The 524,155-nt window shown below is 36.7% G+C and overlaps 20 protein-coding genes and 2 long non-coding RNA genes across 44 annotated transcripts in view; 12 read left to right on the top strand and 10 right to left on the bottom strand.

Annotated features, from left to right (window-relative positions):
* Positions 1–24,951: 24,951 nt before the first annotated feature.
* LOC126810151 (uncharacterized) lies at positions 24,952–33,928 on the bottom strand. Its single transcript, XR_007675042.2, has 6 exons — positions 33,740–33,928; positions 32,281–32,332; positions 28,978–29,031; positions 27,466–27,497; positions 26,784–26,840; positions 24,952–25,543 (listed from the first exon to the last, which is right to left on the bottom strand). It is a non-coding gene; the product is annotated as an uncharacterized LOC126810151 (long non-coding RNA).
* Positions 33,929–34,029: 101 nt separating this feature from the next.
* On the top strand, positions 34,030–64,015 carry LOC126810106 (ethanolamine-phosphate cytidylyltransferase). Of its 4 annotated transcripts, XM_056098883.1 has the most exons (17): positions 34,030–34,236; positions 36,078–36,120; positions 36,559–36,604; positions 37,629–37,714; positions 40,964–41,039; positions 41,657–41,723; positions 42,296–42,343; positions 42,911–42,989; positions 43,988–44,023; positions 47,433–47,471; positions 54,400–54,540; positions 55,598–55,672; positions 56,278–56,355; positions 57,869–57,934; positions 58,840–58,905; positions 59,587–59,675; positions 61,273–64,015. In XM_056098883.1, the coding sequence occupies exons 1-17, from the start codon at positions 34,187–34,189 to the stop codon at positions 61,361–61,363; spliced, it is 1,176 nt and encodes a 391-aa protein (XP_055954858.1). In that variant the 5' UTR covers positions 34,030–34,186; the 3' UTR covers positions 61,364–64,015. The 4 variants fall into 4 exon arrangements, with proteins under 4 accessions (XP_055954858.1, XP_055954859.1, XP_055954860.1 ...); XM_056098884.1 differs by lacking the exon at positions 43,988–44,023; XM_056098885.1 differs by lacking the exon at positions 47,433–47,471.
* LOC126810138 (5-demethoxyubiquinone hydroxylase, mitochondrial) lies at positions 63,007–102,054 on the bottom strand. Of its 3 annotated transcripts, none has more exons than XM_050535131.2 (7): positions 102,036–102,054; positions 70,835–71,094; positions 69,910–70,024; positions 69,219–69,303; positions 67,824–67,878; positions 67,160–67,228; positions 63,007–65,233 (listed from the first exon to the last, which is right to left on the bottom strand). In XM_050535131.2, exons 2-7 carry the CDS (start codon positions 71,066–71,068, stop codon positions 65,156–65,158), a joined length of 636 nt encoding a protein of 211 aa, XP_050391088.1. In that variant the 5' UTR covers positions 71,069–71,094; positions 102,036–102,054; the 3' UTR covers positions 63,007–65,155. The 3 variants fall into 3 exon arrangements, with proteins under 3 accessions (XP_050391088.1, XP_050391090.1, XP_050391089.1); XM_050535133.2 differs by lacking the exon at positions 102,036–102,054 and adding an exon at positions 77,493–77,543; XM_050535132.2 differs by lacking the exon at positions 102,036–102,054 and adding an exon at positions 73,689–73,783.
* LOC126810094 (uncharacterized) lies at positions 73,958–123,587 on the top strand. Of its 3 annotated transcripts, none has more exons than XM_050535059.2 (3): positions 73,958–74,079; positions 116,288–116,455; positions 121,873–123,587. In XM_050535059.2, exons 2-3 carry the CDS (start codon positions 116,308–116,310, stop codon positions 122,964–122,966), a joined length of 1,242 nt encoding a protein of 413 aa, XP_050391016.1. In that variant the 5' UTR covers positions 73,958–74,079; positions 116,288–116,307; the 3' UTR covers positions 122,967–123,587. The 3 variants fall into 3 exon arrangements, with proteins under 3 accessions (XP_050391016.1, XP_050391017.1, XP_050391015.1); XM_050535060.2 differs by having other exon boundaries at positions 73,984–74,083; XM_050535058.2 differs by lacking the exon at positions 73,958–74,079 and adding an exon at positions 104,928–105,136.
* A 13,919-nt stretch (positions 123,588–137,506) lies between these two features.
* LOC126810112 (BUB3-interacting and GLEBS motif-containing protein ZNF207) lies at positions 137,507–153,293 on the top strand. Its single transcript, XM_050535093.1, has 10 exons — positions 137,507–137,642; positions 139,871–139,997; positions 141,004–141,139; positions 143,253–143,435; positions 143,643–143,661; positions 144,178–144,292; positions 145,596–145,781; positions 147,006–147,120; positions 148,894–148,929; positions 150,168–153,293. Exons 1-10 carry the CDS (start codon positions 137,602–137,604, stop codon positions 150,302–150,304), a joined length of 1,095 nt encoding a protein of 364 aa, XP_050391050.1. The 5' UTR covers positions 137,507–137,601; the 3' UTR covers positions 150,305–153,293.
* Positions 153,294–158,689: 5,396 nt separating this feature from the next.
* Positions 158,690–171,819, bottom strand: LOC126810090 (retinoid-inducible serine carboxypeptidase). Its single transcript, XM_050535053.2, has 12 exons — positions 171,644–171,819; positions 169,157–169,296; positions 168,215–168,304; positions 167,097–167,252; positions 165,945–166,019; positions 165,238–165,348; positions 163,943–164,165; positions 163,459–163,572; positions 162,694–162,756; positions 161,189–161,266; positions 160,591–160,745; positions 158,690–159,488 (listed from the first exon to the last, which is right to left on the bottom strand). The coding sequence occupies exons 1-12, from the start codon at positions 171,717–171,719 to the stop codon at positions 159,423–159,425; spliced, it is 1,347 nt and encodes a 448-aa protein (XP_050391010.1). The 5' UTR covers positions 171,720–171,819; the 3' UTR covers positions 158,690–159,422.
* A 3,705-nt stretch (positions 171,820–175,524) lies between these two features.
* LOC126810052 (uncharacterized) lies at positions 175,525–218,202 on the top strand. Of its 3 annotated transcripts, XM_050534997.2 has the most exons (25): positions 175,533–175,982; positions 180,228–180,393; positions 182,380–182,511; positions 183,338–183,504; positions 184,831–184,933; positions 185,996–186,154; positions 189,554–189,651; positions 190,418–190,564; positions 191,032–191,157; positions 192,275–192,418; positions 195,886–195,906; positions 200,685–200,790; positions 201,799–202,041; positions 203,948–204,068; positions 204,782–204,920; positions 205,970–206,099; positions 206,840–206,888; positions 207,976–208,137; positions 208,369–208,472; positions 209,911–209,958; positions 210,318–210,419; positions 212,009–212,040; positions 214,450–214,550; positions 215,106–215,185; positions 216,631–218,202. In XM_050534997.2, exons 1-25 carry the CDS (start codon positions 175,929–175,931, stop codon positions 216,747–216,749), a joined length of 2,853 nt encoding a protein of 950 aa, XP_050390954.1. In that variant the 5' UTR covers positions 175,533–175,928; the 3' UTR covers positions 216,750–218,202. The 3 variants fall into 3 exon arrangements, with proteins under 3 accessions (XP_050390956.1, XP_050390954.1, XP_050390955.1); XM_050534999.2 differs by lacking the exon at positions 212,009–212,040 and having other exon boundaries at positions 175,525–175,982; XM_050534998.2 differs by lacking the exon at positions 195,886–195,906.
* A 3,585-nt stretch (positions 218,203–221,787) lies between these two features.
* On the bottom strand, positions 221,788–232,796 carry LOC126810125 (uncharacterized). The gene is made up of 4 exons (XM_050535109.2): positions 232,359–232,796; positions 228,836–228,919; positions 226,321–226,560; positions 221,788–224,582 (listed from the first exon to the last, which is right to left on the bottom strand). Exons 1-4 carry the CDS (start codon positions 232,654–232,656, stop codon positions 224,197–224,199), a joined length of 1,008 nt encoding a protein of 335 aa, XP_050391066.1. The 5' UTR covers positions 232,657–232,796; the 3' UTR covers positions 221,788–224,196.
* A 1,678-nt stretch (positions 232,797–234,474) lies between these two features.
* On the bottom strand, positions 234,475–247,455 carry LOC126810152 (uncharacterized). The gene is made up of 4 exons (XR_007675043.2): positions 246,950–247,455; positions 241,926–242,006; positions 240,337–240,603; positions 234,475–239,102 (listed from the first exon to the last, which is right to left on the bottom strand). It is a non-coding gene; the product is annotated as an uncharacterized LOC126810152 (long non-coding RNA).
* On the top strand, positions 247,067–256,473 carry LOC126810129 (cyclin-dependent kinase 1-A). 5 transcript variants are annotated; one of them, XM_050535117.2, is made up of 8 exons: positions 247,067–247,088; positions 250,958–251,057; positions 251,878–252,034; positions 252,674–252,797; positions 253,961–254,131; positions 254,779–254,942; positions 255,723–255,864; positions 256,172–256,473. In XM_050535117.2, the coding sequence occupies exons 2-8, from the start codon at positions 251,021–251,023 to the stop codon at positions 256,283–256,285; spliced, it is 909 nt and encodes a 302-aa protein (XP_050391074.1). In that variant the 5' UTR covers positions 247,067–247,088; positions 250,958–251,020; the 3' UTR covers positions 256,286–256,473. The 5 variants fall into 5 exon arrangements, with proteins under 5 accessions (XP_050391074.1, XP_050391072.1, XP_050391071.1 ...); XM_050535115.2 differs by lacking the exon at positions 247,067–247,088 and adding an exon at positions 247,440–247,590; XM_050535114.2 differs by lacking the exon at positions 247,067–247,088 and adding an exon at positions 247,553–247,693.
* An 8,210-nt stretch (positions 256,474–264,683) lies between these two features.
* On the bottom strand, positions 264,684–303,217 carry LOC126810043 (regulatory-associated protein of mTOR). 3 transcript variants are annotated; one of them, XM_050534976.1, is made up of 32 exons: positions 302,974–303,217; positions 302,300–302,402; positions 301,200–301,360; positions 299,886–299,966; positions 298,815–298,961; positions 298,044–298,213; positions 297,606–297,665; positions 297,162–297,262; positions 296,495–296,639; positions 295,803–295,983; positions 294,864–294,947; positions 293,445–293,555; positions 292,812–292,886; positions 292,221–292,286; positions 291,483–291,581; positions 291,071–291,163; positions 290,171–290,311; positions 288,696–288,852; positions 286,243–286,320; positions 283,607–283,836; positions 282,813–282,913; positions 282,240–282,381; positions 280,556–280,769; positions 279,374–279,488; positions 276,720–276,844; positions 276,058–276,165; positions 274,589–274,695; positions 273,639–273,769; positions 272,967–273,053; positions 272,108–272,224; positions 270,060–270,189; positions 264,684–269,234 (listed from the first exon to the last, which is right to left on the bottom strand). In XM_050534976.1, the coding sequence occupies exons 1-32, from the start codon at positions 303,130–303,132 to the stop codon at positions 269,160–269,162; spliced, it is 3,894 nt and encodes a 1,297-aa protein (XP_050390933.1). In that variant the 5' UTR covers positions 303,133–303,217; the 3' UTR covers positions 264,684–269,159. The 3 variants fall into 3 exon arrangements, with proteins under 3 accessions (XP_050390933.1, XP_050390934.1, XP_055954948.1); XM_050534977.1 differs by lacking the exon at positions 286,243–286,320; XM_056098973.1 differs by lacking the exon at positions 286,243–286,320 and having other exon boundaries at positions 283,607–283,731; positions 288,723–288,852.
* A 226-nt stretch (positions 303,218–303,443) lies between these two features.
* Positions 303,444–317,158, top strand: LOC126810091 (suppressor of fused homolog). Its single transcript, XM_050535054.1, has 10 exons — positions 303,444–303,642; positions 305,726–305,860; positions 306,387–306,523; positions 307,352–307,497; positions 307,912–307,997; positions 309,376–309,534; positions 310,455–310,637; positions 311,171–311,315; positions 311,573–311,653; positions 312,360–317,158. The coding sequence occupies exons 1-10, from the start codon at positions 303,452–303,454 to the stop codon at positions 312,438–312,440; spliced, it is 1,344 nt and encodes a 447-aa protein (XP_050391011.1). The 5' UTR covers positions 303,444–303,451; the 3' UTR covers positions 312,441–317,158.
* Positions 317,159–317,377: 219 nt separating this feature from the next.
* LOC126810134 (rRNA methyltransferase 2, mitochondrial) lies at positions 317,378–320,657 on the bottom strand. Its single transcript, XM_050535124.2, has 3 exons — positions 320,257–320,657; positions 318,291–318,724; positions 317,378–317,555 (listed from the first exon to the last, which is right to left on the bottom strand). Exons 1-2 carry the CDS (start codon positions 320,624–320,626, stop codon positions 318,291–318,293), a joined length of 804 nt encoding a protein of 267 aa, XP_050391081.1. The 5' UTR covers positions 320,627–320,657; the 3' UTR covers positions 317,378–317,555.
* Positions 320,658–320,687: 30 nt separating this feature from the next.
* On the top strand, positions 320,688–332,745 carry LOC126810107 (flavin reductase (NADH)). 2 transcript variants are annotated; one of them, XM_050535085.2, is made up of 10 exons: positions 320,688–321,007; positions 323,250–323,354; positions 324,601–324,730; positions 325,934–325,997; positions 326,368–326,451; positions 327,950–328,098; positions 329,108–329,257; positions 330,138–330,177; positions 331,071–331,252; positions 332,155–332,745. In XM_050535085.2, exons 1-10 carry the CDS (start codon positions 320,770–320,772, stop codon positions 332,186–332,188), a joined length of 1,176 nt encoding a protein of 391 aa, XP_050391042.1. In that variant the 5' UTR covers positions 320,688–320,769; the 3' UTR covers positions 332,189–332,745. The 2 variants fall into 2 exon arrangements, with proteins under 2 accessions (XP_050391042.1, XP_050391043.1); XM_050535086.2 differs by having other exon boundaries at positions 320,702–320,735.
* Positions 332,746–334,629: 1,884 nt separating this feature from the next.
* Positions 334,630–341,890, bottom strand: LOC126810143 (40S ribosomal protein S9). Its single transcript, XM_050535141.1, has 5 exons — positions 341,751–341,890; positions 340,678–340,910; positions 339,371–339,557; positions 335,283–335,386; positions 334,630–334,742 (listed from the first exon to the last, which is right to left on the bottom strand). Exons 2-5 carry the CDS (start codon positions 340,892–340,894, stop codon positions 334,675–334,677), a joined length of 576 nt encoding a protein of 191 aa, XP_050391098.1. The 5' UTR covers positions 340,895–340,910; positions 341,751–341,890; the 3' UTR covers positions 334,630–334,674.
* A 12,159-nt stretch (positions 341,891–354,049) lies between these two features.
* Positions 354,050–360,940, top strand: LOC126810068 (fidgetin-like protein 1). The gene is made up of 7 exons (XM_056098975.1): positions 354,050–354,058; positions 354,686–354,760; positions 355,379–355,536; positions 357,508–357,563; positions 358,108–358,271; positions 359,581–359,681; positions 360,803–360,940. Exons 3-7 carry the CDS (start codon positions 355,393–355,395, stop codon positions 360,923–360,925), a joined length of 588 nt encoding a protein of 195 aa, XP_055954950.1. The 5' UTR covers positions 354,050–354,058; positions 354,686–354,760; positions 355,379–355,392; the 3' UTR covers positions 360,926–360,940.
* Positions 360,941–366,755: 5,815 nt separating this feature from the next.
* On the top strand, positions 366,756–400,978 carry LOC126810116 (guanine nucleotide-binding protein G(o) subunit alpha). The gene is made up of 9 exons (XM_050535096.2): positions 366,756–367,246; positions 385,381–385,472; positions 387,144–387,236; positions 388,617–388,780; positions 390,015–390,143; positions 391,860–391,989; positions 394,250–394,321; positions 394,897–394,984; positions 397,792–400,978. The coding sequence occupies exons 1-9, from the start codon at positions 367,123–367,125 to the stop codon at positions 397,980–397,982; spliced, it is 1,083 nt and encodes a 360-aa protein (XP_050391053.1). The 5' UTR covers positions 366,756–367,122; the 3' UTR covers positions 397,983–400,978.
* A 2,692-nt stretch (positions 400,979–403,670) lies between these two features.
* On the bottom strand, positions 403,671–418,032 carry LOC126810140 (synaptogyrin-2). The gene is made up of 4 exons (XM_050535136.1): positions 417,885–418,032; positions 416,147–416,369; positions 412,600–412,745; positions 403,671–410,927 (listed from the first exon to the last, which is right to left on the bottom strand). Exons 1-4 carry the CDS (start codon positions 417,996–417,998, stop codon positions 410,733–410,735), a joined length of 678 nt encoding a protein of 225 aa, XP_050391093.1. The 5' UTR covers positions 417,999–418,032; the 3' UTR covers positions 403,671–410,732.
* Positions 418,033–418,243: 211 nt separating this feature from the next.
* Positions 418,244–433,097, top strand: LOC126810051 (E3 ubiquitin-protein ligase ZNF598). Its single transcript, XM_050534996.2, has 6 exons — positions 418,244–418,564; positions 422,248–422,490; positions 423,369–423,580; positions 424,028–424,257; positions 425,639–425,759; positions 426,931–433,097. The coding sequence occupies exons 1-6, from the start codon at positions 418,400–418,402 to the stop codon at positions 428,888–428,890; spliced, it is 2,931 nt and encodes a 976-aa protein (XP_050390953.1). The 5' UTR covers positions 418,244–418,399; the 3' UTR covers positions 428,891–433,097.
* Positions 433,098–434,568: 1,471 nt separating this feature from the next.
* On the top strand, positions 434,569–486,418 carry LOC126810114 (transmembrane protein 94). Of its 6 annotated transcripts, XM_056098817.1 has the most exons (29): positions 434,569–434,581; positions 435,992–436,236; positions 437,199–437,350; positions 437,791–437,984; positions 438,663–438,820; positions 439,279–439,384; positions 440,300–440,386; positions 440,721–440,834; positions 442,405–442,572; positions 443,443–443,641; positions 443,947–443,999; positions 458,364–458,429; positions 465,186–465,307; positions 466,112–466,205; positions 467,322–467,430; positions 467,977–468,079; positions 468,822–468,989; positions 469,999–470,182; positions 472,620–472,703; positions 474,152–474,643; positions 476,545–476,644; positions 477,172–477,280; positions 477,525–477,699; positions 478,799–479,044; positions 480,297–480,436; positions 480,878–480,978; positions 481,551–481,644; positions 482,923–483,090; positions 483,956–486,418. In XM_056098817.1, the coding sequence occupies exons 1-29, from the start codon at positions 434,573–434,575 to the stop codon at positions 484,026–484,028; spliced, it is 4,113 nt and encodes a 1,370-aa protein (XP_055954792.1). In that variant the 5' UTR covers positions 434,569–434,572; the 3' UTR covers positions 484,029–486,418. The 6 variants fall into 6 exon arrangements, with proteins under 6 accessions (XP_055954792.1, XP_055954794.1, XP_055954793.1 ...); XM_056098819.1 differs by lacking the exon at positions 483,956–486,418 and having other exon boundaries at positions 482,880–483,085; XM_056098818.1 differs by lacking the exons at positions 482,923–483,090; positions 483,956–486,418 and adding an exon at positions 482,461–482,697.
* Positions 486,419–498,494: 12,076 nt separating this feature from the next.
* LOC126810047 (glyoxylate reductase/hydroxypyruvate reductase) lies at positions 498,495–513,668 on the top strand. Of its 2 annotated transcripts, none has more exons than XM_050534986.2 (3): positions 498,495–498,789; positions 509,479–509,649; positions 512,988–513,667. In XM_050534986.2, exons 2-3 carry the CDS (start codon positions 509,505–509,507, stop codon positions 513,587–513,589), a joined length of 747 nt encoding a protein of 248 aa, XP_050390943.1. In that variant the 5' UTR covers positions 498,495–498,789; positions 509,479–509,504; the 3' UTR covers positions 513,590–513,667. The 2 variants fall into 2 exon arrangements, with proteins under 2 accessions (XP_050390943.1, XP_050390942.1); XM_050534985.2 differs by lacking the exon at positions 498,495–498,789 and adding an exon at positions 507,856–508,233 and having other exon boundaries at positions 512,988–513,668.
* Positions 513,669–517,356: 3,688 nt separating this feature from the next.
* LOC126810095 (chitotriosidase-1) overlaps positions 517,357–524,155 on the bottom strand; it is a 13,252-nt gene continuing 6,453 nt past the window's right edge. The window contains exons 3-8 of the mRNA XM_056098419.1: positions 523,978–524,155; positions 522,868–523,124; positions 521,977–522,101; positions 520,576–520,699; positions 518,019–518,204; positions 517,357–517,392 (exon numbers count right to left, since the gene is read on the bottom strand). The exon at positions 523,978–524,155 is cut by the window's right edge and continues 14 nt beyond it. Coding sequence (XP_055954394.1) covers positions 517,357–517,392; positions 518,019–518,204; positions 520,576–520,699; positions 521,977–522,101; positions 522,868–523,124; positions 523,978–524,155 — 906 coding nt within the window. The remainder of the gene's footprint in view (positions 517,393–518,018; positions 518,205–520,575; positions 520,700–521,976; positions 522,102–522,867; positions 523,125–523,977) is intronic.

Here is a 524,155-nt window from a genome sequence, read left to right as displayed (position 1 = left end):
ATATCGGCCATCATGTACTTGAAGTACAGGGAAGTGTATCGTTTCGTTTGGCAATTGGAATTCGATATAAGAGTATGCCGTAGTACCGCTACCCGGGCAAAACTTCCCTTATAGCGCACTGTATGGTGTATGCCCGTCTTCGTTAGCCCAGTTTAGGAGCAGAACAGTAGGACGTTAAACCCCATTTCATTTCATTCGGTTCCCTGTAGGTCAGTTGTAGTTTTCGTGTTCACTGGTATAATATATTTACAGAGAAACAGAAGACAGAAAATCAGACATCGAAATCCATTTTATTCATTATTGTCTATACTAAAGTCGGTACGACAAAAATCATAGCCTCGATTATCCATTTAATCGTTAAATCGAGAAGGAAAGTTATGCAGCAAATCGGATCATAATCCAACAAATATCGCAGGCTAGCGTTGACATCGAGAGTTGATTATGGTCTGGATACGTTAATTAATGGCTAATTAATAGTTTATATAACATTTCAGGCCTAAAGAAAGACCTACAATAGGCAGATTTAGCTCTTGCATAATGTATGTTTAATGAATAACGATAATACATTATCACAGTAGTATCGATGATCTTCGGCACTTAACATTAAAATATCGGCTTCAAAATTTGAATCCAATTTTGCCGTAATAAGCTGACCGTACTAAATTCTAGGTAGTAGCCCATATATCATATATTTTAATGATTATTTCTTAATATTATAGTAGGTTAATATTATAGTAGGGTGAATTTGGACTCAATAGTAAATGTTTAATACGTCGTGCTAATCCGCACAGTATTACTCAGTTCAGTAAACTATATTTTAATGGATCTTAATCCACCTTAATTACCCCCCATTTATATCTACTTCATATTGTCTTATATATCTCATTAATCACCTGTCTCCAGTATTCTTTGTTTTAAACTTTAAATTGGGCTTATAAATTATTATTAACGTCTACGGGCTATAGCGTTTTAGTTACCAGGGTATATTGTTTGTATAGAAGATAGATTTATAAGATTAATGCCCTAGGCGATGCATGGGGATATATAGACCCAAATGACAGAATTTGGGGGAAGTCTGCTACACACGTGTCTTGGGAGATCAGCTTAGATCGCATTCCTAAAGACAAACCTTATTTACCTGTATTTGGATATTTGGAGACATAAGTTTATGTCAATTCCCATTATCCACATTGGAGCTTATTTACTATTAAGCATTGAACCAATAACTTTTATATGAATTGTCTGCTGTTGATTATTGTTTACCAAAGAATATAGTAATATTAACAACCAATAAGATTCCTGTCTTCATTTAATCAACAATGAGAAATCCAGAAATTACACAAGAATTGCACTTTTACAATATACATGCATGTTAATTTATTATATCCATGACTTTAATATTGAAACTATGACCTAAATGCTCCACACCAAATTTTTTTCATACCATATATTGAAAACCATCCAAGAGAGAAAGAGAGAAATGGGGTTTAACGTCCACTCGACACAAACTAGGTCATTTCGGGACTAACATGGTTCTATTTTGTTTCAAAACTTTGCTAGCAGTGGGGGAAAAAAGGACCCGGAGAAAACCCACGAGGTTGGAAAGGCGACCTTGCTCCTTGTCACGTACAAACGGGGAATCAAAACCACACCTGTTGACTCAATGACAGACCTTTTGATACAGCGCGCACTTGCTAACCATTCGGCCATCCCGCCCCCATCTGTTCAAAACTGCAGTCTCTATCGCGTTAACAAAGTTTTCGCTGTGGTGTTTAAAAGATTGGGTTTTTTTTAAATTTGCTGTGAAGCATTATGATTTTGGGGTGATTACCCATAACGATTTTCAAATTTGATTTGGGATCAATGATTTAAAACCTTGTAGAATCAGAGCACTGCATGACTTTTTGTTCCAGAGATATATTATGTATCTGAACAACCTAACGAACACGATACAGATTAGATTTCTTGACCAATGGATATTTTATTCCTGACAAATTTGGTGTGTGGGCGTATTTCCCGGGCAGGCTGAGAAAGTCGAGGAGGAAAGTTGTTGGGGAATTTATGTCGGCTAATAAAGAGCAACAGCCAAGAAAGAAAATGCTCCTCCATAGTCACCACTACTTACCTATTATAAATTACGGTATGCCTAATCAGTGTGGCTCAGTTTTGTTTATATTTGTTTCTTTGTTAAAGGTAAAGAACTGGATTGCACAGATATTCACTTGACATTCTAAGGAATTCATCGATAAACTGATTAATTGATAGCACTTTTGTCTCCCTTGTAATTGTACAGGTGTAACAAAGTACTATATAACTTTCATCAAATTAAACGGCCATTTAGGTGCTTAGAACTGTATGGACTTAGCTGGGTTTTGATAATATATGATATTGACTTTTCAACTCTGTATAAACTTCTGTTAAGGCAAGGACTGGCGATGATCCATTTAAACATGTAATTAATCCCATACAAAGGCGTGTGCCCGTCTTCTATTAGCCAAGTCGGATCAGACAGAAGGACGTTAAACCCCATTTAATTTCATTTTATGAATTGTATTCTTTAATAGGCATCCCCCCCCCACTCGCAAAATGGTTCTCTAAGGGAAAATAAATGTTTTACTAAGATGATTATTTTTATCAACATTATCACATTTCCCACTAATTTGAGCCAGCAAGCACACAAACACGGCATCATCACTGCAAAGCAAACTATTTGTGCAAGGACATTCCATATACTAGTTTAGACATCCGGAGCACTGTAAAACATTTCTGTGAAATAACAGTTAAATGGCTGTTAACTTTTACAGAACTTCTTGTAAGCTGTAAAATTACAGAGAGCCGATTTGATAATCATTTCATGAAAAAACGTGATTAATATTATTATACAGCCGGTTAACAATTTATCTTCTTCTAGTGACTTAAGCATCGCGTTTTGTCCCATTGATCTAGTGGTGATTTAAACGTGCGATCTGTGGTGGAATTCTGCTTTAATTGTGGCATAATGTTGTTTTCTTTTTCAAAAACAACTGACCTCATGAATGATGATGATGATGACATGATTTCGACGGCTATACGACGATAACCAAGACAGTATGGTTGTATAAACGACAATGATTAATCATTAAGCAGATATGATGTTCCGCTTCAAACCTCAATATATTGAAAGTTTATGTTTCAGAATTTTTTTTGTCTTTATGCATGCATGTTGCCATCTGGGGGTACATTTTAACATGTTTTACTATCTGTTCAGTGTTGTATGATTTAAAAAAACATCCGTATGATTAATATCAGACCTAGTTTTAGTTTTTGTACTAATGCGGCGCTAAAGGGGCAAGTGTTAGATCACACACAGTGTAAGAGTAGCCCAGGACACAGTACAGTTATGTGGAAGTTTCGTCCAAGTGATGAATATTGACAATGCCTTTAAAAGGACGATAAGGTGAAGGTCGCTGTCAAGTTAAAACCAAATTTTGCACAATATGCTGTATTCCTGTGGTATTTTTAAAATCGTCTATTTGTCAGAAATAGTTTGTAAAATTACAAGAATATTACATAAATTCGTTTATTTGTCCATTAGGAGATATAATAAGCTCTAAATTTTGCCAAGATATCTTACTATTATAGCCTACTGATCATACAACTAACGGGACAATACTTTGTTCAAAGTCAATAGGCGTTTTTACGAGAAAACAAATCGGTTTCGATTACCTATCTCGTTTTGTACAAAGACATAGGTCTCGAGTTGGTATTCGAATCGGTTCTCGTAAACGCGATGAGTTGCCTCGCAAGATGGCTGAAAACTGAAGAATTGAGGAAAAATGTGAAAAAAATTCACTTGTCTTTATTATGTTCTTGGCGAAACCGCCCAAAAATAAAAACGAAAAATTGTACGAGTTGACTGTCCCCAAATGCCCCGTATTTTTATTAGGAATGTCCATAATATTCATATTTTAACGTGAAATTCAAAAGAAGATGATCTAACGTCGGGCACGTCGTGTCCCTTGTTGGGGACGCCATCTTGGAAATCGAATCGTCAATCCGGCAGGCGAGTAAGTTGGAAGATTTGCATAATCGATTTGGCAAATCGTGGTGGTAAATACGACAATTTGCCGTAAATGTGTTTGGAAAGGAAATGCAAATCGGTTAGCCCTAATCGGTTTCTCGTAAAAACGCCTAATATGTCTGGTCACATGATCGGCGTCTAGTAGTCTCGGTCACCCAGAACCCATTAGTCCTCAACATAGTACATTCGTCTGAATGATAAAGGCTAATTGTGGTTACCAAAACAGATTCTCAAAATAAAACCACAATAACACTGTCAACAGATTGAACAAAATCTGACATTTCCATTGCAAGTGTCAGATAATTTCCATATAGAATTAATTGTAAGAACAAGGCCGCGAGTCGATGGGCCAGGGGGCAACTGTAAAAAAAAATGCAAACAGCAACTGGGGGGTGGGGTGGGTCTGCCAGCCGAAAGAAAATTGGGTGGTCTAACTGAGTTCTGCAAGAAAAAAATAAGAAAATTGGGTGGTCTAACTGAGTTCTGCAAGAAAAAAAGCATTTCCGGGTAAGAAAATTGGGTGGTCTGAGTTCTGCAAGAAAAAAGGCATTTCCGGGTAAGAAAATTGGGTGGTCTAACAGAGTTCTGAAAGAAAAAAAGCATTTCCGGGTAAGAAAATTGGGTGGTCTAACAGAGTTCTGAAAGAAAAAAAACATTTCTGGGTAAGAAAATTGGGTGGTCTAATGGGTCTCTGCAAGAAAATTGCATAAAACGGGATACGAAGTGTTTCAGTTCATATCAATAACAACTCCATCAAAATAGAATCGTATTTTAGACCGTATCCAAAATAATAGTTTACGTACATATACGTCTACAAAAAATAGGGATATAACTGAAAGCTATATCCTACTTTTTGCCTCGGTAATTACAATAAATGCGCCGTTTTGGAATTAGTTGCGGCCTGTTAACCGAGACTACATAGTGATAACTCATGGCAACAATATGATGGCTACACTTTCGAAGTTTTGATAACTTTAACATGGGTGAGTTTTTAGCCTTTATTATTTTATTTGCAGACCGTCAACACAATTTTATTGCTAGTTCTTGCATACACCCCTCAGAATACCCTATAAAACTGCGCCATGCCGCCTAGGATTCAAGTGGTTGCTATGTATATCGCTCTGACTAGGTAACAAACCTTAATCTCTCAACCCTCCGTGTTTCGAGGTAAGAACTGAGGCCATGACCTATAACGTTGCAGCTCCGGGAGCGATTCACACCCGGCATTTTTAAACAAAATTGACAATAGTTTTAATCAAAACAACGATTGATTATTGTTATTTATAATATTTCTACAACACCCAACTACAATTAAGCATATAATCCTACCTGAAACGGGTACAAATCGTCGTTTTTAAAATCGAGGCGTTAAGCCGTTGCTAAGACCGCCACCTTTTTAAACGATACGCTGTCATCATGAAGGCGGGGCTAAATTTTAGGCTTTTATAACAGCCAATCAAAAGGACAATCGAAAGCACAGTAACTATGAATGGATTTCGATGGCGGTGAAATGTCAGACAAAAACAACGCTTCATTAATTTAAACGCGAATATTTGGAGTTAGGCGACAGTTGTGCCACTACATTGGCCTCTGTAAGTTTAATTAATCATAATATCATAAACTTATCTATTTTAAAGATGTTACATGCATTAATAAAGAAATTGAGTTTGCCACTTGGAACTAAAGGCATCCAATCGTAGCTAAAAACAAACACATCAGTATATCTCAACGTTTTTAGCTACGTTCTCGTAGCTACGCTCTGACGTGTTGTCAATCATTGTCATTGTCAATTTTACTTTTAGCATAATTTCCCGTTATCCTAGGCCCAAATCAGCTGCTATTTCACCTCCCCTAGTGACTATATTTCAAACAATTTCTTGAGACTAATGAATCATTATCAGGCAGATCATGTTATTCAGAATTTGGGCAAACTTTGATTTAAATTGTCCACTTTAAAGTAAACACTGCAGAGTGCAAAAAAACAAAACAAAATTGTCCACACTGCTTAGTTACGAATAATTTATGATGCCTGTTTATGACTGATTTTCTTCTGTTTTACATTTTATATTTCAGAGATGTGTTTGGATGAAGTTTGAAAATAGTGTGATGGTCATTTGAGCAGATATTTGTCAATAAAGATTTGAGTTGAGGAAGATCGCTGAGCACAAAATGAAAAAAAAAGTACACTAATATTTATATACGCAGTTATTCGCCTTGCTAAAACAGAGGGGTGTTATATATTGTCCAATCGACAGTGTCTAATCCACCAATCAAAATGCAAGATTCACCCTTAAGCATGTTACAATGCCGTGTCGATACTGTTTTTTTCCCTGTCTCGGAGGTGGTGTTTGGTAACTATGTTTTTAGGACAATTGTGATACTTCTGTGAATTCCGTGACTCGTGAACTTTAATTATTGAATTAGAACTGTCAACAAAGAAAACTGTCAACTTGTTTATGTTTGTACTGTAACTCCTGTTTCTTGTATATGTTTATTTACATAAATATTCATTAATATTTCAAAGCCTTATCATTTTAATCAAGTGTTATCTCGTGAATTGATCGACTGTTGTCCTGTCAATTTGGTTTGCCAGCCCACTCAGAATAAACACGTCGTGTGGAGAGGGTCAACATCGTTTTTACCCACAACACAGCAGCATGCCGAGATGAGATTTGGGTAATCTTTTACTTCTTCACACTCTGGTCAAAATTGGTCAACCTGTGATCAATAGATTTGAGTGGATATGGGAAAGCACAATAAATGAATAGGTACAAGCCTAAGTTCATATATTTTAGCCTGTCTCTGCATATGGGCAGTCTTAGACTATCTTTGCTAATAATTTAGACTCAGAATTTTGTTGAACATCAACTCAATATAAATACTGTATTTATAACATATTGTCTTGTCATTTGTTCTATTGCTCAGCCTTTTAGTAGTTAGGTATTGCACATACTTTTGGGTGGTCTAAAATGAGATATTTCAAGAAAACACATTTTCTTGCACAAGATTTTAGGGTGGTCTAATAAGCAACTGTGAGGAACACATTTTCTTGCGCATGATTTTTGGGTGGTCAATTAAGCAACTGTGAAGAACACATTTTATTGGGCAAGATTTTAGGGTGGTCTTTCTTAAAAATGATGGTGCATATTTTTTTACGCAAGATTTTAATGGGTGGGTGGTCTACCCAGGTCCAGTGCCAACTCCAAACTAACTTACATTACATGGCCCTAGCTCCAGTGTCCTGCTTGGACCTCTCCCCCTATTTGTTTCTTAATCTGGGTTTATAAACCTTTCCACACACAGAGGAATCTCAATAGGCATCTGGCTATAATGTATCATGTTTCATATCAGTTAACGTTCAGTATAGTTTATCAGACAAAGAAGTAAGATAAGACATGCCATCAACATGTTAAAGTTACACAATGACATAAGAAAATGCTACCAAGATCTACAGGGGTCGGCAGGTGGATTTGATATTCAAGTTACTTTCACATGTCAACCTGGCAGGGAGCATATACATGTCATTTTGTAACAAGGGTTAGAGATAGTTTTGCCAATGGGGTCAGTATTTTAGCAAAATACAGTAAATATAGAACAAAATTTAGGCTTTTCAATTTAGTTAAATAACCTTTGTATTTTTGTTTATCTTCTTTTTTAATATTGTTTGATGTATCTTCTATCAATTTTCCATATGATTTATAATAACGGGATATGACTGTATTAATGACTGACAAGCACTGCGCTTATGTTGTAGCCAACGAGTTCCCATGGCCTTTTCGGGTTTTGTGACAGTTTCATTCATTATTTCTCCAAGTTCCTTTAATTCTCTGATTTTCTTGGGGCTGTGTTGATACATTGAGTTAAACTGTTTAACATACTAATAAATGTCTAAAAAAAATGAGTGTCATTGAAGCTATCTTAGGCAGCCAATTCCAGCCTATGGTTGAAGCAATGTATGACTATCAACCAATCAAACTCTTCCTTTAATAATGCAGCAACACCACGTCTCGTTCCTAGATTTACACTGGCTCCGTCAGGCATAAAGCCAATAAGTTATTTGTCCAAATCTGTTACCCTCATCTCTTGTAATGCCTCCATTAAACAGTCTCTAATACCAACAGCAGTGGCATTTTTGGCATTTTTGAGTCTAAAAAATTTAGTTTGTCTTTCACCTTTTTTGTTAATAAATAAAATGTAAATAACTTCTTTCTCAATGGCACTGACGTCAGTAGAACCATCCATTAAAACAGAAAAGTATTCACATTGGTCTATTTCAAAATTTAATTGCTGTTTCAAATCTTCCCCAATAATATTTGTAAACTGTTGACATTTTATTTGATTTATATATGTATTACCAAGAGTAACCCCTTGTCTTTTCTCAAGATTAGCAAAAGTTTCAAACTTAGAGAATGCGATCTCTTCGGAGGCCAAGGCATATTAAGCTAATTCAAATAATTTGGCCACCCTCTCTGTTTCACTTTTTTCTGAAGTTTCAAAAAATTTACTCATAAAGTTTGTCTCTGATTTCTGATGTTTGTTCCATGAATTTATATCGTGAGTTTTACTTCTTAAGTGGGGCTCACATACTATATGTTTCCTGATTGTATCTGCTTTAAGTGATTTGCCAGTTAAACCGTCAAAAAAACAGCGACTAAAGTTTCGCATAATATTTACCCTCGATCATCCGGTAATTTATCTTGTAGTGTTTTGAATGTCTGTCTTGACGACTGTGACTACCACAGAAAAAGAAAGTATGTAGTGTTGTAGCAAGTAATTTGTAATCTCTATCACCAAAACCTTTTACGTCTATAAATAGCAGACGACAACATGTACTGCTCTCGTTCCACTGGACCGTTGCAGAGGCACGTAAAGAGTCTTGATGATATAGACAATAAAATTGCGAGATTTGAGATTTGTTTTGATGTGTTTTACGATACTGAATGGTTTTAAAGTTAAAATTAATTTTCAAAACTTTGATTCGCGCTGAAGCGAATTTGATTGTGAATTTGATTCGCAAAATCGGACGTTGTGATTTATGATAAAATTGACAAACAAAAGTATATTCTAGTTTCGTTTAATAAGTCATAATTGTAATATAGCGACTCTTGGTCCATATATTTAGATTTCAGTTATAATAATAATAATCTTTATTCATGTATTGAAGCCTTGCGGCCATAGTACAAATTTAGCATATTGAAGTGGAAATTATGTACACTTATTTCAATTTTAACCATTACATAATACTTTATAGATTTATTAAGAGTATAATAGTTGTTTATAGGACAAACAGAAAGTAGTATATATAATAGACGGAATGGACATTTGCCATGGATATCATAAAAATTCTTTCATTTCCAACGGCAGGGACGAGGTGGTACTAAAAAAAAATCGGCGCCAACCCTCACCCTCATCATCTTGACCTGTTTATGGTCGAAAATGCCAGCATAATTAAAAAAAACAATATGCGGATCGGCGGCAGCATACAAGGCCTCTTATCTCGAACCGGACCGCCACGTAAGATGACATTTAAACCATAAAAACTTAACAGGATCTGTATTATACTCTGATTATATTGGGTTCTGTTCTGTCCAGTAGTCAATATTGTAAAAACCCAATGGACTAAATTGATAACACGATGAGCAGATTGTTAAGAATCTGGGTCAATTTAGAGAAAATCCATCAATTTTGGATAGAAAATTATAAATTCAAAGGCTAAATGAATTCCAAAGTTGAAAGTCTGATCCCATCTTCCAGGGTGATAAAGAAATGACTCAGTTAACATCAGAAAAAAAACTGATTGTACCGTCCAGGGTAATGATTCTACCATCTAGGGTAAGCCTTCGTTTATTCCACGAATTTTAAAGACTGTCGACATAATTGAGAATTGGGTGGTTTTTGACTGTTTGCTATGGACCGTAATATTTTCTATGTTTTTAGCTGCCTCGGGGAGGGTGGGGGGTTGCTTATTATCTATCGAACTATCTTTTTATTTATGTCTAGCTTAATATTTGACTCTATAATAAGTTGAGTAACGAATAGTGGTATATTAGTAAATACCATCATCATTAGGCAAACTAGAACAAATTTCATAATGCCAGCCAGTGGGAAACACCGTATATCCAAACGGTAACAAATACGAGCTATAGTTAGTAATTATTTTCAAAAAAATATTTTTGCATTCCTTTATGCACAATTCCCCAGAACTAAGAAGACCCCTTTCAATTATTTTATATATTGGCACGTATTCTATGACCACACATAATTCCCCAGAAATCAGAATATCCCTTTCAATTATTTAATACAACCACGCGTGACCATAGCGTCACTGTATGAACCCTGTCGATTTGTCAGTGTTCCGTGACATGCAGTTCCAGCAAAGCGCGGGGGGCACGATGGCTAAGTGAGTAAGACGCTAGCCCGAAGGTCGGGTGTTCGATCCCTGCATTGGCCGAGAAAGTTCATCCCGATTTTCCCGCGTGGTTCCTCCTTGTTAGTGATGCAGGACGGAGGGTCTGACAAGGACAGCTGTCTAGTCGTTTTGATGGGACGAAAAACTGAGATCCCGTGTACAAATTGGCGTGCACGTAAAAGACCCCTTGACAGTTGGAATTCGATATATGAGTAGGCCGTAGTGCCACTGTCCGTGCAAAATTTCCCTCATAGCACTGTATGGCGTATACCCGTCTTCATTAACCGAATTCGGAGCAGAACAGTAGGACGTTAAACCCCATTTCATTTCCAGCGAAGCGACGTAAAGTTAGCTTGTGGGAGTGTTTTTTATGAGCCTAATTGGTTTATAATACTTCAAAGTCTAGGAAAATATTCTTCAAACGGCCATAACTTGAGGTAATTTTCAACATATTCACGTTTCATATTCTATGCCTTAACTATTATAGCAAGAACTATCAGCTCTTTATCTGAATCATACAATAATGTATCTTTAACTTTCATTTTCTTGTCTTATTTCAGTGGCGGTACAGACGCTCCGTCCTGCATCACTGACAAGGGGGAACCACGCGGGAAAATCGGGATGAACTTTCTCGGCCAATGCAGGGATCGAACACCCGACCTTCGGGCTAGCGTCTTACTCACTTAGCCATCGTGCCCCCGCGCTTTGCTGGAACTGCATGTCACGGAACACTGACAAATCGACAGGGTTCATACAGTGACGCTATGGTCACGCGTGGTTGTATTAAATAATTGAAAGGGATATTCTGATTTCTGGGGAATTATGTGTGGTCATAGAATACGTGCCAATATATAAAATAATTGAAAGGGGTCTTCTTAGTTCTGGGGAATTGTGCATAAAGGAATGCAAAAATATTTTTTTGAAAATAATTACTAACTATAGCTCGTATTTGTTACCGTTTGGATATACGGTGTTTCCCACTGGCTGGCATTATGAAATTTGTTCTAGTTTGCCTAATGATGATGGTATTTACTAATATACCACTATTCGTTACTCAACTTATTATAGAGTCAAATATTAAGCTAGACATAAATAAAAAGATAGTTCGATAGATAATAAGCAACCCCCCACCCTCCCCGAGGCAGCTAAAAACATAGAAAATATTACGGTCCATAGCAAACAGTCAAAAACCACCCAATTCTCAATTATGTCGACAGTCTTTAAAATTCGTGGAATAAACGAAGGCTTACCCTAGATCGTAGAATCATTACCCTGGACGGTACAATCAGTTTTTTTTCTGATGTTAACTGAGTCATTTCTTTATCACCCTGGAAGATGGGATCAGACTTTCAACTTTGGAATTCATTTAGCCTTTGAATTTATAATTTTCTATCCAAAATTGATGGATTTTCTCTAAATTGACCCAGATTCTTAACAATCTGCTCATCGTGTTATCAATTTAGTCCATTGGGTTTTTACAATATTGACTACTGGACAGAACAGAACCCAATATAATCAGAGTATAATACAGATCCTGTTAAGTTTTTATGGTTTAAATGTCATCTTACGTGGCGGTCCGGTTCGAGATAAGAGGCCTTGTATATGCTGCCGCCGATCCGCATATTGTTTTTTTAATTATGCTGGCATTTTCGACCATAAACAGGTCAAGATGATGAGGGTGAGGGTTGGCGCCGATTTTTTTTAGTACCACCTCGTCTCTGCCGTTGGAAATGAAAGAATTTTTATGATATCCATGGCAAATGTCCATTCCGTCTATTATATATACTACTTTCTGTTTGTCCTATAAACAACTATTATACCCTTAATAAATCATTAGAGATTCGGCTTCTTAAAAAGGTTGATACTCACCATAATTACAGCTGTCTGTCTTTAGCAACTGACGTATTTCTACCGACTAACAAGTTTATATGTCCCTGTTATACAGGCCCACTATAGGAAGATATTTTTAAAAGTTTGTTTCCTTTTCCCTGATTTTGTATAGGTAGGGGCGTATTAGCATATCTGAGTCATGACTTGATCTGACCCATACAACACTTATTGTTAACACCAGGCGCGTGGTGGCGCTGATTTTACACCAGGAACAAAGATCCCTTTTTCAGAAAATACCATTATTACTAATACTTAAAATATTAGAAAATATAATCTATTGGGATCAACACATACTTTATCAACCAATGTTCTCCTAAGTAATCTATTCTACAATTGAAGATATAGACCACCTATTTATTTAAAGTATATATGCCCAAACAATATGACGGAAATTACACGACATATGGATCAATAATAATCTATATATAAATGTTACTAGAATAAATCAATGTTTTTGTATAATTACACAAGGAAAGTAAAAGAATGGAAAAATAATTATACATTATTAATAAACGTTTCAAATACCAGAAGTTATATTTCATACTTAGAAGCGAAAACTAAAATGATCTACAACACAGTAGATGGATACAATATTTTAAAAATTAAACTAGACATTATGTTTTTATAATTTACAGGGTTTCAAATTGTATTAATACGTCTTTGTGGTCTTTTCAGTCTAGCTCATAACCCGTAGCAGCACGCGCGGTCGGTTGTGAGCTATTCTTAAAACAACTCTAAACGGCAGATTGGGTCACCATTAAGGCAGTGGCTATTTGCCACATGTGGTAAGCAAGAATTTCAAAATAACCTTACGACTACATACCGCAATTGTTAACGGATTTTAATAAAACTTACAGATTATGATAACATTGATAAGATCTCTGAGTAGCAAAACTTTCAGCCACTTCCTGTTGGCGGTTTCCGAGATATGGGGGTTACCACACATTTCATGTGGCACGGCTACAGACCGCAATTGTGAACCGATATCCATGAAACTTACAGAATATGATAACATTAGTAATATCTCAAAGTAGCCAAAACTACGACCACTTCCGGTTAGCAGTTTCGGAGATATCAGCTTACCACACATTTCATGTGGCACGGCTACAGAACGCAATTACGAACCGATTTCAATGAAACTTTCAGATTACAATGACATTAATAATATCTCAGAGTAGCCAAAATTTCGACCACTTCCGGTTAGCGGTTTCCGAGATATCAGGTTACCACACATTCCATGTGGCACGGCTACAGACCACAATTATCAACCGATTTTAATGAAACTTGCAGATTATATTTACTTAAATTATATCTCAGAGTAGCCAACATTTCGAGCACTTCCGTCTAGCGGTTTCCGAGATATCAGGTTACCACACATTTCATGTGGCACGGCTACAGACCACAATTATCAACCGATTTCAATGAAACTTGCAGATTATAATTACTGAAATTATATCTCAGAGTAGCCAAAATTTCGACCACTTCCGGTTAGCGGTTTCCGAGATATCAGGTTAGCACACATTTCATGTGGCACGGCTACAGACCGCAATTACAACCGATTTCAATGAAACTTGCAGATTATAATAAAATTAATAATATCTCAGAGTAGGCAAAATTTCGACCACTTCCGGTTCCGGTTAGACAGCCATGTAGTTCTCGTAGGGAGAAGATGTAGGAATTTCCATCAGCAGACTCGCTGAGTCTGCATGAGAGCGGGTTAGAAAGAATGACTTTATTATGCTTGTAACTTTGTAACCTATATGTAGCAGTGCTTAATATAAAATGTTGAAACGAAATGTGGTATTGTTGTTACCTTGTGTAACCATAAACTGAATGGCAGAATAAATACAGAATATTTAAAGTTGAGTCCTACAAGAAGAAAATAAGAAACAAATGCGGCCAGAGACAATACGACTACACTATCATGGGCTGTTCCAGAATATGTAGTAAGAAACGATGTATGGGTTATATGTCGGATGTTGTGATCGGGTTTAGCGCTGACCGTTCTCCACGTCTGACAAACGACCCATGGTGCTACACAATAGGATATCTATATTTATCACAGAATAATTTGACAATGTATTTTATAGTTCGGCACGAATTACATCATATAAGTGACATTGCAGAAAATAGTGTTCGACATTTTCTATTAATTTGCCACAAGAACATGTAGGATCATTCACAACGTTGATCTCATACAAATCATTTTGCAACGAACTACACCCATGCCGTATTCTAGTGTGAATAATATTTTCATGTCTATTACCTTTACTGTAGTAGATTGGCACTTTATGTATTAAGGAACGTAATTTTTGTTTGTATAGATATTTGAAGGATTTAATGTTGGTTGATTGCTTTATGGGGTCCTCTAATAATTCCCAATCTCGAATTGTTGTGGGGAAGTACGAAGTTTGGTGTAATGTTGTTCTACAATAAGGATATTTATATTCGCTAATGTTTCGTAAATTGTATTTTTGTGGTGTTTGTTGATAATATTCTAGAATGTCATATAAGTATGCTGGGTTTCTCTGATTTTTAACTTGAAAAAATGTAGTTAGTCGCTTTTGTGTACGTCTGTCTGACAATTTATTCTATCCGGTTTCAAAATAAAGCGCTTTACGAGAACAAGTTTTAGTTAGTCCAGTGACAATCCTGGCAGCTTCTAGCTGTACCTTTTCAAGTTTTTCGGTATTGGAAACGTTACACCCATCCCACACTTCACATGCGTATTCCAACTTTGGCCTTATGAATTTCAAATATACGTTATTTAGAGTTTGTCTATTAAAGGTGAATTTTAGTTTACGCAAAATATTTAATAATTTTGAGGTGGACGAGATAATAGTTTCTATATGGATGGTCCATTTGGCGTCATTTGAAAGGGTAATGCCCAAGTGTTTGTGACATTTAACCACTTCAAGTGCTTGATTATCGAATATCAGACTCGGATAATTTTCTGGTTTTTTAGAGCTAAATAAAATAGCTTTTGTTTTGTTTGGATTAAAGTTTATAAGCCAATTATTCGCCCAAATGTTGAGATTTGTCAGATCGTAATTTAGGGACTGTTCTATCTCTGCAACAGACTGTTTGCTACACCAAAGTGCCGTGTCGTCTGCAAATAATCTAGCCACATTATGGAGTACATCTTGTACATCATTGATGTAAGTCAAAAACAAAAAGGGGCCCAAAACTGATCCCTGGGGAACTCCTGGTTGAAGAGTAATTTCTGATGACACAGAGCCATTTACGAATACCCGTTGAGTCCGGTCTTGGACATAACTAGACAACCACGTAATTAGCATGCCTGAAACCCCATATTGACTTAATTTGTGTATCAAACCAGGTAAATATACGCGGTCAAACGCTTTAGATATATCGCAAAAAACATAGCAGGAATATAGTTGCTTATCTATTGCAGATGAGATATCATGATACACTTCTAAATGTTGATGAACAGTAGAGTAGTTCGGTCGAAACCCTGATTGGTATTTGTACAAGAGATTGTTTTCATGAAAGTAGTTAAACAGGTGTTTGAAAACTACCTTTTCTAATAATTTACTCAAAGTACTTAATAGGCTTATAGGTCGGTAGTTTGAAACTAGAGAGCTGTCTCCTTTTTTATAGAAAGGTAGGACATTTGCTTTTTTCCAAATTGTTGGAAAAACGCCTGATTCTAATGATTTATTAAAGATATATTTTAATGGTACACATATTGAGGTTTTGGTATATTTTAGTAACTTGTTACTAATATTATCAAATCCATTGGCTTTTTTCAATTTCAGTGTACTTATAAGATCTCCGATTTCTTTTTCTTCGACTAAAGGAATATCAAGTAGACAATTTGTTCGCTTATTGAATTTTGGTAATTCTCCTTGCTAAGTGTTATTTGAAATTGATCCGAAATTGTTGTTAAGTAATTCAGCTTTATCAAAATCTGAATGAGCAATTCTTCCATTGGGGTCTAAAAGTTGAGGAATATCATTTGATACATTTTGGCCTAACACTTTCCTTAAATTATTCCAGTAATTCTGGCTATTTGTATCGTTAGAATTCAAGAAATTTGTGATTTCTTCTTCGTATTTTGTTTTTAACGCTTTTTTAAAATTATTTACTTTATTTCTTTGAACTTTGTATTTTCTTAAATCGCATTCATGTTGTGTTTTCAAAGCTTTTTTGTGTAACCTGTTTCTGATTCTTATCGCTCTACGTATTTCTGTATTGAACCATGGTTTGTCAGTTAGTCTTATAGTTATTGATTTCTTTGGTATGCACAATGTAATATAGCTATTTAGAATTTCATAAAATTTTTAACATACTAAATTAATATCAGAATTTGCAAAGGTACTCTCCGAATCGTGTTCTTTGATAAGAGTATTTAACCTATTATAATTACCATCCTTATATACAAATATCTCCCGTTTAAAATTCCTGGGAGTTGAAACTGGAAAATCTAATAATGCATAAACACCCTTATGATCGGATATGTCAGGAGTGACATTAATCGTTTCACTGGAACTAATCTGAATTTCATCATTTACTAAAATTACATCTAATAAGGTTGATGACGTCAGAGTAACGCGTGTAGGTTCATCAATAACATTTCTGTGATTATTTAAAGATAAAACACCCCGTAGCTTGCAGCGTGGTGCTAGCAAGTCATCATTTAGATCACCTAAAATTACAACCTTAAGCGTGGTTTGATGGGCTAGTTCAATGGATCTTTCGAACAATGGCCAGAATTCAATTGTGCTGTTTGGCGGGCGGTAAAATAAGGCAGCAAGTAATACGGTGTTTGGAAATTTGCATTCCACCCAAATACTCTCTATGCCTGTAATCTCAAGATCATCTCGCCGTTTGCAATAAATGGTTTTGTTAACATATAATAATAATCCGCCACCACGCGACGTCCGATCCTTCCGGTATGGAGAATGGTAACCGTCCCATTTCAGAGCTGAATCTAACATATAGTTATCCAGATGAGTCTCAGTGAAACTACAAATATGGTAATCATTGACATCGTTGTATATTGTTTCAAGTTTGTGTCTTATACTACTTGCATTTAAGTGATAGACTGATAGGTTTTCATTTGAATCATGTTCTGAAGGTCCAGGATTTTTATGAACATCTCCTGATCTTAGAACTAATAAAGCTAAAACAGTACTTAGCAGACATAAATTACCAAGTTCACATAAAACTATTAGAGATATTATTCGACATTGCGATTTCTCAGATGCCTCGTGCTTTACTGTGTAGTAAATGTCAACTATTACAGTAGCGATGAAAATATAATGAGTGTTGCACTTGCGCCAGTATTGCACGAGGGGACTGAGAAATCATCAAACAGTTAGATCTTAAATATTTAGTGGTTAGTTTTGGTGGATATAGAGACATGAGAACATGATGTAAATAACTAGTAAACAAATAAAACATATATACAGACAAATACAGTGAAATATTTACAGTTAAAGCAATAGTATAATACATAAACATTGAATGTTTCGGTCATAGTTAAGTTAATATAACAATATCGTACGATGAGTAAGGCTCTGGCTCGCTAAGCTGGAGCTCCCGGATTTGATCCGAGAAAGTTCCTCTGGATTTCCCGTCAGTGGCGCAGGGCGGAGAGTCTGGCGAGGAATAACGTCTAGTCGTTAGGGTGGAATGAAAAACCGAGGTTCCGTGGACGTAGAAGAATCATTTATAGTTGGAATTCGAAAAAGGAGTAGAACTCAGCGCCACTGACCGGGAAAAATTTTACTCATAGAACATTGTATTAACCCAGTAGGTGCGGAACAGTAGGACGTTAAACCCCATTTCATTTCATTTCCTGTTGCCTAAATATTTGTATATATACTCTTCAAAAAAAGTAGGGGATATTCAGAAACAATACAAAACTGCGGAAATGCACTGCTGTTTTTATTAGAGGTAACCAGTGTATGTTAATAACAGCCAATTGCCTACACATGAACATAAACAGTTCATATGGGCGGCTTATCTGACGGTCCCATTTCACCCGCAAAGAGATACACTGTCAAAAGTGAAAATGGATTTTTGATTTGTCTTAATAATGCGTAATTGCTCCACCAATCCTCAGACATTCAGTAATTCGTCGTGACTTGCTCCTAATCAACCGTCCAATCACGATTTGGGGCAATTTAACCCACCCCTTTTGCAGTGCCACGGCCAATTCTTGCAGGGTTGACGTTGACGTCGACGAACACGTCTCCCGATCAAATTAAACATAACACACTAAAGCAAAGATACGCTAAACGGTAAATCTTATGCAAGAACCAATAGGAAAGCAAACATGGATAGGATAAACCAGCAAGCGGCAGTTTTCATCAACCCTTCCTTGAAGTGTCAAATTTGACAATGAACCCCTCCCACGTGTATGGCGCTATTGCGTGTCGCATGTGTAGCTCAGTGGTTCTGTTGGGGCGATAAGTTCTTCATCTGTGAACATACTCTCAAAGCATGTCAAGTGTCCATGACTATTTATCATATAGCCCTATAAAATACACCCCCATACCTGGTTGAATCATTCACACTTCAACGTCAGCAGCATGACACCACTCACGACAGCTCAGATGAACCAGACGCTTGGAAGACTCGACTGTTAATTGATAATTTAATTAATGTTCATTCACAGATTGAGCTTGGTAACTGGTTTCACTGTTCTTCCAGATCTGCTTACATACTTCTCTGATTTGACTGGTGTTAGTTTTTTCACTTGATCATTCCTGATTGGCAGTGTTGCGGGAATTTCACAGTTTTTACAGGAGTGTCCATTCGTAGTGGAGATTTACATGGTTTTATCTGCTGCCCATTTCTTTGATACACACCACCGTCTTCTCCTTGAATTTGATAAGTTCGGCTTCCAAATGTTGCAGATTTCCATTCCGTTTCACCCAATCTAATTGGTTGCATTCTTACAAGCGATGGAAGATTTTTACCAAAGTTGCGTCTTGATTCAGCCAGTTCAGATTTGCGTTGGCCCATGTGTGGTTTCTGGCTGTTGGGAACAGTCAATCTTGATGTCAGTGTTGGTAGGAGTGTCCGCGTTCTTCCGAACAGCCGCTGAGTGGGACTTGTATCGAGTATTTCTGAGGTTGAGAAGTCCAATGTAAGGGTCTTCGTTGCTCGCTTTACATTTTCTCATCAAGTTCTTGGCGGTTTTGACAGCTGCTTCAGCTGCGCCATTAGAATTACTGTTTCCAGGACTTGACATGTCGTGTGCAAATCCATACTGATTTGAGAACTGTTTAAACCTGTCTGAGGCAAACTGTGGTCCGCCATCAGATATGACTTTGTCAGGAATCCCGTGACGAGCAAAGTGGTGTTTGAGTTTCGTGATCACTGTTTTAGATGTCATGTCTTCTCCAAAAAAATCAACTTCGAAGAACAGTCTACTGTCACCTTGTTTCGACCTTGTAGTGAGAATAGATCACAACCTACTGTCTCCCATGGTCTCTTGGGTGATTCTCTTAAGTGGAGAGATTATTGAGGTTGACGAGCCCCATATGTTGCACACACGTCACATGTTTCATTGAAACTTCTAATGTCTTGTGACATCATAGGGCAAAATATGAGAGATCTTGCTCTGCGTAGACACGAAGTGATTCCAAGATGTCCAACATGAACTTTTTCTTTCATCTCTTTTCGCAGTGAAGCAGAAATGACGACTCTTTCCCCGTGTAGTACGATGCTGTCTTGAACTGTCAGTTCGTCACGATACGGGAAGAATGGTATCACCGCTGGGTGAACTTCAGTCTTGTTGTTCGGCCACCCTTTCATGATCGTGTCCATGAGACGACATAAGAGTTTGGTCCTGTTGTGTTGCACATCTTATGTGATTGAGCTGATCAGCTTTAATGGGACAAAAAGATACATTGTTCACAGTGTCACAGACTGTTTCGGGTGCTTCTTTCAGTGGTGCACGCGATAAGGCATCAGCCATGGGAATGCTTTTTCCAGGTTTGTACTCGTGCTGAAAATCATATTTCTGCGCCCTCAACAGAAATGATTGTAGACGAGTCAGAGCTTTTGATAGCGGTTTCTTGTGAATAGCCACAAGAGGTTTGTGGTCTGTTACCACAGTAACTGGACGTCCATATGTGTAACAATGGAACTTTTCTAGTCCAAACACTGTCGCAAGCTCTTTCTCGGTCTGAGCATACCGAGTTTCAGACTCGGAGAGAGATCGGCTAGCATAGGCTATAGGTTTCCCATTCTGTATGATCACAGATCCGAGACTGTGTTCGCTTGCATAATTCCTCTTTCTGGTCATAGTATGCAAGGACAGGTACATTGGTGATCATGATCTTTACTTTATTGAAAGCGATCTGTTGAGCTTTGCTCCAGATCCAGGGAACATTTTTCTTCGTCAGATTGCGAAGACATGTCGTTTCTTCCGTCAGATTCTCCATGAAACGAGCAAGGTAATTACACATACCTAGGAAAGGACGCAAGTCGTGAACATTTTGAGGTTCTGGAAATTCTGTGATCGCTCGAAATTTTTCAGGGTCAGTGCTCAGTCCTTCGCTGGTAATGGTGTGACCTAGGAAGGTTATTTTGTTGAGGCGAATCTCCATCTTGTCTTTGTTGAGACGAATACCTCGTTCCTGACATCGTTTCAGCAGTGCATCTAAGCAATGATCATGACTTTTATCATCAGCCCCATGAACCAGGATATCATCAGCTACACACGCCACTCCTTTCAAGCCCTGTAGATTTTCCAGTAGTTGCTTTTGGAATATCTCAGATGATACAGACAGTCCAAATGGTAATCTCAGCCATCGGAATCTTCCAAAACATGTTTGAAATGTTGTCAACAAACTAGATTCATGATCTAATTTCACATGCCAGTATCCAGAAGCAAGGTCTATCTTTGAGAACACTCTGGACATGCTGAGCTCGTGCAGATTGTCTTCACAGGTAACGGAAAGTGTTCACGTTGAAACATTTCATGCACAATTGAGAACTTTGATAAAGACATGCAACTATTGTGTGAATTATGCTCCTTCACTACTGAGAGACAGGATTGTACTAAGTATTAGAGACAAATCAACCCAACAATTATTGCCTCGTGAAAGAGACCTTACCATAGACAAATGCATAGATACCTGTAAAGTTGCTGAAAATGCAAAGGCCAAGTTTGATGCTTACAAACCTGTGTCGGAGGCTGTGGGCGCTGTTGCTAGTCGCCGTAAAACAACGTATAGATCTGGGAAGAAACCGAGACCAACCTGTGATTTCAAAAACAAGCCTGGACCACGGGATCGAGATCAAGTTTCATCGAATTCCAAAAACACAATTGAATGTAAGTCCTGTGGAAATACTCATGCTATGAAGAAGAAATTATGTCCTGCATGGGGTGCCAAATGCAGCAAGTGTGGAGGATTGAATCATTTTGCTGTAATCAAACTGACACTGAATCTGATGGTGATGACTGGATATGCTCTGTTGAAAGTGTTGATGAGACAACCAGAAAGTTCAAGATACCAGTCAAGTGCCGGATGATAGTTGACAACACACCTGTAGTGTTTCTTGTTGACTCAGGAGCAACTCCAAATATTCTTCCAATGAAGGATGTAACGGACAAGTCCAAAATATCCAAAACTGATCATCACTTGGTTATGTGGAACAGGACGCCATTAACTCCGATGGGCTCCTACCAAGCTGTTGTTCTTAATCCAAAGAACGGAGAGTTGTACTCAATCAACTTTGTTGTTGTTAAGGAAAGCTTAACACCACTGCTAGGCATTGAAACTGCCACAAAGATGGATTTAATAGACATTCAAGAACAGAATATGGATTTGGTAGATGCCATATCACTTGATCATGCAATCGCTGAAGAATATTCACCACTTTTTGACAGCCAAATTGGAACGATTTATATAGGCCTAGCAGGGCACTTCCAACCACAACACTCATTGATTCAAGAGCAGAATATGGATTTGGTAGATGCCATACCACTTCAACATGATCATGCAATCGCTGGAGAATATTCACCACTTTTTGACAGCCAAATTGGAACGATTTATATAGGCCTAGAAGGGCACTTCCAACCACAACACTCATTGATTCACGAGAGAGAACTCTATTTAATTATTGACAGACTATGCAAACAATGTAATATTGAATGAGACGCTCATAATGTGTCTTCAAGTAACATCATCTACAGACTTCAGCAACGCTTTCGGGTCACCAACACCACAAATGATCGCCCCGAACTGGTATACCTAGGGTTACCACAAGGTGACAAGACCGCCATGTTGTGCGACAGCACGTGCAGAATCCCTTCACACGGGTATCTGAGACAGCACGTCAGACAGTGGGAACACACAGAATCCCCATCGGTACCGATACAGTGCCCCGACGTCTTACCAGAGAACATCCATTGTCGTAAACCTTACCGTGGAGCGATGATCAACCCTCGCCATCGACGTGAACGTCTACAGTTTGCCCAACAAGACAGAACTGGTGACACAGGCAATGGAGAACTGTTCAGTTCACAGATGAGAGTCGGTATTGCGTATCAACTGCCCAAAATAATGGCGTCGACGTGGCCAGCGTTAATCTGACCAATGTGTCATGGAACGAGACTCATGGGGAGGTCCAAGCATAATGGTTTGGGGTGGAATCGGCCTGAACCAGAGAGTGGGTCCTGTGACGTTTCAAAATCTTGGTTCAGGGAGAGGAGGTGGCATCACAGAAGTGCGCTAAATCGATCAAGCTCTCAGACCCCACGTCATACCACATTTCGCACAACATAACTTTGAACGCGTTAAATTACTAACATTCTTCGCCTATTAGCATTACCTGTTAACAATGAACGGTTTCATCTCATTAACAAATCATCTTCAATTAATTACTCTGGCCATATCTGGTTATTGTTAAGACATTCCATCTGTGCTATAAATAGAGCAGGAGCCCAGGGGGTTAACCTAGCTGAAAAGTGTACCAATTTTCTCCTATATGGTACCAATGTACGTATATCTGGTATCATCAAAATGTAAGTCTGCCGGGTTTCTGGTGGTGGGTGTGGTATTCCAGGCCCTAAATGCCATGATCCCCAACTAGGCTAGATTAGCTCAAAAGTGTACCACATGAAAATCGCACAGCAATGTACCGTATATCTTCAGGTATTACAAAAACACTCTGACAGACATTTCTAGTGGTGGGGTACCCCTGACAGAGCTACGCTTGTGCGTAGGGATCTTTAGCAGTGGGAAGAAACCTGAGGACTCAGAGGTTGGACAGGCGGCCCTACTCCTTGTCACATACAACCGGGTATTCGAAACCAGGCCAGTTGACTCAATGACGATACAGCGCGCACTGTTAAGATAGAATTGGTATACCTTTTCAATGTGTAACATCTAAGACCAGCGGACTCATTTCGTTTTATAACTCCATTTATCAAACTCACGCCTTTTCGACAGAGGCTGTACCATATGTTTCTAAATAACGTAGCTACCCCATAAAAACATTTTTCGTGAATTCATTTCATTCTGAATTCAAACAAAACAGCATCTTGAAGAGTTGTGCTAATCATAGATCTAATTTCCGATTTTCTGACCATTCAAATTCTGGAAAGCTGACTAAATTTTAAACTAAGATTTTTATAAACTTTGATTAGCCTAATCATTGAGGTAATCATTGTTCGAGAAAACCATAAAATGTGATATTCTGGAATGTTGACTTGTACTTAATCTTTGACTAAGTCACCCCAAATATTTGTCATCTCAAGGGTGGGGGTGGGGGGGTTAGTTGAAGAAAGGATTATTATGATGCATTCAGTTATGAACCAAAAAGCATGAAACGACATTTATTTTGAAATGAAATGTGGTTTAACGTCCTTCTTACCTGCTTCTACTGGGCTAATACATTTTGCCATCAGAGTATTTTATCAAGGACAGCAGCACTGCGGACTACTTTTATTTAGAATTCCGACTGTAAGTTGGATTAACATTTGAAGCAAAGTACCTATTTGGGCAACTCAAGGATTTTAAGGACAATTCATTCAATTTGTATGATAACACTGATTTGTTATACCACCAGAATCGTTAAAACCAGATGACCAACAATCAGGGGAATTAAAAAAAAATTTGAACAATAAAAATATCCCATTGGGTGGAGATGGCACCTTAAAATAGAGAGAGAGAGAGAGAGAGAGAGTTTAACGTCCACTTGACACAAACTAGGTCATTTCGGGACTAACACATGGTTCAATTTTATTTCAATCATTCGCTTGCGCGTAGGGGTCTTTAGCAGTGGGAGGAAACCGAAGGACCCGGAGAAAACCCATGGGGTTGGACAGGCGACCCTACCCCTTGTCACGTACAACCAGGAAATCGAAACCCCGCCAGTTTGCTCAATAACAGACCGTATGATACAGCGCGCGCGTGCTAACCATTCGCCCAACCAACCCCCCGGTGGTACCTTTGAAAAGAGGAATGTAATCTTGAGTCAGGAACTAATACAACAGCCACAAAAAATAAAACTCAATACAACACATCAGAAAATTAGAGCGTCAAATAATCCATTATTTTTAGGTTATTTTCAGTTTGATAATTAACACTCTAAACTTACAAAAAAAATTTTTTTTTTTATTTTGCATGATTTAATTTGTAAACATAATATAACAATATACTCTTAACATGGTGAATAATCTATATGGGTTGGAACAAATTCCAAATTACCTACAGTAACTTCATTAACTGCCGATCTTTTAAAGTGACACCAATCTGATTAAAATACAGATCCTATTTCATTTGGTTTTTTATAGTTCAAAATTTCGTTTTACTTGTCTGTACTACACTAGGATCTGGAAGAGTTGTTATATTACAGGCCAATGAAACAGTCTGTTACTGTGAGTATTTGGCATGCCCTGCACGCAACTGTGAGTAAACCCCCTAGAAACATCAATGCTGATTGGTTAATCAATGTCTGACATCATAGGGTCAAAAGCTGCTCGTGCGACCACCGACATGACATCCAGTACAACCAGTCAAATCTTCATGTAGTGTAGGCCATCAAAAGTATAAAAAAACAAAACGAAATATAGATCTGTAATTTAATCATATTGAAGTGACACACGACTATATGAGAATCAGAATATTTTTGTATATGGCCTTAGTATAGTCTTGTGTTTAACTTCCAGATCCAGTCTATCACAAATCAAGTAACTGAAAAATAAAATACATTGTCTTCTGAATCAAATATGATACAAACCTTGAACATGTCTGGTCGCCAATAGAAAAAGATGGATTGCTAGCCAACAAAACATAGGGAGAGAGAAATAGGGTTTAACGTCCAATAGACAAAACTAGGTCATTTTGAGACTAACATATGGTTCAATTTTATTTCATTAATTAGCTTGCACATAGGGATCTTTAGCAGTACACCCGGGGAATCAAAACCACACCAGTTGACTCAATGACAGACCTTATGATACAGCGCACAAGTGCTGACCATTCAGCCATCCAACCCCCCACCAGACATAGGCCCACAGCAGCAGTCCTAGCACCGGTTATCGTATATTTATTCTTTTGTAGGTAATGGGAGCATTTCCAAGACACTAACAAGATACTGGTAATACAAAGAACAAGGCCCATAACTCTGGAAGTAATTAAAGGAACAGGCTTCATCGTTTCACTAATTTGAATAATGCACATAAATTTAATACAGATGATAAATTTCACAAAATGTTACAGAGTGAAACAAGGGCCATAACTCTAAAAATAGTTAACATAAATTCCAGTAGGCTTCTTCGTCTCACCGATATAAACAACATAAGAGAGAGAGAAATGGGGTTTAACGTCCACTCGACACAAACTAGGTCATTTCGGGACTAACATATGGTTGAACTTTATTTACATAATTCGCTTGCGTGTAGGGGTCTTTAGCAGTGGGAGGAAACCGGAGGACCCGGAGAAAACCCACGAGGTTGGACAGGCGACCCTACTCCTTGCCACGTACAACCGGGGATTCGAAACCACGCCAGTCGACTCAATGACAGACTTTATGATACAGCGCGCGCACGCTAACCATTCAGCCATCCAACCCAAACAACATAAGAGCTTAAATGAAGACCTGCATACGCAATACAGTGACTACATTTAGTACATATATATTTAATTTAATTTTTGCTTGAAAAGGTTGAGAGAACCCTCAACGAAGCGTCCCTTTATTTAAAATATTAATTGTGTTCCATATCATGTTTATGAGTTTATTAGGTGTGTAAATTGCTAGATGCTGCTCAAGGAAGATATCATTCTTTGTCAATCACTTTTTGCAATACTTTGGATGATACCAACACAAAAACGCTTGTTGTTTCTTGTCCGTGAATAAGGCCCCTGATCTTATAAACAGTCATTTTTAAAATCAGTAATGACAATACCGTCCAGCAAGCTGTCAATCACTTACCAACTGAGGTAATATTTTCTCAAAATGATCAATCATAACTTCATCAGACATATCCTTCTAAAAAAAATAAATATACATTGAAGGATTTCTACACTTGTTAGAGATAGAGAGAGAGAGAGAGAGAGAGAGAGAGAGAGAGATGGAATTTAATGTCCACTTGATACTGATACAAACTGGTTCAGTTTATTTCAATAATTCGCTTGCGCGTAGGGTTTTTTAACAGTTGGTGGAAACCGGAGGTTGGACAGGTGACCCTACTCCTTGTCACGTACAACCGGGGAATCAAAACCATGCCAGTTGACTCGATGATACAGCGCGCACACGCTAACCCTTCGGCCATCCACCCACCGCCTTCTACACTTGTAGTTCCCCTTTTGTTACATTGGCGTACACGTAAAAGATCCCTTGTCAGAATTTGATATAAGAGTAGGCTGTAGCACTGCTGCCCGGGCAAATTTTCCCTCATAGCACACTGTATGGCGTATACCAGTCTTCATTAACCCAGTGAAAGCATAACAGTAGGACATTAATCCACATCTCATTCCCCCACCCCCCTTTTGTTGTCTTAAATGATTTAGTTTTTAGAATATTGATCTTAAAATTACAAATAAATAATGGATGCATGAATTGTGTCTAGTTACGACATTAACAACAATCGTTTTGTATTTATTTGATGCTGTACCTTTGCTTGAATAGCTGCTCTCGTTGATGCCTCTGTAAATAAAACAGACAAAATTATACAAAAAAGAAAAACGACAAGCTAAATCTATTCCATATGAGTGTAAAATTGTTAATTTAAAGGGACTATCCTGAGTCTCAAAAAAAAAGGTCTGAGCACGTATGAAATTTAAGTACCAAAATATAGAGGTATGGTGTATTTACCTTGTCTCAAAATTTCAGCTCAAAATATTGAGTCGTTTAAACGTGAATGTCAAAATCGGGACATTTACCTCTCTTAAGATTTTGGGTCAATTTGGAGGTCTTTACAGTGCATGACCCAAGATAAATTTCATAAAAATTTTATAAAAAGAGTCTGGTTTTATCCAGACACCGTATAAAACAGCTTGGGACACCGGTCTACATTTCCAGATGAAGACTGGTGGGTTTAAAAGTTGTTTGAAAACGTATATTGCGTAAGTTGCTTGGCCCTAAGGTAAAGGATTTTAACCCTTAAACATGCATTATGCAAGAGCTAAATCTGCCTATTGCAGGTCTTTCTTTAGGCCTGAAATGTTATCTAAAGTATTAATTAGACATTAATTAACTGATCCAGGCCTTAATCAATTCTCGATGGCATCAGATTTCCCCAATATTAAATAGATTAGAATGGTTCAGCGATACTTTGATTTAATATGGAGGACCGAGACTTAGCTTCGATCAACCAGTACGGTGGTTGAAATTATTGCACACGTCTGTCAAACCTTCAAAGGCTAATATCTTCGCTTGCAATAGAGTAATTTGAATAGAGTAATTGTTCATTTTACATTATCTACTTTCAAACTATTATAGCAAGAATGGCTAGTTCTTTGTCTAAATCTTACATAATGTATCTTTAACCGGTCATTGTCGACTATAGTCACCAAAATGTTATACAGCTAAGTGGTCACGGTTGACTAAAGTCGACCACAGCAAAAACCTTTTTTATAAGCCGCATTTGAGTATTTAGTTTCGTATTTAATTGATATGGCCACGCATGCGTGTCAGACAGGAACTTGTCTTGTCAAGGGCATTGAGAAAAACATGTCTTTGTTCAACATTTTTTGACGAAAAACGTATTTTAATGGTGTCGGAAACGTTTAAGACGCTCGAAGTGGTTGAAATACTTATGAATTATTCTGATTATATCGATGACACCGATTCAGATGAAAAGGATTTAGAATGATTTGCAAATTATAGATCAACTTATCCCCAGCAACTTTTTTATTGGTGTCAAGAGTCTATCACTTATAATTATTCGGCAGTAGTTGATTGAAATAGGCATACAAAATATTTCACGTCAGCCTTTATTTAGCCTGACTACTTGACGTCATAACGTCAAATGACGTCGACCGGTTAAGGGTTAAGGGCCTTTATCAAAAATTAAGCAGTTTTATTATACAAAATATAATCAAGATCGGCCTTGCTAAATATTTTCATGACTTCTGCACTCAATATTCGGTTCCCTGAATCCGTTTAAAATAAAATCTGAAATTACCTAGCACAAATATTCTTGCTACTTCTGTTACTAGCTTAACAGCATCTGTATTTACTGAAATAAATATTTTAAAATAATTATTTCCAAAATTTGTAATGTCTTGTAAGAACAACTGATGCATACTTAACATCCCGAATGATGGCCGAATGGTTGGCGCTGTATCATAAGGTCTGTCATTGAGTCAACTAGCATGGTTTTGATTCACCGGTGGTAAGTGACAGGGAGTAGGGTCGCCTGTCCAACCTCGTTGGTTTATTGAAGAAAGATAGGTTGCCAGGCAACGAAACATACGCCCACAGCGGCTAAATCATTCAAGCGGCCGACAAGGGTCGTCGCATATTTATTCTTTTGTAGGTAATTGGGGGCCTTTACAAGACAGTTCCATACAGATCAGATTATAATTTTTGCTGTTTGAGGGTTCACAAGGTTCTACAAATTAAAACAAGGGTCTCAACTCTGGAAGTAATCTACAGAAATTGTTGAAATTTGACAGGCTTTTTCGTTTCACAAATTTAAATGATGCATATAAATTTCATACATATTGGATGATAACTTTCATCAATCGAGCATTAACAAGGTTGAACAAAGTCAAACAAGGGCAACAACTCTAGAAGTAATAAACGGAAATTGCTGAAATTCAATAGGATTCTTCTCTTTACTAATTTAAATGACGCACGTAAATTTCATACAGATCAGCATATAACTTTTGATGTTAGGGCATTCACAAAGTTCAATAAAGTGAAACAAGGGCCATAACTCTAGACGTAATAGACAGAAATTGCTGAAATTCAATAAGCTTCTTTGTTTCACTTATTTAAATAATGCATATAAATTTCAGAAAGATCGGATGATAACTTTTGGCGTTAGAGCGTTCAAAAGGTTCAATAAAGTGAAATAAGGGCCATAACTCTAGACATAATACACAGAAATTGCTGAAATTCAAAAGGCTTCTTCATTTCACTAATTTAAATAATTCATATAAATTTCAGAAAGATAGGATGATAACTTTTGGGGTTAGAGCGTTCACAAGGTTAAACAAAGTGAAACAAGGGCCATAACTCTAGAAGTAATCAACGGAAATTGCTGAAATTCAATAGGCCTCTTCGTTTCCCTAATTTAAATACTTCATATAAATTTCACAAAGATCGGATGTTAACTTTTGGCATTAGAGCGTTCACAAGGTTCAACAAAGTGAAACAAGGGCCATAACTCTAGACATTATAAACGGAAATTATTGAAATTAAATAGGCTTCTTCGTTTCACTAATTTAAATAATGCATATAAATTTCAGAAAGATAGGATGATAACTTTTGGGGTTAGAGTGTTCACAAGGTTAAACAAAGTGAAACAAGGGCCATAACTCTAGAAGTAATAAACGGAAATTGCTGAAAATCAATAGCCTTCTTCTTTTCCCTAATTTAAATATTGAATTTAAATTTCACATAGATCGGACGATAACTTTTGGCATTAGAGCGTTCACAAGGTTCAACAAAGGGAAACAGGGGCCATAACTCTAGACGTTAAAAACGGAAATTATTAAAATTAAATAGGCTTCTTCATCTCACTAATGTAAACAACATATATCATTTTTAAAACAATTGGATGATAACTTTTGGCGTTAGAGCGTTCACAAGAAATTGTGGACGATGGACGAACGGAGGCGACGGCAATATACGACCACATTTCCATGATTTCCATGTGGGCGTATAAAAATTAAACCATGTGTTAGTACTGAAATGACCTAGTTTGTGTCAAGTGGACGTTAAGCCACAATTTTCTCTCTCTCTAACATCTTGAATATTGTTCAGCCATTTGTCCAGTCTTCAAAGCTAATAATTAATGACAAGAAATTTGGTTTAACATCCAGGGGCGGATTGGGCCATCGGACGAAGGGTCGGTCGGACAAAAAATGAAAAAAAAATTTTTTTGTCCAATTCGTCTAAAAAAAACCTGATTGGACCGGCCATGGAGCGATGATGATCAAGTTGTATGTGGCCGGTGGCTTTAACGGGCCGCCATGCCATCACTGGAATCTGGATTGGGCTGGTATAATAGACTTTCTGGGCCGGGTGTGCTGGGTGTGGGCCGGAATTCGGAATCCTGCAATGGGGATTCCAAATTTCATCCGAAAATTTCATCGGATTCACCCGAAACTGTCACCAGAAACGTCTGCCGTTGGTTCGTAACTCCAAAAATAATTTCAATTTTAAGGCCTCGGCAAAATTTGATGATAGCTGGTCTTGACGATACAATGATAAAAAGGTTAATTAATAATATGACGATATGATAATTTCACAGGTTGATGGATGTAAATTACTTGCAGGTCGGGGTTTTGGCCTAAATTACTCGATTTATGAGATATATTATTTGACAGAGATTATAATCAGATATGCCACCAAATCGCATATTTGGGGTTCATTTTTCAAAATTTTCATGGGGGAGAGCCCGGTTCCCGGCCCCAATCCGCCCCTGTTAACATCCTACTGTTCTGCTCCTATTGGGGTAATGAAGACGGGCATATGCCAAACAGCTGTGCTATTTTGAATTCCAACTTTCACGGCTTCTGGCCGACATGGTATCTCAGTTTTACATCCCATCCGAACCACTATACATTGCCCTTTGCCAGACTCTCTGAGTCTCCGTCCAACACTCTGAAGAGGGGAAACCACGCCAGAAAATCCTGATGAACTTTCGCGGCAAGGCAGTGATTAATTGAATGAGTGAATGAGATTCAGTGTGCTATGAGGTAAATTTTACTTGGATAGCAATTGAATTCCAACTGTCAAGGGTTCTTTTACATGCACTCCAACAAACAACGTGTCCATGAGATCTTGTTTTTCTTTCATCCCTTCCGACAACTAGGTGCTGTCCTTGTTAGAGAGAGAGAGAGAGATGGGGTTTAACGTCCACTCGACACAAACTAGGTCATTTCGGGACTAACACATGGTTCAATTTTATTTCAATAATTCGCTTGCGCGTAGGGGTCTTTAGCAGTGGGAGGAAACCAGAGGACCCGGAGAAAACCCACGAGGTTGGACAGGTGACCCTACTCCTTGTCACGTACAACCAGGGAATCGAAACCCCACCAGTTGACTCTGAATGACAGACCGTATGATACAGCGCACGCAAGCTAACAACTCGGCCATCCAACCCCCCCCCCCCTGTCCGTGTTAGACCCTCCGTCCTACATCACTAAATATCATAAAAGTTAATTTTGGTTTTGGTGTTGACAATGTTGGACATGTTTATCCATTTTAATACGTTAGAACTAAATTTAATAAAAAAAAAAAAGGGGTAACAAACTTTTAGTTTTTTCATCTTTGAAGTGCTCTTGTAAAATATTCTGCACAGTTTTCTGAAAAAAAAAGCTGTTTATCATAATAGACATAAATAAAAACACCACCTTTATATTAGAATTAAAAAACGGCACCCTGGAAAATGAAATGAAAAGGGGCATACGCCATACAGTGTGCTATGAGGGCAATTTTGCCCGGGCAGCAGCACTACAGCCTACTCTTATATCGAATTCCAACTGTCATGAAACAATTTCCTTGCACGTCAATGTGTACACGGGACCTCAGCTTTTCCTCCCATTTGAACGACTAGACAGGTCAGGCCCTCCGTGCTGCGTCACCGACAAAGGGGAACTACCCCGGAAAATCTGGATCTGCACACTGGAACATAATTATTCGCAAAACCTTAAGAACCCAATGAAAATGAAATTGTGGAGACTTAATTTGATATAAATGATATTAAATTGGGTTTAACATCCTACTTTTCTGCACCAACCAGGCCAATGTGTGCTCTGATAAGGGGAAAAAGAGCTCCTTTCCAACTAACAGGACCTTTGCTCTGGTTTACTGTCCCATCCAAACAACTAGGTGCTGCCCTAGTTGCCAGATCCTCTGTCATGCACCAGCCTTGTGAAACCCCGCTGGAATATCCCGTCGCATATATAGGCCTAAACAAGAAAATTGTTTGTTCACTATTGAACCTTACAAAGAATGGTGCTTTTTGGTGCAGTAGCTTAATTAAACTATGTTTTTAAAAATTGGATATTTTCACCCATGCTGGCCGGGTTCGTTGCCTCGTTGGTATATGACTTTCCACTACTGGGAGCTGTGGTGGCTCAGTGAGTAAGACACTGGCTTGCTAACCAGGATATCCCCTTCTTGTAGTGGTAGGCAGAAAGTAGGACTTGACAAGGAACGGTATCTAGTCTTTTGCATAGGACAAAAAAAAACAAGGTCCCTAGCTTGTTGTAATTGGCGTGCACATAAATAAAAGAACCCTTGACCACTTGAATTTGAAATAAAACTAAAAGTAGACCTTGTGCTTGATTATCATATTACTATTAGTTTTGAAGTTAAACTATTTAGCTTATCAATATATATTTGAATGTTTTGTGTGTGAGTATTTGTTAAGTGTCTTGTTCTGTTACTGTCTTTTTCATTTCTTTGTTATAAAGGGCAAAATTGTAAACAGGCTCTAAGCCTAATTTTTCACCTTTGAAAATAAAGATATTATTATTATTATTATTATTATTGGATGTGGAGTGTAGTGCCACTGTCCGGGCAAAATTTTCCTCATATATTATATATATATATTATAATAATGTTATGGCGTTAAACCCCATTTCATTTCACTTCATTTCTTAATATATATTATCTATATTATATATCTATAGGCTACACGTACGTGTAAAACATGGATCTATATACTAAATTAGTAATAATAAATAGCTAGAAAAATCAACACGCACCTGCTTAAAATTCGCGCCACAGCCATCCATTGCAGGAACTGCTTGGCATCAGGAATTAAATACGTAAATATCTGTCACAAGTATTACTTTTGTCACCAATAATCTTGGTATATTACTTTAAGAATCCACCAATTGAATGTGAACCCTGTTAAACTAAGACTACGGGGTTTCACAAAAATTATACGAAAATAACTTGTCAAACAGCTTTGTATTTACCGTTAATACTATAGATTTAGTTATCCAGACATAATGTCTATTTCTGTTTCACAATAATAGAAGACTGAATAATCGGGGCTAAATAATAGGTTCGTAATCACCTGATTTGACATGTTTTAGATCAGTGTTGATGTATACTGTTGCCGGATAAGGTTGTTCTGTTACTAAACGTTGACAACTGCAGCGACTAATCGAAGGCCACGTAGTAAATACTTGTAGTAAAATCCTAAAATGTCGACTGAAAAGAAGCGTAAACAAGTGAGAGTTTGGATGGATGGATGGTAAGTTTGACGTTTACCGGTTTTTTAAATTTTAATTCAATCTACTTGATAAGTTGATTGTCTGTCAGTGTGTAGATTATATGATATTAAGATGATATAGTGTTAATATTAATTGCATCAAAGTTTATCAGGTCAATTTATTCTGTATTATGATACATACAGTGTATTATATCTGAGTCAGTGAGAAGGATATTGATAATATTATGATACTGATGTACACTTACACCGCTGTATTATGATATAGGCCTATTATATTTCTGTGGGATATTGAATTGATGATATTATGATACTAATGTACACTGACACTTCAAGATTATATTGAGACTTGAAGTAGTGGGAGAAACCATCCATCCATGTCATCGTACAATCTTACCATCTATCCATATCATCGTACAATCTTCATGCATGGGCAAATTACCTAGGCCTACACATATAATCATAACTGTCAAATCTTACCCATGAGTCTCGAGAAATATGGACTAACCGCACAGACTCACAGAAAAGCCGTAGACCTAGACCCCTTGGCTGATATACATGTATGTTTTCGTTGTGGTGCCTCTACATGAATCTCAAGAGCCTGACAGTGACAGATCTACACATTGTTTCAATTAGTCAGCCTTATAATTGCCTGCACTGACCTAACGGAAGCGATGTTGGTTCGACAGTGAGTAAGACATTTACCTGCTAACCAGGAGGTCCTGTACGTGTTTGATGCCAGTGTACAGAGAAAGTTCATCATGTTTCCCCCTTGGGGATCACGTGGCTAAGTGGGTAAGACGCTAGCTCGCTAGCCTGGAGGTCGGGTGTTCGATACCTGCATTGGCCGAGAAAGTTCATTCAGATTTTCCGGCATGGTTCTCCCTTGTCAGTGATGCAGGACGGAGGGGCTGACAAGGAAAGCTGTCTAGTCGTTCGGATGGCACGAAAAACCGAGGTCCCGTGTACACATTGGCGTGCACGTAAAAGATCCCTTGACAGTTGGAATTCGATATAAGAGTAGGCCGTAGTGCCGCTGTCCGGGCAAAATTTCCCTCATAGCACACTGTATGGCGTATGTCCGTCTTCATTAGCCCAGGTTAGGAGCAGAACAGTAGGACGTTAAACCCCATTTCATTTCATTTGTTTCCCCCTTGTCAGTGTTGTAGGAGAGCTTGGCAAGGGACAACTTATAAATAGTCATTCGGATGGTACAAAAAACTATGGCCCCATACATGTTCACATTGACGTGCATGTAACAGAACCCTTGGCAGTTGGAATTCGATATAGCGCCGCTGTCCTGTCAAAATTCCATCATAGCTCACTGTATGGCGTATGTCTGTCTTCATTAGCCCAGTCGGAGCAGAACAGTATATGTAGGGCGTTATTAAACCCTATTTTATTTCCCTGACCCAAAGCCTATTCATAATAACTAGATAATTATAAATACATTTACCATGATAACATTAAAGCTACAATTTCATATTTTTAAGTTATATTATTAAAATTTATTAAAATAAAGCCTTAAAATAGATGGTATCCATAAACAGTCCTACCTTGTTAAAGAATAATCCTATTAATTCTATAATTCACTATTGCCAGCTGAGAAATTGGCAAAAATATCATTTTCAACTTCAAATTCAAACGTTTGAACATAGCTATTACATGGAGGGAATAGGAAAACAAGGGAGGTAATTGTGTTATTATTTCCTGTGTCAATGATTTTTAAGGGTGGGTAATAATGCCTATGATCGTATAATAGTGAGTTGATAACCTATTGAGCAAAAGACATAGAAATAATTATATTTTGACTTTCTTAGAAAATATGAAATTCTCGCTTTAACAAGGTCATTTTTATTTTTCAGTTTTGATATGGTTCATTTTGGTCATGCGAATGCTTTGCGACAGGTAAAACATTTGTCTTTATTGATAAATATTAAATATTTCTACTTTTAAGATGGCATCTAAGTTTATGCAAGAAAACCGCACAACTAAATTTAAAAACAAAGCAATGTAGGCCCTACAAATTGGTGCTTGCAAAATACTATAGTTTGTCTGTGATGAGTGTACCATACTCAGAACTGTTCCAGGCTGCGATAAAATGCACGAAATTGAACCGTTTACATTGCTTTGCAATAACCTTTCTCGGTACCATGCTTGGCTCGCTAAATGTGGAACTCTTCACAGCAAAGTTTCAGTCACAGGGAAAGGGTCAAAGGGGTCAACCTTAATGCTAATGCGTTCATTTTGTACTTGTATTATTCACCTTTACGTTTATACTCTGCCCTAAAAGGATGTTTCGATGCAATAAAATTCTATTTTATTTGTAATTTTATTTTATTTTAGGGTAAAGAAATGGGTGATTATTTAGCTGTAGGCGTACATTCTGATAGTAAGGAATTTTTTTTATTTCCAGCTAACTCAACATCAATCTGGTTAAAATACAGATCCTATTTCGTTTCATTTTTTATAGTTCAATATTTCGTTTTACCTGCCTTTATTAAACTAGGATATGGAAGAGTTGTTATATAACCGGCGTTCTGGTTGATGCAAGGGATAAGTCAATGAAACAGTCTGTTACGACAAATTTGTAGCGTGAGGTACACGTTGGTAACCCAACAGTGATTGGTTAATCAAATATCTCGTATGACCTCTGACACAACGTTCCACTACAACTGGTCAGATCTTCATGTAGTAGTGGCCATCAAAAGTATGAAAAATTGAAACGAAATATAGATCTGTATTTCAATCAGATTGACTCAATATTTATTACTCCATCAATAATTTTGACTACAGACAAACAGACATACAAACGACAATCACATTATAGGGGAGTCATGCTGGCTTAACGAGTAAGATGTTGGCTCGCTAACCTGGAGATCCCATGTTCGATCACTGTGTTTACCCAAGAAAGTTCATCAGGATTTTCCGATGTGGTTCCACTTTATCAGGGATGCATGATGGAGGGCCTGACAATGAACAGTGCCTAGTCATTTGGATAGGTTGTAAATCTGAGGTCCCATTGTGAACTACAGCGTGCATATAACAGGACCCCTGATGACAATTGGAATTCGAAATATGAGTAAGCCGTAGTGCTGCTGTCCGGACAAACTTGCTCTCATTACACACTGTGTGGCGCATGCCCGTCTTCATTAGCCCAGTCACTGAGGAAAAGTAGGACGTTAAACCCCATCTCATTTATTATTTTATTTCTTTACTGGTTGAAGTGATTCCAATCCAAAATATCAGAAAAAATTTCAAATTCTTTCATTTTACATGCATTTTAAATTAATTTTATTTCATTTCCTTTCATTTCCTTTCAATTCCTTTTATTTATTTATTTATTTATTTATTTATTTATTTATTTTATTTTTGCAATGAAATGAAATAAAATTAATTTTTTTATTTTATTATAGGTGAAATATCCAAACATAAAGGACCACCAGTTTATAACGAACAAGAAAGATATAAAATGGTTCGCGCCATCAAGTGGGTGGATGAGGTAAGAATAGATTTTATGATTAATATTTTAGATGCATAGAGTAACTGGATAGAACAATAAGCACATACTTAAGGAAAAACAGCTACTAATTTTGAAGAGTATTGCGCAATGTTATCCAGTGAGGTAATAAACAATGCAATAATAAATATGATTATCTCACAATTTGTGGATTAATAAGGTAATATCTTTTATACAGTGTAATAATCAGTGTAATAATACATAGGATGATCTCATAATCTGCAGTTTAATAAGATAATAGGCCTATCATTAATGAAGTAAGATACATTTACTAAACAATACATGTATAATACATACAGTGTATGATCATCTCACAATTTTGTGGGTTAATAGGGTATTTAATTGACACGTATACTATCCCTGATAATGTCAGTCTACTACATGTACATCGTTAACACTGTTCATCACGTGCATTTTGCATACCGATAGTCCATTGACCAATCACGCTATTTTACCGAGATTTCGCCTAATAGTTTGGATGCAGCTATGGCGGTTGTGGCGCCAGGCAGGGTAAGCTTACTCTTCCGGACACCTGTGTATTTTGTACACGGTGAACAGTCCATATACTGATTACACTATTTTGCCTTATTACACTATTTTGCCTATACCGTTTTTTTAGGACTTCGAATTTTGTCTAATGGTTTGGATTGTTCGTACTTGGTTTTATTTTATTGAGAGATTGTAGTAAGATAAATGTACTAAACAATATAATAATACATAGGATCATCTCATAATTGTGGGTTAATAAGGTAATAATATCATTTATGAAGTAAGATACCGTTCATGTACTAAATGATACATGTATAATAATACATAGGAAGATCATCTCACGATTGTGGGTTAATAAGGTATTGAGAGATGTACTAAACAATATAATAATTATGTGGGTTACTGGGGTAATGAGAGATTGTATGAAGTAAGATAATATTATGTAAGATACAGGATCAACTTTAGGACAATTGTACTTCATTATCTATGATACAATAGGTTTATCTATAAATAAGTCATTGGTCAATCATTGTGCAATAAGTCAAATTAATACATAATATTACAGATAAGATGTTCATTGTTTTAGATATACTTGACAACTCAGTATGTCAGAATAATACTCATGTAGTTAATTATACAGTTTTAGACCATTTACAATCAATCAATGCTAATGCCAATTGAAAGGTGTTGGGGGGAGATGGGTGTGACTAAGGCTTGGGCTTTAGATCATAAGATCTGTCATTGAGTCAAGTGGCGTAGGTTCGATTCCACACTTGTACGTGACAAGAGTAAGGTCACCCGCCTAACCATGTCGATTTTCTCAAGGTCCTCCACGATTTCCGTGCATTACTATAGACTCTGTTTCGTGAAACAATTTCCTTGCTTGCTTTCAAATAAAATTGTATGATATGCTAGTCCTAAATTGACCTAGTTTCTGTTGAGTGGACATTGATCTCTCTCTCTTCTGCTATCATTTTGGTAGAAGCCAAAGTAATCGTTACAAAGTTTGTTTTTTTATACTCCTATGTGAATATTCGTATAATTGTTGACCTTTGAGTTATATGTAGATAGTGAGTACAGGGAGACTGCACCACATACAAACAAATATACAAGACAAATCTAGGGACAAGACACACTATACAGACATCACAAACAAAATCAAAAGATATGGGGTTTAACCTCCACTTGACACAAACTAGGTCATTTCGGGACTAACATACGGTTTAATTTTATTTACATAATTCGCTTGCGCGTAGGGGTCTTTAGCAGTGGGAGGAATCCGGAGGACCCGGAGAAAACCCATGAGGTTGGACAGGCGACCCTACCCTACAACCGGGGATTCGAAACCACGCCAGTCGACTCAATGACAGACTTTATGATACAGCGCATGCACGCTAACCATTCAGCCATCCACCCCACCCCCCCCCACCCAAAATCAAAAGATATGGGGTTTAACGTCCTACTGTTTTGCTCCGAACTGGGCTAATGAAGAAGAGCATACGCCATACAGTGTGCTATGAGGGAAAGTTTGCCTGGACAGCGGCGCTACGGCCTACTCTTATATCGAATTCCAACTGTCAAGGGATCTTTTACTTGCACGCCAATGTGTACACAGGACCTCGGTTTTTCGTCTCATCCGAATGACTAGACAGCTGTCCTTGTCAGGCCCTCCGTCCTGCATCACTGACAAGGGGGAACCACATCGAAAACATCACAAACAACAAATGTACATACATCTATCAGATCAAGTGAATGGATCTGGGGCTACTAGCTGTAAGCGTTCACTGCGCTGTACATTCCCAGGCCTGTAGTGATACAGACTTTACTCAAAATAAAAAAAAAAACTAACAGTAAGGGAATATTTCTTAAACTTTGTAAAAAACTAGTGTGATTCATGAAATATTAATGTAGGCATATTGGATTAAAATAACTTTATCAGTAACTATTTACTAGTTTTTATTTGATCGATTTTATTATCTAGTTGCTCTACATCAACAAGCTGCTACAACTTGAGAATTGATATTACAACGAAGGGGAATCAATACAATATTTATTGAAGTTGAGCAGTGAACCTTTCAAATTAGTCAAAATAATTTTTTATATTTAGTTAATTTGACTATGCTGTACAAGTACCTAGAATTTTAATGAGATTTTAACACAATTAGAACACTGCACAGAAATTAGGTCTGTCATTGAGTCAACTTGCATGGTTTTAATTCCCTGGCTGGCTCGCTAGTCTGGAGTTTGGGTGTTCGATCCCTGCATTGGCCGAGAAAGTTCGTCCCGATTTTCCGGCGTGGTTTCCCCCTTGTCAGTGATGCAGGATGGAGGGCCTGACAAGGACAGCTGTCTAGTCGTTTGGATGGGACGGAAAACCAAGATCCCGTGTACAAATTGGCATGCACGTAAAAGATCCCTTGGCAGTTGGAATTCGATATATAAGAGTAGGTCATAGCGCCGCTGCCCGGGAAAAATTTCCCTCATAGCGGTTTCGAATCCCCGGTTGTACGTGACAAAGAGTAGGGTAGCCTGTCCAACCTTGTGGGTTTTCTCCAGGTCCTCCGGTTTCCTCCCACTGCTAAAGACCCCTACACTCAAGCGAATTATTGAAATAAAATTAAACCATATGCTAGGGGAAATCACAATGGAAAATCCAGAAGAACTTTCTCGGCAAACACGAGGATCGAACATGAGACCTCTAGACTAGCAGTAAATAATTGTTATTTTGAAATTAAACAACAGGTTATAGAAGATGCTCCGTATGTAACAACGCTAGAAACAATGGATCAGTATGATATAGATTTCTGTGTACATGGAGGTACGTATACATATATTGTTTACATAGATATATTGTTTACATATTTATTTAACACAAGCACTTTGTCATGGAGTCGAGACGGCTTGTTTCGATTCCCCGCATTTGTGACCAGAGAGAGAGGGAGAGGGATGGCTTAACATCCACTCGACACAAACCAGGTCATTTCGGGACTGACTTATGGTTCTCTTAATTTCAATAATTAGCACACGCACTTTAGATCATAAGGTCTGCCATGGAGTCAAGTCGCTTGGTTTGGATTCCCGGCTTATTTGTAACAAGGAGTAGAATCGCCTGCCCAACCTTGTTTCATTTTCTCTGGGGTCTTGTGTTACCTCCCACAGCTAAAGACCCAAAGTGCTAGTCGATTACTGAAATAGAATTGAGCCATATGTTAGTACCAAAATTACCTATTTTGTATCAAGTGGTTATAACTCTCTCCCCCTCTCTCTCTCTCTCTCTCTCTCTCTCTCTCTATCTATCTCTCTTGAAATATTGACTTAATCATAGTGAATTAATGAGATGATAAATAGAATTTGTCTATGATCAGACTAAAGCATTCTCTTTTTCGTATGAGTTTTGTAAAGAAATTCTAAAATTATAATTTTTCCTGCCTCCAGATGATATAACAACGACAGCAGAAGGACAAGATACCTACCATTTAGTGAAAACGGCTAACAGATATAAGTAAGATTCAGATTTAATACAAAATTTCCTTAAAACCCAAGTAGTGAATTAAAATGGAGTTTTACGTCCTACTGTTCTGCTCCAACTGGGCTAATGAAGATGGCCATACGCCCCACAATGTGCTATGAGGCAAATTTTGGACTATGGCCTACTTTTATATCAAATTCCAACCGCCAGGGGATCTTTTATTTGCACACCAATGTAAACACGGATCCAAGTCTGCACCACTGACAAGGGGGAACTGCGAGCCAGCGTCCTGCGTATTGAGCTACTAAAGCTTCGAAAACTATTTGTGATTTAATATTTCATACATGTACATATACATCAGGACACGGAAAGCCATTTACATAAATGTTATTATTTGGTGGCCACCCAAATTTCAAGCATGTAATTCTCTATACTTAGATATATCAGATTTGACACTACTGTAGCCTTCCGCAATATTTAATGTCTATGCTTGAAAATGTGATAATATTCTTGATATGTTGTTTATTGAGGTAATGTCATCGTGATGATATACATTATATTTATGTGTAGGATTATTGATTGATTGATTGGTTGGTTATTTTCAGGGAATGTAAACGAACACAAGGTGTATCAACAACAGATCTAGTGGGCAGGTACGATTTTATAAAATTATATAATACTCATGTAAACCTCTAATCTGTCCTACCATCTCTTGTCTTTCCACCAAACCCCTAATCTCTTGTTTTACCATCCCTTATCTCTCTCTCTCTCTTTCTCTCTTTCTCCCCCCCACCCCCCTTGTGGAAATCAGGGGTCATACTAGCAGCATTTGACCCTGTGACGCCAGACAATGAATAATCAATCGGCGTTGATGTTTCTAGTGGTTTACCCACAGTTATGTGCAGAGCACGCCAAGAACTCATCGTAACAGACCGTTTCATTTCAAAATCCCTCACATCATTCAGAACGCCTGATATATCACAACTCTTCTAGATTCTAGTGTTTTGAAGAAAGTAAAACGAAATTTCAAACTATAAAAAATTGAAAATAAATAGGATCTGAGGTTTAATCAGATTGTGACTACCACTGAATTTCGGTGTCATGATTTTTATTTTAAAATAATAAACACCAAATGAACTTACAACCATAAAAATATTTCGTTTACCACTGAATCTTGGTGTCATAATTTTAATTCTGAAATAATAAATTTTAAATTTTAGAATGTTACTAGTAACAAAAACACATCATCAGAAAGAAGGTGCAGAAATTGATAAAGCACATGTTGGTGCTATCGGAAAGGTGGGTGGTTATACCATGTTTATTGTTTTATTTCGTGATATTTATCGTGATATTTATCGTGTGTAAATTATTTTATTACAATCTGGCCCCGAGCTCACAAAGCATTCTCAGACTTTAGTTAAGAATTTATTCAACTTTCAATTACTGTTGATCCAGAAACACAAAACGTTGCATATAGTTTCTTATTGATGTATTTGATACATTAAAACAACAAAAGTTTTATAAAGGACTATATTATTTTAGTTAAAATAAGGCAATTATGAATAATTTCTTCACTTAAGTCTAAGAATGTTTCGTGATATTGGAAGAGACAAACAGAAATTTATATGAGGCTAGATAAAAAAAAATACCTGTGTTTAGGTTTAATTGGTCGTTAGCTCAGAAATCTTTATTTTTTCTTTTTATATGGTTGGTGGTTTAAGATTGGATAGAACTAAATATACATTATGCAAGAGCTAGGCCTGAAATGTTATCTAAATTATTAATTAGACATTAATCAACTTATTCAGACCATAATCAACTCTTGATGGCATCGCTAACCTGCAATGTTTATTGGATTAGGTTCTGATTTGCTGTTCGACTTCCATTCATAATTAAATCAAAAAAATGGATAATCGAGACCATGTTTTTTATCCTACCGACTTTAGTAATGATGATCGAGGCTAGCCCCTATATGCAATCACTAATATCTCAGTTCAGATTGGAGCAATTTGACTGAAATTTTAGCAAATTCCCTTTACATTATCTAGATTAAACTCTCTCTCTCTCTCTCTCTCTCTCTCTATCCCTCTCTCTCTCTCTCTCTCTCTCTCTCTCATAATACTGGCAAGATAAATCTATAGAACCTGAAAAATGAGAAAAAAAAGTTTAGGGTGGGTAATTTGTGTTTTAAACATAGGGTCGCTAGGGTTACCATAAACACAGGTATTTTTTTTTTTAATATGTCTAAATGTTGATAAAAGTTCATTTGTATATGAAACAGGTATGATATTTTGCAGGCTGAATCTCAAATGACGGAGCTATCGCTTTACACTGTAATTATATACTATCCTGAATTACTTCCCCTTATCCAAACGCCCGTCATGGACACCCTTATTCACTCATCACCTGTCCAAACTGGCAACCTCAAAGGTTTTCTCTGGGTCCCATTGCTCAAGACCCCTACACGCAAGCAAATTATTGAAATAAAATTGAACTACATGTTAGTCCCGAAATGACTTAGTTTCTGTCAAGAGGACGTTAAACCCCATTGTTGATTCATTCATATTATACAACTCCAAATTACTTCCCCTTATTCAAACCCACAATAAACAATCATATTCACTTATAATTCTTGAAAGTTATATTAAAGAGACATTAGGTAAGATTAGATAAAGAGCTGACAGTTCTCACTATAATTGTTAGAAAATAGATAATGAAAACAAAATATGCTGAAACTTTCAATACAATTGCTTTATGTTTAAAGTTAGAGAAAAACAGGAATTTTATTCATGTTAAACATACATTATGCAAGAGCTAAATCTGCCTATTGCAGGTTTTTCTGTAGACCTGAAATGTTATATAAACTATTAATTAGACATTAATTAACTTACCAAGACCATAATCAACTCTCGATGCCATCGGATGCTTGCGATATTTAGTGGATTCAAGTACGTTTTGCGCTGAATGTGATTACTGTAAAAATGGATAATCAAGACTTTGTTTATTATCATTGCAATGAAGCTAGCCTATAATTATATCACCTATTCCTTGGTTCAGAGTAAAAATGTAATTTGACCGAAATTTTCAAAATATTCTCTTTCCATTATCTATTTTGTAACTATTATAGCGAGAACTGTCAGCCCTTTATATAATCTCCCATAATACCCATTAAAGTGGTTTACCAGTAAATGTAGGGAAATATTTTATTGTTATACTTACATGTACATGTATGTACCATTTCAAATTAAATTTCATTTTCCAAGTCCATAATGAACGCCTTGTATTCACCTATTAAAAGAAACAACTGAGAGAAACGAAAGTATTTTAATTCATAATAAAACAACTTTATGGATTTACTACTTCTTAGTTTATTACATGTAACGTTTTAATACTCTTACAGGTATCTTTATCAAGCAATGATCAATAATGAGTAACAACCTTACATTTATAGAACATCCATGAGTAATAACAATATAACAATCAAAACATAACATTAATTAAGATTTATAACAACAACTATTTCCCTTTGAATATGACTTCACTATTTCTATTAAATATACAGATTAATTTTAATATTAATCTTTTAGAGGCATTTAGTAACTGGATAGAGCAATAAACTATAACATATACTTATATAGGAACAATTACTGATTGATTTGGGCCTCGTTTCGAATAGTATTCTCTCAACGTTATCAAACAATATTGTTAATAAGTTAATTAAGTGTTTGCCATATTAATCGTTAATAGTAAAATGAAATGAAAGACATTTAACTTGCTTAATACCTGTTTAAAACCCATATATAACACTGATAGTCTTATACCAAGCACTGTTTTGATTTAAAAGATGGACGATGTCAACCTTACAATACAAATTATCTCATTGGGTGCCCACCATCTTTGAAATCTTAGAACGATCATTGTCATTGCATTTCAACATGGTACAATCAGTAAAATCAGTTAAGCATACATTATTCAAGAGCTAAATCTGTCTTTCTTTAGGCCTGAAATGTCATATATTATCCATTAGACATTAATTAACTTATCCAGACCATAATCAACTCCCGATGCCCTCGGATACCTCTTATTTTAAATAGATTAGAACGGTTCGGCCATTTAATGATTTAATTTAAAAATGGAGAAGTGAGGCTAAGACTAATATGACCAGTACGGTGGTTATGGTCATGTACACATCTTGCCAAAACTATAACGATTGCTAACTTTGCTCAAAATAAAATAATTTGAATGAAATTTTCAAAATATTCATTTTGCATTATCTATTTTTGAAATATTATAGCGAAAACAGCCAGCTCTTGATCTAAATCTTACACTTTGCTCCTTTAATAAGTTGCTAGTTGTAACCTTACAATTCTGAGCCCAGTTGCTGCAAGAAGTCATACACAGATCATTTTATTTCAAAATGAGATTTTCAGTGAAATCATTGGCTAGTTGTGTATAATACGTTCATTGAAATAGCGTCAAAGGAATGAACGTGCAAAGCATTGGCACTGTTTGGGCCTTACTCCACTCCTTGACATGTATGTGGATTGTGGGGGGGGGGGCTTGGATGGCGTGCTCTATCTTAAGGTCTGTCATTGAGTCAACTGGCGTGGTTCGAATTCGCTGTTGTACGTGACAAGGAGTACGGGTGCCTGAACAACCTCTTGCTCTCTATACATGTATGCACCTAAAGCGGTGGATTGGGTGGACACACTAGCCGAATAATTCAGCCGAATCAATCAGCGATGATATTCACCAAATGTATCCAGTGTTATTCGGACGAATGATTTTCCCGTATCAAAAATTGTTTGAATATATCCACCTATTGTGTCTGGTTCATCAATTTTTAGAACTCATTAGCCAATCACCACTGATGTTGAGAAGTCACATGATTGTTCGTAGACATGGTCGAGCGCTGCCATGTTTAATCATGTGACGTGAAAGGTGATGCAATCAACTGGTGAATCGGGTGGAGAATTTGCCGAGTGCGTCGCCGTCCACTTATTTGGTCGGAGCCAATTGATTCAGCAAAATGATTGCGCTAGTGTGTCCACAGTGGGAATGGGCAAAAGTTGCGATTTTATAATATTTTCGGGTATTTCTCTACCCTGGACCCTCTCCTGTTAAATTTCCAGGACACACCCTGGCCTAATCAATTGGTTGAAGTAGTAAGGGTAACATATCTCCTTCCCTTCTCGGGCAATCTCCCAGATTTTACACCAAACTTGATGATGTCTCTACAATGGACCCTATCCTGTTAAAATTCCAGGAAATGCCCTAGCCTAGTTAGTTGGTTAAATTAGTAAGGTTGACATGCCTCCTTCCCCTTCCCCTTTGTTTTTATTTTGTATTGATTTTATTGATTTTGTATTTATTGATTTTATTGATTTTGAAAATTAGATAATATATATTTATATTTTTAATTTCTTACTCCTTTATGTGGCATGTTTAAAACTCTATAAAATAAATTGTTTCAATAGCATTTAGTAATTGAACTGGAATAAACAGGTGACAATTCTATGGAATACAATGACTTTTAGTACTGAGTGACGTTTCCACTATAGGCTTCTCTAGTCATTATCAAGTGGTCTAGTCGAAGCGTCGCTTAGTAATTATAATCCATAGCATTGTGACGTGTATATTCTATAAAATAAATATTATTTTATGATGCTATAAAGAATTTATTGTTTAATATTGTGTTTTAAGGAGCCATTATATTATTGAAAAGTTCCATGTATTTTTAAGGATATAGCAAAGTCACACATCAAGAAGTTCTCAGCAGACGTAATTCACCATCTTTGACACTGATATTACTTATACACCCTCTAAAAATGGATGTATATTGTCGTCACCAATATATTGTCCGTCTGTCTGGTTTTGAATTCCCGGTTGTATGTGAGAAGGAGTAGGGTCGGTCGCCTCTCCAACCTCGTGGGTTTTCTTTGGGTCCTCCGTTTTCCTCCAACTGTTAGTCACGAATAACCTAGTTTGTGTCGTGTGAATGTTAAACCCATAATTATCTCTCTGGAACATCGTTTTGCTGAGATATTAAGTGGAATAGATATTATCTACAGTATCTTTGTAAAATGGAAAATGGATACTTTGTTAGTCCCGAAATGACCTAGTTTGTGTCGAGTGGACGTTAAACCCCATCTCTCTCTCCTGTTTATTATCGCAGTAAGGGGGGCGTTGGATTGCCGATTGGTTAACACATGCGTGCTGTATCATAAGGCCTGTCATTGAGTCAACTGGTGTGGTTTCGAATCCCCGGTTGTACGTGACAAGGATTAGGGTCGCCTGTCCAACCTCGTGCGTTTTCTTCCGGCGTGGTTCCCCCTTGTCAGTGATGCAGGACGGAGGGCCTGACAAGGACAGCTGTCTAGTCCTTCGGATGAGACGAAAAACCGAGGTCCCGTGTATACATTGCAATGCACGTAAAAGATCCCTTGGCAGTTGGAATTCGATATAAGAGTAGGCGATAGTGCCGCTGCCCGGGCAAAATTTCTCTCATAGCACACTGTATGGCGTATGCCCGTCTTCATTAGCCCAGTTTAGGAGCAGAACAGTAGGACGTTAAACCCCATTTCATTTCATTTCATTTCGTGCGTTTTCTCCAGGTCCTCTGGTTTCTTCGCACTGCTAAAGACCTCTACTCGCAACCGAATTATTGAAATAAAATTAAATCATATGTTAGTCCCGAAATGACCTAGTTTGTGTGAGTTGACGTTAAACCCATATCTCCGTCTCTCTTGTTAATTATCGCAGCAAGGGTACTTATGTCACATCTTGTCAAAACATCAAACTGTGGTCAGAATAAAGTAATTTGACTGAAATTTTCAATGTATTCATTTTTCATTATCTATTCTTAAACTATTATAGCAAGAACGACCATCTCTTTTCACAACATTAAATAACTGATTGAAATTTGATGGAGCCACGGTGGCTTACTGAGTAAGACTTTGTCTCACTAACGTGGAGGTCCCATGTGTGACGTGATGTGTTTACTTAAAATTATGATGAAAATGAAATGAAACGGGGTTTAACGTCCTACAGTTCTGCTCCTACCAGGGGCTAATGAAGACGGGCATACGCCATACAGTGTGCTGTGAGGGAAATTTTTCCCGGGCAGCGGCACTACGGCCTACTCTTATATCGAATTCCAACTGCCAAGGGTTCTTTTACGTGCACGCCAATGTGTACACAGGACCTCGTTTTTTTGCCCCATCTGAACGACTAGACAGCTGTCCTTGTCAGGCCCTCCTGATTATCTCCGTCCTTCTTACAAGCCCCACTTATACATTGGTAACTGAGAACAACGTAACACCATGATTCATCCTGAAATTGACCAAGAAAGTTCATTATAAGGATTTTCCGGCATCTTCATTGGCTCTGCTGGCGAAGAACAGTATGACCGTAAACCCCATTTCATTTCATTTAAAATTGCTGCTGGGTGTACAATATAATTGGGATTTTATTATTTTTATTTTAATCAATAGACTTTTTAAAGTGTGTTACACCCTCCTAAATCCTAATATTTAAGTTTCTCTCTTTAATTTTTATTCAATCTGATTAAAACACAGATCTATATTTCGTTTCTTTTTTTATACTTTCGATGGCCTACACTACATGAAGATCTGACCGGTTGTAATGGAAGATCGCATCAGGGGCCATATAACTCTTCCAGATCTTAGTGTAGTAAAGACAAGTTAAACGAAATTTTGAACTATAAAAAATGAAACGAAATTCCAGATCCTAGTGTAGTAAAGACAAGTAAAATGAAATTTTGAACTATAAAAAACGAAACGAAATAAGATCTGTGTTTTAGTCATATTATTTTACTGTGTATATATATTTTTATGTAACGAATATCTAATTCATCACTTGCAAAAAAAGCAGAAACACACTTTATGGCAATCGTTCACAAACTCACAAAAGCATTAATACGAATTTTCGAATTTCTTTAAAATTCATGTTTACTAAGCAAGTTTATAGAATTGAGGGGGGTTGGTTGGCCGAATGGTTAGCACGTGCGCGCTGTATCATATAGTCTGTCATTGGGTCAACTGACATGGTTTCAATTCCCCTGTTGTGCGGGAGCCACGGTGGCTAGGTGGTTAAGACGCTGGCTCGCTAGCCTGGAGGTCGGGTGTTCGATCCCTGCATTGGCCGAGAAAGTTCATCTAGATTTTCCGACGTGGTTTCCCCTTGTCAGTGGTGCAGAGAACGGAGGGCCTGATAAGGACAGCAGTCTAGTCATTCGGCTGGGACAAAAATCTGAGGTCCCGTGTATATATTGGAATGCACGTAAAAGATCCCCTGGCAGTTGGAATTCGAAATAAGAGTAGGCGATAGTGCCGCTGCCCGGGTAAAATTTCCCTCATAACACACTGTATGGCGTATGCCCGTCTTCATTAGCCCAGTATAGGAGCAGAACAGTAGGACGTTAAACCCCATTTCATTTCATTTCCCTGTTGTGCGTGACAAGGAGTAGGGTCGCCTGTCCAACCTCGTGGGTTTTCTCCGTTATTTACCCACTGCTAAAGACCCCTACGGGCAAGCGAATTATTGAAATAAAATTGAACCATGTGTTAGTCCCGAAATGACTTAGTTTTTGTCGAGTGGACGTTAAATCCCATTTCTCTCTCTCATAGAATTGATGTAACCACTGCCAAGATTTTCCATTTTGGTGAACCATGTTTGACTTACGGAGACGTATTTATTAATATATTCTTCATGGGTTTAAGTACTTTCTTAGTAGATGCATAATTTAGGGACTTTAAAAATTTGATAATTATGGCTCCTGCTCAATAACTGTTGGAAACCAGATAAGGTCTATAGCCTGGGTTGTTGAGAATTATTCTGTCTAGATCTGTATGTTAACGCCAACTCAGTTTTCGTCAAGGTCATGGAGATGTAAATAGGGTTAGGGAACGTAATTGTTGTGGAGATTGTAGGTAAGCACTCACCTAGGATGTTGAAAATTTGGTTCGTGATATTTTCTAGTTGTCCCCCACCTTTCGAAGAAAGCAGGGGACTATTAAAATGGGTTCGTCCGTCGGTCTGTCTGTCCGTCACACTTTTTGGGACACAATAATTCTCTTTCTAATTGAGCTACAGTGTTCAAACTTGGTATAGGTGTTTATTAGATCAATGCCTTGATGGAGTTCAATGGTGATCATTGTCTGCTTACGGTAAGCAGAGATAAGCAATCTGATTGATTGATGCTTTGGGGCACAATAACTTTAGTTTTAATTAAGTGAGAGGGATGAAACTTTGAGTATAGAATCATTATATCATTACCTTGACTAAGTTCAATGATGCAAATTTTCTGCTTAGGCTAAGGAGCGATAAGCAATTTGATTGGCCAAGACTTTGGAACATAACAACTCTGCTTTTAATTGAGGTAGAATTTTTGAACTTGATGTAGATGTTCATTAAGTGAATGTCTTGAATGAGTTCAATAATTAACATTTAGAGCTAAAACTAAGCAGAGCTAATCAATTTCATTGGTCGATGCTTTGGGACAAGATAATTTTGATTTTATCTGATAGAGAGTGATGAAACTTAGTATGTAGTTTGATTGCTCGATACTTTTTAAAAAAATAAATATGCGATTAATTAATATCTGTCATCTATTTATTTTGGGATTTCGGTGAGGCACATCAGCCTCACTGTTGGCTTGTTTTATTAAAATAGATGCCATACATTAAACCTATGTACATAGTTGGTTTCGCTGTTTTTTTGGTGTTGGTGGCACTGATGGTCTTCCTTCGGTGTCGCTTGTGTTATTCTGGTATTTTGGTTTCTTAAGAAAAAAAAATAATAAATTTTTAGGCTCTTGGGTGAGAGCCACATTAGTGTGTTTCCTACTAAGGATTGGATTTTCTAAAAATGAGGGATTTTATTTTTTTTTCTATTCCGGGATTAGGATTAGTGAGATGAAGAAGCCTATTTAATTTCAGTAACTTCCGTTAATTTCTTCTGGAATTATGGCCCTTGTTTCACTTTGTTGCACTTTGTGAATGCTCTAACGGACAAAAGTTATCAACCGATCTGTATGAAATTTCTATGCATCATTTAAATTAGTAAAACAAAGAAGCCTATGTAATTTCAGCAATTTCCGTTAATTACATCTAGAGTTATGGCCCTTTATCGTTTAAATTAGTAAAACGAACAAGCCTATTGAGTTTCAGCAAATTTCCGTTAATTACATCTAGAGTAATGGCCCATGTTTAACTTGGATGAATCTTGTGAATGCTTGAATGACAAAAGTTATCACTTAATCTGTATTAAATTCATATGCATCATTTAAATTAGTGAAATGAAGAAGCCTATTGAATATCAGCAATTTCCGTCAATTACTTCAAGAGTTATGGCCCTTGTTTTACTTTGTTGAACCTTGTGAACGTTCGAACGACAAAAGTTATCATCCGATCTGTATGAAATTTATATGCATTATTTGAATAAGTAAAACGAAAAAGCCTGTCGAATTTCAACAATTTCTGTAGATTACTTCCAGAGTTACAGCCCTTGTTTTAGTTTTTAGAACCTTGTGAACCCTCAAACGCCGAAAATTATAATGTCATCTGTATGAAATTGTCTATTAAATTCCCCTAATTACTGTACCTACAAAAGAATAAATATGCGACAACCCTTGTCGACTGCTCGGACGATTTAACTGCTGTGGGCGTAAGTTTTGTTGTCTGGCAACCTATCTTTAACTATTATAGTGAGAACTGCCAGCTCTTTATCTAATCTCCTATAATGTATCTTTAATCAGACTAAAAGTATCCTCCTCAAGTCATCCACCAATCAGATTATTTACTGAGTGTCATGTGCTTTTTGCAGAGTACATAACTTGTATCCTTCCTCACCATTCTCATCGTATTATTTTACTATAGATCTTTAAAACTATCTTCTCGACCAATATCTTTAAAACTAGGAAACACGAAAGGAGATGTCCCAGATAATATAGGGAGCTGCTGTGGCTTGATAACCAGGACGTCTCGGGTTCGCTCCCGGCGTTGTCTCGAAAATTTCCTTAGGATTTTTTCCACACGGTTTCCCCTTGTCAGTGGTGCGTGTACGTAAAATCATAAGGTCTGTTATTGAGTCAAGTAGCATGGTTTTAATTTCCCGCATGTGCGTGACCAGGAGTGGGGTCATCTTTAATCTCATGGGTCTTCTCTGGTTCCTCCAGTTTCCTCCCACTGCTGACGACCCCTACATGAAAGTGAATTATTGAAATAAGATTAAACCATGTGTTCATGTTCATCCTGAAATGACCTAGTTTGTGTGGAGTGGACATTACTCTCTCACTCTCTCTCTCTCTTAAATTTTCCGACCTAGTACAGAAACATTTTTTTTTATAATTTAGTCTTCATAATTATACAATCTGATTACAATAAAGATATATATTTCGTTTCGTTTTTTATACTTTCGATGACCTACACTACATGAAGATCTGACAAGTTATAACGATAGGTCACGTCAGGGGTCAAAAGACCGACTTTTGACCTATAACGTCAGACATTTGATTAACCAATCAGCATTGATGTTACTAGTGGATTACCCACAGTTCCGGGCAAAAAAGGTCAAACACTCGATTCGACAGACCATTTGATTGGCTGACCCCTCATTTCAAGCAGAACACAAGTTAAATAACAAGTCTTCCAGATCCAAGTGTAGTAAAGACAAGTAAAACAAAATTTTGAACTATAAAAACGAAACGAAATAAGATCTGTGTTATAACCAGATTGCATAATTATATTCACATATATCAATGTGCTCACCCTGTGAAATCTGCGACCTCTCCTTTCAACAATATCTTACAAATGAACAAACCAGTAGCTATAACATTTATTAAGAATTTGATTATTTAAAGTGAAACTAAACTAACAGTAGAATTGTATTTATCTTGTACAAAAATAGTTGTAGCACATACAGTACTAAGTTAATTTAACTAGAAACTAAAGGAGAATTTACAGTATTATTTATTTCGCTTTTTAGCTTTTGAAATAGATGTTACACTGTACAGAAATACAATAAATAATATCAAAGTAATGTTTGCTGTTTCTAAGATAAATCAATATTCATATCATGTCAAAATAGTTTATTTTCAGTGTTATAATTTATATTACATTTGTAAACTACATCATATAATTTAAACTAGAGATATTTTATATAAAAACTTTAAGATTATTTTATAATTAACTTTAATCAATTTATCTTTAATTACAATTCTTGGATTTATCTTTTAGTGTAATTCTTGGATTTATCTTTAATTACAATTCTTGGATTGGTCTTGAATTATAATTCTTGGATTTATCTTTAATTATAATTCTTGGATTGGTCTTGAATTATAATTCTTGGATTGGTCTTGAATTATAATCTTTGGATTTATCTTGGATTATAATCTTTGGATTTATCTTTAATTATAATTTGTGGATTTATCTTTAATTATAATTCTTGGATTTATCTTTAATTATAATTCTTGGATTTATCTTTAATTATAATTCTTGGATTTATCTTTAATTATAATCTTTTGAATTATCTTTAATTATAATCTTTGTAATTATCTTTAATTATAATTCTTGGATTTATCTTGAATTATAATCTTTGGATTTGTTTCCAGAAGAAATCATTGGCAACTGTAATTATTAATTATTTCTGAAAGAATAGATACAAACTCATCAATCAATGTCTATTTCAGGACAGTTTTTCAAGAAGCCCTTGGACTGGATGTTCACAATTTTTGCCAACATCTCGGAAAATTATCCAGTTCTCAGGTGGAAAAGATCCCCAACCGGGAGATAGAATAGTTTATGTTGCAGGAGCATTTGATCTCTTTCATATCCTTTTAATAAAATGGCACAATTTAAAACTAGATTATAATTGATAGGTGTTTCATTTAGATTGTCAAGAAGATGAAGTCGCAGTGTATTAGTGAGTAAGACGCTGGCTCGATGCAGTCATTGTTTTTTTATGGTGAGTGATCGCCCTCCAGCACCTGCCACTCACCTGAACGTCGACCGAGGGGAGGTTTTTTTTTTCTCTCCCCTTAAAACTGAAAATCACTCTCCTTTACATAGTCATTGGGGGTTTATTATCATTACATGCAGTCATTGATCTTAGAACCATTCACATAACTAATCACTCTGCTTAATATCAGATCACTCTCCTTAAATTTCTGAATCACTCTTCTTATCGAAATCGGGAGAGCTTTTTCAGGGGAACGATTTTTTAAATTCCTTGATTGAGGCGAGCTTTTTTTGGCTCTCCTCTGAAATACAAACAACAACAACTGTTGATTACCCTAACTTGATTTTGCTCTTGGGGTGCCATACTGGGCTGCAGCCAGAGGCCCCAATATTAAAGGAGCCCCTTATTATGTTGTATATGTTTGTGCCAAATAAATCTATTTATCTATTTACCATACTGACATGTACAAATTGAATTTGTGAGTGTGATGGACAATGACCAGAATAACTATAGATAAAGGTCTCCAGTGACATTTTCAACAAGGGTCCTACGCAATCTCACTCGGATTAGAATACAGATCTATAGTTTCTTTCGTTTTTTTATACTTTTGATGGCTTCTACTACATGAAGATCTGACTGGTTGTAGTGGAAGGTCACATCAGAGGTCATATAAGTGACATCAGACATTTGATTAACCAATCAGAATTGATGTTTCCAGTGGGTTACCCACAGTTCCGTGCACCTCATGCCAAAAACTTGCCATAACAGCTCAGAACACTGGTTATATACATTTTACAACTCTTCCAGATCCTAGTGTAGTAAAGACAAGTAAAATAAAATTTTTAACTATAAAAACGAAACAAAATAGGATCTGTGTTTTAACCAGATTGATGCTGTACAATAATTACAATCTTTAACTTGTGATATATCTGGGCCATTTGGATTTCCTGGAGAAAGTTGCCGAGCAAGGTGAATTTGTGATAGTTGGTTTACATACAGATCCTGTAAGTATTTCTTATTAGTTCTTCGGATGAGACGAAAAACCAAGATCCCGTGTATACATTGGAATGCACGTAAAAGATCCCTTGGCAGTTGGAATTTGATATATGAGTAGGCGATGGTACCGCTGTCCGGGCAAAATTTCCCTCATAGCACACTGTATGGCGTATGCCCGTCTTCATTAGCCCAGTATAGGAGCAGAACAGTAGGACGTTAAACCCCATTTCATTTCATTTTCATTTCATTTCAGTATTTCTTATCTGTGATTTATATTTTTAAACCAGTGTGACTCCTGATAAATAATTTCCTTTTACAAGCCTGTCCAACCTTGTGGGTTTTCTCCCTAGTAAAAGCGAATCATTAAATTTAAATTGAACCATATGTTAATCCCAAAATGACATATGAGTGTATGAATGGACATTAAACTCTCTCTCTCTCTGTGACCTAGCTTGTGTTGAAATTCCATCTCTGACCAAGCTGTGTTAAATGGAGGTTAAACTCTCTCTCTCTCTCTCTCTCTCTCTCTCTCTGTAACCAAAATCATGACTACTGTATATGTTCCAAAAGAAACCTTTTGCTATACATGTATATACGAATGATTTTATTTCAGATAGTAAATAGATATAAAGGTTGTAATTATCCCATAATGAATTTACATGAAAGAGTTTTAAGTGTTCTAGCATGTAGGGTAAGTCTCACGTTTAATTTATTCAAAATATGTTCCATTTTTTATCAGTTGAGGCAGTCTGCATCACTGACCTAGTATAGGTGTAAATTATTGTGATCACCTTTCCGTCCGTCAGTCCATTCACATTTGGCCCGTTCTTACTCTACAGGCTACAGTTATGTATAGATTCTGTTTGATTGAATTATATTGTGTGTGTGTATATCATTATAAAGATGATCTCTATCGAATTCGGTGAAGATCCGACAATTATATCCGAGCTAATTACTTGGCATAGTCATTTCAATAGGCGTATGTAGTATGTACCATCTCGTGCTCATTCTATAGGCTACAATTTCTTATTATTAAGATGAACCTAATTCCTAGAGCTGACAAACTTTTTTTTTTTTTTGCCCTATAGCGCAGATTCTTTAAATCAATCGAGACAATCACCAGTGTGACCATTCACGGCAATGGCAATTCTGCTCAGAGAACCATTCACCCAATCAATCGCCCGTATCTAGCATATTAGATATTTTCGGCCGAATATTTTACGCCAGCGATCGATTCACCGACATATCTGCTTGTCTGTCCATGTCCAGCATATCGTCGCGTTTCTGGCGAACCAACAAATCTGATATATATATAAGTATTAAGAATTATGCGTTTGAAATTTGTGTTCTGTTTTTATCTCTGTAGCCATCAAATAATAACATTTATGTAAATGGCGTTCGGTGTCCTGATGTATATGTATGAAATATTAAATCACAAATGAATGTTATTATTTGATGTCCACAGATATAACAACAGAACGCAGATTTCAAACACATAATTCTCAATACTTATATATATATATATATAAGAGCGACGATATATTGTCAAGCGAACCATTTTTATAAGCCAATTGAAGACACCATTGATGTAAAATGATCTCAAAATGGCTGCCTCGACTGTGAAGCATGAAGTTAGGCAATCGCTATGTGTGCCTGTTCATGATCGGTCATAAATAAATTGCCGCGATAAAGCAAAAGAATAGGCTCGTCTGTCCGTAGCTTTATAGATCTGATTTGATCTGATCTGATCTGATAAATTTACAACAAAATAGCCATGTGTACCAACTCCTGCACACCCTACAATTATTTATGGATGCTTTTGATTTTCATCATTGACCGTCTCAGTCTATCAACAACTTATTGTTAATACTGAGGAAGCTATTGAATTTATTAAAATTTGTTTTGAGGCTTGCCTTTTGTGTTCCGTCCATCCAGCAATCAACAATCTGTGCATTCATCCATCTGTTAAATAAGGTGAAAATCACAAAAATTAGTTTCAAAATATTGCTAAGTTCTATTGTAATCGTTGTGTATTTTTGAATTGTTATTATGTATTATTGAATTGTTATTATGTATTATTTAAATTGTTATTATGTATTATTTAAATTGTTATTATGTATTTTTGAATTGTTATTATGTATTTTTGAATTGTTATTATGTGTTATTAAATTATTATGTATTATTGAATTGTTATAATGTTTCAGTATGTGTCAGAAGTAGTTATAGGTGCTCCCTATTCTGTTACAAATGAATTAATGGACCATTTTAAGGTGAGATATACTGTTTCATGGGGTGCGGGTGGGAGGCAGGGGGGGGGGGGGGTTACAATAGTTTAACATGTGCGCTTCAGATTATAAGGAACCCATGTTATCCCTCTAGAAATAATCTTTAAAGTTCTGATGCACCATTTTAATATAATGAAATGAAATGAAATGGGGTTTAACGTCCTACTGTTCTGCTCCGAACCTGGGCTAAAGAAGACGGGCATTCGCCATGCTATAGGAATCCCTTGTAAACTACAATATTGTGAAATATTGAGTCTGTAACAGGGATATCAGCCCAAAACTGATTCAATTCCGTCCAATATATAGATATATAGAATTGAAATCTCATCAGTGTCTTTTCCTCTTCCTCGCTATATAATAAGTCCACTGCTATTTTAGTGCAATAAGAATCCATTGTAAGCAAGAATATTGTGACATATGAATCACTAATAGGTATATCAGTCCAAATATCGTTCAGTTCCATTAAGTATTTACAAAGTTATGTGAAATTGAAATTTCATTGATCTATACTGCTCTCTATGTAGAAAACCTGCTACCATTTTGTTTTCCATGAAAATTTAATGATACGCCTGGTTTTAACACTGACTGAATCTTTATGAAGCTTTCGCGATTCCACCATGCGATCTTTAATTTTTTTGTTTATTTTTTTTTTATGTTGTTGTTGTAACAGCGCATCAGAGCAGCTAATCTAGCTGGATGTTGGCGCTCTATAAATGTCCATTATTATTATAAGTCTGGACATCATCTAGCACTGGTATTTTGATTTTGTTTTCTTAATTAAATGTTAAATATTAGCATGGATTAATCTGTGAGAATTGATATTTTAGCAACAAACACGTATGGTGCATCGTTATTTAAATATTTGATTATTTGTGATGTATATATTACAGGTTGATGTTGTTTGTCATGGCCAAACACCTATAATGCCTGATATGGATGGTTCGGATCCTTATGCAGTAAGTTGTTTTAATAGTAATTAGGGAAGATTTCTTCTCCAGTTATGAAATATTTAACGTAAAACAAATTTATTTCTGTGTCTGATTAGCGTGATTGACAATAACTGGTTTAAACTGTACATGTTACAGGAATATATGAAGGGGGGGTGGCCAAATGGTTTACGTGTGCACACTAGATCAGAAGGGCTGTCATTGAGTCAAGTGGCGTGGCTTTGATTCCCCGCTTGTTCGTGACAAGGAGTAGGGTAGCCCGTCCTCCAGTTTCTTCCCATTGCTAAAGACCCCTAGCGAATTATTGAAATAAAATTGAACCATATATTAGTCACGAAATGACCTAGTTTGTGTCTAGTGGATGTTAAACCCCATATCTCTCTCGGAACATCTGAAATTATTGTGTAAACAGGCATTATGTAAAAGAACTAAATCTGCCTATTGCAGGTCTTTCTTTAGGCCTTAAATGTTGTATAAATTATTAATTAGACATTCATTAACTTATCCAGATCATAATCAACTCTCAATGACATCGGGTGGCTCCAATTTTAAGTAGATTGGAATGGTTTGGCCATTTAATGATTTAATTTAAAAATGAAGAAGCGAGGTGTTATGTCAACTAATTTTCAATATTTCCTGTTTCACTAATGAACAACATACTCCTTAATATGTTTTGTGTTTTTTTTCCAGGAACCAAAACGTCAGGGAAAATTTAAAATAATTGATAGCAAGAATTTGTTAACGACACAAATGATAATCGATAGAATTATCAAAAATAGGTTGGTTTTCTTTTATTCAGGTTAAATGTTTAGGGGAGTTGAGTGGCCGAACGATTGAACATGTGCATGTTAGATCATAAGGTCTGTCATTGAAACAAGTAGTGTGGTGTTGATTCCCCGCTTGTACGTGACAAAGAAAAGGGTAGTGGGCTTTCTCCGCTTTCATCTCGCTTCTAAAGACCCCTTGAACCATATGTTAGTCCCGAAATGACCTAGTTTGTGTCGAGTGGACGTTAAACCCCCATTTGCCTTTCTCATTTATTCGGATTCTATCCAAAGTCCTGTTGCACAAAAAACATGGATCAACTTTTAGACTTTCATACTTTTACAGTTTTTTTCCTTATATAGGCTTTATCATAGAAAATAATTGTCATTAATTTTGAAGATCATATTTCAAATTACCATTAACTTGGCTTATAAATTAAATATGCAAGCACTGGCCCCGAGCTCACAAAGCATTCTGAGACTTCAGTTAAGAATTTACTCAAAATTGTTCACCTTATTTAAACCAAAATATAGCCCTTTATAAAACTTCTGTTGTTTTAATATTTCAAATATATCGCTAAGAAATTATGTGCAAAGTTTTGTGTTTCTGAATTAAAGATATTTCTCATAAACAGTGATTGAAAGTTGAGTAAATTCTTAACTTAAGCCTAAAAATGCTTTGTGAACAAGGGGCCTGGTCTAGTCTAAATAGTGTAGGCCCATTTTACAACAGCATTTCTTAAACTCCTAAAAAAGAACACTTAAAGAATATGTAGTGCACTTGAAGTGACATAAAACGTGCATATTGCTCTTCATCGTTAACTTTATATATGTAGTGAAATCAAATTATTATCTTTTAAAGCTACAATTTCATATTTTTAAGTTATATTTTTAAAATTTATCAAAATAAAGCCTTAAAATAGATGGTATCCATAAACCATCCTACCTTGTTAAAGAATAATCCTATTAATCCTATAATTCACTATTGCCAGCTGAGAAATTGGCAAAAATATCATTTTCAACTTCAAATTCCAACGTTTGAAGGTAGCTAATGCATGTAGTGAAATCAAATTATTATCTTTTAAAGCTACAATTTCATATTTTTAAGTTATATTTTTAAAATTTATTAAAATAAAGCCTTAAAATAGATGGTATCCATAAACCATCCTACCTTGTTAAAGAATAATCCTATTAATCCTATAATTCACTATTGCCAGCTGAGAAATTGGCAAAAATATCATTTTCAACTTCAAATTCCAACGTTTGAAGGTAGCTAATGCATGGAGGCAATAGGAAAACAAGGGAGGTAATTGTGTTATTTTTCCTGTGTCAATGATTTTGAAGGGTGGGAAATAATGCCCATGGTCGTATAAAAGTGAGTTGATAACCTATTGAGTAAAAGACATAGAACTAATTATGTTTTGACTTTCTTAGAAAATATGAAATTCCCGCTTTAACCAAATGGTGAAAACCTCCAAATTGTAGTGCAGTGCCACTATCCAGGAAAAATGTCCGTCATAACACACTGTATGACGTATGCCCATCTTCATTAGCCCAGTAGGACGTTAAACCTTATTTCATTTCTATGATTTCAAATATTTTGTTTTTGCAGGTTAGAATATGAATCACGAAATAAGAAAAAAGAAGCTAAAGAATTAAAGATAATGCAACATCTTAAAAATCAATCAGAACAATCAATCTAAAGAGATCAATAATTTTTAACTGGAGATTTTTAACTGTAAACTATTATGCATGTGTATTCTTGAACATTGTTGAACGTTGACAAGGTCTAACCATAGAGAATGCATCCTTTGTGATTTTAAAGCGCTTCGATATATCTCGGATTTTTAATTCTGTAATTTTATTCGAAATATTTATGTATATTTGTCAGGAAATTTGGCTTTACCTATCAATACTGTTATCTTGCTTAAAAAATAGATTTTTTATATTTAGCGTGAGATAAATTAGATATCAGCACCAAGTATATTTGAATGGCAAAGCATGTGCTCTTTATTCTACCCACAAATACCTGGGTTGTTGAAGAATTTGTTTCTAATGATAGACTTTTTGAATGATATGAAATTTCCAATCAGATTAAAACACAGATCCTGTTTCGTTTTTATAGTTCAAAATTTGGTTTTACTTGTCTTTACTACACTAGGATCTGAAAGAGTTGTTATCATTGATGTGTTCTGAATAATGTGAGCTATTAGCCAATGAAACGGTCTGTTAGACGAGCTTTAGGCGTGCTTTGCACGGAACTGTGGGTAATCCACTAGTAACATCAATGCTGATTGATTAATCAAATGTGTGACATCATAGGGTCAAAACCCGCTGGTATGACCTCTGACACGACCTATCGCTACAACCGGTCAGATCTTCATGTAGTGTAAGCCATCGAAAGTAAAACAAAAAACAAAACGAAATATAGATCTGTATTGTAATCAGATTGATGAAATATCTAATGTTCTTTTAGACCCATTTATGTCTATTTTAAGGCTCCAAAGAATGGAGGATATATACCCTTTATGTTTCATCAAACGTGATCATCAGTTTCATCAACCGTGATCATCAGTTTCATTGTAACATTTCAGTATCGGATTATTTATCTAGACATCTATTGTTTCATAATTTTTGTTTTATCAAAATAGCAAGTACCCGGTATGTCATTGCTGAAATATGTTAAAGATGCGTTATGTAAGAGCCAAATCTGTCTATTGCAGGTCGTTCTTTTGGCTTCAAATGTTATATAAACTATTATCTAGCCATTTATTCACATGACAAGCCTATAATCAACTCTCTAGACCCTCAGATGGCCGAGATTTAAATGGATTAGCACACCTGCGAGATTAAAAAATTTAACAATGATATGGATAATCGAGACTTGCTCTTGATTGTCCAGTGCCATTGCTACGATAATAAAAAATCTATGCTACATTTTCAAACACTCATAACTTTGCTCAAAATAAAGTAATTTGAATGAAATTTTCAATATATTCATTTTTCATTATCTATTTTTGAACTATTATAATAAGAAGATCAGCTCTTTATCTAAATTTTACATGATGCATCTTTAATTGAGACAAGATACTTTATACTGCACCTCGTGGGTTTTCTCCGGGTCCTCCGATTTCCTCCCACTGCTAAAGACCCCTACGCGCAAGCGAATTATTGAAATCAAAATAAACGATATGTTAGTCCCGAAATGACCTAGTTTATGTCGAGTGGGCGTTAAACCCAAATTCTCTCTCTCTCACTTTATACTGCAATCTGATGGATAATAAAGTTGCTCAATGTGTTCATATTAAGGATTATAAAGTCGATTTTAAAATAAAAAAATGTGTAATTATTAGAAAGTTATCGTTATTTATTTAGTATGTTATCGTAGTACATTATAACCACATGTTTATTTTATTGATTTGTTTTAAAATCTAATCTAACACTTGTCTACATATCGTCAAGCTAACGCAAATAATACCCAAGTTATTTTTAACACATTTAATAATGAACACTGTTTACATATCGTCATGGTAACGTAAATAATGCCCAAGTCATTTTTAACATATTTTATAAAGAACACAAAACATTGTGTACAGAAATTTTATTTGAAGCCTGAATCACATTCTATATGATCAACAGACCAAATTAGGATGGCCTCTTGTAACATTTCTCTCCAAACAGTCATTCGGGGTTATTGGGGTTTAAAATATAACCAATTTGACCGTTTATTACGTCTGGCACCAGACTGTCATTCGGTCTAAAATATAACCAATTTGGACCGTTGATTATGTCTGCCGTATTTGTTTTCACAAATGACATAGTCAATTTTTGTTTGAGCTTGACGATATACAGTATTCCCTCTGATTTATCTAATTATAATTATTCTGATATATAATTATAACATCTTAAAGCTATTTTTACTGATCAGCTTTAGGTCACACCAACTTGATGTTTTGTTCTTCGATGTCATAATATATAAATAACCACTTGAATCACATTAAAATTTCAAAACTGAAACATTTTAGATTAAAAGCTTTTGAACAGTGGAACAAAGTTTTTTTGCTTGTTAAATTAATCATTTTTTCCCGAAGAAATAAAAAGAAAAATATTCACGTTTTCCAGAAGAAACAAAAATCAGATTGGTGTGGCATTATTTCAAGACCATTATTCATAATAAATAATAATTTGCATTCATAAGATTTTTACTAATAAAATATGAATAGATTGCTGTATTCTGTTTGTTATATCAAAACGTTCTTACATTCAATACGATACAATTATAGATAAACATGATTTATATTTATAGTGATCTGTATAACAAGCTGGTGGCAATCGGATTAAAACACAGATCCTATTTCGTTTTGTTTTTTGTAGTTCAAAATTTTGTTTTAATTGTCTTTATTACACTAGGATATGGAAGAGTTTTTTTTAACCTGCTTTCTGGTGGATGTGAGGGATTAGCCAATCAAATGGTCTGTTGAGTCAAGTTCTTGTCGTCTGGCACAAGGAACTATGGGTAGACATTCACAAAGATAGAAAACAAATCAAAGCAAAAGTTGTATTTCCGAATACCCAATTAAAACACTGATGGTAAAAATACGCTCATATGACTCCCGACACGACCTCCCACTACAACTGGTCAGATCTTAATGTAGTGGAGGCCATGGAGAGTATAAAAAATGAAACGAACTATAGATCTGTATTTTAATTAGCTTGGGTTACACTCGACTGGGATTGGTTAATCGAATGACTGATGGAATCAAGTCATTTGTATGACCCCTGACACGACCTCCCACTACAACCGGCCATCGAAAGTATAAAAAATGAACGAAATATAGATCTATACTTTAATTAGATAATGGAATTAATGTTCTCTCAGAAAAGATTACGTGTCACACACGCATATAAAATGCAATGGTAATAAGTTTTAAAAAAGTGTTTCTTTCAATCTGTTTCACAGTGGTATTGCTAAAGCCTTCTTTTAACTCTGTTTCAGATGACTGATCTTTATAAGTTCACGTCTACATGTGACATCACATCATACAGCGTTGATATATAACACGTGTGTTAAATCGGACGTAGTAACACAAACTAGTCCGGACAGAATTGGTGACTTTTACTCATTTTACGCCTCGTACTATTTTATGTTCCCATTTACACTACGTAGAAGATTTGTTTATTTTACTAATTTAAAAAATTGTTTTTTCTTGATAATTTACAAAATTGCAAAAGAAAACAAGTTAATACTGAGAGCTAATTAACTTGCCCTGATGTCATCCCTTTCAGCGATATTAGCGGTCAAGCGAATATTCACTGCTGATTCGTTTTATCTTTCTTTGTCTCCGTGATTTCACAAATGGATGACAATGATAATTAAGGCTGCCATTTCAATCAATTTTGCTAGTTCTGAAAATTTTGAAATGAGAGCCCAAATCTAAAAGCACTTCACATATCAGATATAGCTGATAGTCTTTACGATGGATCACAGCTTAAGTTTATATCCTTTCCGAGATCCATACTGCTCCTCGACAACCAATTTTTATCACTTGTGTTAAAGCTTTGTAAAATGGAGCCTGAAATACGAAAAAATATTGACAACTGAGAAAATAATTCATGTTAAAATACAGATGTGACGTGATCCTTTGATTTCGGTGTACCATTATTTAAATAAATGCACGGGCAACATGCCAATCGTACATTATTAGAATTAGATGAAATATTGGACTTGCGTACCGATTTCCCTGAAATGCACATGAAGGATAGTGTCTGTTTTTTAAATTGTTTGATGGTCTTGAGGGAAATATTGTGTAATATATTGATACAACCCTCTGGCTAACATAATTTTTTTTAAACTGGACGAAATATTGGACTTGTGTGATGATTTCACTGAAAAGCACGCGCAGGATAGCACGTTTGTGCTGTATCAATGTATTAATTAATATCTTGCACTCGACAGGTAAACCACACACATAACCCTTCCTGATAACAAAAGCAGCTTAAAAATTTGATTTTAATTTTAGAATCGTCAAAACCTTGTAAAAGTTGAATGTTTAAAAAGAATATCAGTTCCAAAAACATCTCAATTCCATTCAGTGTGTACAAAGATATGATGAATTAAAAGAATTTGCAACATTTGGTATTCTATACAGATTAGTGCTGGCATGATATATCATTGAATCGATGTATCGCAATTCACCTTCTCGCCATCCACATATTGAATCGCAAGACACTGAATCAATGTATCGCAATTTTTTTTATGTTTATTTTTGTGGCTTCAGTAAGTAACCTGCCACTCTTAATTATCCATGTCACACATTATCCATAGGTTACGCAAACACTCATAAATTGTTTGGTCCTTAATTTGACCTGAACAGTAATTGCAATTTACTTTCCAGGTTTTAGTGACTCGAATAAAATAAATAAATTATTTATTTATCCTTATGTTTTTTTAGTAAGTATTGAGAGAGAGAGAAATGGGGTTTAACATCCACTCGACACAAACCAGGTCATTTCGGGACTAAGACATGGTTCAATTTTATTTCAATAATTCGCTTGCGCATAGGGGTCTTTAGCAGTGGGAGGAAACCGGAAGACCCGGAGAAAACCCACGAGGTTGGACAGGCGACCCTACTCCTTGTCACATACAACCGGGGATTCGAAACCCCGTCAGTTGACTCAATGACAGACTTGGTTATGGATCGCAATACGAATCATATTGTAGCAAATGAATTACAATATATATATATAGCATCGCGACAGCGGTCGCCATACCCAGATGTTGTAAATAAGTCAGCCCCACCTATAAATGTAGGGTAGAGGTTTTTTTCTGATTAATTATATGTTGAATAATGAATTTAAGTACACTGAAATTCTAAATATTGTCCAAAAATTGCATGATTGGGGTAGGCGATCAATGTTCACACTCAAGGAAAATCCTTTGTAAGGTTTAATGACTGTAGTACTATCGGACTTCTTTTCTTGTGTTTGTTTCTTCGTGATCGTAACAAGACTACAGCATCAATGGTTTTACAACTTTATTGCTAAGCTGTAATGGCTTTGAAGGTTCCTCGTTCTCAATATAATGGCTGCTAGGAATTTCTGAATGAGCTCTGATCCAACTCTCTCTACCCCCTAATTTATACCCCCTAATTTATACCACCTAATTTATACCCCCTAATTTATACCACCTAATTTCTGCAGGTCTTCGATAGCCTTGATGTTAATTTCCATCCCATATATGGAATAAACCTCTTTATTTCACACGACTAAAGGAGGAGACATTACCTTATTTGGTCTACCAACCATAGGTCAATTAACAGCCAGAATTTGATGGATATCTTGACAATGGTTATGATTTAACCAAAATATCACTGTTTTTTATGTATAACTATATATTCACGTTCATTAAGTATGTGTGATTTGACTCTATAGACAGAGTGAAGCAACAATTTTGCAAAGAACCAAATTTGTCTTAAGGACCAAAGTGTTATATGACTTACGTTTTCGGCATCATGTTCTAAACCGGTATCATGGTGGTGAAGTTCATCATCACGAAATTTCTTTATTGTCTTCAAAACAAATAAATATATACAATTAATTTATCAAAAATGAATGCCAGTAAAGATACATCATATTTACTGGTTGAAGGTTGACTGACTACTACTCAAATAGAAACACCCAAGATAAACTCAAATAAAATTTTGAAATGAAATGAAATAGGGTTTAACGTCCTACTTTTCTGCGCATCATGCAGTGTGGTATGAGGGAAATTTTACCACGACCTTTGTGTTTTGTCCCACTGGAAACATGCTCGAAAATCCAGAGGAATTTTCCCATCCAACACCAGGAGTAAACCCAGGATCTCCTGGTTAGCGAGCCAGGGTTTTATTCGCCGAGACACGGCGCCCCCTCTGATAAACGTAACACATGGAGCGACCCCAAAACCTCCTGGTCTTACTCACTGCGCCTCAGTGCCCCCTGCCCCATAAACTCAAACACTGGGAGCACACCTGAGACCTTCTGGTTGGTGGGCCACAGCGCAACCCCCTATAAACGCAAACCCAAGTTCTGGTTAGCGAGCTAGTTTGTTACTCACAGAGCCACAGCGCCCCCCGCCTGAAACTTAAATACAATTTTGAGCCTGATTCTTTGTCATTTACTAACCTTTAATATTTCAGCGTGCTTTTCAGGATCATCCTCCATTAATTCACGAATTTGACTGAAATGAGTTGGACGAGATTTTAAAATATTATCGATTAAATATTATGAGGGACTGGAATCGACAGAATCAGGTGGAGAACTAGGTCTGTAACCAAGGTTACCATACTTAAATTATTGGAGATCTGACAGAATCAGGTAAAGAACCAGGTCTGTAACCTAAGCAACTATACCAAAACTACTTTTAAGTTAAGAATTTACTCAACTTTCAATCACTGTTTATGAGAAATATCTTTGATCCAGAAACACAAAACATTGCACATAGTTTCTTATTGATGTATCTGATACATTAAAACAACAAAAGTTTTATAAAGGGCTATATTTTATTTAAAATAAAGGGAACAATCTTGAGTAGATTCTTAACTTAAGGTAGAGTTAGATGGAGAACAAGGGCTGGAACCTGAGTAACCACCATACCTAAAATCAAATTCATAATTTTCCCTCTTGCCTCTATTCTTAATGTTCACATACACACGTCTCCCCTTGTTCCTGAAGCAACGACTGCGAGTTTCACAACATTTGGCCGTTGCTTGTTTACTTCACAATTCTCGAACTTATAGCTATGTTATCTACAGACACGTGAGCAGTAGCGTCCAATCAGAGGTTGTGACATCGCGACCTCCACGGAAACCTTGACATTGAATGAACCTTGAACTTTGCAACTCGATTATCACAGGTAGACATTTTAGCTTGAAAGCGCTAGACTTGGTATTCGCGACGATCGAGGAATCTACAGGCTCACAAGTTGGGCTTGTACCCAATCGAAATTAGTGCCGCAATATGCAGGGTATTACATGAAGGCCTTGATAAGATGTACGTAGTTAAAGCGAGATCAAGCCTTCTATTGAAGATGACGTCTCACACACTAGCAGCCCCTATAAGGCTTGTGATAAAAATATGGATTGTCTCCCTTAAAACAGTTATATTGGCTATTGAACCGCCACTCTACACAAACTAGGTCATTTCTGGACTAACATATGGTTCAATTTTATTTCAATAATTCACTTGCGCGTAAGGGATCTTCAGCAGTGGGAGAAAACCGGAGGGCCTGGAGAAAACCCATGAGGTTGGACAGGCAACCCTACAACTGGGGAATCAAATATTATCTATAGTATTATTGAAAACAATACTCTGACTTACATCCTCATGCAGTATCAATATTATTACTTCAGTCTTGATGGTCAAGTACCATGCTTCATATAGTCAAAACTTCAAACAATTACAACTTCGCTCATTTGAATAAAATTTTCAAAATATTCATTTTTCATTATCTATTTTCGAACTATTATAGCAAGAACAGCCTGCGACTTATCTAAATTACCATGTTAATTAAGAGTTTACCTATTATAGTGGTCACCAATAACATCTTCTACAGCTACTGTACACGCCATAGCTCCTTCTCTTCCTAATAAAGCTGTCCCAGCACCTACATGGAAATAAAACAGGGTTTAACATCCTACTGTTCTGCTCCGACGGGGCAAGTAAAAACTGGCATATGCCAAGGGACCTTTTACATGCAATCAAATGTGTACACAGGACCTTGGTTTTCCATTCCATCCCAACGACTAGACAGTTGTCCTTGTCTGGCCCTCTGTCCCACACCACTGACAAGGGAAAACCACACTGGAAAATTCCAATGAACTTTCTCGGCCAACACCAGGATTGAACCCACGACCTCCAGACTAGCGAGCCACCGTGGCCCCCTCAGCAGCAGCACCCATAAAAACAGTAATTTCATTAAATGACCACTGAGGCTGATTTCAATTACGAATATAATGGGACAATCATAAATATAATAAACATTTTAATTTGTAAAAAATGCCAAATAATTTTTAAAAAATGTCAAATAATTTCAAGAAAAGGTCAAATAATTTTCAGAAAGATGGCACGATAGAGAACAGGGTGCTAGTGGCCCATATGTTAAAAAGAGAGAGAGAGAGAGAGAGAGAGAGAGGAATGGGGTTTAAGGTTCACTCAACACAAACTAGGTCATTTCGGGACTAAGAACATAGTAAACTTAATCAATACTTACCAAGAACAAATCCAGCCACATTCCATATCGGTAATAGAACAGTTGGTCTAGCTCTATGTTCAACCATTAATTCTTCAAATTTTCTTAAATGTTCTTTTTCTTCTTCCCACATTTTCTGAAGAATGAAAGTAAATTCATTTAAACATACATTATTCAAGAGCTAAATCTGCCTATTGCAGGCCTTTTTTAAGGCCTGAAATGTTATATAAACTATTAATTAGACATTTATTAACAAAACAAGATCATAATCAACCCTTGATGGAATCGGATACTCTACATTTTAACTACATTAAAACGGTTCGCCATTTAAAAATTTAATTTAAAAATGGGAAAGCAAGGCTAAGTCTCGAATATACCTGTGCCCTGGTTACCATAAAGCACACATCTTGTCAAAACTACGAACAGAGATCACTTGGCTCAGAATGAAGTAATTTGAATGAAATTTTCAATATTTTCATTTTACATTACATGTATCTATTTTTGAGCTATAATAGCAAGAAGGTCAGCTCTTTGTCTAAATCTCTCATAATGTATATATCTTTAGGTTTTAAAGAATCCAGATAAATGGTAATTCACTATAATTAGGCCTACCTGGGCAATTCAGGATAAAATACAGGGGTCATCTTGTTCCAGGGTTGAGAGAGTAAACTAAACCATTGCCCTACTAGATTTATTTTTGGCTAAATGGTCAAGAAATGAAATGAAATGAAATGGGGTTTTACGTCATACCGTTCTTCACCGACTGGGCTAATAAGAGAGAGAGAGAAATTGAGTTTAAGGAACCGGAGAAAACCCATGAGGTTTGACAGGGTACCCTACTCCTTGTCTGTGGAGTGATTAAAACATGTAAAATCCATGAGCACAGACAACCAATAATAAGTGACCATTAAAGTCTAATTTTGTTGGTAAAATGTATAAAATTTACCTTAATGACTGGCCCAACTGCTGTGTTTCCAAGAACAGCTAATTGTCCAGCGTATATTCTATCAGCCCCTAATTCACCCGCATGATCAACACGAATAATCCTATCTAACTTAACTCTAGTTCTTCTTTCTTTTAGAGACGTGGTTTTACAAGTATTAGAGGTAGTCCTTGACGTACTGGAAGTTGAACAGAGTTGACAAGCTATGATTTGACAACTTGGTCTAATACGAATCATCTCGACAGATAGTAGATTCAATATGTCTGCAAAGAAACCCAAATAAAGTAAAAATTATTATTAGTAAAGTCATATTTGTCAAATTTATTACCAAAAACTGTTACTTAACATCCAGGGTTCTTAAAAGAATGTCATATATTAAAGGGGAATAAACATTTCTACCAAGAAAATAAATATACGCTCGTACGTAATCAATTTTGAAAAAATATCATATATACCGTAAATAAGCATAGACTAAACTAATTATCGAAGTTAAAACATTAACGATGCATGAAGGGAATTCATTTACATGTATTCTCAAAATTTCTGTATTCAATTAGCTGTACTGATATAACTTAATATAAGACCAAGCAGTGGCGGCGCCAGCTGTCGGTGATTGGAGGGGCAAAGCTGGGGCAAAGTCCAAGGTTAAGGGGGCAAAGGCACGAGCTTTAACTAGGGGTAGGGGGCCTCCCCCAGAAAATTTTGAAAAACAGGTTGCCGGAAATGCAGCCTGGCAGTATTTCAGGCACTGAGGTAAAGTGTCAAACGAACGGACTTGCGAATCATGACAAAGCCCACTCAAGAGCGTCAAAGTAAGGAGTCCTCCCCCAGAAAATTTTGAAAAATAAACTGCCAGAAATGCTGTCTTACAGTATTCTGTCAGGCACCGATCGTCGAGATAAATAGATCTGCCCAGATACCGTTCGTCGCCTGATCACTAGTTTATATCCGACTAGAGAACAAAATGTCAAACGAACTGACTTGCGAACCTCAACGAATTCCCCTTTTGAGCGCCGAAGTAGCGAGTCCATTGGGGACCTCGCCAAGAAAATTTTGAAAAATAGACTGTCGGAAATGCTCTACAACATGCAAGTTTTATGACTGAGTGGGGATGTGGGATTTATTCACTGTAGAAGGTATTGATTACCGAAACGTATCACAAATACTTTTTTTTATTTTCTAAAATTATTGGGGGGGGGGCAAACAGAGGGCAGACCAGATTAATGGGGGGGCAAATGCCCCCACTTGACCCCCCTGGCACCGCCACTGAGACCAAGTGGTTTAGTGTATAAGCTAAACAAGATCAGTCTGAGGACAGACTCTTTGGGGTACACCGGAAGTCACACAGAAGGACTAGGAAAAAAATGTAATTTCCTGGAAAAATCTTGATTTCGCCAATTTTCAAACCTTTGCATAAAACACTGGAATCACTTGTGTAGCTTCATAAATATTATTTTTGTTTTGTCTTAATATATATATTACAGCGTATCAAATTCAGAAAAACTTCTGAATTGTGACATCTGTGCATATATATTGCTTTGTATATTAATATATACTTTTCTACAAATTTATAAATTCAGAAAAAAATACCTTATATCAGTACAAATAGAATAAATTGGAAAATTTCTGAATTTATAATTGCCCGTGAATGAAGGCTGACTTCATCACATAAAATCCAATAAAAACGACAATTTCGATTTCAAATTGAAAAGAATGTTATGAAATGATTCACTATCCATTGCTTGTTTGTCAGATTATTTTGTTTCCTAGGCAAGGCTAACTACTTGCAAACAGCTACTTTTGGGCACTAGGATTTTCTGTCGCCAGAATTTGGGAGGGGGGGGTCCCAGACTCCATTCCATCCCTTTACGCTTAGCTGCACTGCACGCTAAGACCTAATGATGCCACCGAACCTGATCATCAGCAAGTCCATGTAACTTGTTATTTGCAATCAGCTTAATTAATGGATGCATTAAAATCGATTAATGTCACCTTGAATGTAATTAGTGGCAAATGATCATTGTTCATTTGGGTTATTGATTCAAGTTGTATTGGCTTGTGTACTAAAGAGCAAAGGCTAACAGGTTTTCTTTAGCTTGATTTAGATTTAAGAATTCAAGACGAAAATGTCGCTTTGACATAAACTGTAGCTTAAAGTAGCTAAGTCTCTAACTCAATATCATCCAAAATCTTCAACATTGAAAACACGATTTATTTGTCAAATTAAATCAACATTCATTTTGTGATCTTACTGGGAAAAGATGGGCTTTTGATATCCAATATTTAAGACAAAATAAACATTTTACCATTGGTACACGAATCGTGTACCATAATGGCATAATGCGCTTCAGCTCCAGTTGTATCAAGAGACTCGAGGGACGAGGCTAGACATATTGCACCAAATCAAACGGCGTATGTAGACTGGAATAACCAGACGCTAGAAATTTGCACTCGTCTGAGACTGCTGGCTTATTTCGTTGAACATAACTGATTTGAAATTGGAGTAAAAACGGAAACCATTGATGAATGTAAATCAGTTTATATACATTCATATTACAGTATTATATGCGTTTCGACCCACTTTTGTCAATTTCTAGGCCCCAAATGTTAGCGATTTAGCTCCTTTAATTGTATCTTGTAGAATTGTGTCTTATTATCACATCTTATAAGTTATTACATAAGCCAAAATTTATATAACCGATGCCTTTTAATAAAAAATAATGAAACAATTTTCTCAAAGACATAAACAAATTTATATATCAATTTAGTTGTGCATTTTCTAAACTATTTCAGTATTTTCTATAGGTCATAGATCCGCATAAAAGCCTGTCTTCTTACGAAATCAACATATTTCTACCTCAAGTTTCATAACAATTCGTCTGCTTTGTGCTCTTTGAAGGGCGCTGACATCTTTTCAGTTCCGCAGAAAATGAATTACGTTAAATACTTTTCACTCAAAAATGAATGTTTATCAATCTAAATGCCTTGTAAGGATTTTATAAGAATAACCGAAAGCGTTTAATAATTTCATAATTTAATCTAGGTATTCATTCATTCTTGGTGATAATATTTAAATACAATTTAAGCCAATCAAATCCTACAATATAAGCACCGCCCACAAATTTTCCCGTCAAAACATTAGAAGCAACACATGACTGACCTGTCAGTGTTTGACACAACGTGACAAAAGAAACGCAAGACCGACTATGGCAAGTGAAACCGAAAATCACATGTGTCCGTTTTAGGCCGTAAGTATGTTCACTTTTATCTGTGTCTATTATTAAGTCTATCCGACATTCTTTATTTACATAATATTAGATAGACAGAAATGGCCTAATTTTTCCCGTGCCAGTTGGCAGTTCCTCTCTGGAAGGGATAATTGCCTGGCATTGTAATGTCAGAATAATGATGTCTGCTCTTGAAAATAGGTTTTAATTTATACATTTGTGGCGATTGAGGATTGTCCATTGAAATCAGCTGATAGAAGAGAGCTAAAATAGCATTACACTGTTCCAGCTAATATTTACAAAACTTGGGAAAAATCCTTAATGAAGTTAATGAGAACATGGCATCATCGCCTGTCAAATTAAATAGCAAGTTTACTGCATAGTGCATATATATCGTATCAATAAGGGAGAGGGGTTTAATATAGGCTATGCCTGTTCCCCAATACCTATTCAGATGTAAATCTAAATAAAGTATATATTATTTTTTAAAAAAAACATATTAATAAATACTGTTTTGCTGTGTACGTCAGCTAAGATTTAATACAAAACTTAGGAAAAATCCTTTATCGAGGCCATGTTATTAAATTAAATACCAACTTTGTTGCATACATGTATACATTGTATCATATTAATAATTGTAGCCTCCGCTCTAGCTGTATATCGAAATATCCGACTCATAAATTTTTAAAATTTGGTGAATTTTCTTCTTTTTTTTTTTGAGCATTTTCAGAATCATATATATACATGTATATTATAATATGCTAACAGAAGTTATTATCCTCAGTTAATACTATAAATCAAAACCTGATCCTAATCCTAACCTTAGAAGAAATTGTCCACCTGATATAAGCAACAATGTCAAATGCAACAACCACTTCAAAGGGCTAGAAATTTGTAGTTTTTACTGTTTAGGTGAAAGGGGGGCTGGATGGCCGAATGGTTAGTATGTGCGTGCTGTATCATACGGCCTGTCATTGAGTCATCTGGCATGGTTTCGAATCCCCGGTTGTACGTGACAAGGAGCCAGGTTGCCTGTCTAACCTCGTGGGTTTTCTCTGGGTCCTCCGGTTTCCTCTCCTGCTAAAGACCCCTACGCACAAGCGAATTATTGAAATAAAATCAAACCATATGTTAGTCCCGAAATGACCTAGCCTGTGTCGAGTAAACGTTAAACCCCGTCTCTCTCTCTTTCTCTCTCTCTCTCCATTTAAGTGAATTGGGCAGGGTTAAATTTGTGTCAATCCATAGCCACCAAGTGCGTCAAGAGTACAGAGATTCAACTCAACGTAACAGAATCATTCTACAGTCATGTTTTTAGCCTATCATATACATTACGATTTTGTCTGATAAAGATAGGGGATCAAGATAGGGGATCGAGCTGCGGTGGCTTAGTGAGTGAGGTACATACTCACTAACCAGTAGGGGGAGGTGGGGTCCTGGGTTCGATCCCAATGGACTAGAAAGTACCTCAGGATTTTCCAGCATGGTTTACCCTTGTCAGTGATGCAGGACGGACTACCTGGCAAGGAATTGTCCCTGGTCGTGGTTCGTTTAGGACGTAAAAAATGTAAAAAGAACCGTTGGTAGTTGGAATTCGACTAAGAGTAGGCCTATGTAGTAGCACCACTTGCGCTTCATAGTATACTGTATAGCGTATGCCTGTCTTCATTATCCCAGTTGGTGCAGAACAGTAGCACGTTAAACCACATGTCATTTCAGATCATAAGGTCTGTCATTAGGTGATGGGTGGCACAGTGGGTGAGACGCTGGCTCGCTAGCCTGGAGGTCGTGTGTTCGATCCCTGCATTGGCCAAGAAAGTTCATCCAGATTTTCTGGCGTGGTTCCCCCTTGTAAGTGATGCAGGATGGAGATCCTGGCAAGGACAGCTGTCTAGTCGTTTGGATGGGACAAAAAAACCAAGGTCCCGTGTATACATTGGCGTGTACGTAAAAGATTCTTTGACAGTTGGAATTCGATATAAGAGTAGGTCTGTCATTGAGTGATAATGTCTTGGTTTTGATTCTTTGCTTGTGACAAGGAGTAGTGTCGCCTCGTGGGTTTTCTCAGAGTCATCTGCTTTCCTCCTACACCTAAAAACCCCAACGCACATGCAAATTATTGAAATAAAATTAAACCAAGTGTCAAAATAAAACAATATGTTAGTCCCGAAATGACCTAGTTTGCGTCGAGTTACAAATGCTGTCAAGTGCAAAGAAATGATTAGGGATATGATTGAATTGTAGTGGAAATTTTATTTGCCTACAGTTTTTGAGAAAGAAGTGATATTACATGAATATTTGAAAAATATTGGACTGACAAGGAGGTCCTATGTATACATTAGTGTGGACGTAAAAGATCCCTTGGCAGTTGAAATTCAATATAAGAGTAGGCCGTAGTGCCGCTGCTCGAGCAAAATTTCCCTCATAGCACACTGTATGGCGTATGCCCGTCTTCATTATCCCAGTTCGGAGTAGGACGTTAAACCCCATTTCATTTCATTTAAAAAATATTGGCCGACAGGGACAGACTTTGTGGCTCTGGACCCTCAGACCAACTGGTTTACTTGGGCCCCCCATGGCCGAATGGTGAGCAAGTGTACACTGTATCATTAGGTCTGTCATTGAGTCAACTGGTTGGTATCGATTCCCCCGGTTGTACGTAACAAGGAGTAGGGTCGCCTGTCCAACCTTGTGGGTTTTTTTCAGGTCCTTCGTTTCTCTCCCACTGCTAAAGACCCCTACGCACAAGCCAATTATTTAAATAAAATTAAACCATATATTAGTCCCGAAATGACCAAGTCTGCGTTGAGTGGACGTTAAACCGCATTTCTCTCTCTCTCTCAGTCTGGGCAGATGGTACCTCCTCCCCCCCTTATTGTCAATATTGTAAACATATAGCATAGAGATTGGCCACGTCTTTTAAAAACAAAACTACTAGGAATGACCTATTCAATAAATATTTGATATAAATTTCCATTGAATTTAGACAAAATTTAGGCCATTTTGGTTTATATGTGGTTGATATACGTATGTATTCTGCAGAGAGTATGGAACGTTGCAAGTTGAACCATATTTATATTTGAGATTCTGTTACAAGGCATTCAAAACCCACCAAAAGACATGTTCAAGACTACATCAATATTTTATGTCTATAAATTGAAACACACAGAGCGTCAGTTTATCTCTTATGAAGAGTTCATGTGCACAAATAAATTGATGTATTATCAGGAGTGATAACACAGTTATTAAGTCCCATCAGTTGGCTTTGATGTTTTCTATTGATGGTTGGGAAGTATGGTATTAAACTGTGAATGCCCTGTTGCACATGTCCAGTTAGTTGTTGTGCTAATTTTAAACAATGGGCCTGTGTCACTCAGTCTTGTCATATATCTGGTAATCCGCGAGCCACCAATCAATACTATAAAATCTCGTACCACTTTCAAGTTATTTGTGTTGAAATATCCAGCTTGTCTTTCCCTCTACTTTCTTTAAGCTGCTTATACCAGCAGGACAAGCTGCATTTCAACAGGATGCTCAACATTCTTGTTAATTCTAAACATTTCTATCAAGCTGCATTTCCGCTGAATGTTAAACATTCTTGTTAATTCTAGACATTTTTGTAATTTTGTTGTGTTTCACAAAACAATAGAAGAAAAATTTTTATGTTTTGATTCTTTTTATGTAATTAAAGATGCATTGTGTAAGATTAAGACAATGAGATGGCTGTTTTTGCTATATAAATAGTTTAAAAAATAGATAATGAAAAATAGATATATTGAAACTTTCAGTATTTGATAAAGATGTATTTTTGTAAGATTTAGATAAAGAGATGTCCGTTCTTGCTATAATAGTTCAAAAATTGATATTAAAAATTCCAGTCAAATATATTACATTGTCTCGATTGTCGAGTACTAATGTAGTAACAATAAAAAAAAAAAGTCTTGTTTATCTATTTTTTAGTTAAATTATTAATTGGCATTCGTGTTTCAGTCCATTGAAAATCATGATCATCTGATGATCTAGAGAGTTGATTTTGGGCTTGCCATGTGAATAAATGTCTAAATAATAATTCATATAATGTTTGAGGCCAAAATAAAGACCTGCAACAGGCAGATTTAGTGAAATGAAATGAAATGGGGTTTAACGTCCTACTGTTTTGCTCCGAACTGGGCTAATGAATACAGGCATACGCCATACAGTGTGCTATATGAGGGAAATTTTGCCCGGACAACAGCACTACGGCCTACTCTTATATCGAATTCCAACTGCCAAGGGATCTTTTACATGCACGCCAATGTGTACACACAGGACCTCGTTTTTTCGTACCATACGAACGACTAGACAGCTTTCCTTGTCAGCCCCTTCGTCCTGCATCACTGACAAGGGAGAATCACACCGGAAAATCTGGATGAACTTTCTCGGCCAATGCAGGGATCAAACACCCGAATTCCAGACTAGCGAGCCAGTGCCTTACCAACTTAACCACCAGATTTAGTATTCATTATGTTCTTTAATGTGTTGCTGCCCTGATCAAATTCTCCTCTTGACAAACCCGGTTGTACGTGACAATGAGTAGGGTCGCCTGTCCAACCTTGTGGGTTTTCTCCGGGTCCTCTGGTTTCCTCCCCTAAATGCAAGCAAATTAATAAAATAAAAATTGAAATTATGTTAGCCCCGAAATGACCTATTTTGTGTCAAGTGGTCGTTAAACCCTCTCTCTCTCTCTCTCTCTCTCTCTCTCTTTCTCTCTCTCTCTCCTTAACAGAACACAGTTTTTATGAGGTAAAATCACTGGTTTTATTCTAAAACCACAATGTTTTGACAAGAATCCTCTAATGGTTATCAAGCTCTTATATATTAAACTCATTGTGCTTGATAACGATAAGAGGATACTTGTCGAAACGTCATGCTTTTAGAATAAAACTAGTGATTTTATCCCATAAAAATTGTGTTCTGTTAATGTGTTTACCGATCGCCAAATGCCACTCAAAGATTATCTCTCTCTCCTCTTGACAAAAAAAAAAAATAGTTTGGTAAGCTTTGATGCCTTATTTTGAGATACGGATGACGTAAAACTAAGCATTATTAAAAATGTCATTCTGTATCATTTTCCCTGCTGAAATTACACAAGATAGTCAAGAGTAAATTTTATTTTTGGTAAACATTGATGACTCATTTCCAGATATTGATCACTTTAACTGAGCATTATGCTAGAAAATAGACAATAAAGTTGATTGAGTTGCGTGTCATTGTACGTCATTGATCCATTGAAACCATACAGTAACATGATTTGGTTTCTAATCAAACGGCATGTATTTTAATTACCTTTCTATGTTTATAAACTGATAACAGCATTTTTATCTATTTAATCAGATGATATCGATACTAATGTCGTTTGTCTGTTCAGGGTTGGCGCCTACATTAGGGCTGTCCCCAGGCTGAAATTTGGTGTATACGGGTAGCTCGGACAGGTTCAGGGTTGGAGGCTACACTAGGGCTGTCCCCAGGCTGAAATATAGGGGTAGCTCGAACCAGGGAGTAACATAGGCCTACCAATTCCGGTTTCGGAGTTATGTTAGTTCCGATTCATGACTATACCGAGTCAACCACTAGTATAGAAATAAAATGTAATAAAATGGGGTTTAACGTTCTACTGTTCTGCACCGACTGGGCTAATGAAGACGGGCATACGCCAAACTTTTATTCGAAAGGGATGAGTGCACGTAAAGGATCCCTTGACAGTTGAAATTAGAAATAAGAGTAGGCTGTAGGGCTGCTGTCCTTCCAAAATTTCCCTCATAGCACACTACATGGCATATGCCCGTTTTCATTAGCCCAGTTCGGAGCAGAAAAACAGGATGTTAAAACCCCATTCCATTTTCATTTCCGGGGGTTGGATGGCCGAATGGTTAGCATGTGCGCGTTGTATCATTATGTCTGTCATTGAGTCAACTGGCGGGGTTTCGATTCCCCGGTTGTACGTGACAAGCAATAGGGTCACCTGTCCAACCTTGTGGGTTTTCTCCGGGTTCTCCGGTTTCCTCCCACTGCTAAAGACCCCTACCTCACACAAGCGAATTATTGAAATAAAATTAAACCATGTTAGTCCCGAAATGACCTAGTTTGTGTCGTGTGGTTGTTAAACCCTCTCTCTCTCTCTCTCTCCATTTGAAGGAACCAGTAATGTGAAAATGATTTCGCTGTCTGGCATTCATTCACTCAGTCTCCACAAAAACCAGGTGATCTATATTTGAATGACTTAGTGAACACAATTACGTTCTTAAAATAGCCTCTGTATTGGCGACCCTACACTAATGATCCTGTTTTTATTCAGGATAAATTTAGAAACGTACCAATTAATTGTAAACTTGGGGCTACGAAACATTTTTTTATTTCTTTTGAGAGAGTTTTTCTCCTTTCTCCAAGTACATTACAATCGATCAGAGAGCAGTGGAATTAAATAAATCATTCCAACAAAGGAATAAATGATTCCATGTTAGCCAACTTAGTCCGATTTATAAATCAAACTTTTTTAATCGTTTCTTGGCTCTTGTGATTAATGAACAAATAAAAACAAATCCTGCAAGTACAAGACAATGTAGAAGTAATTAGTAAAGGCTGATTCACAAACGACAAAATAATAAAAAAAAAACCTGTAGAATGGACTAAGCAGGTGTAAATGACTGCTTTCTACAGGTGTAAATGACTGCTTTCTATTTAATATTTGTTATGGAATCATGTACTCCGTTAAATTTGATTGTTAGCGGAATTTTCATTGTTCCCAGTGTTTCTGCTGATATTAATGTTTGTTTCTTCACAACTTATTCTACCCTAAATATGTACTCAGATTGATTATTTAACATGTAATTAAGAAAACAAAATCTAAATATCAATGGTAGACAATGTCCCAGATTAGATTTAAAACAAGTCCTGTCAAAAGATTTTAGCAAAGATTGTAGGTGACACTGGCTAGTTTGATGCTTGATTTTGACAAATTTTCAATTAATCATATCTTTGTAGATACTCCACGGAATTGAGCCATTTTGGGACTGATATTCTTTTTAGAGATTCAACTTCCTCAATATTGTAGTTTACAAGGGAGTCTGGACTCAAAATTCCTTAAATAACAGTCACTCTCTCTCTCTCTCTCTCTCTGTAGTTTTGTTATAGTTTTTTATTTGTTTTATTATAAATAAATGACATTTTACACCCCATATCAAAATCCCTCATATGGCCAAGAAAAAACATACCATATTAGGTTGACTCAAAAGAAATGAAATGAAATGGGGCTTAACATCCTACTGTTCTGCTCTGTCTAGGCTAATGAAGAAGGGTATATACGCCATACAGTGTGCTATGAGAGAAATTTTGCCTGGGCAGCAGCATTACGGCCTACTCTTATATCGAATTTAAACTGCCAAGGGATATTTTTGTGCACAGCAATGTATACACAGGATCTTTTTCATCCCATCAGAAGACTAGACCGCTGTTCTTGTCAGGCTCTCCGTCGTGCACCACTGACAAGGGAAATCCCGATGAACTGTCTCGGCCAATGCAGAGATTGCACACACGACCTCCAGACTAGCAAGCCAGCGTCTTACCCACTTAGCCACCATGGCTGTGACTGAAAGGAGAAAGAGAGAGAAATGGGGTTTAACGTCCACTCGACACAAACTAGGTCATTTCAGGACTAACATATGGTTTAATTTTATTTCAATAATTCGTTTGTGCATAGGGGTCTTTAGCAGTGGGAGGAAACCGGAGGACCCGGAGAAAACCCACGAGGTTGGACAGGCGACCCTACTCCTTGTCACTTACAACCGGGGATTCAAAACCATGCCAGTCGACTCAATGGCAGGCTTTATGATACAGCGCGCGCACGCTAACCATTCAGCCATCCAACTCCCCGTGACTGAAAGGAAGTAAAGCTTGCATGATATAATAGTGATTGAATTAAGAATGATGAATGAACTAACAACCACCTGTCTTGGTAGTCGTGTAATGCCATATAAACTTGTATCAAATGTCATTCTGACATGTGGAGATAACTTTCTGTGTGTGTGTGTGTTACAGTAATCAGTCATTGCTTCTAATCATAATTTCCAACCTCGTGGGTTTTCTCAGGGTTCTCCGGTTTCCTCCCACTGCTAAAGACCCCTACATGCAAGTGAATTATTGAAATAAAATTGAACCATATGTTAGTCCCGAAATGACCTAGTTTGTGTGGAGTGGATGTTAAACCCTCTCTCTCTCTCTCTCTCTCTCTCTCTCTCTCTCTCTCTCTCTAATCATATCCTACCACCATTGGACTACTATTGGTTCTAATTGTATCCTACCACCATTGGGCTACCATTGCTTGCCGTCAGATTTATTGTTAGTAAAGTGGGTTCTAATCCTATCCTACCACCATTGAACCACCATTGCTTGCCGTCAGATTTATTGTTAGTAAAGTGGGTTCTAATCCTATCCTACCACCGTTGAACCACCATTGCTTGCCGTCAGATTTATTGTTAGTAAAGTGGGTTTCTAAAGTGTTTTACTTCCACTGATAATGGCTTTTTATAACCAATGATCTGATGTATGTCAATATCTTAGAAACAGATTCATGACTGACAGATCAGGTTGTTTACATGTAGGAGGAGGATAATTCAATCTGTTCTATACATTGACAAATATATATTGCTCTATACTATTCTCATAGAGAGAGCAAGGGAGAGAGAGAGTTAAAGTCTACAAGAGAGAGATAGAGAGAGAGAGAGAGGGAGGTTAAGTCTACAAGAGAGAGAGAGAGGTTAAGTCTACAAGAGAGAGAGAGGTTAAGTCTACAAGAGAGAGAGAGAGAGAGAGAGAGAGAGAGAGAGAGAGAGAGAGAGGTTAAGTCTACAAGAGAGAGAGAGAGAGAGAGAGAGGTTAAGTCTACAAGAGAGAGAGAGAGAGGTTAAGTCTACAAGAGAGAGAGAGAGAGAGAGGTTAAGTCTACAAGAGAGAGAGAGAGAGGTTAAGTCCACAAGAGAGAGAGAGAGAGAGAGAGAGAAAGTTTTAAGTCCACAAGAGAGAGGGAGAGAGAGAGAGAGAGGTTAAGTCCACAAGAGAGAGTGAGTGAGAGATTATTATCTTGTAATAAAAATCATGACACCAAATTTCAGTGGTAGTCAAATCAATTGTGTTTTACGATTTTTAAAACAGAGAGAGAGAGAGAGAGGGTTTAACATCCACTCGAATGAAACTAAGTCATTTCGGGACTAACATATGGTTCAATTTTTTTTCATTAATTCGCTTGCATGTAGGGTTCTTTAGCAGTGAAGGGAAACCGGAGGACCAAGAGAAAAACCCATGAGGTTGGACAGACGACCCTACTCCTTGTCACATACAACCGGGGAATCGAAACCACGCCATTTGATTCAATGACAGACCTTATGATACAACGCTAATCCTTCGGCCATCCCACGAACCCACATAAAAGGAGGATGCGTTAACTAATGATTATTGGAAGAGAAATATTTGATGATATGATGGACAGTTCAAATATTCTTTCTCGGAAAGAAACGGGTGCTGCAGTGGCTTAGTAAGTACTATGCCTGCTATTATTGAAATCGAATGAGTTATTACCCTTGTCATGAAATTTCTGTACACAAAATATCTTTAATTTGACCATGTCTTTAAATTTAATACCTATGTCTGGTTTGATTTCACCACATGCACATTGCTTTATTGTAACCCTTCATTCAAAACTCTTTTTTAAAATTTCATGAAATATTGTATTGTGCAAACATAGGAACAATTTGTGATTAAATAAAATGACGGACACATTAAAGGGACATTATGGGAGATTAGATAAAGAGCTGGCAGTTCTCGCTATAATAGTTAAAAACTAGATAATATAAAGGGTATTTGCTTTAAAGGCCTTGTTCAGTATTCAACTGAATAGGTTACAATGATCATGTACCAATGAAAACCTATTAAAAACATGTACTTATTAGATGCTTTACTTTCATCAGATGCTGTACGATATCCCTTAAAACGTGAAATCAAAACCACGCCACTTGACTCAGTTTCAGTTTAAAGTGTTCTCATCACTAGGGTCATTTTGATGTTTCGAATCCAGTCCTTTCGTCACTAGGATCATTTTCAGGTTTTATAGATATAAATTGTATCTTTAACTAGTTGTATAATGGTCTGTTTATAGATATAAATTGTATCTTTAACAAGTTGTATAATGGTCTGTTTATAGATATAAATTGTCTCTTTAACTAGTTGTATAATGGACTATTTATAGATATAAATTGTATCTTTAACTAGCTGTATAATGGTCTGTTTATAGATATAAATTGTATCTTTAACTAGTTGTATAATGGTCTGTTTATAGATATAAATTGTCTCTTTAACTAGTTGTATAATGGACTATTTATAGATATAAATTGTACATGTATCTTTAACTAGTTGTATAATGGTCTATTTATCGATGTAAAGTGTATCTTTAACTAGTTGTATAATGGCCTATTTATAGATATAAAGTGTATCTTTAACTAGTTGTATAATGACCTATTTATAGATATGAAGTGTATCTTTAACTAGTTGTATAATTGTCTATTTATAGATACAAACTGCATCTTTAACTAGTTGTATAATGGCCTATTTATAGATATAAAGTGTATCTTTAACTAGTTGTATAATGGTCTATTTATAGATACAAACTGCATCTTTAACTAGTTGTATATTGGTCTTTTTATAGATACAAACTGCATCTTTAACTAGTTGTATAATCGTCTATTTATAGATACAAACTGCATCTTTAACTAGTTGTATAATGGTCTATTTATAGATACAAACTGCATCTTTAACTAGTTGTATAATGGTCTATTTATAGATACAAACTGCATCTTTAACTAGTTGTATAATGGTCTATTTATAGATACAAACTGCATCTTTAACTAGTTGTATAATGGAATATTTATCGATGTAAAGTGTATCTTTATGATGTGAGTATCATACAGAAATTGATCTAATAAAACGAAAGATCTGATTGATAAATGTTTTATACATGCCATGGTCTGACAAACACAGAGTATCTTCCCCTTTCATTATATTTAACACATAAATTCATGTTCTTTGATGTTCACTAGTTTATAATATACCTTAATTGGGATTGTATCTCACCTGGGTTTTATTTCCTAATCAAGTGTGTGTTTAATGTCCTATAAAAATAAGGATAGGTTTTCCATAATGACATATTATTATTTCCTTGATTTTTTAAGTAATGACTTCATCCATTTATTCATAAATCTTGTTTATTTTTTTAACGAAACATGTGATACTCCAGTCGCTTATCTTCACTACTTCTAAGAAAAGCGGATGACGAAAAATAAGACATTGAAACCCCATTTCATTTCTAAAAAAAGGCTCTGTTTTCCTCCCACTGATAAAAACCCTTAATCTGATATGTACGTTTGTTTGTGATTTCTGCGTATTGTCTAGTCCATAGATTTGTTTTGTGTAAATTATGTGTGGTGCAGTCCCCCTACACTTACTATTATGTACAACCGAATTATGGATATAAAATTTAACCTTAAGTGAGCCCTGAAATCCCCTAGTTTGTGTGAAATGGACAAAACTACTGGCCCATTAAACTCTCTCTCTCTCTCTCTCTCTCTCTCTCTCTCCCCTCCTTCCCCTCCCCACCCTCTCTCTCTCTCTCATGATGTGGGAAAACCTGTTTGGATCCTGTAAAATAATTTTCTCTCTCTCTCTTTCTCTCCAGTCAAAATGATTATGGCAGGATAAGATATAGTTCGAACATCCAATGTGATGAATGAGAAATATTGATATTTTCGGAAAGTATCTATCTAAGATGATTATGAGTGTAGTATTTCACTATTTTCTTTCTTGTATTGATTCATAATGATGATGATTATACTGATCCCTGAGTTCAAAAAGGTAAAAAAATGATGAGAATTTTATGAATGTTTGAACGGTATTGACATGTTTATTACATGAGTACTTATTTATTACTTCTACAACCGGGAGAAGCAGTGACACATTTAAAAAGTTTTCAGGTTGTTCCACCTCATCACATTCGTGGGGTGGGGTTGGATGGCAAAATGGTTAGCATGTGCGCGTTGTATCATGAGGTCTGTCATTGAGTCAACTGGCATGGTTTCGATTCCCCGGTTGTACGTGACAAGGAGTAGGATCGCCTGTACAAACTCATAGGTTTTCTCCCACAGCTAAAGACCCCTACGGGCAGATGAATTATTGAAATAAAATTGAACCATATGTTAGTCCCAAAATGACCTAGCTTGTGCCGAGTGGAATTAAACCCCAGCTCTCTCTCTCTCTCTCTCTCTCTCTCTCTCTCATATTGGTGGAGAAGGATGTAAAGCCTTGCAGTGAAAAGCTTTTAATCGTTCATTCGGATGGGGTGAAAACTGAATTCAAGTGTGCATGTAAAAGAACCCTTGACAGTTGGAATTCGATATAACAGAAGGCGGAACCGCTTCTGTCCGGGCAGAATTCCTCTCATCATACACCTAGAACATTGCATGGTATACATCAGTCTTAATTAACTCGCTTTGTGCAGAAAATTAGGATGTTGAACCCCATACTATTTCAGGGGCATTATGTAAGATTGAAAAAAAGAGCTGGCCGTTCTAGCTATAATATTTCAAAAATAGATAATACAAAATGAATATATTGAAAATTTCATTAAAATTACTTTATTTTGAGCAGAGTTACATGTATCTGCAATGGTTGTAGTTTTGACAAGATGAGTGCATTGAACATAACCACATACTGGTCATTCGAGTCTTAGCCTTGCTTCTCCATTTTAAAATTAAATCATTAACTGGCCGAACTGCTCTAATATACGGAACTTAAAATAAGAGGTATCCGATGGGCATCGAGAGATGATTATGGTTTTGTCATGTTAATAAATGCCTAATTTATATAACATTTTAGGCCTAAAGAAAGACTTGCAATAGGCAGATTTAGCTCTTGCATACTGTATGTTGAATTTAAATCATGTATTAAAAAATATGATTATTTACTGGTTTAGTTCTCTGTGGCCATACAAATTCCAGCTATGTTGAATAGATTTAAGGATGGATAAAAGTGTACACCATGATGATGACCAAGTTTACACCTTAGTTTGTTAAAGTTTGTTTAATAAAAGGGTTTGTGATAGTTAAAGAGATAAAGGCAATTAGCCAATTTAAACAGATTGACCGGGTCAGTATCAGGTTAAATAAGTACAGGTGTATGTACCTGTATACAGGTGAGTCTTGTTCTCAGGGTTTATTTCTTTATTCACGCCTATAATGTAGATTTGTTTGATTTGTTTTATTTACTAACACTCAGTCATCAAATGTCTAGCAAAATATCTTCTTTTCATTTGATTTATCAAAGAGATCAAGAGCGCAAGAGATGGGGTTTTAATGCCCATTTGAGATTAAAAAATGGTTCAATTTTATTTCAATAATTCGCTTGTGTGAGGTAGGGATCTTTAGCAGTGGGAGAAAACCAGAGGACCCGGAAAAATCCCACCAGGTTGGACAAGTAGGGGTCGTTAATTAGCAGTGGGAGGAAACCAGAGAACCCGGAGAAAACCCACAATGTTAAACAGGCGACCCATGGGTTTTACACCCACTCAACACACTAGTAGGTGATTTTGGGACTAACATATGGTTCAAGGTTTATTTTAATAATTAGTACAGGAAAGTAAGATGTTAAACTCGATTGCATTTCCATTGACATAATTTACATACATGTATACTGTTTTGGATTGTCCCAAAATTAATTTTTTAATATGATTTGGTAATAGTGCTACCATGGAAAAATTCTCTTACTCATTTCTAAAGTTACTGTATGGCCAGATTGAATAAGAATGTATGTTTGATACATGTATACAGATATGCAAATCGTGCTACCTTGGCAAAATTCTCTTCCTCATTTCTAAAGCTACTTTAGATACGAATATACATAGATATGGAAAACAAAAAAATATAGACACAATAATTAGGATACAGTGAATTAATGTCACAGATGGTTTGGTAATAGTGCTACCATGACAACATTCTCTTTCTCATTTCTAAAGGTACTTTAGACCCAGATTAGATAAGAATGTTAGTTAAATCTACAGGTATGCACTTTTTTATAGACACAATGTTTAGAATACAATGATTGAAGGTCTCGAATGAAGGTCATTTTATCATCCTCTTCAAGGTGTCATGTTTTTATAACAAGTCGACAGTTTTTGTTTGAAAGTAATTAATGTGTGGAAAAGCTTATAGTGTAGATATTTAAACATGTTTAACAGATGTTTTTATCTTTCAAGATCTGCTGAAAACTTTGTTTAAAGAGCCAACAACATATTGTTATATTTGATCTTAAAATTTAATATGGTGCAACATTTGGAACAAATCTTTCCATCTCTTAGAGTCATATTTGATAGTGTAGGACTTTAAACCCCAATTCATCTTAGAGTCATATTTGATAGTAGGACGTTAAACCCCACTTTATCTTAGAGTCATATTTGATAGTAGGACGTTAAAACCCAATTCATCTTAGATTGATATTTGATAGTAGGACGTTAAAACCCAATTTATCTCAGATTGATATTTGGGAACCGTGGTGGCTCAGTGAGTATGACAGTGGCTCGCTAACCAGGAATTCTCGCGTTCACTCCTGATGTTGGCGGAGAAAGTTCCTCAGGATTTTCCGACGTGGTTTCCGCTTGTCAGTGATGTAGGATGGAGGGCCTGGCAAGAACAGTGTAGGATGGAGGGCCTGGAGAGCCTGGCAAGAACAGTGTCAAGTTTTTCAGATGGGACAAACAAAATCAATCTATTCTATACATTGACAAATATATATTGCTCTATACTATTCTCATAGAGAGAGCAAGGGAGAGAGAGAGTTTAAGTCTACAAGAGAGAGATAGAGAGAGAGAGAGAGGGAGGTTAAGTCTACAAGAGAGAGAGAGAGGTTAAGTATACAAGAGAGAGAGAGAGGTTAAGTCTACAAGAGAGAGAGAGAGAGAGGTTAAGTCTACAAGAGAGAGAGAGAGAGAGAGGTTAAGTCTACAAGAGAGAGAGAGAGAGGTTAAGTCTACAAGAGAGAGAGAGAGAGGTTAAGTCTACAAGAGAGAGAGAGAGGTTAAGTCTACAAGAGAGAGAGAGAGAGAGAGAGAGAAACAGAGGTTAAGTCCACAATAGAGAGAAAGAGAGAGAGAGAGAGAGGGGGGTTAAGTCTACAAGAGAGAGAGAGAGAGAGAGAGGTTAAGTCTACAAGAGAGAGAGAGAGGTTAAGTCTACAAGAGAGAGATAGAGAGAGAGAGAGGTTAAGTCTACAAGAGAGAGAGAGTTTAAGTCCACAATAGAGAGAGATAGAGGTTAAGTCTACAAGAGAGAGAGAGAGAGAGAGAGAGGTTAAGTCTACAAGAGAGAGAGAGGTTAAGTCTACAAGAGAGAGAGAGAGAGAGAGAGAGAGGTTAAGTCCACAAGAGAGAGAGAGAGAGAACCTTGACAGTTGAAAATCGAAATAAGATTAGGCTGTAGCACAGGTGTCCAGGTAAAATTTCCACCATAGTAACTTCTGTGGTGTATGCCCATCTTCATTGGCCTAATCAGTGCAGAGCAGTAGGGTGTTACATCCTATTTCAATCAGTAAGAAACATGGGCCAGTCAGAACACCTATACACCTACAGAATGAGTCAAATGGAATTCCCCATGACCAAATCATGGGACAGTCAGAACACCTATACACCTACAGAATGAGTCAAATCATGGGGAAGTCAGAACAGAGCAATGCTGGGGATGCTGAGTATTTGTGTTCTGTGACAACAAAATGTCTCGCAAGTCATAAATCTCTGTTTTACAAGAAGAAAATAAAATGTCAAAATAGGCTAAAAATATCTTTCATGTTGTTATAGTTTGCTGAACTTAGCTCTAAATCTAAACTTTTATCATTCAAGTTTTCTCATTAAAATGATAATTTTAGCCTTTTACAAAAATTTTTGTTCACATTGTAAAAAGAAAGACTTTCAACTTTTAGTGCAACAGTCATCACACAGCGCATAACATATTCATAACCCTGCAACAGGTGTGTTTCATTCTCCCTCCTCCCTTTCTTCCTGGGGGGTGGGGGGTGACCGAATGGTTAGCACGTGCGTGCTGTATGATTAGGTCTGTCATTGAGTCAACTGGTGTGGTTTCAATTCCCCGGTTGTATGTGACAAGGAGTAGAGTCGCCTGTTCAACCTTGTGGGTTTTCACCGAGACCACCGGTTTCCTCCCACTGCTAAATACCCCTACACACAAGCGAATTATTGAAATATAATTGAACCATGTATTAGTCCCAAAATGACCTAGTTTGTGTTAAGTGGACATCAACCCCATTTCCCTCTTACTCTCTCCCTCTCTTTCTTCTCTCTCTCTCCCTCTCCTTCTCTCTCTCTCTTCCTTCTCTCTTTATATTGAACAATGAATTAGTTAGTTGACTAGGCAGGTATAGATTATTAGATATCAACATCAAGACAATGTTTGATTAAAACATTATATTATGGATAACAATTACTATAGTTTGTTACACTGTGACATTTCAACAAGATTTCACAAGTCATCATCAATCATAGCATTTAAAATACAGATGTGACGTCACCCTTTGATGTTGGCGTACCATTATTTCAAATAATCGTACGGGCAACTTGCCAATCGTACCTTGTCAAATATTAGACTCGAGTGACGTATTTCACTGTAAACGCACGTGCGGAGTGTCTGTATTTTAAGATGTTTAATGGTCTCGAGCTGAGACATTGCGTAATATATTGTAAAAACACTCGGACCTGACGGTCCTCTTGTTGTTACAATATATTACTTAATGTCTCGCTCTCGACCATTAAACAATACATAAAATACAAACAAATAGATATAATTATGCGAACCATCCAATGGTTACAAAAACAGGGACCATGATCGAGACTATATTACAAATAACACATTAGAATTCCTAGGATAAACTTATTGCCTGGTGAATTACTTTATCAAAAAAGGCAGCAAAAGAAAATATATTTACTGAACATCGTTGTGCCAATTTCTGATATTTATATGGATAATTAAGCGGTAAAGATATGTAGAGTGGTATAAAATGATAATCTAAGTGTATTTTCATATATAATAGTTTTTGAAGTATGCTGACAGAATAATAAATCGTAATTTTTACAGGTAAAACATGTACAGGTAATACATTCTCAGGTGCAAGTAGCATCTTTATTTCAAGACATTTTTTGTCATACCTGTTTTTCCGGCATCTTAGTGTGCAATAATGTGCAATACAGTAAGAAGGCTTCAAAGAATCAAGTATGCATGAATTTTTGACTTTAAAGGAGGCAAGTTAACTCAATATTATCCAAAGTCTTTGACATTGAAAACACGAATTATTTGTCAATTAAAATCAACATTGATGTTGTTATCTTACTAGGAAAAGATGGGCTTATAATATCCAATATTAAAGACAAAATGAACAGTTTAAAATTCGCACACAATCGCATTTAAGGCTCTGACCTCTACTATAGAGTTTTATAGACTCTGACCTGAGACCTCTACTATAGAATGTTTTAGACTCCGACCTCTACTTTAGGATGTTTTAGACTCTAATCTCTACTTTAGATTAATATGTAACCTTTTATTTCCTACCTCTGCACATGGTCTGCTATAGAGTTCTGAGTCTTCTGTTTCTGCTATGTTTCATAATGTTTAATTTCTGCTATGCGTATATATACATAATGTTGTAAACAAGGGTTGGTCATCCTCCGATGGCGCATTAGATTAAAAGTGGTGCATTACATCACTGGGATAATAATAGAGTTAATCAGTAAGCCTACTCATTATTTTTACCAATTTTAGTATTTCGTGCAAATCCTTTATTGGAAATGTAATTTCCTTTCATAGTAATCTGATTTCCATTAAAAGTATGCTTAAAGATGGGTTCCCAGAAAAGTATTTATCGGGTGGTTATTTCCAATAAAATTATGGCAATTTTGATATATATGGAAAATAGAGATATCCAATCTTACTAGAAAAATACTGGATTCCCCGAAAAACACTCATGGAGCGTATACAGGACAAAAATGTAAGGGTTCCCCTAATCAACAGCCTGACGATTAAGAATTTCTGCACGCGTGTGACCTTTGAGCGCTTGATGTACAAGTTGATAAACTTTATGAAGAATTAGACGTACAACACTTTCTGAGATAAAAATGACGGAAAAAGACGCGGGTAGTGGATAATCCGAGAATTTAATTAGGATTCAATATTTGTAATAAATAGTAAGCGATTAAAGACAACATCGTCTTATGTATGCAATGAATTCTCCTCTGATTTCCAAGATGTGACGTAAACATGACCTGGTAAACATGACCTGGTTTGATCGAATTTTTATAGCAGGACATTCCTTCGCAATTACAATGTTTGACAAGGATTTGAAGCAAAGTCATGACAAATTAATTAGTTTGAATATGGTTTTGGTCCATATATACCATTAAATTACCCAGTTTGTACGCGGGAACCCATCTTTTGAATATGGTTTTCGTCCATATATACCATTAGATCACCCAGTTTGTACGCGGGAATCCATCTTTTGAATATGGTTTTGGTCCATATATACCATTAAATCACCCAGTTTGTACACGGGAACCCATCTTTTGAATATGTTTTTAGTCCATATATACCATTAAATCACCCAGTTTGTACGCGGGAACCCATCTTTTGAATATTGTTTTTAGTCCATATATACCATTAAATCACCCAGTTTGTACGCGGGAACCCATCTTTTGAATATGGTTTTTAGTCCATATATACCATTAAATCACCCAGTTTGTACGTGGGAATCCATCTTTTGAATATGGTTTTGGTCCATATATACCATTAAATCACCCAGTTTGTACACGGGAACCCATCTTTTGAATATGTTTTTAGTCCATATATACCATTAAATCACCCAGTTTGTACGCGGGAACCCATCTTTTGAATATGGTTTTCGTCCATATATACCATTAGATCACCCAGTTTGTACGCGGGAATCCATCTTTTGAATATGGTTTTGGTCCATATATACCATTAAATCACCCAGTTTGTACACGGGAACCCATCTTTTGAATATTGTTTTTAGTCCATATATACCATTAAATCACCCAGTTTGTACGCGGGAACCCATCTTTTGAATATGGTTTTTAGTCCATATATACCATTAAATCACCCAGTTTGTACGTGGGAACCCATCTTTTGAATATGGTTTTAGTCCATATATACCATTAAATCACCCAGTTTGTACGTGGGAACCCATCTTTTGAATATGGTTTTAGTCCATATATACCATTAAATCACCCAGTTTGTACGTGGGAACCCATCTTTTGAATATGGTTTTAGTCCATATATACCATTAAATCACCCAGTTTGTACGCGGGAACCCATCTTTTGAATATTGTTTTTAGTCCATATATACCATTAAATCACCCAGTTTGTACGCGGGAACCCATCTTTTGAATATGGTTTTTAGTCCATATATACCATTAAATCACCCAGTTTGTACGCGGGAACCCATCTTTTGAATATGGTTTTAGTCCATATATACCATTAAATCACCCAGTTTGTACGCGGGAACCCATCTTTTGAATATGGTTTTTAGTCCATATATACCATTAAATCACCCAGTTTGTACGCGGGAATCCATCTTTAATATGTGAACTATCAATCTGATTAAAGTACAGATCTATATTTCGTTTCGTTTTTTATACTTTCGATGGCCTCTGCTTCGGTTGACCTTATGACGTCAGATATTGATGAATCAATCAGCGTTGATGTTTTTAGTGGCTGGCAACCTATCTTTCCAAGAACTGAATGTCGAGTTAGTAAGGGTGTTTAGTTTAACATTACGTCCAGCTTTAGTTTAAGTAGATGTATTTCGTCTGTATGTAACGATTGTTTATTTTATACTCGAACTTCAATTAACTTTAAGTTGTCTGGAATGGAGTCTTCTGCTTCTCGGTGGATTTTTTCTAAAATACTTTCTAAAACACATTTAAAATCAGCCGATTGTTTCTCTGCTTGGGTAATAAAATAACTTGACTTGTTATAACTTGTTATTTATTGGTCTGCTGGAGGTGGGAATCGAAGGCAAGCCGGGTGTTTATTAATTTATACAAAATAACATACATGTATAGATACTTGTAGATCAATTATTAGATCGGTTTGTTTTCTATCAACTGTTGTTTTTGTATTTCTTTCTTCTCAGTTAGTTCTAAGGCTGTGTTCACACTAAAATCAGTTTGTATGGAGTGGATGTTAAACACCATATCTCTAAGGCTATGTTCACACTAAAATCAGTTTGTGCTCGTTGTATCATTGAGTCAACTGGCGTGGTTTGGATTCCACGGTTGTACGTGACAAGGAGTAGGGTCATCTGGCCGTCCTCGTGGGTTTTCTCCGGGTCCTCCGGTTTTCTTCCACTGCTAAAGACCCCTATTATGCACAAGTGAATTATTGAAATAGGATTGAACCATTTGTTAGTCCCAAAATGACTTGGCTTGTGTCGAGTGGACATTAAACCCCATTTCTCTCTCTCTCTAAAATCAGTTTGGGAGTGGATGTTAATTCCATCTCTGTCTCCCTCTTTCTCTCTCTCTCTAAGGCTATGTTCACACTAAAATCACTGGTCGTCAATTGCATTTACAAATTAAAAGTTAACCTTCCTAAAGTTATTGAACATCATAGCTATAACAATATAAACGATCACTGGATGATCAAGACTATAAAAGTAGGTGCAGGTGGACTGCACCACACACGTACATTTACACACAAAAAAATCTACGGACAAAACACAGAAATCACAAACATATCAGATTAAGTGAATGAATCAGTGGAATGAGAATATCTAGTAGAAACCGAATCTTTCACGTCAATGAATACAGATAATAATTTTTAATATATGCCAGGTTGTTTTGGACATGGCAACAGAAAGGGAAACATGATTTATTAGAACTGAAGGTGTAAAAAGAATAAAGTGTGAATGATGATAGCCTTGTGTACCTGACAAGATTAGTAAAAGCTGATCAAATATACGTCTTATATTATAACAATCCTCTCATGTCGTTTCAAAATATAATTATTCATACTTTAAACAATTCCTCATCTTTTTAAAGCCTCACAAAGCATTCTTAGACTTAAGTTAAGAATTTACTCAACTTTCAATCACTGTTATATGAGAAATATCTTTGATCCAGAAACATCTTTGATCCAGAAACACAAAACTTTACACATAGTTTCTAAATTGATGTATTTAATACATTAAAACAACAAAAGTTTCATAAAGGACTATATTTTAGTTAAAATAAGGTGAACAATTTTGAGTAAATTCTAAACTTGTCTGAGAATGTTTTGTGAATGCTATTTTATGACAGCTTAATCCTACTCAAATTGATCATTTTACAATTTTAAACAGTAAGAGGGGAACCACGGTGGGGTGGCTAAGTGGGTAAGACGCTGGCTCGCTAGCCTGGAGTTCTTGTGTTAGATCCCTGCATTGGCCGAGAAAGTTCATCTAGATTTTCTGACGTGGTTTCCCCCTTGTCAGTGGTGCAGGACGGAGGGCCTGGCAAGGACAGCTGTCTAGTCGTTCGGATGGGACAAAAAAACGAGGTCCCGTGTATACATTGGCATGCACGTAAAAGATCCCTTGGCAGTTGGAATTCGATATATGAGTAGGCCATAGTGCTGTTCCCCGGCAAAATTTCCCTCATAGTACACTGTATGGTGTATGACGACGAGTATGGTTGCTTGTCCAACCCCATGTGTTTTCTCAGGGTCCTCCGGTTTCCTCCCAAAGTTAAAGACAAGGTTGGACAGACGACCCTACTCCTTGTCACTTACAACTGGGGAATCGAAACCACGCCATGTTGACTCGGTGACAGACCTTATGAAACAACGCGCACGATCTAACCACCACCACCACCACCACCCCACTCAGGATGAAATAAACGTGATTGATTATTATGATGCCGCGCGCCTCGTAAAAAGAATGTAGATTATTGATACCTATTAGTTAAATGGAAGACAATAAAAACATTGTCTGTGAAATTGTCTAAGGTCCACAGTGAGTCTAAGATGAGATGATAGTGATTTACTAGATGTCTTGTTTTAGCTAATTGAATGTTGATCTGAAATCAATGATCTAGCATTTAGTCTGGTTACAGTGTCCATCTTAATGACTTGTCTGAAGGTTTTCTCTCAAAAAAACTTGTATTACATGGATCTATTTATAGAGTCAATGACACTTTTTTACCTCATCAAAGTTATTTGAAGATATCTTTTGAGGTATTTTGTGAAAGCAAGGATCAAGAATATGTTTCTGAGTAAGAGGGTTTTTGATTGATTGTTTCTGAGTTAATTAAAGAGTTTTTGTTTAGATGTTTCTGAGTTAATTAGAGAGTTTTTGATTGTTTGTCTCTGAGTTAATTAAAGAGTTTTTGTTTAAATGTTTCTAGTTTATTAGAGAGTTCTTGATTATTTGTTTCGGAGTTAATTAGAGAATTTTTAGTTGTTTGTTTCTAAGTTATTTAGAGAGGTTTTGGTTGTTTCTGAGTTAATTAGAGAGTTTATGATTGTTTATTGCTGAGTTAATTAGAGAATTTTTGATTGTTTCTGAGTTAACTAGAGAGTGTTTGATTGTTTGTTTCTGAGTTAATTAAAAAGTTTTTGATTGTTTCTGAGTTAATTAGAGAGCATTTGTTTGGTTGTTTCTAAGTTAATTAGAGAGTTTTTGTTTGGTTGTTTCTAAGTTAATTAGAGAGTTTTTGTTTGGTTGTTTCTGAGTTAATTAGACAGTTTTTGATTGATTGTTTCTGAATTAATTAGAAAGCGTTTGTTTGGTTGTTTCTGAGTTTAGTAGAGAGTGTTTGTTTGGTTGTTCTGAGTTAATTAGAGAGTGTTTGATTGTTTGTTTCTGAATTAATTAGAAAGCGTTTGTTTGGTTGTTTCTGAGTTTAGTAGAGAGTGTTTGTTTGGTTGTTCTGAGTTAATTAGAGAGTTTTTGATTGTTTCCGTATTAATTAGAGAGTGTTTGGTTGTTTATTGCTGAGTAAATTACAGTGTTTTTTGGTTTATTTCTGAGTTAATTAGAACGTTTGGTTGTTTGTTTCTGAGTTGAAATTTCATAGGTCTATGCTGCTCGATACATGTATGTAATAAGCCATTCGCTCACATAATAGTGCAGCCAGCCGTAAAAAAAAAATATGATGTTTTAGCGAGAATTCAAATGAGTCATCATGTCTTTACTGTGTTTTTATATATTCCTTCGCACAACCATTCTTGTTAAAGATACATTATGTAAGATTTAGATAAAGAGCTGGCCATTCTTGCTATACTGAGCGCCATAGAAAACGCATCACTTTTTTTTCCCAAATATTTTATTACTAGGTGGTTTTGTATGTATAATATTATGCAATACTATGAACTATTGTTTCACACAATGCTCCCAAACACAAAAAATATCGGCCCGTGTGCAAAAAAAAAATTGCACGAGATCCACATGAAAAACCCAATATTCACGTGCAGCATTGTGTGTGGGCCCTTTAAAAGCATGTTTTCAACTTAATGTGCAGTACATGAACTGTGAAATGTCAATCTGTCGTAATTTGTTGTTGGACGTGTGAAGGAATCGAGCTAGAGATGCCGAGACTTACTGAAAATCAACGGAATGAAGCCATAGGAATGTCCAGGGCTGGCATGTCTACACGTGCTATTGCCAGACACTTCAATTGTCATCAGTCCACTATTGTAAGGTTGGTGGAACGTATTCGAGTTACTGGATCAACACGTGACCGTCAACGTCCTGGTCCACAACGCGTTACAACCCAGGCTCAAGACCGCTACATCCGGGTCACTCATCTGCGTGACAGATTTCCGCCCAGCGACTCGAACAGGTGCAGCAGTCATTGGAAGACAAGGGCCAGTAAGACGTCGTCTAAGAGAAGTAGGACTCCGTGCACGACGACCTTATGTTGGAGCTATCCTCAGGGATCATCACCGTCAGCGGCGTTTGATATGGGCTCGAGGACACCAGACATGGAGAAGAGTAGACTGGCAAAGTGTGCTCTTCAGTGATGAGAGTCGCTTTCATCTTTATCACGCTGATGGCCGTCAACGTGTGTGGAGACGTCTTGGAGAACGTCTTGCAGACTGCTGCGGCTTCAAAACGGATCGATGGGGTGGGGGAAGTGTAATGGTGTGGGGAGGCTTCACATTTCATCACCGGACCGCCCTACACATTTGCAGGGGTCGCCTTAATGCTGTAGCCTACCGTGATGATGTCGTACTTTTGGTTTTGACCCCTCTGACTTTGTACCCTTGATTACAGATTAAACATCCATAAGTGTACAAATGTGTTGTTATTGATGTGTTTCCATTTGAAAATTGTTCACAATAAGAAGCAAAATAAATAAGATATGTTTACAGGATCATTTTGTTATACGAAAAACTAAGTGATGCGTTTTCAATGGCGCTCAGTATATAATAGTTCGAAAATAGATAATGTAAAATGAATAATTTGAAATGTTCATTCAAATTACTCTATTGTGAGCGAAGATATTAGCCTTTGAAGGTTTGACAAGACATGTGCAATAATTTCAACCACCGTACTGGTTGTTCGAAGCTAAGTCTCGCTCCTCCATTTTTAGCTTAAATCAAAATACGGCCGAACTGTTCTAATCTATTTAATATCTGAGAAATCTGATGCCATCGAGAGTTGATTATGGCCTGGATAAGTTAATTAATGTTTAATTAATAATTTAGATAACATTTCAGGCCTAAAGAAAGACCTGCAATAGACAGATTTAGCTCTTGCATAATGTATGTTTTAAAATATAAAGGTGTTTATTATTTTAGTATACATACTGAAATCATTTTTCAAATGTATTTCCTTAAAGGCTCAATACCACTCCTGTTGTAACTGAATAATATGTCCCAATCTTTATTCTGGTCAACAAATTGTACTATTTTACAATATTCCAATTAATTGATGATACAAATTTCATCTTAACACACCTAATTTAAAAAATTGGAAAAATTCAACTAATTGATTTGAAAAGCCTGACGTAAACCTTTTAAAATGTGACTTGGATTTAAAGATATTTTTGAACCCTCTGGACAAGTAAAATAGGATTTAATGGATAATTTACACAACAGGTAGGACACTAACACATCTAGTACTTAGAATAAGACTATTTTTTATTTTCTGGAGCTGTCAAGCCAGCAAGAGTGTTATTGTCCCTTTAACGATCACTAGTGTAAATACAATATTTATATTATCAGGAAGAATATATTGACTCATGTAAGTCGCTGGCTGTCATTTGATGAATTTTTGCAAACTACATTGTGAAAAATGAATCTCTGATAGGAATATCAGTCCAAAAATGGTTCATCTCAGTTCAGTATTTACAAAGATATGATGGATTGAAAATTTGCTAAATTCAGCATCCTCTGTGAACAATATAAACAGGAAATTAAAGGCTGTTTAACATCTGTCAAAATCTTTTGATGGCCTTCTTTTTAATTAGATTGAATCTAAGTCAGGATATTATCTACCGTCGATATTCTGGTTGAGTTTTCTTAATTAAATCTTAAATAATCAATTTGGATATGTTTTAGCATGGATGGGGCCATGAAAAATTAGATATTGTTGGAAATGGCCTTTTACAGCTGTAAACAGAAGTTTAGTTTATAATCTGAGACAGAGAGACAGACATCCCTACTCCTTGTCACAACAATCTGGGATTCAAAACCATGTCACTTAACCTAATGACAGACCTCTTGATCTATAGGACACACCTTAGACCATTTAGCTACCCCGCCCCTTCCTTTTTTTACAATCTGCCAAATTTAACCTCCCTGGTATTATGTAGTACACTTGCAAGGCCATGAAAAGAGTAACACTGCCATGTTACAAATGCTTACTCAGAGATAGCAACAGCAGACATACTTGTTGACTATCCGTTATAACAAACGTTTCATGTTATTGTTGGCTTATTGAGCAATTAAATCAATAATTTGATATATCTCGATATTAAAAAAGCTTTTGTTGTCTAACAGATGATATTTATTATGTATGTATTTGAAGAAACATATATCTATTATCATTTTAGTTACCTTTTTTCAAATATTCCTACAACTCATTAGTTAATGGGTGTTTTTTCTTTGGGTGGGGGGTGTGGGGGTAGATGGCCGAATGGTTACCGCATGTGCGTTGTATCACAAGGTTTGTCATTAAGTCAACTGGCGTGGTTTTGATTCCCCGGTTGTACGTGATAAGAAGTAGGGTCGCCTGTCCAACCTCATGGGTGGGTTTTCTCTGGGTCCTCCGGTTTCCTCCCACTGCTAAAGACCCCTACGTGCAAGCGAATTATTGAAATAAAGTTGAACCACGCTTACCATTCACCCCCCCCACACACATTATTTCTGAACTAGTATAGTAAGAAGGACCAGCTCTTGTATCTTTAACAAAGATGAAGTTTATTTTAAACAATGACTTCTATTTACAATGAACAAGAGGAATTTCAAATTGAATGAAATCTCATTTTTGTGTCTGGCTTTTAGTTTAATTCTCTTGTAGGTTATCAGCGTTTCAAGAGATTCTGTTTAAAATGTTTAGAAAGTCTATAAATATACTCTCATATGATTTCTGGATTTCCTTAATGTTTTGACAAAACCAATTTGATTTTGTTCTCCTTGCCAAGGAAAAACACACAATCTTAATGAATAAATAACATGAAATGAAATGAAATGTAGTTAAATTTCGTACTGTTTTGCTCTGACTCGACTTATGAAGACGGCCATACGCCATACAGTGTGCTGAAAAGAAAATTTTGCCCAGGCAGCGTCACTATGGCTTACTCTTATATCAAATTCCAACTAGCAAGGGATCTTTTACATGCACCATCCGTCCTGCACCACTGACAGGGGGGGGGGGGGGGGTACAATAATCACTACATGTGCAAAACAGTTTTATTTTCAGTTCTTTAGGGTCTTAGTAAATAAACATGAAAGATGTCTTGTTTAGAATTTCAACACTATTAAGTTTTTAAACAATGCAACCAAATAATGTATGTAACATTTTCGAGTCAGAAAATATACCTGCAGTAGGCAGATTTCACATCATCATTGTTAGTTTAAACGATATTTATTCATAAATATCAAATATAACATGACAATTTTAAACATATAAAAACAAACTAAAAGCTTATATAAATGTGCTTCATATAATACTGACAAGGAGTAGGGTCGCCAGTCCAACCTCGTGGGTTTTCTAGCGGTCCTCCGGTTTCCTACCACTACTAAAGACCCCTACGGGCAAGCAAATTATTGAATAAAATTGAACCATGTGTTAGTCCCGAAATGACCTAGTTTGAGTTGAGTGGAGGTTTCCTCCCACTGCTAAAGACCCCTACACGCAAGCGAATTATTGAATAAAATTAAACCATGTGTTAGTCCCGAAATTACATGTACCTAGTTTGTGTTGAGAGTGGAAGATAAACCCACCTCTCTCTCTCTCTCTCTCTCTTTCTCTAGCTTATAAATGATATTAACATGAATTTATAATACTTGTATATAGATGAGTGATATGTCATGGTTAATTAATTGATAATTAGAACCTGGATGTATCGAATTATAACAATAGGAAGTCATATAATTAATGAAGAGATTATAGACGGATGTATATACATGGGATGATTGATATATTAATGATATCATACATTGATTAACAGCTGTTCTCAGCTAAGGTTATCTTTAAGTCTCAAACTAAGCATATATCAACCCCAAGTACAGCTTGGACTTATACGTGCGTATTTACAGTTATCTACCTCAATATAAACATATTTCATTTTGATGAATGGTATAGGCAGAGGGATTTTTTCTTGCTACAAACCGTACAGTTATTACCTTGTGTCTCTGAGTTCTTGTGTCCATAAAGTGACAAATTGTAAGTCATTTTGTGTGTCTGAATTCCTGTGGCCAATAAGTGACGAATTGTTCAGTCGACTTGTGTGTCTCATCTCCTACTGTCTAATAAGTGACGAAAGGTAAAAATTAACATGAATCGATAGATGGATTATGTAAGATTTAGATAAAAAGCTGGCTGTTCATGCTATAGTAGCTCAAAAATAGATAATGAAAAATGAATATATTGAAAATTACTTTATTTTAAGCGAAGTTATGAATGTTTTAAGTTTTGACGATATAGTTTCAATTGTCAATTAACATTGCTACAATAATAAACACAGTCTTGATTATCAATTTTAATGTTTAATTATTAAACAATGCAGATGTTCTTATCCATTTAATATCTGGGCCATTTGATGGCCTACACTAGAGTTGGTTGTATGATTGTCTTAATAATATTTTTATAGCATTTAAAACTAGAAAAGGGCAGATTCTTACATTTTACATAAAATAATTAATAAATACAGAGCAGGGTATTGAAATCTATAGGTACAGATAAATTAAATGGTTTTGATGAATTAAAAAATGTCTCAGGTGACAGGTGCTACCATTTAAAGTAGCTAAATCTCTAACTTGTCAATTTAAATCAACAGTGATGTTGTAATCTTATTACGAAAAGATGGGCTTCTGATATCCGATATTCAAGATTGGTACACGAATCGTGTACCATAATGTGATTCAGTGCCATTTGTAACAAGGGACTAGACATGTTCCACAAGTCAAGTCAAACATTTTCTTATCTGGAGAGCATGTGTAATAAATACTATTGTAGACCAGAGATTGCCATTTGATTGATACTTCTTGTGTATTTCGCCGAACATAACTGATTAGAAATTACAGTAAAAACAGAAACAATTGATTGTAAACCAGTTTATATACCGGTACATTCATATTACATTATTATATGCGTTGCGACCGATTTGTGCCAGGGGGGTTGGATGGCCGATTGGTTAGCCCGTGCGCGTTGTATCATTCCCCGGTTGTATGTGACAAGGAGTAGGGTTGCCTGTCCGACCTCGTGGGTTTTCTCTGGGTCCTCCGGTTTCCTCCCACTGCTATAGACCCCTACACGCAAGCCAATTATTGAAATAAAATTGAACCATGTGTTAGTCCCGAAATGACCTAGTTTGTATCGAGTGGACGTTAAACCCTCTCTCTCTCCCCGTTTGTGTCAATTTCTACTTCCCAGATATTAGTGATTTAGCTCCTTTAAAACAGTCCAACCTCATGGGTTTTCTCCGGGTCCTCCGGTTTCCTCCCACTGCTAAAGACCCCTACACGCAAGCCAATTATTGAAATAGAATTGAACCATGTGTTAGTCCCAAAATGACCTAGTTTGTGTCAAGTGGACGTTAAACGCCAATCCTCTCTCTCTCCCTCCAATGTATACATATTGTTCTGTCGTATGATGTTTACCTCTTCAATACCTTTTCTACCTTTGATTTTCTGTTTTTAAGCCATTGTTGTCACTGTCTACATGATTCTATAAAGTTACCTGAGGACAGAAATATCGTAATTGAAGGTAATTGATCTCCTCGGCAGGAAATCGTAACTAAAGATAATTATTGTAGTCGGTTTTTCAACCTATTTAGATATCCAACATTAAAGGGATTTCACTTGTGTCGATTTCTTTTGTAATCTTGTGAAATGTTACGTAATTTAAGGTAATTGATCATGACAGGAAACTGTAACCAAAGGTAATTATTGTCGTGCTTCGTTTTCATCTATTTAGATATCCATCATTAAAGTGATATCATTTTCGTAATTTTATGAAAATAGTTTCGAAATGTTACAACTTTTGTTCTGTAGAGTTTGAGAAGAAATAAGAGATGCACGAACTTTATTATGTTTTTTTTTCTAATTTGTTTTACGAACAATATGAATGCAGGACGTAATTCTATGCCCACATTGCTTCTCGAGAGAATTTGGGTTTAATGTCCACTGGACGCAAACTAGTTTCAGGACAAATGAAATGAAATGAAATGAAATGGGGTTTAACGTCCTACTGTTCTGCTCCTAACCTGGGCTAATGAAGACGGGCATATGCCATACAGTGTGCTATGAGGGAAATTTTGCCCGGACAGCGGCACTACAACCTACTCTTATATCGAATTCCAACTGCCAAGGGATCTTTTACGTGCACGCCAATGTGTACACGGGACCTCGGTTTTTCGTCCCATTCGAACGACTAGACAGCTTACCTTGTCAGCCCCTCCGTCCTGCATCACTGACAAGGGAGAACCACACCGGAAAATCTGGATGAACTTTCTCGGCCAATGCAGGGATCGAACACCCGACCTCCAGGCTAGCGAGCTAGCGTCTTACCCACTTAGCCACGTGATCCCCAGTTTCAGGACAAACGTATGGTTCGATTTTGTTTCATTAATTCACTTGCTCGTGTCAAGAAGAAGAAGCCTATAGAATTTCAGTTATTGCTTTAATTACTTTGTAGAATCTGTTCAAACAATAATAACATGCTGGCTTTCTAACACTAGTTTGTGTCAAGTGGACTTTAAACCCCATTTCTCTCTCTCTCTCTCTCTCTCTCTCTCTATCTCTCTCTCTCTCTATCTCTCTCATGCTATGTTTTAATAGATTATAGTCTTTGTGTGTTTTATTTTTGCCTATTATGAGCTCGTGCTATCAAACTGGAAGTTGGACTTTATATCTTTAATAGATAGACTCTATTTATTCAAGTGAGTAAAACAGAAAACTGTAATTCCCATCAAAATGTTTACAAGTTGAAGTGAGTTCTGAAAATAGCACAGCTGCACAATTACATGTATTGTAAAAAATAAGTTTTACCAGCATATGATAAAATTGATTGTTGTTAGTGTTAGTTGGTAACATATACAGTCGCTTGTCACGATGTTTACATAACTTGCTGAAATATGTTGCTTCTCCTTTATGGATTATTCCGTTAAATTAATAGACAAGATTTAACAGTGGAGTTGGATTGTAATATCTGTCGGCTGTCAGTATGTGGAAGGAGTTATGGAACTGGAGAAGACAATCGGAAAGTAAACCGCAGGAAAAGACAGGTGATATTATAAATCTTAGACAGGGATCGTTTCTTTCATGTTTATAGTATGTGCAGGAGGACTGCACCACACACCAATTAGGGGAGTGGGCTGAAGGGATCAGAAGGTCTGTCATTGAGTCAATTGCTGTGGTTTGATTCCCCACTTGTACATGACAAGGAGTATAGTCGCTTCTCTCTCTTGTGTGTTTCCTCAGGTTTCCTCTCACTGCTTGATAGTGTACTCTCTCTCTCTCTCTCTCTCTTTCTCTCTCTCTCTCTCTCTCTCTTTCTCTCTCTCCACACACATTTACAACCCAACAGATTACTCCTTATATCATCTGTAATAATGCAGTAATCATTATTTGTCTATTCATCAAGTTAGATAACACCATTAACAAAGTTGTTATTTTAAAAATTCATAAGCTCATGAACAAACAAAACTCTTTTTTTTTTAACAATAAGAAAGGCATGGGACTATTAAAATAGGTTTATCTGTCCGTCTGTCTGTCGGTCGGTCACATTTTTTGGGATACAATAACTCTCCTTCTAATTGAGGTAGAATATTCAAACTTGGTGTAGGTGTTTATTAGGCCAATGCCTTGATGGAGTTTGAAGATGAGCATTTTCTGCTTAGGGTAAGCAGAGAAGCAATTTAATTGGATTGATGCTTTGGGACATGATAACCTTAGTTCTAATTAAGTGAGAGTGATGAAACTTGGTGTATAGTTTCATTACATCATTACCTTGACTAAGTCTGATAATGAGCATTTTCTGCTCAGGGTAAGCAGGGCAATAAGCAATTTAATTGGCCAAGACTTTGGAAAACAATAACTCTCCTTCTAATTGAGCTAGAATGTTCAAACTTGGTGTAGGTGTTTATTAGGCGAATGCCAGAGATAAGCAATCTGTTTGGTTGATGCTTTGGGGCCAATATTTTTGGTTTTAATTAAGTGACAGTGATGAAACTCCGAGTATAGATTCATTATATCATTACCTTGACTAAGTTGGATGATGAGAATTTTCTGCTTAGGCTAAGGATCCATAAGCAATTTGATTGATCAAGACTTTGGAACAAAACAACTCTGTTTTAATTGAGGTAAGATGTTTAAACTTGATGTAGATGTTCGTTAGGTGAATGTCTTGACTGAGTTCAATGATTAACATTTCCAGCTAAAGTTAAGCAGAGCTACGCAATTTCATTGGGCGATACTTTGGGACAAGATAACTTTGGTTTTAACTGATGGAGTGTGATGAAACTTGGTGTATAGTTTCACTACCAGATACTTCAAAACCTTGACTGAGTTGGTCAGGAACATTTTATGCTTACACTAAGTATAGATAATCAGTTTGATTGCTCGATACTTTTGAAAAAAATAAATGTGCAATTAATTAATATGTGTCATCTATTTATTTTGGCATTTCGGCGAGGCACATCAGCCTCACTGTTGGCTTGTTTATACATATATAATTTACATCACTTTCAATATCTAGCATTTTTAGGAGTGTATATATACATATATACATGTATAACAGCTGCAGTACTAATGAATGTGAATCAAACAGCTTTTTAACTACAAAAATGAAAAAATGATATACATAAATATATATACTTGTACCTATACATTATTTAAAATAATAGGGTGGTTGGATGACTGAATGGTTAGCGTGTATTTGTATCATAAGGTCTGCTATACATTGAGTCAACTGGCGTGGTTTCGATTCCCCGGTTGTACGTGACAAGGAGTAGGGTCGCCTGTCCAACCTTGTCGGTTTTCTCCGGGTCCTCCGTTTTCCTTGATATAAAATGGAACCATATATTACTCCCGTGTTTGTGTCGAGTGGACGTTAAACTCCATTTCCATCTCTCTTTAAAATAATGTTTCTAGCAATGTGCCAGTCGTATATCATTTATACTAGATGAAATATTGGACTCATTGATATGCACGTGTGAGATAATGTAATGCCCTCATGCAGTATTAATATACATGTACTACTTCATATCTCGCTCCCCTCTCCCCTCTGTTAAACCACACTATTTTTGTACTCTTCAAATCTTTTCATATAATAAAAGTAAATGAGCTCATATTGCACTCAATCCCTACCAAGCATGGGGGAGGTCCCCCCCTCCCCCAATTCATTATCGGGGGGGGGGGGGGAAGGGGCGGTCTGACTATACTTGGACCCCCCCCCCCCCCAAAAAAAAAAAAATTTACATAGTAGGCCCAAACTCCTATTTATTTACAACAATTATTAGGATTAGTTAAGATTCTATCTGTATAAAACCTGTACATATCCCAATATGGTTTATACTGCTAAAATAAAACACAGAGATAATCATCCTGGAAACATGTGTGAAGTGAAAAGTACCTGTGTTCCATAAAATTGTGTCTAGTTAGCCTGTCAGTGTCAGTAATATTTTGTTAATTTTTTTCTGCCACTTATCAGAGTGAATCGCATGTAGGTACCCAGAAACATAACCGCCTAAAACCAAATATTTTTCGCCCGCTCAGCCAGCAACGTAACCATAATGCTTTTGCACGCGGTGTCTTAGTATACAGCATGGCCACATGGTCTTTGTTTATATTTTTAGGGGTTTTAAAAAATGGGTTAGGGTTGCGGACGCCCCCAATATATATTTCACGGCTACGCCTCTGCTACCAAGTGCCATCTAAATACGGGACATCCTGGTGAGATATTATAGACCTGAATATATTTTTATCATTGATTGTCAGTTTACCTTATCAGTGATCATTTATTAAGGTAACGTTTGTTTTTAACCATGTTTGTACCTAGGCCTACCTGTATTTAGGTTATCTGTATAGTTTATGGTGTCAATAAGTCATATTGTTATTTTTATATAGTGAGCAACAGAATAGTTTAAAAAAAACTATTGATGGTGATATATTCTTGTATACTCTATTTTTAATAATTCAATATGGATGTTTCAAGGTACACCTTAGTTTTTATAGTTGGTTCATTCATTGTCCACGATTTCTTCGTATAACTCAATATCCGATCTTTTTATATGTCGTTATTGAAATGAGTATGTTATTAGTCGTCCCCCCTGTCCATCTGTCCGTCTGGCATCCACAAGAGGTTAAATTTATCATTCGATTGACTTTAAATTTTAGTTCATGAGATGATGAAGCCTATTTATTTTCTGCGATTACCTATAATTACTGTCAGATTTATGGCCCTTTATCACTTTGAAAATATTCGATTGACTTTAAATTTATACACAGTGTTTAAGGTCATGAGACGAAGAAACCTATTGATTTTCAGCAATTTCCGATAATTACTGCCAGAGTTATGGCCCTTGATCACTTCAAAATATCTTGTGGATGCTCTAGAAACTTAGATTAATATCGGATTGACTTTAATTCTATACACAGTGATGACGCAGCCTATTGAATTTCATTGATATCCGGTAATTACTGCCAGAGTTATGGCCCTTAATCACTTTGAACAATCTTATAAACATAAAATTGACATCCCAAAGTCTGTAGTGTGGGTGGCAGGCTGAGCCCTATAGTATGACTCTATGATGAGAGTTTCATTTTAATTTGTTAGGGGGGTTGGGTGGCCAAATTGTTTGACAAGGTCTGTCATTAAGTATATTTTGAGTGGTTTAGACTCCCAGTTTGTACGTGACAAGGAATAGGGTCACCTGTCCAACTTATTGGGTTTTCTCTAGTTTAGTCCTAAAACGACTTAGTTTGTTTCATGTGAAAATTAAACTCATTGAGTCAACTGGCATGGTTTTGATTCCCCGGTTGTACGTGACAAGGAGTAGGGTCTCCTGTCCAACCTCGTGGTTTTCTCCGGGTCCTCCGGTTTCCTCCCCCTGCTAAAGATCCCTATGCGTAAGCGAATTATTGAAATAAAATTGAACAATGTGTTTGTCCCGAAATGAGCTAGTTGGTGTCAAATGGACATTAACCCCATTTCTCTCTCTTGGGTTTTTTTCCAGTTCAGTCCCGAAATGAACTAGTTTGTTTCGAGTGGACTTAAACCTACCTCTCCCTCTCTCTCTCTCTCTCCCTCTCCCTCTCCCTCTCTCTCTCTCTCTCTCTCTCTAATACTAAGGGCTATAAATTATAATAAAGGGTGTAATGGTGTGTACCTGCCTATAAACACTTACACCAGGTTACAATATCCTTATACAGTATGACAAATAATTTAAATATATATATGTAACTTTAGTCTAGCCCATCCCATTCTTACTATTAAACCATATTCAGTTATTACACACTTCATTCAGTGAATGTCACTCAAAAGTATATGATGAAATTTATGATTTTCTCTTACATTATACACCTTTATATTCACATTTCTTAGAAGACACCTGAACTACCAAGATGCCGAAAGGTAAAATAGATATTTGACAATTATTTTGATATTTTCACATAGATTTTGTCATTTACTAAAGGTACAATAATTTCTAAACTTTGTGATATAGATATTTGAGGATTATTCTGATATTTTCACATACATTTTGTCATTTACTAAAAGTAAAATAATTTCTTAATTATGTTATATGAATATAGATATTTGAGAATTATGCGGATATTCTCGCCTAGATTTTTAGTCAAGGAGAGAGAGAAATGGAGTTTAACGTCCACTCAAGGGTTTTAAATGTGGGAGAAAAACAGAGTACCGGGAGAAAAACCCACATGGTTGGACAAACAAATTCACTCCCTGTCATGTATAAGCAGGGAATCAAACCCACACCACTTGACTCAATGACAGACCTTATGATCTAACACACGTATTTAACCATTCACACCCTTTCCCCATTTACTAAAAGTGATCCTCGTGTGATGTTAGATGATGTGTATAATGTTTATTTTGTTTATCTTGACTGACTTTCTTAAATTAAAATGTCAATCTTTCGTGTTGGTATTTATATTCTAAATATAGAAGTTTGATAAAGATCATGGTTTATATAAGTTTATTTTTCCAGTTAAACTAGATATTTTATTAAAACTTATGTAAGGGTGTGGTAGGGGGGAATGAACATAGATCTAATAAGATTATTTAAACATACATATTACATGTCTTTCTTTCGACCTGAAATGTTATATAAATTATTAATTAGACATTAATTAACTTATCCAGACCATAATCAGTTATCAATGTCATCTTATGTGTCAGATTTTCATTGGATTTGAATTCGACCTGCTGTTCAACGTCTGTTGATGATTAAACGCAAAGATGAAATGAAATGGGATTTAACATCCTACTGTTCTGCTCCGACTGGGCTAATGAAGACGGGCATACGCCATACAGTGTGCTGTGAAGGAAATTTTGCCCAGGCAGCGGCACTATGGCCAACTCTTACATCGAATTCCAACTGCCAAGGGATCTTTTACATGCACGCCATTGAATACACAGGTCCTTAGTTTTTTGTCCCATCCGAACAACTAAACAGCTGTCCTTCTCAGACCCTCCACCCTGGACCACTGACAAGGGGAAACCACGCCAGAAAATCATGATGAACTTTCTCGGCCAATGCAGTGATCGAAAACGCGACCTCCAGGCTAGTGAGCTAACGTCTTACCAACTTAGCCACCGTGGCTCCCAAACGCAAAAATGGACTTTGTTAATTATCATGACAGCTTTAACAATGACAATCGAGGCTATAGCGATTTTTAAAATAAGGTTTTCTTGGCTTAGAGTGAAGCAATTTGACTAAAATTTTCAGCATATTCCCTTTACATCATGTTGTTTTTAAATATTATATTGAGAACTGCCAGCTCTTTATCTTATCTACCACAATGTATCTTTAAGAGATTTATAGCCAGATTTCATGGTCTTAATCAGAGTTTTTTTGTCATTTTTTCATCAATTATTTATAAAAACATGTATAAGATAGGGGTAACAATCTACATGTAGAGGTCTTAAAGAATCAGATAAAGAACTGTCCATTCTTGCTATAATAGTTTAAAAGTGGATAATGTAAAATGAATATACTGAAAAATTCATTCAAATTACGTTATTCTGAGCAGTTATAAACCTTGGAAGATTTAGCATAGATTGTTTAAATTCGTAGCAATGTTTTTACATTTTATTGTTAACTTTTTGAATCTTTCAGGCTTTCTAATCCATTTAAATCTCTGCCATCCGATTGTCTAGAGATTTGATTATAGGCTTGTCCTGTTAATTAATGTCTGAATAATAGTTTATATAACAAAAGAACCCAAAATAAAAACCTGAAATAGGAAGGTTTAGCTCTTGCATAATGTATGGTTATATTATAATTCTTATGTATAAATAAATGTAAATGAAAAAGTACTTGAATTGACACATTCTTTTAAAAATGAAATATGTTGTTAATATGTTAAAAATTTACCTGCGGGCAAAATTTTGAAGTGAACGTCCTGGTGAACTACCGAATATCGCATCCATCGGTCTTGGTTTTTTTTTAGACTATTAACTTGTAATTTTACTGTGAAACTCTAGTGCCATTCTCCATTTAATATAATTTTTCTCATGACCTCCCCAAGTGAGATCCCAGGTATGCATTGACGTGCTGTAAAAGATCCCTTAACAGTTGAAATTCTATATAAGAGTAGGCCATAGTGCCGCTGCCCTGGCAAAATGTCCCTCATAGCACACTGTATGGCGTATGCCCGTCTTCATTAGCCCAGTATAGGAGTAGAACAGTAGGACGTTAAACCCCATTTCATTTCTCCCCATGTCTTAATCTATAATTCAATAATGATTTTCAGATAAATATGTTATCACATTTCAGTTGTTAACGAGTAAAAACATACACTAATAAGCAATTATACATACATACATACATACATACATACATACATACACACACACACACACACACACACACACACACACACACACACACACACACACCCACACACACACACACACACACACCCACACACACACACACACACACACACACACACATACATACATACACACACACATACACACACACACATACATACATACATACATACATACATACATACATACATACATTATTATACAATGATATTATTTTTGGACTGTGGCGGTTGACGCTGTATCATAAGGTTTGTCATTGAGTCAACTGGCGTGGTTTTGATTCCCCGGTTGTACGTGACAAGGAGTAATGTCGCCTGCCCAGCCTCGTGGGTTTCTCCGGGTCCTCTGCTTTCCTCCTACTACTAAAGACCCCTATGTGCAAGAGAATTATTGAAATAAAAACTGATCATATTGGCCCCAAAATGACCTAGTTTTTGTCGAGTGGACTAAAGCCCCATTTCTCTTTCTCTCTTTTTTTGGACGAGTTCTCCAAATGAGCGAAAATGTACCTTAAAATGTTTTTAAACCAGTGTTGAAATCAGTTTGTGTCTGCATACCTTTTATCTTTTCATCGTTTACCATGAAACTAGTGCAAGTTTTACTTCTGTGCAAATTTTTTCGGAAACATACATTGATTACAAACTTCAAAGAGTTTTTAGCATAAATTGATTACTTTTTTGTAAAATAATTGAATTCTCTTTTACTGGCACACCTTTTTATTATTCATCAAAAGATATTTCCCTTATTTAATTACATTGTACCAGCAATCAGCAATGTACTCGTCATATAGCTTTTGATGATGATCATGTGTGGAGCGGACATATTATATTTCAAAAACTGGTTTATCTTATCATTGCTCATCGTAAGATATATGGTGCATAACTGGTAACCACATGGCTCTACCATGATTTAAGATTGTTTAAGTGTTCGATAGATTTTAAAGATATACATTATGGGAGATTAGATAAGGAGTTGGCAGTTCTCACAATACATGTAATAGTTAAAAACTAGATAATGTAAAGGCAATTTGCTGAAAATTTCATTCAAGTTGATCCACTATGAACCGAGAACTAAGCGATTGAAATTTCCGCCTAGCCTCGATCATCATTACTACAGTCAGTACGATAAACAGCATAGTCTTGATTATCCATTTAATCGTTAAATCTTGAAGGAAAGTTATGCAGTAAATCGGCTCATAATCCACCAAAGATCGCAGGCTAGCGATGCCATCTAGAGTTGATTATGGTCTGGATAGGTTAATTAATGTCTAATTAATAATTTATATAACATTTCAGGCCTAAAGAAAGCCCTGCAATAGACAGATTTAGCTCTTGCATAATGTATAATTAATTTATTGTATTTTATCAGCGAATATATTGAAAAGATCTGTTAATATTTTCAGTTGAATAAAGTTTGACATTTAAAGATGCATGTAAGAATAAGACAAGGAGCTGCTCGCTCTTGTTATAAAAGATAATTAAAAATGAATATTATGAAAATTTCAGTCAAGTTATGAGAGTTTAAAGTTCTAATCTACATTAAATCAGAGTCATCCGATGGCCCAGAGAGTTGATTATGTTCTTGTTATGTGAATAAATGTCAAAAATAATAATAATATAGCATTTGAGGCTAGTAAAAAGACCTGCAATAGACAGGTTAAGCTCTTACATATTTCCTCTTTAAATAAATAATATGCAAGAACTAAATCTGCCTATTTCAGTTCTTTCTTTAGGCCTTCAATGTTATGTATCTATTAATTAGACATTAATTAACTTATACAGGCCATAATCAACTCTCAATGTCATCAGATACCTTCGATATTAAGTAGATTAGAATGGCTCAGCCATATTTTGATTTAATCTAAAAATGGTGAAGCGAGTCTTAGCTTCGAACAACCAGTGCAATGGTTGCAATTAATGCTCACATCTTGTCAAACCTTTGAATGCTAATGGAGCAATTTGAATGAAATTTTCAATAAATTCATTTTACATCATCTATTTTAGAAGTATTATAGAATGGCCAGCTCTTTATCTAAATCTTACATCGTGTATCTTTAAATGTTCTGTTATGTTTAAAATCCAGTGTAAAGGTGTGGAATGTGAGATAAAAGCCTATGTCTTTATTAAATTACAATTTACCTGTCCTAGTATGTAATAGGTAAATGTAGCTACCTGTGTTTTTATTACCTCATAGCTTGTCCAAGTTTCAGGACGAGAGAATTTGATTAATGACCAGGTTGATTTATTATCTTAATTAAAGGTCAACTTCGTTTATTTACCTGACATGTTTTATTTACCTGGTGGTATATAGTTGTAGGCTACAGGTAGAGTATATGGTTGTAGGCTATAGTTTGTATTTTATTATTAGAACACCAGAACTAATTTATTGTTTATTTATAGTTCAGTTTAAGATAAGAAAAGTCAAGCCGTATAAAAAAGCTAATAGCTACAATATGTAATTATGTATCCTTTGGTTTTAATATTCTTACCTTAAAGATACAACAGCAGATCTTTTTTTCTAGCTTCAAAGTTCATCAGGATTTTCCAACGTGCACGTAAAAGGTCCCTTGGCAGTTGGAATTCGATATAAGAGTAGGCCATAGTGCCGCTGCCCAGGCAAAACTTTCCTTATAGCACACTGTATGGCGTATGCCCGTCTTCATTAGCCCAGTCGGAGCAGAACAGTAGGAAGATAAACCCAATTTCATTTCAGCTTCAAATGTTAATGAGAAAAGAATATATGGAAATTTCAGTTAAATTACTATATAGTGTTACATGTATACATATTGATTTCTCATCTATTTTCGAACTATTGTAGCAAGATCAGGGAAACCTTACATTTTTGTCCTGTATACGCTCCATGAGTTTTTTTCAAGGAATCAAGTATTTTTCTAGTAAGATTGGATATTTCTACTTTCCATATATACCAAAATTGCCATACTTTTATTGGAAATAACCACCCGATAAATACTTTTCTGGGAACCTATATCCTTAATGAACAGAATGTGTGTTAATATTATTTTTATGAATATTGTGAAATTATGAGAAATGTCACATTATAAAAACTATCTGTCAACAGATTCTTAAAAAATAAATGTTTTTGTTATATGTTAATCAATCTGATTCGACCATCTAGTGAACCGTTTGTTTTTTTTGTGGGGTGGGTATTTATTGTTTGTGATCATCTGTTAGTTTTATTACAAGAGTATGATTCTTCTGTGAATGTTATCTTATAAAACAGTGGATTGATGTTGGTCATATAGTAATCAGAATATTTATTGAATTGATTTATTTTGGATTCTACTTTATTTGGAATAATTTTTATTTAAGGACTTGAGGTATTTCAGTGTTTACTATATGCCTTTATTATTTTATGGTCAGGGCTGTCTTAAAGATATATTATGGGAGATTAGATAAAGAGTTGGCAGTTCTCACTATAATAGTTAAAATCTAGATAATATAAAGGGAATTTGCCGAAAATTTCAATCAAATTGATCCACTATGAATCAAGATTTTAGTGATTGAATTTTAGGACTGGCCTCGATCATTACTAAAGTCGGTACAATAATAAACATATCGGCACATGATGAAGGTGATGCAATAATTGCATCAGGGCTAGAAGAGAAGTGTCAAACTTGTCCGCAGTAAATATTTGCTGGACTGCCAATATGACATGAGGGCGAGTTAATAACCTCTCAATATTATTTGGTTTTCTTCTGCAGATTAGATCTAAAACAATTTTTTTAACATTTTAAAGAAAAAAAGTAAACATGTTTAAAGTATATCTGGATAAAAGACATTTCCTAATTTGTGTACAAGAGGTAAAATGAATAAAAGGCGTAAAATAAGTAAAAGGCGTGAAATGAGTAAAAGGCGTGAAATGAGTAAAAGGCGTGAAATGAGTAAAAGGCATAATGTAAGTAAAAGGCACGAATTCTGCCCAGACCAGTTTGTATTACTACATCCAAGTGTTATCAACATCATATGATATCATACGTAGAACTATACTGGGTGTGGCATTAAAGATTAGTCATCTGGTGTAGTGTTAAACGAAGGCGTTCTCATTACCGCTGTGACACGTCTCTGGTGTACATGTTCATTCATTATTTATTTCACCAAAGAAAATATTCTGGCTAAGTAAGATTTATCAAGGCATGAAACTATTCCTTCCTATGGGGATTGCAGGAATCAAATTACCCTTTAGATGGGTAATACAATTACATAGCGCCACCTAGGAGGCGTGGCTTAAGAGCAGATAGCTCGATAAATTAAAACTAATTAAATGTTAATTAACAATTATAATTCAGTCCATTGTATTATATAACGCATCTACTTAAAGTTCAATTTTCTTTTTACAGAACTTAATGTGACCACCGAGATGGGAGCGGAAGAGAGTCGAGCAGGGAATTATGGGTTGATGGGAGCGAATTCCGTTAATCGGAACATGAACAAACAAATACAAAGAGCTCGGCCCTGGTCTCTTTTACATCAATGTTCCGTTGACCAATGGAAGGCTGGACATGCAGGTAGGAACTTATTAACTAATGCTAGGTTCTCACTATCACGATTAGCTCTACGATTGAAATCGTGGTTTTAATCGTGGAGTAATCGTGGTGATCCTATCAGGTCTTATCATATCTTGTGGTTAGTCATAGCAATCGTGTTGATCATATCGATGCGTATCCGAACGTGGACTCAATAGGGACAATCCTATCGTAACACATCGCACGGTAGTGGGAACCTGACATTACTGATATTTCATCAGAATAACTTGTTCATCTTGTAAATATTTAATTATCTAAATTTTAACATGAATATTACGAATACACATTATCGCATTGATATGGCCGAATGGTTAGCAAGTGCGCGCTGTTTCATAAAGTCTGTCATTGAGTCAACTGGCGTGGTTTCGATTCCCTGGTTGTACGTGACAAGGAGTCCAACCTCGTGGGTTTTCTCCATGTCCTCCAGTTTCCTCCCACTGCTAAAGACCCCTACACGCAAGTGAATTATTGAAATAAAATATTAAACCATACGTTAGTCCCGAAATGACCTAGTTCGAGTGGACGTTAAACCCCATCTCTCTCTCACTCTATCAAATTGAAAATGCATTATGTAAGTTTTAGATAAAAAAAACTGATCGTTGAAAGTGATATTAAAATGAAAGTGGGATACGGGGTGCGGGGGAAGAATTTATAGGGTTTTTAAAATACTTCCAAAACAGCAGTAGATTTGTTGATTAAAAATACATTATGTAAGATTTAGATCAAGAGCTGACAGTTCTCGCTCAATCTGATTAAAATACAGATCAATATTTCGTTCCGTTTTTTATACTTTCGATGGCCTACACTGACCGGTTGTAGCGATAGGTCGCGTCAGAGGTCACACGAGCGGCTTTTAACCCTATGACGTCAGACATTTGATTAACCAATCAGCATTGATGTCAATCTGTTTCACAGAGAATTACGAGTCTAGTAGTTCCTTTTAGCGACCAAAGAAGAATCACGGTGAAAAATAGACGGTAAGGATTCCAAAATTGCCTTAGAACCGAGATAGGGGAAAAGCCTTATTTTCATACTAGTTGTCATTAGCAACTGACAGTAACGTAGTAGAAGGCAGAGCCGATACAATTTACGCCTTCTACAATTTACGTTACTAAAGTAACTAAGCCTCAGTCATCATTACTAAAGTCGGTTACGGCAAAAATCATAGTCTCCATTTAATCGTTAAATCAAGAAGGAAAGTTATGCAGAAAATCGAATCATAATCCAACAATTATCGCAGGATAGCGCTGACATCGAGAGTTGATTATGTTCTGGAGACGTTAATTAATGTCTAATTAATAGTTTATATAACATTTCAGTCCTAAAGAAAGACCAGCAATAGGCAGATTTAGCTCTTGCATAATGCATGTTTAAATAATAATAATAATAATAATATCGTCATTTATAAAGCGCGTTAATACCGAAGACAACAGTTTCTAAGGCGCTGTTTGTTTTTATATTCACTGATTATTTACAGATCAGGGTTTTGAAATAAGAATATTTTGAGTTGAGATTTAAAGTGGCCCACAGACGGTAATTGTTTCATTGACAGTGATAGTCTATTCAATGACAGTCGTGTTTCTATCCCTCTGATGGTCTAGAGAGATGTTTACAGACTACTGTATTTAATGAATAGTATATTTCGATTCCCTGGTTGTATCCGTAAGTGACAAGGAGCAGGATTGCCTGTCTGACCTCGTGGGTTTTCTCCGGGCCCTCCGGTTTCCTCCCACTGCTAATAAAATAAAATTGAACCATGTGTTAGTCCCGAAATGACCTAGTTTGTGTCGAGTGGACATTAAACCCCATCTCTCTCTCTCTCTCTCTCTCTCTCTCTCTCTCTCTCTCTCTCTCTATCTCTCTCTCTGACTAGTATATATATATTCATGTAAAATATTTGGTATAAAAATGAGACTAGCAAGTTATTCTGATAAGAACTGAACTCACATGTTTATTAGGGTTGTTGCTCGACTTGAGTGTTATCAGGTCTGCTATATATATAGTTTAATTTATTTGATTCCATGCCAAAATCATTTTCATTTACAAATTAGAAAGATTTGCAGGTGTTTATGTACTGTAATTTTTATAAGCAGACATTGATATGTAGTGATACGTATGTCCGTTGGTCAGTCGTCCACACTATTCAGACAGCATCTATCTTTTAAATATTTACATATGTTGTTTACATTGGTGAGAAGCCTATTGCATTTAGGATGGGGAGGGTGTCAAGTGGTTTAATGCATATACATGAAATCACAAGGTCTGTCATTGAGTCAACTGACGTGGTTTTAATTCCTGGTTGTACGTGACAAGGAGCCAGGTTGCCTGTCTAACCTCATGGGTTTTCTCCGGGTTCTCCGGTTTCCTCCCACTGCTAAAGATATCTACCTTGCAAGCAAAATTATTGAAATAAAATTAAACCATATGTTAGTCCTGAAATGATCTAGTTTGTGTCAAGTGGAGGTTAAATCCCATTTCTGTCTCTCTTCTCTCTCTTCTCTCTCCCTCTCTCCCAGTCTTCAGTAGTTCAGTACAGTAGAAGGTGAAACCCTGTTTCTCTCTTTCTCTCTATCTCTCTCTCTCTCTCTCTCTCTCTTGATAGTGTGTATCTCTCTCTCTCTCTCTTGATAGTGTGTATCTCTCTCTCTCTCTTGATAGTGTGTATCTCTCTCTCTCTCTCTCTCTCTCTCTCTCTTGATAGTGTGTATCTCTCTCTCTCTCTCTCTCTCTTGATAGTGTGTATCTCTCTCTCTCTCTCTTGATAGTGTGTATCTCTCTCTCTCTCTCTTGATAGTGTGTATCTCTCTCTCTCTCTTGATAGTGTGTATCTCTCTCTCTCTCTCTCTCTCTTGATAGTGTGTATCTCTCTCTCTCTCTCTTGATAGTGTGTATCTCTCTCTCTCTTGATAGTGTGTATCTCTCTCTCTCTCTCTCTTGATAGTGTGTATCTCACTCACTCTCTCTCTCTCTCTCTCTCTCTCTCTCTTGATAGTGTGTATCTCTCTCTCTCTCTCTCTCTCTCTGGTTTTAATTAGGTTTATAACTAAGCTTCATTAAAGCCGTGAATTACCCAGATGAGAAGCTAGGAAATCCAATTTATCAGCTATTAGTGTTATAATTAGAGTAAATTTCATTAGAAGGATTTCTACAATTCTCTGTCAGTCTTCCTGCCAACATTATCACCAACAATAGGCCATAAAACCCAAATTATCATTATTTTATCTTGATAGACATTAAGCCTGCTAAATGTCAAACACCATTCTCTTGTCTTTTTGTAGACAGGGTCACTACATATATACCTTTAAAATGAAAGAAAATGTCTCCCATGGCAATAGTTTGAGAAGTTGTTTATCTTTATTTCGTAGACAAGGGGAAACCATGTTTGAAAGGCCAACACTAGGTTCAGTAGACCTTATGACTATGGGAAACCATGTTTGTTAAAATTAGCCAACTCTAGGTTCAGTAGAGTTATGACAAGGGGGAACCATGGTTGAAAATTAGCCAACTCTAGGTTCAAAACCTGGTCAGTCCTGGGAAGTGAGCCTGCACCTTACTCACTGAGCCACTGTAGTAGATTGCGACTACAAATCACATGAATAGATCCGAGGGTAGGTTGTTAGGAGTCTACTGCACTCCACGTTCCTAGGCCTGTAGTGATCCCAGACTTCACTCAAAATGTAAACAGGGTCACTTGTCCAACCTTGTCGATTTTCTCCTGATCTCTTATTACCTCCTACTGCAAAAGACCTCTACCAGGAAGAAATGACCTAGTTTGTGTTGAGAGGAGGTTACACTCCCATCTCTCTCACTATTTGCTTGATAGTGTATCTCTCTCTCTCTCTCTCTCTCTCTCTCTCTCTCTCTCTTTCGATACTGCTGGTATTGATAGGTTGCTGTGTAGTTAAAAGGATTAAGGATTTAGGCATATTGATAATAGAATAATCATGGAAAATGAAACCCAATTCATATTAAACTAAACTCCGATTTAGGCCTTATGAAATAGATATTCTGCTTCTTAGATAAATCTATGTCACTACTTAAAAACGGCTGCATGACTTGTTTTTATTTTAAGAACATAAAAATAGTCTTATTAATTACCTACTGCATGTAAATATTTTACATGTTACTTGAAGTAAATCTATAAATAAATTTAAATGATTCCATAGACTCAATTATCAAGTACACAACCCTGATAACTGTTAATGGCAATCATAAATGGTACTGGATAATCATACATTCCTGTAAACCACAGGAGATAAGTATAGTGCCTTGAAATGGGTTAGTGCTAAAAGATAAGGCCAGCTCAATTTTTCATCATAAGTCACGAGATATACATAGGGTTAGCACTAATCCCAACCCTAACCCTAACCCTGGACCTAGTCCCAATGCTTACCCTAACTACCCTACAATCTCACCAACACTCACATGCCCTTGAAATGAGAAGTCATTTAGCCAATTAGTTAATCACTGACCCTTTCACAAAACCGATTTTTGGTTCAGATTGTCTGAGAAGCAGAATATTTTGTTTGTATGGCTTGTTCAATCAAAGTGATGATATGAAGACAATAAAGTTTGATGTTGTAACTTTCACAGGGAATTCTATTACCAGAAATGAATTATTATCAGAGAGAAAGAGAGAAATGGGGTTTAACGTCCACACAACACAAACTAGGTCATTTCGGGACTAACACATGATTCAATTTTATTTCAATAATTCGCTTGCGCGTATGGGTCTTAAGCAGTGGGAGGGAACCGGAGGACGCGGAGAAAACCCATGAGGTTGGACAGGCGACCCTACTCCTTGTCATTAATTAACTTATCCAGGCCATAATCAACTCTTGATGTCATCGCTAGTCTGTGATGTTTATTGGATTAGGTTCTGATTTGCTGTTCGACTTCCATTCATGATTTAATCATGAAATGGATAATCGTTTAGCATACCGACTTCAGTAATGATGATCGCCGCTAGGCCGAAATTCAAACGCTAAAATTTTGTTTCAGAGTGGATCAATTTGACTGAGATATTCAGCAAATTGCCTTTATATTATCTAGTTTTTAACTATTATAGTGAGTACTGCCAGCTCTTTATCTAATCTCCCATAATGTATCTTTAGTCAAGTTGTTTATTTATTGTGAAGTGATTCTGAATAATTTAGTGAATTGGAGCACTGTAGAAAGACTGTGAATTAGTGTGAATAGAAGTAATAATTAATTTCATTTCCAATTTCTGCACCTACATGTATACTGTTGGACAGGTGACCCTACAGGTGACCCTACTCCTTGTCTCGTACAAGCCAACACTGGAAACAAAGTTGGGAGAAATTTAATATTTTTGCAAAAAATGAAGCACTGTAACTCTGAAACTTTAATCAAATGTATTGAATTATTTTCCATTTCAGAAGCAGCTGGCTTCCAGGAGACCATCATGTCGTGTAGTGGGGTCGTGTTCAAAGATTGTAGCGTGACTTTCTGTACCAGTCGACAAGGAATCATAAATATTAAATCAGGCCCAATATTCAGTTTTAGACGCAAAAGCAAATTCACTAAAATGGCCGAACATTTTGAATATAACCACATACCAGCCCATCTCTCATCGATTCAAAACTTCCATGTAAAAAGTGTTCTTTGTTATAAAGGAAATACGGTGATTCTTCATTTAGTTCGCAATTTAATGACGCAGTTCGGCATTATAGATTTACACCAGAATAAATTTTTGGGAATCTTCGGACATCAGACGGTGGAATTTGTCAACGAAGCTCTGAGAGGTGAAATCAGTCCGGATGGTACTATGGTGATGATAAAAATACCGTCACTTAAAACAGGAAATAATGCCTTTGTCTTCCAGTTGTACGATTTAGATACAAAGCAGTTAGTTAGTGAAATTAGTCCTCCATACAATCATTCTATTTTCGCTTTTGATCCGAAGAGTTGCTCTTCACGTTTGGCGATGACAAGTTTTAAAGAAGGACATGACAATAGCTTGTGTTTAGTGCGAGCAGCATCATGGGATATATTAGCCATCAATTCTCGTGTGGATGATCTACGAACCAGTTTACATCCTAATTTAAAGGACTTGAAGTACTCGTTAGAAGGGAATATCCTCTTTGCCGTCATGGTTACCAGTGGTTGCCATTGTCGAGAGAAACGAACCCGCAGATTTCAGCCAATAGATGTCAGCATTTATATTTTTGATGGTGAAAATGCTCAAACGTTACATTGTATTCAGTATCACCGCTATGCCTGTGGCGTTCATTCCTGTCCGATAAATTACATGCCCACATTCTCGTACTGTGGCAGTCGAATGGCCATTGTTCTAAATGATATGGAAACATCTACGGATCATATACAGATTTATAAATTACCAATTTATGGAAACTTACAAAACCGGTGTCGTATTAGAATTCTACAGCAGTTTTCCCCGGAAATCATCGAGAGGCTCCCCCTTCCAGCAAGATTAATCAACTATCTACGATTTCAACCAGAATATGTCTAATTTATTATTTTTATTGTTTATTTATGTTATGTTATGTTTTGTATGATATGTTATAGTCTATTGTGAGCTACGCAAATATTGAATGCATTTTGAAAAACTGGTTGCTAGGTGTGGTACAGAACTGGTTGCTATAAGGTGTGGTACAGAACTGGTTGCTATAAGGTGTGGTACAGAACTGGTTGCTAGGTGTGGTTATGCTGGTTGTCTTCCTGGTACAGAAGAACTCTTAAACTTCAAGCAAGAAATACCAGTGAGATTAACGTGAAACATCACAACATGGAAATTATCTTGTTTTGCTGTCATTGTGATTTTGATTGTTGAAGATAACAAATCGCTATATTTTTGAGGTTTTAGATAAATATCATTTAATGCTCTGGAAGGTTGAATATTCTAACGCCAACTCCAAACTTTTATATACCGACTAGTCATAAATAGAAGGTTTATTAAAATTACCGGTAATTTTAACTTAAAGTCAGATGGTGCAAACTTATTGCATTTTATATAAAAGGGGAATAACTCTCATTGTGGTATTTTTCAGGGATTATTTGTTTTTGTAGAGAAATTAAGAGAACAATACAATGTTTTATAATATATTAGGCCTATAGATGCTTTGCTTTGCAAAATGAAATTTATTGCTATTGTAATTTATGCATTTTTTTAAGTTATATTTATTTTATTTTTAGTTGAATTTTATTATTGGTTATAATTTGTTAATGATGAGTGTTCAGTTATTGATGAGATATCAAACTCTGTATCAAACACAAATTCATGCTTTTTATCCATAAGTACATTAAACATGTATTATGTAAGATTTAGCTACAGTGTTGGCCGTTCTTGCTATAATGGTTCAAAAATAGATAATGAAAAATGAATACATTGAAAATTTCAGTCAAATTAGTTTATTCTGAGTGATGTTTTAAGTTTTTGAAATTTTAACAAGATAGACTTAATTGCCGATTATCATTGTATGTCTTGATTATCAATTTTAAATTATTAAATGGCAAACATGTTCTAATCCATTAAATATCTAAGCCATCCGATAACCTAGAGAGTTGATTATGGGCTTGTCATGCAGTTAGAAAACAGAGCCATATGTTTGACGCAATATAGCCCTGTTGGAGCTGACATGCCATTAAACAACATTTCATTTCATAGAAAACAGACCTGCAATAGGCAGATTTAGCATCTTTAACAGAACACTATTTTTATGGGAAACAATAACTGGTCAAAATATCGTACTTATAAAACCAGTACATGATTGTTTCCCATAAAAATTGTGTTCTGTTAAACATACATTATTCAAGATCTAAATTGCAGCTCTTTCTTTAGGCCTGGAATGTTATCTAAATTATTAATTAGACATTAATTAACTTATCCAGATCATAATCAACTCTCGATGTCCTCGCTAGCCTGCGATATTTACTGGATTATAATCTGATCTGCTGCTCAACGCTCATTCATGGTTAAATAAAAAAAATGGGTAATCAGGACTTTAGTAATGATGATTGAGGCAAATTACCTTTACATTATCTAGTATTTAACTATCATAGTGAGAACTGCCAGCTCTTTATCTAATCTCCAATAATGCCCCTTTAATTGTTTTCAATTACCAAATGCGAATTTAAAAATGACATTAATTGATATTTATGGAAGCTGAAATTGGTCACTATTAATTATTAAGTTGTCTCTTCCTTCAAACTCTATAAATTAAAAAAATTACAGATTTTAGAAATAATTTGAAAAATATATTCATTGTCTGTCTTTTAAAGAGTCCTATATTTTGTGTTCATGACATGTTAGTATATTTAACCTATGTATAACACCAATCGCTTAATCAAAATTGAACATATTTGTTTGCCTATAATGTATTTTGCATGTTACTTGATATTTATTATATTTATCAATATCAATCAAATATCAGTGCCTCACAGTCCTTTATTTAAAACTGTAGATGATTCTGTTGCTAATTTACAAGGTTAATTTCTGGCACAGTATATCTGGGAACTGACCAAGTTCTGGTTTCTATATCTGGGAACAGACCAAGTTCTGGTATCTAGGAACTGTCAAAGTTCTGGTATCCAGGAAATGACAAAATTCTGGTTTCTGGTATCGAGGAACTGACAAAGTTCTGGTTTCTGGTATCTAGGAACTGTCAAAATTCTGGTATTATAGCAATTGTCAAAGTTCAAATTTGGTTTGAAACATCAGGGTGAAAAGAGGATGAACCCTATTGTACCAGAGTTATGCCCCCTTTGCCAAAAAACGTGTGAACTTGATAGACACTATAGTTTTAAACTGATTCTTTTCAAATTTGGTGTGAAGGATTATTGGCCATTAGAGGAAGAACCCTATCAATATTCAGCATTCTGCAACTTTCAGTTCCAGAGTTATCCCCTATTTACGGAAATATCAATTTGGTCAACATCCAATTTTTCTTTTTGTATAAGCTGTTGTCGAGACTTTGCTATCGTGAAGGCGTATTTCAACACTTTGTATGGCTATCTTTGAATCCATGCTGTAAATTCCATAAATGCCAAAAATAGTCTGTTTAGTTTCATGAAATAAATTATTTGAGAGATTAATTGACGAGCGTATGAATAGTGAATATTCTTTGATGTTGTTATGATATTTATGTAAATCACGTATTGATATTATAATCATCATGTTCAATATGCCTTGATATCGCAATCTTATTAAAATACAGATCTATTTTTCCTTTCCTTTTTTATACTTTCAATGGCCTACACTACATGAAGATCTGACCAGTTGTAATGGGAGGTCGCGTTAGGGGTTGTATGAGCAGCTTTTGACCCCATGACGTCAGACATTGATTAATCAATGGTTTACCCACAGTTCTATACAGAGCAGGCCAACAGTTTCATTGGCTAATAACGCGGGTTATATAACAACTCTTCCAGATCAGAGTGTAGTAAAGACAACTAAAACAAAATTTTAAACTGTACAAAACGGAACGAAATAGGATCTGTATTTTAATCCGATTATTAATATCATTTCTCGGACAGCTCTATTAAGGAATCTTAATACGCACAAGGTTCATTTGATCATAAAATAAGGTGGATGAATTAATATAATGTGTCATTTTAAAATTGATGGACACTTAAACATTCTCTTCATCTTTCCATATCGTATACTAGGTTCCCACTATCACGATTCGCGCTACGATTAAAATCGTGGTTTTAATCGTGGCGATCCTATCAGGTCGTATCATATATTGAGGTTAGTTGTAGCAATCATGTTGATTGTATCCAAAACGTATCATAAAGTATCTGTATGTACCAGATTGTGGACTCATTAGGGACAAACCTATCGTAATACATTGCACGACAGTGGGAACCTAACATTACTAATTACTGGTATTTACTGTGTTTATACATTAATTGTTAATCTTGTACTTACATTATATAATGAATGATTATTCTTACTATTTATACAAAGCATTGAAATATAAAAATTAAGTCCTGTTTAAGTCACAATCTCATTAAATGAGTCCGCAATTCATGGTGAATAAGAAAAGTCCCCTCACTTAAGCGATGGACACACTAGCCGAATGATTTGACCGAATCAATCGACGTCGAAATTTCGGCTAGTGTGTCCACTGTCATTTGGCCGAATTTCTATTCGCCGAATTATTCGGCTAGGGTGTCCACCGATTGAGACTCGAGTCCTTGGTTCTTTCAAGTCGTGTTTTGTCACAACTTCCGAGTCGAGTTCATGTTATCAAGATGTTTTATTGGTCCCCTTCAGACAGACCCAACTTCTGTACCAAAAAATGGGAGAAATACAAGTAAAACCATACAGATATTTTGGTGATCTCAGGTGTCCTTACAAGATCATAGAAAGACTTTTCTGAATTAATCTATGCAGTTACATGAGTCATGTTCAGAGTAGAATGTGTGCAAAATTTGTGGTCAATCCACTGATCCTTTTATGAGACACAGATACCTTTAGTTAAAATATCTGATTTTGACGAAATCAACGATCATTAAACAGTTATATATCGTCGGTGAAGTGTCAAAAGGTTGTATCTCGGGAAATTAGTCAAATACACTTTTTTGCATTTATAAAATCTCCCAATTAATATGCACATTTCTGTGTAAGCTGTGTATCTCTACGCCAATTAAAACTATTCTGGGTATCGGGTGTTCAAATGTTGTATCTTGATTTGTGGAAATTTCGAATTGCAAAAGGTTCTATTTCTTAATCTTTAGAAATTCTTAGATACACCCTTTTGACACTTCACCGACGATATGATATGATATATTAGTAAAAGATATTTATTTTAAATGGTGAAAGTTATCATGCTTGTTTAATAAAGTAGCTGATCGTCACTCAAAGAATTTTTTTAATCCAATGCAAACTACAATATTGTGAAAGTTAAATATCTAAACAAAATATCAGTCCAAATGTGGTTGAATATATACATACATGTATATACAAACGATAGAATAAACTGGACAATTTGTAATTTGGCAGCCTATTCAGAATATATATACAAGACAATGCTATTATTAGTACCAGATAGTATTTAATACAGCTGTTCACCCAATATTAGATATTAAACAGGGTTCCCGTGGCTTCGTCAAACATTTTTTCAAGGATATTCAAGGATAAATATACGTCAAATTCAAGGATTTTCAAGGACATTTTTTAGTCAAAAGTTACAATTTTTCATCTTAAAAATAACCAAAACATTACCAACTATCTTTATAATCTCATATTTAAAAGGAATTGAAGACATTTGAAACAAAATTAAGGATCTCAACTGAAATTCAAGGATATTTTCCTATTTCCGTGAAATTCAAGGATATTCAAGACCTTGAAAATAAAATTTTAAATTTAAGGATATTCAAGGATTTTCAAGGACCGCGGGAACCCTGTTAAACTTACACCACAATCTGGCTTTACTATCTAATATTGGGTGAATGACTGTATTAAATACTATCTGGTCATACTACCTATAAATGTCTATTATTAGTACCAGGTGCAATTCCTTTGAATGAAATTTACCTTGGGCGCTACCCTGCAGAAGACATTGTGTCTTTACCAGAACAGAATCAAATAGGCCTCCTAATCGATCTTGTATCTTCTACCTAGACGAAGCCTATTATTTGGCTACTCTGGCAACTTTCTTAGGAAGAAGCCTATTATTTGGCTCCTCTGGCAAGTTTCTCAGGAAGAAGCCTATTATTTGGCTCCTCTGGCAACTTTCTCGGGACACACTTGTCTGCGATATAACCCAAGGTAAAAACAGACGTTAAATTTAACCAACAACAACAGCCAATATGTGTTGGATAAAGCCTTTTGATGGGACTTGTTTTTAATTTGACTGAATCCAAGCTTGGCCTTTTGTCTTCTTTACATATCTTGATTGCTTTCTTAACTAAATTTTAGTGTGGATAAAGTGATGAAAAATATTATAGATATTATCTGACAAATACAACTGACGATCAGCCGCTTTAAGCTTATTTTGTGTATGTGAGGACAATCTGTGTATAAGCTTATTTTATAAAGACGATCAGTGTATAGGCTTAATATATTTTGTAAAGATGATCGGTGTATAAGCTTATATATATATATATGTAAAGACGATCGGTGTATAAGGTTATTATGTAAAGACAATCTGTGTAAGCCTATTTTATAAAGACAATCAGTGTATAAGCTTAATATATGTATGTAAAGACATCAGTGTATAAGCTTCTTTGTAAAGACATCAGTGTATAAGCTTATTTTGTAAAGACAATGGGTGTATAAGCTTATTTTGTAAAGCCGATCGGTGTATAAGCTTATATTGTAAAGACAATCTGTGTATAAGCTTATTTTGTAAAGACAATGGGTGTATAAGCTTATTTTGTATATTTGAAGACGATCGATGTATAAGCTTATATTGTAAAGACAATCGGTGTATAAGCTTATTTTGTAAAGACAATGGGTGTATAAGCTTATTTTGTAAAGCCGATCGGTGTATAAGCTTATATTGTAAAGACGATCGGTGTATAAGCTTATTTTGTAAAGACAATGGGTGTATAAGCTTATTTTGTATATTTTAAGACAATGGGTGAACAAGCTTATTTTGTATATTTTAAGACGATCGGTGTATAAGCTTATTTTGTATATTTTAAGACGATCGGTGTATAAGCTGCACTGTAAACCTAGATATATATATATATATTTATTGTTGATGCATCACATTAGAGACATTGTATATACATGTATCTCTAATCTTATCAATGTTGTGTGCCTTTTGATTTTTTGGAGCAAGCTAAACATTTTGTAAAGAAATGGTTTTGATGAATATGGGGAGATTTTTAACTAAAGGTTGTGAATGTGATAAAAAGAAAATTGGTTGCCAATATCTGCCTATATTCTGTTCAACTCTGACAAGTTTTAAATCCCAATTAAAATTTCATTTTTTTAAATAATCTTAGTTATATAGACTAAATTTAAATAGACATATATAGTTTATCTTTAAAAAGCTCTTTGAGCATGCTTATGGATGGCTTTGAGACCCGTTCGTTCGTTCCTAGAGTTTTACATCCACTTCTAACAGGGTGATAACGTAGATAATTTGACACCCAAGAAATGAACATTTTGATAACTTGCCTAGTTATGTAAGTTCCGATGTCCTTTAAGGCCCCCTCCAGGCCCTCCTGTCTTCCGGTGCTTTCCCAAGGGTGTAAACTTTGGTGGTGGATCAGATCAGAATAGGACAAATAGGATGTTCAAAAACACACTTTTATGGATAACAATTACTACGTTTTTTTTCACAGCGACGTTTCAACAAGGTTTCACAAGTCGTTATCAAGCATATACACAAATAGATAAAAAATGAGAAAGATATGAATATATATATATATACAAACAAATAGGATGTGTTCTGTTGAGCGAAGAGAGGTAAAAAATATTTGACACTGTGCATGCAAATAAAATCAAAAACACACTTTAATTTAATTGATTATTCAGGAACCAAGGGATGCCAAATTTAAATTGGCTTATGTGACGTAAATGGAAATCTTGATAACAGCCTTTGTTTATCAATCCATTCTATTGTTAGGGTTAGGGTTAGCGGTCGAAAAATTTCAGATCCTTAAACTGGCTAGTCTACAACTGTTTGGATCAGGATCAGAGAGATCACTGCCTGGATCACAGAGGTCACTGCCTGGATCAGGATCACAGAGGTCACTGCCTGGATCAGGATCACAGAGGTCACTGCCTGGATCAGGATCACAGAGGTCACTGCCAGGACCAATCACTACAGTTGGATGATTACGTACATACACATTTGAATTTGTTTACATCACCTATATTTAGAATAACACACATTTACAATTCATATTTCATGACATTTACCAGACTTTATTTTATGATCAGTAGTGGAATACCGTGTTTTATCAGTGAAATAAAAGTGTTATTCCACTGGCTAGTTGTTTTTACCTAAAATGATTGTAAAATCATAAAATAAATAGAACATTTGTCGTGAATAACATATTTTATTTCATCTCTAAGCAAGAAAACGTTTATATTTTCACGAATGCTACGCATTCGTGAAAATATAAGTTTTCTTGCTTCTCGATGAAATAAAATATGTTATTCACTCTAAAACGACAAATATCCTCTATATATTGGTAGTTAGTTAGATGGTTTATTGAAACTAACAGATGATTCTATGACAATGTTTAACTTTCTGTATTTATTCTCCAGGAAGCTGGGCGTTCTTGCTATAATAGTTTATAAAGAACAGAACTAACACAGCTATATGGGGGGGACAACAATCACTGGTTTATTATACACAAGTCTCGAGCCTGTTATCGTTATCAAGCACAATACTATATAGTAAACTGGGAGGTCTATATACATAAATAAATGTACAATGTGAAGCCATACTTAATTAACTGTTAATAATTATAATTATCGAAACTTTGTGCTTGTGTATAATAAACCAGTGATTATTGTCCCCCCATATAGCTGTGTTAATTCTGTTATGTTTCCAATCGCTAAATGCCACTAAAAGTTTATAAATAGTAAAATGAATATATTGAAAATTACTTTATTCAAAGCAATTAAAGTTATGAATGTTTGAAGTTTTGGCGAGAGTAACTTAGTCTCAATTATCATTGCCACAATAATAAACAAAGTCTCAATATTAACCTTTACCAGTTAAATCATGTGGTTGATCTCTTGTCTCATCATTAAATGTCTAAATAATAAGTTATATGACATTTGAATCACAATCTGATTAAAATACAGATCTATATTTCGTTTCGGTTTTTTATACTTTCAATGGCCTACACAACACGTAGATGTAGCGATAGGTTGCGTCAGAGGTCATTGGAGCGGCTTTTGACCCTATGACATCAGACATTTGATTAACCAATCAGTGTTGATGTTTCTAGTGGGTTATCCACACTTCCTACACCTCGCGCCAAAAACTTGCTGTTACAGATCGTTTCATTGGCTCATCCCTCAGATCATCCAGAACTCGGGTTATATGACAACTCTCTCAGATCCTAGTGTAGTAAAGACACGTAAATTGAAATTTTGAACTATAAAAAAACGAAACGAAATAGGATCTGTGTTTTAATCAGATTGTTTAAAAAGATCTATAATACGCAGATTTAGCTCTTACTTACATGTAATAAATCCTTAAGATAAACCTGAAAATCTATTGATATAATTTTATGTCTTATTCTTTTGTTTTCACATTTGTCGATTGTGGTTACTATCGGATACAAGGAATCCATCTTTTATCTGTAGCACTGTTTCATAAACTGCACTCTCTGGAAAATATTTTTATGTAGATCAAAGGTTTACAAAATGTAGATGCTTCCATATGTTGCTAAAATATTGATAGAATTTGCCAAACTCATGATTAATGTAATGTGATAAAAGTATTTTAAACTTAAATATGTATAATAATAATTGTTGAATATATGTAGTGATATTACATAGGTATTGTGATCCTTTGGTAAGGGAGTGTTGCAAAATTTAGACACTTGGGTCCAAATAGATAAATCGTGGAACTGGGTGGATGGTGGGAGGGAGAGAGAGAGATTGTGAGTGAGTGAGTGATCTGCTATCAATAAAAGACGGCAGTGTCTTGTTACATGCAACCAACATAGATTGATGAAATTTCAATTTATCAGAGAGAGAGATGGGGTTTAATGTCCACTGGACACAAACTAGGTCATTTTGGGACTAACATATGGTTTAATTTTATTTCAATAATTCGCTTGCGTATATGGGTCATTAGCAGTGGGAGGAAACCGGAGGACCCGGGGGTGGATGGGTTGAATGACACTGTAGATAGAAAATGATAAATTAAATGTCGGTTATTTTATGTTCAACATAGACATATTAAATATGGTTGTTTGGGTTGCGATCTATCCGAAAGTTACTCATTTGGACATAAGTGTTGAAATTTTGTGGCTGTCCCTAGTAGCGTATCATCTAGTCAAATCAACAATCAAAATAAAATATTAATTTATATGAAATTCATGTGTCAAATTGTAAAAAATCTATAGTAATTATTATATAATTTAGTTATAAATACACACTGATCTGGAATTAAATTGATAACAGTTTTTCTTCTTCTTTTAACAATATCAACTTTAAATAATTTTATTTAACCATTGTGATATTTATCAACATTGTTATTTAAACATACATTATGTAAGATTTAGATAAAGAGCTAGTCATTCTTGCTATAACAGTTCGAAAATAGATAATGTAAAATGAATAATTTGAAAATTTCATTCAAATTACTTAATTGCGAGTGGAGATATTAGCCTTTGAAGGTTTGAAAAGACATGTGCAATAATTTCAACCACCGTACTGGTTGTTCGAAGCTAAGTCTCGCTCCAGGATTTTTAGCTTAAAATGTTAAATCAAAATATGGCTGAACCGTTCTAATCTATTTAATATCAGAGAAATTTGATGCCATCTCGAGTTGATTATGGCCTGGATCAGTTAATTAATAATTTATATAACATTTAAGGCTTAAAGAAAAACTTGCAATAGGCAGATTTAGCTCTTGCATAATGTATGTTTAATGTTGTCAATTTTTATGTGAAATATATTAACAGATTGTCTGTCGTGGTATTGTACATTCTTGCAAACTTACAATGATTATAGGGCACACCAAATTAATTTTTAGTTATTCATGGTCTTGTTAAATAAATAATGAAAATCACTTGAATAACAAAATATTTGTTATTTTTAAATTAATGCGTTTTTACCGGGGGAAAATTGAAAGCAGAAATTTTGAATTGGTGTTACCCAGGATTGATTTGTTTTAATAAAAGGGATTGTGCATTATTTGTTTGTAATTGTAAAAGTGCTATATGCCTGTGAAATAATATTGTCACAGGTTCGGTCTAAATATTAAGGCCAACTGCAGATTTTGTCATGGTCGTCGTGAGATGTAAATAGGGTTAGGGCATGTGATTGATTACAAGTTTTCTGTTAGGGTAGCACTGGGATTAGGGATAGCGCAATAGCCCTGTTAACATCTCATTACCTTTGACCAAATCTGCAGTTGGCATTAATATTTAGACCTAACCCTTAATCGTGGAATTCTACATTCTTGCAAACTTACAAACAAGGCCACACCAATTTTTAAGTTTTAAGGATCTTGATAAATTAAGAATTACTTGAACAACCAAAAATTGTTGTGGTCTAAAATTGATTTGTTTTTATAAAAGAGATCATGTATTGTTTGTTATTGTAGAAGTGCTATATATCCGTGTGGAATAATATATTTTAAATGCCTGTATGTTGTATATTGTTGTTGTTTCTGTATATGAATGGATGTTAAATATGAATGATATTTGACCAGGTTTAATGGTGCTGATTGTTGTATGCAATAAATACAGGAAGCTGAACAGCAAATAAAATGTCTTTTTATTCTTCTATTAGTGATTAACATCCACTTCCATCAAGTGTGATATCGCGTAGAGAGAGAAAGAGAGAGAGATGGGTTTAACATCCACTTGACACAAACTAGGTCATTTCGGGACTAACATATGGTTTAATTTTATTTCAATGATTCGCTTGCGCGTAGGGGTCTTTAGCAGTGGGAGGAAACCGGAGGACCCAGAGAAAACCCACGAGGCTGGACAGGCGACCCTACTCCTTTTCACGACCCTACTCCTTGTCACGTACAACTGGGGAATCAAAACCACACCAGTTGACTCAATGACAGACCTTATGGTACAGTGCACACATGCTAACCATTCGGCCATCCAACCTCCCCATGATATCACAGACAAGTGTCTTATTTTGTTGTGATTAGTGCACGTGCAGGGTTTTTCTTGTGGGAGGAAACCGGACTACCAAGAGTAAACCCACAAGGTTGAGAAGTCGCCTCTATCTCTAAAGCGGTGGACACACTAGCCGAATCGTTCGGCCGAATCAATCGGCGTCGAAATTCGCCTAGTGTGTCCACTATCATTCGGCCGAATGATTCGCCCGAATCAAACAGGTTTGATATATTCGGGCGAATTATATTCGCCTGGTGTGTCCGCTTCGCCGAAGCATTCGGACGAATATAGAATTCATTAGCCAATCACCACTCATATCGAGAAGTCACGTGATAGATTGAAGACATAGACGCGGCCATGTTTAATCATGTGACGTGAAAGGTGATGCAATCGGCAGGTTGAATCGGGCGAAGCATTCGACTAGTGTGTCCACCCATTCGGCCGAATAAAATTCGGCGCCGATTAATTCGGCCGAACGATTCGGCTAATGTGTCCACTGCTTAAGCCACACAAGGGATCAAAACAGCAAACCAGCTAGAGCTCAAAGTGCAACACTCAAGAACTCTCAGACACCCCCCTCACCCGAGGGTGATATCGCAGACAAGTTGTCTTATTAAATTATGATTAGTGCACACGCTGGGGTCTTTCCATTTGGGAGGAAATCATAGGTTTTAGAGTAAATCCATCAGGTTGAGGAGTCGCCCCAAGCCACACAACGGATCAAAACCATGACAGCAACACTCAGACACCAGCCCCACCCCAAATTGAAGTGGCTCAGTGAATAAGGCACTGGCTCACTAACCTGAACGCCCCACCGTTCGATACTGGTGTTCCCCGATAATGTACCTTGGGCTGGGTTTTTTCCAGCGTGGTTTCCCCTTGTCAGTGGTACAGAGTTCTTGGCATTGGACAGTGTTTATTTGTTCAGACAGGACGAAAATCAGAGATCCCATGCACATAAAAGAACCCTTGGAATTTGAAATAACAGTACGCCATTGCACCGTTCCAACGAAATTCCCCTCATAGCAGACTGTATAGGGGTAGGTTTTCTTATTTGAAGACAGACAGATCAGGAGGTAAAAAGATATGATTTAGGGGAATAACCTATGACTCATAGATTCATTTGACCTGGCCGAATGTAAATCAAAATGGTCAAACCCCTTCAGCATTTCTATCAGATGATTGTGACAAGTTGTTATTGGTCGAAAATGCAAAATTAAAGTTACAATTTCATATTTTCTAAGAAAGTCAAAACATAATTATTTCTATGTCTTTTGCTCAATAGGTTGTCAACTCACTATTATACGATCATAGGTGTCATTCTCACACTTAAAACTCATTTACACCGGAAATAATAACAGAATTACCTCCCAATTACCTCCCTTGTTTTCTATTCTCCACCATGGAGTAGCTATCATCAAACGTTTGAATTTGAAGAGGAAAATGATATTTTTGCCATTTTCTCAACTGTCAATAGTGAATTATAGGATTAATAGGACTGTAGGACTGTTTATAGATACCATCTATTTTAAGGCTTTATTTTAATACATTTTAAAAATATAACGTAAAAATATGAAATTGCAACTTTAACCAATCTGTCGTGTCTTTATAATAATCAGAGTACTGTAATCCAGAATGGTAGCATTCAGGTGCCCCCAAGATAAATAACAACAAAACCAATAACAATCATAATATGACATGAACTTTATGTTAACTTGAATAAAACTGCTTTCGGCGAACCACTATATAGGCAATACGATCTATGACGTTCTACCAGGGTGCTCAAGTGTTATTTTATCCATTTTATTAATATTTGGTTGACATTCAGTGTGGAGTGGGATTGTAGATGGCGCCCTAGATTTGAAACTACTCCTCCTCTTCAATGATACTGGATCTACTAGTACTGTACATAGCATTATATGGTCGTGAAGTACATTTGTAAAGTATTACCAGTACCCAGGAGCCATAATAAGTGGCACAATAAGTATGGGGTCTGACATACACTCAGGCAAACTAGATCATTTTGGGACAAACATATGGTTTTTCAGTAGGGTCTATAGCAATGGGAGGAAAACGGAAGACCCGGAGAAAACCCACAAAATGAGTAAGGTACAGGCCATGAAAGTTTCACAGGTTTTACCAGTTTGGTTTTCCCTTGTCAGTTGTGCCGGTCAGAGTGGTGTCCCCTTGTCAGTTGTGCTGGTCGGAGTGGTGTCCCCTTGTCAGTGGTGCCGGTCGGAGTGGTGTCCCCTTGTCAGTGGTGCTGGGTGGAGTGGTGTCCCCCCCTTGTCAGTGGTGCAGGGCGGAGTTGTGTCCCCATTGTCAGTGGTGTAGGATGGAGTGGTGTCCTCTTGTTGATTCTTATCAGTGATTAAAACTATAGAATGGTTTTGTCTAAATTTCAATTATTCATAATTGTTAGTCTTTTATGAAATGATTTAAATTTTGGATATGATTTGTCCGTAACTTTTTGGCAATACTTTGGCCATTTTTGAAAAAAAAAAGCGCTCGTCGGTTAATACATTACTAGGAACCATGGTACAATACATGTATGAGTTAACCATAACTTAATTATTAGCTTAAATTAGGGCGCTGCATGGCTCACTAACCAGGATATCCGAGGTTCAAACCCACTGCTGGTCGAGTAAATTGCTACTCATTGCTAGGAATTTCCGTACACGGAAAACTGAGTTGTGCTTTGGAGTTCGAAATTATATCGTCCTCAGCTCAGGGTAGGCCCTCGCCCCAGCCCTGCCCAGACAATATTTCATGGTAGCCTACATTTATTTAGCCTAGTTCGGGTAGTCCCATGGACCTTATAATACTATTAAATACATATAATAAATAAGGTCCATGGTAGTCCTAAAGCAGAAAAGTATGAAGCTATAAATGCATTTCATTGCAATTCCGTTGTATAATTGAACATTATCTATCTATAATGATTTGTGTATCCGTGCACTGGAAATAAATATATATGTCATTATAATCAACATCTTGATTGTGGACGTACATTATCCGGCAGAAGCAGAAGATCTTGCTGCAGTTTAATTTTGAGTGCCTTTTGGGAGCTATCATTGCTTATTTTCTAACGACTATGAATTTAAATACTCTGTTTTAATTGTACAAATACCGATATTAACAACTTAGTACAAAGATTATAAAATAACCAAATATTGCATAAAATGTTAAGAGTTCGACCTCATATAATATTTCACAAATATATTGGGTGGTAAAAATAATAATTGATCCCTGTACATCCGGGTCATGTGGAAGGCAATATCGCCATGTTGAAATCGTTGTAATAGTGCGGTCAAGAAAGTTTATTTTAACAAGAGTTTTACAGTCAATATTTTACCAATATGGGAAGAAAGAAGAAGAAGCAAATAAAACCTTGGTGTTGGTATCCTTTTTAAATAGAAACAAAATATAAAATACGGCCCAATTTAGCCAAAAATTTGTCGTAATTAGGAACAATGGAAGCAATGAGTCAAGTCAATGACCTTTTTTTTTCTTTTTTGAGACAAACTATATTTCAGTTTGTGAAATTACCATAGATCTACTGTTTATTACAATTACGCAAGCATGTGAATAATAATTTATTTAAGATTGGAATAATTTATGTTCGGATTGCATAAGAAAAAAAATTCCAATCAGAGAATTAATCACTAGAAGAATAAATGGAACAGCGGTTCTTGTTGTATACTATTGGATCGTTGCCTGCCACATGGACATGGGCCACAAGCAGGTTCATGCTGAGATTTGGGTGGTTTCTTCATCCTACAATTAGTTTTCCACAATACTTGACTGCTATTATATTTTGTATGGGTCTCAACAAAGCTTTATATGGAATTAATTATATAATTATAATATTATTATACTATTGAGTTAATTTACAGGAATTATTTTCTTTCATTAATTGCTCATTGAAAGAATCGGATAATAGTTCTGAAGAACATTTAAAGATACATTCCCGCGTACAAACTGGGTGATTTGATGATATATTTGGACTAAAAACATATTCAAATTAATTAATTTATCATAATTTTGCTTCAAATCCTTCTCAAAATATTGTGATTGTAAAGGAATACCCTTACTATAAAAAAATCAATCAAAAGAGGTCATATTTTTGTCACGTGACTTACCTCTCTCGGTACCTAGCAACGGGGGTGAAGTCGGAGGAGAATTCATTGCATACAAAAGACGATGTTGTCTTTAATTGCTGACTATTTATTACAAATATCGAAGCCTAATTAAATTCTCAGATTATCAACTGCCCAAGTTTTTTCTGTGGTTTTTAACTCAGAAACTGTTGTGCGTCAAACTCTTCATAAAGTTTATCAACATGTACATCAAGCACTCAATCTCCGCGTGCGACCTTTGATGTCACGCGTGCAGACACTCCTAATCGTTGGGCTGTTGATTATAGGGAAACCCTTACAGTTTTGTCCTGTATGCGCCCCATGAGTGTTTTTCAGGGCATCCAGTATTTTTCTAATAAGATTGGATGTTTCTACTTTCCATATCCAAAATTGCCATACTTTTATTGGAAATAACAACCCAATAAATACTTTTCTGGGAACCTATCTTTAAGCCTTTGAGGGGTTGATATAACGGATAAAAATAGCATTTTATCTTTCTGACCGTCATCCACCACAAATGTCATTTAAAAAATACACCCCCAGAATTGACTGGTTCTTGTCTAACTGCTTGAACCATGGTAAATTTTAAACAAATTTCTTCGCTTCGTTTATGAACAAGCTACTTAACTTTGGTTATTATAAACTTATCTGTGTGTTTAAATCATCAACTCCCGTTGAATAAAATCCATTGCACAACTAAATATCCCAACAATGAAAACAAACCACGATCGTTTGAGTTTGGGCAACGAAAAATATGAACGGAAGGCAATTACATAAGAGATTTTTATATTGGAACCATTGATCCGCCAGTTTATTAAATTTTATTCACAATGAAAATATCATTGATTTCACTTATACTCGTAAAAATAAAGTCATATATAAACTAAAAATATCCTATCTTCTTTGTTTTATAATAATTTAACAAGGATCATGAAGCTCACCTTGGAAGTCTCTGAGTGTATTGTTAATTTGATAGCATTCTTTCGATCAAATAATAACTGCTTCAAATAATTAAAACAAAATATTTCAAAAGTTAAAGTTGTAAAATTTGCAGAGATTTTACTAGATGTAAAAGACGGTAACAAAATAAATAAAATACAGACAGTTATGTGTGTAAATTGTCATAAAATTACCGAAAACCGTTTTGATTTGCTATGCTGTCACCCCTTATGCGAAATGATATCTCCCGAAGAGTGACCTTATCTGCTTCCATATTGGTACTTTTCGGTGTCAAAAGTTTGTGGGATTTCAATTTTTCAAGAGAGAACTTTTTTATTCGTTGGGATAATTAGTTGTGCAATGGATTTTATTTAACAGGAGTTGATTTCAAACACACAGGTAAGTTTATAATAACCAACGTTAAGTAGTTCATTTATAATCAGAGAAATCCGTTTAAAATTTACGATGGTTCAGAGAGTAGAAATGGGCCCAATTACCTGGCTCTGAAATTAATCATCAATGTTCATTTATTTGCCTTAACTCTCTAAAGGTATTGTAACAGAGAATTTGATGATGAAAAAATATTAATACAACATCAAAAAGCAAAGCATTTTAAATGTCATGTATGTCACAAAAAATTATATACTGGTCCTGGTCTGTCTATACACTGTATGCAGGTGAGTAAAACTCTTACTTCAATATTTGGTACAGTTTACAAATCTTCTAGATAATTGGGGGTTTGGATGGCTGAATGGTTAGCCTGTGCGTACTGTATCATTAAGGTCTGTCATTGAGTCAACTGGTGTGGTTTCATTTCCCCGGTTGTACGTGACAAGGATAAGGGTCGTCTGTCCAACCTCATGGGTTTTCTCCTGGTCCTTCGGTTTCCTCCCACTGCTAAAGACTCCCACGCACAAGCGAATTATTGAAATAAAATTGAACCATGTGTTAGTCCCAAAATGACCTATTTTAAGTCAAGTGGGCATTCAACCCCATTTCTCTCTCTTCTAGATAATTATAATTCATCTGGAATGTTGGGAGCCACAGTGACTCAGTGAGTAGGATGTTGGCTCGCTAAGCTGGGGTCCCATGTTCAATCCCTGCATTGGCAGTGGTGTAGGAATAGGACGGAAGGCCTAACAAGGGACACCATATCAATTAGAAGGGATGAACAACCGAGGTCTGTGTACACATTGGCGTGCATGTAAAGGAAACATTTACCGTTGGAAGTTCAAAAAAAAAAAAAGGGTTGGCCGTAGCACAGCAGTCAGGGCAAAATTTCCCTTGTAGTGTAGCACATTAAATGGCATATGCCCATCTTCATTAGCCCGGTCGGAGCAACTACCCTGGGTATTAGTCACCTGTTGCAGGCTTGGCCAGACACAAATCAAAAGATTTTAAAAGACGTTTAAAATTATGAACTGTATCAGTTTTCGTGAATTTATATTGGCAGTCAACATGAAATAGAGAAAGAGGCACCTGTCATCATCGTAACCTCAAGTAATATCTGTTAAATTTGGTGGTTAGATTCTAAAATCACCATCTTTTCTCTATGTACATGTACATGTAATTAAAAAGATAACCATCCAATTTATGGACAGGCATGTTAGTCAAAACTTAATTATCTATATATCTTAAAATGCTTCTAATATTGAAAAAATGTATGTGCATGTTGTATTTCAGGTTCACAAAGAAAAAATAGACAAAGTTCCAAATTCTTTACCTGGTAGAAATAATGTAGAAATAGAAATATATGGTATGGAAGGAATACCTCCAGATGATTTAAAAGAACATGAACGTAGTAAAAATAGTAGACCGGGTAAGTTATTCTACCTTGTTTCAAAAATATTTGGTGCTGCAGTGGCTGATGGTTCGCTTACCAGGAGGTCTCAGGTTTTCTCCTGGTTGTGCCGAGAAAGTTCCTTGAGATTTTCCGGCGTGGTTTCCCCCATTATCATTGATGCAGGACGGGAGGGCCTTACAAGGAACAGTGTCGGGTCGTTTAGACGGGACGGAAAACTGAGGTCCTGTGTACACATTGCCGTCCACATAAAAGTGGGAATTCGAAAGAGTAGGCCGTAGTGCTGCTGTCCTGGTAAAATGTCCCTCATAATGCAGTGTATGGCATATGTCTGTATTCATTAGCCCAGTCGTGTAAAACAGTAAGACGTTAAACCCCATTTCATTTCAAGAATATTTCTGAGGTAATTTGAAACAACTGATCGCCTAATTTATCTTAGGAAACAGTCTGTTACGACGAGCTTTTGGCGTGAGGTGCACGGAACTGTGGGTAATCCACTAGAAACATCAATGCTAATTGGTTAATCAAATGTCTGACATCATATGGTCAAAAGTCGCTCGTATGACCTCTGACGCGACCTTCCAGTACAACTGGTTAGATCTTCATGTAGTGTAGGCCATTGAAAGTAAAAAAAAATGAAACGAAATATAGATCTGTATTTTAATCAGGCAGTAGAAAGGAAACCAGTTTATTTTTCAATCAAGGTACTGCTGGTGATGAATGTTCTTGTGATGTTGAATGTCAACCAGGCATCGATATTTCCGCGCACATCGTACGCACATTTGCTTGAAAAAAATTTTTTGCAGGCACATTTTTAAAAATGTAGCCACGTCGGGCAGCACCTGCCCTCTGGCACTATTTTTTGCCGCCCAGCACAAAGAAAAAATCGAAAAAGGCCCAGTCGTATTTAAACCCCTTCGTCCTTCTCTGTACACAAACTCGGCGCTCGAAATTTACCACGGCAATCAAACGGCAAAGCCATGGTAAAAGCCGACGTACGCAAACCATGTCTGTCACGGCATAATTTATTTTTGTGTGCCGTAGTAGACCCTATCATCCCAAATTAGTTTAAAGAAAGATGTATTGGTATTTTGTTTATTTATACTTAGATGTGTAGGCCTAGGTCTATTCATTTTACAATTATTCTACGGTCTTTATATTTCTTTATTTGCCGTAAATAGGTCACCCAGACCAATTTACGGCACTCCAATGTTAAAGATTTGAATGTCGTAATTGTCCAACACGTGCCTGCAAATTTTCACGATGATCTTATTTTATTTCTTACCTGTGTTGACCGTGGATTTGCTACGGCCCGAGAGTAGGACTAGGAGGACGATGAGAGCTTTCTCGGTTTCTGCCTGACCTGATTCTCATTCCACCGTAATAATAATAATATTCGTGAGACACGTACAACAACTTTACAAACAAGTCAAATAATACAACGTGTTTTAATTATCAATATCTACCTGTTGTCATAATTTGTTGTACTCAAATAAAACACAAACACCGTTTTAATAATTTTTAATCTCAAAGTAATAAAATAATATTTGAAAAAAAAACCCAACAAATACCGAAAGGTCCTCAACTTATCTATCCAGAGAAACAGAGTGGGGCGGGACAATTTTATGCTCGATCGGGTGGTGTCAAAAAGTTTTTAGATCCCTGTATCATTGATGAAAATTAAGTGAATTTGGTAAAATTTGAATATATAAATGGAAATTTGATTTGCACTGAACCAAATACAAAAGGCAGCAGATGCTCTGAAAATACACCAAGAAGGGTTTAATTTTCATAAAATTTTTTCGTTCTAGCTCAGCTCGCCAAATATATTTTAACACCACTCACCAAATCCTGGCTACATCCCTGTGTTTCAGTATGACCCTGCAGGCACATTTTCAAGTGTGTGCCCAGGCACACTCAACTTTTATAGAGCCCTGATGTCAACATGGGTCCATAAAAATGTAGGTCGGTTCTGGTTAAACTTTGTTAATGCCATAATTTAACGACAAACTGGTAGCCACCGGCGAATCTAGTATGCAGGTACGGGTGGCGATCTTACTTTAAATCGTTCATCATGGACTGAACATTTTATATTATCACAATGTTAGCAAGTTTCCCCGTCTGTTTATAGGTCAAGGTAGCAGTGCGTTGGATTCAGATGATGATAATAGTAATCCAGCTCAACCGTCAACGTTCGGATCTGGTATGCCGGGACCTCCGGGACATATGAATTTTCCACCTGGAATGCCCCCTCCTCCTATGGGTATGGGACCAATGGGCCCTATGGGACCAATGGGTCCGATGCCACCGATGGGTAGGTAGAAATCTTTTCTGTATTTTACCAGAAGTTATTCGTACAGAATAAAAAGGTTGGTGATTTCACACTAAGCTAATGAATTCCAATAGAATTATTTAAAATGTTCGAATTCGGCACCATTAATTTTAATTTTGATGACAAATCTGTAAATTTGCAATAATTGTTCTATTAAATAAAATTAATTTTTTTTTATCTGTATTTCAGGTCATATGGGACATATGGGGTAAGTTCATTATATAACACTTAAAAGATTGTTCACTCTGACAGCGCTGTCTAGTCGTTCGGATGGGACGATAAACCGAGATCCGGTGTATGCATTGGCGTGCTCGTAAAAGATTCCTTGACAGTTGGAATTCGATATAAGAGTTGGCCATAGTGCCGCTGTCCAGGCAAAATTTTCTCATAGCATACTGTATGGCGTATCCTCGTCTTCATTAGCCCAGTTCGGAGCAGAACAGTTGGACGTTAAACCCCATTTCAATTTTATTGATAGCGGAGAAACCTGATGGGCCTAGTTTAAATCCAATCTTGAAGATTATCTCCCAGTCCCACTGATTTTGTTTTCTTAATTAAGTGCATGTTCGCGTGTATTAAGTCGTGAGAAATTTGATGTTTTAGGGAAAATGCAAATAATGCATCAAACTTTTAATGAATTTGTAATATTCAGTAAGTTGTCAGCTATAGAGAACAGATGCAAATAAAGTATATGGCTGTTATATTATCATGATCTATTTTCCAGGATGCCACCTAACATGCCACCCAATATGCCACCTAATATGGGACCTATGGGCATGCCACCAAGACCACCACCTCAATCTGGTCCTCCACGCCCTTTATTTCCTTCAGCAGCACAGGTATTTATAAAACATTTTAATCTAATTAGTACAGGTGGGGTGGTGCAGGTATTTATAAAACGTTTTAATCCAATTAGTACAGGTGGGGTGATGCAGGTATTTATAAAATGTTTTAATCTAATTAGTGAGGGTTAACAAGAACAGGTGGGGGGGGGGGTGAATGGCCGAATGGTTAGCGCGTGCAGGTATTTATAAAACGTTTTAATCTAATTAGTAAAGTTTAACAAGGACAGGTGGGGTATTGATGGCCGTATGGTTAGAGCGTGCACATTGTATCATTAGGTCTGTCATTGAGTCAACTAGAATGGTTGTATGTGACAAGGTGTAGGGTCGCCTGTCGAACATTGTGGGTTTTGTCCATGTACAATAATTTTAATGGTTCGATTTAAAGGACAAATATTCCCACTTGTAATCCTATTTCACACTTCCCTTAACACCCCTTAGAGTTAATTCCCTTAAAACCTTCAGTCCACTGTGGAAACTTCTATTCAAGATCTTTATGTCCTCCGATTAAACCAAAGTTATATGATATCTACTTGTATATGTAACAAGTAATTTCTTTAAAATTTGAAAGAATTGAATTCAATTTTCATGCTGTCTGGAAAAATTTCCCTCATAACACATTGTATGGGGTATGCCCGTGCTCATTAGATCATCTTTGAGTGGCATTTAGTAATTGAACTGTAACACGCATAATATTATTTACTGAATTACAATTACTGGTTGATTAACATGCAACGTTTTGACGATGATACTCTCGTCTTTATCAAGCAAATAATTAGTTTTTGTGTGTTCATTAGACCGGAGCAGAACAGTGTTACGTTAAACCCCATTTCACAATCTGTTTCACTGAGAATTACAAGTCTAGAGTAATATCTCTGTCAAAGATGACTGCCTTAACACGTGCCGTCACAGCATGCGTCGTCAATCATTGACTGAATGGCGCATGCATTGTTTACATAAGACATTACTGCTTCGGGCGGAATGCTGCCTTTTAGTCATTTTAATACCCATTTACATTAAATAGGAAATAATTTTTACCTACAAATACGTCAAACGCCTTTATTTATTTTTCCAATGCATAAAAAAAAATGTTTTAGAATTTAATTTGTCGCAGGAAAAAAGTTAATATTTCTGGCTCATTAAGTCGCATCGATGTCATCCTTATCAGTGATTGTAGCGACCTAGCGAAAAAATTCACTGCTGATCAGTGTGCCCATTTCATTAAACCAGTCGGAGCATAACAGTAGGACGTTAAACCCCATTTCATTTCAATTATATGATAATGTTTTTTTGTTTTCAGTCACATCCTCCTGGTTCAATGAATTCATCACAGTCAGCTGGTCCGACTAAACTCACATTCCCCGCAGCAGCAGCAGCGTCGGTGTCGTCTAGTGCTACAATAACAGGTGCCCCTATGATAAAAAAGCCCGAGTCCACCTCAGGTTTGACCTCTAAGTTAATGCATCCTGATGAGGATATATCATTGGTAAGTTATGTTCTTAAAGTTTGACGTACAGCAGATAAATTCGAGGTTAGTCCTAGTAGCTATTTATAACTGTTACATAAAGTTATATAGTCTGTAATAACATCTGTCGAGTGGAGACAGTCCAACTCCATTTCTCTCTCTCTAGTCTCTGCTTCTCATTTAAATAACAGAGTCATAGATTAAGGGTGTCCTTGTTTGAACAACAAAATAAGGATGGATTTATGCTTTAGTTTTTCTCATTGAACATTGTATCTTAGACTTCCTTTTATCAGCAAGATGTCTGATTCAATCTGGTTAAAATACAGATCTTTATTGGGTTTTTTTATACTTTCGATGGCCTACACTACATTAACCAATCAGCATTTATGTTTCTATCAGGATACCCACAGTTCTGTTCACCGCACTCGAAGAGCTTACTGTAACAAACCGTTTCATTGGCTATACCTTCACATCAACCAGAACGCAGGTTATATAATAACTCTTCCAGATCCTAGTGTAGTAAAGACAAGTAAAACGAAATTTTGAACTATAAAAAAACAAAACGAAAAAGGGTCTGTGTTTTTTTTATCAGATTGTGTCTGATCAAAAGTTGTGTTGCAAATTATGCCGGAAATATTTATAAAGATCTGTTTTAGCAACTGTTATATTCAAGTTTTATTGAGGCCTCACTCATTCTTGGTAACATGTGAACTATATATGTGAAATTTGTCGTAGGAGAGGATTTTTGGGATCATAGATTAAGTCTGGGAGAGAATGTTTTGTACGGAGATTCAGTGTTTAAGAGGTGAGGTAAACATCTGATCCATAGAAACTGGTTGAAGGGGAGCAGGGTCGGATTTACCTACACGTCAGGGACCCTAGGCCACATTTATCAATTGAACCACAAAGTTAAAGAAATGTCCTGTCTCAGTATCCTATCTTGAAACAAGGTTTTACGCTGGTTGATTGCACGACCGATCAGTTTCAGTGGGCCTTAAGCCAATGGCCTACTATGCCTATTAGTAAATCCGGCCCTGTTACGGAGTGTAGACATTCTCTTGAAAGTTTTTACAATTTTCTTATTAAATTCTGTATGGGAGAAAATTTGTATTTGAAGTCTGATTTTTAAATTGTGTTTCAAAAAAAAAGACTATAAAGTTGCACATAAGAATTGTAATTTTTTGGGGGCGGGGGGTATATTTTAGTTGTTTATTAATGAGATTGTATTTTATCATGTGTTTTCAGGAGGAATATCGTGCTGCATTACCCCAATATAAGAAATCATCTGGACCTATCAGTACATCACAAACAATGGTTAGTTCTATGCAACCAATGATGTTACAAGCTGGTATGATGTCAGGTAGGTCACATGATATACATATAATTATAATTCATAACAATTCGATTCCCCGGTTGTATGTGACAAGGAGTAGGGTCGTTTGTCCAACCTTGTGGGTCTTCTCAGGTTCCACTACGCTAAGGAAATTAGTGAAATAAAATTGAACCATATGTTAGTTCCGAAATAACCTAGTTTGTGTCGAGTGGACAGAAAACCCAATTTCTCTCTCTCTTTCGCTAATTCATAACAAACTAAAGTAAAAGTAAGGATGACTTGGTGAAAATATTTTAAATTATGGTGTCAAATGAAGTCACTTCTTTTCTATATGCTTTTATCTCAGACTTTAATATTAATTTTTTTTTTTTACCAGCTATTCATTTCAAATTGAATTGCACGGGAGCCATTATGGCTCAGTGCATAAGACACTGGATCATTATTAACCTAGAGGTGTCAGGTTCTCTACTGGTGATTGCCGGGAAAGATTGTCTAGATTAACCTATTGTCGCTTTTCTGGCGAACCGATGAATCTGAAATATTTAAGTATTGAGAATTATGCGTTTGAAATCTGCGTTCTGTTGTTATATCTGTGGACATCAAATAATAACATTCATTTGTGATTTAATATTTCATACATATACATCAGGACACTGAACGTCAATTACATAAATGTTATTATTTGATGGCTACAGAGATAACAACAGAACGCAAATTTCAAGCGCATAATTCTCAATACTTAAATATATCAGATTCGTTGGTTCGTCAGAAGAGCAACGCTATGTGGTTTCCACTCTGTGAGTTGTTTGTTTGGGGGTTGGGGGTTTGTCAAGTGGCATGGTGTTTATTCTCTGCTTTTACGGTGGGTGATGAGGAGTTGGGGGGGGTTGGATGGCTGAATGGTTAGCGTGCGCACGCTGTATCATAAAGTCTGTCATTGAGTCGACTGGTGTGGTTTCGAATCCCTGGTTGTACGTGACAAGGAGTAGGGTCGCCTGTCCAACCTTGTGGGTTTTCTCCGGGTCCTCCGGTTTCCTCCCACTGTTAAAAACCCCTATGCACTAGCAAATTATTGAAATAAAAAGATTAAACCTTATGTTAGTCCCGAAATGACCTAGTTTGTGTCAAGTGGACTTTAAACCCCATCTCTCTCTCTCTCCTCCAACAGTTAATGACCCCTAAATGCAAGCAAGTTATTGAAATGGAATTGAACCGTATGTTAGTCCCGAAGTGACCTAATTTTTGTGGAAGGGACACGAGGCCCCATAGTATTTAAAATAAAAGTAGGCCGTAGTGCCGCTGTCATGTAAAATTTCCCTCATCGCACACTGTATGGCATATACCCGTCTTCATTAGCCCAGTCGGTGCAGAACAGTAGAACGTTAAACCACATTTCATTTCCATTAGGTCAGAAGAGTAGAACGTTAAACACCATTTAATTTGAAATGAAATGTTCTGCCCTAATGAAGAACTGGGCTAATGAAGACGCCATACAGTGTGTTAGGAGGAAAATTGTGCCTGGACAGCGGCACTACGGCCTACTCTTACATCGAATTCCAACTGCCACGGGATCTTTTACGTTCATTCCAATGTTTACACGTGATCTTGACACGCACTTCATCCTGCACCACTGACAAGGGCAAATCCTGATGAACTTTCTTGACCAATACCAGGAGCGAACCCGCAACCTCCAGGCTAACGAGCCAGTTCTTTACTCACCTAGCCACCGTTTCTCCAAGCGGAAAGATCGTCCCTGGGTGGGCACATTTCATTTGATTACATTTATGTATTTTACTTCAGGTCCAAATCCCAGAATGCGACCACCAATGTCACAAGGTAAAATAAACTTTTATTAACCCAAGATGTTACTCAATAATAATACTCAAAATAATGATTTTTCTACGCCCATACCTTGTCCAATGTATCGGTCATTTTAAAGATTAAGTCATATTGTACAGTTAAGTCGCACAATTTTGATCATTTATCCGTCAGTAATTGCAATTATTATAGCTTCCTATTTTTACGGAGAACGGACATGTTGACAAAATTTATAAACAAAAACTACTTGATTGCTTTCCTTGAAAGCATTTACAGGTAATTCAAATTTTTAAGTTTTAAAATTTAAAAAAAAAATACTGTTAAACATCTAAATCTGCCTATTGCAGGTCTTTCTTTAGGCCTGATATGTTATCTAAATTATTAATTACACATTAATTAAACATATCTAGACCATAATCAATTCTCAATGCCATTGTTAACCTGCGATATTTAGTGGATATGAATACATTTTGTAGTGGATAATTGAACGTAAATATGGATAATCAAGACTTTGATTTTTGTCACACCAACGTTAGTAACGATGATCGAGGCTAATCGAAAATTGAATCGCTAATATCTCAATTCAGAGTGAACTGGCATGTGGAGAAATAATATTAATAATATGGAAATTTATATCGCGCACAAACACCATATTAACCAGGTCCCTAGTGCACTTGCAAAGATTATGATGGATCTTCGGTTCCAGAGTGTAACTGGAACAGATATGTTTTTAGTCTACGTTTGAAAATGTCAGTTGATTTTGAGTTTTTAAGGGGATGATGAGGGTCGATCGAGTTCCATAATATAGATAAAACATATCTAAAAGAACATCTATATAACATTTGAGGCCAAACAAAAGATCTGAAGGCTGATTTATCTCTTACATAATGCATCTTCTATACTTTGACTAGGTATTCTCTCAGGATAATGGGGGGTTAGATGGCTGAATGGTTAGCACGTGCGCGCTATATCTTAAAGCCTGTCATTAAGTCAACTGGCGTGGTTTCGAATGAGCGGTTGTACGTGACAAGGAGTAGGGTCGCCTGTCCAACCTCATGGGTTTTCTCCGAGTCCTCCGGTTTCCTCCCACTGCTAAAGACCCCTACGCGCAAGCTAATTATTGAAATAAAATTTTAAAAAACATGTTAGTCCCAAAATGACCGAGTTTGTGTCGAGTGGACGTTAAACCCCATTTCTCTCTCTATCTATCTCTCTCTCTCTCTCAGGATAATATGTTTTTGGTTTTATATTTTCAGCTCCTATGATGGGTGGAATGCCAACAACTATGGCTCAAAATCAGATGAGTATGCCCCCCGGAAATCGATTCAACATGCCCTTTAGTAACCCAATGATGAGAGGAGCTGGAAGAATGATGCAGGGAGGAAGATATTAATATATGTTGTTAAATATGTATCATTTATTATTGGTCATAAATGAAAATATTTTGTTTTATTCTTTTTTTTATCATTATATCATATTCATCTTGTTAAGGTAAGCTTTCTCACCTGAGTCATACAGATCTCCACAAGTTAATATTTGTGGTAAGTCATGCTTGTCATATCAATAAATGCTATATATGGTCATACCAAAAAATAAATATCTTGATTCTCAGATAATCCTCCAGTTGTAGTGACAAGGAGTAGGGTGACAAGGAGTAGGGTCGTCTGTCCAATCTCGTGGGTTTTCTCCGGTTTCCGCCCACTGCTACAGACCCCTACCCACAAGCGAATTATTGAAATAAAATTGAACCATATGTTAGTCCAGAAATGACCAAGTTTGAGTGTTAAACCCCTTTCTCTCTCTCTCTCACAGACAATCCTTAACAAAAATCTGATGACAAAGGAAGGTTGATATTTTTTTGTTTTTATTTTGTCTACTGGGCTAAATGACTTCCATAAACATTCCATTTCAAGGCATTAAATGTTGTTTATAGGAATGTAAGATTATCCAGTATCATTCATGATTGTCAAATCATTTATGAGGATTGTGTACTTGATATACGAGTCTACTGCACCTTTCTGGATGCATTCAACAAATCAATCAATCTACCTGCATTAAGTAATAAGACTGTTTTATGTTTCATTTTAACAAATAAAAACCGGCCATGCAGCCGTATTAAAGTGACGTAGGATTATCTGTGAACTAGAATATTTATTTTTATATGTGGCCTGGTAGATTGTTTTGTTTTAAATATTTGTAACATACCAGAATTAATTCACATGCTATATAAAATGGCAACTTTGATTAAATTTGTTCGATGTTTAGGACAGTTTTATGAATTTTGAAAAAAAAGCTTTATCAATGTTGTACACAAATTTTAATGTCCATTTTTTTTATCCTCATCATATAGTTGCTAACAGTTACATTAATTTGGAGGGAGGGGTGTTATTTGGTCTTCAAGTTGTTCCGCTGTCAGGTTTTTTGCATGTTTTTTTTTTTTGGCTTTGGCATGTCTAAGTTTCACCTGGATTGTAAGATGGCCAATTTGTCAACTTTGGTCAAATGTTCGAGTGGATATCTGAAATCTTTTACAAGGCAAGTGGAATTTTGTGTCACAGCAATTTATCTACGTTGCTGTTGGGCAAGTGCCCCCAACATAGTTGGCGATGTTTTTCATTTTGTGTTTGTATTTGTTGAAGTTTTTACAGGTTTATGGATCATAAGGCAAGTGGGTCACAGCAGTCTTTCTGTCTGTTGGGTCCTTCAGTACCCCCAATAATAATTGGCGACTAATTTTCATTCTGTTGTATTTTATGGTACTTAAATGTGTCACAGCCAAATTTGCTGTTGGGTTTTAACGCCCCCAACTTGATGTTGGTGACACTTAATTCATTTTCTTCTTATAAAATCTTGTTTCAATTAAATATTTTACATGCTGACTTAAAGAATTGTCACAGCATTGTGCTGTTGGGTTTTAAACACCCCCAACAATCGTTGGTGACTAATTTCAAGTAAATTTTTAAAATTCAAAAACTATATTAATTAAATTCTTTAAAATTTAAATGTTATGAATTTATAGTTTCTAAATTATGAGATCACCATAGAATTCGAGTATTTGATTTTGTCAACTGCTATTTTTAGTTTGCTGTGCCGCCATGTTGCCTGGACCAAAATAAAAAACTACCGAAAGGTGGGTTCACAATCTTTACATTAAAATATTATGTTAAAGTGTTCGAGTTATGACTAACAATTTATTGTAAAATATCAGTATGTTCAAACAAGTAAAGTCTCTTGGATTTCGTTTGAAATAAAATGGGTCTATCTGATGGATTATTTCAATAAATAATAACCAAGCAAGCAAATTAAAATTTTCATTCGGTAGAATTGGTGAAATTTGGTTTGTTAATTTTTGTTTTGACTTAAAATGGTTGACTTATGTTTCAAAATTCATATAATCTATGAATATAATCAAAAACCGATCTTTGTCACAGAAAACAATTCAAGATTAAAGAGTAGTGAAATCAGATTATCACATTCATTTTCAACCCAAACAAAGAATTGACATTAATTCTGTTTTTAACTTAAAATGATATTATTTAACATTAAAATGTACACAATGTATGCACTTTGTCAGTTGGGTTATGTTCAGCAATCACTTGTCTTCAGATTTTATTGAGTTGTGGTGAACCAAGAGATATCAACTATTACCACTCACACTCGACCTTTGACCCAGAAGGTACTCTTTTTTTTTTTTTTTTTCTTCCAACTTATTGTGGACAATGCAGTGCTCAGATTTAGTAGTCTAAATTGTCAAGCTGTGTGGAAGATGCCTTTGCATGTGGCATGGGTGAAAGCTGAGCAATAAGGCTTTGGTTAATTCTTTGGAAGGGGAGGTAACACAGCTTGAGAATATAGATTTATTTTGATGCAGACCCGGTCTAGATAGAATCATTGTAGTTGTCTCGTATAAAATATCACGGACCACTGAAATCATACCCATCATTTTTAACTGTTTGTTGGTTCTGTATTAAAATTATCAATAAAAAAACAGAACAAATACGAGACGGGCACCAGAGGGATGTCATGCCTGACAATGTCTCGAACTGGTGTCTTGATGAAGATCCTAACTATGTCCCTAACAGACACCAGAGGGATATCATGCCTGACTGGTGCCTTCTTTCCTGACTTGATGAAGACTCTAAATTATATAGCCACACTATATCATATCTAGAAACTAGTCCGATACTATAAAAGGTAAAAGTTTGGTGCAAGTTGATTAGTTATAAATATTTGATAGACTCGGACTAGCGTCTAGTATGTTTTATTATTAGCCTATTGTTTATAAGTTATCTGAGGAACGTTTTAACAATTATTATCATTGTATATAAACATGATTTATTTGGCAAGATGAGTTATTGTAATTAAATGATTCAGTTTTAAAATTTGTTTTTATTCTGTTGCTACTTCTGTTGCTATGGCATAAAATTCATTGTTGAAGGCTGAAATGTTTTTGCATGTTGGCATACAGAACAAGTACTATGTGTTGGTTGGTGTTGTTCACAGCTGGTTGATACTGGATACGGATTGGATAAATACAGCTGAGCATGTCTAGTGTATAGCAGAAGGCAACTTTGGTGGGTGGGGGAGAGGGGGCACCTGCCTGTGATGTCACCTTGGGTCAGTGGTTCTCAACCTTTCTTTGGCAATGGCACACCTTGGAACACATGAAAAAATAGCAGCACACCTGACTAAATATATTTGAATTTTGCACACAAAAAAAACTATGGTAAGTTAGACAGTATAAAACCATAGACTAATCATAGGCACATAGAATGACTCCAACTAAATAAAGAAAAACACAGCTATGAACTTATCCATAGACACCAGTGAATATTCAATTGGGATCACATGGTTTTTATTCGCCCACATTGAAATGTGGTCGTATATTGTCGTCTCCGGCGGTCCGGCGTCCACAATTGCTTGTGGACGCTCTAGAGGCTAAAGTAAATATCTGATTGACTTTAAATTTATATACAGTGTTTAAGGCCATGAGACGAAGAAGCCTATTGATTTTCAGCGATTTCCGATAATTACTGCCAGAGTTATGGCCCTTGATCACTTCAAAAATTCTTGTGGACGCTCGAGAGGCGAAAGTTAATATCCGATTGACTTTAAATTTATACACAGTGTTTAAGGTCATGAGACGAAGAATCCTATTGATTTTCAGCGATTTCCGATAATTACTGCCAGAGTTATGGCCCTTGATCACTTCAAAAAATCTTTTGGACGCTCTAGAGGCGAAAGTTAATATCCGATTGACTTTGAATTTATACACAGTGTTTAAGGTCATGAGACGAAGAAGCCTATTGATTTTCAGCGATTTCCGATAATTACTGCCAGAGTTATGGCCTTTGATCACTTCAAAAAATCTTGTGGACGCTCTAGAGGCCAAAGTTAATATCCGATTGACTTTAAATTTATACACAGTATTTAAGGTCATGAGATGAAGAATCCTATTGATTTTCAAAGATTTCCGATAATTACTGCCAAAGTTATGGCCCTTGATCACTTTGAAAAATCTTGTGGACGCTCTAGAGGCCAAAGTTAATATCCGATTGACTGCAGATTGATACACAGAGTTTAAGATCTTGAGACAAACAAGTATATTGATTTTCAATGAATTTTTATGACTTGGGACAGCTAAATTCATGATACAGTATTAAAAGTTCTGTATACAAAACGTTAGCATGGGGCAGAACTTTATAAAAACCAAACAAATTCTAATGGTTTTCTGAGTTGTTGCTCTTAATAAGATTTTAGTGTATTATAAATGTTTCATTACCGAAAAAAGTAAAAATATGCGACAACTCTTGTTGACTGCCCGGACGATTTAGCTGCTGTGGGCGTATATTTCGTTGCCTGGCAACCTATCTTTCGCATTTTCTTCATGTGCCATTCCAAACTTGACGGCACACTTGGGAATCACTGTCTTGGGTAGTGGACACAGATTGTATAACAGGGGGCACAGCTGAGCATGCCTAGTGTATAGCAGAAAGCAACAATGACGGTTTCTTTGAGTTAGATCTATTTGATTAGGCCAACTTCAAGTTTGGTCAAAGATAACAAGATGTAAACAGGGCTACTGCTAATCCCAACCCTAACCCTGGCCCCAGTGCTTACCTAACCTACAATCTCACCAACAATTACAAGCCCTAACCTTATTTTCATCTCGGGGGGGGGGGGGGGGACCTTGAGCTGGCCTTATAAATACTTTAGCTGTCTATGATGTCACCTTGGGTAGCAAACTATTCAGTAGTAAATATACACTTAAAGGTCGTTCATCTTCTGCAGAGTAAATTAGAGGACTGTTTTATTATCACTGTGAAACAGATGGCTTGGATAGCACTAGTTGTCATATACTAAAACAAAATTAAACCACACTATGTCAGATTTCAGATTTGTGATACATTCACTGCTGCCTAAACAGCTTTTGCTTTAGTCATTATCATTTAACAAACCTGTTAAATATATACTATTCAAAAAAAGTAGGGGATATTTGATTTTTAAGTGTTATTAAAGTCACCTAATGAAACTGACGAAGAAACAAATGACAAAATGAAATGAAGTTCACATTCATCGATTTATTCCAAATGATCGTTAGACTAAGTAAGGCACAGACTGACCATTATAAGGGTAAAATGATACCCGGGGTCAAACAGCAAAGTTACCACAGCATCACAACCAAGTCAGTAACGGGTAAATCCTCCTCTGTTTGCCAAACAAGCATTGATCCGACGTGGCATACTCCTAATGAGACGTCTAAGGTCATTTTGGTCCAGATTGTCCCATTCCTGTTGCAACGCAGCAGCAAGTTCTTGGACATTGGCAGGACGTTGTTGACGTTGACGTAACCTCTGTCCAAGCATGTCCCAGACATGCTCGATGGGGAAGAGGTCGGGACTCAGTGCTGGCCAAGGTAATGTGGTGATGTTCTGTTGTTGGAGGTAACCTGTAACGATCCTGGCCCTGTGACATCTTGCGTTGTCATCCTGGAAGATGAAACGGCGGCCATGACGTCGTGCGAACGGCACAACATGAACTGCCAAGATGTTGTCCCGGTAGTACTGGCCTGTAACACGCCCTGCAACAACATGTAAAGCCGTTCTTCCAGCAACAGTGATGCCTCCCCACACCATAACAGAACCACCCCCAAATCGATCATGTCTGATGACGTTAACGTCTTGGAAGCGCTCGTTTCGACGACGCCACACCCTCCTACGTCTGTCCAAAAAATCAACAGTGAACCTTGACTCATCTGAAAACATCACATTGCTCCAGCGTCGATTATCCCAGTGTTGACGATCCCTACACCAACGACGTCTTGCCTGAATGTGATGATCTCTCAAACAAGGGATCACGCGAGGACGTCGGGCGCGAAGGTGACCCCTATGCAGTCGATTCCGAATCGTCTGGCCACTCACTCTCACACCAGTGTCTGTTTGAAGACGAGCGCTGATCTGATTTGCTGTGATGACACGATTTCTCAAGGCCAAGGTACGGATAAATCGATCCTGGGCTTGAGTTGTCGCCCTTGGTCGACCTGAGCGTGGTCTGTCCTGTACAGATTGTGTATCACGGTATCTGGACCATAGCCTGCTTATGACAGACCGAGAAACATTCATCGTCCGCGCCACAACCGCCTGTGTTGTGCCGATCTGTAGCATGCCAAGGGCACGTAACCTTTCATTTTGGGTAAGCCGACGCATATCAAAATTTGTTTTCTGGTCACTAAAACAATTAAACTGATGTTTCCACCCTGGAATTCAATGCCACAATGACTGTAACATTCAAAGTCAGAGTCGTGCAAATCTTGGGTTGGACCCCCATGATGATCCCAAGCATCACCTGCATTCCATGCGGTAGCTATTAGTGCGTTTGGGCGTAACATGTAACTGGAAATGTTTCTTCTGTTAGATTCTATAGTGACTTTTTTCGTAGTCATTTGCATATTTTAGTATTATGCCCCCAAAATCAAATATCCCCTACTTTTTTTGAATAGTATACATCAACTAGCAGGGCCCAAATTCAGTGGGGGTCATGCTGCTTAATTTGATACCACATGCAGGGGGGTGGAGTGCCATAAGACAAGACGTGATTCACCCGGGGCTCAAAATTGATGGCCTAAAAATCATTCACAGGGGTCATGCTGGTGAATTTGATTCCACATATGTAGGGGACGGAGCAGCGCTAAGACAGTGTGATGGGTGAACATACATACAGACTTTTATTTTATTTATATACTCAGCCAAATTAAAAACTTGACACTCAGGATTTTTGGGACTAGATTTTTAATATTTGGTTTAAGGCAACTATTTTAGTGTTATTTTGTGCACAGACGACCTTGACATCAACAGAAAGCAAGAATACGTCTCGCCGAAAGTCCTTGACATTGATAACGTTCGTGATGTCACAGTACCCCCCAAAATGAAATTCACAGACTTGGAGAACAATCAGGATAAAGTGTTTAGTAACGGTTGTGGCCTCCTCTAGCGTCTCGTACTGCCACACAACGTCTTCTCATGGATCTCAGAACATTAGTAAACACTACCCGTGGAAGACGTCGCCACTGCTCAGCAAGAGCATGTTGAAGGTCCTGCAATCAGTGGTGGATTCACTTGCTGACGTTCACCTCATCTGTGGTACACTCGGACCCTGCCATCGAGATTCGTCACTAAAGACAACCGAATTCCACTGTCTTTGAGTAAATCTTATGTGTCTTGTGGCCCACACAAGTCGGTTACGGCGATGAAGAGGTGTCAATATTGGTCCATTATAGGGCCTCCGAGCTCGAAGACCAGCAGTCTGCAAGCGATTTCGAACAGTTTGTGCAGTTACCCTTCCACCAAACATCTCTCTACTTGTGGAGGTTGCAGTGACAAATCTGTTTCTAAGATGACGTAATCGTATTGCCTGATCTTCCTGAAGTGACGTCACACGTGGCGCTCCCGCAGTTTGAAGCACTCTCATTCTAAGATTAATTATTGTCTGGCGTGAACAATTAAAGGCTCTTGCAACAGTGACCACAGACTGGCCAGCATAGAGCCTACAGCACGTAGACGTTCTACATTTGAAAGGCACGGCATTTTCTAACAAAGATGAAAATAACAATTTTAATTTGTTTTTCCAGTTCAAGTTACGTGTGCGTGTTCAGTTTAAGCAAACTTGCATCGATTGACCTCACGAGTTTGTGTTTGCACGTGTTTTTCAGGTTTTTCATCTTTATATGCTCAGAAGTCACGTGATCCACGTGACTTTACAATTTTTATGAAATTAAAGGCTTCTTACTACTTACTATCGTTAGAAACACTTTAAAATTTATTTGACTTACCAGAAAAAAAAATTTGCTGAAATTCATCAGTGTCAAGTTTTTAATTTGGCTGAGTATATATTGGCGGCGTTCGATGGCCGAATGGTTAGCATGTGCGCGCTGTATCATAAGGCCTGTCATTGAGTGTGGGGGTTGGATGGCCGAATGGTTAGCATGTGCACGCTGTATCATAAGGCCTGTCATTGAGTCAACTGGCGTGGTTTTGAATCCCCGGTTGTACGTGGCAAGGTGTAGGGTCGCCTGTCTAACCTTGTGGGTTTTCTTCGGGTCCTCCGGGGTTTCCTCCCACTGCTAAAGGCCCCTACACGCAAGCAAATTATTGAAATATAATTAAACCATATGTTAGGACCGAAATGGCCTAGTTTGTGTCAAGTTGATGTTAAACCCCATCGCTGTCTCTCTTTCTATTTATATATTAACAAACCTGTTAAACAGGTTGGACAAATATCCAACTTTTCACAGATTTATTCATGTTAAAATTAATTTTTCAATTACTTCAATGATATTAAATGTGGTGAAACTCACAAAATAAATTCCAGCATATGCTTTTCCCACTAATACTTAATTTGGGTCTGGCAAGGGGACAATTGCGGGAGAAGATGGCATTTTCCCATGGAAATATAAAATGTTTAACATTTCTAAGTACATTAGCAAAAGGCACCACTTCAGAACAAGGGTGTTGTGTATAAAAAATGTTTCGAGCAAAAACATTAAGTGATAAATTATATTGAAAGAAATGAAATGGGGTTTAATGTCCTACTGTTCTGCTCCGAACTGGGCTAATGAAGACGGGGATACGCCACACAGTGTGCTATGAGGGAAATTTTGCCATGACAGTGGCACTACAGCCTACTCTTAGTCTTACATCGAATTCCAACTGTCAAGGGGTCTTTTACATGTGCACCAATGTGTTCACTTGACTTCAGTTTTCCGTCCCATCCTAACAACTAGACAGTTGTCCATGTCCTGCACCACTAACAAGGGGAAACCATGTTGGAAAATCCTGATGAACTTTCTCCATCAATGCAGGGATCGAACACCCGACCTCCAGGCTATCAAGCCAGCGTCTTACCCTAAATTATATTGACAAACACAGTTGTTACATGTGGCTGACAGTAGGCCTATTAACAACAAAATATTTTATTAAAATGGAAAACATAACAAAATTAATAATTCTGTGATATCAATTATCCTGGTTTGTAATCATTCGGAGCATTTTTGCTGCTGTTGGACCGTTGTCAGATGGAACCTAAAAAAAACAAAACCATCAACATAAATTGTCTAAAAATAAAAGAGCCTGAATCTCCAGGCAGAGTCCACAAAGCATTCTCAGACTTAAGAATTTACTCAACTTTCAATCACTGTTTATATGAAATATCTTTGATCCAGAAACACAAAACTTTGCACATAGTTTCTTATTGATGTATTTGATACATAAAAACAACATAAGTTTTATAAAGGGCTATATTTTAGTTAAAATAAGGCGAACAATTTTGAGTAAATTTTCAAGTCTGAGAATGTTTTGTGAAACAAGGGCCTGGTTTCTTGAATCCTGTACTATAATAGGGTGGTTCACAGCCGCAAATTCTAATAAAAACTGAACCTACTTGTGAGCATGATGCATCTCAATGACAAATACTTGAATGAAAACTATTCACTCATGGGCATGTGCTTTCATTAGACGCAGCAAACATTATCCCAAAATAGACATTCACATGACAATATTCGTTCACTTATTTATCAATGAAGCCTTTAAAAAATTAACTTCTTTATGCTATGGACAGACGAGTGTATTTTTCCGCCCGATCTCGGCGATTGAAATTCGCCAACTATTTTTTACGGCCGATAACGAACGGGCACACGTAGCGATCGTCTCGTGAGCGTAGGCCACTCTGTGAGTAATTATGTCGATCACATGACTTGTACAAAATGGCAGCCATTTTGAGATCATGTGATATCAACTATGTCGATGATTGGCTTATAAAAATGAATCGCCCGATAATATACACTGGGCACCGGCACACAGGCGAAAAATATTCGGCCGAAAATATCTAACATGCTAGATACAAGCGATTGATCGAGCGATAGTTCGCCGAGCAGAATAGTCATCGCTTTGAAGGGGCACACAGGCGTATTTTTCGAGCGATTTTAAAAATCGCCGCGATTGGGTGCTTTGGACTTTTTAGAATACTTGGGTGCTTTGGACTTTTTAGAATACTTAGTTATCTACTTGATCGGATAAAATTTGGTGATTTTATTTTTAATTTAGTTGATTGATTGTAACAGTTCTCGGTCACCTCGTGTAGTTTTCAATTTTTTCTATTTTTTAAACTTACTATATTTATACTTACCATGTGACCAGCGTCTAATATCCAATAAAACGAGAAGTTTTTAGCTTTTTTAACAAAACCTGATGTTAAATCTGTCATGGGATTGAGGATAGGTTTACGAGAAGCTGAGTTAAACTCTTCAGCTATATTCAAACGGTTTACCCAACTTTCAGTTCCTGAAATGAAATGAAATGGAGTTTAACATCCTACTGTTCTGCACTGACTGGGTTAATGAAGACAGGCAAACGCCACACAGTGTGCTATGAGGGAAATATTGCCTATACAGCGGCGCTACGACCTACTCTTATATCAAATTCCAACAGCCAAGGGATTTTTCACATGCACGCCAATGTATACACTGGACCTGTTTTATATTCCATTCAAGCGACTATACGTTGTCCCTTACTAGACACTGTCCTGCACCACTAACAAGGTGTAACCACACCGGACAATCCTGATGAACTTTCTCTGCGAACACAGGGATCGAACAAGGAACCTCCCAGTGGGCATATACGAATAGAAACAATAGGTTTTCAAGTATAGTAGATCATTAATTGTATCTATAGCAACTCACCTAATGTATCAACAATAAGATCTAATTATATCTATAGCAACTCACCTAATGTATCTACAATAAGATCTAACTGACCACTATATACCACAACTGATAAAGGTGTTTTATTAATTAAATTATTCACTGAAAAATTCAATATATTGTGATAATACCAATGAGTAAATGATGATACCAATGAGCAAATGATGATACCAATGAGTAAATGATGATATCAATGAGTAAATGATGATAGCAATGAGCAAATGATGATACCAATGAGTAAATGATGATAGCAATGAGCAAATGATGATACCAATGAGTAAATGATTATACCAATGAGTAAATGATTATACCAATGAGTAAATGATAATAGCAATGAGTAAATGATGATAGGCTACCAATGAGTAAATGATAATACCAATGAGTAAATGATGATACCAATGAGCAAATGATGATACCAATGAGTAAATGATGATATCAATGAGTAAATGATGATACCAATGAGTAAATGATAATATCAATGAGTAAATGATGATAGGCTACCAATGAGTAAATGATGATACCAATGAGTAAATGATGATACCAATGAGTAAATGATGATACCAAATGAGTAAATGATGATACCGATGAGTAAATGATGATACCAATGAGTAAATGATAATATCAATGGGTAAATGATGATAGGCTACCAATGAGCAAATGATGATAATATCAATGAGCAAATGATGATAATATCAATGAGTAAATGATGATAGGCTACCAATGAGCAAATGATGATACCAATGAGTAAATGAAGATACCAATGAGTAAATGATAATATCAATGAGTAAATGATGATAGGCTACCAATGAGTAAATGATGATACCAATGTAAAATTAAATAAATGAATATAAAATACAAGGAAATCAAAAATACACAAAGCCATTTGAATCTTGGTGAACAGTAAACCAAATTAGGTCATACTGGGATAATTATATTTCATACTGGGATAATTATATTTCAATAATTTGCATGCACGTATATGTCTTCAGCGGTGGGAGGAAACCAGAGGACCCAGAAAAAAAACTTACAAGGTTGGGAGAGAGAGAAATGGGGTTTAACGTTCACCCGACACAAACTAGATCATTTCGGGACTAACATATGGTTTGATTTTTATTTCAATAATTCGCTTGCGCGTAGGGGTCTTTAGCAGTGGGAGGAAACCCGAGGACCCGGAGAAAACCCACGAGGTTGGACAGGCAACCCTACTCCTTGCCATGTACAAACGGGGATTCGAAACCTACATGGTTGGGCAGGCGATCCTACTCTTGGGGGATCTAAACCAAGTGCACACATTATACTACTTCTTCCCCTTTGAATCAAACTCAAAATTGTTTCCATGGGAACACACATTATTAAATCCGAGGAATTTCTAATTGGCATAAAGCCTGCTTTCCATGTGCACATGTTTTTTTACCATTACATGGTAGCGGTCCCATTACATTTACATTAGACTTACTTTTTCACTGACGAAAACGTGTACATGGAAAACAGGCCTAAGGCCCACTTACTACACTAAATTGTATACGAACCTATATCTGTAACTGGTTTCATAAAATCTCCACTTTGTTTGGTAAATACCATACCAGACTGACCTAGAACAAATTACACATTGTTATATATTGTTTGGTTCATCACACATGCCAAGAAAAGTTATTTCTGGTAACTCATCATCAAGTATATCACTGGTTCAAGAGATGTTTTGTAATAAAGGTGTTCTCAACTACACTGCCTGGTTTGCCTGGCCTTTGAATATGCCTGTATTGAATTAATCTCTTTAAAGATACATTATGAAAGATAAGATAAAAAGATGGCAGTTCTCGCTATAATAGTTAAAAACTAGATAATGTAAAGGTAATTTGCTGAAAATTTCAGTCAAATTGATCCACTATGAGCCGAGAAAGAAGCGGGTGAAATTTTCACATAGTCTCGGTCACCATTACTAAAATCATCAATATAAACAGCATAGTCTCAATTATCCATTGTTTTGATTTAATTATCAATGGTCGTTAGCGGCATATAGGAATCTAATCCAGCCAACATCGAAGGCTAGCCTTGACATCAAGAGTTGATTATGGTCTGGATAAGTTCATTAATGTCTAATTGATAAATTAGATAACATTTCAGGCCTAAAGAAAGGCTTGTAATAAGCAGATTTTGCTCTTGCATAATGTGTGGCTAAATTTAAGTCACACAACTGATTAACATTAACTGTAAACTATTACAGCAAGAACGACCATAATGTAGGGGGGCCCATCTTTAATATGATAGTATAAATAAATATTAAGACAATGTACCTCCCCATGTGACATTATTGGGTATAATTCGTAATTTCTCCCTAATAGGACCATTCATTAATGCTGCAAGATCTTCAGCTTGATAAACTCCAACATGACGTTTCCATAATTTCTCTGAAACAAACAAAATTAAATGAATCTTCAAGAAAGAGAAAGAGAGAAATGGAGTTTAACGTCTACCTGACACAAAAACTAGGTCATTTCAGGACTAACATATAGTTTAAATTTTATTTCAAGAATTCGCTTGCGTTTAAAGGTCTATAGCAGTAGGAGGGAATCCTACTCTAGAGAGAGAGAGGAGAGAGATTAACGTCCATTCGACAGTCATTTCATGACGAACATATGGTTCAATTTTATTTCAAGAATTCACTTGTGTGTAGGGGTCTTTAGCAGTGGGAGGAAACCTACACTGTAGAAGATGACTGACCTCAAAGTACACGTGCAGTATAGGTCTATAAATACACATAATTATTATTATCATTACCTAATGATCCCAGATTCTGGTTTAATTTGATACTGTTTAATTTGTCCGAGCCTCCCCACTCTAAAATATTGTAAAAGTTGACACCATTTGTAACCTGTTCAACAATTGATTCTGTGGCTCCCCATTCAGCCGTAGCATTTAAAAAAAGATCCTTTTCTATAAACATTTTAGTTTTCATGGCAGCGGCTTCAACCAATTTATATCCAGGCAAATCTACTAAAGACTGAAATCAAATGAAATGGAGTTTAACGTTCTGTTGTTCTGCTCTGACTGGGTTAAAGAAGACAGATGTACTCCATACAGTGTGCTATCAGGGAAATTTTGCTCGGACAGCGGTTCCTTAGGCCTACTCTTATATGGAGAGAGAGAGAAATGGGGTTTAACGTCCACTCGACACAAACTAGGTCATTTTGGGATTAACATATGGTTTAATTTTATTTCAATCATTCACTTGCGCGTAGGGGTCTTTAGCAATGGGAGGAAACAGGAGGTCCTGGAGAAAACCCACAAGGTTGGACAGGCGACCCTACTCCTTGTCACGCACAACCCGGGATTCGAAACCACGCCAGTTGACTCGATGACAGACCTTATAAAACAGCACGCACGTGCTAACCATTCGGCCATCCAACCCCCCCACTCTTATATGGAATTCCACCGGACCTCTCAGCCAACACAGGGATCGATGGGACCTCCGGGTTAGCGAGCCATGGTCTTACACGCAGAGCCACCATGGCTCCCGAAATAGCTTGAAAAACAGGAAATACAGCCTAACATTTATTAATATTAAACTGCGCAGATTAAGAATCTGGATGATGCCAGTCTCGTATTCTCAGGCAAATCAAAATGGCCGCCATTGATGTATTTTCTAGTGATTATGTCATGTGAAATTTTCGATTTGTGATAAATTTGACTATACATATTTGATGAATTTAAATGGGTCATACGTCACACAACAATTTTGCAAAAGGGAACGAGAAAAACAGGAACAAAATTTAATAGGCCGTTTCTTTTAAATATAAAACATTGTTACCTCAATGTGTCATGGCTTTCAAATTGCTGTGAATATTTCGGACATCTATATTCAATCGCGATAAAACGTGTCCTTTCTACCTTGAGGTTAACAATGGCTGAATGCTTTATCAATTGTTGAATTGATTGATAAATTAATTTTAAACCAATTGTGGAATAGATATGGCTCTGGCAGTGTCAGGTGTAGAGCATAATGCTAAGTTTTGGGGGGTTAATGGGTTAATTTTACACCAGTTTTGCGGGGATTAATGGGTTAATGTACTTACATTTGTATAAAGATATGGTGCCCACGTTAAAACAGAATCTATGGGAGAAATCCACGAATCACCCATTGCAAGACCTTTAAAATTACATGATATTTTTCCTGCCTGTATTCCCTGTAATATTTAATCCTTAATAAAATTATCAACAAATATACCTTATCAACATTTTGAATGGTAGCTCTTAATTAACTTTTCAGAGGCAATAACTACGGAAAATATTGTCAAGTCTGAATTTGGATAGGATTTATCCTTCTGATTAGCCAGAGAGAGAGAGAGAGAGAGAGAGAGAGAGTGAGAGAAAGAGAGAGAGAGGAAGAAATGGGGTTTAAATCCACTCAACACAAACTAGGTCATTTCGAGACCAACATATGGTTCAATTCTATTTCAATAATTCTCTTGCGCGTAGGCGTCTTTAGCAGTGGGAGGAAACTGGATGACCCGAAGAAAACCCATGAGGTTGGACAGGCGACCCTATTTTTATGTGAATCCTGTACCACTGCAGAGCAGACAGCAAGCCAACATCCTGGCAGTGTGTGATACCATTACATTTTTTTCCTATTCGCACATCATGGGTTTGACTTTCCACATATACCAAATTTGTCATAATTTTATGAGAAATAACTTTAATACAAATACTTTCGTGGGAATGTCACTTTAATATATATACTTTCGTGGGAATGTAACTTTAATATAAATAAATTGATACTTACATCATATAAAACTTGACTAAATGCAGCAGTCATTTTTCCACCATATGATTCAGAGAAAATGTAAAATGGAACAGACTAAAATAAATAAAAAAGTATTCTCATCTTCAAACCAGATCAATGCATTCATGTAATAAAGACCTACACCAAGTTTGAACATTGTTGCTAAATAAGAAGGAGATTACTTGTGTCCCAAAGCAACGCCCAATCAAATTGCTTATCTCTGCTTAGCCTAATTTGACTGAAATTTTCAACATATTCCCTTTTCATTATCCATTTGTTAACTATTACTTTGAGAACAGTCAGCTCTTTATCTAAATCTTACATAATGTATCTTTAAACTTAAACACACCGCTATGCAAGAGCTAAATCTGCCTTATGCAGGCCTTTCTTTAGGCCTGAAATGTTATCTAAATTATTAGTCTCGGTCACCCAGAACCTCCTAGTCTTCAACATACGGAGGGTCTGGGAAGGTTGTCCATTGCCCATGCGTAACCGGGAGTTTGGTTTTTTAATGTGGTTGATTATCCAGTCTCTTTAGTCAAGTCAAGTAAGAGTTGCGCCCCTTCCCACAATAAATCCCATAAATCTTGCATTAATATAAACAAACATGGATCGTGACGACGAATTAGGATTAATTTTAACAGCATAGATATGGCCCATGAAAAGAGAAATTTTACAATAAAAAATTGAGAGTGTCAGATATTGAACTCGCATGCAATCAAATGGATTTTTTGAAATGTCATTCTTAAATTAATTTCATGGGCGTAAACATCTTGTTTTAAGAGGAGTTACCTCCCTTAGACATTGTTTATGATAATGTGAAAGACTGGATTATCTAGCCAATTTTTCTCAAATGTTGACAACCTGTCCAGACTAATATTCGTAGAATATTTTTCTGGATGATAGAGACTACTAAATTATTAATTAGACATTAATTAACTTATCCAGACCATAATCAACTCTTGATGGCATCGCTAGCATGCGATATTTACTGGATTAGAACCCGGTCTGCTGCTAAATATTCGGTTCAGGGTGGATGAATTTGACTGAAATTTTCAGCAAATTGCCTTTACATTGTCTAGTTTTTAACTATTATAGTGAGAACTACCAGCTCTTTATCTAATCTCCCACAATGTATCTTTAAGTAATTACCTGAAAACCTGGAACTTTTTCCATGACAGCTGTTAGAACAGTAAATAAATCATTGGCTATCATTTGTACATCAGTTGTATAAGCAGAATCGTTATCTACATAACTATATCCTGTTCCTACAGGATTATCAATAAATAATAAACTAGCATACTGTAACTGAAATATAAAACATATCTTTATAATAAACTAGCATACTGTAACTGAAATATAATAAACTAGCAAACTGTAACTGAAATATAATAAACTAGCATACTGTAACTGAAATATAAAACATATCTTTATTATAAACTAGCATACTGTAACTGAAATATAATAAACTAGCATATTGTAACTGAAATATAAAACACAATAAACTAGCATACCGTAACTTAAATATAACTAACATTTACTGTAACTGAAATATAAAACATATATGCCGACACATGTAGCCATAAACTATTTTTCCTAAGTGCAAACTGCCCAATGCGTCAGACCTTGTTTCGGTCATTTTCAATGACCGGCATATACGACCGACCTGGAACCAGAAAGTTGGAAATTGAAGAAACACCAACTGCATTTCATTTCACTTAAAAATATACTACCAGAGGAAGATACAGCTCTGACGTTCTTGTCCCTACTAATCATCAACTGGTGAAAAAAGTGTCCCCACCACCACCCTCCTTTCCAATATCTCCATTACATCCTAAACATAGTAACTATGAGTCCCATGATACAATAAAGATGGTAATGAATGAATGAACTTTAATTGCACTTCAGAAAAGATGGTTATGACTGAATGAATGAATGAATGACACCTCAGCAAAGATGGTTATAAATGACTGAATGAATGAATGCATGGGTGATGAATGAATGAAAGGGGGTTTAACATCCTACTGTTCTGCTCCGAACTTGGCTAATGAAGACGGGCATACACCATACAGAGTGCTATGAGGGAAATTTTGTTCAGACAGTAGCACTATGGCCTACTTTTAAATCGAATTCCAACTGCCAAGGGATGTTTAACGTGCATGTCAATGCGTACACAGGATTGCAGTTTTCGTCCCAACCGAATGACTAGACAGCTGTCCATGTCAGGCCCTCCGTCCCGCAATGAATGAAGGAAAGAAAGCTTAACTTACCCATGTCGTGTTCCTTGGTTTTAAATCAACACCCAATGGACCAATTTCTCCAAAATTACCAAATCCTGTACTTGAACCGCCAGGTCCTCCCTTACAAATAGAAATTATGAATATGGTATGGTAATTTAGATTATAGACATAAGAGATAAATGGGGTAGGCTGCTGATTTAATGAAAGTTCACAACAATTTGTATCAAAGTTACCATGCCCCAAAGCATTGACCAATCAAAATGCTTATCTCTGTTTAGCGTCGGAAGAAAATGCCCCTCATTCGTCTCAATCAATGAACATTTACACCACGTTTATGTCTCCTACATCAACGTTATTGTGTCCCAAAGTCTCAACCAAAATGACAGACCTTTTATCTTGTTGTTGTCATGGTTTTGGTTATGTTTTTATAATTTGCCTCATAACTGTATTGCTGTATTAGTTTGATAAGGTTAAGAGAACACCCTTCAAACTGTTGCCTTAAATACACTAGTAGGTGTTGCCCATAAGTATGTGTTTTTGTTTTTACTGTATTCAGTTACAAAATGCTATTTAAAGGCTCAATACCACTCTTGTTGTAACTGAATAATATGTCCCAATCTTTATTCTGGTCAACAAATTGTACTATTTTACAATATTCCAATTAATTGATGATACAAATTTCATCTTAACACACCTAATTTAAAAAATTGGAAAAATTCAACTAAATGATTTGAAAAGCCTGACGTAAAGCTTTTCAAATGTGACTTGGATTTAAAAATATTTTTGAACCCTCTGGACAAGTAAAAAAGGATTTAATGGATAATTTACACAACAGGTAAGACACTAACACATCTAGTACTTAGAATAAGGCTATTATTTATTTTCTGGAGCTGTCAAGCCAGCAAGAGTGTTATTGTCCCTTTAAAGATGAAATTTCGTTTTAATACAATTTAATTATATGTGTAATTTTACCTGTAGCCACAGTACATATGGTACATTTTTAAACCCAGCACTATTTATTGTATCATAGTGCCAATAAAACATATGGGCAGACGGTCGAACTGTAACATAGTCCCATACTTCTCTGTCATCTCTCACATTTATTGTCTTTGCTGCAAAAATATAATACCTTATGTTAGGTAGGAATACATCTTCAATAGAAGGCGTGATCTCGGTTTCACGTAATACCTCAAATATTTCGGCACTAATTTTGATTGGGTACTAACGCAGCTTGGGAGCCAATCAGATTCCCCGATCATCGCAAATACCAAGTCTTGTGCTTTCCAGCTACTATGTCAACCATGTATGATTTGAGTGTGTTTGTGTCACAACCTCTGATTGGACACTTCTGTTTATGTGTCTGCGGCAAAGGCAGAGAACATTGCTATAATTTCGGGAATTGCAAAGCATGTAGCATATGGTTTAGATGTTGTAAAACTTGCGGTCATTGCTTCAGGAACATGGTAGAAATATAGCTTGCTACAAGACACAGAGAGGGAGAGAGAGAGAGAGAGAGAGGTGGGGTTTAACATCCACTCGAAACAAACTAGGTCATTTTGGGACTAACATAGCATATGGTTCAATTTTATTTCAATAATTTTAGCAGTGCGGGGAAAACGAATGACCCGGAGAAAACCCATGAGTTTGGGCAGGCGACCCTACTCCTTTAACATCCACTCGACACAAACTAGGTCATTTCGGGACTAACATAGCATATGGTTCAATTTTATTTCAATAACTTTAGCAGTGTGGGGAAAACGAATGACCCGGAGAAAACCCACGAGTTTGGGCAGGCGACCCTACTCCTTGTCACGTACAACTGGAGATTCGAAACCATGCCAGTTGACTCAATGACAGGCCTCATGCTACAGCGAGCACATGCTAACCATTCGGCCATCCAACCCCCCATTTTTAAAAAAAAAAAATTAAACCTATCATGATTCTTTAATACTCAATTGTTAGTAGTGCAGGATGGAGGGCCTGATAAGGGACGACGTATAGTAGTTCGGATGGGACAAAAAAAGATGACCTGTAGTCACCTGTGTATACATTGGTGTGCACATAAAAGATCCCTTGGCAGTTGGAATTCGATATAAGAGTAGGTCGTAGTGTCGCTGTCCGGGCAAAATATCTCTTAGCTAGCACACTGTATGGCGTATGCCCATCTTTATAAGCCCAGTTTGGAGCAGAACAGTAGGACGTTAAACCCCATTTCATTTCTTTATAAGCACATGGATTTGGCCTAATGTACGGTAATTTATAAAAGTTTAATTTTGAAAACCACATTGATATAAATCAGCATTTACTTTAGGTAGGAAATAAATCCCTACACAGCCAACAGATTAGGGTAGGCCTACCTAATAGGCTATCATGGACCTCATAAAGACCTTATTATAAGGTCCATGCTGATACCATCTTACAAGTGTTTGCACCTGCTGAGAGATTGCAGAGATTAAAATAAATTTGATTACCATACTGAGACAGGATCGGATTAAATTTTAAGGATTTTAAGGGGATCATCATACAAGTACTTGAACCTGTTGAGAGATTGCTCGGATTAAAATAAATCTGGTGGAGACGGGATCAGTGTTCACTGTTGGTTTAAGAGTCCTAGCTACGAGAACGTAGCTAAAAACGTTGAGATATACTGATGTGTTTGTTTTTAGCTACGATTGGATGCCTTTAGTTCCAAGTGGCAAACTCAATTTCTTTATTAATGCATGTAACATCTTTAAAATAAGATAAGTTTATGCTATTATGATTAATTAAACTTACAGAGGCCAATGTAGTGGCACAACTGTCGCCTAACTCCAAATATTCGCGTTTAAATTAATGAAGCGTTGGTTTTTTCTGACATTTACCGCCATCGAAATCCATTCATAGTTACAGAGCTTTAGATTGCCCTATTGATTGGCTGTTATAAAAGCCTTATATTTAGCCCCGCCTTCATGATGACAGCGTATCATTTAAAAAGATGGCGGTCTTAGTAACGGCTTAACGCCTCAATTTTAAAAACGACAATTTGTACCCGTTTCAGGTAGGATTATATGCCTAATTGTAGTTGGGTCTGGCAGAAATATTATAAATAACAATAATCAATCGTTGTTTTTATTAAAAATATTGTCAATTTTGTTTACAAATGCCGGGTGCGAATCGCTCCCGCATGTGCTACGTTGAAGGTAATGGCCTCATGTCTTATCTCGAAACACGGAGGGTTGAGAGATTATGGTTTGTTATATCTATAAGAGCCCCAGTGACATATTCAGCCAGGGCTCTTAATTCCTAGCTAGTAAGATAACATAAGATAAGATTTTATTGTATCTAAACACCCCATTAGAGGCAGCATACAATACGAACTGAACATTAAAATACATTTATAATTATAATGAATATTTAATGACAATTGAATTGAGTCTGTATCATTTTGGCAAACCAAATTCTAAACAAAACGATACTTACAATTAACAATAGAAATAATGAAAATAGAAATGATCAGTGTCGTCACAGTGGTATCTGGGTGCAGTACATGCTTCATTTTGAACTTAAATCCGACTTATCGAAACCCTAGACTATCGTCACTTTCGTCTAATAGTTTCCTCTAAATGTACGGCTATACGCCAGTCTCGTGACTATCATGTGACTCACACTGAATTCACTGATTCTATTTATAGATCACGTGTTATAAACATTATGAAGTTGATAAAAGCAATTGACCGGGTTATTATTTAGATATCGGATAGTGATTTGTTGTGTTAATAATATATTAATACTTTGGACAGAGAGCCCAAACTACTGGTGTGTCATTGCACGTGGGAGCAACGGTGGCTCAGTGAGTAAGAGAGAGAGAGAGAGATGGGGTTTAACGTCCACTCGACACAAACTAGGTCATTTCGGGACTAACATATGGTTTAATTTTATTTCAATAATTCGCTTGCGCGTAGGGGTCTTTAGCAGTGGGAGGAAACCGGCAGTGAGTAAGATGACGTTAGCTCGCTAAAGAAAAATAAATGAAATAAAATGGGGTTTAACGTCCTACTGTTTTGCTCCTAAACTAGGCTAATGAAGACGGGCAGCGGCGCTACGGCCTACTCTTATATCGAATTCCAACTGCCAAGGGATCTTTTACGTGCACGCCAATTTGTAGTCTACACGGGACCTCGGTTTTTCGTCCCATCCGAACGACTAGACAGCTGTCCTTGTCAGGCCCTCCGTCCTAGCTCGCTAAATAAGATCCATGTTCAATCCCTGCTGTCTGCGATATCACCTCGGTGGAAGCGGACGTTAAAATAAGGTTATTTCACACACCCAATCCCTGTGTTGACGGAGATAGTTCACCGGGATCTCGGTTTTTTTCTGGCGTGGTTCCTCCTAGTATAGTGCAGGACGGAGTGTCTGGCAAGGGACAATGTATAGTCGTTCGGATGGGACGAAAACGGAGTTTCCTCATCAGATGGAATTGTTCTGTTTCCAGTTCTCGGAGCTGCAATGGCTGACGCTGGCTCGCGGTTTCCCCATGCCAGTCGTGCAGGATGGAGGATCTGGCAAGGACAGCGTATGGTTGTTCGAATTTGACGGAAACCCCGACGTCCCGTGTATACACATTGCTGTGCTCTTAAAAAACAACCTTGACAGTTGGAATTCCTAATAATAGTAGACCCCTTTAATATTGAGGTCCCCGGTTGAATTCAGATTCAGTCCTACCCTAGTAATCAATGATTATGTTCCATATAATCGTCGGGTCGTCTTTTATCTTGGAAACATTATTTTTGTTTTAAAAGTAGGATCCCGTAAATTGTATAGCATCTTTTCCCGCCATTTTTATATAACAAAACCCTGCCGCCTATTGAAGCGTAAATGCAGACTTTTATTGTTTCGCCTAGTCCGGCCAAACCATTTTCCGTGTGATGATATCAGGGTCGGATCCCGAGGGGCGCCCCTCCCCCTCCCCCTGATCAGTAACATAAAAAAAATATATAAAACATCAGTTTTTATGATAAAAGTGTCAGGAACGGGTGCTTTATCCTTTATCATCAGATGGTGGCATGGGATGGGCATTGAAAGCGCGAGATAATGATATAGACTTGTGTGATATCACAATTAATGCTTTGCATCAATGAAATTGAATCACAATGTGATCGTATTAATTAATTCATAATAAAACTTGACGACAATTTGACGCTGGATTTCTCTCTTTAAAAAGCTCAGTGTGTAAAGAGAGAGAGAGAAATAGGGTTTAACGTCCACTCGACACAAACTAGGTCATTTCGGGACTAACACATGGTTTAATTTTATTTACATAATTCGCTTGCGCGTAGGGGTCTTTAGCAGTGGGAGGAAACCGGAGGACCCGGAGAAAACCCACGAGGTTGGACAGGCGACCCTACTCCTTGCCACGTACAACCGGGGATTCGAAACCACGCCAGTTGACTCAATGACAGACTTTATGGTACAGCGCGCACGTGCTAACCATTCAGCCACCCAACCCCCCGCTCAGTCTGTATGAATGCCTATATATACGTAATTTGAAAACTGTTAACTTTTCCGGGGGGTTGGATGGTCGAATGGTTAGCACGTCATCGTTGTATCATGGGGTCTGTCATTGAGTCATCTGGCATGGTTTCGATTCCCCGGTTGTACGTGACAATGAGTAGGATCACCTTTCCAACCTCGTGGGTTTTCCCCGGGTTCCCAAGACCCTTACGCGCAAGCTAATTATTGAAATAAAATTGAGCCATATGTTAGTCCAGAAATGACCTAGTTAGTGTCGGCACAGATGCCTAAATATATATGAAAAATATTTGAAGTTTGCAAAATAAAAACATGGTAAGTCAGACGGAATACATCCGTAGACAGAGACTAGTCAAAGACACATAGAATGACTCAAATTAAATACAGAAAAACACAGCCACAGAGTAAAAAAATACTCTGTGACACAGCTATATGAACACCAGTGAATACTCATAGAGCGGGAGCCCAGGGGGTCAACCTAGCTGAAAAGTGTACCAATTTTCTCCTATATGGTATCAATGTATGTATATCTGGTATCATCAGAATGTAAGTTTGCTGGGTTTCTGGTGGTGGGTGTGGTATTCCACGCCCTAAATGTCATGCCCCCCAACTAGTCTAGATTAGCTCAAAAGTGTACCACATGAAAATCAAACAGCAATGTACCGTACATCTTCAGGTATTACAAAAACACTCTGACAGACATTTCTAGTGGTGGGGTACCCCTGACAGAGCTATGTAATTGCCAGACATTTGTAGTGATGGGGTATCCCTGACAAGAGTTATCTAATGTTTAGACCAAGGCTAAAACAGCTTTGGAGTTGAAGTTGTTCAGTACCACGAGAGGAATCATGAATGACCACTGCCAGACAGTTTGTGCGGTGGGTTACCCCTAATAGACACGCCCAAAATGCCACGCCCTCATCTTTCTTCCTGCAGTGATCTTTTGATTTTGGGCGACTTCACGATAAGCTAGGCGATCCGACAGCTAAGCGTTTTGGGAAACCTCCATATCCATCTCTTCATCAGCATGTGTGACGATGTTCCCTATTATAGAAATGAAAATCAAATGAAATGGGGTTTAACGTACTTCCTACTGTTCTGCTCCGACTGGTCAAACGAAGACGGGCATACGCTATACAGTGTCCTATCACTAGAAGAATCTTCGAGGGGTCTAGGGAGCGAAATGAAGACGTATATACACAGAGATGACAGACCTCATCTCTCAACCCTTCGTGTTTCGAGATAAGAGCTATATAGTTCCACGTAGCAAAGCCAACGCAAATCACATCGGGCCTCAGTAAGCAAAATTGACAATATTTTCATCAAAACGACGATTGATTATTGTTATTCATAATATTTCTGCCACATCCAACTACAGTTAAGCATTATAATCCTATACCTGAAACGGGCATAAATCATCGTAATTAAAATCGAGGCGTTAAGCCGTTACTCGGCCAAATGCAGAGATCGAACACCCGACCTCCAGGTTAGCGAGCCAGCGTCTTACCCACCGTTACCCCCTTACAACAAGACTATTTGGTGTTATTGAAGGAAATGGCAGATCAAAGAGTTCGTTAGTCACTCATCACTTCAAGGAGTTTTATAGCTTTTGTGTAGGCGTGAATTATTTTCTCCCGAAATAAAAGCAGAACTACAGTGGCATTTGTTATGGGAAGATCGAATCAGTCTTGTAACAGTAACCATCTGACAAATCCGGAATACGACCGGATTGTAAAGTTCACTATATCCGGTGCATTCCGTTACATTGCACGTGTTATCATTTAATCAAAAACGTGCGTGTAATACTTTAGATGGAAACACTGCAAGCGATTGTCAGCATTACTTTACAGTGTGGTTAGTGCAACAACAGTATAAAGAGTGTACCGCGTGTTCATGTTTTGGCGCCAATATTTTTTATCTTTAATGAAGTGTGTATCTATATGGGTTGTCAATTGAATAGCGAATCAAGGATGTAATTCGTGTTTTTTTTTATACTCAGGTTGAGTAAACATCTAGGTTTACAGGGAAGTAGCGGTATAAAAGGCTTGTTATGAATGTGTCACACCGACCGGGAAGTATGGTGAGAACAGTAGTAGAATAGTTGTGGTTCCAGAATAGGCCTACCTATGCAGTTACGCATTCTTACAATGGCAGAACAACAACTAGCCTGATTGTTTGGGCGATCTTTGCTCTACTTGTTTACGACTTTTTGACCCTTTGATTGAGTAAAGAAATCATGAATGGTGATTATATAAAAGACGGAGTATGTAGTGACTCTCTCAACTGGGAGGTAAGACAAGTCTAATGTCGGCTGTTATTTTTATACTTATAGTGTATCATTGTATAACATTTTAGTTAAAGTAGCAGCCTAATTGACAAATGTCCGAATTGATATCTCACTGAACTTTATACGGCTTTGATTTTATACTAAATATGACGACATGTATGACGTAATTATGCTTGACACAGGTTCTTGCTTTGTTCTTTTAGGGACGGTCTGTGAATTTCTATATTTAAACATGGCCGTTTCCTTAGTTTCTCTACTTGAGTAAGGCGGAAGACATCAGTAGTGGAACCATTTCAACCGTTTCCTATGTGCCATTTAACATTTCTTATCCAATATTACTATTCAAAAAAAGTAGGGGATATTTGATTTTGGGGGCATAATACTAAAATATGCAAATGACTACGAAAAAAGTCACTATAGAACCTAACAGAAGAAACATTTCCAGTTACATGTGACGCCCAAACGCACCAATAGCTACCGCATGGAATGCAGGTGATGCTTGGGATCATCATGGGGTTCCAACCCAAGATTTGCACAACTCTGACTTTGAATGTTACAGTCATTGTGGCATTGAATTCCAGGGTGGAAACATCAGTTTAATTGTTTTAGTGACCAGAAAACAAATTTTGATATGCGTCGGCTTACACAAAATGAAAGGTTACGTGCCCTTGGCATGCTACAGATCGGCACAACACAGGCGGTTGTGGCGCGGACGATGAATGTTTCTCAGTCTGTCATAAGCAGGCTATGGTCCAGATACCGTGATACACAATCTGTACAGGACAGACCACGCTCAGGTCGACCAAGGGCGACAACTCAAGCCCAGGATCGATTTATCCGTACCTTGGCCTTGAGAAATCGTGTCATCACAGCAAATCAGATCAGCGCTCGTCTTCAAACAGACACTGGTGTGAGAGTGAGTGGCCAGACGATTCGGAATCGACTGCATAGGGGTCACCTTCGCGCCCAACGTCCTCGTGTGATCCCTTGTTTGAGAGATCATCACATTCAGGCAAGACGTCGTTGGTGTAGGGATCGTCAACACTGGGATAATCGATGCTAGAGCAATGTGATGTTTTCAGATGAGTCAAGGTTCACTGTTGATTTTTTGGACAGACATAGGAGGGTGTGGCGTCGTCGAAACGAGCGCTTCCAAGACGTTAACGTCATCAGACATGATCGATTTGGGGGTGGTTCTGTTATGGTGTGGGGAGGCATCACTGTTGCTGGAAGAACGGCTTTACATGTTGTTGCAGGGCGTGTTACAGGCCAGTACTACCGGGACAACATCTTGGCAGTCCATGTTGTGCCGTTCGCACGACATCATGGCCGCCGTTTCATCTTCCAGGATGACAACGCAAGATGTCACAGGGCCAGGATCGTTACAGGTTACCTCCAACAACAGAACATCACCACATTACCTTGGCCAGCACTGAGTCCCGACCTCTCCCCCATCGAGCATGTCTGGGACATGCTTGGACAGAGGTTACGTCAATGTCAACAACGTCCTGCCAATGTCCAAGAACTTGCTGCTGCGTTGCAACAGGAATGGGACAATCTGGACCAAAATGACCTTAGACGTCTCATTAGGAGTATGCCACGTCGGATCAATGCTTGTTTGGCAAACAGAGGAGGATTTACCCGTTACTGACTTGGTTGTGATGCTGTGGTAACTTTGCTGTTTGACCCCGGGTATCATTTTACCCTTATAATGGTCAGTCTGTGCCTTACTTAGTCTAATGATCATTTGAAATAAATCGATGAATGTGAACTTCATTTCATTTTGTCATTTGTTTCTTCGTCAGTTTCATTAGGTGACTTTAATAACACTTAAAAATCAAATATCCCCTACTTTTTTTGAATAGTATATAATTATTTTAATCAGAAAAAGGGAGGAGTAACGGCAACACTCCTTTAAAAGTGTAACGAGGGGCTGGGCAGCTGCTGGATCAAACGGAGATACGCGCGGAGTAGACATAGATATATGTTATCATTTGAAAATGGGTGAATAAACCAAGTCTTATTTCTAATTAAAATCTGTGTGTACTACTGTTGAGCAGGGCTTTTCATCTACTGAGCCTTGTATATATGTTCTATATTCTACTGTACCGGCTTACTCTAGCGACACCTATATCTCGTTATTGTGACGTTTAGCCAGTTTTGGACACTGGTTTATTAAAAGTACAATTAATATCGTTGTTAAAGTGTTGGAATAAACTACCGGTACAACTCCCCAGAAAACAGCACAACGGTCATTTTCAACTACTGTGTCGTTTTTCTGCAGGCTGTGGATTCAATACAGCTTAACAAGGCTGAATTTGGGATTACAAATAAACTGTACTATATCCTGTATTGAAGGTGCACCCATAACGTTTAAAAAGAAATAAAATGTAATGGGGTTTAACGTCCTGCTGTTCTGCACTGACTGGCCTAATGAAGACGGGTATATGCCATGCCGTGTGCTATGAGGGAAATTTTGCCCAGACAGCGGCACTACGGCCTACTCGTATATCAAATTCCATCTGTCATGGGTTCTTTTAAGTGCACGCCAATGTGTACACAAGATTTATTTCTGTTGTTAAAACTTCCATGATAGTAAAAGGAAACAAAGCGTTTAAAACATCTTTTTCCTACGGCCAAGGAATTTAAGGGAGGGGCGTTGAAATGGGCTCCACCCTTCCATTTGTTTTCCGTTTACAGAGGCTCATAAACCGTTTAAAATATCTTTTAAGAAACATTGTACACACATCATCCTATTATAGTCAAGCCTGGAAATAACGGTTTTAGATCTACCTGACAAAATGTCCGGCAGTAGTGAAATAGTACCTGACATTTTCAACTTAGTGCCGGACATGTATTAATAATATCAATTAAAAGCCAAATCAGTGCCGGACAAAATGACAGGCACCAGAGGTTTAGTGCCTGACAAAGCCTGTATCTGTGTCTGACATTGTCTGTGACAGGTGCCTTATTTCCAGGCTTGATTATAGTAGTTGTGACTTTTGCTAAATAGAAACTAAAAACATAAACAAAGAGGGGGCAAACCCTTCAGGACTAAATCTTATCGTTGGGCCATCCATTGCGAAAGTTCTTAAAGTGTGACTCCATTTTGATTCAGATATTTACCAAATGACATATTTTTGTCATGAAATAGAAATTAGACGAGATTGATTTGTAATCTGATTTCTGTAAATTTTTATTGAGAGTTTGTTCAATTCCTACCTTCCTTCCTTTGTATCATCATTATTACAAATTATATGACAGAGATGAATCAGCCATAAGTTTCTATTTACAAAGTCAACACTATCGGTTTTAGGGGGATAGGTTGAGTGGTTGGGGGGGGGGGGGGTGAGGGCCTTCTTCAGTTGATTTAATGAATTGGTTTGGGCCTACTAATATTTCATTTCTTAATCTTTAAGTGGCATTTAGCGATTGGGAAACAGATTAACAGAACATAATTTTTATGGGAAAACAATCACTGGTTTTATTCTAAAAGCATGACATTTCGACATGTATCCTCTTATCGTTATCAACCATTGTGCTTTTAGAATAAAACCAGTGATTGTTTCCCATAAAAATTGTGTTCCGTTAATTTCATTTCTTAGTCCAAAATTTAATTTTTTGTGTACACCATGCTGACAAAGTGATATAGACATGTGAATTCACAGTACCCTACAATAAATATAGAATCTGCAATATGCATTTAATTTGCAAAGTTTTCGTGCATTATCAAAATGACTGACGGTGAAAATTTGGAAATGGAAGTCCTCTATACCACCCACTCCAACCCTTAACCTTTTGGGAATTTCGGGATATCGGTATTATGCCCACTGAGGGACAGATTTCCTTGTCCACTAATTTGACAGTATTTGGTTGCAAAACGGAAAATGACTAGACAAGATAGGATGGCCACCCAACATACCCAAATTTTGTAATAACTATAGAGCTCATTGAGTCAACTGGCATGTTTTCGATTCCCTGGTCGCCTCTCCAATCTTGTGGGTTTTCCCTGGGTCCTCTGGTTTCCTCCCACTGCTAAAGACCCGTATGCGAATTATTAATATAAAATTGAACCATATGCTAGTCCAGGGTTTGTGTCGAGTGGACCTTAAACCCCATCTCTCTCTCTCTCTCTCTCTCTCTCTCTCTATCTCTCTCTCTGTGATTTATTCAGTTCAGATTTATCTTAAAAACAATTTATTTTCAAATGAACACCTTAGATGATTTTTATGTTGTATTTATTTTCAGATGAACGCGTTAGATGATCTTTATGAAACACATCGATATACTCTGATTAAATCTATTAATTATGAATCGTTCCTTCCACAACTCAGATCTAGACGCATATTCTCGGAAAATGACGAAGAAGAAATCAAGAATCATTATATTTATAAAACAAAATTTCAAAGAAATGGTATGTAAATTAAAGATCTATTATGGAAGATAAGATAACGAGTTGGCAGTTCTCATTATAATAGTTAAAAACTAGATAATGTAAAGGCAATTTGCTCAAAATTTCAGTTAAATTGATCCCCTCTGAACTGAGAATTTAGAAATTGAATTTTTGGCCTAGCCTCGATCATCATTACTAAAGTCGGTACAATAAAAAACATAGTCTCGATTATCCATTCCATGATTTAATCATGAATGAAAGTTGAGCAGTAAATCGGATCTTAATCCAGTAGAAATCACAGGCTAGCTATGACATTGAGAGTTTATTATGGTCTGGATAAGTTAATTAATGTCTAGTTAATAATTTAGATAACATTTCAGGCCTAAGAAAGACCTGCAATAGGCAGATTTATCTCTTGCATAATGTATCGTTAAAGAATAAAAGGCTCTTGTATATATTTAGTGATTGGGTGGCTGTTCATAAGGTTGATCAAGTAGCGTGATTTTGATTTCCCGCTTGTACATGACAAGGGGTAGGGGTAGGTTCGCCTGTCCAACCTTGTAGGTTTCCTCCGGCTCTCCAGCCACTGCTAAATGACCCTTAGGCGCAAGTATATTATTGAAATAAAATTGAACCATACAGTTGTCTCTCTCTCTCTCTCTCTCTCTCTCTCTCTCGGTCTTTTAAAAGACATATTTCCTTGATAATGTAGGTTCTAAATATTCAATTCTGGATTGGAAGATACATTAAAAATACTTGATATTTTTGTTATGCGACAATATACATTTTAAATAAACAGTATCCACTTCCGTCTTTCAATCTGTCCGATTTTTATATATTTTTACAACACAAGTTTTATGTTATATGGTAAAATGTAAACATTGCCATGTAACAATATTAAATTTATTCAGGATGTAGCTATAGTATATATAGATGCATTAGATTACTGTGACCTATATAATACCTTTAGCTCGACTAAACCCATAGACACTGCAGTTTCCTGATAGAGAGATAAAGGGAGCTTAACATCCACTTGACACAAACTAGATCATTTCGGGACAAATATATGGTTCAATTTTATTTTAATAATTTATTTAATAAACAGCAGCATAGGAATCACCAGTCATTTTTGTATGGAAGACCAAACAGCTCTGATATGACTAATGTCTGATTTGTAAAACAAATATTGATTTTAAGATATAAATGTTAATTTTAGTATACAAATGTTGAAATACGACAACAAATGAAGAAATAAGAATTAACGACTATGAATTAAAAACACTGAATAAAGAACTGTTTGATTTTCCATATTTTTGATCATGGATTTCTTGTTAAGCCTAAAATCTTGAGGTCAATGTTAAGCGCCAATTTGAGCATAATTCAATATATCGAAGAATATATAGCTTGACAGATGTAAGAATATATAATTTGTTAATTTAAAAAGATCCAATTTACAAGTATTTAATTTCAAGACCATTGTTCAAAAATTAATCATTATACATCAATAATCAATTGAGATGTTTATTTTTTAACAGTGATCGAGAAATTAAACGCTTGTAAATTGGACACTCATTATCAAAATTAATTAGTCAGCTTTAAACTGGACACAAGTACAAATTAGATGATTTTTGGTGATTTTAAACAGTTTTTACGAATTTTTAAACAATGATTTGATATTAAACGAATATGAAAGAAATCAGAGATAGATACACAAGATAAATGATACCTGGGTTACAGTGTAAATGTCTATATATATATACTAATGTCCAAAAGAAAGTATACACACTAAAAATACACACTAAGTTTTGATGAAACATTACTGAGTTTGTCTCTTGCGTTCAAACTCAACATTTCTAAGCAAAAAAAGCGAAACAAATTGGCATTGTACCCAAATGCCACATATATACAATGGAAAACGACTTTGGTTGATGCAACACGAAATGCACAGTGTATACTTTCTTTTGGACATTAGTTTATATATACAATAGTTAATTTTGTGTGTTTCAGGAGCTTTTATAGATACACTCAAGACAAAAGGTCAACCTGGTTTGAAAGCATTTAAAGATTTGTTAGCGTGGGAATATCCTCACGTATTTACCGCTGTTTTTATTGACGAGACTCCAACACCTCGACCGGAAGGTAAGCCAACATTTTTAAAATAACCGTGCGTGTGTTGTTCAATCTGTGTGTTCAATAGCTTTTTTTAACAGCTGCTTCCACCGCGAAGTGATATCGCAGACAAACTAAAATAACCTCATCTAGGAAGTTGAAATTGGTGTGAGAGAGATTTAATGTCCACTCGACACAAATTAGGTCATTTCAGGACTAACATATGGTTCAATTGTTTTTCATTAATTCACTCGCGCGTAGGGGTCTTTTGCAGTGGGAGGAAACCGGAGGACCCGAAAAAAACCCATGAGGTTGGACAGGTGACCCTACTCCTTGTCACGTACAAACCTGGAATCAAAACCACACCAGCTGACTCAATGACAGACCTTATGATACAATGCACAGACAATAAAAATTTGGCCACCCAACCACCCTTAAAGGTTCAATACCACTCTTGTTGTAACTGAATAATATGTCCCAATCTTTATTCTGGTCAACAAATTGTACTATTTTACAATATTCCAACTAATTGGTAATACAAATTTCTTCTTAACACACCTAATTTAAAAAATTGGAAAAATTCAACTAAATGATTTGAAAAGCCTAACGTAAACCTTTTCAAATGTGACTTGGATTTAAAAATATTTTCGAACCCTCTGGACAAGTAAAATAGGATGTAATGGATAATTTACACAGCATGTATGACACTTAAACATCTAGTACTTAGAATAAAGCTATTATTTATTTTCTGGAGCTGTCGAGCCAGCAAGAGTGTTATTGTCCCTTTAATATAAAATAACACCAAAACATTGTAAATGGGGAAACGTACTGAGTTTAAATATGGTTTTTTCTCCAGGTTATAAAAGTCATGAAACAAGTAGAATTTCGTGTAATTGGAATGAATTGTTTTTACATGGACAACATCTTAATCAGATACGAGTTGAACACAACGACATGATACGACAGATTGATGAACTACAAGAACTTCTACAATTCGCTCAAAATGAGAAGAAAGAACTTGAGGTTAGATTTATAAACCCTCGGACCTTAAAGATACATTATAAGAGAGAGAAAAATGGGGTTTAACGTCCACTCGACACAAACTAGGTCATTTCGGGACTAACATATGGTTTAATTTTATTTCAATAATTCGCTTGCGCGTAGGGGTCTTTAGCAGTGGGAGGAAACCGGAGGCCCCGGAGAAAACCCACGAGGTTGGACAGGCGACCCTACTCCTTGCCACGTACACCTGGGGATTCGAAACCACGCCAGTCGACTCAATGACAGACTTTATGATACAGCGCGCTCACGCTAACCATTCAGCCATCCAACCCCCCATACATTATAAGAGATTAGATAAAGAGCTGACTGTTCTCGCTATAATAGTTAGAAAATGAATAACGTAACGAGAATATGCTGAAAACTTCAGTCAAACTGCTTCACATGAGCCGAGATATTAGCGATTCAATTTTAGGCTAGCCTCGGTTGTCATTACTACCGTTGTTACGATAATAAACAAAGTCTTGATTATCCATTATTATGGTTAATCATGAACAGCCATTGAATCGCAGATCAGATTCAAATCTGTTTAAAATCGTACCCATCAGATGGCATCAAGAGTTGATTATGGTCTGGATAAGTTAATTAATGTCTATTTAATAATTTAGATAACATTTCAGGCGTAAAGAAAGACCTGCAATAGGCAGATTTAGCTCTTGAATAATGCATGTTTAACTATAAAGATTAGAAAGTGGGCTTAAGGGCAGAGCCTTAATGGTAGCGAATAGCAGAGGTGGGAACTTGAGTCCTACGAATCAGACTCGAGACCGACTTCAGTTGCATCAATGACTCAACATGCGACTTGAAAGAGCTTAGGACTTGAGTCACGACAAGGGGGCATAACTCTAACTTATTTTATTCGGCATGAATTACTGACTGATGAACTGGTGATTTAAACAGGACTCCGGCTTTGTAAAGATTTAGGACTCGACTCGGTAGGCTACTTAAGTCAGCAACTTGGGACTTGACTGGGACTCGGAGTGCAGCGATTTGAGACTCAACTCTGACTCGAGGTCCAGCAACTTGTTCCCACCTCTGGGGAATGGGAGCAGAAACTCTGGCATTTTATAAGTCATGTTTTAGTGATTTTAAAAAACTTTATGTTTGTAGTAACGAAGGGGTTGGGCTAGTAAGAATTTACAGGTCATATTTGATTGATTAAAGTGTAAACAACTTTTTTTTTACAAAAAATTTGGCTGGTGGAGTGGGGGTGTCTGGCCTATAAGCCACACCGAAGATCCACCACAGAGATATAAACATGAAATTTATTTATATTCATGTTATCTGTAGAATGAGATTCAGAGATTACGAGAATTTGAGATCCATAACAGACAACTTCGAGAAAATATCAAGGAGATTGAAAAGGACAACAGACTTGTGAAGGAAGAGAACCGTTAGTATTCATCTAATCTAAAAATATTTTATTCAGATTCATGCACTGATTTTATACAGAGTCATTTCAGGACTAACATATGGTCAATTTTATTTCAATATTTTGTTTGCAGATAGGGGTCTTGGACAGGTTGGACAGGCGACTGCACACTTTGTCAAGCTAGGAATCTTATCCCCGCCACTGTTCAGATAGGATAGAAAACTGAGGCCCCGTGTACATATTGACATTCACGTAAAAGAACCCTTGACTCGATGAAAAGTAGAGTGTAGCACCGCTGATATCAGGGCATATTGGGGATCATGTGGCTAAGTGGGTAAGACGCTGGCTCGCTAGCCTGGAGGTCGGGTGTTCGATCCCTGCATTGGCCGAGAAAGTTAATCCAGATTTTCCGGCGTAATTTTCCCTTGTCAGTGATGCAGGACGGAGGGCCTGACAAGGACAGCTGTCTAGTCGTCCGGATGGGACGAAAAACCGAGGTCCCGTGTACATATTGGTGTGCACGTAAAAGATCCCTTGGCAGTTGGAATTCAATATAAGAGTAGGCCGTAGCCCCGCTGCCTGAGCAAAATTTCCCTCATAGCACACTGTATGGCATATGCCCGTCTTCATTAGCCCAGTTTAGGAGCAGAACAGTAGGACGTTAAACCCCATTTCATTTCATTTCATCCGGGCATATTTATATCTACAGTAGTTATCTCCCTTGAGTTATCCTCTCGCTGTTGTTTATCGCGCCATTGTGAACTTTGCTATTAAACATGTATTAACTATCAAGAGAGAAAGATGGGTTTAATGTCCACTCGACACCAACCAGGTCATTTTGGGACTAACATATGGTTCAATCTTTAGCAGTGTGTGGGGGGGGGGGAACCGGAGGACCTGGAGAAAACCCACAAGGTTGGACAGGTGACCCTACTCCTTGTTATGTATAACCGGGGAATCGAAACCTCGCTAGTTGACTCAATGACAGACCTTATGATACGGCCCGCACGCTAACCATTCGGCCATTGAACCCCCTTTTTCGTATTGAGTTTTTAATAATCTTTCTTCATGTTTTGTATGCAGGTGATTTTATGAGAAGGAATATTCATTTACGAGATGACAACGATCAACAATCCCACAAGATCTCATCTCTACTACATAAAGTGGATGATTTAGAGAGACAGTTAGATTGTAATAAAGCAGATTTAGACAGATTGAATGAATGTCAGAATGAATGGAAAGGTACAAATCACCAAATGAAAAAAATATCTCATATCTTGACCATATTGTATTTAAAGTTACATTATATTTTAAATGCGATTGAATCCAAGAAGGGAGTTAATTTACCGTTGATATTTTGTTTTTCTTTTCTTAATTAAATGTTTTTAATTAAAATTTGAATTAAAGGGGCATTATGGAAGATCAAATAAAGAGCTGGCAGTTCTCACTATAATAGTTAAAAACTAGATAATGTAAAGGGAATATGCTGAAAATTTCAGTCGAATTGGTCCACTCTGAACCAAGATATTAGCGATTGCATTTTAGGCCTAGTCTCGATTATCATTACTAAAGTCAGTACGATAAACAACATAGTCTATATTATCCATTTTTATACGTCCACATTCATAATGTGAACGTATTATGCCGTCGCCCCTGTCTGTGTGTGTGTGTGTGTGTATGTGTGTGTGTGTGTGTGTGTGTGTGTCTGTGGTTCGCCTACAGGGCGCAATTCTTCATGGATTTTCTTCAAACTTGGTATACTTATTCCTTATACCCCAAGGAAGATCCCTATTGTTTTTGGTGCATGCCCGACCCCCCGGGGCAGAGCCACGCCCATTTCTAGTATTTGTTTGTTTGTCGTCTACAGGCCACATTTCTTAACTAATAATCTTGAAACTTTGCATACACATTCTTTGTACCCTAAGGAACATCCCTATCGTTTGGGGTGCATGCCCAACCCCCAGGGGCAGAGCCACGCCCATTTTCTTTTCGTGTGTCTTTGTGTCGCCTACAGGGCGCAATTCTTACTGGATTTTCTTCAAACTTGGTATACTTATTCCTTATACCCCAAGGAAGATCCCTATTGTTTTTGGTGCATGCCCGACCCCCAGGGGCAGAGCCACGCCCATTTCTAGTATTTGTTTGTTTGTCGTCTACAGGCCACATTTCTTAACTTATAATCTTGCATACACATTCTTTGTACCCTAAGGAACATCCCTATCGTTTGGGGTACATGCCCAACCCCCAGGGGCAGAGCCACGCCCATTTCCCATTTTCTTTTCGTGTGTCTTTGTGTCGCCTACAGGGCGCAATTCTTACTGGATTTTCTTCAAACTTGGTATACTTATTCCTTATACCCCAAGGAAGATCCCTATTGTTTTGGGTGCATGCCCGACCCCCAGGGGCAGAGCCACGCCCATTTCTAGTATTTGTTTGTTTGTCGTCTACAGGCCACATTTCTTAACTTATAATCTTGCATACACATTCTTTGTACCCTAAGGAACATCCCTATCGTTTGGGGTACATGCCCAACCCCCAGGGGCAGAGCCACACTTTATATACTTATTCTTTGTACCCTAAGGAACATTCCTATCATTTGGAACATCCTTATCATTTGGAGTAGGCCCTACATGCCCAACCCCCAGGGGCAGAGCCATGCCAATTTTCTTTTTGTGTGTCGCCTACAGGCCACAATTCTAAATCGATCATCTTGAAACTTAAAATACATATTCCTTATACCCTGAGGTTGGTCCCTTTTCTTTTGGGTGCATGCCCGATTTTGGGGAGATAACTCCATTTAACAATGTCAAACTCCATTTAACAATGTCAAACTGACGTGATATGCTTTAAATAGTTGTCACCCATGTAACATTCGGGTTTTTGTGAGTGGTTTCTGAGAGCCTTTGTTCAACTTATTTTTCAGAACGCTTTGTAAGTGTTAGAAGTATTTATACCGGTTATTTGTTGACGTTTCAAACCACCGTTTTCTCCCCCTTTCCTCCCACTGCTAAAGACCTTTTGGTACTGCAATGACAATGTCTCTCTCTCTCTCTCTCTCTCTCTCACACTAAATAAATTATAAATTCATGTAACTGCAAGTACATGTGCGTTTTCAGGATGTACATTTTTAAAAAGTCTTATGTTTGGGTGTCATTCGTTATTATAATTTAGTACCAAATTTATTATTAATAATTTGTCTTTTAAGAATATTAAGTACTTTTGTCAGATTGGGATTTAATTTCAGACTTCGGTTTCACTTGGTTCGGAGGAGACCAAAGCAGAATTGGAATGTGGACGTATATTGTAGCGTTAGCGTTATGTTTGGATTTAATAATCAATTAGCTTTGGTTGAGCTGCAAGATCGGATTGAAATCCAGAGAATATTCTATGCATAAGATATGCATCGAGAGTTGATTATGGTTTGGATAAGTTAATTAATGTCTTATTAGAGTTGATTATGGTTTGGATAAGTTAATTAATGTCTTATTAGAGTTGATTATGGTTTGGATAAGTTAATTAATGTCTTATTAGAGTTGATTATGGTTTGGATAAGTTATTAATGTCTTATTAGAGTTGATTATGGTTTGGATAAGTTAATTAATGTCTTATTAGAGTTGATTATGGTTTGGATAAGTTAATTAATGCCTTATTAGAGTTGATTATGGTTTGGATAAGTTAATTAATGTCTTATTAGAGTTGATTATGGTTTGGATAAGTTAATTAATGTCTTATTAGAGTTGATTATGGTTTGGATAAGTTAATTAATGTCTTATTAGAGTTGATTATGGTTTGGATAAGTTAATTAATGTCTTATTAGAGTTGATTATGGTCTTGATAAGTTAATTAATGTCTAATTAATAGTTTATATAACATTTCAGGCCTAAAGAAAGACCTGCAATAGGCAGATGTAGTTCTTGCATAATGTATATTTAAATGGATAATCAAAATGTATAAAAGTGCCAAATTTTACCATTTGAGTGCTATTTTGATTGGTGTAGTTAAAGAGCATGTAGTTAACTTACAGCGACCGATCATCATTTGAATTTTGTAGACGGTATCTATTTTTTCCCGCCTTAAGCTACGCTAAAATGTAGATTGATTATTTAGATTAGGACAATAAAGCTAAATATCATTGGTAGAAAATTTCCTGACTTGGATTCAATTTGTCCACCTATTATAGGTGGCGCTGGCTTCTTTGCCGTTTTATCATCTGCACTGCAGGGGTAGCTAAATGTGACGAAGTTTTGAATTTATCATAAGACAATATAAGGCCAAAATATCATTGGTAGAAATATTCTTGCGGGGAAGGAGAACAAAAATACTTAAAATGGTAGTGATCCCCATCGTGATTTACTCCGAAACGAGGCGGTTGGTGACTTGGTTGATTGCCTGTCAGTCCTCCCAACAAGGGCCCGCCCCCCCCCCCCCTTTCTGAAAATTCTGGATCCGCACCTGATATTGTAGTGTGCAAGGAATTCAGACTCCCTCAAATGAGAATCATTGGGATTAAAACTAATTAATTAATCTTCCATCTTGAAAGATAAACATTTCTTAACCTAGATGATGTCTTTAGTCCAACATTTAAATTGATCTCCAGATATTTAAAGCATTTCCATTATCGATTGTTTTTTTTCTTAAAAGAAAATTTTGAGCAAGAAAGAAGAATATCACAGAGACTACATCGACAGTGTAATGATTTACGAACAGTACGAACACGACCTGTTAATTTACCTAATAAGGTAAGTGATCTGATTCCCAGGTTGATAACCCTTCTTTCCGTCAGCCTGAAGTTACTCTTCTTTCTATTTTTCAAATACTGGCTAAATACTGGCGGAATCATAAGGTCTGTCATCGAATAGGGTCATTTGTCCAACCTCGTGCGTTTTCTCCAGGTCCTCCGGATTCCTCCCACTGCTAAAGAACCCTATGGGCAAGCAAATTATTGAAATAAAATTGAACCATATGTTAGTCCCAAAATGACCTGGTTTCTCTCTCTCTCTCTCTCTCTCTTCTCTTCCCGTCTTCATTAGCCCAGTTCGGAGCAGAACAGTAGGACGTTAAACAATATTTCATTTCATTTCTCTCTCTCTCTCTCTGTGGCTAAATCAACTTCTCTTGAATTTTTTGTTTTGCTTAGGAAGAACTCTTTTATTGGTAAGTCAGGACAACAGTTTTAAGCCGATTACAAGAAACACTGACATTACCGCAGCCATCTTGGAAAAAAATCAAAGTTTCTCAATCAGTGCGCAATTGTCCATGTTTCATGTTGATCGTATTCAAATTGGCCGAGCATTAGGCTATTTTCGAATAGCATCACCCTGAGAAGAACAAGATTACGAAGTGCATGTTCTGTTACAAAGGATCATGGTGGGGCGTATCATTAAAGGAGCTAAGTCGCTAATATTTAGGACCTAGAAATTGACACAAATGGGTCGCAACGCATATAATAAGTGAATGTTCTGTTACAAAAGATTTAATTATTAATAAACCTGTCATTTTTTACAGCATGAATCAAGTGATAAACATCTACACACCAAAATAGAGATTTTAATGGCTGACTTGGAGGCAGAGAGAGAAAATAATCGTACATTAGTAATTGAACTAGAAGAAGCAAGGAATGAAAATTATGCAGACAAAGATACTATTAATAGAGTATGTATTATTCCAGGATATTTCATTGAACACATCGATGCCTGCATTGAACACATCGATCCCTGCATTGAACACATCGATCCCTGCATTGAACACATCGATCCCTGCATTGGCCGAGAAAGTTCATCGGGATTTTCTGACTTGGTTTCAGAATGGGATGGGATGAAAAACTGAGGTCCCGTGTATACATTGCTGTGCACGTAAAAGATCACTTAGCAGTTGAAATTTGATATAAGAGTAGGCCATAATGCCACTGCCCGAGCAAAATTTCCCTCATAGCACACTGTATGGTGTATGCCCGTCTTCATTAGCCGGGTCAGAGCAGAACAGTACAACGTTAAACCCCCATTTCATTTCATTTTTTCTTTCGGATGGGACAAAAAACGAGAACTCATATCCCTGTCAGCATTCACATAAAAGAACTCTTGACATGATTTTTATGAAATGATTCCTAACATTTTTTTCAGCTGATGACTGATGTTTTCAAACTAAAGAAAGACGCCGAGAAAAATGCTCTTTGGCAGAATAAAGCAGAAAAAAACAATGAAGAATATTTCAAAAAGATACAACAGTTACAGAAAGAGAAAAGAATAGTAAGATATTTTTATACACCTACATTTATATGGGTGAAACTTCCAATCAATAGAAACAGGAAACACAAACCAAATACAGAAGGTTTGATGGGATCAATTTTGACTAAGTCAAAATGATGCATTTGATATTGTATTCTATTAATTATTTTATATCAACTTACTGTCGTCACCACAGTCTGTCCGTCATGGTTAAGGTCCTGAGCCGAAGAAACTTATTTCTGATCATTTTTGCCAAAGTTATGGCCCAATTCAAGCCCGCACCAGTAGTGATAATGAGGTTGAATATTGTTTGTGGCCTTGTTCAAGGTCCTGAGATGAGAAAACCATATATTTATTTTCAACTATTTCTGATGACTATTGCCAGAGTTATGACCTTTGATCATCTTTTGTTATTAGGCTTTAGATTCTATACTATAATAGAACAACAAACACACACACCATGAAGCACAATAAAACTTAAAGGGGCATTATGGAAGATTAGATAAAGAGCTGTTAAAAACTAGATAATATGAAGAGAATATGCTGAAAATTTCAGTCAAACCGAGTTATTACTGATTAAATTTTAGGCCTAGGCTCGGTCATCATTACTAAAGTCGGTATGATAAAAAACATAATCTCGATTTTCCATTTTTGGATTGAATCATTAGTGAGCGTTGAGTAGCAGATCAAATTCAAATCCGATAAAATGCCATCGAGAGTTGATTATGGTCTGGATAGGTTAATTAATGTATAATTAAAAATTTATATAACATATCAGGCCTAAAGAAAGACCTACAATAGGCAGATTTAGCTCTTGCATAATGTATGTTTAACTTATTCTCATTTAACTTACAGCGACCGATCGTCATTTGAATTTTGCAGAGGGTATCAATTTTTTCCCGCCTTAATCAAATCCAGTAAAATTCCGACACATCAGATGGCATCGAAAGTTAAATATGGTCTGGATAAGTCTAATTATGGCCTGCAATAAGTCTAATTAAGGCCTGCAATAAGTCTAATTAAGGCCTGCAATAAGTCTAATTAAGGCCTGCAATAAGTCTAATTAAGGCCTGCAATAGGCAGATTTACCTCTTGCATAATGTATGTTTAAATATTTTAATTTAATTTACAAATACAGATAGAAGAAGAAAAGATAGTTTGTCAAACAAAACAGTGGGATTTAGACGAAGAAAAAAATAATCTCTTCCATAAAAATCATGAATTGGAGAGGAAATTAGAAAGATTCAAGAGGGAATATGAGAAACTCAAAGATGATATCATGGTGAGTAATTTATATTATTTGTTATTGCTCCGAGGTTGGATGGCCGAATGGTTAGCGTGTGCATGTTGTATCATAAGGTCTGTCATTGAGTTGACTGGTGGGGTTTCGATTCCCCAGTTGTACTTGACAAGGAGTAAGGAGAAATGACCTAGTTTGTGTGGAGTGGACGTTAAACTCCATTTCTCTCTCTCTCTCTCTCTCTGTTACTCGGGGGTTGGATGGCCGAATGGTTAGCGCGTGCACGTAAAATGGTAGGGTCTGTCATATTTTTTTTTACTTTGATTATTATTCAGTCTTTATATAAAGCTGTAGTTTGATCATATTTGAATAAAATTATGCATCGAAAAACCAATTTATGTCTGGGGTCTTAGATTACCCATTGTTGCTGACAATGTTTTTCACGCGATGTGTTCTCACAAGGCTTGACTTCCGCTTAACATTATATTGTTTAATAAATGGATGGCAATTTAGACAGCAACGACAGAAAAATTTGTGCATTTAATTAGCGTATTAGACAATTTGTGGTCTCTTATTTCATTTTCCTGGTAATTATTTAATTTTCCTGGTCTTTTCCCATTTTATACTTTCAGAGAAAATTAAGTTTGTTTTTTTTATGTTAATTACAACATGAGGATAGGAAAACGACTTCCTATTTGTGAAAAGTTTTCCTTGTCGCTCGTTGATAAATATTTATCTTATTGTAATGACAAATATTTTTTATTAATTGCACAATATCTTGAATGTTAAGGCCTGCATACACCAAGAGAATTTCATTTGTTACAGAACATTGCCACATTTCCCTTTGTCTCCTTTAAGATTCAAACTAACACTATTTATGGAATAGCAATTACTCATTTATTAACATGCAACGTTTCGACGATGATACTCTCATCATTTGCTTGATAAAGACGAGAGTATCACCGTGGAAACGTATGTTAATAAACGAGTAATTGTTATTCTATAAATAGTGTTAGTTTGTTCAATTACCTAAATGTCACTTAAAGAAGTCCTTTAAGAGAGAGAGAGAGAAATGGGGTTTAACGTCCACTCGACACAAACTAGGTCATTTCGGGACTAACACATGGTTCAATTTTATTTCAATCATTCGCTTTCGCGTACGGGTCTTTAGCAGTGGGAGGAAACCGGAGGATCCGGAGAAAACCCACAAGGTTGGACAGGCGACCCTACTCCTTGTCACGTACAACCGGGGAATCGAAACCCCGCCAGTTGACTCAATGACAGACCGTATGATACAGCGCGCGCATGCTACCCAATCGGCCATCCAACCCCCTTTCATTGGTCCCTTTCATTGATTTACATGTATATTATTATAAACTATGGTAGCCAAATAAAAATAATATAGTCTCACAAAACTACACTCAATATATTGACTAAACTGTCACCAATATCTTTTTTGATTTGACTCAACTATCATCAATAACTTATATAATTTGACTCCACTATCACCAATATCTGATATAATTTGACTCCACTATCATCAATATCGTATATAATTTGACTCAACTATCAACAATATCTTATATAATTTGACTCAACTATCATCAATAACTTTATAATTTGACTCAACTATCCCCAATATCTCATATACTTTGACTAAACTATCCTTAAAGGCCCAATAATAGCTTATATAATTTGACTAAACTATCCCCAATAGCCCAATATTTTATATACTTTGACTTAGTACAATCCATAATTATATGCTGGGTTAACATGAATGATTTTTTTGTCAAAAGTAAGAATTCTGGTATAATGGCGTGCGTGCGCGTGTGTGTGGGTGTGTGTGTGTTTATTTTGGGGGTGGGGGGAAAACTAGTTTCTAGTATCTTGCCTTTGATCTTGTGTTGTCCTGCATAATTTTAGATTAGTTGTTATTGCTTGTCTAGATTATAGTATTATAGAAGTTTCCTTCACATTTATTACTGTAATTTCAATTAGTTGTTCTATAAAAATATGTTATAATTTAATTTATATTACTCTATCTGGTTATGGTACTAGTTAAATTAAGTAGTTGTTTTCTTCCATAATTATATTATATAATTTTATACGCCCCATGGAAATGTGGTCATATATTGCCGTCGCCCCCGTCCGTCCTTCCATCGTCCACAATTTCTTGTGAACACTCTACAGGTTACATTTATCATCTGATTGTTTTGAAATTGATATATGTTGTTTGCATTAGTGAGATGAAGAATCCTATGTAATTTCAATAACTTCCGTTAATTTCTGGAGTTATGGTCCTTGTTTCACTTTGTTGCACCTTGTGAACGACAAAATTTATCAACCGATCTGTATGAAATTTATATGCATCATTTAAATTAGTGCAACAAAGAAGCCTATTGAATTTCAGCAATTTCCGTTAATTACATCTAGAGTTATGGCCCTTGTTTCACTTTGTTGAATCTTGTGAACTCTCTAATGACAACACTTATCATTTAAATTAGTGCAACGAAGAACCCTATTGAATTTCAGCAATTTCCATTTATTACACCATGAGTGAATGCTCTAACAACAAAAGTTATTATCCGATCTGTATGAAATTTATAGGTATCGTTTAAATTAGTAAAACTAACAAGCCTATTGAGTTTCAGCAAATTTCCGTTAATTACATCTAGAGTTATGGCCCTTGTTTAACTTTGTTAAATCTTGTGAAAGCTTGAACGACAAATCTTATCACTTAATCTGTATGAAATTCATATGAATCATTTAAATTAGTGAAATGAAGAAGCCTATTGAATGTCGGCAATTTCCGTCAATTACTTCTAGAGTTATGACCCTTGTTTTACTTTGTTTAACCTTGTGAACATTCGAACAACAAAAGTTATCATCCGATCTGTATGAAATTTATATGCATTATTTGAGTTTCAACAATTTCTGTAGATTACTTCCAGAGTTATGGCCCTTGTTTTAGTTTTTAGAACCTTGTGAACCCTCAAATGACGAAAATTATGTAATCTGTATGAAATTGTCAATTAAATTCCCCTAATTCCCCTAAAGAATAAATATGCGACAACCCTTGTCGACTGCTCGGATGATTTAGCTGCTGTGGGCGTATGTTTTGTTGCCTGGCAACCTATCTTATATTACTCGATCTAGTTACTAGATAAATTAATAGTTGTTCTTCCATAATTATATTATATAATTTATATTACTCGATCTAGTTACTAAATAGATGAATAGTTGTTCTTCCATAATTATATTATATAATTTATATTACTCGATCTAGTTATGGAGAATAGATGAATAGTTGTTTTTCCATAATTATATTATATAATTTATATTACTCGATCTAGTTATGGTGAATAGATGAATAGTTGTTCTTCCATAATTATATTATATAATTTATATTACTCGATCTAGTTATGGTGAATAGATGAATAGTTGTTCTTCCATAAAGATTATAGTCAGAACAATGTAGTTAATGCACGTTTTATTTTCTATTTTTTCAGAATGGTTTCACCCACGAAATGGTAGTTTGATCAATTAACACATATTTTTATTAATAGACAAATTTATGCATGATGTATTTTCTGATGTATAAGACACAATGGCTTTGAATTAGATGCTTGGATGAATTTCATCTTGACATTGTGTAGGTTTAACATCCTACTTTTCTGTCTTAGGAAGCCGGGGAGGGGGGGGGGGGGGGATGGCCGAATGGTTAGCGAGTGCGCTGTATCATAAGTACTGTCATTGAGTCAACTGGCGTGGTTTCGATTCGCCGGTTGTACTGGACAAAGAGTAGGGTCGCCTGTCCAACCTCCTACTACTAAAGACCCCAACGCACAAGCGAATTATTGAAATAAAATTGAACCATATGTTAGTCCCGAAATGACCTAGTTTGTGTTGAGTGGACGTTAAACCCTCTCTCTTTCAGTTAAAATATGTGTCTTATACATCTGAAAAAGAGAAAATAGTATGCATGAGCATGAATATATTCTCACTGTCAATATTGACATTTCTAATTTTCAGTTTTTATTATATATGCCATATGCCCTCATACAATTGTGGTTGTATTATGTCATCGCCCCTGTCCGTACGTCTGTCAATCTGATTAAAACACAGATCCTATTTCGTTCTTTATTTTATAGTTCAAAATTGTCTTCACTACACTAGGATCTGGAAGAGTTGTTATATAAATGGCCACTCTTTGAACATGAATTGTGTAAAAGTATGTAATACCAAAGTGTGGACCTGCTAGAGATCACAATTTTTGTCCAATTTTGATGAAACTTAAAATATATGTTTATATCTGAAAGATCTCAATCACTTTCAATATTCGTGCATCAGACCATAACTTCTTGGATTATAGCCCCTAATTGGACGAAAAATCATGTTTTTTTTTCTTTTTTCGCCTGTTCTTTATCCATCTTTCAAAATGTGGGCGTATCCTGCCTGGCAGCCACTGATTATTTACTTGATGATTCACAATGAATAGTAGTAAAAAAAACCAAATGGTTTGATAAAAATTGTAGAATCCTCAAACGTGATATGGTTCAAGCACAACATAACCTTAATAACAACCCTAATAACAATCTGTTACGTGAAATTTATTACAAGAGGAAAAAACCCTATAAAAAGGTCACAAAATTCAAGAGCCGTGAAGCTAAATATCAAATTCTCAACAAATTAAATGATCTGCAAACTAATAATCCTTAAGAATAATGGTCACTTGTGAATTCCCTTATTAAAGACGATAATAAAAAAGATAATGAAGACATCTCTCTCAAAAATTGGGAAGAACATTTCACTTCCTTATTTGGTGTTAAGGAGGATACGACAGTATCAGATGATAATAAACTAAATATACAGTTTGAAAATGAAGTAAAAAATTCAAAATTAAATACAGATCTAAATAGAGAAATCACTGCCTCTGAAGTTCGTTCCGCATTTAGAAACCTTAAAAGAAACAAATCCAGTGGTCCTGACCTAATTATCAATGAAATGCTAATTGCATCGCTCAATATTATGATTGACAACTATATAAAGTATTTTAACCTTATTCTTTTCTCAGGTGTATTCCCCAAAGCCTGGGGTGAGTCATTTATTGTCCCAATTCACAAAAAAAGTGATAAAAATGACCCAAATAATCATAGAGGCATTCCTCTGGCCAGTTGTCTCAGTAAGTGTTTTTTATCAATAATAAATGCCAGGATTTCAGATCATCTTGAGGATAATAAATTATTAGATAATGCTCAGAGTGGATTTCGAAAATATTTTAGAAACGTCTGACAACATGTTTATTCTTAAAACCATATTAAATAAATATAAAAGTCTTAATAGAAATATTTACCTCAGTTTTATCGATTTTACTAAGGCTTTTGACACTATTTGGCGAAAGGGACTACTATTAAAATTGTTACGACATAATATCAATGGTAATGTATTGCAACTCATTAAGTCTATGTATGAAAATACTAAATATATAATAAAAACCAATAGTATATCTCTCCCTATTATTTCAAATGCAGGAGTAAAACAAGGGTGTGTCCTGAGTCCCAACTCTCTTCAATATATATATAAATGATCTACAGTCCTACCTACATAACGAAAATAATGACGCTCCGACTCTAGAAAGCTGTAACATATCCCATCTATTATTTGCGGATGACCTTGTTCTTATGTCAACTACCCCCCATAGCTTACAGAACAGTTTAAATAAACTTAACCAATTCTGTAAGGATTGGAAGTTAAATGTTAATCTTCAAAAATCTAAAGCTATGCTCATTTCTAACAAAAAATGTAATAAAAGTAAAACTGTCATTAATTTTAATATTGGAAATAGCAAAATAGATCATGTCTCTTCATACCAATATTTAGGTGTCAATTTTACAAATAATGGCTCACATAAAGCAAGAAGTGCCTGGTTCAGTTTACGCAATAAAATTTGTGGCAGTGATGATTTACCAACTGAAATTTTACTGATAGTATATGAAGCAATTGTTAAACCCATCGCTTCATATGCCTCGGAACTCTGGGGATCTCAAATTGCTCATAGCAAGAACAATACCACAAAAAACTGGAACAAAATTGAATTAAATTCAATAACAAAGAAAAAAGCGAAATCAATCTTAATGCAGCTCCCTAAAACTTCAAATATTGACTGCCTGTCTGAACTTGGACTTTTCCCTCTTCACTTCACTGTGTACCAAAAAATGTTGTTATATTATAAACGACTGAATGATCTAAAATCTAATCCATCTCATTCCCACACTATCTTGACTGCACCATTTGATGAAGATGTTAAAATTGCGCTAAAAGTACCCAAACTTTCCTGGTCTGCCGCGATCCTTAAAATAATAAATGAGTATGACATTAATATCAATAATCTTTCCAAATATAATATAAAATCCTTGTTAGAATCTAAATTCAACTCATTTTATTTAAATACCTGTAATATAAAAGATAACTATACCAGCCATAGCCAAAACTTAGAACATACAGCAGTTTTATGACAAGAATTTCAAAACCGCCAGCATATCTCCTGTCCGTATCTAACAAACAGTATAAATGTTCAGTGACATCCCTCCGCCTTAGCTCTCACCAACTTCAAATAGAGAGAGGTCGGTACCATAACATTGCCAAAAGATACAGAATTTGTAGACACTGCTCTAACAATATTGTGGAGGATGAGTTTCATTTTCTAATGGAATGTACAAAACATGAAACCATTCGAAATAATATTTTGTACCCTGCCTTATACGCCAACAGTCTACCATTCCCCTTCGATGTCATGTTTGACCCAACCTCACCAGTTGCAAAATTTGTGCGCTCTTTTGTCTTTCATGCTTACAAAAACCGAGAGTGATGCATTATCTGCTACACCTTCTACCTTATTTACAATAAATAACATAATTTAACTCCGAAACAAAAGAGTCCTAAAGGAAGCACATGCCTATTACCCCCCCCCCCCCCCTGCTATTTAATTGATTTCTAGCTTTATATACATATAATACATTCGTTATTTGCATTGCATTGTATTAATGTTCGTTTAATTGTTACATGTATATTTGTTGTATTGTATTTATGTAATTTTTGTAATTGTATGCTGCTCCTCGTGGGCGTTTTTATGCAATAAAATTTACTTACTTACTTACTTATGCAGCAACTTTTATTAAAGGCTTGGATGATTTAGCTGCTGTGATGTTTTGTTGCCTAGTAACCTATATTTTGCATGATAGAGACTAGATACACGCTAATGAATTAGTATGTGATATAACATTTGAAGCCAAAATAAACACCTGCAATAGGCAGATTTAGCTGTTATATAACGCATGTTTAGTTTAATAATAATAAGCTTTACATCACATTAACCAGTTAATATCTTTCATCAACTTACGCAATCTCATTAAAACACAGATCTTATTTCTTTCGTATTTTTTATAGTTCAAAATTTCATTTTACTTGTCTTTACTACACTAGGATCTGGAGGAATTGTTACCTTTGACATGTTCTGGATGATGTGAGGGATTAGCCAATGAAACGGTCTGTTACAGCGAGCTTTTGGCGTGTGGTGCACGGAACTGTGGGTAATCCACTAGAAACATCAATGATGTTTGGTTAATCAAATGTCTGACGTCATAGGGTCAAAAGCTGCCTGTATGACCCCTCACGCAACCTTCCAGTACATCCGGTCAGATCTTCTTGTAGTGTAGGCCATCGAAAGTATAAAAAAAACGAAACGAAATATATAAGCACCAGCAACTTTTTTTTTATGTTAATTTAGCTTTTCAAGAAAATGGATGCTGTTTTTCAATTTTTGTTTTCTCATTTTTATTGAAAAGGGAACGCTAAATTTCTAAAATTCTATTTTTAACCCTTCATGTGACATCCCTTGTACTATCAATTTCTATTTTAAGTATGAGATTGAGCAACTTTATATTGACAAGGTGAGTCGCCTTGGCTCTGTGAGTAAGATGATGGCTCGCTAATCGGGCGGTCCTGTGTTCTATCCCATTTTTGGTTGTGAAAGTTCATCAGGTTTTTACATCATTGGTCTCCCCTTGTCAGTGACGCAGGACAAGAGGACCGGACAAGTGGAAATTTATAGTCATTAAGATGGTGCAAAATAAGATACAAGAGTAGGCTGTAACGCCCCTTGTGCAGGCAAAATTTCCCTTGTAGCACACTGTGTGGTGTGTGTTCATGTTCTCCATTAACCCAGTTGGTCCAGAAAAGTAGGACGTTAAACCTCATTTCATTTCGTTAAGGTAAATGAAAGATAAACTCATTTATTTTATCACTTTAGAGGGAACGACTGAATACGTATAGACAACAGAAAAAGAAGAAGCCTGTTCTACCTCCTAGTGCTGTTGATGAACTAACATCAAGTTCGTTAAGAAACTACACAATTAGTAAGTAACTGTTATATCCTACTTTTATACATCCTGTACACACCCCGGGGGGGGGGGGGGGGGGATGGCTGAATGGTTAGCGTGCGCGCGCTGTATCATAAAGTCTGTCATTGAGTCGACAGGCATGGTTTCGAATCCCCGGTTGTACGTGACAAGGAGTAGGGTCACCTGTACAACCTCGTGGGTTTTCTCCGGGTCCTCCGGTTTCCTCCCACTGCCAAAGACCCCTACACGCAAGCGAATTATGTAAATAAAATTAAACCATATGTTAGTCCTGAAATGACCTAGTTTGTGTCGAGTGGACGTTAAACCCCATTTCTCTCTCTCTCTGTACAGGCCGGAGTGTTTTTTTTAAAGTAAACATTGTACAGGCCAGAGCGTTTTTTAAGTAAACACTCTACAGGCCAGAGTTTTTTCAAGTAAACACTGTACCGGCTAGACTTTTTTTTAAAGTAAACACGTACATGCCAGAGGTTTTCAAACATGCTTAGCTTAGGCCTAGTCCCAAGGGGAACCATAACAAAGTAACACTATAATCACAGGTATTTTGTAGAGTCAGAATTTTAGATTTTTTTTTTTTTTAATCATGAGGAGAAAGATATCAAAATTCAGACTTGCCCATCCTTCAAAATGCTCAATCGTGATAAAACATGATATCTTTAAACACACAATATCACCATGGTGATAAAACATGATATCTTTAAACACACAATGTCACCATGGTGATAAAACATGGTATCTTTAAACACACAATATCACCATGGTGATAAAACATGATATCTTTAAACACACAATATCACCATGGTGATAAAACATAATGTATTTATTATCCTACACCAAACAAAGTTAGGGAGGAATATTGAAATGGGCTCCGTCCGTGTGTCTCATAAACCGCTCAAGATATCTTTTTGAAACTTGTACACACATCAACCTATTACAGAAGTTGTGCCTTTTGCTATATAGGAATTTCTTGGATTTATATTATTATTATTATTATTTCTTCTATAGCGCAACAAAAGTCCTCAACATTACCAGCACCAGCCCCCTGTTCTATAAATACCGAACAATATACTAGTGATTATTGTGAATATGATAAGGAACCTACACGAGACACAATCAAAGCCAGGCCTGCACCAGAGATTAAAAAGAAAAGTCTGGAGAAATCAGACTCAACCATAGCACAATTGGGTTATCCGTACGACTGCGGTGACAACGGAGATGAAGAAGATGAAATCTACACTGATTTTCAAAGTAGGCCTATTTATATGTTGGATTTTTTTACGTATATTGTCGTCACCCCTGTCCACAATTTGTTTGTGAACACTGTACAGGTCACAATTTTTATTCGATTTTGACAAAACTTAAAATATAGGTCTACCCCCCACAGATCTCTGTTCCTTTCGATATTGGCATGTATCGGACCATAACTTCATGGATTATGGCCCCCTGATTTTTCGAAAAATCACGTTTTTAGCTTGTGGACACATTAGAGGTCACAATTTTCATCTGATTTTGATGAAACTTGAAATGCCTGTTTATAACCCAAAGATCTTGGTTCTTTTTGATATTCGTGCATATCTTTATGAATTATGGCCCTTGATTGTACAAAAAAATCACTTTTTTTAAGCTTGTTCTCTATCCATCTCTTGCAAAATGTGGGCGTATCCTACCTGGCATCCGCTGGTTTTACTAGCTGTAGGACTACTTGGATATATATCTCTTGTCGTGTGAGGTCATGTGACACCTGTTAGATGCACTGTTTCGATTGAAGTTTGCTTGATGCCATCATGAATCTCATTATAAAGTAAATCTTAGTAGTGTCATTTCGCTCTTGATCGTGATCGCTCTTACTGAATGAACTGGTAAGCTCCTGTGGACCACCCTACTATTAGTTCCCTTTAGATAAGCCTATCTAAACAGTAAGAATAATTAATTTAGTACCCCCATTTCGTGCCCCGGTTTTCCGACGTGGTTTCCCCTTTTCAGTGATGCAGGACAGAGGGCCTGACAAGGACAGCTGTCTAGTCCTTCAGATGAGACAAAAAACTGAGGTCCCGTGTAAACATTGGAATGCACGTAAAAGATCCCTTGGCAGTTGGAATTCGATATAAGAGTAGGCGATAGTGTCCACTCGACACAAACTAGGTCATTTCGAGACTAACATATGGTTTAATTTTATTTACATAATTCGCTTGCGCGTAGGGGTCTTTCAGCAGTGGGAGGAAACCACGAGGTTGGACAAACGACCCTACTCCTTGCCACGTACAACAGGGGATTCGAAACCACGCCAGTCGACTCAATGACAGACTTTATGATACAGCGCGTGCACGCTAACCATTCAGCTATCCAACCCCCCGCACTTAAAAGAACCCGTGACAGTTAGAATTCGATATACAGTGAAATCCCGCTTAATGACCAACTCAGTATTACGTGCAACTCACGTATACGACCACATATTAAAAGAACCAATTTATTTCTTCTATATTCCTTATAAATTGAACTCAGTAATATGGGCAACTCACTATTACGGATTACGACCACCGAAGCCAGTCCCAATCAGTCAAATTCATTGTTTTTGTGACTCGCGATAACGACCACTGATTGGGATTAGTAAGCCCGCGACCGAGATCAAAGCAATAACGACCACTGACAAGGATTAGTCAATCTAATGACCAAGATCAAAGCAATCAAGCATTTGTGGTTGATTGATTTCATCGCAGCCATTTAACAAGCCGCTAATCTTTCTTTGTTGGTTTCGTTTTTTAAACAATGGAATTTCTCATTGGGTGTTTAATTTAAACAAAGAAATTAATAACGATTAGGTGATTAAAACTAATCATTTATTTGCTATTTATATGAGTAAATTTTGTAGATTATCATTTCTTATTCGGCCTTCATCTGTATGTACGAGTAAATTTTGTCAAGTGTATTATTTCTTATTCGACCTTCACCTGCGTAATGGAAAAACCCCGTAGTAAGCGTACTTGTGTAGAATTAACCCTAAAAGCAAAAGTAAAACTTATACATGTATAAGAGTAGGATATAGTGCCACTGTCCGGGCAAAATTTACCTCATATGCCCCTCATCATTATCCCAGTCGGTGCAGGAAAGTAGGACGCTAAACACCCTGTCATTTTATATTTGACTATATTTTCAGGAACCAACTTGATGCATTCAATGAGTCGATCATCCATCTCATCACAAGAATCAAGTTTACCAGAATATTTTGAAATAGATGATATACTTGTTCCTAATTCACCAGCTAGAATATTAAAAGTGTAATTAACATTCAGCTATTATGTGATATACACGTTCAAATACCCCCCCCCCCCCGCCCTGCACATCCCCCAAAAGGAATGTGGGTATAATTTTGATTAGACTGTGTTTTTATTCCTGCAGATGATTTTGATCTGTCACCCACTTTATCTTTTTTTCATTATGGGTTGAGTGGTTGAAATCATGGCGCATTCACTTTAGATTATAAGGTCAGTCATTGAGTCATGTGACATGGTTTCGATCCGAAGATTGTACGGTCGCTTGCCCATTATATTCTGGTTCTTGGATACTCTTAAAAAGGGCTGCCAGACCCGTTTTTATTTTAAAATTTAAAAATAAAAACAATCTCCTTAATCATGGCACGTTAATGTTTACCCCAAATTACAGGAAGCAGCTCTGTAAAAAAAAAACTAATGAATCGAGAAATATGTCATAGACTCATTTATCAAGTACACCACCCTCATAAATGTTACTGACTACATAAATAATACTGGATAATCAAACCTTCCTATAAACAACATTTAGCCAAATTTTCCTTTGACAAAATAAAAAACACAAAAATAAAAACTTCTCTCCCTCATCAGATTTTTGGTAAAGATTGTCTGAGAACATTGTATGAGAACCAGGGCCGTATTTTATATATTTTATTTTATATTTTAAAAGTATGAGAAAGAACATCAAGTACTATTATATATAATATTAATATATTTTAAAGGTATGAGAAAGAACATCCAGTACTATTAAGTGTTAATACGTTAAACTCCGTCAAACTAACATGTAACGGTGATCAGATAGAAGTGATGAATTTACAAATAGACGACGCTAATATCTCAATAGGAGACATCATCGTACAGGTCAGTTATTATCCCGTGCCGAATGAAGTTAGGGAGGGATGTTGAAATGGGGTCCGTCCGTCCCAGATGAATCTTCGTACTACTCCCATTGATATTCCAAGAAATTGTTTTTCCTTATGCCTTCCAAACAAGTTCAAGGGCACGGGAGGGTGATGACTAGTCATCTTGTTTTATTTAGTTCTCAATATACGCTCATATTTAAAACCAATGTTTTTTTTTATATTGCATTCTCGGTCAATGTTTTTTGAGGTGCCGAGCACCTGAATGTCGACCAAGGGGAGGTTTTTCTCCCTCGCCTTAAAATAATTGATCAATTTTGTTCCATTCTTGAATATTATATTAAGACATCTGTTTATCAGAGGTTCGGTTGTTTGGTAATCTAACGTGTGCACTTTAGATCAAAAGGACTGTCATTGAGTCAAGTGGCGTGGTTTCGATTCTCCTCTTGTGCGTGACAAGAAGTAGCGTCGCCTGTCCAACCTAGCGGGTTTTCTCTGGGTCCTCCGGTTTCCTCCCACAGCTAAAGACCCCTATTCGCAAGCGAGTTATTGAAATGAAATTTGAACCATATGTTAGTCGCAAGAAGAGATAGTTTGTGTCATGGACGTTAAACCTCATCTCTCTCTCTTTCTGATACCAATTGAAGCTGCATTAAATGAACAATAACAGTGTGGTAAATTCTCAATCTGATTAACAAACAGATCCTATTTTATAGTTCAAAATTTCGTTTTACTTGTCTTTACTACACTAGGATCTGGAAGAGTTGTTATATAACCCACATTCTGGCTGATGTGAGGGATTAGCCAATAAAACGGTATGTTACGACGGCGTGAGGTGCACGGAACTACTGTGGGTAACCCACTAGAAACATCAATGCTGATTGGTTAATCAAATGTCTGACGTCATAGGGTCAAAAGCTGCTTGTATGACCCCCGACACAACCTTCCACTACAACTGGTCAGAACTTCAGGTAGTAGAGATCTGTATTTTAATCAGATTGGTAAATTCTAAACAGTCGTGTTTTATTTATCTCGTATTTATATTAACAGATAAAATATCGTGTAAAAGGGGAGGATATCGAGCAGGTATTAAATGGCATGACATTAGACGAGGCTAATAAGGCTGTACAGAAGTGTATTGAATCAAAACCAGATATTGTAACCGTGTATATTGTACCAGGTAAATATGGTAACAAGAGTTCTTTTCATCTTTCTATAGAAGCAGACAAATGGAAGATTGAGGTGTTCGCGGGGATGGGGGAGGGGTCAACAGTACTCTCGACTGGTTCGAATCCCGCTGTCGAAAGAAACGGCCCAGAGGTGTCAGGGGCCAATCGGCCATGATTTGAAAGAAAAAATCTGACATAATTTTTTTGAAAATAGATAGAATTCATCCACTTAAAAATATAATGATCTAAATCGGCCAAGATTGGAAAGAAAAAATCTGACCTAATTTTATTTGAAAATAAATAGAATTAATCGTTTAATCCACTTAAAAATAATGATTTAACTCGAAGGAGGAAAATGATGTATACGTGGTGTGTAGGGAAAGATGAAGTAAGCTAGTTCCGTTTTATCATGTCACATAATTCTTCACTGTAATGGGGGCCAACATAAACCAGTTGGTTTTAGTCCTTCTGCTCACAGATATATAGACTAGAATATGAGCAGAAGGACTCAAATTACGTCATGGATTGTTTATTGACGGAAAGTTACGACTACTCATGGAGGACTGCGGAAATTACTAAAATTGAAATTTACCTGTTGCAGGTACTATTGACATTGGGGTTCATGTTATACCTATGGACAGGATGGACAGGAAATGTTGACATAATTACTTGCATTATTTAAAAAAAAAATTGAAGCTTTTCCGGTGACCTTTAAACTCTTCCAGTAAACCATTATTTCTTGTATTTACAGGTGCAAAATCCAAAAAACAATTTTTAGACCAGGGTAAATTTTACATCAGGTAAAATAATCATAAATTATAAACAATGTAAGGGATAATGTATAGTTGATCAGATGGGAAACCAAGGCCCTGTGTACATATTTGCGTACACATAAAAGATCCCTTGACAGTTGGAATTCGATATAAAAGTAGGCCGTAGACCGTAGTGCCGCTGTCAGGGCAAAATTTTCCTCATAGCACAATGTATGGCGTATGCCCGTCTTCATTAGCCCAGTTCGGAGCAGAACAGTAGGCCGTTAAACCCCATTTAGGCTGTTCATTGTTTTGTTGGGGTTTTTTTTGTGGGGGGGGGGGGTCTGGGGGTTGATTTTTGGGGGTGAAGGGTGGGGGGGGTATGCACAGGATCAGAACAGTAGAAATCAAATCTCAAATCTGGGTAGAAGGTTTCCCTAATTGATTGACAAGTGTCACCATTATGTGATTGCTTCTTGTAGGATGTCCTAAACCTATGACCTTCTGTGAAAAGAGGCTACTTGTATATTTACCTTAGCAACCGTTTATAATTAACAGCCAGTTCTCGCCTACTGTCAGTTATACAAATTTACAAACAAAGGGATTCTGACCAGGCAGTGCCGGATATAAATGAAGAGAGACTCTTGGCTAGTCCACTTATGAGGCCCCTCCCAATTCCTTTTAAACACAATGAAGAAAATCTGAGTACGATGATGTATGTATAAGACTACAGTGCATGTAAGAAAGGCTCCTGACAGTGACAAAAATAAGATATACCTCGTCGAGAGACCCCTGGATCTTTAGGCCCTTGGCTTCAGCCTGCCAAACCAATATCTAAATCGGGGAAATGTAATTACTGTGACCAGATCTTGACGGTAAAACGTTTTATTGATATAATATTACAGTCTTAAGCATTGGCATGGTTTTGTGTGAACTACAAATGAAAGGCAACATTAATAATATGAACTGTCTATGAACTGTTTACAGTCTAATATGCATACCCAAATAAAATAAGAAATTTGTGATGTTTTTAACACGTTTATTTTACAAATTAGTTAAGCTTGTGATGTTTTTAATATGTTTAATTTACAAATTAGTTTTAAGCTTGTCATATCGTATCTTTTTACTCTGTTAGAACCAATATTGAATATAAAGGAACGGAATATTTACCGTTGGTGGATGGTGAGGTCGTTTTTGTTCAAGAAATGAAAGGAAATGAACATTGGTATGCCGTGAAAACTGATCAGAAGTCAGGTAGATTGATGAAAGTTGGTGGCTGTATTCCAAATATGGAAGAGTAAGTACAAGCTTCCCTTTGTCCTTACTTCTGTTGGACCTAGTTTTAATCCAAACTGGGAGATTAATTAGCATTGGTGTTTTAATTTTGTTTTCATAATTAAATATTAAATAATCAATTTGAGTACCGTAGATATTGAGGGTGGATTAAGCCATGAGAAATTTTAATATTTTAGCGATAATGCAAATGGCACATGGAGTCTTAAACAATAATTGAACTTAAATTTTCTAGAGCTAAGAAGTTAATGCAACCTAGTTCTAAATCTGATTCACAGACTGCAGCAGTACCAAGAGCAGCACCATTACAAAGAAATGGCGCTTTCAGGATGAGAGATGGTAAGAATTTTCTAAACCTTGAATGTTTCAAAAATTCTTTGTAGTTAAGTTTTAACAAAGTTAGTTATTATGTCAATATTGTCTGAACAAATTGTTCCTGATCGTCTGGGAACCATGGTGATTCGGTTGGCATGGCACTGGTTCACTGACCAGTAAGTCAAGGTTTCAATCCTAGTGATGACTAAAGCAGTGGACACATTAGCCGAATCGTTCGGCCGAATCAATTGGCGCCGAATTTCATTCGGCCGAATGGGTGGACACACTAGCCGAATGCTTCGCCCGATTCAACCTGTCGATTGCATCACCTTTCACGTCACATGATTAAACATGGCGGCGTCTATGTCTTCAAACTATCACGTGACTTCTCGATATGAGTGGTGATTGACTAATGAATTCTATATTCGGCCGAATGCTTCGGCGAAGCGGACACACCAGGCGAATATAATTTGGCCGAATATATCAAACCTGTTTGATTCGGGCGAATCATTCGGCCGAATGACAGTGGACACACTAGGCGAATTTCGACGCCGATTGATTCGGCCGAACGATTCAGCCGAATCATTCGGCTAGTGTGTCCACCGCTTAAGACAGTTCCTTGTGATTTTCCAGTTTGATTTCCCATGTGAGTGTTGCAGGATGGAAAGTCTGTTGAGGAAAATGTGTAGTCGTTTCAATGGGATGAACACCCCAGGGCTTTTGTACCATATAACATTGGCAGCATCTCAAAGATCCCCTAAAAAAAGACTAAACTATAGCACCGCATGTCAGGGAAATATTTCTTTCATAGAACATTATGTATGCCTGTTTAAATTAGACCAGTAGGTGCAGAAAAGTAGGATGTTAAACCCCATTTTATTTCATATAGTTACAGAAATATAAAATTGTTTTGAACCAAGAAAAGAAAAGTGTATTAATTTCTATGTAATACTGATTTTATAATGGAGTTATAAGACGGATTTCAGTGTATTTGAAGGAAATCAGTGTATTTGAAGGAAATCAGTGTATTTGTAGTAAATCAGTGTATTTGAAGGAAATCAGTGTATTTGAAGGAAATCAGTGTATTTTGTAGGAAATCAGTGTATTTGTAGGAAATCAGTGTATTTGAAGGAATCATTGTATTTTGTAGGAAATCAGTATTTGTTTGAGAATTAAAGAATTGTTGTTATGAAATATTCAAAGAAAAGACTCATGAAAAGATCCCTTGGCAGTTGGAATTCGATATAAGGGAGGCCATAGTGCCGCTGCCAGGGCAAAATTTCCCTCTTAGCACACTGTATGGCGTATGCCCGTCTTCATTAGCCCAGTATAGGAGCAGAACAGTAGGAAGTTAAACCCCATTTCATTTCATTTCATTTATAACACATTTCATTTCATTTCAAAGAAAAGACTAAAAAAAAATTAATGAGTATATAAATTTTTGAATGTTTTATTTTTACAGGTAAACCAGGTTACAGTTCACCTTATACTGTCGTCATGCCGATGAGAGGTAATGAACATGTCACTTGGGTCTTATTTCAAAGCGGGTTTGGGTGGTTCAATTTTATTTAAATGATTTGCTTGCCCATAGGGGTCGTTAGCAGTGGGAGGAAACTGGAGGACCCGGAGAAAACCCACAAGGTTGGACAGACGACGCTGGGAATCGAAACCACGCCAGTTGACTCAATGACAGCGTGCACGTACTAACCGTTAATCAAATGTCTGATATTATAGGGTCAAAAGCCACTCGTACGACCCCCGACATCACCTTCCACTACAACCGGTCAGAACTTCATATAGTAGAGGCCATAGAAAGTATAAAAAACAAAACGAAATATAGGTTTGTATTTTAATCATTTTATTTTGTAGCGTGCACACTTTTGCCGATTTCGATTCGAGGACCTGACGTGCTTGTTTCAGCCATCTTGGATACCTTGAAGTTAACAGCATCAGATTGGGCTAAAGTCATCAGTATGTATTCATATTTATATCAGGCACTGTTAACATAATTCTGTGTTCACATTTTTGTCTAATTTTAGTCTGAATTCGTAAAAGACAGTTCCTGTAAGTCTATGGATCTGCTGTTATTTATATAAAAGAAAATTGTTGTATTAACTCTTTAAACCCGACTGGCCAATTTCTTGCTAAGATAATAACGTCTATATCCCGGGAAAGCATGACACTTTAGGAATTCCACTCTAGCACGTGTTTTGTATAGTGAGGGGCTTTCCCTGCTTCCCTTGGGGATCCACTGGAATTCGATCAAATCTAGACCAATCAAAACATGTGTTACAATGTGTCGTCGGCAGTGAGGGCTTTCCCTTCTTCACTTGCAGACACAACACAAATATTCCTTGAATGGCAAACAGACATGTAACAGACATGTAACAGACATGTAACAGAAGATAAGGATACTTGAGAATGGTGACAAATATTTTAATAATGTTGATTATGGCAACGATAGTGACTTACTTTCTATGTGAAAGTTGGCGATGATAATGGAAATAATTTTGGACTTGGTTTTATTTTATTTGTGAACTGTGATACTATGATGACAAATATTGCCTTCAAAAATCATATTACATTTATATGTATACTTTAGAACTATTTTTCCTGGAAATACATGATCCATACTTGCAGAATATCACCTTTATTGGCACTTCCGGTGATTACCAACTTTGTATTTTTGTAACTGAAAATTGTCAAATTTTGGCCCAGAGGTCAGGAGGGTGATTTACAGTATATATGCCAGGGTTTAAAAAGGGTTAAAAAAAACGTAAAAACAATTTGCCTTTAATATTTTAAAGCATGCACCATTATTAAAGTTATTGATCCTGATCATACACTGGACATTAGAGAGGTTTCACACTTACAGTTAGTAGGTGGCGACACAAACTAGGTCCACGATTTCGATAGGCCTACCTCACGGATAGAACATTGAAGATGAGATTAGTAAAGCATGTACGATTTGTCTCAGCCTATTGTTATTTTGTCTTCATGAAGGAGAAGGTCTGCTCTGTGGATTTAGTCCGTAAAAACCATGATTCAGAGAAAAATTATGGACCGGATCATATAAATTAAACAAGATTTAGCTAAGTGTTGTGAACTTTTATGACGTGCGCTTCACGTCATATGTGACCAGCTCCCACAAAACCAGGTTCTTGGTCATTTTCATAAAAATAGAGCTGGCAGCAGATTGAATATTCCACAGCCTAAGCTTTCCAAAAATACAATTCTTTCTAAATTTATCGTATCATTTGGTATACGGTTTATGTTTTTGTGCCCGTAGTACAAACTGAAGTTGTGCGACAAGTGCCTGGTTTCGTAGGAGTGGGTCACATATGTCACAAAAAGATGCGAAACCTCTCTAATGTATGTGTTTTCCAGCTTAATTTATGTTGCAGACAAAGGGCCTGAAAAACGTTTACAAACAACGTGTTGTAATTATACTTTTGATAAACATGGCTGGGTAGATTTGTTGTTCAAAGACAACCGTTAAATTTCAGTTTGCTAAATCAGTGATGGAGAATAAAAATGATTATTTTATTATGTTTATTTAGGAAGGAAAAAATGGTCTGAAATGATTCGAGAGGTATATTTAACTAGAATACCGTTTGTTATTACAAATGGTGGCTATAGCTTGTTTTAGAAATCTATCAATACACGTCTATTTCTGTATTTCTGTCGCTGGCTTATTTCAGTTACCATAGTGATAATATGTCTCCATATCTTTATAAAATCATTCTTTTTTTTGTCTATTATAAGAAATAAAAGAAAAAAAATGTTATTCTTATGAAAGGGGATTGGATGGCCAAATGGTTAGCACATGTGCGCTGTATCATAAGGTTTATCATTGAGTCAACTGGCGTAGTTTTGATTCCTCGATTGTATGTGACAAGGAATAGGGTCGCCTGTCCAACCTCGTGGGTTTTCTCCGAGTCCTCCGGTTTCCTCCCAAGCAAATTATTGAAATAAAATTGAACCATATGTTAGTCCCGAAATGACCTAGTTTGTTTTGAGTTACACCCCATCTCTCACTCTGTTTTATGAAAAATATTAAGGTGACAGGGTACTGTTACAGGGTTCCCGCGGTCCTTGAAAATCCTTGAATATCCTTAAATTTAAAATTTCATTTTCAAGGTCTTGAATATCCTTGAATTTCACGGAAATAGGAAAATATCCTTGAATTTCAGTTGAGATCCTTAATTTTGTTTCAAATGTCTTCAATTCCTTTTAAATATGAGATTATAAAGATAGTTGGTAATGTTTTGGTTATTTTTAAGATGAAAAATTGTAACTTTAGGCTAAGAAATGTCCTTGAAAATCCTTGAATTTGACGTATATTTATCCTTGAATATCCTTGAAAAAATGTTTGACGAAGCTGCGGGAACCCTGTGTTAATGATTTACTAGAAGGGTTTTACATAGGCTAAGCCTGCTCCCCAATACCATTCAGACATCCTAAATACAGATATGGTTTATTTAATGTAAACAATACAGCTACTCTACCAATTTCCTATTATCAATCTGTCGATCCTCGCAGCCTCCTACAGGCCAGGCTCCAGAGAATGTTTCTTTTGAAAAGAGCAATCTTCTCCTAAAAAAAAAACACCACTTACTCCAGATATTTAATGCTTCTGTTGAAAATGGGGAGCAGGCTTAGCCTATATAAACTCTGGAATTGTCTGATTGAAGATTATGTGATATTTTTCACTAGCAGTATTTTGTTTGTTCAGACTAAATGGAACGTTCTATTTTAAGATTTGAAAACATGATAATGTAAGATAAAACTGACAATTTCATTGGATAAACAAAGATAGACAAAGGCACATGGATTACATCATGGCAGCGTGACCTTAGTTGTCTGTAATATTCGGCAATACACGTCTCAAAATGTAATGTTGGAACTGTTTTACATGGAGTTGTTTTGATCTAAAGACTTAAGGGAGTTAATAAAGGGATATTCGACTGAACGTTCCAGAATTGAATTCTCTCAATCCCCAAAATAATGACAATCGCGTGAAAGGGGGATTTCACGCAAAACAACACTTATGTCGAATGCAGAAGATAATATCTCAACCAACCAAATGACAGCTGAAACATATTTGTTGTGTTTAATTACGTCACGATTCTACTCACACCACCTCACTTGTCAGGACTGACAAAACTGTGACAGGACTGAATTCCAACCGACTCATTTGTAATTTTGTCAATCAGAACTTTCCTGACCGACTATCAAGCATCCCCAAAGTCTGAAGACTAAAGGGAGATCTTGAAAAAGGGAGGTAATGTAGTCTCAAGACTAAAGGGAGATAATCTGAAGAAAACCTTGACTGCAACTCTGTATATTTAATCCAAGCTTATCAGCCTATTAACTATAGCCTATTAGAGTTTCATGCTTCTATTAAAATTGTGCTTACATATAGCTGGTCTCTTTAGAACTCTATACACCAATAAATAGCCATGATTATTCGTTTATCTGTCATTTTTGTTATCTTGATAATTTTTCTAGAGATATTTGATTGAAAATTTATGCATAGTTGTATATAGCAGAGTTACAGAATAATTCAGGGAAAATTTGTTTTAACAGAATTTACTCCATCTGTGCGTATTTATATATATTCACAGAAACTTTGAAATATTTTCAATATCATGGGCACAATGTCACATTAATATTTGAATTTTAATGAATTTTGCCAATTTAAGAATTTCAGAATATGAATACTCTCTGTATGTCTGTCTCTGCGTCTGTCTCTCTGTCTATCTCTCTCTCTCTCTCTCTCTCTCTCTCTCTCATAAAGTCTGTCATTGAGTCAACTGTTGTGGTTTCGATTCCCCCAGTTGTACCTGACAAGTAGTAGGGTCACCTGTTCAACTTCATGGTTTTTCTCCTGTCCGCCCAAATAACCTAGTTTGTGTCAGTGGTGGTTAAACTCTCTCTCTCTCTCACTCTCTCTCTCTCTCTCACACACATCTTATATATATTTATTTATTTTGAACAGGATAAACATGTAATCTTTGGTTCGTCTTTATCTGTCAGTGATTGTGACCTTAATCGATTTATCGTTATTAATGTTAAATCAGACAAGAAGAATCATCTTGAGTAAGTTTAACTTTAAAATATTTTTTGTGTAGTCTACAAGAAATTAATGTTAAAATCGTAAATGATGAATATAAATCGGATTGAAGTCAGGCAAATACGGAAATGTCAACAAAATATTAGAAATTTTCAATTTGATTAAAATACAGATGTATATTTCCTTTCGTTTTTTTATACTTTCGATGGCCTACACTACATGAAGATCTGACTGGTTATAGTACAAGGTCGCCTCGGGGGTCGTACAAGCGGCGTCAGACATTGATTAATCAATCAGCGTAGACGTTTCTAGTGGTTTACCCACAGTTCCGTGCATTTAACACCAAGAAGTCGCTGTAACAGACTGTTTCATGGGCTAATCCCTCACTTCAACCAAAACACCGGTAATATAACAACTCTTCCAGATCCTAGTGTAGTAAAGACAAGTAAAACGAAATTTTGAACTATAAAAGAATGAAACGAAATAGGATCTGTGTTGTAATCAGATTGGATGCAATAAGGATAGGGAGAATAAATCATATTTATTTGGTCGTTGTATTTTAATTGTGATGATATTTTCAGGAGAATATTTGGTAAAGATATAATAAAAAACTTTGATGTGAGTGACTATAAAGATAATCTGGTAACAGAAAGGAACAGCAGTGAGTGAATTCATCTTCTTCATTTCTTATAAAGATGAGAGCCACAGTGCTGAAGGCGCTTGCTTGCTAACCAGGTCATGGGTTTGATTTGATCCCTGTGTCCCCCGAGAAAATTCTCTGGGATTTTCCAGGTTGATTTCCCCCCTGTCAGTTTTGCCGGATGGAAGGCATAGCAAGAACAGTAATTAGTTGTTCGGGTTGGCCGGAAAATTGAGGTGCTGTGCAAAATTTCTCGCATAGCACACTCTGTGGTGGTTGTTAGCTCAGCACACTCCATGGTGCATGTGGCCATTAGGTCAGCACACTGTATGGGGCATGTCTTCTTTCTGACCTGGTTTCCCTGTTTCAGTGGTGCTGGACGGAGGGCAAGGCGGGCAAATAACTTATTACATATGTATTGAGTTTTTATTTCCTATATAATGAGTTCTTATTTCCTGTTTATTGAGTTCTTATTTCTTTTTTTTCCTATTTATTGAGTTCTTATTTCCTATGGGGTCATGGTGGCTAAGTGGGTAAGACGGAGGCTCGTTAGCCTGGAGGTCGGGTGTTCGATCCCTGCATTGACAGAGAAAGTTCATCCAGATTTTCCGACGTGGTTCCCCCTTGTCAGTGATGCAGGACAGAGGGCCTGACAAGGACCGCTGTCTAGTCGTTCAGATGGGACAAAAACCGAGGTCCCATGTACACATTGGCATTTTTAAAAGATCCCTTGACAGTTGAAATTCGATATAAGAGTAGGCCGTAGTGCAGCTGTCCGGGCGAAATTTCCCTCATAGCACACTGTATGGTGTATGCCTGTCTTCATTAGCCCAGTTAGGAGCAGAACAGTAGGACGTTAAACCCCATTTCATTTCATTTCATTTCATTTATTCTCTATATATAGTTCTTATTTTCTGTATTTTTATCTCCTATGTATTAAATTCTTTTTCCCTAATTATTGAGTTTTTATTTCCTATTTATTGAGTTCTTATTTCCTATTTATTAAGTTCTTTTTCCCTATTTATTGAGTTTTTATTTCCTATTTATTGAGTTCTTATTTCCTATTTATTGAGTTCTTATTTCCTATTTATTAAGTTCTTTTTCCCTATTTATTGAGTTTTTATTTCCTATTTATTGAGTTCTTATTTCCTATTTATTGAGTTCTTATTTCCTATTTATTAAGTTCTTTTTTCCTATTTATTGAGTTTTTATTTCCTATATATTGAGTTTTTATTTCTTATTTATTGAGTTCTTCTTTCCTATTTATTGAGTTCTTATTTCCTATTTATTGAGTTCTTATTTCCTATTTATTGAGTTCTTATTTCCTATTTATTAAGTTCTTTTTTCCTATTTATTGAGTTTTTATTTCCTATATATTGGGCTTTTATTTCCTATTTATTGAGTTCTTCTTTCCTATTTATTGAGTTTTTATTTCCTATATATTGGGTTTTTACTTCTTATTTCAGAAAACTTGGTTTTTGATGAGAGTATTAGTGATAAATTGGACATGTTAAGAGTTTTACAGGATCATGTTAAAAGTTTACAGAATTCTATCTTCTGGATCGATGTTAGTCACAGATGGTGACGAAGAAAAAATCACGACGCATTATATCACCGTAAACACCCATGTATAACACATAGTTTTTTCCCACTGGGTAGTCTACCCTGAACTAGGGGTGCGTGTTATTTAAGGGAATAAAAATTTGTAAATTTTTCCATCACTTTCAGTGCACAAAATTCATGGCGCATTATATTACACATGTTAATCAAATAAAGAACCCTTTTTTTCAATTCGTGATAAATTAATTCCACCATTTATTTGTAAAAGGACATATGTAAATTTGTTTAAAGTACAATATGGGTGTCAGTCATTATCACATAGAACTGGTTAAACACATTCCAAATATAATTTTAACACAGAGATCATTGCTACGATAGATGCGCAATGAAGATTTCAAAATATGGAAGTGACCAAAGTAACATTAAACTTTAACCAGTTCTATGACATATGTGATAATGACTGACACCAATATTGTCCTTTAATATTAATAACATATACAGTGCTGAATTTACCTAGAGATTTGCTTTATTATTAACCCTATGTATCCCGAAGATGACAAAGACTTCTGGTGACCAAATTCTGGCCTCTGTTAACCCAAAATATAAATTTCCTACAAGCAAAATTTTGGAACAGCATGCCTTTTGGCAGCTAGCTCCTTAAGATTTAGACAGAACACAGGCCACTGCGTATAATATTTTGACACTGTCATAAAGCTTTTTTAAACAGTATGTCACCATTCTTTGCTTTGTTAAATTTTCTAACATTTCATTTACTGTTCAAATTATTTTAAACATTCAAATATTTTTTTAAGTGAATAATGTCACCACCCTTAAATGAACTAGTGGTTCAACGCATGCATTTAAGATCATAAGATCTGTCATTGAGCTTGTACGTGACGATAGTAGGGTCACCTACCATACCTGATAGATAATCTCTGGGTTCTCCCTCCCAGTTTATTGTTATAAATAAATGTTTTGAGGAGTTTATTACATTTTTATTTCTGCCATTATCCTGTGTTTTTCCACCATTATTTTATATATTTCATCAATCATAACTTTTAAACATACATTATGCAAGAGTTAAATCTGCCTGTTGCAGGTCTTTCTTTAGGCCTGAAATGTCTTCTAAATTATTAATTAGACATTAATTAACTTATCCAGACCATATTCAACTCTCGATGTCAACGGATATCTCCAATATAAAGTAGATTTTAACAGTTCAGCCATATTTTCATTTAATTTAAAAATGGAGAAGCAAGGCTAAGTTTCGAACCAGTACATTGGTTACAAACAGTGCACACATCTTGTCTAACCTTCAAAGGCTAATATCTTCACTCACAATGGAATAATTTGAATATAATTGTCAATATATTCATTTTACTTTATCTATTTTCGCGGTATTATAGCAACAATGGCTAGCTCTGTGTCTAACTAAATCTTTCATAGTGTATATTTAATAAAATATTATTCTATCACCATTTGATGTTTGCAATATTATAATATTATCACCAAAGATTTGGGAATAAATGGATTAAAGGTTTGGAATTGGTTTTTTTTTTTTCTCGTAGAATTTTTATACGCCCACATTATTAATATTTAGCCTGTAAATTTGGCAAAACAAACCCAACTCCTGGCCTTCTTTTCCTCTTGTCATATTACAGTCATCCATTTCATATTTCATTCTCTTCATTTTTAAAAGTACCATATCGATGAAAGCCGGAATGTGGATGTATCTTGCAGCGTTAGCGATGCTTTCGTTGAATTAAATTATCACGATGGCATGATTGTTGGGGTCTAAGATTTCTTACTACCCAGTATGTCTTTTGATGCTCGACTGACAAGGACAGCTGTCTAGTCCTTCTGATGAGACAAAAAAACGAGGTCCCGTGTATACATTAGAATGCATGTAAAAGATTCCTTGGCAGTTGGAATTCGATATAAGAGTAGGCTGTAGTGCCGCTGCCCGGGCAAAATTTCCCTCATAGCACACTGTATGGCGTATGCCCGTCTTCATTAGCCCAGTATAGGAGCAGAACAGTAGGACGTTAAACCCCATTTCATTTCATTTCATTTCTTTTGATGCTCGAGGGGGGGGGGACCTAATGGTTAACATGTCTGCGTTTGATCATAAGGTCTGTCATTGAGTCAAGTGGCGTGGTTTCAACTCCCCGGTTATTCATGACAAGGAGTAGGGTCGCCTTTCCAGTCTCATGGGTTTTCTCTGCGTCCTCCGGTTTCCGCCCACTGCTAAAATTATTGAAATAAAATTGAACCATATGTTAGTCACAGTATGACCTAGTTTGTGTCGAGTGGACGTTAAATTTGGAAAGTGTTTTCCTTGATATTCTCTTTTTATCTCAAATAGATTTTAAAATTGAACAAGATTTGTCAACTATTCAGAGTTATTGCCCTTGAATTGTGAATGGCCTGGTCTATACAATTTGAGAGCCCGGGGAAGAACGATCTAAATCACTTCTTCAACGAACCCCAGTTACTGGCGCCATCTGGTAGCAAATTGTATAAGCTTTCTGTGGAACAATCAATTTCAGGTAAAAACGATCGGAGTCACATCGAACCAAGGCCCTTCTGAAATGGCCTCCCAGACAAATACAAGTCCATCGTATTTATTTGACCTAATTTGACTGAAAAGAGGAAGTCAGTTGTTGTACTGGTAATTATGATTCATATTAAACATCACTTTGAAGTTGTAATTAAACCCACTCGTTGTTCTGTTCGCATCAAGCATTCTCGTCCAAAAGTCTGTTTTGCATTTTATGCTAAAAGACAAAACTGTGACTTAGATCAGTCTTCCCCTGGACTCTTCAATTGCCATCACTTGAGGTCAGTTCCAGTATTTACCTATAGGCTTGGCAGGTTAAAGCAGCTAAATCTATTTGTTAAGGCCAGTTCAATTTTTGGCGAGATTTAAAGTAGCTAAGTCTCTAACTCAATATCACCCAAATCTTCAACATTGAAAACACGATTTATTTGTCAAATTAAATCAACATTCATGTTGTGATCTTACCGGAAAAAGATGGGCTTTTGATATCCAATATTAAAGACAAAATAAACATTTTACCATTGGTACACGAATCGTGTACCATAATGCGCTTCAGCCCCAGTTGTATCAAGAGACTCGAGGGACGAGGCTAGACACATTGCACCAAATCAAACGGCGTATGTAGACTGGAATAACCAGGTGCTAGAAATTTGCACTTGCTTGAGACTGCTGGCTTATTTCGCTGAACATAACTGATTTGAAATTGGAGTAAAAACGGAAACCAGTGAATGTAAATCAGTTTATATACATTCATATTACAGTATTATATGCGTTGTGACCCACTTGTGTCAATTTCTAGGTCCCAAATGTTTGCGATTTAGCTCCTTTAAATATGGTTAGAAGGGCACATGATTGTTGGCGAGACTGTAGGGTAGGGTTAGGGTTGGGATTAACGTTAACCCTGTCTACAGCTCATGATATTTGACCAAACTTGAAGTTGGCCTTATCAAATAGATCTAACCAGGTTGAAGCCTAGGGCCTCATTACGGGACCTCGGACACGGTATGGAATATTTAAGACATTGTTGTAAGCTTTTCTTACATGCACCGTAGTCTTAAACATCTGTCATCATAGGCGTACAGGCTCGGTGACAGTTAGGGGGGCCAAACCCGAAATGGCAGAAAAAAATTTGGGTTTGCAGAGAGCGCTGGTCTTCATTGAGAGGCGAAGAGAGCGGAGCTTACCTTACTCTGAATTCCAACCGTCCAATCAGACTCTTGCAGCTGCATTCACAAATAATAATCGATGCCCGAAAATGTCGCACAAAGTAGAGTGGCTCCAGGCAACAACTCAGTACAAATTCGAGGTATTCAATTAAAAGAAAAGTAAAATTAGTGTTATATTAGGGCTCGATAACAGTAAGGGAATCAAAACTAGAAATGCCCGAAAAAATTTTGAGTTTTTTACAGAGAGCAGTGCCGGTTTTCTTTGAGAAGCGAAGAAATGGAAGTGACCTTGTATGGACCCCCCAAGAAAATTTTGGAATATTTGACAGCTGCAAACGCATTTTCCTGCTATTCCAGCCCGTAAAATTAGTGTTTTATTAGATTTCGGGGACTTTATTTTGCCAAGTAAATGAAAAAAAATTTTTTTTTCACTTTACCCGTCTGCCTGAAAAGTCAGCTTGCCCAAAAGTTAGGTGGTTAGCTCCCCCCCCCCCCCCGGCTCGTACGCCCATGTCTGTCATCATCTCTAGATTAAATTACTCAAATGCGTTTAAAACATATTTTCATCTTCCTGTGAGAGTGGAGGATTGGAAGGGGTCTTATAAGTGGAAAAGCCCAGGGTCCCATTTCATGTGATTAATTTTCAATGAGCTCTTAAAGCTGAAATAATAACCTGATTATTCTCGGAGGTATTGAACTTGAAGCAAAATAGTCAACAGCTTTATGGATCATTTTGTTGATGATTCTTGTGAACGTGCACATATTACTCTCACTCAATTAGAATCAAAGTTATGTCCCAAATCTTTCCTGAGAACATTTTTTCAAGGATATTCAAGGATAAATTTACATCAAATTCAAGGATTTTCAAGGACATTTTTTAGCCTAAAGTTACAATTTTTCATCTTAAAAATAACCAAAACATTACCAACTATCGTTATAATCTCATATTTAAAAGGAATTGAAGACATTTGAAACAAAATTAAGGATCTCAACTGAAATTCAAGGATATTTTCCTATTTCCGCGAAATTCAAGGATATTCAAGACCTTGAAAATGAAATTTTAAATTTAAGGATATTCAAGGATTTTCAAGGACCGCGGGAACCCTGACTATTATACGACCATGGGCATTATTTCCCACCCTTAAAAATCATTGACACAGGAAATAATAACACAATTACCTCCCTTGTTTTCCTATTGCCTCCATGCATTAGCTACCTTCAAGTTCAAACGTTGGAATTTGAAGTTGAAAATGATATTTTTGCCAATTTCTCAGCTGCCAATAGTGAATTATAGGATTAATAGGAATATTCTTTAACAAGGTAGGACGGTTTATGAATACCATCTATTTTAAGGCTTTATTTTAATAAATTTTAAAAATATAACTTAAAAATATGAAATTGCAGCTTTAAAATACACTAGATTTAAATAATAATATATCACTATTATATACACTATTTACATATAAACGGAGTATATCAAATAAAATTTAAGGAATTTTTTTCCGACAAAAATAATTATCTTAAATTTATTATTGATATATAAAAATATTCGAAATACATGATTTTGTGAAATCCACTTAAACATATAAATATGATTTTATCGAATATAATGTGATCTTAAATTTATAATTTACAAAAGTATCAGAAATACAAAATATTGTGATACTGCCAACTACCGTAAATATGTTTAAACTTTAAACATATTTGCTGTCCGGGCAAAATTTCCCTCATAGCACACTGTATGGCGTATGCCCGTCTTCATTAGCCCAGGTTAGGAGCAGAACAGTAGGACGTTAAACCCCATTTCATTTCATTTCATTTAAACATATTTGGGTGGTTAGCCGTGTGCACCTTGTATCATAGGTCTGCCATGAGTCAAATATTCTCCAGGTCCTCCCACTGCTAAGTAAAAGTTAAACCCCACCTCCCTCCAGCATCAGATTTTTTCAAAGGATCGTCTGGAACCATGATGTTTTTTTTGGATGGCCTTGTTGAGCATGAATTTATTGTATACACATGAGAACATACGATTTATATAAGCTGATAATGCTTAAGTTCTCCTATCCTGTGTTTATTATATAATGTTTCCTAAATTTAAATGAATAAAATATTGTTTAAATAAAAAGAACATACAAACAGCACTGAAGGTTTAATGACACCAAGAACATACAAACTGCACTGAAGGTTTAATGACACCAAGAACATACAAACTGCACTGATGGTTTAATGACACCATACAAACTGCACTGATGGTTTAATGGCACCAAAAACATACAAACTGCACTGAAGGTTTAATGACACCAAGAACATACAAACTGCACTGATGGTTTAATGACACCAAGAACATACAAACTGCACTGATGGTTTAATGACACCAAAAACATACAAACTGCACTGATGGTTTAATGACACCATACAAACTGCACTGAAGGTTTAATGACACCAAGAACATACAAACTGCACTGAAGGTTTAATGACACCAAGAACATACAAACTGCACTGATGGTTTAATGACACCAAGAACATACAAACTGCACTGATGGTTTAATGACACCAAGAACATACAAACTGCACTGATGGTTTAATGACACCATACAAACTGCACTGAAGGTTTAATGACACCAAGAACATACAAACTGCACTGATGGTTTAATGACACCAAGAACATACAAACTGCACTGATGGTTTAATGACACTAAGAACATGACAGAATATATAAGGGTAATGCATTATTTATGGAATAAATAAATAAAATTATTTCGATTATTAATTGATCTGTTGGAAAGGTGGGTGTTGGTGGGGGAGAGTGTTACGATGGACAATAATGGAGTTCCTTTTCCGAGTGTCCTTACTTTGCAGATGTTAAACTCGAAGTGAGTCTGAATTGCAAAGCAGTCGTTGTCAGATAAGTACGTCGGCCCGTTACTATTGATTACTATGCAAAACTTATTAATTACTTTAATATCATATTTACCTTGACAAGACTTAGACTCATTTTTTAGTTGATGGCTAATTGCATGTATATCTTGTAATAGAAAGTGCAAGGGGGCTGCACCACACATAATTACACAAAACAAATCTACCGACAAGACCCAATACGCAGAAATCACAAACAAACGTACATATCAGATTAAGTGAATGGATCCGAAAGAAACAAAGAGAATTCATATAACTCACTAACATAGCAGTTATCCACATAGCAGTTATCCATATACCATATTAACATAGCAGTCCCTATAACATACTAACATAACAGCAGTCCCTATAACATACTAACATAACAGCTGTCCATACAACACACAAACATAACAGTTGTCCATATAACATACTAACATAACAGCGGTCCATATAACACGCTAACATAACATAACAGCAGTTTCACAAAATAATCATGATAATAAAAAAATAATACCAAATCCATTAAGTATGTGCTCATAGAGCATACAATATTCTATAATAATAATAATAAATTACAAGCTCATTGGCTTAAATTTTTAAATCTTTATATTTGTAATAAATTTTAAAAAGGTGTGATTTGATCTTTGAAGATTGACGACGATGTCAAAAAATGAGGTCTTTGTTAATTTTTGTAATGAATTTTAAACAGATGAGTTTTTAAGTGGGATACTGTTGTACCCCTGTTTACTTGTAAAAATATTTTTATTGACATAATTAGCATGGTAAAAAACAGAGCAAAACATCGTACTGCACCCATGATTGTTCCTTTTATAATAATCTGAACACTCTTAACAATATTTCAGATTTGTTTGGTCACGTTCAGATGTTTGGGGAACTGGTACATATCCCAATTTTCTTCCATGATTGTGCAAAGATAATCCATTTGGATCCATTCTTTCGTGACGACTTTTATCTTCACCGGGGTATGTGTATGGTTGCTGAATTCGATTGATTTGTTGAGGTGGATTTACAAAAACAGAGGTATTGTCATGCCCTGCTAACATCTTGGATTGATCATGGTCATAATGATCATGATGTGGACTTTGTACGCCAATCGGTTGTTGTACGCCATTTGCTTGTACACCATTCGATTGTACACCATTCGATTGTACGCCATTCGCTTGTACGCAATTCGATTGTACACCATTTGGTTGTACGCCATTGGGTGCTGCTACTAAAAAATAGAAAAATGCATGAATTAATTATCTTTAATAAAAATTAAAATGAAAAAAAAAATGCCATATAATTTTGATCAAGCTTACTGTGGTTACTCAATTAATTCAAATAGCAATATCATTCAGAGGAGTTGATTGGCTGAATGGTCTTAACACATGCGCTTTAGATCATAAGGTCTGTCATTGAGTCAGGTCGCCTGTCTAACCTCGTGGGTTTTCTCCGGGTCCTCCGGTTTCCTCCCACTGCTAAAGACCCCTACGCACAAGTGACTTATTGTCCCCCGCCTTTCGAAGAAAGCAGGGGACTATTAAAATGGGTTCGTCCGTCTGTCTGTCTGTCTGTCTGTCTGTCCGTCTGTCTGTCCTTCTGTCTGTCCGTCTGTCTGTCCGTCACGCTTTTTGGGACACAATAACTCTCTTCCTAATTGAGCTAGAATGTTCAAACTTGGTGTATGTGTTGATTAGGTCAATGCCTTGATGGAGTTCGAAGATGAGCATTTTCCGCTTAGGGTAAGCAGAGATAAGCAATTTGATTGGTTGATGCTTTGGGACACGATAACTCTCTTCCTAATTGGGCTAGAATGTTCAAACTTGGTGTATGTGTTGATTAGGTCAATGCCTTGATGGAGTTCGAAGATGAGCATTTTCCGCTTAGGGTAAGCAGAGATAAGCAATTTGATTGGTTGATGCTTTGGGACACGATAACTTTTAATTGAGCTAGAATGTTCAAACTTGGTGTATGTGTTTATTAGGTCAATGCCTTGATGGAGTTCGAAGATGAGCATTTTCCGCTTAGGGTAAGCAGAGATAAGCAATTTGATTGGTTGATACTTTGGGGCACGATAACTCTCTTCCTAATTGAGCTAGAATGTTCAAACTTGGTGTATGTGTTGATTAGGTCAATGCCTTGATGGAGTTCGAAGATGAGCATTTTCAGCTTAGGGTAAGCAGAGATAAGCAATTTGATTGGTTGATGCTTTGGGACACGATAACTTTAGTTCTAATTAAGTGAGATTGATGAAACTTGGTGTATAGTTTCATTACAGTAATACCTTGACTAAGTTTGATAATGAGCATTTTCTGCTCAGGGTAAGCAGAGCGATACGCAATTTGATTGGTCGAGACTTTGGAAAACAATAACTCTCCTACTTTGATTGTCCCCCGCCTTTCGAAGAAAGCAGGGAACTATTAAAATGGGTTCGTCCGTCTGTCTGTTTGTCTGTCTGTCCGTTCCGCTTATGGTAAGCAGAGATAAACAATTTGATTGGTTGATCTTCGAATTGAGTAAATGTTCATGCTTATTGTCCCCCGCCTTTCGAAGAAAGCAGGGAACTATTAAAATGGGTTCGTCCGTCTGTCTGTTTGTCTGTCCGTTCCGCTTAGGGTAAGCAGAGATAAACAATTTGATTGGTTGATGCTTTGGGACACTATAACTTTAGTTCTAATTAAGTGAGAGTGATGAAACTTGGTGTATAGTTTCATTACAGTAATACCTTGACTAAGATCGATAATGAGCATTTTCTGCTCAGATTAAGCAGAGCGATAAGCAATTTGATTTGCTGAGACTTTGGAACACAATAACTCTCTAATTATTTTCCTATTTCGGCGGGGGACATCAGCCTCACTGTTGGCTTGTTGAAATAAAATTGAACCATATGTTAATTCCAAAATGACCTAGTTTTTATCAAGTGGATGTTAAACCCCATTTCTCTCTCTCTATTTTTAATATTTTATTACCATTTGGAGACAGATCTTTTAGTTCTATAATCTCTGGTTGTTCTCGGCCATTTTGATTTTCAAACCCGGAGTCTTTACTTTCTATAAGTACTTTTAGTTCTGCAGCTTTTCCATCGGCTCGTCTTTCCTTATCAAATGGATTTTTCTTGTATTTATTGCGAACATTGATTATTAGATTAATGATGCTAACAACAAGAATGGCAACAACGACAACTCCTATAAATATATACCACCATTGTGCTGAAACAAAAAAACAAAATCACAATATTTAGTCCAGTCAATTTATCACTTTAACCGCAAAAAACTGCAAGGAAATGTTTTTATGCATATTTGCATTATTTAGGTGTACTTTATAAGATCCCAAAAGTTTATCAAATTTTGCGCACCGGAAAGTGCTAAAATCCAAGATTGTGTGAAACAAAAAATCACAATATTTAAAGGAGGCAAGTCTTTAACTCAATATTATCCACAATCTTCAACATTGCAAGCTCGATTTATTGATCAATCTAAATCAACATTGATGTTGTTATCTTACCGTAAAAAGATGGGCTTCTGATATCCAATATTTAAGATACAATGAAAATGTTAAAATTGGCATACAAAGCGCCTGCCAGAATGCTTTTGAGCGCCATTTGTTATGAGACGACTCGATGAACGAGGCTAAACATATCCCACAGGAGAATACTACCAGTGTCGACTAGATTAACCAGGTGCAAAAGACTGCCATTCAATTTGGACTCTTAGCGTATTTTGCCCAACATAACTGATAAGAAATTACAGTAAAACCAGAAACGATTGAATGTAAATCAGTTTACATACATTTATATTACATTATTATATGCGTTGCGACCCATTTGTGTCAATTTCGACTTGCCAAATAATAGCGATTTAGCTCATTTAATGTCAGGTACAATTTGAACTCGACATAAAATAATCAATTGCAACAGTATAAAAATTCTGCGTGGTTTCAAGGGGATTGTTCGGGAATATTTGTATTTCTATGCAATGTTACTTGCCGCCATATTGTTCTGAATGTGGCAACACAAATAGGAAATATGGCACATGGATATTGCATGAACATTATCAAACAAAACTCTGTATATTAGAGAGAGAGAAATGGGGTTTAACATCCATTCGACACAAACTAGGTCATTTTGGGACTAACACGTGGTTCAATTTTATTTCAATAATTTGCTTGTGTGTAGGGGTCTTTTTAGCAGTGGGAGGACCCGAAGAAAACCCATGAGGTTGAACAGGCAACCCTACTCCTTGTCACGTACAATCGGGGAATAGAAACCCCGCCAGTTGACTCAATGACAGACCGTATGATACAATGCGCGCGTGCTAACCATTCGGCCATCCCCCCCCCCCCCCCCTTGTATATTAGAGAAATTTATGTGTGGGTCTTGATCACGGATATGCTTTGTCTGGGGACACGCCCCTCTGTTATAAACCACAAACACACAAACGTTTTATCCCTATCCAACGTCCTGCTTCAATTTCTAATAACCCACTTTTTCAGAATTTGTCGCTACAGACCTGAATATCACATGAATTATAGACCTGAATATCGCATGAATTATAGACCTGAATATCACATGAATTATAGACCTGAATATCACATGAATTATAACCTGAATATCACATGAATTATAGACCTGAATATCACATGAATTATAACCTGAATATCACATGAATTATAGACCTGAATATCACATGAATTATAACCTGAATATCACATGAATTATAGACCTGAATATCACATGAATTATAACCTGAATATCACATGAATTATAACCTGAATATCACATGAATTATAACCTGAATATCACATGAATTATAGACCTGAATATCACATGAATTATAGACCTGAATATCACATGAATTATAACCTGAATATCACATGAATTATAACCTGAATATCACATGAATTATAACCTGAATATCACATGAATTATAGACCTGAATATCACATGAATTATAACCTGAATATCACATGAATTATAACCTGAATATCACATGAATTATAACCTGAATATCACATGAATTATAGACCTGAATATCACATGAATTATAACCTGAATATCACATGAATTATAACCTGAATATCACATATATTATAGACCTGAATATCACATGAATTATAACCTGAATATCACATGAATTATAACCTGAATATCACATGAATTATAGACCTGAATATCACATGAATTATAACCTGAATATCACATGAATTATAACCTGAATATCACATGAATTATAACCTGAATATCACATGAATTATAACCTGAATATCACATGAATTATAGACCTGAATATCGCATGAATTATAGACCTGAATATCACATGAATTATAGACCTGAATATCTCATGAATTATAGACTTGACTTGAATTTCTCATGAATTATAGACTTGAATATCACATGAATTACAGACTTGAATATCAAATGCATTACAGACTTGAATATATCGCATGAATTATAGACCTGTTTAAAAAACATATGACTGTACTTACGTGCACCATTATTATAATATTGTGGAGTATTTTGTGATGTTGTTGCAGCTGCTGTCGTCGTCGACGTAGTGGTCGCCGTAAGATCTGTCAAAATGGAAAATTGTTAATTAAACCTACATTATTCAAGAGCTGAATCTGCCTATTTCAGGTCTTTCTTTAGGCCTTAAATGTTACAAAAATTATTTATTAGACGTTAATTAACTTACCAAGACCATAATCAACTCTCGATGTAGTCTAGATTTTCAACAGATTTAAATCCGATCGGCAGTTCAATTGTTGGTTGATGATTAACCGTAAAAATAGATTATCGTAACAACGGTAGCAATGACAATCAAGGCTACAGTGTTATTGAAATGAGGATTTCTTGGCTAAGAATGAAGTAATTTCACTGCAATTTTCAACATATTCCCTTTACATTATCTATTTTTTATGTATTATAGTGAGAACTTCCAGCTCTTTATCTAATCTTCCAAAATGCAGCTTTGATTTTCATTTTTCAATAATTTATTGTTGTCAGAATTCATTTTGTTTAAGTTAAACATACATTATGCAAGAGCTAAATCAGCCTATTGCAGGTCTTTTTTTAAGGGTTAAAATCTTATATAAATTTTTAAAATAGACATTTTTTCATTTGACAAGACTATAATCAACTCTGTAGAATATTAAACACACGCAAGATTTAAAAAATTTTCCATTATCTATTTTCGAACTAGCTCTTTATCCAAATCTTACATAATGTATCTTAAATATACAAGGTAAGTAGATAATTCAATCGAGGAGAGAGAGAAATGGGGTAGTAACGTCCACTCGAAAGAAACTAGGTCATTTCGGGGTTAGCACGTGTGCGCTGTATCATAAGACCAGTCATTGAGTCAACTGGCATGGTTTCGAATCCCCGGTTGTACGTGACAAGGAGTAGGGTCGCCTGTCCATCCTCGTGGGTTTTCTCCGGGTCCTCCGGTTTCCTCCCACTGCCAAAGACCCCTACGCACAAGCGAATCATTGAAATAAAATTAAACCATATGTTAGTCCCAAAATGACCTAGTTTGTGTCGAGTGGACGTTAAATCCCATTTCTCTCTCTGTTTACAACTGCGGCCTGTGGGCGAAACACAAGACACACAAACATTGGGCGTGGCTCTGTCCCAGGGGGTCGGGCATGCACCAAAAATAATTGACGTCAGTCTTAGGGTATAAGGAATAAGTATAAAAAACGTTTTCAAAATAATCGATTAGGAATTGTGGACTGTAGGCCTTACACAGACACACAAAGAGAAAATGGGCGTGGCATTTCCCTGGAGGGTGGGCATGCACCCAAAAAACTAGAGATGTTGTTTAGGGTACAAAGAATAAGTATGCAATGTTTCAAGATGATACGTTAAGAAATGCGTCCTGTAGACAACAAAAAAACAAATATAAGAAATGGGCATGTCTCTGCCCCTGGGGGTTGGGCATGCACCAAAAACAATAGGGATCATCCTTACGGTATAAGGAATAAGTATGTAAGGTTTCAAGATGATCACTTAAGAATTGTGGCCTGTAGACGACACACAGAGACACAGAAAGAAAATGGGTGCGGTTCTGCCCCTGGACGTTGGGCATGCACCCCAAACGTTATGGATGTTCCTTAGGGTACAAAGAATAAGTATGCGAAGTTTCAAGATAAAACGTTAAGAAATGCGGCCTGTAGACGACAAACAAACAAATACAATAAATGAGAGTGGCTCTGCCCTTGGGGGGGGGGGGCGGACATGCACCATGTATGTGAAAGAATCCTTGAACCCCATTTCATTTACAATAATAATTATTTTTGTATTTATCTCTCTTATATATTATTACAGAAATCTAGATTTTAGTCTGCAAACTGCAATGTCATAATTAAAAACTGCTAAATCATAAATAATATTCATCAGTACATTTCTATATACACCCTGACCAATCCTGTTTTAATTCAGTTAATTGTGGTTGACAATATATAATAGATCGCATTAAAACAGCTTTATAAATCTATTTAAAGCCCATGGGTTATTACATGACCTGAATTCAGCTTTGGAATGCCCATTAAAATGGAAAAGGCTTAAAGCTAAGACCCATTGCAGATTTCGTCATAGTTCACTAGAGTTACATATATAGTGCTAGTGTTACATACATACAAGGTCATTGGGTCAATGTCAATTCAGTTAATGAATTTAATGCTCTGAAAACAACCTATCACCATGGTAACATTAATATCATAAAATATAGTATGATGATGGACTAGCTACTCAGACCTTATGATCTAAAGCATGTGTGTTAGACTACGAGCATGAGTATTTACATAAGCGATGATAAGTTTCCAAACTACTGATAAAATCAGACTCATTTTAAATGAAAACATGTAACAGTTAAAAATTTCAACTTAAACAATGATAATAGGGCAATCAAGGGGGTTAAATTTATTTACCAAGGTTACCTGCAGATTTCCTCAAAGTCACAAGCGCTAACCCTAACCCAAGACCTAGTCCTAACCCACAATCTTCTGCAACAATTACGTGCCCTAATCAGAGTGATAGAGGTATTATTCAAGAGCTAAATTATGATATGATTTGAAATAATGGTGGATCGGCGTAAATTTGGGTAAACCGTGCTACCTGTTAAATATGGAAATGAAATGAAATGGGGTTTAACGTCCTACTGTTCTGCTCAGACTGGGTTAATGAAGACGGGCATACGCACTACAGTGTGCTATAATGGAAATTTTGCCCAGACAGCGGCACCAGGGCCTACTTTTCTATCGAATTCCAACTGCCAAATGATCTTTTACGTGCACGCCAATGTGTACACGGGACCTCAGTTTTTGATCCCATCCGAACAACTGTACATTGTCCCTTGCCAGGCCCTTGGTCCAGGAACCCTGCTGGAAAATCTCGATGAACTATCTCTGCCAAAGCAGGGGTCGAACACAGGACCTCCAGCAGGCCCGTAGCCAGCTTGCTAGCTTCAGAGGGGCAGTGAAGTTTTTAGGGGGGGAGGGGGCACACCCGGCACAGTCTACAGTAGGTATTTTAGAGCTATGGTCGGCAATTTTTTTTTCGGGGGGGGGGGGAGGGAAAACATTTTTTCGGGACACTGCCCCGCCCTCTTGCCCCTCTCTGGCTACGGGCCTGACCTCCAGGTTAACGAACCAATGTCTTACGCACTGAGCCACCATGGCTCCCTATTAAATACTGAGTTTAATATTGAGAGAGAGAGAGAGAGTTTAACATCCTCTCGACACAAACTAGGTCATTTCGGGATTAACATGTGTTTCAATTTTATTTCAATAATCGCTTGCGCGTAGGATTCTTTAGCAGTGGGAAGAAACCGGAGGACCCAGAGAAAACCCACGAGATTGGACAGCAGGCGACCCTACTCCTCGTCACTTACAACCGGGAAATCGACACCACGCCAGTTGACTCAATGACAGACCTTATGATACATCACGCACATGCTAACCATTCGGTCATATCCACCCTCTACCCCCCAGGTCAAAGTGTAATACTTACTTTTACAAAATTCTTCACAGTGATGAACATCCTTTTCCAATATCAGCCTACATTGTTGTGGTGAACAATAGTTGCACCTTTTTTCTTGTTTATTGCAGTACTGGACTATGGTATCACAAATATCATAAAAACAGTCAAATTGTTCACAATAAGCTCGCTCAACTTGATAAATAAATAGTAAAAAGTATAAAATATACCGCAACAATGAATCCATTTTCCTATTAAAACAATCAACATGCAATGTTTGCTTTCCTAAACAGACAAAACTATAAACACCATCGATAAAGCCGACCAGCATAAATCTATAAAATTTACAGATTTCGTCATAATTTCATTCACCAAATTCCATAAACATCGGTGGCTGGCCTACTGTATATATATATATTTACGGTTGTTGTAGGAATGACAAATGACACAATAGCACGTGCTACTGTTATGGTCATAATTCTATTTTTATCCTTATGGGAATACCGTGTACTATAAATAGATCAGCACAATAAACAGTCGCAATTTAAAGTCGCGTGATTTTTAAATAGTCTCGGTCACCCAAAATATTTTTCAGGACAGACATTTATAATTTGTGTTTATAAGTAATAGTGTCACAGATTGAATATATATCGTTCAACTGTGTATTTACGGAACGCGTTTAAAAAGCATGATAGGCCTACACATTTTCTGATCGAAGAATTAATTCAAAATTGAATTATTTACCCAGTTATTCAGCTAAATCCACCATGTATACGACGCCAATTGTGATTGCGGGGAACCTTGTTTCCACGCGGGGCGTGTCCAGGAATTTCAGCAGCGGGGGGTCCAAGGTGGTGAAGTGTCAAGTTTGGCGGTTGGTCGGCACCCGTGTATTTGATAAAATCAGAAGCATTGATACAATATCTCTGCTCAGTTAGGTGCATACACAGGATTACAATGTATTGAGCAAAAAACAGCGTTATTTTCATGAATTTTCTCTGCGCAAGCAGGGGATGGGGGGGGGGGATTGGCGGTCCCTCTGCCCCCCCTCCCTGGACATGCGCCTGTACTCCATGATATTTAGATAAAGAGCTGTATGTTCTTGCTATAATAGTTCAAAAATAGATCATGCAAAATGAATTAGAAAATTTCATTCAAATTACTTCATATCATCATCTAGCCATGTAGTTTTCACAAGATACATGTATGTTTGCATGGATTATCGTAACCACGGCACTGCATAGTCAGTGTTTTATCCACGCTTCTCCATTTTTAAATTACATCATTAAATGGCTGAACCTTAGGGGTCTTTAGCAGTGGGAGGAAACCAGGGGACCCGGAGAAGTTAACCCACAAGGTTGGGAATCGAAATCATAGAAACGTCTACACTTGGCCAATAATAAGCGCCCCGCTATCGGCACGGTACCAGGCTGCGATAAATTTCAAGAAATTGGCCCGTTTACTCTAGAATAACCGGTCTCAGTACCGTGCCAGGCACACCAAATGTGGAACTTTTCATAAAAAAATTACATTTCGGTCTCTGGATGAAAACAATTATGGCGGTTGATTTAGTTTGGGCAGCCATTTTGAAATGAAATGGGGTTTAAGGTCCTACTGTTTTGCTCCGAACTGGGCCAATGAAGACGGGCATACGCCATACAGTGTGCTATGAGGGAAATTTTGCCCGGACAGTGGCGCAACTACAGCCTACTCTTATATCGAATTCCAACTGTCAAGGGATCTTTTATGTGCACGCCAATGTGTACACAGGACCTCGGTTTTCCGTCTCATCCGAATGACTAGACAGCTGTCCTTGATCACTGACAACCGGGAACCACGCCGGAAAATGAACTTTCTCGGCCAATGCAGGGATCCAACACCCGACCTCCAGGCTAGCGAGCCAGCGTCTTACCCACTTAGCCACCGTGATCCCCCAGCTATTTTGATAGAACTGTTGACAGAACTGTCAAAGTTTGCAAGGAAAAAAGGTCAAGGTTCATTTGGCGCATGCGCAGTAATCCGTACTGAGAACCGTTCCCAGATCGGATAGCATTTACAGTAGGCCTACACTACATTAAAATTAACCGTGCCATTCCCCCCCCCCCTCACCAGATGACAACTGAAAAAACAATTTGTTTAAAGCTCTCAATAAAATCAATAAATACTTTATTTACTAAAAACATTTATATTTCTATGTACATGTATATCACATATTTTATCATTGCTGTTTACTAAAAGATAACATTTTAATTTAATAACATTTGAATCTCTTGGGTAAACAGTTTAATGATATAAATCACAAGCATTTAAAAATAATAGTTTATCATCAGCAGGACAAGGTTTAGTATCATTGGAAGATTTAGGGTTATCAGGACAAGGTTTATCATCAGATGGACAAGGTTTAGGGTTATCAGGACAAGGTTTATCATCAGATGGACAAGGTTTAGGGTTATCAGGACAAGGTTTATCATCAGATGGACAAGGTTTAGGGTTATCAGAAATTTTAAAGTAAGGCCACACCTAATTGTTTTTCTGTTCTTCAGGAACACCAGTTAAAATTTTCCATCTTATTCTTCTTCAGGGAAAAAAAACTTAGTTAAAAACCAATAGTACTTTGTTATGTTGCTCAAAAGCTTTTAGTTCTAAAGGTTTGAAATTTTAAACCAATCATCTTTCACATGATTCAAGTTGCTGTTTATCAAGAACCAGAAGAAATGAAAATATAATTGGTGCCACTAGAAAGTTTAAAGTAACTGTTTAAACTAGTGCGCCATTAGAAAGTTTAAAACTGTTTAAACCATTGGAAACTATCCAACATGCGTAGTGTGCCATTAGAAAGTTTAAAACTGTTTAAACTAGTGCCATTGGAAACTATCCAACACGCAGAATGTCATTGTTTTGTCCTAAGTTATCGTACTAATCAGTGCTTTAAAATATTATTCCGATTCATTGTCCAAACCCACATTATATGTGAAACCAGGGGCCTTATTCATGAAAATTTTTAAGAATGAGGGCTTTTCCAGAGTTGAAATTTGTTCTAGGATTTCAATTCTCAACCAATGAAAAAACTGCACCATTAAAGTATTTTTAGTTTTAATTTTCATAAACATGACCCCAGGTCTCTTTTTTTGGTCATATTTGCCTGCCTGTGGTCAATTACTATTCATCTACAACCTTTCCTCTAATGTACAAGAGGTTACTTGGTAACAATAAACAATAAATAATACTTTATATATATTTTAAACTTAATAATCTTTTATAGTTTTTAAAGGGTAATATTTAAGTGACATCCATTCATTCATTTACTGAGGTGACTACTTGGGGCCTTGATTATCATTATGTAATGTTTATAGATGGATTATCTCATTACTACTATTGTCTCTAATCTCTGTCATAGCTGATCATTATTAACTTTAAGCGGTGGACTAGTCGAATCAATCGGCAACAAAATTTGCCTAATGTGTCCACATTTGGTCGAATTATATTCGCCTAGTGAGTCCTCTTCGCTGAAGCATTCGCCCGAATGCAGAATTCATTAGCCAATCACCAACGTGCATACACTCATATCGGGAAGTCACATGATTGTTTGAAGATAATCATGTGACATGAAAGGTGATGCAGTCGACTGGTGAATGGGCGAAGCATTCGCCTATAGTGTGTCCACCCATTCGGCCGAATAAAATATGGCACTGATTTGTTTGGCTGAACGATTTCGACCGACTGATTCGGCTAATGTGTCCACCGCTTTAGATAATCCATCTTGGGTTTAAGTTATGGTGTAAGTCTAACCCTTAATATTGGGTGAATGGCTGTATTAAAAACTACCTGGTCATAATACTCTCACCGTTATCAACAATTCATACCATAAATATTCTCAAATTTATAGTTCTTACGTGTAAACAACCTTAAAAATATATTTTAACATTAAGATAACACTAAAAATTGTCGTATTGTAAAATATAACTTGCTAATCTTAAGTATATAAAATATGGTATAAAAAGTGAAACATCAACTGGCCTCGATCATAATCTAAATTTTGATATGTATATAAAAATGTCTAAGTTTATATGTTTCCTTGTCACAATCTGATTATAATACAGATCTATATTTCGTTTCGTTTTTTTATACTTTCGTTGGCCTCTACTACATGAAGATCTGACCAGTTGTTATGGGGGGTCTCGTCAGGGGTCATATGAGCGGCTTTTGACCGTATGACCCTAAGCATATTAAATATACAACATCAATAAATACTAAAATATAAATAATGTTATTTACAGTTGTTGATTGTATAAACAGCAGTGTATGATATCATGAATAGTACCTCAGGGTCAGATTCAAGCCTGGAAATAAGGCACCGGTCACAGACAATGTCAGGCACAGATTCAGGATTTGTCAGGTACAACTACACTGGTGCCTGTCATTTTGTCCGGCACCGATTTATCTTTTTTATTGATATTATTAATCCATGTCCAGCACTTAGTTGAAAATGTCAGGTACTATTTCATTAGTGCCTGACATTTTGTCATGTACATCTAAAACCATTAATTCTAGGCCTGGTCAGATTAAGGGAAGATCTCACAAGGGCGACCTTCGGTTATAATTTTTTCACGACTAGTGGTCGGAACTAGAAACCGAACGCGAATGGTCCGGACCATCGTCTGTTCAAAGATGGCTGCCCCCAGGGACATCGGTATGTCATTTTACTCTGCTTTAGACCTCGACCATAACCCATAAAAAAACCCACAAGGAATGTCTATACATCTCTCCATGGAGGAAAATGAATCGCTGTGTTATATAGTTTAATAAACAAATAATACTTTCATGAAGTTAAATTTGCGCGATTCAAATTAATTTTAAGACCACAAAATTCCTTGTAACTGGACTTTACTTTTTGCATAATTAAAGTATTGAAATAATGCGTAATTTTTAGACTTACATAGATTCAGACATAACATACGGGACAAAAAATATCAGCTCATAGAAGTAGCAACCATTTAAAATTCATGCAAGATTTCTTAAAATCATATACTTAACAAAAATAGATTCTTTCTACATATTCTACTTTCGTTTTATCAACACCGCCATCTTGGAACTACTCCGACCATGCCACAATAGCATGGTTCAGTATTTTCGGACTATGGTCCGGACTAAATGAAATTCGGATTCAGTTAGTTCGACCATAGTCAAGAAATCACGATAACCGAAGGTCGCCTAGACTGAAGCCAGGGGCCCCATAATTATTTCTAAAAACAATATTTGTACCTTATTATGTTGTATATGTAAAGGTCAACTAAATCTATCTAACATACAAATTGTATTTGTGTGAGTGTGACGAACAGTGACTAGAATATTCCCCTTTTTTACTGATGACGCAAGATCCCTCGTGAAATATTCAGTCAGGGGCTCCATGAAAGCTTAATTCGACCCTGATGTACATGATTTAAAGCTGAAAGTACGATTAGCTCTTTAATGATAAATAATTTAATACAATGGTCAAAAAGTAGGATCCACATTTTTACAGGTTGAGATTCATTGAATCAGACACTTCTGTCCCGTTTTCCACTAACTCATCAATGGAATATAAATAAATAAATATATAAATGACATCAATAAAACTTAAGTACGAACATTCTGAGACTTAAGAATTTACTCAAAATTGTTTGCCTTATTTTAATTAAAATATAGCCCTTTATAAAACTGTTGTTGTTTTAATGTATTAAATACTCCAATAAGAAACTATGTACAAAGTTTTGTGTTTCTGGATCAAAGGTATTTCTCATAAACAGTGATTGAAAGTTGAGTAAATTCTTAACTTAAGTGTGAGAATGTTTTGTGAGGGCCTGATCTTATTTCACATGCTGCTGACTCCATTTTATATGTATCTCTTGTCTTGTTCCATACTGAGTTTTAACGCAGTAGACGAGAGTCCAAAATGATATTTTGTTATATTTGGTGTTTTTGATATTTTCTTTTTGATGATTGATCTCATTTCTATTTGTATGAAAACAAATGAAATAAAATAAAATGGGGTTTAACGTCCTACTGTTCTGCTCCGACGGGGCTAATGAAGAAGGGCATACGCCATACAGCGGCACTATGGCCTACTCTTATATCGAATTCCAACTGTCAAGGGATCTTTTACATGCACACCGATGTATACACGGGACCTCTGGGTTTTCTTCCCATCCGAACGACTAGACAGCTGTCCTTGTCAGGCCCTCCGTCCTGCACCACTGACAAGGTGGAACCACGCCGGAAATTCTCGATGAACTTTCTCGGCCAATGCAGGGATCGAACAAGCGACCTCCAGACTAGCGAGCCAACGTCTTACCCACGTATGAAAAGAAACAGATCTATGTAGTAGACATGTACATGAAATAAAATTCATTCTCTCATATTATATTTCTTTTTACAAGATATTAAAAAGTTGCAGCAGTTACAATACAATACTTTTAGTCCAGGCATACAATTTCAAATTACTATTTCTAAAAGCATTAGTCTAAATTGTATGCTTTAAATTTGTTTGATCATTTTGAGATATACCACTAAAATCATTTAATAATTTTCCATTTTTATGTATAGACAGTCCATCGGCATCCAAACTTTCTTTATATAATTTATTATTTTCAGTACATATTTCTGGAGATGTATGTGGTTGTTGATACTGTTCGTTAATCGGTCGTTGAGGGTTGATAGATCTATTTGTCCCTGGTATCAGCTTGGCTTGATCATGGTCATACAGTTGATCTTGACGTTGGTTAGCTGTTACCCCTCTTGCTACAAACAAAAGAAAAAGTAAATGAAATTCTTTTCATTGATGACCATGGACGTCTATTTTTCTGCCTGTATTAAATCAGATTGAATTCAAGTCGAGATATTATCTGGCGATGGTATTTTGATTTTGTTTTCTGAATTAAATGTTAAATAAAATGGGGTTTAATGTCCTACTGTTCTGCTCCGACTGGGCTAATGAAGACCGGCATACACCATACAGTGTGCTATGAGGGAAATTTTGCCCAGACAGCGGCACTATGGCCTACTCTTATATCAAACACCAGCTGCCAAGGCAAATTTTACATGCACACCAGTGTATAAACGGGACCTTGTTTTTCATCCCATCCGAATGACTAGACAGCTGTCCTTGTCAGGCCCTCCGTCCTGCACCACTGACAAGGGGAAACCACGTCGGAAAATCCTGATGAACTTTCTCGGCCAATGCAGGGATCGAGAATTAAATGTTAAATAATCAATCTGAGAACATATTTAGCGTCGATTAACCATTCAGAAATTTGATGTTTCGTTACTTTAAGACCAGAAAATGTCTTAAAACTGCCATTTTATATAATAAACAGTGCAAACATCATTATGATAAAGATATTAGTATTCAGACTAGTGAGGCTATAATAGTAAGGGTTTGCCGTATGGGAACATCATAGTATTCATACCCAATCTGATTAAAACACAGATCCTATTTCGTTTCATTTTTTATAGTTCAAAATTTCGTTTTACTTGTCTTTACTACACTAGGATCTAGAAGAGTTGTTATATAACCCACGTTCTGGATGATGTGAGGGATTTGCCAATGAAACGGTCTGTTACGGCAAATTTTTGGCGTGAGGTGCATGGAACTGTGGGCAACCCACTAGAAACATCAACGCTGATTGGTTAATCAAATTCTGACATCATAGGGTCAAAAGTCGCTTGTATGACCTCTGACGTGACCTTCCACTACAAGCGGTCAGATCTTCATGTAGTAGAGGTCATCGTAAGTATAAAAAGATATATAGACCGGTATTTTAATCCGATTGTATTCATACCCTTATCTGGGATTAAATTTTCCTTACATTTCCCTGTTTTGGTTAAAATTCTCTAACCAATATTTTCAATTATCGAATAATTCTGTCATAGATCGTATTTATAAGTATTATATCCTATTTTTTGTCTCCAATTAAATGGTATTAAACTAAGAGAGACTGTTTTAACAAACCCAAGCATAGAAAATGAATCTTACTAAAATTGTTTAACTCAATGTTTACAGGTGGCTTATTCTGTCTGGTAGGAATAGCTGTATTCGATCCGTCTGGACTTTGATCTAATCCAGAGTCCTCGCTGTGATTTAAAAGTGGGTTTTTTTCTACCACATTCCCATCTGCTTTATTATCACCTCCCGGTTTCTTATTCCAATGTGACCTCCGATGATTATCCACAACAAAACCTAAAATAACTAGTATAGCAACAAATCCAATCACTAAAACTACCTTCCACCATAATCCAGATGCTGAAAAAAAAACCAAAAGATAAGTTTATTTTAAAATCCTCCATTGTCTGAATGTACCAGAGATAAAGTTACCCTTCGTTTATCGTTGGTAAAACTCGCTGGCCATTAATCGGGGTGAAATTTGTTCCTAAACTTCGCCAGGAGTGGCTACTGATAGACAGGATTTGTTAGAATGAAATGCTGTTGATTTCTCGACAATTAGGCATTGGTTCGTTGCATGAGTTACATATTAATGATCTTTGGAACATTTTCAGCATCTTGACATCAAACGTTCATTCGAAACAGCCGATTTGATGATTTACCAGAACAACTTCTAGCACACAATGTGAATGATTCGGCTAAATACGTGAAATTTCTGAAGAAACACGAGTTTGAGCTGCCATCTTGGATCTTTGTGAAGCGACCGATGGAAGGATACATCACATGACATTCAAAATGGTGGACGAGTTTTACTAGAGATAAACAAAGGGTAAACTTATCTCTGGGAGCCAAGATTGCCATCGTCTTTAGAGAGATTGTTAACTACTTGTACACGACAATATCTAAATGGAAATAATCAGACAAAAAATGTTCACTTAGGTGGAGGGGGTTGTGTAGCCGAACGGTTTAAGGCGTCGCGTGCATGTTAGATCATAAGGTCTGTCATTGAGTCAAGTGGCAGGGTTTTGATCCCCCGCTTGTACGTAACAAGGATTTGGAGTAGGGATCGCCTGTCCAATCTTGTGGGTTTTCTCCGGGTCTACCGGTTTAATTCCCACTATTGAAATAAAATTGAATCATATGTTAGTCCCGAAATGACCTAGTTGATGTATGTGGACATTAACTCTCTTCCCAGTCATTATTGAAAGGATAGTATCATTGGTTGTCATTGGTATCGTTGTTGTCATTGGTGATGATTGGGAGCCACAGTGACTTGACTGGTACGGCATTGTTCAGTTTGTGGCATCCATGTTGGACATAAATTGGGTCCAATTTACCACTGACCGTCCTTTTATGTACACAGGACCTTGTTTTTTGTCACACGAATTTAACCAACCCCTTGCCAGGTCATCCTGTATTACCACGGCAAAATCTTGGGATTTAACATCCATGCCATTTCGGAACTAACTCATGGTTCAATTTTATTTCAATCAATTCGCTTGCGTGTAGGGGTCATTACTTGTTACGGGAAATCAGAGGACCCGGAGAAAGACAACGAGGTTGGAGAGTTACACAGAAAGGTTAGAGCTGTCATAATGTATTTGGTTTTATATTGTTGGGGTGTTTAGATTAACCAGATTAGCTTAGATTAACCAGCTTAGCTCAGATTAACCAGTACTTACAATTAGACTTGGCATATGGTAGAAATATACTGTGTGACGATGTAGCTGGCGTAGTAGTAGTAGTAGTAGTAGTCTTTTGACCTGTAAAAGAAAAAAAACAAATATTATGATTGTATTGCCTGAACTTCATATACAGGTATTTTATGTATAGGATATTAACCTACCCGAGGTTGATATACAACGCCATTTCACCCTTAAATTTAATGGGCTCTTCCATTAAAAGGCAACAATGATTGGATAATCGCTCGATAGTTTCCGCCAAATAGCGAAAATTACCGAAGTAATCACGTGTAATTACGTGCATGTTGGACTATTGAATTGAAAGCAAAAACAAAATGGATAGTAATACGAAGTCAGACGAATAATCAATCCTTTTTAGCCAACATATTGACGATGGAATAGATGTGAATGCAAATATCGACGAGGATCTATCCAAAGCCTGCAGAAAATTTGGACCAAAAAGCATTCTTTTCCAAGAATTCTGACAGTAAACCATGATTGAAGGTTTTCGGTATGTTCAGTGAAGGATTTGACCGACTGTTTTAAGTGGTCTGTACCCAAAAATACTTTACAAAGGAACTCTTGGGCGATAAATACTTTCAAGTCTTGTAGTGTGTGGAGAAATAATCGCAATGTGGATGACAAGAAAATTCTGACATGTCTTAGATATGGATAACCGATCTAAATACATGTATATCGATAAGTACGCCGTCTATTTCGGCCCGGAATGTTACAAACTGTACCAAACAATTTTTAATTGTCAAAAGAATAAAAATTTATTTCTGTGTTTTTTGTTTTATTTCGATCATCTATGTCATCAGCGGTTGATATGAGTCGAATATATCGACCTGAGATTACATCATTAGCGATTGATATGAAATATCAACCTGTCATGACGTCATCAGCAGTTGATATGAACGAGTATATCAACCTATGATGACATCATGACAGGTTGTTATGAGATATAACTGCTATGGACATCAAAGAAAAAAATAAGGCCAGTTGTATATATATATATATATAGCACTGATCTCGAGCTATTAACACAACAAAGGGGGGTTGGGATGGTCTATCAGAATACCATCACCATACCACAGTTTCCCTGCACTTATTCATAATAGAGCTTCACTCCTGGTTGAGGTCAATAATTATTAAAACTTTCTATGGATAGACCAACAATGGTGAAGTCTGAAAAGTAGAGCCAACTGCAGATTTTGTCACAGTTAAACAGGGCTATGGATTATTTTGATTTTTATGGCGTCATGCATTGAATTTGGATCAACAAGAGAGGGTTGGATCATTGTCCGTCTTAGTCCATCAACAATTTCTTGTTAATGCAGAGGTGCCTAGAGTTCAGAATTGGTTTGAAACCTTGTGGCCACACCATTCATCTGATCGACAGTTACTAGTAATCATTGTAGCATAAAAATATCATCTTTTCAATAGGCATTAATATCACCAGACTTTTTTTACGTTTTGAAGATTTCAGTCTTTAAGGAAAACCTTTTCTATAGGGCATAACCTTACCCGTAACATGGGTTAGGGTGTGGGGTAGGGTTAATGCTAAGCCTTTTTACATCTTGTGACCTTTGACCAAATCTGCAGTCAGGCTTACATTTTACTCTCAAATACATGGTGCTTGTATAAGTGGGTTTACCTTTCAGTAAAATAGATTTAATTGTTATTTAGAATATCAACACACCACAATGACTAATACCAATAAATATGTATCTCTATTATTAGCTCAGGGTTTTTACAATTAAAAAAATATACATCAATTTAAATATTGGTAATGCCCCTTTTTTGAAGGCCAAGACCTATTCAGAAAATATATTTACACAAACAATTCTGATGCAAGAAAAATTTCTGAACCACTTCGTTTGAGATTTGGAAGCCACGGTGGCTAAGTAAGTTAGGCGCTTGCTCACTAGCCTGTAGGTCAAGGGTTTGATACGGGTATTAGCCAAGAAAGTTCATCAGTATTTTCTGGCATGGTTTCCCCTTGTCAGGGGTGCAGAATGGAGGGCCTGACAAGGATAGCTGTCTAGTCGTTCAGATGGGACGAAAAACTGAGGTCACGTGTACACATTGGCGTGCACATAATCGATAGTGTGATGGTCATTTGAGCAGAATTTCCTGAAGATATTTATCAATAAAGATTTGAGTTGAGGAAGATGGTTGAGCACAAAATGAAAAAAGTACGCTGTAATATTTATACGCAGTTATTCGCCTTGCTAAAACAGAGGGGTGTTATTGTCCAATCGACAGTGTCTAATTGACCATTCAACAGTGTCTAATTGACCAATCAAAATGCAAGATTCACCCTTGAGCATGTTACAATGCTTGATAACGGTGAGAATAACCACATTGAAACATTGCAGTTAATATGTAAACCCATACTCCTTGCAGTGTTTCGTTTCATTATACCTAATCCCACTAAACACTGCTTTAAAAAAAGCAAATTTCTGTTCCAAATTATGACTGGTCAATGGTCCGATAAACAACCAATAGCTAACTGCGTTGCAAAAGCATTACGCTTAAAACAGAGCTCCAAATTGGAGCAATATATTTACATAAGGTTACGTCATGACTCACTATTTTATTATGCCCAATTAACCAGTGCATAGCAGAATATTGTAGAAAAACTAATTTGCGTTACAAACTAGGCTATCAAATTAAAAACAATGTAAACAATATTGTTTGGAGACAAATTTTAGGGAAGACCCAGATTAAACGAAAGGCTGTCGTGTTGCGGTACTTCGGATAGATTTGATTGAACGGGAAGAATAGACACACTCCCTCAAAAGCTCAAGTATCAGAAATCAATCCAGCAATGGCTAGAGAGGGATTTCTCGGGCCATTGCTTCAGGAATATGACGTAAACCTTGTAAATATTATTATGTCAATAATCATAAAAATACTACTCCTCCTATGTTTGAATGAATTCATCAAGTGTGACTACGCCCACTGTATTAGTTACATGAATGAAATAAACAGGTGTGTTAAGGTATTTATGACTATAAAAGGATATTAACCTACTCTAGGTCACGTAAACTAGGTAAATACATATGGGGAATTTACAAAAATAAAATTTTATTTTCAAAATTTCTTTATCAGTAGCCTAAATACCATTAACAATATATGGACTAAATACCATTAACCATATATGGACAAGTAAAATTCTAGATCAGGTCAGGTGAGCTAGGTAAATATACATATGGAATTTTACAAAAATAAAATAAAATTTTATTTTCAAAATTTCATTATTTGTAGCCTATACCATTAACCATAATATGGACATAGCTGCATTAAAGTATAACCCTAATTGGTAATGGCAAATTGTAAAATTAAATAGGTCCAACTTACTATTGAAGAATAATAACTAAATTTTATTTTGTTCCATTTTAACGAATGACTGAAATGGGGTTTAAAATCCTACTGTTCTGCACCGACTGAGCTAATAAAGACGGGCATACGCCATGCAGTGTGCTATGAGGGCAGTTTTGTCCGGGCAGCAGCATTATGGCCTACTCTTATATAGAGTCAAGGGATCTTTTACATGCACGTCAATGTATATATGGGACCTTGCTTTTCATCCCATCCAAATAACTAGACAGCTGTCCTTCTCAGGCCCTCCGTCCTGCACCAATGACAAGGGGTAACCACGTCAGAAAATCCTGGTGAACTTTCTCGGCCAATGCAGGGATCGAACACACTTAGCCACCATTTCTCCTGTTTAGTTTTAGGTCATGACATTAATGACATATTTTGTTCTCATTCACACAGCTGCTTGTGGATATTTGCAATGTTTATACTTTATACTAAAAGTTGCATAAGCGGCTAACAGATTTATAAATGAGGTTTGACTATGGCGTTGACCCATGTTTAGGTGGCTAACAATTACAGTCATGCACTTTGCAAACTGGGCACATGAATTGAATGTACCTAGTTTGAATTGGATTCGAGCTGAGAATAACTTTTAAAATTGGGTTTGTTGTAAAATTGGGTTGGTGTACAATGTGGTTTGAATTTGGCTGGTGTAAAATTTGGTTGGTATAAAATTCCTTCCTGTCAATCTGCCTTTTATTTAGCAATTGAATTATAAACACTAACCCTTGGACTGTGGCAGAGACAGGCTTACCATAAACAAAAAATGCTCATTTTTGAACTCATCTAATAAACACCTACACCAAGTTTGAACATTCTACCTCAATTAAAATCGAAATTTTAAGAAATACTGCAACTTCATTGGATATATGCAAATTGATTTTACTGGTCAGCCAATCGAATTGCAGTATTTCTTAAAATTTCGATTTTATCTTAGTTTAAGTTTTTGTGAATAAGGGCCCGGAGTTGTAGGAGAGAGTGAGTGAGTGAGTGAGTGAGTGAGAGAGAGAGAGAGAGAGAGTAGGGTTTAACTCCACTCAACACAAACCAGGTGATTTCGGGACTAACACAATGTTCAATTTTTTTTTAATAAATGGCTTGCGCATAGTGGTCTTTAGCAGTGGGTGGAAACCAGAGGACCCGTAGAAAACCCACAAGGTTGGACAGGCGACCCTATTCCTGGTCACTTACAACTTGGAATCGAAACCACGCCAGTTGACTAAAATGAAATGAAATGAAATGGAGTTTAACGTCCTACTGTTCTGCTCCTAACCTGGGCTAATGAAGACGGGCATACGCCATACACAGTGTACTATGAGGGAAATTTTGCCCGGACAGCGGCACTACGGCCTACTGTTATATCGAATTCCAACTGCCAAGGGATCTTTTACGTGCACGCCAATGTGTACACGGGACCTCGGTTTTTCGTCCCATCCGAACGACTAGACAGCTTTCCTTGTCAGCCCCTCCGTCCTGCATCACTGACAAGGGAGAACCACGCCGGAAAATCTGGATGAACTTTCTCGGCCAATGCAGGGATCGAGCCAGTTGACTAATGAAAGACCTTATGATACTGTGCGTATGTACTAACCATTCGGCCATCCAACCCCCCAAATTTATTATAACCTAATACTCACTTTGACAGAACTCTTCACATTCTTTAAGACCAGTTATACATTGTTGTATTGTACAATAGTTACATCTTTTATCCTTTATATTACAGAATTGGTCGTGTTCTGTATCACAAATGTCAAAATCACATGGAAATTCTTTACAGTAAGTCGAGTAAATTAGATTAATAAAAAATAAAAATGTTAAAATTTCTTTTTTCACCATTTTTACAAATATTATCAGCACGAATTAAGAGAGAATTTTACTATAAACCGTTCCACAAACATTGACCGGTTTATTACACAACCGATGGATGACTAACGTTATAGTAGCTAACAAGTGATATAGCTGCCTACATCACACGTGCCATTGTTATTTGCTATTGCATAGCTTCTATTATTAACTTTTGGAATCCCCGATGTTTATTGTGAAGGATGGTTCCAGAAATATTTTGCATCATCTTATGCAATAATTTCACTGTGTGGCGTGATAATGAGTCATTTTGTTTTGTTTTTTTTATGTACTGCCCTCACATTCCCAAAAGATGACGCTCCTGGAGTGAACCAGACTGAAAATGGGTGACAGTGAAATCATGAAAAAAAGAAACAGCCTGACTGAGTATCGAGTGGTAGGCCTACACTCGAGTCTGACTGAGTGCCGACAGAAAGTAGGTCACTGTCACTGACCGACAGGTTTCTTTCAGGAGCAATACCCAATATGAACGTGAGAAAATAGGAGAAAATAGCATGACCTTAACAGACAGGTCACTCGTGAGTACGACGTCCATGATACGACAAACTCGAACCATGCACTAACAAGAGACGTCATTGGCTTTTCCTACTTCTATTTTGTTGTAATATATTTGACCTTTAACCCCTTCATTTCATTGGTTAATTTAAAGTTCGTAATCGATAAGTTTAATTTATATGTTACTCTTAGAACGCGGTCAAAAAGCATGATATTTAATTTCTAATCTTAAAATTAATTTAAAATTGTAACATTTTCTCGGTCATTCAGCTTTAACCACTATTTATCCGAAGTTTAGAAAATTTTCATGACGAATACGCAACTAAACTGAACGGCTCTGCATTGTTAGTTATTCCCGCACATTTCAAATCGGTAGGTATCTTTGTGGTAAAAGAATATTATTTTCTGTTTTTCGTTTTTATTTCTTAGTTGTTCATGGTTTACAAAACGGCATTCAAACCGTTTTCCACACTTATTAGCTCGGAATGCAACGCAAGCACAGTAAACGGTAGTTAACAGGAGAAACGTAAAAAGGTCATATTTATTTTCAAAAAGACAAAATTTAAATAGAATATCAAAACAACATTTCAGGAACAAGTCCAAACATGTAAAACATAGTCTAGTACGATTTCGATCCAGGAGAATGAAGAAACAAATTGGACATATCTGATGTTCCCACCATGAATTAAGGCCATAAAATTAAAATGTAAATTTAAATAATTCAGTGGAAGTGTAGGCTAGCCTACCGGTAGGCCTAGTTGTTATAAATATAAATAAAATACTGTGTCATATAATAGAATAATACAAAGTGGCTATTTTTTACGGAACCGTAATGAATTGCCTATGGTAGGCAATTTTTACGGCACTTCCAGTCACACCAGGAGAATTGGACATGGGGAATTTGTTTTTGTGAAAAGACCAAGGCAAGTCTCAAACTCAGTATTATGGTATGCACACAGTCTTTGCCATTGCAAATAAGCCTTATAATTGGTCAATTTAGAGTAGCTAAGTCTCTAACTCAATATCATCCAAAATCTTCAACATTGAAAACACGATTTATTTGTCAAATTAAATCAATATTCATGTTGTGATCTTACCTGAAAAAGATGGGCTTTTGATATCCAATATTTAAGACAAAATAAACATTTTACCATTGGTACACGAATCGTGTACCATAATAATGCGCTTCAGCCCCAATTGTATCAAGAGGGACGAGGCTAGACACATTGCACCAAATCAAACGGCGTATGTAGACTGGAATAACCAGACGCTAGAAATTTGCACTCGCTTGAGACTGCTGGCTTATTTCACCGAACATAACTGATTTGAAATTGGAGTAAAAATGGAAACCATTGAATGTAAATCAGTTTATATATACATTCATATTACAGTATTATATGCGTTGCGACCCACTTTTGTCAATTTCTAGGTCCCAAATGCTAGCGATTTAGCTCTTTTAAATCAACATTGCTGTTGTTCTCTTATTCTTACTGTGAAAAGATGGGCGTCTGATATCAAATATTTAAGACAAAAGGAAAGTTTTAAAACTGGCACTTGAAATGTGTGCCAGAATGCTTTTGAGCGCCATTTATAATTACAGTAAAAACAGAAACGATTGAATGTTAATCAGTTTACAAAAATGAAATGAAATGAAATGGGGTTTAACGTCCTACTGTTTTGCTCCGAAGGAAGATGGGCATATGCCATACAGTGTGCTATGAGGGAAATTTTGCCCGGACTGCAGCACTACGGCCTACTTTTATATCGAATTCCAACTGTCAAAGGATCTTTTACACAGGACCTCGGTTTTCCGTATCATCCGAATGACTAGACAGCTGTGCCTGTCAGGCCCTCTATCCTGCATCACTGACAAAGGTGAACCACATCGGAATATCTGGATGAACTTTCTCGGCCAATGCAGGGATCGAACACCCGACCTCCAGGCTAGCGAGCCAGCGCCTTACCAACTTAGACACCAGGATCCCCTAATGAGTTTACAAGCTAATATATACATTCATATTACATTCACATTATTATATGCTTTGCGACCCATTTGTGTCCATTTCTGAGTGTGTTTTCTCCGGGTCCTCCGGTTTCCTCACACTGCTAAAGACCCCTACGCGCAAGCGTATTATTGAAATAAAATTGAACCATATGTTAGTCCCGAAATGACCCAGTTTGTGTCGAGTAGACGTTAAACCCCATTTCTCTCTCTCTCTCCATTTCTGAGTGCTAACTAAAGAATAGAGATTTAGCGTCTTTAAAACTTTTATACAATTTGAAGCTAACCCTAAATTTTTTTGAGGGGGGTTGGATGGCCGAATGGTTAGCATGTGCACGCTGTATCATAAGACCTGTCATTGAGTCAACTAACGTGGAATAGGGGCGCCTGTCCAACCTCGTGGGTTTTCTCCGGGTCCTCCGGTTTCCTCCCACTGCTAAAGACCCCTACACGCAAGCAATTTATTGAAATAAAATATGTTAGTCCCGAAATGACCTAGTTTGTGTCGAGTGGATGTTAAACCCCATTTCTCTCTCTCTCTAAATTTTTTGAACTATATTTATTAAGCTCATCACAAGAACTGCTAGATCTTTATCCAAATCTTACATAATGCATCCTTAATATTTTGAAACAAAAACAGTTGATCATTAGCATTATAACGTAAAATGGTAACTTTGACACATTTTTGTTTTAATGTGATTTTGGTATAATTGTCAATGCAAAGTGGTCATAATGATGACCCATTAAACATGCATTATGCAAGAGCTAAATCTGCCTATTGCAGGTCTTTCTTTAGGCCTGAAATGTTTTCTAAAGTATTAATTAGACATTAATTAACTGATCCAGGCCTTAATCAACTCTCGATGGCATCAGATTTCTCTGATATTAAATAGATTAGAATGGTTCAGCGATACTTTGATTTAATCAAATATGGCGGACCGAGACTTAGCTTCGATCAACCAGTACGGTGGTTGAAATTATTGCACACCTCTGTCAAACCTTCAAACTTAGGCTAATATCTTCGCTTGCAATAGAGTAATTTGAATGAAATTTTCAAATTATTCATTTTACATCATCTACTTTCGAACTATTAGAGCAAGAATGGCTAGTTCTTTATCTAAATCTTACATAATGTATCTTTAATTGGTGCTTAGCAATCACCTACGACATCACTGCTTCTGCGACATCATCTAGTTCCACAGCTACCGGAGTAGAAGCCATGACGGACACAGTGAAAATAATCAAAATGGACTGTTATACTATAAATTGTTTATTTTTATTATAGATCTCGGACAACTAGATTAGATAGGTGTACTAAAAGGTGAAATTCTATTGGTGAATAATCAAAATGGATGATTATACAAAAATTGAAAAGATTGGAGAAGGTTAGTATAACAATAACACAGTTTGAATTCTGTTATATCAGAATGTCGTTAATTTATTAAATAATGGTAGTAACTCGTGAATAAGTGATTATGGCAATAGGAAACATTGGGGGATTAATATGATTATAATCTTGATTTCCACATATTACTAGCCCCTTGACTCAATAACAGACCTTAAAATCTACAGGGTATCACGGTGGCTAAGTGGGTAAGGCGCTGGCTCGCTAGCCTGGAGGTCGGGTGTTCGATCCCTGCATTGGCCGAGAAAGTTCATCCAGTTTTCCGGCGTGGTTCTCCCTTGTCAGTGATGCAGGACGGAGGGGCTGACAAGGACAGCTGTCTAGTCGTTCGGATGGGACGAAAAACCGAGGTCCCGTGTACACATTGGCGTGCACGTTAAAGATCCCTTGACAGTTGGAATTCGATATAAGAGTAGGCCGTAGTGCCGCTGTCCGGGCAAAATTTCCCTCATAGCACACTGTATGGCGTATGCCCGTCTTCATTAGCCCAGTTTGGAGCAAAACAGTAGGACGTTAAACCCCATTTCATTTCATTTCATTTCATTTAAAATCTACAGCTCACTTTGTTTAGTAAAATACTCTATTTATTTTTCTAGAAACTTATGGTTGGGTTTGGTAGCCGATTGGTTAATGTGTGCACGTTGGATCATAACATGTGTCAATGAGTCAAGTAGGGTCCAATCTCGTAGGTTTTCTCCGGGTCCTCTGTTTTCCTCCCGCTAAAGACCTCGATGTTAATCCCTTAATGACCCAGTTTGTGTCGAATGGATGTTAAACCCTATTTCTCTCTCTGTTTCTAGGAACTTATGGTGTAGTATATAAAGGTAGACATAAGAAAACTAACAGATTGGTAGCTTTAAAGAAAATACGATTAGAAAGCGAAGAGGAGGGAGTTCCATCAACAGCTATACGAGAAATTTCTCTACTCAAAGAATTACATCATCCCAACATTGTTTGGTGAGACTATATTTTGTTTTATGTTTCACTATTGAAGGCAATCGGATTAAAATACAGATCTATATTTCGTTTCGTTTTTTTTTATTATACTTTTGATGGCCTACACTACATGAAGATCTGACCGGTTGTAGTACAAGGTCGCGTCAGGGAGGTTGTATGAACGTTGACGTTTCTGGTGGTTTACTAACAGTTCGTGCATTGCTAGCCATGAAGTCGCTGTAACATACCGTTTCATTGGCTAATCCTGCTTTTAACCAGAACACTGGTAATATAACAACTCTTAGTGTAGTAAAGACAAGTAAAACCAAATTTTGAACTATAAAAATCGAAACGAAATAGGATCTATATTTTGCTAATGTTTATTAAAAACTGGATACAATTAATTGTTCAATTTTGGTTTGTGTTTTGTTGTATTCTGGTGATGAGAAATCTGCATTCAGGGACTGGATAATGGTTGTCAAAGAGCCCCGGTGGCTCAGTGAGTAAGGCGCTGGTTTGCTAACCAAAAGGTCTCGGATTCACTTGGTGTGCTGTCCTGTAATATTATTGGTATGCTGTAGTGCTGTCCTGTAATATTATTGTCTATGTCACATACTAAAATATCTTTGTTTTGTAATACTCGTGTCATTGTAATTTCAGTTTAGAAGATGTACTTATGCAAGAAAACAAGTTGTATTTAGTATTTGAGTTTCTATCAATGGATTTAAAACGTTATATGGATACTATACCAAGTGGACAGTATATTGATAAGATGTTAGTCAAGGTAAATGATACACGGGACGAGGCTGTAAAAATAATTAACCACTTTCCTTTAATGGATGATTTATTAGGATATGGAACCTTTTTGTCGTCCAATAATTCTATGTGACAAGGAGTAGGGTCGCCTGTCCAACCTTGTGGGTTTCCTCCCAGTCCTCTGTTTCCCTCCCACTGCTAAAGACCCCTACATGTACAAGCAAGAAAATAAACTTGTATTATGTTAATCCCAAAATGGCGTACTTTTTGTTGAGTTGGGCCCTCCGCCGCCATCCTTTTTTATTCTTTAAATAGAGTGATGATGGCTTCAACGTGGGTGAAATTTTCATTTTGTCAAATCTACAGGTGTAATGTAGTCTGATAAATGAGACAAATCATAACTACATGTGTGAAATTTTCATTTTGTCACAAAATTTAATCAAATTTTCATTTTTCACCCAAAACAAGAAAATTTTGTCTTTACCATTTACTGTACTGTTCTGTGGTTCTGTTAAACATACATTATACAAGAGGTAAATCTGTCTATTGTAGGTCTTTCTTTAGGCCTGAAATGTTATCTAAATTATTAATTAGACATTAGTTAACATGGCAAGACTATTTTTACATGTATGTTAAATATAAAAAATAATTGTGATTCATCGATTCAGCATTTCCGCAATTCGATATGTGAATCTTGAGCTGGTGAATCGCGATACTTCAATTGAATGATATATCCGTGCCAGCATTACCTTAAAGCAGTGATTCTCAACCGGAGATCTTCCAAAGTGTGCCACGAAATTTTGAACGACACACTAAGAAAATATGAAAAACCAAGTGATCCCAAGTGAGTATTCACTGGTGTCTACTGATAAGTTCATAGCTGTGTTTTTCTTTATTTAGTTTGAGTCATTCTATGTGTCTATGACTAGTCTCTGTCTACGGTTGTATGCCGTCTGACTTCCATGTTTTTATTTTGCAAAATTCAAATATTTTTCATATATATTTAGCCAGGTGTGCGCTATTTTTTCATGTGTTCCAAGGTGTGCCGTTGGCAAAAAAAAGTTGAGGACCACTGCCTTATAGTAAGTTTTGGTGGATGTGTGTATTCGACATTGGCTATAACCATCGACTGTTTGTATAAAAGTTGAAACATGTCCACTTAATGTTTTTGATGTTTATATCTTTTCACAGAGTTACGTATATCAGATTTTACAAGGTATATTATTCTGTCATGAAAGAAGAGTTTTACATCGTGATTTGAAACCACAGAATTTGTTGATAGACAGTAAAGGTGTTATAAAGTTAGCTGATTTTGGTTTAGCTCGAGCTTTCGGTATTCCAGTTAGAGTTTATACTCATGAGGTAAAAATAATATATCCTATATTAAAACTTTCTGGTTTAACAATATGAAGTAAAATAGGTTGTAACATCCTACTGTTCTTCTCCAACTGGACTAATGAAGATGGAGTGAGAATAGGACACGATGTAAAAGATTGTAGCATACCTACATGTACCGCTTGCTCATACTCTTATAAAATTTTGCTCATACCCTTTTAAAATTGTTTCAATAGCATTAAGTTACTGAATTTGAATACACAGGTCACAATATATTTTATCATTGCTTAATAAAGATTAGAGAAGCCTAGTTGAAACTACCCTCATTAAATAGTAAGCAGTGGTTGGCCGAATGGTTAGCATGTGCGCGTTGTATCATAAGGTCTGTCATTGAGTCAACTGCCGTGGTTTCGAATCCACAGTTGTACATGACAAGGAGTAAGGTCACTTGTCCAACACTCCAACCTCATGGGTTTTCTCCGGGTCCGCCGGTTCCCTCCCACTGGGCCACTGCTAAAGACCCCTACGCGCACACGAATTATTTAAATAAAAATTGAACCATATGTTAGTCCCAAAATGACCTAGTTTGTGTCGAGTGGACGTTATGGTTGTTTAGGTTGTAACATTATGGTTGTCTATGTTTAGGTTGTAAAATTATTGTTGTTTATATTTAGGTTGTAACATTATGGTATAGAGCACCAGAGATATTATTGGGTTCACCTCGTTATTCAACACCAGTCGATATGTGGAGTATTGGATGTATATTTGCTGAAATGGTAACAAAACGACCCTTGTTTCATGGAGACTCAGAAATAGATCAATTGTTCAGAGTTTTCAGGTAATATCAAGGCTCTAATTCAATTTTTTTATTTCAGGGGTTTGAGTGGCCTGGTGGTCTAAAGCATGTGCTTTAGATCAGAAGGTCTGTTATCGAGTCAAGTGTCGTGGGTTTGAATTCCCAGCCTGTATGTGATAAGGAGTAGGGTTGTACGTGCAATCAAATTTTGTAAATAAAAGTGAACCATATGTTAGTCCCGAAAGTGGATGTTAAACCCCATTTCTCTCTGTCAAAGGTGTAGGACAGAGGGCCTAGCAAGGGACCGCATATAGACGTTTGGATGTGACCAAAAACAGGATCCCTGTGAGTGTCACAAAATGGCGTGCATGTAAAAGATCCCTTGAAATTTGAAATAAGAGTGTGCCGTTGTCTTGGCAGAACCTCACTATAATCAATAGCTCTATGTTCAATGTTGCTGTCTAGTCATTCGGATGGGACAAAAAAAAACCGAGGTCCTGTGTATACATTGGTGTGCACGCAAAAGATCCCTTGGCAGTTTGAATTTGATATAAGAGTAGGTCATAGTGCCGCCGCCCAGGCAAAATTTCCTTCATAGCACACTGGATGGTGTATGCCCGTCTTCATTAGCCCAGTATAGGAGTAGGACGTTAAACCCCATTTCATTTCATTCATTCATTTCCTTGAAATAAGAATAGGTAGCAGTGCTGCTGTCTGGGCAAAACCTTACAATAATTCCTTAGCTCCATGTTCAATGCCGCATCAATAAAAATATGAGGTGATGTAAGAAGTTTAATGATTATATATTTATGTGTTATACAGGACGTTAACAACACCAACAGAAGATGTTTGGCCGGGAGTCAGTAGTTTACCAGATTATAAAAGTACATTTCCTAACTGGAGAACTAATCAACTAGCACCTGCTGTAAAACAATTAGATAATATAGGTCTAGATCTATTACAGGTAAATTTATAATTATATACTTAACACCTGTAAAACAGTTAGATAATATATGTCTAGGTTTCCTACCACTGCTAAAGAATTTTTGAAATAGAATTGAACCATATGTTAGTCCCGAAATGACCTAGTTTGAGTTGAGTGGACAAACCCCCCCCCCTCTCTCTCTCTCTCTCTCTCTCTCTCTCTCTGGGAACAGTATAAACTATACATCTCTGCTCTGTTAATAATACTAATATAATTTTAAATCAATTTGCAAAAAAACAACATTCAATGAACAATCCCTCTTTCAATATTCTGTTTATATTTTCAGAAAACTTTATATTATGATCCAGCTACAAGAATATCAGCTAAAAAAGCTTTAAACCATCCTTACTTTCTGGATCTCGACAAAATGGCTCTTCCTGCAGCCCAACATATTTCTTAATATTATAAACAATATACAATATATAATAGATTAAAAGTGCTAAGCCGAACCAGAACATACCTTGGACAATTGACTTTGGAATCGTAATTGACATTACTATGAACGGAACAGTATTGACAGACTGTCATTATGTTTAACAATCAACAATCACAATTGAACTAAAGGCGTTTTTAACGACATTCTAAATCATTTTATTTTAAAGTTTTTCAAGATTATGTTAATAATAGCGAAACTTGAAGGTGATTATCCTGTTGTTGATAAACATGGCAATCTGGTTATCTTTTAAACATAGATGCTCAAACTACTACCAATCAGAATCGCCATGGTCTCATTCTTTCTTGTTAGTCATGTGACATCGATATGCAGGGTATTTGATAAACATGCGTTTTTGAGTATGGTAATCATGTGTCGTTGAAAATGCTTTAAATATATAAAAAATTGTGTAGACCGGTACAATTTGAAGGGACCATACAGATTTTAACATAGTCTCAGAAATTTAAACTCCAAAATATAGAGGAATGGTGTATTTACCTTATCTGAAAATTTCAGCTAAAAAAATATTCAGTCGTTCGGAGGTGAACTTCAAAACCGCTTATCTGGACATGTAACCCTTTTAAGATTTCGGGTCAATTTTTTGTTGGATTACCTGATAATCGATTCCCGTTCATTTAGAGTTCAAAACAGTGAGTGATGCATGAGCTGTACTTTATAATGAAAGGTTAATTTCACCTACACATTATTTTTATAAAAGTCTGGTTTTATCCAGATACCATTTAAAAAAGCTTGGGACACCGCACACCGGTCTCTCATTTCCAGGTGAAAATTGAGGGGTTTAAGTTGTTTGAAAATGTATCACATATATTGAGTTAGTTGCTCGAACCTAAGGTAGAGGCTTTTAAGGGCTTTTCACTCAAAATTAACCAGTTTTATTCTCCAAAATATAATCTAGAATGGTCCTTTGAATTAGACTCTGATACCACAATGTTAAGTGTATAAATTATGTATAAAAAGTATGAAATTATTGTGCTCTATCACTGCCACAGATTAATGTATATATTTATACAGTAATATAATATATTACTAAAACTTGAAAACTCTACAATAATTTTTATGTATTATACTTTTTTTTTTTCCATAATTTTCTTCCTATAGTCCTTTCAATATTCAACTGAGTTTTGCTATTTTATCATAGAATTGTGGTCTATAACCATCAGGGGATATTTTTCTCTGGTTAAAGCAACAAGCAGTTGTTAGGCAACCAAATCACTGTGATGTATGCACACTACAACTAGTCATGTGACACAATCAATCATGTGACACAACCAATCATGTGACTAGTCAAAATGACATTGATTCAAACACAGATTTCTTCTAGCAATATGACAGCAATTAACAAAATTGTTTGTGTGTGCTAGGCTGAATTTGATTAAAAAAACCAAACTAATTACAGCTGATTATAGTGAATCATACAAAGATAACTTTACCCTTTGTTTAGCTCTGGTAAAACACGCTGGCCATACGACAACCATTTTGAACATCACATGATGTATCCTTCCTCTGGTCGCTTCACATTGCACACTAAAAATAGTTCCTGGTAAAGTATCAAATCGGCTGTAAAGATATGGAAAATGTTTCAAGGATAATTAATATGTAACTCGTGCAGCGACCGATGCCTAATTGTTGAGAAATCGGCAGCATTTCATTAAAACAAATCAAGTCAATAAACAAAGAGTAAAGTATTCTCTAGGATCCAGATTGAGTAAATATATTCTTGTCTTTTATCAGCTGATAGTAGTGAAACATACAATATATATTCTTTATTTCAGTTAATTTAATGTGTTTGTTGTTATATTGACAATTATAACTGTTGATTTCTTTTTCTCTTCTATTATAGATTTACTGTATATTCTTCTGTCTTTCTGTGTTAGTTTATAGATTTACTGTATATTCTTCTGTCTTTCTCTGTTAGTTTATAGAATTATAATATTCTCTCTTTCTCTTTGTAATAATCTAGATCTATATTTAACTTCACCTTTAGACCAAATGAAATTGATTTTCAGTTCTTTGGGGTTGCTCTTGGTTATAAGATTCAAGTTGCTTTTTTTTTTATTGTGACCCCAGAAGAAGAGAACATAAATTTAGTATGGCCTAAATAATCTATTCTCTCTTGTACATAAGTATATAAGTTTCAATTTAATTACATCTCATATATAAAATATTATTTTTTGTTTTAATAAGACTTGTTATGTCATTATGAAAGAACTTTAAAATTATTATTCCATGTCATCAGAGACTGTCTTGAATGGAGTTCATTGACAAGAATTTGAACTTTCTTGATCTCAGGATACTTTCTATACAATGAAAATATTGACTATTACATACATTTATATCAACTTTAGGCCAAAATAATTTTATTTTCAGTTCTTCAGGAGTCCAAATAAATAAATAAACAGTCACTTGAATCACATGAATGATGTTTGGTTTAAAATCTCAACCTTAAAAATTTGGTTTTTAGATTAGTCTAAATAAGAAAACAGCGTTTGAACAAACAAATAAATTTGGTCCTTTTTCCTCGAAGAACTGACAATCGAATTGGTGTGACCTTGTTTAATCTGTGGGTATAAAATATTGAATGTAAATGGAATGTTATCTGTAATGGGATAAAAAGATCTGTATAATTCTAAAGTTGGTAAATATATTTTACAGGGAACATATAACTTTTGTACATAGTTTTTCACACAACAATAAAGATTTAAATTTTAGTCTTAGTTTTGTTATCATTATTAATAAATGAAATGGGGTTTAATGTCCTTTTATTCTGTACAATGACTGGGCTAAAGAAGGGCATACACCACACAGTTAGCTATAAGGGAAATTTTGCCCGGACAGTAGCACTCCTATTTCGATTTTCAACTGTCGGGAGGATTTTTAACAATCTGCTGAGGGTGTACGTACACAGGTCCTTGGTTTGAATTTCATCTCATCTGAACAAGTATACCATGTCCCTTGCCAGGCCCTCTTTCCTGCACCACTGACATGGAGGAACCATGCTGCAAAATCCTGATGAACTTACTTGGTCAAAAAAAGGATCGACCATATTATTAATAACGATTAGAGAAGAAGTGTTGATGGTAGCCAAACCTTTACATACAATTATGATCCATGTGTGAATTTAGGGGGATTGGATGGCCAAATGGTTTGCATGTATGCATTGTATCATAAGGTCTGTCATTGAGTCAACTGCTGTGGTTTCGATTCCACTGTTGTACGTGACAAGGAGACAGGTCGCCTGTCCAACCTTGTGGGTTTTCTCCGGTTTCCTCCCACTGCTAAAGAACCCTACGCACAAGCGAATTGTGGAAATAAAATTGATCCATGTTTTAGTCCCGAAATGACCTAGTTTGTGTTAAGTGGACGTTAAACACCCTTTCTCTCCTACGCACAAGTGAATTATTGAAATAAAATTGAACCATGTTTTAGTCCCAAAATTACCTAGTTTGTGTCGTGTGGACGTTAAACACCCTCTTTCTCTCATGTGTGAATTTGTTCAAATATTGAGACATACCAATGCGTAATGAACAGTTATTTGATGATGCCAAAACAAAAGTCTATTATTCCTAGTTTGATTCATTTAGCATATATTAAATGAAATGAAATGAGGTTTAACATCCTACTGTTCTGCTCCTAACCTGGGCTAATGAAGACGGGCATACGCCATACAGTGTGCTATGAGGGAAATTTTGCCCGGGCAGCGGCACTATCGCCTACTCTTATATCGAATTCCAACTGCCAGGGGATCTTTTACGTGCATTCTAATGTATACACGGGACCTTGGTTTTTCGTCTCATCCGAATGACTAGACAGCTGTCCTTGTCAGGCCCTCCGTCCTGCATCACAGACAAGGGGGAACCACGCCGGAAAATCTGGATGAACTTTCTCGGCCAATGCAGGGATCGAACACCCAACCTCCTGGCTAGCGAGCCAGCGTCTTACCCACTTAGCCACGTGATCCCCAGCATATTTTAAACTAAACACAGATTGTGATAACACTCTCTAAAAAAGATGTGCACGAAATAATAAAATAGCTAAAAAAAATATTATCAGAGATGCAATGCACCACTTCTAATTATGCAATGCCCGGGTGGGTGGCCAGTATCGATAAAGAGAGAGAGGGAGATAGAGAGAAATGGGGTTTAAGTCCACTCAACACAAACTAGGTCATTTCGGGACTAACATATGGTTCAATTTTATTTCAATAATTCGCTTGCGCGTAGGGGTCTTTAGCAGTGGGAGGAAACCGGAGGACCCGGAGAAAACCCACGAGGTTAGACAGGCGACCCTACTCCTTGTCACGTACAATGGGGGATTCGAAACCACGTCAGTCAACTCAATGACAGACTTTATGATACAGCGCACGCATGCTAACCATTCAGCCATCCAACCCCCCTGGCCAACCTGGTAACACAGCGTTAAATCCCATTTCATTTCCCCTAAAAACTAAATGGACGATCATGAAATGAAATAAAATTGGGTTTAATGTCCTACTTATCTGCCTCGAATGGGCTAATGAAGAGGGACATACGCCATACAGTGTGCTATGAGGGAAATTTTTGCCTGAACAATGGCGCTGCGGCCTACTCTTATATCGAATTCCAACTGTCAAGGGTTCTTTTACATGCACGCCAATGTGTACATGTGACCTCATTTTTTTTTTACCCAAACGACTAAACACTGTTCATTGTCAGGCCCTCGGTCTTGCACCACTGACAAAGGGAAACCATGCTTGAAAACCCCAAAGGAACTTTCTCGACTAACACCTGGAGCTAATCTGAGACCTAGTAAGCAAAACAAGCATCTCATTCGGCCTCCACAAATATGACCAGGACATGGCTTTTAATACATAAAAAAGAAAAAAAAGAACATTTTGTATTCAAGTTGATTTTAAACTGATTTTATTGCAACAAATTAAAACATCATACCTTTCATATCCTGTAAATAAATAATTCATCCACTTGTCAAATACTCAAAAACAAGAGCATAAATTACAACATTTATTCTTTTATCAATATAACAAATCAACCGTGTTTAAACACAATAATCAATGAACTTTGCTATTCTACTTCTTACGTTTCGTGAAAATAGTATATTAATAACCTTGATCTACAAAACGATTTTTCAAATGCTTTTTTAATTTAATATCAATAAATGTCATTCAAAATATATGAAGAGTCCAGGGTAAGAACGATCTAAGTCACATTTTTGTCTTTTCGCATAAAAGGCAAAATAGACTTTTGGACGAGAATGCTTGACGCGAACAGAACAACGAGTGGATTTAATTACAACTTCAAAATGATGTTTAATACGAATCATAATTACCAGTACAACAACTGACTTCCACTTTTCAGACAAATTAAGTTTAAATAAAGGGTATGATGCACGTATTTGTCCGGGAGGCCATTTCAGAAAGGCCTTGGTTCAATCTGACTCCAATTGTTTTTACCTGAAATTGATTGTTCCACAGAAAGCTTATACAATTTGCTACCAGATTGTGTCATTAACTGGGGTTTGTTGAAAAAAAAGTGACTTGGATTGTTCTTCCCCGGGGCTCTTCATTTGTGATCCTTCTTTTTGAGTAATACAAAAAAATTCTTCTTTTTTTTTGTTTGAAAAGTTCAACTTTTGTTTTAGTATCCTCGTTACACGGTAGAGTAAGTCTACGGAGGTTTACAAATGCGATACAAAATTTAGATCTGTATTTAAATCAGATTGTTTATCTTACAGGCATCCTTAAATTTTATTCCCCAAGCAAAATATTAAAAAACACAGCACAATATTTAAAACAATCACTGGTTTATAAACATATAGCACAACATTTTGACAAGTATTCTATTTACGTTTTCAAGATTTATGTTTATAATAAACCAGTGATTGTTTTCCATATAAATTATATTGTGTTTTGAATTCTGCTCAATCGCTAAATGCCACTCAAGGGTACAAACATTAAATTTACACCAATCAACAATTCTCACATTTACACATCACTCAGCAAACCTCGGCAGAACTCTAGATGTAGGGTACTGGAATCTGCTGAGGTTTGACGAGTGATTTACACCTATTTGATTACAATGCTATAGAAATGACCTGACTGAGAATACTACAAGGTAGCTAAATATAAATACATCAAATAGTTTACTTATTAAACCATCTTGGCCTACTTTCTAATACACAAAATAAAGACAGATTATCAGACATGAAACACACATCCATCAAAAAAAAACCTAGATAGTAAGAGCAGTCCATAAAGGCCGCCACACTCTTTAAGTTTTTTGGCTGGTAATGGCAGCATTTACAAGACACTTAAAAACCATCAAGGGCAGGCAACAACCTACATAATTAACAGAAATAATTCTAATTTGATAGGTTTATAGCTCTTCCTAGACCTATCCTTTAGTCATCAAGGTTATTGTATCAATTCTATCTAATTGGATGATATTTTTAGCCTCTACATGTCCACAAGCTATTATGTGCGACCAACAGGCAGACGAGGTGATGACAATATAACAACCAAATTTCAATATTGGCTTATAAAAATATAATAATATTCAAAACAAACCTCATGACATATATCCCAACTATTCTAATTGATAAATGGCTAGTCATCGTAAACTTATAAACTAATTTACATCTTAGTTGGAAAGTAAATGCACAAGTTTATGATTATATGAACTAAGACCGTGCTGAAAATTATAAGTAATGGGACAAAATTTCAGAGAAAGAGAGGGATGGGGTTAACGTCCACTTGACACAAACTAGGTCATTTCAGAACTAACATATGTAATTTTATTTCAATAAGTTGCTTGCACGTAGGGGTCTTTAGCAGTGGGAGGAAACTGGAGGACCCGGAGAAAACCCACGAGATTGGACAGGCGACCCTACTCCTTGTCACGTACAACCGAGGGTATCAAAACCACGCCAGTTGACTCAACGACAGACGTTATGATACAGCCATCCAACCCCCCAAAACATACCAGAATAAAAGTGTTTTGAGTGTAAGAATGACAGCTCCTAATGATATTGATAACTAATGTACAATCTATATTAAGAGATATATAAAACATATACAATATGATACACTATCTATAATTGTTGTGAATGGACATATATAACATATACAATAAGATACACTATTTATAATTGTCTTCAAACATAACAATAAACATAATATACCATCGTAATATTACACAACACAGCTAAAACTTCATATATATTATACACATAATGATTAATTTATCTTCTTTCCAATGAGTAATGTGATGGCAGCATGGTTTCTACTTGTCACTGGTGAAGGAAGGTGGGCATTGCAAGGACAGCGTTTAGTCGTTTGGTTGTAATCAAAAAAGGTCCCTGACAGTTCAATTTATATAAGAGTAGGTCGTAGCGTGGCTGTCCAGGCAAAATTTCACTTATAGCACACTCAGTCAATTAATTTTGGAATTTTGAATATTATTCACCATATCTTGATGTCCGATTAGACATATTCCAGTTCAGACATTTGGAAAATAGTGTAGAACATGTCCGGAAGATATGAGCGAAACAGCATCAATGCCACACTGTATGTCATATTATGCCCATCTTAATTAGCCTGGTCGGTAGGATTATCAAACCCCATTACATTTCATATATTAAATTTAATGTGCACAAGGCAGAGTAAACTAAACCATGTCCAACCATCTAGTACCACTTTTCAAGTGAGATTTTTTTCCCCATTTAGAAGTTTTATTTGCTACTACTCAATTGTTTTACCTGATTATCAGATAGACCTGGATCATATTTCTGGATGAAATGTTTTTAAAAAGATGTAAAATATATAATCGTTAATTTCATATTGTGAATTTTAAATATCACGTGGTTTTTCTTTAGCTGTGTTATGTAGGTAAAGGATGAAAAAAAAAACAACTTAACAATTTCAACACAATAAAATTCTGTGAAATAATAATCATAAATTAGCTATGTGAAATTATAATTACAATTAACTTTTAGAAATCATACTAATAATTACAATTTAAATTTGTGAAATTATAATTACAATTTTGTTTTAATTTGTGAAATCATAATTACAATTTACTTTTGTGAAATTATAATTACAATTTACTTTTGTGAAATTATAATTACAATTTACTTTTGTGAAATTATAATTACAATTTTTCTTTCGTGAAATTATAATTTAAATTTTGTGAAATTATAATTACAATTTTAACTTGTAAAATTATAATTACAATTAATTTTGTGAAATTATAATTACAATTTACTTTTGTGAAACTATAATTACAATTTTAATTTGTGAAACTATAATAACAATTTTAATTTGTGAAACTATAATTACAATTTTAATTTGTGAAACTATAATTACAATTTTAATTTGTGAAACTATAATTACAATTTTAATTTGTGAAACTATAATTACAATTTTAATTTGTGAAACTATAATTACAATTTTGTGAAATTATAATTACAATTTAAATTTTGAGAAATTATATTCAACATTTGCATAAATCTAATTATCTACTCACAAATTACAATCTATGTTGTGATTTATTGAACTAACTTTGAAAAATTGAAAATTGAAAGGGGTTCACTAGTCTGCAGGGCAGGATTAAGCTTGCATGGGGCAACTAGCTGAAAAATGTGATCCGGGTCCCTGGCTAAAAATTCCCCAGGGGCCTCTGGCTGAAAATGGCACTGGTGCTCTTACAGCGGGAACATAGTTTTTTTGTCAGTATGGTAGGTAGATAGATATATTTGGTACAAACATATACAACTAAAGACGTTTTTGTGAACCGATTAGATTAGACCGATTAGCTATTATACATATTTGTGAACCAAGTTGATTATGCTAATCGTTACATTTGTGAGATGATTTAACTCAACTGATTAGGCAAATCGAACTAATCGTCCCAGGAGGTGTTTAGGCGATTAGATTTGACTTCTTCAAAATGGCGGAATGTTCGACGTTGTAATTTTTAATGCTTATTGTTGTTTTTCTCCATAAAAAATGGGTTTTTTTAAAACGCATTTGAAGTGTTTAATGTTAACTTTATAGTCCACAAGAATGTTAGATCACCTCTAAGCAATTTTATTCATTTACAGTTTTTTCAATATATTCCTCGATCCTAGGTTTTCTCAGGACACTTTTTACATGTTTTGTCACTTCAGTTTTCAAAAAAATACTTGAACTTGTTGGACATAGGAGATTGTTTCTAACGGCAACCATTTTTCCTTTTTTGCGTAGATAACCTTCATTTGTCTTTAACAAGTCATCAATAATTAGCAGAGCCATTTTTTTTTTCTGATCGGTGTCCGTGATGGCAGCCATCTTACCAAATCGTAATTATCAAATTTCACATTTGTGGACCATAGCTAATCAAATCGAAATCATACCAAATCGTACTAGCAAATCAAAACCTTATCTAATCGACTCACAAAAACACCAATAATAAATGACATTTATGCTACAAAATTTATTTAGAACTAATTTGGGGGCACCTGGCTGGAGCTCTGTCAGCCCCCACCACCCATTAATCTGGCCCCTCTAGACCGTGGTTTCCCTAGCCTACAAAATACTATAATAGTATGCGTAGGAGGAGCAGACTGTAAATAACTGTACAGGCAATGTGGTAATCTTAGATTATTTATACTAGATGAAATATTGGACTCTAGAGGCGATTTAATCTGTATTTTAACTTGTTTAATAATCTCGTGTGTTGTGGGAATTTTAGATTTCATTGAAATGCACAAGTAGGAGGGTATCTTTATTTTAAGTTTTTTAATAGTCTGGTGCCGTATCAATATAAATAAATACCTTCCTATATTACCTATATTCATACACTACAATTCAGGTAATGGTTTTCTATGATTCTCAACAAATTTGAAAATTTTTCCAACAATGGTTTGAAAGTAAATATTAAATACAGAAACTCCTGCTAACCACACAACTAAACGATACCACCAGAGAGTTGTAGCGATAGTAATCTAGGTACATATTCAACGCACATTTAGCTAACCACACAAGTAAACATACCACCAGAGAGTTAGTTGTAGGATAGTAATCTAGGTATACATTCAACTCACATTTAGCTAACCACACAAAGTTAAAGTAGAATTACAATCTATTAAATAATATACTTCAAAATATACAAAATGCACCAATAATTTCTAAAAATAAGACAAAATGAATTACATATTTTAAACTGTACAATGGGGTGGGTGTGGGTGTGGGGTGTGTGGGGGGGATAATAGGGTCAAAAAAACAAAATACCATCGACCCTCTCTAGTGCATTAAGTTTGAGTTTTCAAGCATCCATCTATTCTTGACATGAGTAATTTATTAAAATTTCTATTTTGACATATTTGATTTTAAAACATTAATTTGAAATAAATCAATATGAAGAAAAGATACTTAAATAGAAACAGATTATTCGTCCTTAACCCGTTGACCTGTGATCTCATAAATGACCACGCCTCCTACTGAAGCTCCCAGAAGTAATTTTGTCGTCTTTTTGAATTCATTACATTGGCGTTCCCTGACTGGCTAAAACCTCTAGAATATTCAGTAGAATATATATCATTGTCTAAATATCAGATTGGTGATGATATCTGGAGAGAGAGAGATAGAGAGAGAGAGAGAGAAAGAGAGAGAGATAGAGGTAAAAAAATAGTTCACCTAATCCACCAAGAATAGGTACTTGATATTCATACTTTACTATTTTGAATTACATTAATTACCCTTAAAATAAGTTTGGATCTCAAAAAATGTGCTTTAATTCAATAATATATTAAGCCTAATAATTTGGATCTAAGAGAGAGAGAGATGGGGTTTAACGTCCACTCGACACAAACTAGGTCATTTCAGGACTAACATATGGTTCAATTTTATTTCAATAATTCACTTGCGCGTAGCGGTCTTTTGCAGTGGCAGAAAACCCAAGAGGTTGGACAAGCGACCTTATTCCTTGTCACGTTCAAGTAGGCAATCGAAACCACACAGGACAGACCTTATTATTTCAGGCCACGTGTTAAACCACTAGGCCATCTAACCCCCAACTACAACATAAACAAAAAGTAACTATCATCTCGGACCTTAGTCAAGAAATCTTACACTAAAATACTTTAAGGATGCAGCTTTTTCATTGGCCAGGAGCTAAAATTTATAGTGAGATTTTTAATTGTTAGCCAATTAAAAGGCTGCGTCCTTAAATATTTCCGTTTAGGTTTCCATGAAAAAGGCCTCAGATTTTTGAAGACAGTAATACAACAATATCAATATGGCCAGAGTGAAATAAGTCAATGAACTGGAAGACCAACTAAAGTGAGCATGTGTTGTAAAATATCACTAATAAAACAAGTCTACAAAATGAAACACTTCCTAATGTACATCTTAAACAATCATGATATCTCAGATAGCGTTAAAGTGACGTCCATTTTAAACAACCCTGATACCTCAGATAGCGTTAAAGTGACGTCCATTTTAAACAACCCTGATACCTCAGATAGCGTTAAAGTGACGTCCATTTTAAACAACCCTGATACCTCAGATAGCGTTAAAGTGACGTCCATTTTAAACAATAACGATATCTCAGACAGCGTTAAAGTGACGTACATCTTAAACTATCGACATACCGCAAATATTCAGGATAACTTTCATTCGTAGATCAAACTTTAAGAATTACGATAAATTTACACAGTAAATATTATATCATTAAGATTGACTTGTATAAAACAGCGTGTACTATTCATGTATTACATATAGCAAATATCAATTGGTTTTATAAGGATAAATATACCAAAATCTACCTTTTTTAACCTAGATGTTATTTATTGTAGTTTTACCTTTTCTTCCTAACTTCACTAACGAGTCAATATTGACCTGGTTATGAATCATGATACGAATCGAATCGTAACACCTGAATCGCAATACGTATTGTATCGTAACTGCAGTGGTAATACCCAGCACTAGAGTTGGTACATGTATTTTCTACCTGTATTTATAAGGTGGATACGTATTCTTACAAACTAGTATCAGAATGTAATCATCCATGGTAAATAGCAGCACAAATAGAACAATAAATATACCACAGGTTATCTTTTTCAATATCGTGTTCTGTATTCAATAGGATTAATCTTGATTATCCAGAACAGTATATTCATATTGTGATCTGTATTCAATAGGATCAATCTAGATTATCCAGAACAGTATATTCATATTGTGATCTGTATTCAATAGGATTAATCTAGATTATCCAGAACAGTATATTCATATTGTGATCTGTATTCAATAGGATTAATCTAGATTATCCAGAACAGTATATTCATATTGTGTTCTGTATTCAATAGGATTAATCTAGATTATCCAGAACAGTATATTCATATCGTGATCTGTATTCAATAGGATCAATCTAGATTATCCAGTACAATGAGTACATCAGTGACTTGACTACATTAGATGCATATATCAAACGTTTTTATTCATTGCAAATGGCTTTCAAATCATTCCAAATTACAAACAGCAAAAACATTCAACATGCAACGGTCAACTTCTTGCAACAGTCAAAATACAACTTCTGGCACCGGTCAACTTCTTGCAACGGTCATTAACATGCAACTTCTTGCTAAATTAAGAGTTGAGGTGGAACTTAATTTTCCCGGAATTGTTGAAAAATTTATCATTAAATATTTCCTGACTAAAGAACATGTCGTCCACATATCTATTTATACTTATAAAAAGAAAACAACAATAACAACAGTCTGTTGAGATATGGCAACATAATAATAAGATATCACAAAGTTTATAAAATCTGGTTATAGTATAGAGTTAGGGTCAGCTTCTTCTAGTACTAGCAGGTGTCGAATACACTGATACAAACGAATCTGTACTTCCTGCGGCTAATTTAACCTGTCAAATAAAAAATACAAAAATATACTATGGGTTCTATGGCGACCATATATTCCAACCATGACCGGTTGTTTTAAAAATTTAACGGAAATGTCTTGGGATCCATGATTCAATTTACACAAGCATATTTCACTGTGAAACAATTACATGCAAAGTAAAAAATATGAGTAAAATAATAATTTTCTATTTTAAGTCATCTACAATCAGTGAAATGAAATGAAGTTTAACGTCCTACTGTTCTGCTCCTAACCTGGGCTAATGAAGACGGGCATACGCCATACAGTGTGCTATGAGGGAAATTTTGCCCGGACAGCGGCACTACGGCCTACTCTTATATCGAATTCCAACTGCCAAGGGATCTTTTATGTGCACGCCAATGTGTACACGGGACCTCTGTTTTTATCGTCCCATCCGAACGACTAGACAGCTTTCCTTGTCAGCCCCTCCGTCCTGCATCATACAATCAGTGAAAGAAAGAGTTTAATGTCTACTTGACACAAATTAGGTCATTTCAGGACAAACATATGGTTCAATTTTATAATTTTATTTCAATAATTCGCTTGCGCATAGGGGTCTTTAGCAGCGAGAGGAAACCGGAGGCCCCGAAAAAACCTTACAAGGCTGGATAGGCAATCCTACTCCTTGTTATGTACAAACAGGAAACCACGCCGGAAAATCCTGATGAACTTTCTTGTCTAACACCAGAAACAAACCCACGACCTTCAGACGAGCGAGCGTTTAATTCACTTAGTCACCGTGGCTCCATTTTAAATATGGGTTTTCAAGTAACAATATATCAGATGTGGAGAGAAAAATGTTACTTACAAAATAAGGATGAAAAGCTAGACAACTGATGGTGCCTATTCTCTGTCCTAGAAAACCTTCGTGGTATTTTATCGTGGATAGATTGTCACCAGATTGATTATATACCACAATAGACTGATTTAACGCTCCACTAAAATAACAAATATATCATCATTGACTACATTAAACATTATATACTCAGGTCTGATCATCATTAAACGCAATATGTGTGGCGGCATAGGAAAACCCTTCACATGGTGAAAATTTTAAAAAAATTGTTTTGGGTATGTGTACATCAAGCACAAATTGGGGATCAAAATGGTCTATAAATGATCAAAATCGGTTGAAAACTTTTGGAGATATTCATAATTTAATACAAGAAAATGAAACTTTCGGAAGAAAAATGAAAGGGGAGAAAATGCAGTTTAAACATAAATGTTGATATTTCACAGTTTCTGGGCAGTTTATAGCACTCATTTTAACGCAATGTCACACTATTTTATATTTACATTAAGAAGACAGTATTTATCTTTGTGCTAAGAAATATTGACAATATTTTGGTGTTTTAGTTACTGTGTCTTCGAAACTTGAAGGGGGTTTAAATGTAGAGAAATCCGATTTTCTCGTGGGCGCCGCCATCTTGAACAATTTGTAAACAATGGAATACGACTAGTGTTAACGTATTTTGGTAAATAACTGACTTCTTTTTATTGCACCTTATAGTGAGAAATCTACTCAAAACAGGACGTAAAAGTCGAATAATTGAGACAAGGGAATGGACTTGTTTGTTTGATGCACGTGGGAACTATTTCTTTTGTATTTATGCGCACTATAGCTAGTATTGTACTGCTCATTGCAGGCTTTATAATGATGTGTGATATGTGTGAGTGTGCAAAAAGGCAACTTTATAAAGACGAAATAGGCCGACATTGTTATGGCACCGGCACCATTCTGCAAGTCTCAAACGGTTCAGAATTATTTCAAAATAAATGTATTTAAAATCATTTTTCTGTTTCACAACTTTGTAGTTTCATAGATAAATGTTTAATAAATGTAAATATGTCAAGAACGGAAAATTGACCTATATATTGTTTGCCATTGTATTTTGGCATATATCTCGGATTGAGCCATCGCGACATGTGAAGGGTTTTCCTATGCCGCCACACATATACTCAGGCCTGATCATCATTAAACACTATATACTCAGGTCTAGAAATAGATTGGTTAACAATCTGATTAAAATACAGATTTATATTTCGTTTCGTTTTTTATACTTTCGATGGCCTAAACTACATGAAGATCTGACCAGTTGTAGCGATAGGTCACGTCAGAGGTCACATGAGCGGCTTTTGACCCTATGACGTCAGATATTTGAATAACCAATCAGCGTTGATGTTTCTAGTGGGTTACCCATCAAAACTCGCCGTAACAGACGGTTTCATTGGCTAATCTCTCACATCGTCCAGAACACAGGACCTCAGTTTTCCGTCCTAGACACTGGCCTTGCCAGGTCGTCAGTCCTGCACCAGTGACAAGGGGAAGCCTTGCCAGGTCATCAGTCCTGCACCAGTGACATATGGAAGCCGTGCCAGGTCGTCAGTCCTGCACCAGTGACAAGGGGAAGCCTTGCCAGGTCGTCAGTCCTGCACCAGTGACAAGGGGAAGCCTTGCCAGGTCCTCAGTCCTGCACCAGTGACAAGGGGAAGCCGTGCCAGGTCCTCAGTCCTGCACCAGTGACAAGGGGAAGCCGTGCCAGGTCCTCAGTCCTGCACCAGTGACAAGGGGAAGCCGTGCCAGGTCCTCAGTCCTGCACCAGTGACAAGGGGAAGCCGTGCCAGGTCCTCAGTCCTGCACCAGTGACAAGGGGAAGCCGTGCCAGGTCCTCAGTCCTGCACCAGTGACAAGGGGAAGCCGTGCCAGGTCCTCAGTCCTGCACCAGTGACAAGGGGAAGCCATGCCGGAAAATGCTGAGGAACTTTCTCGACCAACACCGGGAGCGAACTAGTGTTTTACTCAATACGTCACCGCCACTCCCTAATATTATCATATAAATCAAATGGCGTCCTTACCATGCTATAACATCAGCTCGTGGATGAACCTCCATTGATGTGAGACTCGTCTGTGTAGGGAAATTACTAACAGACTCGGTAAACCTAGGGTCCCAGAATCTTATATCCCCACCAGTACTATTAAAATAAAAACAAAATAAAGTAATTTTCTTACAGTCTCCTGTGTGAGGAGAATATTACAGATCTCCACCAGTACTATCAAAATAAAAACAAAACAAAGTAAAATCAAAAGGTTTGTTAATCTAAATTTCTTACACTCTCCGATGTGAGGAGAATATTACACCAGCTGATTAAATCTAATGTTATAACTATATCCACTTTTTAACAAAAACCAATCGTAATCTTTTAATACGAATATTCAAACCAATTTTACAATACAATTATTATATTGATTTTATTATAAAACTCCCTACCTCTGGAGTGTGTGAGTGAGTTAGTTGTATTTTACGGCTGCTTCCATCGAGGTGATATATCGCAGACAAGCTACCTCTGGATTTATAATTAGCCTTATAACCCTCTCATGGGTGTTACCTGAACACCTTTATCTGTCCCTTTGTTATGACACGGAACAGTATGAAAACCCAGCACAAGGCATTCTAGTTTACCACAGACATGGATACTAGCATATCAATCAAAATGATCAGTTAACAAGCTCTGTTACAACCCTGTAGTAATTTCTCAGACCCCGTTAAGAGGGCGACCCCCGGTGACCCTGCCAATTGATGACGACTGCAATCCTGCCGATTTTTAGCAATAGTCTGAAGAGTTCAATACGACTGAAACTAATCACTGATACTCGGGATAACTGCCATATGAATTCAAGAAAAAAAAGCTTTTTAAAACTGATTTTAATACTTACCTAGCACTAACAATTTTTCCTTCTGTGCCTTTTTGTAGATGAACTTTAACCACCATACTGCCATGTTCTTGTAAAGTCATCACACGACTGTAAAATAATCAATATCTTATTTAAAGATTCATTCTGTAAGAACTAAATCTGCCTGTTGCATGTCATTTTTCTAGCTTCAGATGTTATATCAATTATTAATTAGGCATTTATTAACATGGCACGACCATAATCAATTATCTAGGCCATCGAATGGCTTAGACATTTAATAATTTAATGACGAAATCGAAACAGTTATTTATAATTTAAAAACTGAAATTCTGCCATTTTGTTTGTGCACGTTAAAGATCCCCTGGGTTTTGAATTCAATATAAGAGTAAGCTGTAGTGCCGCTGTCCGGGTAAAATTTCCCTCATAGCACACCGTATGGCGTATGCCTGCAGCTATCTTCATTAGCCTAGTCGGACCAGAACTGAAATGAAATGAAATGGGGTTTAACGTAGTACGTTTTTCTCCATTTCATTTCAGTTCTGTTTTATACTAGCATGTATAAGAATTACAGTTATTTTTAAGACACATCCTTCTGCAGTCGGCAGCAACATGATCCGTGCTATATCATCTTCATACAATAATTTACCATCACATTTTTACGAACAATCATATTTTAATTATTAAATTACTAACCATTCTGAAGGAGCAAGTCTTCTATCAAATAATCGAACTGTTCCGTCACCACAACCAGCAATAATTAATGATCTACCACTACTATCACATGATAAACTAGTTACACAACTATCAGCTCCCGTCGGTATATCCTATAATATATAATAACATTCATTTTACTCAATTTCAAATCGGGTTTAACGTCCTACTTTTCTGCACCGACTGGGCTAATGACGACGGGAAAGAGAGTGAGAAATGGGGTTTAACGGCCACTCGACGCAAACTAGGTCATTTCGGGACTAACATATGGTTCAATTTTATTTCAATAATTCGCTTGCGCGTAGGGGTCTTTAGCAGTGGGGGGAAACTGGGGGGAAACTGGAGGAACCGGAGAAAACCCACGAGGTTGGACATCCGACCCTACTCCTTGTCACGTACAACTTGGGAATCGAAACCCGCCAGTTGACTCAATGACAGACCGTATGATACAGCGCACGCGTGCTAACCATTCAGCCATCCAACCCCCCTACATTCACTCAGACAGCTGTACTATGGCCTTCTTTTATTTCACAGTCCAACTGTCATGCCAGTGTGACCACAGGACCTTGATGGTTCGTCCCATCTGAACGACACTGTTATTGTCAATCTGATTCCATATTCCAACTTTCAAGGGATCTTTTACATGCACGCCAATGTGTACACAGGACCTAGTTGTTTTTGGGGCCATCCAAATAACTTTACACTGTTTCTTATCATGTCTTCAATCCTGCACTACCATCAATGGGGAAACCACGCTGGGAACTTTCTCCCTCCTGATTATCGAACCAATGTCTTACTCAGTGAGAGAGATAAATGGGGTTTAACGTCCAGTCGACACAAACTAGGTCATTTCGGGACTAACATGGTTCAATTTTATTTCACCTGTAATTTGAGTGAGAAACCGCGGCTACCGCTTTTAAATGTAAACATACCTGTAATTTGAGTTCTTTTTGTGTATCCCAGATTCTAATAATTCTCACATCACCAGATGATATTAACATTCCTGTTTCTTGTTCCCATTCTGTCACTAAACCAGAACCTGAATTATAAAATAATAAAACAATTTATTTTATGATCAGTAGTGGAATACCGCGTTTTATCAGTGAAATAAAAGTGTTATTCCAACACGCAAGCGTATTATTGAAATAAAACTGAACCATATGTTAGTCCTGAACACGAACTAGGTCAGTTAAGGACTTATATATGGTTCAATTTTATTTCAATAAATCGCTTGCGCGCAGGTCTTTAGCGGTACGAGAACTGGGGAAAATCCCCAAGGTTGGACAGGCGACCCTACTCCTTGTCACATACAAGCTGGGAATCGAAACCATGCCAGCTCACTTAATGACAGACCTTATGATCTAAAGCGCAAATGTTAGACCACTCGACCCCACCCCACTTCTAAGAACAGAATGAATCTGACTTCAATATTTCATCTTCATCCTTCTTAAAAGTTCTTCTCTCAAAAAACTTTCATGTATAATGTCTTACCTCTAGTTAATGGTAACATGTCTTACCTCTAGTTAATGGTAACATGTCTTACCTCTAGTTAATGGTAACATGTCTTACCTCTAGTTAATGGTAGCATGTCTTACCTCTAGTTAATGGTAACATGTCTTACCTCTAGTTAATGGTAACATGTCTTACCTCTAGTTAATGGTAACATGTCTTACCTCTAGTTAATGGTAACATGTCTTACCTCTAGTTAATGGTAGCATGTCTTACCTCTAGTTAATGGTAACATGTCTTACCTCTAGTTAATGGTAACATGTCTTACCTCTAGTTAATGGTAACATGTCTTACCTCTAGTTAATGGTAACATGTCTTACCTCTAGTTAATGGTAACATGTCTTACCTCTAGTTAATGGTAACATGTCTTACCTCTAGTTAATGGTAACATGTCTTACCTCTAGTTAATGGTAGCATGTCTTGCCTCTAGTTAATGGTAACATGTCTTACCTCTAGTTAATGGTAACATGTCTTACCTCTAGTTAATTGTAGCATGTCTTACCTCTAGTTAATGGTAACATGTCTTACCTCTAGTTAATGGTAACATGTCTTACCTCTAGTTAATTGTAGCATGTCTTACCTCTAGTTAATGGTAACATGTCTTACCTCTAGTTAATTGTAGCATGTCTTACCTCTAGTTAATGGTAACATGTCTTACCTCTAGTTAATGGTAACATGTCTTACCTCTAGTTAATGGTAGCATGTCTTACCTCTAGTTAATGGTAACATGTCTTGCCTCTAGTTAATGGTAACATGTCTTACCTCTAGTTAATGGTAGCATGTCTTACCTCTAGTTAATGGTAACATGTCTTACCTCTAGTTAATGGTAACATGTCTTACCTCTAGTTAATGGTAACATGTCTTACCTCTAGTTAATGGTAACATGTCTTACCTCTAGTTAATGGTAGCATGTCAGATAAAGCTTGAAATGTTGTCACTAATTCTTTTCCTTTGCCTTCATCTTCCATATACTTTCTCCAGATTCTAACAGCTCCATCATCTGAAATCAAATGGGGGTTTAACATCCTACTCATCTGCAACGACTGGGCTAATGAAGACGGGCATAAGCTATACAGTGTGCTATGAGGCCTATTGTTGCGCACTGAATGGGATAATGAAGACAGGCATATGCCATGAGTTAAATTTTACTACTTTCATTGAGAGAGAGTTTAATGTCCATTCATCACAAACTAGGTCATTTCGGGACTAACATATGGTTTAATTTTATTTCAATAATTCACTTGTGCGTAGGGGTCTTTAGCAGTGGGAGGAAACCGGAGGACCCGGAAAAAATCCACGAGGTTGGACAGGCGACCCTACTCCTTGTCACACACAACCGGGAAATCAAAACCACGCCAGTTGACTCAATGACAGACCTTATGATACAGCGTGCACGTGTTAACCATTCGGCCATCCAACCCCCCTGAACTCAATTGAAATTGATATTATTTTAGAGATTAAACCTTCACAACATTGTAGTTATTTATAATAGATTCTAAATCCTTGAAATGCCATCCGAGACTATAAATTAGGTACCTTAAGACTATAACTTACCTGAACCACATAATAATAAAGATTTGTCATGAGCATTGACAAAATCCATGGCAGTTATACGGCTATGTTTTGGGTTTTCATTATTTAAATAGCTTAATTTAGTTCCTTGTTCCCAATCCCATATACTGAAATAAAACAAAATAAATATAACATTGATCTGATGAAAGTAACAATCTGATTAAAACACAGATCTTATTCCGTTTTGTTTCGTTTTTATACTTCAAAATTGTACTTGTCTTTACTACACTTTCGATGGTCTACACTACATGAAGATTTGACCGGTTGTACTGGAAAGTCGTGTCAGAGGTCGTACGATGTCCCTATGATGTCAGACATTGATTAATCAATCAGTATTGACATTTCTAGTGGTTTACCCACAGCTCCCTGCATCGCACGCCAAGAAGTCGCCGTAACAGATGGTTTCATTGGCTAATCCCTCACGCCATCCCTCACGCCTGTTAGGCCACACAAAATAAATGTCTTGTTTCTCGGGCAACTGACAGCTGAAACTGTAGGGAGGGAGGGCGGTTTCTTTTTTTTTTTTACTCATTGATGGTGCAAAATAAAATTTGGCTATTGCTGAAAATTGTTGGGGCGGGAGGGCGGTCTTTCTTTTTTTTTTTTTTTTAAATGAGAAAGTCATTACTTGTTTACGTTTTTGCTTTCCGTTATATTCAACTTTATTGTACATACTTAAAACATAAACCCAAAATCAAGTCTACTAAAACACTGAGACTGAACACTGACTGAAAGGAAAATAATTTTCCATATTTAATTCACATAATTGAAATTGGTTTAAAATAAAATTCCATACGACTATGTAATAGCCCTCCATAAAGACAACAATATTTTTAAAAACTAAGCCTCTTTCACCAGGTGTATCAAAAATAATAATCATGGTAAACAGTATTTAAAACTAAATCTAGTATCGCCGGTTTATTTATAATTATTTACCGAATTCCAACCAATGCATGTCACACCGTGTCATCGGTATTGGAGATTGCCGGAAATACTGTTTCTTGGGATATTCGGTGTGTTTCTCAGGATATTCGGTGTTCTATCCGGTGTTTATATTGAATGATTATTTAAATCTAACTAACAACTGGTCAGTAAAACCATCAAATCGGTAATCCAATTATTATTTTCCGGATTATCGAAACTACCGTAAATGTGCTAATAATGACCCAGATTCTAAGGTATGCATTATGACGACTATCGTCATCGTATCGTATTCTTAGCTATAATTAATTAACCTGTTCTACGGTTCATTATTTTATCAATAGGATTTTCCAAACAAGGACCGACTGAAGCCGGCAATAATGAGCCGAATACGATCGAATGATTGAAATATTGTCGCCAATGACTTTTAACACGAATCAAATTCTAGTTTATCAGGGGAGGTAATTAATATCACGTGATACAAAATGGAGGTTCTTTCGATATCAATAAAAAAGGCAAATCTGCCAAACTTCGCCATTGTTCGGATAAAAAAGACAGCATGTTCATCTGAATCAGTTTTAATACATTTGAATAGATATACATGTATGGCGGATGTAGGTACATGCGGGATATTTTTTTTACGACTTGCTTGTCGATGTGCGGGCGGGCGTTACATATTTATTTTTTTTCATCAAGACTAATAAATAGACTGCACGCGCAACCAATTTTGCGTGCGGACGGTGCCCGAGAAACAAGTTATTTTATTTGTGTTGCCTTATATAACAACTCTTTCAGATCCAAGAGTAGTACAGATAAATAAAACAAAATTTTGAACTATAAAAAAAGAAAACGAAATAGAATCTGTGTTTTAATCAAATTGGTTGACACTAACATAAAAGGAACAATTGAATTTTGACAGAGACAAATTAATTGAATTGTGACAGAGACAAATTCAGAACATGTACCATCATTCTGCTTTGACTTCTTTCAATTCGAATCGAAAAGTGATATTTCACAATCACTGTCAAAAAAAGCATGGGAATTTTGTCTAAACTATATTGAACATGAGATTTTGTCCTTTTCCACATTGGACAATGGATTTGACTATCTAGTTTACATAGGATTTTTGTCTAATCTACACTCACTGAGTGAGTTGGATTTTTGTCTAATCTACACTCACTGTGTGTGTTGGATTTTTGTCTAATCTACACTCACTGTGTGTGTTGGATTTTTGTCTAATCTACACTCACTGAGCGAGTTGGATTATTGTCTAATCTACACTCACTGTGTGTGTTGGATTTTTGTCTAATCTACACTCACTGTGTGTGTTGGATTTTTGTCTAATCTACACTCACTGAGCGAGTTGGATTATTGTCTAATCTACACTCACTGTGTGTGTTGGATTTTTGTCTAATCTACACTCACTGAGTGAGTTGGATTATTGTCTAATCTACACTCACTGTGTGTGTTGGATTTTTGTCTAATCTACACTCACTGAGTGAGTTGGATTTTTGTCTAATCTACACTCACTGTGTGAGTTGGATTTTTGTCTAATCTACACTCACTGTGTGTGTTGGATTTTTGTCTAATCTACACTCACTGTGTGTGTTGGATTTTTGTCTTATCTTTAATGTGTATTGGATTTTAGTCTAATCTACATTGTGTCTTAGATTTTTGTCTGATCTTTATTGAGTATTGGAATTTTAATATCTTACCTAACCCCTTCTTTATCACCAACAGCTAAATATGATTGATAGGGATGAAACTTGATGACAGATGGTATACCAATATTACGATTGACAAATACCTGATCATCTAATCTATTAAAACCTGTAATATATATATATATACATTATATTACTTCAACAGTTTATAATCTATTTTATCACCCAATAATACATTCTACAGTAGATATAGCTTGTGTGATATATTTCATAATCTACTGCGATATATCTCCTTAGGAGATTTGTCAGTTGAAAAGGAACTACTTTTTTTTATTTTCAAATAACAGTTCATTTCTTATGAAAATTAACTTTTATTTTTAAAAAATGAACTATTGTTATTCAATTGACCTTGATGGAAACACTGGGCCAATATAAAGGACTTTGCAATGGTTGAATTGCTGTCAAAAAATGATGTATCACTACGCCGTAATGTTCAGTAAAAGTGAAATTGATAGCAAAGAATTATATTTATCTATTTGTGCATGTAAGAAGGGTTTGGGTGATAAATAAAATCTCCTACTCGTCTTTTTTGATATCAAAAAATATCAAAACTCGTTGATAAAGTAAAAAAAAATTGGCACAGCCTCGTTTTTTGTTTCTTTATCAACTTGTGTTGATATTTTTTGATATCAAAAAAGACTGGTAGGAGATTCTCTATAAAACTTGTAATATATATACATTATATTACTTCAACAGCTTATAATCTAATAAAACCTGTAATAAATATATATATTACTTCATCAGCTTATAAAATAATATACTGGTCTATTCTCAGGAGGGGGGGGGGGGGGGTAGTGGCCTATTGGTTAATCAATCCGATTAAAACACAGATCCTATTTTGTTTTGTTTTTATAGTTCAAAATTTCGTTTTACTCGTCTTTACTACACTAGGATCGAGGAAGAGTTGTTATATAACTCGCGTTCTGGATGAAGTGAGGGATTAGTCAATGGTGACTTTTTGGCATGTGATGCACAGAACTGTGAGTTAACCATTGGATAATCAATGTCTGACGTTATAGGGTCAAAAGTCGTTTGTACAACCCCTGACACAACCTTCCAGTACAACTGGTCAGATCTTCATGTAGTCTAGGCCATCGAATATATAAAAAACCAAAATATAAATCTGTATTTTAATCAGATTGAAATATTAGTTAATAGAAAACAAAAAAATACCTGCTCGTGTCTGCTCCTCTCTGGCTTCTTGTCGAACCCGAGAGTTACGGAATAATCTGAAATCTCGTTCTTGATGTAACCCACTCTCAGGATCCTTCTCTTCAGATAATCTCATCACAGGTTTAGCAAAATAAGAACAACTCCATTGAAAGAACTCGGTACAGACATCCCCAGCTATTTTAGTAGGTGGGGGTTCATCATCTTTGTCATCTTTCTGGAAATATATATTTTTATTAAAGATATAGATCTGTATTTTAAAGATACATTATGGGAGATAAGATAAAGAGCTGGCAGTTCTCACTATAATAGTTAAAAACTAGATAATGTAAAGCGAATATGCTGAAAATTTCAGCCAAATTGATCCACTCTGAACCAAGATATTAGCAATTGAATTTTAGGCCTAGCCTCTATCATCATTACTAAAGTCGGTACGATAAAAAACATAGTCTTGATTATCTTATCTATTTCTTGACTTAATCATGAATGAAAGTTGAGCAGAATATTGGATCCTAATCCAGTAAATATCGCAGGCTAGCGATGACATCGAGAGTTAATTATGGTCTGGATGAGTTAATTAATGTCTAATTAATAATTTATATAACATTTCCGGTCTAAAGAAAGACCTGTGATAGGCAGAATTAGCTCTTGTATAATGTATGGTTAAAGTTACATTAGTGTCATATTGTGGTATATTCTATATCATTGTGGTCTGAAACCTTATACTTAAGTCGAAACAAGTTGTCTCCCTTATGTTGTAGTTCTTCTGCCATTTTGAGTAATAAAGTGAGTAAATGTAACATTAGTTAAAAGAGATAAATCTGTCTATTGCAAGTCTTTCTATAGGCTTCAGATGTTATAGAAATTATAAATTAGACCTTTATTTACATGACAAGCACAAAATCAACTCCGTAGACCCTCAGATGGCTTGGATACAGCTTGGATTTAAACAGTCGTCCGTTTCATGATTAAATCAATAAATGGATGACCAAGCTAACATTTACCGTTAATTTCTGACGTCACTACCGGAGACTGCCAATGAAAGAGAGAAATGGGGTTTAACGTCCACTTGACATAAATTAGGTCATTTCGGGACTAACACAGGGTTCAATTTTATTTCCATAATTCGCTTGCGCGTAGGGGTCTTTAGCAGTGGGAGGAAACCGGAGGACCCGGAGAAAACCCACGAGGTTGGACAGGCGACCCCACTCTTTGTCACTTACAACCAGGAAATCGAAACCCCGCCAATTGACTCAATAACAGACTTTATGATACAGCGCGCACATGCTAACCATTCAGCCATTCAACACCCCCTGCCGATGAAAGGACTGACAACAGTGGGTAAGGTAGGCATTGAGAATGTTACTTGATAATTGAGAATATGTGGGCGGAGTTATCGTCTGTCAATCAAATGATCGGCTATTCTCGGAGACGGTGTGGAGAGAGTTGATGTCTATTTCTAGTCTAAACTTCCAACAGTGACAATTCCGTTCAGAATAAAGAAATTTGACTGAAATTTTTAATATTTTCTCTTTTGAACTATTATATCAAGAATGGCCAACTCATTATTAAACTCTAAACTAATGTATCTTTAATAGATTGTCAGACAGAGAGAAATCTGGTTTAACGGCCACTCGTTACAAACTAGGTCATTTCGAGACTAACATATGTTAAAGAATAAACTTACATGACTAGGACCTTTATCAAACATTTTCCGTGATCTAGGAAACTGTACAGAATGTGGATGGGATCCAGGTTGTCTAGATGGTGAGTGGAGATCACGATTTTTACTTTCTTCCATCGTAGATCCGTTATTCTGTGGTGGTGTACTAAAATCACATCAATAAAGGACCAATAATTCATATATATCAATTCCTTGCTACATGTGTATTATGAGAACAGTTCTGGCTAACTATCACAGCCCTTGTTTGGAATAACATCACGTTACATAACAATTAAAAGGTTTTACTATCATTTGTAAAGAAATGAAATGAAATGAAATGAAATGGGGTTTAACGTCCTACTGTTCTGCTCCTAACCTGGGCTAATGAAGACGGGCATACGCCATACAGTGTGCTATGAGGGAAATTTTGCCCGGGCAGCGGCACTACGGCCTACTCTTATATCGAATTCCAACTGCCAAGGGATCTTTTACGTGCACGCCAATGTGTACACGGGACCTCGGTTTTTCGTCCCATCCGAACGACTAGACAGCTTTCCTTGTCAGCCCCCATTTGTAAAGAGGGTTAAAGTTACTTACCCTATTATCATTTGTACTGGAGGTTTATTAGAAGGACTTGATGGTGCTGAATTGGTATTTTGAATAGATTGCATTGGTTTAGGTTTGGCATTAGTCGATGCCTGTAAAACAAATAGAATTTTAAATATGTGTACATTTATGAATTTATTATTGTATTATCAAGAAGTTTGCTTTAAAAAATTTTTTTTTTTTTTCAATATTTTTTTTATTTCATTTGTGTCCATTGGAGATCTATTCATTCAAACAAGTTTCCCCTTGTGTCATGGAGGCACCGTGGCTCAGTGAGTTGGCTTGAAAACCTGGAGATCCTGAATTACATCGAGGTACTGGCTCGCTAGTCTGGCGGTCCCGGGTTTGATCCAGGTGTTGGCCCAGAAAGTTCTTTAGGATTTTCTGGCATGGTTTCCCCTTGACAGTGGTGTAGAACAGAGGGACTGGCATGGTTTCCCCTTGTCAGTGGTGTAGGACAGAGGGACTGGAATGGTTTCCCTTTGTCAGTAGTGTAGGACAGAGGGAACAATGTCTAGTCATTTGGATGCAATGAAAAGCTTAAGCCCCTGGACGAACACGTAAAAAAATCCTTGACAGATGAAATTCAATATAAGAGTAGGGCTGTAGCACCGCTGTCAGAGCAAAATTTCCTTCATTAACCGGTCTGAATTCACAACTAAGTGTGTATTAAACACAAATGAAATGAAATTGGGTTTGACTGTTCTGCTTCAACAAATGTGTTGTACGAAATGAAATGGGGTTTGTCTGTACTTCTGCTCCAACACGTGTATTTATACACTTACCCGATGTTTGACTGAGTTGACGATGGCCTTGGCCATTTCTGCTACTTCTGGGTGAGCATCCATGGCTAGTTGAAGTAAAGTCCGCCACACACTGAGATAAACATTATTAAAGCTTATTGCTGATCCTGCAAGTGAAGTACTCGATGAAAATCTTCGTGATCGTTCGAGAGATCCGTCTAAACCTTCGAGATTTGTTGTGCTGCTTTGCGTGAATATGGTGCTTAGATTAGCTGTGTGAAGATAAGGATTATGCGAAGTCAAAGGTCAAGCAGGTTAAAAGTATATATTATATTTAGGGTTATGATTCATTAAAAGATTGATGTGTTATTTGCCTTTACGCTAAAATATTAAATCTCTCAAGTCTTAATCCATGCTAAATATGTGCTCAGATTGATAATTTAACATTTAATTAGGAAAACAAAATCAAAATACCAACGCTACATAAGAGAGTGAGAAATGGAGTTTAAAGTCCACTCAACACAAAGTAGGTCATTTCAGGACTAACATATGGTTTAATTTTATTTCAATAATTCGCTTGCGCGTAGGGGTCTTTAGCAGTGGGAGGAAACCGGAGGATTTGGAGAAATCAACGATAAATTAACTCCTAGCTTGGATTCAATCTGATTAAACCAAGCCATCAGGTTTCTCCACAATCAATAAAAGATGTCAGCACTTGAGCAGCATAGATCGATGAAATTTCAATTGTTCATAACTTTGTAAATATTGAACGGAATCGAACCATTTTTTGGACTGATATTCTTATTAGAGATTCAAATTTTACAATATTATAATTTGCAATGGATTGCTATAGCGCTAAATAACACATCAAGCCTTTTAAATATATTTCAGTACTATATATTTGGCATTCATTTCATGACAGTCTATATTTAAATAGATATAAAATATACATAAAATATACAGCAATCAGGTAAATATATAAGAAGAAAAAAAAGATCATTTATTTTGTTACCGTATTCTTCGGTGGATTAGGCACATGCGTAGAAAAGGCACAGGTGTTTCAGGAAAAAATAGATGTGAATGGTATAGGCGCACCCTTCTACAGCGCCTTGTGAAACATGTATCATACCATACGTCCCAAATCCACCCGCCAGTTCCAGTAACTGGGTCAAACTATAATCATTACCGATATTTAGCCCTATCAAGCTTTATATATATTTTTTTTTTCAACAGCATCAGCCTTTATGTCAATTATATTGAAGGAATTTGCTCCAATTTAACTTTAGACATTAATTCTGGCGCTTAGTCAAATTGTTGTTAAACTTCCACCCACAACAAATATGGCCGTCTATTACATCCTGTTAATTTCATGAGTAATTGGCTGTGATAAATGGTTAGATTTTGATGATAAACAAATGAAATATTAGCTACAGAAATGATTTTTAATGATCAGCTACTCACGACTAACTAAAAGAATTAATTTGAGAAACGACAATTCTAGTTTACATCACGTACGCTGACAATCAAACGATAGTACCCATGGCCCCACCCATTACATGTGACACGACAATACCTCAATCGATTGGTAGTCATTTAGATCTACCAGTTACGTAAAATAATAGAATTTTGAATACCAATCAAAGAAACCATAATTTTGTTGACTACAAACAACTTCATAGAAAATACAATAATTGGAGAGGGAGAAATGGGGTTTGACGTCCACTTGACACAAACTAGGTCATTTCGGGACTAACATATGGTTTAATTTTATTTACATAATTTGCTTGCGCGTAGGGGTCTTTAGCAGTGGGAGGAAACCCACGAGGTTGGACAGGCGACCCTAGTCCTTGCCACGTACAACCGGGGATTCGAAACCACGCCAGTCGACTCAATGACAGACTTTATGATACAGCGCGCGCAGGCTAACCATTCAGCCATCCAACCCCCCAGACTATAATTGGTAAAAAATAGTTCACCTAATCCACTGAAGAATACGGTATGCAATATTCATTCCTAATTATTTTGAATTACATTAATTACGTTTAAAATAAATTTGGATCTAAAAAAATATGCCTAATTCAAACTTTATACATTAATAATATATTAAGCCTAATAATTTTGATCTAAGAGAGAGAGAAATGGGGTTTAACGTCCACTCGACACAAACTAGGTCATTTTGGGATTAACATACGGTTCAATTTTAATTCAATAATTTGAATGAGCGTAGAGGTCTTTAGCAGTGGGAGGAAACCGGAGGACCTGGAGAAAACCCATGAGGTTGCACAGGCGACCCTACTCCTTGTCATCTACAAGCGGGGAATCAAAACCACGCCAGTTAACTCAGTGACAGACCTTATAATACAACACGCATGCGCCATCCAACCCCATCCAATAAGGCCTGTCATTGAGTAAACTGACTTGGTTTCGATCCCCCAGTTGCATGTGACAAGGAGTAGGGTCGCCTGTCCAATCTCTTGGGTTTTCTCCAGGTCCTCCCACTGCTAAACACCCCTACGTGCAAGCCAATTATTGAAATAAAATTGAACTATATGTTAGTCCCGAAATGACCTAGTTTGTGTCAAGTGGACGTTAATCCCCACTTCTTTCTTTCTCTTTTTCACTATGAAGTCCACAAAAATGAACATGGAATATCAAACATCAAATTATTATTCGCTTACAATTTGGGCCCCTCTCTTTAAGACTATTTCTTGATGCGCTGCGTTTAATGTTTGATGGGAAAGGTGACAGAAATGGATCTGAAATGGTTGAAAACATTTTACAATTTATTTGTTTCCTAAAAACTATAATGAAGTGGACGTTGATTTTAGGAGAAATGTACAACAAAACACAGACACAACAAATAGTACAATGATAGATTGCCCAAAGAGTTGATTATGTGATTTTCGTGTTAATAAATGTCTAATTAAAGACCTGGGGCCTGTTTCACGAAATTTTAACTAAAGTTAAAATCCAAATTTTAGTAGATACTTCAATTTTGATTGGCTAAGCACTAAAATCAATCTAGTATTATCCAATCAAATTACTAAAATTTGGATTTTATCTTAGTTAAAATTTCGTGAAACAGGTCCCTGGGCCCTTATTCACCAAAACTTAAACTAAGATACAATAAAAATTTTAAGAAATACTGCAATTCGATTGGCCAATCGAATTGCAGTATTTCTTAAAATTTCGATTGAATCTTAGTTTAAGTTTTCGTGAATAAGGGCCCTGAAATAGGCAGATTTAGCTCTTACATCAATCTGATTACAACACAGATCTATATTTTGTTTCGTTTCGTTTTTTTATACTTTCAATGGCCTACACTATATGAAGATCTGACCGGTTGTATTGGAAGGTTGCGTCAGAGATTGTACAAGTGGCTTTTGACCCTATGACATCAGACATTTAATTAACCAATCAACGTTGATGTTTCTAGTGGAATATCCACAGTTCCGTGCATTGCACGCCAAGAACTAGCTGCAACAGACCGTTTCATTGGCTAATCCCTCACATCAACCAGAACACGGATTATATAACAACTCTTCCAGATCGTAGGGTCTGCATGTTAATCAGATTGCTTTTACATAATACATGTTTAATCGTATTTTTGTTTTAGAAAATAAATGAGATACAATATTGATAAATATGATGACACTAGCAGATGACCCGGCGCTGCACAGGTTGAAAGTAATATAACTCTGAAACCAGAAGTGGTAGGCCAACGCCACCTAGCCTATGTTAATCCCTGGTCCAAGCTACCCCTATATACCGAATTACAGCCTCGGGACAACCGTAGTGTAGCCGCCAACCCTGAACAAACAGACAGACAAACAAACAGATAAATGCCACCTAGCCAATGTTACTCCCCAGTCCAAGCTATCCTTATACACCAAATTACAGCCTTGGGACAACCACAGTGTAGCCGCCAACGGTGAACAGGCAGACACAAATATAATTATACAATATTAAACAATAGAGTAAAACAAATACTGGTTATGACATGCATGTGCAAGGAACAGGATAAGCAAGCAGTGAGTGCCAATATTGCTAATAAAAAAAAAATTGTCCTGTTTCCCAACACATCCAGTCTGTACATACCAGCTTCTTTTAATAATGACTGTCTAAAAACGAAATTCCCAAATTAAGATTGTTCCATATTTAGGTATTATTAAATAGTTTTGAAAGAGGAGGCAGGACAATTGTCAGCTGATAACTACCGGCCATTATGTTAGTATTTTTTATTTGTTTTTTTTTTTTTTCACTACATACTATGGCTTATTCAACTGGCGACCATTTTGTAGTTGTTTTGTTCTTTTTTTAACTATATACTACCGCATATTTAAGTGGCGGCCATATTGTTTGTATTTGTTTTGTTAACTGGCGGCCATATTGTTTGTATTTTGTATTTGTTTGTTTTTTGGACTAGATACCATGGCTTATTCAACCGGCGGCCATATTGTTTGTATTTTGTATTTGTTTTGTTCTTTTTGACTACATACTAGGGTATATTCAAATGGCAACCATATTGTTTGTATTTTGTATTTGTTTTGTTCTTTTTGACTACATACTAGGGCTTATTCAAATGGCAACCATATTGTTTGTATTTTGTATTTGTTTTGATCTTTTTGACTACATACTAGGGCTTATTCAAATGGCGGCCATATTGTTTGCATTTTGTATTTGTTTTAATCTTTTTGACTACATACTAGGGCTTATTCAACTGGTAGCCATATTGTTTGTATTTTGTATTTGTTTTGACTACATACTAGGGCTTATTCAAATGGCGGCCATATTGTTTGTATTTTGTATTTGTTTTGATCTTTTTGACAACATACTAGGGCTTATTCAACTGGTAGCCATATTGTTTGTATTTTGTACTTGTTTTGACTACACACTAGGGCTTATTCAAATGGCGTCCATATTGTTTGTATTTTGTATTTGTTTTGATCTTTTTGACTACATACTAGGGCTTACTCATCATTTAATAAACAATACTATAAAAACAAAAAAAAAATGGCCGACAATTGTCCTGCCAACAGTTGTCCTAGATCGTTTGAAAGGTATTTAGTTTGAGACAGTCGATTATTATCGGAATATGTACAACAACATTGAACATTACAATAGACCATACCAGTCTGATTAACGAGATTCCACCCACCAGCGGTTTCTGACGTCACCATCGGACCATGTTTTAACTCCTTCTTATCGTCATCCAATACCTGACAAGCTACCGCAGCAAAATGAGTTTCAAACTGAACAACTAAAGCTCCAAATGCTACGGCCAATTCCTGAAATAATATTTGTTATCATCTCTGTGTTCTGTCTTTTATCATTTTCAGCCATTTACTTACATCATAAATTGATCTTTGGCAAAATACAAACAAAAAATATCTATATTCAACTCTTCATTGTGATTTTTACAGCCTGGTTTCCCTTTGTCAGTGGTACAGGGCGGAGTGGTGTCCCCTTGTCAGTGATGCAGGGCTGAGTTGTGTCCCTTTTTCAGTGGTGCATGACAGACTGCCTAGAAAGTTCAGTGGTGCCTGGCAAGTTCTATGGTGCATGACAGATTGTCTGGCAAGGAAATGAGGTTTGACATCCTACTCTTCTGCAGCGACTGGGCTAATGCAGACAGGCATATAGCATTGCACTACGGCCTACTTTTATTTTTCGAATTTCAATTTTCAAGGGTTCTTTTTGTGCACACATCTGAACCAGATGAGATCAACATGGCTCTAAATTCGAAGCCAATCTTGCCAATCTCTCTTACAGGGTGTGTTTTCCCCTGGCTCGCATGTAGAAGTCACAATAACTCTGCTCTGTGTCTACTAGTCTAAGAGAGAGAGAGAGAGAGAGAGAGAGAGAGAGAGATGGGGTTTAACTATTTCAAGAATTCCCTTGCATGTTGTGGGAGGAAACTGGAGGAGCTGGAGGAAACCCATGAGGTTGGACAGAAGTTCCTACTCCTTGTTATGTACGATCGGGGGAAACGAAACAATGACAGACCTTATGATCTAAAGCATGTGTGTTAAACTATTTGGCCAGCCGACCCCCCACTAATCCAACAGCATTAATATTGTTGTTTATTGTTTAAAATGACAGAGAGAGAAAAATGGGGTTTAACGTCCACTCAACACAGAGTAGGTCATTTTGGGATTAACATAAGGTTTAATTTTATTTCAATAATTCGCTTGCGCGTAGGGGTCTTTGGCAGTGGGAGGAAACTGGAGGACCCGGAGAAAACCCACGAGGCTGGACAGGCGACCCTTCTCCTTGTCACGTACAACCGGGGATTCGAAACCATGCCAGTTGACTCAATGACAGGCCTTACGATACAGCGCGCACATGATAACCATTTAGCCATCCAACCCCCCTTGTTTGAAATGAAATGAAATGGGGTTTAACTGGGCTAATAAAGACGGGCATACAGTGTGCTATGAGTATGAGAGAAATTTTGCCCAGGCAGCGGCACTGTGGCCTATTCTTATATCGAATTCAAACTGCCAAGGGATCTTTTACATGCATGCCAATGTATACACGTCCCATCCAAACGACTAGAGAGCTTTCCTTGTCAGACTGTTTAATTATTGATATAGTATATCCTACCTTTCTAACTAAAGGACTACCATCGGAACCAACTTGTGTTAATTTCATCCCAACACCTAAATCTATATTATTGGCATGATCTGTTCTTTCTGATGAAGAACTAATAAATGCACCTAAAGCATAAACAGCTGCAGCACGAACCTGTTGGGGAAAAAAAATGTCATAATTGATTTAACATACATTATGCAAGAGCTAAATCTGCCTATTGCAGGTCTTTGTTTAGGTCTGAAATGTTATCTAAATTATTAATTAGACATTAATTAACGTATCCAGACCATAATCAACTCTCGATGTTATCGCTAGCCTGCAATGTTCATTGGATTAGGTTCCGATTTCCTGTTCGACTTCCATTCATAATTTACCGACTTTAGTAATGATGATCGAGGCTAGGCCGAAAATTCAATCACTAAAATCTTGGTTCAGATTTTCAGCATATTCCCTCTACATTATCTCTAGTGAGAGCTGAGAGATCTTTATCTAATCTCCCATAATGGTTCTTTAACTAAATCTAAATCTTTTAATAAATGAGTTTAGATATCTGTTGTTCACTGTTCTGTTGTTCACTGTTTATGTGAAAAATATTTTTCATTACAAGAGTGACAAATTCGGCTAATGATGTCATTACATTACAGGTATGTTTTTCATGTACTGAACTTTGAAACGTGATGTTGGTACGAAGTCATTTTCAAAAAAGAAAATAGAAAGAAAGCCATTTTCAAAACAAACACAAAAATTGAAAGAAAAAAAAAGCCATTAAAAAAAAAGGGAAGAAAATCATTAATTGACAAATTAAAAACAAAAACCTCAATCTCCGGCATCAGATTTGTTTTAATGGTTATCTGAGAACCAGAATAATATATTTTTTGTCTGGCGTGATTAATCGATATAATAAACCCTAACCTCCGGACAGGGATCACTCAGTAGATTATACAGTTTTTCATGAGCACTATCTCGTACACCACACCATCTAGCATTATCAAAATTGATCCATACCTACAAACAACAAATATAATACAATACTAATTAAATCCATACCTATAACCTACGTCAACAATTTCCACTGCTCTTGAGAGAGTAGTGTATTGTCAGGGCCTGATTGACAAATACGCTAACCTCACGATATGATTCGTATCGTGGTACAGATCTCACAATACAATGTATATCACGGTATCTTTCTTTCCAAATTTACTTGAAAAAATAAACACAAATACATGATACAATACATGTATTGCAATAAATATTACGGAAGACCCTTATTGCAATATATTCAATTTTATTGATGGCCGTAAATACAGTAAAAATGTGATCCTACCTTGCCTAAACATAGAGCTAACCACTGTCTAAATCTTGGATTAGAATCAGTAATCTGTTCTAAACATATTGATATTACACTTCCTTGTAAAGCTGCCTCCTGGATAAAATAAAAAACAACGTAAATAATCATCATCAATAATATAATATAGAGACCAACATAATCCTAAGTGGAGTGAGAGAGAGAGAGAGAGAGAGAGAGAGAGAGGTCAGTTCGAACTAACACAAGGTTCAATTTTATTTCAATAATATGCTGGTGTGTAGGGGTGGTCTTTAGCAGTGGGAGGAAACTTGGAAGACCCGGAGAAAACTTACAAGGTTGGACAGGCGACCCTACTCCTTGTCACTTACCAAAGGGGAATCAATCGAATGACTCAATGACATACTTTATGATACAACGCACCCCCCTAACCATCTGGCCTTCCAGCACCCCCCCCCCCTCCTTAAGTGGTATTTAACGACTGAGCACAATTACAACACGTTTTGACAAGTGTTCTCTTATCGTTATCAAACACAAATGATTGGAAAATAATCCCTGGTTTGTATACATATCGTTATCCAGCACAAAAACATGTCGCGCTACAAGTGTACTAACCTGTCATTGTTTTCAATATAAATTGTGTTTTTATAATATATAGAGTAGATTCAATGGTAAATGTAGATTCTGTCGTGAAATATGAATTTCCTTGAATAATAAGGGAAAGGTTTATGTATGTAAAATATATATAAAGATATTTACTTGTCCTTGCCTGTAGTCATTTACAATCATAGATAAAACAAAAGCTGCCATAGTACGATGATCAGCCTGAAAAGTATAAATACATCTTAATGGTACAGAATCTTTTTTTTTTCTTTTTTTTTGTCCCATCTGTACGACTAGCTAATCATCAAGAGAGAGAGAAAGAGAGAAATGGGGTTTAACGTCCACTCGACACAAACTAGGTCATTTCGGGACTAACATATGGTTTAATTTTATTTCAATAATTCGCTTGCGCGTAGGGGTCTTTAGCAGTGGGAGAAAACCGGAGGACCCGGAGAAAACCCACGAGGTTGGACATGTGACCCTACTCCTTGTCATGTACAAGGGGGGATTTGAAACCACACCAGTTGACTCAATGACAGACCTTATGATACAGCAAGCATGTGCTAACCATTCGGCCATCCAACCCCCCGCTAATCATCAAATAAGCCCTGCTTGACACATACGACCGAGGTTGGCCATATAGATTAGACAATTAAACCATCTATTATTAGCATGTACAAAGTGAAAGTAGCGATTGAATTTAAATAAAGTCAAATCCCATCAATTTTATAAATCATTAATACTTACTGGCATATAACTATCACTCAACACAGAGAGAAAATATTTGTGACCATTATCTTTAACAAGATCAGCTTGACAAGACTACAACATATAGAAGATAAATAAAATATTAAACAGATAAATGGGGTTCAACATCCACTCGAAACAAACTTGATCATTTCGGGACTAACATATGGAGGACTCGGAGAAAACTCACGAGGTTGGACAGGTGACCAAATACAAGCAGGGAATTTAAGTGAGAGAGAAATGGGGTTTAATGTCTACTTGACACAAACTAGGTCATTTCGAGACTAACATATGGTTCAATTTTGTTTCAATAATTCGCTTGCGCGTAGGGCTTGTTAGCCGTGGGAAAAAACTGGAGGACCCAGAGAAAACTCACAGGGTTGGACAGGCGACCAAATACAAGCAGGGAATTTAAACCATGCCACTTAAACCATACTCATTTTATTTTATTTCAATAATTCATTTGTGCGTAGAAGTCTTTAGCAGTGGGAGGAAATCGGAGGGCCCAGAGAAAACTGACGGTCCTGTTCCTTGTCACATAGCTGGGCCTTAGACCACTCGACTATCAACCCCCCTATGACATTAATTCTTAAAAATTCACTATGAACTCATTTTCTCTTTGTTTATACTTACACTGTCAACAGCTAATATTTTTGCCCAAATAAAAACAAGTAGAGGTCGGAGTTCACGAGCTGAACTTTGAAGTAGTTTTAATACATATGGAAATATTCCGACAGAAAGAGCCTGAAATTAAAATTATTGAAAACAAGTTATAAAAGCCAAATGAAGAATGTTTTTTGTATGCCTGACTGAGTTCATCCTGTGGCTAATTTAGATGAAGAGATATCCTCCACTATTCCACTTACAATCCTCCACCCTCACGACCGATGGAACATGTGAATGTGTTTTAAAATCAATTGAGTAAATCCGATGATGACGACGGATGTTTAAGAAAGAGAGAGAAATGGGGTTTATCGTCCACTCGACACAAACTAGGTCATTTCGGAACTAACATAAGGTTCAATTTTACTTCAATAATTCGCTTGCACGTAGGGGTCTTTAGCAGTGGGTGGAAACCGGAGGACCCGGAGAAAATCCACGAGGTTGGACAGGCAACCCTACTCCTTGTCATGTACAACCGGGGAATCAAAAGCATGCCAGTTGACTCAATGACAGACCTTGTCATACAATGTGCACGCATTAACAGTTCAGCCCCCCTCACCCCCACTGTTAAGACTACAGCACATGCCAGAAAGGCTCCATGTTCCTGAAGCAACGTCAGCGAGTTTTACAACATCTGGCCATTGCTTGTTTACTTCACAATTCCCGAACTTATAGCTAAATTATCTACAGACATGTGAGCAGTAGCGTCCAATAAGAGGTTGTGACATCGCGACCTCCACAGCAACCTTGAGAATGAACAAACCTTGAACTTTCCATGCAACTCGATTATCACAGGTAGACATTTTAGCTTGAAAGCGCGAGACTTGGTATTCGCGACAATCGCGGAATCTGATAGGCTCACAAGCTGGGCATGTACCCAATCGAAATTGGTGCCGAAATATGCAGGATATTACGTGAAGGCCTTGATAAGATGTACATAGTTAAAGCGAGATCAAGCCTTCTATTGAAGATGGAAAGGCTCATGACAGTGTCAAAAATATTATATAACTTGGCTAGAGGCCGTCCAAGATCTTGAGGTCCTCGGTAACTCTGGCTCAGTGTTCATCGATTATTATTACAGTTTGTAACGATTCAATCAAAAGATAAAAGGTTTAAAACATATAGGAAATGAAATGAAATGAAATGGGGTTTTACGTCCTACTGTTCTGCTCCTAACCTGGGCTAATGAAGACGGGCATACGCCATACAGTGTGCTATGAGGGAAATTTTGCCCGGACAGCGGCACTACTGCCTACTCTTATATCGAATTCCAACTGCCAAGGGATCTTTTAAGTGCACGCCAATGAGTACACAGGACCTCGGTTTTTTGTCCCATCCGAACGACTAGACAGCTGTCCTTGTCAGGCCCTAAAACATATAGGAACTTACCAAGCTAACAGCCCACGGACCCAAATCTAAAAATTTCCCCAATAAATCCAAAGCTCTGAGTCGATGAACTTGACTAAGTAGAACCTATAACATACAAAAAAAAGAAAGATTAGTACAACTTTTTGGCCTGGTTAGTATATGGTGGCCCACGTTCCTAGTGATGGGAGGAAAAACCGAGATACCATTGACATCAAGTTAAAGATCCCCAGACAGTTGGAAACCCGAAATATGAGTAGGCAATAACACTACCCTGTCCAGCATAGATCAATCAATTGTTATTTTATTATAATACTGAATTGAACCATCTTTGGATGGATAGTCATATTAGACATTACACAAGGGATTGCTAAAGTGCTAAATGATGCATCAAGTATTTAACAGATAATTTTATAGTTATGATGAATTCTGGAAAGAAGGGAGTCAAGTTTATGGTCATTATTAACGTGTATAGTAGATCTTGATCTGTAGCTCAAAAATACAGATCTATATTTTGTTTGTTTTTTTTATACTTTCGATGGCCTCTACTACATGAAGATCTGACCGGTTGTACTTGAAGGTCGTGTCAGGGGACGTAAGAGCGGCTTCTGACCAGTTGTAGTGGGTGTTTCGTCAGGGGGCGTTGGAGCGGCTTTTGACCCTATGACGTCAGACATTGATTAATCAATCAGCGTTGACGTTTCTAGGTTTACCCACAGTTCAGTGCATCACACGCCAAGAACTTGCCGTAACAGATGGTTTCATTGGCTAATCCCTCACTTCAACCAGAACGTGTGTTATATAACAACTCTTCCAGATCATAATGTAGTATTAGTAAAACAAAATTTTGAACTACAAAAAACGAAACGAAATAGGATCTTGTTTTGATCAGTTTGATACACATCACAACAAGCACGTCGAAACTTTGAAGTTGTAGTCTCTAACAACCAGCGTTATTTATACCTGTAAAACTATAGGTAGCTGTTCTGGTGGTCGTCTCTCTTCATAACCATAGGATAACCAGACTTGAAAAGCTGTTAATTGTTCCGCGAAGAACGGACTGTGAGCTACGACCGCTCCATCATCATCTCCTTTCTGAGGCAGTTGCCGTAAACATAAATCTAATGCTAGATCCCACGCTTGCCTGAAAATCAATCAATAATAACATATAGGGGAAATGATTTTCCCTTTCCAAAAATAGGAAATTCAGTTTTAAACACAGTGAATTCATTTTTTTTTTCATTTCATGATAATAGTGTATAGTTTACAAAGTTTACCTAGGTCATTTCGGGACTAGCACATGGTTCAATTTTATTTCAATAATTCGCTTGCGTTTAGGAGTCTTTAGCAGTGGGAGGAAACCAGAGGACCTGAAGAAAATCCACGAGATTGCATGGGCGACCCTACTCCTTGTCACGTACAACCGGGGAATCGAAACCACACCAGTTGACTCAATGAAAGGCCTTATGATACAGCGCGCATATGCTAACCATTTGGCCATCCAACCCGCCTTAAAGTTATATAATATGTTTAAATCCATATTATTGCAAAGACATCCATAAGAAATGAAATGAAATGGTATTTAACATCCTTCATCCATAATAAAATTGACAATAGTTTAGAAAGTTGATAAAAGAAATAAATAAGTCATTTACCACATGGGATGTTGGTATGTTGGAGGTAGTTTAGGGCTTGAAGCTGGTGTACAATTATACGATCTCATAATTCTTTCTGCCAGCAGAAAATTACGAAATAAACTAGCAACCAACAGATCCTGTCGAAATAATTTCTGAAATAATTCTGAAAGTAAAAGGATGTAAATATAACAGACTATTCTCGTGTTTTTCTACAGCTTATGAAATTCCAACTGCCAAGGGATCTTTTACGTGCATGTCATTGTGGTTTTTTTTTTATCCCATCAGAACGACTAGTTTATACAATGGGAAATAGGGTTTAATGTCCCACTTTTTAGCACTGACTGGGAAAATGAAACCAGGCATATGAAATACAGTGTGCTATGAGAGAAATTTTGCCCAGACACTGGCACTACACCCTACTCTTATATCGAATTCCAACTGCCAAGGGTTCTTTTACATGCACGGCAATGTGTACCTAGGTTTTTTGTCCTATACATTGTTCTTTTGCCAGACCTTTATTCCTGCACCCCTGACAAGGGGGGACCCCGCCGTAAAATCTTTCTGGGCCAACAAAGGGATTGAACACGGGATCTCCAGGTTAGCAAGCCAGCGTCTTACTCACTGAGCCAGTGTGACTCCTTGTTTGATTGGGTATATCCTAAAACTAAACAATGTTCAACCTTACCTCTGGGTAATGTGTTCCATGCTATTGTATCGGTTATTGCTGTAAATATCCAATTTAATTCACCTAACATCGTCCTTCTGTCATTCAACTGACCAGGAATTCTATCACATAGAAAAAAATAAATATTAGAGTTTAACCTCAAATTTCTTCATCTTTGTTTCAGAATTAACATTTTATTTCATTTGAAATAGGATCGATGAACTGGCTAGGCGTATCTTGACCCCTCTCCATTTTAATTACTAAATGATTAAGAAAAGTACATCACAGTGTACGTGTTACAGCTGGCACGCACACTTGATTTGATATTTGTCGTTTATCGCTTGCAATGTCAGTAGTTTGTTCGCAGGTTTGACTTTTCGCTTTTGTTTGTGTAGTGTCGTCCCCCTTCGCTTACCAATAGATTAAATTGTTTGTATATTGCATGAATAACAAATAAGAACTCACTTGTCAACCATTTCTAGAGTTAAACCTGGTACAAGTTTACTTGTATTTTGTAAAACATACCTGAAAAAATATATACATCAAATTACTGTAAATAATATCAAACATAATTAAAATACAATTATTTTTTTTCAAAATGGAGAATAAGTTCTACTCAACACCAACTAGACTAACATAGGATTCAATTTTTTATTTCAACAAATATACATGAATGAGAGAGAGAGAGAGAGAGAGAGAGAGAGAGACATGGTTTAATTTTATTTCTTGTTTCAATAATTCGCTTGCCCGGAGGGGTCTTTAGCAGTGGGAGGAAACCGGAGGACCCGGAGAAAACCCACAAGGTTGGACAGACGACCCTTCTCCTTGTCACTAATTAATTTAGCTCCAGCATAATGTATGTTTAAATGGATAATCAAAATGTATAAAAGTGCCAAATTTTACCATTTGAGTGCTATTTTGATTGGTGTAGTTAAACAGGAAGAGAAGAGGTCCGCTGGAAGGTCAGGGTTCATAGGTAAAAGTTCATTCGCCCCACAGGCTGCTAACTGTATACAATGTTTAGTTGTATTACTACCCGATCCACTCCAATGTCCACCATTCACAGTTGTACTCTGTAATATTAGATCAAGCAAGTCTTTAGAAATATTTAAACCAATTTCAAAGAAAGATAGAAATAGGGTTTAACGTCCACTCGACACAAACTAGGTCATTTCGAGACTAACATATGGTTCAATTTTATTTCAATAATGTGCGTGGGGGTCTTTAGCTGTGGGAGGAAACTTGAGGACCTGAAGGAAACCCACGAGGTTAGACATACAAGCTGGGAATCGTACCCACGCTATTTGACTCAATACCAGTCCTTATGATCTAATGTGCATGTGTTTATCATTCCGTTATTCAACTCCCCTAAAACCATTTAAAATATGAAATGGAATGAAATGAGGGGGAACGGCCTACTTTTCTAAACCGATTGGACTAATGAAGACGGACATATGCCATAGTGTGCAAAGAGGTAAATTTTGCCCCAACAGTAGCACCACGGTCGAATCTTTGTTACGAATTCCATTCATATGACCTGTGAGAGCGATCTTCCACTACAACTGGTCAGATCCTCATATAGTGAAGGCTATCAAAAGTATAACGAAACCAAACGAAATATAGATCTGTATTTTAATCAGGCCTGAATATATCTGAGAGTAAAATAATTTATACCTCTTGTTCCTGTTCACGCTGTGTTGCAAACTGTTTAAATGAATCTACAATCATCATGGCATTAGAACAATCATAAACATATATAGATGGACTACCCATCCATGTCTGTAAGTCATATATTGATAATGGTATATATTGTGTATAATTCTGAAAAACAAAAATTTAAAAAAAATAAAGAAAGAGAAATGGGGTTTAATGTCCACTTGAAATAAACTAGGATCATTTTTGGAATAACATATGGTTTAATTTTGTTTCATTAAATCGTTTGCGCATAGGGGTCTTTAGCAAAGGGAGGAAACCGAAGGACCCAGAGAAAACCCACGAGGTTGAACAGGCGTCCCTACTCCTTATCACGTACAAGCGGAGAATTGAAACCACGCCGCTTGACTCAATGGCAGACCTTATGATACAACGCGCACACTAACCATTCGGCCATCCAACCCCTCTCAAACCCATAAAGTCAAATAAACATAACCTTTAATCAGACATATTTATAAATAAATCAAAACATTGATATTCTATTGAAAAAAATCTTTTTATACAATTTTTTTTTTATTTCAATATGTGAAAGAGAAGGACTAGATCGAGTTTAAAACTGACGAAATGAAATGATCCTACTTTTATGCACAACCAGAGAGAGAGAAATGGGTTTAACGTCCACTCGACACAAACTAGGTCATTTCGGGACTAACATATGGTTCAATTTTATTTCAATAATTCACTTCCGCGTAGGGGTCTTTAGCAGTGGGAGGAAACCAGAGGACCTGGAGAAAACCCATGAGGTTGGACAGGTGACCCTACTCCTTGTCACGTACAAGTGGGAAATCGAAACCATGCCACCTGACTCAATGACAGACCTCGTTATGCCCATTCAGGCCACCTAACCCACCTAATGCATAAACATGGCTAATGAAAACTGGCATACAGGGTGTGATGAGGGATATTTTTTAAGTCAGCTAGAAAACTGCATAATAACTATACAAGCAACCAATACTAGTAAGAGTGGACTGACAATCGAGTACCCCTATTGCTTTCTTTCTATTTTTGTTAGGTAACTACTAGAATACTTACTTTATTAAAAACCCATATTTCTCCATTTATTGTTGGCCTGGGAACACCATGTCCATTATAGTGAAACAAAACCCTTTCTTCCTGTAATCAAATATCCAGAATTAGTTTGTCATTTACATCTATAAGTACTATATAATATACTAGGGTAAAGGGTTCAATACAAAGTCAGACAGAATGTGTGTGAGTGAGAGAGAGAGAGAGAGAGAGAGAGAGAGAGAAAGAGAGAGGTTTAACATCCACTTGACACAAACTAGGTCATTTTGGCATTTACATGAGGTAAAATTTTATTTAATTAATTTGCTTCCGTGTAGAGGTATTTAGCAGTGGGAGGAAGCTAGAGGACCTAGAGAAGACCCACGAGTTTGGGATAGAAACCATGTCACTTCAAAACAATGACGGACCTTATGATCCAAAGTGCATGCATTAAACCATTCAGCCACGACCAAAATACAATAGAAATACAAATATATTAAAGATAGGGTAAGCTAGGTATTAAAAATATAGAAACTCACAAACAATTCATCGAAATTCAATGAAATTATATTCTGCATTTACAAATTGCCTTCAAAATTTACAAATTTAACCTAAATATTCGAACAGCTAAGGTCAATCTGATTCAAAAAATATTAGTTCCGTTCAAAGATATTTCATTTATTTTTTTGATATTTTCCTGCCACTTTTTAGTTCTTTCCCGCCATTTTCGTTTCATGTTCTCATCCGTCCCGTTTTTAAACGGCTTGATCCATTTTTCTGAAACTTCTGGAACGGAAAGTCATTCCGATTACAGCAATCCAGGTCTCAGTTATTTCCCTTTAGTTTTCAGATTATTTTGTTGCCCGGTGCAATGGTTCTCACTATATTTAGACTTGTAACTTCGCGACTTTTTCACCGATTTTGATAATTATTTTTTGTTGTTCTTTTTTCTTTTAAGCTACTTGATATAATCCATGTCACGTGACGATGAATATGAAAGCTTTCATATCTGCATGGGATAGTAGCAGATCTAGTTTGTTTTGTTTTTATAGTTCAAAATTTCATTTTACTTGTCTTTACTACACTAGGATCTGGAAGTGTTGTTATCATTGACGTGTTCTGGATATGTGAGGGATTAGCCAATGAAACGGTCTGTTACGGCGAGTTCTTGGCCTTTTGATGTACGGAACTGTGGGTTAACCACTAAAAATGCTGATTGATTAATCAATGTCTGACATCATAGGGTCAAAAGCCGCTCGTTTGACCCCTGAAAGTATAAAAAACAAAACAAAATATAGATCTGTATTGTAATCAGATGGTATTAAACTGGAACAAAAGTACCTTTGCATTTCTTCTGAGAGATGTGCATAGTTTTTTAACCTCTTCAACAGTAGGATCTAAGCTTTGTTTATATCTTGCTCTGGGTTGCCAGCGTTCATATTGTTTCTGTAGTTGAGCTCCTATCGTTTCTAAGGCCTTTTGACCATTCATAGAAAGTGGATCTGAAAGATTCAACAGCCAAATAATTAAAGATGTATTATGTTAGATTTAGATAAAGAGCTGGCCGTTCTTGCTATAATAGTTTACAAATAGATAATAAAAATTGTATATTGAAAATTTCATTTAGGCTTGTCATGTGAATAAATGTCTAATTAATAATTTGTATATAACATTTGAAGCCAAGAGAAAGACCTGCAACGGGTAGATTTAGCTCTTACATAATGCATCTTTAATGTTTTTTTAGATGACCACCAGCAAAATTTCAATTGAATTTGTAAAGCAGCTGGAGGAGACAGCAAATAAAATGAAGTTTAACGTCCTACTTTTCTGCACCAACTGGGCTAATGAAGACGGGTATCCGCCATACAGTGTGCTAAAAGGGAAATTTTACTGGGACAGTAGTGCTACAGCCTACTCTTATTCCAACTGTCAAAGGTTCTTTTATGTTCACACCAATGTGTACGTAGGACCTCTGTTTTTCGTACCATCTGAAAAACTAGACACTGCCCTACCAGGCCTTCCGTCTGCACCACTGAGAAGGGTGGACGTCGGAAAATCCTAAGGAACTATTTCAGCCTCCACTGATAGCAAACCCAAGACTTTGTTGACGAGCTTCACTGAGTCACTGCTGTTTCCTGGAGGAGAGAGAGAAATGGGTTTTAACGTCCATTTGACACAAACTAGGTCATTTGGGGGCTAACATATGGCTCAATTTTATTCCAGTAATTTGCTTGCGCGTAGGGGTCTTTAGCAGTGGGAGGAAACCGGAGAAAACCCACAAGGTTGGACAGGCGACACTACTCCTTGTCACAAACAACCCAGGAATCAAAACCACGCCAGTTGACTCAATGACAGACCTTATGATACATGCACGCGCTAACCATTCGGCCATCCAACCCCCCTTTCCTGGAGGAGATAGAAGTTTCAGTCTTTAACTTTACCTATCCAACATTCTAATCTGGCACATGGTGAAGTCTTAACAATATCGGGAGGATCTACTCCAACATTTAAACATAAAACCAAGGCAACACTGACTGTTTTCATCTGAAAAAGCAACAGAAAAACAGATTATTAGCAAACATATATATTTGGTAAAGTGATTTTAATAGAAACTTGGGATTGACCTTAAAATATATAAAATGTTTGACAGATATCTGAGGGGCACATTATAAAGATTGGCCCTCAGAGAGAGAGAGAGAAATGGGGTCTAACGTCCACTCGACACAAACTAGATCATTTCAGGGCAAACACATGGTTCAATTTTATTTCAATAATTTTCTTGCGCACAGAGGTCTTTGGCAGTGGGCGGAAATCAGAGGACTCGGAGAAAACCCACGAGGTTGGAGAAGCGACCCTACTCCTTGTCACATACAACTGAAAGACCTTATGATACAGCGAGCACGTGCTAACCATTCAGCCATTCACCCCCGATAACTCAACAATGTGTCCCCCGGGGCGGACCAGTCCCGAGTTTCCTACTTGCAAACCTACTTTAAAGGGATATTTTCTGTGAAAAATGAACCACGAATTGTACACAAATCATCGAGATAATCTGTACATCAATTTGTTTGAATAAAGTAGTAGATTGTTTTCTTGATTTGAATAAAATACGCACTCTTTCTTTCATTCTCCATGACTGTGCATGTTGAGCAAGGGAGTTGCATCCAGTGATGCTTTCACAATGACGAGCTTCATTTAAGGCTACAGGTAACTGCCACACTTGAGGGTCAATTTCTCCATCTTCATATGGACTAAGTGGACTTTCAGCTGTCATGTTTACAATTTGTGCTGATCTTAATAAATATTTAAAAGAATTATCGCTTTATTTTGTTCAATCTTCCACAACAACAACGTGAAAACCGCCATCTTGAAAACCTAAAATTACATCAATTTTTTTTCAATTTTTATTTTAAAGGGTTAAGAATAACTAAAATCTATTTTGAATAAGAATAATTTTTCTTTCATTAAATATTAGTGACAAAAGAATGCGGTTTGTCTGTCCAAAATAAATAATGTTTGTTTACATTTCATGCGGTTAGAGGGTATGACTAACGGAAGGGAGGTAACTCCATTTTTCAACGCAAGAATTAAACATGGATGGAGAAACTGCAGGTGAAAACAAGTCCGAAGAAGTTGAAGATTATTCACAGGGTTCTGTTGAATGGTCTGACGAAGAAACGGATATTTTTGATCACCTGGGTATCGAAGCCATAGATGGAGCATGCCGGCTAGTTTATCCAGACCAACCGAACCCATTACAATTTGCTGCAGTGCAAAAGTTTTGGTAAACAATTAAAAAAAAAAATTGAAAATAATAAAAACAAAACAAAAACATGTTCACTAATGACTACACTATCGTCTCCAAGTATGAAAAATACATTTGATCAATAGAGTAGAAGCGATGTAACATTCTAAACTGCTGTGTGTTATCACATATCAAAGTTTATTGTAATTGTCATGACAAAACACGTAGCATACACCTTGCTCAATCTCAGTGGGAACAAAAGTTGCAAAGCAAAATCTCTGCTGAATTACTGTGCTGTCTACTGTCTGGCCCTTTTCCATGATACATGTATGCATTTCAAAATGATGAAATAAAATCATATCATATCTTCGGAGTATGTAGGTCAATAAACTTGTGTCCGCTTTTGTAAAATCTCAGCCATTATAACTTCTGATAATGAAGATGGGAAAACACAATTTTACCTGGACAGTGGCACTACGGCCTACTCTTATTTCGAATTCCAGTAGGACCTTGAGTTTTCGTCCCATCAGAACGACTAGAGGTGTCAGATCCTATGTCATGTACCATTTGACAAGGGGAAACCACACTAGGAAATCCTAAGTAACTTTCTCAGCCAACACTTGAAATAAAACCAAGACCTCTTGTTAGCGAGCCAGCATCTTGCTCACTTACCGCGGCTCCCTATTTCAGCATGAGGAAGTACATTCAATGTCATTTATCTCGAAAAACGATCCAAACTGCTACAATGAGCCGTTCTGCATGTTTTACAAATGCACTGTAAAAGAAGAAATTCATACAAGCAAGAAATCATTGTGTTCAAACATAACACCCCCAAAACAATAAACTAATCAGTGAAGATTAATTAGTTGATACACTATTCAAGACATAATAATTAGCTTCTCTCTTCAAAATTAGGGTTTAACATCCACTCAGCACAAATTGAACCATGTGTTAGTCCCGAAATGACCTAGTTTGTGTCGAGTGGATGTTGAACCCCATTTCTCTCTCTGTGTTGTTGACTTCTTTCAGGATGCATTAATTTCTTGTTTTACAATATTTAATTGTTAAAGGGACAATAACACTCTTGCTGGCTTGACAGCTCCAGAAAATAGAAAATAGCCTTATTCTAAGTACTAGATGTTTAAGTGTCCTACCTGTTGTATAAATTATCCATTACATCCTATTTTACTTGTCCAGAGGTTTCGAAAATATTTTAAAATCCAAGTCACATTTGAAAAGGTTTACGTTAGGCTTTTCAAATCATTTAGTTGAATTTTTCCAATTTTTTAAATTAGGTGTGTTAAGATGAAATTTGTATAACCAATTAATTGGAATATTGTAAAATAGTACAATTTGTTGACCAGAATAAAGATTGGGACATATTATTCAGTTACAACAAGAGTGGTATTGTGCCTTTAACAGCGACAAAAAATGTGGAATGATATCGCACAAACCACTTTAATTTTACTTCTGCTGTGTCTTTATCAACAAATAGCCACCCAATTTCACACACTGATCAGCAGTGAATATTCGCTCGGTCGCTACAATCACTGATAAGCTGTGCAGCTTCATGAGCCACAAATATTAACTTTTTTTCCTTCTGCAAATTTAATTCTAGAACATTTTTTTTTATGTATTAGAAAATAAATAAAGGGATTAGAAGTCTATGTAGGTAAACAATATGTCCTATTTCGTGTTAATTGGTATGTAAAATGAGTAAAAGGCACCATTCTGCCTGAAGCAGTAATGTCTTATGTAAACAATGCACGCGCCATTCAGCCAATGATTGACGCCGCGTGCTGTGACGGCACGTGTTAAGGCAGTCATCTTTGACAAAGATATTACTCTAGACTCGTAATTCTCTGTAAAACAGATTGGTCATCTTTAACAGAGATATTAGAAGACTTTCATATTACTCTGTGAAACAGATTGCCAATTCCAGTGTGTAAAGTTTTGTTAAAATTTTAAAACTTAAAGTTTTGGAACTAAAATCTTTTTTTAATTCCTGAACAAATTAGAGAAAAAATTTTTAATAGATGTTCCCAAAGAACAAAAATTCAACTTGTTGTGGACTGATAATGATACAAAATGATATAATTTTATTTTACGTGTTTACTTGCAGGCTTGGTGGACCTGATCCATTGGATTACATTAGTATGTTTTGTAATGAGGGTGATTTGAGTAAAAATATTCCACCACATTGGCATTATGTAAGCTATGGTTTCAGTGATTTACATGGAGATGGTAGAGTGCATAGGTAAGGTGTTTCACATACTCCTCGCAGTGTTCCGTTTGATTAAAGGCAGAGAGGGATTTCTCGGGCCATTGCTTCAGGAATATGGGTATTACATTTTAGTTTATCTCTGTTCTGTGGACCCCTGTACGACAGATGGCACTTGTCAATCTTGTCATGTAGAATTAGTGTAATGATTAAGGTGAAATGAAATGAAATGGGTGGGGTTTAACTGAAGCGACACAAAAAGAATAAAAAAAAAAGAAATCGTGATGCATCAATTTAACATCATGCTAATCTGGAGAAGGTGAATCATGATACATCAATTCAACGATATATCGTGCGAGCACTAGTGTAAGCACCACCCGTAATCGTCACTAAAATTTTTTGATGGGCCTCTTTTAATCCGATGGAATCCAAACCAGAAGATTTTCTACCGCTGATATTTTGATTTTGTTTTCTTGATTTAATATGGATTACGATTTTGAAAATTTAAAAGAATATTTCGTATTGTTGTATGTACATGTATATTGTGTTCAATATTTTGTAGGCCATCAGAAAGAGGTGAAGCTAGTGGATTTGGATTTGAATTGACCTTCAGATTAAAGAGAGAACCAGATGAAACTACCCCACCTATGTGGCCGTCAATTTTACTGAATAAATTAGCAAATTATGTGTTTCAAACAGGTATGGACTGTACCAAAATTTTCAACACTTGGGTTGGGTGGCTAAATAGTTTAAAGCATACGCATTATATCAGAAGGTCTGTCATTCAGTCAACTGGTGTGGTTTCGACTCCCAGTTGTACATGACAGGGAGTAGAGTCGTTGTCTGTCCAACTATGTGGACTTACTCTGTGTCCTCCGGTTTCCGCCCACAAGTGAATTATTGAAATAAAATTGATCTGTATGTAAGTCCCGAAATGACATAGTTTGTGTCTAGTGGACGTTATACCCCATCTCTCTCTCCCTCTGAAATATCGGCCAACTTGTTTTTCCTCCTTTTAATCGGAGAGTCTGCTGTACGTTTAAGTTTCTCACAACTTCGTTTGGTACCGTTGTAGAGTAATACTTGGTATAATCAACTGGTTACGGTATATTAAAGGAAATGGGAGCATATAATTACCATATTTTCTACCAGGACCCCTTTTGACCCAATTGTGGCCAGTTCATTATAAAATGGATAAAGAACCCTGGTCCTAAGGTAATTACCTGTATTCGGACCTGAATTAATTTGTGGGGTTGGATGGTCGAATGGTTAGCGCATGCACGTTGTATCATAAGGTCTGTCATCAAGTCAACTGGCGTGGTTTCGATTCCCCAGTTGTGCGTGACAAGAAGTATGGTCGCCTGTCCAACCTTGTACGTTTTCTCCGGTTTCCTGCCACTGCTAAAAATCCCTACGTGCAAACAAATTATTGAAATAAAATTGAACCACGTGTTAGTCCCAAAATGACCTGGTTTGTGTTGAGTGGACATTAAACCCAATGTCTCTCTCTCTCTCTCACCTTTACAGGAAATGTACTTCATGTTGGCGACCATATTCCGTGGAATAAAGCATTAAATGATGACCCAGAATCTCATATTCAACATATGTTAATAGCTGAAGATCCACAACTTTTAGATCTTGATACACAGAATGGTACCCTAGATTTTAGACAGGTTAGATTCTAACAATGAAATAGTCTTCAAGTACTCATTATAAAAGTTCTATTTTGTAAAGATGGCCTAATAGTTTAAAGTGTGCACTAAGATCTCAAGGTCTGTCATTGAGTCAGGTGGTGTAGTTTCGATTCCCCACTTGTACACTTGACAATGAGTAGGGTCGCGTGGCCAAGCTCATGGGGTTTCTCCAAGTCCTTCCATTGCTAAAGACCCCTCCGTACATGCAAGCAAATTATTGAAATGATATTGAACCATATGTTAGTCCCGAAATGACCTAGTTTGTGTGAGTTAACTCCCTCAGTGAATGTTTATAAACTATATTAAAGAATGTTTGTAATCTATATTTAATTGACTATAGGTTGTTGGTGTAACCGATGATGATGTTTATAATCTATATTTAATTGACTATAGGTTGTGGGTGTAACTGATGATGAGGTAAAATCAGCACAGAAATGGAAAGGAACTGGTGTGTTGTCATTACTTTCTAACATGGAAGGGTAAGTAGATAAATAAACTGTTAAATTGGAAATGAAATAAAATAGGGTTTAAACTCCTACTTTTCTGCACCGACTGGGCTAATGAAGATGGACATACGCCATACAGTTTGTTATAAGAGAAATGGTCTAACATGCACACTCTAGATCATAAGGTCTGTCATTGAGTCAAGTGGCGTTGTTTCGATTCCAAAATTATACATGACAAAGAGTAGAGTTGTCTTTTCTCTCTCTCTCTCTCTCTCTGTAAAGATAAGTTCTAGCCATTTATAGTTTAAATGAGTTTCTGGTGTTATATTTGTGCACCTGTGGTTCCCCTTGTGTACACATTGGTGTACACGTAAAAGATCCCTTGACAGTTGGAATTCGATATAAGAGTAGACCGTAGTGCCGCTGCCCGGGCAAAATTTCCCTCATAGCACACTGTATGGCACATGCCCGTCTTCATTAGATCTGTTCGGAGCAGAACAGTAGGACGTTAAACCCCATTTCATTCCTTTGTGTTTCTATGAGACTGTGAACATTTGTATCTGCTGAGTACTTAATTAATAGATATTCCAGTTAGTGATGATACTGAAAAAGTACAAGCAAAACTATTTTTCAAGGACATTTTTAAGCTGCATTGTATATTTTAAATGATTATCTACATGAGGAATTCCCCTGTAAACTATTCCCCGGTTGTACGTGGCAAGGAGTAGTGTCGCCTGTCCAACCTCGTGGGTTTTCTCCGGGCCATCCGGTTTCCTTCCATTGCTAAAGACCCCTATGTGCAAGCAAATTATAGAAATAAGATTGAACCAGGTGTTAGACCCGAAATGATCTAGTTTGTGTCGAGTGGACACTAAACCCCATTTCTCTTGTCTCCCTTGTAAACTTATTTATTGATGTTCGACAGTTAAAGATAACATGGAAAAAATATTTTCAAGGACAATTTTTTAAGTAGCATCCAGTGATAATTTTATGATTATTTAAAGTGTTGGAGGGGGGGTTGGATGGCCGAATGGTTAGCACGTGCGTGCTGTATCATAAAGCCTGTCATTGAGTCAACTGGCGTGGTTTAAAATCCCCGGTTGTACGTGACAAAGAGTAGGGTCGCCTGTCCAACCTCGTGGGTTTTCTCCGGGTCCTCCAGTTTCCACCCACTGCTAAAGACCCCTACGCGCAAGCGAATTATTGAAATAAAATTAAACCACATGTAAGTCCCGAAATGACCTAGTGTGTGTCGAGTGGACGTTAAACCCCATTTCTCTCTCTCTCTCTCTCCTCTAAACTTATTTATTGATGTTCGACAGTTAAAGTTAACATGGAAAAAATATTTTCAAGGACAATTTTTTAAGTTGCATCCAGATGACAAAGTTGATAATTTTATGATTATTTAAAGAGTTGGACCATTTTTTGTTACTGATACAAAGAGAAGTAAATCTGTATTTGATGAAGATCCTAATTTATCTGTTATGGTTGCTGAAGGAATAGAAAAAGATGGTTCTAATTTAGGTCATGTTACTGCCGTGTGTTCGTGGTCAGAATCAGCTGATAGTAGGTAAGTTACGGTGTTTAAACCTTTAACTTATTTTAAAGTAGCTAAGTCTGTAACTCAATATCATCCAAAGTCTTCGACATTGAAAACACGAATTATTTGTCAGCTTAAATCAACATTGATGTGATCTTACCGGGAAAAGATGGCCTTCTGATATCCAATATTTAAGACAAAATAAACATTTTACCATTGGTACACGAATCGTGTACCATAATGCGTTTCAACGGAATTTGTAACAATGGACTCGAAGAACAAGGCTAGACATATTCCATAAGTTATGTCAAACGGTGACTCATATTTTTATCTAGAGAGCATGCACAATAAGTACTATCGATGTAGACTGGAATAACCAGACGCTAGAGATTGCCATTCGATTGAGACTTCTGGCGTATTTCGCTGAACATAACTTAATAGAAATTATAATAAAAACAGAAACGATTGAATGTAAATCAGTTTATATAGCAATTATAAACTAGCAATTTAGCTCCTTTAAAGTTACAATATTGTGAAAGATGAATCTCTAATAGAAATGTCTGCCCAGAAATTGTTCAGCTGCATTCAGTATTTACAAAGATATTTTCAATTGAAATTTCACCAATCTATGCTCAATGGTAGAACGTTACGTCCCCATTTCATGTAAATTGGGGGTGGGGTGACCAAATGGTTAACGTGTGTGCATTGTCATTGAGTCAAATGACATTTTTCGATTCCCCACTTGTACATATTGAGGAGTAGGGTCGCCTGTTAAACCTCGTGGGTTTTCTCTGGTTTCCTCCCACTACTACAGACCCCTACTCGCAAGTGAATTAATGAAATAAAATTGAACCATGTTAGTCTCAAAATGACATACTATGTGTTGAGTGGACATTAACTCCCATTTATCTCTCTTTCATGTAAATTTTTTTATTTTTTTTTATTTTTAGTATCGTGAATACATCTGCATTTCTAGAAAGACTAGATATTAGTGATGTAGCAGAAAATACTCCACCTGTCCTCCCTGATTTTAATGATGTGGTTTATAAAGAAACACCTGTTCCAGTTAATCTTAATTCTGTTCATTTATACTTTGATGCTGAAGCAGCAGAGTTACTGCCCATGGTTGTAAGGTATTTTCCTTTTCAATTATGCAAATCTCATCAACTATTTTTCTAATATTTCAAGGCTTGTTTCTTTTATCATTATCGGGGTGTTGGTTGGCTGAATGGTCTAAGGCTAGGCGCTTTAAATATAAGATTGGTCACAGAGTCAAATTACTGAAATAAAACTGTCGAACCATTATGTTAAGCTTGAAATGACCTAGTTTGTATTAAGTGGATGTTAAACTCAATTTCTCTTCCCCCTTTTGAAAAAGGGCGGGGGGTGTTGGATGGCCGAATGGTTAGCACATGCGCGATGTATCATAAGGTCTGTCATTGAGTCAACTAGCATGGTTTTGGTTTCCCAGGTTGTATGTGACAAAGAGTAGGGTCGCCTGTCCAACCTCGTGGGTTTTCCGAGTTCTCTGGTTTCCTCCCACTGCTAAAGGCACCTATGCGCAAGCGAATTATTGAAATAAAATTGAACCATATGTTAGTCCCGAAATGACCCAGTTTGTGTCGAGTGAACAGTAAACCCCATTTCTCTCTCTCTCTTTCTTCAGGGCAAGGTTAAAGAAAGGTCGATTTTTTATTTTTCACAATGTTGATAATCTTGCGATTCATCTGCTGCCGTCCACAACACAAGATGTTGGAGAAGTGTTTGTCACAGAAAAAGACCCAATTAAAATGCAGGGAACTTATTTACAGGTGAATGTTTTATTAATGAAGTAATAATTAAAAATTGGTTATCTTAAAATTACCAGTAGTTGCCGATCCTGAACAATATCACCACTTAGCAAAGGTGGGAACGGGAGTCACATGACTATCGACAGGCTTAAAGAGACAGGCTCCTGCTGAAATGACGTAATCGGAAATTCTCTTATTTTATATCTTCTCAGTTGCCAGAATCCGGCTTTTGTTATGCGTGTCCATGTACAGTAATTTATTGTATTTCGTTAATTCAGATTTATTGCTCAACTGATTTTATCGAGGAAATGTCGAAGAAATTTGAGTGCTTACAGGTGAATGAAGATTCTGATAAAACGGTATGTAATGCTAAGTATCATCTTTAACAAGTAAAGTAAATTAATTATTCGCTTGTTGAGAAATGAAAGGAAATGGGGAGGCCGAATTCTGGGTGTGGTGCAAACTAATTGAGTGTAAAATTTCCAATCCTTCTTCTTTATAATAGAATGTGTTTCAAAACATAGGGGTGGTTTGGGTGGCCGAATGTGCACCTTAGATCGCAAGGTCTATCATTATATCAAATGGGGGGTTGGATGGCCGAATAGTTAGTGTGTGAGTCAACTGGCGTGGTTTCAATTCCCTGGTTGTATGTAACGAGGAGTAGGGATGCCTGTCCAACCCTGTGGGTCTTCTCTGGGTCCTCCGGTTTCCTCCCACTGCTAGCTAGACCCCCTACTCACATGTTTGTCCCAAAATGACCAACATTGTGTCAGTGGACTTGAAAGCCCATCTCTCTCTCTCTCTCTCTCTCTCTGTCTCTCTCAAATGGGGTGGTTTCAATTCCCTGCTTGTAGTGACGAACTCTCTCTCTATCAAATAGTGTGGTTTCAATTCCCGACTTGTACGTGTGGAGGAATAGGGTCAACTGTCGAACAACATCGTGGGTTTTCTCTTGGTCCTCCTGGTTCTCCCACTGCTGACTATTCACACAAATCCACCTGATTCTCAAATTCTATTTTTAATTATTTTGAAATTTAACAATCTTTTAAAACTATTTTATTTCAGAAAGAACTAGTTTATCCAGTAGAATTTTCATTTTCTAATCCTAAAGTATATATAACGGTCTCGAAGAATGGAATTGCGTAACAAAAATATTCAACTTAAAACTTAGATTGTTGTGAGTAGGGGTGATGATTTTATACATAGAAATGATGAAAAAGATGTAGAATCTGGCATTTGAAACAGCATTTATTTGCAATTTGAAACACAAATCGTGGAAAAGCCCATTTCTCCAACAATCTGTAAATTTGGTCATAAAGTACACTTATTGCTGACATTTTATTTTCGTAATGCCCCCTCCTCCTCCGCCAAATTTAATTTTCCTTGGTCCAATGCAAGAACTAAGTTAAAATTCTGGTCGTCTCATTCTAATCGATGAGAGTTAATTCCCTTGTATCGACTTATCAATCTGTAGCTGCTCAAGACACACTGCGCTACAAACTATGGTATACGTGCTCACGCAATAATAGAAATATCCACTACAAATAGGGCCAAACAGTATCAAAATAAAGATATTATTATATAACACTGAAAAAACAGCAAATTCATCTCAAGAAAGGGAAAAAACGTATTGCACAATGTTTAAAACGGAATTTCCCATTTTGTGAAACAGAAAATCATCACCCCTGGGTATGTAGGCAGCTTTTCATATGTATTTTTGTTATCTAGCATATATGACACAAAGATTACTTTATAATTATTAAAAGATTGATGCGTCGCTAAAATATCTAATTTCTCACACAGCTTAATCCACACTACCATGTACTCAGATTGATTATTAACGTTTAATTAGGAAAAAAAAACCCAAATATCAACGGGAGATAATCTCTTGGATTGGATTCAATTGAATTTAATCTAGGCCCATTAGGTTTCTCCACTATCAATACAAGATGGCTGCATCTTGTTATGCTTGAGCAGCTAAGATTGATGGAATTTCAATTTATTATAACTCGGTAAATACTGAATGGAATTGAACTTTTTTGGACAGATATTCCAATTAGAGATTTATCTTTTATAATATTGTAGTCTTCAAGTGATTCCTATAGTTTTACATGACACATTCAGTCTTTAGAGAAGCATTAGCACTTTGGTGAACAGATAACTTTTCATGGGATGTGATTTGACTAGAGCCAAAACTGAGATTTATGCGGATTTATGGTTGATTTATGACCAGCAAATTTGTTAGTGATTTGTTTACAAGGAACATGTGAGAATATTTGAATATTATTCAAAATTAATTATATTTATTTTCTTGGTTGAAAAGGTACACAATACATAATAGAACAGGACAACACTTTGTTTCACATATGAGTCAGGTACTTAGACAGTGTGTAAGACAGAATTAAATGGGTAAACATGAGTGTGTTTTCTACGGTCTAATACATCTATTATCACTTCTCAATAGCATACATTTTTGGTGCAGTTTTGTGGCTTATATCATAAATGTTATATTATGACTTATAGTTGATAATATGAAAGTAAAAGACCTTTCTACCCCCCAATCTCATTAAAATACAGATTTATATTTCGTTTCTTTTTTAATACTTTCGATGGCTTCCACTACGTTAAGACCTAACCAGTTGTAATGGGAGGTTGCGGCAATTTTGATCGTTGAAATAACCAATCATCATCGATGTTCCAAGTGGTTTCTATAGCTGCAAATGTCACATGATAAGAAATATTTAAACCAACTCTTTCAGATCCTGGTGTTGTGAAGCCAAAACTATAAACAACAAAATGAAATAAGATCTGTGTTTTAATTCGATTGTTCTATCCTTTTATTTTGTGTATAAACATAAGGGTAGTCACATATTGGTTATATTTTTAATATTATGTTATATACTCTTAAACTCTGTGATACTCCTCCTTGAGACAATTATAATAATATATTTATAAGAATTTATTTTTTAATATTAGAAAAATTTTGATTACACATTGTATTTAAAATATCTCTGAACATCATTCGCATAATTCAGAAACTATCAAATTTCCCACGGCTTACTCCATATTAAAAAAATTAACAATTTAAAAAACAAAAGAGTAGATAATTTCCCAGCTTGGATTCGGTTGATCATTAGAGGGTTCACAAGGTTTTACAAAGGGCTACAATGCTAGAAGTAATTAACAGAAATTCTTGAAATACAATATGCTGCTTCGTCCCACCAATGTAAACAACATATATAAATTTCAAAACGATGGGATGATAATGTAGTCTGTAGAGTGTTCACAAAATCTTACAAAGTGAAACAAGGGCCATAACTCTAGAAGTAATTAACGGAAATTCCTGAAATAAAATAGGCTGCTTTGTTTCACCAATGTAAACCACATAACCGGTATTAAAATTTCAAAACGATTGGATGATTAATGTAGTCTGTAGCGAGTTCACAAGAAATTGTGAACGACAGACGAAGGCGGCTACAATTTACAACCACATTTTTAGGTGGGCGTATGGCTAATGCAAATCAACAATTTAATATGTAAACTAAACCAAAAGGTCAATATTAGATTATCTCCCAGATTGGATTCAATTGATCAAAAAGAACATCACAAGATTACCGTTGCCGCCGGCTTTTGAATCCATTTTTGGCATCTGTAAAGGATTTGAATGTTGACAAATTTACAATTAATCTTATATTTGTATACACTGAACAGAATTGATCCATTTTTTGTAATGATATTTTCAATATTGTAGCTTGCAAGAGATTGCTCAACACCCTCACATGACGTTCAGAAACTTTAATGTTACCGTACTTAGAATTATTAATTTTAATTTTATTATTTCGAACATCATTGAATGTACTTTAAGATTTTGCACCAGCTCCAATCTGATTAAAACACAGATCCTATTTGATTTCGTTTTTTATAGTTCAAAATTTCGTTTTACTTGTCTTTACTACACTAGGATCTGGAAGAGTTGTTATATTACAGGCGTTCTAGTTGATCTGAGGAATTAGCCAATGAAACGGTCTGTTACAGCAAGTTCTTGGCGTACGGAACTGTGGGTAAACCACTAGAAAATCAACGCTGATTGATTAACCAATGTCTGACGTAATAGGGTCAAAAGCCGCTTGTATGACCCATGATGTGATCTCCCTGTACAACTGGCCAGATCTTCATGTAGTGTAGGCCATTGAAAGTATAAAAAAACGAAACGAAATATAGATCTGTGTTTTAATCAGTTTGGATGGACAAGAAAGTACTTAAAAATGTTATTAAACCAGTGTTGAAATCAGTTTGTGTCAGCATACTTTTAATATTTTCCTTGTTTACCGTGGAACAAAGTAGAGCAGCTTTATGGTTGTGCTAATATAGTAAGAATAGTTAACTAATATTAAATACATTCCTTTTTTTTTATCATTTTCAGATGGTATCGTATATTTATGTAACTTCGATAGTGCAACTTTACGGCTGTGCTTATATTTTCAGATATTATATATAAACAAAAATATAATCTATTTATCTTATTTTGTTTCCACCCTTTGGGAATATCTTTGTCTTTCATATATGTATAAGTACATGCTAGTACGACGTCATTAGCCATTATTTTGTATTAATACACGACTTGCATTCCGTGATAAAAAGGTCACACCAAATTAATTTTCTGTTCTACAAGGGCATAATAAATAAATAATCACTGGAAAAAAATAAAAGATGTTTATTTAAAATTTGGAGCTAAAAACTTTTGAACATTACAACCAAAATGAGTTCTTTTCCCTAAGAAAAATTTTAACAGTTGTTTTCAAAGAACATTTAAAATGTCACAACTCAAATATTTGGAGCTAAAACTTTTGAACATTGCAACCCAAATTAGTTTAATCCCTAAGAAAAATTTGAACAGTTGTTTCGGAGGAACATTTAAAATGTCAAAACTTCAAAATTTGGAGCTAAAAGCTCTGGAACATCCCAACAAAGTACTTTTTGTATATAAATTAGTTTTTTTTCCCTAAAACATAAGAAAAATTTGACAGGTGTTCATAATCCTTTAGTGGCATTTAACGATTGGAAACATAACAGAAATAACACAGTCACAGTGTATATGGGATAATAATCACTGGTTTATTACTTGTATACACAAGCACAATGTTTCGATAATTATAATTATCAACAATTAATTAAGTATGGCTTCATATTGTACATTTATATAGATCTATATAGACCTCCCAGTTTACTATATAGTAGAGGGGGGGGGATGGCCTAGTGGTCTAGAGTGCCGCGCTTCGACCTCTAACTGGCCGGTCAACTCTGGCTTGTAGTGGTGGTTTCGATCCCTGGTGTTAGCATATGTGGCTTAGAGATAGGGGCGCCTTCTCAACATTGTGGGTTTACTCTGGGTACTTCTGCGCGTGCGCCAAGTTACTGAAAATGTAAAAAGAACATTTGTCTGCAAATTTTAGCTTCGGTGGAAGCGGACATTAAACACTAAGAACAACAACTATATAGTATTGTGCTTGATAACGATAAGAGGATACTAAAAGAAACGTTGTGCTTGTGTATAATAAACCTGTGATTGTATTCCCATATAACTGTGTCAGTTCTTTGACAAGTTTTCCCAAAGAACAGAAAATCTAATTGCTGTGGCCTAATTGTTATATATTACATATCTAACATATCTTTTATAAAGCATAAAATTATTTTTATTTTGCTATAATCAATTTTTATTTTGCTATAATCAATTTTTTTTATATATATTTATTCATAGTGCTAAATAGTATTTTTGGGTGTCAGAAATGTCCTTTTTTGGGGAAATGGCTTTGTGTATATGTACAAATTATACTTCACAAATAAATTGTTTTTTTCTGTTAAAATTTTCTTGGTCTTGTTCTGGATGTAAAGTGAAAAAGAGGTTGAGTGGCTGAATGGTTAACGTGCACATTGGATCAGAAGGTCTGTCATTGAGTCAAGTGGCATAGTTTCGATTCCACACTTGTAGGTGACAAGGAGAGAGGGGTACTCTGGTTTCCTCCCATTGCAAAAGACCCTTACGCACGCAAGAGAATTATTGAGCAATAAACTAGAACACATACTTATGGAAGAACAATTACTGATTTATTTGGGTGACGTTTCGAAGAGTATTCTCTCACCGTTTTCAAGCAAGTACAGTAACAAATGTGTAGAGCAATTATTGAGATGAAGTTGAACTCTCTCTCTCTATCTCTCTCTCTTTGAATGGACACATGAAGCCCATCAACAAATGGCATGGAACTACATAAAACAATATGGAAAAAAGAAAGTAACTCAATTATGGTCCTTTTTAATTATTGATGGTGGGGGGATGGGTGGTCGGATGGGTTTAAATCATTGAGTCAAGTAGCGTCATTTTGTTCCCAAGCTTGTATGTGACAAGGGTAGGGTTGTCTGTCCACTCTCACGGGTTTTCTCTGGTTCCTACAAGACACATAAGTGAATTTTAATTAAAATGAAATAAAATTTACCATATGTTAGTCCCGAAATGACCTAGCTTGCGTCAAGAGAATGTCAAACCCCTCTCAATCTCATCATGATGTGTCTTCATTAATCCAGACGAAATAGAATGTTAATCCCATTTCATTCATTTTAATGATAAAAATATTTTACCAGACTTCATGATAGTTTTACCATGGACAGTGTATTATATGTGATCAATGGTTTTACAAAAAAAACGGAGGGGCTGACAAGGAAAGCTGTCTAGTCGTTCGGATGGGACGAAAAACCGAGGTCCCGTGTACACATTGGCATGCACGTAAAAGATCCCTTGACAGTTGGAATTCGATATAAGAGTAGGCCGTAGTGCCGCTGTCCAGGCAAAATTTCCCTCATAACACACTGTATGGCGTATGCCCGTCTTCATTAGCCCAGGTTAGGAGCAGAACAGTAGGACGTTAAACTCCATTTAATTTCATTTTTACAAAAAAAAATTAATACCAAATAAAACAAAATTAATTTTATGAAATTATAGACCTATTTCAGTTTCCGTTTTTTAAAGTTCTGTGCCAACAAGAATATTTCTGCTGAGTCTGTTCGACTTGATAATGGTTTCACAACTTGAACTGACTCAAATAAATGTTTCATAGCCTCTTCCAATTGTTTTTGATTGTAACCCATCCAAATTTTACACAGAATAGTTCCGGCTGGTTTCAGAACCTCGATTCCAAATTTGAGTACTTTAACACAAAGTTCAATAATTAATTCATGGTCCATGGATTTTATTCCGGAAGCTTTCGGAGCCATATCACTTAATATAACATCTGCTTTTTTCCCATTTAAAATCTCCATTATTTTTATCTGGGTGTCTTTGTCTGTGAAATCTGCACCGCCTATAACATGAACTCCTTCAATATCTACAAAATGTTGCAAGTCCACACCAATCACTGTACCATTGACACTGTTTAAATCTGAAATGATTGAAATTAATACTTTAAGCAATCTGATTAATATACGGGGAGCCACGGTGGCCAAGTGGGTAAGAAGCTGGCTCGCTAGCCTGGAGGTCGGGTGTTCGATCCCTGCATTGGCCGAGAAAGTTCATCCAGATTTTCCAGCGTGGTTTCCCCTAGTCAGTGATGCAGGACGGAGGGCCTGACAAGGACAGCTGTCTAGTCGTTCGGATGGGACGAAAAACCAAGGTCCCGTGTACACATTGGCATGCATGTAAAAGATCCCTTGGCAGTTGGAATTCGATACAAGAGTAGGCAGTAGTGCCTCATAGCACACTGTATGGCGTATGCCCGTCCTCATTAGCCCAGTTTAGGAGCAGAACAGTAGGACGTTAAACCCCATTTCATTTCATTTCTGATTAAAATACAGATCTATATTTTGTTTCGTTTTTTATGCTTTCGATGGCCTACACTACATGAAGATCTGACAAGTTGTACTTGAAGGTCATGTCAGGGGTCGTACGAGCGGCTTTGACCCTATGATGTCAGACATTGATTAATCAATCAGCATTGGCGTTTCTAGTGGTTTACCCACAGTTACGTGCATGGCACGCCAAGAACTCACTGTTACAGACCGTTTCATTGGCTTATCCCTCACTTCAACCAAAACGCCAGTTATATATCAACTCTCCCAGATCTTACAAGTGTAGTAAAGACAAGTAAAACGAAATTTTGAACTATAAAAAAACAAACGAAATAGGATCTGTGTTTTAATCAGATTGTAGCCTACTTAAAGTTGAGTCAATGACAGAGTAATATAAATGAGAATTTATCACACAGTATTGTTCAGTCCAATTAATTCAATAACTAATAGCTTAGTTATACAGCATTGGACGGGTGAGTGTCTTATATACTGGTACGGGGGTTGAATGGCGAACACGAGCGCGTTGTATCATAATGTCTGTCATTGAGCCAACTGGCGTGGTTTCAATTCCATGCTTGTACATGACAAGGAGTAGGGTCGTCTGTCCAACCTCTTGGGTTTTCTCCGGGTTCCCCCGGTTTCCTCGCACTGCTAAAGACCCCTACGCACAAGCGAATTATTGAAATAAAATTGAACCATGTGTTAGTCCCGAACTAACCTAGATTGTGTCGAGTGGACCTTAAACCCTCTCTCTCTCTCTCTGTATATACTGTTGAGTTAAGAATTTGACAGAAATAATAAAGTGTTTTCAAGAAGGTAATGGGTCAGTCTAGAAAAGTATGGTACCGGTTTGCTCTACAATGTTTTGTTAATGTTCAAATATGTCATTACATTAACGTCTATAATAACGCAACTTTATCATGCACATGCACCAAACTCCCCGCAAACAGAGGACCAGGCTCTGGGTTACCTATTTAGGGTATTTTCAGGTATTTAGTATGTTTTTTTCCGGTGGTATTCAGTATAACATGGTAGTTTTCCGGTTGTTTTTCGGTATTTTCTGGTATATAGTATTGCCGCTAGCTAGCTGAACACTTATTAATATTAATTATAATTCTACCCCTACCTGAGTTTTTATTTATTTTTTCAACTGCTACTTGACACCATGATCCTGGAGCTGCGCCACAATCAATAACAATATTACCTGGTTTTAATATGTTGAATCGTTTATCAATTTCTAGTAACTTATAGGCGCTGCGACATCTGTAATTCTCTGATTGTGCCTTTTTAACATAAGGATCGTTGAGTTGTCTCCTTAGCCATTCTTGGGAACCTTTGCCTTTGCCTTTAATATTTTTAGGAACGGTTTTTAATACATTTTCAGAGAAGGAAAATTTGCACTGATTTTGTGAACTATTATTTGGACAAAATCGACAAATAGATGATGTCAAAAGACCAGAAAAACCGTTATACCTCAATGTCAATGAAAAGGCCATAACTGCACGTTGTAAACAAAAATAAAAGAAGGGATTCCCCCACTTCCGGTCACGTGTTGAAGGTTATCCCCAAGATTTTCAGCAAGAAATATTAACTTTTTCGTCTGCTGTACATATTGTCCTCATTTTATAATTTAAGTATAATGAATACACCGGTGCAAAGTATTAGGGTTTTATGTCGTTCAGGGAATATTACTGGGATAGGAAAAACTATAAATCCCTTGTCAAAATCAGTTAAAGAGTGGAAGTGTAACGTGAAAGCTTTCTCCAGAAGCTCTCGTCTGTCTTGGACGAACTGTACTACGTCTACAGTATCTACAGCCAGGAAATCAGTTCATCATACACCAGTTGTCTGTCAAAAGCGAAATTATTCTGTAAATGGTAAAATTTTGTATAACAGAATTTAAAAATGTAGCCTGTTCATGGTAGGCCTAGGCCTAACCGCGGTGTCTCAGTAAGTAAGATGTTGCCGTTGGCTCGCTATGAGGTCTCGGATTCACTGCAGCAAGGAGTTGGCCAAGAAAGTTTATTACTAGTTTCCAACATTTCAAGTTAGATGTTACTGGTACTGTTTGATGTTCTGATGTTGTGTGAACGATAACTATACTATTCAAAAAAAGTAGGGGATATTTGATTTTGGGGGCATAATACTAAAATATGCAAATGACTACGAAAAAAGTCACTATAGAACCTAACAGAAGAAATATTTCCAGTTACATGTGACGCCCAAACGCACCAATAGCTACCGCATGGAATGCAGGTGATGCTTGGGATCATCATGGGGGTCCAACCCAAGATTTGCACGACTCTGACTTTGAATGTTACAGTCATTGTGGCATTGAATTCCAGGGTGGAAACATCAGTTTAATTGTTTTAGTGACCAGAAAACAAATTTTGATATGCGTCGGCTTACCCAAAATGAAAGGTTACGTGCCCTTGGCATGCTACAGATCGGCACAACACAGGCGGTTGTGGCGCGGACGATGAATGTTTCTCAGTCTGTCATAAGCAGGCTATGGTCCAGATACCGTGATACACAATCTGTACAGGACAGACCACGCTCAGGTAAACCAAGGGCGACAACTCAAGCCCAGGATCGATTTATCCGTACCTTGGCCTTGAGAAATCTTGTCATCACAGCAAATCAGATCAGCGCTCGTCTTCAAACAGACACTGGTGTGAGAGTGAGTGGCCAGACGATTCGGAATCGACTGCATAGGGGTCACCTTCGCGCCCGACGTCCTCGCGTGATCCCTTGTTTGAGAGATCATCACATTCAGGCAAGACGTCGTTGGTGTAGGGATCGTCAACACTGGGATAATCAACGCTGGAGCAATGTGATGTTTTCAGATGAGTCAAGGTTCACTGTTGATTTTTTGGACAGACGTAGGAGGGTGTGGCGTCGTCGAAACGAGCGCTTCCAAGACGTTAACGTCATCAGACATGATCGATTTGGGGGTGGTTCTGTTATGGTGTGGGGAGGCATCACTGTTGCTGGAAGAACGGCTTTACATGTTGTTGCAGGGCGTGTTACAGGCCAGTACTACCGGGACAACATCTTGGCAGTCCATGTTGTGCCGTTCGCACGACGTCATGGCCGCCGTTTCATCTTCCAGGATGACAACGCAAGATGTCACAGGGCCAGGATCGTTACAGGTTACCTCCAACAACAGAACATCACCACATTACCTTGGCCAGCACTGAGTCCCGACCTCTCCCCCATCGAGCATGTCTGGGACATGCTTGGACAGAGGTTATGTCAACGTCAACAACGTCCTGCCAATGTCCAAGAACTTGCTGCTGCGTTGCAACAGGAATGGGACAATCTGGACCAAAATGACCTTAGACGTCTCATTAGGAGTATGCCACGTCGGATCAATGCTTGTTTGGCAAACAGAGGAGGATTTACCCGTTACTGACTTGGTTGTGATGCTGTGGTAACTTTGCTGTTTGACCCCGGGTATCATTTTACCCTTATAATGGTCAGTCTGTGCCTTCCTTAGTCTAACGATCATTTGGAATAAATCTATGAATGTGAACTTCATTTCATTTTGTCATTTGTTTCTTCGTCAGTTTCATTAGGTGACTTTAATAACACTTAAAAATCAAATATCCCCTACTTTTTTTGAATAGTATATAAGCAGGCACTTGGAGTATATATCCTTGACGTATGTCATTTCTTAAATGAGTACTTTGACAGTGTTAACCAAATTAAACTGCATTTAGACAACCGGTACCACACAAAATTTCTGTTTATCGGATATTTTCTTTACAAACTCTGACCAAGGAACTTTTAAAATCTGTAACTTTATTTACCTATTAAGAGATATAGAATGTGAATCGCAGAGAAAATAGGCCCTCTTAATGGACACAGTTCCAGAAAAGATCAAATATTTATAAATGTTTATATTAAACAGTGGTATTTGTGTCATGCCAATACCATACTGCACACAGCGATGCATCTACTTCATACCTTGAGAATACATTCTAAGGCGGAGCTAACTGTAGAGAGGCAGCCTAAGTTTGGAATGAGGCCTATTATACATGTAGTTATACTGGTAGGCCTACTTGATTATTAGGTACTGTTTATTTTCATAATCTAATGGGCTTATTTTTCTTTTAGCCACTGATAACTTGGATATTTTATTGGATCCAAACAAAAGTCAAGGAAAGAATGTGGACAACGAAGCTTTATTTCAGTCAGTTATGAGGAAGGTTCCCCAAGCAGGTTAGTTGAATTTACAGAAAAAACAGAATTATTGCTACTTATCATTTACCATTTTCTGTAGATCTGACAAAATAGCAAACATTATAGATTAAGCCAGTCAAATGGTAAGAGCAGGGGCAGAGCCTCGTTTAACATGGTAACTAAGCGGCGCCGCCGCTGCGCACTGGCTAAACTGTGCCGTCTACTGAGCCCAAAAGTTGAAGACTGGGCGGCAACATACATACGTTTTGAAAATCGCTGACAAGATTTTTCCCCATGTGCCAATATTATATCATGGTGCGTAGGTTTACAAAATCGTCTTTCTGATTGTTTTATGGGTATATTTCTGTCTGCGGGTCAGCCGCAGCAGTGTTTTGATCTCGATTTTACAGGGTAGGCCTATTAATCAATCCATGGTTTAATAAGATGCTATAACTTATAGTGTATCAAATCTCCGAAACTATTTTTTAAGTGCTCAGAAATCGAGTCTAAGGGAGTCAATTTTCAAAATTTTCTGGGGGAGGCCCCCCCCCCTCTACCAACCACACGGGCTCTCACCGGCGGTGATTGCGTGTTGGGGTTCGCCCGACATTGCCATGCACGACCAAATCCTTAGACGAGGCTCTGTGCAGGGGTATTGCACTACACGAACAAAACCGAAAAGGCAAAACCTGCTGACAAGATACAAACGACACAGACATTGCAAGCAATAAACAACAAATTTCAAATCCAGTGAATGGATCTGGCCGGGAGCCAGTCATAATCATCCACTGTGTGGGAGGTTGGATGGCCGAATGGTTAGCATGTGCGCGCTGTATCATAAGGTTTGTCATTGAGTCGACTTGCGTGGTTTCGATTCGCCGGTTGTACGTGACAAGGAGTAGGGTTGCCTGTCCAACCTTGTGGGTTTTCTCCGGGTCCTCCATTTTCCTCCCACAGCTAAAGACCCCTACGCACAAGTGAATTATTGAAATAAAATAGAACCATATGTTAGTCCCAAAATGACTAGTTTATGTCGAGTGGATGTTAAACCACCATTTCTCTCTCTCTCACAGTCCTGGGTCTGTAGTTGGCAAAAAATAGTATTATTGTTTTAAAATGAAACAATGTTATTTGTATTTGAAACACACAAATAAAGAAACCATTGGAGAAATAAAGTAATGGAATGGGGAAATCATTTTTCTGACTTATGAGAATTATTTTCAAATTTTGTATGTAGAGATATAAAATCTAATAAATGATAAAAAAAATACTAATTTTATTTCAGTTGTGATTGTAACTTCTGCCAAAGAAAATAAAGAAACTGGTGGCTGGACGAAACGAGGAATAACATGTAGTTCATTTACCAGTGTTTCGTTTAAACCACCTATGTTATCATTTTGTATTCACAGACATAGGTTAGTGGAATAATATCATTTGTGCCACAAGTTCCATACATATTGGGGGGTTGGGTGGCTGAATGGTTAGCGTGCACGCGCTGTATCATAAAGTCTGTCATTGAGTCGACTGGCGTGGTTTCGAATCCCCGGTTGTATGTGACAAGGAGTAGGTTCGCCTGTCCAACCTCGTGGGTTTTCTCCGGGTCCTCCGGTTTCCTCCCACTGCTAAAGACCCCTATGCGCAAGCGAATTATTGAAATAAAATTAAACCATATGTAAGTCCCGAAATGACCTAGTTTGTGTCGAGTCGACGTTAAACCCCATTTCTCTCTTTCTCTCTCGATACATATTGATCAGTGACTGTAGTTTCCCACCGGAGTAGCCAGGTCCTTGATATGTCACTTCTTATCAAATGATCTAGCCAGGAGGTCGCGTGTACAATCCCTGCGTTGGTCAAGGAAGTTCATCGGAATTTTCCGGCGTGGTTTCCCCTTGTCAGTGGTGCAGGACGGAGGGCCTGACAAGGACAGCTGTCTAGTCGTTCAGATGGGATGAAAAAATGAGGTCACATGTATACATTGACGTAAAAGATCTCCTTGCAGTTGGAAATCGATATAAGAGTGGGCTATAGTGTCGCTGCCCAGGCAGAATTTCCTCTCATAGAACACTGTATGGCATCTGCCCGTCTTCAGTAGCCCAGTATAGGAGAAGAACAATAGTATGTTCAACTTCATTTCATTTCTTATTACATGAAGTTTATAGTGTAGGTGGATGGAATATGTGAATTATCTCCCTTGACACATCAAATCACAACAGAATGAATGAAAGGAGTTTTATGACACGTGTCAGCTCCAGAAATCAGTACAATCTATGTTGTTTATTACATGTATAGCAAACAAATTATGCTAGTAATCTGAATTATTTTTTTTTTTTTTAATTTCCATCATAATATTATCTCTAATTTAAAGTATTTTCCCCTATTTTCTCTTTACGTTTTATAAAAGTTATCTTTCCTTACACACTAAGTGAATTTTAGTTTGGTTGAATATAAAGTTGAAGTTCAGAGAGAGAGAGAGGGGATAAAACCAGAGAAAACCCACAAGGTTAGACATGTAACCATTGTACAAGTGTGGGATAAACAGCACACCACTTGACTCGATGGACATGTGTCAGATCACCCACTCCCCTGAAGTTTAAAGTACATTTCTTTGTTATTTTCAGTCGTATGCATGGTTTACTACAGGAAACAGAAAAGTTTGCTGTACATGTATTAGCTCAAGATCAGGTAATTCAATAACTTAAAGCATGGCCTCAAGAGTAACATAACTAATATAAATAAATGCAAACTGCCCAATAATAAATTAAAAGTAAAGAATCCAATTTAAAGTTAAGTACTGGTAGTACAGCTAAATGAGCCAAAATTCTTTTGCGATATGAACAAAAATGTTAAAATAGGCTAAAAATATCTTTTTAATGATATAACATGAAAAAGTAATATTTGGATTTGATAAATAAAGAAAACTAATTTTTTTTTATATTTTTAGCCAATTTAGATATTTTGTTCATATTATTATCATAAACCAGTCACATATTGTCAGACTGAAGACTAAATTTAATTCAGTGTTGATTATTTAATTGCCATTTATTTTTTCAAGATACGACAGAGTTTACACTTTGCTAAATCCTGGGAGGAAGAATCTTGTCCGTTTGATACGATACCACATGTACAAAATGAAGAGGTAAGAGATCTATTGATATTCATAATTTAGAGGCTTGACGCGCCATTTCTTACGGCTTAATACACGCTAACCGGTAATTAACATTTAATTAAGGAAACAAAATCAAAATACCAACACCAGATAATGTTCCTGCTTGGATTCAATCAGATTTAAAACAGGCCGCATCATGTTTCTAAGATGGCGGCATCTTGTTATACTCGAGCAGCATAGATCGATAAAATTTCAATTTATCATAACTTTGTAAATAATGGAATAGAACTATTTTTGGAAAGATATTCTTATTAAGAGATTCAACTTTTACAATATTGCTGTTAGTAAGGGATTCCTATAGCGCTAAATGACGCAACAAGCCTTTTAATATTAGTGTTAATTTATTGTTACAATCTGTAATATTAGAACAATTTATAGTAAGTTATTCAGTACATCTGCCTCTTGGAAAAAGGGGGATCACGTTGCTAAGTGGGTAAGACGCTGGCTCGGTAGCCTGGAGGTCGGGTGTTCGATCCCTGCATTGGCCGAGAAAGTTCATCCAGATTTTCCGGCGTGGTTCCCCCTTGTCAGTGATGTAGGACGGAGGGCCTGACAAGGACAGCTAGTTCTTCGGATGAGACGAAAAACCAAGGTCCCGTGTATACATTGGAATGCACGTAAAAGATCCCTTGGCAGTTGGAATTCGGTATAAGAGTAGGCCGTAGTGCCGCTGCCCGGGCAGAATTTCCCTCATAGCACACTGTATGGCGTATGCCCGTCTTCATTAGCCCAGCATAGGAGCAGAACAGTAGGACGTTAAACCCCATTTCATTTCATTTCATTTCTCTTGAAAAAAGAGACATAAATGGAGTTTTAATGTTCATAGCTGGGTCATTTTTTGAAACACACTACCTAAAATTAAGTTGAAATACGTACTTAATGGAGCAATCGGGTTAAAACACAGATCCTATTTCGTTTCATTTTTTATAGTTCAAAATTTCATTTTTACTTGTCTTTACTACACTAGGATCTGGAAGAGTTGTTATGTAACAGGCGTTCTGGATGGCATGAGGAATTAGCCAATGAAACCATCTATTACGGCGACTTCTTGGCGTGCCATGCACAGAACTGTGGGTAAACCACTAGAAACATCAACGCAACGCTGATTGATTAATCAATGTCCGGCGTCATGGGGTCAAAAGCCGATGGTGTGATCCCTGAGGCGACCTCCCAGTACAACTGTTCAGATCTTCATGTAGTGTAGGCTATCGAAAGTATAAAAAAATGAAACGGAATATAGATCTGTATTTTAATCAAATTGTTGATGAAGAAATTTAATCAAATGGCCAAGTGACAGATCTGTCCAGTGTATTTATTGCTATGTGTGATATGTCAGGTACAACTTTAGATGATTATTTCTAGGTCTGATGATCGATGTTTATTTTCTAGGGTCTGCCTATCATTATGGGTTCAGTAGCTGTATTACTGTGTGATACTGTAGGCCTGATGATCAATGTTTATTTTCTAGGGTCTGCCTATTATTATGGGATCAGTAGCTGTATTACTGTGTGATACTCATTCTATTCATACTGTAGGTGATCATCATGTTTATTATGGTAATTTAAAACATGGCAGTGTATCACATAGTCTTCAGGATCCACTTTTATACTTTGTAAGGTAAGTAACCTTTATTCACAGAACATGCAATACACATATGTGTGATTATATATAGGGTGACATTTTCAAATAACTTACCATCAGGCCTGGAAATAACGGTTTTAGGTGTACCTGACAAAATGTCAGACACTAATGAAATAGTACCTGACATTTTCAACTTGGTGCCGGACATATATTAATAATATCAGCAAAAAAAACAAATCAGTGCCGGACAAAATGACAGGCACCAGAGGTTTAGTGCCTGACAAAGCCTGAATCTGTGCCTGACATTGTCAGTGACAGGTGCCTTATTTCCAGGCTTGATTACAATTATTAAAGTAACTATCTGCCATTTCGTTAAAATATCAAATTTCTTATGCTAATATTTACTCAGATTTAACATTTATTAAAGTGACATTATGGGAGATTAGATAAAGAGCTGGCAGTTCTCACTATAATAGTTAAAAACTAGATAATGTAAAGGGAATATAAAAAAGTCGGTAAGATAAAAAAACATAGTCTCGGTTATCCATTTTTGGAATAAATCATCAATGAGCGTTGAGCAGCAATTCGGATTCAAATCCAGTGGAAATCTGACACATAAGATGGCATCGAGTATTGATTAAGGTCTTTGCATGTTATTAAATGTCTAATTAATAGTTTATATAACATTTCAGGCCTAAAGAAAGACCTGCTATAGGCAGATTTAGTTCTTGCATAATGTATCTTTAACTGAGAAAACTTTAAAAAAATACCAACGCTAAATCACCTCAATTGGATTTAGAAAGGCCTATCGATTCTGTTTGCCCACAACAAAATGGCAGCAGGCTTATTACATAGCAAGCAGCATAGATATTTGATATTTCAATTCTTTGTAAATACTGAAAGGAATTGAACCATTTGTCGGCCGATATTCCTTTTAGATATTCAACTTTCACAATATTGTAGTTGACTACAATCATGCATCAAGTCTTTAGTTATTAAAAATAAATAAAAATGTTAACGCTACAATTATTTCATTGTATTTCAGGTCATTTAGGTCGATAGGTGATCAAGTATTTCTCCAAGCATTTGAAGATACAACATTGCCATTTGAAGAATGGACACATGAAGCCCATCTACGAATGGCATGGAATTATATAAAACAATATGGAAAAGATAAAGCAACACAATACATCAAGTAATTCATGTTCCTTCTTGAAATGAAATGAAATGGAGTTTAACATCCGACTATTCTGCTCCGTCTGGGCTAATGAAGAAGGGCACACGCCACACAGTGCGCTATGAGGGAAATATTGGCCGGGCAGCGGCACTATGGCCTACTCTTATATCGAATTCCAAGTGCCATGGGATCTTTTACATGCACGCCAATGTATACACAGGACCTTGGTTTTTCATCCCATCCGAATGACTAGACAGCTGTCCTTGTCAGGCCCCACGGAAAAGAGAAAGCAAATCAATTGTCAAGTAATTTATGGTCCTTCTTAATTATTAATGGTGGGGTGTTGGGTGGCCGAATGGTTTCATCCATGTAGTTTAGATCGTAAGGTCTGTCAAGTCAAGTGTCGTGGTTTTCGATTCCCAGCTTGTACGTGACAAGGAATATATTTGCCTGTCCCTCGTGGGTTTTCTCTGTATCCTCTGGTTTCCTCCCACTGCTAAGACCCCAACTTGCAATTAAATAAAATTGAACCAGAAGTTAATTCCAAAATTACCTAGTTTGTGTTGAATGGACGTTATACCCATCTCCCTCTCTCTTTAATGCTTTTTCTCACTCATACTCATTTGCATGTTTTCGACTGAAGGTAAAAGAACAGTAATACACGCAAAGTGCATGTAATGGATGTAAAATTTTATATGTAATGCTTTGTGTCGAGTGCATGTTAAACCCCATTCCTCTATTAACCTATTGGCTTTACCAAGAAACATGATCTAAATTAATTTTATTCATTGGATCTTGTCCGTTTTCCCCTAAAAAAAACACGTCTATAAAAATCCTGAGCCACATTCATATGGAATCTGTAAAAAGAAGATATGCTTGCAAATTATTTATTTTTCAGATTAGGAATACAGAAGTTTAATGAAAAGAATTTAGACAAGGTCAGTTCATCATGTTTATCTAACGGTAATATACAAATGTTTATATACACTGATCCTGTAGTTGGCAGTGAAAGCTCAGAGTTTTCTGGCGTGGTTTCCCCTTGTCAGTGTTGCAGGAAGGAGGGCCTGACATGCACAGCTGTCTACTCATTCGGATTGTTTGAAAAACTGAGGTCCTGTGTACAAGTTGTTTTGCAAGTAAATGATCCCTTTGCAGTTGGCAGTAGTACCGCTGTCAGGGGAAAATGTCCTTCATAGCACACTGTATGCACATCTTTATTAGCCGAGTCACAGCAGAACATTGATATATTCTGGTGGATCTAGAAGAGGTTCTGCCATAGAGGACAACTTCCGGTAGCAAAATTGCTGGCAATTTTAAATATACCAAACAAATGAATTTGTTTCTTTTCATTGAGAATTTATTTCTTATGTCGATGTATATTTTAGTAGGGAGGAAAAGAAATGATAGACCATATTTTATTGATATCCAAGAAGACTGGCCTTTTTTTTTACAAAATGATACTGAGATTAGGGTAGATGCTTCAGAATTGAAGTTCTTTACTAAAGCGGTGGACACACTAGCCGAATGATTCGCCGAATCAAACATGTTTGATATATTCACGTGGTGTATCTGTTTCGGCCAAATGTAGAATTCATTAGCCAATCACCACTCATATCGGGAAATCATGTGATTGTCTGAAGACATAGACGTCGGCATGTTTAATCATGTGACGTGAAAGGTGACGCAATTGACTGGTGAATCGGACAAAGCATACGGCTAGTGTGTCCACCCATTCGGCCTAATAAATTTCATCGCCGATTGATTCGACCGAATAAAATAATTGTTACATATGATGAGTTGAAGAAACTGTAACGAATTTGATTATTTTCAGATTAAAACTGGTTACCATGAAACTATAACAATGTTCTTTATACACCTGGTAACAGATGCTATTAATTCTAAAGATATGACATTTGAAGAATTTATACATAAAAATCCTCATCTTCAAGACAATAGTTTATTATTTACATATTATAGTAAAGAAGTATTATCTAGTGAAGCTGCTCGACATAGGTAAGACAAGGACGTAAAATATCCCTTGACAGTTGGAATTCGATATAAGAGTAGGCCGTAGTGCCGCTGTCCGGGCAAAATTCCCCCCATAGCACACTGTATGGCGTATGAAGCAAAACAGTAGGACGTTAAACCCCATTTCAATTTTTTCGACATAGGTAAGTTTCCAGGTGGCAACTTCATTCTAAAATGTGTCTGAGCGTGATTTGAGCAATATAGGGAAGTTTCCAGGTGACAATTTTATTCTAATAAAGTTGTTGAGGGTGATTTGAACAATGTAGGGAAGCCTTGTAAATATTGTAAAAGATGAGTCTTTAATAGCACGGGATTAAGTCGTGAGAAATCTCATATTTTTCTAAAAACCCAAACAATTATGCACCAGTTATTTTCTAGGGTTTTTTAAATCCACTGGGGCTTTGCTGTAATGCTGAGGTAGCGGTTCAATTGTTACATGTATATATCAAAATTGTGCATTGTATCATAAAGTCTGTCATTGAGTCAACAGGCTTAGTTTCGAATCCAAGGTTGTATGTGACAAGGAGTAGGGTTTCCTGTCCAACCTTGTGGGTTTTCTCAGGGTCCTCCGGTTCCCTCCCACTGCTAAAGATCCCTACACGCACATAAATTATTGAAATAAAATTTAACGATGTGTTAGTCCCGAAATGACCTAGTTTGTGTCAAGTGTACGTTAAACCCCATTTCTCTCTCACTTGATAATTTGGAAGTAAAACTTTGATTAATGTGAGCACTAATTATTACAAATAATGCCGATTGGAGACATGTCTATTGAAATATTCCGTCCTGTTTTGTAAATTGTGTATTATAAGGACCTACCTACCTTTCTGACATTTTATTTTTACATTCTTGCAAGTTGAAATTCTGTATATTTATTTGTATTTCAGATTTATACAGCCAGACAAAAAATCCCTACCATGAAGCCGATAGAACAATTTTTATATAATAATTTATTTATGTTGTCTTAAATGATGGTATTCCATTATTTTACCTCTTACCATAATTAATGATACAATATGTAAGAGCTAAATCTGCCTATTGCAGGTCTCTTTTCTTTCTTCAAATATTACATAAATTATTATTTACACTTGAAACATTTTCAACATGACAAATCCGTAATCAACTCTCTGGGCCATCGGATTAGAACACTGTGGCCATTTTAGAGTTTAACGAAAAAATAAAAGATGAGCACAATAAAAGATACACGCTACATTTTGTCAAACATTTATTAACTTCCCACAGAATAAGCAGTTTGACAGAAATTTTCAATATCTTCATTTTTTATTATCTATTTTTGAACAGTTATAGCAATAACGGCCATTACTTTATTTAATTCTTACATAATGCATCTTTGTATGTAGGTATTTTATTATTTTACTTCTCAGTCTAGAAATCAATTATTTTGTCAGTCTAGAAAAACAATTATTTTGTCCGTAGAAGCATTTGTTTTTTTAATAAAAGTTTTTGTTTACAAATGTCCAATGTTAAATCTCTCGTGTTACTGGTTTTCACTTTTGGTGAATTTTTTTTTAAAACCTGCCTTTTTATTGTTGTACTATATTGCTGTCACCCATGTCCATCTGTCACGGTGGCTAAGACGCTGGCATCTTCAATAGAAGGCTTGATCTCGCTTAAACTACGTACATCTTATCAAAGCCTTCAAGGTCGGTGCGAATACCAATTCTCGTGTTTTCAAGCTAAAATGTCTACCTGTGATAATCAAGTTGCAAAGTTCAAGGTTCATTCAATGTCAAGGTTTCCGCGATGTCACAACCTCTGATTGGACGTTACAGCTCACATGTCTGTAGATAACATAGCTATAAGTTCGGGAATTGTGAAGTAAACAAGCAACGTCTAGATGTTGTAAAACTTGCAGTCGTTGCTTCAGGAACATGGGAGGTTGGTTGTTCGATCCCTGCATTGGCCGAGAAAGTTCATCCAGATTTTCCGGCATGGTTCCCCCTTGACAGTAATGCAGGACGGAGGGCCAACTGTTGAGTCATTAGGATGGAACGAAAAACTGAGGTCCCCGTGTACAGATTGGCATGCACGTAAAATATCCCTCGACAGTTGGAATTCAATGTTTAGAGTAGGCCGTATAGTAGGGGTCTTTAGCAGTGGGCAGAAACTTGAGAAAACCAACAAGGCTGGACAGGTGACCCTACTCCTTGTCATGGGAAATCGAAACCAGGCCAGTTGACTCAATGACAGACCTTATGATACAGCGCACACACACTAACCATTCGGCCATCCAACCCCTCCTGCAAAGGAAGATAATGAGGTTTGATGTGCACTCAACACAGACTATGTCAGGTTGGAACTAACATTGTACAATTGTATTTCAATACGCTTTGCAGTGGGGAAGAGAGTAATGGGGTTAACATCCACTAGGCCATTTCGGGACTAACATATGGTCCAACTTTATTTCAATAATTTGCTTGCACATAGGGGTTCTTTAGTAGTGGGAGGAAACCGGAGAAACCCACGAGGTTAGACAAGTGACCCTGCTTGTCAAGTTTGTTCAAAATTTTAACTGCATTGCATTTAGAACCTGTCAGCACTTCAGATTTTTTGCTCTACTAGAACACAGCACAGTTGATGCCAAGCACCATCAATAATACATTTTCAATTTGCAAATCTGAATCCTTTCTGGGAAGCTACTCAGTTAAATGACCAATTTTGAAATTCTAAGATTTCACAGCTTTCTACAAGGTAGGACTTGATTCTAGAAATAGTCCATTCTTTTGATATTTTTAAAGATGGGTTCCCAGAAAAGTATTTATCGGGTGGTTATTTCCAATAAAAGTATGGCAATTTTGGTATATATGGAAAGTAGAGATATCCAATCTTACTAGAAAAATACTGGATTTCCCGAAAACCATTCATATACAGGACAAAAATGTAAGGGTTCCCCCTAAACAGCCCGACGATTAGGAACTTCTACACGCATGATGTCAAAGGTCACAAGCGAACATTGAGTGCTTGATGTACAAGTTGATAAACTTTATGAAGAGTTAGACGTACAATACTTTCTGAGATAAAAATGACGGAAAAAGACACGGGTAGTGGATAATCTGAGAATTTAATTAGGATTAGATATTTAAAATAAATAGTAAGCGATTAAAGACAACATCGTCTTATGTATGCAATGAATTCTGACTCCCAAGACCTGACGTAAACATGACCTGGTTTGATCCAATTTTAATAGCAGGGCATTCCTTTGCAATTACAATGTTTGAGAAGGATTTGAAGCATAATTATGACAAATTAATTAGTTTGAATATGTTTTTGGTCCATATATACCATTAAATCACCCAGTTTGTACACGGGAACCCATCTTTAACTTCAATAAAATAACAAGATTTTATTTTGATTTGATGTTTTTTATTTTGTGAAGATTAAACAGATTAATCCTCCTCTTCTTCAGCTCCACCTCCAGCATCAGTCTTCTTCATATTCTTTCGCTTAACGCGTCCTGAAATAAACAATTGTTTTAGTTAACCATAAATTACGTAAGAATTATATAAAGAGCTGGTCGTTCTTGCTGAAATGAAATGGGGTTCAAAGTCCTACGGTTCTGCTTCGACAGGGGTAATGAAGACGGGCATAAGCCATACAGTGTGCTATGAGGGAAATTTTGCCGGGACAGTGGCCTACTCTTATATCGAATTCCTATAGTCAAGGGATCTTTTATGTACATTATGTAAGATTTATATAAAGAGCTGACCATTCTTGCTATTATAGCTCAAAAATAGATAAATGTAAAATGAAAATATTGAAAATTTCTTTCAAATTACTTCATTCTGAGCCAAGTTATCACTGTAGTTTCGACCAGCTGTTTGCATTGTGGTAACCAGGGCACTGGTATATTCGAGATTTAGCCTAGCTTTCCCGTTTTAAATGGCAAACCCTTCTAATCTAGTTAAATTCTCGAGTATCCGATGGCATATTGACATGTACAAAGTGCTATAGGGTTTCATCCATTAAAATACAAGATCTAGAATAAGTAAATTACCTGGTCGGCCACCACCATATGGTGATCGGAGAGAGAAATCAATGTGTTTCTGTGAATCTAGTCGTACAACATATGATGGGATGTTTACTACTTGTTTCCTTACTCTGAAAAATACAATTTACATATTCATACAGTCGAATTTACATATTCATACAGTCAGATTTACATATTCATAGTCAAATTTACATATTCATACAGTGCTGGATCTAAATATAGGCTGGGCAGTCTACAATCTGATTAAAATACAGATCTATTTTTCATTTCGTTTTTTTATACTTTCGATGGCCTACACTACATGAAGATCTGACAAGTTGTAGCGATAGGTTGCGTCAGGTCACGAGCGGCTTTTGACCCTATGACATCAGAATTTGATTAACCAATCGGCATTGATGTTACTAGTGGATTTTTCACAGTTTTGTACAAAACACGTCAAAAGCTCGCTGTAACAGGCTGTTTCATTAGCTAGTGCATCACACTATTCAAAGCACGTCCATGATAACAACTCTTCCAGATCCTAGTGTAGTAAAGACAGTAAACCAATTTTTAACTAGAAAAACCGAAACGAAATAGGATCTGTGTTATAATCAGATTGGGGGCCTCCGGTATTGGTGTAGAATAAATTGGGGGCCTCCAGTATTGGTGTAGAATAACATTGTCACTGCCATAAGCTTTACTTATCCAAACTATTCTTAACCATTCGTCGCCATCCTCCGACTTAATCTTCCTCTGGTTAGGGATTGTGAGGGGCCTAACAAATAGTACAGTCTAGGGCTTCTTTAATAATCTTGTGTCGTTTAATGTCCAGTCTACAACCATACCAATATCTGCACTTCCCCTCCAAATCTTACGGAACACTGCAAAGTGGTCAGTTTTCGTGTCTTCAGATACTTTCATGCGCACGTGTATTAAGGTATATGTGCAATTGAGAGATTTGGGTTTCTAGCCCAGTAAACAAATGAAATACCATACCTCCTTCAGTTATACAGCAGTGTGTATATATACTTTCATAGTGGACATATGACTTCAAGTCAAAGTGGCCCACACAAACAAAGAGGATGCCTGGAACGGAATCCACATAACCCTGATCGTATGACTAAACATCACAGTGGATCACGGGTGTAAATTGCTTCATATTCCATCCAATCAAATCCCTTTTTACAGACTAACAGTACACATAGACATTGAACATATTGTTCAAGTGGACTACGGTGTTTAAAATTGTTTTAGCTGCTGAAGAAGACATGAACAAAACGGGTTATACAAGCATTTAACAAGCCAACAGTGAGGCTGATGTCCTCCGCCGAAATCCAAAAATAAACAGATGACACATTAATTAATCGCACATTTATTTTTTTTAAAAGTATCGAGCAATCAAGCTATTGTAGTACTATGGACCTCTTTATTTGTTGTGTTTCCTTGTGATCGTAAACAATACTACAGCAATAATAGTTTCTCAACTTTATTGGTAAACTGGAATAACTTTGCAGGTTCCTCGTTCTCAAATATATAATGGCTTCTTGGAATAGTCTGATGAGAGTCTAATTAAAACTCACTTTAACTCTTCAATTTATACCTGTCTCATTTCAGCAGGTCCTTGGTACTTTTCCATTGAAAATACATAATAAACTTATTTATTTCCCACCACTAACAGATAGATATTACCTTATTTGGTCTAAAAACCATAGGTCAATAAACAGCCAGAATTTGATGACTATTTTGACAATGATTATAATTTGACCAATATATCCCTTATTTTTTTTATGTACAACTAGACATTGCCAAGACATGGTGATACTATAGTAACAGCACGGCCAAAAAAAAATATATGTGTCACGGGGAGTGAATGAAAACTGGAGAACGAGGAAACCTGTCAAAGGAAAATAAGATTACATCAACATAATATAATTTCATGCATAAAAATATTTCCATATGATAAAAATTCAGCAGTCTTACAAGTCCTAAGTTCACTTTAATTTAACTATAAAAAACCCCAAAAAAACCTTAAGTTAAATTCAAAAAGTTTTTGATTCTTGAAGTGTCCTAATGTCAATCTCGATAACGATTCACACTCCTATGGTAAAAAACAAAACAGAACTGTTAAGACGACACACAAGGCCAAATGGTTGCCTATGGCAACGTTCACCGTGTTTGAAAATCTTGATTTTAATTTTCTGGTGGCACCAGTTACATGGCCATCTCCTTGCAGAGGGCATACGGACAATGAAGAAGAACCCATAGCCAGGTAAATACCCCTTACAGTCCCGACAGAAACTGAGCCTGGTACATGTACATTAACCCTGACATTTTCTTCCTATATTCGGTAACCACTACCGGCTGTGGATATTGCCTTAAAAAAATAAAACGTTGGTTGTTTTTTTTTTCCACTCTAACTAAAATCACCTCAGTTAATTAGTCATTAACATAAGAAAATCAAATACTATATACTGGCAATAAGTTTTAACAACTGTTTCGTCTTTTTGATGGGCGATTTTTCAGGTTTTAATTTACCATCGCTCTTTATATCGCATTCAAGGAGCGTTCATCATCAGAGATATCACTTCTACTTGATGGTAAACTATTCGTGTCCTTTACATTTTCATTATCTTGATCGTTACAAGCCTTCAGACGCTTGGATAATTCCATTAACGGAACATCTTCCTTGTCCGACTCGCTATCCGATCTTTCCTTCTTAAACCTAGTAGACAGTTGTGCCAATGGTACACCCTCATCGGGTCCACTGGTTTTCGTTTTCTGAGCTAGAATCTGAGCTCCATGGATCTTCTACATATTGTGCTTTTTGCAATAACTTTTCCTTATCGGATTGTTTCTCCGGAATTTGACAATTATCAAGTTTTGCTAAACGCAGATCTTGCGTATTCGACCTTGTAGTCTGGCCTGTTAGTTGATTATCTATTATAAAGGAGACTGGTGACGTTTGTTCAATTATCCGATAATATGGGGTCCATCTTTCCTGTAATTTATGTTTCCGAAGATGGTTTTTGTAATACACTGGATCACCCCCCTTAAAAAGGGTGTCAGTTGCCTTTTTTGTTCACATATTCAGCATTTTTACGCTGCATTTTCCTTAACCTCTTGTGAACTAAAAGAAAAGCCTGATGCTGATTTTGCAACGCTATTTCATGAGGATCGGTCCCCAAATGGCAATACAGGATCGCGATTATACAACAAGTAAAAAGGAGAAAACTTTGTCGATTCATTGACATTAAATCGAATATCGGCCAAAATTTGATACAAGTATAAATCCCAAGTGTTAAAACTTTCTGCGATCTTAGATAATACGTCATGCATCGTGCAATGGAATCGTGTTCAAGCTTCGAGTTCGATTCCGGATGGTATCCATGTAAGCATAATAGATAATACTAGCTAAAACCATTTCTCCACCCTGGCGACTGTCTAGGAACTCAGATGGAACCTCTCTGGAATCTAATGGAAGTCTGACTTACAGAGTCCCACGGTTTCTTTTATAGGCATATGAATATCACGCACAGCCAAGTGTGATCATGACCCTGAACCTGTGCAATTAACGATATGATTGGTTACTTTAAGCCAAATGATGCAATTATAATAATTCCACTCACGTGTAATCTTGTGGTATTTTATTGACACACAGAAACAGTTATGTTTTGACTATATAACTCTATGTGTATACTGTCAATTACAGACTAAGTTGATGAATCTACCAACTTGCCAAAGATATTAATGACATATACCGCCACCTTGCCTATAAATTGAAAACAATGTCGCAACGACAATATTGCTACACTATACACTTAGTTTCATTAATTAGAACTAAAGTTATCGTGTACCAAAGCAACAACCAATCAAAGTGCTTTAAATATCTCTGCTCATCTTCGAACTTCATCAAGGCATTAACCTAATAAATACCTACATCAAGTTTGACAATTCTAGCTCCATTAGAAAGAGTTATTGTGTTCCAAAAAGTGTGACGGACAGACGAACCCATTTTAATAGTCCCCTGCTTTCTTTGAAAGTCAGGGGACAAAAAGATGGTTAGGAAATTGGTATTTTTATGAACTGAGCATTTAGTAGGTAGACGTTATGTTTACCTTATATGTCTTTGTCGAATAAGAACTCGAGCATGATGAATACTCTTGGCAAGACCAAGCTTGAAAACTTGGGTTTGAAGTCTTCTCTCCAAGAAATCTTCCAGACGGAGACCCAAAACATAATCTAGTTTCATTTTGGTTTCATCAAGTACACCAATGCGGATTAATCGTCTCAACAAAGCATTACCTATAAAATTATATATTCATCAATTTGTGTCTATTACTGTTCTAAAATAACGGATGTCCACTGGACAGGTGCGATGTCAATGTGCGTATATAAAAATAGTTCAATTTTATTTCAATAATTTGCATGCGCGTAGGGATCTTGACGTGGGCGGATCCAAGGAAACCCACAAGACTGGAGAGGCGACCCTACTCCTTGTAACTTACAAGCCGGGGATCTTAACCAAGTCACTTGATTCAATGACAGACAGGACCTTATGATCTGATTAGTGTATGTATTGGAAAGAGAGAAATGGGGTACATGTATAACGTCCACTCGACACAAACTATCATATGCTAACCATTCGGCCATCCAACCCCCCTAACCCATTTGGAAACACCGGAACTTGGATACATTTCACAAAGTGTGTATCCAATATGCATATTATGGAGAAATTCACACAAAGTAAAAAAACATAGCCAGAACTTTTCCTTGTCCTCCTAATTTTCGTAATTTAACACATTTAAGCGCAGTGAAAAATGGCAAAAATTATCCTAGAACTGGCAAACAAATTTTAAGGAACCTGGAAGATGTATAAGCTTTATATTTTAAAGGAGCTAAATCGCTAATATTTTGGACCTAGTAATTGGAACAAATGGGTCGCAACACATAATAATGTAATATGAATTTACATAAACTGTTTTACATTCAATTGTGTCCGTTTTACTGTGAATTGTCATCAGTTATGATCGGCGAAATACGCCAGAAGTCACAACCGCAAGTCAGTTTCTAGCGTCTGGTTATTCCAGTCAACATCGATATTATTTATTGCGCATGTTCTCCAAATAAGAACATGATATTACCGTTTGACATGACTTGTGGAATATGTCTAGCCTCATTCATTGAGCACCTTGTTACAAATGGCGCTGAAACGCATTATGGTACACGATTCGTGTACCAATGGTAAAATGTTAATTTTGTCTTAAATATTGGATATCAGAAGCCCATTTTTTCCAGGTAAGATCACAACACCAATGCTGATTTAAATTGCAAAAAAATTTGTGTTTTCAATGTCTAAGATTTTGGATGATATTGAGTTACGGACTTAGCTACTTTAAGTAAATAGTCAATGATTTAAATTTACCATTGAAAAGTCGTTTGGGATCCTTCTCTTCAAGCGTCAACAATTCTCGAGCAGCTTTTCGGATTTTACCCAAGGTGTATTTGACTCGCCATACTTCTCTCTTGTTCCTCAAACCATATTCACCAATAATTTTTAACTCCTGATCCAAACGTTCCTTTTCAAAAGGACGTCGGGGAGTAGCATATGTTTTACTCTGAACTCGGGGGACCCTTCCCATCTTGATTTACTTTAGCCTGAAAACAAAATATTGTATGAACTAATAAATTATTAAACATACATTATGCAAGAACCAAATCTACCTATTGCGGGTCTTTCTTTAGGCCTGAAATGTTACATAAACTATTAATTACACATTTATTAACATGAAAAACCTCAACTCTTGGTGCCATCCTATGCGTCAGATTTTCACTGGATTTGAATCCTGCTGTTCAATAGTCATTGACGATTAAATCCAAAAATGGATAATAGAGACTGCCTTTTAATTTTATTTATTGACTTTAGTAATGATCGAGGCTACTGGCTAGGCCTTAAATTCAATCGCTAATATCTCAGTTCAGAAAATTTGACTGAAATTTTCAGCATATTCCCTTCACATTATTTAGTTTTTAACTATTATAATGAGAACCGCCAGCTAATGCCCCATTAAGTTGTGTATCAACAATAAATTATGGACGGGATGTGGTACTCAAATGACGGCCATGCCATATTATAAATTAAACTTTAGCATAAACCAAGTGACAATCAATGATAAAAAATGGACGAAAATGATTTTGGAACATAGTTTCAGCTAACCATCAGTGGCATCACTATGAATTAAAACGCTCACTGCCAACCTGGAAATGCACACAATACGATTCCCATTTGAAGACTGAGAGACTAGAGTCAGAGTCGAAACACGTGTTCGGGTATGAACACCCCCAAAATTCGTTATACTGCGGTCTGACAATAAATATTGGCGTATAAAAAGAAAAGGGACCACAATATACTATTTAGAATGTTTATTATAATAAATATCAGTTTTTATTCAGTTGCAAATCTTGAAAACATGAGGAGAGTTCTCAGACACGACCTACCACTAATGGCGAGCCCACGTGAAAGAACGAACTACAGTGGTGTGCTAGCAAGTGCGCCGAGATTAATCCGCATTCAAGTTAAAAACAATACAACTAACGTCCAAACAGATCTTTCAATAAATAAATTCAAATACTTGTACTTATCGATTGATGCAAGAATATTGATATTTGTAACGACAGATATTAATATAATATGTCAATAATTAAGCGCGCACTATTTTTTACAGTTGGATACGCCGCAGTTAACTCCCTTGAACTATTCTTTGATGTTTATGGTAGTAAGGTCAACATTGGCGGGAGTGGTTGACGTTTTGATATTATTGAACTGATCACCAGGATCATTTCCGTTCCCAGTCTGTGTAATGGGCTCACAATTACATTCTCAGCAATAAGAATAAGGTCTAGAATCTTGATTGGTCCAGGGTTGGGTTAGACACACATCACAACTGACTTGGGGGAGGGAGGAATAAGACGTTGCCCGTATAATTAGACTTAGATTAGTTTGAAATTTTGTGTCCAGATTCACGCCCCCCCCCACCCCCAACATCTCTCCTGCAACATCTCTACAGGAATTCTTAAGATGGTGGTGTGAAATGAATATAAATCAATGTAAACTTTAAAAAATAACTTTTAATATAAGTTAGGTCATGTCTGTATGGACATTGCTTGCACGAAAAAGAACATTAATTTGACATTTGGAATTCGATGGTGGCCCAGCAGAACAGTTTAGCAAAGCAGGATACTAAACCACATTTCCTCATGGACCTTGTATTATAAGGTCCATGATTTCATTCATTCGTAATAGTTTGGTAGCACAGATAGTGCCAATAGGTCTACATTGTTTTTGAGATTGCTGTTTAGTTGGGGCAATTTTGGTCAAAGGCAGTAGCCAGTCTAGGGGATCACGTGGCTAAGTGGGTAAGACGCTGGCTCGCTAGCCTGGAGGTCGGGTGTTCGATCCCTGCATTGGCCGAGAAAGTTCATCCAGATTTTCCGGCGTGGTTCCCCCTTGTCAGTGATGCAGGACGGAGGGCCTGACAAGGACAGCTGTCTAGTCCTTCAGATGAGACGGAAAACCGAGGTCCTGTGTATACATTGGAATGCACGTAAAAGATCCCTTGGCAGTTGGAATTCAGCCAGTCTAGTTATGAAACAGTCTCACTTGTCAACCTTTTATTATATTAATGGAAATGAAATGAAATGGAGTTTAACGTCCTACTGTTCTGCACCTAACCTGGGCTAATGAAGACGGGCATACGCCATACAGTGTGCTATGAGGGAAATTTTGCCCGGACAGCGGCACTACGGCCTACTCTTTTCACTGACAAAATATGCCATTCATACATTATTTTTTATCAAAACGAAATTCAAAACTCTTATAATTTCGGCTTTTAGTTGATTTTTTTTAAACTTTTAAACCAGATTTATAACAGTAATATGGAAACTGGGAAAGAAAATGGAGCCGGATTTCTGTCACGACTACAATCTCTGACGTTTGACAGCAAGTTAGAGAATGGAACTCCATCTCAGAAAGCTGATGTGATCAGAAATATCATTGTACATCTAAATAGTGCTCAGTATGAAAAAATGTAAGTCTACAAATTATACCACCATATACTGATCTAACAGTAGATTTATCTGTAGTCACGGGAGGTTGGATGGCTGAATGGTTAGCACGTGCACATTGTATCATATGGTCTGTCATCGAGTCAACTGGCATGGTTTCGATCCCCTGGTTGTATGTGAGAAGGAGTAGGGTCGTTGTCCAGTCTCATGGGTTTTCTCTGGGTCCTCCGGATTCCTCCCACTGCTAAAGTCCCCTACGCACAAGCGAATTATTGAAATGACCTGGTTTGTGTCGAGTGGCCATTTCAATTTGCGTAACCAGGAAATTGGTTGTGTGTTTTTGAGCTGGCACGACTGCAAGTAACCGATTGGTATCGTTCGCGTGAAATTTCGTAGCCTGTAGTCTCAATTATCCAGTTTCTGATTTAATCAGAAGCAGCAGACCAGGTTCTAATCCAGTAATTATTGCAGGCTAGCGACGACATCGAGAGTTGATTATGGCCTGGATAAGTTAATTAGTGTCTAATTAATAATTTAGATAACATTTCAGGCCTAAAGAAAGACCTGCAATAGGCAGATTTAGCTCTTGCATAATGTATGTTTAATGATTCAACTTTATTTTTTCAGTGTCTGTGAGGAAACATGTCGTAGTTTTATTAAAGATTACCAGAAAATGTATGAAGAGATTGTTGACTGTTTTGACGACAACACTGGTAAAAATAATTCAAATTAAACCAGTTTCATCAGAAGTACTCCATGTTAAAGTTGCAATTTCATATTTTTATGTTATATTTTTAAAATTTATTAAAAGAAAGCTTAAAATAGATGATATCTATAAACAGTCCTACCTTGTGAAAGAATAATCCTGTTAATCCTATAATTCACTATTGCCAGTTGAGAAATTGGCAAAAATATCATTTTCATCTTCAAATTCAAACGTTTGAAGATAACTACTCCATGGTGGAGAATAGAAAACAAGGGAGGTAATTGTGTTATTTCCGGTGTAAATGAGTTTTAAGTGTGAGAATGACACCTATGATCGTATAATAGTGAATTGACAACCTATTGAGCAAAAGACATAGAAATAATTACGTTTTGACTTTCTTAGAAAATATGAAATTGTAACTTTAATCTTCAGTCCATCAGAAAATTGCCTCTCCATTCAGGAGGCGGGGGGAATCCAATTTCAAATTAGTTCTATAGAAAATTTAAATGTCATTTATTATGTTGTATATATTTGTACCAAATAGATCTATCTACCTACCATACTGACATGGGCCTACAAATTGTATTTGTGTGAGTGTGATGGACAATGACCAGAATTTGTCCCCTTTTCACTGTTAATAGAAGGGCCCCAGTGTCTTTTCAACCAGGGACCCCATACAACTTAATCCGACCCTGTGTTTAGTTTTCATATTATATAAAAGTATAAAATGCTTTTATTTTGTAGCTCATATTTATATTTTAATGAATTTTATTTTAGGTTTAAATAACTTTGCAGCTGGTGCTTTGAATCTGTGTTCGGGGAAAAAGAATGGTAAATTTCTGTGTTCTACAATAAATAGTAATAAACTGTATGGCTCCAGGGAGCTCTGATGTCATGTGATCATGTGACTAGATTCACAACCAGGGATTTCATCAGTCTGATAAGGATGATCAGTTGTCTAAAATCCCAATTCCCGATAGCCTTTAACCCCTTGAGTCTGTTTATAAATTCTTAGACCTTCCCCCGTACAAACTGTGTGATTTGATGATATATTTGGACTAAAACATATTGAAACTAATTTATTTATCCAAAATTTGCTTCAAATCCCCCTAAAACGTTTTTTTTGCGAGGAAACACCCCAATCTATAAAAAAAATCTATTTTTAGAAGCCATGTTTGTCACCTAACTTTTACGACATGTGGTCGTATATTGTCTTCGGTCCAGCTAATGTTAATGTTAAATTTAATGTCCGATTGACTTTAAATTTATACACAGTGTTTAAGGTCATGAAATGAAGAATCCTATTGATTTTCAACGATTTCCGATAATGACTGCCACCACATTGAAATATGGTCGTATATTGTTGTCGGGCCGACGTCCACAATTGCTTGTGGACGCTTTAGACGTTAAAGTTTTTATCCAATTGACTTTAAATTTATACACAGTGTTTAAGGTCATGAAATGAAGAATCCTATGGATTTTCAATGATTTCCAATAACTACTTCCAGAGTTATGGCCCTTGTTCACCCTAAAAATTCTTGTGGATGTTCTTGAGGCTAAAATTAATATCCGATTGACATTATATTTATACAATGTTAAAGGTCATGAGACGAAGAAGCTTATCAATTTTCAACGATTTCGATGATTATGGAAATTGATATTAGATGTTTTGTATGCTAAATGTTAGAATAGAGCAGAATTCAAAGAAAATTGGCTTGTTACTAGTTGTAAGCATTTTAAGTTCTGACAAAAGAAAAAAATATGCGACAACCCTTGTTGACTCCCCGGATGACTTAGCTGCTGTGGGCGTATGTTTCATTGTCTGGCAACCTATCTTTCAGACTGTATTTGTCATTACTTACTGTCCAATTACCATACATATTTAGGTCTAAGTAAATTCTTGAATTATTTTCTGCTAACTTCTTTTTCTGCCGTTTAATTGCAGAGTCTGTTATACGTTGATTTTCACAAAACCGCCTAACCATTCGATCGAGAAATAACAACCGCTCCCTAAGTCAAGCTAGCAGACAGGTTGCCAGTTAGTGATACCCTGACATTTTTGCCCAGTGCTTACCCCATGGATGTTTTTCGTGTAATATTTTTGAACATGTCTGTTTCAGAAAGTCAGAGTTGGACTACCAATCTAAGTTTAGAGAAAATAAAACAGATGTCATTTTTTACAGACTATATGTTAAATTGTCAGGTAAAATTCTACCGTTTTTAATATTATAAACTAAACGTATTTTATGCCAGAATCTTGTTTTTGTGTTTGACATTGGTTTAAGTGATTCCATGAGGACGGAATGGGAATACCCTAATAACAAAGGGCTACTGAAAAGTCCAGATTGAACACTCAGTTCGTTGTTCGTTCCTGGAGTTTTATGTCCACTTCTACCATGGGTGATCTTGTAGACAATGTACATCCACTTCCACCATGGGTGATCTCGTAGACAATGTACATCCACTTCCACCATGGGTGATCTCGTAGACAATGTACATCCACTTCCACCACGGGTGATCTTGTAGACAATGTACGTCCACGTCCACTACGGGTGATCTCGTAGACAATGTACATCCACTTCCACCACGGGTGATCTCGTAGACAATGTACGTCCACTTCCACCACGGGTGATCTCGTAGACAATGAATGTCCACTTCCACCACAGGTGATCTCGTAGACAATGTACGTCCACTTCCACCACGGGTGATCTCGTAGACAATGTACATCCACTTCCACCACGGGTGATCTCGTAGACAATGTACGTCCACTTCCACCACGGGTGATCTCGTAGACAATGTACATCCACTTCTACCACGGGTGATCTCGTAGACAATGAACGTCCACTTCCACCACAGGTGATCTCGTAGACAATGTACATCCACTTCCACCACAGGTGATCTCGTAGACAATGTACGTCCACTTCCACCACAGGTGATCTCGTAGACAATAAACGTCCACTTCCACCACAGGTGATCTCGTAGACAATGTACATCCACTTCCACCACAGGTGATCTCGTAGACAATGTACGTCCACTTCCACCACAGGTGATCTCGTAGACAATGAACGTCCACTTCCACCACAGGTGATCTCGTAGACAATGAACGTCCACTTCCACCACAGGTGATCTCGTAGACAATGAACATTAAGAGAGCTGTTACTGTTATATATTTTAAAGTAGCTGATACAGGATGTGAAAGATTCCATCAAATGTTCAATGCAACGATCTTAAGTTCTGAGATATTTTTAGTGCTCTATCGGACACTCCTATATTTAGCAGACGTACAGATCAAGTTCGCGTTTCATTGAATTCTTTCATTTTTTTTACAGAATTATGTCCCTTTGTATATAAGTCTCTAACTCAATATCACCCAAAGTCTGCGACATTGAAAAACACAATGTTGTTATCTTACCGGGAAAAGATGGGCTTCTGATATCCAATAGTCGTGTACCATAATGTGTTTCAGTGTCAATTTCTAGGTCCCAAATGTTAGAGATTTTGCACCTTTAAAGTCAATGAAAATTCTGTTTTATGAATTGTTTTGAGGCATTTGATTTATATTTGTAAAACTGTTTTATATGAGTTACAGACAGTTCAGAGAAGATAAGTTTTACAGAATTTATTCCATCTATTTGGATTGATTTTATGTAGATTTTGAATTTATATTACAGTCAAAAGCAGATCTTTTTGTTGCCACCAAGGAAAATTCTGCTCCACTATTTCGACCAAGAAGAAAGAAATTAGTAGTCGAAAACCAGAGTTCTAAACCAGAAAATCCAAAACAACTACCAGCATATTTTATGAAACACGCAGAAACTCAACCAACAGGACAGAATTTATCGACATTTATAAAGCCATCTTTGTCTGATCAAACGGCACCTGTCCCAGATAGTCAGTGTGCAAAAAATTTATTTCGAAGTGGACCTCAAAATAACGGACAAAACGTTGTTACTAATAATAATAATAGTGAAAAGAAACAGAATTATTTTACACCGATTCAGAATAACACAGATTATGGACATGGACCACCTAGAGTCTCAATCTATCAAAACAAAGCTAATCTAAGTGATACGGGAGAAAGTAGTGGACCGTCTGAAACGTTGTATAGCAGAACTCAATATTCGCAGAAAAAATCTCTATTTAGTAACGGTGAGTGACTTACCGTAATGAGAAAGATGGAGTTTAATGTCTACTCGGCACAAACTAGGTCATTTCGGGGCTAACATATGGTTCTATTTTATTTCAATAATTCACTTGCAAACTACAGACCCAGGACTGTGAGAGAGAGAGAGATGGGGTTTAACGTCCACTCGACACAAACTAGGTCATTTCGCGACTAACATATGGTTCTATTTTATTTCAATAATTCGCTTGCGTGTAGGGGTCTTTAGCTGTGGGAGGAAACTGGAGGACCCAATGACCAACCTTATGATACAACACGCACATGCTAACCATTCGGCCATCCAACCCCCCATTTGGCTTGTAAACGCAGTAGAATCTACAATTGAGTTTTTTTCAAATTTGGTGTGAAGCATTGTCATAAGATGACGAAGTCTTTTGATTTTCAGCTTTCCGCAACCTTTTGTAGATGTTAGTCCCAGGATTCTGTGTAAATTCTAATCAACCATCATTATTATATTTCAGGAAGAGGATCCAGCACCAATTATGGAAATAATTATGGAAGTAAAAGAACATTTCAGAAAAAAAATGATGTAAATTTGAAATAATTTACTATTATTCGTTTATATTAAAATTCAATTTGGTTTACTACAGGGGATCACGTGGGTGAGATGCTGGCACGCTAGCCTGGAGGTCGTGTGTTCGATCCCTGCATTGGCCGAGAAAGTTCATCCAGATTTTCCGACATGGTTCTCCCTTGTCAGTGATGCAGAACGGAGGGGCTGACAAGGAAAGCTGTCTAGTCGTTCGGATGGGACGAAAAACCGAGGTCCCGTGTACACATTGGCGTGCACGTAAAAGATCCCTTGGCAGTTGGAATTCGACATAAGAGTAGGCCGTAGTGCCGCTGTCCTGGCAAAATTTCCGTCATAGCACACTGTATGGCGTATGCCCGTCTTCATTAGCCCATTCGGAGCAAAACAGTAGGACGTTAAACCCCATTTCATTTCATTTTCATTTCATTTTGGTTTATTACAATAGGGCTACGATACATTAACCTCATTATACGATACGTATCACGGTATAGACCTCACAATAAGATACATATTACGGTATGGACATCATGATACGATACATATTGCAGTATTTTTTCTTTCCAAATTAACTTAGAAAAATAAAAAAAATACATGATATTTAAATTGTCTGTTTTTTCCATCTGGTGTTTTTAATCCAAATGTTCCCATATCCATGATTTGTGGTTTGCTGGAGGCGAAAGATATTTCGGTGGGACACATGTTTCAATGGCGTAAGCCATCTTTCCTCCTTTTCACGTGAACTACAGGGGGACATAACTCTGCATGATAGATGAGTATCAGAAGAAAACGGACAGTTAAAAAAATCTATACCTTGTTTACTGAACCACCAATAAAAAAGCTGTGACGTTATTTGAGTCCTCCTGCTCATAGAAATATAGACTAGAATATGAGAAGATGGATTAAAATTATATCACAGATTGTTTATTGGTGGAAGTTACTACTAATGAAGGAAAACGGTGGAAAATTACTAACGTTGAAATTTACCTGTGGCAGGTAATATTGACATTCAGGATCATGTTTTACGTATGGAAAGGATATGTTGACATAATTCCTTGCATTATTTAAGATATTTATGAAGCTTTTCATAAGGAACTGGGTAATGAATATTTACATGTACCGAATGCTAAAGGTTTTATGATACTCTTGGATTGTGAAATGTCCTGTTTATAAAATGTGAATCGAGATAAAAGATTTTCCATGTTTATTTTCAGTGGAGAAAGAGACGAAGGGAACAGGATGAAGAGGATGAGGATGAAGAAATGGAAGAGAAGCCAACTTCAGGTCCATTTAAAACAGCGAAAGAACAAATGGTACATTATACTTTATTATTAGATATGAGACGTGGTTCAGCTTGGTGGAGGACAGAAGACCTGGCAAAGGACAATGTATAGAACCAAGGTCCCGTGTACACATTGGCGTATACGTAAACGAACCATTAGCAGTTGGAATGCAAAATAAAAGTAGGCCATAGCGCTGTAATCCGGGCAAAATTTCCCTCATAGCACACTGTATGTCGTATGCCGGTCTTCATTAGCCCAGTTGGAGCAGAACAGTAGGACGTTAAATATAAAAGATTCTGGAATATATTTTGACTTTGTCATAGACTACAACTGGTAGCCTGGCTAATCGTGGAATATTTTACAGCTTTTTGATAATTATTTTGAATTGTTCCATTTCAGGCGATTGAACAACAGAAAAAATATGGAGGTCAAAACAGAGGTCAAGGTTATATACAAGGTCAAGTGTCCACAGCTTTGTATGGTGGAGCCAAAAAATCTCTTGGAACAAGGTTGATTATATTTATTTTGTCTGACAGTAATAATAATAATAATGATGAATTTGTATAGTGCCTATTCTCTGTAGAAGGTCAAACTCAATCGTGCTAAGCAGCTGCGTTATTATTCAATCTGATTAAAATACAGTTCTATATTTCGTTTCATTTTTTTATGCTTATTATGGACTCCACTGCATGAAGATCTGAACGGTTGTAGTGGAAGGTTGCGTCAGGTGTCATACAAGCAACTTTTGACCCTATGATATCAAACATTGATTAATCAATCAGCGTTGATGTTTCTAGTGGTTTTCCCACAGTTCTGTGCACCTCACTCCAAACACTCTCCGTAAGAGACTGTTTCATTGGCTAATCGTTCACATCAACTAGAACGCCTGTTATATAACAACTCTTCCAGATCCTAGTGTAGTAAAGACAAGTAAAACGAAATTTTGAACAATAAAAAACAAAATGAAATAGGATGTGTGTTTTAACCAGATTGGGTTTTCACCACAGCCAAATAAGTGAAGTGTGTTTTAAGTAGAGATTTTAAATTATCTTTGTAGTTGGCCATTCTAACTAGTTGTTGTTGGGGGTGGGGTTGGATGGCCGAATGGTTAGTGCGTGTGCGTTGTACTATAAGGTCTGTCATTGAGTCAAGTGGCGTGGTTTCGATTCCCCGGTTGTACGTGACAAGGAGTAGGGTCGCCTGTCCAACCTCGTGAGCTTTCTCCAGGTCCTCAGCAATTTCCTTCCACAACTAAAGACCCCTACGCGCAAGCGAATTATTGAAATAAAATTGAACCAAGTGTTAGTCCCGAATTGGCGAAATGACCTAGTTTGTGTCAGGTGGACTTTAAACCCCCTTTCTCTCTCCTTGACTTATAATAATGATATATTTTGTAGACGTGGACCCAGTAGTAAATTTATTCCACCTGTTATTAATAAAGAAGAAGATGGGTAAGTATAAAATCATGTATTCATAATAATAACTTTATTTAATGAGACAACTTAAACATAGATCATGAAAGAGCTAAATCTGTCTATTGCATGTATTTATTTAGGCCTGAAATGTTATCTAAATTATTAATTAGACATTAATTAACTTATCCAAGTGAGAACAGTCAGCTCTTTATCTAATCTCCCATATTGTATCTTTAAACAATATATTTAGTCAAGATATTTGAATGGGATTCGGGAACAAGCTTAGCCTATGTAAAACCCCTCTCCCTGAAATGTTGAAATGGGATTGAATGATATGTTAGTCCCGAAATTACCTGTTTTGTGTTGAGTGGATGTTAAACCCTATTTCTCTCTCTCTCCCTTAACTAAAAACATGTTAGTGCCATTTTCTCCAGTAGCATAAAATATTTATTACCATTATCACTTGTTTTGTAATAAACTGTAGTTGTTATTAATCCCAGGTGTGTTACCTGTTAATTACAATTAGATGATATTTGTTTTTAAAGGTGTATGATGAGACCTGATAAACCTCCAGATAAAACTGGTGAGGAACCAATCGATGAAAGACTTAAAGGAATTGATCCCAAAATGATTGAATTAATCAATAATGAGGTATTCTATTACTGTAATCCTTTATACTGAACCTTATTCTACTACTGTAGCCCCTTTATACTGAACGTTATTCTATTACTGTAGCCCCTTATACTGAACCTTATTCTATTACTGTAGCCCCTTTATACTGAACCTTATTCTATTACTGTAGCCCTTTATGCTGAACCTTATTCTATTACTGTAGTCCTTTATACTAAACCTTATTCTACTATTGTAGCCCTTTATATTGAAACCCTTTATACTGAGCCTTATTCTATTACTGAAATCCTTTATACTGAACCTTTTTCTATTACTGTAACCCTTTATATTGAACCCTATTCTATTACTGTAGCCCTTTATACTGAAACCCTTTATACTGAACCTTATTCTATTACTGTAACCCTTTATGCTGAAACCCTATTCTATTACTGTAGCCCTTTATACTGAAACCCTTTATACTGAACCTTATTCTATTACTGTAACCCTTTATGCTGAAACCCTATTCTATTACTGTAGCCCTTATACTGAAACCCTATTCTATTACTGTAACCCTTAATGCTGAAACCCTATTCTATTACTGTGGCCCTTAATACTGAAACCCTATTCTATTACTGTAGCCCTTTATACTGAAACCTTGTTCTATTACTGTAGCGCTTTACACTGAACCTTATTCTATTACTGTAACTCTTTATACTGAAACCTATAAACTCAGCTCCTTTGGAGTTCACTCATTTCATGTTGTTCCTGCCACCTGAAAAACTTAGATCCTCTCCGTCATTAGACTCCTTTAATCCAGACTGAAAACATTGGAGAAGTATTATAGCACAATATAAAGGGACTTATTATCATCCTGTAAACAGATTGCTGCAGTGAGTTATAATTAAAATAGTAATATTAAGATATTTTGATTTTCCACAGATAATGGATCATGGACCTAAATTACATTGGGATGACGTTGCTGGGTTAGAGTTTGCTAAGAAAACCATCAAAGAAATCGTTGTATGGCCAATGTTAAGACCGTAAGTAGATATTGTATGGTTAAAACACTGGATCCCAATCGGATTAAAATACAGATCTATATTTCGTTTTGTTTTTTTTTATATATATACTTTCGATGGCCTACACTACATAAAGATCTGACCAGTTGTAGTAATAGGTTGCGTCATAGGTCATATGAGCGGCTTTTGACCCTGTGACGTCAGACATTTGATTAACCAAGCAGCATTGAGGTTACTAGTGGATTACCCACAATTCCGTGCAGAAAACGCCTAAAGCTCACCGTTACAGACCGTTTCATTGGCAAATCCCTCACACCATTCAGAACACATCAGTGATAACAACTCTTCCAGATCCAAGTGTAGTAAAGACAAGTAAAACGAAATTTTGAACTATAAAAACGAAATGAAATAGGATCTGTGTTTTAGTTAGATTGACTGGATCCTCAACTTGATTAGATCTAGAATTATCAATGTATTGATTACATAATCGAGGGGGGTTGGATGGTCAAATGGTTAGCATATGCACGCTGTATCTCGTCTGTCTGTCATTGAGTCAACTGACATGGTTTCTATTCCCTGTTTGTACATGACAAGGAGTAGGGTCGCCTGTCCAACCTCGTGGGTTTTCTCCAGGTTTCCTCCCACTGCTAAAGACCCCTACGCGCAATCAAATTATTGAAATAAAATTGAACCAAATGTTAGCCCCAAAATGACCTAGTTTGTGTCGAGTGGACGTTAAACCCCATTTCTCTCTCTCTCTGATTACATAATCTTGGCCCTAGTTCATAAAGCATTCTCAGACTAAGAATTTACTCAACTTTGAATTATTATTGACTATTTATAGGGATATATTTACTGGTTTAAGAGGACCACCAAAAGGACTTTTATTGTTTGGACCACCAGGAACAGGAAAAACTTTAATAGGTGAATATATTTCATTCAATTAGAAAAACTTTAATAGGTGAATATATTTCATTCAATTAGAAAAACTTTAATAGGTGAATATAATATATTCAATTAGAAAATGTTTGGTCCCGATATGATGGCTACCGACGACCGACACGTTATTACCTTTATGACATTTTTGAGTGATGGCGGTATGCATACAATCCCATTTCTGCAGCAGTTCCTTGAACTTGTAAATTAACAGTAGTGTTTCAGAACATAAGGTTGCCGTAACAATTTGTACATCAAAATATTCTGGGAAAGTATGACAATCTTAAAATTTCTTAACCCGTTAACTGCGTAGGACGTTATATAACGTCCTGGACAACTGCCACTGAAGGTATTTTCCCCAACCTATTCTTCGAACATACGATCGTAGCATGTGTAGGACGTTATATAACGCCTGGTTGAGGAAATCTAATTGAAGGGAGACAACTCTATTTGCCGTTAGTTTTAATATGGTTTCAGACTACTATCATTTGTATTCAGGAATAAAAAGGTCCAAAAATGACGTTTTTCGTCAAATTAATTACACAATAGGGGGTAGTTAACAATTACGCACTTAACAGGTTAAAATACCAATTTGAGGTCCTTGATAGTCCTGAATTTTTACCTTGCGTAACCTGCGGGAACTATCAAAGATTAATATAATTTCTTATAACTATTCATTATGTTTTCAGGAAAATGTATAGCAAGTCAATCAAAATCAACTTTCTTTTGTATTAGTGCTTCTTCATTAACATCAAAATGGGTAGGTGGCCGAGTTTTTGTTTTGATCAAATATATTAGCGAGAACCTTGTGAACCCACAAACGACAAAAATTATAATCTGATCTGTATGAAATTATCTTGTAAATGCCCCAATTACCTACAAAAGAATAAATAGGCAAAAACCCTTGTCGATTACTTGGACGATTTAGCTGCTGTGGGCATATGTTTCGTTGCCTGGCATCTATCTTTAACATTAAAAATTGATTATTAAATGTAAATAGTGATAGTAGTTATAGGAGCAAAATGTCCTCATGGCACACAGTATGGCATAAACCCAGTCTGTTTAGTTGTTCGGATGGGACGAAAAACCAAGGACCCGTGTACACATTGGCGTGCACGTAAAAGATCCCTTGGCAGTTGGAATTCGATATAAGAGTAGGCCGTAGCGCCGCTGCCCGGGCAAAATTTCCCTCATAGCACACTGTATGACGTATGCCCGTCTTCATTAGCCCAGGTTAGGAGCAGAACAGTAGGACGTTAAACCCCATTTCATTTCATTTCATTTCATAAACCCAGTCCTTTTATTAGCCCAGTCGGTGTAGAAAAGTAGGACGTTAAACCCCATTTCATGTTATGGTTGTTGAAATAAATATTTGTAGGTAGGGGAAGGAGAGAAGATGGTAAGAGCGTTATTTGCCGTAGCTCGATGTAATCAACCAGCTGTTGTATTTATTGATGAAATCGATTCTCTTCTCTCACAACGATCCGATAACGAACACGAAGCCTCTCGTAGAATTAAAACAGAATTTCTTGTTCAGTTGGTAAGATGATTAAAATAAATGTATTTCAACATAGATATTATTAGATAAATCATTTAGCAGGTGTCATGCAATAGACAGAGCATGCTCACTCTTTAATAAACACCTGGTATCACTGGTTATTTTATCATGTGTTGTTCACAAGTGATAATAAGTGTCATGCAAGACACAGATCATGCTTACTCTTTAATAAACACCTGGTATCACTTCCCACTGGTTATTTTATCATATGTAGTTCATCATTAGTGTAATAGTGTTACAAGATAATGAGATTGTTTATAACAGTTATTAGGATAGGTGATTAACTCCCTACTGTACCTTAAACAATACCTGCTGTACCTTAAACAATACCTGGTGAAATATACCTGTATTATCAGTTAATATATATTCACAGGTATTTCATCACCTATTGTTATATATAGCATTAATATATTTACAGATATTATCCTTAATTATCATCTCTGTTATCAACCTGCCGAAAATATCCCCACTTTCTTAATACTACCAGAAATAAAAAATTAATTATCGTCTTTGTTATCAACCTGCGGAAAAGATTCCAACTTCCTTAATAATATTGGGGGGGGGGGGGGTGAATGGCCGAATGGTTAGTGCGTTGTATCATAAGGTCTGTCATTGAGTCAACTGGCATGGTTGCGATTCCCAGGTTGTATGTGACAAGGAGTAGGGACGCCTGTCCAACCTCCTGAGGTTTTCTCTGGCTCCCCGGTTTCCTCCTGCTGCTAAAGACTCCTACATGCAAGCAAATTATTGAAATAAAATTGAACCATATGTTAGTCCCAAAATGACCTAGTTTGCATCAAGTGGATATTAAATGCTCTCTCTCTCTTCTCTCTCCCCTCTCTCTCTCTCTCTCTCTCTCTCCCCTCTCTCATCTTCTCTCTCTCTCTCTCCCCTCTCTCATCTTCTCTCTCTCTCTCTCCTCTCTCTCTCTCTCTCATCTTCTCTCTCTCTCTCTCTCTCCTCTCTCTCTCTCTCTCTCTCCCCCCTCTCTCTCTCTCTCTCTCTCTCTCTCTCTCTCTCTCTCTCTCTCTCCCCTCTCTCATCTTCTCTCTCTCTCTCTCTCTCTCTCTCTCTCCTCTCTCTCCTCTCTCTCTCTCTCTCTCTCCTCTCTCTCTCTCTCTCCCCTCTCTCTCTCTCTCTCCTCTCTCTCTCTCTCTCTCTCTCTCTCTCCCCTCTCTCATCTTCTCTCTCTCTTCTCTCCTCTCTCTCTCTCTCTCTCTCTCTCTCTCTCTCTCTCTCATCAATATACTTCATATTTTGACTGAGGTCCAGCGGTTAGGCATTACCCACTCGTCTAGACTATCACGGACTTGAACTCTGACATAGGCCATGATAGTTCCTTTCAGAGCAGTCTGTCACGAACAAAGTCCTCTCTGATTGTTTCTGTTGGTCCTTATTAAGGTGCAATATGAAAATGCTGCTCTACCCCAACCTCTGTTTTATGGTTGTTTTGGAGTCCTTACCTTCTATTTTTCACCTAATTCTCACCGTAATTCTCCTTTGTTTGTCAACAGGAATATTTCTCACCACTTCTGACACAAATGAATGATAATCCAACACATGTGAATTAGAGATGTACTTTGATATTGCAGCTTAATAGGGACGGACGATATTTTTCAAGTTCTGTTTTGTCCTAGGTGACACCACATGACTTGCATTGAAAGTATGCCAAGTTGTTGAACAAAATACTGAATTGCACCAGATGGAAATTATTCTGAAAGGAACTTTGAAACCCGTCTCATTTTATATTTTTGTCTACTGTTTAGGATTAACATGCGTTATTTTTATCTATCAAAACTAATGCAATGTCTATTTTGAGGTTTTAAAATCTATTTATGGAATAGGATTCAATTTTTTTAATTTTTTGAGGTTAAAAAATCTATTTATGAAATGTCTTGAGTTTTGAAGTGCTGTAAACTAATGGAATAGGATTCTATTTTTTAAATTTTGCAGGATGGAGCTGCTACTGATTCTGATGATAAAATTCTGATAATAGGGGCAACAAACAGGTAATAAGTATAGAAATACTTACAATAGGTGTAACAAACAGGTAATAACGTGTGGTTTAATGGTTAAGAGTCAGACATTAAGTGATATATTGAAACAACACGAGTGATGTTAGTCACGAGTTGTTGTTTCAATATATTACTCAATGTCTTGAGCTCGAGGCTATTAAACAACTTAGAATACAGACACTCGCACATGCATTTCAATGAAATATGTCACACGGGTCCAAAATTTTAACTAGTATAAATAATGTATGCTTGGCGCATTGCTCTTACCATTATTTCAAAAGGTATGCCAACATCAAAGATTGACGTCACATCTATATTTTAAAAATATATACTAACAGTAATAGGTTTGATGCAATGAGTTAAAGATGCAATATATGTAAGAGTTAGATAAAGAGCCTATCGTTCTTGCTATGATGGTTCAAAATAGATAAAGTAAAATGAATATATTGAACGTTTCAGTCAAATTACTTTAATCTGAGTGAAATTATGACTGAAGATATAGCGTAGATTGTTCATTGTCTCTCTCTCTCTGTTTTAGACCTCAGGAAATAGATGAAGCGGCTAGAAGAAGATTAGTAAAGAGATTATATATACCACTACCAGAACATATAGCTAGACGACAAATTATTACAAACTTATTATCTCAACAAAAACATGAACTAACAGATGAACATCTAGATATAATATGTCACAAGTCAGATGGTATGTTTCAAGTTTTTCAGTGGGTAAAGTGCTGGTTCGCTAGCCTGGGGGTCGGGTGTTCGGTCCCAGCATTGGCCGAGAAAATTCACCGTGATATTCCAACGTGATTCTCCCTTGTCAGTAGTGCAGGACGGAGGGCCTTACAATTACAGCTGTCTAGTCGTTCGAATGGAATGAAAAACCGAGGTCCCATGTATGCTTTGGCATGCAATGTAAAGATCCCTTGGCAGTTGGAATTCGATATAAGAGTAGGCCATAATGCAGCTGCCCAGGCAAAATTTCCCTCATAGCACACTGTATGGTGCATGCCCGTCTTCATTAGCCCAACCAGAGTAGGACGTTAAACCCCCATTTCATTTCATGTTCCAAGTTTTAAATTTTAGTTATGGAGATATAAAAATATCTTTCATTTCATTCACTGTCAAGATCATTGTGCTATTTACCAATAGACCAGACGGGCTGCAGCCTCAGGCTTCAAGAACTATGGAGGGGGGGGGACTCTGGCCAGGGCGTATAGATTTTTTATATGCCTACATTTTCATGTTGACATATATTGTTGTCACCTCTGTCCATCTGTAATTTGTTTGTGGACACTTCAGATGTCACAATTTTTATCCGATTTTGATGAAACTTGATATATAGGTTTATAACCCAAAGATTTCGGTTCCTTTCAATATGTTGGACCGTAACATCCTGGATAATGGGCCCTGGTTGTATGCAAAATCGCTTTTTTAGCTTGTTCTCTGTCAACCTCTTGCAAAATGTGAGTGTATCTTGCATGGCAACCACTTGTTGACACTGTCAATGTCCTCGGCTTTTCTCAAGTGTGTTTATAACACACTTTTATCTCCCTCTAGTCGTGGAGTGAGGGTGGGGGATTGGGAGGGGTGTTATAAGTGGAGTGAGGGTAGGTGATTGGGAGGGGTGTTATAAGTGGAGTGAGGGTAGGTGATTGGGAGGGGTGTTATAGGTGGAGTAGTGTGGGGGATTGGGAGGGGTGTTATAGGTGGAGTGAGTGTAGGGGATTGGGAGGGGTGTTATAGGTGGAGTGAGTGTGGGGGATTGGGAGGGGTGTTATAAGTGGAGTGAGGGTAGGTGATTGGGAGGGGTGTTATAGGTGGAGTAGTGTGGGGGATTGGGAGGGGTGTTATAGGTGGAGTGAGTGTGGGGGATTGGGAGGGGTGTTATAGGTGGAGTGGGGGATTGGGAGGGATCTCATAGTGGAATATCCTAGGGTGGAAAGTGGACATTAAACCCCATTTATCTCGATATATTCTGGGTATATTATGTAATATGATGAATGTTTTAGGTTATTCTGGATCTGACATGGCAAATCTGTGTCGTGAAGCTGCTTTAGGTCCTATTAGAAGTATTCCATTTGAACAGATAGAAACCATAACATCGGATGAGGTAAGAATTATATAAATAGTAATAAATTACTTGAATACTCAGGTTAAACTTTCTACACGTCAAAGATGGGCGAGGTAGAATTATCATCGTAAAAACCAGGGCCACAATCTTTTGAAGGTCTTCTTTTTAATACGGTTGAATCTGAACTTGGGGATTATCTACTGTTTATATTGTGTCTTCTTAAAGATACATTATGTAAGATTTAGATAAAGGGTTGGTTGTTCTTGTTAAAATAGTTTAAAGATACATTATGTAAGATTTAGATAAAGGGTTGGTTGTTCTTGTTAAAATAGTTTAAAGATACATTATGTAAGATTTAGATAAAGGGTTGGTTGTTCTTGTTAAAATAGTTTAAAGATACACTATGTAAGATTTAGATAAAGACTGGTCGTTCTTATTATAATAGTTCAAAAATAGATAATAAAAAATGAATATATTGAAAATTCCATGTAAATGACTTTATTCTTAGTGATGTTATGGGTAGTTGAAGATGTAGCACAGATTGTTTATTATTGTAGCAGCGGTACTGGACAAAGGAGACAAAGTTTTGATTATCCTTCTTGTCATTAAATCTTTAAATATTGCGTGTGTTCTAATCCATTTAAATCTCTGCCATCCGATGATCTAGAGAGTTGATTATAGGCTTGTCATGTCGAAATAATAGATTGTATAACATTTAGCTCTTAAATAAAGGCATCGATCTCTGTAATGTTTGACAGTTCTTCATAATTTTGTTTAGCATGATTTCTCCTTGTTAGTGGTGCAGAAAGGAGGTTCTGGCAAGGTACACTGACTAGTCGTTTGGATGGTATGAAACACAGAGGTCCCTTGTACACATTGTAAAAGAACCTGTGGCCATTGAAATTTGATGAGTTGGCAGAAATGCTGCTGTCTGGGCCAAATGTTCCCTGGTCACACACTGCATGTCTTTATTAGCTCAACCCTCGTCCCACACTGCATGGTTGGAATATGCCTGTCTTCATTAGCCCCTTCATTAGCCCAATGGGTGTAGAAAAGAAGGAATTGTCATTCAGATGAACCAATGAGGTCTTGTTTTGGTATCCAGAAATCTATATTTGTATTTACAGAATAAAAATATATATTTTTTTTAAATATTACAGGTGCGAGCCATAAAGGTAGAAGATTTCCTGGAATCTTTAAATCAAGTTCGAGCAAGTGTTTCTGCTAGAGATTTAGATTTATATACAGAATGGAATAAATTATATGGCAGTTTTGGAAAATAAATTAAAAAAAATAAACAGTATTTGTTATTCATATGATTTAAAGGACCATCTCGATTATATTTTGGAGAATAAAACTGCTTAATTTTGTGTGAAAAGCCCTTAAAATCCACTACCTTAGGGCTGAGCAACTAACTCAATATATGTGATAAGTTTTCAAACAACTTAAACCGCTCAGTCTTATCTGGGGAAAAGAGACCGGTGTCACAAGCTGTATTATACAGTGTGTGGATAAAACAAGACTTTTATTTTATGAAAATAACCATTAGGTGAAATTTACCTTTCATTATCAAGTACAGAACGTGCATCATGCACTGTTTTCATACAATCATGAAAATGCGGGGGTATAGAAAGGTAAGTAAAAATTATTAAGGGATCCAGTTTGAAGCATCCGAGAGAGAAGTCAAAGAGAAAGGAATGTAAAAGTTGATGGGTCACTTGAAATCAAGTCGGCACTTTTCAAGCCTTGGGTTAATAATTATATATTTTACTTTGATCTTTTTCACAAGGTCGAGAGAAACCCTTTTAAATTAAGTCTGTTGGAAACTAGTAACGAACTATAGAGGTTGTGTCTCCTTCAGCCTACCACACCCCTCCCACCCCGATTGACGCTGTTCACTTTGTATTTTATTCCTCTACATTACATAAATTATTTCTCCGAGACGTTGCAAACTACCATATTATGAAATGGAATCTCAAAAATGAATTTTAGTCCAAAAATCTATGACATCCGAAGTTGTCTTAATATGTTCCTTGCCCCAAAAAACCTGGGGATAGGCATCAAGATCATCAAATTTGGGTAAATAATTACAGACCTACGGTCATTTCGAGGTGTTGGCGGCCATTTTTGGCATAATAGGCCAACATCATTTTTAATGAGTTCTTTGCCCCCCCCCCCCCCCCCAAAAAAAAAACCCTAGGAATAGACCCCAAGATCATCAAATTTGAGTTGATAGTTACATAATTATGATCATTAAGACGTTTCGGTGACCATCTTTGACGCCATCTTGAAAAAACCCCCAACACTTTCCCGGGGGTCCTAGTTTGGTAAACTTTTAGTATGTTATAAAGTACACTAAACCCTACCAGAATCAGTTGAGAAACCTTTTGTTACAATTTGGGGGGCTAAACTGTATTTTGACCTGACTATTCGGTAATAATCCACATAATGAACAAGACACGATTAATAACAGATTATAACTCCCCACACATTTAGGAACTCAGACCACACGTTTAACAACTCCACGCATTTAAGAACATATTATCCACTATCCAAACACAGTGTAGTCTACGATATTTTACACGTGCGAGCTTTAAACCCCCGAAAGTCCACTAGAAAGAATATCTCCACTGTAATCCTATCCCATTCCAGCGAGGTAGAGCGCTGGTGAGGCTGACAAGGAAGATATTGTCTAGTCATTCGGATGAGACAAAAATCTTAAGTAAATATTAGCGTGTACGTAACAGAGGTCGGGACAGCTGGTACTCATTCAGTAACTGGATGAGAATAACACATGGCACAATTATATGGAATACAAGTTACGTAAAAGATCATTTCTTACGACTGTCTAGTCGTTCGGATGGGTTGAAAAAAACGAGATCCCGTGTATACATTGGCATGCACATAAAAGATCCCATGGCAGTTGGAATTCGATATGAGTAGGCCATAGTGCCGCTGCCTGGGCAAAATTTCCCTCTTAGCACACTATATCGCGTATGCCTGTCTTCGTTAGCCCAGTCGGAGCAGAACAGTAGGATGTTAAACCTACCATTTTATTTCAGGAAACGTTTCGTCGAGGGTTCTCTCGTCGTTATCAAACAAAGAATGTCAACCATAGTACATGGATATACAGAATATGGAACAATGAAAACAACGACAGATAATCAGTTGCACACGTTACAAAAGAAACGGCAACAATTGGATTTTAGTCTCTATGTTCAGACGTAAAACTTCATTCCTATACCCTTCCTTTCCCTAAACTTGTACCGTATTCTTATACCCTCCCTTTCCCTAAACTTGTACAGTAAAACTTCATTCCTCATACCCTTTCTTTCCCTAAACCTGCACCGTAACACTTTATTCCTATACCCTTCCTTTCCCTAAACCTGCACCGTAAAACTTCATTCCTATACCCTTCCTTTCCCTAAACCTGTACCGTAACACTTCATTCCTTCTACCGTCCCTTTCCCTAAACTTGTACCGTAAAACTTCATTGCCTATACCCTTCCTTTCCCTAAACTTGTACCGTAAAACTTCATTGCCTATACCCTTCCTTTCCCTAAACCTGCACCGTAACACTTCATTCCTATACCCTTCCTTTCCCTAAACCTGCACCGTAAAACTTCATTCCTATACCCTTCCTTTCCCTAAACTTGTACCGTAAAACTTCATTGCCTATACCCTTCCTTTCCCTAAACCTGTACCGTAACACTTCATTCCTTCCCTTCCTTTCCCTAAACCTGTAGCGTAAAACTTCATTCATATTTTTTAATATCACAGATTTTGATCTACCCCCTATATAATCATTATTTGACAATCCATATAGTCGTGTATTAATATTTATTCAGAAACTTTTAACTCTTGTTAATGTTGTTTTTCTTTGACCATATATATATATTGTGCCATGTGCTAAGTGTTGGACTCGATCGTTCCACTGATCGTTTATTTTAATTTAGGATTGAAGCAAGTCGGGCAATATAAAGATTTCCGTGGGTTATTTCATACGGCATTTGCCATTCTACGCACTGTGATCCATCTTCTTCATACTTCAAGCGGAGCTAACTGTAGACAGGCAGCCTAAGTTTAGTATGCGCATTTGGATGACGGGATGTCAGTTTATTTGAGCAAAAAAAGATGAGGAACGAAAGTTTAAGACATTATGGCGACATTTTTACAAACATGATGCAAACCAGAAAATCTTTGGCGGCCAAAGTTAGGGTTTTTGTTTTTACCAGTAAAAAAAAATGACGCTTTCAGACTGAAACCATCTCGTTATTCCGGACAGAAAACAAATTATTGGAACGTTTTATAAAATGAAATGAAATGAAATGGAGTTTAACGTCCTACTCTTCTGCACCTAACCTGGGCTAATTGAAGACGGGCATACGCCATACAGTGTGCTATGAGGGGAATTTTGCCCGGGCAGCGGCGCTACGGCCTACTCTTATATAGAATTCCAACTGCCAAGGGATCTTTTACGTGCACGCCAATGTGTACACGGGACCTCGGTTTTTCGTCCCATCCGAACCACTAGGCAGCTGTCCTTGTCAGGCCCTCCGTTCTGCATCACTGACAAGGGGAAACCACGCCGGAAAATCGAGATGAACTTTCTTGGCCAATGCAGGGATCGAACACCCGACCTCCAGGCTAGCGAGCCAGCACCTTACCTACTTAGCCACGTGATCCCCACGTTTTATAAAACATATTACAATAGTCTGTGGCGTCCGTGTGACCAAAGACGGGTTTGTTTTATGATAAATCGGCAGTTGAAGTTTTGCTGAATTGTCCAGTTCATTTGCCGGTTTTGGTACGTTTTCCCCTTGTTTTTAGTGGTGCAGGGCGGGTGGCCTGGCAGGGACAGTGTCTAGTTCTTCGGGTGGTGCGAAAAATTGTAAGCCTACACATTGACGTTCACGTAAAAGAACCCTTGACAGTTGGAATTCGATATAAGAGTAGGACGTAGTACCGCTGTCTGGGCAAAATTTATTTCATAGTACACTGTATATGGCGTATGCCCGTCTTCATTAGCCCAGTCGGTCTAGAAAAGTAGGACGTTAAATACCATTTCATTTCTTTTGATTTGCCTTTGAATTGTCATTTAGTATTAGTTTAAATTTAACAAAGTACGACAATTTAATTACAAGGCTATCAATTAAATGTAATTTATTCAAACGCAATATATAACATAGTAACAGGATTTCGTGTATGACAACCTATCCTATTTTAGTAGCCTGTGGGTACTACTCCATAATTAAATTATTGTAAATATTTTTTACTGAACCATCCCTGTTTTTTGTGTATTATTAAAGTCAAACAGCAATGTATAGAAAGTTTAGTTAGTTATTTTTAAAAAATATTTTATTACTTTTAAACGAACAGTTAAATTACACGTGCTGAGTTGCACGTAAACTATAATATTCAAAAAAAAGAATCACTATTGTAAAATATTTGAAACTATATTAATGTAATCAGGGCCGTAACTAGCTCAGAACAACGAGGGGGGCGGGAAGTGTTCTCAGGGGGGCTGTAATATTGATGGACAATGTATATCTATTTTTTTTATGGTCGAAAATTTTTTCACAGGGGGGGGGGGGGCGAAACTGTGCCCCCCCCCCTTAGTTACGGGCCTGAATGTAATTGTTAATTCCCTTTTCTTTTTATACAAAAGGGTTTTCACCAAATCTATAACTTTTTTATAAACAGTATTTTATTTCAATTGAAAATAGATTGGGGAACAGGCTTGGCCTATGTTAACTCCTCTCCAGAATTTACAAAAATAAATGTAATTTATGTACGCTAAACATTTATAATATATACTGGCCGTTCCGTTTACTTATATTATTTTGTTTTATTTTGTTTCAATAACTAATACTGAATCATAACAAACAGTGACTATTATTTTGACTTTTGCCTTTTTATTTTGTCTTGAATTGAAATCAAATTTAAAAAAAATGGGATTTAATGTCCTGCTGTTCTGCGCCGACTCGACTATATGAAGACGGGCTTACTTACATATAGTATCCTATGAGGAAAATTTTGCCCGGACAGCGGCGCTATGGCCTACTCATATTTCGAAATCCAACTGCACAAGAGTTCTTTTACGTACACGTCAGTGTGTACACGGGACCTCGCTTTTTTGTCCCACCCGAACGACTATATACTCTGTCTCTTGTCAGGTCCGCCGGAAAATCTCGATATTCGACACGATCTACAAACAGCCCGTCATTAATCGGTCCATCTACAAAACAAAAAAAATTTGCAGACAGATCTTTCAGTGTTGCTGTTCCACGGCTATGGAATATTTTACCCGACAATATAAAAAATTCTAAATTATAAGATTTTTAAGAAATCGCTAAAAACGTAAATCTTTCATGGTCTTACCCAAATTGAATCTACGGTGGCTAGGTGGGTAAGACGTTGGCTCGCTAACCTGGAGGTCAGATGTTCGATCCCATAGTGTTGGACCAAAAGTTCATCCAGAATTTCCGACGTGGTTCCCCCTTGTCAGTGGTACAGAACAGAGAGCCTGGCATGGGACAATGTCTAGTCGTTCGGATGGGACGATAAACTGATGTCCTGTGTACACATTGGCGTGCACGTAAAAGATCCCTGGGCAGTTTGAATTCGATATAAGAGTAGGCCGTAGTGCCGCTGTCCGGGCAAAATTTCTCTCATAGAACACTAATTATGGCGTATGCCTTCATTAGCCGAGGCTAAGCAGAATAGTAGGACGTTAAACCCCATTTCATTTCCTTTATTTACCCTGATTGATTAATCATAATATATTTATATACATAATAAATATCATATTAATTGTACTGTGCCATTGAATACAGGTAGATAGATAGATATTTTATTATATAAAACACCCTTTTCGGGCAGCATGTAAATTATTTATTAGCACTATATATTAAATATAGTTAACCCAACCCCATTAAGTTAATATGTGTTAATTAATAGTATATTACTTTGATAAAAACATATGTCATAACAAAAATCAATATTGAATCATTAGCACTCCTATATAATACTATGTCTATACACCACATTGTGTCCCCATTGCTGACTATACACTTGTTGCATTCCGTATCACATAGTAGCCTCGTTTTGAAAAGCACGCTTACGGTGAATCGATGATCTGAGTTTTAGCAGACGGCCTGACAGGTTGACAAACTTCTGTTGACACCGTTATTTGTTACCAAAACAAGTTAACGGTTATTTTACGTTTCTTGTTGTTCTATTGTGAAAATTGTTTACTTGGAATACTCTATTAGTTTGTAATTACAAGTGTCATTCGTGTGTTGGTTTCCCACACGAGAGGGGAATATTAAAGTTGAAGGTATTTTCTAAAAGTTTTAAACGGGGCAACGCGTGCTTCTTGATGAATAAGTTGCGTGATACTAGTCGAACAGCAACAAGTGACATTTTATGAAAAGAGTTGTATTTTTCTTGTGATTATTCAACATGCGAGATTCTGACTATGGGCCTATGTTTTAGCTTAGATCACGAGGAATTAAAGGCCAGATCAAGAAGTGAAATAATAGATCGAACTTTACAAACATGGGCCAAGCAGGAATCGAAAGTCATCAAAATTCTATTACTTGGTGAGTAAAATAATTGAAATTCTTTAACTTGAGGGATGAAAAAATGTGATTCATTTTTTTTATAACGTCATTCACGGTCTTCGTAAGAAAATGGGTTAATTTTAGTGATGAGGTCAGGACAAGCAAATCCATCATTGAAAACCATTTTACTAGAGGGGTTTTATCTCTGAGGGGGTAGGGTGAGTGTTTGTAAAACGCAAGTTTTTATTACGTCATTTATTTATTACGTCATATTCGTTTACCGTTAATCAAAAATAAAATCATGGTCATTTGGACAGTTGATAAAATTATTATAGGTATAGAATAAAATTAGTTAATTATTAACGGATTCTACTGATAGAGGCCATGGGAAAGCCGAGAAGAATAGGAATCCGTTACTAACGGAACTAGAATAGAATGTGACAGAATTTTATTGCATCGAAACCCCACTTGAGGGAAGCATATACGATACACATAAAGGTGAAAAAATAAAAGTACCGTACGAAAACTATGTGGACCTTTTTTTTAACGAGGGGGCGTTATTTTTGTGCCATTGACATATTTGCCTATATAGATTTCGGTTAGCCTACTTTAAATCGATGATGATGGATTTTACAGTAACGATGACATGTTATCTGTGTATTTCTTGTCATAACTTTTAATGATTAATCATGAAATCACTCATAATGGTCAGTCATGTGTCAATCACTAGGCTCCACACTCCATCAATAAACAGAGACACAAGTTCACTTTGTTAACAGATCTTTGATCAGGGATTATTAACTTTTATATCATAGTCAGATATGTCATAAATGGGAATTATATACTCTTGGAATTTTACTATGGTATAAACACTTATATACCATGGCAAAAGATTTCCTTTTAATGGGAATTATATACTCTTGGAATTTTACTATGGTATAAACACTTATATACCATTGTAAAAGATTTCCAAGTAAGGGGCATTATATATACCCTAGGAATTTTACTATGGTATAAACACTTATATACCATGCCTTGTAATTTTAAGTATATGTGATCAATAGTTTCAATGGAATGTGGTAATGGAAATTGAATTAGGCAGGCAAGACACGATTACTGTCTGAGGTTTTGACCAGATAAGTGTAAATAAAAACTGGAGAATCCAGGGGGGGGGGGGGGGGTCCAAGGGGTCTGGACCCTTCCCTGCAGGGGCAAACCATATTTTTTTCTTAACTACATTCATGGATGTAACGTCAAAAAATAACGTTTGAAGTATTGCCGCCATTTTGACCCACTCCACTGTAATCCTATAAATGTATGTACCTAAATGAGTAGATATGCTGTCTCAAAGTTTCTTATTTTATAAAATTCGTGGGTAGTTCCCCATCTTGTCTCAACCTATGACACCCTGAACACTCCCCTAGAATCCTAGTCAAAATGTCGTTCAGTAATAAACAACAGTTGTATTGCATAGAATTGTCACCTGTGTTTAGTAAGGTAGATAATGCATGTAATGATATACATTTAGATCTAATGTCACCATGTGAAATATTTTCCTGTTAACCCTTTTAAATATTTTCTATGGGAATACCCTGGTCCTTATTGCCTGGTTGTTATAATATTTTAAACAGTTTATATCATGGCAAGTTATAATAATTGGTGAATATTAAAAATACAAGCACTAATTGAAGCCTTGGTTTATTTCCAATGGACATAACTCTAATTGCCTTTTTTGATTTAGGTTAATGGTATTCATGTATTAAATGATACAATTTATGCCTTTTCTTGTAAAAAACATAAACATTATTTTTGCCACTCCCCCCACTGAAGATTAAATAAAGCATAGAATGTTTTTTATAGTTGACCTAACTTGTATAGAATGAATTATTTCCATGGGGAGAGATACAGTAGTTTGTTTCATCATTTATATAATTATTTATCAGCCTCTGTTTACTCAACCATATCATGTAGGTCTACTATAGATATCTAAACTAGGCTAATCATAATATTGTTACCTGATACATGATTATAATATATTTCTTTAATAACATTGCTTTCATTTCTGTTGGGAGCGGAGGGGGTTGGATGGGCAAACGGTTAGTGCATGCGCGTTGTATCATAAGGCCTGTCATTGAGTCAACTGGCGTAGTTTCGATTCCCCGGTTGTACGTGCAAGGAGTAGGGTTGCCTGTCCAACCTTGTGGGTTTTCTCTCCGGTTGTATGTGACAAGGAGTAGGGTTGCCTGTCCAACCTTGTGGGTTTTCTCCGGGTCCTCTGGTTTCCTGCAAGCAAATTATTGAAATAAAATTGAACCATATGTTAGTCCCAAAATGACCTAGTGAACATTGAACCCCATTTCTCTCTCGATTGGGAGCCACTGTGGCCCAGTGAATAAGACACTGGCTTGCTAACCAGGGAGTGTTGGGATTTTCCAACACAGGGTTTCCCCTGACAAGGACAGTGTCTAGTTGTTCGAATGGGATAAAAAACTGAGGTCCTGTGTACATGTTGTTGTGCACGTAAAAGATCCCTTGACAATTTGAATTCGATATAAGATTAGGCCATAATGCTGCTGTATCTGACAATTCATATAAAGAATTGACTGCCACTAGATAAGTGAACACGAAAGAAAAACAGAAAAAGTCTGTGCATTACCATGTTTTTATAAGATATAGAATGAATATAAACAAGGGAATGTAAGGACTATTTCTATTTTTCTCGTGTTCTCTTATCTAATGACATTCAATTATTTATCGAATTGTCAGGTATCCCCTTACAGTCCCATATATCAACTTTTGGTCTTCGAAGGAATTATTAGTGAGCAGAAATTCGGCCGTATATCCGTTATTACTTGTCACATCAGTCAGTTATATAGAGAGATGACTCGTGTTTTCCTTTGGCATTCGTCACTTCCGACTCAGGAAACCTGTATTACTCAGCTATCGTAGCAATGATCTCTGTGTTAAATTATATTTGGAATGTGTTTAACCAGCTCTATCACATATGTGATAATGACTGGCACCAATATTGTCCTTTAAAAGAGAAATAGGATATGAAAATCTGATGTATGAAATGGTCACAGATCAAAATAGATTTTCTCATTAACTTTTCCCCCAAGATTTTGTTTCATGAAACTGAAGCAGAAATCTGGGTTATTTTTATTTCTGGTAGTATTAAGAAAGTGGGGATATTTTCGGCAGGTTGATAACAGAGATGATAATAAATGATAATAGCTGTAGATATATTAAACATGCATTATGCAAGAGCAAAATCTGCTTATTACAAGTCTTTTTTTAGGCCTGAAATGTTATCTAAATTATCAATTAGACATTAATTAACTTATCCAGACCATAATAAACTCTCGATGTCAAGGGCTGGATTAGATTCCTATATGCCGCTAACGGCCAAAGATAATTAAATCAGAAAAAGTGGATAATTGAGACTATGCTGTTTATATTAATGATTTTAGTAATGATAACCGAGACTATGCAAAAATTTCACCCGCTTCTTTCTCGGCTCATAGTGGATCAATTTGACTGAAATTTTCAGCAAATTACCTTTACACTATCTAGTTTTTAACTATTATAGCGAGAACTGCCATCTCTTTATCTTATCTCCCATGATGTATCTTTAATGATAAATAACAATAGGTGATGAAATACCTGTAAATATATTAATTGATAATACAGGTATATTTCACCAGGTATTGTTTAAGGTACAACAGGTAGTTAATCACCTATCCTAATACCTGTTATAAACAATCTCATTATCTTGTAACACTATTATTAGTATTATTACCACTAACCACCCTCTTTAATTATAACAAATAGCCTGAGGCCTGTCTCCAGCTGTCTAATGGTGCTATATGGAATTTATATTAACATTATCTATTTATTAAACCAAAAACACCAGGTAACATTACATCATAGATAATTATATCCTACTGAGACTTATAATTATCTGGTTAATTCAGGTACTTCTTGAGGCACTCTACTTGAGATGTTAATACAGGTACAAACTAAGATGTACTTCTCTAGATGTTAATTAATACAGGTACAACCTGATATGTTCTTCTTGTTAATTAGTTTGAATATGTTTTAGTCCAAATATATCATAAAATTACCCAATTTGTACACTGGAAGGTATATCTTTAAGTCACTTCAGGTAAATTCTACTAAATCAGTGTCGGGTAATATTCAGGTAAAAATGGAGAAAGTCAGGAAAACAACCAGTCCCAATCGGCATCACCGATATTCTGTAACAGAATACAATTGTTATTGGAAACAATTCCTGGTTTCAACAAATTTTCTCTTATCGTTATCAAGCATTTATTCAAGAAATAAATAATAAACACTTTACAGTATATATATATAAAATGACATCGCAATTTATCAATGTAGTTTATTAAAAGTTTAATTTATTAGTTCACTTAGTTCTATCCAATCTTATCCCATCCCCCCCCCCCCCCCCACACACACCAAAAAAAAAAAGAGTTGCGACATAACCAGCCCTATTTTTTGTGTTCAAGTATCCGTAAACTCCAGTATTCTTTTAGTTGGCCTAATGACATACAGGATTATTCAATGACTTAAACTAATTATACATGACAAAAAAACTTTTTAATTGGTTTTAAAGATGTTATATATATATGTACAGTTACAGCATACAGGTGCAACAGGTAAATTGCGTTAGTAAGTAAACAGGTAACTTGACTAAACTTGAAGGACACATTGCCAAGTATTTAACTATTGAAAGAATTTACAACCTTTAAAGTTTTCACATTATGAAAGGTCAAAGGTTAGCCAGGATTAGGTGAAATTTAAAGGTGAAAGGTTAGGTAGGATTAGGTGAGATTTTAATGAAAGGTGTGAAACTATGATAGGACGTATGACAATGTCAAAATGCTACAAATTAAACTTGGCCTTGACACATAGTATTGTACAGCTGGCATTACTCAGTAATAGGATATATAGTGAGCTGCGTAGAGTATACTGTATGTACCCCAACCCCCAGGGCCAAGGAGAGGGGGTGTAGCCGGTTAGGTCTAGGTATTAAGGACACCTGAAGATTTCGTCAATGTCAAAAGACGTAAATAGGGCTAGCACTAACCATACCCCTACCCCTACACCTTACCCTAACCCACAATATCGTCAACAATCACTTTGACATTGACAAAATCTGCAGACGGCCTTAATATTTAGACCTGACTGGGTGTAGCCAGTATATTGCTCCGTGGGCCCATAAAGATCTCTGTACTCGTGCCACAGAGCCCCGATGTCCTACTCTAACTAGGCAGGGATAAAGCTAGAAACCATCTGTTTGGCATAGTCCTTGGACAGGCGTGGCAGTGGGGGACAAAAATTTGACTTGACCTGGCACATTAAAATTCCCTCAGCAACGTGTTTTCCCCTTGTTATTGGTACAGGACGCGTGCAGAGGACCTGACAAGAACAGTTGTCTAGTTGTTCGGATGGTACGAAAAACCGAGGTCTCGTGTATACATGTACATTAGCATGCATAAAAGATCCCTTGGCAGTTGGAATTCGATATAAGAGTTGGTCATACATTGTACATCAGAACATTAAAATACGTAAAGATAGGAAATGTATTTTTTTATTGATCTGATATTAATGGTTTGATTTAATCTGTGTTTAATTATCAACCTAAAAACCAACATTTAATTACAGTTTAATGACAGGGTAAACCAGGCCTCCATAAAACATACTAAATACAGGTTACAACTTTCGACATGAACTGTGGACTGGGCAGTAGGTCAAACTAACGGTCAAGTTTACAACCTTTTAACATTCTAGGCCGGTCTGAGGGATTAAGAGATCTACAGTTGGAGGGATTAAGAGATTTACAGTTCCTAATCCAGGTGGACAGTGGGATTTACACTTATTTAATCTCTCATAAAAATTACCGTTAAACTGACCATAACAGGATTTTTATTATAAGGTGAATGAATGCAGTGGCACATTATATAAAGTTAGAATTAATTCAACCTGAATTCATTATAAAGAATAATTTCATCTATAGATTTACTCAGGACTTTCAATTAAGTCAGGGACCACAGTGACTGAGTAAGACACTGGCTCACTAGCCTGGAGGTCGCATGTTTAATCCCTGTATTGGCCGAGAAGGTTTGTCAGGATTTTCTGACATGGTTTCACCTTGTCAGCAGTGCAGGTCCCGTGTACTCATTGGCATTTACGTAAGAGATCCCTTAAGACGGGCATACACCATACAGTGTGCTATGAGGGAAATTTCGAATTCCAACTGTCAAGGGTTCTTTTACGTGCACAACTATACATTGTTCATTGCGAGGCCCTCTGTCCTGCACCACTGACAAGGCGAAACCACTTGAGGTTAAATAGCCAACATCTTACACACTGAGCCACTGTGGCACTGTAGAATTTTAAATTAATTTTTTAACAAAACACAATAAATAACTACAGTTAAATTCATAAATTTTATGTGCAAAAACATGTTTAAGATATATACAAAAATTGGATAAAACTAAAAAAGTTGTCTTACATTGTGGGGTAGAGAGAGAAATGAAGTTTAACTTCAACTCAACACAAACTAGATCAATTTTGGACTAACATATGGTTCAATTTTATTACAATAATTACAGAGATAACCCATAAGGTTGGACAGGCGACCCAACTCCTTGTCACGTATAAGCAGGGAATCAAAATCATGCCACCCAACCCGCCGAAATTAAGAGTAAATGAAATATGGTCCCCTCTGAATTTCATTTTTTTATTCTGTGAATATTTTGAAAGGAAGTTTATTGAAAATCATTGTTTTTTTGTCAACGGTTGATTTCAGAAAAAATAAAAACATGTTCTATTAGAGCGGGTATTTTTATTAATGATGCTAGATAAAAAAAAATAATGCAAAATTTGATTGACATGAAAAAAGATAATGGATGTTCGATTTTTATTGTTTTGCCTACAGGTAATAGATGACCCCTAGATGACCATTGCCTATAACTCATTATATATTTCAGGTGTGGGGGGTTGTAACACCGTTCGACTTTCAGGGAATGTAGCTCGTCGACGTGTGTTCTCTAAGTATCAGAAATGAATACAGATTCTTGGAATGGATCTTCAACACTTTATTTCAGGAGCAAATAATTAACAGCAACAATTTAATAATTTCCTATGTATCGGACCTCCAACTAGTATATAGGTTCCCTAAGCTGGTCTCTCCAACTATTAATCATCTTACATCCATTTGTCTATTTATAAAATTAGTTACTTAGAAAGTGTTGACATAAACATATGATTATTGAAGGATTAAGACTATAGGCATTTAAAACAATAGTTAGAAGAAACTTAACAGATCAACCACTTTAGTTGCCAGCCTGTCATAATTTGACTGACAGGTTAATTGCCGTGGGTTTTCTCTGGGTCCTCCTGTTCCCCCCCCCCCACTGCTAAAGACCCCTATGTGCAAGCGAATTATTGAAATAAAATTGAACCATATGTTAGTCCTGAAATGATCTAGTTTGTGTCCAGTGGACTTAAACTCTCTCTCTCTCTCTCTCTCTCCATAAGCCACAATTAGTTGTTAGGTAATCTGATATAGATGTAGGTAAAGGTATATGATATTAAAGGCTGTAATTATCACACCTTGTACCTAGGTGATATAGGTAAAATACAGGTGACATACATAGATAGAAACATCAAAGATACTATAGTTTGTTTATTTACTATAATCTATCTAGATACTGTCTAACATGAAGACATGTTTTCACTTGTATACAAGACACTATACAAATACAACTATAACCTACCGTTGTTGTTGGTTTGTTTGAATCTTTAGATCAATCAGTTGTCTCAATTCAAACAAAAGCAAGCGTCCGATTTATTTTCTGTTGATATACGATACATTTGATATACTATACACGTACACCAGAAACACCCCCCTCCCCCCCACCAATCTTCGAAATCTCCATCAAATTTAACCGGATCCTGGATTTTTTATGGGTTTTTGGGTTGAGAGGAGTTAATAACCCCAAAAGGGCACTTTTTATGGACACCAATTTTAGGGACTATGAACCTTAAGCCATCAAAAGTTCAAGGACAGAACCAGTTTCTGTTGTGGTTTTCCCTTGTCAGTGGTGCAGACTAGTCCCTCGGATGGTATCAAAAAACAAGGTCCTGAGTATTTTTTGGTGTGAATGTAAAGAACCCTTGACAGATAGAATTTGAAATAAGAGTAGGTCGTAGTGTCACTGTCCTGGTAAAATTTGTCTCTTAGCACACTGTATAGCGTACGCCTGTCTTATAGCACACAGTGCATAGTGTATATCTGTCTTCATTAGGGTTAACGTGCGCGCTGTATCCTAAAGTCTGTCATTGAGTCGACTGGCATGATTTCGAATCCCCGGTTGTACGTGACAAGGAGGAGGGTTGCCTGTCCAACCTCGTGGGTTTTCTCTGGGTCCTCCGGTTTCATCCCACTGCTAAAGACGCCTATGCACAAGCGAATTATTGAAATATAATTAAACCATGTGTTAGTCCTGAAATTACCTAGTTTGTGTCGAGTGGACGTTAAACCTCTCTCTCTATGTCCCAGTTGGGGCAGAAAAGTAGGACGTTAAACCTCATTTCATTTTATTTCTCTCTACAATCTCAGTATCATGCTATTTAAACTAATTTGTATTATTAATTTATAATGATAAGCTGTTGATTATTTTAATCTCTCCAGATTGAAGAAGAGTTTTTACATTGGCCAAACCTTGTTACCCAATCTTATTCAGATATCCTGAATAGAAATATTGTTAAAAAAAAAAAAAATTAAAATCTCTCCAGATTCCCTGTATGGTATCTTATAGATATTCATATTGTTAATTTATAATAATAAGTAGGGGCTAATAGTGAGTTATTTCAAGGCTGTCAACCATATACAATAGATAGAAATATTCATTGATAACTCAGGTAGACTTTACTTACAGTAGATAATAGATGTATATACCTATATTTACATAGCAAGCTCATATTCAGGTTAAATGCATGTTTTATTGTACTTGATATGTCAGTCATTTCTAAACATCCCTTTCTTTTATATAGATAACCTTTTCGTCACTGAATAAATATCAAGAATATAAATTTTATTAGAGAGAATAATATCTATAAGAGAGATAAATTATTTGCTAGAGATGTCAAATTTTATTTGGTCGAAGAGGAAATAGGTAGAAAAGATATTAAATATTTGCCAGTAGGGATGTCATATTTTATTTTGTCTAAGAGGGAATAGGTAGAAAAGATATTAAATATTTGCTAGAGATGTCATATTTTTGACAGATACCTGACAAATTACCTTGAAACTTGTTATTATTAATGCAGTAGTGTTACACCTGTATATATATTATACTTATAGGTGAAGAATGAAATATAAGCATATTACTGTAGGCTATTATTTATTTAAAAAATGACTTAAATAGGCCACATATTTTTCTGTTGACAAAAAAAGAGAGAGAGAGAGAGAAATGGGATTTAACGTCCACTCAACACAAACTAGGTCATTTCGGGACTAACACATGGTTCAATTTTATTTCAATAATTCGCTTGCGTGTAGGGATCTTTAGCAGTGGGGGGAAACCAGAGGACCCAGAGAAAACCCACGAGGTTGGACAGGCGATGCTACTACTTGTCACATACAACCGGGGAATCGAAACCCTGCCAGTTGACTCAATGACAGACTGTATGATACAGCGCGCACGTTTAAACCCCATATCTCTCTCTATATTACAGGTTCTATTATACTAATATTTATTTTATCTAACTGTTTTGTTGACTGTCTTATAGCCAATAGAATTATATTTCAACTTTCCATTTTCTAAGTTGACATTTCGGATTAAAATTACATCTTTAGGAATGTGAAGGTAATAATTTGACCTTTTAATTATTTTGTTTAAACTGTTTAATATCAGATAAACAGAACAAACAATCAACAATACACAATAATCTCAACAAAAGCCAAAATAACATGTACACGTAGGGACAAAGAATAGGGTCGCCTGTCCAACCTCGTGGGTTTTCTCCGGGTCCTCCAGTTTCCTCCAACTGCTAAAGCGAATTATTGAAATAGAATTAAACCATATGTTAGTCCCGAAATGACCTAGTTTTGTGTCGAGTGGACGTTAAACCCCATTTCTCTCTCTCTCTCTCTCTCTCTCTCTCTCTCTCTCTGTACACATTATGCCACTGCCTTGGCACTCGGTTTTGGTGGCTCATAGAGTATTACGATAATATATATAAGAGATTATTCATATATTTAGCGAAAACATCTAGGTATTTTTTAATTTTTACACAATCCATTTTTGGACATGTTTGATATAAAGTGAGACTACATCTTGAAACATACATTATTCAAGAGCTAAATCTGCATATTTCAGGTCTTTCTTTAGGTCTGAAATGTTATCTAAATTCTTAAATAGGCATTAATTAACTTATCCAGACCATAATCAACTCTCGATTTCATCGCTAGGCTGCGATGTTTAGTGGATTTGAATACATTTTGTGATAGATAATTTAACTGCAAAATGGATAATTGAGACTTTGTTTTTTATCGTACCGACTTTAGTAATGATGATCGAGGCTAGGTTTAAAATTCAATCGCTAATATCTCGGTTCAGAGTGGAGCAATTTTACTGTAATTTTCAGCATACATGTATTCGATTTACATTATATATTTTTTTTAACTATTATAGAGAAAACTGTCAGCTCTTTATCTAATCCCCCATAATGTGCCTTTAATATTATTGAGAATGAGCATGTCTAGAAAGTTATAATGTGTATATAGACAATTTAACAATAATAAGAGATGAAAACATGTTTAGTGTATGATGAATTGGTTATTAGTTGTAGTATGACAATATATATTATATATCATGATTCATTATGACAAGCATTAGATCAACAATATTCTCTATTAACTTGATTGATTGATCAATCGATTGATTGATTGATTACAATAGAATGTTAAACATCTCATGATATTATATGACAGGCAGTAATACTTTCATAGTTGGAGGGTTGAATGTTGCAACACGCTTGCTTTAGATCATAACATTAAATTATCCATCACAAAATGTATTCAAATCCAGTAAATATCACAGGCTATAGATGACATCGAGAGTTGATTATGGTCTGGATAAGTTAATTAATGTCTAATAATTTAGATAATATTTCAGACCTAAAGAAAGACCTGCAATAGACAGATTTAGCTCTTGTATAATGTATGTTTAAATAGACTGGTGATATGAACCATGCGTGTGTATTACAACCCAGTGTTAAAATGCACTTTAATTACTTCAATCAGAACGAAAAACAAGGTTCTGTTTACACATTGCTGTGCACGTATATGAATCCTTAACAGTTGGAATTCGAAATAAGAGTAATCTGTAACACTGCTTAAATTGTTTAAATGGCATTTAGTAACTGGATGAGAATAACACATAACACAATTATATGGAATACAAGTTACTTGAAGAGTTTATTACATCGACATTTCGATGAGGGTTTATCAAGCAAAGACAGGATCAGAGCCCTTGTCGAAACATCGCTGAAATAAACTCTTCAAATAACATGTATTCCATATAATTGTGACATATTGTAACACTGCGGTCCAACTAAATTACTCTCATAGCACACTGCATGTTGTTGGTTAAACCCTATTTCATTTTCATTCATTCAGTAAATATTTTGGCCTGTGGGGTACATATTTGACATTTTTTTCTTCTCTCTTTTGATAATAAGATATCAAGATGTACTTGACTTGAATATATATTAGTACGGAGACCTCAGGTTAAATACCTTACGGTCATTTTAACTCTGTGTATCTGTCTATTTAAAGATCTTATGAAATGAGTTTTTTTTGAAGATTGTGAAATAATATTTGTACTTGTTGAACAAAGAAACTAATGAATTAAATGTATGGATCTAGACAGAAAAAAGTGTGCCTCAATTATTCTTTGTATTTGTCTGATCGAGACGCTGAATATACCATAAAGTGACTTTCATGTTTTTTTATGAATAATATGCATATTTTTAGTATTTGTGAAAGTTTTCTTGTTACTGCAGATTAGAATATATTTCTTGAAGATTCTTGGTTGACTTTGATTGATCCCTAATGGTTAAAGAGAGTTCAGTAGAATAGATAGATTGATTACCACTACTCGACACAAACTAGATCATTTCGGGACTAACATATGGTTCAATTTTATTTCAATAATTTGCTTCCATGTAGGGTTCTTTAGCAGTGGGAGGAAACCAGAGGACCCCGAGAAAACCCACAAGACTGGAAGGCAACCCTACTTCTTGTCACGTACAACCAGGAAATCGAAACCACGCCATTTGACTCAATGACAGATCTTAGGATACAACATGCACGCCCTAACCGTTCGGCCATCCGACCCCCACCCCCTTTTAATGAACAAATGACCATAACGCAATCAAAAGAAGAGAAATGGGCTTAATGTCCACTTGATACACACTCAATGAAATATATCAAAGTTTAGCTCATAAAATTTCAGGGAAACAAAATTTTCATTGATTTTAAGTCAATAAAGGGCCATAACTCAATATAACATTAACGGAATCCAACGAAACCTGAACTTGAACAGTAACATACGTTCAGTCGGACAGAGAGAAAACCTATTGTCACCGTCAGTAGGGGTCTAACACTAACCCTGACCGCCTAAGTATAATGTTTGCTCGTATTTTCGCATGCCAATATATTTTGGAGCCACTGAGCCCCGGCCCTTACCCCACTCTCTAAGAGCCCCCCACCCTGGGCATGCCCTGGCCCTTACCCCACTATCCAAAAATCCCCTACACCGGGCATGTTCCGGCCCTTACCCAACTATCTATGAGCCCCTCTACCCCAGGCATGCCCCTGCCCTTACCCCACTATCTATGAGTCCCCCTACCCCGGGCATGCCCCAGCCCTTACCCCACTATCCATGAGTCCCCCTACCCCGGGCATGCCCCAGCCCTTACCCTACTATCTATGAGTCCCCCTACCCCGGGCATGCCCCAGCCCTTAGCTCACTATCCATGAGTCCCCCTACCCCGGGCATGCCCCAGCCCTTACCCTACTATCTATGAGCCCCCCCCTACCGCGGGCATTCCCCGGCCCTTAATCTATACATCTGAATCAGATCTAATGATATGTGGAGTGATCTGACAGGTTTGATTAATAAATAAGAATTTGTATCATTCCTTTGATGAAGATAGACATTGAATAAAAGCTTTGAATAGATTGGTATATAAATTATTAAAGATATTAATAAAGACAAATTTAAGGTGTGGTCCAAATCTTTAATTTAATTATTTAAGCTGATTGAATTTTTATCTCAAAGAGAAGGTTGTGATAGAAGTTACTTGACATGTTTGTTTCAACGAGGGTTCTCTGGTACTTATCACGGAAAGAATGTGAATGTTTATTTATGTTTTTTTATAATCAGTTTGTTTACTGGGCTACTCAATAATTCTTAAAGGATACCATGAATTTGTAAAATGAATCATCATTTTATGTCAAGATTTTAATTTTTTTATAATTGAATTAAAAAGTTGATACTCAGTCAGTTTATTTACTGAGCTACTTAATAATTCTAAAAGAAGTCTGTGAATTTTTCAGATGAATCATCATTTTATTTCAAGATGTGAAATTTTTTAGAAAGTTGATATTTAGTCTAGTCAATAGTTCCTAAAAGAGTTCATGAACTTGTTGAATAAACGTTAAGTATACTTTAAGTAGCTAAGTCTCTAACTCATTATCATCCAAAGTCTTTTCGACATTGAAAACACAAATTATGGTTAATTTAAATCAACATTGATGTTGTGATATTACCGGGAAAAGATGGGCTTCTGATATCCAATAATTAAGATAAAATAGACATTTTACCATTGGTACACGAATCGCATACCATAATGCGTTTCAATGCCATTTGTAACAAGGGACTCGAAGAACAAGGCTAGACATATTCCACAAGTAATGTCAAACGGTAACGTCATATTCTTTTCTGGAGAGCATGCGCAATAAATACTATCAGTGTAGACTGGAATAAACAAACGCTAGAGAATGCCATTCAATTAAGACTTCTGGCGTATTTCGCCGAACATAACGGATTTGAAATTAGAGTAAAAACAGAAACGACTGAATGTAAATCAGTTTATATACATGTACATTCTTATTACATTATTATATAAATTGTGACTCATTTGTGTCCATTTCTAGATCCCAAATATTAGTGATTTAGCTTCTTTAACGTGCTTGTAACCCTATACGTAAATAAAGGTTATTTTTTATGTAAAATAAAATGAATCATGATTTTATTAGAGGATATTTTGTAGTATTATATCTGGTGGTTTTATTTCAAGTTTATTATTCTCAAGTTTCATTAGATTTATCTTATTATGTAAAACTTGTACGAAGATTACAGAGTAGAAAGAGTACAATTATTTGGTTTAGTCAAGCGAACAGTTGAAGGCTTTTGATTATAGGGTCTTTACTAAAGGGATTCTTTGATTATAAAGGTCTACTTCTGTTGATAAAATGAATTACTGTATACTACTACTCGGATTCTTTGTAATAAATACGACGAGATAGGATAAAAGGTTCTATAACTTACGGTGATAAAATATTATAGAATTGTTTTATACTATGTACATATTCCTTTTACTGAGAGAGAGAGAGAGAGAGAGAGATGTGGTTTAACCTCTACTAGACACAAACTTGGTCATTTCGGGACTAACATATGGTTCAATTTTATTTCAATAATTTGCTTGCACGTAGGGGTCTTTAGCAGTGGGAGGACACCGGAGGACCTGGAGAAAACCCACGAGGTTGGACAGCCGACGCCATTCCTTGTCATGTATAACCGGGGAATCGAAACCATTCCAGTTGACTCAGTGACAGACCTTATGATACAGTGCGCATGTGCTAACCTTTCGGCCATTCCCCCCCCATCAACCGCAGTCTCCCTCATTATAAATACAATACATAATAAGTTATAAGTGTCAATAATACATTAGCGAAAAGTCAAAATCAAGACAAGGCTTTTGAAAGATTTTTGCCATATATTTTGCTTGAAGAACAACAAAGAGACCTGTTGTAGTGACCATTTGTACGGTCAAGTCAGGTAAGCCTATGGTCAACCAAATATTTAACAGTGTGTACATGTTAAGGATTTCAAGAATCTTATGTCCAGTAATGGCAAAAATTCTCAGCAAATGAAAGAAGAAATATTGAATATGTGATCAACGAGATTCGAGAATTAGAAAGTTTGTTGTGTCTATTTACATATGGCTTATGTTAGCTTTTATAGCAGGTCGGTCAACATGTGAGTAGATTAAACAGCGTGAAGAATACAAGCTGTGGTATATGTAGGGATAGTCTATAATATCAAACCTGTATGACCCCTACAATACCTGCCCTTTCATCAATACAAACCGTGGGGAATACGTAGGGATAGTCTATAATGTCTTACTTTTATGACCCCTAAAATACCTGCCCCATCATCAATACCAACAGTGGTATATGTAGGGATAGTCTATAATGTCATAACTGCATGACCCCTACAATACCTGCCCTTTCATCAATACAAACTGTGGGGAATATGTAGGGATAGCCTATAATATCTTACCTGTTTAACCCCTAAAATACCTGCCTCATCATCAATACCTTAATACTTACTACCTGAGATTTTAATCAATAAATAACCTGCTCAATTCTTGTGTTTGATGTTTTGTTAACATTTCAAACTTAAATATTTGAGAAGAGTAAATAAGTACTTATTTCATTTAAAATTAGGTTTTTTTTCTTGATGAGATTGCAAGCAGAATTTTATATAGGTGTTCCTGAAATTCACAAGCCACACCACATTTGAATTTCTGTTCTTTGTGAACACCTGTTAAAAATTCTGTTTCCAATTTCTTCAAGAAAAAAATTAATTTTTAAAAAACCAAAAGTACTTATTTATTTTCTTTTCTCAAATTGTTTTAGTTGTAAATATTTCAGTTTTGAAATTTTAAATTCCACTCGACACAAACTAGGTCATTTCGAAACTAAAATATGGTTTATTTTTTTTTTTCAAAAATCTGATTGCGCGTAGGGGTCTTTAGCAGTGGGAGGAAACTGGAGGACCCGGAGAAAAAAAACCATGAGGTTGGACAGGTGACCCTACTCCTTGTCACATACAATCGAGGAACTGAACAACACAGAAGGACTAAAAATTTAATTGGTGTTGCCTTACTATTAGAAATAGTTATTTCTGACCATTAAGATAGATAATAGTATATTATTGTAGGTATAAATACATTGTACTACTATAAATATGTATAGATAAATAATAGAATATATTATACCATTGTATGTCACGCTATTCTTGGGGAGGTTCATTACGGTCAAATTTCCTTTTCTGATATAAATATTTACTGATGTTAAATTAAAAGATATTTCTGAATTTGTGGCTAATAACACAGTTAAAAAAATATGATTCATCAATTTGTAATCTATCTAGACTGCATTTGATGTTCATTGATTATCAGATAAACTTGAAAAAATGTTCATTCTTGTTGCCGAGAAATAATGACCCAAGGGGCGTATTCTTGTTGCCGAGACATAATGACTAGGGAGCTTATTCTTATTGCCGAGACATAATGACCAGGGGGCTTATTTGTGTAGACTAAAATATTTTAAAGGTGCGAAAATATCAGTCTTGTCTCTGCAAAGTTTCAAATGGAAATAAATTTGAAAATATTTCATTTCATTGATTATATTCTATCATGGTGTTATTTAAGTTTGATACACTGATGCAATCTGTTTCACACAGAGTATTACAAAAATCTTCTAATATCTCTGTAAAAGATGACTGCCTTCAACACATGACATCATACCACGCCGCATCAATCATTGGTTCAATGGCGCGTGCATTGTTTACATAAGACGTTACTGATTTGAGGAGAAGGGCACATTTTACTCATTTTAATACCCATTTACACTAAAATAGGAAATAATTTTTACCTACAAATACTTCAAACGTTTTTATTTATTTTTCTAATACATAAAAAAAAAATGTTTTAGAATTTAATTTGTCGGAGGAAAAAAGTTAATATTTGTGGCTCATTAAGTCGCATCGATGTCATCCTTATCAGTGATTGTCGCGGCCTAGCGAATATTCACTGCTGATCAGTGTGACACTGATGGCTAAATGAGCATTATAGGAGATTAGATAAAGAGCTGACAGTTCTCGCTATAGTTCAAAAATAGATAATGTAAAGAGAATATGCTGAAAATTTCAGTCAAATAACTTCACTCTGAGTCGAGAAAACTGAATTTAAAAAACATTGTCATTGTTACCGTTGTTACAATAATAAACAATGTCTCAATTAACTTTTTTTACGGTTAATCATCAACAGCCATTGAATCGCAGATCCAATTCAAATCTGTTTAAAATTGTACCTGCCCAATGGCATTGAAAGTTGATTATGGTCTGGATAAGTTAATTAAAGTCTAATTAATTGTTTAGATAACATTTCAGGCCTAAAGAAAGGCCTGCAATAATTAGATTTAGCTCTTGTATAATGTATATTTAAAGTAGCTAAGTCTCTAACTCAATATCATCCAAAGTCTTACACGTTGAAAATACGAATTATTTGTCAATTCAAATCAACATTGATGTTGTGATCTTACCAGGAAAAGGCAGGCTTCTGATATCCAATATTTAAGACAAAATAAACATTTTACCATTGGTACACGAATCGTGTACCATAGTGCGTTTTAGCGTCATTTGCAACAAGTGACCAGAAAGAACGAGGCTAGACATATTCAACTGGAGAGCCTGCTGAATAGACTTGAATAACCAGACGCTAGAAATTGATATAGGGTTGAGACACATGCTGTATTTCGCTGGACATAACTGATTTGAAATTAGAGTCAAAACGGAAACAATTGAATGTAAATCAGTTTATATACACTCAGATTACATTATTATATGCTTTACGACCCATTTGGGTCAATTTCTAGGTCCCAAATATTAGCAATTTAGCTCCTTTAAATAGTAAGATGATTTACATCTTAATATGCATCTGATCAGTTCGGAGTATTTCTTCTTCTCTACAGTTTCCTTATTCTATGGCTTGTTTACTTACAGGGGCTGCAGAAGGTGGGAAAAGCACGCTTGTTAAACAGATGAAAATAATCCACAATGATGGTTTCTCAAAGCACGAGTTACGTTCATTTAAGGTGAGTGTATAGATCACCATTTAATTTAATTAACAATGACTTTTATTCTGCATTGCTAAGGCCACACCAATCTGATTTTCTGCTCTTCTGGAACACATGTTAAAATTTTATTTCACATATCTCCAGGAAAAAACTAATTTAAAAACCAAAAGTATTTGGTTGCACTGTTTAAAAAACTTCTAGTTCAAATATTATAGGTTTTAAAATTGTAAACATAACATCTTTCATGTGATTCAACTATTGTCAAGACCTTGAAGAACTGAAGATAAAATCAGTTTGGCCCTAGGCTAAAAAGTTTCTAGTTCAAATTTTTAAAATTTTAAACAAAACATGTGATTCAAGTGACTATTTATCAACACTCCTGAAGAGTTTGGCCTTAGGCTAATAAGAAACGGCAACATGTACATCATATTTCAACTTGATCCTTTGATTAAATGAAGGTAATTTTAGGAATTTATTTGGGAAGTTCATTGATGAAATGAAATGGGGTTTAACGTCCTACGGACTGTTTTGCTCCGAGCTGGGCTAATGAAGACGGGCATGCGCCATACAGTGTGCTATGTGGGAAATTTTGCCCGGACAGCGGCACTACAACCTACTCAGGCTACTCTTATATCAAATTCCAACTGTCAAGGCCTCGAGGAATCTTTTACGTGCACACCAATGTGTACACGGGACCTCGGTTTTTTGTACCATCCAAACGACTATACAGCTGTCCTTGTCAGTCCCTCCGTCCTGCACCACTGTCAAGGGGAAACATGCCGGAAAATCTGGATGAACTTTCTTGGCCAATGCAGGGATCGAACATCCGACCTCCAGGCTAGCAAGCCAGAAGTTCGACATTGATAAAATACTCCTATTTAAAATGAGTTAATTCTGAATATTTCCTTTTTTTAAAGAAGATCTTGACAATGGTTCATTTAAAAAAAAGAGTAACCATTTACATAGAATACAATCACTAGTTTGTTACAATTACAGAATGACGTTTCGACAAGTGTTCTCTTATCGTAGCACCGCCCATTTCGACAAGAGTTCTCTTGTCATAGCACCGTCCGTTTCGACAAGTGTTCTCTTATCATAGCACCGCAGGTTTCAACAAATGTTTTCTTATCGTTTTCAAGCACAATCGCTAAATACCACTCAAGGATTATAAACTTTTTACTTCAAGTAGACATATTATTAAATCATTTGGTTCAAGTTTTAAGTTACATATTTTGAAGTGTTTGTTTATTGGATGTGTTTAGGTTTTAAAAGCATGATATCACTTTATTTGATGGACATGAGTCGTAATACATCAAAATGACCTAAGGTCAATATGTACATAGTTCTGTTACCACAGTAAGCTTATGTAAAACTTTAGGAGTGTTTCAACTTTTACCTGATCTTTGAGAGTGGTTCTACTTTTACCTGATCTTTGGGAGTGGTTCTACTTTTACCTGATCTTTGAGAGTAGTTCTACTTTTACCTGATCTTGGTTCAACTTTTACCTGATTAAATCAGAAGAATGTAACTTTAAGAATTTCTTGCACCTCTTTATAGCTTTAATTACTGTATATCTGGAAACTTTGTCAGTGGTGCAGGCTATAGGGCCTGGCAAAGAATAGTGTGTAGTCCTTCAGATAGGATGATAAAAAAATTCTATACTATAAATTGTTGATGTTAATGTTTCAGACGGCAGTTCTAGATAATCTGGTGAGTTCCATGAAGTTTGTTTTGACAGGAATGGGCATGATGAGAATTAATCTTGAAAACTCCAAAAATAAGGCAAGTAAAATATCAACAAATATGGAGAATTAGCAAGAATTTATTTACAAATTCATAAAGAAAGAACCTCTATATATTAAAGATACATTATGTAAGATTTAGATAAAGAGCTAGCCATTCTTGCTATAATAGTTCGAAAATAGATAATGTAAAATGAATAATTTGAAAATTTCATTCAAATTACTCTATGGCAAGCGAAGATATTAGCCTTTGAAGGTTTGACAAGACTTTTGCAATAATTGCAACCACCATACTGGTTGTTCGAATCGAAGTCTCGCTCCTCCATTTTTAGCTTAAATCAAAATATGGCTGAACGGTTCTAATCTATTTAATATCGGAGAAATCTGATGCCATCAAGAGTTGATTATGACCAAGATAAGTTAATTAATGTCTAATTAATAATTTAGAAAACATTTCAGGCCTAAAGAAAGACCTGCAATTGGCAGATTTAGCTCTTGCATAATGTATCTTTAAGTATTTTGTACATTTTCATCAAGTGAGAATAAATGTTTTGTTTTTGTAATTTATAATGTATGTATTAAATTCGTGATTATAATTATGTATTTATATGTCTGTAAATAATTTATTACGGGAAATGGATTTATATATTAAAGCCCTTGCTTGTTTTCAGATCCCATAATTAAATATTGTATCTTTATAATATGTAAATATAAAAAAAAAAAAAAAAAAAAATCCAAGACCTTGAGGCCCTAATTTTAATAGAATAAACATCAGTATAATCCAATCAGCTAAATAAATATTCAAATTTTTGCTGTTTTATTAAATAAAATATCTATTAAAATTGTTTATTACAAATTTTCAATTCATCATGGATGACATGTTTATAAATACGGACTGGAATTTAACCATTTTTGGACTGGTATTCCTTTCAGAGTTTCACGTAATTCAATAATCCAGAGACTATATGTAATATTATACACAAAAATATCAAAAAATTTGAAAAAAAAAGAACTACATCATTTGTTGATTACTTTCGCTTATTTTATTAAGCTATTCAGATAAACAACATCTACCACAATGACTATGACGTCCTGGGACCTGAAGATCTTGATAAAATAAGCGAAAGTGCTAATAATCGACAAATAATGTAGTTCTTTTTTCAAAAGCTTTTATATTTTTGTGTATTTAGTACCTAAGAGTGGTTATCTTTAACTTTTCATATACCTATTTATATTTATTTATTGGTTTTTACAGCAATATGCCCATACAATATATATCTAATACATACGATGATATATTTCTATGGTTTATTATAGCAATATGCCCAGGCAATATTTAATACAATGTATCTCTATTGTTTATTATAGCAATATGCCCAGACAATATTTAATACAATGATATATCTATTGTTTATTATAGCAATATGCCCAGACAATATTAGCGTGTAATTGTTGTTATGATAAAGAATATCATGTAATGTTACCCAATATACACGAAGCCTTAAAATCATTATGGAGAGATAGAGGTGTACGATTGGCCGTATCCAAGGGATATGAGTTTGAACTAAATGATTCTGCTATATAGTAAGTACAAATATTTTCTCAAATCAATTGTTTTCGAAGTATTTATGCTTAGATTTGAACTATTGTATGAGGAATTTTATTACTTGCATCAATCAATGATGACAGCAATTTTTGAAACAATCATCTTGGTAAGATGTTGTTGACCAGTGCAAAAAAAAATCCCAGGTACGCAAACTTTAAATGATTCTGCAATATACCGATTGTAAGTAAAAATATATTCTGAAATCGATTGTTTTCAAAATATTTATATTTAAAAAAATGTATTCAAATCCAGTAAAAATCACAGCCTAATGATGGTCTAATTAATAATTTAGATAACATTTGAGGCCTAAAGAAAGACCTGCAATAGGCAGATTAAGCTCTCGTTTAATGTATGTTTAACACAAATATTCAATAATTCTTGTGTTTGATCCCTGCATTGGCCGAGAAAGTTCATCCAGATTTTCCGGCGTGGTTCTCCCTTGTCAGTGATGCAGGACGGAGGGGATGACAAGGAAAGCTGTCTAGTCATTCGGATGGGACGGAAAACCGAGGTCCCGTGTACACATTGGCGTGCACGTAAAAGATCCCTTGGCAGTTGGAATTCGATATAAGAGTAGGCCGTAGTGCCGCTGTCCGGGCAAAATTTCCCTCATAGCACACTGTATGGCGTACGCCCGTCTTCATTAGCCCAGGTTAGGAGCAGAACAGTAGGACGTTAAACTCCATTTCATTTCATTTCATTTCAATAATTCTTAAAGGATACCATGAATTTGTAAAATGAATCATCATTTTATTTCAAGATTTTATTTTTTTTATAATTTAATTAAAAAGTTGATACTCAGTCAGTTTATTTACTGAGCTACTTAATATTTTAAAAAGAGTCCATGAACTTTTTAAATTAATCATCCTTTTACTTCAAGATATGAATGTTTTATTTGAAGTAAGATGTCATTAAGAAAATTAAGAAGTAATTGATGATGCAAGAGAGACACTACATAACTCTATCTGAAGACTCAAACAGATGTTTTTTTTTGTAACAGCACATTTATTTGCTGAAATTGCATAAAAAGACACTTGAATTATTCTTCATGGAGGTGATAATGAGAGGTCAAATAGTGCTGTCAAGTTTAAAAATGTCGAGACATTTGACAATGTAAAGAGAAATTGTCAAGTTTTTGTTAATTAGTGAGAGTCTTGTGTAAAGCCATGTTTGTTGTGTACTCAGTGTAATTGAATTTTGTTTATTTTTCAGTTATTTTGAAAATATGGAGCGTATTTGTGGTGCCAAGTATCAGCCATCTTGTACGGATGTATTACGAGCTCGTGTGAGAACAACAGGGGTTATAGAAACTTGTTTTAAAATTAATGATGGTATTATCAGGTTCGTATTTATTTATTACTCGCATGAGGCCCAAATTAGACAGGGGCCCATTTCACCCAGGATCCAAAATGGCCTAAAACATTCATGGGTCATGTTGGATGATTTGATACCACATAGGATACCCGGCTTCGCCCAGGGCCCAAATTCGCCAGGGGCCCAATTGACCCGGGGTCCAAAATTGCCCAGGGCCCTATTCGCATAGGCCCCAAATTGGATTACCTGAAAGATTCACAGGTTCATGCTGAATAATTTGATACGACATAGGTTGGGGGTGGAGTGCGACGATGAAGAGTTATTCACCCAGGACCCATATTCAATGTACTAAAACATCCAGAGGTCATGCTGGTTAGTTTGATACCACATTCTGTGGGGGTGGATTGTGGCAACGAAGCGTGATGGGCGAACATACATACACACACCCACACACATACATACATACACCCACACACATACATACACACACCCACACACATACATACACACACCCACACACATACATACACACACACACATACATACATACACACACACACATACATACATACATCTTTGATTTTATTTATATAGAAATGAAATAAAATGAAATGGGGTTTAACGTCCTACTGTTTTGCTCCGAACTGGGCTAATGAAGACGGGCATACGTCATACAGTGTGCTATGAGTGAAATTTTGCCCGGACAACGACACTACAGCCTACGCTTATATCGAATTCCAACTGTCAAGGGATCTTTTACGTGCACGCCAATGTGTACACGGGACCTTGGTTTTTCGTCTCATCCGAATGACTAGACAGCTGTCCATGTCAGGCCCTCCGTCCTGCATCACTGACAAGGGGAAACCACGTCGGAAAATCTGGATGAACTTTCTCGGCCAATGCAGGAATCGAATCTGCGACCTCCAGGCTAGCGAGTCAGCGTCTTACCCACTTAGCCACCGTGACTCCCGATTTTAGTTATATAGATATAGCAAATAGTTTAAAAGCTTGATGCATCAATTTGCATTTTCACTAAAATATCGAATTTCTCAACGCTTAATCCACGCTGATACATACTCAGATTGATTATTTGATTAAAAAGACATAATAAAATAACAACACTAGATTATAATCATCTCGCATGGATTCAGTTGGATTTAAAACAGGCTAAACAACGAAAGGGCAGATGGCTTATTACATAGAGAGCAGCATATATCGATGAAATTTCGATTTACATATCTTTGTAAATACTTAATGGAATTGAATGATATTTAACCATTTCTGAACTGATATTCCTTTTAGAGACTTATCTTTCACAATATTGTAGCTTACAAGGGATCCTATTGCTCTAAATCAGGGGTTCTCAACCTTTTTTGCCAATGGCACACTTTGAAATACATGAAAAAATAGCGGCACACCTGGCTAAATATATATATGAAAAATATATAACCGTAGATAGAGATTAGTCATAGACACATAGAATGACTCAAACTAAATAAAGAAAAACGTAGCTATGATCTTATCAGTAGACACCAGTGAATACTCAGTTGGAATCACGTAGGTGGTTTTTCGCATTTTCTTAGAGTGCCGTTCAGAATGATGCAATGAGATTTGAAATAATGTTATTTTTGTTATTATATGTTTAAACATATATATTAACACACATTTAAATGAATTATTTAAAATCTATAGGCACATCATGCATTTTCCTTGTTTTAAAATCTTTAAATTATGTTTTAACAGAATGTTTGATGTAGGGGGTCAAAGATCCGAAAGAAGAAAATGGATTCAATGTTTTGATGATGTACGATGTATTTTATTTGTTGCGGCGTTAAGTTGTTATGATTTAACTTTATACGAAGATTCTAGTGTGGTAGGTATAATTAACATAGATTTATTCATACATTCAAGACTTTATCCATGCTAGAAGTTTCTAGTGTGGTAGGTATAATTAACATAGATTTATTTATACACTCACCACTTCATCCATGCTAGAAGTTTCTAGTGTGGTAGGTATAATTAACATAGATTTATTCATACATTCACCACTTCATCCATGCTAGAGTTTCTAGTGTGGTAGGTATAATTAACATAGATTTATTCATACATTCAAGACTTCATCCATGCTGGAAGTTTCTAGTGTGGTAGGTATAATTAACATAGATTTATTCATACATTCAAGACTTTATCCATGCTAGAAGATTCTAGTGTGGTAGGTATAATTAACATAGATTTATTCATATATTCACCACTTCATCCATGCTAGAAGTTTCTAGTGTGGTAGGTATAATTAACATAGATTTATTCATACATTCACCACTTCATCCATGCTAGAAGTTTCTAGTGTGGTAGGTATAATTAACATAGATTTATTCATACATTCAAGACTTCATCCATGCTAGAAGTTTCTAGTGTGGTAGGTATAATTAACATAGATTTATTCATACATTCAAGACTTCATCCATGCTAGAAGATTCTAGTGTGGTAGGTATAATTAACATAGATTTATTCATACATTCAAGACTTTATCCATGCTAGAAGTTTCTAGTGTGGTAGGTATAATTAACATAGATTTATTCATACATTCAAGACTTCATCCATGCTAGAGGTTTCTAGTGTGGTAGGTATAATTAACATAGATTTATTCATACATTCAAGACTTCATCCATGCTAGAAGTTTCTAGTGTGGTAGGTATAATTAACATAGATTTATTCATACATTCACCACTTCATCCATGCTAGAGGTTTCTAGTGTGGTAGGTATAATTAACATAGATTTATTCATACATTCAAGACTTCATCCATGCTAGAGGTTTCTAGTGTGGTAGGTATAATTAACATAGATTTATTCATACATTCACCACTTCATCCATGCTAGAAGTTTCTAGTGTGGTAGGTATAATTAACATAGATTTATTCATACATTCAAGACTTTATCCATGCTAGAAGTTTCTAGTGTGGTAGGTATAATTAACATAGATTTATTCATACATTCACCACTTCATCCATGCTAGAAGTTTCTAGTGTGGTAGGTATAATTAACATAGATTTATTCATACATTCAAGACTTTATCCATGCTAGAAGTTTCTAGTGTGGTAGGTATAATTAACATAGATTTATTCATACATTCACCACTTCATCCATGCTAGAAGTTTCTAGTGTGGTAGGTATAATTAACATAGATTTATTCATATATTCACCACTTCATCCATGCTAGAAGTTTCTAGTGTGGTAGGTATAATTAACATAGATTTATTCATACATTCACCACTTCATCCATGCTGGAAGTTTCTAGTGTGGTAGGTATAATTAACATAGATTTATTCATACATTCACCACTTCATCCATGCTGGAAGTTTCTAGTGTGGTAGGTATAATTAACATAGATTTATTCATACATTCACCACTACATCCATGCTGGAAGATTCTAGTGTGGTAGGTATAATTAACATAGATTTATTCATACATTCACCACTTCATCCATGCTGGAAGTTTCTAGTGTGGTAGGTATAATTAACATAGATTTATTCATACATTCACCACTTCATCCATGCTAATATCATCTTGGGTATCTCCTGTGGTCTAAGTCTATTCTTTGATTCCCCGGTTGTACTGACAAGGAGTAGGGTCGCCTGTCCAACCTCGTTGGTTTTATCTGGATCCTCCGGTTTCCTTCCACTGCTAAAGACCCCTACATGCAAGCAAATTATTGAAATAAAAATGAACAAGATGTTAGTCCCGAAATGACCTGGTTTGTGTTGAGTGGACTTTAAACCCCATTTATCTCTCACTCTCCCACTGTGCTGAATAGAAATTTATTGTTAAGTATCTCCGTCAATCCAACAGCAATGATATCAATGATTCTATTTAGTTAATAATACCCGAATGTAAATGTAAATATGATTGACTAGCTGTGTTTCTGATGTAAAAATAATGACCCTATTCAGTGAGGATATTTGATATCATTTCTAATCAACTCTCTCTCTCTCTCTCTCTCTCTCTTTCTCTCTCTCTCTCTCTGTGTTCCACTCCACTATATAAAAAGCAACAAGTCTTTATACACACAAATTAACCACATTTTCCTAGTTCAAGTAGGGTCAGTCGTAATAATATTGATTTTTTTTGTTTATAGAATCGATTGGTTGAAAGCCTGAAATTGTTCCGTGGAATTTGCAATAACCGTTTTTTTGTCAATACAGCCATGGTATGTAATATAATAATGATGTATGATGAAGACAGAGATGTGGTAATCAATATAGAGATAATACGATGGCACTGATTATTGAGTTACCAGAACACTATAACCTTATTCCTATTCTCTTGTACTCGTATTAATACACTTCACTTAATAAATCTGGTTACCGTAGATACTTAAAGTTCTGATTTACAACTACCAGATCTTTCTTTCTCCTTGTGTTGACTTTTCCGACGTGGTTTTCTCTTGTCAGTGGTACAGAATTGAGAGACTGCCAAGAACAGTTGTTTAGTCATTCGGATGGGATGAAAAACCATTTTTTGCCAATGGCACACCTTGGCACACATGAAAACATAGTGGCACGCCTGGCTAAATATATATGAACAATATTTGAAATTTGCAAAAATAAATATCATGGCAAGTCATAGAAGGCATACAACTGTAGACAGAGACTAGTTATAGACACAGCACACTTAAGGAAGATCTGGTTGAGAATCACTTAGAGGTAGATTAATAACAGAAGTAATATTTCTACAATTGTCTAATTTCTGTTAAAATAAATTATTCAAATGGTTTGATTTCAGATTTTATTTATGAACAAACTGGATTTATTTCAAGACAAAATAAGGAATTCTGGTCGCCATTTACGTTATTTCTTCCCCGATTATTCAGGTACGTAACCTTCCTAGTTCGTTCAGTAATTACACAGATAGGATTAACCCTTGTGGGTTCACGTTATGAGAATCACATAGCAGGTATCAGGGGTCCATATGGATCCCAGTTATAATTCAAAGTTTTTACGTACAGATATATACTATTCAAAAAAAGTAGGGGATATTTGATTTTGGGGGCATAATACTAAAATATGCAAATGACTACGAAAAAAGTCACTATAGAACCTAACAGAAGAAACATTTCCAGTTACATGTGATGCCCAAACGCACCAATAGCTACCGCATGGAATGCAGGTGATGCTTGGGATCATCATGGGGGTCCAACCCAAGATTTGCACGACTCTGACTTTGAATGTTACAGTCATTGTGGCATTGAATTCCAGGGTGGAAACATCAGTTTAATTGTTTTAGTGACCAGAAAACAAATTTTGATATGCGTCGGCTTACCCAAAATGAAAGGTTACGTGCCCTTGGCATGCTACAGATCGGCACAACACAGGCGGTTGTGGCGCGGACGATGAATGTTTCTCAGTCTGTCATAAGCAGGCTATGGTCCAGATACCGTGATACACAATCTGTACAGGACAGACCACGCTCAGGTCGACCAAGGGCGACAACTCAAGCCCAGGATCGATTTATCCGTACCTTGGCCTTGAGAAATCGTGTCATCACAGCAAATCAGATCAGCGTTCGTCTTCAAACAGACACTGGTGTGAGAGTGAGTGGCCAGACGATTCGGAATCGACTGCATAGGGGTCACCTTCGCGCCCGACGTCCTCGCGTGATCCCTTGTTTGAGAGATCATCACATTCAGGCAAGACGTCGTTGGTGTAGGGATCGTCAACACTGGGATAATCGACGCTGGAGCAATGTGATGTTTTCAGATGAGTCAAGGTTCACTGTTGATTTTTTGGACAGACGTAGGAGGGTGTGGCCTCGTCGAAACGAGCGCTTCCAAGACGTTAACGTCATCAGACATGATCGATTTGGGGGTGGTTCTGTTATGGTGTGGGGAGGCATCACTGTTGCTGGAAGAACGGCTTTACATGTTGTTGCAGGGCGTGTTACAGGCCAGTACTACCGGGACAACATCTTGGCAGTCCATGTTGTGCCGTTCGCACGACGTCATGGCCGCCGTTTCATCTTCCAGGATGACAACGCAAGATGTCACAGGGCCAGGATCGTTACAGGTTACCTCCAACAACAGAACATCACCACATTACCTTGGCCAGCACTGAGTCCCGACCTCTCCCCCATCGAGCATGTCTGGGACATGCTTCGACAGAGGTTACGGCAACGTCAACAACGTCCTGCCAATGTCCAAGAACTTGCTGCTGCGTTGCAACAGGAATGGGACAATCTGGACCAAAATGACCTTAGACGTCTCATTAGGAGTATGCCACGTCGGATCAATGCTTGTTTGGCAAACAGAGGAGGATTTACCCGTTACTGACTTGGTTGTGATGCTGTGGTAACTTTGCTGTTTGACCCCGGGTATCATTTTACCCTTATAATGGTCAGTCTGTGCCTTACTTAGTCTAACGATCATTTGGAATAAATCGATGAATGTGAACTTCATTTCATTTTGTCATTTGTTTCTTCGTCAGTTTCATTAGGTGACTTTAATAACACTTAAAAATCAAATAACCCCTACTTTTTTTGAATAGTATATTTGAATTAAAAGGCAGCAGTTTAGTTTTTATTTGCCTTCATATGTGACAACTGAAAAACAACTAAATTATTTTACAACAACATTTTAGTGACATTTGGAAAAGATTTAATAATTATCACAAAATTGCTACTTTGTGTACTATGTGATAAAGAGGTTAAAATGGCAATTCACGCTTGATACAAAAACCATTGAATATCTTGAATTCATCATTTAATTTTTGGTATTTGGAATACCGAGTTCTTCACTACGTGTAAAAATGTATAGGAGACAAAGTCACTAAATTTCAAAAAGCAGTGCCCAGTAGTTATTACACAACAATATAAAACATATGCATGGGGTCCACGAAGACCCCACGTGCACCGACAAGGGTTAATTGCCTGATCTTGTAGCTGGCGTTCCCAAGCTTATCTTGTCTCAGGCTCTTCAGTTAAATTGAGGATTCAAGCAGCAGTGATCTTAACAATTTATTGAGAACAAAACCAAACAAAATCAAAATCATCTACTGGACACTACATCGTATATTACAATATATACAATTTAAATATGTCTGTTTATAAAGATGTACCTGTTAGCACAGTAGGACGCTAAACCCCATTTCATTTCATTTCATTTTATACCTGGTAGCAAAATGTTTGATATTTTTTGGTGGATTTGGCGGCCAGATGGTTTAACGTGTGTGCTTTAGATCATAAGGTCTGTCATTGAGCATTGAGTCAAGTGGCCTGGTTTTCGATTCCCCGCTTGTATGTGACAAGCAGTAGTTTTCTCTGAGTCCTGCAGTTTCCTCCCACTGCTAAAGAACCCTACGCGCAAGCGAAGTATGGAAATAAAATTGAACCATATGTTAGTCACAAAATGACCTAGTTTGTGTTGGATGGACGTTAAACCCCAATTAGGTCTCTCTCTCTCCCCTTTGACCTCTATGCGCAAGCGAATTAATGAATTGAAATTGAACCATGTTAGTCACGAAATGACCTAGTTTGTGTTGAGTGGAGCTCTCTCTCTCTCTCACTCTCTCTCTTTCTCTCCCCGAAATGACCTAGTTTGTTTGAAGTAGAAGTTAAACTCTCTCTCCCTCTATTGAAATTTTTACTTATCTAATGAATTAAGAATGTTGAATCTGTCTATTCCAGGTGCTGATTATGATGTCGATTCTGCAGCCCGTTATGTACAACATTTATTTATGATGCAAAACAATAATCCCTCCAAAGTTATTTATCCACATTTTACAACTGCCACGGATACTAGTAATATTCAAGTCGTGTTTCAAGTTGTTATGGACTCCGTGTTAAGAGATAATATAAAAGCTGTATCAATATTATAGCATTGTTTTAAACTGGAGATCGCTGCAATAATATTATCATCATAACTTCCTAATGATCTCTATGTTGCCTGACAACAACCTTGAAAATATTAAAATCATGAAGTGACTCTTAAAATCAAAGTTTAGTGTCACTAGCCAACTATAATCATTTTATACTCAGTTTCCCCTGTCGACTTTTTAACAGGAAGTTGATCTCTTATGTTACCTGGCAACAAATTCAAAATGTTGAAAACATGAAATGACTTAAAATCAAACCTTCATCAAATTTTAGTGTCACCAACAATTTATTATCACTTTATGCTGGGTTTTCTCTGATTAATTTCTATCTGGATAGAAGTTGGTGAAATAACTCAGACTTTTTGCTGGGTTTCCTCAGATGAATTTGTATCTGGATAGAAGTTGGTGAAAAAACTCAGTCTTCGGTGTTTAAACCATTGACTTTGTTTCAATTTTTATAGTTCAAAATTCCGTTTTACTTGTCTTTACTACACTAGGATCTGGAAGAGTTGTTATATAACCCGCGTTCTGGATGATGCGAGGGATTAGCCAATGAAACGATCTGTTACGGCAAGTTTTTTGGGGTGAGGTTCACAGAACTTTGGGTGAACCACTAGAATCGTCAGTGCTGATTGATTAATCAATGTCTGACGTCATAAGGTCAAAAGCCGCTCGTATGACACCTGATGCAACCTCCCACTACAACCGGTCAGAACTTCATGCAGTAGAGGCCATCGAAAGTATAAAAAACGAAACGAAATATAGATTAATTCTTTCATTAGCAATACCCAACCTCTTAATCTTTGATAAATGAATCGAAATGATAGCAGACACTCCATCACATTTCAAATATCCGTCACTGAAAAGGATCATTATTTTTACATCTGAAACAAAACTAGTCAATCATATTTACATTTCCATTCATGTATTATTAACGTTAATATAATCAGTGACATCATAGCTGTCGGATTGACGGAGATACTTAACAATAGATTTCTCATGGTTCGCTGCAACGTAGTGGGCAGAAATATATATTAAATAAAAGAATAAAACAAGGAAGGAATTTTATATAATGCTTTTTTACAACTTAACAGTTTCATTATATTTACAAAAATGTAATATTTATTTTTTTAAAAAATCATTTTTGATTTGAATATATGATATCTTTTAAAATAAAGGAGTTGTCCCCACTTCCTGCCCCATCCCTCCTTATGTAATTCATGTACATTAATTATGGATTTTGTTTTAGAATATCATATTATTTATTGTTTTATAAATATTGAACTACACAAAAATTGTCGATAAAACATGTTTGTTACTTGTATTTTCATGTGTACGTATTATGCTGTCGCCTCTGTCCGGCCATGTATCTGTGCTTCCACATATCCTTATTTCCTGCAGGTTACAATTTTTGTCCGATTCTGACGAAACTTGAAATGTAGGTTTATATCCTAAAGATCTCGATATTGGCATATATCAGACCGCAACTTCATGGATTATGGCCCCCAGTTCACATTTTCAGCTTGTGGACACACTAAAGGTCACAATTTTTATCTGATTTTGATAAAACTTAAAATGTATGTTATAACCCGAAGATCTTGCTTCCTGTAGATATTGGCGCATATCGGACTGTAACTTCCTGGATTATGGCTCCTGATTATACGAAAAATCGCATTTCTAGAGGTCACAATTTTTATCCGATTTTGATGAAACGTAAAACATATGTATATTTCTCAAAGATCTCAGTCCCTTTTGATATTGGCAATAGGACCCTAACTTCCTGGATTATAGCCCCTGATTGTACGAAAAATTATGTTTTTTAGCGTGTGGACCTTTAGGTCACAATTTTTATCCGATTTTGTTGAAACTTAAGATGTATGTCCATATCACAAAGATCTAGGTTCCTGTTTATATTGATGCATGTCGGACCATACTATCCTGAATTATGGCCCCTGATTGTACGAAAAGTCGCTTTTTTAGTTTGTTCACTGTCCATCTCGTACATTGCAACCACTTCTTGTTGTTAAAAACTATAAATGATTAAATTTTAACATTAATTGTTTTCCATTAAAATTCTGTTCTGTTACAGGAATGTATTAAAGTTAAAATATTCTATTTAGCTTTTAGTATTTAAACTAATTTCTTGTCTGCTTTACTAGTCATATGAAATAATGTCAATGGATTCAGATTTTTTAAACATAAAAATATTGTCAATGTTTATTTAATTGAATTCTCAATATTCCTTAACGATCTTCAAAAAGTGCAGTTTCTCATACCACACTGTATAGCATATGCCCTTCTACATTAGCCCAGTCGATGCAAAACAGTAGATTTTCAAAATGTGTCGAAAGGCCACATACACAGCCTTTTAAAGAAAGATCTCAGAAGAATACCCTCAAAATAGATAAAACTAAATCGAAGTATACAAACATCAACTGTTTTTGATACTTATGCATTTAATTATATCACATGATACAGGTTACTTAAAGATCATCGTTTGATGCAGCAGCTACACGTAACTACCGGCCTGTCCAACCTCGGCTACTCCTTTGAGTATACAGGTCACAATTCTATGGAAACAATTACTGCTTATTACTGAGCGATGTTTCGACACGTTTCGGATTAACGTGTTATTGAGTCAAGTGGCTTGTTTTTGATTTCCCACTTGTACGTGCCAGGATGTAAGCCTTACATTGTAAGGTCACCTGTTCTCCAGTTTCTTCCCACTTCTAACTAAAGACCCCTACATGCCAACAAATTATTAAAATAGAATTAACCCATGTTAGTCTTGAAATTACCTATTTTGTGTTGTGTGGACACTAGACCCCATTCTCTCTCTTTTGGACCATAAAACATATTTTTATAAATTTTTAACATTAAGATATCATTCAGAACTTGTATTTTTATGGCCTTTTTGTATATTTATTTAATATTGTTGAATGTATGATATTGTACATGTAGTTTGTTAATATATTTGTAAATAAATAAAAAGATTTAAATATTCTAAGAATATCAAAAATAAATACAATATATAAATTTCAAAGTTTCTGTGAACTCTGTCCCTGGCGTTAAAAGTTTCCATGAACTCTGTCCCTGGCGTTAAAAGTTTCTATGAATTCCGCCGAGGCGTTAAAAGTTTCTATGAACTTTTGTCCCAGAGGTTAAAAGTTTGTATGAACTCTGTCCCTGACGTTAAAAGTAAAAACATGAACAGAACGATAACACTGAAATTTATGATCCAGAATTTTGAAATTCAACAGAGCTCTTCCTTATTCCCAAATGAACAGTCTCAATAAGTTTTACAAAATAATGTTGAGAAATCTGTCCTGTATCACTTTCACAACAGACAAGATGATGACAATTATATTACATGTGGGAGTCCAAAAATTAGACACAGGGCCTGACAAGAACAGCTATCTAGTTGTTTGGATGTGTATGCATTGCCGTGCATGTACAAGATCCCTTGGCAGTTTGAATTCGATACAAAAGTAGGCCATAGTGCGATAGGGCACACTGTGTGGCATTTGTCTATCTTCATTAGCCCAGTCAGTAGAGGGGCAGATCATTTGATTTCATAAAAATTGGCATGTTTTACGGAACATCCTTAGTCTTAACTAGACTGAAGGGGGGGGGGGTGGCTGAATGGTTAGCATGTGCACGCTGTACCGTAAGGTCTATCATTGAGTCAACTGGCGTGGTTTAGATTCCACGGATGTACATGACAAGGTGTAGGGTCATCTGTCCAACCTCCTTCAGTTTCCTCCCACTGCTAAAGATCCCTATGTGCAAGCGAATTATTGAAATAAAATTGAAATGACCTAGTTTTTGTTGAGTGGACATTAAACCCCATTTCTCCCTCTTAACTATTTTATACACAAATATAAAATACAGTGTTTTAGGGACAACTAGATTGTTGGACAGGATGTACTATGTCCCGTTACACCCACACCCAATCGTTTGAGGCCTGTGCTTTGCCCACCTAATATTATTTTTCATTTTTCTCTGCTCACCCCAAATTATCTTATTGCAAAACGGATTGTAACAGGCAACCAACATTTGGTTTCTTTATCATTGATATCAAATCTACATTATCAGTGTTGTTTCTATGTTAAAGATACATTATGGGAGATTAGATAAAGAGCTGGCAGTTCTCACTATAATAGTTAAAAACTAGATAATGTAAAGGGAATTTGCTGAAAATTTAAGTCAAATTGATGCCCTCTGAACTGATAATTTAATGATTGAATTTTGGACCTAGATTCGATCATCATTACTAAAATCGAGATGATAAAAAACAGTCTTGATTATCATGAATGAAATTTTAGCAGCAAATCGGATCCTAATTCAGTAAACATTGCAGGCTTATCAATGACATCGAGAGTTGATTATGGTCTTGATAAATTAATTAATGTCTAATTAATAATTTAGATAACATTGCAGGCCTAAAGAAAGACTTGAAATAGGTAGATTTACATGTAGCTCTTGTATAATGTATGTTTAAGTAAACTGATGATATGAACCATGGTGTGTATTACAACCCAATGTTAAAATGCACTTTAATTACTTCATTGAGGACGAAAAAGGTTCCATTTACACATTGCCGTGGAATTCGAAACAGGAGAAGACTGTAACACTGCTGTCCAGCCAAATTACCCTCATAGCACACTGCATGTTGTTGGATTGGTTAAACCCTATTTCATTTTCATTCATTCAGTAAATATTTTGGCCTGTGGGGTACATATTTGACATTTTTTTCTTCTCTCCTTTGATAATAATGCATGTTTAATTATATATATATATATCATAGTTTAAAGGTGAACATTAGGTTCTCCATAGGTTCATCCAACTTTCTGAAATTAGCTCAATTTTAGGATCATAATCTTTGAGAGGCATTTACTCAATCTGTTTTACAGAGAATTACGAGTCTAATGATATATCTCTGTCAAAGATGACTGCCTTAACACGTGCTGTCACAGCACGCGGCGTCAATCATTGGCTGAATGGCGCGTGCATTGTTTACATAAGACATAACTGCTTCGGAGAGAATGCTGCATTTTAGTCAATTTAATACCCATTTACACTAAATAGGAAATAATTTTTACCTACAAATACGTCAAACGACTTTATTTATTTTTCCAATACATAAAAAAAATGTTTTAGAATTTAATTTGTCGCAGGAAAAAAGTTAATATTTCTGGCTCATTAAGCCGCATCGATGTCATCCTTATCAGTGATTGTAGCGGCCTAGCAAATATTCACTGCGGATCAGTGTGGCATTTACTAACTGACAAAGAGTAGGGTTGTCTGTAATTTGTACAACCTCATGGCTTTTCTTCGGGTCCCTCCCACTAATAAAGACCACTACGTGCAAGTGTATGGTCTAAATAAAATTTTACCATTTTAGTCCCAAAATGACTTAGTTTGTGTTAACTCTCTCTCCCACCTTCCCACCAATATTTGAAATGATTAAGTTATGATCAACTCTCTCTCCCCCCCTCCCTCTCTCTTCCCTCCATCTCCCCCAACCCACCTGTATAACGATAAGAGTTACATGTACGTCCCTTTATTTTCGGTAAAAATGTCTGACAAATATTTTGAAATACCATCTTTCCTCTGTCCGTCCCCCCCCCCTCCCCCCAACCAACCAACACAGACACACACCCATATTTAAATTGATTAAGTTAGAACATGTTTTTATATTCTATAATAACTTTATTTACTTGGTAATATTATCACAATAAAGAAGCCACAACATTAAAAACAGTTAATTATACAAGTTAACTAGAAACAGCTAGATAATCAATCAGCTAGAGTTCAAGTCTATATTTATATAATAGATATGATCACATACATACATACACCTCGGGTTTCATGTAGTTACGCTGTTTTATTCATTACTTAACATCAATCGGACAAGTAAACAGTTCGTAAAGCCAATATTCGTCAACGATTCTCAATGAATTTAAGGAGGGGGTTGAATGGCTGAATGGTTAGCACGTGTGCACTGTATCATAAGGTCTGTCATTGAGTCAACTGGTGTGGTTTCGAATCCCTGGTTGTACGTGACAAGGAGTAGGGTCGCCTGTCCAACTTCGTGGATTTTCTCCAGGTCATTTGGTTTCCTCCCAGTGCTAAACACCCTACGAGCAAGCGAATTATTAAAATGAATTTGAACCATATGTTAGTCCCAAAATGACCTAGTTTGTGTCGAGTACACATTACACCCCATTTCTATTTATTTATCAATGAATTTGCCAACAGTACAACTACACGATACCCGAGGTGTAGTGATACATCACTCTTATTCTAAACATAATTACACCAGTATCATCGTCATAATACACACGAAAATTCTCAATTACGATCTAAAAATTTCTTATTGCCTTTATCAGTTTTCATTGTGTATTAACATATTAGTGTGCTTTGATCGAGTCAAATTAAATATACGGGGAACATTTTTAATTATCATCTAAATATTACTTTATGTGCTTTGATTCAGTCAAATTTGATGTCATCAGGATATCTTAGATGAAGTGTCAAAAGGGTGTATCTAAGAATTTCTAAAGATTAAGAAATAGAACCTTTTGCATTTCAAAATTTCCACAAATCAAAAGGGTACAACATTTGGACACATGATACCCAGAACAGTTGTAATTGGCGTAGAGATACACAGCTTAGACAGAAATGTGCATATTAATTGGGAGATTTTAAAAATACAAAAAAGTGTATTTGACTAATTTCCCCGAGATACACCCTTTTGACACGTCAACGACAATATTAGAATTGTGACTTAAAGGAACTGCTGCTCTTGAGTCTGGGATAACCAGGTCTTCAAAGCAACTCTTATATTAAATGAATTTGAAGGAAATCCTGGTCTTGACCTGGGATTAAATGGATTGTAAAATTTGGTGTCATGTTAGAAAGAGTGAAGGAAATATTGATGATACGGTTTGAATATCTACATGAGTATAGATCTAGTTTTAACATATAACATTAAGATATATTAATTATCTAGAACACTATATAATATACTCTACATTTTCTTCTTAAAAGTGATAATGCCTCTTTCATTATTTAAATATATCTAGAAATGAAGGAAAGGGGATTAAAATTTCATTACCACCCCGAAAAGATAACAATTCAAAGGGAACACGCAATGATTTTTGAGTGAATTTTGAAATTTGTAAAATAAACTGCTATGGAAATAACAGGTTTGAGAAACAACAATTTACTAAACATATACTATAAATTGAATACACTTCATACAACCTATTTATTAACCTATAACTTATGGACTATTGCAAAATTTTAACACTAGGGTCCAAACGTATAACCCACAGAACTGGGTAGGTGGGTTGTCAACATTTTTTTAAGACCGATTTATACTTCCGCTAAGTGAAGACTCAAAGCCAGAAATTAGCATTGCAGCAGATTTGCAGATTAATTTTTGAGCGAGGCGATGGGAGTTGAACTTCTTTGCTTTGCTCAAAACATCTCAGCTGAACAGCAACCAGCAACCAGCAACAAGACGTCTGCTGTTGCGATTACATGATCCATCAAACAACACAAGACCAGCTTCGCTTAGCTTTGCTCACTACAATCGGCAGCTTTTGAATTTTATTTATTTGCTTGTCTTAGCCTAGCTTAGCTTCATAAACTTCGCTTCACGGCTTCGCTTAGCCGAGTATAAATGGGCCTTAACTCTGTCAGCGCGAATGTTCCGGTGGGTCGAGATGTATCCACAGGTTTTTTGTTTGGACGAAATTGTTGAAATTTTACGACTGACGATTAATCTAGTGCAAAGTGCTGTAGTGTGATTCATCTATAACAATGACCCTGAGATGTTAGAGGCAGCCATTTTGGTTTTATTTGCCACCCAAAGTGTTTGAACTACAGGTACAAGTTTTGTCCATTAATCTTAGAGAATTTACATAGTAATTACTTCCCTTGAGTACAATATGGGGGATAAATGATTGTCGGTCCAGAAAATCCCGATTTGACAGAATTCAGTCCTGTCACCAGAAGTGCTGGGAGTAGAATCATGATGTAATTAAACACAACGAATATATTTCAGTTATAATGGTTAGGTTGAGACTTTTTCTTATGCAGCCTGCGCATGCATTATAACCCGAAAATCCCCCTTTTCACTCGACTTTCACCATTTTTGGCATTAAGAGAATTTAATTCTGGAACTTTGAATCAAATATCCCCTTTCAGTATTTTTATGGAATGATAAGTAGTCAGTATTCTAGTATTATTGATTAATATTTCACTCTTAATCCCTACTCAACTCCCTTATTTTTCTTAATTACAGGCATGCTGAAGAGCTATTATCCATAACATGATAAATGCAATTTGAATTATTATAATACGGTTAGCGTTAAATGATAAGGGCAGCTCAATTTTTCATCATAGGTCACGAAATGTTAACAGGGCTAGTGCTAATCACAACCCTAACCCTAACCTTACAATCACATGCCCTAACCCTATTTACATCTCAACGACCTTGACAAAAATTGAGCTGGCCTTAACAAATAGATCTATCCATTATAAACTACCTGATTTTCACAAAGCTCAAAAAGCACTGCATTTACACATGCAGGACATTAAAACCCATTTCATTTCATTTAAGCATGTACAGTATTTTCTTTCTTTCATTAGGTGAGTTATTTACAAACAAGCATAATAAACATACACAACCAAAGCTTTATCTCTCATCAAACTTAGTAAATTAAAGAGATCCTTATAAAATAAACATAAACATTTTAATATAAATGTTAAGATAAAAGTTTTAAGGAAAAACAAAAACAAATTTAAAGAAGAATCAATCTATACAAAATTAATAACAATTAAACAAGTAGTAAATTAAATGAATGGGAATTGACATTAATGATACATTATGTAAAGAGCTAAACCGGCTAGATTGCAGGTCTTTATTTTGGGTTCAAATGTTATATAAACTATTATTTAGGCATTTATTCACATGACAAGCCCATAATACACTCTCTAGACTATCGGATGGCAGACATTTCATATGGACAAACAAGATTAAGTCTTGGTCTTCCAGTACCGTTGCTACGTTAACAAACAATTTGCGCTAACATTTTAAACACTCATAACTTCGTTCAGAATAATGTTTATTTCAATTTTACATAATGTATCTTTAATTATATCACAAACAAACTGGGTATTGATAAGCTATCATTATGCACATCTTAATAATCAGAGGAAAAATCTTTAAAGTCAAAAACAAAGCAATATATACAAAACATACAATAACCTTTTGTTTTTCTCGAGTTTTTTTTATCTATACCCCTTTTACAATTTCTTAAATAACATATTAAATGATAAATCACACAAAAATAATACAAACAGATACTCTATTTTTCTCAATCATTCAAGATTTACACAAAGCACAAGTAATGGAATGGTTATTTTATTGCATTACATTTGAACAATTTAAAGGCTCGATGCGTCATTATGCACGCTACAACAAGGTGAAATATGAATCTCACACCAAAAACGATTCAATTCCGTTCCGTATTTACAAAGTTATGATAAATTGAAATTTCATCGATTTATGCTGCTCGAGTGTAACAAGGCGCAATCTAATTAAAATATAGATCTATATTTCGTTTCGTTTTTTATACTTTCGATGGCCTACACTACATGTAGATCTAACAAGTTATAGTGGGAGTTCACGTTCTATGACGTCAGGTAACCAGCAAGCGACATTTAACCCGATTACTTCAGTCTTTCGATTAACCAATTAGCGACCGCCATGTATTTTTTTTTTTATCTATTTTTGCTTTGTTTTGATTTCTATTGCCGCTAATGTCGACTACCCACATTTGCGCAAAAAAGGTCAAACGCTCGACACGACAGACCATTTGATTGGCTGACCCCTCATTTCAAGCAGAACACGAGTTAAATAACAACGCTTCCAGATCCAAGTGTAGTAAAGACAAGTAAAAACGAAATTTTGAACTGTAAAAACGAAACGAAATTGGATCTGTGTTTTAATGAGATTGAACAAGGCGCTGACATATGATGTGTCTAGTTTAAATCCAAAACAAGAGATAATCTAGAATTGGTATTTTGATTTTGAATATCGGTCCAGTATTTACAAAGTTATGTTAAATTGAAATTTCATTCATCTATGGTGCTCCCTATGTAATAAGCCATCCGCCATTTTGTTGTTCGCCCATATAATAGTTGCGGCCTATTTCAAATCTGACTGAATTCAAGTCAGGAGATTAATTAGCAATGGTATTTTGATTTTGTTTTCTTAATTAAATATTAAATAATCAATTGAGAATATAGACATTTTAGTGAAAATACAAATGATGCATCAAGCCTTAAAGACAATACATTATTAAAATTATCGGCAATCTAAAACAATGAATAGCAGATTTACAAAGCTTAAAAAATGTCTGAAAATTTTGATATGTTAAAAATTGTGTCCATAATTTCTAAGCTGTTGTGCCCAAAGCACAATTATTTTAAAGCCAATATAAACGATAACCGCAAGGGTTTGACAAATCATTTTTTTTGTGGTCTAAGGGCAGATAACTCAAGCTGAATTATGAAAACTATTATATAAATGATGACAAATAATCCATTCATGCCTTGTTCATATTTGCAAACATTATTGGTTACGAAATAAATAAAAGTATGGAAGTCTTGGCCGAGTAAAAAATATGGATCAATAAGAAATTAATGTTCTGCATGCTTGTTTACTTACATTCATGAAATATGGTTTTATTAAAACAACATTCTGTTTGAAAAACTTATCTAATAAAACAAATATACAGAATAGGACCATGATAAGCAAGGCTATTCTTTTAATAAATGTCATCCAGTTCATTCTCACCCTATCCCCTGATAAGATCAAATGTTTTGTTTTTCTCTATCTATATCTACAAAACATCAACTGATAAGCAATTATCTTTTGAGCTTGATACATGTAATGAAGCTGATACAAATAAATTAATCATATATCATATTTTCCTGTTAAAAAGAAATATATTCTCTTTCAATACAACCCTTCAGTAACAACATCCTACCTTTTGAAGACTAGTGCAGAAATGTCTAATTTTACATAAACTTCTCTAATCAAATTAAAAATTCCAATGTGACAAAAAATGTATTGTATGCCAGTCTTCTCCAATAGTAACACTCGGTTTGGGTGAAATAAAAACCGATTCACAATTTAACAACAATTTTAACAATGTCCTTTTGAAATATTTTCACTACGATAAACCAAGATAAATGAGTGTCGTGGTATATCATGTTTTTACGTCGGAAGCTATATTCATGAAAACTTACGACTAAACAGCTATTGCTTGATCTGGTTGGAGTTACTCATCTTAGCTCCGATACTATAATCTTTATTTGTCTGAAAAATTTACTTTCATAACCGTGAGAGTAACTTTCATTAAACATTAGCAACTTTATATAAATCAGACATTCTTTGCTTGGTAAAGACGAGGGTATCTTCGTCGAAATGTTGGCAGAAATAAAAATTTTTAGTGTAGTTTATATAACAAGAATGATCGAACTATGAATCAGAAACTGACCATGTGGTTAGATAAAATTCAAAAATCTATTTCATCCAATTGATGCAGAATTGTTCAAAGAACAAGCATGCCAATTTTCATGTCGATCAGACTTGAATTAACAGAGCCTTAAAGGCCTTTTCGAAGAATGTCACCCGAAGAACAACAAGATGAGTAGCGGTTAGCGACCAGTTTCTCGTCTAAAAAGTCTGTTTTAGTGCAAGTTTTCATGAATATAACGTCCAAGTGAGGACTCTACAAAACATCGTTTTAGTGCAAGTTTTCATGAATATAACGTCCGAGTGAGGACTCTACAAAACATCAACTATCACAGCTATATATATATTCAACATTCAATAACACATGTTTTAACTATTCTCTCATTCAAGCTATACAATTATCATACTACAGGTACTCAAATACCTGTACTTGTCAACTTTTTAGCATTTTACTCAGGTAAACTTATATTCAAATAGCTGTATTTGTCAACTTTTTATCGTTTACTCAGGTAAACTTATATTCAAATAGCTGTATGTGTCAACTTTTTAGCATTTTACTTAGGTAAGCCTATACTCAAATAGCTGTACTTGTCAACTTTTTAGCATTTTACTTAGGTAAACTTATACTCAAATAGCTGTACTTGTCAACTTTTTAGCATTTTACTTAGGTAAACTTATACTCAAATAGCTGTACTTGTCAATTTTTTAGCATTTTACTCAGGTAAGCTTATACTCAAATAGCTGCACTTGTCAACTTTTTAGCATTTTACTTAGGTAAGCCTATACTCAAATAGCTGTATTTGTCAACTTTTTAGCATTTTACTTATGTATTTATTTGTTTTACTGGCCAGTTTATTTCATGTACATGTATTACTTATTCTTCACTTCTCATAATTTCTATAAAGCATCCAGTGTAAATCAAATACAGTTATATCTAACGCAATCATAATTCAAAACGATAGCCACTCAAATACATATGACCTTCATAATCTTTTCACGAAACAAAGGTGACAAAATCCAGTTGGCTAAATTTCATCCGATGCCTATAAACTTGTAACAAAAAAAAAATTAAATCAAATTTAGCTACCTTGCAGAAAAGTTTCGATAATCCCAATGTATATGTCGTACTACGATCGCCGACAGTAGATCAAGCTTTTTGTTGATTATGTTGTAGTAATATTAATTAATACTATAATTTAATAGGTAGGAGGTTGAAAGTCTGGAACTTCTTTCTGTTGACTAAATGGTGGTTGTTGATAAGGATCTCCTGTATCACTACCAGGGAATGATGAGTAGGGAGAGGACACGTTGGGTTCTGGATCATAACCACTTGCGAACGCATCCTGAGCACCCATACGATACTGACGAAATGCAAAGAATGTTGAAGCAGCCTGAAATTGAAAGAAAGTATTTGAAACACAACACAATGTCATTGCAATAATGTGAGCCACAGTGACTCAGTGGGGTACCAGGTTTTCTTATGGTGTTGGCCAAGAAGTTTCCCACGTTAATCCAGGGTGGTTTCCCCTTTTCAGTGGTTAAGGGGAGAGAGGCAGACAGAGAGAGAGAGAGAGAGAGAGACAGGAGGGGGAGGGAGAGAGAGAGAGAGAGAGAGAGAGACTAACATGGTTCAATTTTATTTCATTAATTCTCTTAAGTGTAAACAGGCGACCCTACGCCTTGTCATGTAAAACCGAGGAATCGAAACCCAACTACTTGTCTCAATGAGAGACCTTATGATACAACATGCACACGTTACATGTTAACCATTCGGTCACCCAACGCCCCCTTGCAAGAAAGTATTTGAATAAATAACAAAATGTCACTTCAACAATCGGATCTGCAGTGGATTTATAAAATCCAGGTTTACCAGTGTGGTTTCCCCTTTTCTGTGGTCAAGGACAAGGTGTCCGACAAGAAAACATTTCAAACATAACTCAAGATCATTTTAACCAAAAACATGAAGAATGATTTTTTTTATTATATATATTTATCAAGTTGCTTACCATCGAATTATTGTGTACAATTGGCAGTTGATGTTTGCTCAAAACCATAAAAAAGAGAGACCTGAGATTTCAGGTTTTTAAATTATTTCACACCTATTTGATTTCCTTTTTTTGGGGGGAACACCTGTACAATTGTTCTTTTTTCTTTTGGAAAAAGACTTATGATAGTTTGCCAGGCAATGAAACATACACCTGTCGCATATTCATTCTTTTATAGATAATGGTAGCTCTTACAAGACACTTATCAATTTCATACAGATTGAATGATAACTTTTGTCGTTCACAAAGAATTCAACAAAGTGAAACAAGGTCCACAACACCTCTAGAACTAGTAGAAGTTAGAAACAGAAATTGACGAAATTCTATGGGATTTCTTGTTTTACTATCTTAATAACTTTTGTCGTTCAACAAAGTGAAACAAGGGCCATAACTCTAGAAGTTAGAAACAGAAATTGCTGGAATTCAATGGGCATTTTCGTTTTACTAATCCTATGAACGTATATAAATTTAATACAGATCAGACAATAATTTTTGTAATTATAGCGTTCACAGGGGGTAAAACAAAGTGAAACAAGGGCCATAACTCTAGAAGTAATCATGGAAATTGCTGAAAGTCAGATGGCATCTTCATTTTACTGATCGAAATAATGCATAAAAATTTCATACAGATCATAAGGTTCTACAAAGTGAACAAGGACCATAACATGGAAAATAATTAACGGAAATTGTTGAAATTTAATAGATGTAGGCATCTTCATCTCACTAATGTAAACTACATAAATATAGCCTGTAGAGTGTTCGCAAGAAATTACGTACAGATGTACGGACATGGACAAAGGCAATATACCGGTTTGTGCTGTTCAAAAGCTTTAGTTACAAATCTTTAAGTTTTGAGATTTTAAATAAAACATCTTCCACGGTTCAAGTAGTTATTTATTTATCAACATCCCGAAAAAACAGAAAATCAAATTGATACGGCCTTATATATTATCAATCTCTGAGTAGAGCGATAAATATTAAAATCTGTTTAATAACTAGGAAGTTTAAAATAACGTACCCAAGTAAAGATTGAGAAAAAAGAAAATGCAATAGCTGCTTGTATGTTATCATTTCCATATTCATAAAATTGATCAGTAGTACTTGTTTTCCTCCAGGCATCTGTTAAATAACAAAATCCAACAAACCACAAGAATGTCCATCCAGCTACAAAATACAAACATTTAAATACATATAATTAATGTTACAAATATTTCAATTTAAAATACTTTAAACTTGCATTATGTAATAGCTAAATCTGTCTATTGCATATCTTTTTTCTGGCTTCAAATGTTATTTAAACATTTATTAATATGACAAGCCCATAATCAACTCTCTAGATCATTGGATGTCTCTGATTTTAAGTACATTAGAACATTTCGGTCATGTAACAATTTAATTTAAAAATGGAGAGGCGAGGCGAGGTTAAGTCTCGATTAACAAGTCCTGTTGTTATGATAATAAACAATCAATGCCACAAATTGTCAAACCTCATAACAGTGATAACTTCGCTCTGAATAAAGTAATTTGAATGAAATTTTCAATATATTCATTTTGCATTATCTATTTTTGAACTATTAAGCCTATAGCAAGAGAGGCCTGTTTTTTTTTGTTTTTTTTATCTAAATCTTACATTATGTAACTTTAAAAGTAGCAGACTCAACTATAATATATGTAAGTCTTTTTAATCCAGTTGTACTCTGTAACACACAGTCAATCATGACTCACGCCAGTATGATACAATAAGGGAAATATTTCCTCTGTTTCGTATTGTCTTCCTTGTTATGAGTGAAGTCTGTATCACTACTGGCCTAGGACGATGCTGTGCAGTGGACGATTATGGCTAGTGAGAGAGAGAAATAGGGTTTAACATTAACTCGACACAAACTAGGTCATTTCAGGACCAACACATGGTTCAATTTTTATTTTCTATAATTCGCTTGCGCTGAGGGTTCTTTAGCAGTGCGAGGAAACTGAAGGACCCAGAGAAAACACAAGGTTGGACAGGCGACCCTAGTCCTAGTCACGTACATGTACAAGCCTAATTGGGGGGTTGGATGGCCGAATGGTTAGCCCGCGCGCGCTGTATCATACGGTCTGTCATTGAGTCAACTGGCAAGGTTTCAATTCCCCGGTTGTACGGTTTTCTCCGGGTCCTCCCACCGCTAAAGACCCCAATGCGCAAGCGAATGATTGAAATAAAACTGAACCATGTGTTAGTCCCAAAATGACCTAGTTTGTGTCGAGTGGACGTTAAACCCCATTTCTCTCCATGCCAGTCGAACATGCTTGCGTTAACCATTTGGTCATCCAGACATGGTCAATAGACTAAATTGCCACATTTGAGCCATTGGAGGTTATATTTACAGTAGACTACATGTACATGTAATTCCACAAATATTTGAGTATGAATGAAATAAAACTCTTTGCAAGGAACCTTTCTGAAGAAACACAATCTGACAGCTGTAGTTGTGCCTGAATAAAACATGTCTAATTTGCCTAAAGTCTTGCTTGTCAGGTCTTCTATGCAAGTGAATGTAAACAATAGGTCAGTGGTCCTTATCTCTGTTCTGGTCAACTTCTAGAAAAATTGGAATAGCTGACTATTTTAAACTGAAACTTTCAGAAAAAATAAATTCTAAATTTCTTTCATTACACAATCTGATTAAAATACAGATCTATATTTCGTTTCATATTTTTATACTTTCGATGGCCTCTATTACATGAAGATCTGATAAGTTGTACTGGAAGGTCGTGTCAGGGGTCGTACGAGCGGCTTTTGACCCTATGAAGTCAGACATTGATTAATCAATCAGCGTTGACGTTTATAGTAGTTTACCCACAGTTCCCTGTATGGCACGCCAAGAAGTCACCGTAACAGACTGTTTCACTGGCTAATCCCTCACTTCAACCAAAACACCGGTAATATAACAACTCTTCCAGATCCTAGTGTAGTAAAGACAAGTAAAATGAAATTTTGAACTATACTATTCAAAAAAAGTAGGGGATATTTGATTTTGGGGGCATAATACTAAAATATGCAAATGACTACGAAAAAAGTCACTATAGAACCTAACAGAAGGAACATTTCCAGTTACATGTGACGCCCAAACGCACCAATAGCTACCGCATGGAATGCATGTGATGCTTGGGATCATCATGGGGGTCCAACCCAAGATTTGCACGACTCTGACTTTGAATGTTACAGTCATTGTGGCATTGAATTCCAGGGTGGAAACATCAGTTTAATTGTTTTAGTGACCAGAAAACAAATTTTGATATGCGTCGGCTTACCCAAAATGAAAGGTTACGTGCCCTTGGCATGCTACAGATCGGCACAACACAGGCGGTTGTGGCGCGGACAATGAATGTTTCTCAGTCTGTCATAAGCAGGCTATGGTCCAGATACCGTGATACACAATCTGTACAGGACAGACCACGCTCTGGTCGACCAAGGGCGACAACTCAAGCCCAGGATCGATTTATTCGTACCTTGGCCTTGAGAAATCGTGTCATCACAGCAAATCAGATCAGCGCTCGTCTTCAAACAGACACTGGTGTGAGAGTGAGTGGCCAGACGATTCGGAATCGACTGCATAGGGGTCACCTTCGCGCCCGACGTCCTCGCGTGATCCCTTGTTTGAGAGATCATCACATTCAGGCAAGACGTCGTTGGTGTAGGGATCGTCAACACTGGGATAATCGACGCTGGAGCAATGTGATGTTTTCAGATGAGTCAAGGTTCACTGTTGATTTTTTGGACAGACGTTGGAGGGTGTGGCGTCGTCGAAACGAGCGCTTCCAAGACGTTAACGTCATCAGACATGATCGATTTGGGGGTGGTTCTGTTATGGTGTGGGGAGGCATCACTGTTGCTGGAAGAACGGCTTTACATGTTGTTGCAGGGCGTGTTACAGGCCAGTACTACCGGGACAACATCTTGGCAGTCCATGTTGTGCCGTTCGCACGACGTCATGGCCGCCGTTTCATCTTCCAGGATGACAACGCAAGATGTCACAGGGCCAGGATCGTTACAGGTTACCTCCAACAACAGAACATCACCACATTACCTTGGCCAGCACTGAGTCCTGACCTCTCCCCCATCGAGCATGCTTGGACAGATGTTACTTCAACATCAACAACGTCCTGCCAATGTCCAAGAACTTGCTGCTGTGTTGCAACAGGACTGGGACAATTTGGACCGAAATGACCTTAGACGTCTCATTAGGAGTATGCCACGTCGGATCAATGCTTGTTTGGCAAACAGAGGAGGATTTACCCGTTACTGACTTGGTTGTGATGCTGTGGTAACTTTGCTGTTTGACCCCGGGTATCATTTTACCCTTATAATGGTCAGTCTGTGCCTTACTTAGTCTAACGATCATTTGGAATAAATCGATGAATGTGAACTTCATTTCATTTTGTCATTTGTTTCTTCGTCAGTTTCATTAGGTGACTTTAATAACACTTAAAAATCAAATATCCCCTACTTTTTTTGAATAGTATATAAAAAACCAAATGAAATAGGATCTGTTTTTTAATCAGATTGCATCACTACATTTCCTTACCTGATATTCCCAAATCGGCCATAACAACATATTTTCTATGTTGGATACTACTCAGATTTTCAAACATAGCATCTATTACTAAAAAAGCAATGCATATTAAGAATGCTAACACCCCTATTCCCATTCCATATCCACATGCATTCATATCATTATTCATTTGACACTGATGTTTTGAATTGTATGCTTTAGAAGAAATACATCCAAAAACCACAATGGAGAAAATCTGAAAGTACAAAAATGATAAATGTATAATTAATAAAAATACCTAAAATGCTTCATTTGCATCTTGGGAGTCATGGTGGCTAAGTGAGTAAGAAGCTGGCTTGTTAGCCAGTTCGGGGGATCACGTGGCTAAGTGGGTAAGACGCTGGCTCGCTAGCCTGGAGGAAGGGTGTTCGATCCCTGCACTGGCCGAGAAAGTTCATCCAGATTTTCCAGCGTGGTTCCCCCTTGTCAGTGATGGAGGACGGAGGGCCTGACAAGGACAGCTGTCTAGTCCTTCGGATGATATCAAAAACCGAGGTCCTGTGTATACATTTGGAATGCACGTAAAAGATCCCTTGGCAGTTGGAATTCAATATAATAGGCGATAGTGCCGCTGCCCAGGCAAAATTTACCTCATAGCACACTGTATGGCGTATGCCCGTCTTCATTAGCCCAGTATAGGAGCAGAACAGTAGGACGTTAGACCCCATTTCATTTTGTTAGCCAGTACATGAGGGTCTCAGGTTTGCTCCTGGTTATGTACGAGAAAGTTCCTCTGACTTTCCTAGCATTGTTTCCTCAGGACAGAGAGTCTGGCACGGGACAGTGTCTAGTCTACATGTACTGGCATTCTCTGATGGAACTTAGAACATTTATGCTTACATTATTTTATATATTAATATAAAACATATTTCATTTCTGCTACGTCCCATGTACCTACATGTAGCTTCATTGGTCCAGTCGGTGCAGAAAAGTAGGACGTTAAACCCCATTTCATTTGCAACCCTGTTATTACACGGGTAATGACAATATATGATCACAGTTCAATGATTTCTGGTCCAATGTGATTTAGCGATAATACAGTTGGAATCGAAATTTAATTGTACAAAAATTGCGACCAATTCTCAATCCGTCAGTAGGCTAAACTTCATAGACTGAGTGTTCGAGTTCCCCAAAAATAACCTTTAAGTCTTAATGTAAACAAATATACATGATGACTCATTGTCATGTTTTCACTTTTGACTTTGAAAAAAAAAAAACGACTATAAAATACCTAGTTTTTAAAGAAAAGTCAAACAGAAACTGGAGCGTTAAATCACAAGAACTGTCGACAGTAGTAAGAATGTATCATTTTGTTAAGGTGTACTATATGTAGCATATAAGAATTGGAGGCTATGATAATGAGAGAACCGGTTGGTCACTTATAAACTTGACTTGTTTTCACATGATAATGAGCAATCAATCAATGATCATGGTCAACGAAAATACAGTGGCGATATCTAATCAAAACAACAATTAGCAATTAAAAACTTATAATACAATTATATGTCAACTAAAAACGTCTGTATTTACGATAATTTTTTTTGTCCGTGGGTCTACTGAAAATCAAATCAGGACCACCATTCCAAATGCAAAAGAATCGATACAAAATGCATTCGCAATGTGATGGGCCACCAACGTCCTCCTTGTTTATGAAGCGTTTTTACGAAGGAAATGATGTGATAGCACATCTGAAACAAATTTTCAAACATACCAGTGAAACTAGCCTCAATATAACTTGAGGTTTTTTAATGTATAGGACTGGGTCAAAAGCCCCACCGGCTTTTCCTGCACCGTAGGCGCCAGCTCCTTGTTGTGGATTAGACATTTTGCCTGCTGCGAATAATGTGAACGCACTAATCAATGACGTCACACACACTTTTACTGTCCGGTAAAAAAATATTATAATGATTTAATTATAAAAGTTTGTAAAATGTTTATTTTCTCACGAAATATTAAATAATGATACCTTAGTGATATGAAAACAATTAAATATCAAATAACGGAAAATGTATTTGGAAAATCTATTTTTAGACAACACATATTTTGGTTACGTTTACACACATTGCGCCACCGAAAGAAAGGTCGTGTTGTCAACTTTTTACATAAGTATTCTATTTTTCAACTTCCATTTCATCATACCCTGCCAATAAATACCCTTATATTTTAACCAAAGAGGTAAAAACTGTCACAAGTATATTTTAGTTAATTACATCGATATCTGAAGCCATGGAACGTTCTCAAAGTGTCGAAGTTTGTACTGTTTGCCATGAACACATGGAAATATTTGCAGTTGGTTCCTGTAACCACCCAATTTGCTATCGATGCTCTAGCAGGATGAGGCTGCTATGTGATCAAATGTACTGTCCGATATGTAGAGGGGATCTTCGTAAGGTAAGTACCAATAAAATACCAGAAACAAACAATTTTGACATATTGCCTAGACCATTTGGCTGTTTACACTATTTTGCTTGAATACACTATTTTGCCTATAACGTTTTTTAGGACTTCGAATTCTGTCTTATGGTTTGGATTGTTCGTACTTGGTTTTATTTTATTTTATCTAAATCCATCTAATTAAATCAGACTGTGAAAGGTCACAGGTGTGTAAACTTGCCCCCCACCCCAAAAAAGTGAAAACACAAAAGAAGTCCAGCTTATGTGTTTTGAGTATTGGCACACCAAAATTTTGGATATGAAATCTCTTGAACAAGACTTACTGATTAGTGATTGCGAGATGCTAAAAATGTTTAACACAAAGTTCCTGTACCCAACTCCAAGACACAACCAGCAATAAAAAATGTATTACTGGCGTTGGCATGCAATATTTAAATAGAACTTTCAGTAACACCGGTTATGATCGAAGTTGTGAATATGAAAAAACATCAGATGTTAAATTTGATAATCATGATATGTTAAGATGCAGTTGGAAATCTCCAGTCTCCGTAATCAAGGAAGTTAAATAAGTTAAGAAATTGAAAGTGAAAGTGACACTATGACTGGCAGCCATTATTCAAGCCAAAAGTTTTGATTGTCATTTGATGGCATTGATATCTTTTCTAAAATAACTGACAGTAGGCCAGGCCTATGTCATTGACCCATAACTTCATTATTGATTTTTGTGACTTTGCTTGTACAATGAAATAGGCTCTTGCTAACTGGCATGGGTTATTAATACATTCACCTGTGTCGTTGATTCTCAGTCAATATGTTGTTCTCTATAGATTAAGCCTGGACATTATGTACATGTAAGGAGGGAGAGAGAAATGGGGTTTATCATCCATTCAACACAAACTAGATCATTTTGGGACTAACACATGGCTCAATTTTATTTCAATAATTCGCTTGCGCATAGGGGTCTTTAGTAGTGGGATGAAACCGGAGAAAACCCATGAGTTTGGACAGTCGACCTTACTCCTTGTCACGTACAACTGGGGATTCGAAACCACGGCAGTTGACTCGATGACAGACCTTATGATACAGCGCGCACATGCTAACACCATTCGTCCATCCATCCAACCCCCAATACATGTAAGGCACCAGACACATCTGTCAAGTACAAAAACCTGGACATAAGGCACCTGTCACACAGACCTTGTCAAGACACAAATTAAAATATAACATACTAGCAGGATACCCGGCTTCGCTCGGGGGTCATAACTCCGAAACCAGAAGTGGTAGACTAACGCCACCTGGCCTATGTTACTCCCCGGTCCGAGCTACCCCTATACCCCAAATTTCAGACTCGGGGCAGACCTAGTGTAGCGGCCAACCCCGAACAGACCGGCTTCGCTCGGGGGTCATAACTCCGAAACCAGAAGTGGTAGACTAACGCCACCTGGCCTATGTTACTCCCCGGTCCGAGCTACCCCTATACCCCAAATTTCAGACTCGGGGCAGACCTAGTGTAGCGGCCAACCCCGAACAGACCGGCTTCGCTCGGGGGTCATAACTCCGAAACCGGAAGTGGTAGACTAACGCCACCTGGCCTATGTTACTCCCCGGTCCGAGCTACCCCTATACCCCAAATTTCAGACTCGGGGCAGACCTAGTGTAGCGGCCAACCCCGAACAGACCGGCTTCGCTCGGGGGGTCATAACTCCGAAACCGGAAGTGGTAGACTAACGCCACCTGGCCTATGTTACTCCCCGGTTCGAGCTACCCATTACCCCAAATTTCAGACTCGGGGCAGACCTAGTGTAGCGGCCAACCCCGAACAGACCGGCTTCGCTCGGGGGTCATAACTCAGAAACCGGAAGTGGTAGACTTATGCCACCTGGCCTATGTTACTCCCCGGTCCGAGCTACCCCTATGCCCCAAATTTCAGACTCGGGGCAGATGTAACCGCCAACCCCGAACAGACAGACTTTGCTCGGGGGTCATAACTCCGAAACCGGAAGTGGTAGACTAACACCACCTGTCCTATGTTACTTCCCGGTCCGAGCTACCCCTATACCCCAAATTTCAGACTAGGGGCAGACCTAGTGTAGCCGCCAACCCCGAACAGCCCGGCTTCGCTCGGGGGTCATAACTCCGAAACCGGAAGTGGTAGACTAACGCCACCTGGCCTATGTTACTCCCCGGTCCGAGCTACCCCTATACCCCAAATTTCAGACTCGGGGCAGACCTAGTGTAGCGGCCAACCCCGAACAGACCGGCTTCGCTCGGGGGTCATAACTCCGAAACCGGAAGTGGTAGACTAACGCCACCTGGCCTATGTTACTCCCCGGTCCGAGCTACCCCTATACCCCAAATTTCAGACTCGGGGCAGACCTAGTGTAGCGGCCAACCCCGAACAGACCGGCTTCGCTCGGGGGGTCATAACTCCGAAACCGGAAGTGGTAGACTAACGCCACCTGGCCTATGTTACTCCCCGGTTCGAGCTACCCATTACCCCAAATTTCAGACTCGGGGCAGACCTAGTGTAGCGGCCAACCCCGAACAGACCGGCTTCGCTCGGGGGTCATAACTCCGAAACCGGAAGTGGTAGACTTATGCCACCTGGCCTATGTTACTCCCTGGTCCGAGCTACCCCTATGCCCCAAATTTCAGACTCGGGGCAGATGTAACCGCCAACCCCGAACAGACAGACTTTGCTCGGGGGTCATAACTCCGAAACCGGAAGTGGTAGACTAACACCACCTGTCCTATGTTACTTCCCGGTCCGAGCTACCCCTATACCCCAAATTTCAGACTAGGGGCAGACCTAGTGTAGCCGCCAACCCCGAACAGCCCGGCTTCGCTCGGGGGTCATAACTCCGAAACCGGAAGTGGTAGACTAACGCCACCTGGCCTATGTTACTCCCCGGTCCAAGCTACCCCTATACCCCAAATTTCAGACTAGGGGCAGACCTTGTGTAGCCGCCAACCCCGAACAGACAGACAGACAGACAGACAAACGACAGTCACAAATATTGGTATAGATATATACAAACCTAGTATACATACTCTTGTCGGAGACATTGTCAAGTACAAATTATCACAAAATGTATATACAGGCCTAGACATCAGATACAAATATTATCACACAACTTAAATATTATAATATGTTGGCCTACGTTGTGTAATAATTTGTGTTGAAAATGTCTGTGACAGGTGCGTTATGTCCAGATTTGCTTTTATAGATGTTACAAGTTTAGGTTTATTGAAATTATAAATTCAACATCAAAGATTAAATTAGCGAAATATTAATTGATTACAGTTTAGGAAACTTTTAGCATCTGCTATTTGTTTAAATTATAATTTGTATTAATCTGTTTTATCGCTGGTTTCGATTCCCCGGTTGTACGTGACAAGGAGTAGGATCGCTTGTCCAACCTCATGGGTTATCTCTGGGTCTTCCGGTTTCCTCCCACTGCTAAAGACCCCAACGTGCAAGTGAATTATTGAAATAATATTGAACCATATGTGAGTCCCGAAATGACCTGGTTTGTTAGTTTGTGTCGAGTGGACGTTAAACCCTATTTATCTCTCTCTGTTTTAATACGTGCATTTGTTCAATACCTATTGAGATTCAAAAGAATCAAACTTGAATTCAAAATTTGTATTATATTTTGTATTAATTTTTTTTTTTACAGGTTGCATTTGTTCAAAACCTGTTGAAGTTTGAGAAAATCAAACTGGAAAAATTCAAAATAACCAAGCAAAATATTTATCTGGAGAACGATGAAGTAGAGAAAGCTTATAAAAAACTTTTATGTATCAAGTGTCCGATTTGTACAGAAGATAAAACTCCGGATCGAACGTTTGAGTCTTTAAGAGATCATCTTCGTAAGGAACATACGTTATTCTTCTGTGATCTCTGTCTCAAACATTTAAATGTAAGTATACCTGCACAGTATCTAAGTAATCAGTCCGATTAAAACACAGATTCTATTTCGTTTCTTTTTTTATAGTTCAAAATTTTGTTTACTCGTCTTTACTACACTAGGATCGGGAAGAGTTGTTATATTATATAGGCATTTTGGTTGAAGTGAGGGATAAGCCAATCAAACGGTCTGTTACAGCGACTTCTTGGCGTGTCATGCACGGAACTGTGGGTAAGCCACTAGAAATGTCAACGAAGTTTAATTAATCAATGTTTGATGTCATAGGGTCAAAAACCACTCGTACGACCCCTGACACGACCTTACAGTACAACTTGTCAGATCTTCATGTAGTGTTGGCCATCGAAAGTGTAATAAAAAAAACAAAACGAAATATAGATCTGTATTGTAATCAGATTGGTAATGAAACTATTCACATCAGTAGTGAGCTGTTTTAAATCTCAACTCAAAAATTCTTGTTTCAAATCGTAAATAATTGGTGAATGTAACAATCAACAGTGCCTTAAAAACTCTTCTTTAGTATACGATTTATAAATGATGATATTGTCTATAGTAATATTTGTGACTGTCGTTTGTTTGTTTGTCTGTTCAGGGTTAGTGGCTACACTAGGGCTGTCCCAAGGCTGAAATTTGGTGTATGGGGGTAGCTCGGACCGGGGAGTATCATAGACTAGGTGGCGTTGGCCTACTGCTTCCTGTTTCAGAGTTATACTACTTTCAATTAATGCAGCGCCTTTCAACCGATTGTTATTTATATATTTATACACCCACATTTTCATATGGACGTTCAGGTCCATTCACAATTGTTTAAGGAAAAGATAATCTTAGTAAATTGTACATTTGATTTAAAATAATGTTACTTACAATTTCAGATTTTTCCATTTGAAAGAAAGTTTTATAATCGTAAGGATTTAGCCACACATAGAAGAGTTGGTGATGCTGATGACAAGTCGTATAAAGGTCATCCGTTGTGTGTGTTTTGTGATGAACGATATATGGACAATGACGAACTCTTGAGACATTTACGCAAAGATCATTATTTCTGTCATTTCTGTGATGCTGATGGAACTAATGAATATTATAAGTAAGTTTTGTGATGGTCTGGTCTTGTACGGTTTCCTTGTAGTAATCTAGGGAACAGTGCTGGCTCCATGAGTAGGACATTGGCTTGCTTACCTGGAGGTCCCGTGTTCGATCCCTGTGTTGGCAGAAAGTTCAACAGGATTTTCTGTTTCACTCTTGTTGTAGCACACACTTCATGGAGTAGGCCTGAATTCATTAACCTAGTCAGAGCAGAACCGTAGGATATTTAACCCCATTTATTTAACGTTCACTTGACACAACTTTGTCATTTCTGACTAACGTACATGCATGATTCAATTTTGTTTCAATAATAATTAGCTTGCGGTGTAAGGACACGGCAGAACCCTGAAAAAAGCCAGGAGTTTGAACAGGCAACCCTAGTTCCTGTTATGTTAAAGGCCGGGAATCAAAACTTTTAATCCTTATAACTTTTCTTCTTCTTTTTTAGTGATTATCCAGAATTAAAAACACATTTTCGAAACGCTCATTTTCTGTGTGAAGAAGAACAATGTGGAGATCCTCATACACAGTTTACGAATGCATTCCGCTCCAGTATTGATCTGAAGGGTCACAAATCATCTCACCATACCAGAGGCATGTCAAAAGCACAGATACGAGAAGTTGGTCGACTAGATATAGAAATACAATTACCACCTCGTAGAATGGGCAGAGATCGAGGTAAGTTACTCTTTTTGTATTATAAGATGCTTTAAGATTTTCAGGGGTCGCGGTGGCTAAATGGGTAAGACGCATTGGCCGAGAAAGTTAATCCATATTTTCCAGCGTGGTTTCCCCTTGGCAGTGGTGCAGGTCCTCCGCCTGACAAGGACAGCTGTCTAGTCATTCAGATGGGACAAAAAACCAAGGTCCTGTTTACAAATTAGTGTGCCACTGTCAATTCTTGCAGTGTTGTCGGTTGACGTCGACAAATTAAACATAACACACTAAAGCAGTAAATGTTATGCAAGAACCGATAGGAACGCAAACATGGATAGATAAACCAGCACACGGCAGTTTTCATCAACCCTTCCTTGAAGTGTCAATAAATTTGACAATGAACCCCTCCCACGTGTATGGTGCTATTGCGTGTCGCATGTGCAGCTCAGTTGGTTCTGTTGGGGCGATAAGTTCTTCATCTGTGAACATATGTCAAATGTCCATGACTATTTATCATATCACATCCTGCATAGGTATTTGCATCTGAATATCCCCTACTTTTTTTTTTTTGAAGAGTATATAACACAACACATTTCTATGGATAACAATCACTATATCAGTGGGTTACCCAACTGTAGTAGTACATGTACATGTAGTATAAAAATTCTGTCAGTGGATCAAACAACTAATTGAGAGAGTATGGATGATATTCATTTGGTCATGTCATTATAATATTTTACAGGGAAACGACACAGTGGTTGATGAGCTAGATCTGTAACCTCCTGATGGTTACATGTTCGAGTCTCAAGCTGGGTGTCGTATCCTTGTCTCCTGTTTTCCAGTTCAACTACGCTGATTGTACAAGGTAAAATAAAAGTAGACGACAGCGTCTGTACCAAGAATATGAATGGTACAGAAAATGAATGACCCAAGGACGACAAGAGTATATCATATGTTTGTCCTTTATCCCGTAAGAATAAAATGTGCGTCTGCAGATACACAAAAAAAATCATACTGTGAGGTGAAACCAATTTAAATTTGTAGTTCTTCATGTCTTGATCTGTAAAATAACCCACTCCATTCTTGTGTACGGTGTTTTGTTAAATTTTCAATACTTATATGTTTAGAACTAAAAGTGTTGAGAAGAGAAAATAAATAGTTTTTGTTTTGAAATTAGTATTTTTCTTGAAGAACCTGGAGTTGATCGGAAGAAGCTGGAGTTGATCTGAAGAACAAAAATTCAAATTGGTATGGCCTCAAGGATATATTGAACCATATGTTAGTCCCAAAATGACCTAGTTTGTGTTGAGTGGATGTTAAATCCAATCTCTCTCTCTCTCTCTCTCTCTCTCTCTCTCTCCCTGAACAGTGAATTTGAACAAGTTGTAACAATTTATTTCAGGTCATATTACTAGACGAGATTTTGAAGAAATTAAAAACGATAATGGTGGCCGAGGTAGAGGACGAGGATATAATAATGGATCGGGGCGCGGATATCGTAACAACAGAGATAATTATGTTGAGTAAGTATTCGGCCATTTTGATTTCATTGAGTCTAGTGGCGTGGTTCTGTTTCCCCGTTTGTATGTGACAAGAAGAAGGGTCGTCTTCCCAACATTGTGGGTGGTTGGATGGTCGATTGGTTGGCACGTGCGCGCTGTATCATAAAGTCTGTCATTGAGTCAACTGGCGTGGTTTCAATTCCGCGGTTGTATGTGACAAGTAGAAGGGTCGTCTTCCCAACATTGTGGGTGGTTGGATGGCCGATTGGTTGGCACGTGCGAGCTGTATCATAAAGTCTGTCATTGAGTCAACTGGCGTGGTTTCAATTCCGCGGTTGTACGTGACAAGGAGTAGGGTCGCCTGTCCAAACTCGTGGGTTTTTTCCGGGTCCAATGGTTTCCTCCAACTGCTAAAGATCCCTACGCGCAAGTGAATTATGGAAATGAAATTGAACCATATGTTAGTGCCGTAATGACCTAGTTTGTGTCGAGTGGACGTTAAACCCCATTTTATTTCCGACCTTCAAAGGATTTTTTCATGCTTTTATAATTAGATAGTTAGGTCAGATATTTGAGAAGATGTCATGGCTATCTAAAGTCAGAAATGGTCAGAAATGTTTTAACCAGTTTTTTTCAATCTTTTATCTTTTAGAACTACGCAACATTTAGCTAGTTAGGGACTGTTGTAAAATATCCACAGTTGCGTCCAAACGAATAACACCTGTATAGATCTCCACAACCATTTCACCTGCCTATCCGTAAATCTTGATCCACCCACCCACCTGTCTATCTGTAAATCTCGATCCATCAATGCACCTGTCTACCTGTAGATCTCCATCCATCGATGCACAGCTGCCAAACTGTAAATCTCGATCCACCCACCTGCCTATCTGTAAATCTTGATCCACCCACGCACCTGTCTACCTGTAGATCTTGATCCACCCACCTGCCTATTTGTAAATCTTGATTCACCCATGCACCTGTCTATGTGTAGATCTCGATCCACCCATCTGCCTATCTGTAAATCTCGATCCACCCACGCACCTGTCTACCTGTAGATCTTGATCCACTCACCCATCTGCGCTGACGGAGTATGAAAATGCAGACATATTACCTCTCATGATTCAGTATATTATATAACCAACATTTAATTTTCGATAATGATTCATAATATTCTGATCTTTTTTTGCAGCGATAGAGAAGAAATTGAAAAGGCTATTGAAGCATCTAAACGCGAAGCTTCTGGCAGGAGAATGTCTTGGTCCGCTGAAGATATTCGACAAGATTTTCCAGCTTTATCAGGTCAAGATCCCACTTCATCCACTGCAGCAGTTTCTAATACCTCAACAATCACCACAACCACGACTACCAAGTCGACGTCATCAAATCAAACAACGAACTCTGTCCCGAAACCTACCACAAGTTTAGCCTCAAAAATAAGCAACAGTGAAAAAGCTTTAGACAATGCCAATAAAGCTTTTCCTCAGTTGAAAAAAGGTAGTGCCAAATTGGGCGTTTCGAATAAAAACAGTGATAATTCTGGTCGTAACTCTCCTGTGATTAAGGATAAAAAAGGTTCAGGTAGGACTTCTCCGGTTGCTAGGGTGATGCAACCCGTTATGTCATCCAAAAAAGTGAAGGAAGAAGACTTCCCCGATTTAAGTGCTTCGAAAAATCGAAATTCAAATTTAATATCATTAGGTGTTTGGACACAGAAGAGCCAAAGAACTGATTTAGTGAGACCTAATCTTCAGCCCGAAAAAGTGGAGCCGCCGAAACCAAAACCCGTGAAACAAACCCAAAAAACTAATTCTAATTCTTTAGCGTCGGTGGGTATGTCGTTATGTGTTGAAAATGATTTTCCGTCTTTAAGTGGAAAAGCGAAACCCACCGCAGTAAATACTAAATCGGCGTGGTCAGGAATGAAAAAACCTCAATTAAAAAATACAAAATTAAAAGTTGATGATGATTTTGAAATTCCGAAAGCGGCAACAGTCCAAATTGTTAGTACAAATAATGACAATGAATTAATGGATACGAACTCGTCAAAAAAGAAGAAGAAAAAGAAAAATAAGGATAAAGATAGCGTTAATGTTAATTCTGAATCAAACGTAGAAAATAATCCACCGTCTGCCGAAAACAAACAGAAACCATCAGGTGAGGGTAAGAAACGGAAATCGAAAAAGAACGAAACTCCTGCATCGCTTGATGGTATTGCCATGGGACTACTGAATGAAGAAAAGGATCGAACTATTACAAAATCTGCCAAACAAAAGAACGTACACGCTATGTTGCCTGAAAGTGAATCCATATCAAAAAAGAAGGCGGAAAAAATGGAACCTGCACCCAAAAAGATGGTTGAGAAAGAAATTAAATCTGTCACTCCTGATATAGATAAAATACCTGTTATTTCGTTACCTGTGACACCGGCGCCCTCAATATCGTCATCGTCTGACTTCCCATCATTATCATTGGCTACTAAGGCGCCACCACCTGGATTTCCGAAGTCAAACAAGAAACCACCTCCTGGATTTACTGCTCCTGCTCCTGCTCCTGCTCCTAGTCCTGCTCCTAGTCGTCCTCCTCCAGGATTTGGATCCACAGAAGAGAAAAAATCGCTGTCCGTACCAGAACCAGCGCCTGTTAAAACATCCTCCTACTCATACATTCAACCAGATGAATTTCAGTCGCGCAATCAAAAACTGGTACAGCGTATTCGAGATGCCCTGGGTACACAAGACAAGTTCGATGAATTCAAGACCAAATCTTGGCAATTTCGACAAAATGAAATCATGGCCTCCGAATACTACTACAGCTGCGAGAAATTAATAGGTAAAAAAATATTTGGTGATGTGTTTACAGAACTTCTAGTTCTACTGCCTGACATCACAAAACAACAGGATCTACTTAGTGTTCATAATCAATCAGTTAAAAAACTCAAGGACAACGTGATTAAAATTAGTGGAAAAACACAAAAAGCACCGTGGTCGGCTTTCAACGATTTTTCAGTTTGTCCCACTTGTGGTCAGGTCACGCTGAAGGTTGACAGTTCAACACATTCATCGAAACATGTGGCCAATGATTTTCCAACATTGGGCAAATCAAAAGGTTCTGATTTTATGGGTAGGGGTTCATGGGTAGCGGCTAAATAGTGGACAATTGTTATTTGAGAATCAACTACACGTTTGGTGATACTAAAACAAAGACTAGCTGGTATTAAATCTAGCTAAAAAATTTCTCTGCGTCACAATTCTGTTATAGATTATTTATTTTATTGTGACCAATTTTAAATTAGATTACATTTTGTCTTATTTAAATCAAAGTTATAAACAGGAAATGCTGTTAAAGATTTGAACAGAAATAAATTTATTTTATTAATAAAGATATATTTTTGGATTATGACTTGATGTAATTTGTTAAGATTAAGTGGAGATATATGTAGTATTGCTGGACATTACTGCTAAGGACGGACTAATTTGATCTTCTGTTCTTCAGGGTCACCTGTTAAAATTGGGCTTCTTATTTCTTCAGGTAAAAGACTAATTTAGAAACCAAATATGCATGGTTGGAGGTGGGTGTGGATGGTCGAATGGTTAGCGCGGTTGTGCTTTATCATAAAGTCTGTCATTGAGTCATTGATTCCCCGGTTGTACGTGACAAGGAATAGGGTCGCCTGTCCAACCTCGTGGGTTTTCTTCAGGCCCTACGGTTTCCTCCCACTGCTAAAGACCCCATGTGCAAGCGAATTATTGAAATGAAATTGAACCATATGTTAGTCCCGAAATTACCTACATGTAGTTTGTGTCAGTGGACGTTAAAAGCCATTTCTCTCTCTCTCTTACCCAGTTAAACTGTTCAAAAGCTTTTAAGTTCCAAATTTTTAAGTGTTGAGATTTTAAACTAAACATGCAATTCAACTGGCTCTATATTTATCAAGATTCCTGAAGAACTGAAATTTAAATTCTTGTGGCCTATTAACATAATTATGTAATACCTTGTATAGTATGTAACGGCATGATAAATTGTGCTTTTAATTCATAGCATTGTGCCAACCATTTGACATAATAAACATACAAATTTTCTTACTACATGTATGTATGATTCTGTGGTACATGTACTGCCCGTCTTCATTAGCCCAGGCAGTGCTTACTGTGATTGCATGGTATTGCAATATTTATTTAATCTTCATTTAACCATGTAGAATACAGTCACTTAGGGTTAGTTATCTACATTCATAATCTTATCCTTGTTCTTGAGATGATGTCTGTCCAACCGCGTGGGTTTTCTCCACGCCCTACGGTTTCCCCCCACTGCTAAAGACTCCTATGCACAAGTGAATTATTGAAATAAAATTGAACCGTACATTAGTCTTGAAATTACCTAGTTTGTGTTAAAAGGATGTTAAACCCCATTTCTCTCTCTTTTGAGATGATGCTCTTCAAAAAAGTAAAATGCTCTGCCCATGAGCAACGTAAAACTTGGTTTGTTTGTTCTTTGGACAATAGTGCATCGATTGACATAAACCATGATTTTTGATGTGACGTTACAATTCCAAGATGGCTGCGATGACGTCATGTTCTGTTTCTAGTTCATATACATGTAGTACTATCATAATATCATGCTTGTTTTTATGTTCGACAAAAGCGTGTTAGAATTATGTATCATACATACCTTGTCTGCGATATCACCCTAGGTGGAAGCGGACTTTAATCTTCAAGGAATGAATGAATGATGTATCATACAATAAAATTATTAGAACATGGTGTATATAAAGGTTATATATCTCCTGTATTTAATTATTAAGTTAATTTATTAAACACAACAATATACATGAAGAGCCCCGAGGAAGAACGATCTAAGTCACTTTTTTAACGAACCTCAGTTAATGGGGCCGTCTGGTAGCAAATTGTATAAGCTTTCTTTGGAACAATCAATTTCAGGTAAAAACGATCAGAGTCCCATTGAACCAAGGCCCTTCTGAAATGACCTCCCGGACAAATACAAGTCCCTCGTACCCTTTATTTGACCTTTATAGACAAAAATGTGACTTAGATCATTCTTCCCCTGGACTCTTCACATGTTATACATACATTATGTAAGAGCTAAATCTGCCAGTGTTTATTTTGGCTTCAAATAATATACAAACCATTAGACATTTATTAACATGGCAATTCTATAATCAATTTCCTTAGACCATCAGATGGCGGAGAGATATTTTAAAATTTAACGATAAAATAGACAATCGAGGCTAAGTCTCGGTTGTCAAGCACCGTAGTTACGATAATGAAAGATCTAGGTTATATCTTTATAAATTCGCTCAGAATAAAGTAATTTGAATATAATTTCAATATATTCCTTTTTCATTATCTATTTTTGTACTATTAGAAAGAACGACCAGGTGATGCATCTGTAATGTAGATTAACTATAGGTAATTAAATTGTATATAAAATTCCATTCCTTTATTATGAGGGGGTTGGATGGCCGAATGGTTAGCATGTGCGTGTTGTATCATAAGGTCTGTCATTGAGTCAACTGGCGTGGTTTCAAATCCCTGGTTGTACGTGACAAAAGAGTAGGGTCACCTGTCCAACCTCGCAGGTTTTCTCCAGGTACTCCGGTTTCCTCCCACTGCTAAAGACCACTACGTGCAAGCAAATTATTGAAATAAGATTGAACTGTATGTTAGTCCCAAAATGACCTAGTTTGTGTCAAGTGGACTTTAAACCCCATTTCTCTCTCCTTTATTATGAGTTATTGTCAGATAATATATTCTGTAATTATTATTAAGAATATTTATATAGTGCCATTTCCAATGTATGAAGTAAAAGATCCAAAATGTTCATCCAGATTTACCGACGTGGTTTCCCTTGTCAGTGGTGCAGGACGGAGGGCCTGACAAGTACAGCTGACTAGTCCTTCGGATGAGACGAAAAACCGAGGTCCCGTGTATATATTGGAATGCACGTATAAGATCCCCTGGCAGTTGGAATTCAATATAAGAGTAGGCAATAGTGCCGCTGCCCGGGCAAAATTTCCCTCATAGCACACTGTATGGCGTATGCCCGTCTTCATTAGCCCAGTCGGAGCAGAACAGTAGAACGTTAAACCCCATTTCATTTTATTTCATTTCATGTTCAAAAATAAATATATATTGCAAATTTTCAAAGTAAAATATAAATTGACTAGATTTAGATAATTAATCATATTTTTTAAACAGATGAGTTGTACATGTAAGACTTATTAAGTTTGATAATGAATTGTTGCTGCTAATAGAATATGGAAGCCTATTCCATATAGTTGTGGAATTACAATCTCAAATGTATACCAGTATAACCCTTAATTCAGTGAAAATCTGACACATAAGATGACATCGCGAGTTGATTATGGTTTGGATAAGTTAATTATGATTTGGATAAGTTAATTATGATCTGGATAAGTTAATTAATATCTAATTACTAATTTATATAACATTTTAGGCCTAAAAAAAGACCTGCAATAGGCAAATTTAGCTCTTGAAGAATGCATGTTAAATTCTGCATCCAATTTATGTATGATGTATTTTTTTATATTAAGATTACAAATTATATGTGTTATACTAAGTAGACACTGTTGATACAACACTCTCCATGCTTGTTCAATAGAAATCCAATACTACACTGCCATAACAAGACATTTTTCTGGTTATTTCCAATTTTACTTTGTTTCGATGAAAATCTTTGGAAATTTGACACTAGAAAAATTATGTGTTTTTAGTGGAGAACTCTAGATTGGAGATGGTCCTGCACATTTTAGCATATACATGTATGACGTCATATGTGAGTTAGGGTAAGGGTTAGGACCTGCAGATTTCATCAAAGTCTCAAGATGTAAACAGGGCTAGCCCTAACCCTAACCCTGGACCAAGCCTAACCCTTACCCACAATCTACATATGACGTCATACTTGCAGGAACGTCTCCGATCTAGCGTTCTCCATTTTTAGCAAGTCAGTGTTAACATTTTGAAGACAGAGAAGTCTTAGTGAGTTTGTGGAAGGTATTAGTATATCTACTCTACATGCTGTTAAAATGAATATATTATTTAGTATTTCTATTGTGGGTTTGGTCACTGTGGTGGTCATTTTTTTGGTTCTTCCTCATATTGCTTTAATAATGATGGCATGGTGTCAGGTGTTTTCCATTCAACTACCAGTTCGGTTTATTTATTGTTAAATATTGTCCTGTATGTTAATTTAAAGTCCTATACCATGTGAAACTAGGAAAGTACATCCATATTTAAATATCATCCTATTGTTTTGTCTTGATAATTATGATTGAGTGTAAATATGCTTTTAAAGATTATTAAAAGTTGAATTTCTGTTTTTACTCGTTTATTTGTTCTTTGTACAGGTAAATTTTTATTTTGATTTTTTACAGGTAAATTAAAGATGCATTATGTAAGAATTAGATAATGAGCTGGCTGTTCCTGCTATAATAGTTCACAACTAGATAATGCAAAAGGAATATGTTGAAAATTTAATTCAAATTACTTTATTCTGAGCGAAGTTAAGACTGTTTGAACATTCAGCATAGATTGCTTATTATCGTAGCAATGTTACTTGTTAATCGAGACTAACCCTTGATTCACCATTTTTAAATTTAATCATTAAATGGTAATCGTGTTTCAATCTGGTTAAATCTCTGCGTTCCGATGTTCTAGAGAGTTGATTATAGGCTTTCATGTGAATAAATGTCAAAATAACAGTTTATATAATATTTGAAGACAGAATAAAGACTAGCAATCGGATGATTTATCGCTTACATAATGCATCTTTAATAATCATTCCATATTTAATAGGGGTAGCCGAATGTGTGCTCTTTTGATAATTAAAGATACATTATGCAAGAGCTAAATCTATCTATTGCAGGTCTTTCTTTAGGCCTGAAATGTTATCTGAAGTATTAATTAGACATTAAATAACCTATCCAGACCATAATCATCTCTCGAAGTCAAGCTTAGCCTGTGATCTTAAGTGGATTGTGAGCCGATTTACTGCATAACTTTCCTTCTCGATTTAACGATTAAGTGGATAATCGAGACTAAGCTGTTTATCGTACTGATTTTAGTAATGATGACCGAGGCTATGCAGAAATTTCATTCACGTAGTTCTCGGTTCATAGTGGATCAATTTGAATGAAATTTTCAGCAAATTGCCTTTACGTTATCTAGATTTTAACTATTATAGTGAGAATTGCCAACTCGTTATTGAATCTCCCATAATGTATCTTTAAGTGGCGTCATTTTGATTCACTGCTTGTATGTGACAAGGAGTATGGTCGCCAAACCTTGTTGCTTTTCTCATGGACCTCTGGTTTCCCACCCACTGCTAAAGAGCTCTGGCATTGAGTCAACTGGCATAGTTTCGATTCCCGGGTTGTATGTTACAAGGAGTAGTGTCACCTGTCCATCCTTGTGGATTTTCTCCTGGTCCTCTGGTTTTCTCCCACTGCTAAAGACCCCTACGCGCAAGAGAATTATATAAATCAAATTGAACCATATGTTAGTTCTGGAATGACCTAGTTTGTGTTGAATGGAAGTTAAACCTCTCTCTCTCTCTCTTCTCTCTCTTTGTCTCTTCTCTCTCTCTTCTCTCTCTCTCTATCCCCCTCTCTCTCTCCTCTCTCTCAGTAAAAGTAAAAAATATTTTTGCTGCTTTAAATTGAGTTAGCTCCCTTACAGTACTACTTTCAGTTTATTGTTTTACCATGAGCGGCATTGATTGGTTGAGAAGTAGACCCGTCCACATTTGACCAATGGGTGTCTTCGCCGGAAGTAAATAAATAATACACGATGAAAATGGAGAAGGTGAGAGAAAAACGTTCAAAATAATGAATTTATTGAGTAATACGGTCATATTTTATTGCTTTTTTATGTTTTCAGTTTTATAAACGACCAGAGCACAAAGTTAGAATTGATGCAGTAGGCCTAGTTTATAACAGGCTGTTTTATTGACAAAACAAACAACAAATTTATTTGTAATGTATTATTATTGTCAACCGCAACCGTCGGTGTCAACAACAGACGAACTCAAAAAGTCATAACACGAAATGAACTGAAATGGGGTTTAACGTTCTACTTTAATTGGCCCTACGCTGTATACATACAGGTATAGATACTGTACGGACTGGGCTATTGAAAACGCACATTGTGACACATGACAATTGACATGTGCTAATAGTAATAATAGACATAGGTATATGACAGAAATTTTACCTGGACAAGGGTTCATTTCCTCCTGGTTATCGAGCCAGTGCTAAGTGGGTAAGACGCTGGCTTGTTACCTTGGAGGTCGCGTCTTCGATCCCTGCATTGACCGAGAAAGTTCATCAGGAAAATGTGACGTGATTTCGCCTTGTCAGTGGTGCAGAATAGAGGGCGTGACAAGGACAGCTGTCTAGACGTTTGAATGGTGCGAAAAACCAAGGTCCTGTGTATACATTGGCGAGCAGCCATGCACATAAAAGATCCCTTGGCAGTTGGAATTTGATGTAAGAGTAGACCATAGTGCTGCTGCCTGGGCAATATTTCCCTCATAGTACACTGTATGGTGTATGTCCGTCTTCATAGTGTATGTCCGGCTTCATTAGCCCAATCGGAGCAGAAAAGTAGGACGTTAAACCCCATTTCATTTCATCGAGTCAGCGCTTTAATCACTGGGCCACTGCAGCTCCCATGTCATAACACAAATAATAACAATATACAACTGAAAGTTTATTTCACTCTATACAGTCTTCATCATGACATAACTTGTTATATAATCAATGAAATTCCTAATCTTAAGTTTAGTTGAGAATTATTCTAAAAGTTCTTTAATGTCTGAGCCATCTACTTTATAAAGATAACATGATGTTGTGGTCCCGCAACATTTCAGATTTACGACCGTAGCAAAAATATGTCCTCTATATTTCATATTCTGGTACTCAAGAATCTGTTGAAAGGAAAAGTTTAAAGGAGCTAAACCTCTAAATCAATAGTTTTGATGATATTCGAAATTAAAAACAGGAATTAGAATTCAACATTGGTCCATTTCAGAGAATAGAGCCATGCGCCCTTTGCTTTAACACAGAAGTGAAATTAGTAAAGTTGTTTGTTTGGAGTAGGAAAAGTTACAGGACCGAAAGGTCGTGATACCTGTTAGAAATCAGCGATTTCTATTTACTCCAAAACTGAGTAATAAAATATCCAAAAACCCTTACAACTATTATTTATTTACAGATAGAAAATGGAGAACCAGCGCAAAAAATGGATGGTTACACAACAAAAGAAGCCCTATCTACGTTATATCAAGAATTACAAGCAGAAGTGACTTTACATCAAAAACTGGAGAGTAGAAATAAGTTGAAATATTTATCTGGTCTAGATCATAGAAATGTGACATCTACATATCACTGGACATCGTTATTGGCGATCTCTATATCTATTTGTCTACTTGGTATTGCATATGCTTATGACAATGACAGGTAAATAGCACAAACTGTATATTATCAGGACAAAGAAAATAAATGGGGGATGCCCAAGTTCAGATTTTGTCATTGATATTGTATAATTAATCGTATAATCCAATGGAGTTCTATGGTGCTTCTCTTGGTAGATTTATAAAGGTTACAGTGTTAGTATTGAGTTATTTGATAATTTGATAGTCGAAATTTCGACTGGAGTGGCTCGGTAGGTGGTATTGAGAGGCAACCAGAGTGTCTCTCTTCTGGGTAATGTCAGCATAGTGTTCCTTCAGCCTAATGCAAAACTGTTCAACCTCGTGGGTTTTCTCCGGGTCCTCCTGTTTCCTCCCACTGCTAAAGATCCCTACGCGCAACCTAATTATTGAAATAAAATTAACCATGTGTTAGTCCTGAAATGACCTAGTTTGTGTCGAGTGGACGTTAAACCCCATTTCTCTCTCTCATTACAAAGAATACTTAGTTTGTGTCGAGTGGACGTTAATTGGCTGAAAAAGTTCATTTGGATCTTCTGGCGTGGTTTTCCCCCTTTCTCCCTAATGCAAAACAATCTACATATTGTTTATGGCATAGTAAGTAGGTAGATCACATTTATATTATCATGTAAAATTGTGTTCTGAGTTCCGTCATTTAATCTCGTGTATCTGTCACTAATTTCTTTCACAATCGTTTAATAACAAATCTTTGTTTGAAAATTTGTAAAAATCATTTAAAATCACCCCAAATCATCTAATTTGTTCTTGTGTCCAGTTTAAAGCTCTGACTGATTAATTTTGATAATGAATGTCCAATTTACAAGTATTTAATTTCCTGGTTCTATGCATTTAAATAAATACTTTACATGTATACAATATCATCTTAATATGATACGAGTTGAAGTTGTGGAGCACTTTGTCATACACAGTTAATTATCTAAATCTTACGTAATGCATGTTTAATAGTTGAAAATGTTTTCTGTATTTCAGTTCATCATTGTTAGATGTGAACTGGTGGTTAGTTGAAGCTGTTGTATTGTTCTTATCGGTGGTTGTCAACATTATGTTTATTATATCAGATAATAATAAGAATAGATTTGAATATATCCGACTACATCAACTAGCTTTAGATAGAATAAAAGGTAAAAATTGTTTATTATCAGAGATTAAGACGCTGGCTTGCTAGCATGGAGATCTTGGGTTCACTCCTGGTGTTGGCCGGGAAACTTCCTCTGGATTTTCCGGCAGGGCTTCTCCTCGTCAGTGGTGCAGTATGGACAACCTGTCTAGTTGTTGGGATAGGACGAAAAACTGAGATCCTGTTTACGGATTGGTGTGCATGTAAAAGAACACTCGACAGTTGGAATTCGATCAAAGAGTAGGTCGTAATACTACTGTCCGAGCAAAATGTCCCACATAACAAAATGGATGACTTCTGCCCGGCTTCATTAGCCCAGTAGGTGCATAAAAGTAGGACGTTAAACCCCATTTCATTTTCATTTCAGCATGAATTGATTTTTGATTTTACAGTATGATAACGGAAAAGAGCATTCACTATTTTAAACTTTCATTTTAATTTTAGAATATGTTGACCAACATCACTGGCATAATTCAAGTTATCCTAATCTTCATTCTCCTATATCACCGTGTATATCTCTACAGTGGACTATCAGAGATGGTCAAATTGTTAATCTACCCTCGGTATTATTAGTAAAAGGAGATATTATTCTAATGAGATGTGGTCAGAATAGTCCTGGTAAATGTAAACAGATAGATGTAAGTATCATTAAACTGCACCGTCAAGGTGTTGGATGGCCGAATGGGTAGCGTGTGCACGTTGTATCATAAAGTCTGTCATTGAGTCAACTAGGGTGATTTCGAATCCCCAGTTGTATGTGACAAGGAGTAGGTTCGCCTGTCCAACCTCGTGGGTTTTCTCTTGTTCCTCTGTTTTCCTCCCACTGCTAAAGACCCCTACACGCAAGCGAATTATTGAAATAAAATTGTTTGTCCTAAAATGACCTGGTTTGTGTCAAGTGGATGTTAAATCCCATTTCTCTCTCTCTCACACAGTGTTGTGGTTCCCCCATGTCAATGGTGTAGTACGAGGGTCTGGCAATGGACAACGTATAGTTGTTGGTCTGGATGTTTAAGCAGTCTAACACAAGCTGTTTAGATTATAAGGTCTGGTTTAGGTTTCGATCCCAACACTTGTACATGACAAGCAATGGTAAGAAATAGGGTTGCCTTCCTTCTGGATCCTTCCTATATAAAAACCCATACCCACAAGCAAATGATTCAAATAAAATTGTTATTATGTTAGTCTCAAAAAAACCATATACACAAGTGAGTGATTCAGATATAATAGTTATTTTGTTAGTCTCAAAATGACCCAATTGTATTAATTCTGTTTATGATAGATATGTAGACTGTATAGATTTATTATTATTACAGCCGACAGCCGATGGTGAAGATATGATATTATATGGAGGGGATGTATATAATCCTCTAGATGGTGATATACCAGAATATGTTACCAGTCCAATTGGTAGAAAACCTGTAGAAACAACCAGATTTCTAATGTTAGATACACCTTATATAGAAAATCTTAGGTAAATATTATACCATAATGTCTACCTCTCTTCGTGGCCCCTAATCAGGGGTTCCTGGGTTGCTCTCAGTGTTGACCAAGAAAGTAACTTTAATCTTTTTGTCCAACATGTATTAATAATATCAATAAAAAAGACAAATCAATACCGAACAAAATGACTGGCACCAGAGATTTTATGTCTGACATGGTCAGTGACAGGTGCCTTATTTCAAGGCTTGCTTTTATGTTTACTGGTATAAGAAATAGTTTATTTTGGTTGTCTGAGAAAGTCCTGTGTACACATTGTCATGCACCCACAAGTACCCTTGACCTTTGGAATTAAAAAATAGAGTAGTCTGTAGTGCCGCTGTCTGGGCAAAATTTCCCTCATGGCACACTGTATGTCTTCATTAGCCCGGTCAGTGCAGAACAGTAGGACGTTAAACCCCCATTTAATTTGATTTGTTTATTTTGATAAAGGTTAACATTAGAAGATAAATCGAAGCATCCTGATAGTATGATAGAAAATGAACGACATCTTATATCTAGTATATGGTTACAGAGGATTATAATACCTATAACTATGGTAAGTTATTTATCACTCGCTAAGTGGGTAAGACGCAAGTTCGCTTGCTTGGAGGTCGCATGTTTGATCCCTCCATTGGTCCAGAATGTTCATCGGGATTTTCTGACGTCATCTCCCCCATGTCAGTAGTGCAGGACGGAGGGCCTGACAAGGACAGCTGTCTAGACGTGCATGTAAAAGATCCCTTGGCAGTAAGTTATTTACCACTTAGGTCACGAAAAAACACACCTTTGTTTACGGTTACTATGGTAACTTGTATATCATGATAAAAACAGAGATCTATAATACCTGTTACTATGGTAACTATTTTACTTTATACAGATCATGATAAAAAAAGATTTGACTCAAAAACTTTGCGAGTATGTATCCCAAAACGCAGATACTCTTCTTGCGAGTATGTATCCCAAAATTGCGGACCTAAGCATCTAAATCTTTCACTGCCATTTGTTAGTATGTCAATAAAACAACAAGGAGTAGGGTCGTCTGTCCAACCTGGTGGGTTTTCACCGGATCTTCCGGTTCCCTCCCACTGCTAAAGACCCCTACATGCAAGGAAATTTTTGAAATAAATTGAACCATGTGTTAGTCCCGAAATGACCAAGATTGTGTGGAGTGAAGTGATTGTTAAACCCCATCTCTCTTTCTCTGTATTTAGTTGATAATGGCGGAATTCTATATGGATTCTTGCAAAAATTAGCAAATTTTAACTCCTGAGCTTGCAAAAAGTAATAAATGGCAAGCATATTGTCACTAAATTTTACCTGTTCCAGGGAGCCACTGCGGCTTCACAGAAAAGTAGAAGGTCAAAAACACGATTTTATTCACACCTGTGGTAACAACATACCTGTTTTAAATGATGTTTTATTCACACCTATTGTAAATGTTGTTTCATTCACACCTGTTGTTTTATTGTAGGTTATAATGTTAACGTGTAACATATTACGTTGGCAGTTTTTAGGAGTTCATATGGGTCATTGGTCAGAAACTGTTTTAGTTTTATTAGTAAGTAAATCTATATTATTACATGTTTATAATATACACAGGGTCTAATCAATGCTTGTATTCACTTCTCATCTCTTCTTATGGGGGTTGGGTCGCCGAATGATTTAACATGTGCTAAGATCTGTTATTGAGTCAAGTGGGTTTTCCCCGGGTCCTCCAGTTTCCTCCCATTGCTAAAGTATTATTGAAATAAAATTAAACCATATGTTAGTCCAGAAATTTACCTGGTTTGTGTCAAGTTCGATTGGACGTTAAACTCTCTCTCTCTCTCTCTCTCTATTACCTGTTGAATGGCAATTTGAAGAATTAACATTTTTTCTCATTCCAATTCTAGGTTCATGCTTGTTTACCATTATTACCTGTTGTATTTCCGGTCATGTGGTGTCTCTTGAATGCCTATGGACAAGCTAGAATTCACGGAGCTTTTCAAGTTGCTAAAAATATAAAGGTATTTTAATCTACTTAAAACCGTTAAGTTTTCAGATTATTCAATATTTTTACCTTACAGCTAATACTATTAATTTTCCCCCCGGGGACTATTAAAATGGACTCATCCGTTATAGTTCAAATCGAACATGCTATTTTCATATTTTAGCAGACTCTTTGCGTTAGCTAATTTCGAAGCCTGTCATATGTAAGTCTCAAGATTACCTAGTTTGTGTTGAGTGGACATCAAACCCCATTTCTCTCTCTATCAACTGTGTATGGCATTGACGTGGATTTTCTCCTGTTCCTCTGATTTCCTCCCTACGTGCAAACAATCAAAATGAAGTTGAATCATATATTAGTCCCAAAATGACCTATAAACTTGCTGTGACTAGAATTTATCAGATTTTATAAGGAGCCACAGTACATCAGTGAGTAAGACGTTGGCTCAATAACATGGAGGTCCTGTGTTGAACCAGGTTTTGACTGAGAAAGTTCATTGTAATTTTCCTACATGGTTCCCCTTGTTTGTGGTGCAAAACAATGTATTGTCATTCGAATGGGATGAAAAACAAAGGTCCCATGTAGGCCTACACATTGCCGTAGGCTTATAAGATATAAGTGCAGGTGAAGAGTAGGACGTTAAATAAATGTTCTATTTACCATTTCTCCCCATTCCCCGTCCATCTTGCATGGCAACCACTTGTTTTTAACCAGTTCGACGTGGGATTTTTTTGTCATGCCCAGACCCCCCACGCGGGATTATTTTTGGAAAAATTGGCCCTTTTACATTAATTGTCAAAATTTGGCTATTTATGGTATTGTATTCAAATAAAAAGCACCACTAATTGTAGAAAGCATAATTGACATAATTTTGATTCTGGTTTGCTTTAGGCATTCCATTCACAGCATTCAAATTCAACGAATTGTTATTGTCAGGCACGTCAGTGTTGTGAATGTCAAAATCACTATCGGTACTTGAACTGTCGCCAATTTCACCCAATTTAAACTCACTTCCACTCGAATTATCATCCACATTGTCATCAATGTCATCAATACTGTCGTCGGAATCAGAAGAAGAGGAACCTGACGTTGTAAACATGTATTGTATTTTGTTTTCCATAAAGGCTCGTTTTCTTCTGGGCGCCGCCATTGTTTATTCCGAGCGGTCAGCTGACTGCTAAAAATAACCCACAATAAACGACAATTATCGCCATCTATGCACTCCGTAACCCCGTAATAACAACAATAGACAAAGTGGGAACACGCTAAAGTCAATCAAGTTATTCTGGCCAATCCGAATGAAATGCTTTCAGGGGCGTGTTTTCATATGTTAATTTCGTGAGTTATCTCGTCATCCGCGTGTCGGCAACGTAATTTTCTGCGAGATATCTCGTCATCCGCGTCGAACTGGTTAATTTATAAACTTCCAGTGATCAGACGAAATATTGAAATAAAGTTGAACCATGTTAGTCCCGAAATGACCTAGTTTGTGTGGAGTGGACGTTAAACCCGCTCGCTCTCTCTGTCTCTCTCTGTCTCTCTCTTTCTCTCTCCAGAAGAAATAAACTATTTACATTTTGTATTTCCAGCAAAAATTAAGTGATAGTTTTGACAGTACTAGTACTATATCAATAGAAGAAGCCCGAGTAGATTTACCGTGGGCAGATGTATTTAGTTGGTTTTTATCTATTATATTTAATAAAGCACCTGTTGTTACCAGTAGAACCAATATACTATTTACACTCGGCAGTGTTACAGTAAGTACTATAATACTCAATCACACGCTTCAGGTCATAAGGTCACTTGTCACTCGGCAGTGTTACAGGAAGTACTTTAATACTCAATCACACGCTTCAGGTCATAAGGTCTGACGTTGAGTCAATTTTTGTGGTTTTGATTCCCCTGCTTGTATGTGACAAGGAGGAGGGGTGAATGGCCGAATGATTAGTGCGTGTATCATTGAGTCAACTGGCGGGGTTTCGATTCCCCGGTTGTACACAGCAAGGAGTAGGGTCGCCTGTCCAACCTCGTGGGTTTTCTCCAGGTCCTCCAGGTTCCTCCCACTGCTAAAGACTCCTATGCACAAGCGAATTATTGAAATAAGTTTGAACCATATGTTAGTCACGAAATGACCTAGTTTGTGTCAAGTGGACATGAAACACCAATTCTCTCTGTGTCTAATACTCATTCTTGTAAATTTTCTGTGTTTAATTTCTTGATCACTGTTAAAAAATAAACCACCAAATTAATCCTTCATGTATAGTTAGGAAATTAATCATTCATGTATAATTAGGAAATTAAACGCTTGTAAACTGGACATTCATTATCAAAATTAATTGGTCAGCTTTAAACTGGACACAAGATGAATTTTGGTATTGAATGAATATGAAAGAAATTAGTGCTAAATACACAAGATTAAATTATATCCAGGTTACAGTGTTAAATCCCATTTCATTTAAATTCCCTCATTTATTGTATTTCCTTACTACATTAGTTGTACCATTTTCAATTCAATAGCTTTAAAATTTAAACAGATTTTCTTGTGGTAGCATCACCCCTTAAACGAATCAATAGAACGGTATATTTTTGGAATATTTTTCTTAAAATATATCATTTTGTTTTTTCAGTCATTTTGTTGTGTTGATAAAAAGGGAATTCTGTCATGGCCATCCCCATCCCCGGAGAAAGTGTTTTTCTTGGCGCCTAATCCTACAGTAAAAGAAGAAACAAAGGTGTCTGTTTATAATGATTCTGTGTTTGAAGATATACCTGAAGATGAAGAAATATCGGTAAAAAAGATTTCAGACCAAAAACCTGCCATTACAGGTGAGTTAAATATGATAAACCCCTTTGTTTTAGGTCATAACGTTTTGCGTAAGCCCTTTTTTTCCGAATCATTAAAGGTTAGGAGCGTCTTAAAGACACTTATATGGATATACTACTTCTGAATTTATTAACATGCTACGTTTCGATACACATACAGATATCGTTGTCAAGCAAATAATCATATTTAACACAAATGTGGTGCAATATATAGATAACAATTAGAACCCAATATATATATACATAAGGCCTTTGTTTTTTGTCCCATCCGAAGGACTAGATTAATTTTGAATATTTCTAATTGACAGGTAATGTGATATCATCTCATATTGAAGTTTTAGGTATATCACAAGATCCTAAGGTAAGCTAAGTTTAATATTCTTGTCAGATCTCTGATAATTTGTAATATTGCTGTACACAAGGGATGAAATCCACACTAATGTTTGTTTGTGGGGGGGGGGGGGGGAATGGCTAAATGGTTAGCGCATGCTCATTTTATCATAAGGTCTGTCATTAAGTCAACTGGCGTGGTTCCGATTTCCTGGTTGTATGTGACAGGGAGTAGGGTCGCCTGTCCAGCCTTGTAGTGTTTCTCCGGGTCCTCCGGTTTCCTCCTACTGCTAAAGACCCCTGTGGTTGGAGGCTACACTAGGGCTGTCTCGAGGCTGAAATTTGGTGTATAGGGGTAGCTCGGACCGTGGAGTAACATAGGCTAGGTGGCGCTGGCCTTTCGCTTCTGGTTTAAGAGTTAAAGGGCACAACCCAGGCAGTACATGGTTATCCAATAGTAATATAATAAAGCTGACTTCACACTGTGTTGGTCAATGTATTATTCAGGAAGTGGGTGCCACAGTCACTCAGTGAGTAGGACACGGCAAGGGACAATGTATATTCATCAAGGTCTAGTGCAGTGATGGGATTTCAAAATTTTAGTTGTCGGACATTTTCTTCCCGAAGATAAAGGGACATAACTCTTATCGTTATTTAAGCAGGCTTTTTCAAACCACAATTAAGATTCACATGTCAACAAAATATTCAAATTCGTATGTAATAAAAAAATAGGTGCACCTTGTTATTTTTCTTGTTTAATTCCCGTACGGTATTCAAATTTATGTCATAAATCCGACAATATGTCATCAAAATAGAATCTTTTCTGCTGACATCAGACGTATTACATTCGGCACATTTACACCTCTTAATTCCACGTGTCTTGCGAGATTTCTACTTTCATTTTGCGTGTGTGTGAAATAGCTTTATTTAACTTCGGCTTCCACTGAAGAAATATCACAGACAAGTTATCGGACACAATGTATATTGATTTAGGGTGTTATATACTATTAGGATATATGAAATATAACTACTAATGTCTACGGCCGACATCAAGGAGATTAAAACGTGAGACAATAGAGAAATCACGGGTTAATCACATAGATTAAGTTTATTGGATTGATATATAGTTCGACAAAGGAGAAGCAATGACTTCTGTTCAGGATTGAATTGATGAATTGTCCGACAAAGAATTAAGTCAGCCAATCAAGGTAGATTAAGTAGTAAATCAAGGTAGGTGTATAGATGGCATAAAACGATAAATACGTTGATCACTTAATTACCTAATCAATCCAGCCTATTATCAACGATAATCTGGTTGAGTGGTAGTTATGCACTCAGTACACTATATTAATTTTGGAATTTTGAATATTATTTACCATGTCTTGATGTCCGATTGGGCATATTCCTGGTCGGACAATTTAGGACGTTTGGAAAATAGCGTCGGACATGTCTGGAATATACGGGCAAAATCCCATCACTGGTCTAGTGTACACATTGGCACGCACGTACAAGAATCCTTGACAGTTGGACTTCATAATAAGAGTAGCACACTGTATGTCATTTGCCCATCTTCATTAGCCCAGTGGGAGCCACAGTGGCTAAGTGGGTAAGACACTGGCTGGCTAGCATGAAGGTTGCAGGTTCGCTCCCGGTGTTGGTCGAGAAAGTTCATCAAGATTTTCCGACGTGGTTTCCCCTTCTCAGTGGTGCAAGACGGAGGGCCTGACAAGGACAGCTGTTTAGTTGTTTGGATGGTAGAGAAAACCAACGTCCTGTGTACACATTGGAATACTTGTAAAAGATTCTTTGGCAGTTGGAATTCGATATAAGAGTAGTCTGTAATGCCATTGTCAGGGCAAAATTTCCCTCATCGCACACTGTATGGCGTATGTCCATCTTCATTAGCCCAGTCGGAGCAGAACATTAGGACGTTAAACCTCATTTCATTTCATTTCATTTATACATTAAAAGTTTATTAAAGGTTTAAATGAAAATTATTATATTTCCTTACTCTTTTTATAAATATTTCACTCATAAGTAAGGCTGTGCAAAAATATCGATATAATCGATGATCGGTAGAAGTTATTTAGCGATGCGATAATCGATATTGAAATTCAAATATTGATTATCGGTATATTTACCTTCTGACGGCAAGTTACGGTCACTTTCACATGACTGAACTTGCAGTAGTACTCTGGCATGCAGACAAATGAACGAATACACAACGTCAACACAACAACTATTTTCCCCCTCTGCTTACAAACTAGCACATTTTAAATATATATGATTGTAAAAAAACTAAACTTTAAGATTAAATACATTATTTTAATATTTTCGTTGTTTTTGTTGTTATTACTAGTTGAAACTAAAATAGGTCACGCACTTTGTGAACAATGACGATCGCACGTGATATAGTAAAATTAGAATTATCTCCCTTCTTTGCTCTTGATTGATTTGTAGAGAAATTGTCTGCTTTCACGATAAAACTAATTGTATTATTAATGATCAACTCAGCTTTTATTACTAAATCATGTCAGATACAGCCCATACAAAACACGTTTTTGACTTCCCGGGAAAATATCTATATCTCTCGTAATTTCTTGGAAGAATTCTACTTTGGTTTTCGTCAAAATTAACCAATCATAAAAATTCTACTTTGAAAGCCGGTAATTATTTTTTTATTGTCCAATCAATAGACGCCTTCTTTTTTTTTATTCTATAACTTGCAAAGAGAAACCATGTATTGTCTTTGTATTTATCGGAGATATTGGAATAAAAAAAAGGTTCAAATGAATCAAGAACAAAACTTAGAATAATACTCAAGTTAATCCTACATTTAGCAACTAATTATTTTACATTAATTGATTTTTTTACGTACATCGGCACAGTATTAGACTAGGATAATAACACTACTGTAACTCGATCAACACAAATAACAGGTCGGTAAAGTTCGGTTTTTCCGGAAGAATGATAATCGATTATTATCGATAATCGCTGACAAATTCTTGCCGATAATCGATATTGAAATTTCATATCGATTCCCAGCCTTACTCATAAGCCCAACTATATAACTTTATATCTATTGTCCAATCATACTCAACTTCAATATGAATCATAATGAATATAATGTTTGCAAATTGTTGATTCTTTTCACACTGTTATATTCAAAGTTATTACGATTTATTTATATATATTATTTATAAGCTAATACAAACATTTAAATTAAATGTTATCTTGTCTAAAATTGTAATGTTTATAACAATATGTATGGAAAGGGCTACTCTTAAGTTTTTTAAACTTGTGCATGATCTCCGATGCGGAGAATTCATGTTCTGTCGATTCCACAAATAGTAAATGCAGGAGATTCACAATATACAAACAATCAGAAAACCAGAAAACAAAATCTGCGGACAAGACGCACTAACCATAAAAGTATTATGAAATTGAGTCCATGGATTCCACTGGGGGAAGCCAAAATCGTCTACTGTGCTGTACAGTCATGTGTTCTCTGTAACACAGTCTTTACTCAAAGTGAAAACAAAATTACAAGGGAGACAATCCATGTAAAATGAAAGATTTCCATAAAATTACAATCCATGAAAAATGAAAGATTTCCATAAAATTACAATCCATGAAAAATGAAATATTTCCCTCAAATTACAATCCATGAAAAATGAAAGATTTCCATAAAATTACAATCTATAAAAAGGAAAGATTTCCATAAAATTACAATCCATGAAAAAAAGATTTCCATAAAATTACAATCTATGAAAAAGGAAAGATTTCCATAAAATTACAATCAATGAAAAAGGAAAGATTTCCCTAAAATTACAATCCATGAAAAACGAAAGATTTCCCTAAAATTACAATCAATGAAAAAGGAAAGATTTCCATAAAATTACAATCAATGAAAAAGGAAATATTTCCTTAACATTGTTAGGCTGGTGTCCTGATTAAAGGAAAATGAGAGATTCCATTAAAGATGCATTATACTAGAGCTATATTTAAAGATGCCCATTGTGTAGCACCATAGGTCTTTTGTCTGACGTGGAGTGCGGGTAAGGGGAACCGGTCGCCACATCCTACGTAGAACCCATGCATCTTTTCTTACTACATATTTCTGTAGCCTTGTGATCGTCTAGAATTTGTCTCTAGTTAATGAAATATACTGCCATCATTAATTTCAAGAGCAAAAATTCTAGCAATATTATTACAATTGCAGGCCTTTTTTTCTAGCTCAAAATGTTACATAATTTAGACATTTAGTCACATGACAGAACCATAATCAACTCTCGAGGGCATCGGATGACATATATATTAAATGGATTAGAACATGTTTGCCATTTAATAATTTAAAAATAAAATGGATAAACAAGACTTCGTTTATTATCGTAGTAATGGTACTTTACAATCAAGACTATCTTGTCAAACTTATGACACTCATTATTTCGCTCAGAATAAACTGATTTGACAGAGTTTTTCAATATATTCCTTTAAATTATCTATTTTTATATGCCCACAATTCATGTTGTCTTTGTCCATTTGTGTGTCCCAAACCTCATGGACTATTGTCTGTTATTGTAAGAAAAATAACATTTTTAGTTTGTCGACCCTCATTGTAAAAAGATAGAGGTTTTAGCTTGTGGACACTCTGGAGGAAACAATTTTAATAAGATTTTAAAAACCTTTCAGATAAGTGTTCATTACATAACAATCGCAGATGAGTTTGAATTTCGTGAAAATTAAAATCCCCTTTATGCGAATAATCGCAAAGCATGTAATACATATACCAAGATTGTAGACCCTCTAGAGTCGACAATTTTTGTCCAATTGAGAAGAAACGATAAGGTGTTAGTGAAATGATACGGGCAGATTTATTCTGAATGAGAGGGTATAAGCTTTTTGCAGGAAGACCAACAAGCAATCAGTTACAATATTTTGACAAAGTTTACAACAAAAATTCGGCAATTTTAGTTGCAACAAAATGCAAGTTACTTCCCTTTGCCCATTTTGTTTTCTACTAATGGAAATTTTTGTTTGTTTGATAAAAATAGCACAATCATTAAAGGGCCAATCCCGATAATATTTTGGAGAATAAAACTGCTTAATTTTGTGTTAAAATCCCGTACCCAAGCGCTGAGCAACTAATTCAACATTTGTGATATGTTTTTAAACAACTTACACCCGTCAGTCTTCATCTGGCATGGAGACCGGTGTCCCAAGCTGTATTATGCGGTGTCTGGATAAAACCAGACTTTTATTTTATAAAAACAATGTGTAGGAGAAATTTACCTTTCGTTATCCAGTACGGCACATGGGTCATTCACTGTATAAACCTCTAAAGGAACGGCGATAGATTATCAAGTCACCCAACGAAAAAATTGACCAGACATCTTAAAAGGGTTACGTGTCCGGATAAGCATTTTTGACGTTCACTTCCAAACAACTCAATATTTTGAGCTGAATTTTTGAGACAAAGTAAATACACCATTCCTCTATATTTTGGCGCTTAAATTTCATACGAACCCAGACTTTTATTTTTGAGACTCTGTTCAAATCGGGATAGTCCCTTTAAAGATAGGTTCCCAGAAAAGTATATATTTATCGGGTTGTTATTTCCAATAAAAGTATGGCAATTTTGGTATTTATGGAAAGTAGAGATATCCAATCTTACTCGAATAATACTGGATTCCCTGAAAAACACTCATGGAGAGTATACAGGACAAAAATGTAAGGGTTCCCTAATCGACAGCCTAGCGATTAGACCTACACGCGTGAGGTCGAAGGTCATACGCGAAGATTGAGCGCTTGGTGTACATGTTGATAAACTTTATGAAGAGTTAGATGTACAACACTTTCTGATATAAAAATCACGGAAAAAGATGCGGGCAGTGGATAATCTGAGAATTTAATTAGGATTCGGTATTTGTAATAAATAGTCAGCGATTAAAGACAACATCGTCTTGTGTATACATTCAATTCTCCTCTGACTTAGCCCCCGTTGCTATAGGTACCGAGAGAGGTAAGTCACGTGACACACACATGACCTCTTTTGATCGATTTTTATAGCAGGGTATTCCTTGGCAATTACAATGTTTTGAGAAGGATTTGAAGCAAAATTATGATGAATTAATTAGTTTGAATATATTTTTAATCCAAATATATCATCAAATCACCCAGTTTGTACGCGGGAATGTATGGGTTAGTGCTGAATGTTAGAGTGTTTCATCAGTGTTTAATATGTGTGGTTATCATTTACAAAATGAAATGAAATGGGTTAACAATCCCACTGTTTTGCTCCGACTCGAAATGGGGTTTAACATCCTACTGTTCTGCTCCGACTGGGCTGATAAAGACGGGCATACACCATACAGTGTGCTATGAGGGAAATTTTGCCCGGACAGCGGCGCTATGACCTACTCTTATATGGAAATCCAATTGCCAAGGGATCTTTTATATACCTCTGTTTTCCGTCCCTTCCAAATGACTATACAGTCCTGCCATCGGTCGGGGTTTAACACCCACTTTGTACAAACTAGGTCATTTCGGGACTAACACATGGTTCAATTCTATTTCAATAATTCGTATGCACGTAGGGGTCTTTAGCAGTGGGAGGAAGCCGGAGGACCCAGAGAAAACCTACAAGGTTGGACAGGCAACCCTACTCCTTGTCACATACAACTTGTCACGTACAACCGGGGAATTGAAACCATGCCAGTTGACTCAATGACAGACCTTATGATGCAGTGTGCCAGGTCCGTAGTCAGCTTGCTGACTGCTGAGGGGCAGTGATATTTTTAGTGGGCGGAAACAGTCTACAGTTTGGGGGGGGGGGGCGGGCCGGGGGAGGGGGAGGGGCAAAACATTTCCCCCCACCTTAGGACTTAGAGCATTGTATGTTACATACATTATAGCACGATATGAATTTTTATATTACCGGTATTAAATTTCATCCCTTGATAGATTTTTTGCTGCTGTTTAACTTAAAAATCAATAAAATAATTTCTCCATGTCTGTTTAATTATTTTAACATATAAATAATAAATACATGTAGATGTTTGTGTATGTCTAATAATGTCACTATGCTTCAATAGACCACGTTGCCCTAAACCATAGTGTGAATGTCCTGTTGATAGATGATTGCACTGACTATGATTGTATGTGTACTGCTAGCGGTTGACTTGTACTGTACTAGGAAGTTCACGAGGACTTGATGCTTATTGTGGCTTACTTACACCTACATATATTTATGACATGGACTGGAAATCTTCCTTTGTTCTTTTTCTTGAATAAGCAGAAGATTTTCTGGCATGATTTGGTTTCCCCTTGTCAGTGGAGGACAGACTAGTCTAATTCAAATTGTAACATGGACGGGAAATCTTCCTTTGTTCTTTTCGTTGAATAAGCAGTTTGTTTTCCCTATAGTAGATTGGGTGGAGCATTGAGTCAACTGACAGGGTTTTGATTCCCTGCTTTTACTTGAGTAGGAATAGAGTCACCTGTCCAATCTCTTGGATTATCTCAAGTTCCTCCCACTGTTAAAGACCCCTACGTTCAGTGAATTATTGAAATAAAATTGAATCATATGTTAGTCCCGGTGGTTAAGTGGCCAAATGGTTAAATGTATGCTCTTTAGATCATAAGCTCTGTCATTGAATCGAATGACAATGTTTTGGTTCCCTGCTTGTACATGAAATGGAATTAGGTCGCCTGTCTAACCTCCATTTTCTCCCTACAAATGATTGAAATAAAATTCAACTATATGTTAGTCCCAAAATGACGTGGTTTGTGTTGAGTTGGTGTTAAACCCTCTCTCTCTCTCTTTTCCCTAGCACAAGTGAATTATTGAAATAAAATTGAACCATGTGTTAGTCCTGAAATCACCTAATCTGTGTCGAGTGGACATTAAACCCCATTTATCACTTTCTTTCTTTGGTTTGAATTTGAGAAAGTTTCAATATTTTGTTGCCTGGCAACCTATTTGACATTGGTTGATGTGACATAATAATCTAACAATAGTTTATTCATGGGTTGTCTAGCCGACAAGAAATTAGATCTAGGGCATTGTCCTTCATACTCTGTTAGGTCATTATGAAACACAGAGATCAGACTGACATTAGATTGTGTAATTAGCTGTCTGTATTTTAATGGCATTGATTTTTTTATAAATGTGTATTTCATTGTTACTCAGGGTTAATCGTCTCCTTGTTCACAAAAAATGAAATGGGGATTAACGACCTAGTTTCTGCATACGCACGCCCGCCCGTCTGACTTGTACATCAAATTGTAACTGTTAATTTGACCTAAGTTTGCGGTGTCACCGAGGGACTAGACATTGCCCTTGCCAGACCCTTTGTCCTGCACCACTGATAAAAGGAAACCGCAGATCAAGAGCTGTACCTCAGGTTGCGGGTTTGCTCCCAGCCGAGAAAGTTCATCAAGGCATTCTGGCATGGTTTCCTCTTGTCAGCAGTGCAGGACAGAGAGCCTAACAAGGACAGCTTTTGGGTGACCTATTTGTTGCCTGGCAACCTATCCTTATATTCAAATAATAAAATAATAAACCCCAGACAAATATTTTATGAAATAATAAAAATTACGAAAAATGTGTTTTACTTTTATTGTATGTTATGAATTGATTTGGTAATAAATGTATGAATGAAATGAATGGGTTAATGAATGAACTCAACATTCAAATGACTATATTAACCTATATTCCCTTACTCTAACTTGTAAATCGGTGGGAGGCCAGTCTGTAGTAATACTACATTGATTGTGACTGTGGTCTAGGATTGACCAACTATTATAGGGAAGGTGATAGGTTATAGTCGTCAGATGCCCTGTATGTACCTGATGTAAGTAAGGTGACCTACTACACCAAGGATCAATGTCCTCATTTGGCCTCGGATGACCTAATGTTACAGTCAAACTACTCTACTCTACCTTTCCTCCTACTTAGGTGCTGGCCCAGTCCATCTATTGGAAGAGTTCATTTTATAGTGTAAGTAATCACCGATATAACCAGCCGAGCCGAGCCGGAACAGACTCTATCTATACTACAATATCTGTGTCAATTTATGAAAATCTCTTCCTCCCAATCTTGATCAGGATTTTGGTTTGATCCATTTAGTAGTTTTTCTGACTGTGATTTATGAATGGACTCTTCCATACTGATGTTCACACAGTGATAATTTGTGGGTTATTCATTGATTTCATTGTTTGTACAACTAAATATAAATTTCCTTTAATTAATTCCTTCATCGTTTTTCATGCCATTAGACGTTTTTCACAACAAATAAACAATTTTCATCTGCTGAAATTCTAAACACACTTTAAATGCCAGTACATCGGATAGAGTGCCAAATATGAAGTCAAGTGTACTTTTACCTGTTCTGTGGTGAACTTTTATGCATTCTAAGAGTGCAAGGATACTTTTTAAGGACCCAAGAGATAGAGAAATTTAGCACAAACTAGGTCATTTGGGACTAACAAAGAAATGTAACAACATAACTCCAGCTTTTTATACGCCCACATTGAAATGTGGTCGTATATTCCCGTCCGTCCGTCCGGCGTCCACAATTGCTTGTGGATGCTCTAGAGGCTGAAGTTAATATCCGATTGACTTTAAATTTATATACAGTGTTTAAGGCCATGAGACGAAGAAGCCTATTGATTTTCAGCGTTTTCCGATAATAACTGCCAGAGTTATGGCCCTTGATCACTTCAAAAAATCTTGTGGACGCTCTTGAGGCTAAAGTTAATATCCGATTGACTTTAAATTTATACACAGTGTTTAAGGTCATGAGATGAAGAAGCCTATTGATTTTCAGCGATTTCCGGTAATTACTGCCAGAGTTATGGCCCTTGATCACTTCAAAAAATCTTGTGGACTCTCTAGAGGGTAAAGTTAATATCCGATTGACTTTAAATTTATACACAGTGTTTAAGGTCTTGAGACGAACAAGTATATTGATTTTCAATGAATCTTTATGACTTGAACAGCTAAATCCATGATGTTAAAAGTTTCGTATGCTAAACGTTAGCATGGCGCAGAACTTTATAAAAACCGAACAAATTCTAATGGTTTTCTGATAATTACTTAATGAGTTGTTACTCTTAATCAGATTTTAATGTTGACTGCCCGGACGATATAGCTGCTGTGGGCGTATGTTTCGTTGCCTGGCAACCTATCTTTATTATTTACGTTGGTTACCTGTTAAATATCGAATTGTATGTTTAAATAATTTACCTCCTGTTTACCTCTTAGATATTTTAGACATTTATACACCTGGCCAAACATTACGTACATCAGATAAACTACTTTTAAAGCCTAAAACTGTTCAACTAGTCTCTAATTGTCAACGCTCTTTTAGATTTCAAGCACCTGTTTTAGGGAATAATCTATCATTTAGTTTAAGATGTTTTACATCTTTATATTCTTTTAAAAAACAATTTAAAACACATTTATTTAAACAAGCTTTTAACTGACTCTGTATACAACTGTTAACATGTCCATACATTCTCACGATTCGCATATTGAATTGCGAGACGCTGAATGGATGGTATATGTGACAAATCTTGTGGACTGCTGGGATGACTTAACTTCTGTTGGTATATGTTTCATTGCTTGGCAACCGATCTTTATAAGAAATAATTGTGTTGACAGCATAATTTAGAATAAATTAGTAACTATATTAAATACTGTCAGATGTACATAAAACATTTGCTTTGTATTTCCCCATTGAAAATAATATATTGTCTTAACCACCCTTCTGTAATAGTAGTATCTTCCATTTGTATTTGTTTTATTTTACAATAGTCATGTATTTTTGGATTAGTTTATTTTTAAGGGAAAACGGGAATAGTTTTTTTGGGAGGGGATCAGTTTAATTTGAAGGGAAATCAGGAATAGTTTTCAGCAAATTACCGTTACATTATCTAGTTTTTATACGTCCACATTCATCTAATCTCCCATAATGAATCTTTAACAAAATAGATAGTAACAAGATTTAAAGTGATATGAATGAAATAAAATATTTGCAGGTATCATAAAATATATTACAAGTTATGAATGAATGAAATATGTGATATCATAAAATAAATAACAAACAGTAACAAGTTATGAATAACAGACAGTAACAAGATATGAATGGATGAAATAATACATTGATAGATTATTAGAGTTATCAATACGCAGTGGCTCAGTGAGTAAGACATTAGCTCGCTAGCCTGAAGGTCCCATGCTCGATCTCTACAGATCTGCAATTTCACATGCCGTTAGTGACAGATTGGCCTGAATTGAAAATAGAAAACTTTACATATTTTTTTTACTTATTTTCTAGGAGAAAAAGGATTTATGAGTAGGATGCAGGAAAAGTCAATCAAACTAGTTTCACATATTCTTCACCACAATGGGGCCCCAAGGCTGCTGACAGACTTTATGACCGATTTAAATTCCCTATTAATTCTTTTATATATGGCCGCTGGCAACTGTCTTGGGATCTTGCAGGGACGACTGGTGCAACTCCTATAGAATTAATAGGAGGGATGAAATTGTTTTGCCTCTCTCTCTCTCTCTCTCTCTCTCTCGCATTTGTCATACTTTTTAACTCACATTTTCATTTTAAAGCCAGAGCCTTAACCAGAATGTGAACACTGTCATGTTCCTTTGACAGTTAAGCACATTTTGATTGAGTGCGAGTATCTCAGTGATATAAGAAAAACATACTACCGTTGCCAGACTTTGCATAATCTGTTTGCCCAGCCAGGTTTATTTAATAAAGTGTTAGAATTTTTAAAAGAGACAGGATTTATTTTTATACGCCCACATTGAAATGTGGTCGTATATTGTTGTCGCCCCTGTCCGTCTTTAAATTTATATACAGTGTTTAAGGCCATGAGACGTAGAAGCCTATTGATTTTCAGCGATTTCCGATAATTACTGCCAGAGTTATGGCCCTTGATCACTTCAAAATATCTTTTGGACGCTCTAGAGTCTAAAGTTAATATCCGATTGACTTTAAATTTATACACAGTGTTTAAGGTCATGAGACGAAGAAGTCTATTCATTTTCAGTGATTTTCGATAATTACTGCCAGAGTTATGGCCCTTGATCACTTTGAAAAATCTTGTGGACGCTCTAGAGTCTAAAGTTAATATCCGATTGACTTTAAATTTATACACAGTGTTTAAGGTCATGAGACTAAGAAGTCTATTCATTTTCAGTGATTTTCGATAATTACTGCCAGAGTTATGGCCCTTGATCACTTTGAAAAATCTTGTGGACGCTCTAGAGTCTAAAGTTAATATCCGATTGACTTTAAATTTATACACAGTGTTTAAGGTCATGAGACGAAGAAGTCTATTCATTTTCAGTGATTTTCGATAATTACTGCCAGAGTTATGGCCCTTGATCACTTCAAAAAACCTTGTGGATGCTCTTATGGCTAAAGTTAATATCTGATTGACTTTAAATTTATACACAGTGTTTAAGGTCTTGAGACGAACAAGTATATTGATTTTCAATGAATCTTTATGACTTGAACAGCTAAATCCATGATAAACAGTGTTTGAGGTCACAAGGCGAAGAATCCTATTGATTTTCAAAGATTTCTGATAATTACTGCCAAAGTTATGGCCCTTGTGGACGCTCTAGAGGCCAAAGTTAATATCCGATTGACTTCCGTTTTCATACACAGATTTTATGATCTTGAGACGAACAAGTATATTGATTTTCAATGAATTTTTATGACTTGGAACAGCTAAATCCATGATACAGTATTAAAAGTTTTGTATACAAAACGTTAGCATGGGGCAGAACTTTATAAAAACCAAACAAATTCTAATGGTTTTCTGAGTTGTTGCTCTTAATCAGATTTTAGTGTATAATGTTTCATTACCGAAAAAAGTAAAAATATGCGACAACTCTTGTTGACTGCCCGGACGATTTAGCTGCTGTGGGCGTATGTTTTGTTGCCTGGCAACCTATCTTTATTTAATTTTAGTTACTTCTGTGATATTGTTTTTATTTATGCATATAATTTTTCTGTGATATGTTTAGCGCAATATAGCCCGGTTGGAGCTGACATGCCATAAAATGCCATTTCATTTCATTTCTAATTTCATTTCTAAACCTCTGGGTCCTCCGGTTTCCTCTCACTGCTAAAGACCCCTACGCGCAGATGAATTATTGAAATAAAATTAAACCATATGTTAGTCCCGAAATGACCTAGTTTGTGTCAAGTGGACCTTAAACCCCATTTCTCTCTCTCTCTCTCATTTAGAAGTAAATAACTGCAAAAGTTTTTCTATTTATATAAATAAAATCAAAGTGTGTATGTATGTGTATATGGCCGCCCCTCGCATGTCGTTGTCACGCTCCAACCCCACATATTACTGAATTTATTTCAATTTTATTTATTTAATGAGTCATTTTGAACAGATATTGGGGATTCCAATATTGACAAAAAAGCAAAATGTTACTGATAGCAATTTCTATTGATAAGCCGCTTATCGACCAATTACCAGTGGGAAAATGGATAATCTGAACATGATTATTGATAGGCCGGTTATCGACTAATTACCAGTGGAGAAACAGAAATGAAATGAAATGGGGTTTACCGTCCTACTGTTCTGCTCCTATACTGGGCTAATGAAGACAGGCATACGCCATACAGTGTGCTATGAGGGAAATTTTGCCAGGGCAGCGGCACTATCGCCTACTCTTATATCGAATTCCAACTGCGAAGGGATCTTTTACGTGCATTCCAATGTATACACGGGATCTCGGTTTTTCGTGTCATCCGAAGGCACCACTGACAAGGGAGAACCACGCCGGAAAATCTGGTAGAACTTTCTCAGCCAATGCAGGGATCGAACACCCGACCTCCAGGCTAGCGAGCCAGCGTCTTAACCACCTAGCCACTGTGGCTCCTGTCAGAACATGACTATTAATAGGTCACTTATCGAAAAAAGCTGGTTGTACACGATCAAAGAAAATTTAACAAATTTCTTTGACGGTCTCTTCAAATTTTCTTTGACCGTGTACGAAGCCAGCAAATGAATTTGCCCCTGCGTCGAAAAATGAAAGTGAAATCAATAGATTTAGATGCGTGCGCAGATTTGTGGCAAATTTATTTGACGGCCTATCGTACACGAGCATAAGTTCCAAATCTTTGACACATTTATTTGACGAAAAGCTATGCATGCCAGCTTTTGTCAAATCTCATATGGCAAATGAAAATGTGTCAAATATCCTCTCGTACACAAGCAAATTTATTTGACAAATCTCCATTTGTCAAAGAAAATTTGCTCGTGTACGACCGGCTTTACCGATGGTGAAACAGATAATCAGAACATGACTGTGTGATTTATTTCAATGTTTTTTTCTTTTCAGAATGTTTGTGTGTTGCATTTTGATGATCCAAATTGGAAAACCCACGTAAATTCTTTAAAACCTTTGGTAAGATTTTTTTTTTTTTTTTAAGGGGGGTTGGATGGCAGAATGGTTAGCGTGCGCGTGCTGTATCATAAAGTCTGTCATTGAGTCGACTGGCGTGGCTTCGAATCCCTGGTTGTACGTGACAAGGAGTAGGGTCGCCTGTCCAACCTCGTGGGTTTTCTCCGGGTCCTCCGGTTTCCTCCCACTGCTAAAGACCCTTACATGCAAACGAATTATTGAAATAAAATTGAACCATGTGTTAGTCCTGAAATGACCTAGTTTGTGTTGAGTGGACATTAAACACCATTTCTCTCTCTCCCTCTTTACATTTATTGGCTATTATACTCTCACATACAATCAACCAATTGTTTTCAAATTGATATATGGTGAGACGAAGAAGTCAATTTCATTTCAGCTCATCTAAGTAAATGAGAGATTGTTTATAGTTAGTTCGGTGTTGGGAGAAGTGTGGGGGGGGGGGAATGACCTGGTTTGTGTCAATGGACCTTAAGCTCCAATTCTCTCTCTGTCTGGTTTACAGTAAACTGTTAAAAACGAACAATAACAAATCTCTGTTCAGTGCTCATAGGTCAAGTTAGTACAGTGAGGTGGTTATTTCGATCCATTGGGTGCAATTCTCCTGGCTATTAGTGCAAATGTGTGATGAGTCGATCTCATTTTAGTTCAGTTAGGTTGACAAGATACGGGACATGGTGATAATTTTGTCTGTCGAGTCTATTTATATTATTTGGGGAGTGTGGCTGAATGGTTTAAAGAGGGTATGGCTCTATTCTTTAGTCTTTGTTTGTATTTTAAAGGAGAGCCGAAAAAAGCTCCCCTCAATCAACAAATTGAAAAAATCACTCCCCTCAAAAAACTCACCATATATAGCTCTGTTCCTTGGAACCGTAATCGGGCAGTATGTAAGAACTAAATCTGCCTATTGCAGGTCTTTCTTTAGGCCTTAAATGTTATCTAAATTATTAATAAGACTTTTATTAACATGACAAGACCATAATCAACTCTCGATGGCATCGGATGGCTCCAATTTTTAAGTAGATCCGAACGGTTGGACATTTAATGATTTAATTTAAAAATGGAGAAGCGGGGCTAACTCTCGAATGACAAGTATGGTGGTTACGATCAATGTGCACATCTTGTCAAAACTACAACCATTGCTAACTGCGCTCAAAATAAAGTAATTTGAATGAAATTTTCAATATATTTATTTTGCATTATCTGTTTTTGAATATTGTAGCAAGAATGGTCAGCTCTTTATCTCAATCTTACATAATGTATCTTTAATAGATGAAAATGAGTCTAATGTCCGATTGACACAAGCTAGGTCATTTCGGGACTAACATGGTTCAATTTTATTTCAATAATTCGCTTGTGTCAAGGGGTCTTTAGCAGTGGGAGGAAACCCGATGACCCAGGGAAAACCCACAAGGTTGGACAGGCGACCCTAACCCTTGTCACATACAACCGGGGAATCGAAACCACGCCAATTGACTCAATGACAGACCTTATGATACAGCCAGCATGCGCTAACCATTCGGCCATCTAAGGCCTGGGTCTAAAATGTATAAATAATGACATGTTTTATTTTTTATTATTTGGGGAGTTAATGGAGTAGCCGAATGATTTAATGAGGGTATAGGTCTGTTCTTTGGAACCGTAAAATAGGCGACAATGGGTGTAATGTAATATGAATGTATATAAAACAATTTATATTAAATTAAAAAAAAAAAAAAATATTGTAATTTCTAATTATTTATGTTTGGGGAAATATGTGAACTGTCCAAACTGCTTAGTTCATTCTACACGTTATTATTTTTTCGTCTGTGAATCAGCCATCACTACTTCTGCATTGTCTTGTAGGATATGTTTTTCTTTTTTCATGAAAAATGGCGCCCAAAACCAATCTGATTAAAACACAGATCTATATTTCGTTCCGTTTTTTTTATACTTTCGATGGGCTGTCTGATTAAAACACAGATCCTATTTCGTTTGGTTTTTTATAGTTCAAAATTTCGTTTTTACTTGTCTTTACTACATTTGGATCTGGAAGACTTGGTATTTAACTCGTGTTCTGCTTGCAATGAGGGGTCAGCCAATCAAATGGTCTGTCGAATCGAGCGTTTGACCTTTTTTGCGCGGAACTGTGGGTAGACATTACCAGCGATAGAAATCAAAACAAAAAAAGCATGACGGTCGCTAATTGGTTAATCGAATGACTGACATTATCGGGTCAAATGTCACTTGCTTGGTACCTGACGTCATAGAACGTGAACTCCCACTTTAACTTATTAGATCTACATGTAGTGTAGGCCATCGAAAGTATAAAAAACAAAATGAAATATAGATCTGTATTTTAATTAGATTGTGTTTACTCCATTTTAAAGACACACTATGTAAGATTTAGATAAAGAGCTATGTTTACTCCATTTAAAGACACACTATGTAAGATTTAGATAAAGAGCTATGTTTACTCCATTTAAAGACACACTATGTAAGATTTAGATAAAGAGCTATGTTTACTCCATTTAAAGACACACTATGTAAGATTTAGATAAAGAGCTATGTTTACTCCATTTAAAGACACACTATGTAAGATTTAGATAAAGAGCTATGTTTACTCCATTTAAAGACACACTATGTAAGATTTAGATAAAGAGCTATGTTTACTCCATTTTAAAGACACACTATGTAAGATTTAGATAAAGAGCTATGTTTACTCCATTTAAAGACACACTATGTAAGATTTAGATAAAGAGCTATGTTTACTCCATTTAAAGACACACTATGTAAGATTTAGATAAAGAGCTATGTTTACTCCATTTAAAGACACACTATGTAAGATTTAGATAAAGAGCTATGTTTACTCCATTTAAAGACACACTATGTAAGATTTAGATAAAGAGCTATGTTTACTCCATTTAAAGACACACTATGTAAGATTTAGATAAAGAGCTATGTTTACTCCATTTTAAAGACACACTATGTAAGATTTAGATAAAGAGCTATGTTTACTCCATTTAAAGACACACTATGTAAGATTTAGATAAAGAGCTATGTTTACTCCATTTAAAGACACACTATGTAAGATTTAGATAAAGAGCTATGTTTACTCCATTTAAAGACACACTATGTAAGATTTAGATAAAGAGCTATGTTTACTCCATTTAAAGACACACTATGTAAGATTTAGATAAAGAGCTATGTTTACTCCATTTTAAAGACACACTATGTAAGATTTAGATAAAGAGCTATGTTTACTCCATTTAAAGACACACTATGTAAGATTTAGATAAAGAGCTATGTTTACTCCATTTAAAGACACACTATGTAAGATTTAGATAAAGAGCTATGTTTACTCCATTTAAAGACACACTATGTAAGATTTAGATAAAGAGCTATGTTTACTCCATTTAAAGACACACTATGTAAGATTTAGATAAAGAGCTATGTTTACTCCATTTAAAGACACACTATGTAAGATTTAGATAAAGAGCTATGTTTACTCCATTTTAAAGACACACTATGTAAGATTTAGATAAAGAGCTATGTTTACTCCATTTAAAGACACACTATGTAAGATTTAGATAAAGAGCTATGTTTACTCCATTTAAAGACACACTATGTAAGATTTAGATAAAGAGCTATGTTTACTCCATTTAAAGACACACTATGTAAGATTTAGATAAAGAGCTATGTTTACTCCATTTTAAAGACACACTATGTAAGATTTAGATAAAGAGCTATGTTTACTCCATTTTAAAGACACACTATGTAAGATTTAGATAAAGAGCTATGTTTACTCCATTTAAAGACACACTATGTAAGATTTAGATAAAGAGCTATGATAGTTTGGAAATAGATAGTGCAAAATGAATATGCTCAAAATTACATTCAAATTACTTTATTCTGAGCCAAGTTATTAGTATTATCACTGTTTTATTTTATTGTTTCTTGATTAGCCATTGTCCTTATATTCATTATGTATTTAATGTTTTGTTGGTATTTGTATGATGCCTCTAATGGGGTGTTTAGATACAATAAAATATTAATAGGTTGTAGTCTGTAATATCTGAGGGGATCACGTGGCTAAGTGGGTAAGACGCTAGCTCGCTAGCCTGGAGGTCGGGTGTTCGATCCCTGCATTGGCCGAGAAAGTTCATCCTGATTTTCCGGCGTGGTTCTCCCTTGTCAGTGATGCAGGACGGAGGGGCTGACAAGGAAAGCTGTCTAGTCGTTCGGATCGGACGAAAAACTGAGGTCCCATGTACACATTGGCGTACACGTAAAAGATCCCTTGGCAGTTGGAATTCGATAGAAGAGTAGGCCGTAGCACCGCTGCCCGGGCAAAATTTCCCTCATAGCACACTGTATGGCGTATGCCTGTCTTCATTAGCCCAGGTTAGGAGCAGAACAGTAGGACGTTAAACTCCATTTCATTTCTGTAATATCTTAGTGATTAATTGACCTCTTTATACAAGTATGTGATGGAGAGATTGTAATTTTATATTTATAAATAAATGTATCTATAGTGGGAGAGTTCATCAAGTTGTTTCCGGGGTTACGTGTATATATAAGTTAGGTCAAATTGTGTCTGGCGTATATATATGTCATTGAATGTATTGGAATCCCCTGAGTACCACCATCGTTATGTAGGCTTCAGGATATCGGTTATATTGCCTTACTTCATTCATTCATAGACTAGTCCATTAACTAACAATAGTAGTAGACTCATCCATTGTGACCTATTATTAATTGATTATATTCTCCAGCTCAGTGAAACAATATAAATACTCTATAGTGCTTAAACAAATCTTCTATTGATAGAAAAATTAATCAGTTTTTGGTTTCCTATCAATATTTGATGATGTTAATTAAATGAAATCATGTTTGAAAAATTAAACAAAGAAATGAAAAAAAATGCAATGATTTAAAGATGCCCTCCCACATACAAACTGTGTGATTTGGTGATATATTTGATGATGTATTTAAAGATGCCCTCCCACATACAAACTGTGTGATTTGGTGATATATTTGATGATGTATTTAAAGATGCCCTCCCACATACAAACTGTGTGATTTGGTGATATATTTGATGATGTATTTAAAGATGCCCTCCCACGTACAAACTGTGTGATTTAAAGATGCCCTCCCACGTATCCAACCTTGTGGGTTAACTCCGGGTCCTCCGGTTTCCTCCCACTGCTAAAGACCCCTACGCGCAAGCGAATTATTGAAATAATTCTCTCTCTCTCTCCCCCTCCCACGTACAAAGTGTGTGATTTGGACTAAAAACATATTCAAATGGTAGAAATGTATTTTCAGCAGTCCTATTTGTCATGTAACTTGATTGATTGAGGGCCTATTTACAGATTGTATTTGTTGTTACTTGTGTGTGAAATAGCTTTATTAAACGTCTACTTCCACCAAGGTGATATCGCAGACAATCGCTGCTTGTTGTTCATTTACCATACATATCGAAGCCTAATTAAATTCTTAGATTATCTTCTGCCAACCTGTTTTTCTGCTTTTTAATCGCAGAGTCTATTATACATTTAAACCCCTCACTATTCCCATTTGATCAAGAAATAACACACGCTCTCTATAAGTCAAGCTGACAGATAATAAGCCGTCGGTTTGCCAGTTAGTGATACCCTAACATTTTTGCCCAATGCTTGCCCCATGGTTGTTTTTTAAGGAATCTAGTATCTTTTTATTAAGATTGGGTGTTTCTAATTTCCATATATACCAAATATGCCATACATTTTCGGAAATATCTTTTTATTGGAAATATTTCGTGGGATTGCATCTTTAAAGGATTCACAAAATTGTCTATAAATTGATCACAAAATTTGAATTGGATAACCAAAGTTATGGCCTTTGGATAAATCATTTAAATAAATTAAACCATATGTTAGTCCCGAAATGACATACAGTAGGTTGTGTTGAATAGATGTTACACTCTCTCTCAATTACTAAGCAAGTAATTAAACCATATGTTAGTCTCGAAATGACATACAGTAGGTTGTGTTGAATAGATGTTACGGTTACGCTCTCTCCCATTAATTGTTACAATCAAGTAATTGTTACTCTTTATTTACTAAACTAATAATTGTTATTCCATATATAATTTCAGTTTGTTACTTTTCAATTACTAACCAAGTACTTGTTATTCTAAAGACAAGTTTCAATGTGTTATTCAACATACAAGGGGGGTTGGAAGGCCGAATGGTTAGCATGTGCGGGCTGTATCATAAGCTCTGTCATTGAATCAACTGGCTTGGTTTTGAATCCCCGGTTGTACGTGACAAGGAGTAGGGTCGCCTGTCCAACCTTGTGGGTTTTCTCTGGGTTCTCCGGTTTCCTCCCCTTAAAATGAAATTGAACCATATATTAGTCCTGAAATGACCCCTACTTGCAAGCGAATTGAAATAAAATTGAACCATATATTAATCCCGAAATGACCTGATTTCTGCACTGTAGGTTATACCCCCCCCCCCCCCGCTCTCTCTCTCTCTCTCTCTCTCTCTCTCTCTCTCTCTCTCTCTCTCTCTCTCTCATTCTCTCTCTTGTTCTCTCTATCTCTTCTCTCATCTTCTCTCTCTCTCTCTCTCTCTCTCTCTCATTCTCTCTCTTGTTCTCTCTCTCATTAGCCCAGTCTTTGAAAAAAAGAAGGATGTTGTATTATTTAAATGTATTATGTTGCCTGTCTTGATGTTATATTATGTTGTATGTTGATTAGTGTTGTATATATTTCAGGGTTTGAATATATTATTAAACCTATGTAATGTTAATACAGTTGATTGGTATGCTAAATTCAGCGGACATGTGGCTTGTTCAGCTCTCAAGAAGAAAGAAACGGTGGCTGTTATCAACAGAAGGTAAAATGTTATTGGTATCGATCATAACGATAATACAGACTTCTGGGATTTTAAATTTAATAGTAAGTGCAGGAGGATCGCACTACACACAAAATAAAATCTACAAGACAAGACAGAATACATGGACATTGCAAGAAACAAACAAATATCAAATCAAGTGAATGGGGCTAGCCGTAAGCATCCACTGTGCTGTACAGTCCCGGGCCTGTAATGGTAGAGGCTTCAGGGGCTAAAATAGACCATTTCCAATGTAACTGAGATAAAATAGATATTTAAAAATCCCTGCTCAACAGACTTAAGTAGAAAGGAGAGGTGGTTTATTCATGTACATAATGTTTTGGGTTAAAAGACCCTTTATCAAATGTTTACTCTCTCCGCCAGCATTATCATTTGATCCAGCAGCCACACAGATCTACCGTCCTGTCCAGCCTCTGTTACTCTTTTAAAGGAGTGTTGCCTCTTCCCACCCCCGCCCACCCCTTGCTGACCTCGAGGTTGCGTGTTCGATATCTGCATTGACCAAGAAAGCTCATCAGGATTTTCCACCTTGCAAGTGTTGCAGGACAAAGGGCCTGGCAAGGGATAACATATAATGGTTTGGATGGGACGAAAAACTTTGATCCTGTAGACACAATGGTGTGAACGAAAAGGATCGGAATTCAGTATAAGAGTAGGCCGTAGTGCCGCTGTCCGGGCAAAATATCCCTCATAGCACATTATGCTGTATGCCTGTCTTCATTATCCCAGTAGGACCAGAACAGTAGGACATTAAACCCCATTTCATTTCTCTTGTTTTTATTGTAGATGCCTGTGTTATTTAGCAAGAGAAATGGGTTTTACATCAAATGTTGTTGAGGGATTTATTCATGATAAAGTTCTAGGAATGTACAGACAAGTTGTAAGTTATTTATTAAAATAATTATGTTTAGGGATCATCACAGAATTTCAACAATTACGTCCAAAAAAATAACCAGAGGAACTGGGTGGGTTAAGAGACACTGGATAGAAAATGATGATTTAAATGATAAATCATTAACGGATATATGTCAACATTTTCTTACATGTATGGGTAGATGGGTGAGTGGGTCGAGATCTATACATCGGACAGGATCATGGAGGGCATGACAAGGACAGCTGTCTAGTCCTTCGGATGATACGAAAAACCGAGGTCCCGTGTATACATTGACGTGCACGTAAAAGATCCATTGCCAGTTGGAATTCAATATAAGAGTAGCCCATAGTGCCGCAGTCCGGGCAAAATTTCCCTCATAGCAAACAGTATGGCATATGCCCGTCTTCATTAGCCCATTATAGGAGCAGAACAGTAGGACGTTAAACCTCATTTCATGTCATTTACACAAGGTTATTCTTGTTGACATTTTACGACCGTCCTTTAATTAATCTGGATAATACTCACTGAAGTGACAAAAAAATCATAAAGAATAGATTCAGCGTCTCGTGATTCGATATGTGAATCGTGAGCATGTGATTTGCGACACATCGATTCAACAATATATTGTGCCAGCACTAATTTAAAACACACTTTCATCTTCTTCTAGTCATGAGGGTGGGAGATTGGGAAGGGCCTCAGAAGTGGGGTGGGGTTGGATAGCCGAATGGTTAGCACGTGAGAGCTGTATCATACAGAATTTCATTGAGTCAACTGGCATGGTTTTGATTCCCCAGTTGTAAGTGACATAGAGTAGGGTCGCCTGTCCAATCTCGTGGGTTTACTCCAGGTTCTCTGGTTTCCTCCCACTGCTAAAGACCCCTAGTGCAAGCGAATTATTGAAATAAAATTAGACCACATGTTAGTCCCAAAATGACCTAGTTTGTGTTGAGTGGACGTTAAACCCCATCTCTCTCTCTCTCTCTCTCTCTCTCTCTCTCTCTCTCTCTCTCTCTCTTAAGAGGAGTTACCCAGGAAAGGGCCTAATAAGTGGAATAGCCAAGGCCCTTTTGTCCAGACACTGAGATTATTTCATTGCTTCATTGTTTTATTTTCAAACTCCAGCCAGCAGAAGAAACAGCTAAAGAGAAGCAACATCGAGCAGCATCCCATATCCAGCATCAGATACCCATGCCACATCTTGTCTCTGTTGTTGTTAAAGATAGAATATCAGGTAGAAATATAATAACCTATTTATAATATCAAATTAACATAGATATATTAACTTATTTATAATATCATATCAACATTTAGATCAATCTATATTTCGTTTTGTTTTTTTATACTTCCAATGGCTTACACTACATGAGTTTTACCCACAGTTCCGTGCAAAACAGACAGTTTCATTGGCTAATCCCTCACATCATCCAGAATACGTCAATGATAACAACTCTTCCAGACCCTATGTAGTAAAGACAAGTAAAACAAAATTTTGAACTATAAAAACAAAACGAAAAAGGAACTGTGTTTTAATCAGATGGTATTGAGTAAACTGGCGTGGTTTCGATTCCCCGATTGTACTTGACAAGGAGTAGGGTTGCCTGTCCAACCTCGTGGTCTTTCTCAGGGTCCTCGGGTTTCCTTCCACTGCTAAAGACCCCTATGTGCAAGCGAATTATTGAAATAAAATTGAACCATATGTTAGTCCAGAAAAGGACCTAGTTTGTGTCAAGTATTTATTTTTGTCTGGTTGAACATAAAGCAATTTATTTTGTTGTAGGTTTGAGTCAATTGATGACACAAGGAACAGCTGATATATTGTTAGATTGTTGTTCAGAATATTGGAATGGTCGAGATTTATGTCCAGTTACAGAAAATGACAGGTAAAATATATTTCATATTCCATAGTAAAGTTCTATCAAAAGTGTTCGTGCAGAAGCGAGGGCCAGGCATGGACACTGTCTAGTCCTTCAAATGGGATGGTAAACTTAGGTCCTGTGTAAATGTTGGTATGCACGTAAAAGATCCCTTGACAATTGGAATTCGATATAAGAGTGGGCTTTAGTGCTGCTGTTCAAGCAAAATTTCCCTCAGGGCACATTGTATGGCGTACCCCTGTCTTCATTAGCCCAGTTGGAGTAGAAAAGTAGGACGTTAAACACCCATTTCTCTCTCTAAAAATATATGGTATTAAGAAAGTAGGATGTTAAACCAATCTGATTAAAATACACATCTATATTTCGTTTCATTCTTTCATACTTTCGATGGTCTGCACTACTTGAAGATCTGACCAGTTGTAGTGATAAGTCGTGTCAGGGGTCATACAAGCGTCTTTTGACCCTATGAAGTCAGACATTTGATTAACCAATCAGCATTGATGTTTCTAGTGTGTTGCCCACCGTTCCGTGAACCACACGGCAAAAGCTTGCCATAACAGACCGTTTCATTGGCTAATCCTTCACATCATCCAGAACATGTCAATGATAACAACTCTTCCAGATCCTAGTGTAGTCAAGACAAGTAAAACAAAATTTTGAACTATAAAAAAAACGAAACGAAATAGAATCCGTGTTTGAATCAGATTGGATGTTAAACCCGTTTATTATTTAATTATTGTAATATTAGGAAGAAGATATTAGACTTCTATCATCGTAATACTCAAGGTGCTTATTGTACGGCGTTTGCCTATCGACCGATATCTCAGAAAATAGCCTGTCATTTAGAAGAATTATATTTAGAATTACCAGAAACTTCCATGAAAGCAAATACATCTTTAAAATTCCGATCAACAGGGTATTTATTTAAGTTTTTATTATATATTCTTAGAAAAAGGGCCCTGTTTCAAGAAATTTTAATTAAGATAAAATCCAAATTTAAGGAATTTGATTGGATAATATTAGATTGATTTTAGAGCTTCGCCAATCAAAATTGAAGTATCTACTAAAATTTGGATTTTATCTTTAGTTAAAATTTCGTGAATCAGGCCCCAGGTGAGTAAGTGAGTAAGACATTGGCGTGCTAACCTGGAGGTCCCATGTTCGCTTCCGATGTTGGCCGAGAAAATTCATCAGGGTTCTGTGTACACATAGGCATACACGCAAAGCACCCTTGACAGTTGGGTACATTTAGAAACTCTTATGTTTTGCTTAGTCTCTGCCCAGGTGTGGGAGGGGCAGGGAAAGGAGGAGGGTGGCATTATTTGTCTTGCTCTGGCACATACAAATTCTCTCAGCGGCCCTGAGTTTTGTTTATTTCTGATCAGATCGTGGGCTCTGTGACACGAATACCAGCCCAAAAGAAACATTTAATATATATGGGCCTCCTGGGCTTCATGAGTACCGTTGCACCACCACCCCGTCTCCCTGGACCTGTACAGAAGAGGTGGGGTTCGGTGGACGAATGGTTAATACGTTCGAGCTGTATCATATGGTTTAACGTGTGTGCGTTTGATCATGAGGCCTGTCATTGAGTCAACTGGCGTGGTTTCGAATCCCCGCTTGTACGTGACAAGGAATAGGGTCACCTGTCCAACCTTGTGGGTTTTCTCCGGCTCCTCTGGTTTCCTCCCACTGTTTAAGACCCCTACTAGCATGCGAATTAATAGAATAACATTAAACCATATGTTAGTCCCGATATGACCTAGTTTGTGTCGAGTGGGTGTTAAACCCCATTTCTCTCTCTCTCCCCTTCTCCCCTTTCTCTCTCCCTCTCCCCTCCCTCTCTCTCCCTCTCTCTCTCTCTCTCTCTCTCTCTCTCTCTCTCTCTCTGTACAGTAAACTTGTTATTTGTTTATTTCATACAGTATATCTGAGTGTGATTCCGGTACTGAAACAGATTGTGTATTTAGTGGTAATAGATCATTTAGTGTTGATTCGTTGATGGAAAGTGAGAGTATTATATCAGTTAATACAGCTACTGATTGTTACGACACCCAACAGAATCAAATCTTTATTGGTATGATTACACTACAGTATCAGGCTAGACAGGTAATACTCGTTACAGGTATATACACAGTATCAGGTTAGACAGGTATGATTACACTACAGTATCAGGCTAGACAGGTAATACTCGTTACATGTATACCTACAGTATCAGGTTAGACAGGTAATACTCGTTACAGGTATACCTACAGTATCAGGCTAGACAGGTAATACTCATTACTCGTATATAAACAGTATCAGGTTAGACAGGTATGATTACATTACAGTATCAGGCTAGACAGGTAATACTCATTACTCGTATATACACAGTATCAGGTTAGACAGGTAATACACATTACAGGTATACCTACAGTATCAGGCTAGACAGGTAATACCCTTTACTCGTATACATAAATGGGGGTTGCAGTCATTGTTTTTAAAGGTGAGCGATCGCTTCCGAGCGCCTGACGCTCACCTGAATGTCGATTGAGGCGAGTTTTTTTTCTCCCTTCCTTTAAAATTTAAAATCGTTCTCCTTTACATAGTCATTGGGGGTTTATTATCATTTATCAAACCAGGAATGACCCCCTAACATGCAGTTATTGATCTTAGAACCATTTTCCATGCACATAACTAAACACTCTCCTTAATATCAGATCATTCTCCTTAATTTCTAAATCACTCTCCTTATCAAAACTGGAAGAGCTTTTTAGGGGAGCGATTTTTTCAATTCGTTGATTGAGGGAGAGTTTTTTCGGCTCTCCTCTAAAATATAAAAAACAACTACTGGGGTTGGATGGTTAGTGTATCATAATGTCTGTCATTGAGTCAACTGGCGTGGTTTCTATTCCCCGGTTGTACGTGACAAGAAGTAGGGTCGCCTGTCCAACCTCGTGGGATTTCTCTGGGACCTCCAGTTTCCTCCCACTGCTAAAGACCTCTACACGCAAGCAAATTATTGAAATAAAATTGAACCATATGTTTATCCCAAAATGACCTAGTTTGTGTCAAGTGAATGTTAAACCCCATTTCTGTCTCTCTATGTTATCCACATATAGACTAAAGTTATCATTTTATTGGATTTAAAATTCATAATTAAGTAAGAAGGCTGTTGATTTTCAACAGATTCCTATAATGACTGTCAGAGGTATGAAGACCCTTAATGAGTTTGAGATGTAATAAATTAACACAGTGCCCTATTTACCTATAGGCTTGGCAAACTGAAGTCTAGAACCTTGTTGTCAAGGTGTGGTCTTATACATCATTATACTCGATTTTGATCCATTGTGTTTAAAACACACTTTACGCTTTCTCTAGTCGTGAGGGTGGGGGATTGGGAGGGGTGTTATAGGTGGAGTGAGAATGGGGGATTGGGAGGGGTGTTATAGGTGGAGTGAGGGTGGGGGATTGGGAGGGGTGTTATAGGTGGAGTGAGGGTGGCTGATTGGGAGGGGTGTTATAGGTGGAGTGAGAGTGGGGGATTGGGAGGGTGTTATAAGTGGAGTGAGGGTAGGTGATTGGGAGGGGTGTTATAGGTGGAGTGAGGGTGGGTGATTGGGAGGGGTGTTATAAGTGGAGTGAGGGTGGGTGATTGGGAGGGGTCTTATAGGTGGAGTGAGGGTGGGGGATTGGGAGGGGTGTTATTGGTGGAGTGAGAGTGGGGGATTGGGAGGGGTGTTATAGGTGGAGTGAGGGTGGAGGATTGGGAGGGGTGTTATAAGTGGAGGGAGGGTGGGGGATTGGGAGGGGTGTTATAGGTGGATTGAGGGTGGGGGATTGGGAGGGGTCTTGTAAGTGGAGTGAGGGTGGGGGATTGGGAGGGGTGTTATAGGTGGAGTGAGAGTGGGGGATTGGGAGGGGTGTTATAGGTGGAGTGAGAGTGGGTGATTGGGAGGGGTCTTGTAAGTGGAGTGAGGGTGGGGGATTGGAAGGTGTCTTATAAGTGGAGTGAGTGTGGGGGATTGGGAGGGGTGTTATAGGTGGAGTGAGGGTGGGGGATTGGGAGGGGTGTTATAGGTGGAGTGAGGGTGGGTGATTGGGAGGTGTCTTATAAGTGGAGTGAGTGTGGGGGATTGGGAGGGGTGTTATAGGTGGAGTGGGTGTGGTGGATTGGGAGGGGTGTTATAGGTGGAGTGAGGGTGGGTGATTGGGAGGGGTCTTATAAGTGGAGTGAGGGTGTGTGATTGGAAGGTGTCTTAGGAGTGAGTGTGGGGGATTGGGAGGGGTGTTATAGGTGGAGTGAGAGTGGGGGATTGGGAGAGATCTTGTAAGTGGAGTGAGGGTGTGTGATTGGGAGGTGTCTTATAAGTGGAGAGAGGGTGTGTGATTGGGAGGTGTCTTATAAGTGGAGTGAGGGTGGGGGATTGGGAGGTTTCTTATAAGTGGAATAGACTCGGGCCTCGCTTTATCTAAATGGTATACCATTTTCTCATAAGCGGAATAGCCTCCCTTCATGTATACCATTTGCTCATATATAATACAACATGTTTAAATTTGTTTTCAGGATTTTGTTCAGTTGATTGATAAGTTGGAATCAGCTTGTATCAGATTTGTTCACTTTTCTAAAGAGAATGAATTGAGAAGCCGGGTAAGTAATTAATCTGAAAGAAAATATTTTTGTTAAAAATATTTCTAACTCTGTCACTGAACTATCTGACTCCATCACTGAGCTATCTAACTCTTGTCACTGAGCTATCTAACTCTGTCACTGAGCTATCAAACTGTCACTGTGCTATCTATTTCTGTCAGTGATTTCTTTATTACTATAGTTGACATTGTGCCAGGTTTAGGTTTAAGGACATACAATATCAAAACAGTAGAATTCCAAATTCAGGTACCTGACACGGGCAAAGACATTACAAAACAGTGCATGTAGATGTATTTTTATTTTAAAAAGCATGAAAATTAAAAACTAAATTTTGTGTAAAAAAAAAGAAACCATATTGTTTAATGTTCATGATACATGTGTTTTAACAGGCAGTCAACAAAATTAAGATGCATTTCTTGCGTTTAAGTCCATTAAATTAGATCTTTGAGGCAAATGGATTTAGAAACTAATTTACTGAGTTGTGTATATTAGCACTAATTAGCCCGAAACACAGGCCTGGAAATAACGGTTTTAGATATACCTGACAAAATTTCAGGCACTAATGAACTGTTACCTGACATTTTCAACTTAGTGCCGGACATGTATTAATAATATCAATAATAAACACAAACCAATGCTGGACAAAATGGCAGGCACCAGAAGTTTTGTGCCTGACAAAGCCTGAATCTGTGACAGGTGCCTTATTTCCAGGCTTGCCGAAGCCACCTTAACTAGACCGCCCCCCAAACCATCTTGTCCCGCACAAACTAGTAAATGATCGAATATCAAATCACTATCTCTGGAGATAGTCTGAGGAACGGCCGTTTTGGACAGGGATGAACCGATATTAATATATCTCTAATTTTCTTCAAGGAACTGGGGTAGTCTGTATTTACATGTACCAAGTTCTAGGGTTAAAGTAGCTAAGTCTCTAAATCAATATCATCCAAAGTCTTCCACATTAAAAACACAAATTATTAGTCAATTTAAATCGATATCGATGTTTTGATATTACCGAGAAAAGATGGGCTTAAGATATCCAATATTTAAGACAAAATAAACATTTTACCATTGGTACACGAATCGTGTACCATAATACGTTTCATCGCCATTTGTAACAAGGGACACGAAGAACGAAGCTAGACATATATTCCACAAGTGATTTGAACGGTGAAGTCATATACTTATCTGGAGAGCATGCACAATAAATACTATCGGTGCAGACTGCAACAACCAGACACTACACTGAGACTTCTGGCGTATTTCGCCGAACATAACTGACCTGAAATTAGAGTAAAAATGGAAATGATTGAATGTAAATCAGTTTATATACATTTATATTACATTATTATATGCGTTGTGACCCATTTGTGTCAATTTCTAGGTGCCAAATATTAGCGATTTAGCTCCTTTAATGTATGCTTATATCCCGCTGTAATTATTTTCAGGTGTTTTCAGAGAAGATGGGATTAGAAGCTGGTTGGAACTGTCATATTTCCCTTCTGTCTAATTCTAGCGAGAAACTAGACAGCAATACATCAGGTTCGGATTACCATACCGATACACCACAAAAACCATCACGTCGCACTAGTCAACATTCCGTAGATGGTAGTCACATGAGAACCAGCGATACCAAATCGCCCAACGCACAAGATTTAAATCTCTTTCCTAACGCTCGAAGTTACAGTGCTCCTAGTTTGATTAATATTGACTCGTCTCAGGTTAAATTTCTCGATCAACCATCTGATATCGTGAGTAAATCACCATCAGGAACAATAGCTTCGGAATCACATGAAAAAGATGTTTTATTATATGATCGTGAAGATTGGCAGTCGAGTGATGAAGAAGATGGAAACGAATATCAATCGGACTCTAGATATACCTCGAGTTATGTTACAGAAAATACGGAGGATAGTTTAACAGGTGCTCTGGATAATAGGGTAAGTTTAACAGGTGCCCTAGATAATAGGGTAAGTTTAATAGTCAGTTTAACAGGTGCCCTAGATAATAGGGTAAGTTTAATAGTCAGTTTAACAGGTGCCCTAGATAATAGGGTAAGATTAATAGATAGTTGAACAGGTGCCCTAGATAATAGTGTAAGTTTAATAGACTAATAAATTACTGAACAGTTGAAGAATCCAGGGGAAGAATGATCCAAGCCACATTTTTGTCTTTTCGCATAAAAGGCAAAACAGACTTTTGGACGAGAATGCTTGACGTGAACAGAACAACGATGTGGATTTAATTACAACTTCAAAATGATGTTAAATATGAATCGTAATTACCAGTAAAACAACTGACTTCCACTTTTCAGCCAAATTAAGGTCAAATAAAGGGTATGATGGACGTATTTGTCCGGGAGGCCATTTCAGAAGGCCCTTGGTTCAATGTGACTCTGATCATTTTTACCTGAAATTGATTGTTCCACAGAAAGCTTATGCAATTTGCTACCAGATGGTGCTATTAACTGGGGTTCGTTGAAAAAGTGACTAAGATCGTTCTTCCCCGGGGCAGTAGGATGTTAAACCCCATTTCATTTCATTTCATTTCTTCCCCGGGGAGGGGGGTCGGATGTCTGAATGGTTAGCGTGCGCGCGCTGTATCATAAAGTCTGTCATTGAGTCGACTGGCGTGGTTTCGCATCCCCAGTTGTACGTTGCAAGGAGTAGGGTCGCCTGTCCAACCTCGTGGGTTTTTTCCGGGTCCTCCGGTTTCCTCCCACTGCTAAAGACCCCTACGCGCAAGCGAATTATGTAAATAAAATTAAACCATATGTTAGTCCCGAAATAACCTAGTTTGTGTCGAGTGGACGTTAAACCCCATTTCTCTCTCTCTCTCTCTCTTCCCCGGGTCTCTTCAGTTGTAAGCCCAACACTCATTACAATGTATTAGAAGGTTCATTATAAACTCTGTGACAGTAGAGGTGTTGGATGGCCAAGTGGTTAGTGCCTGCGCGTTGAATCATAAGGTCTGTCATTGAGTCAACTGGCGTGGTTTTGATTTCTCGGTTATATGTGACAAGAGGAGTAGGTCCTCCGATTTCTTACCACTGCTAAAGACCCTTATGCGCGAGCGAATTATTGACATAAAATTGAACCAACTAACTCTCTCCCTCATGAACCATATGTTAGTCCTGAAATGACCTAGTTTGTGCCAAGTGGACTTAAACCCCATTTCTCTCTCTCTCTCTCTCTCTCTCTCTCTCTCTCTCTCTCTCTCTCTCTCTCTCTCTCTCTCTCCCCCCTCCCTCATGAATTACTTAAATAGTACTGATAAATATTAATAGCCTCCATTGCAGTTGATGAATGGGAGGTAACTCTGTTCTGTTACTAAAATTAATTAGGTCACAGATCACTAATGATTTCCCCATTGACTTTAATATTAATTCTTGTCTCTTAGACCGGCTCTAACTTTTCCCAAAATTTTCGTTGGGTAGAACGCTTTCTACCACAGATGGAGCAACGTGTGGCAACTTCTTACTCAAAAAGTAGGTAACGAGGTTCTCCATGGAAAACTTGAGATACACAAACTGGAATTAAAGACCAAAACATGCAATTTTCTGCCCTGCATTTCAACCTGACCAAGCTCTCAACTCTTGTATCCTTTCGCTTCAAAATCATGAATATTCACCAAAACCTAGAAGAAAATGTATTTTCAAACCCTTTTCTTCGATTCTACACCAAAAAGTCAACAAAATCGCCATGCAAAAGGGGGAAAAAGGGGAAGGGAGAGAAAGACTAAAAATAACTTTGGCACTTCATTTGTTGGTGATGGCGTAGGAATATTTAATGAGCTGTGTCCAATTTGATTTGAGAAAAGTATGTTTAAATTTTTTTTTCAGGCGAAATTACCAAGAGGTATCGAGAATATTCGACCACATTTAAAGAATATAGATAATGTTCCTTTATTAGTTAATTTATTTACTGATTGTACAGTAGAAAGTAAGTATTGTACTTAATTATAAATTATATCCTAGCTGTTAAATGACCACACTATATTAAAGATACATTATGTAAGATTTAGATAAAGAACTAGCCATTCTTGCTATAATAGTTCGAAAATAGATAATGTAAAATGAATAATTTGAAAATTTCATTCAAATTACTCTATTGCGAGCAAAGATATTATCCTTGGAAGGTTTGACAAAACGTGTGCAATAATTTCAGCCACCGTATTGGTTGTTCGAAGCTAAGTCTCACTCCTCTATTTTTAGCTTAAATCAAAATATGGCTGAACTGTTCTAATCTATTTTATATCGGAGAAATCCAATGACATCGAGAGTTGATTAAGGTATTTTCATGTTAATAAATGTCTAATTAATAGTTTATATAACATTTAAGGCCTAAAGAAAGACCTGCAATAGGCAGATTTAGCTCTTGAATAATGTATGTTTAAATAAGGATTAACCTTTGAGAAATTTGATATTTTAGAGAAAATGTAAACAGGTTTGTGTATTTGATGTTTGTAGCAACTAAAGAAATGGTGAAGATTATGCAGGAGAACGGAGAAATTGTGTTATGTGTTGGTAGTGCTCTCAATATGCACAATACACCATTATTTCTACAGGCTGATTGCTGGTAATATTATACAAAGATCCTATTTCATTTCGTTTTTTATAGTTCAAAATTACGTTTTACTTGTCTTCACATTATCAAAATTAATCAGTCAGCTTTAAACTGGACACAAGTACAAATTAGAAGATTTTGGGTGATTTTAAATGATTTTTAGGAATTTTTAAACAAAGATTTGATATTAAATGAAGGTGAAAGAAATTAATGCTAAATACACAAGATTAAATGATACCTGTTTTATGTTTTATAGTTTAGCTGTGGAACCAATACATCCGACATCGTGTACACAGCAACCTATACCATGTGATCTGTGGTCTGATGACGAACCAACACCAACACAAGTAGCATGTGCTTTAATCACCATACCATGTCCTCTGGCGTTTAAAAGTAATGAAAATTTTAGTTTGATACATCTTATAGCCGAGGTAAGATATATAATCGCAATATTAATTTAACCATAGTTTGTCTAGTCATTCGGATGGGATGAAAAACTAAGGTCTCATGTATTTATAGGATAGTTATTTCCAATAAAAGTATGGATTTCCAATAAAAGTATGGCAAATGTACACATTGTATTTGTAGGGTAGTTATTTTCAATAAAGGGGGGTTGGATGGCCGATTTGTTAGCATGTACGCGCTGTATCATGAGGTCTGTCATTGAGTCAACTGGCGTGGTTTCGATTTCCCTCTTTGTACATGACAAGGATTAGGGTCGCCTGTCCAACCTTGTGGGTTTTTTCCGGGTCCTCCGGTTGCCTCCCACTGCTAAAAACCCCTTCACGCAAGCAAATTATTGAAATAAATTTGAACCATGTGTTAGTCCTGAAATGGCCTAGTTTGGGCTGAGTGAACATTAAGGTCTCTCTCTCTCTCTCTCTCTCTCTCTCTCTCTCTCTCTCTCTCTCTCAATACAAGTATGGAGTAGAGAAACTCGATCTTGCCTGAAAAATACTGGATTCCCTGGGAAAAAAACCCATGAGGACTGGCACCTGTACGTGTCTGCTTGAATAATGTAGTGAGCGCCTGGTTTTATTGATCAAATGGCTAGCAATTGTTAACATAGTGACATACTTAAACCTACTGTAGATCTTGTGTTTAAAGTGTCTGGATAAATAGTTGGAAGAGGATAAAAATGTACAGGCTAAAGATGGACCCTCCTCTCAATAAAATCATGTGACGTACAGGGCTTCTTAAAATAGTCCCTTGATATTGATGCAGGACGGAGGGCCTGACAAGGAGAGTTGTCTAGTCGTTCAGATGGGACGATAAACCAAGGTCCCGTGTACACATTGGCGTGCACGTAAAAGATCCCTTTACAGTTGGAATTTGATATAAGAGTAGGTTGAGTGCCGCTGTCCGGGCAAAAATTTCCCTCATAGCACACTGTATGGCGTATACCCGTCTTCATTAGCCCAATTTCGGAGCAGAACAGTAGGACGTTAAACCCCATTTCATTTCATTTCATTTCTAAAAATAGTCCGATTTTGAAAGGGATTTGATGTTTGCATTGAATATATATTTCAGGCACGTCATCATATATTTGGTATGAGGAATTGTTTTTATCTGATGTTATGTTATCATTTATCGTTAACATTATGTCAGGTAGTCGCTAGTATATTTTTATTACCACCAATATTATCAGCTCGACATCTCATGTGGTTGTTACTGGTCGTAACCCCGTTATTAGGTTTTACTATGATGGGTAACCCTGTTGACCCCAGGATAATGAACCTAGCTACCAGGAAAAATATCAATCATATTAATTTAAATGTACGTATATTTTAATATTTATTACCCATGATAGTCGGGAAACGGTCAAAACCCATTCCGGTCAGAAACCCCTAGAGGGTTTTAAGTCTTTGACCTAGATCAGAACCCCCCTAGGTCAGAACCCACTCTGGTCAAAATCCCCCCATTTTTATATTATATAATATTAATCATTTCAAAATTATGTTTTTGTGGTTTGTTTTGACCGCAGGGGGTTTCGACCGAAGGGGGTTTTGACACGGACCCACGATAGTCGCAAGCCACTGATTACGATATGAAAAAAAATATTAAAAGAGCTAATTCGCTAATATTTGTGACCTAGAAATTGAAACAAATGGGTTGCAATGCATATAATAATGTAATATGAATGTATAGAAACTGATTTACATTCAATCGTTTCTGTTTTTACTCTAATTTATAATCAGTTTATGTTCAGTGAAATATGCTAGAAGTCTCAATCGAATGGCAATCTCTAGTATCTGGTTATTCCAGTCTACACCGATAGTATTTATTGGGCATGCTCTCCAGATAAGAAAATTCATCACCGTTTGACATGACTTGTGGAATATGTCTAGCCTTGTTCTTCGAGTCCCTTGTTACAAATGGTGCTGAAATGCATTAAAATGGTAAAATGTTTATTTTGTCTTAATTATTGGATATCAGAAGCCCATCTTTTCTCGGTAAGATCACAACATTAATGTTGATTTAAATTGACAAATAATTCGTGTTTTTAATGTCGAAGATGATATTGAGTTAGAGACTTAGCTACTTTAAAAAAGGCTAAAAAAATCTTTTTAATGATATAACACGAAAAGTAAAAGTTGACAAAAAAAGCAAACTAATTTTTCAATATTTTCAGGCTGTTTTGGCAATTTTGTTCCTATATTTTTATTGTAAACAATGGCTTGCAACTTATTATCATATTTACTTTAAACAATTTCCATCATGTTTCCCTTGTCAGTGGTACAGGATGAAGGGCCTAACAAGGACAGCTGGCTACCTGTTCGGATGGGACAAAAAAAAATGAGGTCCCGTGTACTCATTGGCATGCATGTAAAAGATCCCTTGACAGTTGGAATTCGAAATAAGAGTAGGCCACTGCCCAGGCAAAAATTCTCCTCATAGCACACTGCATGGCGTATGCCCATCTTCATTAGCCCAGTCGGAGCAGAACAGTAGGACATTAAACCCCACTTCCTTTCACGTTTGTATTTTGTTTATATAAAAACGTTTTGTATTTTATTTATATTTTCAGATGGTATTACAGTTTTTATTACAATTTACTTTGAGATTTGTACCATCAATGATCATCAGTTTGTTATGTTTCACCATGATTTTAAACTCCTACTCAGAAAATATACTTGATATGTCATTCAATGTTTATAATTTTAAGAGGTAAGATCACAAAACATTCTCAGACTTAAGTTAAGAATTTATTCAACTTTCAATCACTGTTTATGAGAAATATCTTTGATCAAGAAACACAAAACATTGTATATAGTCCCTTATTGATGTATTTGATACATTAAAACAGTGATTTAAAGTTGAGTAAATTCTTAACTTAATCGTGAGAAAGCTTTGTAAACTCAGGGCCTGGGTGATAACAATGTAACAGATCCATCGAGAGTTGATTATGGTCTGGATAAATTAATTAATATCTAATTAATAATTTATAATACATTTAAGGCTTGAAAGAAAGACCTGCAATAGGCAGATTTACTTCTTGCATAATGTATGTTTAACTTAATCGTGAAAATGCTTTGTGAACTTGGGGCCTGAATGATAACAATGTAACAGATTCACCATGTGTAATTATATAATTTTGTTCTCTTCCAGTTTTGCCAGTAATAATACAATAAAAACCTGGTATGATAAATACTCCGGCGGTTTGGTCCTGGCACAAAATATCATGTTCTTTCTACAAGTCCTTTATTTTGGTAAGTATTGGTGTCCATTGCTCCGTCTTTATTAGCCCAGTCGGAGCAGAACAGTAGGATGTAAAACCCCATTTCATTTCATTCCAACCAACAAATGTATATATATAATCTAGTGAATGGCTCCAGGGGTTAACCATAATTATCTACGTAGCTGTAGTGATAGTAGACGTCACCCAAAGTGAAAAACAAACTAACAAGGGAAGAAACTCAAGAAAAAAAAACGGCATGGAATATTTCCCAAACGATCAACTTTGCGTAGAGATCGAGCCTTTTCTGTATCTGTGCCAAAATTATGACGTGCAACCAGAAACCATTATATCAAGCGAGACTGTAGATATTTTTAAAACCAGTTTAAAAACTCATTTATACAACCAAGCTTATCAGTAATTAAATATATATTTTGATTTGACATATGTTGAGCAATGTGAAATTTTGATTGTAAAGCGCCTAGAGCATCTTCGGACGATTAGGTGCTATATAAATGTCTTATTATTAAAATTATTATTAATATCACCTGGTGTACGAGTTGGATGAAAATTTTAAAAATGACATATTTTTATATATTTTTTCAGCTTGTATCTCAATGTCTTTTGTACATTGGACAGATCATCTGTGGAAGAAACCACCATTTACCAATAAATTATGGCTAGTTATTACTCCAAGTCTGTAAGTAATAAAAATTAAATTTCACATAGTTTCTACACACTCACTTTACTATTATTTTTCTTTTCTTCATACTCATATGCAAAAAAGATGTGATTACAAATGTAATGTGTTGGGATTATGATTATTTATATATATATTGGAGATGGCGATGTTCGATTATTATTATTTGTTTATGTAAATGTATATATTGGAGATGGTGTTCTAAGTTGTAAAATATATTTAAATCAAGTAATAATCTGTAGTCTAAGCTCAAAATTACAGTACAAGGTTCTCCTCAAAGCCCCATTGAATTTCCCTGTTCTCCGTCCATCTATTGGAAAATGTGGGCGCATCATCTTGCATGGCAACCGTTTGTTGATTGTTTTTATCGATACATTAGGACAAGCCACTGTGACTTGGTGTATGGTGCTGACTCGGTAACCTGGAGATCCCTAGTTTTACTTTGTTAACTGAAGGGGGTGTGGATGTCTGAATGGTTAGCGCGTCCGCATTGTTCATAAAGTCTGTCATTGAGTCAACTGGTGTTGTTTCGATTCCTCAGTTGTACGTGACAAGGAGTAGGGTCACCTGTCCAACCTCACAGGTTTTCTCTGGGTCCTCTGATTTCCTTCTACTGCTAAAGACTCCTACACGCAAGCTAATTATTGAAATAAAATTAAACCATGTATCTGTTCTGAAATAAATGGCCTAGTTTGGGCTGAGTGGACAGTAAACCCCATTTCTCTCTCTCCTTTGTTAATGATGCTTAGCGTGGAAAATTGTAAAACTGTAATGTTATATATTTTTCAGATTGTATGTTGTGTTGATATATTTCAGGTTATTATTACAAGTGGTTGTGTTGATATATTTCAGGTTATTATTACAAGTGATTGTATGTTGTGTTGATATATTTCAGGTTATTATTACAAGTGGTTGTGTTGATATATTTCAGGTTATTATTACAAGTGGTTGTATATTGTGTTGATGTATTTCAGGTTATTATTACAAGTGATTGTATATTATATTGTTGTATTTCAGGTTATTATTACAAGTGGTTGTTTGTTGTGTTGGTGTATTTCAGGTTATTATTACAAGTGGTTGTATGTTGTGTTGTTGATGTATTTCAGGTTATTATTACAAGTGATTGTATATTGTATTGTTGTATTTCAGGTTATTATTACAAGTGGTTGTTTGTTGTGTTGATGTATTTCAGGTTATTATTACAAGTGGTTGTATGTTGTGTTGATATATTTCAGGTTATTATTACAAGTGGTTGTATGTTGTGTTGATGTATTTCAGGTTATTATTACAAGTGGTTGTATGTTGTGTTGATGTATTGATACACAATCGTAATGTTAAACATCCTCTACCATTATCAGACGTTCATCCTGCCGTTTGGGTTGTTGGATTTATCTGGGTATTTGTTATTATTACCATCAATGAACTTGTTAAAAGACGAGAAATCAAGTAAGATCATTTATTTAATGTCTTTAACCGTTTGGCCACAACATGCTGGCTTACTAATGAGGCTGGGGGTTGGATGGCCGAATGTTTAGCACATGCATGCTGTATAGGCCTGTCATTGAGTCAACTGGCGTGGTTTTGAATCCCCAGTTGTACGTGACAAGGAGTAGGGTTGCCTGTCCAACCTTGTGGGTTTTTTCTGGGTCCTCCGGTTTCCTCCCACTGCTAAAGACCCCTACGTGCCAGCGAATTATTGAAATAAAAAATTAAACCATATGTTAGTCCCAAAATGACCTAGTTTGTGTCCAGAGGCTGTAAAACCCCATCTCTCTCTCTCTCTCTCTCTATCTCTCTCTCTCTCACTATCATCAATAAGAAACTATGATCAAAGATATTTCTCATAACAGTGAGTTGAATAAATTTTTAAGGTAACTGACAAATGCATTTTAATGTTTGTTTTGGCAATATAATTATAATTAAGCCAATTCGTGTTCAATGAAAATGATATATATAGTTTAAATTAAAGATATGTCTCATGTTTTGTCTAGTTGTTTGGATGGGACAAAAAAACAAGGTCTCATGTATACATTGGCATGCACATAAAAGATCCCTTGGAATTTGATTTAAGGGTAGGCCATAGTGCTGCTGCTCGGCAAAATTTCTCTCATAGCACACTGTATGGAGTTTGCCCGTCTTCATTAGCCCAGTCGGAGCAGAACAGTAGGACGTTAAACCCCATTTCATTTACATGATATCATTATTTAGCTTCAATTTATTTACATTTTATCTCACCTTCAAGACTTTTTAGGGATTTTTTTTTTGGAAAATTTATCATTCTAATGTTTTTGGTTTTTTTCTTCTATTCCAGGCTGGCAGTACGACATCAGAAAAGAGCAAGATTAGATTTTGATACCAAACTAGGAATGAATTCACCATTTTAATTTCATCATATGTGTAAAACTGTCTGTGTTAACTAGAGGTGTTCACCATTTTGTGTTTTCAAATTTAATGCAAATTGCTGAATGTAACAAAATTTGTGATATTAGAACCAAAGCTTTTTGCCTCCATTTTATCGAAATCATTCCATCATCATTTTATATGTATTTGTTATTATCACCTTTATAAGAAATAGTTTCAGGGGTGAATTCAGGATTTTCAAATGAGAGTTGGGGATGAAGGGTGAGAAGGGGGGTCAAAAATATTAAAGTGTTGTAGTGACAATTGGTTATCGTCACAAGTGCGAAAAGCACACAACAGGAGGTTGTGCTACCCCGAAACATTTGGGAAAATTTGTAGATGCAATTTCCGACTATTTCAGGTCCAAAACCCCCTAAATTTAGCTTGTGGGTCCCCACCCAACCCACCTGGATCTGTGTCTCAGGTGTGTTGTTGTCATTTTAAGATATAGTTGTTGTCATTATTTTATTTTTACCTCCACCAGAAGGACTTGTCAGGATAACAATTTCATTTCAAAACCATTGTCATCCTTATGTTATCTAAATTATTAATTAGACATTAATTATCTTATCCAGACCATAATCAACTCTCGATGTCATTGCTATCCTGCGATATTCATTGAATTGGGATCCGATTTGCTGCTCAACTTTCATTCATGATTAAATCATGAAATGGATAATCGAGACTATGTTTTTTATCGTACAAACTTTAATAATGATGATCGAGGCTAGGTCTAAAGTTCAATCGCTAATATCTTGGTTGAAGTGGAGCAATTTGACTGAAATTTTCAGTATTCAGATAGAGAGAGAGAGAGAAAGAGAGAGAGATTTAAGTCGACTCAACACAAACTAGGTCATTTCGGGACTAACATATTGTTTAATTTAATTCAATAATTCACTTGCGGGTAAAGGTCTTTAGCAGTCAGAGGAAACCAGAGGACCTGGAGAAAACCCACAAGGTTGGACAGGCGACCCTACTCCTTGTCACATACAACCGGGGAATCGAAACTACACTAATTGCCTCAATGAAATGAAATGAAATGGGGTTTAACGTCCTACTGTTCTGCTCCGAACTGGCCTAATGAAGACGAGCTTACACCATACAGTGTGCAATGAGGGAAATTTCGACTTCAAGCTTCCATATGGATCTTTGATGCAATGCGCACTTACCATTCGGCCATCCAACCCTTGATTAGATGAAGTGCTGACAGTTCTCGCTATAATAGGTAAATAACAAATAATTTAACAGGATTATTCCGAAAATTTCAGCCAAATTACCTCAGTGTAAGCCGACAAATAACCATTTTAATAAACTTGTAGCTTTTACTCTCACTGTTGTGGTTCTGACGAAAATTTAAAAAAAAGTCTTTATTATCCATTTTTTAGTTTAATCATCAATGGCTGTTGAACTGTAGATCAGATTCAATTCTAACGAAAACCGGAAGCGTCATATGGCATCAAGCGTTGGTTATGGTCTTGTCATGTTAATAAAAGTCTAATTAATAGTTAATATAACATCTGAAGCCTAAGCAAAGACTTGCAATGGGCAAATTTAGCTCTTGCATAATGTATGTTTAACCGAAGGACTTCTCCACATAACAATTTCATTTCAAAATAACTCATGTTATTTATTTTAAACCATATGCAACATATAATCTAAGTACTGTATCAACTCTAATGGTCTAGAGAGTTGATCAGGGGCTTGTCAGGTGAATAAATGTCTAAATAATTGTTGAAGCCTAAAAAACCCCTGCAACAGGTAGATTTACCTGTTACATAATGTATGTTTAAAAACTGTCTAGCATGTTGTAAGCTTGTTGAGGCTTTATTCAATCATGTTTTCATATTTCTTGTATTTCATTATATTACTGATCTTGGCTGAATTACTGGATCATGATCTTGTCTGGCTGATTAAAACACAGATCCTATTTCGTTTTGTTTTTAAAGTTAAAAAATTAATTTTACTTGTCTTTTCTACACTAGGATCTGGAAGAGTTGTTATCATTGACGTGTTCTGAATAATGTGAGCTATTAGCCAATGAAACAGTCTGTTACGGGGAGCTTTAGGCGTGTTTTGCACGGAACTGTGGGCAATCCACTATAAGCATCAATGTTGATTGGTTGATTAATCAAATGTCTGACGTCATAGGGTCAAAAGCAGCTTGTATGACCTCTAACGCGACATGGCGCTACAACCGGTCAGATCTTCATGTTATGTAGGCCATCGAAAGTATAAAAAAACGAAACGAACTATAGATCTGTATTTTATTCAGATTGTAATCTTATCTGACTGAATCAGTCTGTAATAATTGTCAGATCTTGTCTGCTAAATAATATATATATATATTGTAAATAAAAGACGAGAAATGAAATAACCCGTTTTTGTTGTCCAGTTTGTTGCATTCTACTTCCAATCTGATTGTAAGACGCTGGCTCGCTAGCCTGGAGGTCGGGTGTTCGATCCCTGCATTGGCCGAGAAAGTTCATCTGGATTTCCCGGGGTGGTTTGCCTTGTCAGTGGTGCAGGACGGAGGGCCTAACAAAAACCGAGGTCCCGTGTACACGTAAAAAATCCCTTGACAGTTGGAATTCGACATAAGAGTAGGCCGTAGTGCCGCTGACCGGGTAAAATTGCCCTCATAGCACACTGTATGGCGTATGCCCGTCTTCATTAGCTCAGTTCCGAGCAGAACAGTAGGACGTTAAACCCCATTTCATTTCATATCATTTTCAATCTGATTAAAACACAGACCCTTTTTCAAAATTTCATTTTACTTGTCTCACTATGTGACACTACGGGGACAGATGTGACTATCCTTCGTCACGGCACCGAAAAGCGGTAATGTGACTCTATCCTGTCCGCTGTCTCCAGAAAACGGCCAGTGACAATATCCTTCATCTCGATAGGACTTTAACGCTGCATACAAAACTTCAAGGATCAATTGACTCAGGGACACTGTGTTTTTATAACTATGTTTATATACTCAGCCAAATTAAAAACTTGACACTCGGGATTTTTGGGACTAGATTTTTAATATTTGGTTTAAGGTAACTATTTTAGTGTTATGTTGTGCACAGACGACCTTGACATCAACAGAAAGCAAGAATACGTCTCGCCGAAAGTCCTTGACATTGATAACGTTCGTGATGTCACAGTACCCCCCAAAATGAAATTCACAGACTTGGAGAACAGTCGGAATAAAGTGTTTAGTAACGGTTGTGGCCTCCTCTAGCGTCTCTTACTGCCACACAACATCTTCTCATGGATCTCAAAACATTAGTAAACACTACCCGAGGAAGACGTCGCCACTGCTCAGCAAGAGCATGTTAAAGGTCCTGCAACGTCAGTGGTGGATTCACTTGCAGACGAACACGTCGGCCCAGTTCGTCCCAGATGTGTTCAATAGGATTATGGTCGGGGCTAAGCGACGGCCAATCCAGGACTTGGACACCGGCATTTCTTTAAAAATTCTGGGTAGCAATTGCTGTATGGGGTCGAGAATTGTCTTGTTGAAACGTTAGTCCAGGCCCATGTCTCTGCATAAACGGAAGAAGAACAGGTTGCAAAATCTGATCCCTGTACTGGACAGCATTTAAGTTCCCTTGGACAACAACAAGAGGAGAACGTCCATGTGCACAAAAAGAACCCCAAACCATGACGCTGCCGCCACCAAATCGGTCAACTTCTCTGAGCGTAACGTTCACCTCGTCTGCGGTACACTCGGACCCTGCCATCGGCAAATCTCAAAGTGAATCGAGATTCGTCACTAAAGACAACCGAATTCCACTGTCTTTGAGTAAATCTTATGTGTCTTGTAGCCCACACAAGTCGGTTACGGCGATGAAGTGGTGTCAATATTGGTCCATTATAGGGCCTCCGAGCTCGAAGACCAGCAGCCTGCAAGCAATTTCGAACGGTTTGTGTAGTTACCCTTCCACCAAACATCTCTCTATTTGTGGAGGTTGCAGTGACAAATCTGTTTCTAAGATGACGTAATCGTATTGCTTGATCTTCCTGGGGTGACGTCACACGTGGCGCTCCCGCCCTTGGGCGGTCGGCAATAGTTCCAGTTTGAAGCACTCTCATTCTAAGATTAATTATTGTCTGGCGTGAACAATTAAATGCTCTTGCAACAGTGACCACAGACTGACCAGCATAGAGCCTACCTATAGCACGTAGACGTTCTACATTTGAAAGGCGCGGCATTTTCTAACAAAGATGAAAATAACCATTTTAATTTGTTTTTCCAGTTCAAGTTACGTGTGCGTGTTTAGTTTAAGCAAACTTGCATCGATTGACCTCACGAGTTTTTGTTTGCACGTGTTTTTCAGGTTTTTCATCTTTATATGCTCAAAAGTCACGTGATCAACGTGACTTTACAATTTTAAGAAATTAAAGGCTTCTTACTACTTACTATCGTTAGAAACACTTTAAAATTTATTTGACTTACAAGAAAAAAAAAATTGTTGAAATTCATCAGTGTCAAGTTTTTAATTTGGCTGAGTATATATGAAATACAGGAAACTACAACATCTAAGATAGTACATTAGGAATTATTATAATATCTACAGTCTGAGTTTAACATGCCTAGAACTCAGACCTAACGTTTGAAACACTACATTGTCTCTATCACAGCCTCGAACAAGACTACTAAATGATGTCTATTTCCCAGCTTTTCAGCCGAGGAGGCTGTGGGAACGTCCTTCTGAGAATACTAAATGATGTCTAAAAATACACGAGAGTCCTAAAGGCGGCAAAAGCCACACAGTTGAAAAGTTCTACATGTTCTCGCCCAGCCTGTAAGCCAAGGTGGCTAACGGTATGTCTCACTAGAAGCCCACAAGATGTCTTAACCTTAGCTTCTAAACAATATGTAGCACCATGGGTCTTTTGTCTGACGTGGAAAGCGTACATTGTCAAACCGGTCGCCACATCCTACATACGACCCATGCATCTTTTCTTACTACATATTTCTGTAGCCTTGTGATCGTCTAGAATTTGTTTCTAGCTGTCTTTACTTCTGCTTCACGTTGTGTATTTACTTCTTCCAGTTTCTTAAGACGTTTGTCTTACCAGGAATAATAATGCATAGTTCGCTTCTACATTTTATATAGCATATAACTGAATACAGGTATACAAGCATAGCACAAATTACAATACTATATAGCTAAAACCACTTCTCCACCCTATCCAGCCTCTCGGCTGTCTAGGAACTCAGATGTACCGTCGATCTCTGGAATCTAATGCAAGTCTAACTTGAAAGGTTCAAATAGATATCTTATATAGCACCCAGGTTTATCACGCAGGAATAAGCGTGTTCATGGCCCTGAACTTGTGTAATTAACAAAATGATTGGTTACTTTAAATCAAATGATGCAATTAGAATAATTCCACTCACGTGTAATTCTGGTGATAAATGAGTGACATATGTTTTCGATAAATAACTCTTTTTTATGTGTCAACTGTCAATTACAGACTAAGTTGATTTAAGTATTTTAAGTACATATCACATATTATGCGAATATGTTATTTCTCGAGCAAAAATTCTACTAAAAGTATTACACAGGAGGCTGTGGGTATGATGTTCCCTAGGAAAGATATCTGAAGAAACTTAATCGCGCTCATTCTTATCAAGAGGATAGGTACATGAGTCATGGACTGACCCCCGGGAAATGGACCAGACTATGATGTCATTACCCGATTTTTAGCATCTCCCAGAAAACTTAAGCAACCTCTACAGTATATAGGCTCGTATGACCCCTGACGCGACCTTCCACTACAACCGGTCGAGGACATTTGATGTAAACATTTTTCCGAAGAATACATCTAGCTTGTTTACTATTTATACGCTGATATCAAGTCTGTATTATAGCTTCATACCCCCCACCCCCACCCCCACCCTTTGTTGTGCTCCCCTGCGTGCATGTCAAAGATCCACTGACAGTTGGAATTCGACATGAGAGTAGGCTGTTGCGCCGCTGTCCGGGTCAAATTGCCCTCATAACCCAGTCAGAGCAGTAGTACAAAGACGTTAAACCCAATTTTATTTCATTTCGTTTATTTATATTAAATGCTTAAAAGTTCATTCATATCAAATTTCTATAGTTTATCAAATGTCCAAAGTTCATTTATATCAAATATACAATGCACATGTTTTACAGTCATTATATTAATATCACACACAAAAATACGCAATTGGTTTACACAAATAATCTCGGCATACATTTCTGTCACAGATAAATAAATTGTGTTTATGGACCCAAGACCGACAAGTTTTATATACATGAATATAATATGTACAAGTAAAAATAGACACCATCCATAATGTTACTAACCACACACGATACGCCATTATAACCCCGACCCTCTCCACAATAACCCCGTTTTCTCCGCTATAAGAATAAGATTATAACCCACTCTCTTCGATATAACCCCACTTTCTCCACAATAACCCCGTTTTCTCCGCTATAAGAATAAGATTATAACCCACCCACTGCGCTATGACCCCGACCTCTCCACTATAACCCACTCTCTTTACCCCTCCTTCTTCACAATAACCCCGTTTCTCCGCTATAACCTCACCTTCTCCACAACAAAACACCCTCTCGGCTATAACCCTATCTATTACCTTACTTACTCCACAATAACCCCAATCTCTCAGCCATGACCTTAACTTCTACACCAGTGGTTCTCAACCTTTTTTTTTTCGCCAACGGCACACTTTGGAACACATGAAAATATTGCGGCACCCCTGGCTAAATATATATGAAAAATATTTGAATTTTGCAAAATAAAAACATGGCAAGTCAGACGGCATACAACCGTAGACAGAGAGTAGTCATAGAAACATAAAATTGCTCAAACTAAATAAAGAAAAACACAGCTATGAACTTATCAGTAGACACCTGCGAATACTCAGTTGGGATAATGTTGTTTTTCGTATTTTCTTAGTGTGCCGTACAAAACTCCGCAGCACACTTAGGAAGATCTCGCGGCACACTTAACCCCACCTTCTTCTACTGTCCGACTGGCCCACCCCTGTCTCAACCCCTCTTACTAACACCCTAACTGATTTATGCAAGATTTAGAGCTATGAACCTCTGTAAATAGGGGCCTAGTCAACAGTAAATCCAGGTCAGCACACTGTAAATCCAGACCTAGCTAACTGTAAATCCAGGCTAAGGTAACTGTAAATCCAGGCCTAGATAACTGTAAATCCGGGCCTAGCTAACTATCTGTAGGCCTATAATGGTGGAGCGGAAGGCGGTGTTCGTTCTTCTGGAGCCGAGGGAATCTGATCCTGGGCAGGGGTCGACGGAGGCGCAGATGGCACTAGGTGCATATCGGCGGCCATCACTTCGTCGTAGCTGGGTGGGAGGTCGGACGGAGTGATTTCACGTGCTTCATATGGTACAATATCTCGGGGTGTGACCGGTCGCTGTTCGCCCCGCCCTAATCCGTATCGAATTCGGTCCTCCAAATTGACTGGATCTGCGATGCGTATGGTTGGAATTGGTAGCTGGACATTGGTCTCCCTACAATCTGCAGTGTCCACCTCACAGCAACAGCAGCAGCTACCGCAGAGTCTCTGGATCCTCTCCCAATTACACAGTATAAGTTCTATAATACAGAACACCACCACGAATACACCGATACTCACACCAGCTATTCCTCCAGCACTCAATGCGTCTGTTAAATTGGAAAAAAAAAATATGTTAGCAACAGATCATCGGGGAGGGGCGGTGTGCGAGAACGGCAAGCTGATTAAAACACAGATCTATATTTCGTTTCGTTTTTTTATACTTTCGATGGCTTACTTTAAGATCTGACCAGTTGTACTGGGAGGTCGCGGCGTCAGGGGTCATACGAGCGGCTTTTGACCCTATGACGTCAGACATTTATTAATCAATCAGCGTTGGCGTTTCTAGGGGTTTACCCACAGAACTCGCCGTAGCAGACCGTTTCATTGGCTGATTCCTCACATCAACTAGAACGCTTGTTATATAACAACTCTTCCAGATCCTAGTGTAGTAAAAACAAGTTAAACGATCTGTGTTTTAATCAGATTAGGCGAATGGTTAACGCGTGTGCGTTGTATCATAAGCTCTGTCTTTGAGTCAAGCGGCGTTGTTTTGAATCGCCGCTTGTACGGGGTCAAGGAATTGGGTTGCCCGTCCAACCTCGCGGGTTCTCTCCGGTTTCCTCCCACTATTAAAGAACCCTACGCGCTAGCCTATTATTGAAATAAAATTGAACCATACCTTGGTCCCGAAATGACCTAGTTTGTTTCGACAGGACGTTAACTGCCCCCCCCCCCCTCATTACCTATCTGTTTTTAATGTTTTCACATAAAATAGTGCCTTAAAAATGGTGTCATTGGCATTATTTACAGTAATGGCCCTTACTCTAAAAACTTATTACGATATGGATCTTATAACTGCCGGTAGACCTCTTAGCTGAGTGTGGACCTTTATAGCTTTCGGCGGGCCTCTTAGCCGCCGGTGGTCCTCTTAAATGCCGGTGGACCTCTTAGCTGTCGATGAATTTTTTAGCTGCCGGTGAGCTCACTGGCTGCCGGTGGACCTCTTAGCTGCCAATGGGTCTATGTTAAGTTGCCTGGCAAACTATGTTAGGGTCGTGGAGTTGAATGACGAACAGGTGGGCATTAAACAGTTTTGTCGGTTTAAAGTAAATCAAGCGACTTCAGTGATATATTGAGAAAGAGAGAGAGAGAGAGAGAGAGAGAGAGAGAGAGGGGGGGAGGGGGAGAGAGAGAGAGAGAGAGGGAGGGGGGATAGAGAGAGAGAGGGGGATGTATTCACTATATTTTAGAGATAATAAAATGAAATCAATTGAAATGGGGTTTAACGTCATACTGTTTTCTGCTCCGACTGGGCTAATGAACACGGGCATACGCCATACAGTGTGCTACGAGACAAATTTTGGCCGGGCAGCGGCACTATGGCCTACTCTTACATCGAATTCCAACGGTCAAGGGATATTTTACGTGCACGCCAATGTATACAAGGTGCCTCGGTTTTTCGTCACACCTGAACGACTGTCCTTGTCAGGCCCTCCGTCCTGCACCACTGAACAGGTGAAACCACGTCGGAAAATACCGAGATGGAACACGCGACCTCCAGGCTAGCCAATGAGCGTCTTACCCACTTACCCACCTATAGGTAATAAGTAGAGTTAACATAGATTATTATTATATAGATACACTCACCTCCTGTATCAGCTAGTAACCCTGATATACATTCACTCAATAATATACATAACACTAAATAACATGTCGTGGTCATAACCAATTACCGATCGATGCAAATCGAATCATCTACTATACAGTCATCTGGTTACTCCTTGAAATACTATATGCACTGGTGGAACAATCAATCATTATATATAGTATATAGTCCTTAAAATGCTATGTTTTGATTGAAACATCAACTCATAGTCGTCCGTCTTCAACATGTCGCAATATCTGACCTAGTAGCTCACCCAGATCGTCTTGACATTTTACCTGTCACTGGACTGATCGAGACTATCCAGGTAAACTGACATTGTCCATTCAACGATGTAAATTATCCGTAGCCACCAGCATATTGACTGTCGTTTATTTATTACAATTTTAACATTCAATATTATATTATTAATATGGAAGGGTTGATTTTAACATTCAATACATTATTAATGACATAATGGACGAGTTGATTTTAACATTCAATACATTATTAATGATATTATGAACGGGTTTATTTAAAGATTTAATACATTATTAATATAGAAGGGTTGATTTAAACATTCAATACATTATTAATGATATAATGGACGTGTTGATTTTAACATTCAATACATTATTAATGGTATTATGAACGGGTTGATTTTAACATTCAATACATTATTATATGATAATATGGACGGGTTGGTTTTAACATTCAATACATTATTAATGACATTATGGACGGGTTGATTTTAACATTCAATACATTATTAATGACATTATGGACGGGTTGATTTTAACATTCATTACATTATTAATGACATAATTGACGGGTTGATTTTAACATTAAATACATTATTAATGATATTATGGACGGGTTGATTTTAACATCCAATGCATTATTAATGACATTATGGACGGGTTGATTTTAACATCCAATGCATTATTAATGACATTATGGATGGGTTAATGTTAACATTCAATAAATTTATTACGTGTAGACGAGACTAAGGTTATGCTTGGGAAAGAAGGACTGAAGAAAATAACCCGAGAAAAAGAAAAACCGAGGACTTTTTCTGAAGTCTTTCTTCCCCAGCATAACCGAGTAGAGGATTTTATCTTGCTTTTTAAACCGTCTATGTTTTCATGTACTCAAAATGAGAATATCCCAGAATTCCCGTAAGAAAACCCTACATCATGTTTTTCTTATAGGAAAAAACATACTCTGGAATAATAACCCCTTACAGGTTTAAAGAAGTTATATCCACAGCCGCCCCCACATTCAGATCGTAAGTTATTCCGGGCATAGAATATACCCCAAAGATCAAGGAGATTTGCCGTTACAGGTTTATAATAATGGTATAATGGACGGGTTGATTTTAACATTCAATACATTATTAATATGGACGGGTTAATTTTAACATTCAATACATTATTAATGATATTATAGACGGGGTTCATTTTAACATTCAATACATTATTAATGATATTATAGACGGGGTTCATTTTAACATTCAATACATTATTAATGATCATGAAATATGATAGGTTTACTATACTATGCGAAATAAAATGAAATGGGGTTTAACCCCCCACTGTTCTGTTCCGACTGGGCTAAAGAAAACATTTTGTTGTGCAGTCTTCTCCAAGTGACGTCATTGCGCATTACTATAATACAGACCTGTACCATGTTGTTACTATATATAGACCTGTACCATGTTGTTACTATATATAGACCTGTACCATGTTGTTACTATATGTAGACCTGTACCATGTTGTTACTATATATAGACCTGTACCATGTTGTTACTTGCCGACTCTCAATGACATGATTGTCATTTGTATAACATATTGAATAATTCACAGACGCTTTTGGACATTTTCCTGAGTTCAGGATGGATTGGGTTACCAATGAACTCCGATAATCAACGCATGAAAAAAATAGCGGCACACCTGGCTAAATATATATGAAAAATATTTGAATTTTGCAAAATAAAAACATGTAAGTCAGACGGCATACAATAGAAGACAGAGACTCGACACAGACACATAGAAACTAAATAAAAAAAAAACACAGCTATGAACAACGGTTACTCAATTCGGATCACGTGGTTTTTCGCATTTTCTTAGTGTGCCGTTCAAAATTACGCGCCACACTAAGGAGGATCTCGCGGCACACCTGTGTGACTGGTTTAGAATCACTGCCTTAGTGTCTTGATAACCGTGTCTAAATAGTAAATAAACAAGATGGCGTTTTATGAGAAATCTTTACTGTAAATCGAAAGTCAACGTTTTATCAAATAAACCGTTATTGATCGAAATGGCTGCAATTCAGCTTGTAGCCATAAACCACCATGCATAACCTACTCGACAAGTTTCCAGCCTCTACATTCATGGCGCATGGAAATATATGCGAATGCCCAAAATGTCTGTAAAATTTATTGGCGTTCAGCCAACATTTGGACGCGCGACAGTGCAAATAGACTAGAGCATTTAATTTAACAATGGATTTCATTTCACCAGGCGTGATGTAAAATATTCAGGTACGTTTCCAAATAATCAAAACTGAGCGAAAATGTCGTTGTCGAGAGTTGGAATTGTCATGGGATATTAAGACTGATAGTGATACGCTAGTCGCCAGACTTGGAATTTCCAGGGAGTCAGGGAGTATCAAAGGTGACAAACGGTACCAAATGTCACCTGATTCCATCAATAACATTAGCCTATATTTCATAGACCGAGGACCAGGAGTGCACTATCATATTTTCCCCGGGGTGGGGGTGATGGGGGGCGTCATCTAAACATCGGCCCACTCACAGTATTAGAAAATCAATTATTATCCCCAGTTAGGTCGAAAAGTAGTTAGTGAGTATAGCATTATGTAATTTTAAAATGAATATTGATTTGTAGGCCCCATTTTGGTTTGATTGAACGCGTGAGAGACTCCAGCAAACCGGTCCCGTTTGTACATTGATATGCACGTCAAGATCTCTTGGTAGTTGGAATTCGATATAAGAGTAGGCCATAGTGCCGCTGCCCGGGCGAAAATTCCCTTATAGCACACTGTGTGTTGTATTTCCGTCTACCTTAGCCCAGTCGAAGCAGAACAGTAGGAAACTAAACCCCATTTCAGAGAGACTATTCATATACCGGCTGCCCTTTTCCTTGTTTACTATTTAGACTCGAATACCAAGACACTCTAGCTGAATACAAAGCAATCTTCCTACCACCACTGATCATAAACAGTATTAATAATTTTCGTCATTTTATTAAGTAGCCGTTCTTACAGATATAGCGAGCAGCGGTAGCTCAATGACAATGGCTCTTTAATTAGACGGTTCGATCCCGATTTTTGCTTTTACGGTCAATGATCTATTTAACAGGTTTAATACACGAGACCATGTCGTACCTTGATGGTCTCTTTAACAGGTTTAATGCATTAGATCATAATATAGCATCTTGATGGTCTCTTTAACAGGTTTAATGCATTAGACCATATATAGCATCTTGGTGGTCTCTTTAACTGGTTTAATTGCATGAGGCCATAATACTCAACGAAACGTCGCCTTAAAAATACACTAGTAGCTGCTTTCCATAAGTATGTGTTTTTGTTGTTGCTGTATATGCATTTTACATGTATTTCACACTCTGCAATACATGTACTTTACACGCAAATATGTATTTTACACACAATACATGTATTTTACACGCAATACATGTAGTTCACACTCTGTACGTATATTTTACACAGTGGCGGCGCCGGGGGGGGGGGGGGGGGCTCTGTTTGCCCCCCCCCCCCCCCAATAATTTTAGAAAATAAAAAAAAGTATTTGTGATACGTTTCGGTAATCAATCCATTCTACGGTGAATAAATCCCACATCCCCACTCAGTCATAAACTTGCATGTTATAGAGCATTTCCGACAGTTTATTTTTCAAAATTTTCTTGGCGAGGTACCCAATGGACTTGCTACTTTGGCGCTCATAAGGGGAATTCGTTGAGGTTCGCAAGTCCGTTCGTTTGACATTTTGTTCTCTAGTCGGATAAACTAGTGATCAGTATCTGGGCAGATCTATTATCTCGACGATCGGTGTCTGACAGAATACTGTCACACAGCATTTCCGGCAGTAGGACTCCCTACTTTGACGCTCGTGAGTGGGTTTCGTCGTGATTCGCAAGTCCGTTCGTTTGACACTTTACCTCATCGATCAGTGCCTGAAATACTGCCAGGCTGCATTTCCGGCAACCCTACCCCTAGTTGAAGCTCGTGCCTTTGCCCCCTTAACCTTGGACTTTGCCCCAGCTTTGTCTCTCCAATCACCGACGGCTGGCGCCGCCACTGATTTTACACACTGTACGTGCATTTTACACTCTGTACGTACATTTTACATAACAGAGAAGTAGTTATTCCCATACATACCATGTGTAATTAAATAACAAAAGTAGTTATATTCATAAATTAGTTATATCCATAAATAGGTTATATCCATAAATTAGTTATATCCATAAATAGGTTATATCTATAAATTAGTTATATCCATAAAGTAGTTATCCATAAAGTAGTTCTATCCATAAAGTAGTTCTATCCATAAAGTAGTTGTATCAACAAAGTAGTTATATCCATAATGTAGTTATATCCATACATACTATGTGATATTTAATAACCCATAAATACTAGGCGTTAATAAGTAGCAGAGAAGTGATTATATCCATACATACCATGTCTTATTAAATAACAGAGAAGTGGTTATATATATAATATATATATATATATATATATATATATATATATATATATATATATATATATATAATCTATGTTGTGTTTTTGCTGGGAATTATAATTTATTTCTTATGTTAAATATTCCATCAAATACCAAACTAAATGGCCACAACAGTTAACTAGATATTGGATACAGGTTATGTCGGTTTATCTAAAGCTACAATATTTAAAGATACATTATGGCAGATTAGATAAAGACCTGACAGTTCTCACTATAATGGTTAAAAACTAGATAATGTAAAGGGAATTTTCTGAAAATTTCAGTCAAATTGATCCACTCTGAACCGAGAATTTAGCGATTGGATTTTAGGTCTAGCCTTGATCATCATTACTAAAGTCGGTACGATAAAAAAAAACATAGACCTGCAATAGACAGATTTAGCTCTTGCATAATGTATGTTTAAACTAGATAATGAATACAGATTCTGCCTGTTTATTCTATAGGTTGGATGTTCTAGACTACGTTGCTACAACAGTTAAACTGTTCTAGACTAGATAATGAATACGGATTCTGCTTGTTTATTCCTTAAGTTGGATGATCTAGACTACATGGCTACAACAGTTAAGCTAGATAATGGATCGTGATTCAGGAGACAGGGAAGACGAGATAAACGAGATGGATCCTGATGAGGTCGCGAGAGACCGATTAAAAAACATCGGTTCTGATTGTGATATATTCGATGGTTCCAGATCCAAATAATGACAAGGAAGACAATTCAAACCAGATGAATTGTCACAGGTAAGTTACGACTTTATTTATTTATTAAGAGAGAGAGAGAGGGGGGAGAGAGAGAGAGAGAGAGAGAGAGAGAGAGAGAGAGAGATGCCGGATATGTACTGTCACCCATGGAGAGATCAATGTATAACGTGTTAGGTTGATGTATTTAGATTACTAGGATAGATCAGTGTATAAAGTGTTGGAGTGGTTAGAGAGAGAGAGATGCCGGATATGTACTGTCACCCATGGAGAGATCAATGTATAACGTGTTAGGTTGATGTATTTAGATTACTAGGATAGATCAGTGTATAAAGTGTTGGAGTGGTTAGATCAATGTATAACGTAGGTTGGTGTATTTAGATTACTAGGATAGACCAGTGTATAAAGTGTTGGAGTGGTTGATGTATTTAGATTACTAGGATAGATCAGTGTATAAAGTGTTGGAGTGGTTAGATCAATGTATAACGTAGGTTGATGTATTTAGATTACTAGGATAGACCAGTGTATAAAGTGTTAGGTTGATGTATTTAGATTACTAGGATAGATCAATGTATATAGTGTTAGGTTGATGTATTTAGAGTATATTGGTATAATAAGATTACTGGAAGGGGATCAATGTTTGAGGCCTTAAAATCGAGCATTAAGATTACTAAAAGTCGAAGAGAGAAACAATTGTTATAAAGGTTTTACATTCATCACTGTGCATTCATTAAAACCAAATGAACGCATTTAATATATTTCAGATTAAAGGCACTACTAGTTTCCGCTCAGCGAGATGGGGATATTCCGGAAGTAGTGACAAGGTTATCGCCCCAAGATAAGATGGAGTCTGTATTTGTAGCATCTAGGTGTAAGATGTATGGAGTCGTGCTATATCTGTTAAATCATGGTGTTGATTTACATTATATTGATAATGAACAGAACAATCTGCTACACATTGTTTTAGGTAATTACTGGGAACATGATAATTATTCTCCCAGATTAGGTATATGTTTTAATGATAATTCCACGGACATAAATACAAATACATTTTTACAATGTGTAGTTAAATTAGTTCAAGCCAATGTTGATATCAATCATCTGAATCAAGCTAGACAAACACCTTTATTTATAGCTGCTAAGAACCATTTGCATAAAGTCGTGATATATCTATTAGAACATGGTGCGGGTGTACATTACGTTGATATACACCAGACAAATGTACTTCACACTGTTTTAGATTTTGGTGGTTTTTTCACTTGTTTTGGTGGAAGTTGCTATTTCCCGGATGTGAAGCGAGATGAGCTACCACAATGTGTTATTGAGTTAGTTGAAGCTGGGGTAGATGTCAACCATTTGAATAAAGATAACCAGACGCCTATATTTATAGCTGCTAAGAACCATTTGTATAAAGTTGTGATATATCTTTTAGATCATGGTTCAAATATACATTACGTTGACATACACGGGAACAATCTACTACACACAGTTTTAGACTTGGATCGAATTTACCCAGGTAATGGTATTGAGGATTTCCATGATGTCGCGAATATAGAGGAAACATTACACTGCGTAGTTAAATTAATTGAAGCTGGCGTTGACGTCAACCATCTAAATGAAGCTAGACAAACTCCTATATTCTTAGCAGCCAGGAAAAATTGGTATAAAGTTATAACATATCTGTTAGATCATGGCGCACACGTAAAATGCATTGATATATACCAGGGCAATGTACTACACACAGTTTTAGATGAATATTCCTCGTATCACGGGGATATGACTGAGTTGTTACAGTGTGTAATCAAATTAGTTGAAGCTGGTGTAGATGTGAACCATCATAATAAAGATAAGCAGACTCCTATATTTATAGCTGCTGAAAAAAGATTGCGTTCGGTTGTGGTGTATCTGTTAGAACACGGGGCGCATGTACATTGTGTTGATAAAAACCAGGATAATATACTACACATAGTTTTAAATGGCTACCTTTGTGGCCATTACCCGAATACCGATGAAAATTTGCGATATATAATTACATTAATTGAAGCAGGCGTTGATGTCAACCATTTAAACGGAGATAATGAGACGCCCATTTATAAAGCTGCCTTGGCAGGATTGTATAATGTTGTTATATATCTATTAGAGCGTGTAGATTATTTTGCATTATCCCAGAACAATGCACTGCTAGGAGTTTTATATAGTCAAGTCCCAGACTTTAATAGAAAGGTGTTTTTACAATGTATAGTTAAATTAGTTGAAGCCGGCGTCGTTGTCAACCGGCTGACCGTATATAAAGAGACACCGATATTTATAGCCGCTAGGAAAAGGCTATATGCAGTTATACTGTATCTGTTACGTCATGGCGCACGTGTACATTATGTTGATATTAAAGGCCAGAACATTCTTCACTGTATTATACGTCATACAGATGGTATTACTAGGGGTGATATAGACCAGTGTGTTGAGACTGTTAAAACAGTTATAAACATGGGAGTAGATATTCACAAACCTGACAATGAAGGTAACACACCACTGTTTTATTTAACAAGTCAAACATCTATACTGAGATTCAATTATAATTTCACAGTTTCAATCAATGCTACCGAGTGCACATTCAATTTTAATTTGATGACTATTTTAATTAATGCTGGTTGTGATGTGAATCATCAAAACAACAAAGGACAAACGCCATTAATGCACTATACACAATGCCAAGCCGATATCAGTATCTTAAAACTGTTGATTCCCTATTCTGATGTAAATCTAACAGATAATGATGGTTATACAGCGTGTAGTTATTGTGTTCGATATCGTGAGTTAGATTGTACTAATATATTTAAACTTTTTACCTACTCACAACTGAATTCACCCAACAATGGAACAAAATTATTTCACCAGATTCTTAGTTGTGAGAGGTTGGGGCTGTTTAATTATTACATAGGACTAAAGTTGATTGTTAATGGTGTGACAACTGAAGGAGAAAATATGCTGCATGTGTTAGCTAGAGTAAACTACGATTATTCTCTAAAGAAGTTAAACTGGTTGTTTAATAAAGAGCTAGACATAAACCATCGATGTTCTAAGACCAACACACCTATTATGGTGGCTGCTCTGTTATTGAATAGTAAATATTTAGAACTATTCACACGTCATCCTAGAATAGACACCAATACACAAAATATCCAGGGCCATTCAGCTCTTCATCTATGCATCATTGGATTTACTATGGCTAAAGATGGATTGAATAACAGACAGGAAAATGACGTTGTTGAGAATTACTGTAGATTGATATATCCAATATACATGGAGTGTGTTGATATTTTACTAGCTGCTGTTGGCATAGATGTAAATATTCAAGATGGAAGAGGTAGAAGTGCTTTGATGATGGCGGCAATGAAAAACGATAGATTTCTTATCAGGAAATTGCTTAATGCTGGAGCAATGGTTAATTACAATGGTGAATCTGCTTTACATTATCTTGATATTTATGAGAGTGTGTTTGATCAAACATTTAAATTACTGGTTTCTGCTGGGGACAATATGCTGCTCAATTTGCCATGCATAAATGGCAACATACTGATCCAAACGACTTTAGGGTTTCCACGTTGGTGGGATCCACGTACAGCTGTTAGTTTTGTTAAATATTTAGTCGGTAAAAACTGCTACCTTCAAACTCTTTCAACATATTCAGTTAAAAGTAGTTATAACCAGCTTGATCTGAATGAACTATGCAGAAAAGAAAGAGATGAACTTAGAAAATTGTTATATCTTAGTGGCGCTCCAGTGAAAGAAATAGTACAAACTTTAAATTTTGAGGAGGAAATTAAAGTTGAACGAGAAGAGATATTAAACACCCGTCACCAAGAAATATTCACCAACTACTGCTGTAATATCTCTCTCACGTCTCTGTGTAGAAGAATCATCAGACAGAAGCTAGGATTGGGTATAAAGGAGAAGCTTATGGATTTAGAACTGCCTAGAGAACTAAACGACTTCCTTTTGTTAAAAGATGTTCTTCGTCCTAAAGATTACAATATAGATAATATTGATGATGGTTGTAATGACTTTGATGATGATGATGGTTTTATTTGTTATGATTCCGATAAAAATCGAGATGGAGATTATAGTCAATATGACTACCAGTATTTTACACTCAGTGCAGAACAATACCTGTGAAAATCCGACAAGTTTCCAATGGTGATAAGATTAGAATACAACAAAAGGAGCATGCATTGATAGTGGTTATTCAAAAACTGAAATATATATCTTGCTATGAACAGTTCTATTAATTACAACCTGATTAAAATACAAATGTATATTTCGTTTCGTATTTTTATACTTTCGATGGCCTACAGTACATGAAGATCTAACAAATTGTACTGGGAGGGCGCATCACGCTTTTGATCCTGCATGTGACGTCAGGCATTGATTAATCAATCAGCGTTGACGTGTCTATGGGTTTACCCACAGTTCCGTGCAGAGCACACCAAGAAATTGCCGTAACAGACCGTTTCATTGACTTATTATCCTCATATCAACTAGAGAAAGCCTGTTTTATAACAACTCTTCCAGATTCTAGTGTTGTGAAGAAAGTAAAACGAAAATTTTGAACTATAAAATACGAAACAAAATAGGATCTGTGTTTTTAATCAGATTGTATTAATTACTGACGATGAATAATGACAATGTAGATTTTTACATCTATTTGATCAATGTTGAATAACACTACATTGTCCATAGCTAACAATAAACTTTAGTTGTCGAATAACTTGTATATAATCTTGGTGATCCACCCCCCATACTTGTTTTGTCGAAAGAAGTTTATGAGATATTCGACATCTATTTAGCTAAGTGGGTGTATTATCTAATTAGCTAATTGTCCAAAAAAAGCACAATAATGTCATTGATAAAGTGGGCAGAAACCATCGAGAAAACAATTTATTCCGACAAATCAAGGTCCAGTATAAATATGCTAAATATTGTTGGTCTGAGGGAGAAGATGACATAGACCAACAACAACACGGTCCTGCCGAGGTGTTCCTGAATGTCGGCAGTATATCTCTTCCGCTCGAACGTAGGTATAAGTAGGAAGTTGGCATCTGTAGTCATCACTATCTCAATTATCTGTGACGCCATGTGATCTATGTCATCTTCACCTTCAGGGATTTCAAAGTGGAGAGCAGGATGGTCTCCTGCATATGGACACGGACATATATTAAATGTCTCAACATGAACATTCTAAATGTTTTTTCGTGGGGTTCTTACATGAGTATGTGGACAATAATTTATATCCAGGTTATGATAATCATGTCAGCCCATAAATCTATGTGATTATCTGCTCTTAAGTTTATGTCAGAATAACTCTGGGCTGATCCCTGAAATATTATACACGAGTTATGTCCCTTCCCTTTCACCTATCTAGCAAGCGTTAAAGTCTGGTTTTGACACAAAACGTGAAACGTTCAAATAATGAAACATATGGTAGTAACGGTGATAATCAATTGTTATTTGAAGATAATCATTGGCCATTGGTTCAAAGGCACTACTTTGGTTAGATTGGGTCGATATGGAAGCTTGCCATGCCAGCCCATACATTTATACACGTCTCTACTAGCTACTAAATACTGACGAGAGTAAATGTGGTCTGATACCTTCAGATTTATACACGAGTTCCGCCCCCTTCCCTTCGGCAACCGCGATTGTCTGATTTTGTCACGAAAACGTGATGACCTTTCACCAAAATAACATATAAGGCACGAGGGACGTTCAAATAACAAAATATACTAATATTAATAATCGACGGTCATTTGAACTTATGGGGATAATCGCCGGTCATCGATGGAAAGGCGGGGAGCATCGAAAATACCGTTTTTATATCCCACATTTTCATGTGGACGTGTATATTGTCGTCGCCCCTGTCCATCCGGACGTCCGTCCACAATTTGTTTGTGGACACTCCACAGGTCACAAGTCTTATCCGATTTTGCCGAAACTTGCAATAGGTTTATCTTCAAAAGAAGATATTGGCATATATCGGATCGAAACTTCATGTATTATGGCCCCTGATTGTACGCGAAATCGCGTTTTTAGCTTGTGGACCCTATAGAGGTCACAATTTTAATCCTATTTTGACGAAACTTGAAATGTAAGTTTAAAACCCAAGATCTCGGTTCCTTGGGATATTCGTGCATATTGGACCGTAACTTCTTGAATTATGGCCCCTGATTGTACGAAAAATCGCGTTTTTAGCTTGTGGACCCTAGGGAGGTCATAATTTTTATCCAATTTAAAAAAACGTATTATTATATCACCGTTACACCCTAAGGCTGGTTGAGGTCGAATTTCGTGAAAATCGGCCCAAAATGGCCGCCCCTCGTTCTCAAAAAGCGTAAAAATATGGTAAATCAAGGTTGTTGACCCTATAGAGGTCACAATTTTTATCCAATTTTGTTGAAACTTGAAATGTAAGTTTACACCCCAAAGATCTCGTTTCTTTTCGATATTCGCGCATATCGGACCGTAATTTCCTGAATTATGTCCCCTGATTGTACGAAAAATCGCGTTTTTAGCTTGTGGACCCTATAGAGGTAATAATTTTTATCCAATTTAAAAAAACGTATTATTATATCACCGTTACACCCTAAGGCTGGTTGAGGTCGAATTTCGTGAAAATCGGCCCAAAATGGCCGCCCCTCGTTCTCAAAAAGCGTAAAAATATGGTAAATCAAGGTTGTTGACCCTATAGAGGTCACAATTTTTATCCAATTTTGTTGAAACTTGAAATGTAAGTTTACACCCCAAAGATCTCGTTTCTTTTCGATATTCGCGCATATCGGACCGTAATTTCCTGAATTATGTCCCCTGATTGTACGAAAAATCGCGTTTTTAGCTTGTGGACCCTATAGAGGTAATAATTTTTATCCGATTGAAAAAAAAAACATTTTAGTATATCACCGTTACACCCTAAGGCTGGTTGAGGTCGAATTTCGTGAAAATCGGCCCAAAACGGCCGCCCCTCGTTCTCAAAAAGCGTAAAAATATGGTAAATCAAGGTTGTTGACCCTATAGAGGTCACAATTTTTATCCAATTTTGTTGAAACTTGAAATGTAAGTTTATACCTCGAAGATCGCGTTTCTTTTCGATATTCGCGCATATCGGACCGTAATTTCCTGAATTATGGCCCCTGATTGTACGAAAAATCGCGTTTTTAGCTTGTGGACCCTATAGAGGTAATAATTTTTATCCGATTGAAAAAAAAAAAAACGTTTTAGTATATCACCGTTACACCCTAAGGATGGTTGAGTTCGAATTTCATGCAAATCAGCCCAAAACTGACAGACAAAATGGCCGCCCCCTTGTTCTCAAATAGTGTAAAAATGGGGTATGTCAAGGTTGTGACCCTCTAGAGGTCACAATTTTCTTCCGATTTTGAAATGTAAGTTTATAACCCAAGGATGTCGGTTCCTGTCGATATTCGTGCATATCGGACCGTAACTTCCTGAATTATGGTCCCTGATTGTACGAAAAATCACGTTTTTAGCTTGAGGTCCCTCTAGAGGTCACAATTATTATCTGAATTAAAAAAACGTTTTAATATATCACCTTTACACCCAAAGGACGGCTGAGTTCGAATGTCGTGAAAATCGGCCCAAAACTGACAGACAAAATGGCCGTCCCTCGTACTCAAATAGTGTACAAATATGGTATATCAAGGTTGTGGACCCTGTAGAGGTGACAATTGTCTTCTGATTTTGATGAAACTTGAAATGTAAGTTTATAACCCAACGATCTTGGTTCCGTTCGATATTTACGCATATCGGATCGTAACTTCCTGAATTTTGGCCCCTTATTGTACGAAAAATCGCTTTTTGTTTAGCTTGTTCTCTATCCATCTCTTGCGAATTGTGGGCAGCCGCTGGTTACCCAGTCTGGTGGATTGAGGAGGTCCAGTCAGTGTTTTTGCTTTTGACATTTACTTGGCGAAAAACACATCCAGAGGATTAGGGTTAGGGTTTTGAATGGGGTGGGGGTTCCTAAATAGGACCCCCGCAAGAATCATGGCCCTAGGTCTTAACAAATTGCTTAAGCAATTCAATGGCTTAGGTGCTTTGAAAAATTGACCTTGAAGTGTGGTTATTTTTCGGATTTCTTATGCTGGACTAAGATAACAAGCAGTCCATCAGTTGGTTTGGGTTTATGGCGGGGTATCAGGTTCAAAATGCGATCTGCAGTAGAAAGTAGAAAATAAAAAGTAAAAGAGAAAATTCTTATCCAAAATGGACATTTTCGTGTGGGAAACATATACCGCTCGTGCTTTTCAACCTAATACGTCCACCTTTTCAACTTTAAGTCGTAAATATTCTACTTTCAACAACAGAATTTCTACTTTCAACAACAACATTTCTACTTTCAATAATCAACTTTTGACATTCGACTTTCAACTTCAGATTTTCTACTCAAGATACGGTATTTTCCCGTAAAAATAAACGATCCCATAATACCGTATTTTAATGACATGCAGAAATAGTCACGTGATCAAATTTATTTCCGTAATATGCATGGAGAAAATCTCGAGCAGAAAATCTTGAGTAGAAAATCTGACTATTTCTGCATGTTGAAATGGGCGGAGATAGGTTTTTCGGATTTTCTACTTACGTCTGATAGGTGCTCTATTCCCCGCTCTCTCAAAGATTTTTTTAGTTTCCCCGACAGACTGTTTAGGACAACGTTTGCAGGAAATTAGGTAGATTGGATTACGGCTTTCGTACGTATGGCACTCATTAAATACATGTATCAGTTATTGTATGATTTTATCGTTAAGTTGTGGCTAAAGGGGTAAGACGCTGGCTCGCTAGTCTGGAGTTCCCTGCATTGGTTGAGAAAGTTAATCGGATTTTTCGACGTGGTTTCCCCTTGTCAGTGGTGCAGGACTGGGGGCCTGGCAAGGACAGTCGGTCTAGTTGTTTCGTGTATACATTGGCGTGTACGTAAAATATCCATTGGTAGTTTCGATCCGATATAAGAATAGGTCATAGTACCGCTACCCGGGCACAATTTCCCTCATAGCACACTGTATGGCGCATGCCCGTCTTCATTAGCCCAGTATAGGAGCAGAACAGAAAAACGTTAAAACCCATTTCATTTCATTTTTGTTATCGTCAAGTTACTCAAATGATGCAAGCGCCACCACCTCTTATCTATTGTGTACATAGCTTAAATTGACCTAGTCACAAGTTGGTGTACGCTCGATACGACGCGAGGCAAACTAGTTTGTGTAGCTTGAAATATGTCAGTTAAACCGACAGTGTTTTTCACTAGATCAGCTCCACCGAATGGTGTCGCACTTCTTGCACAAGAATGTGAGCTACAAATATGGGAGAGTGAGGATCCCATACCCAGAGAAGAACTGTTACGCAGAGTAAAGGGAATCCACGCTCTATTTGTTCATCCACCTATACGCGTGGACTCGGAGCTGTTCGATGCAGCGGGTAAGTTGGTTATCGATGAATGTGCTTCAAGCCAGGTTTACACAAGGGATATCGCATTATATACGATATGAAATGAAATGGGGCCTTCTCTTATATCAAATGACAACTGTCAAGTATTCTTTTACGTGCACGCCAATCTGACACTGGACCTCGGTTTTTCGTCCCTATTTGTTCTTTTGTTGTGTTCTTTGTTCTTTTGTTGTGTTCTGTGTTCTTTTGCTGTTATTTCATCGTGTAATGTAGTATGTTCTGTAGGGTGTTCATCTGTTGTGTTTTCCGACGTGTCAGTGATGTCTAGTCGTTCGGATGGGACGAAAAACCGAGGTCCCGTGTACAAATTGGCGTGCACGTAAAAGATCACTTGGCAGTTGGAATTCGATATAAGAATAGACCATAGTGCCGCTGTCCGGGCAAAATTTCCCTCTTAGCACACTGTATGGCGTATGCCCGTCTTCATTAGCCCAGTTCGGTGCAGAACAGTAGGACGTTAAACTCCATTTCATTTCATTTCATTTCATTTCATTTCATTTTTTCTTCTGTTGTGCATCAATCTGATTAAAAAACAGGGCCCTTATTCACGAAAACTTAAACTCAGATACAATCGAAATTTTAAGAAATACTGCAATTCGATTGGCTGACCAATATGCAAATTGGATATATGCAAATTGATTTAACTGGTCAGCCAATCGAATTGCAGTATTTCTTAAAATTTCGATTGTATCTTAGTTTAAGTTTTCGTGAATAAGGGCCCAGATCTATATTTCGTTTCTTTTTTTATACTTTCGAATTCGATGGCCTCTACTACATGAAGATCTGACTGGTTGTACTGGGGGGTCGTGTTAAGAGTCATACGAGCGGCATTTGACTCTATGACGTTAGACATTGATTAATCAATCATCTTTGACGTTTCTAGGGGTTTACCCACAGTTCCTTGCAGAACACGCCAAGAACTCGCCGTAACAGATCGTTTCATTGGCTAATTCCTCACATCAACTAGAAAGCCTGTTATATAACAACTCTTCCAGATCCTAGTGTTGTGAAGACGAGTAAAACGAAATCTTGAACTATAAAATACGATACGAAACAGGATCTGTGTTTTAATCAGATTGGATGTGTATTGTGTTCATTGTTGTGCGTTGTGTTCTTGTGTTGTGTAATATGTTATTTATTGTGTTTTGTTGTTTATTGTCCTCTTTTATTGTGTATTTTTTTCATGTGTTGTGTTGTTGTGTTATTTATTAACAGGTCCACAGTTAAAAGTTGTTGGTACCATGTCTGTTGGTTTAGATCATGTAGATCTAGCAGAATGTAAGAAGAGAAACATCCCCGTGGGTAATACCCCTGGTGTTTTAACTTCAGCTGTAGCAGAATTAACTGTTACCTTGCTGTTAGCCACAGCTAGAAGGATGAAACAAGGTAGGTCCACATATCGCTTACTTCACACAAAACAGTTGTGATGATACCGAAAACTAAATAAAATGGGGTTCAACGCCCTACTTTTCTGCATCAACCGGGCTTATGAAGACAGGCACACACCATGTAATGCTTTATGGGGTGGTCGAATGGTTAGCACGTGCGCGTGGTATCATAAGGTTTGTCATTGAGTCAACTGACGTGGTTTCGATTCTCCGGTTATACCTTACAAGGAGCGGGTTATCCCTACACGCAAGCGAATTAATGAAATACAATTGAACCATATTTTAGTCCTGAAATGACCTGGTTTGTGTCGAACGGACGTTAAATCCCATCTCTCTCTCTCTCTCTCTCTCTCGCTGTCTCTCTCCCTCTCTCTCTCTCTCTCTCGCTGTCTCTCTCCCTCTCTCTCTCTCTCTCTCTTTGGGAGCGATTTTGCCCGGATAGCAGAGGTTTCGTTCCGCTTGCTTTTCATCAAATTCCATTGTACTCAAACGTGTACTCGGGGCACCGTTTCTCGCCAGGCCCTCTGTCACTGACTAGAGTAAACTACGCGAAAAAATCCCGAGGAACTGTCTCGGTTGGTAGAAAAACAAACGTAGGCCGTTAAACGACCTTCCTTGATATGTTTATGACGTGTATCAAGGCATCCATCCTAACCAGCTGCGCTAGATCATGATCAATCTTGATCAGTGGATGCGTGTATCTAACATGACCTGTTTTTTTAAAACCCTTATCCAGACCTCTTATTGAGTTTCACCATGGACCTTATTTATTATAAGGTCCATGGTTTCGCTTTCAACAATGGTATTCTATTTTATCGTATGCTCGCTTATCCAGCACTAAGTCTTTTATCTTGTGTTCGGTTATCTAGTACTAAGTAATTTATCAGTATAGGTTAATATTATATAGATGGTTGTAAGAAGAGATAATCTTTGTCTATAGATATACATATACATTATTATAACTATAAATAGACAGGTGCGTGTATATGAATATTTAGATAAACTCAATATTACATGACTGTATCTTATGTCAGTAGATACTTCCGATGTCGCTTAAACAGTCATTATCAATCTGTTTCACACAGTATTACGAAAGTCTCCTAATATCTCTGTAAAAGATGGCTGCCTTCAATACATGACGCCATATCACGCGGCGTCAATAATTGGCTCAATGGCGCGTGCATTGTTTACATAAGACGTTACTGATTCGATCAGAATGGCGCCTTTTACTCATTGTAATACCCATTTACACAAAAATAGGAAATAATTTTAACTACAAATACTCCAAACGTCTTTATTTATTTTTCTAATACATAATAAAAATGTTTTAGAATTTAATTTGTGGGAGGAAAAAAGTTAATATTTGTGGTTCATTAAGTCGCATCGATGTCATCCTTATCAGTGATTGTCGCGGCCTAGCGAATATTCACTGCTGATCAGTGTGAGGCATTATGTAAGAGCTAAATCTGCCTATTGCAGGTCTTTCTTTAGGTCTGAAATGTTATCTAAACTATTACTTATACATTTATTAACATAACAAGACCATGCGATATAAGTAGATTTAAATACGTTTTGCGGTCGATGCGGTTACCGTAAAAATGGATAATCGAGACTTTGTTTATTATCGTAACAATAGTAGTAATGACAACCGAGGCTAGGCTATAAATTTAACTCCGATATCTAAGCTCAGAGTGAAGCAATTTGGCTGAAATTCAGCATATTCTCTTTTCATTATCCATTCTTTTAAATGTTATAGCGAGAACTGTCAGCTCTTTATTTAATCTTACTTTATGCCGCTTGAGGGGGGTGGCCGAATGGTTAGCACGTGCGCGCTGTATCATAAGGTCTGCCGTGGTTTCGAATCCCCGGTTGTACGTGACAAGGATTAGGGTCGCCTGTCCAACCTCGTGGGTTTTCTCCAGGTCCTCCGGTTTCCTCCCACTGCTAAAGACCCCTACGCGCAAGCGAATTATTGAAATAAAATTGAACCATATGTTAGTCCCGAAATGACCTAGTTTGTGTCGAGTGGACGTTAAACTATAGAATTCTGTGTTAGTAAGTTTTTGATTTCTCTCTATGCCGTTTTTATGAGTTTTCCTAGTGTTTCAATTTTGAACCTATTTGGTAATCATCTTCTTTGGGCGACTCCGTACGATGACCTGTAACTTGGCATACAAATGCGCGTCGTTTGGCGGACTTCCACATCTAATAGGGGGGTCACGGTGGCTGAGAAAGTTCTTCCAGATTTTCCGGAGTGATGCAGGACGGAGGGTATGACAGTTGGAATTCGATATAACAGCAAAATTTCCCACATGGCATACTGTATGGCGTATGCCCGTCTTCATTAGCCCAGTTTAGGAGCAGAACAGTAGGACGTTAAACACCATTTTATTTCATTTCATTTCCAACTCACAACATCAAGATGGCTGTGATGACGCCATGGTCGGTTCCAGATACTTTTTTATGTTTTAAATGATGAATTGTACTGCTGTGTTAATTCAAATTTTTATTCCAGGATAAATCTAAATTTATTAATTTACAAAGTAAATACGGAATAAGATCGACACTCAACAGGGTAAATTTGTCCTTTATGATACGCCATATCTTTGTTTAAACAGAGTCATATAACACTTTGTTTAAACAGTATCATATAACATTGTTGTAAGTGCCTAGGTAATCTGGGGGGTTGGGTGGCCGAATGGTTAGTGCGTGCTAAGGTCTGTCATCGAGTCAACTGGCGTGGTTTCGATTCCCTGGTTGTACGTGACAAGGAGTAGGGTCGCCTGTTAAACCTCGCCCGATTTCCGCCTATTGCTAAACACCCATATGCGCAAGGGAGTTATTGAAATAAAATTGAACCATATGTTAGTCCCAAAATGACCTAGTTTGTGTCACCACCTTTGATTCGACGATATCGTTCACGTGTTTGCGTTAAAGTGAGATAATCGGGAAATGCAGACCAGTCTAGCAACGTTTAGATGTAAAACTCGAGGTCCTTGCTTCAGGAATATAGGAAGTCCAAGGTCCGGGTTCGATCCCTGTGTTGGTCACCGTTGTTTCTCCTCGTCGTTCCAACAAATAAATGAAATGAAATGAAATCGGGTTTGACGTCCTACTGTTCTGCTCCGACTGGGCCAATGAAGAGGGCCATAGCCTACGCCATACATTGTTCTATGAGCGAAATTTTGCCCGGACAGTGGCGCTACGGCCTACTCTTAAATCGAATTTCAACTGCAAGGGGATCTTTTAGGTGCACGTCAATGTGTACAATAAGGGACTATGTTGGATAGGAATGGTCCAAGGGAGTTGAAATTATTCGTGTGTTTATCATTTCAGCATTCCAAGCAGTCCACAATGGTAGTTGGGGCACATGGGAAAGTGGAATGTGGATGACGGGAACTTTGCTTGAAGGCAAAACACTCGGTGTTGTTGGATTGGGGCGTATTGGTATGGCGGCAACACGTAGGCTGAAGCCGTTTGGTTTCTCTAAGATATTATACTGTGGACGAAGTAAGAAAAGTTACGATGCTGAAGTCGGGGCAGAATTCGTGGACTTTCTTCAGTTGTTAAAAGAATCGGATATAGTTATTGCAACGTGTTCAATAACGGACGAAAATAAAGGACTATTTAATAAGCGTGCCTTTAAAGCCATGAAAAACACATCCATTTTTATAAACGTCACCAGAGGCGCGTTGGTTAATCAGGATGATTTATTTGAAGCCCTGACAACGGGAGAGATAGGTTCGGCGGGGATTGACGTCACAACACCCGAGCCCCTAGCAACGGACGACAAGCTACTGAGCTTATCGAACCTTACCGTATCGCCACATATAGGTAGCGCCACTGTCGAGTCCAGGTCGGCCATGTGTGAAGTAACGGCTAGAAATATATTAGCTGGATTAAAAGGGGAACCATTGCCGTCTCCAGTTCTAATCTAAATCAGTATAATTTGTAATGTATATTTAGTGTGAATTTGCATATTGTTTAATAAGCCTATCAAAATAATATATATATATTTGCAACTGTCGTTTGTCAGTTTGTTCTCGATTAGTGGCACCACTTGGCTATAAGTGCAGCTTGGGGCGGGAGTTGACACATAGGCCTACTGCAATCTCTCAAACAGAGTTGTCTTCCCTTGCAGTTCATACTAACTCTGGATAGCCGAACTACACAATCGGGTTCGGAGTTACACTACTTCCGGTTCAGTGCTCTACCTCCGGTTAAGTGCTCTATACAATAACATGCAATTCTGGTAATATTATAAAAATATTCGTCTTATGAAATCATTTTTATTTTATAAAAAAACAACCCTAAATCTCAGGCGGCCCTAAAGGGATGATGAAAATGCAATATGGACAAATAAACATAGGTTGCCAGGCAACGACGAATGCGCCCTGAACGTAGGTATTGTTACCCAATAGATACTAAAGATGCATCATGTAAAAGGTCTTTGTTCTGGCTTCAAATATAAATTATAATAATTTTTTATTATCTATTTTTGAACTATTACAGCAAGAAAGGGCAGCTTCATCTAAATCTTATTATAATGCACCTTAAATGATATAAAGGTAATTCTAGCTGTTTGATAATTTATTACAAAACAAACAGTAACACGTATACAATACAAATATACAAAACATTCTTTACATATTTTATACCTATTAAAAGGTCTAAAGTGGAACTTTCTCGGCCATCACATGGCGTGAACCCGTGACTACCTAGGTAGTGAGCCCTACCAAACATGAGCAAGGTGTAATGCTCAAGGGTAGTAATAGCATCACTTATAGTTGACCCGAAAGCAAATGCTTAAACACAGGATAAAAATTGCTAACTAAAATATAACTTTCTCTGTTTAAAGACTTTAGTCGTTAATTGCGTGAATGTTAAGCCGTTGCAATCTGATTAAAACACAGATCCTATTTCGTTTCGTTTTTTATAGTTCAAAATTTTGTTTTACTTATCTTTGCTACACTAGGAAGAGTTGTTACGGCGAATTCTTGACTGATTAATCGATGTCTGACGTCATAGGGTCAAAAGACGCTCGTATGACCTCTGACTCGACCTATCACTACAACCAGTCAGATCTTCAGGTAGTGTAGGCCATCTTGAGTATAAAAAACCGAAACGAAATATAGATCTGTATTTTATTCTGATTGAGGAATGTCAGGACAAAAATGGTTTTATTCAGTGCATTATTTACAAAGATGTCTTTAACTGATGGATCCGTGTTTGTTGTTTTTTTTAATCCGATGAAATCTAAGCCAGGAGATTATCTATTCCTGATGTTTTGATTTTGTTTCCTTAATTCAATGTAAAAAAAACAACCTGGTTACATTTTAGCGTGGGTTAAGCTTTTAAAAACTAGATATGGGCCGAAAAAACGCAAATAACGATTAGCAATTTTATATTCGAGAGTTAGCCAATGGAACGATCTATTTAGTCAAATTCTGTTCTCGATGTGTATGGAATTCTGGGAGACACATATACAGTGATGACGGGCAGAACAAAACAATGGTCAAGTATCAAAAGTCTGGGCAATTCAGTCAAAGGTCACCTAGATCAACACTGGCGTGACCTCCCACTCAGACCGAGCAAATCAATGAGTATAAATTAAAATACAGATGTGACGTCATCCATTGATGTTGGCACATCATTAAACTACACATAATAACGAAACGAGATGTACATGTGTATTTTCATTAGATAATGACGATTCGTATGAAAGTACCTTTGCTCGTTTCTAGAATTTAAGAATACATTATGGACAAACCTAACTGATATTTTTCTAACATACAGCATGTTTTTATTGTGTTTTTTTACAGTTTTGATTTTGTATATTGAGAATTTGCCAGTATAGAAAAGCATGATATGCTCTAGAATCTTTCTAACAATCATAATCATTAATTGGCTATTTTTCTCATTAAACACCAATGGCGGCGCCAGGGCCCCCCCCCCCCCATTAATCTGGTCTGCCCTCTGTTTGCCCCCCCCCCTCCACCCCAATAATTTTAGAAAATAAAAAAAAGTATTTGTGATACTATTCGGTAATCAATACCTTCTACGGTGAATAAATCCCACATCCCCACTCATGTTGTAGAGCATTTCCGACAGTCTATTTTTCAAAATTTTCTTGGCGAGGCCCCCAATGGAATCGCTACTTTGGCGCTCACAAGGGGAATTCGTAGAGTTTCGCAAGTCCGTTCGTTTGACATTTTGTTCTCTAGTCGGATAAACTAGTGATCAGGCGACGAACGGTATCTGGGCAGACCTATTTATCTCGACGATCGGTGCCTGACAGAATTTCCGGCAGTCTATTTTGACGCTCGTGAGTGGGCTTCGTCGTGATTCGCAAGTCCGTTCGTTTGACACTTTACCTCATCGATCAGTGCCTGAAATACTGCCAGGCTGCATTTCCGGCAACCTGTTTTTCAAAATTTTCTGGGGGAGGCCCCCTACCCCTAGATGAAGCTCGTGCCTTTGCCCCCTTAACCTTGCCCCTCCAATCACCGACGGCTGGCGCCGCCACTGTTAAACACCCCATCAAATACAATATCAATAGGATCATGAAATTCCCTGTAAACAAACTGAATGTTGTAAAGATATTTTAAAATGTATAAGTTCAACCGTTTGGGTTCCTATAGCAACCCACAAACTAACTTTCTCTTTTTATATGTATAGATATTTTCCGTAACCTTCTGTGCGTGGAGAAAGGACATAGCCCACTTTCCCCACTTTACCCTACGAATTTGTTTAACCAAAACCTATAGTAATCTCTATAGGTTAAAACAGGGTTGATATTATAGATTGGACGACCCGGACGACTGGGTCGTACTATAGAATTCTGTGTTAATAAGTTTTTGATTTCTGTGAGTAGAGGATATTTTCCTTGGTTACAGAATGATCCACTGAAATCATCTAAAGAGATATCCCAGATCATTACACCACCCAATTTTCTACTAATTACATAGTTTGTCTGAAATAAATAAAAACATCAAATAAAACATGGTTCATTTGTCTTAATATATATAAAAAAACATAGTTCTTCTTAAATATATAGGGGGAGGGCAAATGCTTAGCGCGTGAGCGTTGTATCATAAGGTCTGTCATTGAGTCAACTGGCGTGGTTTCGATTTCCCGGTTGTACGTGACAAGGAGTAGGGTCGCCTGTCCACCCTCGTGTGTTTTCTCCGTGTCCTCCGGTTTCCTCCCACTGCTATAAAGACCCCTACAAGCAAGCGAATTATGGAAAAGAATTGAACCATATATTAGTCCCGAAATGACCTAGTTTGTGTCGAGTGGACGTTAAACCCCATGGTAAATAGGATATACATGTATTAATGATACAAATGATTTCCAATACAACTTTCTACGTTTACCAGACGAAATGGAATTATTTAAAACTTACTTTAGTTCGAATAGATTGTTGATCATCATAACCTATCCAATCCGTATCACTGTAAGCAAACGGAACTTGTGACTGGTAATCCCATTCTACTTTATATCGGGGGTCGTTTAATACTTGACACAACTGTAATAATAACAAACAACTGTAATAATAACAAGCAACTGTAATAATAACAAATAATTGTTTAATACTTTACTAAACTGTAATCATAATAAACAACTGTTTAATACTTGACATACTGTAATACTAACAAATAACTGTTTAATACTTGAAATAACTGTAATAATAACAAATAACTGTTTAATATGTGACACATCTGTTTAATACTTGACACAACTATAATAATAACAAATACTTTACACAACTGTAATAATAACAAAAACTGTTTAATACTTGACATAACTGTAATTATAACAAACCGGTATTTAATACTAGACATAACTGTAACAATAACAAACAATACATGGTACATGTCCGTCTTCATTAGCCCAGTCGGTGCAGAACAGTAGGACGTTAAAGTCCAGAACAGTAGGACGTTAAAGTCCAGAACAGTAGGACGTTAAAGTCCAGAACAGAACAGTAGGACGTTAAAGTCCAGAACAGTAGGACGTTAAAGTCCAGAACAGTAGGACGTTAAAGTCCAGAAATAGGAAGTATATTCAGCGGGAGATGCTAATTGTAGGCCGGTTGGGGAGGTTCGGGTATTTCGGGTAAGAGTCCAAAATGGCCGCTTTATATAAATGAGTATTTTGGGGAATACTAACCCTAACCCTAACCATTTGAACAGGTGTAAAGGGTAAATTGGATCCAAGTTCAGTCTTCTAAATGGGTTAGGGTTAGGCCTAATATTCCCTCCAAAATACTCATTTATACAAAGCGGCCATTTTGGACTCCGGAAATACCCAAACCCAGTATTATGGTGTACGAAACACGGCTGAAGAAATAATCTACACATAACATACCTCAAAAGCACCGATTAGTCCATTGCTTCCGGTATAAGGTCCACCAATACCGACAGACTTGAACGATACCCCAGGCTCATGAGTCGTCTGGTTAATCGTAGCAAATGTTCTTCCATAAAATGGAACGCCCATAACTATTTTATCATACGGCATACCCTTGTTTATCCAGTAATTTACAACCCAGTTCTGAAATAATGAATCACAATGCGTCTGTTTATTAGATGATGTTGTCCCATGCAGTTTTTAGGATAGAAATCCGTATTCCCGTCTTCACCAGTCACTTTGGTGCAGAAAAGTAGGACGTTAAACCCCTGTTCAATTCATTTCCTTACAGTGGGATCCCGTTTAGTTTCGAGTCTACGACCCAGACAGAAAGAGAGGGTAACGTCCATTCGACACAACCTCAACCTATGATTCAATTGTATTTCAATAATTCGCTTGTGTGTAGGTGCCTTTAAATGCGGAAGGAAACCGGAGGACCCGGTAAAAAAATACACACGAGATTGGACAGGCGACCCTACTCCTTGTCACATACACACGGGGCACAGGCACTTGAAGGGATTAAAATAAAACTTTTTACTACTCTTTGACTATAGGCTATATTAGAAGGTGTATCAGCTGACATTTTGTTTTGACTTGTTGACGACATTTCGTCTGCTATCATCTCACAATGCTCACTAGTTCGAACACTTCCCGTCGTTTTTATTGCCAACGAAACTTTATTTGATCATTATACACCTTCCAATGTAATTAAATTTGTCATTTTACAGCGTTATTAATTACAAATCCAAGAGCAGTAAGAAGTTTTATTTTAAAGTTGCAATTGCAAATTTTCAAGTTATATTTTTAAAATGTATTAAGATAAAGCCTTAAAATAGATGTTATCCATAAACAGTCCTACCTTGTTAAAGAATAATCTTATTAATCCTATAATTCACTATTGCCAGCTGAGAAATTGGCAAAAATATCATTTTTAACTTCAAATTCCAACGTTGGAAAATGGCTGCCCCATGTTGTCAATAGCAAAACAGGGGAGGTAATTGTGTTGTTATTTCCTGTGTCATGGATTTTTAAGGGTGGGAAATAATGCCCATTATCGTATAATAGTGATTTGATAACCTATTGAGCAAAAGACATAGAAATAATTATGTTTTGACTTTCTTAGAAAATTTGAAATTCTCGCTTTAATCCCTTCAAGTGCCTGTGACACGGGGAATCGAAACCACGCCACTTGACTCAATAACAAGAGTTAACCCATTCATCCACCCAATCTCCCAGTATCTTTTGGTTAGACGTCATAATCAGTACCGTCTTCATTAGCCCTGTCGGGCCAGGTCAGTAGGACGTTAAACCCCATTTCATTTCAATTCATTTCATAAACCATAATATTATGAAATGAAATGGGGTTTAACGTCCTACTGTTCTACTCCGACTGGACTAATGAAGACGGGCATACGCCATACAGTATGCTATGAAGAAAATTTTGCCCGGACAACGGCGCTACGACCTACTCTTATATCGAATTCTAACTGTCAAGGGATCTTTTTACGTACACACCAATGTGTACACGGGACCTCGGTTTTTCGTCCCATCCGAACGACTAGATAGCTGCCCTTGTCAGGAACTCCGTCCTGCATCACTGACAAGGGGGAACCACACCGAAAAATCGCGATGAACTTTCTCGGCCAACACTGGGACGGTAATAGTATAGGATATAACTGTACCCATCCTCGGTTACCCAGTGTACTCATTCCGTTCTACTCCACTATACCCTGGGTTAATCCACAGGGCTTCCACGATTTCAAATTATCTGCCCTGGCCTAGAATGTAGCTACAATCTACGAACCAATCAGAAAATAGTTTACAAACCAATCGTTTCGCCTTCGCCTTCGTTTCGCCTTCGTTTTTATAAGGGTAGATAACCATATTTATGTCTATTTACTGAATGATTTATGTAAATAATGTATATATTTATAATTTATTTATATTTAATTGTATTATCAAAATCTGAAGTATGTGTTGTTGATTTCAAATATGTATAACATCTATATGTTTGACTTTTGTTATTATTATTACTATTCTTTCTTTGTCTGAAATATGTCATTCTGTTATGTTTATTATTATTGAATTTATACTTGGCAATTTGATTCACAATAACTTGTCTACGATATCACGTGGACATAAAATTCCGGGAACGAATGAACGATTCTAAATAAAACTAATGGCCTACATTATTATATGAAAGTCTAGTCTACATTAACATAATATATAATCAGTTGTTAATAATTACGCATTTAGAATAGGCCAACTCCTAACATTGTCCGATGAGAGTTACTTCCCTTTGCCAACTTCCTTTTCAAATAACAATTTATGGGATTGGTCGATAAAAATAGCACAATCACCAAGTGCGGATAACTTGAAAACGTCCCCGCCCCCCCTTAGATTAACCCAGGGTATAGTGGAGCAGAACGGAATGAGTACACTGGGTAACCGATGATGAACTGTACCCTGTTTATATATACGATTGATCAACAACATTATTAAACTCAATACTTACAACATTCCGGGGAGCCATATATGGTGTGTCTCCTGGCTTACCATATAAAGCCGAATGATGACCTATGACCTCTCCCCATGGACCATACATATCATACGTCATTAAATTAATAAAATCAACATGTCTAAAAATAGAAATCCACAACTATTTAAAATTCACTTTGTAGACTTACAAATAAAATAAACATTAACAGTTGGAATACAATGAAAATCGACATTTCCTTTACTGCATGCCTGTCTTCAATAGCCGAGTTCACCAGGGGTCTCCATGATGATCTATGTCACACTGATCCGCAGTGAATATTCGCTAGGCCGCGACAATCACTGATAAGGGTGACATCGATGCGGCTTAATGAGCCACAAATATTAACTTTTTTCCTCCGACAAATTAAATTCTAAAACATTTCCTTTTATGTATTAGAAAAATAAATAAAGACGTTTGAAGTATTTGTAGGTAAAAATTATTTCCTGTTTTAGTGTAAATGGGTATTAAAATGAGTAAAAGGCGCCATTCTGCTCGAATCAGTAACGTCTTATATAAACAATGCACGCGCCATTGAACCAATGATTGACGCGGCTGGATATGATGCCATGTGTTGAACACAGTCATCTTTTACAGAGATATTAGAAGATTTTTGAATACTCTGTGAAACAGATTGGATCTATGTATGCTGTAACTTGCTGTCAATAAATAAATCCTAGACTAAACTATTAAAATGTATTGTTGTGTTACAGGTGGTCATTGGCATTCACCTGAGATTGATCACAGTCACCTCTGCGACTTCACGTGTAGGTAGGGGGGTCTATCATGCTGATCGCCAAGGTATATTTGAATCCATGGGGATACTCGATTGAACGTTCCGGAATGAAATTCTCTCAATTCCGAAAATAGTGTCAGAGTACAACGCATGTGTCGACTGCATAAAACAATATCTCAACCAATCATGACAGCTGTAACATATTTCTGAATTAAAATACGTCACGATTCTACGCACCCCATCTCAGTTGTTGGGACTGGCAGAACTGTGACAGGACTGAATTCCGTATTACTTGATTGTGATTCTGTCAATTCGGAACGTTCTGGACTGACAATCGAGCAACCCCCATTATATTTAAGGATACACCGAGTGGTGAGGTTGCAATGAAATGAAACGGGGTTTAAAGTCCTATCTTTCCGTACAAACCGGGCTATGCATGCAGTGTGCTATGAGAAGAAATTTGCCCGGGCAGTGATTTTTCTGCCTATTCTTCATCGAACGACTGTCAAACCGCTCACATATCCCGAGGAACTTTCTCGCCCAAAATAAGGATCGAACCAGGGACCGTCTGGTTAGTTAGCTAGTGCCTTACTACTCACTGAACCACCATGGCTCCCTATTATACATTAAAATCGCAAACAAACCTGGATATTTTTTGTACTTCGAATCCCTGATCGACGAATTCTTTTTCTACTGGTACCGCCACAGTTAACAGTAACCTTGGTAACCCTCTATCTACAGATTCTTGTTTAAAACGTTGACTTAGAACCTGAACACACAAAAAAAAAAATAAACCCATTTTAAACCAAACTATCCATTGCTATGTCCATACACAAGTCTTTGATTTATTCAGGGAGTCCTAAGTGATTAGTGAGCTAAGTGGTGTTGCTCGGGATTTTTCAGTGTGATATCCCCTTTTCAGTGCTGCAGGGTTGACAGAATGTGTCTAGTCGTTCGAATGGGACGAAAGGCCGATATCCCATGTACACGTTTGCGTTAACGTAAAAGAACCCTTGACGTAGGTGTCTGAATTGTTTTCGCGCGCTCCATTCCATTATATTACCATTCTTCCACCCCACCCACCCCCCACCCGTCCAGGTTACTCGGTGTTATATAGTCACTTTTCTAAGGTTGACAAAAATTAATAACAATCATAATATCACATGAACTTTATGTTAACTTGAATAAAACTGCTTTTCGGCGAGATGACAACTATAGGCAATACGATCTATGTTCTACTGGGGCGCTCAGGCAGTGTTTGGCCCTATATATAGCCAGTTGTTTGTTGACATTCATTGTGGGGTGGGATTGTCGATGGCGCCTTAGATCCCCCCCCCCTCCTCATTCACAGCATGATTGTCTGTTGCATGATTGTTCAACTGATTGCAGGCGGTTGATATGTTATTTGTGGTGAATATTTTTGTAATATCCGATTTTAGAGTATAACAATAAAGATAAAATTAGAGACACGTACGTACTTTTAGTAATATGGTATGAAAGATACTTTAGTAATAAGGTATGAAAGATATACGTACCTTTAGTAATAAGGTAAATCTATATTTATCACCAGCCGGACTACCAAACTGTCCAGGATATTCCCAATCAATGTCCAGTCCATCAAAGTTTCTATCTCGCAGAAAGTTAGCAGCATTTATAGCAAAGATATCTATTCCGTCATCAGTTTCTACCAGTTTAGAGAAAGGCAGAACTCCAAATTCCCAACCTCCAACAGCTAGTAAGATTTTGGTGAAAGGAAATCGTAATTTGATGTTGGTCATGTTCCTCCATAAACCTATAGAATCATCAATTAATATCATTTTAATGATCATGTGACCTCTGATGGACAGGGTCGGCCGTGTCAGCTTTGGAACCCAGTAGGGGAAATCTTTGCATCCAGTTCAAGGTCAAGGCCTGTTTGAATTACAAATGACCAGAAATTGCCAATTAAATATTTTGGGGAGAAGATCGGGTCGGTTAGAGAGAAGACCGGGTCGAGTATGGAGGGGATCATGCCTAAGAGGGATGACAGAGGGAGGGGGTAACGTCCTCTCGACACAAACTATGTCATCTCGGTACCGACATATGATTGTGCGTAGGGATCTTTAGCTACGGATGAAAATGGAAGACCGGGAGAAAACCACTGAGGCTCGGTGCAGGCTACCCTTCTCCTTTTCTCACGTACAAGTTTGAGACCGAAACCACGTGACTTGACTCAATGACAAGACCTTTTGATCTAAAGCGCACCACCCTGTTATAGTTTAATGTTCCTACACCTCGTCACGTACAAGCTAGGAATCGACATCACGCCACTTGACTCAATGCCAGACCTTATGTTCTAAAGCCAGGGTGAAATGAAATGGGGATTAACGTCCTACTTTTCTGCTCCGACTGGGCTAATGAAGACGGGCATACGCCATACAGTGTGTTATATGGGAAATTTTGCCCGGGCAGTGGCACTCTGGCCTATTTTTATATCGAATTTCAACTACCAAGAGATTTTTTACGTGCACCTCGGTTTTTCGTCTCATCCCTACGTCTAGACAGCTGTCCTCGTCAGGCCCTCTGCCCTACACCACAGACAAGGGGAAACCATGCAGGACTACAGCCAGGGTACCACCCAACCCCTCGTTAGCATCAATATTTACCTGTGGCACCATCGTCATCATATTGTAAAGGTTTAATATTGTACGTCTGTGGATCAACACCAGCGAATGCTATAACAATATGTGTACATAGAGTTGGGTCTGTTATATTATCAGGTGAAAACTGAGACGGACCGAGACGAGCATACTTCCAACTAGGAAAATAACAAACACGTCGATA

Source organism: Patella vulgata, chromosome 2 (assembly GCF_932274485.2).
Source record: "Patella vulgata chromosome 2, xgPatVulg1.2, whole genome shotgun sequence".
Lineage (NCBI taxonomy): Eukaryota > Metazoa > Mollusca > Gastropoda > Patellidae > Patella > Patella vulgata.
This window is presented reverse-complemented; position numbering and strand designations above follow the sequence as displayed.

Coding starts and splice junctions, on each gene's coding strand:
- LOC126810047 (XM_050534985.2), top strand. CDS start 508,032: ATGTCAGTTAAACCGACAGTGTTTTTCACTAGATCAGCTCCACCGAAT. Junction 508,234..509,478: donor GGAGCTGTTCGATGCAGCGG/GTAAGTTGGTTA, acceptor ATTTATTAACAG/GTCCACAGTTAAAAGTTGTT. Junction 509,650..512,987: donor AGCTAGAAGGATGAAACAAG/GTAGGTCCACAT, acceptor TTATCATTTCAG/CATTCCAAGCAGTCCACAAT.
- LOC126810140 (XM_050535136.1), bottom strand. CDS start 417,998: ATGTCTAATCCACAACAAGGAGCTGGCGCCTACGGTGCAGGAAAAGCC. Junction 416,370..417,884: donor TATTGAGGCTAGTTTCACTG/GTATGTTTGAAA, acceptor TTGTACTTTCAG/ATTTTCTCCATTGTGGTTTT. Junction 412,746..416,146: donor GGCCGATTTGGGAATATCAG/GTAAGGAAATGT, acceptor TGTATTTTGTAG/CTGGATGGACATTCTTGTGG.
- LOC126810094 (XM_050535058.2), top strand. CDS start 105,076: ATGTGGAAGGAGTTATGGAACTGGAGAAGACAATCGGAAAGTAAACCG. Junction 105,137..116,287: donor TAAACCGCAGGAAAAGACAG/GTGATATTATAA, acceptor TTCTTTTTACAG/AACTTAATGTGACCACCGAG. Junction 116,456..121,872: donor ATGGAAGGCTGGACATGCAG/GTAGGAACTTAT, acceptor TTTCCATTTCAG/AAGCAGCTGGCTTCCAGGAG.
- LOC126810052 (XM_050534997.2), top strand. CDS start 175,929: ATGAATGGTGATTATATAAAAGACGGAGTATGTAGTGACTCTCTCAAC. Junction 190,565..191,031: donor ACAAAGATACTATTAATAGA/GTATGTATTATT, acceptor CATTTTTTTCAG/CTGATGACTGATGTTTTCAA. Junction 210,420..212,008: donor AGATTGGGCTAAAGTCATCA/GTATGTATTCAT, acceptor ATGTTTATTTAG/GAAGGAAAAAATGGTCTGAA.
- LOC126810134 (XM_050535124.2), bottom strand. CDS start 320,626: ATGGCCTTTTCATTGACATTGAGGTATAACGGTTTTTCTGGTCTTTTG. Junction 318,725..320,256: donor AAAAATAAATAAAAACTCAG/GTAGGGGTAGAA, acceptor CAATCATTTCAG/ATTTAAACAGTGTCAATGGT.
- LOC126810143 (XM_050535141.1), bottom strand. CDS start 340,894: ATGGGAAGGGTCCCCCGAGTTCAGAGTAAAACATATGCTACTCCCCGA. Junction 339,558..340,677: donor TCCCAAACGACTTTTCAATG/GTAAATTTAAAT, acceptor ATAATTTTATAG/GTAATGCTTTGTTGAGACGA. Junction 335,387..339,370: donor ATTCGACAAAGACATATAAG/GTAAACATAACG, acceptor TGTATTTTTCAG/AGTAAGGAAACAAGTAGTAA.
- LOC126810129 (XM_050535117.2), top strand. CDS start 251,021: ATGGATGATTATACAAAAATTGAAAAGATTGGAGAAG. Junction 251,058..251,877: donor AATTGAAAAGATTGGAGAAG/GTTAGTATAACA, acceptor CTCTGTTTCTAG/GAACTTATGGTGTAGTATAT. Junction 254,132..254,778: donor TTAGAGTTTATACTCATGAG/GTAAAAATAATA, acceptor GTTTATATTTAG/GTTGTAACATTATGGTATAG.
- LOC126810106 (XM_056098883.1), top strand. CDS start 34,187: ATGTCGACTGAAAAGAAGCGTAAACAAGTGAGAGTTTGGATGGATGGA. Junction 37,715..40,963: donor CCATCAAGTGGGTGGATGAG/GTAAGAATAGAT, acceptor ATTAAACAACAG/GTTATAGAAGATGCTCCGTA. Junction 56,356..57,868: donor TAAGTGTTCTAGCATGTAGG/GTAAGTCTCACG, acceptor ATAATGTTTCAG/TATGTGTCAGAAGTAGTTAT.
- LOC126810138 (XM_050535131.2), bottom strand. CDS start 71,068: ATGATTCGTATTAGACCAAGTTGTCAAATCATAGCTTGTCAACTCTGT. Junction 70,025..70,834: donor CAGTTGGGCCAGTCATTAAG/GTAAATTTTATA, acceptor TTCATTCTTCAG/AAAATGTGGGAAGAAGAAAA. Junction 67,229..67,823: donor AGCACGCTGAAATATTAAAG/GTTAGTAAATGA, acceptor TTTGTTTTGAAG/ACAATAAAGAAATTTCGTGA.
- LOC126810125 (XM_050535109.2), bottom strand. CDS start 232,656: ATGCTGGTCGGCTTTATCGATGGTGTTTATAGTTTTGTCTGTTTAGGA. Junction 228,920..232,358: donor CTGTGAAGAATTTTGTAAAA/GTAAGTATTACA, acceptor CCATTTTGACAG/ATCTTACGGCGACCACTACG. Junction 226,561..228,835: donor ATATTATAATAATGGTGCAC/GTAAGTACAGTC, acceptor TTTTTGTTTCAG/CACAATGGTGGTATATATTT.
- LOC126810091 (XM_050535054.1), top strand. CDS start 303,452: ATGGATGGAGAAACTGCAGGTGAAAACAAGTCCGAAGAAGTTGAAGAT. Junction 309,535..310,454: donor TCAGAATCAGCTGATAGTAG/GTAAGTTACGGT, acceptor TTTTATTTTTAG/TATCGTGAATACATCTGCAT. Junction 311,316..311,572: donor TGCAGGGAACTTATTTACAG/GTGAATGTTTTA, acceptor TCGTTAATTCAG/ATTTATTGCTCAACTGATTT.
- LOC126810051 (XM_050534996.2), top strand. CDS start 418,400: ATGGAACGTTCTCAAAGTGTCGAAGTTTGTACTGTTTGCCATGAACAC. Junction 422,491..423,368: donor TCTGTCTCAAACATTTAAAT/GTAAGTATACCT, acceptor TTACAATTTCAG/ATTTTTCCATTTGAAAGAAA. Junction 424,258..425,638: donor TAGAATGGGCAGAGATCGAG/GTAAGTTACTCT, acceptor AATTTATTTCAG/GTCATATTACTAGACGAGAT.
- LOC126810068 (XM_056098975.1), top strand. CDS start 355,393: ATGGTAAGAGCGTTATTTGCCGTAGCTCGATGTAATCAACCAGCTGTT. Junction 358,272..359,580: donor AATATGTCACAAGTCAGATG/GTATGTTTCAAG, acceptor TGAATGTTTTAG/GTTATTCTGGATCTGACATG. Junction 359,682..360,802: donor AAACCATAACATCGGATGAG/GTAAGAATTATA, acceptor TAAATATTACAG/GTGCGAGCCATAAAGGTAGA.
- LOC126810107 (XM_050535085.2), top strand. CDS start 320,770: ATGAATACACCGGTGCAAAGTATTAGGGTTTTATGTCGTTCAGGGAAT. Junction 325,998..326,367: donor ATGTATTAGCTCAAGATCAG/GTAATTCAATAA, acceptor TATTTTTTCAAG/ATACGACAGAGTTTACACTT. Junction 329,258..330,137: donor AAAGCAACACAATACATCAA/GTAATTCATGTT, acceptor TTTATTTTTCAG/ATTAGGAATACAGAAGTTTA.
- LOC126810112 (XM_050535093.1), top strand. CDS start 137,602: ATGGGAAGAAAGAAGAAGAAGCAAATAAAACCTTGGTGTTG. Junction 139,998..141,003: donor TGTCTATACACTGTATGCAG/GTGAGTAAAACT, acceptor GTTGTATTTCAG/GTTCACAAAGAAAAAATAGA. Junction 141,140..143,252: donor TAGTAAAAATAGTAGACCGG/GTAAGTTATTCT, acceptor GTCTGTTTATAG/GTCAAGGTAGCAGTGCGTTG.
- LOC126810114 (XM_056098817.1), top strand. Junction 438,821..439,278: donor CCTTATATAGAAAATCTTAG/GTAAATATTATA, acceptor ATTTTGATAAAG/GTTAACATTAGAAGATAAAT. Junction 444,000..458,363: donor GTATATCACAAGATCCTAAG/GTAAGCTAAGTT, acceptor TTTTCTTTTCAG/AATGTTTGTGTGTTGCATTT.
- LOC126810090 (XM_050535053.2), bottom strand. CDS start 171,719: ATGAAGCATGTACTGCACCCAGATACCACTGTGACGACACTGATCATT. Junction 166,020..167,096: donor AAAAAGTTCCAGGTTTTCAG/GTAATTACTTAA, acceptor TATTTATTTTAG/TCTGTTCCATTTTACATTTT. Junction 162,757..163,458: donor CAATAATGTCACATGGGGAG/GTACATTGTCTT, acceptor AATTTGTTCTAG/GTCAGTCTGGTATGGTATTT.
- LOC126810043 (XM_050534976.1), bottom strand. CDS start 303,132: ATGACAGCTGAAAGTCCACTTAGTCCATATGAAGATGGAGAAATTGAC. Junction 292,887..293,444: donor AAATATTAGCTGTTGACAGT/GTAAGTATAAAC, acceptor TATATGTTGTAG/TCTTGTCAAGCTGATCTTGT. Junction 269,235..270,059: donor TAGCTTTTCATCCTTATTTT/GTAAGTAACATT, acceptor TTTATTTGACAG/GTTAAATTAGCCGCAGGAAG.
- LOC126810116 (XM_050535096.2), top strand. CDS start 367,123: ATGGGCCTATGTTTTAGCTTAGATCACGAGGAATTAAAGGCCAGATCA. Junction 385,473..387,143: donor ACGAGTTACGTTCATTTAAG/GTGAGTGTATAG, acceptor TTAATGTTTCAG/ACGGCAGTTCTAGATAATCT. Junction 391,990..394,249: donor TATACGAAGATTCTAGTGTG/GTAGGTATAATT, acceptor TTTTGTTTATAG/AATCGATTGGTTGAAAGCCT.